Source organism: Caretta caretta, chromosome 6, assembly GCF_965140235.1.
Source record: "Caretta caretta isolate rCarCar2 chromosome 6, rCarCar1.hap1, whole genome shotgun sequence".
Lineage (NCBI taxonomy): Eukaryota > Metazoa > Chordata > Testudines > Cheloniidae > Caretta > Caretta caretta.
The window spans coordinates 116,707,302-117,151,936 of NC_134211.1; the positions used below are offsets into that span (position 1 = coordinate 116,707,302).

Genomic DNA, 444,635 nt, shown 5'->3' on the forward strand with positions numbered 1-444,635 from the left:
ACAGCAGCCGTGAGCTAAGCTGCAAGAGTGACATCCTCATGTTCCATCTAAATTGCATCAAAACAATGTAATATCGGGCTGTTAAGAAGGCACTCCTGTCCTAATAGTACCCACCATCATCAGATAAAGAAACAGATCTTAAGATATTTAAAGAAAAACAGATCTTAAGATGTTTGATAACACTTTGTCTGGCAAGGAGCCACTTAACAGTTGTGATGGTGAAATCTATACTTCTCTCTTGTTTGGCCTTTATGGTCCTTACTTCTCTATTTTTATCCATATAGTCTCTGGCTGATTCTTTAATTGTTTCTGTCTGTTGCATAACTAATTTCACAAAATGTAAATCAACTAAAGTGGTGGGGTATGATTGGTTAAAGAATTGTTTCATAATCATCTAGTATTGGTGAAAAATACTGTTTTGTAATATTTTAGTTCAAAATGATTGGTTAAGGTTGTAGCTGAGAAGAACCCAAGTTTTAACTATATAAACTGGGGTCCAAAAGGAAGTTCTTTGGAACTTAATTCCAGGACAGTGTTACACTCTTGACTCATATTTAGCTTTTGATCCACTATGGCCCCCAAATCTCTTTTCCCCAGTACTCCTTCATAGGCAGTCATTTCCCATTTTGTATGTGTGCAACTGATTTTTCCTTTCTAAATGGAGTACTTTGCATTTGTCCTTATTGAATTTCATCCTATTTACTTCAGACCATTTCTCCAGTTTGTCCAGATCATTTTGAATTTTAATCCTATCCTCTAAAGCACTTGCAACCCCTCTCAGCTTGGTATTGTCTGCAAACATTATAATGGTACTCTCAATGCCATTATCTAAATCATTGATGAAGATATTGAACAGAACCAGACCCAGACCTGATTCCTGCAGGACCCCACTCCATATGCCCTTCCAGCTTCACTGTGAATCACTGATAACTACTCTGTGGGAATGGTCTTCCAACCAGTTATACACCCACCCTATAGTAGATCCATATAGGTTGTATTTCCCAAGTTTGTTAATGAGAAGGTCATGCGAGACAGTATGAAAGGCCTTGCTAAAGTCAAGCTATACCGTATCCATTACTTCCCCCCATCCACAAAGCTTGTTATCCTGTCAAAGAAAGTCATTAGGTTGGTTTGACATGATTTTTTCGTGACAAATCCATGCTGACTGTTAATTATCACCTTATTATCTTTTAGGGGTTTCCAAATTGATTGCTTAATTATTTACTCCATTATCTTTTCGGGTACTGAAGTTAAGTGGACTAGTTTGTAATTCCATGGGTTGTCCTTATTTTCCCTTTTATAAATTGGCACTATATTTCTGTCCTTGGACACAATGGATAAAAAGCAGCTTGGGAGCTTGTGTCTGAAATATGGTTTACTGCACAAGGGGAAATCAGCACAGGATCTGAAAACCTCACTCATTAAGTATTTTGAGCAAGAAGGAGATTGAGGAAGGAGATGACGCAGGGTTGGGAAACCAGCCAGGCATTACTTCCCCGCAAGATATGGCTGCTTAGGTAGAGCTGACCAAACTACAGATCGGCAAAGACAAGGAGGCATACAAGCACTCGCTGCAGATGGCTGAGCTCAGAATGTAAAAGGAAGCCACCAAAGAAGCAGGACCACCAGAGATGAATGGAGGTGGTCCAGACAGCCCATGCTAATGAGGAGGCAGAGGAATGGGCCCACCAGCGATGACTGAAGGTGATCAAAGCAGAGAAGAGAACATATACGTGTCAGATGGAGGCACAAGAAATAGAGCTCATAGATCTGGAGTAGCAGAAAGGTATTCCCCAGCCTGTGGGCAATCCCCCCACCCGCTATTCACCCAGCTGGGACAGACTGTGTCCACCTTTTCAAGACTGAGAACACATAGAAGAATACTTAATTGCTTTTAAAAGAATATGCCAGGCCAATGGCATCCCTAAGGAAAAATGAATGTCTGTACTGATCACTGAAACTTAGGGAAAAGCTTTCTAGTATGTTTCTGGCCTGGACCAGGAAAAAGCAATAAACTATGATAAATATACAGAAGCTGTATTGCTAAGCTTTCAAATTATGATAGAATCATATTGAGTAAAGTTTACAAATCTAAAGAAGCATGACAATATCAGTCATGAACAATTTATGCATAAAATGTGTGATTATAGGAAAAATGGGTAAAAAGTAAAGGGGCAGAAGGGCATTATCAGAAATTGTTTGATTTATTCATCCAAGAACATTTCTTTAATGCTTGCTCAGATGAAATCAGAGCTACCATATAAGAAGAGAATCCTGACACAGTGCAGGTAGCGGCTCAGGCTGCTGATTTGCACATGCAGGCCAGAATGGGTATTGAAAAAAAGCCCCAAAGGGAAGTACACATTGTAAAAGGGGGTCCCAGATCTGTTCACAGGAGGAAGGATGCAAGGCCAAATATACCTCAAACAGGTACCCTCTAAATAACCCTACTTACAAACATCCAGCCCAGGATGCAGGCCCAAGAAAATGCTTTGAGTGTGGCTCTTCTGACACACATTAAATGGATGAAAAGCTGGCTAACCAAGAGGTCTAAAAATGTAATTGAAAATGGGGAATCGTCATCAAGCGGATTTGTTTCCAGTGGGGTCCCACAGGAATCGGTTCTTGGCGATACACTATTTAACATATTTATCCATGACCTGAATAAAACATAAAATCATCACTGATAAAATTTGCAGATGACACAAAACTTGGGGGAGTGGTAAATAATGAAGAGGATAGTTCACTAATTCAGAGTGATCTGGATCACTTGGTTAACCGAGTGCAAGCAAACAATGTGTTTTAATACAGTTAAATGCAGATGTATAATTCTAGGTACAAAGAATATAGGCCCAATTTACAGGATGGGGGTCTTGATCCTGGGAAGCAGTGAGTCTGAAAAAGATTTGGGGCTTGTGGTGGATAATCAGCTGAACATGAGCTCCCAGTGTGATGCTGTGGCCAAAACAGCAAATGCAATCTTGGGATATATAAACAAGGGAATCTTGAGGAGTAGAGAGGTTATTTTACCTCTGTATTTGGCACTGGTGTGACTCCTGCTGGAATACTTTGTCCAGTTCAGGTGTTCACAATTCAAGAAAGGTGTTGATAAACTGGAGAGGGTTCAGAGAAGAGCCAGGAGGATGATTAAAGGATTAGAAAACATGCCTTGTAGTGATAGACTCAAAGAGTTCAATCTACTTATGTTAACAAAGAGAAGGTTAAGGGGTGACTTGATTACAGTCTATAGATATCTACATTGGGAGCAAATATTTATGTCCCTTCAATCTAGCAGAAAAAGGTATAACACAATCCAGTGGCTGGAAGTTAAAGCTAGACAAATTCAGACTGGAAATAAGGTACATTTTTGACAGAGAGAATAATTAACCATTGGAACAATTTTCTAAAGGTTTTGGTGGATGCTCTGTCACTGACAATTTTAAAATCAAGATTGGATAGTTATCTAAAAGATCTGTTCTATGATCTATTTTAGAGAAATTCTCTGGCCTGTATTGGTCAGATTAGATGATCATACTGGTCCTGTCTGGCCTTGGAATCAATGTACCTATTAATCTTTCCCTAATGCCACATGTTGGAGGTATTGGGGGGGTGGTGGAGGTGGGAGTGACACTACATGGGCCGCCCACAGTGGAAGGATCTCCACTGCACAGTTCTGGGTCTGGAGATTAATGGTGGGCAGCATGTAATGTCCTTCAACCAGGGGCATGAGTTCAGATTTCAACTGGGGGTGGGGGCAACTTTCAGCGGGGGCTCTGAGGCCACTTTGGCCCCTGGAAGCTCTTAGATCTTTTCTGGCCCTCCCCATGTGTTCAATGCAGCTTTTCCACCCAAGAATCTTGCTCCTTTCTTGCAGGGCTCCTTTCCCTCCCTCCCATAATCTTAGTTGATTTGGGAGATAAGGGCACTGGGGGTTCTAGGTAATTTTGTAGCATGGTTAAATGAGAGTCCTTCCAACTGAAGACTCAGACGTATAGACTTTAGGTTCAGTTAGTTTTGTGCTTTATACACTTGCTTCAACCTGCACAGCCTATGCCAAACAATGGGATGTGAACACATCTTTGGCTTTAGGGGCAGGGGATGAGAAAAAAATTCTAGTAAAATTATGTAAATACAGTCTAATCCCTGTGTTGTGATCCAGAACAGCATTTTGGTTTTTTAAAATGTGTTCTGATGTTAAGATATTCGTTTAGGTTCATTTTCTGACGCAAAGATATGTGAAGTTATTCAGATATCTGTTCTGCTGTAAGGACATACCAATATCTTTTGATTTGATTTTGATGCATAACTTTATCCTTTGTTATAACAGAATAATTAAAATCCAACGTTATACTCAGCGTTGCTAAATTAGACACTTTCCCTGCAAAAGTCTATCTGAGGACAAACACTAACTGATGCATTTCATTAATACCCTTGATATATTGATTTTTAATATCTGTATTAAAGATGGTGTAAAATTGAACTAATGTGACTTGCATAGTATTTTCTAACACAACTCCTACTTAATTGATATGTTTTTTATCCTGGAACATCAGTTGGAGATAGGCCAGGAAGAGAAAAATTCTCCATAGAAGGAAGTAAAGGCTGTATTTGGGTTACAGCGAACAGCAGAGAGGCTAACAGAGGGAGTTTGTCTGGGATCTGTCTGAGACGAGGTATGCTAAGGGCTGCATTGGGGAGGCTGTGTTGGTGAGTATCTGAGTGTCTGTTGTGGGGACAGTTTGACCGTGTGCTTGATTGGTTCTTTGAAAAGCGTGAATTGGGAGTGCTTTGTTCCAGGTGAGCCTTGAGTGGGCCTGACTGTTATAAAAAGCCAGTCAGCTGCGAACCAGCTGGGCGGCCAATAGCAGAGAGGCTAACAGAGGGAGTTTGCCTGGGAGTTCGCCTGGGGAGAGCCCACTGAGGCTTACATCTTGCTGGCTTCTTTGAGTACTTACTACAACTCCTGAGGAAGCTCGTAGAAGGAAGGTAATATGGATGGGGAGTGTTCAGCTGTTGTGACCTGCGCTGGTTGTGCCATGTTTGTCCCCCTTCCACCGGACAGAAGCGACTTTGTACAAAGTGCAAGCTGGTCTCCATATTGGAAGAGAAGGTTCAAGGTCTGGAGAAACAAGTATCGACCCTGCGTTGCATAAGAGAAACTGAAGATTTCCTGGACAGACATCAAGATATGCTTCTACGGACACAATGTTCTGAAGATTCAGAGCAGGTCGCGCAGCGGGGACAGGAGGACGGTGAAGAAATTTGGCAGCATGTGACCTCCAGAAGAAGAAAGGGGAGCGTCCATGTACCAGCAACACAGATACAGGTAAGCAACCGTTTTCATGTTCTCTCCACAGGTACTAATGCGGAGAGTGGACTAGATGATACATCTGAGGGAAGGGAACAGAAGGAGACTCTGCCAATTGGAAGGCATGAGATGCACTGTCCTAGGGATGGGGGTTCCATGACCACCGCTCCCAAGAGAAGGAGGTGGGTCGTGGTGGTCGGGGACTCTTTCCTCAGGGGGACTGAGTCATCTATCTGCCCCCCCGACGGGGAAAACCGAGAAGTCTGCTGCTTGCCAAGAGCTAGGATTCACGATGTGATGGAGAGACTGTCGAGACTCATCAAGCCCGTGGATCGCTACCCCTTCCTGCTTCTCCACGTGGGCACCAATGATACAGCTAAGAATGACCTTCAGCAGATCACTGCAGACTACGTGGCTCTGGGAAGAAGAATAAAGGAATTTGAGGCGCAAGTGGTGTTCTCGTCCCCATGGAAAAGGCCTGGGTAGAGACCGTCGAATCGTGGAAGTCAACAAATGGCTACGCAGGTGGTGTCGGAGAGAAGGCTTTGGATTCTTTGACCATGGGATGGTGTTCCAAAAAGGAGGAGTGCTAGGCAGAGATGGGCTCCACCTAACGAAGAGAGGGAAAAGCATCTTCGGAAGCAGGCTGGCTAACCTAGTGAGGAGGGCTTTAAACCAAAGCTGTCAGGTAAGTGAGGATGTGGGATATTGGGAGGAAGTGCGAGCGGGAAAGGGCAAGAGGGGAGGGCTCCTGCCTCATACTAAGAAAGCAGGACAAACAGCAAGTTATCTCAAGTGCCTATACACAAATGCAAGAAGCCTGGGAAACAAGCAGGGAGAACTGGAAGTCCTGGCACAGTCAAGGAATTATGATGTGATTGGAATAACAGAGACTTGGTGGGATAACTCACATGACTGGAGTACTGTCATGGATGGATATAAACTGTTCAGGAAGGACAGGCAGGGCAGAAAAGGTGGTGGAGTTGCACTGTATGTAATAGATAAAGCCAGAAGAGTTCCCAGAAGTTACCTACTACAGGACAGGCCTAACAAAGAAAATAACAGAACACCACTAGCCGTCACCTTCAGCCCCCAACTAAAACCCCTCCAACGCATTATTAAGGATCTACAACCTATCCTAAAGGATGACCCAACACTCTCACAAATCTTGGGAGACAGGCCAGTCCTTGCCTACAGACAGCCCCGCAACCTGAAGCAAATACTCACCAACAACCACATACCACACAACAGAACCACTAACCCAGGAACTTATCCTTGCAACAAAGCCCGTTGCCAATTGTGCCCACATATCTATTCAGGGGACACCATCACAGGGCCTAATAACATCAGCCACACTATCAGAGGCTCGTATACCTGCACATCCACCAATGTGATATATGCCATCATGTGCCAGCAATGCCCCTCTGCCATGTACATTGGTCAAACTGGACAGTCTCTACGTAAAAGAATAAATGGACACAAATCAGATGTCAAGAATTATAACATTCATAAACCAGTCGGAGAACACTTCAATCTCTCTGGTCACGCAATCACAGACATGAAGGTCGCTATCTTAAAACAAAAAAACTTCAAATCCAGACTCCAGCGAGAAACTGCTGAATTGGAATTCATTTGCAAATTGGATACTATTAATTTAGGCTTAAATAGAGACTGGGAGTGGCTAAGTCATTATGCAAGGTAGCCTATTTCCTCTTGTTTTTTCCTCCCCCCCCCCCAGATATTCTGGTTTAACTTGGATTTAAACTTGGAGAGTGGTCAGTTTGGATGAGCTATTACCAGCAGGAGAGTGAGTTTGTGTGTGTATGGGGGTGGGGGGGATGTGAGAGAACCTGGATTTGTGCAGGAAATGGCCCAACTTTATTATCATGCACATTGTGTAAAGAGCTGTCACTTTGGATGGGCTATCACCAGCAGGAGAGTGAATTTGTGTGGGGGGGTGGAGGGTGAGAAAACCTGGATTTGTGCTGGAAATGGCCCACCTGATGATCACTTTAGATAAGCTATTACCAGCAGGACAGTGGGGTGGGAGGAGGTATTTTTTCATATTCTCTGTGTATAAATAAAGTCTGCTGCAGTTTCCACGGCATGCATCCGATGAAGTGAGCTGTAGCTCACGAAAGCTCATGCTCAAATAAATTGGTTAGTCTCTAAGGTGCCACAAGTACTCCTTTTCTTTTTGCGAATACAGACTAACACGGCTGTTACTCTGAAAACTGTATGTAAGGGAGCAGTATGACTGCTCAGAGCTCCGGTATGAAACTGCAGAAAAACCTGAGAGTTTCTGGAGTAAGTTTAGAAGTGTGAGCAACAAGGGTGATGTCATGGAGGGAGTCTGCTATAGACCACCGGGCCAGGGGGATGAGGTGGACGAGGCTTTCTGCCAGCAATTAACAGAAGTTACGAGATCGCATGCCCTGTTTCTCATGGGAGACTTCAATCACCCTGATATCTGCTGGGAGAGCAATACAGTGGTGCACAGACAATCCAGGAAGTTTTTGGAAAGCGTAGGGGACAATTTCCTGGTTCAAGTGCTGGAGGAACCAACTAGGGGCAGAGCTCTTCTTGACCTGCTACTCACAAACCAGGAAGAATTAGTAGGGGAAGCTAAAGTGGATGGGAACCTAGGAGGCAGTGACCATGAGATGGTCGAGTTCAGGATCCTGACACAAGGAAGAAAGGAGAGCAGCAGAATACGGACCCTGGACTTCAGAAAAGCAGACTTTGACAACTTCAGGGAACTGATGGGCAGGATCCCCTGGGAGAATAACATGAGGGGGAAAGGAGTCCAGGAGAGCTGGCGTATTTTAAAGAATCCTTATTGAGATTACAGGGACAAACCATCCCGATGTATAGAAAGAACAGTAAATATGGCAGGCGACCAGCTTGGCTTAACAGTGAAATCCTTGCTGATCTTAAACACAAAAAAGAAGCTTACAAGAAGTGGAAGATTGGACAAATGAATCATAGAATCATAGAATATCAGGGTTGGAAGGGACCTCAGGAAGTCATCTAGTCCAACCCCCTGCTCAAAGCAGGACCAATCCCCAATTAAATCATCCCAGCCAGGGCTTTGTCAAGCCTGACCTTAAAAACTTCTAAGGAAGGAGATTCCACCACCTCCCTAGGTAACGCATTCCAGTGTTTCACCACCCTCCTAGTGAAAAAGTTTTTCCTAATATCCAACCTAAACCTCCCCCACTGCAACTTGAGACCATTACTCCTTGTCCTGTCCTGTCCTACCACTGAGAATAGTCTAGAACCATCCTCTCTGGAACCACCTCTCAGGTAGTTGAAAGCAGCTATCAAATCCCCCCTCATTCTTCTCTTCTGCAGACTAAACAATCCCAGTTCCCTCAGCCTCTCCTCATAAGTCATGTGTTCCAGACCCCTAATCATTTTTGTTGCCCTCCTCTGGATGTTTTCCATTTTTTCCATATCCTTCTTTTAGTGTGGGGCCCAAAACTGGACACAGTACTCCAGATGAGGCCTCACCAATGTCGAATAGAGGGGGACGATCACGTCCCTCGATCTGCTTGCTATGCCCCTACTTATACATCCCAAAATGCCATTGGCCTTCTTGGCAACAAGGGCACACATATCCAGCTTCTCGTCCACTGTAACCCCTAGGTCCTTTTCCACAGAACTGCTGCCTAGTCATTCGGTCCCTAATCTGTAGCTGTGCATTGGGTTTTTCCGTCCTAAGTGCAGGACCCTGCACTTATCCTTATTGAACCTCATCAGATTTCTTTTGGCCCAATCCTCCAATTTGTCTAGGTCCCTCTGTATCCTATCCCTGCCCTCCAGCGTATCAACCACTCCTCCCAGTTTAGTATCATCCGCAATGACCAGGGAAGAGTATAAATATATTGCTCGATCATGCAGGAGTGAAATCAGGAAGGCCAAATCGCACCTGGAGTTGCAGCTAGCAAGAGATGTTCAGAGTAACAAGTAGGGTTTCTTCAGGTATGTTAGCAACAAAGTCAAGGAAAGCGTGGGCCCCTTACTGAATGAGGGAGGCAATCTAGTGACAGAGGATGTGGAAAAAGCTAATATACTCAATGCTTTTTTTGCCTCTGTCTTCACGAACAAGGTCAGCTCCCAAACTGCTGCACTGGGCAGCACAGCATGGGGAGGAGGTGACCAGCCCTCTGTGGAGAAAGAAGTGGTTCAGGACTATTTAGAAAAGCTGGACAAGCACAAGTCCATGGGGCCGGACGAGTTGCATCCGAGAGTGCTAAAGGAATTGGCAGATGTGATTGCAGAGCCACTGTCCATTATCTTTGAAAACTCATGGTGATCCAGGGAGGTCCCAGACGACTGGAAAAAGGCTAATGTAGTGCACATCTTTAAAAAAGGGAAAAAGGAGGCTCCTGGGAATTACAGGCTAGTCAGCCTCACCTTAGTCCCTGGAAAAATTATGGAGCAGTCCTCAAGGAATCAATTCTGAAGCACTTAGAGGAGAGGAAAGTGATCAGGAACAGTCAGCATAGATTCACCAAGGGCAAGTCATGCCTGACTAATCTAATTGCCTTCTATGAAGAGATAACTGGCTCTGTGGATGAGGGAAAAGCAGTGGATGTGTTGTTCCTTGACTTTAGCAAAGCTTTTGACACGGTCTCCCACAGTATTCTTGCCAGCAAGTTAAAGAAATATGGGCTGGATGAATGGACTATAAGGTGGATAGAAAGCTGGCTAGATTGTCGGGCTCAACGGGTAGTGATCAATACCTCCATGTCTAGTTGGCAGCCGGTATCAAGTGGAGTGCCCCAAGGGTTGGTCCTCGGGCCGGTTTTGTTCAATATCTTCATTAATGATCTGGAGGATGGTGTGGATTGCACCCTCAGCAAGTTTGCAGATGACACTAAACTGGGAGGAGAGGTAGATATGCTGGAGAGTAGGGATAGGATACAGAGGGACCTAGACAAATTAGAGGATTGGGCCAAAAGAAATCTGATGAGGTTCAACAAGGACAAGTGCAGAGTCCTGCACTTAGGACGGAAGAATCCCATGCACCGCTACAGACTAGGGACCAAATGGCTAGGCAGCAGTTCTGCAGAAAAGGACCTAGGGGTTACAATGGACGAGAAGCTGGATATGAGTCAACAGTGTCCCGTTGTTGCCAAGAAGGCCAATGACATTTTGGGATGTATAAGTAGGGGCATTGCCAGAAGATTGAGGGATGTGATCGTTCCTCTCTATTCGACATTGGTGAGGCCTCATCTGGAGTACTGTGTCCAGTTTTGGGCCCCACACTAAAAGAAGGAAGTGGAAAAAATGGAAAACATCCAGCGGAGGGCAAGAAAAATGATTAGGGGACTGGAACACATGACTTATGAGGAGAGGTTGAGGGAACTGGGATTGTTTAGTCTGTGGAAGAGAAGAATGAGGGGGGATTTGATAGCAGCTTTCAACTACCTGAAAGGGGGTTCCAAAGAGAATGGATCTAGACTGTTCTCAGTGGTAGCAGATGACAGAATGAGGAGTAATGGTCTCAAGTTGCAGTGGAGGAGGTTTAGGTTGGATATTAGGAAAAACTTTTTCACTAGGAGGGTGGTGAAACACTGGAATGCGTTACCTAGGGAGGTGGTGGAATCTCCTTCCTTAGAAGTTTTTAAGGTCAGGCTTGACAAAGCCCTGGCTGGGATGATTTAGTGGGGACTGGTCCTGCTTTGAGCAATGGGTTGGACTTGATGACCTCCTGAGGTCCCTTCCAACCCTGATATTCTATGATTCTACAGCCAGGGAGATAAAACACCCATCCACCCACACTTCAGGTTACGATATTTCAGGTTCCCAAAAAGAGGACACTGCTGGGGGTGGGGAGGGTGAAGGGGAGAGGGCTGCAGTTTCTACTGTATAGTTTCTTTCTACTTTGAATATCTAACATTTAGCAGAATGGCCTCAAAATAAATGTAAATCAAATTTAAATGTAACTTTTGGCATGGAGTCAGACCTTTCCTACTGTGCTTCTTCCTGTTTTGCTCTACAGAGAAATATGCATGGGTACATCTTTCTCAAGAGTGGGTGATTGCTCATCAAATAGCCATGGAAGTGTTTGCAAGATGTGTATCTGAAGTTGTACTGTACAAGCAGGATCCCTTTCAGCAACTCAACAGTCAAGTTGTTCCTTTCCTTTGTCCACTGGCTTTGCCTTAGTGAAAAAAACTCACTCTTCATTTGCATTGTGAAAGGGAACAGCAAAGAACTGTCTTTAACAGTTCTGAGTGACATTCAATGTTTTTGGACTTCTCAAAATATTTGGTCCATCTTTGGTGTGCTACCAAATTATTGAACCCTTCATCCCTATTGCAAGCTTCCATAAATTTCTTGAGATTGCTGAACTGATCAAAGCACTTAGTGTCATCAATTTGCATGCACCCTGTTCTCAGTCAGACACTCAGTCAGTCACACAAAATTCCGTATCATTCCAATTTGGTGTCTCGCTCAGGGCAATCCACATGGAACAAGAGAAGTCTTCCATGGGTGCCTTCCACATCTCCAAATATTCTAAGCATGTGCTGTACAGTCATTCTATTTTAGCACAGGATACGTTATACTCTTCATCAAGTCCCTCCTTGTGCTTTTGTGCCAGTAGTCCCTTAACTTTCAGTGACACAAAGTTCTGGGTTTTGTATTCAAGAAGGACAGTGTGAATTGATTCAAGCTTTTCACCACTTCTACGGCAGTGTTGTTTTCCGTTTCTGTTTCTTGAATGTGTGACTGGAATGCACTCATGGGTGAGTGCATGTGCCAGAGGTAAATCTCACTGAACTCATCTTTGAAAAATTTCTTAATCAGAGTGGGTGGTCTGTCCTGTGACAGGAAGAATGACTTCAAGGCTGGAATTATCTCAAGCACGCTTGTAATACCTAGAAATAAGGACAGCCATTGTGTCTTCTTGTGATAAAGCAGCTTTCTGTATTCAGTGTCAACAAACTCAGAGTATTCCTTCAGAAGTTCAGCTTGGACAGTGTAGATATGAAAATAGTGGTAAAGTTTTAAAATAATGCTTTCAATATCTACATCAAATGTGTCTGCCCCATGATGCACACAATTGTTCAAAATGTGTGCTGGGCAATCCACATCGATTAAAGTCCCCTTCTGCAACAGCTTCTTTAAATTTGTAGACATGTTCTTACCTTCTTCATCACACAACAATCTTCCAAACGTTGTATTGCAGTTGTTACCTGCAAATGCAATACACTTCTCAAACAAACCTTTCTTTCCCAGAGTTTCCTTGATGTATTGTGCAATTATAGTCTCATTAGGTGTGTTCCGAACATCAATTAATTGGGACCCACCGTTTTTCCAGTCAAAATATTGAATTATTATTGGAAATATTTTCATAGCACCATGATTGCTTCCATCTGCAGCAATACCACAGTAAGTAATATCATTGTCCTCAAGTGCTTTCCAAGCAGTGTCAGTAGAATGCGGTGCAAGCACAGAATTAATAATCTCTTCTGTTTTGGTGCGAGCAGTTGAAAATTTTTGGACTATCTCAAAATCAGGGAAGGTCTTTTTCAGTAAGACAGATATGCAATCCATTGAAACTATTATGATGCATGACAGCATGAAACACTAGAATGCCTTCTGCTGCACTAATATCATCCTCTGATTTGCTGCCTAGTTTAACAAAATAATCGGTTAACTTTGCTGATGAGCTCTTTTCTCGAATGAACTTCTTGTGTTTCTCAGAATCTACATGACCTTGTTAATCAAGAGCACCTTTATTTGCAACAGAGATATACATACCAGCTCTGCATATCAAGCTCTCTGCTTCCCATTCTACTTGACCACTACGAAAATATGGAAATTTTGTCTTTAGTTCTTCAGTAAATTTACATTTCCTTTTTGGCATTATGTTCAGTGGTAGGTCACTTCACTTCCAACTCAAAGGTGTTTACAACAAATCAAATTTAACAAAATTAATCAAACTCGAGAGGAATTAGATGTGTAGCACCCCAAGAAATTCCCCATTCCAGGGCTTTAAGCATCATTAAAATACGACATAAAACCAGCCGCTCCCTCCAAACCAAACAGCCAGGCAATGAGTTCCCGCCCCACAGGCCTGGCTGACCACATGGGCTGTGCAGCAGGTCCTGTGAGGCCTCACCCCCATGTGCTCTCGCCTCTATGATGCATGCTTGGGGGAGGACGTGAGTTCTCTCCTCAATGGGGATGGCAGAGGGGTAGGATGAACAGTGCATTCTGAGGACCCATTACAAGGACCCCATGCTGCAGCTGGGCTGCACACTGGGTACTTGCTCCACTCCACATTTCCTGGCTGGCTGACACCAATCAGAGCAGCATAAATTGCCACATGTGCTTTGGAAATGTCTCCCAGTGGCTAGCCAGTTTAGTGAATGGCAAACATTTGCTGGTCCTGCCCCAGACAGCTGCTCACTACCCAGGCACGTTCCCACCCACTGCTGCCAGGTCCCCAGCAACGCCCCTCCCCCCCCGTTGGTTTGAAGGACGTGGGCAGAGAGTGAACCCAAAGCACAGTGGCATCCTTTCTCCCACGGCACAGGGAGAGCAGACTCTCCAGCTGCCCAGCTCTGAAGGCAGCGGAGAAGTAAGGGTGGCAATACCTTACCATGCCACCCTTACTTCTATGCTGCTGCTGGCAGGTGCTGCTTTCAGATCTGGGCTATAGATCAGGGCTATAGCTGTCATCCTCTTCCCTCCCCACCCCCCCGCCCCCAGGCAAGGCAGCTGTGGCTCCAGCTGTCAGCCCACCCATGCAGGGTGGCTGTGGCTCCAGCTGTAAGCCCCCGAGGTGGCCTGGCTGCAACTCCAGCTGTAAGCTCCCAGGATGGCCTAGCTGCAGCTCCAGCTGTAAGCTCCCAGGATGGCCTAGCTGCAGCTCCAGCTGCATGGGGGGGAAGAGGAGGGGAAATCCCGCACATTTGCTGATATTTCAAAAATCCATCCGGATGGAGATTGGCAGACCAAAAAAAGAAATCATGTCCAGCAAAGCCTGGACATATGTTAACCCTACCCATACTCCCTTCTGACAGCATTGTGCTGTGGGTCTGGCTGAGGCCCCCGGGGCATTTTAAATCTGCAGCCACTACCATTTTAAATCTGCAACCAGCCATCCTCACAAGACGAGGAGGCACATATCGTCAATTTCTTAAACTTTGCTGAACCTGGAGTTCTCCCTGGTATTCATGCTGCTCTCAACTCTCCTCCTTCAATTCCCTCACCCTCCATGTTCTTTCCCACTCTCTCTATAAACTTTCCCCTCTCCATCTTATGTCTCTCACCCTCTGGGTAATGTTTCCCTAGCAGCAGCAAAGTGATTAGAATTGGGACCTGTGAAGTAAGCACCTGCCACACAGACAAGAGCCACCAAGCTCAAGATGTCAGTTAGTTTTACTCCATGGCCACCATCACATGACGCAGAGCGGAAGGGCAGGGAAACACAAAGTGGCAGAGATGGAAAGGAGAAGGGGGGAGAGAGGAAGAAAACAGGAGGCCGGAAGCAGTATCTGGCAAAGAGTTTGTGTATGTGGTGGTGCTTGGTTCCTTTGGTGAAGCACCTGACAAAATATTGAGTGCTGCCATTGTTAGCAACTAAAATTAACAGGTAGTATGAAGCACAGGGAGGGGCAATTGCCTCCCCCCAGTCGTGCCCCCTGCCTCCATCCTTAATGCAGCAGTCTTGTTTAAGATCCTTCTGCAGATGGTCCTACTGGCTTGGCTCTGATTTGTGATCATGTTTAAGATGGGTGTTCTGGACAAACTTGCAGGAAAATGCAATTTCATGTGGACAGTGAAGACAGTAAATTAATAAAAGTGCAAGAGTTCTCTTTTGTAACTCAGTTTCTTACCAATTACAGTAGTGAAAGCAGTTGTTTCTCTTTTTAGTCCAACATTTTTAAAAACAGACCACTTAAAGGCCAAGTAGTTCTAAATGTTTGTATTGATCAAAGAACAAAACCCAACCACTTCAATTGTTATAGATACTTTGGAAATAATTCAGCCACTTCAGGCAGCTTTGTAACTCACTTCTCTTTCCTCTTGTTCTCACAATAGCAGCGTTATCTGCATCTTGACCTTTCCATCTCTAGTCTGAATATGATTGAAACATACCTTCTTGCTCAGTGGGGCAGTTTTACTTAAGTACATTAGTTGTATAGTAAAAATAGACCTATTTGTCAACCTTGAATTGAATACAATCATTGACATTTATAGAAATGCTATTGATGAAGACAGAAATTTAATTGGGCACACCCATTCCCACACCAAATTACTTTATCCATTACTAGTGCAAGCAGGCAGTGACTTCATACCTCCACTCTCTGTTCCCTTCCCCGCAAACTCCCTTGTCCAGATACTTATGAAACACATAATGAAAAAGTTAGAACATTTTTGTTGCTCTGTAAAGAATACTTAATAATATAAATTAATAAAACGTGTCTTCCATGGCTCCTACAAAAGAAAATTGTAATGGGTTGGATCACAGAAACCCCCTGGGGGGTGCCAACTGATGTGCCAAGACTACTTCTGCCCCTGCTTTCCTGCCCTGGCCGCTTGGGACTTCAGGGCCGTGTCTGGTTTGAGCCAGACCCACTAGCCTGCTGCAAACCCAGACCCAGGTCTGAACCACGTCCCCTAACAGCTGTAGGCTTAATTGAAAGCAACTTAAGAAGTATTCCTGTCTTTAACACTCAGATGCCCAACTCCCAATGGGGTCCAAACCCCAAATAAATCCTTTTGACCCCCCTATAAAGCTTATACAGGGTAAACTAATGAACTGTTCGCCCTCTATAACACTGAGAGATATGCACAGCTGTTTGCCCACCCCCAGGTATTAATACATACTCTGGGTTTATTAATAAATAAAAAGTGATTTTATTAAATACAGAAAGTAGGATTTAAGTTGTTCCAAGTAGAAAGAGACAGAACAAAGTGAATTACCAAGCAAAATAAAATAAAACACGCAAGTCTATGCCTAATACAGCAAGAAAACTGAATACAGATAAAATCTCACCCTCAGAGGTGTTCCAGTAAGCTTCCTTTTACAGACTAGTCTCCTTCTAGTCTGGGTCCAGCAATGACTCACACCCCCTGTAGTTACTGTCCTCTGTTACAGTTTCTCTCAGGTATCCTGGGGGGTGGATAGGCTATCTCTTGAGCCAGCTGAAGACCAAATGGAGGGATCTCCCATGGGCTTAAATAGACTCTCTCTTGTGGGTGGAGACCCCCTCCTCTCTCCTATGTAAAGTCCAGCTCCAAGATGGAGTTTTGGAGTCACATGGGCAAGTCACATGTCCATGCATGACTCAATTTTTACAGGCAGCAGCCACTGCCCACATGCTATCTTGAATGTCTCCAGGAAGACTTCTTATGTGGATTGGAGCCTTCTAAGATCCACTGTTCGTTAAGTGTTTCTTGATTAGGCACTTAATTTGCACATTCCTTTCTCAAGAAGCTGACCAAATGCTTTACTAAGGCTACTTAAAAATCAAGCAAGTACACAGCCAATATTCATAACTTTGAATACAAAAATGATACATGCATACAAATAGGATGAATAGATTCAGTAGATCATAACCTATACAAAGATATGTTACATGGCATATGTAGCATAAAACATATTCCAGTTATGTCATATATACATTCATAAGCATATTTCCAAGCCTTATGGGTTGCACCGTCACAAAAATATTTAAGGTCTGTCTGAGCAGTGAGCATGGAAGGACATGTTTTGCAACAACCATAAAACTATCTCTATATAGCCCCACTCAATGAGTCACGTGTTCAGACTTGAGGGCCCTACATTTAAAACAGTACTGACCATTGCCAAGCATTTTCAATAGAAGGTCCTGTGCTTTGGTGCCACAATTTTTACTAAATGTTTAGTAGTTGTGGCATCAAGCCCATCTTTGACATCAGGAGTTTCAGGTTTTCCATTTCCTAGATGATTGGCTCTTGGAGGGAAATTCTTACCAAGCAGTTACGCAGGCCTTCTAGGGAAGGTTTTCAAACTGTGGATCGCGACCCAATATGGGGTCACGGAATAGAAGGCACTAGGTTGCGGTGGCTCCAGTCAGCACAGCCAACCGGGCCATTAAAAGTCCTGTCAGCGGTGCTGCCCGGTTAAGGCAGGATACTTCCTACCTGTTCCCTCACCGTGCTGTGCCCCAGAAGAAGCTAGCAGCAAGTCCGGCTCCTAGGCATGAGGGCCAGGGGGCTCTGCACGCTGTTCCCACCCCGAGCACCGGCTCCGCACACCTATTGGCCAGTTCCCGGCCAATGGGAGCTGTGGGGTGGTGCCTGCAGGTGAGAGCCGTGCAGAGCCACTTGTGCACCTCTGCCTAGGAACCGGACCTGCTGCTGGCTGCTTCTTGGGTGCAGCGCAGTCTGTGGTGCCAGGACAGGCAGGAAGCCTGCCTTTGCAACCCGGCTACACCGCTGACTAGGAACCACCAGAGGTAAGCCTATGCCCCAACCCCACATCCCAATTCCCTGCCCCAGTGCTGAGCTCCCCACCTCAAACCCAGAGCCCACTCCTGCACCCCAAACCCTTCATCCCTGGCCCCACCCCAGAACCAGCACCACCAGCCCAGAGCCTTGACCCCCTCCCACACCCCAACCCTCTGCCCCAGCCCAGCACCCCCTCCCACACCCTGAACCCCTAATTCCCGGCCCCACCCCACAGCCCTCACCCCAATCCTCTGCCCCAGCCCTGAGCCCCTCCCATACCCCAAGCCCCTCATCCCCAGCTCCGTTGGGTCATGGGCATCAACAATTTTCTTCAACTGTGTCACCAGGAAAAAAGTTTGAAAACCAATGCTCTAGGGCTCTTGTTATCTCACTGGGGCTCTGGATTGTCGTAGGAAGAGGGCCTGAAACATAAGCCCTTGTATCAGAGGCCTGGTATGAGGCCTGAGGCCTGGGCTAAGTAGTGGTCAAAGCTTTGCTAATATAAAGCAAAGTCAGGCTGTGAACTAGAGGCAGGCCCCGCCCACAGAACCTGGCAAGAACAAGGCTGATATTGCAAAAACACACATTCCTAAATAGTGCTAGGCACAAGAACATACAGGCAAACACATTTCAGAAGGATGGTACCTGAACACCTCAATACCAACACATTTCCCAAAGATAACAGGAAGACGCTGACCAATCTTAAAGATAAGGTCAGTGTTAGGGGGCTTATTCCTTCACCCACTTACTTCCTGGTCCTTCTCACATGAACAGAGAGCAACAATACCCGAAGTCCAAAGGTGCAAACAATTCGATGTTTATTGGGGTGAACTTCCAGCAAGTATGATTCCAGTTTCCTTCCTTAGTGTCCCTCTTCCTAGCTCTGACACCTCAGAGCCTTACACCTGTGTCCCTGCCCTTAGCCAAACATGATTCCAATTTACTTACCCCCATTCCCTGTTCCCATTTCCCCCTTTAGCCAAACATGATTCCAATTTCCCCACCCTCCCCCATTCCCTGTTCCCATTTCCCCTCCCCACACCCACCCACTCACTCACTCAGTCACTTCCTGATTGACTGCAGACTATATAGTAAAACTTGAGTTCTGCTTAGCTATACCTTAACCAATCATTTTCCTGAAATTTAACTAACCAATCCTAACATATTGTAACATGACTATGTAACCAATTATATCCCACCACCTTAATTAGTTTACACCCAGCAAAATTAATTATACAGCAGACAGAAACAATCACAGAACCAGACAGAGATTATACAGACAAACAATAGCAAAGTGGGAACTATAATGACAAAACAATACAGAAGTGAGGATTTCACATCCCAGCTATTGATAAGTGAGTTCTTGCCAGACAGGATGCTATCAAACTCAGTTTCCTTTTACATCTTCTAGGCACTTCCCTTTCTCTGGAGGTGATAGGCATTATCAGGACAGGAGTGTATTCCTAACAGCCCAATAGCACCTTCTTTTAATGTGACTAGTTTGGAATGTGAGGATGTGACCGGTCGCTTCCCAGTTTATGGCTGCCTCTGTTGCTTAGCCAAAGGCCTTAGCCTAAGAACAGGGCCTCAGACTGTCACAGTAAGACAAGGACCTTACGATGGCAGACAGTGATTTTGATTCTTTCTTTTATACCTCTAGAACTAGCCAAGTGATAAGAATACACCTAAATTCTTAGAGTATGGGCCTTTACAGACAGGCCTGAATATCTATATCCTAACAGTCAGGATGACAGTGTGATGGATAGAAATGTTTTGATCAGACCAACATGTACAAGGTAATGGGTGGCACCTAGATACGTCAGAGGGTGGTACCTAGACATGTCAGATGGGGCAACACATGACTTGTTTGTATCAGTGTATAAAGAAGTATCTCAGAGGGAGTGTCTTTGGTTGGCCTAGGGGATAATGAAAAGTCCCGCCATTAACTGAGCTAGTCCATTGCAATGGGCATACATGTTTTAATGTACCTTTAACCATTGAGCCAGGGCATTAGGACTGTGCTTCGTTGACAATAAACCTGACCAAGTGCCTTCCCGATGAACCAAGTCTTTGGTTATTGGGTAGTTCAATCAAAGTCTGCTGTGCCAACTATCTGCGTAGAGCTGGGACAGCACGCAGCCAAACATCTAACAACAAGCATAAATGAAATTATATTTGTTTTCCCACCTAGTCAGGATTTAACTTTTATTGGGACTCCCCTCGATTCCTGGATGGGACTTACCTTTCTACTTCAGCACCATATTTTGGAGTTGCAGAAAATAGTCCATGAAGTAAGGAATCAGCTGTCAGCTCTGGCTCAAGTATACTGTCATAATGTTTTTGCAACTTAGGTATGAGGCCTCTTCAATTTACCTAAATTCTCAGGCCCACCCTGGACTTCACAGCCTCAGTGTGACACTGTATAATCCAGACTCAGTAAAATACTGAATTGGTGGTTCCACCTCCAGTATATTTTCAAGGGATTTTTGGCGCGGGCTGAGGGATGTGCTGGCCGCCGCTTCCCGCAGCTCCCATTGGCCTGGAACGGCGAACTGTGGCCAGTGGGAGCTGCAATCGGCCGAATCTGTGGATGCAGCAGGTAAACAAACTGGCCTGGTCTGCCAGGGTAAGCTCCCTGGCGGGCCGCAGGCCAAAGGTTGCCGATCCCTGGGTTAAGGTATAGCTAAGCAAGACTCAAGTTTCACTATATAAAATGGGGTCCAAAAGGAAGTTATTTGGGAACCAACTCCAGGACACTGCTCCAAGATTAGAGCTGCCAGACCTCAACAACCTGCCAAAGACACCGTGCAGAAGCTGAAGTCCCCCGGTGACCTGATCCTGACTAGCCATCAAGAAAAGTTCATCTGTCTTATTGGGAATGGTGAGCATTCTATGTTTATTGTGTGCATTCTGTTTTGGTGATTGTTAATAGATGGAGATTAAGTAGGATATTAAGGTAGGATACTGAGTAAGGCTCTTTGACTGGTAAAAGACCCCGCAAACCCGCAAAAGATTAAGCCCTGAGTCCACAGGGAATATGCATTTGCACAGAGGAGTAGAGCCCAGAGCCTGGAGGAACAGAGCCCGGTGCCCACAGAGAGAGAAAGTTAGGTGCCTTTTACCTGGAGCCCTAGGAACTGGGAAAGGGTGGGGGTGCCCAAATTAACTGGGTTACACATTGAGCCCTAGGAAGTATGTAGAGGTGGAAGCCTTGAGCCCTAGTAACTAGGTAGAGGTGGGATGTCCTGGAGTGTGCAAATGAGAGAGAAATTTTATAGAATCATAGAATATCAGGTTTGGAAGGGCCCTCAGGAGGTCATCTAGTCCAATCCCCTGGTCAAAGCAGGACCAATCCCCAATTTTTGCCCCAGATCCCTAAATGGCCCCCTCAAGGATTGAACTCACAATCCTGGATTTAGCAGGCCAATGCTCAAACCACTGAGCTATCCCTGTAACAGCCAGTGTAAGACGGTGGAAAAACTTAGCAGGAAAAACAAACATACATGTTCAGCAAGTGGTTTTTCTTAGTGTGGCTCTCAGCTGAAAAGTGACTTTTTAAAAATGGCATTGTGGGGTTGCCTGTTTATTAGCTGACAATTTCCAGGTTAAACATACCCAGTTTAAAGAAAATCTTTTATTTATCCGCCAACCCTGCATCTCTCCTTTGGGTCTCATATTCTTTCCATCTCATGCATGTCACCCTTTGTCTTCAGTTTAAGCCCTCAGTTACATCCATTCACCTATAGTGAAGGACAGAATCTCTGTGTATCCTTCCTAATATATCTGTTTCCTATATTTGTAAAACAACACCGGAATTCAATTAATTATTTTGTGACGCATTATTGTCATCTCCTAGACTTGGTCTTGATATCTATTTTGGAAGAGCAAGGATTCAATATGTTTAAGTGGGACGACTCCCTGCAGTTGTCTACTGATAGGTGATGGCCATAAGTGAAGAAATGCAGAGGCAATTTCATAATGGAGAAAGGAAAAGTACAAAATATATTGCTTCTGTGGATCCACACTGACCCCTTCTTCCTCCCTTCTTTTACTGTAATTGTTTAGAAGAGTTGGTGAGGAACTGAGAAGCATTAGATAGGAGTCCCTTTTTTTAACTGAGGACATAATGTCAGGTCAGTGCATCTGCACCCCAAGCAGTTACACTGTTGTGAATGGTTCTGGGACTTGCTTGCATTGTGGCTTTATTGACATTAATTTATAATATACTCCCCTTCGTGTACTTTGTGCACAAGGGGAACATAGGCTCCTGTGTTACATCTCATCTCAGTTTATTTTCATCTCATTTTCTCAACATTCCTGGAGAGCTGGTAACTGTTGAGTTCAGGAGCTGTAAATGCTGTAGCTCAGATTCTAATTATGCCTTTCCATACATATATAACTTCTATTTTAAATCTTCTTAATAACTACAAGTAAAATATATTCACTTCAAGACATTCTTCTAATTTATATTTTAAAAAATCTTTATAATACAGGCCTGACCTCTGACCTCATGTAATGTTTCTGGTTGCTTACCTGGTGTGCCTTTATTCCAGCCAGTTATCTGGTACACTAAGTCCTTAATGCAAACTGAAGTCATCTGGATTCAAGGTTTTTAGTTATTATCCCCAGAATTATAGGTTTGGCTCCCAGCTGAGATCACAAATGCTGATCTTTTAAAATGCAGTTTAGAGATGCATTTTAATGCGGCTCTTAATAGTTGTTTAGGATTTGTGTTGCCCCCTTAGATTTATATTTTTGTAAAATGACAGGTTTCAGAGGAACAGCCGTGTTAGTCTGTATTCGCAAAAAGAAAAGGAGTACTTGTGGCACCTTAGAGACTAACCAATTTATTTGAGCATGAGCTTTCGTGAGCTACAGCTCACAAAAGCTCATGCTCAAATGAAGTGAGCTGTAGCTCATGAAAGCTCATGCTCAAATAAATTGGTTAGTCTCTAAGGTGCCATAAGTACTCCTTTTATTTTTGTAAAAGGCTCCTACAGAAATGCACACGTTACACCATTTCCTGCCAGGTGCTCATTGTCAAATATGGAGACATGGTTTCATTACAGCATTTTCTTTTGCAGCAATCTATTAGCCGCCCCTCAGGGGCCAGACTCACGCCCGCGGCTAACCCCAGGCTGCCACAGAGAGAGGAAGGCAGCTTCAGGGAGAGCTGGAGGAGGCTCATCACCACACCAGACCTGATCTCAGTCCGTGAGGGGCTGTGTCCGAGCCTAGCAGTGGGCGCAAAGACAACTACGCCTCAGCCATGCTTCCGAGGCTGGCTGCTGCGGAAGGGAAGCGCTGCTGTACCGCCAGGGGGCTCTGGCAGCAGGGTCTGTGCTGCTGGCGGGGTACCCGATGGAGCCTCTGTACAGGGTCCCCCAGTGGCGCAAGGGCTGCTAAGGGCAGGACAAGCGCGGCGAAACCGGCCCTGAGGGGAAAACAGCGCGCCACAACCGCTTCCTAATGGCGCCCGGCGCCCGAGCAAATCAACCTCTTCCTCAAGGGTAGCACTGTGGTACCCATAGCCCCGCCCCTAAATGTGACTCTGTCTCTCATTGGACAATCCGCTTTCTCCTTGCTGCCAATCAGCTTAGAGCACTGCCTCCAACACCTGGGGTTGGGATTTGAATCATCTCGTCATACTGATTAGGGGGCAAGCGACCGAGGGGCCTGCCAGGAGCAAATGAGGCGCGCGCCGTGGGGGAGGGAGGTGGTAGCGGTGGCGGTCATCCTCTCGCTCCCTCTCTCCGCCCCTCTCCGGGGAGCCTGCCAGGAGAAAGGGAAGGTAGCGCTGAGTCGAGCCTCCGCTCCGGGGCGGGAAATTGGGTGGCCCGAGCCCGAGTCTGAGCCGCTCCTCAGACACCGCTGGGGGGCAATAGACGCTCCTTAGCACCAGCAGACTCTGCGCCCGCCCTGGGGAGGGAAGCCAGTGAGGGCCCCCTCCCTTAGCCCCCCAGAAAGCCAGGGGGAAGCCGGTGAGCCCCCCCCCAGAAAGCCTGGGGCTCCCTTAGCCCCTGGGAGAGCCCAGTGGGGGGAAGCCGGTGAGCCCCCCATAGCTCCTCGGAGAGCCGCGGGGGGGGAGTCGATGAGTGCCCCCCCTTCAGACTCTCGGAAAGGCCAGGGCCCCCTCAGTCCCTCGGAAAGCTTGGGGGGGCAGGAAAGCCGGTGAGGGGCCCCCTCAGCCCGTTGGAAAACGGGGTGGGGATTATGTGCCCTCTTCAGAAAGCAGGGAGGGGTCCAGGGCTCAGACCTTATACTGCCTTTTGTGGGGGCTGTGTTTGGAGCTGCACATCAGCCGAGGGTGGTGCGGTGACCCTGGAGGAACAGTATATAAGCAAGCAGGCCACCACAGTGCTGTGAGAGAAATCTCAGTAGCACGAAAAACTGCTCAGAGCAGGGCTAATTGTTTGCCTGGGTTTGGACCTTGTCTGCACTTGCTGTCAAACCGTTTTCAGCACCATTTCAGCTGCATATGTTAACACCTGCTGTCCGCAATGGGGGAACTTCCCTAATTTGGCCCAGAGGCTACAGCACGATTGTGTGGAATGAGGGTAAAGCTGGATCCATGAAATGGGACTGTAAAGTAACAGGATTTGTGAGAACCCAAGTATGAGTCAATATGTCAGTCTCCCCAGCAGGAATGGTCTTAATGCTGAGCTGCCAAGAGTCACATATAAAGATGTGCAACAGAACAGTTGTAAAATAAGACTTACAGTGACAACACTAGACTGTTCTCAATGGTAGCAGATGACAGAACGAGGAGTAATGGTCTCAAGTTGCAGTGGGGGAGGTTTAGATTGGATATTAGGAAAAACTTTTTCACTAAGAGGGTGGTGAAACACTGGAATGCGTTACCTAGGGAGGTGGTAGAATCTCCTTCCTTAGAGGTTTTTAAGGTCAGGCTTGACAAAGCCCTGGCTGGGATGATTTAACTGGGAATTGGTCCTGCTTCGAGCAGGGGGTTGGACTAGATGACCTTCTGGGGTCCCTTCCAACCCTTATATTCTATGATTCTATGAACAGTTTTCTGTGCCATAGTTGGCAGAAGGATTTATAGTCCTACTTAGCCTTCCCAGAAGTATTTTTGTAATTTACAGCAGATGGGAAAAATGGACATTAAGTTTAGAAATGTTTTAGTTCATTATTATACCACTATTCCAAATTCACCTACATTCACCTGAATTTCAGCTAAAAATAATTTGAAGGATCTCTCAGTGGTTAGCACGACTAAAAAACTGACGAGGAAAGACAGGGGATTCAGCACATCAACTAAGTAGCATCTGCTGGCGGGGTTCTTATGAGGCCCCTAAAGACCTCCTCACTGTTTTGTATTGTTCCCTTGTACTCCCCTTTGTGTCTGTCTTAATCTGTTTGCTCTTGTTTTATATTCAAATTGTAAGTTCTGAAGCAGCAATTGTCTTTTTGTTCTGTGTTTGTACAGTGCCTAACAAAATGGGGTCCTGGTCTGTGACTTGGGCTCTGAGGCTCTATTAAAAACAGAAACACGAATGGAAATGCTGCTGTTCCCTGTGTCATTTTGGGTGAATGTAGCCTTTCACTCTTATTCAAAGAATATGTGAGCCAGGAAAGACTTTCCTGTCTGGAATACTTTCCATTTGTGTTAATACTAACAGTATTATTACTGATGTCCTTTGAAAACCAAAGACATGTTGTGAAGAGTGAGGGCCTGATTCTCATTTACAGTAAGGACCTTATTTTCAAAGGTAGGTACACCTAAAGGTGTAGATAGGCACCTAATCAGGTTAGGTGGCAGGCACCTAATCAGGTTAGGTGGCAGGCACCTAATCAGGTTAGGTGGCAGGCACCTAATCAGGTTAGGTGGCAGGCACCTAATCAGGTTAGGTGGCAGGCACCTAATCAGGTTAGGTGGCAGGCACCTAATCAGGTTAGGTGGCAGGCACCTAACCGGTAGAGATGTGTTTGACAATCCCAGTAGGTGCCTATCTGCATCTTTAGGTGCCTGAATACCTCTGAAAATCTGGCCCAAAGGCTGCTTTACATCATTTTACTTGCAGGCCCCTTCATGCTGCCAGAACCGTATAAATATTTTGTACATAGGAATCTGACCCTTGTTTTAATGTTCATAAAGTGCTCTAAAAATGAAAAGTGCTAAATAGTTTCATAATATTAAGAACTCATCTACTATGGGGCTTCTGGCTTAATTTCCATCAGCAAAGTTTGCTGTTTGAAAAGACCTGTAACTGGACTTTGCTAAAATAAGTCCAGGTTCTTTATTTTCCTTTAAAGATTAAAAGCACATACTGCAATATTGTCTAATGAGGTTTGTCAGGTACTGTATATGGATTACCAGAAAGGTGTGAGGTGATTAAAAGAGCAAGTTCAAACTAAAGATTAGTTATGTTGGGCTTGTTTCCATTTTTTTTAAAGCTAATGTTAGCTTTTAAAGTTTAATTTGTACATCAGTGTCAAGATTTATGCTTCTGGATATATTGATAATTCAAATTCCATTGGTATATATGAGAATATTTGGTTTATGCAATCTGGGAGCTCTAATTGCAGTGAACAGCAAGCCTTTGAATTTGTCATGTCAGAAGGGAGGAGGAGGAACTTATTATGAAGCCTTGCCTTCACTGGGAAAGGAAACATTGAGAGTATCTGTGTTATCTTGTACTGATGAGCTGGCATCATATGCTTTGTAAGGATTGGTATTTGAGTCCTCTGCTCTGTGGTCTAAGACAAGTGGTGGTGGGCATTGCTGCTAAAGAGTCTCTTAAATAAGGAAGGAAAACAAATCCAGAAATGCTGTATGAAAACCCTAGTTACATTTAATGCTGTCTGATGCACAACTGGTTTTCTACTCCTTAAAAGTGTATATCAGGTATGTGCTGAATTAGCTCAAATGTGTATTTTTTAAAAAATGTTGTAAAAGCTCTGTGATAAGCACTAGGTCTGTGAACAGTAAAATATCTTGAAATTTTTATTCTGTGATATTTCCTTTTGAGTTTGTTTTAACATGTTTAATTCCATTACAAGATTATGCTCTTAAAAATATGATCAGTTTGTGCAGATAAATGATCCTTTAATGCATTATCTCTTCAGAAATTCTTTGAGGATTTCATGGAACATTTGCAATATTTTGCTATACAGAATACTTACGTTTTTTTTTTTTAAACAAAAGTTTTTTACAATGGCACTACTGCAGTGAAACTAAGGTGAATGTTTTCACACAAATTGTGGGAAAATAGACATTTCTGATTTGAGAAACAAATTTCAATTGGCTTTGGATCAGGCCCTTACTGAATTGTGTGGAATTCAAATTCCAGAAGATGTATTGAATCTTATTTTCAAGCTTTGTTCCTACAAAGCTGTGTTTATATACCTGATTACCTCATACTTTAATATGATTAAGATTTCACCATCAGATATCTAATTTATTTTTGTAATATAAAGAGAGAATTTTGTAGTTTGAAAATATTTCCTAATTAGATGAGGGAAATTTATTTATTAAGGATGCTTTTGAAAATATAAGGTGTTGGAATTGTAATAGGAAATATACTAAAGCTAGGAGAGTATATTATCATAGGGCTATATCAAGCCATCGTTCTTAAATAGGGCCTCATTCAAATCAAATAATGGTTCTGCTTTTAAAAAAGAAAAAAAAAGGCAATGGAATCATCAGGTCTCTCATTCCCAGACACATTTAATAAAATCCCAAGTTTGTGGGAGGCGGATAAAGCAACTTTACAATAATTTAACTTTGGACTTTTAAAAGTCTTGTAGAGACCGTATTGAGGCTTGGGAAAAAAGTTGCATAAATACTAGACAGTAGCCTAAAGAGCAAATAGTTGTTCATGTTATTAAGGAAAGCATTAAGCATGGTTGTGAATACACTTAGAAGTAAGTTGTATTTGAATGTGAAATTATACGGAATCAGATTCGGAATTGTTGAGTAGACTTATCATTCTTCTCCCTCTCCAGATCACTGAGATTGTAACCATATAGTTCCTCAGGAAAAAATGGATAATGTAGAAGTGTGGTATTTTTTACTGGACCAACAAATACATTTCTGAATGTCCGATACACAGATTTAAAACCCACAATATTTAGTCACTGCTTTAGGGGCTTTCACAAAAGTTCTTCTCAACTGCATTTCACCTATATTATTTATATATATTACCTTGGCATGTAATCTCATCTTTTCTATCCCTTTCCCAATTTGAAGAAAAAATTTAATTTATAGTTACTCTGTTTATGCAAGATTACTTTTTCCTTTAATTTTTAAAATATGGCATGAATCAGTTCTTGATGACTGTATTGTCAGCATCATTGAAGCTCTAGTAACACTACATGTACTTGGACACTTAAAAACTTCCTTAGAGATCTTCAAAGGAGAAATAAAAAATTGGTAATCAGTATGGGATTTAAAAATCCCTGACTCTTGTTTACAATTTGTTGTAGAAACAGGGTGGCTTGCCCTGGGCTGGAGAGCCTGGGGGCTAAGCCAGACCTGATTACAAGAGGAGCCTCACCTGATGGGAATCAGGTGATTTAATATAAAAGGCAGCAGGAAGCTGTAGGGGTGTGTTCATTTGAGTAAGGAAGTAGGATGAAAGGGCTGGTGGCTTCAGGTAGAGTTTATTATTGTGGACTTCATGTTTGATTATTTTGTGATTAAGGACTCTGACTGCATTTAGTATTAAACTATCCCCAGAAAGGGGTGCTGTACTCCACAACAAAGACTCTGCAGTGCTTAAGGGGCCCATAAGAGTGGGGAGGCTAGAGGTAGGGCACTGCGAAACCACCCTGGCCAAGAGGAGACATTCAGGTGGCAGCTACTGCTAACAAGCAATCTCTCTTAACCAGTTTGAATTTCAAGATCAATGTTAATGCTTGAAATTCCAAGCAGTTATGGAGAAGATGGATTTAAAATTGCCATGAGTGTCGTAATTCATTTGTTCACCAGTAATTTCATAATTTTGAAGATGAACATTGGTTTTCAGTTTTGCAGAGGGGAAATAACTGAAGTCTTCAGCAGAACAACCCTAAAAATTTTCACTTGTCTGGGTGGCATTATTCCCATCTACAAATGTGAGTTTCTGTATGCACATTTTTAGTGATTAATATTCTTATAATATGTTAATGGTGTGTGAAAATATACATTTAAACTATTGAAAAGCAATTTTACTGTGGATGGTTTAAAAGAAATAATGTTCACCTTTACACCATGTGCATTTAAATTTCAGCTCTGTTTTGTTTTTAATTCTGGCTTTGGAGTACCCTTATTCTCCCTTCCTAAGTATGTACAAGTAAGAGGGGCTTACCACAGAGAGGGATGATGATCCACAAGCATGCAAAGTTTTTACATTACCTCAGTTTCCCAATGTTCCTCTTCCATATTACACATCTGTGTCAGCAGCACGCTTCTGTTATCAGCAGGAAGTGTCCACAGAGAAAAATCTGCTGATCCGTTCCTCCAGAGAGAGCAATCATCAGGCCCAAAAAACAGAAATCCCAAAGTAACTCTTTAGATCATGTTGTGTTAAGACTGAACCGTTGTTCTACTCTGTAGTTTAACTTCTAAGCAAACTGGGCTAATCTATGGGGTGAAATCCCATTGAATCAATGACACAATTCCCACTGACTTCAATCTGGTCAGGATTTTACCCATTATTTTGTTAGATTTGTTTTCCTAGTAGGGTTTGTTAGTGCTGTAGATTTGGTACTGCACATGGCTGTCCAATAACTTTGAAAGTCTGCCAAGTTTTTATTCAATCTGTTAAGTATGGGTAATATTAGACACTATATTCAATTTAAAATTATATATGGTACTATGTATTACATACATATAAAACATAGTTGCTTAGTAATTTCTTATTTGTATAGTCAAACAGAAGCAATACTTGGATTTTCATGTGACTAAATGGTTTGGAAAAAGATGATACAAGGTTTCAAAAGTAAGTATTAACATGGTATTTTTTTTGTCTTGCTTTGAACAGTGATATAGATAAATCAAGGTATTTGCAAAATGGGCATATTTCAAGTTACAAGTCTTTTTTTAGAAAATATCATTACATAGCTTTACTTTAAAAGTAATTTGGGTGAAATTGAAAGAAAATTTTGGCAAAGTTTATTAAGTCTTGAAATTTTTAGTGCTTCAGTTGTATATATTTTGCTATGGAAGTGTTACAGTATTTGCAATAGACTAGTACATTGAAATAAATTACATTACATTTGAAATACGAAATAAAACTACACACACTTTTCCAATTGACATGAAATGTAAATGTTTTATATTTTTATTGCAACACTTAGATATTGTTTGCTTTTTGTCATTAGGGCTAAGGCAACCCTTTGTATTTAAAAGCCCCGTTTTGCGGACATTTTACATAAAAACCTAAAGTGAGTTGTGTGCTTCTAGTATGTAATTTACACACACCGGGTATGCTTCCTTCCAGAAAGACGGTGCACCTTCAGAAGCTTGGCAGTCACATGAAAAGGCATGAGGTTGGTGCACAGCTTCAAAAAGGTGCAGCAGTATTGCAGAAAGATTGGTGGTGATGGAACAGGGCATCTTGCCTTTAATATTTTTGTCTTGCACAGACAGAAGCTTTGAACTATTCTAATATAACAATGTTGAATATCTTTTAAGAGGCCAAGGCTCTAGGCGTTAATTGCTTAATAAAATAAGTACAGTAGTAAAATTAGTAGAAATGTTTTAAGATTATTCACAAGATAATCTGAAATGGTTTGTTGTTTTTATTTGTAGCAGTGAAGACTGAAAATAATACAAACCCTTTTCAAAGTGTCTGGGGGTGGTGTGTGTGTGTGTGTGTGTTTGTTTGTTTTTTTTAAGGAGGAGGGCATTTCCTTGATGGTATGGAGAGCGAAAGAGGTACAGTGCTGTTCTTAATTCACCATCCTGAAACAAGGAAATATAAATCTAGCATAGAAGCCTGTTCATCTGTAACTAGGGAAGGATCATAAGGATCTACTGTAAGATCATAAGGGCATGTTTTAAATTAACTAACTTTTAAAATGCCTCAAGCAGCTACAGTTAATCTGAGTCTGAATGTTGATAGACATCCAAAGATCTCTAAGGTAGTACCTCTGCGGATAGAATCTGAGCATACACACACCATTCCGAACTTAAATTGGAAAAATGTTCGTTTGAAAGGGTAAAGTTTTTTTTCTAAAATTAAAAGAAATTTTTTACTAGGATTCCTGGAGGAGCATGAAACAGAGGTAACGGAAGAATGATTCCTGGGTTTAAGGTCAATATGATCCAAGCCCATGACCAAAAGTTTCTGTATACTCCTGATGTCTGAGTATCCCATGTCTAATTAGCCATGAAGGGGAGCAATTCTGGGCCCATTGAAGTTAATGGCAAAATTCCCATTGACTTAAGTGGGGCCAGAATTTAATCTTAGGACGTTTTGGAGCTATTGGGCCAGATCCTGAGCTGCTATAAATTGGCATATCTTTATTGAAGTTAATAGAATTACACAAATTTATGCTAGCTGAGGATGAGTCCCGTGGTATCTAGCCAGTTAAGTTATTTATAGACTGTCACCAAAGTAGGTAGGCTTTCACCTGTGTTTAGGGCCTGGTTCATTGTCCATTGAAGTCAATGAAGGATCTTTCCACTGGCTTCAATAGGTTTTGAACTAGTTCTTAAACTCTCTACTTACTGATGGCACCTGGTGAGAAGCTGAGGACAGGGGAATATCTCTCCAGTCTTGCCTGGTCGCCCTGGCTCTGGTGGTCTTAAACTTTGAGAGAGAGGACAGCAGGGGCTACAGTGCCACATCTTTTCCCTTCCTGGGACCTTGTTTTTTTTTCATGTGTTGAAATATATTTTTCCTCTACAGCACTTTAATAATGTCTGTCTAGTGTCACTAACAACATTGCTTATGTTGGTTTTATGTGAATACAATTTTGTACACTTGATTTACTAGATAGCTTTGTACATGGGGAATGATTCTCTGTTCCTGATCTGTTTTTCTCATGTTACAAATATTGTATAGCCTACAACTATACTAATACTATACAACTTTATATTTTTATATGGCTAAACAAAGGAAATGATATAATCAACAAAATCCAGCCCCTGTGCCAGTTTGTGGCTACCTACTATCAGTCTTGCTTTAGCTGCTCCCAGCAGGGAGTGAAGTTGGTATTGCTATAACTGTTCATCCACTGGAAGTTAACATACTGTTATCATCTTGTAGGGATCTCCCTGAAGTTGCCAGTGCCCCCTGTAACTCCAAGGCCAGATGTTTTATGTCGAAATACTTTTATTCCCTTATAGCAAATTGCAAACTAGCTTTTCCATTTGGCTAAATATTTTCTTCATTATGGTCCTGACACTTTCAGATATTAGGGTGCTCAGCCTCTTACAGGATTGGATCTGAAGTCTGAAAAGGTTATCTTCATTCTTGCTTTTCACTTTCTGAAAAAATTTTCCTTGAAAATTAGTTTTTTTCATTAGATACCCAAGGAAGTTTAGGTGTAACAAACCTATGCATTTAGGGAGTGCCAGGAGAATGAGGCATGTAATGTTGCTTTCTTAACAAGTTATTTGTGTTATAAAACGACCAGTAAGTAGCGGTCCCATACTATGCATAAAGAGTGACTCTCATAAGAACGTGAGAACTGCCGTACTGTGTCAGATCAATAGAGTGGTGGGGAGTGTACACAGCAAGGCATCCACCCTGTCTTCCCATCCTGGCTTCTGGTAGTCCAAGATTTAGGGTTGCCCTGGCAATGGGGTTGCATCCCTGACCATCTTGACGTGTACCCATTGATGGACCTATCTTCCATGAACTTATCTAGTTCTTTTTTGAGCCCAGGTATACTCTTGGCCTTCACAATATCTCATGCCAATGAATTCCACAAGTTAATTGTGCATTGTGTGAAAAAGTATTTTGTCTTGTTTGTATTAAACCTGTTGCCTATTAATTTCATCAGGTGACCCAGGGTTTTTGTATCGTGGGAAAGGATAATTAACACTCCCCATAAGTCATGATTTTATAGACCTCTATCATATCCCCCATTAATCTTCTCTTTTCTAAGATGTACAGTCCTAATTTTTGTAGTCTCCTTGTATGGAAGCCGTTCCATATCCTTGATCATCTTTGCTGCCCTTCTCTGAACCTTTTCCAGTTCCACTGTATACTTTTTGAGATGGGGAAATCAGAACTGGACACAGTATTCAAGGTGTGGCCGCACCATAGGTTTATATAGGGGGCATTATGATATTTGCTGTTTTATTTTCTATCCCTTTCCTGATAGCCTTTGTGACCACTGCTGCACATTGTGGCTAGTTCTCTGAAAACTTCAGATCAGTGATGCCAAGATCTCTCTCTGGAGTGGCAATAGCTAAATTAGAACCAGTCATTTTATATGTGTAGCTGGGATTATTTTTTCCAACTTGCATTACTTTGTATTTATCAGGGTTGAATTTCATCTACCATTTTGTTGCCCAGTCACCCAGTTTTGTGAGATACCTTTATAACTCTTCTCAGTCAGCTTTGAACGTAATCATCTTGAGCAATTTTGTATCATCTACAAACTTTTGCCACTTCACTGTTCACTCCCTTTTCCAAAACATTAATGAATACGTTGAACAGTACAAGTCCAAGTGCTGATCCTTGGGAGTACCCATCTCCATTGTGGAAACTGAAAATTTATTCCTACCGTGTTCTAGTCTTGACTCTGGTTTCTACCAGTTTGCCCATTACTGGGTTAGGCTCACCAGCCTGTAATTGCCAGGATCACCTCTGGAGTCCTTCTTAAAACATTGGCATTACATTACTACTTTCTAGTCATTTAGTACAGAGGCTTGTTTCAGCAATGGGTTACTTTACCACAGTTGTTAGTTCTGCAATTTCATATTTGAGTTCCTTCAGAACTCTTGGGTGAATTACTATCTGGTTCTGGTGACATACGACTATATAATTATCAATTTGTTCTAAAACCTCTTCTGTTGACATGTCAATGTGGGAGAATACTTTTAGATTTGTTACCCAAAAAGGATAGGTCTGATGTTCCTCTACTGATGATCACCTTTTCGGAGGATTGTTTAGCTTATCATCACTGCATGATACATCACATTTTAATTCAGCAAAATAATACATCTAGGATTTATTGCAAGATAATTTTTTAAAAGTCTTAAACTGTGTGATAGTGGAATGTACATTTACTGGCTCAGCAAGGGAAAAAAGTGACTCTCTTACTATAGGTAGAAGGGAGTTAAATTTGAGGTGGGGGGGGGGGGGAAGGTCATCTTAGTCCTATGTGGCTGACACATTCTTCATTCAAAGTGTCTGACTTGTCAAGAAAATAATGAGCATCTTGTGACTTAACCTTGATGGCTGACATATCAGGATATCTGTCACTCCATTGTTTGGTTACAAAGTTGTTGCATATTCTAGGAAAAGTTGTATAGTCATTGTTTCTGTTTCAGGCTCCAGGTAGTAAAGAAAACATGTATTTTCACTCTAATTCCAAAATTGCAAAAATTGACTGTTTAAATTAGCTGCCTAGTACAAAACATTTTTTAAAAACTCTTGACAGGTAATTTGCAATAAGCAGCAATTTTCAGTTGCATGTAGGTGCATATATTTTAGTTTTTAATTATTTACTTGTGTACATATTTGACCATGACATTTGAATCAATTCTCTGCTTGCTCTGCAGTATATTGAACAGTGAATATCCAAGATACAGATGGTTGAAAATATAGAGCTATTTAAGGACCAGAAACCTATTTTGTTGTGGGGACAACATTAAAAACTTGGACAATATTTCTGCATAGTCTCAGATACCAATGCCATCCTTTGGTTTGGAAGTCAATGGAATTGTGAATTCTGCACTCAGTGTCTTAGATTAATGAATGGTAAGTAATACTCAAGGAATCAGATATTTTTTTGTTTACTTTTCTTAAAAAATGTTTCTTCAGTTGTGTGGTATTTAGCTAAATCAAATTGGCCTCAGTGGATAGAAGCATTCAATCCCAAACCGCAATTTCTGTGTGTCTGGTACAGTCCAGTACTCTGAATTGGGGCTGTCAAGTGATTAAAACAATTTAATTAATTGCATGATTAATCACATTGTTATTAATATAATACCATTTATTTAAATATTTTTTGATGTTTTTCCACATTTTCAAATATATTTCCATTATAATACAGAGTACCAAATGTACAGTGCTCACTTTATATTTTTGATTACAAATATTTGCACTGTAAAAAACAAGATAGTATTTTTCAATTTGCCTTATACAAATACTGTAGTGCAATCTCTATCATGAAAGTTGAACTTACAAATGTAGAATTAGGTACAAAAATAACTGCATTTAAAAATAAAACAATGTAACGCTTTAGAGCCTACAAGTCCTACTTCTTGTTCAATCAATTGCTTAGACAAACAAGTTTGTTTACATTTTCAGGAGATAATGCTGCCTGCTTCTTGTTCACAATGTCATGTGAAAGTGAGAACAGGTGTTCGCATGGCACTATTGTAGCTGGTGTTGCAAGATATGTAGATGCCAGATGCGTTAAAGATTCATATGTCCCTTGATGCTTCAAACACCATTCCAGAGGACGTGTCCATGCTGATGACACGTTCTGCTCGATAACAGTCCAAAGCAGTGCAGACCAATGCATGTTCATTTTTATCATCGGAGTCAAATGCCACCAGCAGAAGGTTGATTTTCTTTTTTGGTGGTTTGGGTTCTGTAGTTTGCGCATCGGAGTGTTGCTCTTTTAAGACTTCTGAAAGTATGCTCCATGCCTCATCCCTCTCAGATTTTGGAAGATACTTCAGATTTTTAAACCTGGGGTCGAGTGCTGTAGCTATCTTTAGAACTCCTACATTGGTACCTTCTTTGCGTTTTGTCAAATCTGCGGTGAAAGTGTTCTCATCTCATGTTGTTCATTTTAAGCTATCATCCAAGACTATTATAACATGACATATATGGTGGAATGCGGGTAAAATAGAGCTGGAGACATACAATTCTCCTTCAAGGAGATCAGTCACAATTTTTTTTTCTTTATCAAGCGTCATCAGCATGGAACCATGTCCTCTGGAATGGTGGCTGAAGCATGAAGGGGCATACAAATGTTTAGCATATCTGGCATGTAGTTACCTTGCAATGCCAGCTACCAAAGTCCCATATGAATGCCTGTTCTCACTTTCTGTTTACATTGTAAATAAGAAGCAGGCAGCAGTATCTCCCATAAATGTAAACAAACTTGTTTGTCTTAGCAATTGGCTGAACAAGAAGTAGGACTGAGTCAACTTGTAGGCTCTAAAGTTTTGCATTGTTTGGTTTTTGAATGCAGTTATGTAACAAAAAAAATCTCCATTTTTAAGTTGCGTGTTCACGTTAAAGAGATTGCACTACAATACTTGTATGTGGTGAATTTGAAAAATACTGTTTCTTTTGTTTATAATTTTTACAATGCAAATATTTATAACAAAAAATAATAAAGTGAGCAGTGTACACTTTGTATTCTGTGTTGTAATAGAAATCAATATATTTGAAAATATAGAAAAACATCCAAAAATATTTAATAAATTCCAATTGTTGTTCTATTGTTTAAGAGTATGATTAAAACTGCGATAACTCACATGATTAACTCAAAAATTAATCGTGATTTTAAAAATTGTGATTAAACTGCGACTAATCAACAGCCCTACTCTGAATTTAAATTGGATTTAAACTATTGACATGCAAGTTGAATATCTCGATTTTTTTTTTTTTGGTACTATTTATTTATTTATTTTTACAATCCGTTTCTCTGGGGAGGAAAAAGGTTGGTCAGGAGTTAAGGAATGTGTCTTATCATGCGTCTTTAATGTGATTAGTACTAATATATAAAAAATAAAGTGAGAAAGACAGTCTCTGAGGAAACTATACCAAGACAGGATCAGTTCGTAGCTGTTTTCATTACAACCTGTGAGTGGACCCAGCCAGTGGGTCCCACGAGCTCCCATGTCCAACTGAGTTTGGATAGAGGATCTCTAGTCATTAGTTTCTAGTTTTGGACCCCTATGGTACACTCAGATCTTTGGCCTGACTGTCTTCTGTGGGATGTGGGGCTTGGCAGTCCAGCTTCCTGAAACCCATTCTTCTGACCTCCCAAGCCCCTTTTCCCCCCAGCTCCTTACACACACTCCCACAGAATTATGCCAAGGCTGTGGGCACTCTGGCTTCCAGTTTAACCCCTTTGGGGAAAACCAGGAACACAGGTTCAGCAATGGAATTTATCAACCACAGTAACATTACTCTTTTAAAAAAAATGAAGGTGTTAGTTCTTTGGAAATAACAAAAGTCCAGAGATGCAACTACACCTGTTTTTGAAGGGGTGGGACAAATGTCTGTTAGTGTTCCAGGCTGGACAGAGTCTCTGTCTCTCTCTCTCTCCTGCAAGTCCTTCTTACATATGGTGATGGTTGACTGCCCTGCACAGAGCAGCATCCCATTCTTAAGTAGAGTCTGTGTCTCCTTGCCATGTACTCCACTGGGATGCTCCAGCCCTACCCTAGTCATGCTTGTGCCTTCCCCCAGTGGTTCTCTGTGTAGAAAATCCTTTATGCCAGGGGATAGGTTAGTAGTTGGGTGGCAGCTACTTGGATGGCAGAGCACATCAAGTGTTATGCTCTAACTGCCCAGTGTGGATGCTGCTGGAATGAAGCAAAAGGTACCTAGCTCATGTGAATGTAGTCCTGTCTGAAGCAGAACTACATTAATGTGAAATACATAGGACAAACTAGGAACAGCTGCGTCTACTTGGGCCATAGAGCGCAACATGTTGATGCACTCTGCAGTTCACCCTCCTATTCCGCACTGCAGTGCAACATAGTCCTTCAATGAGGTTTCATACATTTTTCCTGGGTAGGTCTACAGTACATATGCCGGCCATTGGGCATATCTAGGCTTGTACAGTCACAGAGGTAATTTTCCCACATACAGCAGAACGTAGAGGTCATAATTTGATAGACATATCCCCACTCTCTCACAGTCTGAAAATCAGTATTATTTTAGTTTATGGCATCCCAAATTATTTGAGTTGGTGAGCCCTTTCCAGACTAAGGTGATTTGCAGCCCCATCCCTTAAGAGCTCTAATCCTGGCCATGAGCAGACAAAATTCTGTAACTGTAACCTTATCAGAAATAACTAACTATGAAGTTTCAAATAAATGAAATTTAATTCTAAAAAAAGGACAACTTTTAAAATCCACTTCCCATTCAATGTGATACTCCTCCATCTTGTTGATAAAAGACAAAGGAGGAATTGGTGAAAACATTCTTACTTCATTTTACTTCATTTTTCTTTCCATCACCTGTCACTCAAAAATGACTTATTACACCCATAGATGAGAAATATGCTTTGTAGAGAGAAGGTGAAAATGCGTTTGGAAGTTTCATTGCTTCAGCAACTAAAGCTGGGTACTTTCCTCTTTCAAAGACAGCTAAAATCTGCTAAATTTGTGGACAGGGAAAGTCAAGTGCAGGCTCTTGTAATAGGATATGTCTGTTTCTCTTGCAGTGGCCCAAATCAATACCCTGGGTGATATTGCTGGTGATCCATCTCTTCCCCTTTGTGGATCATCCAAAAAAAAAATAATCCCGCAGCTGAGTCTGAAGTTCCCTGAAATGATAAATTATGAGTCTTTGAAGGTTTCAGCTTGTCTTTCCAGTTTCTTTAATGGAATCTGAAAAAACTGCCCTCTTGCAGGGTCCTAGATCCGGGGCTCTAGCCTGAACCTGTATGTCTGCATTGCAGTTTTAGAACCCTGCAGCTTGAGCCTACGAGCCCAGGTCAGCTGACATGGGCCAGCTGTGGGTGTTTTATTGAAGTATAGACATAAGTTCATTAGGATAATTGCTCAGAGGCAGTAGCAAGGTAGACTGTGCGTGACACTCAGTATGAACTGTTGAAGGGTTTGGCAAAGAAATATTGCTAATCCTTCTAGAAATGTGCACTTCTGCTCTAAATTCAGAGTCAATTTAACACTTGAATCACCTCACTTCAATGTAAAACAAGTTGCTGGTGAAGTTACCATAGTAACTCATTGACGTATCCATGTCATAATAGAGCAATGCAAAAAAATGAGTACGTACAGAACAACCTTTAGGGAAGCTCATTAATAGCTTCGTGATATACGTGGTATAGATTTTCAGATATTTTCTTAGCATGAAGAGCTTGACAGTGCATTAAATAGTGAAATCATAGGTCTTTAGGGGTCGTGTGACAAGGCAGCAGTTCTTACTTGTCTGGCCTTGGTACAATCCATGCACATTGCAATACAATGTTCCTACTGGGTTGCAACTCACAATTTTTGGAAACCCTGATCTAGTGGGTCACAGTTTCAGGATTAACTGCACCTTTGACCACCCTCCCCCCACCTGGCCTTCCTCAAGGGCACCCACTTAAAGGTTTCAGGCTTCTTTGCTGTCACCTCTCTTTGGTGGAGAGTTGTCTCTCCCACTCCAGACCAGGAATTTAGTCTTGCAGTCTCTCTTCACCTCACTGTGATTTCCCCAACAGGTCTGATTTTGAGATCCAGCACCTGTGGTTAATCTTTCTCCCCAGGGGTTACAACACTGTAGACCAGTTACCATCCAGCCTTCACAAAGCAAAATACATTTATGCATTACAGATAAGAATTTCTTTTTAAAGAAAAAAAAGTTTTATGTGCATGCTAAAATTTTACTAGAGTTCCATCATTCTTATGGTCCCCTAGTAAGCCAAATTTTTTCCAACTCTTCTACAAGGCTTGCCTTCTCCCTGACCCTCTTTGAACTCAGGGCTTTTTGTCTTAAACAGCTTTCTTTTACTCCTGGGGGAATTCTGCACTCTTCCCCCCCCCCCCCCAAAAAAAAAATTCTGCACACAATATTTTAAAATTCTGCATATTTTTGTGTGTCAAAATAATGCAATATATTCTAGCTAGTTTCAATTATTTTGGTAATTTATTTAAACTACAGTACAATGGATGGAGAATGGGAGTATTGGAGGAAATCACCACATCCTGTCTGTCTAATAGTAATGTAGTTAGTATTTACCCTTTACTTCTAATTATTAGTCAACAAATATATGCAGCCAAATGCTCAGTGTTTCATCATAAGCAACTGAAGAGCAAGTGAGGGCTGGGGCCTCAAACTCACAATTTATACTGGCTATTGACCGTCTCCAGAAAGGTCAGTCACAAACCGATCATGGAGCACATTTTGATAGGAAATTTTTTTCAGTCCAAAAATTTAGACCAGTTCTAATCACTAAAGCACCATAAGCCTTTATAAGGCCATACTGTCCTTTACAATAAGGCTTCTTTAACCCACACTGGCAATGTAAAGGAGCCTTAACATTTTTACACCTGTTTTATACTCCTGGGGGAATTCACTAAGAACAATGGGAACAATACATTAAGCATGCAGGCTGCTACATTCTCCTCTGCCTGAGGAAACAGAGTCTGCCACACGCCTGCCTCTTCAGAAATACTCCAAAGCCTTGCACCTCCAGGCTGAGTGTTCTGTACTAGGCCACAGGCCTATCAGGAGTGCTCCGAAAGAACGAGGCCTACACGCAGCAAAGCAGTGAGTTATTGGCTTTATTGAAGGTAAGTGACACACCTGCAACGGGGACTCCAAGCGTTGCTGTCACGGAGGCGGAGAACCCAGCGCACCGGAGCGCTGCCTGGGACAGAGTCCAACGAAGGGGTAACCAGTGAGCCATAATAAGCAGTACACAGAAACACCTAATTTATATATTCATGAGCTACTTTCCTAAAGGGGCTTTCTGTTACCTGGCAAAGGGCCATGCAGGGCAGACAAAACCGGCCCACAGCTGGCTATAGCTGGTTTTCCATGTCCTACAGTGACCCATCAGCTCCTAGAAAGCAGCAGTTCCCTAGCTAGGCCGTAACAAAGTCTTCCGCAGTCCCTTACACTGAGCATGCTGCAATAGCGAGTGAGAGGGACAGTCTCTCTCTCACATGCGCACACATACAACTACCAAGCTCACCCATCTCAGGTGGTGATTTACGTATCTACTGGCTGCTCTGGGTGCCCAAACTGACCAGTCTGCACTGTCAGACAGTGGGCAACTGACCACTTTTGCTGCTTCCCTGTCAGAAGTAATTTCTTTGCTTACCCGCAGAAAAATATGCAAGGGCCATGAATTCTGTGCATGTGAAGTGACCTAGTAGAATTCCCCCAGGAGTTTTCTTTGTTGGTTTCTGAAAACCCAGTTTGAAGCAGTATATGCAAGCCTCTCCAGAAGGTGGTATCTCTCTAGAGGTATTTATAGCCTGTGTGATTTGCCTTAATTACTCCTTACTGTCTTTAATACCTGGCAGATCTGTGGTAACCCTTCTCCCATCCCCAGAATTGCATACAATCCCTGGCTTACAATGACAAATAAACTATTAATAAAATTAAAAAATCTGGTCCCCAAAGATACTGCATCCAGTTGCAATATCTGTCACATAACATTTTAATATCTTGGATTGCTAGATATGAGATTTTTGTTAGATATTTAAGACCTTACTTGTATGTAAAAATTGGGATGAAGTTCAGGTCTTGAGGTCATATTTTGCATGCCAATACAAGGTAATTCCTCAGGTCAGGGAAAGATCTTTAGGAGGGCAGTTTAGTTGTTTTTACTGGACTGAATTTTGTCAAATGTGTCTACTGTGGGTAAATAGAGGGTTTCAGTTTCCATTTCTGTTGCCAATCTAGGTCACAGAAAAAAGTGTATTGGGCAAATGGAGGGGAGAAAATTCACAGAACTATAAAAGCTTGCAGACTTATGGGATTTTTTTTTAATTTGGAGCATTTAAATGCTCAAGTAGATTTTCTGAGATCAAAGTTCTGAGTAGCACGCTTCAAAAACTTGTGTTAAGATTTACACACAATTTAGACATATTTTAGAAAGCAAATTTGAAGCTTAAATACAATGTGTGAATTATTTTTCACTGTCATTTTTATTTTTAATTTTGACTGCATCTTTACCACTGTATAAAAAGCCTCAAGATGTGCAGTTTTATTACCTGTATTCTCTTTAGTTTAGAAAATTAAGCAACTTTTAATATTTTAATTTTTCTAGCTTAAATATCTTCGGATGAATATTTGAACAACACATACTCTGCTTCAGTCTTGCTTCAGAATGTCCGTCTGTGCTGCTTCTCACAAGGAGTTTTCTCAGTTACTGCCAATTCAGGATACTGGATGTAGTAAAACAGAAATTAAAATCTCATCTCCTGGCATCAGCTCTCCTGTTTATAGCTGCAGTCAGTCTGCTCTGACAATGGAACAGAGCCCAGTTTATATTCCTTCATCTTATGTGGAAAACAGACATGAATATTCTGCAATGGCATTCTATAGTTCTGCCATGATGAATTACAACATTCCTAGCAATTTCAGTGATTCAGAAAGTGCATCTGTAAGGCAGACATCAAGCCCAAATGTTTTGTGGTCTGCTCCTGGCCATATTTCACCTTTGACATTACATTGCCAGTCATCACTTTTATATGCAGAGCAACCAAAGAGCCCGTGGTGTGACGCAAGACCAGTGGACCATGCACTGCCTATGAACAGGTAAATATTTTATTCTTTCAGCATTTTTTTGCAAGTTATTACTTGACATTTTATTCAATCATTTTAAGGTGGTATTTTTTTTACATATGACTTTTACACACTGGTCCACGAGGAAATGAACTCCATAAGCGATATTGTGTTTTATACAAAAATTTCAGAAGTTTATTACTTTTTAAGATGTCTCTGTCTGGAAATATCTACAGCTGCTGGGGTGGGTTACTCATTACTATATGTTTCATAAAGCCAGCACTGTGTAAAAACTTTGTATCTCAAAGGACTTCAATGCTGTGGCATACTTTAAAAATTCTCTTTGGATTTAACATTGATGTAATAGGTCAAACTGTGTCCAAGAGAACCATATTATTGTATAGCTCGCTAACAGCATTTAGCAGTTGCTATTCATTAACAAGACTGTCTCGCTCTACAAGATCATGTTAAAAAGCTCCTTTGGAGGCTATAGCCAGTAAAAGATCAGTACAGATAGTTGAGATTTGCACAGCAGTGTCTTTGGTCAAAATTTTCAGTCGTGAGCAACTGGGTGTGTCTTTAAAAATACATCCACACTTTTTCTACTCATACTCCGCTTGAATACATAGGTGGGAGTCAACATAAGCATCAATCAGAGGATGCAATTACTCAGTTTGTGCACAAAATCTGTTTACAAATGTGGGTATTGCAAACACAGTTGTTCCTTCAGCAACTAAATATTGAGTCACCAGGTTCTTTACTTATTACAGGCATTACTGCTTGTATTCAGTATCGTGTAAAGAATCCAGATTTGATCTATTAATGTTAAATATCAGAAAAGTTAGCCTGTTTCTTCTATTACCTACATCAGCAGTTCTCAAACTGTTTTAATGGGGTTGAGAGGGCTGGCTTCAGCGTGGGGCAGTATGTTTCAAGTTACAAGCCCCCTGCCTGGGGCTGAAGCCCTGGGGCTTTGGTGGGGGTCGAGGTTTGGCTTTGGCTTTGCCCCCCCAAACCTGGGGCAGCAGGACTCGGGCAGGCTCAGGCTTTGCCACCCCCCCCCAGGGTCGTGTAGTAATTTTTGTTGTCAGAAGGGGGTCACAGTGCAATGAAGTTTGAGAACCCTTGACCTACATCAGGGGTCAGCAACCTATGGCACGCGTGCCAAATACGGCACACGAGCCAATTTTTAATGGCATGCTGCTGTCTGCTGGACCCAGGTAGACAGCAGCGTGCCACTAAAAATCCTGACCGGCCCGCTCTTTTCTGCCCACCGCCCTCTCCTTGCAGGGCAGGCAAGCTTCCCCCTCCCCCGCCTCTTCCCCCAATGTGCTGGGTTACTGCCCCTCCTTCTCTCCCTCCCTGCTGCCGATCAGCTGACAGCCCTTGCTACAGAGGGGGAGAGGGAAAAGCGGAGCCGCAGCGCGCTTGCTGCTCCAGGGACCTTGGGGAAGGGGGTGGAATCAGGGCATATCCCCTCCAGCCCCCTGCTGTGAGCTGCTTCAGGGCAGGGGCCTGGGAGCACCCCCATGACCCCAGCCCTCTGCCCTGACCCCTGCACCTTCCTCACGCACACCCTGACCCCTGCACCCCCCTACACCCCATGCCCTGACTCTTGCACCCCCCACATCTCCACTCCAAGCACCAAACGGGAGCTCCTGCACACCCCCCCCCCATCCCTACCTGCACCCCTCGCACCAAATGGGAGCTGCCCAAGTAAGCGCTCCACACCCAAACCTCCTGCCTCAACCCTGAGCCCCCTCCCTCATTCTAGCTCCTGGCCATACCCTGCACCCCAACCCCCAGCCTGCTCCTTCACCCCCAGCCCTATTCTCAGCACACTCCCACCCTCATCTCAGTGCAGAGAGAGGAAGAGAATGGCTAGAACCAGGGAGAAGGTAGGTACCTACTCTATGTGGACAGGGCCAGGACTCCAGACTGGCAACGGGCTGAGCAGGGCCAGCAGCCGGGACCCTGGCTGGCAGGAGCCGGTGGACGGAACCCCAGATAGACAGCGGGCTGAGCGGCAGTGGGCCACCGGCCCTGCTCAGCCCACTGCCGGTCTGGGGTTCTGGCTGCCTGCCCCTTGCCAGCCAGGGTCCCGACCGCAGGCTCCGCTCAGCCTGCTGCCGGCCTAGGTGAACGGAACCCCAGGCCGGCAGCGTAAGATCAGCATTTTAATTTAATTTTAAGTGAAGCTTCTTAAACTTTTTGAAAACCTTGTTTACATATGACAATAGTTTAGTTATATAATATATAGACTTATAGAGAGAGACCTTCTAAAAAACGTTAAAATGTATTATTGGCACGCGAAACCTTAAATTAAAGTGAATAAATGAAGACTCAGCACACCACTTCTAAAAGGTTGCCAACCCCTGCCCTACATTATTCCCCTGGCCCCCATCTCAGGCCTTGTATTTGTGGAAGTGCCACACAGAGCCTGCAGAGGGCCAAGAGAGAATTCTTCCAGCACAGCCCTGTATTGGGAAGTCATAGCACGGCATGCCAAGAATAGGACTGCAGTGGATGCCACCCACTATGGCCATGCTGGCTTATGCTGCAAGCCAGAGGCAGCCATCTGGAGGCTATTGTAACTTCAGGTATTAAGTTACACACGACACTGGCGTGTTCTCTGGGACAGCCCTGCCTCCTCTGGGCAGTGCCTTCTGCACTGTGCCTCTGGGAGGCACGGCATAGTATCTCAGCCTGTATTTTAGTTCATTTTTGTATGAATGGTGGTATCTTATACTTGTTTGCTAAACATAGCAGTTATAATAGAGTCCATACATACCCAATATTTCTTTTCTAGTAGTTGGCTGATTATTTTTTCATACTTATGTATCATAAGTAGCTGAAATTTGAAGAAGTGGGTAACCATTGTTTTTCATCAGTAGATAGCTGCCATACTGCCTACTAGTGATACAGTTGATATTTTTTGTTTAAATGTTATGCTATAACATATTTTGATCCCATTCACAGGGGGAGCACAGTTCTAAGAATGGGGATTCATTATAACTTTAGACCATAAAGATAAAACAGAAGCAATTTTCCATATTGTAGATATCTAGACTTGAATAAGAGCATTTTTGTGCACAGTCCGGCTTCTCCTTTTTGCTTCATCCTGTGGTGAAGTCTTAATACAGTGTTCATGGTATTAATTTATTGCCATTTATTGATTATGATGCTGAAAACTTATGAATAATAACTGAAATGAAATATCAAAGAGTGGGGAGTATGAACTCTGAGGAACCAGCCCCCTGTTCCATTAAGCATAGGCAGAAGTTCCAAGTAATGTTTAAAACCCATAATGAAGTAAGGTATTTGTTTAAATATGAGATACAAGACTTTCCTTGAGTTGAAAATGCATAAACTCATAGAAATGTAGGGTTGACAGGGACCTTGAGAAGTCATCAAATCCAGCCCTCTGTGTTATGGCACGACTATGTAAACCTAGATCACCCCTGACAGGTGTTTGTCCAACCTGTTTTTAAAAACCTCACATGATGGGGATTCCACAACCTCCTTTGGAAGCCTATTCCATAGCTGAACTACCCTCAGAGTTAGAAAGTTTTTTTTTCTAATATTTAACCTAAATCTCTCTTGCTGCATATTAAGCCCATTACTACTTGTCCTAACTTCATTGGACATGAAGAACAATTGATCACCACCTTCTTTATAATGGCCCTTAACGTATTTGAAGATTATCAGGTTTCTCCCCTCTGCCCCCAGTCTTCTTTTTCCCAAGACTAAACATGCTTACTTTTTTAACCTTTCCTCATAAGACAGGTTTTCTATACCTTTTATCATTTTTGTTGCTCTTCTCTGGATTCTCTCTCCAATTTGCCCACATCTTTCCTAAAGTGTGGCACTAGAATTGGATGCAGTATTCCAGCTTGAGGTTGCACCAGTGCCAAGTATAGAGTGAGAGAATTATCTCCCATGTTTTATGTACGACACTCCTGTTAATGCATCCCAGAATGAACTGTGAACAGAGGAATTATGGCATAAAGTGAGGATATATTACACACGCGCACACATGTGTAAAAGCCTTTTCTGATGAATACTTGCAATCCCTAATAAAATAGGCTATTTTTGCCCCTTCTTCCTTTCTTTAAAACTGGGATAAATCTGTTTTAGTGATAGTCAATGTAGTTTTAACTACATTCAAGCATGTTTCTACCTTTTCAGTGTTCTTATTCATCCTTTCAGAATGCCTGGAGTATATTTTTAAGTGCTTTTCTAAAGTTCCATGTAGAGTCTTTGGTGAATAGGTTTTTCCTGCCCCAGAAATATATGCTAGCTCCCTAAGAACTTAAAACCCTACTGACTACACTGATTGATATAACTGATCTCCTTCTGTCTATGTAGCAAGAGTAGAATCAGCGAGTAACTCTGAAGGCCCTGCTACTTTGCTTATATCTAGGCACATAAATGATTATGTAGCTTCTGGGTTTTTTTTGCATACTATTGTTGCTTTCATGCACACAGAACACTATATTCTCTCCAGTTCTAGCTACAAATTCTATTTGCCAAGGACTTAAGATCTGCTACAGTCATCCAAAAGGCAAGCTGCCGTGTTTTTTCTCAGTTTGCTTACAATACACCTTGTTCTCTGGGTGTACCTTATGAAATAATTCCCTAGTACCACTACCTCTTTCTAAATCCCTCTAATATCTTATTGTTTCCTTATAGCATCTAGTGACACGAAGCAACTTATTCCCTATTCTTATCCCAATTCCCATTTACCTTGCTCCATCCTTCATCAGATAGGTAAGTATTGTGTTTGGAACTGGTTGTTATACCTCAGAAACAAGAAACGTTTTGCTCTTAGTGACCTTGCCCCTCTCTCTTTCCCGTTCCTACTTGTATCCAGGCATCCTTTGGTCCAAGACTCTTGCCAACCTCAGTAAAGGACTTATTGATAAGTCTCACTTTCCCCAATCTACTGAGCTGGCTCTTGAGATTTCAAATTCAGTTCTATCAGTTATTTGAGATTCAGCCAGCTGGAATGAATGAATGAAGCTCCTCATTAGGGAATGAATACATCTGAGGCAAGGTGTGTAGCACAGCCTGCATTCTGTTGTCACTAAGATGATTTATCTGCTTGACTGAAACCACAACCACTTTCTCACCAGCAATTAAAACACTACCCAAACCTTCCCCCCCCCCACACCCTACAAATAACTGTGATTAAAACCTTCTCTTGATATTAGTACTCACAGACAATCCAGAAATGGATTCTTGTGTTGAACCTCAGGACACTCTTATGCTGCTTATGAGACACATTTTTGGAATAATGAAGGAGGGGATGTTTCCCAAACTTAAGATAGACTAAAAATAGAAATTTACCAGGAAATTGCTCTAGTTAGAATTGTCCATTGCCAGTGACTACCAGTATGTAGCAGACTAAAGTCTATTTGCTCTTCTATTTAGTTTTTATACTGCATCAGTCATAGTGGTATCTGAGAGCTCCATTTCCCATGGCAAGTTTCCTAAATACAACATCCAATTATTTGCTGCTCACTTACCATTCACTAATTTCTGTGAGTTTGTATAATTATCACCTCAGCAGTACAATCTATTTGCCCGGGTGCTCCAAATCTTTCCAGACAATCTGTATGAACAACATTAGAGTTACAGTATTTGTTTTAATTACTCTGTGAGACAAACACTTAACACAGAGTGTTTCAGATTGCAACATGCTTGGTAATAATGAGCCTTTAAAAAGGCTAAAGTGAATACAATGAAAAATGAGAATTTGAAATATATCCTAACTTTTTACTCTTTTATAACTGTTTACTTTTCCTTCAGAGAGACATTAAAAAGAAAATCTAATGGCAGTGATTGTACAAGTCCTGGTTCAAAAAGAGATGCACGCTTCTGTGCAGTCTGCAGTGATTATGCTTCAGGATATCACTATGGTGTTTGGTCTTGTGAAGGATGTAAAGCATTCTTTAAAAGAAGTATCCAAGGTAGGAAAAATAGTTTTGGAAGCCTTTGCTTAAAAAAGTGGTGTCTTATATGATCATATACATAAATTGTAATTAGTGTACAGTAGGATAACATGATTTGAATACTCTATCTTATGGTCTTTTGTTTGTCAGCATTGGGAAGGGAATGGACACTTGATCCCTTTAGGGAAGGATACAAAATATGTTGCCATTTAAAACCCTGGAGCAGACATATCAGAGAAATGGTACTGCAGACTCTTACAGATTACTTTGCCTTCAGAAATGCAAAGTTGGTGTAATAATTGTGGCTGATAAAAGGTAGAGAGTTGGGGATAGGGCAGGAGGATAAAAAATAACAAGTTTCACTGATATAAATAAATTTAACTCTGAAGAACCTCACTCATACTAGGTAAAATCCAAAAGTTATTTTCATGAAGTCACACTGCAGCTCTTCTTAACTAGGATCAAGATAAACCTCACCTTCTAATCTTTGAAAGTCTTACTACAAAACAAAGTTTTAGTTCTCAAATACTGGAACTCAGTGCAAACCCACTGATGACTCTAGATACATAATGTAGTCTGTCCTGGCCTACTGTTACAATCTGTGGGGTGAAATAGTGAAATCTGTGGGGTGAAATTGGCCTGCTCCCAGTCTTCTCTGTGCTCTCTTAATTAGATCTAGGCCAGACCCTCACTCTGTAATATCTGAGGTATGAAAAGGCAGGCCCCAATAGTTTCTCTGCTCATACTTCTCTTCCCCTTTTTGCGGTGGTATTTAGTGGTGTGGAAGTACCTGCATGAGCCCTATGTAACAGGGTAAATTTCACCCACTGAGTAGCAATTTGTACAAAAGTGGTTTGCCTTTTCGAGATAGCGCATGTACTGTAACAATGACTGTCAAATCTGCATGCAGTGTGAAATCATTAAAATCAAACCTAAAATAATAAATGAGACTTTCGTGTACATATTCAGTAAATTGGTCGTGGAGGAAAAATGTTAACCTGATATGCTTTGCTCACCTACGCTTTAGCATTGAACGGGATACCTGTTTTAGTCCATTGAACGTTTTAATTCACCTAGGCAGATAACATTTGGTCTTAATCCAGAGGTTCTATAAATACAAGAAATGGCCTTCACTACACAAAACATATTTTACACTCTGCATCCAAGCTAGTTCAGGTTGTTGCTTAACTCCCCCACCCCAAAATAGTAAAGTTTCCTTTAGACTACCGAGCTGACTTTGTGGGAGCCGTATTAAATAAAGTTATCCCTTTGACAATCACCATAATACTTTGCAATAGCCAATGTGAATTAAATTATCTGTAGTTCTTTCTTTTTATTTATTTATTTATGATACTAAACTGGGAGGAGTGGTAGATACGCTGGAGGGGAGGGATAGGATACAGAAGGACCTAGACAAATTGGAGGATTGGGCCAAAAGAAATCTGATGAGGTTCAATAAGGATAAGTGCAGGGTCCTGCACTTAGGATGGAAGAATCCAATGCACCGCTACAGACTAGGGACCGAATGGCTAGGCAGCAGTTCTGCGGGAAAGGACCTAGGGGTGACAGTGGACGAGAAGCTGGATATGAGTCAGCAGTGTGCCCTTGTTGCCAAGAAGGCCAATGGCATTTTGGGATGTATAAGTAGGGGCATAGTGAGCAGATCGAGGGACATGGTCGTCCCCCTCTATTCGACATTGGTGAGGCCTCATCTGGAGTACTGTGTCCAGTTTTGGGCCCCACACTACAAGAAGGATGTGGATAAATTGGAGAGAGTCCAGCGAAGAGCAACAAAAATGATTAGTGGTCTAGAACACATGAGTTATGAGGAGAGGCTGAGGGAGCTGGGATTGTTTAGCCTGCAGAAGAGAAGAATGAGGGGGGATTTGATAGCTGCTTTCAACTACCTGAAAGGGGGTTCCAAAGAGGATGGCTCTAGACTGTTCTCAATGGTAGCAGATGACAGAACGAGGAGTAATGGTCTCAAGTTGCAGTGGGGGAGGTTTAGATTGGATATTAGGAAAAACTTTTTCACTAAGAGGGTGGTGAAACACTGGAATGCGTTACCTAGGGAGGTGGTAGAATCTCCTTCCTTAGAGGTTTTTAAGGTCAGGCTTGACAAAGCCCTGGCTGGGATGATTTAACTGGGATTTGGTCCTGCTTCGAGCAGGGGGTTGGACTAGATGACCTTCAGGGGTCCCTTCCAACCCTGATATTCTATGATTCTGATTCTTTGATTTATTTTTTAGTATTCAAATGCCTGTACCTACTTCATAAAATACTGGTGGGATTACAATTATTTTCTGAAGTACAGTTACCACTGATTTATTGTAACTACATCAAACTTGAAGTAAAAGCACTGTATTCAGAAATTAAAACTGATTTCTTCATGAGAACTGTTATGATTTGAGTAATTGTCAAGTGTTTACAAAGCAAATAGCGAAAACGTAATTTTACTAGACATAGAGAAGGAAGGTTTTGTTACCTACCCGGATCCCAATGCTTACACGAAGAAAAATTCTTGCTGTGTTCAGATTCCATTGACCTCAATAGGTTCCTTACAGTTCATTCAATCTGAGGATGGCTTAACGTGCACTGTAGAACTTCCCCTTTAGGGGATTCTAGGGACATCAGCAGTTGGTAGTCCCAGGCAACATGGATTGATTTGAACTCTGCTGCCAGTAAGCCAGAGATGGCAGGCAGAAGATGCCTGAGCAGGATGGATCCCCCAGTATTTAAAGGCTTTGGGGGCAAAATTTAACTTGTTACCATGGCAGCTGGTACAAAGTATGAACCCCTCTTACCCTGAGTGTGGTGATCAGGGTTTTCCCCATGATTCTTCTCTCGTGTATGTCTAAACTTCGGAGATTGTGTACATAGCTATGCTGGCATCGCCCCCTAGTGTAGACGCAGCCAACACCAACAGGAGTTCCTACCCTGTTGGTGTAGGAACACCATCTCCTCAACAACATTAGCTTTGGGTATGTCTACACTACGAAATTAGGTCAAATTTATAGAAGTCAGTTTTATAGAAAGCGTTTTTATACAGTCAATTATGTGTCCCCCCACACAAATACTCTAAGTGCATTTAGTTGGTGGAGTGTGTCCACAGTACTGAGGCAACCGTCGACTACCAGAGCGTTGCACTGTGGGTAGCTATCCCACAGTCTCTGCCGCCCATTTGAATTCTGGGTAGAAATCCCAATGCCTGATGGGGCAAAAACATTGTCGCGGGTGGTTCTGGGAACATATTGTCAGGCCCCCCCTTCCCTCCCTCCCTCCGTGAAAGCAATGGCAGACAATGGTTTTGCGCCTTCTTTCCCGGTTACCCGTGCAGACGCCATACCACGGCAAGCATGGAGCCTGCTCAGTTCACCGTCACCGTATGTCTCCTAGGTGCTGGCAGGTGTGGTACTGCATTGCTACACAGCAGCAGCTCATTGCCTTTTGGCAGCAGACAGTGCAGTATGACTGGTAGCCATCGTCACCGTGCTCCAGGGTGCTCTTTTGGCCGACCTCAGTGAGGTCGGTCAGGAGCGCCTGGGCAGACATGGGAGTGACTCAGCCAGGTCATTTCCCTTTTAAGTTTCGTCTCATGGCGATTCAGTCCTGCCGGCAGTTGTACTGCACCGTCTTCTGCCAGCCTAAGATGTATAAAGAGAGATGAAGTGGATCAAAAACAAGAAATAGACCAGACTTGTTTTGTATTCATTTTCTCCCCCTCCCTCCCTCCATGAAATCAACGGCCTGCTAAACCCAGGGTTTTGAGCTCTATCCTTGAGGCAGGCATTCTGTTTCTCCTTGATGCAAAGCCACCCCCTTTGTTGATTTTAATTCCCTGCAAGCCATGTTGTCAGTCGCCCCTCCCTCCGTCAGAGCAACGGCAGACAATCGTTTCACGCCTTTTTTCAGTGCAGACGCCATAGCACTGGGAACATGGAGCCTGCTCAGATCACCACAGCAATTATGAGCACTATAAACACCGTGCGCATTATCCAGCAGGATATGCAGAACCATAACCTGCAAGAAAAGTGAAACCAGGTGAGGAGGAGGCGACTACAGCGTGGTGAGAAGAGTGATGAGGACATGGACATAGCCTTCTCACAAAATACGGGCCCCTGCCATGTGCACATCATGGTGTCAGTTTGGCAGGTTCATGGCATGGCGCTCCGATTCTGGGCCTGGGAAACAAGCACAGACTGGTGGGACAGCATAGTGTTGCAGGTCTTGGACGAATCCCAGTGGCTGCAAAACTTTCTCATGCGTAAGGGCACTTTCATGGAACTTGCTTTCCCCTGCCCTGAAGCACAAGAATATCAAGATGAGAGCAGCCCTCACAGTTGAGAAGCGAGTGGCGATAGTCCTGTGGAAGCTTGCAACGTCAGACAGCTACTGGTCAGTCGGAAATCAATTTGGAGTGGGCAAATCTACTGTGGGGGCTGCTGTGATACAAGTAGCCAACACAATCACTGAGCTGCTGATATCAAGGGTAGTGACTCTGGGAAATGTGCAGGTCATAGTGGATGGCTTTGCTGCAATGGGATTCCCTAACTGTGGTGGGGCGATAGATGGAACCCATATCCCTGTCTTGGCACCGGAGCACCAAGGCAGCGAGTACATAAACTGAAAGGGGTACTTTTCAATGGTGCTGCAAGCACTGGTGGATCACAAGGGACATTTCACCAACATCAATGTGGGATGGTTGGGAAAGGTACATGACGCTCGCATCTTCAGGAACTCTGGTCTGTTTCAACAGCTGCAGCAAGGGACTTACTTTCCAGACCAGAAAATAACCGTTGGGGATGTTGAAATGCCTATAGTTATCCTTGGGGACCCAGCCTACCCTTTAATGCCAAGACTCATGAAACCATACACAGGCAGCCTGGACAGTAGTCAGGAGCTGTTCAACTACAGGCTGAGCAAGTGCAGAATGGTGGTAGAATGTGCATTTGGGCGTTTAAAAGCACGCTGGCGCAGTTTACTGAGTTGTTTAGACCTCAGTGAAACCAATATTCCCATTGTTATTACTGCTTGCTGTGCGCTCCACAATATCTGTGAGAGTAAGGGGGAGACATTTACGGTGGGGTGGGAGGTTGAGGCAAATTGCCTGGCCGCTGATTATGTGCCGCCAGACACCAGGGTGGTTAGAAGAGTACAGGAGGGTGTGGTGTGCATCAGAGAAGCTTTGAAAACCAGTTTCAGGACTGGCCAGGCTACGGGGTATGAAAGTTCTGTTTGTTCCTCCTTGATGGAAACCCACCCTGGGGTTCACTCTACTGTCCTGTAAGCTAAGTACCCTCCCTTTCCCCCTTCGATCACCGCTTGCAGAGGCAATAAAGTCATTGTTGCTTCGCATTCATGCATTCTTTATTTATTCATGACACAAATGGGGGGATAACTGCCAAGGTAGCCGTGGAGGGATGATTGAGGAGGGAAGCACGGGGTGGGGTGGTGGAGGAAGGAAGGATAAGGCCACACAGCACTTTAAAACTTATTGAATACCAGCCTTCTGTTGCTTGGGCAATCCTCTGGGGTGGAGTGGCTGGGTGGTCTGAGGGCCCCCCCCCACCGCGTTTTTGGGCATCTTGGGGAGGAGGCTATGGAACTTGGGGAGGAGGGCGGTTGGTTACACAGGGGCTGTAGCGGCGGTGTGTGGTCCTGCTGCTTTCTGCAGCTCAACCGTACATTGGAGCATATGAGTTTGATCCTCCAGCAGCCTGAGCATTGACTCCTACCTTTCTTTCAGCATGCTGATGCCACCTCCCATCTTCAGCCCGCCACCTCTCCTCGCTGTCATATTGTGTTTTCCTGCACTCTGAGATTGTCTGCCTCCACATATTTTTCTGTGCTCTGTCAGTGTGGGAGGACAGCATGAGGTCAGAAAACATTTCATCGCAAATGCTTTTTTTTTTTTTTTTGCCTTCTAATCTTCGCTAGCCTCTGGGAAGGAGAAACACATGCAGCTGGTGGAGGGGAAAAAAAGGACCCATTTTATAGAACAATGGGTACACTCTTCCATGGTAAACCTTGCTGTTAACATTATATAGCATATGTACTTTCATTATAAGGTCACATTTTGCCTCTTATTGAGGGTATGCTGGTTTGGTGTGAGAGATCACTCACGCAGGGCCGGGCAACAGAATTCGGCTTGCAGGCAGCCATGGTAAGCCACAGTCTTTTGGCTTCTTTAACCTTCATAACATGTGGGAATGATTTCAAACAGCAGTGCCCTCATTTCCCATACAAAGTAGCTGTTGGGTTGGCCATTTAAAAGGAGGGGCTGCAGTTTCCGGGTTCACTTGCAGCAGAAACCCAACTAACCCCCCCCCCCCCCACCACCGCATACCCAATTCTCTGAGATGATGGCTTCACCCCTCTCCCCACTGCGTAGCTAACAGTGGGGAAGATTTCTATACAGCCACAGGCAAACAGCCCAGCAGGAATGGGCACCTCTGAATATCCGCTTACTAAAACCACCCTATTTCAACCAGGTGACCATGGATGATATCACTCTCCTGAGGGTAACACAGAGCGATAAAGAACGGATGTTGTTTGAATGCCAGCAAACACCGGGACCATACGCTACAATGATTCCCGACTACGTGCTACTGGCCTGGCATGGTAAAGTGTCTTACCATGGAGGATGGAATAAGGCTGCCCTCCCCAGAAACCTTTTGCAAAGGCTTTGGGAGTACATCCAGGAGAGCTTTATGGAGATGTCCCTGGAGGTTTTCCGCTCCATCCCAAGACATGTTAACAGACTTTTCCAGTAGCTATACTGGCCGCGAATGCCAGGGCAAATTAATCATTAAACACGCTTGCTTTTAAACCATGTATAATATTTACAAAGGTGCACTCACAAGAGCTCCTTTCTCCGCCTTCACGGTCTGGGAGCCCGCCTTGGGTGGGTTTGGGCGGTACTGGGTCCACGTCCATGGTAATAAACAGATCCTAGCTGTTGGGGAAACCGGTTTTTCTGCTTCCTTGCTGTGAGATGTCAACACCCATCTCATCTTCCTCAGCCCAAAACCCGCTTCTGTGTTGCCTCGCACTCCTTGGATGGAGTCAAAGCACAGGGTTGGGGTAGTGGTGGCTGCACCCCTAGAATGGCATGCAGCTCATCATAGAAGAGACACGTCTGGGGCTCTGAATTGGACCGGCCATTTGCCTCTCTGGTTTTTTGGTAGGCTTGCCTGAATTCCTTACTTTTTGCGTGGCACTGCTGTGGGTCCCTGTTGTAGCCTCTGGCCTTCATGCCATTGGAGATTTTTTCCAAATATTTTGGCATTTTGTCGTTTCGAACGGAGTTCTGCCAGCACGGATTCATCTCCCCATTCAGCGATCAGATCCCGTACCTCCAGTTAGGTCCATGCTGGAGCTCTTTGGCCATTCTGGGACTGCATGGTCTCCTGTGCTGATGGGCTGTGTATGGTGACCTGTGCAGGTGAGTTCGCCACGCAGGCCAAACAGGAAATGAGATTCAAAAGTTCATGGGCCTTTTCCTGTCTACCTGGCCAGTGCATCTGAGTTGAGAGCGCTGTCCAGAGCGGTCACAACTGAGCACTCTGGGATAGCTCCCGGAGACCAATACTGTTGAATTGCGTCCACACTACCCCAAATCCAACCCGGCAAGGCCGATTTCAGCGCTAATCCCCTCGTCGGGGGGTGGAGTAAAGAAATCGATTTTAAGAGCCCTTTAAGTCAAAGAAAATGGCTTCGTCGTGTGGACAGGTGCAGGGTTAAATCGAGGTAACGCTGCTAAATTTGACCTAAACCCATAGTGTAGACCAGGCCTTTGCCAACAGAAGTACTCTTCCATCAACATAGCTGCATCTACACTGGGGTTTTTGTAGGCATAACTATGACAGTCGGGGATGTGGTTTCTTAACACCCCAATTGATGCATATATGCTGATATAACTGTTCAGTGTAGACCAAGCCTGAGTTTTCTTCCCTCGGATCAGTGGAGGCTGATTTGGCCCTAAGCAATTTGAGAAATCTTTTATCTCTTTTTTTGTTATCATGTTGCACAGAGAGAAATTAGTATCTTTTGCTTTGAGCAACGTTAATTTGCTTGCTATCAGATATTTTGTAGTAACTTATGGTCCAGTTCTAATTCCACTGAAGTCGGTGGGAGTTTTGCCACTCAATTTTATTTTTCTTTGGGAGCATATTTTAGTATTGTGGCTTTGGCTTGAGGCCTTTCACTTTTCTTCATAACATACCTTCTGTTCTGGTGTTTACAGATCTTTGTAATGTTAGTTGGCACAGCAGCACACCAGATAGGAGAGTTATGTTCTTTATGGGCAAGTAAACAAAAAACAAAACACATGGTACTTCCCTGTTGAACTCTGTCTATACAGAGTTTACCGTTGTAATAGATATGGGGTGGATCCAACAAAAGGCAAATCCTTTTAAGGTTTTAGCTTGCACAGAAAATGTGGAGGAAGTTTTTTAAAGGTAAATTTAAACATTATTTGGCATCTATGACCCTTAATTAGAAAATTGGTGTTCAGGAATATCTATAGTTCAGCTAAATATCTCTTTAGCTGACCAGTATTAGGGCTAAATTCTGTCTGCATAGGAGTCAATGGCAGTTATGTATGCATGCAACTGAGGGTAGAAGTTGTTCCATTAACGAATATGGGGCCTAAGTTCTCCTTCCTTATACAATACAACAGGGAGAAAAGCAGTAGGAATTAAAGCAAAAAATGCCCTAAATCTGCAGAACGGATGGAGTGAGTTTATCACAGTGTCAGTAGACTTGCCCCCCGACTCCCAAGCCTGCAGATAGTCCTCCCTACCTATTCAGTGTGTGAATGATTCCTTAAAGATTTTTTTTTTCCAGTGGAGCAGTGATAGACGAATGGTTAAAACTACGAACTAGTCACGCTTTGTGGCATGCTTTCTCCATCCGTTTGCAAATTTCTAAGCAGAAATCAGAGTGGTGAAATAATGTTACTAAAAGAAGCCATAACCCCCCCGAGTCCTCTGTGATTCCTAACACACACCTGCTGTGTGAGCCTCCAATGGCAGCATGACTCCTGAAGTGGGGGGGGGAGGTTTTTTCCCCCCTCTCTAATTTCAGATTGTTTGTTTATTTTGCATTTGAAAGGACTTGGTATGCAATCAATTTCAGTGTTTCTTCTGTATAGTCAGATTCATATAAATGACAGGGGAAGCTGTCTGTCACACCTTAACAGGAAAGAGAAAAGAATTTTAAAACAGAAAACGTGATTTGTAGAACCACAAAAATTGAACAGTATTGAAACTACTTTAAAATAATGTTTAAACAGTCAATATTTCAGGTTGACTTAATCTCTTGAAATACTATTGGTGAGGTTTTTGCCTCTGCTTCAAGCCCTTTGTGCCAGGTAAAGTGGTTCTAGAGCTCTGATTCTGACCAGGAGAGAATTGTTCTAGTATGGGCACTGCAGAAGACTGCCATATGCTGTCCACATACCCCTTTTTCAAGACATTTAGCAAAGCCGGTATGAATAGCATGTTGGGGTAGAGCCAGGGTGGAAGAGAAAAGTTAGGAGCTGAAATTGCAGCATGTAGTGCAGAGGAGACTGAGCAGCACAATTTCGCAGAGGCAGGCAGGTACAGACTGTTGTAACTTAGACTGTCTCTCAGGATTGTCTAAATTCCAGGAGTTGCTCTGGACCTGTGTTCCCTCTAAGCTGCATGGTTGGGCAGCTGCCAAAGAGTGATTCAAGTGCTGCACGCTTGATTAGCAGAGCCGTTTACATCTGGCAGTGTGTGTGTTCAGGTGCTTCCCTCCCCCACACTTTGCACCCACATTTCTCCTGAGATACTCCTGCTGGCTGTGCAGAATGGGGATGGGGGTGGGAAGAAGGGAGATGCTTATGTCAGGGTGTCCCCCCTTCCCCTGCCCCTGTACCACATAGCCACAGAGCAGGGGAGAGGGGAAAGCCTGGCCCAGGACTCCGAGCAGAAGAGAGCTGCCTTCCAGGTGAATGAGTGAGTGCCTTAAAGAGACAGTGCACAGTCTGAGACCTCCCCAGCAGCCAGCTCTCTCTCCTCTCCCCTCCCCCTGCCCATGTACCCCATTTCTGCAGGGAGGGTGGGGAGACAGGACTCAGGAGAGCTTTCAGAGAGTGCCTTAAAGAGACAGTGCATGACATCTCTCAGAAACTTTCCCAGCAGTCAGCACACCTACTATTTCTGTGTCTCACATATACATGCTCTCTTGCTCACTCACTTTCACGCTCACCTCTCAACACACACAAGTATTTTTGTTACTTCTTGGTATTTCCTACTGCAATGCACACATATTCTCTGTAATTTTATTCTTTCAAAGTGCTGTTTTAGTTTTTTGACTGGTCTATGCATTTCATAATTTTTATTTCTCTCGTACACTTAAATTTAATTCTTTGAGTAGTGAGTTCTAAAATGCCTAACCTGTCCTGGCTGGAGTAATTATCCCTATGGTAACTTTTAAAAAATATATACTATATCTAGGTTTTTTGTTTCTACTGGTGGTGCATAAAACAAAATTTATTCCACCTACCTTAATGGAAAAAATTAGAGGGAACATTGCTCTGGACCCTGGTGCAACCTAAAATTAGGAGGCAATGAAGGTGGCTTAAAGCCACCCTTACACCCTTTTTGCCCAAGTTGAACTGCTTTTTTGTCAGTCATATCTGCCAGTAAGACATTAAACAAACTGTAATCTGATGTGTTTTTTTTAAGCACTGTAGTTGAAAAATTCAAGGTTGGAAAATATTTTAATTTTACAAGGAAATGTTCACAGTAGCTCAGTTAAAATAGTTACCCTTGGGAAAAGAACTCCTGAACTGCTTGTTCATGAACCAAGAACATAAAACCTTCTGTTGTTTTTTTGATCTATTAATTTTACAGCAATTAAAAATATAATCTGCCCGCCCCCCCCCCCCCCCCAAAAGAGGGAAGACTAATAAAAAACTGTAACTGATAGAGAATATTTTGCATCCATGGCCAATTTCTGTAAGGGAAATGTACAGTGTTTTACAGGAAGTGACTTGGTTGTATTTAATTAATAAAATAATAGTCTACTCCGATACACTAGTGAAACCCCGTAGGCAAAATTATCTGCTGCTGAAACTCCACTGAAACAAGTGGCATTGTGCCAGCAAAACATGCACTAACAATGAAAATCTGCTTTATAGAATACCTAGAATCAGAATGTTTGAGGTTTCATACAGCATGAAAATTAGGCACTTTGGGTAAAATTTCCAAAAGCACTTACGTCCAATTTTCAAAAGTGACTTAGACACTTAGGAGCCTATGTCCCATTGACTTTTCTAAGACTTAAGAGCTGAAGTGATTTAGGCACTTTTGAAAAAAATTACTCTTTTGGTCCTGATTCAAGTAAATACTTAATATGTTAAGTAGAAACACATGCTTAATTTTCATTGATGTAAAAGCTTAAGTGCTTTCCACAATCAGTGGTTATATTTATTGCATTCTGTAACGATGTTGAATACCTTTTGCTTTGTATATCTTTTGCTCTAACGATAGTATTCAGCATTATATCAGCTACAAAACGTTTTTCAAGTTACCTAACAGAAGAAATTTAACATTGCTTGAGATTTAAAATTTTTTTTCTTTATATCCTGTTACAGGACACAATGATTACATATGTCCAGCTACCAATCAATGCACAATAGATAAAAATAGGCGTAAAAGCTGTCAGGCATGTAGACTACGGAAATGCTGTGAAGTAGGAATGATGAAATGTGGTGAGTTGTGGGTTTGTTTTTTTTTTTAAATCCCCTTTTGTCTTTTCTATACAACTTCTAAGTTATGCTTAAGTCTAAAAAAAGGCATGGCAGGTAACTAAAGTAAGACTTACATTTACATGTAGGAAGGAAATCACTGATTTTCATGAGAAAGAGTCACTCCAGTTAGTATTCATTTTGGGAAGAAAAATAGTAGGAAGCATTAAGGCTCCAGTCCTGCAACATGTAGCATGCAGGAAGACTGCTTTACTTTCCAGGCGCAACCTGAAGGCAGTTCACCTGGATGTTACACCTTGCAGGATGAGGTCCTAAGGCAATGTCTACACTTAAAAACTTACAGAGACACAGCTGTGGTGATGGAACTGTGCCACTGTAAGAGTGCTCATGTAGCCGTTTTTTGCCAATGGGAGAGAGCTCTCTCATCGACATAATAAAACCAGCTCAATGAGCGATAGTTTCTATGTTGGCAGGAGAGCGTCTCCCTCTGACATAGCGCTGTGTACACAAGCCGTTATGTCAGCAAAATTGGAAAAAATAATCTGAACTGTACATACAAAATAATGGGATCTAAATTAGTTGTTACTAGTTAAGAAAGATATTGGATTCATTTTGGATAGTTCTCTGAAAACATCTGCTCAGTGTGCAGCGACAGTAAAAAAAAAAAAAACCTAACAATATTAGGAACCATTAGGAAAAGAGAGTAACCAAGTACTCCTTTTCTTTTTGCAAAGACAGACTAACACGGCTATTACTCTGAAACCTAGGAAAAGAGAGGTAATAAAACAGGTTCAGAGAAGGGCAACAAAAATGAGTAGGGGGTATGGAACCACACGAGGAGAGATTAAAAGACACACTGTTCATCTTTGAAAAGAGATGACCAAAGGGGTATGATAGAGATCTATAAAATCATGAATGGTGTGGAGAAAGTGAATAGTGAAGTGTTGCTGCCTATGTGAAAAGGTAAATAAGTTTAAAACAAACATAAGGAAGTACTTCTTTGCACAGCACACAATCAACCTGTGGAACTCATTGCCCAGAGGATGTTGCAAAGTCCAAAAGTATAACTGGTCTCAAAAAAGAATTTAAGTAAGTTCATGTAGGATATGTTCATCAGTGGCTGTTAGCCAAGATGATGCCCCATGCTCCAGATGTCCCTAACCCTCCAACTGCCAGAAGCAGGGATTGGATGACGGGAGATGGATCACTCAAAATTACCCTGTTCTGTTCATTTCCTCTGAATTCCCTCTGAAGCATCTGGCAATGGCCACTGTCAGACAGGATACTGGCCTAGATCAGTGGTTCCCAAACTGGGGTTCGCGAAATGTTACAGGGGGTTCTCGGGGGGGATTCCCTAATGGCAGACAGAGCTGTCCCTAGGGACCCTGGGTAGCACGGGGTGAGCAGCCCGGAGCCCCTGGACTTCCAAGAGGTAAGCCGATCAAAGCAAGCATATCTATCACACTGAGGAGATTTAAACTTCAAGACTCCTTATAAGAACTGGAAAGGGAGGTGGATATTTTTTGCTGTTTTTTAAAATTAAATAGGCAGCTAGTATTGTTTTTAAAATTATTACGAAGAACAAGTTTAAGCGTTGTTGTAATGTGTATTGTTTGCCTGGATTGCTCAAGACCTGAATTGTTGTTGTGTTGGAACTCTTTGAGTTGGCTTCTTAAATACCTTCATGCTGTTTCACCTCTGATACTCCTTGATGAAACATAGGAGCCTTGTCTTATAACAGGCTTATTCAAAGTGCTACAAGCTACGAAAGTGAGATCTTGGAAGAGTGTTGCCGTTTTCGTAATGTAATAAAAATACTGTAACAATAAAGAATTAATAATAGTGTGTAATAAGCATGTCATAAAAACATTTTATATTTCCAAGATCACTACTTTTATAATTTATACTCAGGTAAAGGAGAAAATCCCTGGAAATATTCATTTTTAGGAGGGGGTTCGCAAGCCTTGACATTTTAGTGAAGGGTGTTCACAGGTTGTTAAAGTTTGGGAACCACTGGCCTAGATCAACTATTGGTCTGGCCAAGTATAGCTGCTCTTACGTTCTTATGTTTTTGTTGTCAAAAAGATAGTATTTAAAGGGTCACTGTTAGGCAAAAAATCAAACTGAGAGAATTGTAAATATCTAACTTACTTTTCTGTTGAATTGGGATAATGATACTGACCTTTGTAAAATGATTGAGCTCTACTGATAAGTGCTATATAAGAGCTACGTATATTTTATTACTATTTATTATTTATTATTTTCATAGTTAATGCTGCTTGTCTAAGCTGAGGGAAATGTAAAAAGTGAATGATAATAGGGTAGTTGCTTTAATCTGGTTCTCCTGAAGTAAGCTTCCAATCCTGCAAATGTGTGCGCATCTTAACTTTATGTGCTGGGTAACATTTTCAGAAGCGTCTGTCCTATTTTCAGAATTGATTTAGTTGCTTAGGGTGGGGTCACAAAGGGGATTTAGGTGTCCAGTTGCCACTTTAGGCATCAAAAGGCAATATTTAGGTGCCACTGACATTCACAAACCCCTGCTCAGTTGCTGCCTAACTCTGTAAGGCACATAAAATCCCTAGGCACCTAAGTTTCCACTATTAAAGTCCCCAGACACCTAAATTTCATCAGCTAGGCATGTGCATAGCCGCCAAAATCCTGTCACTGCCCAGTGCTTGGCACCCATGGGTAGGTCTGCACTTTGAACTAGGAGTGTGATTCCCAACTCGAGGAGGCACATGAGCAGTGCAAGTGGCGGGAGGGGCTAACTGCCTCAAGTGTAAGCCCATCAAAGTCGCTAAGTACATACTTGGGGCAGCTAGGCCCTCCCGCCGCTCATACTGCTGGGCTGCAATCTCCTTTGAGAGTGCTAGCTCGATGACTGCTAGCATTAGTGTGGCTCTTCGAGCTGGCAATCAAACCCCCAGCTAGAAGTGTAGACATACCCTAATTTAAACCTAAGCCCCACTGGGATTCATAAACTAGGTCTTCCCCTGCCTATCTTGCCCTTGCGGGAGGAGGATGAGCAGTTTTCCTTTTTATGATCTTTTGCCCAATGGATAGAGTACTCACTCAGGATATGGGAGACTTGGATTCAGTTCCCACCTTAATGAGGGGCTAGAACCATTGGATATAGTCACTCACTTGTGGAACCAGTGAATATTTAATTATTTATACAGTAGAAGAACTCCAACAGTCGAGATGGAGAGAGACCTGACCCACAATACCCCGTAGACAGGACACGCTCTTGGGAGGTGGGAGTTCAAATCCTTGCACCACATCTGGTAGAGGGGGGAATTGAAAATCCTTGCCTCCCACATCCTGGCTAAGTACTTTAACCAGTAGGCTAAAGGTTCACAAAGGTGTTTCATCTTTCAGAGGGTTAACCATGTTCAATTTAATCAAGGTGGAAGTGGCCTATTCCCAACAGTTGACAAGAAGGTGTGAGTATCTATCAACAGAGGGAAAATTTACTTTTTGTAGTGACCCAGTCTTTATTCAGGCCTAATTTGATGGTGTCGAGTTTGCAAATCAATTCCAGTTCTGCGGTTTCTCGTTGAAGTCTGGTTTTGAAGTTTTTTTGTTGAAGAATGGCCGACTTAAAAGTAATTTTTCCTCTGTTGATACTCTCACCTTCTTGTCCACTGTTGGAAATGGGTGGCATCCACCTTGATTGAATTGGCCTTGCTAGCACTGACCCCCCCAACTTGGTAAGGCAACTCCCATCTTTTCATGTGCTGTAATATATAAACTGCCTACTGTATTTTTCACTCCATGTATCTGATGAAGTGGGTTTTAGCCCACAAAAGCTTATGCCCAAATAAATTTGTTAGCCTCTAAGGTGCCACAAACTCTCCCATGAATCTCATCCTTAGGTCCAGATCGTTAGGTGACTTAAATAACTTAAAAATTCTGGTCTTTAGGAGCCTAACTTCCATTGACTTTAACTGAGCCTTAGGTGCCTAAATGCCGTTATTTCATTTTGAAAATGCAATTTCGGGTCTTAAGTCACTTCTGCAGATTTTACTCACTGCGTAGTCAGTGACTTTGATGGGCTATTCACAATCCATAAAGTTAAGCAAGCGTAAATCTTTGCAGGAATGGGACCTAAATGAGCAGCAGTATCTGAATTTCAAAAATTGCAGGAGAACGGTTTTTAAAAGTGATGAAAAATTGTTCTAATTGTGCTGAAAAAAATCTCTAAAACACTTCTTTAAGTTCTCTGGGACAGAGACTGTCTATTTTGTTGTGTGTTTGTACAGTTCCTAGCACAATGGGGTGCAGGTACATGACTAAGGCTCCTGGGCATGATAGTAATACTACTAATCTAAATCTTGGATTGACACTGTCCATTTATCTTTCTAAATTTATAGAACTGGAATTTTTACTATTTTCTCCCAAATATACTCATGTTCTAATAACATTCAATGTACACTAAAATGCTTAAATGTGAGAATTTTAAAGACAAATAAATAACATCAGTGTTTTTTAAAATAGTTGCATTGAAATCCGATAAGTTTCCTCAAATAAAATTTATGAGAACTCTGTCTATTTCAGTTTTTTGGAAGAATGAAAACAGAAATTACATATCTTGCAATCAAAACTAAATTGTCTCAAAGCATCTCATCAGGTCACTTACAAGACATCTGTGAGAAAAGGTGATGTCTATCAAATTTAGATTTTGGGTTGACGTGAGCAACAGAAGCCTACTTTAGTAATATAGATTAGACTCAATCCCACAGTTCATTAGGTAAAGATCTCATTGACTTCCATATGCCCATGCATTTAAAACAAACTGCCATAATTAAAGATGTATTTTTTCAAAGAAAATAAAATACCATTTTCCATGGAGCAAAATGATACATTTTCCACTATTTTTTTTTCTCGTTAGAGATTTGCTTTAATAGGACTGTTTACTCTAGGGACTAGGAAGGTGCGTTCCATTTTCTCCTAAATTGTGGTTTCTTCCCCCTCTTCTGAATGATTTGGTTTGGTCCACTTTTGGTGCTGAAACACAGGATGGGATGGGATACTTGGGAAAGTGGACTTTTGGCAAGCCGGGGCTGGTATGGAACTGTGCTTCCCAGCAGAGGGACAACATAGTCCATTAAGCACCAGCCACCACAGCATGGAAAGCTTCCATAAAGTAAAACCCAAACTGAGTTTGCAAAATCTGGCATGAATATAATTTCAGATTTTAAAGCCAACAAATCTTCATTGGGGATTTCATCGACACAAATTTTCAATAATTTAAAAATATGATTGGTTTGTACATAAACACTTTGAAACAGTGGAAGACATTAGGAAAACATTGCTGTGCAGTCTCCTGCTCTGATTTTTCTTCTCATCATTTAAGAAGGCAGTGATGTCCAAGAAGTCCAAGCAGCAGACCACAAGTGGTGAAGGTTATTTTTTAGAACTTGTATCAAGGTGATACTGGAGGTTAATGTGGGAAATACCACCACTGCCAATAGAAAAATGAGAACCTCAGATACTGCATCTGCAAGTTTCTCCTTAGGAATCCTTGTGGCTCACTCTTCAGATTAAGAAGGCTAGTATACTGGTAAATTTCACATCGGAGAAAACACATCACCACATCAACAGCATCAGAAAAAATGCCAAAATGACCAGCTGTGGAAAAGTAACTGTTTACTCACCTCACCAGGCACAAGGGGAAAACAGAATTCATGCAAAATAAATAAATAAATAAAAAATAAGCCCAGTCCAGCAGGCTCAGGCAAAGTATATCAGAAAAGTTGGATAATTTGTGGGTAATGTGGGTGCATCACCATGCTAATTACCCTTTCTACCTGAACCTGTCCTTCCAAGTACAGGTGTCTTTGCCCTCAACTTGTCTTACTTTTTCAGTGTGGACTGGGAGCTCCTTTTGCAGCGTTGGAGGAGCTGAGACGATTTGTAGTTCCACTGCCTCAGCTGAATATCTTTTGGAGCTTTCGGTCCTTGGCCTTGGTGAGCCTGACCTGGATTGAGCCATTTATCCAGGGCAATCAAGAAGAGGGGAGGTACTCATCTTTTTGCTATCCTATCCACCTTGGAGTGGGTAGGTTGGTATTTTTTATTTGTTTTTGTTGCTTACTGGGACTGGAGTAGACCTCTTCCTTAATGACTCTTCAGGTTTCCTATTGACTGGGTTTATTTTTTCTTTCACTGTTTCTTTTTTTGCATGAATTTTGTGTTTCTCCATGTACTGCCAATGAATGGTATTAAAGGAGTTCAGAAAATACAGAGCCTGATTTTTCAAATGTGTGGGTCATTAATGGAATGTCCAAATCTTGTCTTTCAGTACTTTCATCAGTCAATAGGCTTGTCAGGCGTTTTACAAGTTCATGTGCCAGTTTGAGTTGCCAAGTGCAGGATTTACATGTCCTTTTCCCCATGTTAGAAAATTGAACTCACTCTTTTAGATGGAATTTTCAAATATTCCAAATTTACTTACGTTGTTAGAAATGAAAGAAAATGACTTTCCCAGCACTGTGTGGATTTCAAATTCAGTAACTGCACTGGCTTTCGTTGTAGCTATTGTAGAAATTATAGTAATTTAATCCATTGCTCTGCAGTGTCTGGCAGACAGCAACTCCTTTGTGATCAGTATAGCTGAATGAATCTGTTATTCAAAAATACATATAAAATTAAGCACAAATATCAAACAAAAGTGAATTTTGAATTGTATATTCATTTGTAAAAAACACAGTTCATGCTGATTTTGTTAGTTACATAAGTCATTGTTTTGGGAGCAAAAGCAATGCTCCTGCCTTATGTAACTATTCAACACAGCAGAAATTGGTAATATTTGCAACATACAAATAAAAAGCAAACAATCTGAAAGCAAAAACCATTTCTTGAAGGAATTTTTCATTTTAAATAATAAAATATTAGAAAATTTTGTAATTTGTTCATAGTCAATTAGTGAACAAAAAAAAGAATAATTTAAATACGTTATTTAATATGATGCATCTGTTCTGCTCTGGTGACTAGTTTTTATGCCATCCCAGCCAATTGTGAAAATAATGCTCTTATTGTGGAGTGCCATATAAACTACAGGGTACCGTTATTAATTACAGCTTTGTTCTGCAAAATGAAAGTATCTGGTAAAATGACTGACTTCTGCATTCTTTACCAAAACACCTTCTCTGGTATTACCTGCATTTTTCTAGATTATATAAATGAGGAATGGCATTAAAGTGACTTGACAAAGGTTACATAGGAAGTTTGTGGCAGGGAGAGGAACAAACCCTGATCTCTGTGTGTCAACGTGTTATTTGCTAGACTGCAAGCTTTTCATACAGATTGCTTAAAATTGCTGTACTTAGGCCAAATGTAATGTTGGGCTAATATGTCTGCACATTTTTTGTCAAGTAGAGCTATACATGAAAAGATAGGATAAAATATTGAGTGCACTACGTTTCAAAAGAAATCATGGAAGCTTTATTAATTTAAAACAGCATTTGATCAACTTAAAAGGTGTTGTATCATGATTTGTTAATTAAGTTAGCAGATCTAAATGTTGAATTATAGCAAAACATGACTAATATTTTTTTTCTAATCCCAAGAAAATAAATTTTAATACTGAATTAAACTGCATTCTGTTAATTACTGAAGAATTGCATTCCAGATGTGCTGATATAATAGACAAAGGATGATTCACATGACAATTTCAGATAATTAAACCAAATACAAATTATAATTCAGTATCCTGTTTCTTTTTTTTATTTTTGTTTTGTTATCACAAAGTATATCTGTAGAGCAAAAGAGGTCTTTTAAGGAACAACGTCATAACTTTTCTATTGTATTTTGATATTGTGCACTGGACACAGATTAGTTTTCATTGAAATTTAAATATAAGTTTTACATAAGAACAGCCCTACTGGGTCAGATCAAAGGTCCATCTAGCCTAATAACCTGTCTTCTGACAGTTGCCAGTGCCAGGTGTCCCAAAGCGAATTAATAGAACAGGTGATCCTCAAGTGATCCATCCCCTGTCACTCATTCCCAGCTTCTGGCAAACAGAGGCTAGGGACACCATTCCTGCCCATCCTGGCTGATAGCCATTGATGGACCAAGTTTTGCTGTTATGTTTGAAATAGAGCACAAATGAGATGAAATTTGAATTAGTTGAATATTTCATTCTAAAGTAATTTAAAAGATCTTGTCGCTTTGTAGGAAAAACTAACAATTGTATACTCTTAATACAGTCTGTGAATATCAATATTGGTGTGACAGTAAAGGGGTAAGGTGTAGAATATATATACTATGATGAAAACATACCAAATAGCAACTAACTGAAAAGGAATATCAGGCTTAACCCAAAACTACACTGTCACATACTTTACGTGGAATAAAGAATTTAGTAGCGTACCTGGATGAAAGTTCAGTGGTGGATTCTCTGTGGTGATTAATTGTAGAACAGACATAGCAGAGCCACTCAAATAGTACTTAGAATCATAGAATATCAGGGTTGGAAGGGACCTCAAGAGGTCATCTAGTCCAACCCCCTGCTCAAAGAAGGACTAATCCCCAACTAAATCATCCCAGCCAGGGCTTTGTCAAGCCTGACCTTAAAAACTTCCTAAGGAAGGAGATTCCACCACCTCCCTAGGTAATGCATTCCAGTGTTTCACCACCCTCCTAGTGAAAAAGTTTTTCCTAATATCCAACCTAAACCTTCTCCACTGCAACTTGAGACCATTACTCCTTGTTCTGTCATCTGCTACCACTGAGAACAGTCTAGATCCTTCCTCTTTGGAACCCCTTTTCAGGTAGTTGAAAGCTGCTATCAAATCCCCCCTCATTCTTCTCTTCTGCAGACTAAACAATCCCAGTTCCCTCACTCTCTTCTCATAACTCATGTGTTCCAGTCCCCTAATCATTTTTGTTGCCCTCTGCTGGATGTTTTCCATTTTTTCCACATCCTTCTTTTATTGTGGGCCCAAAACTGGACACAGTACTCCAGATGAGGCCTCACCAATGTTGAATAGAGGGGAACGATCACGTCCCTCGATCTACTGGCAATGCCCCTACATATACATCCCAAAATGCCATTGGCCTTCTTGGCAACAAGGGCACACTGTTGACTCATATCCAGCTTCTCGTCCACTGTAACCCCTGGGTCCTTTTCTGCAGAACTGCGGCCGAGCCATTTGGTCCCTAGTCTGTAGCGGTGCATGGGATTCTTCCATCCTAAGTGCAGGACTCTGCACTTGTCCTTGTTGAACCTCATCAGATTTATTTTGGCCCAATCCTCTAATTTGTCTAGGTCCCTCTGTATCTTATTCCTACCCTCCAGCATATCTACCTCTCCTCCCAGTTTAGTGTCATCTGCAAACTTCCTGAGGGTGCAATCCACACCATCCTCTAGATCATTTATGAAGATATTGAACAAAACCGGCCCAAGGACTGACCTTTGGGGCGCTCCACTTGATACTGGCTGCCAAGTAGACATGGAGCCATTGATCACTACCCGTTGAGCCTGACAATCTAGCCAGCTTTCTATCCACCTTATAGTGCATCCATCCAGCCCATACTTCTTTAAGTTGCTGGCAAGAATACTGTGGGAGACCGTGTCAAAAGCTTTCCTAAAGTCAAGGAACAATACATCCACCGCTTTCCCCTCATCCACAGAGCCAGTTATCTCGTCATAGAAGGCAATTAGATTAGTCAGGCATGACTTGCCCTTGGTGAATCCATGCTGACTGTTCCTGATCACTTTTCTCTCCTCTAAGTGCTTCAGAATTGATTCCTTGAGGACCTGTTCCATGATTTTTCCAGGGACTGAGGTGAGGCTGACAGGCCTGTAGTTCCCAGGATCCTCCTCCTTCCCTTTTTTAAAGATGGGCACTACATTAGCCTTTTTCCAGTCGTTCGGGACTTCCCCCCGCTCGCCATGAGTTTTCAAAGATAATGGCCAATGGCTCTGCAATCACATCCACCAACTCCTTTAGCACTCTCGGATGCAGCGCATCCGGCCCCATGGACTTGTGCTCGTCCAGTTTTTCTAAATAGTCCCGAACCACTTCTTTCTCCACAGAGGGCTGGTCACCTCCTCCCCATGCTGTGCTGCCCAGTGCAGTAGTCTGGGAGCTGACCTTGTTCCTGAAATCACAGAGGCAAAAAAAGCATTGAGTACATTAGCTTTTTCCACATCCTCTGTCACTAGGTTGCCGTCTCCATTCAGTAAGGGGCCCACACTTTCCTTGACTTTCTTCTTGTTGCTAACATACCTGAAGAAACCCTTCTTGTTACTCTTAACATCTCTTGCTAGCTTCAACTCCAAGTGTGATTTGGCCTTCCTGATTTCACTCCTGCATCCCCGAGCAATATTTTTATACTCTTCCCTGGTCATTTGTCCCATCTTCCACTTCTTGTGAGCTTCTTTTTTGTGTTTAAGATCAACAAGGATTTCACCGTTAAGCCAAGCTGGTTGCCTGCCATATTTACTATTCTTTCTACACATCGGGATGGCTTGTCCCTGTAACCTCAATAAAGATTCTTTAAAATACAGCCAGCTCTCCTGGACTCCTTTCCCCCTCATGTTATTCTCCCAGGGGATCCTGCCCGTCAGTTCCCTGAGGGAGTCAAAGTCTGCCTTTCTGAAGTCCAGGGTCTGTATTCTGCTGCTCTCCTTTCTTCCCTGTGTCAGGATCCTGAACTCAACCATCTCATGGTCACTGCCTCCCAGGTTCCCATCCACTTTAGCTTCCCCTACTAATTCTTCCTGGTTTGTGAGCAGCAGGTCAAGAAGAGCTCTGCCCCTAGTTGGTTCCTCCAGCACTTGCACCAGGAAATTGCCCCCTACCCTTTCCAAAAACTTCTTGGATTGTCTGTGCACCGCTGTATTGCTCTCCCAGCAGATATCAGGGTGATTGAAGTCTCCCATGAGAACCAGGGCCTGCAATCTAGTAACTTCCGTGGGTTGCCGGAAGAAAGCCTCGTCCACCTCATCCCCCTGGCCCGGTGGTCTATAGCAGACTCCCACCACGACATCACCCTTGTTGCTCACACTTCTAAACTTAATCCAGAGACACTCAGGTTTTTCTGCAGTTTCATACTTGAGCTCTGAACAGTCATACTGCTCTCTAACATACAGTGCAACTCCCCCACCTTTTCTGCCCTGCCTGTCCTTCCTGAACAGTTTATATCCATCCATGTCAGTACTCCAGTCATGTGAGTTATCCCACCAAGTCTCTGTTACTTAGTAAAACGGCAATTTGGAAGCCTATCTCAACTTTAAATTCAGGAGGCCAAATTGTGTTCTCACCCAGTGTAACTACATTGAGTCAAAGTTAACCTAATTTTTTTAAAACAACATGAACATGTTTTAATATAGGTTATACAATTTATATAGAGAGTAGGAGGCTTTAGGAGATTAGATTCATCAGTGTGTTGTGCCCCGGAAATAAAGGGTCTACAAAATCACTATAATATCCTGACAAATGGGGAGATGCTATTGGGTGCATAACTGACCTTACGCCACTCCACAGGAACTTTGGCACGGGAGATCTAGTTGGGGTGGTGTTACATACAACTATTCCTGGCTGGTGTAAATGCCCACAGGAAGTATTGCAGCTGGGGAACAAATTACGGCAATCCCTCAGTCTGCTCTAATTTGTGTTGGGGACCTGACTGGCCAACAGAAGGCCCAGCATATGCAAGGTGTGTAACTTTAAGTGCGTGAGTAGTCCTTCTGCACATGGTTAAGTGTTTAACTTGATCAGAATTTTAACTCATGGGAATACGGAGCTATATATTTAGTTGTTTCTCATTGTTCTAACTCTTCAATAAATACTAGGCTTTCCAAGACTTGCAGGTCACACCAGAGTAGTTAATCTTTTCCTTTTGCATTTATACTTAAATGGTGGCCTAGAACTCAAGGATTATATAGTTATTAAAGCCTGTTGCCAACTCTTTTGACAGTGCTAAAGGTTAACTATTAAAGAAATCAACAACCCACAACTGCACCCTTCCCCCTTTAAGGTGCAATGCTAAAAATTATCCTTATAAACCCAAGGTTAGATGAAGAATGGAAAGTTGCACTGGGTTCTGCAATAACCTCTTAGAATATAAAAGGAACTGAGAAAAATGTCACAGAAACAGCTATAATATTGTCCCGCAGTTTTAAATGAATGTATATAGCAGATCTATTTTATTTATTCATATTTGTCCAGTGACAGCTCAACTATATTTGTACTGATTCTATGGTGAAGCAATATTTGTACTGTGATTATGTTTCCAGTACTTCGGGAGACTTATTTATTTGACCCTTTTATGCTTAATGTTATATGTATTTGAAGTGAAGGTCAAGTCAAGGTCCCTGGCTTTCTCTAAATTAAACAATGACCTATTGATAAAGTTAGTTTGCGTTTAAATGTCCTGTTGAAAGAGGGATCACTATTAGCTATTGGTGGAGAGAGTGAAGTGGTGCAAGTGCTTTCTGTTCCAACTCATAATTTAAAGGAATAGCATTGCTCCCTGACCAGGAGAAAAGAGTGGAACACGTTAGTATAAAATATAACTGGTAGTGATTAAAGAGGGTCCTGCAGATTTTGATAGAGGGTATTTGAAGAAAATTCTGCTAGAAAAAACAAAGCTAATGACTGCTGCCATGTGTTGTGATCTTGGTAAAGTGTATTGCAGAGTTAGTTGACCATTAATGGCCCAAAAGGCATCTGATACTAGCACTGGCTTATTCTTACATATCAGTAGTTTGACAGATACTCAGACTGAGAAAACATTTTGATGTCTCTAAAACAAAAATTTGACTTCTAAACAATTTAGTCTTTTTAATTTTACTTCAGACATACTTATTTTAGGAAAATAAGCGTTATGGTACCAAAGAATTTCAGTTTAAGAACATCTTCTGCTAAATTATTTAAATATGCCTCTGATTTTTAAATAGCAAAATCCTAGATTTTACAAATAACCATTTAACAGTAACTAGAGTGACAACAATAACAAAAGCTTTTTGTTATATAATGTATTCAGCAACAAAGTGGGATGAAAGTTAGTCCAAGGTGAATGCTTTCAAAAATCCCATAGCTAAATTTTGGGAGAAGTGAAAGTATCCTGTTTTAAACAAGACTTTTTCTCCACATTTTTCAAAGTACAATTAATGTTCTCAAGTATAGTAGTATTCACAGCCAGAGCAAATCAGCTTGCTCTGTGACATAGTGAACAATAAACAAACAACTTCTGGCCTTTAATAAGGCCCAGCTTGTATTTCCATGTGAGGTGTTTATTTTGGATCAGTTGACATGCTTTCAGAACTCATTCTATTTATTTTGTTGTATATGTATTTATCCACTTTGTTTGCAAACAAAGACCTGATCTGTTTGTCGCTAAAGTCAATGGGAGCTATTCCGCTGAGGTTTTTGATTTTAAAACAGATTTTAGACCTGATTTCAGCTCACTTTAAGTTATATTCTTTTGGATTAAGAGTGCTTCCGTTGACCTTAATGGAGGCTGAGTTAAACCAACGCTGAGTGCCTTGAAAATCCTAACTTCAGTGTGGAATGTACTTTTTGTTGTCTTTCTCCTTCTTTGGATTCATGTAAAACTGTGGTAGAAAAAAATTGTAATTATGTAACTTTCTTTGTCTCAGGTTCAAGAAGAGAACGTTGTGGGTATCGTATCATACGCCGGCATCGTAATTCAGAAGATCAAGTGCATTGCACTGGCAAAGCTAAAAAGAATAGTGAAAATACAATCCGAGTGAAAGAAATCCTCCTTAATGCACTCAGTCCTGAGCAGTTCATTTTAACGTTACTTGAAGCCGAACCGCCTAATGTGTTGCTGGTGAGTCGCCCCAACAAGCCATTTACAGAAGTCTCCATGATGATGTCATTGACAAAACTTGCAGACAAAGAATTGGTTCACATGATTGGTTGGGCCAAGAAAATTCCTGGTAAGAATTTCAAAAACTTTTTTTTTTCCATAGAAATTTTGTACTAGGTGCAAATACCTCTACTATAAATATTAATCCATTGTTTAGGTTCTGAAGTAGAAGTAGTGTGGTAATAAATGTGTAGGTTCAAGGCCTTAAGATTTTACTTTTAAAATGGCAGTGGAAAACTTACAAATTCTGCAACAAAAAAATTCTAAATTCTTTGTACAATATTTTAAAATACTGCAGAATTCTGCATATTTTATTTGTCAAAATCACACAATATAATCACACCAGTTTCAATTATTTTTGGTCATTTATTTCAAAGTACCTATCAGCAAGTATGTCTGTAATAATACAGACAACAAAAAAGATTCAGGAAATGTTTTTTGACAAATAGATTCCATACTAGGCGTATTAATATAGAACTCTGAGGAAAAATTCATTTAAACTACAGTACAGAACCGTAGTTCTCACACTCTTCAGAAGCAGTCAAAGGCTTGGGGGAGTCAGGGGTAATGGAGGAGCTGAGGGAGAGGGAAGTAATTGCTGGGAAGGAGTCTGGGTGTGATCTTGGAGGGTTGCTGGGTATGTGTGGGAAAAGTATGGAACAAGTTTTTTGCGGGGCAGGGAGCGATTGTTAGGGAGCTTCCCTCATGCAGACCCTAGCTGACCCCAGCCTCTCCCATTCTGTCAGGCACATCTGCCCCTGTCCCCATGTATCCTTGCATCTCCTGTCCACGTGTTCGCTCCACCCCCACTCAACCACCCCCCCCATCCCTATGTTGCCCCACATACCCTCTCCTGTCCCCATGTGGCCCTGCATCTCCCATCCCCGTGTGTCCCTGCACCTCCATTCCAATTCAGCCCCTGCCCCAGCCTGTCCTAGCCGACTAGCCCTTATTACCCCCTGTCTTGACTCCCCAGCAGCCCCATGATGTCTGTCTCCCCATAGCCCCTGTCTCCTGACCTGGCCAAACAGGTGCTGTGAAGAAGGTAGGCTCTTTCTCTTCCCTAGCTGGCTAGGAGCTGCTGCTCTGTTCTATCACCATAGTGCCCTCTGGTGGGCAAAGGTGGAACTGCAGCAACTTTCCAGCAGAAGCTTTTTCTGTGCAAAAAATTAAAATATGTGCTGCTCATTAATTATGCATGTGCGCAGTGGCACAGCTTTCGCTCAGGAGTAAAAACTCTTTACTTCCATAATTCGCCAAAAATGTTTTGATTTAGAGAACAACCGTATCATATATGATGTATCTGGCATTTTAAAATTAGTGAACACTTGTTTATTAGACAAGATCAGCAATCACATGTAATGTTAACTAAGTCCTTTTTAGCAAGTGGACTAAAGAGCAGTTTTGTTAGGAACCATAAATTAGCGTTTTAATACGTCAACAGTGATGAATAGACTGACTATCTTTCTCCACTTAACTATTAAATTAAATTTAAAATGTCTACATAATTTAAAAACCGTTAAGGCCAAATTCATCCCTGGAATTCTGATGAACAGCTCCCATTACAGTAATTGAAAACAACATGCATGTATCCAGGCACAGAGTTTGTCCCATGGTTTAACAGTTTACTTTGTTGTTGCTATACAAGAGCATCAGCTTGCTAAGTAGTATGTAATACTGTGCTCAGATTTATCACACATTCTGTTTAGAGAACTCACGGCAAAGTATTAAAGCATAACCTTATTTGTTCTGGCCTAGAAAATCTACAGTTTTATGCCAACCCTGTAGTTATGACCTACTGCTTTTCTCTTTTTTTCCTTCTTACAAAATCAGAATGTAACTGATCACAAATCTCTGTTCAAGAATGGACTAGGAGAAAAATAGGAACACTTTTCCAGTAAGTTGGAAATTGGAATTGTTTAGTCTGCAGAAGAGAAGAATGAGGGGGGATTTGATAGCTGCTTTCAACTACCTGAAAGGGAGTTCCAAAGAGGATGGATCTAGACTGTTCTCAGTGGTACCAGATGACAGAACGAGGAGTAATGGTCTCAAGTTGCAGTGGGGGAGATTTAGGTTGGATATTAGGAAAAACTTTTTCACTAGGAGTGTGGTGAAGCTCTGGAATGCGTTACCTAGGGAGGTGGTGGAATCTCCTTCCTTAGAGGTTTTTAAGGTCAGGCTTGACAAAGCCCTGGCTGGGATGATTTAGTTGGGAATTGGTCTAGCTTTGAGCAGGGGGTTGGACTAGATGACCTCCTGAGGTACCTTCCAACCCTGATATTCTATGAAAGTTGTGAAACAACAGATTTTTTCAGTTCACTGGTATTTCTGAAAAATTGAAGAAAAAATTTATTTTCAAGTTGAACTGAAAACAAAATATTTCAGAGCTTCTAGCAAATTGAAAAGTCAAAAAATTAATTTCAGATTGAATGTTTTTTTTTTGACACAATCAAAACATCCTGTTTTCGTGTTACTATTTATAAATGTTTTTGAATTTTTAAAAAAATATTTTACATTCATTTTGAACTAAAAAATGTGAAATCTTTTGTTTAGAAAATGTTGAAACAGAATTTTTCAATTTTTTTGGAATATATTTTAGGGTTTTTTTAACCAAAACAGTTAAGTAGAACTGACACAAATTCATGAAACATTTCACTGTTAAAAAAATATACAATTTTGGTTGAAAAATAATTTTGACTGAAAAATTTCACCCAGATTGACTCATCAATTTAAGTGGCAGATCATTGACAAAGTTGTATGAAGACGCTTGCCTTCTCTTTGGCCACACTGTTTAGCATATACTAAGCCAATGACTAATCCCTCAGTTTCCCGAGAACTAAATTCACCAACAGAATAGTAGCTAAATAAAAGAAACATTTAAACAATAAAGGAAAACCGAGATACAGCATCATAGGGCTCAACCAGGCAAACACTTATCTTCAAGCATAGTGCTTACCACTAAGAGTAGTCCCAGTAAGACTACCGTAGTACTACTAATGGTAGCAAATATTACATCTGGTGGTCAGTGTTTGCAGGATTGAGTTCATGATTGAGAGATGAACTAGATGGTGAGAACTCACGGCAAGTTGAAGAAAGAAGATTAGATTGAGAACTGAGGCTTGTATGTTCTGAAGTTGAATGTCTAAATCATTCATCCTTATTCCTACTAGTATAAAATGTGTGTAAATTCAAGGAAGAGAATGCTAAACAGTGATTCCTATTGTGCATCAGTATGTTTTGTTACTGTTTGGGTTAATTCAGCAGAACTGTACTCCATTGGAATATGTGGTTCTGTTGAAATTAAAGCATTTTACAAAATTAGATTAATTTTGTTTTGAGGACAAGTTCCAGCGTGTTCAGAAATAAACTTATGTTTTGGGGTTTTTTTGTGCATTTTCTTTGTAACTTTTGTATTTAAAGCATTTAAAATAATCTGAAACAAAAAATCAATTTTTTCAGGGAATTATAAAATTTTCAGTTTTCAATCCAGTTTGAACAGAGCCAGATTTTGAAATTTCAAGTCCATCATGAAGCAGAACTTTCATTGCAACTCTGATTACTATATTTTGTTGCAGAGTTTTTGTTTGGTTTGGTTTTTGAATGCTTGTAGTGTCTTTATTTTCAGAGTATTGCAAATCAAATCCCTTTCTTGGTAATATTCCAACTACATGAAAAAACAGTTCTTAAGGCAATTAGAAATCATCATATAGATCCTAGAAGCATTCTTAGAGTATTGTGTATATTGTTTTTACTAATTAGCTTGTATTTTATAGAATAAAAATAGACTGTTAGTTTTAGAACAATGTAGAAAATAGAAGTGACTTAAATTGAATGCATTCCCAATTCTGAGTGCCAAACACTACCTCTTGTGATAGTTAACACAACTTTTACTTGTTTACTGTAATATTGATTTAAAAATAATTATTATAGCTAAGCTTCAGAATGTAGGAGTAGGCCAACTTTTCAAAATTGGGTGCCTAAAGTTAGGTGCCTAAATCCATATTTAGGCTTTAAAGAAGCAGTCTGACTTTCAAAGCTCTGAGCACCCAACAGTTCCCGAGTTGCAGGTCGAGGACCCTAGTCCTCTTCTTAGTCAACCATTCTGGCTTATCCAAATTTTTGAATGTTTTTTATGCTAACTACAAAAATGATGCATAATGGGAAAGATGAAAACAGTCTCTGAGATGAGAAACTAGAAAAATTTATTTTTTTTCTTTGTTATAATTTACTGGTATGTTTCTTACAGGTACATATATTTCTGTAAGAAAAGTCTTAAATTATATTTAAATTACAGAGGTCTTGAACTGTGGCCCAATGAGCAGTAATTGTACTTTCAGTGACTTTTTGAAAATGGTAAATCCTTGCTCCCATGCAGTTGGATAAGGAACCCATTTTCAGTTTCAAGTTATTTTATCACTCAAAACAGAAGTGAAAGTAATTGGTAGGGGCATTATATTTGTTACTTTCCTAGATGGCAAGCAATAGCTGCTTTTCATAAGTATTTTTTTCTTTAATTTGAATGTGTTTTTCAGGGTATTTTTTTGGTCATATTGTTCTACTGTGACTGCAATTTGCCACATTGTTTTTTCTCTATTGCCGAATATACTTTTGGTGTTAGTGGGTGTGATAAGGCTGAAATATTTGTTTAGAGGCATAGAAATCTTCATAATGACTTTTGCTTTTAAAGTTTTTAAATTCTTTTTAGGTTAACTAGTTTAACGGATTAGAGATCAGGAACTGCACTGTCTACTTCTGCTGTATTCTTTTTCATATAGATTCAAAGGTCAAAAGGGACCATTGGCACACCCACGTCTTGAATGCTGCATGCAGATGTGGTCACCCCATCTCAAAAAAGATATATTGGACTTGGAAAAGGTTCAGAAAAGGGCAACAAAAATGATTAGGGTTATGGAATGGCTGCCGTATGAGGAGAGATTAATAAGACTGGGACTTGTCAGCTTGGAAAAGAGACGACTAAGGGGGGATATGATAGAGGTCTATAAAATCATGACTGGTGTGGAGAAAGAAGGGTTATTTACTCCTTCTTAGAACACAAGAACTAGGGGCCACCAAATTCAGGTAATAGGCAGCAGGTTTAAAACAAAAGGAAATATTTTTTGCCAGAAGATGTTGTGAAGGCCAAGACTATAACAGTGTTTAAAAGAGAACTAGATAATTTCATGGAGGATAGGTCCATTAATGGCTCTTAGCCACAATGGGCAGGGATGGTGTCCCTAGCCTCTGTTTGCCAGAAGCTGGGAATGGGCGACGGGATAGATCACTTAATGATTACCTGTTCTGTTCATTCCCTCTGTGGCACCTGGCATTGGCTACTGTCGGATGACAGGATACTGGGCTAGATGGACCTTTGGACTGACCCAGTATGGCCGTTCTTATTGTGATCATCTAATCTGTCCTCCTGTATTACACCGACCATAGAAATACTGTGACTAGAACTCATTCCCACTATATACCATTGAGTGCCATAGCTTAGTAGGATTTTTGAAATAGAGTGACCAGAACCAAACACAATATTCCAGGTGAGAGCGTACCATTTGATTTATATAGTGGCATTAGAACATTTTTATTTTAGGAATGAAATTGTAACATTTAAAATCTCATTTATTATACTGCCAATTTTGTTTTTGTGTATTGGCGGGGGTTTTTTGGTATGCTTTTTTGGCTGTCACTGTACATTGATCAAAAGTTTTCCTTGCACTGTCTGAAGTGACAGGTCCTATTCCTGCATGGTTACAGTTAATTTACATCTCAGCAAAGTGATGCACATTTGCTTAATTTTTATATGGGTCCCAATGATTTTTCTTAGTCTTCTCTGGCTTCAACTGACCTAAATCTTCATTTTGAGAAGACACCTACAAAGAGGTACATAATAGAGGTATACAAAATAGATAAGACTATGTGCGACAATTGGATCTGGATTCTGTGACACTGGCAGTAATGCTATACTGGCTGCAAATTAAAAACTGATGTTTTTATTAAATTAAATATGAAAAAATTATATAATCCATACAGTAGCCAGTGTTGTTTATTTTAATATTATTTGATTTGTTGTTGCCACAACATAAGTTTTCATTATTTAAAATGTATATTTCTAGACCTTATGACATAATTTTGTCTTCCTGTGTCTACAGGCTGCCTAAAACAATAGCTCTGAAAAGCATGAGCTGCCCCATTTATCACAATGGAATGTTAACACTGAAGTCTACAGACAACAATGTAAATGCTAGCACTGTTAACTATTTCACTGCAGATCACTTTAACAAGAACAGACAGCTACTGTGCTTTATGCACAATCCCATACTGCCTCCCATGCCAGAACAGATTCCAAAAGCCCCAACTGCCCATCCCATAGCAACCAAAACCTCCAGCTTCACCCTGACAACTTCTACAAAGCAGGCATTTTCAATTCAAAAATATATCTCACTTATTGAAAACAAATGCTCTAGAGCACAACCTGCAGCAAGCAGTGAATTTCACAGCAAATTCCATGGCAGAAGAATCATAGAGAACAGGGGACCCTGGGTCTAGAGAAGGTAAATTGGAAACTCCTATTTTTCCTTTCCCTTTCTATAAGAAGGGGCTATTGAATGGCAATACATTTAAAACGTACGCAGAAGGAATACTTTTTACAAAATGTATAGGAACCTGTGGAACTCATTACCACTATACATCAGGTCCAATAGTTGAATAGATTAAAAAAGGATTTGGGCATTTTTATGAATAATGAGAACATCCACAGATATATTAGGCAGGATAACAAGAACCTGAGTGGCTATAAAATCTCAGGATATAAAAATCTAATCTGATTGAAAGGGGTTAGGAACAAACTGCATCTATGGTCAGGTTACTTCATGATTTTCCACTATGGGGTTTTAGAGGAATTATGGGTGTTTGGAATTCAGGCACCTTGTTTAGTTGTCTAACTACAGATACCCAGGTTTGACAAGGCTTAAGCTGGGTTGTGAACACGGGTGCACTGAGATTGGACCACTGGTCTGGTCCCTTGTTCTGTTTGTACCTCCTTGATTTTTGAGCCTCATTACATTTTACCCTTTTTTTCTTCCATTTTTAATTTTCTTTGTGTATGTTCTCACCCGTTTATCTCTGTTGTTGTTGTTTCTCTTAATCATCCTCTGTTCCCCAGCAGCATCCTACTAGGAGCCGTAGCGGAGGATCAGTTCCCCAGTAGGAGCAGTAGAATGGAATTTAATGAGTTACACTCTGCTACTGCTTCTTCTGTTCCTTTGTTGCTGCTAATAGAAATTTACCTTGCACAGAGAGGTGTGTAGACCTAGAGCTGGCTGTGCATACAGAGGAATTTCATCCTATATGTAAAAGCAGTAGCACAGGTATGATTCTTCATGATTTTAAAACTGCTTTGTGGTAAGTTTTCTCCACAACATATAACTTGTGACTATTTTCTTCTAGTGTTTGAGATATTTTCTGTGCTCTCTTTTTAACCTTTTCTTTTTTACAAATTAATGAAACAAATAGGTGGACATGTCTGACGTTACTATTTCATTGTTCTAGGCTTCATAGAGCTCAGTCTGTATGACCAAGTGAGGCTCTTGGAGTGTTGTTGGATGGAAGTTTTAATGGTGGGTCTGATGTGGAGGTCGATTGATTATCCTGGCAAACTAATTTTTGCACCGGATCTTGTATTAGAGAGGTGAGGAAAAATATAAATTAGTCTCTTTTGATGTATGTTTAATTTCAGCATATGGTAAAAGGGAGCATATAGCCATTAGGGGGATACTATTAACATTTCACATTTGAAAGTACAAGTAAATGATACTGTAAAAAATAATGTCGTGAGGTTCCTAATCTCTCCTGTAGATCAAGAACTCTAGACAAAAATAATAATGTCAGGTGGATCAAACTTGTGAGTTCCTTAATAATTTCTGTCATAAATGATTATGTTCAACATACCAGTATTTGCTGATTTCTGTAGTGTCTGTCCAGAGCTCTAGACACTTACCAAATTTTTAAAAAACACAATTTAAAATTTTAGTTTTTATAGCTACTAGATTTCCCCAAGAAAGACTAGACATGTTACCAAAACATATCTGATCCCCACCTAAATATACTTCTATAACATCTTTTCCATTTGCAGTATCATTACAGTACACTAATTTTTCTAAATATGGAAAAAATATCATCAGGCTTTGCAATGTTAGTGAAGTAAGGAATAGCTGTATGTCTGTGTGTTATGTAAATAAAATAAAATTGAAAACTTTTCTTCAGTTGAGTTAATTCGATATGTTACAAGTGACCATATTGCCATTTTCAGGCATCTGCATAGCAGTGTGTGCCAGTTGGATGGGATGTACTATGAACAATTCTCTGCAAGACCTAATCAGAAATTGGGCGCTAGGGTCCCAAAGGTGAAGAGTCAATGAAGTAATCTACTCTCCTACCTGGCCCTAAAATATTGTTTCTTAAGCACTTTGCACCTCTGGGGGGAAAAAAGCAAAAATTCAGATCTGTAACTGTAATGTGCCTGAGTGAGATACAAGGCCTCATTTTATAGGCTGCAGATAGTTAAAAGGCAATACTGGTTCTGTAGCAAAGGAAACAAATTCTGTTACCAAATGACATGGCATAAATGTTGATTTACTTACATAAAAATCATTTCAAGGATATGCTTTGTTCAAGACAATGCTAAAGAAATTACTAAGAAAAATGTGTTATGCATTGGATTTTTATAGAAGCAGGTATGTTCTGAATATGGATTGCCTGTTGTATACATTCCCTCCTCTCTGCAAGGTAGGGCAGAGCCTGGGTCAGCAGACATTAAGGGTATTCTGTAAATTAAAAAAAGAAAAGGAGTACTTGTGGCACCTTAGAGACTAACCAATTTATTTGAGCATAAGCTTTCGTGAGCTACAGCTCACTTCATCGGATGCATACTGTGGAAAGTGTAGAAGATCTTTTTATACACATAAAGCATGAAAAAATACCTCATGCTTTGTGTGTAAAAAGATCTTCTACACTTTCCACAGTATGCATCCGATGAAGTGAGCTGTAGCTCACGAAAGCTTATGCTCAAATAAATTGGTTAGTCTCTAAGGTGCCACAAATACTCCTTTTCTTTTTGCGAATACAGACTAACACGGCTGTTACTCTGAAACCTGTAAATTAAAAAAAATTTTCAAGAAGTTATATGTGGTCTGTGATCCGATTTTTATAGAGATCTTCAGCTACTGTAGGGAATGTACCTTCTCAAACAAAGTTATTTGTAAAGTTCACTTTTCTCCTTTAAATCAATGATAGCTTGTCCTTCTTCAAATCCCTCCTTAAAATTTTCCTTTGCTGTGATGCCTACAAAAAAACTTGACCACAGGCAGCTAGTGAGCTGAGATCGCTGTCGATCATGCTGACCAATATTGTGTAATTGTTTCATAGATTCATAGATGCTAAGGTCAGAAGGGACCATTATGATCATCTAGTCTGACCTCCTGCACAACTCAGGCCACAGAATCTCACCCACCCACTCCTGCGAAAAATCTCTCACCTATGTCTGAGCTACTGAAGTCCTCAAATCATGGTTTAAAGACTTCAAGGAGCAGAGAATCCTCCAGCAAGTGACCCGTGCCCCATGCTACAGAGGAAGGCAAAAAAACTCCAGGGCCTCTTCCAATCTGCCCTGGAGGAAAATTCCTTCCCGACCCCAAATATGGCTATAAGCTAAACCCTGAGCATATGGGCAAGATTCACCAGCCAGATACCCGGTAAATAGCAGTGTCCCCGAGCGATCTGTACTTGGCCTTGTACTCCCCTGTCTCTATCTGTTGTCTCTTTTCTTATACTTAAATTGTAAGCTCTTTTGGGCAGGGGGACCATCTCTTTGTTCTATGTTGATATAGGGATGAGGGGAAATGTGTAGAAGGAATTCTGGAAATCTTTGACATGCTCCTGGCCACAACATCAAGATTTCGAGAGCTGAAATTACAGCACAAGGAGTATCTGTGTGTCAAGGCTATGATTCTTCTCAATTCCAGTGAGTACATATTTGCCCTTGAGGTATGTCAAGTTGTGCTGACTATTTAGGGGAAAAAATCTGTGTCTAAAATTGGCAAAAATATCAAAGGACACGTGAACCATTGAAAAAGAATGAAAGAAAAAATAAAGTGCTTTTGTTACTAAAATTTTAATGGCTTTTTGTTTGGTATATTCAGTCAAGTCCTAAGTTTTATTATTATTATTAGACAGATATTTTTGGGTGGCATTCCAGGGTAAAACCTGGTAACAGGAACTCAAAAGTCTGTAAGTTCTCATCAGGGAGTGGAGTTTATGGCCCACAGAAAGGTCAGAGGCTTGTCCTTTTAAAATTGCTGGAGCCTCCTGATCAGTGGGAAATTCTGCTCCTATCCTTCTGAATCAGGGGCATTTGTAATGTGGGTAAATCCCTCTGGGCTGCAGTCTGTGTCCCCTTTGCTCCCTTGATACCCGCAGTTATCTCAGATACTGCCAAAGCAACTTAATTGAAATAAACTGTGTGGTGTTTGATTTTATTTTCATTATAATTCATCAGCAGAAATAATTTAAAGCTTTCAGATGATCCGCAAAATGTTTTTGAGAACTACATCCCTGGTTTACATTCTCTTACATAACATGAACCACCGGTGTATTGGCCTTGTTCTTGGCAGACTTTGCTGTAATCATTTCATCCCAGAGTCCATCGTGTAGTGATGTGACCCAAAACAACATCTGTATAAATAAAATATGATATTGTTTATATCTACTATTTTCGGTATGCAGCCTCAGCATAATTCTGAAGGGGAATCCGAGATACTTATGTACAGCTGTTGTCGATCCATAAATAAGTAAAATACCAGTATTTTAACAGAAAACAGAATTTTATCCTTTTATTTATTTACTTTTGTCAACACATTTTTTTAAAAGTTTTGCTCATCTAATCTAAATATGTGATCAAATCCTAATGCTCAGGGAGGACCATATGATAGATTTCAAGCTTGCAAAACAAGCACAGATACTGAGTTACAAAAGCATCTACTTTTACAAGAGCATCTACACTCTTTGGACCTTATTTGAGGGTCTGGCCCTTTGTCTGTGTCTCTGTCTCATTTGCTGAAGAGTCTTTGCTTTTGAATGAGCAGTGTGATAACAGTAAAAGAGAATTTCACATTATTCTAATTTCCAGTACATGGGATAATCTAATAATAATAATTTGTTGTCCAGATTTTCATGTCAAGTCACCTCTCTGCTCTCTGAAGTACTGCAGACAAAAGCTAAAAGGGTGCTTAGACTTAGGCTTATACAAGGATCTGATATATTTTCTTATTGCAATTTGCAGGTATCTAAAACACCATAAGCTTTCAAACAACTACTAAATTGTTTTACTTTTTACTATGGTGCCTTTAATATAGTTCTGTAATCCCTGTTCTTTTATTCCTTTCTGTGGGTAAGAATGGGATCTTTTTGTTAGTGTTCTATCTATTGATATAGAATTTATCTATTGACTTTCCAGTGTGAACTGTAGTTTACAGAAAGCTCTCTTCTAAATCTTCTCCAGTTGCTGACAAAGGCAAAATTATCTGCAGCTGTAGTATAATCTGCAGCAGACCTATGATCGGACATTTACTTACCGGTCTTCTTTCCAAAACCGCATAAATCGGAGGAGGAGTGTAGGCTACATGCCTTGGATGTCCGGAGGGCTCTTGCCTTCTACATTGACAGAACCAAGGCCATTCCATAAGTTGACGCAATTATTCATCACCGTGGCCAACAGGATGAAAGGTTGCCCTGTATCCACTCAAACAATTTCTTCTTGGATCACGGCCTGCATTCTGCTATGACCAAGTAAAGGTGCTGCCGCCTTCGGTGATTGTCACTGCCCACTCTACCAAAGCGCAGGCCTCCTCAGCAGCCTTTCTGGCCCAAGTGCCTATTCAGAACATCTGCAGAGCAGCCACCTGGTCATCTGTCCATACCTTTACGTCCCACTATGTGCTGACCCAGTAGGCCCAGGACAATGCTGCCTTTGGTAGGGCAATGCTGCAAGCTGCTATGCGGTGAACTCCAAGCCCACCTCCATGGATACTACTTGTGAATCACCTAGAATGGAAGCTACATGAGCAAGCACTCAAAGAAGAAAAAACTGTTACCTACCTTTTGTAACTGTGCTCTTCGAGATGTGTTGCTCATGTCCATTCTACTCCTCTGTCGGAGTTGCTGGCAGGAAGGAACTGAGAGGGTGCAGGGCTGGCGGCGCCTGATATACCGTGGTATGGGAGCGCCACTCCAGGGGGTGCCATAGCCAGCCCTATGGATACCGCTAGGGCAGAAATCTCCGACAACTGTGCACGTGGGCGCACGCACACCTAAAATGGAAAGGACGTGAGCAGTGCATCTCAAAGAACAACAGTTACGAAAGGTAGGTAACTGTTTCTTCCGCCCCAGGATGAAGAAGGAGCGGGACTTCCGACTCTAACAGCTCCTAATGGAGGTGGCCCTTCATCCACAACCAGCCTCGGGCTGGCAGGATCTGGCACTGAGCTCCTCCATGCGGAGTGACCCAGCCTCCGTGCGTGAGATGGTGCCAAGGAAGGACTCTGCCTATACTCTTGGCACTGGTGCTCCCCAGCACCGAAACCAGTGGAGGAGGCACAGCACAGATCCCACTCTCCAGTGCCATAGAAGTGGCCCTGAAAATCGGACAGGGAGCGCTCGCCCACACCGAGAGCTGCTGCCTCGGACAGTGCTGCCAGAGTGCATCCTGTGGAAGAGCACCTGGAGCCAATGGCACATGAGTCGGCACCGTTGACTTTGGCCCAGCAAGGAGGGCTGTCAAGTCTGGTGCCGGTGGACTTTCCTGATCAGGAGTGTCAGGTGGAGGACATAGAGTTGCCATCCACGGTAGATACCTTTGAGGCTGTGCGGGACTTAATAGCGACGACAGCTCCCCCGTCCCCAGCCATTCGGGATAAGCCTCTGGTAGTTTAGCCTGGGGCACCGTCTATAGGCAAGCTGGTGATGTTGATGAGAAGATCACTATGATGGTCCCCGACTCCACCTTTGACGCGGCACCAGTCCCCGGCACCGCTCCTGGTCACGGCACCGCTCAGCAGCGTCGTACTCATGACACCGATCCCTGGCACCACTCCACTCGGCAAAGCCGTGACCTTCGCATTCCTGGTCCATGTCATCGGACTTGGAGGTGGAGTCTCATTATTCTTAGCACAACTGGAGCAGGTTGGACCACCGCAGACAGGATGTGCGTGTGATGCCATAGCAGGTGCAGTGGCAGGTGCCTACCCAGTGGCCCTTCTGGATGCTGTAGGCCTATCGCCAAACCCAGGGCACTCATTCTAGGGGCTCCCACTCTGTGGTGTCAGAGCCGTGAGTGTCTCCGGCAGCGGCGAGTCATCCCACCCCTCAAGGCTCCGAGATGACACCGGTGCGGGGTGCAAAGCTGCCTCCAGCTCCTATTCTCACCTCTGGCACTGAACCCGCGGTAGTTGCCTAGGAGCGTGGAGCGGAGTAGGACATCCCGGAGGGCCAGGAGGACCCTGTACCTCTGCTGGATGAGGTGGTAGTGGGGACTTCCTCCTCTGGGCCGCACCTGACTGACAGCCAGGCACACCGGGACCAGCTATACAGGGTGGCATTGCTGGCCTTTTCCATTGAATGCACAAAGCCGTACTGGTAAGTTGAACCAGCTGTTCATGGCAGACCAGATTAAAGGACTCTCGGTCTCGTTGCAGAGGATCTCATCGAGGATCACATCCTGTGTCCGGGCATGCTATGAGTTAGCCAAAGTCCCAGCCCCTGCACTAACGGCACATTCCACAAGAGTGCAGGCCGCCTCAGTGGCATTCCTGCCTCAGGTCCTGATACAGGAGATCTGCAGGATGGCAACATGGTCCTCGGTTCATACTTTCACCTCACATTACGCAATTACCCAGCATGCCAGAGACGATTCAGCATTCGGCAGAGTGGTGCTCCAGTCAGCGATTCCATAACTCCGACCCCACCTCCTGGGTAGGGCTTGGGAGTCACCTAATTGGAATCAAAATGAGCAAGTACTTGAAGAAGAAAACAGTGACTCACCTTCTCGTAACTGTTGTTCTTCAAGATGTGTTGCTCATATCCATTCCAAACCCACCCTTCCCTTCTGTTGGAGTAGCTGACAAGAAGGAACTGAGAAGGCACTGGGTCAGCAGGGTCCTATATTCACTGCCATGGAGGTGCCACTCCAGGGGGCTCCACAGCTGACTGAATGTGTGCTGCTAGGGGAAAAACTTTCCAATGACTGTGCACATGGCACACACACACCTAATTGGAATGGATATGAGCAATACATCTCCAAGAACAACATTTACGAGAAGGTGAGTAACCATTTTTTCTTTTTCTCCAGTCATGTAACCATACAACAGCGTAGTTGTATATTCTTTAGCCAGTTTGCTGCCCTTGGTTTGTGGCTTCAACAAGTGAATTTCTTGATTGCTTCACTTTGTGATAATGGCCTTCTAATAGGAACGTTCTTCACATTTGCAAATTTAAACTATTCTTATGGAGCTTCATTGAGATAATTATTGAATTTTTAAAAAAGCAACATACACCATCAAGGTTTGCCTTTTGCTTACAGCAAACTGCAGCTGTTTAAAAAAAAATAATAATCCACGTGACCAAATCTAATCTTCAACCCCTTCCATTCTCATGCCCCACACATCCAGGCTGTCTTCAAACTTGCTGCTACTATCTCTGTAATATTTTTAAAAGCTAATGTTTTCTTTCTCATCCATGCAGCTAACTCTCTTCCAAGCCCTCTTCATTTCTCATCCTGATTACTGCAGCCTCCTCTCGGGCCTTCTTAAAATCCACATTGGCCCTCTCCAATCCATGCAAAATGCATCTGTTAAGACAATCTTCCTTTGCAGCCTCTGTGACCCCCATCATCTCCCTTTGGGAATCCCTCCATTGCTGTTCCACCATATTAAATTCAAGATTCATGTCATAACCTTCAAGGCCCTTTACAACTCTGCCCTTCCCTAATTATCCAGCTCTGTTTTGTCACATTGGTCTCCTCTGCTCCATCAATAATGCTGGTTTCAACTACTTGCTTGCCTGCTCCTCCCACAGTCTTCCCTGACTAATTTCTTTTGTTTCTGTCCTTAATGCATCTTTTAACATTTCACAGTTTATGCTAGTATTATGACAAATTTCTGACTTGTAAGGAAGTTAGAGCACGTAGAGCCAAGGAGTTGGCTGTACATCATGCACAGTGCCTTCCTCACTCACTTGATAAGCATTAAAGCCCTGATCCAGCAAATTGTTTAAGCCACTTATGTACCATTTTGCTCCTGGCCCCATCCCTATGTAGGAGCTGTTTCAGAGAGGGGAGGGAGCTGTTAGAGCAGCCATGAAAGTGCTTTTACTTAAACAAAGGGTCGGAGTAACCCCTGGGGACATCCAAAATTGGAAAATGCAAAGATAAGTGAAGCTCAGCCAGACCCAAGTATCTGGCCCTGTATCTTTAGAAGATATTAAAAGCCAGTTGTTGTTAATGTAGTTGTAAGATTGCATACTTAAGTATGCAAATGGCATGACAGAATTGATGAGTAAAAAATTTTCTAACATGAAGCATCATAGCATACAATTTTAATAGGACTTGGAATTTATTTTATTTGTTTCTATTGAAAAATAGCATCCAAAGGCAATCCATGCTCATGTTTTTTCTGGTGAGTTGTAATGCTTTTCTGTCTTTTTGTTTAGGTATGTTTCCATTATCAGCTGCTGCAGAAGAACCTGAAAGCAACAGGAAGCTACATCACTTGCTTAATGCAGTAACTGATGCTTTGGTGTGGGTTATTGCAAAGAGTGGAATCCCATCTCAGCAACAGACAACTCGTTTGGCTAACTTGTTGATGTTACTTTCTCATGTCAGGCATGCAAGGTATATTTAACAGAATGATGTGTCTTTTTCAGGTTTTAATATTTGTTGTTAAAGCAAACAAAGCTCGACCAAGCTCTTGAAATCCCTGTGGAAAAATCCTGATATCATCCTTTTAGGGCATTCATTGTAAGATTATTCTAAATTGACAAGATTAACTAAATAATGTACTCAAATCATTTTGACATGCAGCACATTGCATCCACCTTAAAGTGCATATCTTATGTAACACTTCTGCCACATGGAGCCAGCAGCAACCAGGGCTGGGTTCAATATGTCGGGGTTCCTTTCCATTGATACAACACAGAACTGGCTTGAGCCCCCACCCAGTAACCTGGGAAATTTACACACCACCTCTGGGTGCCTCTGAGAGGCAATGCTTCCCCACTCACAGGCACAGAGTCTGAGTGTAGAAAAGAAACTTTTAATAAAAGGAGGAAAGTACTTCGGCATTAATTTAGGAAAACACCACAAACATGGTTCATAAACATAAACCATGAGTAAAAGACCCACCCCCAAGTAGGCTGGGCAGTGTCCTTTCCCCCTCAGGTTCTTAAGTCCATCAACCCAAAAATCCCTTTCCTGTGCCCAACCCTTCTCTGTACCCCACTCACAGTTGCTGTCCTTGGTCAATGCAGACCCAGAGTTCAGAGGTGCATCTGCATAGTTCACCTCCACCCCCGGGTGGGGTAAAGAAGTACCTTACTTACTCCACTGCTTGGGCACTCGCTCGCCACCCCTCTCTGCGAGCCACCTTCCTGGCCACTCACCGACCGCTCCTGCCAGCCGCCTGCTCACTGGTCTTGCTGCACTTCTCCACCTGCTGGTTGCTTGTGTTGTGCCTCTCCACCGCCACCCTGCTGGCTGCCTGCTCACTGCTCTTGCTGCGCCTCTCCGCCAAACCAGCTACTCTTTCACCAGATGTCAGTTGCCGTCTGCTGCCACCTGCCTCTCTGGTGTAACCTCTGCACATCAGTTTCTTAGTAATTTTCAGCTCTTTGCAGGCTGGGCAGAAACACTGCCCCAGCTCAGTGATTTCATCTTTGTGATTTTTAACTCTTAGCAGGCAGGGCAGAAACACAGTCCTACCACAATTGATTTCAGCTCTGATTGGGCATTTAACATAACAAACAAGCTCCTATGAAGCCTGTTTAGCACTATTCTTTGAACAGTGGGAAGGAACAGGTTAAACCAGTCTAGGGAGGACCCTTGATGAGGGTGTGCAGCCTCCTTGGTGGGATACCTGTCCCTACCTCTCTTACTTTCCTAGGGCTCTGACATTCGAGCCCCTGGTTTAATGAGGTTCTTTCAACTGAGGGTGGCCCCCTCATTTGAGACAGGCTAAGCACAGTCCTGCTTTCCTGTATTCCTACAATAATTACAACATTGGTAACCATATTTCACTACCCCTGCATTTAGTACTAAGGTGATTTGTACCCAACACCAGCCGAAGTTGATCACTTTGACATCACTGTGTCTGTTGAATATGTAAGCAGAGCAAACTGTATTTACATAAACACACCCAAAGTCTCTCACCCTCCCAGTTAGCTGTCAGGGAAGCATTCGTTCAGACCCTGCTTATATCTATAATTCATTATTTTAAATAAATCCTCTACATTTATCCTCCAAATAGTACATCCTTTTCATTTCTTTTTAGCACTTCACTTTTAATTTTTTCCCCTTCTGGCTAAAAGAGCAGTAATGTGTCTCCTTCAAAATCATTCTGAAATTTCCAATGCTGTTTTGTGGATCACCAGGTCAAGTGTGCTTTGGCATTCATGTCAGTCCCTGGCCTAAAGTCTGATTTCTTCTTCTAGTTCTTTTTTCAAAATCGAATATTCTTTTGCTGAGTGGTTTAGAAAGTGTGGGCATGTGTACGTGCTTCCTGTAAGACAACAGATGTCCATCCCATGGGACACTACTATAACTCCCTGAACAGCTCAGCCTTCAGTCAGGACTTTGTGTGGAATACAAAATTCTTCTTTGAGTGCTTTCCTATATGTATGCCACTTCTGATACACATGTGCTCTCTGTATTCAAGATCAGAATCTTTTGACCAGCAGCATCCATTGGGTCACGCCTACGCATCACATGCCCAAGGGCATTAAGGGAAACCAGCTGACTGTCCGTTCTTTTTAGTGATTGTGGCTGCAAGATGGGACTGAAAGAACAGTGTCCCTGGCTCTTGCACTTCTCCACTAGTATTTGTATGTAGTTCTCTTACCATAGTTTAGGGTTAGCTAGGTAGTGTAAGTTAGGTGAATTCTTTTATGTTTTTCTTCAGCTTCATGGTTGATCAGTAATATCCTGGTTTTAAGTATTGTTCATCATGTGAGGCAGCTGTTCCCGTTAATAACTGGTGCATCACCGAGAAATGTGCTTTGTCATTAGTTTTTTAAATGAACAATGAAAGTGAGAGATGCTCAAGTAAAAGCTCTTCCTACTATGTAAGATACTTCCTCTGTCTTCTGTGAGGGCTGTCTTAGACCAGGAAGGCAGGATCCTTTGGGCTCCGAGCAGTCCTCCTTAAAAAGTGCCCCGGCAGCTATTTTCTCTGCCTTAACTTCTAGAGCTCCTGCTTCTTCATCAAAGCATTCTTCTGCTAATGCTGGTATAATTCCCTCCTCCCACCATGAAAGAAGGAGGTCTCAGCACTCTTTCTCCAAAAAGCATAGAAGCAGGTTTCCGTCTGAGGCTATGTCTACACTTTGAGCTAGGCATATGATTCCCTTGCTTATGTACACGTATTCAGGCTAGTTCTCGTCGAGCTAGCGTGAGTATAAATAGTATAGCCACGGTAGCACAGCTAGCAGCTGCGGTGGCATGGCTGAGCTGTGCTGAGTACATGCCCACTGGTTTCAGGTGGATTTGTACTCTGCATGGCTCCGCTGTGCCTTCACTGCCACTCCCCATGCAAGTGAGACTGCTTGGCTGTTGCGCTAGCATGAGTATGTGTACACGAGCAGGGGAATCACACCCGAGCTCATCGTGTAGACGTAGCCTAAATTGCTTGAGAAACGGAAGAAAGACAAGTTTCCTCTTTCTGCTTTAAAAAAGGCAGGTTGCGGTCTGACGAAGGTCCCTTTGGCACCTGTAAGACCCTGGATCTAGATCTTTGTTACCAGCTGAAAACAATTCGCTCTCTGACATAAGTATGGACTCTACGGTACCACCAGAAGTCGTGCTGTACTAGTAAGGGGGCTATCAGCCCTAAAACTGATGCTTCTGGTACCAATTACATTGGTATTGCCACCCCAGTGACAATTATATTTAGTTTTCTCTTGGTACAAATGTGGTTGGCGTTGAGATTTATGATCCCAGGGAATTTTTCAGCCCTGCTTGCATCATCCCTTTTTGCTTTCTTCCTCAGTGAAGACCATTGAGCTGGCACTACAGCTGTGGAAGAAGGATATTCTGGGCACCGGTTAGGAATGTCCTCCCACTCCAACCCTCAGGTTCCTGCAAGGTCTACTTCTCCTCCTGTAAGAAGAGTATTCCTACTCTTCTTCTGCCTCTGATATTCATGGGTGTAGCTCACCTTCCTATTCTCCTAGACTGCGACTCTATGATCTTTACTATTCTGATACTGTGATAGAAATTTCAGGGCTGGAAGTCATAGCAGGCATAGGGAATATAGGGGACCCTCTAGGGAATACCTGGTACGCATCCCTTGTCCATTTACATATTACTCGTATGGTCCTGCTCCTTGGTCTTACTGGGTACCTTGGAGCATTCGTTAAGCAAGGAGACCTAGCTCCTCTGTCACATAAAGAACCAGGTCTCCCTTGTCTCAGAAGTTGGTAAGGGCACAATAAAAACAGCCCTCTCAACTTAACTTCCAAAAGAGGCACAATCTTAGCAGAAGTCCTCTGATGCAATTCCAACTCATATATCATCTTCATTGCCAGAAGAAGCTGTTGTGCCATCTATTTCTCTCCACCTAATGACTGTAGGGTGTTTCAAGGCCTTCTTTGCAGGATGACAAAAGTGCTGGAGATTCCTGTAGACAGTCCAGGAAAAGGCTCATGAATTATTGGCTATTTTGTCTTTGCATGAAAGACTCAATGCCTATTAGTGAAGGCCTTTTAGAACCTCCCCAGCTACTCTGCCAAAAGCTAGCATCCATACCTATGACTTCAAAAAAGGAAGACAGAAGATACCAAGACCCCTCTGTGGGATTTGAGTGCATGTATTCACATCCTTCACCAGGTTCTCCCAGAGTCACAGCAGCTCAGGAGAGAAGAAGAGGCTTCCAAATCCATCCCTAAAGAAAAGAAGCCAAAGTGGCTAGACCTTTTTGGAAGGAAGAGCTAGTCTGCAACTCAAAATAACTAATTCTTCTTTGAGTCCTTGCTCATGTCGATTCCATTCTAGGTGTGTGCGCACCCATGTGCATGGCTGTTGGACACTTTTGCTTTAGTGGTACCTGTAGGGCTGGCTGTGGCACCCTCTGGAGTGCAGCGCTCATGCTTCGGTATAGCAGGCACCACCTGCCCTACACCCTGTCAATTCCTTTTTACCACCTGTGGTGGTCAGTCGGAGTGCCTTTCTTACTTAGCAAGAGCTAGTGGTTTCTCCCCCTTGAACTTCGCGCCTGAGGGCCTTTGTACATAGTTTGCATAGAGTAGTGTTAAATAGTTTTTTAGTGTTACTTAGGGTCCCAGTGGGGACTTTGCCCCAGGTGGGGCATGCCCCAGTCTCCTAGGTTTAAGCCCCGCTCAGACTGCAACAGGCCTATGCATGTAAGTGACCCACATAGCAGCTGCCTTAAGTGCTTGGCGGAGTCACACGTTAAGGATCTGTGCCAGATCTGTAAACTTTTGGCCTCGCACCCAAAAGAAGCAGGATATCTGCCTCCGGGCTCTTCTGATGGAGTCCGCCCTCAGCCTGGCTTCTGAGCTGACCAGACAGGTCGCACTGAGCGCCTCGGCCTCCATGCACAGCACACCGCTGGCACCTGGCTCCTCCGGCCCCATTCGCCAGAGCCAAAGAAAAAGGCCAAGAAGCGCTCCTCAGCACCGAGCAAAAGGCCCAAGGGTCATCTACCAAGGAACCTGGGCCTGGTTGCCAGACTATTTTGGCACCATGTGATCGTCCCTCCCTGGTTGGGGCTCTCAGCCCCCTTAAAGGTCTGCCACCGACTTCCAGGAGCGGTATGGGACTGACACACCTGCCTGCACGATTGTCATCCCAGGCTCCCCAGGCGCAGAGAGAGCACAGGTCTCCACCTGCTCCAGTGATGGCCTCAGTGTCGCAGGACCTGACTAAGGCTCCCCAAGAGGGCAAGCCTGTCAAGACCCCTCAGGAGACAGGGGGACACGGCTGGTTGCCAGACAGAAGATGACTATCTTCTCCACTGTGTCAAGGATCCCCGTGCAGGTCCAAGATGCATCAGGCTGTTGCCCAGATCCCCTTGGTGCTACTCACTATCATGGGGTTGACAGTCTCCCCTACTATTCCCGGCGCCACTCATCCTCTCGCTGGTCGTCCTCCAGGCGTTGGTCCTGAGTGCCAGCACAGTGGGAATGTTCCCTGTCTCGGTACCAGTCTCCCCAGCACCAGTACCACTCTCCCCAGTACCGTCACCAGTCTGTTACACCTGGCCAAATGGACACCAGTAGCCACGACCCGTAAGCAAACGCGGGCGTCAACGGCTCCTCCCTCGTTGCCGGAAGGTGGCTCCTCAGATATGGAGGGCTAGTTCAGCCCATCACCCAGGTCCCATCGGCAAGATTGTCACAGCATCGGTCAGTGGCACCGCCAGCACTGGGCCCAGCACTGGATGCCAGTTCTGAGCTGGGATGGAGGAACCTGTGCCCACCCCTAAGCCTCCTTCTCTGATGGTGGTCGAGAGCCCGGCACCTCCCCCAGCAGTCCAGTCTTCCTCCTCTTCCCCGGACAAGGCAGTTGCGGGACCTTTCAGAGCTAGCCTGCTGGATGACTTCAGAAAGCATCAAACCCTTCTCTGGCACGTGGCCAAGAGCTCGAGGTGCAGGAGATGGCAGAGCAGGCGGACACCCTCTTTAATGTCCTCTCAGCCTCTACACCCACCCTGCCTGTGCATGACGGGATTCTCAGGATAGCCAAGGCCCCGTGGCAGACCCCTTCCTCCATCCCTACCACTTCGAAATGGGCCAAGAAAAAGTATTTTATTCTGGCCAAAGGTTTTGAATACCTTTTATGCCCACCCAACCCCAGGCTTGCTGGTTGTATCTGCGGCCAAGAAGGACAAGCAAGTTCACTCCTCAACTCCCAAAAACAGAGAGGCCAAGAAACTCTATTTATTTGGGAGGAAAATTTATTCAACTGCCAGCCTGCAATTCCGTGGGGCAAACAATCAGGCCTTGTTGGGCCAGTACAATTTCAATCTCTGGGACGGTCTCAGAAAGTCCCAGGAATCACTTTCTGAGGGTCTGGCACAAATGTTTGGCAGCCTGGTAGAGGAGGGTACTGTGGTGGCCAGATGCTCCCTGTAGATGGCATGGGACGTGGTGGACTTGGCAGCAGGGTGGTCACATCGGCGGTGGTCATGCAATGCAGCTCCTGGCTCCAAACAGCGGGCCTCTTCTAGGAAATGCAGACCACGATTCAGAACCTCCCCTTTGAGAGAGTTGGTCTCTTCTCCGAGCAAACGGACGCCAGGCTGCATGGGTTGAAGGACACTAGAATTACCCTTCGCTTGTTGGGCATGCACACGCCACAGTCAGCCAGAAAGCCCTTCCGACTGCCACCACCGCCAAGACGCTGGCAACCCTTTCAGGGCTCTACTAGGAGACGGGATGCTAGCTTTAGTCGCCGATGCCCTTCTTCATCCCACTCACCCGCGCAGCCTGGGCCTGCTAAACACCGAGGGGGCCAGAAGCGATCACTTTGTGGGTGTGCCCGAGAGTGACGCCCCAGTCTGCCAACCAGATCCGACCCACATTTTCCTCAACTGCCTCTCTCCCTACCGCTTGGCCTGGTTGCAGATTACATCAGACTGCTGGGTCCTGGACGTAGTAGCTTGGGGCTATACTCTGCGATTCTTGTCCGCCCACACACACACTTTCCCATCCCTCTTCAGGAGAAGCTCCTGGGCTTGGGGGCTGTGGAGGAGGTTCCTCGGGACATGGAAGGAAGAGAATTCTATTCCTGAATCCTTCCTAAACCCAAAGGCCAAAGGGGGCCTTAGGCCCATCCTGGACCTGCCTGGTCTTAACAAGTCTCTCAAGAAGTTGAAGTTCCACATGGTCTCCCTGGCCTGCATTATCCCTTCCCTGGATCCAGGGAACTGGTACGCCACTCTCGACTTAAAGGACACTTAATTTCATGTCTCCATATTCCCAGGACACAGGCGATTCCTGCGTTTCATAGTGTCTGGGTTCCACTCCCAGTTCACAGAGCTACCCTTTGGCCTGTTCTCAGTCCCCAGGGTGTTCACAAAATGCATGGCACTGGTAGTGGCTTACCTGAGACATTAGGGGTCCAGATCGTCCCGTATCTTGATGACTGGCTCATCAAGGGCAGGTCTCTGGAGCAGGTGTAGAGAAGCCTCAATCTGGTGCAGTCCACCTGGAGTGACCTGGACCTGTTAATAAACACAGAAAAGTCCACGTTAACGCCAGTCCAATGTATAGAGTTTATTGGAGCTGTTCTTGACTCCATGCAGCCCAAGACCTTCCTTCCGGAAGTGCATTTCCAGGACATGTTGGACCTGATCTCCCACATAAAGAGCCATCCAAGACTATGCTTGCGACTGATGGGGCTACATGGCCACGTGCACGTACGTAGTCAGCCATGCCCGACTTTATCTGCAGTCTCTGCCGGTGTGGCTGGCCTCAGTTTATGTCCCCAGCAGACATGACCTGGACTGAGTGGTCATGGTGCCGAGCCACATCCTCTCGTACCTGGACTGGTGGCTGGTCAGTGCTGCAAGGAGTTCCCTTTGCGATCCTGTCTTGGACGTGTCAGATCTGGGCTGGGGAGCCCACCTGGGAGGGCTCAACACCCAGGGCCTTTGGCTACAAAATGATCTAGCACTGCATATCAATTTCAGGGAGCTCAGAGTGGTTCGCCTGGCCTACCAGGTGTTCTTGCCCCACCTGAAAGGCAAGGTTGTGCACTTCCTGATGGACAATACAGTTGCGATGTATTACATCAATAGGCAGGGCAGCACCAGGTCTTGGACCCTTTGTCAGGCACTCAGCCTCTGGGACTTTTGTGTGCGGCATGCCATTCATCTGGTAGCCACTCATCTACCTGGAACCAAGAACATCCTTGCAGATTGCCTCAGCATGACCTTCTCATCTTGCCACAAATGGTCACTTCATCCGGAGGTGCTCAGCCTAATCTTCCGCAGGTGGGGGACTCCCCAGGTGGACCTGTTTGCGTCCAGACAGAACACAAAGTGCCACGTGTTCTGTCTCTGCAGGGCAGTGACAGGGGCTCCGTGTCGGATGCCTTTCTGCTTCCGTGGTCAGGAATGCTGATGTACACCTTCCCGCCAGTGCTATTGGTCCACAGGGTCCTGCTAAAGGTGAAACAGGACAAAGCTTCCATTATCCTCATAGCCCCAACGTGGCCTCGTCAACACCAGTTTGGCATGCTGCTGAGTTTTTCGACAGCCACCCCTCTGCAGCTACCTCTTTGCCCTGGTTCTGGGACAGGAGATCCGGCCAATCTGCTGCATCCGAACCTGGCGACGCTGCACTTGACAGTTTGGCTGCTGCATGGCTAAGTGTGGACGAATGGATGTGCTCTGCTGGTGTCCAACAGGTCCTGCTGGACAGCAGGAAACCCTCCACCAGGGCTACTTGCGTAGTGAAGTGGAAGAGGTTCATGTGTTGATCCGAGGCCCAACACATTCGTGCGGAAGAGGCACTGCTGCAGAACATCCTGGACTATTTTGCTGCACCTTAAACTCCAGGTCCTGTCACTACCTTTTGGTCAAGATACACCTGGCGGCCATTTTGGCGTTCCACCCTCCATCTCAAGGCAGGTTGGTCTTTGCCCATCCCATGATGGCATGGTTTCTGAAAGGTCTGGAGTGCCTTTACCCGCATGTCCGGGACCCAGTCCCCTGCTTGGGACCTGGATTTTGTGCTGGCAAGGCTCATGGGTCCCCCCTTCGAACCCTTGGCTTCGTGCTCCTTCCTGGTCACTATAACCCCAGCTCATAGGGTGTGCGAGATCAGGACACTCACATTGGAGCTGCCTTATAGGGTCTTCTATAAGGACAAGGTCCAGCTGCATCTGCACCTGGCTTTTCTGCCCAAGGTCGTCTCCCAGTTTCATATTGGTCAAGACATATACTTATCAGTCCTTTGTCCAAAGCCTCATGCAACGAATGAGGAATGCAGGGTGCATACCCTGGACATCAGATGGGTGCTGGCTTTCAATAGGTAGAACAAAGCCATTCCGTAAGTCAACGCAGTTGTTTGTTGCAGTTGCAGACAGGATGAAGGGTTGTCTAGTGTCTGCCCAGAGAATCTCGTCTTGGATCACAGCCTGCATCTGCTACTGTTATGAGCTGGCAAAGGTACCTCTGCCAGCGATCGTGACAGCTCATTCAATTAGGGCACAGGCATCTTTGGCAGCCTTCCTGGCGCAGGTGCCGATCCAAGAAATCTGTTGGGCTGCCACCTGGTCATCCACCCACATATTCGCATCGCACTACACGCTGACCCAGCAAGCTCGAGACGACGCTGGCTTTGGCAGAGCAGTGCTGCAAGCTGCAGGACTGTGAACGTCTAGCCCACCTCCGTGGATGCTGCTTGTGAGTCGCCTAGAGTAGAATCGACATGAGCAAGCACTCAATAAGAAATGGTTACCTACCTTTCGTAACTGTTGTTCGTAGAGATGTTGCTCATGTCCATTCCAATACCTGTCCCCCTGCCCCTCTGTCAGAGTTGTTGGCAAGATGGAACTGAGAGGGCGTAGAGCTGGCGGCGCCTGATATACTGTGGCATGAGCGTGGCACTCCAGCATGCACCACAGCCGACCCTATGGCTACTGCTAAGGCAAAAATCTCTTGACGATTGCACACGTGGGCACATGCACGCCTAGAATGGAATGTACATGAGCAACACATCTTGAACTACAATTACGAAAGATAAGTAGCCGTTTTTATCAAGTTCTCCTTTCAGAATATGATTATATTAACTGGCAAATGGTGTCATTTACTGGATAGTTCCAGTAGAATCAAAAGAGGCAGTGAGATCTTTGATCACAGGTCAGCTTGCCACATAGACCTCTCTGCATACTACTATTGATGCATCTATTCACATCCTTCACCAGGTTCTCCCAGTCACAGCAGCTCAGGAGAGAACAAGAGGCTTATCAGATACTGTGGACTAGATTGATGGCAACAGCAGTTACCATGCATCTTGTATCCTAGCTGCAATCATCTGGAATTCTCAGAGAAGTCCAGAATATAGTCGAGGAACTCCCCTTTGAAGGGAGTGAACTTTGTAGTGCTAAACTGATTATACACTACATTCTTTAAAAGATTCTCGAGTTACATTGAGGTATTTGGGAATTGAACGCTCCTTAGCTTAGAAGAAAACAACCTGTAGACATCAAATGTATTCCAGATAACCTTCTGTGTTTTCATACCACCAGCCTTATCAAAGGCCAGCTGAACCACCCAGAAAGAGGTAGTAAGAGACCTTCTTCCACTATGACTGCAAGCACTATAAGGCTGTTTGTCTTCCAAACAGTTTGACAGTCACTTTGAGAGCTGTCAGAAACCACTCAGAGTAGATATACCTGTTCCCTACCCCATTTGGGAATTGAAAATAAAACAAATTACCACAAACCAATGGATCCCATAGATGATATAAAAAGGTTACTTCATGCAGTTCCAGGATCTTCCTACCCCACCATCACCTTCCCTGTTCCTTTTCAGAGACTCCTCCCAAGAGAGACTATTACATGAAGAGGTGCAATTCCTTTTATCTCCTCTATTTCTCTGAAACGTTCCTCTTCAATTCATGGGAGAAGTTTTTGTTCCTGTTGCTGTCTAATTCTCAAGATTGACATCTCATTCTGGACTTGAGAGATCTGAACACCTTTGTTTGCCAGTTCACACTGAGAGTGGTGACCCTGGCTTCAATAATTCCTAAATTGGATACTCTAGACTGGTGTGCCATTCTGTATCTGGAAGATGCATATTTCCATCCATCCAGCGCACAGGTTCATAGGTGGGAAGACGGACATACTGCCAGTACATATGGTTGCCGTTCAGCTTGTCAACAGCCCCAAGAATATTTATAAAATGCCTGGCTGCAGTAGCAGCACACCTAAGGAGGCAGGGGATTTTAGAATACATATACCTGGGCAACTGGCTGATTCAGGGAAGTTTTCCTCAGCAAATCACAAACAGCATACATCGCATTCTACAGCAGTTCTCTATTTTGGGGCTCAATGTCAACAAAGACAAATCCTCTTTAAATTCCATTTTTTGAGTCAGTTATAGACTCCAGCACAATGAAGGCATATCTGCCATGAAGCAGATTTGACAATATATTTCTCCTCATAAATCAACTACAGACAAGCCCTTGGACACCAGTAAAAAAGTGTACAATTGCTAGGTCATATGGCTTTGTACACATTTGTGACTCAATTTGCTGGAATTTGCTTTTGTTGTTTGTTAGGATGGTTCTTACCACACAATAAACATCATCTAGACATAGTGGTTCAGATTCCCCCAAACAGCCTGTTTTCCTTAAATGGTAGAAGAACACATATCAAATCTGCAAGAGTGTTCCTTTTTCTTCACTGCTCCATACCAAGGTTCTAGTGATGGATGCTTCCATTTTGGGATGGAAAGAATCATCTGGACACACGTGGAGCTTGGGGCATGTAGTCGCAAGAAGAGTCTCACTTATACATCAACATATTGGAGCTCAGAGTGATCCAAATAGCTTGTGCTACATTTGTTCCTTACATCCAGGCAAAGAGCATCTGATTAATGACTTAACAATTCCACAGCTATGTTATAAAAAGGGAGGAGCCAGATCTACTCCTCTGTGCCAGGAAGATATCATCCTGTGGACCTGGTGCATAAGCAATCAGGTAACGTTTTCAGCCTTTCATCTGCCATGGTGTGACACTATGGGGTTCACCCAGGCCAGGAAGGGGTTCAGTCAACAATTGCCTTGCAACTATGGGCATTTCAAATGCTATGCTGCTGTGGCTCACAGCCCTGGCGTCAACAGCCAGCAGAAGAGCATGAGGATCTCATCTTGGCTTCCACCACTGAGTTACTCTTTGCAGGGGGACCTCAACAACCCTTCCAGCCCAGAGTTCTCCACAAAAGCGTTTCTCTGCCATGCTCAGCCACTCTCACTGTAACCCTCACAAAACCTTTATTTGGGTGCTCCTTTAAAGAGACAGTACACAGCAGCCTGTTAACTGGGGTTAATATAATCTTGCTGTTATGTTAAGAGATTGTGAGCATGAAGATGGTTAAGCCCTTCGCAATTTTGAAACTATGAATAAAAAAGAGGGGTGGTGTTGACTTCTGAACTTGTCATTACCTCCCAGCCCTAAAACCCCACTCAGATTAAATGTATTTAAACCACTTCAGTGTGTTGACTTGTTGTTTTTATTCACAGTAACAAAGGTATGGAGCACCTTCTGAGCATGAAGTGTAAAAATGTGGTCCCAGTCTATGACTTGTTGCTGGAAATGTTGAATGCACACGCGCTTCGAGGCCAAAGAAAGTCTGCAGTCACAGATTCTGAATTTGGCCCATCAGAACAAACTGATACTAGAGATGATGCGTGGAATATGGCAGCACAGTAACTTTATAATTACCTGGAAGATCAGGTTTGTAGGAAACTGTGAAGCAAAACAACATTATTTAGAGCTGTCGAAAACTTGATATGTCTCATGAATCTTAGACAACCTTTTTGGGGCCCTATTCTAATCTTTGCATGTTTATCTCGGATAAGGCTGTATATCGCCTCCTGTATTGTGTGAAGCACATCTTGTCCATGTTTCTGACATAATACTTAGCACTTACACTAATGCTTTCTGTCTGAGACTTATGAACACAATACCCTGTGAGATTGGAAATTATTATTACCCCTTTTTAAAAAATGGGTAAACTGAGGCAGAGAGAAGCTAGGTGACTAGCTTAAGAACCCACAGTGGAGAGCTGGGAATAGTGTCCTGACTCCCAGTTCTTGCTTTAACCACTGGACTATGTTTTCTTTCAATATATCAACATATGAAATGGACAGCTGTTACATCACGTGGGAGGGATTTGATTATGTGTATATGATGACGATCACTGGGGAAATGCCTACATTTCAGTTAACGTGGTTAAAGTGCCAAGACACATGTAAAATTTAAATGAGTTTATTCCTCATATGATTATGCAATGGATGCAGATGGAACACAGAAACACTTCCTCGGCCTTCATTTGAGCCACTCAGAATTGGTTCTGGGACCACTTTAAAGACAAGCTCCATAAACATAAAAACAGGTTTCTTTGTTTTGTGAGCCTACTCTTAGTGTTTGAACTGTTTCTTTGTGCATGGTACTCATCTGCTTAAAGGTTGGCTGCTTAGTCATTTTCACTTAATACTAAATTTTAAAATTTATTGTCACTGAGATTAATGTGCTGTTGTTTTGTATATTTATAATGACTTAATGTGTAGGTATGAAGGATCAAGAAATTAATTTTTATTATGTGCATTAGTAAAAATAATGTGATACAGTCCACTGAACTATTTTTTTAAATGGTTTCCTAGGCAATTTCACAATCTTCCCGTCACTTCCATCTTGAGCACAGAAGTGTCTAGCTGTATTGTCAGGTTTATGGGGTTCTGGAAATGCAGTGTACATAACTGTAGGGAGTGGTAGCATAAGTAGAGATGAGGATCAGCTGGGATCTGCTTTTACTTACATGACTCAGTTTTGCTCTCTTATTCTCAAGAGGAAGTTACATGTAACTTGCTTTGCTAGGGAAGCTCTACCCTAAGTTATGCTTTTTCAGCCCTCCTAAAAGAACCCTAAATGAGAGAGGGAAACATGCCTCTGGGCTAAATTCATGGAGGATAGGTCCATCAGTGGCTGTTAGCCAGGATGGGCAGGGACGGTGTCCCTAGCCTCTGTTTGCCAGAAGCTGGGAATGGGTGACGGGACGGATCACTTATGAAGTGCCCTGCTTCATTGTGTGGCAATTCATTATTGGCATGTCACTAAATATATAGTCACATAAAATGTCTGTCTTGTTGATTTCTGCAGCTGTCTAAGGTGCATTGAGTCTGAAAGGACATATAATATGGCCCATAGCCTCATTTGGAAAATAAGAAAATATTTTTTCTGTCATTTGCTTATGTAATATTCTGTTTCATGCTGGAATTAAATTCATTAGCCTTTGATAATAACACTGGAGATTAATGGACTTGACTAGATACTAGAGTGTTTAGTTGTATGTTATTGTCATATTAGGTATGTGACAAAACTAAATTAGAGATTAATTTGATGCCCAGCTAAGTCAGCGGGGAGGCTTTCTGATGATTTCTATGGGATTTGGATCAGGCCCTTATGGCAGATCCGCCATACACCATATTTTTTAAGCACAAAGTCCCCCTATGCTTACTCCCCAGAATTCTGCAGAAGTTGCACTCATCTTTCCACTTCAATGAGCCTATCCATCTCCCTACCTTTTTCCATAACCACATGTAAATTCCTTTGTATCTATGATGCACACTTTAGACATGCGCAGAGCTTTGTCCTTCTACTTGGACAGGACTAAAACCTTTAGGCGTTCTGACAAGCTATTCGTCCCCATTGCAGAATGCTCTAAGGGCTCATCTGACTCTAACCACAGATTTTCCAACTGGATCTCGAGTTGCATTTGTCTCTGTTATCGATAACAGAATGTGACTCCCCTGACTTTTATCAGGACTCACTCCACCAGATCCATGGCAGCCTCAGTGGCCTTTCTACGTAATGTCCCCCTTAAGGACATTTCCAGAGCTGCCATTTGGGCTTCTGAAAATACGTTTGCAAAACATTATGCCCTTACACAGGGACCTATCACTGATATATGTGGGCAGAGCTGTTCTATCTACTGCATTCCTTCCAGATCCGAAGTCCCTACCTCCTTGAGAGATACTGCTTTTCAGTCACCTACAGTGGAGCACCCACAGGGACACCTCTTGAAGAAAAAGAAGAAGAAGAAGAGGTGGTTACTCACCTGTGCAGTAACTGACGTTCTTCGAGATGAGTGTCTCTGTGGGTGCTCCACTTCCCACCTTCCTCCCCTCTACTTTGGAGCTGGGGCGGCCTCACATGCGCATAGAGAAAGAGCTGAGGAGTTCAGCCACACATGCGCACTATTAAGACAAGACTGGTATGTGAGGCAGGCTCCGCACATGCGCGGCTGATACGGGTACTGCTGTAAAAATCTCCGAACAACGGCGCAGGGGTACACTGACACCTACAGTACACCCACAGGGACACTCATCTCGAAGAACGTCAGTTACGGCACAGGTGGGTAACCTCCTCAAGACCACAATTAATCTGAGATAACTGATAATAAATTATAGCGTTGTTGTATATTAAAAATGAGTTACCATTATGTTTTAGATAATTTTAATGTATGTATATTTGAGTAACACAAAATAGCTATTAGAAACTTATCTTTAATGCTTAGATATACTGACAAATCTAAAAAAAAAATGAAATGACAAAATATTTTTACTCATTTAACATTTTTAGCCATGTAAATAAAGGTGAATTTGTGGGCAATGTAAAAAACGCATTCCTTTTTATCAAGTTTTGCTAATAATAAATTGTAGTGATTCAGAAAGGATGCTGTAGTTCATCTCTATGCCTTTACTTCTATCTACGCACCTTAAAATTTTTTTTGCAATCTCTGTTACCAAGAATTACCTAAATTCCTAGTATGCTGTGGTCACCATCAGTTCTTGTTTTCTCAAGGCTTTTAGACTGACACATTAGCAAGATACTAATTTTTTGTGGTACTGGCTAAATAATGGATTGATTTTCATATTTTTTTGTGGTTTGCTTTCATGAAAAGCAGTTATCTCCATGAATTGTTAACACTCTACAGTTATTGTGAATTTGTACTGTTCCCTTAGTTTTGTATTCTAAATTCTGTTTCACATGTGTACCTTCACTGAAAAAGTTTAAAACTCAAATGTTTTTAGAATTTGATGTCTTTTCAAATATTTTGTGAATGCCAAATCAAGTGGAAAAAATTACCTTATCTCAGCTGCTTTTTACTTCTGTAGACTTATGGTATTTTTCCAGTAATGTGTATTTCTTTGGATTGTAGGTTTTTGTGGTGAAATAAACAAGTATCATACAATGTGTAATGTATTTTTTTTTTTTGGTAGTAGTAGCTGTATAGCTGGAGGTGACTATCATTTTAAATCACAAACTTGATTTTTCCCTTATTGTTTGTTTGTCTTGACATGCCATGTCATGGATCAAATTCTCTTTAAATATTGTTTTTGACGGCAAGGATGAAGGGTGACTCTTTGGGTTAAACTGATCTTGATACAGCCTACCTCCCAGCAGCTAAAAACTCTCTCCTATCACTATTAAAAGTAGGCCCAGTAAAGTACAGAAAATTATTAGAAATAAACCATTGGTAACGTGTGATCCACATGAGAAATAGCTGATTTCCTAAGGAGTAAAATAGTTATTCCTGAAGTTGTTAGACTCTCATTTGCTTTGCTTTTCCTCATGTATCGCATCTATTTGCAAAACTTATAATTCTTTATCTTAAAAAATTCTTCTTTCTACAGCCCAGCCCAGCCCTAGGAAGTAACCCTGCAGTGAAAAAGCAGAGGCCAGACTTCACTGTCAAACCATGAAAGGGTTTTTGTAATGAACTGTGAGTAAAAATAATTTTGAAAAAGTCTGAAAGATAGCTTGGTAAGGTTCTTTTCCAACTTACTTTTTTGGGACATTTTGAGATATGGTAAAAGCTCCTTGTATATTCTATATCACATCACCTTGGCAATGTGATAGAATTATACGTAATGAAGGTAAATTGTAGGCTATGAAATTTTCCTTAGACCTTTCATTTTCTTCAAATTTTCTCTGACAAAAGTTGCTTAACAGCATCCGTACTGAATATTGTAGTCAGCAATTTAAAATCCGTAATTAGCAGAAAGCTTTAGATGGGCATTTATGACAAAGAATGCCTGGATTTGATAAAGGTGTAAAGAACTAAAAATACAGACGCTCTAGACAAGATAAAAGTAATGTTTCAAAATGAAATAAGTATAGTATAATGTGGGGAAGAGAGGGATGGGGAAAGAGGTGATAAAATCACTCTTCCTTTCTTTCTTACCCACTGATGCAGTATTGCTGTAAAATTGGTTTGAATCATGTGGACTACTCTCAAGCCTGGATCAGCAAAAACATTAAACGTAAAGAAATACAAAAATGCAAGATATATGCAAAAGTCAGAAAAGCCAATTGATTATTCTCAGAAAGACACTAATGCTTAGGGCACTGCTTACTGCACTAATATGCCTCATCTTGGGGACTAAGGGTATGTCTACAGTATGTAATTAGGTCAAATTTATAGAAGTCGGTTTTGTAGAAAGCGTTTTTATACAGTCAGAGCATTTGTGTAGGGACACACACAATTAAGTGCATTTAGTTGGCGGAGTGCGTCCACAATACCGCGGCAACCATCGACTACCAGAGTGTTGCACTGGTAGCTATCCCACAGTTCCTGCACTCTCTGCTGCCCATTTGAATTCTGGGTAGAAATCCCAATGCCTGATGGGGCAAAAACATTGTCGTGGGTGGTTCTGGGTACATATTGTCAGACAATGGTTTTGCTCCTTCTTTCCTGGTTATCCGTGCAGACGCCATACCACAGCAAGCATGGAGCCTGTTCAGTTCACCGTCACCGTATGTCTTCTGGGTGCTGGCAGATGTGGTGCTGTATTGCTACACAGCAGCAGCTCATTGCCTTTTGGCAGCAGACAGTGCAGTATGATTGGTAGCCATCATCACCGTATTCCAGCGTGCTCTTTTAGCTGACCTCAGTGAGGTTGTCAGGAGTGCCTGGGCAGACATGGGAGTGACTCAGCCAGGTCATTTCCCTTTTAAGTTTCGTCTCATGGCGATTCAGTCCTGCCGGCAGTTGTACTGCACCGTCTTCTGCCGAGCACCCAGGAGATGATGATGGCGAGCAGTCGTACTGCACCATCTGCTGACTCTGGGAAATGTGCAGGTCATGGTGGATGGCTTTGCTGCAATGGGATTCCCTAACTGTGGTGGGGCGATAGATGGAACCCATATCCCTATCTTGGCACCGGAGCACCAAGGCAGCGAGTACATAAACCGAAAGGGGTACTTTTCAATGGTGCTATAAGCACTGGTGGATCACAAGGGACATTTCACCAGCGTCAACGTGGGATGGTTGGGAAAGGTACATGACGCTCGCATCTTCAGGAACTCTGGTCTGTTTCAACAGCTGCAGTAAGGGACTTACTTTCCAGACCAGAAAATAACTGTTGAGGATGTTGAAATTCTTGGGGACACAGCCTACCCCTTAATGCCATAGCTCATGAAGCCATACACAGGCAGCCTGGACAGTAGTCAGGAGCTGTTCAACTACAGGCTGAGCAAGTGCAGAATGGTGGTAGAATGTGCATTTGGATGTTTAAAAGCACGCTGGCGCAGTTTACTGACTCGGTTAGACCTCAGCAAAACCAATATTCCCATTGTTATTACTGCTTGCTGTGCGCGCCATGATATCTATGAGAGTAAGGGGGAGATGTTTATGGCGGGGTGGGAGGTTGAGGCAAATCGTCTGGCTGCTGATTACGCGCAGCCAGACACCAGGGTGGTTAGAAGAGTACAGGAGGGCGTGGTGTGCATCAGAGAAGCTTTGAAAACCAGTTTCAGGACTGGCCAGGCTACGGGGTGTGAAAGTTTTTTGTTTCTCCTTGCTGGAAACCCGCCCCAGGGTTCGCTCTACTTTCCTGTAAGCTAAGCACCCTCCCCTTCCCCCTTCGATCACCACTTGTAGAGGCAATAAAGTCATTGTTGCTACACATTCATGCATTCTTTATTCATCACACAAATAGGGGGGTAACTGCCAAGGTAGCCCTGGAGGGGTGGTGGAGGAGGGAAGCATGGAGTGGGGTAGTGGAGGAGGGAAGGATAAGGCCACACAGCACTTTAAAACTTATTGAATGTCAGCCTTCTGTTGCTTGGGCAATCCTCTGGGGTGGAGTGGCTGGGTGGCCGGAGGCCCCCACAACCACATTCTTGGGCATCTGGGTGAGGAGGCTATGGAACTTGGGGAGGAGGGTGGTTGGTTACACAGGGGCTGTAGCGGCGGTCTGTGGGCCTGCTGCCTTTCCTGCAGCTCAACCATATGCTGGAGCATATGAGTTTGATCCTCCAGCAGCCTGAGTATTGACTCCTGCCTTCTTTCAGCAAGCTGATGCTACCTCCCATCTTCGGCCTGCCACCTCTGCTCATGCTCATATTGTGTTTTCCTGCACTCTGAGATTGTCTGCCTCCACATATTTTGCTGTGCTCTGTCAGCCTCAGGTCAAAGAACATTTCATCCCGAATGCATTTTCGCCTTTTAATCTTCACTAGCCTCTGGGAAGGAGAAACATATTCAGCTGGTGGAGGAAAAAACAGGGAGTGTGGTAGTTAAAAAGACATTTTATAGAACAACGTGGGTACACTCTTCCATGGTAAACCTTGCTGTTAATGTTACATAGCACATGTGCTTTCATTACAAGGTTGCATTTTGCCTCTTTTATTGAGAGTATGCTGGTTTGGTATGAGAGATCACTCCCACAGGGCCGGGCAGCAGAATTCAGCTTGCAGGCAGCCATGGTAAGCCACAGTCTTTTGGCTTCTTTAACCTTCATAACATGTGGGAATGGTTTTAAACAGCAGCGCCCTCATTTCCTATACAAAGTAGCCGTTGGGTTGGCCATTTAAAATGGGTTGGCAGTTTTAAAAGGAGGAGCTAAGGTTTCTGGGTTCACTTGCAGCAGAAACCAATTAACCTTCCCCCCCACCATGCCCAATTTTTTGGGATGATGGCTTCACCCCTCCCCCCACCCCGCTAACAGCAGGGAAGATTTCTGTTCAGCGACAGGCAAACAGCCCAGCAGGAATGGGCACCTCTGAATATCCGCTTACTAAAACCACCCTATTTCAACCAGGTGACCATGAATGATATCACTCTCCTGAGGGTAACACAGAGCGATAAAGAACGGATGTTGTTTGAATGCCAGCAAACACCGGGACCATACGTTACAATGATTCCTGACTACGTGCTCCTGGCCTGGCGTGGTAAAGTGTCCTACCATGGAGAACGAATAAGGCTGCCCTCCCCATTTGCAAAGGCTTTGGGAGTACATCCAGGAGAGCTTTATGGAGACGTCCCTGGAGGTTTTCCGCTCCATCCCCAGACACGTTAACAGACTTTTCCAGTAGCTGTGCTGGCCGCGAATGCCAGGGCAAATTAATCATTAAACATGCTTGCTTTTAAACCATGTATAATAACTACAAAGGTGCACTCACCAGAGGTCCCTTCTCCGCCTTCAGGGTCTGGGAGCCCGCCTTGAGTGGGTTTGGGGGGATACTGGGGCCACCTCCATGGTGATAAACAGATCCTGATTGTTGGGAAAACCGGTTTCTCCGCTTCCTTGCTGTGAGCTGCCTACAACCTCCTCCTCCTCATCTTCCTTGCCCCCAAAACCTGCTTCTGTGTTGCCTCGCACTCCTTGGATGGAGTCAAAGCAGAGGGTTGGGGTAGTGGTGGCTGCACCCCTAGAATGGCATGCAGCTCATCATAGAAGTGGCATGTCTGGGGCTCTGAACAGGAGCAGCTGTTTGCCTCTCTGGTTTTTTGGTAGGCTTGCCTGAGCTTAATTTTCACGCGGCACTGCTGCGGATCCCTGTTGTAGCCTCTGTCCTTCATGCCATTGGAGATTTTTTCCAAATATTTTGGCATTTCATCTTTTCGAACAGAGTGCTGCCAGCACGGATTCGTCTCCCCATATAGTGATCAGATCCCATACCTCCCGTTAGGTCCATGCTGGAGCTCTTCGGCGATTCTGGGACTGCATGGTCTCCTGTGCTGATGGGCTCTGCATGGTGACCTGTGCAGGTGATTTTGCCACGCTGGACAAACAGGAAATGAGATTCAAAAGTTTGTGGGCCTTTTCCTGTCTACCTGGCCAGTGCATCTGAGTTGAGAGCGCTGTCCAGAGCGGTCACAACTGAGCACTCTGGGATAGCTCCTGGAGGCCAATACCGTTGAATTGCGTCTCCAGTACCCCAAATCCGACCCGGCAACGCCCATTTCAGCACTAATCCCCTCGTCGGGGGTGGAGTAAAGAAATCGATTTAAAGAGCCCTTTAAGTTGGAAAAAAAGGGCTTCGTCGTGTGGATGGGTGCAGGGTTAAATCGAGAGAACGCTGCTAAATTCGACCTAAAGAATTTGGCGTGGCTAGTAGGAGACCTCTGTGACAAGGAAGGGAGGACTTCTGGTTGGCGAGAAGCAGGTCAGTTTGGACTCTGCTTCTTTACACTTGGAATCTCTCCTCCTCATTCTGTGCTTTCACTATGCTGGTGCCACTCCCTGCTAGTAGTTCCTGGGAACAAGCTAGAGCGGGGGCTCTAGTTCACATTTGCTGTACCGGCCTGGGCCATAATCTATTTACATTCACTGCAGGGAGACTTTAAAGGACTCTCTCTCTTTCCAAAGGTGCAAACATAAAACAAATTGTTTTCACAAACCTGTGTGAAGGGGGATGGGGAGTGTAGCTGTGGATATCATGAGCAGCAGGAGAGTTACAAGTATGCCAAAGCAGGCAAATGTGGGTGTGGATAGGAAAGATACAAAGTTTGGTATTTTGTGCATTTCTGTAAAACTGCTTTTAAAATATTTTTTTCCTCCCCGCCTCAAAAAGGTACTGGTGTTAGACCCCCCAGGTTGGTTGTTTGTTCGTTCATGTGTCCCATAGCGCAGCCAAGAATGCAGATTATTAGCACTGCAGCAAGGGCTTTTTGCCATCTGGATGGAGTCCCCTTGCTGTAGACTTCCCTTCCTTAAGAGTGAGCTATAATGGGGAAGGTCATAGAAATTGCTTTGTGGTTGTGAAGGTATTTCAAGACAATGGTCTCAAGGAGGGAGGGCATTAAATTGTTGAATTTACTCTTCTTGTAGGGGTGAGTGGGGGTTGGGGGAAGATGGTTGGGGAAAGAAAATGAGCTATGGCAAATAACCTATTTCTGATTTTTCTTGTAAGGAAAAAAGTGGACCAGTTATGGAGTGGACTAGTTACCTTCTTTGCAAATTGCTGCACCACATTTAGTTTCTAAAGCATTTTGGATTGACTCAGCTGTATTCAATCTATGAAGCATTTTGCTTTACATGTTCATTTACAAGCATCAAGTCCAGTAGATAAAGGATTCAGTCATTGCAACTATCAGCAGAATTTTAATGAGAAAAATGTTTGAACTGTACCTCCACCAAACATCGTTATTCTAATAAAACTTTTTCTCATATCATCACCTGAAGTTTTAGCTTCACTTTAAATGTGAAAAGTCTTAAAGTTAACTTATAAAAATCTCTTTTGGCATACTGTACATTATTCAGAAGATTATTAAACCAAAAATCTTTGATTAAAAAGTCAGCTTACATATGTATACATATAGTGTATAATCTACATCATAATTATTTTCATTTAGAAAATATGCACAATATAAAACCACTTCCATGCAATATCAATTCTTATTTAAAACATAGTATAAAAAACGACACATCCAACTACAACACAGCAGTCCTAAGCACTGAACACTTTGCACATAAAATATGTATAATTTTCACTGAAAGTGTTGTATGAAAAGTACAATATAACAAAAATATTAGATTTAAATCTGTTTCAGTTTACTACAGTACCCAAAGATGCAAACTGTTGCCAATGATATGTGCATGCACTTAAGATTGCTATTGTCATATTAAACCATGACAGAGACCATTAGTGTTTAATATTACATTACCATAGTGTCTGTAACTAATGTCCCATTATTCGTCTGTCAACCTGTTCTGTGGACCTTCCAAGTTATGAGGACTGTATTTATAAAATGCTTGTATCTAGTGCATCAAAGTATGTTGCTTAGAGTTTAAAAAATGTATAGAAAATTCATTTTCTGTACGAACAATGCTGTGTTACTCACTGAAATTCTGAAAAGATCTTGTGAGGTTTAATATGTTCCCTTCCCTGCTATGCATTGGAAGGAGGCCATTTAAATAATGCCTCACTTATATTTCAGTGGTAGTACTGTGTGCATTTCTTGCTGTGGGACCCAGGAAACAGGTGCATTAGTGGCTAGTGTCAGGAAAGCATAGCAGAGAGGGTCAAAATGTGAAACACTATGGAACTTTCTATATTTAAGTACATGAATGCACTGTTTGATAGAAGCAGCATGAAAATAAGCACCCATGAGAAAACGTGTTTTGGTATATTGTAGAGTCATGGGACGCTTTCTAGGTTGGTGGAGGTCCATTGGTATATCTCAGCATGGGATAGAAAGAGCGGGCAAAGTTGTTCACTTGTGTGCAGCTGTAGTCTTCCTCTGAGGATGGGATCATGCAGGCCAGAAGCAAAAGCAAAAGGAGGAGGAACTGCAGAGGTAAAGCGGCTCTTAATACACGATAAAAGAAGGATTGGGGGCTGGAAGTTGCTTGAGTGGTTTCAGGCTGGTCTCCCATTCTGTAAAGAAAGGATATCGGATATTTTGATAGGGGGAAATGTTAAAAACAAGGTAATTAGCATGTTGCGCACACATTGTCACGCATGCCCTCTACCTTAACCCTCTCCTCCCCCATTTTAAGGAGGCAACCTTCACTTATTGGAACAGAGACTGCTTTAGATATGAAACACACTTAAATCTAGTTTAAAAAAAGTGGGAAGAACATCTACTACGTATTACCACTAATAACAAAGTCTAATACATAAGGAAAATCCCCCAAAAGAGTTTAATGTAATTTATTTAGCCTTTAGGAGAGGGGCGGGCAAAATACGGCCTGTGGACCACATCTGGCCCACCAACCCATTTAATCCGGCCCTCAAGCGCCTGCTTGGGAGCAGGGTCGGGGGCTGCTCTATGCACGCGTGCCACAACTCCCGGAAGCAGTAAGATGTCCCCCCTCCGGCTCCTACATTTAGAGTCATCCAGGGTGGCTCCCGGTGGTGGGGATCTGTGGCCTATTGGAGCTGCGGGGGCCTGGGAGGGGACATGCTGCTGCTTCTGGAGCTGCGTGAGGTAAGCGCTGCCCAGAGCCTGCACCCCCTCCCGCCCTCCAAACCCCTCGAGCCCAGCTCAGAGCACCCTCCTGTACCTCAAACCCTCATCCCCAGCTGGAGCCCAGAGCCCCCTCCCGAACCCCTAAACTCTTCAGTTCTGGTCCCAGTCCAGAGCCTGCACCCCAACCCTAATTTCATGAGCATTCATGGCTCGCCATACAATTTCTATATCCAGATGTGGCCCTCAGGCTAAAAAGTTTGCCCACCCCTGCTTTAGGAATAAGCACTATGTGTTAATAGGTTTGGGTAACAGGCTGCATTTTGCATAGGGTTATTGGAGGCAGTTTTTAAACAGTATCTTAATTTTCAAGAGCCTAATGTATCTGCATGGGCTCTCTCCCTGATAGAAGGCTAGGCCTCACATTGTGAAATTTTCTGACCCTATACCACAGGATGTATCTTTAACCCATTTACCCGTAACCCGTCACCCACACTTGGCTGCAGTGGTGTCTGATTTGTCCAGCCCTGCAAAAGCTGTACTCCCTGCAGGTGCATGGGGTGTGAGAATATGCCATTGCTTCAGGAATCAGAAAAGAAAAATTAACACTGCAGCTCTTTGCCTCTGCCAATTGTAAAGGGGCCAACCTCCAAAAGGGCACACTGGAGAAAAGTTCCCATAAAAGTGCAACACTACAGTAAAACACAGGGTTTGTAGGGGCTAAGCAGGGGGTTCTCAAACTGGGGGTCAGGACTCCTCAGGAGGTCACGAGGTTATTACATGGGGGGGTTGCGAGCTGTCAAATTCCACCCCAAGCCCTGCTTTGCCTCCAGCATTTATAATGGTGTTAAATATATTAAAAAAGTGTTTTTAATTTATAAGGAGGGTTGCACTCAGAGACTTGCTATGTGAAAGGGGTCACCAGTAAAAAAAAGTTTGAGAGCCACTGGGCTAAGCAGACACAAAGGAAGGTGCTACTGCTATGTACCACCACTGTATCCTCATGTTGGTATCTGGGGGAAACAGTGAAGTCAGCCATGAATCCAGATACATTGCCTCCATAATGTGTACAGACCCATTAGGAGCAGGGTCTCCCCACATTTGTTTGCCATTTGGCGTACAACACACTGGCACCAAGCCATCAGGCTTGCCTACTCTCTTTATTTTAAAACGTACTCTACATTTCTACCAAAAATCACATGCTACCTGACACTGCTGCTCTTGCCTTCCGAAGTTCTCCTTACACCACCAACCTGTTAAGATAAACATTTATTATTACCCACCTCTAGGACATTAAAATGTAAACTTTTTCATAACTAAAATGAGCCAGTTTCAAAACGTTTGAGGCTAAAGTACAGATTCAATTCAAGGGAAGGTGGGATGAAAAGACAGCAAAAATCTTAGAAAAACAGGCATTTAATTTAAAAAGTTCTTGCCATTTCATGTGGGCTGGATTTCGCTACTAGTGGATGATAACTTCCAGAATCCAAGTCATCTGCTGCTGGCAGAAATGCACTGATGTCCTAAAAAAACAAACCACACACCCCTAAAATGTGTATACATAAAAACTGTAAAATGCTGTATATGTCTATCTTTAAAAAATTATCCACGTGTATATATGGATGGCAGCCAGCTTGTGAAGAACAAACAGTTCCACCGCTAAGCACCCATGGATTAGGATTCTTGTTTTATCCTGTGCAGTTTTGAGAAACAGCTTTGGAAGGAACAGAAAGCATGAGCGGCAGATATGTGCTGATATATTAGCTTGAAAACAGTAAGCCAAACTGGTCTAATTCAAGCTCCCACTGAGGCATAAGGCAGGGTATATCTAATATTGATTGATGGACATACAACATGTAGGGGTTATGTACACACACATGTCATATTTCTTGTCCCAATAATTGCTCATATTTGATAAGGCAATAAGGAGCTCTAAATACATACAAGTTTTAAACCAGCCTGATTTTCTTTTAGAGTTTCTACTCTTGATTTTTTTACATTTTGGGCTGGTTTTGCAGCACTGGTTCTTGTATCCTTTATTATCATAGCACTTGTTAATAACCAAGTTTAAAAATCATACCCCTGACTCACCATGTTTCCTTGTGAAGTTTTTAAGTCATGTGAAACCTGTTCAAGAAGCCTTTTCAGTTTCTTTCCAATTACGTGTATTTTCTCATCAGCTTCAATATAATCTTCTGCATCTGATTTAACTAGAAGGTAGGTGGAGATTTCCTGTAGAGCATTTACTTGTAGCTGTTCTTCCAGCAGCTCTTTCTCCAGTTGCTTAAAAAGGAAATGGTTTGAAATATAACAGTCAGTGTAACTAATCGCTCTAAACTTGTGGGAGGGTTATAATTTCATAACAAGATGAACTACTTTTATTTCTACAACAGTGCCAGTGAATAATGCAGCATGACTGATGATCCAAAAGGAACAATTCACAGAGGGTGTTGCAGACTAGGATTTAGGTATAATTGCAGGGTTTTGTGGGAAAGATTATTCATAACCTGGTCATACTTCAGCACAAACTGGTGCACTTAATCCGGATCTTCGTGAGTACTTAATCTGTTCACAAACAGTACCTCTATCATATTTAGCTTCAGCTAGATTTATTAGTCAACCAATTCCTAAAGCCACAAATCTATTCATGTATAAATGAAGTATCCCCAAACTGTACCTGTTTCCTTTCAAACAACCATTTTTTAGAAATAACTACATTACTTTTTATTTTTGTGGAAATAACTTGCATGTTAGTCTCGTACCTTGATTCAATAACCAACCCATAACATACCATTAATTCTTTTTGGCACTCCAGTATTGTATGGGGGTCAGCATTTGGATCAGTGAATTGTGCATTATGTCTTAGACTTTCAGCACTTGCTAGTCCCAAGAGTAGTTTCTGACTCAGTTCATGGAAATCCTGAAGAAACAAGTAAAGGTTTACAAGAATGTGTGCCTGGAGTATTGTAATAAAATCAGCCAAACACTCTTGCTCTGTTGTTATGCAATGAAACAGTTGATCAAGTATTTTTACTTAGGTTTGTTGAGGGTTACTCAAAAAGATGACTGGTCTTCCTGTGCTAAAACTACATGTAACAGCTCAGACTAGTGGTCCCAACTCTATCAGCTCCTTCTGTGGCTTTAAGCAAGTGATTTAACATCTCTTCTTCAATTGCGCCATGTCATCTATAAAACATGGGAAATAAGGTAGAGCTACTTCTCAGGCATGTTGTGTGGATTGCTTGCAAATTGTTTTAAACATGATAAGCCTTCAAATATGATAAGGGCTGTTATAGAGAGGGTGGTGATCAATTGTTCTCCACTGAAGGTAGGATAAGTAACCTGATTAATCTGCTGCAAGGGAGAACTAGGTTAAACATTAGAAAAAAACTGTCTAACTATAAGAACAGTTCAGTTCAGGGACAGGCTTCCAAAGGAGGTTGTGGAATCCCTCTCATTGACTAAGACTCTAGGTTTACTTGGTTCTGCCTCACCGTGCTGGGGGAGATCAGATGACCTCTCAAGTCCCTTCCAGCCATACATTTCTAAGATTCTATGAAAAACAGTGTAAGTGCTATTTACCACTAGTGTGGCTATCCTGTGCATAAAAAAGGGCATACATTCAAAGAAATCTATAATCTGAGTAAAAATTCCAAGGAACTGCTGATATTCCTGCAACTGCCATACTGTGTCCTCTAATCTACTTAATCAGCTCATTACAAATAAACTCTCATTCAAAGTGTGACAAGACAAATGTTTGCTTTATTTACCTGGCACTGCATTAGGGTTTGTTGTAAACCCCTTCTCCAGTTGTCCATTGAATGACATACTTTCTCCCAGCGCAAATTCACTTGTCGAAGTCTGTTTTGAAGCTCTTTTGATTCAGTGCTATCCGTTTGCTGGAAGTCTTTGCTGCTCTGATTAACGGAGAACACTAAAGCCTTGTAGTTATCAAAGGCTTTAAGCATGTCCTGAAGAAAGAAGCAGATTAGAACCCTCAGTGAATTATCAATACCTTTTATAACAATCCTCCACAAACTAAGAAATCACAAATATTTCAGGGAGTTACTAGATCTGAAAAAGCATTTTCCAGATATTTCTAGGGAAGACTTTAAGGCAGAATGTCTCAGTTTCTTGAAGTTGAATACCCACTGGCAATTGCAGGAGCAATAATGTAATTACATAAGGTAGAATTTTGCAATGACCTGGATGTTAAAAATTCTACATTCTGTTAGAAGCTCGATAGTATTTACAAGTTTTCAGGACCTTGATTTTACAGTTATTAAATGACTCTGTTCACTGCCTGGACAGAACAAAGGTGATGGCAATGGCTCCTGTCCCAAGAAGTTTATAGTCTAAATCAGGGGTCAGCAACCTTTCAGAAGTGGTGGGCCGAGTCTTCATTTATTCACTCTAATTGAAGGTTTCACGTGCCAGTAAAACATTTTAATGTTTTTAGAAGGTCTCTTTCTATAAGTCTATAATATATAACTAAACTATTGTTGTATGTAAAGTAAATAAGGTTTTTAAAATGTTTAAGAAGCTTCATTTAAAATTAAATTAAAATGCAGAGCCCCCCAGACCGGTGGCCAGGACCCGGGCAGTGAGAATGCCACTGAAAATCAGCTCGCATGCCACCTTTGGCACACATGCGATAGGTTGCCCACCCCGGTCGAAATTATATCTCATCCAAAAAAAAAAAAAAAGAACACCTCCAGCAACATAGTACCCCTTAACATCAGGTTGAAGTCAAGGGTCCACTGCCTTACAGGGAGGAGTGGCAGCTAGAAATTGGAAGAATCTAGCAATGTCTTGCATATCACCCATCCAAGTACAGACCCGGCTCAGCCCAGCTTAACTTTTAAGATTTAAGAGTATCATCACAAATAGTGTAGCAACCTGCACTTCATGTTCTGGTGAATGCCAATTTTTTACTGTGTCTCAAATTAAATATTGTTCTCTTTCCTAACCTAATATTAACTGAGATAATGAATTTATTCTGCATATTTGATTAATAAATCTTGTTGTTCACTTCAACAGAAGTCAGTATCTGATAACTGAGGTGTGATTCCACCTTTTGAAATAATCCATTAGAAGACCTACACAAAGTGTCTAGTTTCTGGGTCTAGTTGCTCTCCCCAGTTTGCTGGGAGATGCATAATAACCTGTGCAATTATCAGGCATTGTGCATACAAATCTGCACACATTAGGATAGAAATCTCACATACAGTTGGATGGTAACAGCCTAAAAAACTTTGTTAATATAGTATTCACAAATTATAGGAAAAGACTATTTGATCAGAGAAACAAGTATTTTAAATAGTAATGACATTCTTAAAACCTCACTTCTCAGTATGTGACAACTTACTTTCAGTTTCTTTACTCTTTGTTCCATTGTATGCATATTGGTTGCAGGCTTTGCTTTCTGTAATTCTTCCAGCTCTTCTTCAGTTTTATCCAGCCAAGCAGTAATATCACTGAGGTCAGAGTTCAGTTGTTGCCACTGCTGCAAATTCTGTTTCATTCTAAGTTTATTTCTTAGGTCCTGAGCTTGAATGAGCTCCCATCTCTCAATAACAGCTACAGTGATATACCAAGAAATGCTTTAACACACCAATGATGTGAATATTATTTAAAACAGAACAGAATATTATTTACAAACTATCAAGTTTAGTGTTTCTAAAGAACCCATTCTACAATCAGGTTCTGACCAGAGAGTCTCTTTCCTTGCGTGATGGGGTATATCAGTCCTGCTCTGGGCCAGAGGAGGTTAATCCCATGCTATGGTCTGAGGAAGCCATGCCCCCTCACCCATGCTGAGCATGCTCTAATTGGAAGCACAGTATAAGAGGAAGCAGCTCAGCTCAGTCTAGGCTGACCATCGTTAATTGTACTGCAGGCTCCTGCTGGGAGAGTGCTGGAGTCACCAGATGCCAATGCCAGCCAGGTTGGTGCCTCTACCAAAGCCCAGCTGACTGCCAAGGCAGTATTGCCGAGGGATCCCCTGCATTGGAAGAAGGGTAGGAAACAATTCCCCAGTGAAGGAATGGTAGTGATGGGTGACTGAGAAGCGAGGTATCAGTTCCCTCGGGTCCTGGATCGGGACTTGGCAGAGAAGGGTAGGCCCGGGCCCCCTACCCCATCTGACCTACCGTGGACACCACCGACATGCAGGAAGGTGAACTGGGCCATACAGCCTTGGGAATAAAGGCGGCTACCTAGACTTTGGCAACTAGGCCCTATGTCCTGAACCCCAGGACAGCTTTACTGACTTAGGCCATTGGGCCATACTGCCCTGGGAAGGAAGGCGGCTACTTAGACTTCAGCTACTAGGCCTTACTGTCCTGAACCCCAGGCCTCCCTTAGTGACTCGGGCTGAGGGGCTATACTGCCCCAAGGGGCCGACAGGTATATCTGCCCTGCGACACCTTGTATAAAAATACCATAATAATAAAATTATTATAATGTACTACTTGTATCCTAAAAGGTCAGCTTTACAACCAGATATACAACCTATACAGGTTACCTGACACTACACAGGAATTTTTTCCACGGTAATTGAGGAATACATTATCAAGACAGAAATACAGAAGAAATATAGAGAGGTAGAATGTAATTATCCAGACTGAATTTGGCAAAAACAACAGGATTAACAACCATGGGATGAAAGTAAATACAAGTGACCAAGTTTTATGTATCATCTGAAAGAGGCATTTCCAGCAGCATAGTGCTACATAAAATCATGTTGGGGTATTGCTTCTGTGCTGACTGAAAAGAGTGTCAACCACTCAATCACCAACATCACTTCTCAGCACATAGGCCTGCCTTGGAGATCTCCCATCCACAGAGTGACCTGGCTTGATGCTGGTCAAAGTGTGCTGATGCAGTCACAGCATAAAATGGTTGGTATAGCTTCAATTTATCACTCTCACTCTACTGGAGGTTTATAATTATGGTACAGGGTATTGTAAGCTTAAGGGAGCCTGCTCAACTGTCTCTGTTCTTAGTATGGATCTGCTCTAACTTGAAAAATGTAGCAAAGATTACCAAGCCTTGGTTAATCAAGAGCTTATGTAAATGGGAGCTGTAATATACCATTTTTTCCTTGTGATTGGAGTATAAGTTACTGAGAAAACAAGTTAAACCAATCTTGATTTAGTCAAAGTAACATACTTCTTGGTTTCAGTAAAGAATTTTCACAGTCTGATTAAAAATCCCTTGAAGTGGCTAGAACCTCACTGAAATGAATGGGAACAATTTCACTTTTATCAGTAAGGAGACAAAAGTCAAGTATATGATGAGTCTGAAACTCTTGAGTCTAGTCGTTAAAATATAAGGGCTGAGAATTCAGCAATAAACACAGGTCAAACAATGTCAAGTGAGAAGAAGGCTTAGCAAAATCTATCCTTTTGGAGAACAGTGGTACATCTTTTCTCAATGTAAGTGTACTGTCATGTTGTCTTTGCTTTGTTTACTTGTGAGTCACATAATAAACCATTTCATAATAGTCATTATTCATTTTTTTTACACTGTTTATCTTTACCTGTACCTGACTGCTTCTCTGCAGCTGCAATGCTCACAAGCCCCTGTTCATTTTGGGGCTCTTCATCATTCAATATAGCAGATACTTCTTTCACACAGTCCGTGCTCCCACTGCTTGCAGACACTAGCTGTTTAACCTAGAATTATTTCATAGGTTTATTAAACTCACATGCTGTAAATGCCCATGAACCTTCAAGTTGCATGCACATTGGTATAAAAGGTAGCAGAGTGTAGGTTTTGAGAGTTACACTTAATAAAGGTGCAGCAGGCCAACACCATCTCTGTGCAACAACATTTTATGTATACCAGGTAAATATGCAAACAGTTACTAGTAGAAATACAGTAATGACCCAATCTGGTGAGAGGTTCAACTCCTCAAAGGTGTTTAGTCTCTTAACTTCTGTGATTTCAATGGAAGTTTAGGAACCTATATACCAACGAAGATCTGGGCCCTAGTGATTTATTGATAGAAATGAGTTGATTCTGAACCACTGTATAAAATCTAGTATCAGTGGCATTTCCATTCATTCCATCAGGTACTGAGACTTGGCAAGAGCTACTATAAGAAAAAATATGGCGATGGACTAATAACAAGCAACTCTAACAATAACCATTAATAGCCCAGCCCCAGTGCTATCTCATTCGCATGAGAACTAGAGTATTGATGGCTATGGCCTAATCCCCCTGAAACAGTGAGCTGGCAGAGCAGGGACAATAAGTAATCCAGAAGGAGATGAAGGTAGAGCTGCGGCCAGTTTCACTATTGCTGGAAACCAACCACTAAAAGAATAAGCTCTCTTCTGGCTTCCCTACTGCCTTAGGCATAGTCACTCTGGCAATTCCCTCTTTGCCATCAGGGCAGCTTTTTGAATGACCAGAAATGGGAGGAGTAGCAGGCTGTGTCTAGGCAGACCCCCTTCCCCTCTTCCAGCCTGCATGCTGAGAAAGGATACTTTGAACCTAGAGTTTCTAGGGATTGTCCTGGAGTCTGCAGGAATTAAAGATTAATCTTTAATTGCTTAGAATTAATGTCCACAGATCTGGAACTCACATAGCCTGGCTTATATGGGGTACTTGTCTCTGGGCTGCCAGATTGCACATTTCTCACCATCTCTGCCTGGTGGTACTGATGTTTTCTGTAGGCTGGGCTCTCCGGGGAATGCCATGTAAGAGCTTCTGAAATGGATTTTCCTGCCACATAAAAAAATAAATAAATAAAAAAATAAAAAACCCTGAATCTGAGCCCCCGAACTCTGTAGTGAAGCATTTACTTTTTAAATAAATTAAGAAGTGTTCTGAAGAATATGGCACCAAGTGATGGCATCAAAATGACAGTTCTGCAGCTTTCCTTGCAAAGCATGCACATTTGCAAAATGTCAGCAGTAATCCAGGAGGTAATGAAATGACAGCCATGCAGTTATGGGACATTTTATTTTCTTCTGAAAATGTTTGGCTGCAGTATGATTTAAAACAAGAAAAGAAAAGTTTGCACCATAGTTTTGGGAAGTTCCTATTCCCATGATATGATCATTTTGCTGCAATGCATGACAAGTGAGTCAAGAATAGACCTGTCCTGACTGGAAGAGAACAGTGAATGCTCATTTGGGATTTAACTGATGGCATGCCCAAGGCTCTGTCACACACAATGTAAAATTATAAGAGATAGTTAAAGTGCTGCTTTTACTTGCAAAACTAAACTACTGTCTCAGTAAATAGGTGATTACAATCAACAAGGAAAAAAATAATACCCAGACCAAACCACCATGAAAGAGCTGAAAGATTTTGGATGAATATAATGAAATGCACATTAACCATCTCTGCATTTGACAGGAAAATTCTAAACGGCATGTCCTTGACTGCTTTGTAATGTACATGTGTTTCTACTGCAGCGTAAAAACACCATGACACAATGGCACATGGTGTCCACACAAGGCAGGAAATCAGACGTTATGTATGAAACAGGTTTAGGAGTATAACGTGCACCACAGGGAGATTGCCATGTTCAGACACATGCATTAGCAGGTGCCTACCAGAAGATGCTTTCAAAGTTTTTGTGGTCATTTTAAGATATGCCTCAGGATTTTCAGTGATTTCTACATCTGAAAGAGAATAACGTCATTTTCCTCACTGGACAAATATTTGATATTTACTGAATATTAAACAGAAACATCTGAAATATTGACTGAAAGGAAAAACTTCATTACTATTTTCATCAGACATTTTTAGAAAACAAGGAATTTGGGGGAGTCATTCAAAACTTTAAGTTTGGTTTCGACAAAACTATCCTTTTTGTCTAGACAATATCATGAAGAGTTAAATAACACTCACTTTTTTCTACCATTACAAATTAACCCCCCCCAAACAAACAAACAAACAAACAGGTGCCACTTCAGGGATCCTGGAGGTGGCTCTAGTGAAACAAAAATGTTTGGGATTATTGGCTCTTACCTGAGAGAGCACTGTAGTATGTTCCTTCTTCTTCGTCCTCATGAGAGGAAGAGCCCCCTACATCACCTGTGTGATCCCATTCAAGTGGGATGGAGTCAACACTGACAGGGGTCTCACAGCCTGACCTTTCATGAGCTGGTGCAGGGGACACAAGATGGCAAAGGGACTGCTGGGAAGAAGGCACCTCATTTGTTGCCTTCTTATGCCAGGGAGCATTTTGCATTTCTCTTGAGTCTTCTGCATCTGTCTCATTTTCAGATGTATCTTTATCATCTTCTGTCCCCTAAAAATAATTGTTTTATGTTGTGATAAATGAACATAGATCTAGGTCACTTAATGAGTGATCCCCGAAGCAGCAGCACGTCCCCCCTCCGGCTCCTACACGGAGGCGCAGCCAAGCGGTTCTGCACACTGCCACACTGTCTGCAGGCGCCACCTCTGCAGCTCCCATTGGCTGTTGTTCCTGGCAAATGGGAGCTGCGGGGGCGGCACTTGGGGCGGGGGCAGCATGCGGAACCCCCTGGCTGCCCCTATGTGGGAAGGGGGACATGCTATGCTTTTGGGAGCCATGCGGAGAAAGGCAAGCCCCCGACCCCGCTCCCTGGCTGGAGCGGGGCAAGCCCCGGAACCCGCTCCCCAGCAGGAGCTCAAGGGCCAGATTAAAACATCTGGAGGGCCAGATGCAGCCCCCAAACCATAGTTTGCCCACCCCTGCATTAAAACCATGCTGCTACTCAGCTACTGCTATGCAATGAGTATTTCGTTTTCATACCAACACCCTGCCAAAGCACCAAGACCATACTTATCCCTTACAGGATGCCTGGAAGTCAATCTTTGGTGGAACCGAGAGACTCGTCCAAACACTTCCTGACAGTATCTATGCAGTTCCTCCAACTCATCTTCAATCAGGATAGCATCCAAAGGCTCACTCTTCTGAATCAGCTGCTCTCCAAAAACTATGAGCTGATCGATCTTATTGGTGTTTAGGGTTATTTCCTGTTGGAAACCCTATATTGAGCATACATAAGAAATGGTTACATAAGCAGTGTTTCTTTCTTGCTTGTGCTTGAGGCTGTCCTTCTGCTCTAGCACTGTAAAGGGAAAGGAATCTGAACACTGGTATAGCCATCTATCTTCTTTTGGCAGATAGCTTCCTAGCCACCATCTGTAAAGGTTTGGTTTTTGTTTTGCTGGTAAAAGTTGTATGGGTGAATTTAATGTGTGAATTTAGGTGCTGACTGAAATTTAGGTGCTGACTGAAAGTGAAGTGCTCCATCCATGCAACAAGATCAGCACAGGCAACAGTGATGCAAACTTGCCCACACTATCCGGTGGATGTACCACAATCCTGATCTGGATGGACCACCTCAAGCGTGTGAAAGAGTAGGCTATTCTTCATGCCTATGCAAAGTCTTCCAGCGAGTACCCCAGTACCAATGATGGTATTTGTGATGTAGGGATCTAGCCACTAAAACCTGAATGCATTCTATCTTTGCTATTGAAATAGATGGCAAAAACTTCTGGTCACCATTAGCTTGAACAAGTGACCTATAGGTAACTTGAACCATCAAGTCCCCCTTGCCACTAAGTCACCTTTTGAACTTTGCACAGAATAAAACCGAATACATGCTGTGGAATAAGAAGAATGTGTTACGGGGGAAAGGACAAGAGTACTGCTAAAAGGAATATCAACTTAATTATTCATGTAGCAAAGAATTAATACCTTCCTGAAGGAATGTCACAAAAGCTAGTACACATGTACGTGATTGAAATTTTCAAAGAATATACCTCCCAAATATGCTACATTATACAAATATCATTATACAAATATGCTTACATTATATTAAAAATCCTAATTGGAGATAATAATAATATTACAGAACTGGACCTGTCTTCAAGTTGGCTAACACCTTCTAAACTTTGATTTTAGGTCTATAGCTGTTTAGTGATTGCTGTTTACATTTACCCAGATTTAAGCTATCCTTCAAGTTTAATATAACTGTCATTGACACTAAGTTGTAAGGGGGGATGGAAAAATAGAATTGAAGACTCTGAATACTGAACTTACATTTTACAGAAAGTATTTTTTATGTTGAATTGTACAATTATTTTTTTAAAGTTTACTGATCCTATAACAAATATGATCTGATGGACATAATGTATGCTGTCATGAAACGAGCCCATAGATAACTGGCAGGCATTGTCAAGAGACTACAGACTGACATCATCTTTGTTCTGTAAAACAGCTATTTTGAATGATACATACGTTTAATTGCCGCATTTTGTCATCAAAGTTACTCTCTGAGAAGTGTTCCACATTTGTCAGCTGAAGGTCCATTTCTGTGAGCCACACAAGAATGCTTTCCCTTGTTCCCTCAAACTCATCTCTCTGGTTGGTGAAGTACTGAATAAGAAAAGGGCAGCTGTACATTATTAGTTTAGTTACTGAATAAAGATTGTCATAGGAGCATTTTAAAACCTGCATTTTCTTTCAGAATTGCTGTTCATTTTAAATAGACGTGTGTGTAAGGCCTTGTCTACACACCAGAATTAGTCTAAGTTGGGTATACTTAAAGCAGTACAACCCCCGCTAGCACGGACACTGTTATACTGATATAAAGGTGTTTATGCCACATAGGAAGGGGAATGAGGTATATGAGTATAAAGCACCTTTATACCAGTATAACTACACCCACACTATGGGGGAAGTGGGGGTGTCCTGGTATAACTATACTTGTGAAAAAAAAAATCCACACCCCTAATCCACATAGTTCTACCAGTACAAAAACCGTATTTAGACCAGGCCTTAGCTGTTTTTGCTGCTCTAACTTTAGCAGCTAGTTTAGATAAAGGAAAAAAGTCCCATCTCTAATTAAAATTAGATCATCAAAATTAGCAAAATGATTGATTAGCTGGAATGTGGAAATACACTCAAGTGTAATTATCATGCCATTTGGTGTTAAAGCCATTTGTATAAATTTGTTCTACTTCCTGCTGTCTCCCACCCAGGTGGAGATCAGAAGAGGAGCTTTCTCCATCACAGACTGCTAAGCAGTTCCCAAACAATAAATATACTGAAAAGAGATTAGGTAAAAGAGTGAAAATGACACCTTCTAACTGCAGGTTTGCTCCCTTTGCGTGGTTACAGTCAGATCTGCTGATTTTGGGGAATTTATTTTTCTTCCTGCCACTTCCTGGGAACTTGCTATATCATAAATTGGGCTGTGACTAGCTTTTCCAGGCCACAGCACAGGTACTTGAGCCCTGAAGTCAATTTAACCAGCTCAGAGAGGATCACCTAAGTATTAGAACGAGCCTCTTCTTCGTGTCCCAATACTCTTTTGCCACTCCCCTCTACTGTGGCTCACGTTGCAGGAGAAGGAGGTCTGGCTGAAGAAAGTGGTGTGGCCAGTATGCCCCTTTACCATACCTTGTACATTTTCAACCCTTTGGGCCTGTCACAAACGAGCATAAATTACAGCGGCCTTGTACAACACTACACCAGGATCTAGGGAGAGAACTTCTTTTTTGCACCCCAGCCCCAAGTTGCCCTCTGTGCAATTCAGCTGACCTCAGGACCTTGCCCTCTAAATTCAGAAAGGCACAAAGAGTTTTAATCAGTATTGGAACAGACAGGTGCAATTCCAATTAAGTCAGTAGAGATGCACCTACTTACTCCAGTGCTGAAATTACCCCAATAGTAGGTGTGACAGAGTTCAAAGCAAAAAGGGATGTGGTTAAGATAGGGAGGTGTATTCTGTGTAAAATGGGCTTATGCTTTAGCCCATAAAAAGCCCTATTTATGAAACAGCAGGCCCCCAGCAAGCCTATATTTTGTGCAGCAGCCCCTGGAGCCTTGTTTAGTATCAGGATTGCCACGCAGCATAAGTCACCTGAGGACTGGTTCAGAAGGCAAAGGAAGAAGTCAAAGTAAAGTGTCTCAAACTCTGGCAGACATTAAGCGGAGTGCATCATGTACCATGAACACAGCCACAGAATGGTGCTGGGTCAGAGGAGAGGCAGAACAGGAGCAGCATTACCTGGGGGAGGGGTGAAAGACATGCTCTCCAAAACTTTGCCTATTATTCACCTACTCTTCACCTTCCAGCAGCACTGGTTAATGTCAATCTATTTGTTAAGGACAAATGCCACCAAATGGCCTCCCTATGAGGTGCCCTCACACACTGATTGGTAACTTACACACCTTGCTGCATTAACCTCTGGTTACACTTTACTGAAACATACAAAAGGAAGTATTTCTTCACACAATGCACAGTCAACCTGTGGCACTCTTTGCCAGAGGATGTTGTGAAGGCCAAGAGTAGGGTTAAAAAAAGAACTATCTAAATTCATGGGGGATAGGTCCATCAATGGCTATTAGCCAAGATGGGCAGGGATGGTGTCCCTAGCCTCTGTTTGCCACAAGCTGGAATGGGCGACGGGATGGATCACTGGATGATGACCTGTTCTGTTCATTCCCTCTGGGGCATCTGGCACTGGCTATTGTCGGCAGACAGGACACTGGGCTGGATGGACCTTTGGTCTGACTCAGTCTGGCCGTTCTTATGTTCTGTTCTTATGACTGCAGAATCCCAGTATGGATTGACAGATTTTCTTGGGATAACTTTATCCACGTCTCCATAGTTAGTTCTAGTTAAGAACAAAGGCCAGTTTCTTGTACCTGACTCCTGTGCCAAGCCCTCTCCTCCCAGCCCTGGTTGCAGGAGTGTCAGAGGTGGGGTAGATTGTGCCAGGAGCACAGCTGTCCCTAGGGAACCACTGCCACCATGGGTAGATTAGAACAGCCCCCAGGCTGCCCTAACCCTGTGCTGGAGCAAGAACACATTCACCCTGAAAATCAGGGAGCTATAACAGGCTGCCTGATGGCATCCCTTATCTTCTGTTGCACTAAGTGGAAACCTGGCGCAGGAGAGAACTTGGGGCAAATGTTTAACCTCACCTTGAGCTGTCTTTGATTTTGCTGGTTTGTGTTCCAGCCTGATTGTTCCTTATGTAAACTTTGGGGTTTGCGTTTATAAATGAAAAATCTAACTGTGCAGATGATGAGCATTCTCATAACAACTTTGCACTTATGTAGTGTTATTTCTACATGGGCCTCACAGGGCTTTACACTAACCCTCACAACACCCTGCAATTACCTTCAGTCTTCTTAGAATGGCAGCAACCCGTTTCTGGAGATTGTCCCAGCGCTGGTTGCCTTCATGTACCATCTGTTTCAGCTTGCTGGCTGAATCTGTACGATTCTCGCGGGCAAGCCGCCTATATTGTTTATTGATTAGCTCCAGCTGAGTGAGTCGCTCATGAATTTGTCTTTGAAATGCCTGTAATGCAAATTTAGTAATCTTATTCCTTTGCACTTCAGAGAAAAGATCGACAAAATACTGCAATCATGGAACAGAAAAATTGGATCCTCACGATCAATCAAAACCCTGATTATGTTTTATCACCACAACCTGCCCTCAGATGTGTGTTCATAGCTCCCACTGAAGTCACAGGATGTGAGAGCACATATGCAATTTGTCCTACTTACAGAATTTAGTCTATTACAGTTTCTTGTCCAATTGGAAATAAATGATCACATCTAAAATACATTTAGTATATAATAGCTTGCAATCTCTTAGATTTTTATAAGCAAAACAAACAGCTGAGTTACATGAGCAAATAAAATGTAGCTTTTAATAATCTACTATTAAGGACTGTTTCAAGGATTATCAACTTCTTGGAGAAAATGTGTCTAAAAGCAGTTCAACCACTCGCCCCAGGAACTAATACCAGGGTACAGTCTATTTGTTAGAGCCAGAGAAGACTAAGCAATTGCTTAGAGCCCCAAGCTGCTCAATTAATTATTAGCATGTGTTGGGGGCCCCAAAATATTCCTGCTTAGGCCCCCCAGTGGGCGAGTACCACCTCTGGTTAGAGCAAATAAGTATCAGGAATGTTGGGTTCTGTTCCCAGCTCTGTCACTGACTTGCTGCCTAATGCTGGGGAAGTTATTTAACCTCTCTGTCCCTCTGTTTGCCTATCTGAAAGATGGGTATAATTGTATTCCCGTATCTCGGAGAGGAGCTGTGAAGTCTGCAAAGAGCTTTGAGAAGCTCAGATGAAAGGTTCTTTATATGTGCAAGAATTAGTATTCTTGATAAGCACACATGATGTCTGTGAAACATCAATAGCTGAAATAAAAAGCGTTCACCTCAAACTTCTTCAGCTCCTCTTTGGCATTTGTGTATAAAACTTCGGAAGAGTTGGGATAAGCTGCTGTCCTTTCGGCCGATTTCAACCAGTCTTCAAAGCGAGAATAATCATCCAAAAACTTCTGCCACAGGCGCCAGGTTTCCTCAATTCTGAGGTGGAGGGTGAGATGGAAGAAAGGCTCTGGTTTATCACAAACTTGCCAATCATGTCTCTACAATTTTTGCTTTTCTCTTCAAAATTTGGTTCATGTAGAATGTAAAAAATTCCCTGAAATATTGCACAGTTACATACACGTCCTAGAAGTGTCAGAAAAGGACTCACTTCATTCGCCTCTCCATAGACATGGAACAAATGTTTCTCCACCGTCTGTCCAGACTCCTGGTAGTCTGCTGGATGGAGTCACATTCTGTCTCATTAGCACATGCATCTGAATCGCTCAGCAACTTGTCACAGATATTAAACACAGATTCTACCCCTTCACTGTGCTGCTCAATGTCTCGTTGCAGATCCTGTGATTAGGAAATAAAGAGTTCAATTAACAAGCAATTAAACATATACATTCCCTTGTAATAGGTTGTAATGGACAGAGAAGAGTGATCGCCAGCTCAGTAAATGCAATTTTAGTTTTAATGAAGGGACTTATAGAATGTGTTGAACAAATGATAAACAAAGAAGAGATCAGAGAGCTGTCATGAGAAAGTGCATTCTTCCCCACTTAATTTCTCAGTGAAAGTCCAATATCTGCATTAATAATTTGACAAGTATAATACACATTCAAAATCCAAACCACACATTCTACGTTGTAAAAATGTGAAGACAAATGTATTTGTTTTTACAATATCAGACAGCATCTTCTTCTTGGTTTATTCCACTATAAACTCTAGCGGTGAATAAACAGGATAATTCATAACCTCAGTGAATGCAAGAGCATAATTCACGTCACTCTGGTAATATCACAAACTGCAGAAGAGTGGTAAACACCAAAGAGTCACATCTGCAATTTTTCAGTTCCTCCCTCTGGGATCATCTGCTCCATGGTATCATTTAAAAATGAAAAGCAAAGTTCTCTTGTCCAATCTGCACTATGTATTTCTTCTCCAGAGTCTGTACTTCCATTGTATATGTGGCACTTATCTCCTATTGAGACCAATGCAATAAATGCAGAATGTGCAATAGAGCTCCAAAGTGCTGTGTCAGAGAAGTAAACATCATCTGAAATGCTATTAAAAAGCCACCCCATGCAACCCTAGGGACTTGGGAAATACCATTTAATATTAACCACATTTACATTTTTATGACCTGTTCCTTGCTTCACTACTGAGGATGCAATAACTCAGCAGGAACTTTATTGCAACACAAGCAAACAATGTCAGTGGGAAATCCCATTAAACGGTAATGCCAATTCCACCAGCACTCCTGAACAAGAAATCCACGGCTGATTTTGTTCTTGATTTTACAGCCCAGGGAGAACCCACAGGAATAGAGAAGAACACAAGGACTTAAAAGAAGATGCTCTCAGGAATTAATAGAAGATGAACAGTATAACTTCAGAATGTTAGCACAAAAGGAGCAAAACCTCACTGGCTGATCTAAGTGAGAGTAGCATATGTACTTGAAAGCAGAACTAAGCCATAAATGACTAAAGTTAAAGTATATACAGTATTTTACATAAAAAGAAATATCCTTGGAGTTAATGAAAAGCTGCTGCTATTGATAATGATTTATGACATCATCTGTATCACTCACAGAGGTTTCTTTCTGAGGATGTTAGAATACCAACTAATGCCAGAGTTTTGTATGTATCTTGCTAAAATTCAAATCTGTCTAATTTGTTATGTAACCACATAGAGAAGAATGTCAAATGTGACTTGAACCTCTTGGGCCAGATTCTGGTGCCCTTAATCACACTGCCTGTGAGTTACTCCTTGAGAAGAACCATTGATTTCAATGGGACTATTCACAGAGGGCTAGACTATGACTTTAGGCAAGGGGGGTGATACACAAGCTGGGCTATCCCAGTAGTAGCATTGTGCTGAGTTACCACTTTGAGTAACAATTTTACCCTGATTCCTCCTTGCCACTGCGGGTGTAGTAATCTGTGGTTGGCCTATACCAGCGGTTTATTACTCTCCTCTCACTCCCCCAGTGGCTCAGCTTCTGTGAGTGGAAGGTGGGGAAGTGGAGGCAAGGCTCTGTCCTGTCCCTAATCTCCCACTCCATAGAGGGAGTAAGCAGACAATTAGCCTTACTTATTCCTATCCACCTGGACCAAGAGCAAGGTAGAGGTGTAAGGAGTGGTGGTGGGGTCTTACTCCTCTGCAGCGTGAATCACCATCTAGCCCAGAGTAACAGACTGCTCAGTGCCACAAGTATTCCTCGTTCTTAAAATCTAACCCATGTTTTTCTGACTGACTGCAATGTGTATTGTTACAGTCTTCCTGTTCGCGGATAGCTCAGCTGTTCTTTGGTTCTCTGTTACTTTTGCCTGGTGCTTCTGGAAAGTAAGAGCAGTAATCCTTATACAGATGCTAAAAGCAGATCCAGCACAGGATTTAAATAGGTTACTATGGATTCTAGGCTGTTCTCTCTATGCAAGAAGAGGCCTTGTCTTTTGAATCTGTGGCCTGTACATAGGAACAGATTCCACTCTCTGTTACGCTGCTGTAAATCTGCAACTGACTTCAGTGATGTTACTCTGGACTTACTTACATTGGTGTAACCGTGATCAGAATCTTACCCACAGAGTACAAAAACTATTCTATTAATGCAAAAGTGGCTTGCTGATACTACCAAAGTATTGTTATTATCCGTTATGTTTGGGTTCATATAATAACTTCAGTCAGAATCCTTGTTGATATCACAACTGCTTAATTAAAATGATGTTAACTCTCATTAGAGTGGCAAGACAAACAAACTAAAATATACTAAGTGAGGCAGAAAACATGCATACAGAACAAAAACTCCTCACTTCATTGCTCAAAGTTTATTACACTTAATTATTTAACTGGCCCTACAATGCTGGACTACTCCTTCAATACTGAGACATCTTTAATTTGTATTTTAAATCTTAAACAGAATGCCTTATGTTGCAATCTTCAACCTGTAGATGAATGAAACGTTATAAAAGCATCTCCACCTGCAAACAATTACCCAAAGTTTTAGAATTAACAGTTATTCAAGACAGCATACATAACACCTTTGTGATCATGGATGTCAAACATAAAACAATCTAGTAAGACATATTCCTCACCATTAGGCTGTATCCATCAAAATATTTTTTGAAATAAAACCAAGGAAGATCTTTTCAAACCCCTATGTGAATGCAACAAGTAAAGCTTAGTGAAAGGCTTTCTGCTTTGAAGTCTTTAGAGTGAGCACTACCTTGCCATATCCAGTTTGTTTAAAGGTTACAGCAGGAGGAGGTTAGGGGTGTCCCAGACTTCTTTGTTTAAAATGAAATCCAAGCAACCAAATAGTAGTTTATTCTATAGGACTCTGAAGAGTAAATAATGTATCTTTGCCGCTGAAGTCGGAATGGCCATAGTAAAAATAAATTAGTTTGGACACAATTCTTTTGTGTCCCAAGTCTTCGTTTTCTGCTCCCAGGAGGAGTTATCTTGGGTGTCAGCCGGGCATAATTTATCACAGCCTATGGAAGCTAAGAGGTTTTAATGAGGGGAAAATAATTACTTGTTATTTACAGAACCCTTACCATTGCAGATTAAACTATTAAACACTGGGAGCCAAAGGCCACCCTTGCTCCTGTCTGCATGCACAGCTCCTCCTACTGAAGTCAATGGGAGCCATGCCCACTACCCCTGCAAAGGGTGAGTCTGACCCTGACTGTAACGCCTCCTGAAGTGCTGTGTTGAGCTCTGTGGAAAGGAAGCTCAAATAATTCCACAGGGAACGGAGCTCTTATATCTGGATTAGTCAAGGTAGTTTCTCTCAGACAAAGGGACAGCCAGTGGGGTGGGGAGGAAGCGCTTAAGCAGCCATGCATGTTGTTTGCAGGCAGACCTATAAGCCTCCACTTTTGGAAAGTTTAGCCCTAAAAGTTTTAGGATAAACTATAAATGCCCCTATTATGGCGATGGTCAGAGTTAAGTCGTAGGACCTGTTGTCCCACAGCGGCAGGTATTTTTAATCTGTTTGTGCAGACACTTCAGCCTAGATTGTGCCTTTACGCACAGCCCCAACCAAGGGGTGATGATGCATAAATTGCACTGCTCCTCAGAGACACTCCTCTGAGCCACAGTTCCCTCCCTGCTTCTCCCATGCATGAGTGGGTGAGTGAAATAATGCCACCCCTGCCCTGCCTCCCAAAATCAGCTCAGCTGAACTAGCTGCTTTGTTAAGGCCCTGCCAATTCCCGTGAGGAATTCCTGCCTATCTGCCCTGGGAGAAGCAAGCAGGTATGGGTCAAGGACCTCAGTGCAGAGAGGTTCACTCTATCCCTCGCTCCTGTGCATGGGCACAGACTGAGGGCTCGTCTACACTGGATATGGTAAGCGTGCCGTGGCAGCACTTGATCATGGCTTTGTGGTCACGGCAGAGCGGTGGGAGAGAGCTCTCCCAGTGCTCTAAAAAACCCCACCTCCACCAGGGGCGTAGCTCCCAGCGCTGGGGCATTGTCTACACTGGCGCTTTACAGCGCCGAAACTTGCTGCGCTCAGGGGGATGTTGTTTTCACACGCCTGAGCGAGAAAGTTGCAGTGCTGTACATTGCCAGTGTAGACAAGCCCAACATCACTGTCTAGCCCTGAAGCATCTGCTGTCTTGAACCGAGCAAAGCCTTATCCAAAGGGGAAGAAGATAAGAGAACAAACAACACGACAGAGGTGTAGTCACATTGCTTAATGCACTACTGGAAGGTGGGAAAGGATTTTATGAATGTCTTTGTTTCTACAATATTTAAATTTCAAAAACATTCTCTAAGTGTTAAATCCCTATAAAGTGTCTCACAAACACTTTGTTAAGTGCAGTGTATAGTAGCCAGGTCGGTCTCAGGATATTAGAGAGACAAGGTGGGTAAGGTAATATCTTTACCGGAACAACATCTGCTGATAAGCGAGACAAGCTTTTGAGCCACAAAGGGCTCTTCTTCAGGTCTGAGAAAGGTACTCGCAGTGTCACAGCAAAATGCAAAGTGGAACAGATTGTTTAGCATAAATAACACATCCTGTAAGAGACCAGTCAAGGTAGAGTGACCCATTAATACCACTCCAGTCATAGGACAAAAAGAGGGCGTTAGTGGGTTACAGCTTGTTGTAATAAGCCATACCTCCAGTGTCTCTGTTCAAGCCATGATTTTTAGTGTCAATGAATTTACGCTCCCAGGCTCATCTTTTGAAGTGCAGGTTTCCTTTGAGGATGAGGACTGAGAGGTCAGGTATAGAGTGATCGCTTTGTGAAAAGTGCTCACCCACAGGTGATAGGGTGTTTTTGATGTTTTTTCACCCAGAAAAACGATAAAAGACAAAAAAATAACTCACCCGCGCAACCATTTCAAAAGATTAGCCTAGGAGCTTAAATTCATTACTTTGCTAGACACTAAAAACCATGGACTGAACGGACACTGTTCAGACAAGAGATACCTTGAGTGGTCCCTTACAATGTGTGCTATTCATGCTAAACAATCTGTTCCACCTTGCATTTTGCTGTAACACTGGGAGTACCATTCCCAGAACTGAAGAAGAGCTTTGTGGCTTGAAAGCTTTTCTCTCTCTCACCAATAGAAGCTGGTCTAATAAAAGATATTACCTCACCTACCTTGTCTCACTTTGGGAGAAAACACAATGGCTCAAAACGTGAACAACAGAAAAGTCTGTCAAGGAAAGGAAATGAGTGATTTTAAACACAGGACTGATCATAATCAGCATCACTTTAAGCCCATTTATTTCAGATGCTATGATTTTCCCACCTGCTGCTCAGCAAGTCTTTTCTGGATCTCTTGATCATCACAGATGTCATACACAACAGGCTTGGAAAGCTCAGCCTCAATGCGAGCCAACCAGGTGCGAAGGGTACTCATATTTTTGTCTAATGTCTGTATGACAGCAAAGGTCCCTTCCAGTTTCTTCAGCCTAGGGATATTGGAAAGAAAACAGGTTGTTATAAAGACATTTAACAATGGAAGCAGTATTAGCAGAGGCTCTGGAAATGAAGAAAGTATGATTTATACATTATTCTTATCTCCAAACTGACCTGCCTTCTGCAGATTAGAGACACATTTTAATTATAACCTACCCAAATTGGCATAGCAGATGCCTCCACAGCTGCAGAAGGTCCTAAGTGAGTCATTTTAGGAGATGCTGTGAACAGGGAGTGGCCGTCCTAGCCTCTTTCAAGTGCTAGTGGGTTCCTTAGTCATTTCCCTAAGGATTTGTATACAGAAAACTTGCCCCAGTGTACATTTTTTGTATTTGAGACAATCTAGTCACCCCCATCTTCCCGGGGTGCAGTGTGACTCCACGTTGCCCCAAAATGCTGGGCTGTGCATACCAGGTAGGAACTGCTCCTTCGTCTTTGAGCTGCATGCTCCACTGCTTGCACAAGTGAAGCCATTTACACCCATGCAAAATGGGTCTAAACACTACTGGGTCAATTCGGATCTCTCCTCTCATTTACACTGGTAGTGTTTTACAACTACTTGGTACAAGTATACGTGAGGCCAGGCAGTGGAAAAATGATTATTTTCCCTAGTTTTCTTGGTTGGGCTCTTTCTCAAGCTACTCTCACATGTGAATTACAGTTCAACCTTGGAGGACAGGCACCCTGCCAGCAGATTTTGATCCTTCTAGGAAAATATTAAGTGGGTTGTGCTGCCCCACTGAGGGAGATGGTTCGCTACACCAGCTCTATACCTGAGGGGTGGGAGTTGTTTTCTAGAGAGAGAGATGGAAGAAGTAGCTCATGGGTTGAGCAGTTTGAAGAGAGGAATCTCAGAACAGCCATGCCTAGGGAAAAGGTTTGAACTGAATATATGTGTTGTTTTAGTGTTAATTTCTGTGTTAATAAAGCCAAACCCCAGGAAAAGGGGTGAGTTTGGACATTGCACTGTGTGTGGACTATGCCTCTGCTCTTCTATTTTCAGCAGATCTGAGGGTTAGGGAACACATCTCTATGGCTTCCCTAAACAGGCCATCTATACTTTTGTCGCCATAGAAATGGGATATTTTGGCCACATGGACTTTGCTGGTTTATGCAGAAGGGTGCAACAGAATCCTCTAACATACATGAAACAGAGGTGAAGCTAGCATAATAAATCTAAATTGAGAAACTTAAATAAGTTACTATGAAGAGAGAGAGAGAGACTGACCACAAAAGAGACAAGTCTGAGGAAAAGGTCCAGCTCTGATTTGCAAGGACAGCAGAGACTGTGGGCCAGATCCATCCCTGGTATACTCCCTCTGTAGTCAATGAAGTTACATCAGGAAGGAATCTGGCTCTGGCTCTCTCTTGCCCAGATGCGTTAACTTTATTTCTACCCACTCCCACTTTAGCATCTAAAATAGGCCAAAGTCACAGGTAGTATATCCATTTGTCTGTTCCAGGATGGTGACTCCTGTGTACCTGTTTTGTATGGGTAAATTTACAATTCCTGATTGATGATTTCCATGGGAAAGACAGGACTGCTACTCTGCAGTGGCAGCTATTGCCCTGCTTCAACAATGTTTTGGAAATGCTTTTTCAGATACGACAAGGGAGCTTGATATTATATTGCAGCAAATGGCTCTAGTCCAACTGGATATAAGAATGGCCATACTGAGTCATCTAGCCCAGTATCCTGTCTTCTGACAGTGGCCAATGCCAGGTGCTTCAGAGGAAATGAACAGAACAGGTAATCATCAAGTGATCCATCCCGTGTCATCCACTCCCAGGTTCTGGCAAAAAGAGGCTAGGAACACTGAGAACATGGTGTTGCATCCCTGCTCCTGCTGGCTAATAGCCACAGATGGACCTGTCCTCCAGGAACTTATCTAGTTCTTTTTTGAACCCTGTAATAGTTTTGGCCTTCACAACATCCTCTGGCAAAGAATTCCACAGGTTGATTGTGTGTTGTGTGAAGATGTGCTTCCTTTTGTTTGTTTTAAACCTGCTGCCTATTACTTTCATTGGGTGACCCATAGTTCTTGTGTTACGTGAAGGAGTGAATAATATTTCCTTATTCACTTTCTCCACACCAGACAAGATTTTATAAACCTTTATCATATCCACCCTTTGTCATCTCTTTTCCAAGTTGAAAAGTCCCAGTCTTTTTAATCTCTCCTCATACAGAAGCTGTTCCATACCTCTAATAATTTGTATTGCCCTTTCTGAACCTTTTCCAATTCCAATATATCTTTTTTGAGATGGGGTGACCAGAACTGCACTCAGTATTCAAGGTATTGGGGTACCATGGATTTATATAGAGGCAATATGATATTTTCTGTCTTATTATCAATCCCTTTCCTAATCGTTCCTAACATTCTGTTAGCTTTTTTGACGGCCACTGCACATTGAGTGGGATATAAGTGATCCATCCCCTGTCATCCGCTACCTGTCGGCTATGATTTCAGGCAACTACCCACAAAGAACCCAAGACCTCTTTCTTAAGTGGTAACAGATAATATAGATCCCATCGTTTTATACGTATAGTTGGGATTATGTTTTCCAATGTGCATTACTTTGCATTTATCACCATTGAGTTTCATCTGCCATTTCGTTGCCTAGTCACCCAGTTTTGGGAAATCCTTTTGTAATTCTTTGCAGTCTGCTTTGGACTTAACTATCTTGAGTAATCTTGTATCGTCTGCAAATTTTGCCACCTCAAAGTTTACCCCTTTTTCCAGCTGATGCATGAATATGTTGAACAGCACTGGTCCGAGTACAGACCCCTGGCGGACACCACAATTTTCCACTCTTCGCTTTTCAAATCACCTTGCGTATCTACAAAATCACTGTGTACTGTACAAACAGAATACCATAAAGTGCTCAGAGCTTTGCATTCGGACAACACGTGAGGGCTGGTTGATGGGATCCAGGCCTCAGACTGGCACCGTTCATTCACACCACATTCATGCTAAAGGTGCAATTCTGCAAACACTCTCCGGGTTAGCGCTCGCTACCATGACGTCAGTGGACGTCAATATTAGTAGTACACCTAGTATTATTATTACTATTTGTATTCCTTTAGCACCAAGGGGCTCCCATCATGGACCTCAGCCCCCTGGTGCTAGATGCTGTGTAAACAGAACAAAAATATTCAGTCCCTGCCCCAAAGAGCTCACAATCTAAGTATAACATCAGAGACAACAGGGGAATGCAGAGACACAGATGGGGGAGCACAAGTAATAATGAAAGCTGCAAGTCTGTCATGGAGGTCACGGATTCTGTGACTTTCCGGGACACTCCATGACTTCCGCAGCTGCTGGTGCGCCTGACCCCAGGGCTGCCCGAGCAGCTGGCCTGGGGTAAGCAGCAGGGGCCGCCCCTGAGGCCAGCTGCTTGGGCAGTTGCTGGGACGGACCCCGGGACCAGCCACTCGGGGAGCTGCTCGGGTTGTCCCAGGGCCAGCCACATTGGCCACTGCAGGAGCAGCCCCAGCAGCTGGCCCTGGAGTCGCTGGAGCTGCAGCGGTCCCGGAGCAGCAGCGGTCCCAGGGGCCACCCTGGAGGCCATCAGAGCAGCGGTCCCCAGGGCCTCAGAGCAGCTGAGGGAAGTCAGCCCCCACCACCAGTGCAGGGGCTAGCTGTCAGTGCCAGGGGCATCCCAGAGCAGCGGTGCCTCAGAGCCACCCGGAGCACCCTAGAGTCTCAGGAGCTGCTAAGTTTTAGTCAGGGGTATTTATAGTAAAAGACATGGACAGGTCACAGGCCATGAATTTTTGTTTATTGCCCATGACCTGTCCATGACTTTTACTAAAAATTGTAAATTTGTTTATTGCCCTGACTAAAACTTGGCCCTAGTAATAAGTAAGTGTTTGCATGGCTGCAACTTTGACAAATAAACAAAGATAAGGAAAAACAGGAAGGAAGTAATTTTACAATGAAGTGATTTTTAAAAGGAAAAGATTTTACAATGAGGAAAGCAAATACAGCTGTTTGTCTTAGAAACGTCCCCAATTCAGGATATAAATATTGCTCTCAATATGTTTCTTGTAGTAGAAAATGTTTGTTAGGATTGCCAGCAACTATAGCACAATAGAAACAACCATTGTGGCACTATTAGTATGTGTTTACTTTGTAACACAATTATCATCAGAGAGACCTGCCAATCTAATTAACTAATCTGTTACATATGCCAGCTAGAATATGTCTTTCATCCCAGCCTTAATGCTCTGGGTCATTAATCTCAATCTTGAGAACTAAAACCTAAGATAAATGGACAGGTGATAATAATAAATGCCTTTCAGAAATCAGTGCTGGTACAATATCACAATATGGGAACAAACTACTGTCTTGAATAAACACACAGACGGGTAAATTCTTAGTGAAGTCAACCAGCACTGGGCATGTGGCTCAAGGTTAGTATATTCTAATTCTGTTCTATATAGGTTTGTATTCCGTGCGCGACACTGCAGTATGTGAGTGCCTTCCAGTAGCGCATTAGGTGACTAACATCTGTCACGTGTTGTTTGTTCTCTCATCGTCTCCCTAGAGGAAGAAGCATGCACAGTGGAGAGTTTTGTTTTGGAAGGGAGGGATTTTTTTGGGAGGGGTGGAGGAGGGGAGTTAATATAAATGTTGTTATGTATTTGTTAGAGCAGGGAGATCAAAGAAACACGCTTTGCACTTGGAGGAGATGGTGGTGAGGTTTGTGATGGTCCTTAGTTCCTGGGGGAGTTCAGTCCACAGTCTCAGAACTAGCCCCTGAAAAAGTTCTGTCTCCCGCACAGACAAGCTTTAACCTGGTTGTAGAGAGTTTCATTGTGACAGAGGAACGAAGTTGCCAGGTAGCCATAAAAAAATCCTGAAAGGTGCTGAAAGCCTCCTGAGAAATGCTGGGTGCCCTCAACTCCCACTGATTTCAAAGAGAAGTGGAAGCATTCCCTCAGGAATCGACCCAGGGGAATATTGGAACAAAGAATCCAAGACCCTTTGACTGAATAAAAACCACACATTTGTGTCACTGCTACCATAGGCTTTGTGACGGGGCAAGGCCAGATGTCTATAGAAAAGTAGTGGGAGATAAATATATTAGCTCCAGGCTAAACAAATCCCTGGTACCAGGATAAGTGAAATGGCAGCTGCTCCAGGTCAATTAAGACACCTGGGGCCAATTAAGAACTTTCCAGAAGGCAGGGAGAATGCTAGGTTGATTGGGACACCTGAAGCCAATCAGGGGCTGGCTGAAACTAGCTAAAAGCCTCCCAGTCAGTCAGGAGCTGTCAGGACTGTGCATGTCAGGAGCTGTGGGAGGAAGTTGTGCTGTTGGAGAGACTGAGCAGTACACACCACATCAGACACAAGGAAGGAGGCCCTGAGGTAAGGGTGAAGTGGAGCTTGAGGAAGTGAGGGCTGCTGTGGGGGAAGTAGCCCAGGGAATTGTACATGTCATGTTTCTAAAAGGTCAGCTACCATAGCTGATACTATTAGGGTCCCTGGGCTGGAGCCTGGAGGAGAGGGTGGGCCCGGGCTCCCTCCCCCCCCCACTTTGTCCCCTGATTAATCACTGAGACTGGGAGATAAGAGACTGTGCAAGGAAGGATAACTTCTCCTCACCTCCCTCGCTGGCTTATGATGAAAATGGCTCAGTAGACTGTGACCCTTGTCTCTAGAGAGAGAAGGGTTATGTGGAGTGAACCCCTGAGGCTAGCGAAATCTGCCAGGAAACGTGGGACCCACGGAGGCAAGGACAGAGCTTTGTCACACCTTGTATTTGCTTTCTGCAAGTGTTTGTGTGAATTAACTTTTGTTTGCAGAAAATGTCATGAATGCGCCTCAAATCTGAACCATAGGAGTATGAGTGTTCGTATCATATGGTGGTCTTGAAAGCTCTTTATGGGTATGAGAGTCACTTAATCAGGGAGCAGAAGCTGTACCATGTGAGCGAGGTGACCAATCACACAGCATGAATAGTGAGTTAAGACAAGCAAATGATCAAAGTAATAGATGTGGTGAACAATTCATGATCATCCATAGGCCCACATAAACCACTGGTCAAATAACTTTGAATAACGAACACATTTGTAACAATCAAAGTGTGTGGATAGCTCACTAATTTATTAGATAACGGACTCAGCTGCAACCAATTTGCTCAGATCCACTCAAGAGACTATTGGTTCCCAGCAGCACTGGGTCATAACATTCTCCAGCTGCAGCTTGCTTCTCTGGGGCTATGAAAAGGAAAAGGCTGAAAAGTCTCCTGTACTTTGCAATGAACATGACTTAAATATGGCCCTCATTCATTCAATACATGCTTAAGTACATGCTTGGAAGACAATTACTAAATGTTTTCATCTTAAAGCCTAAATTCAAGTAGAGGCAAAGGACTGTGTAGTGCCAGTGGGTTATAACTAAGGACCCGATCCTGAGACACTGAAGTGAATTTAAAGACTCCCATTGATATGAATGGGTTTTGGATCAGGTCCTAACATTCCACCACTGGAGCCTGAATTGAAATGCTTCAGATGGCCTAAAACAAATCCCTTCTAGATGTTGGTATCATAAGCCCACATGAAAGGATGGCATGTTTGGCAGTCCTTGCTCAGGAGGTGTCCAGGGATAGAAGGGTTCTTTTGTTGCAGGCCAGGACTAAAGTGTGTCGGCAGGAACATGATGTGATAAAGAATTGCATCGTGCCAGCCTGCACTATGCTGGTTTCTAACCAGTGCTGACAGAAAATGTAGGAGAAAGAACAAGCTATAAATAAAACTCATTTCTTTGTTTAATGGGATGAAGAGATTCAGATGTATATTTTTAAATCTCGTTCATCAGTGTAAATATCATTGTCGTCAGGGAGCAGAGATACTATTCATATTTGTTAAAAAAAAATATGGTGAAATTAAATTGCACTGTCAATTGACATTACTGCCTGATAACAGGAAATCTTTTTTTGGTAGATTTTAGTGCAAACGGACATATAAAGCACACAAGCTTAAGAAATGACTACTTCATTTGGGCCCAACCTTTAAATGTGTGCACATTCATTTCTCTGTGCAGCTTCTGGCTCTTGAAAATAACACAGAAACCTTTCCTTTGGTTGATTGTATTATTTCAATTACAAGAATTAATATCACATAATCACTGAACAAGAAGGGGCAAGCTACATTTCATATTAAACCTTCCATTTATCCATAATATTGTAGTCCCAAATCTCCACTGACATTGGTACAATGAGATACCAAAGAGACCAGTACACATTTTAACTTAGAAGGCCCCTCAATGCTATTTATCCAGTCTAATGAACTGCATCTCCCACACAGCATAATCCATTTTCTCATCCACTTGTCACAGGCAAATTGCACACACACACACACACACACACACGCACATGCTGACATAGCAATGCCCATCCCCCAAGTCTGCTGAACCACCCAGATAGATACTACTGAATTAGTGATTTCTATTCTTACACGCACTATAACCAAATGCAGAGCTGATTATTGAAACAGCACTTACCGTTTATAGGGGAAAATCATTCCTTAGCTTGTAAATTCCAAGCTGCAAGGATTCTGTCTGTTTAACCACAGCACTCATGGAAGAGGAAACCCCTCCTCTATGGATGCCCTATTTATTCATTGCTTTAGCATCTCCCCTGGGGGGGGGGGGGAAGCCTTTTTCCATCCTCCTCCTCCTCTGCAAAGCCCCTAGCTGTGGAGTCTCAGCACGCTTGCGCGCACACACACACACTGAACAACACTGGTTTCCTTCTGTTAATCTGCATTTTTACCTGTCAAATTGCTGAGAACCCAACCACAAACACAAAATAGCTTTACTCTGACACAACAGAATCAGCTCATGAAGAAAAATACCTTGAGTGATTGCTTGGGGGTGGTAATGAAAAGGTGATGCTCCAGAGGCTTCAAAACCAAAAGGTAAAGTCTACTGAGTACAGTCAGATACCTTCAGCCTCAGACTCTGATGATTTATAGAGGGATTTTCCTGTTGAAGCAATCCCCAAAATTAAAACACACACAAACGTGCGCACACACACACACACAAAATGCTTACTTGGATTATGCTCTCTGTTGCCTTGTTTGCTATCATATCACAGCGTTTTATGTACAAATTGAAGCTCACTCCTATTCAATCTACCCTGTCCTGTGCTCAGCCCTCCAGTGAAGGAGTAGGACCAATGAAGTGCAAGAAGTTACACTGGCAATCAAACTGCCCCCTAATCTTTACTTATGACATCATTCATTTGTCAAAAAATCAATCATCACAAATTCCGTGTTCTGACATCACTGCCAGAGAAGGGTGAGAAGGGCTGGGAGGAAAGAAAGAAACTTGGTTTAAACACAGATGTATCTGCAAATCAGCAACATGGCACAAAAACTTTGAAAAATCACTCCAAAAATCCAAGAAATTATTTGGAAGTCTAATGCATTTGACCATTTTCTCTGGCATTATGGGAAATCTGTGCCCACCCGATTTCTGCCAGGGTTTATATTTTTATTTCTTTTTTTGTGTGCAGGGAGTGAGTTCAAAATACATGAGTGCACAGTAGATTATTCAAAACAGAGACACCAGCAACAGCAAGCTGCCTCCCTTTGCAGGCGGTGCTGACCCACAACGACCCTCCAACCAGGCCAATGGGGCCCACCTCCAGGAGGCAAATTCTGCGCCTGGCCCAGTGTTAGTTTGGGTCTCACACAGGGACCTGGGGGGATTTAACCAGGGCCATGGGGTGGCTAATACGCAGGTGCCCCTAGTTAGGAGGCCTTGAAAGCCACAGCTGGAAACCACCCAGCCTCTGCGGGCTCTGGGTGGGGCTGCCCCACTCCCATGCGCGGGTTTTCCTGTTGACTCAGACCCGGCCCCACTTAGTCACGTGGTGCTGCCAGGCCCCATCCCTGTGTGGTAGCTGGCGGAGGCGAGCCAGTCAAGTGACCTCAAAGGCTGGCTGAGCTGTGAGCTGCACCCCGAAGGGTGACGCAGGCGCAACAGCTAGGTGCTGCAGGGAGGGGCTGCTGCTTTCCGGGTGGGGAGGCTTGCCTGGGGGAGGTGCTGTGACTCAAGCTGTTCAGGGGGTGACCGAACTTTTAAATTGCACCCCCCTCCTGCCCCCACTATCATACAGCAGGCAGATAGAGCCATTGGGATATTTGTCTCACTGAGATCCACTCTTGTGAGTAAACAAAGGCACACTCAACTGTCATTCTGCACCCGCTGAGGAGGCAGCTGAATCTTTCCTTGCCGCTGTCGAGGTGGCTGGCGTATGGCTTCAAGAGCCAGGGAAGCAAAGGGTCGTGTCCCCCAGGAATACTATTGCCGATGGTAATCTGCCAGTCCAGGGAAAAAAGTCCTTGTTTGTAGCTTTCTGAAAAATCCTGTGTTGTTAAAGATGTGAGCATCATGCATCTTCCCCGACCAGCCCACACTGGCGTTGGTGAAGTGTCTGTGGTGAGCCACCAATGCTTTCATAACCAGAGAAAAATAGCCCTTTCTGTTGATGTACTCTGTGGCAAAGTGGTCTGGTGCCAAAATAGGGATATGTATTCCATCTATTGCTGCATCGCAGTTCGGGAACCACAGTGCTGCAAATCCACCCACTACCTCACAGCCCTGTGTAGCAGGAGGCAATAAATGGCCCCTGCAGTGGATTTTGCAACTCCTAACTGATTTTCCACTGACCAGTAGCAATCTGGCTTTGCAAGTTTCCACAGTGTGATCATCATTCTCTTCTCCACAGTCAGTGCAGCTCTCAATTTTGGTGTCCCTGAGCTGGAGGACTGGGGCGAGCTCGGCGCACGGATCCAGAAATGCAGCCTCACACATCGAAGGCTCTGCAGCCACTGCTTATCATCCCAAGCCTGCATGACAATGCAATCCCACCAGTCAGTGCTCGTTTCTTGGGCCCAGAAGTCATGCCCCACCATCTGCAGCGGCTCTGTGAATACCAACTGCAACCTTGAATTGGTTCTCACTATGTCCCACAGCAATCTGTGCTCCAAAAGAATCATCAGCGGATTCTTGCAGCTGCAAATACTGGGAGGATCGTGAATCCTGTGCTTGCCGCACTTATGACCGAAGTGCAGAGCTGTGCACGCTCCCTGTTTCAGTCAGAGATGGTGGACAGTCAGGAGTGCTGCGCGGGTTCATGAGATTTTGAAAAAAGGTGCAAAAATTATGTGCTAGAGATGACATTACGGGATGGAGACAGTTGCATGTTGGGAAGTTGACCCCTTGCTCTCACCTCTGTCCAACTCGTTTTGGCCCCACCATGCACTGCCAAAACTTCCCAAAAGATGGTACGCTGGATGGGTGGAGGGTTGCACACTGGAATATCTACCTATGGTGCACTGCAAACACTCTTGGTGAGCACGTGCAGTGCTGACAGAAGGAGACAAGTATGTGCACGCACATGCGATACACTAAGTGTGGCAGCTGAAGGATGATGTAACTTGTTTCAGAGGGGTAGCTGTGTTAGTCTGTATCAGCAAAAAGAATGAGGAGTCCTTGTGGCACCTTAGAGACTAACAAATTTATTGGGGCATAAGCTTTCGTGGGCTAACTTGTAACTTGTATTGACCAAAGTTTGTAGTGTAGATACGGCCAGAGCCTAAAGGCTTGTCTGTATGGCTAGTTAGTGTGGCGTAAGCCAGAGTGTGAATCTACAGCATACAAGCTTTCCGCAAGGTAGCTCGCCATGTGGATACTGCTACCACACATAATGGAACTTTTTCTGCACTGTAGATTCCCACACTGGCTTTCTGTGCACCAACCTGCCATGTAGACAAGCCCGGAGCATTCCCTGTAATGCCACAGATTGACCTACTGTATGTAGACTACCTGTTGCAGACTGCAAGGTGTTATGCAGATGATTTATTTTGCTTTAATCTGATGTCCTGAATATTCTTATGAAATCCTGTTTTACTATGACCCTTGTAGTTTTAAATTGCTGTTTAAGAATTTCACCCAGACTGTCCAGGGGAGGGGAAAAATCTTAATCTCTAAGAGGTGGAAGGAAGGGTCTCTAAAGCCTACCCTGTTTAGAATTATCCATCAAAAGGGTTTGCTGTGGTCAGGGCTATGAGCCTCCAGATGCATACGATTTGCCGAATGACCATGGATGAGACCCGTCTTAGAATCATAGAATATCAGGGTTGGAAGGTGAACGACACCACCATGTTGGGAGGTGTAAGGTGAACGACACCACCATGTTGGGAGCCTTAACGTTAACTTGCCTTGGCAATGTCCCCATATTTCAGTGCTTATATTAGGGGTTGTAGCCATGTATTTATTCCAACCAATCCCTACTATAATTTGTGAGCTGCCCTGCAGACAAAGAGTCACACAAATTCTCTCATCACAGCATACACCTGGTTCATGCTTTTCTCAGTACGGCAAAGAAAGTGAATCTACGCAACCAACACAGGAGCACAAGGCATTACCAATAAGCCACGACAGACTGAGTTGTTTGGAAATGGTGCTAATTCTCTGCAATCTTATAAAGAAATTAGATTGAAAAGCTGCTTGCAATATACAGTACGTTTATGGGATACAAACATACATGCTGAAAGTGCATTTATTACTGTAGACTAATCGGTTTGGTTACGGCCCCTGGAGGGACCCACCACCGAGATGCCATGCTTTAATGCAGGTTCATGTGTTTTCTGCGCAGTTTAAACATCCATTTATAAATAAGTACATTGTTAAACCCTGGCATTGTGAAGATATCCTCTGAGCATGAACCACCGCTGTGGTGGCTTCCTGAGTCTGCAGACAGTCATAATGAAACAATAGCTTCAAGAGCAAATACTTCCTCACTGTGCTTGCCCACAAAACACTACACACAGTAGAATCTTGGTGGAAAGCAGGCCACAGAGAGAGGCCACAGGACTGCATTGCCCTATATGATGTACTGTCCCTGAAAACTCTCTCAATCCTTGCAGGCAATCGGCGCAGAGTACTGCTCCACTGCATACAGGATGTGAATTCTTAGTGTATGTGTTCTTGGTAACCTGCCCCCCCCCACCCCCTGCAGCCTACACACGCCATTTCCTCTACCTTTTGGGCCTTGCACACTTGTGTGTGTACATATGTGTAGCATTTCATTTTAAGGGTACTGCTGCTAACTGATAAGTGGAGATAAGAAAAGATTGCGGATGATGTTCTGGAATCTAAGATACATGTTTCCACAATTAGTGGAATTGCAGAACACTCAGAAAGTGGCCAAAATCTCAAATTAGACTTTAAACTTTTGTTTGTCTAGTACCCTGCTTTTTTCCTTTCCTGCCAGCCAACAAAGGAAAGCACAGAAGAGAATGGCTAGCTAATAGTCTCTCCAAAGCTGTACAGAAATTAATTTACATAACTTAAAAAAAGGAACAGATGTCTGAATGTTATTTTTTCCATGGGAATTATGTTTTCAGATGCTTCCTAGTTTACATCAAACCATGCTTCAGCTGTGACACACATGACAATGCCTTTGTGAACTACACAAGCCAAGCAGATACATACAATAAAAGTGCTAAGTCCATTCTGTGTAGCTGCTGCCATATGGCAAATCTGGGCTTGTCACCATGATCTAAGAGAATCACTCCAAATCCTAAACTGAGAAGTCACCTAATTTGCCCATCTGTCTCAGGTTGTTTATTGGTTTAAGGTGAAGTAAGTTGTTTATTGGAATTGTTCTGTATTGATAAGACTGGCTGTCATTTCAATATTGTATAGACATATATATATATATATATATATATATATATAATATTATGTGCAAAACACTATGTTAAAAACATTAAGATTGCCAAGTCACACACTCAAAAGTTAGGAAATGACAGAAATAAGGGTCCCTGTGCAATCTTAATGTAACCTTTTTGTGCATGTAGTTCATGATACAGTCTTTAATTATATGATCACATACTATTTTTTCCACAGGACCTGTGTCTCATTCAGGGCACAGGATGGATCTTTTAACGAAGTTTTGTGTGGGTAATTTCCTAAATTAAAAAAAAAAAATGAAAAAACAGAAATTCCACCATTTGACATCATCAGGGTTAGAACCCTTAGATCACTGCACAGACCTCTGCCACTTGAGGTAACTGAGATATTTGGTGACAGCAGAGGAATGATGAGACTCTCCGGCTCTGGAGGGGAGTGTATTCTAGGGGGCATTCCGCAGAAGGGTGACCCATTCTGTCCCCTACAAACTGTCCCTGTCCTGTCTCTTCCCCACCCAGCTCTTTGTCCCAGTCCCATTCTCTTCACTTAGCCAGGCCCAGTACTCAATCTTCTCATCCCAGTCCCTTTGCCCAATAAATCCGAGTATCACAGTCCAGACTCCCCGACTTGCATTCCTCCCCCAGCTCCTTGTACTCAGTCTCCCTCCCAGCTCCATATCTGATCTGCCTCCTCGCTCACTCTAATCTCCAGTTGCCCCTCCCACATATTTCCGATTTCCACTGGCTCCCAATCCCAATCTATCTCCCTGATCTCCTCATCAAATTTCACTTCCACCCTCTGGCTCCTTGTCCCAGTCTCTGCCCAGTCAGTCCCAGTTCTCCCCCAAAAGTCCAACAGCTTGTCATGTGTCTTTCCTACCCCCTCACCTCCTTCCACAGCCATTCTTAGTCTCCCCTATCCCCAGCTCCCAGTCCCTCTCCTACCCCAATTCCCAGTTTCCCTGCCTTCAGTCCCAGTCTCCCCCATCCAGGCTCCTATTTTCAATCTACTCTACCTGTAGGTCTGGCTCTTGTCCCCACTGTATTTGAACCAGGCAGCTTTCCTCCATGCTGGCTGGTCCCAGCAGTGGGGTCTTTGAGAGAAAAGGAGAGACAATCTTCCCGGCTCTCAGTTCAGGTACATGGTCCTGCCCTGGCCCAGAGCTGCATTTGCAGGGAAAGTCCTGCTTAGACCAGGTTGGAGCATGCCCAGTGTGTCCAGAATTTTTTGGGAATTTAGCTGCTAAAATCTAAGGTCTCTACTGGGCCTCTGTAAGATGTATAACTCGACCAAACTTGGACAGATTTTCACTGGAATTGTAAAAGGCGCTTCCCTGACACAAAGACCACCCTCTGGCCAAATTTCAAATCCTTACTCAAAGCATGGGAAGACTACGGCTTTTCAAATAAAATGTAGCAAGACCTTTTTAACATGGGTAAAAACTTATTTTCCCTAGCTTTGGTCTTGGAAACAGATGACCTGTTTTGACTGAACTTAAAAAAAAAAAAATCAACCTGAGGCACACATCTAATCGGGAAAATTTCAGTCAAAATGTTTAAAGTTTTGCAGTTATAAGGTTTTATAATGCGAAATGTCAGGCAACCTTAATTATATGCGGTGCTACTAAGCCCCACCTATGAAAAACACATGCAAACACACACATATATTTCCATACAGACATATACAGATATTATATAACCCAGAACTTCTGTAGGTGAAAATCTGTTGGTTCCACTGAAATTAAGGGACCTATGCCAATTCGCACCAGCAAAAGACCTAGCTCCATACAGCTGCTATGTATGATTGTTATAAGATACATATGTGGCTTATAATTTTCATTTTTAACTCATAAAACTTATACATATCTCCCCTTAAGACATTTCTCATGGTTTTTTTTAAGTAATCACTCAATTTAAATTTTTGTTTTTCCTCTCTGTTGTTGGATTCTGCCTCTGAATTTGTCTCTGAGAAGTTAATTCACCTGGGTGGCAGCAGTTGCTTACCATAGTTTGACAGTGTATAATTTTTCCTATGTTAATTCATAGATTGTTAAGGCTAAAAGGATCCATTATGATTATCTAGTCTGACTTCCTGCATAATACAACCCACAGAATTCCACCCAATGGTCAAGCTAGAGCCGATCTTTCAGAAAGACATCCAATCTCCCTCAATTGAAAATTATAGCTGGGAGGAAAAATTTGTACTGCAGTGTCAAAGCATGTTTGGGAATAAATGTAAAAGCTTTGCTTTCTCTAATTAAAATTGAAAAATACAGCGTGAATATGGGTTATAATTTCACAAAAGAAGTGCTAAATTTCAGAAAAAGTACACACTAATCCCATATCTTGTTTCTACTCCAGCCTCTGTGTGTCACTGGATTCTAGCTATAAGTGGCCAGCAGAGAATTCCCCTGGCATAGGATAACTCTCCACGGGCATAAAGCTGGCCCCTGCATCAGCCATTCCTCTCATCCCCATGTACAGGGTGTGTTAGGTGAGGGAGGGGGCATGCAGAGCTCTGTGCCAATCCTGCACTAGCATAAAGTCCCACAGGACTGCATAGTTTGTAGGCTGCTCCATCTTACATCACAGCTCAGACAGGCTCTCAAGCAACCCCAGGATACAGGGAGCTCAAGCCATTTTTGCTGACCCCTCTGCCCTGTTCCTGTACTCAATGTAAGGGTTGCGGAACACAGAACTTAGAATACTAACAATGATCCTCCAGAGCACACTTATGATGGGAACACAGGAATTATCACACAGGATCAAACCAGTGGTCTATCTGGTTCAACATCCATTCCCCAACACAGTGGCCATTGTCCTAATGCTTCAGAGGTAGTGCAAAAAACCCTGCCACAATGGACAGTTATGCAATAATATGTCCAAAGGGGAAGTTATTCCTAGCCACAGCCAGGCAGAGGTTGGTTTATGGCAAAGATTACTTGAGTACGTTGTGGGGTACAGTTGTTGTGAAAAAAATAACCTTTCCTTTGCTTTTAATTTATAGTACTTTCTCAAATATTATCAGTGAAACACACAGTGTGCAATTCAGTTTTTAAACTAAAAAATATTTATGAAGTGGCACCAAGCTGCTTGCAAAGATCAGAGATTTTTTTTAAAATATGGTAGCTTGCATTTTAAAACATTATTTCACAACAGTTAACATTCAAAACTGAAAGCCAGTGTGCAGCATACAACAACACTGAGTGGTCTCAGAAGTTAAAAATCCAGCACCTTACGACAAACCTATAACAGGCAGAGAAAAAGTGAAGTTATAACACTTCAGTACCATAAATACAATGGAGATCCATCAACAGAAGTGAACTGCAAGTAGGAAACCTCTTGCATGAAGAACTGGAATGCCTTCCTCTTGTATAGCACTTTTCATCAGCAGATCTCAAAGTGCTTTACAGGGGAGGTCAGTATCTATCCCCATTTGACAGATGGGGAAACCGACACACAGACTTGCTCAAGATCACCCTGAAGGCCAGTGGCGGAGCCAGGAATAGAACCCATGTCTATGGAGTCCCAATCCAGTGCCTTATCCATTAAAAGCAGAACTGAGTGGCAGACTCTAAAGAAGGGCTCTTCTGTTGAGTCACCTTAGGCTCAAGTGCTAAAATCCTTCATTACGATTCAGGGTAATTACAGCTTAGTCATGGTGATGGTTGGGCCCACTTAGCTCCAACCAGAACATTAAGGGGGTGGGAGTCTTCTTTAAGGCCCACAGAAAACAAGGACAGCGAGAAACTCTAGAAAGAGTTTACCTCTGGCATCAACCCAAGATTTCTGCCTATGTTATATTCATTTTATTGTTTCTGAGTTACCAATAAACCCAAATCCCAGGAAGGGGGTGAATCTGGACACCACCTTGGGGTCGGTGTACTGTGCTGGGGGTGGGATAAAGACTCAATCTGTTCACAGATTATAATGAAATTGGATTATCTCAATCAGAGGGCAGGGTCACAGTTTTCTTAGTTCTTTCAGTAAAATAAAACATTTAATCCAATCAGAAGCTATCATAGATGGGGCTATCCAGTTTTTGTTATTTTGCCATGGCAAAGCTTTTCCTAATTTATCAGTCTGTGGTGTATGCTACATTTTAAAAATAATGTGCAGGTTTTACAGATGTGGTCACGTAAGAGCAGCCTACAATATTGGGATTAAATTCCTATTTGTTAGGCATTCCAAAAAATTTAAGAGCAGACTGGACCATTTTGATCATCTAGTCTGACCACCTGCATAACACAAGCCATAGGATTTGACCCAGTGATGCCCACATATTCCAATAACTTGTACATGGACTAGACCTATCTTTTAGAAAGGCATACAGTCTTAATTTAAAGATTCCCAAGTGATGGAGAATCTACCACATTGCTGCACAGCCAATATGGTATTTTTAAAATGAAGTTCAGTACAATAGCAAAGTAAAATCACTTTGATTCTACCTTAAACCCTCAGATTTAGAAAGAACTCCCCCAGTGCTGTGTACATGGAGCAGTGTGGTTTCAAAATAGACCAGAAAACCCTAACAATCAAACTGAATAAGAAAATATAGATTTAATCTTATTTTTAAGACAATTTTGAAATCCCAATTAATATACTTTAAAATCAGGTCAGTATGTTTCTGAGTTTAGTTGGGAACTAAATGTAGACATTACACAAATTGTCAAAATAAGCATTTTATTTGAAAGTTCCAGGCCACTTCCTAGTTTCAATCACTTTCCATCAAATGCAAGTATTGAAATTTAAGTTCTTACCGTCCTCCAAAGACATCAAAGAGATGCTGCCACCGATTGTTAATTTTATTGAGTTTGTCATCTATTTCTGTGACTCTGCTCTTGTTGCTAGTCTTGATCAGCTGATCACCCATTTGCTTCAAATGAAGTTTATTTTCACCAAACAGGTTTATTTCTTCCATACAGTCCTGAAAAAACGCATCCAAAAATTACTCACAGCAAATAATGAAAATCAATTTCTTGTTGAAATAATGTTTCTGGGTTTCTTTGTTGTGTCGGTGGGAATGAGCTTGAAGTGGGATGACCAAGAGTGCTACAGAAACACAGGGGAGTAGATCTTCAGCTTGTGTAAATTGGCAGAGCTCCGCTGCGGAAAATGGAACTACATCAGTTTACACTAGCCCAGGATCCAACCTATTATCTTTTTATCATACAACCAGAAAATAAATGAAATAGAGAAGGGTAGGGAAAACAAGCCACAAAGGACTACATTAGATCTGGTGTTTTAATACATTAAAGTACTACATTGAAAACTTATTCTTAATGGAATAAAGTACCCGTAATTAAGACACTATAAAAAATAAGTGGCTTAAAGACCTGAAAGCTTTCAGGTACATAACCCTAAGAATAGCAATTTAAATTTCTAATATTTTCTTGTTTTTTTCTCTCTTTTAACTTAAATTTTTAACAAGTTACCTTGAAAAAACCTGAATTCAAGTTCAAGGGCTCTTTCTTTGCTGGTATTCTTATACTTGGGAGATCTGGGATTAGATACTGAGCCCCTTAAGCCATTAGGAAAGGATACCGGCAGCGGACTACTGTCCTGTGTCTATAAGATAGTGCTTTTTATATATTATTACTTAATCAAGTCCAGTACCACAGAAGGAAACCAGATGTGTTTCCCGACTTGATCTGTGGGTTTTGAGGCATTGTTTGGTTGTGGTGACCTCCTATGTACTTAGTACCAAAACTATTGCACACCTCCGTATTCTGGGATCATCTCTCATTTACCTTCCAACTGCCCCTTTCACAACAGCTGGCACTGGTGAGAAGTGGGGGAGCAATGAAGCACTACCAGGGCACCATAGATCACCTACAAAGGATACTCTAAGAGAGGAGTCTCTAGCTTCACACCCTAAAAATATCAAGCACAGGACCGGTATGTTGCGTCCTCCCGCAGTGTAAGAAGCAGGAGTTCCAAGTGCAAATGCAGTATGCTGCTGCAGCGCGATCAGGGGGATGTTCTGTTTTGGTTTTGACTTGGAGATTGATCAGCAGTAGGGATCAAGACAAAGGACTTGGTATCAATGGAAGTTAGGCACTAAACACCTTTGTCAATTGGGGCCTAAATGTTTAAACTTCTTGGCTTTAGCCTGTAAATGCTGTTCGACATTCCTATTTTAGTGCAGGTTTGTCTACAACTAATTCTTAGAGTGCATAAAAAGCTGCTTTCCTGTTTACCTTTTGTAATTTGTCTATCACATCTTCAATGCTAACATCTGCAGTCTGTAACACTTTGCTTTCCATCTCTACCAGCCATGTACATAGCTCCTTATTCTTTTCATCGAACACAGTCCACGCATTGAGTCTGTCCTCTATCTCCTGCTTACGCAGAGACACCTATGGATAAGAATACACGACAGCTGTCAACATCTCCCTCAGCAGGAAGCCAACAATTACAAATATAATCAAAAGCATGCATGACTAAGATATATATTCATGTTTCTTTTTAACAATAGATTATTGCAGCAGACTTCATTATAAATGCAAAATTCTAAATTAATTAGCTGCTCCAATTTACAGGAGCATTTATTAGAATTCTCCAGTTTTCCTTTTAAAGATGGTAACCAGAATGTTATAACATGAAGTTGGAACACCAGGAGTAAACATTGTCTAGCAAACACCAGTTTCTCTCCATTAGAAAAGCTACTAAACTAGATGATGGCTTTATAAATGATGACATTTGTAACAATTCATAAGCCATACAGTGGAAATCTGGCAATGCCAAACAAACAAGGAAAACAAAATATTCATTTCTACATACAAACATATATAAAATAGCTATATCTCACAGACCCACATGTACATATACAAAACACGTGTTCCGATACATCTCTGTAATAAGTTCCCGTATTTCTGCAATTACGATAAATTATGCAAATACAGATCCCATTTATTGTCCACCTTTGATCATCTCATTGGCATTCTTCTAGGGTGACCAGATAGCAAGTGTGAAAAATCGGGATGGGGGTGGGGGATAATAGGAGCCCATATAAAAAAAAGCCCCAAATATCGGGACTGTCCCTATAAAATCGGGACATCTGGTCACCCTACATTCTTCCCATTTACCTCTTCTATTACTAGTGCCTGGATTCTACGCCCGATATAACTTTATACACTGGTTGAAATTTCAGAGTAGCAATGAGGGAAAAGAAACATAAAAAGATCGTTCATATCACATGTGATACATTAGATAACCTCACACTATTCTGCTTTTGCCTTTTCAGTTCTGAGAACTTTGATTCCATATGTTCCTCATGCACAACAAATTACAGGGTAGGGAAATGTATTCCTAAATCTGCACTGCCTCTTCATTCACATTACATGGACTACACAGAAAGGGGGGGCTAGAAGTGTTATGGAAGGGACATAGGGGAATGGCCTCCAAAATGCATAAGAACATAAGAATGACCCTACTGGGTCAGACCAAAGGTCCATCTAGCCCAGTATCCTGTCTTCCGACAGTGGCCAGTGCCAGGTGCCCCAGACGGAATGAACAGAACAGGTAATCATCAAGTGATCCCTCCCCTGTCGCTCATTCCCAGCTTCAGGCAAATAGAGGCTAGGGACACCATTCCTGCCTATCCTGGCTAATAGACACTGATGGACCTATCCTCCATGAATTTATCTAGTTCTTTTTTGAACCCGATTATGGTCTTGGCCTTCACAACAACTCCTTCCTCTGGCAAGGAGTTCCACAGTTTGACTGTGCGTTTTGTGAAGAAATACGTCCTTTTATCTGTTTTAAACCTGCTGCCTATTAATTTCATTTGGTGACCCCTAGTTCTTGTGTTATTAGAAGTAGTAAACAACATTTCCTTGTCTACTTTCTCTATACCAGTCATGATTTTATAGACCTCAATCATATCTCCATTAGCTGTCTCTTTTCCAAGCTAAAAAGTCCCAGTCTTATTAATCTCTCCTCATAGGGAAGCCGTTCCATACCCCTAATAATTTTTGTTGCCCTTTTCTGAACCTTTTCCAATTCCAATATATCTTTTTTGAGATGGGAGGACCACATCTACACACAGTATTCAAGATGTGGGTGTACCATGGATTTATATAGAGGCAACATGATATTTTCTGTCCTATTACCTATCCCTTTCTTAATTATTCCCAGCATTCTGTTTGCTTTTTTGACTGCCACTGCACATTGAGTGGATGTTTTCAGAGAACTATCCACAATGACTCCAAGATCTCTTTCTTGAGCAGTAACAGCTAATTTAGACTCACATTAACTCACATTAACAGTATGCCAACATTTTTATGGCTGACTTAGAACAACACTTCCTCAGCTCTCATCCCCTAACGCCCCTACTCTACTTGTGCTACATTGATGACATCTTCATCATCTGGATCCATGGAAAAGAAGCCCTTGAGGAATTCCACCATGATTTCAACAATTTCCATCCCACCATCAACCTCATACTGGACCAGTCCACACAAGAGATCCACTTCCTGGACACTACAGTGCTAATAAGCAATGGTCACATAAACACCACCATATACTGGAAACCTACTGACCGCTATACTTACCTACATGCCTCCAGCTTTCATCCAGACCACACCACGCGATCCATTGTCTACAACCAAGCTCTACAATACAACCACATTTGCTCCAACCCCTCAGACAAAGACAAACACCTACAAGATCTTTATCAAGAGTTCTTACAACGACAACACCCACCTGCTGAAGTGAAGAAACAGATTGACAGAGCCAGAAGAGTACCCAGAAGTCACCTACTACAGGACAGGCCCAACAAAGAAAATAACAGAATGCCACTAGCTGTCACATTCAGCCCCCAACTAAAACCTCTCCAATGCATCACCAAGGATCTACAACCTATCCTGAAGGACGACCCATCACTCTCACAGATTTTGGGAGACAGGCCAGTCCTTGCTTACAGACAGTCCCCCAACCTGAAGCAAATACTCACCAGCAACCACAAACCACACAACAAAAACACTAACCCAGGAACCTATCCTTGCAACAATGCCCATTGCCAACTCTGTCCACATATCTATTCAGGGGATACCTCAGAGGACCTAATCACAACAGCCACGCTATCAGAGGCTCGTTCACCTGCACATCTACCAATGTGATATATGCCATCATGTGCCAGCAATGTCCCTCTGCCATGTACACTGGCCAAACCAGACAGTCTCTATGTAAAAGAATAAATGGACACAAATCAGACGTCAAGAATTATAACATTCAAAAACCAGTCGGAGAACACTTCAATCTCTCTGGTCACTCGACTACAGACCTAAAAGTTGCAATATTACAACAAAAAAAACTTCAAAAACAGACGCCAACGAGAGACTGCTGAATTGGAATTAATTTGCAAACTGGAAACCATTAAATTAGGCTTGAATAAAGACTGGGAATGGATGGGTCATTACACAAAGTAAAACTATTTCCCCTGCTTATTTCTGCCCCCCCTAACTGTTACTCTCACCTTCTGGTCAACTGTTGGAAATGGGTCATCCTGATTATCACTGCAAAAGATTTTTTTCTCCTGCTGATAATAGCTCACCTTAATTGATCACTCTCATGATAGTGGGTATGGCAACACCCATTTTTTCATGTTCTCTCTGTGTGTGTATATATATATATATCTTCCTATTGTATTTTCCACTGCATGCATCCGATGAAGTGGGTTTTAGCCCACAAAAGCTTATGCTCAAATATATTTGTTAGTCTCTAAGGTGCCACAAGTACTCCTGTTCTTTTCACATTAAGAAGAAATCTACCAAAGAATCCAGAGACCCTGAGGATTTCTGCCACAATCTGAGAGCTCTTCTGTGTCCATGATATGCCTGCTCACACTTCATCAACAACACCAGCAGAATAGGGATCATATGATGGCACCAGCTAGCTCTGCCACCTGCACTGTCTCCCCTCTGATGAGGTAAGATAACTCAATCCATGGGGGCAAGGAGGGGACAGCAATGCTGACTCAAGCAGCATTAACTCCTGTAAGTGTTTCTGATTTCAATTCTGCTTGTTTAAAAGGGGCACATTTTGCATAGAATGGCTGTTCCCTGTTCTAGCCCCCCATCAATCACAGAGCTCTTCCCACTAGAACTTCAGGCAGGATCTCTCCTGTGGAGTTTGCAGTGAAGGGGGGCCATTATGAACTAAAAAGAAAAGGAGTACTTGTGGCACCTTAGAGACTAACCAATTTATTTGAGCATGAGCTTTTTTCCACTGCATGCATCCGATGAAGTGGGTTTTAGCCCACAAAAGCTCATGCTCAAATAAATTGGTTAGTCTCTAAGGTGCCACAAGTACTCCTTTTCTTTTTGCGAATACAGACTAACACGGCTGTTCCTCTGAAACCTGTCATTATGAACTAGCCGCCTTTCCCTTCAGTGCTTCCATTCTTTTCCCTTTCTGTGGTTTTACCCTCATCTTTGCTCTGAGGTGGAACATGCACTATAGATCTAGGTATCATACGTGTGTGTTGTAATAGACCAGGATCCTTACTGAATGAATTGATAAATCCTTGACCTACATATACCTTGCAATGGCTGCGATGCAAACACTAATCCCCTTCCATGCATCTGCTCATTAACTGTTTGTTTATTTACTTCCCTACCCTTTCCAGCATGAGCATCTGCCTGCCTCACTCTGCAATGTTCATGACAGCTGCAGGGTTTGACTTTTAAAGTCTTTCAGACCTCTCCATTTAAATTTCAATTGTTTTCAAACAATACATATCTTTCACTCTCCTGCTTCGACTCATCTCTCAAAACACATACAAAATGGAGTATCCTATTAGTATGTTTGAAATTGAATTACAATGGCCAGAAGTTTACAGTTTGGATTAATCTGTAGCTAGGCACATTGGCTTGATTTTCATTTTCAGAGCCACTGGGCACTCACTATCTGAGCTAATGGTGCTCAGCATTAGTGCATAATCATGATTCTTATTTAGGTGTCTAAATATGAATATACAGAAGGTGCCCAATTCAGGCATCCAACTTCGAAAATATTGTGCCTACATGTTTTCAAGTCTGGCATACTCAGTGTCCAGAATCTGCAGTAGTAAGTAAAATAATGAACATATATCACTGGATTAGCCATCCAGGCCTTGTCTACACTACATTATTAATTTGACCTATGTCACAGCAATGTACAGCCACCACAGTAATTACTGTGGTTTTTCATGTCCACACTACCTTCCTTCTGCCGTTGGTGTGTGTCCTTACCAGAAGTGCTTGCACAAATTTAGGGCATGGCTACACTTGCAGTTGTAGAGCGCTGGGAGTTAAACCAGCCTTCGGAGACTGCAGCAGGGAAAACGCTGCCGAGTGTTTACACTCTCAGCTGGAAGTGCACTGGCATGGCCACATTAGCAGCTCTTGCAACGCCAAAAAGAGCAGTGCATTGTGATAGCTATCTCAGCATGCAAGTGGCTGCAACGTGCTTTTCAAATGCAGGGGGTGAGGTGGAGTGTGACAGGGAGTGTGTTGTGTGTATGTGGAGGGAGAGAGAGAATGGGCTTTTGGGGGGCTAACAGCATGTCAGCATGCTGTCTTGTAAGTTCAGACAGCAGCAAACCTCCCTCTGCCTCCCCCGCCCCGCCGCCTCTCTCTCACTCACTCAAAGCAAGCAAGCATTCCTCAGTAATGGTTCCTTTGTCCCAGAGCAGATAAGCAGCCAGCTGTCAGAACCGGAGCTTTGAAAGGGCATATCCAAGTTCAAAACAATGACAAGAGTGGCCACTTGACTTAAGGGGATTATAGGACGTTGCCGGAGGTCAATCAGAGCGCAGTAATGCAACACCTCGTTCACACTGATGCTGCGGCACTCCAGCGGGGGCGCAGCAAACATTATTCCACTCACCGAGGTGGAGTACCAGCAGCACTGTAGCTGCAGAGTCAGAGTGCTCTACGTGCCTTGCCAGTGTGGACGGGTAGTGAGCTAGTGCACCCGGAGCTCCTTTATTGTGCTGTAACTCACAAGTGTAGCCAAGCCCTTAAGTGAGGCAGTGTGGGGCGCTGATTGCCCGGGCTGTTGGCTCTGCATAGCACCTCACAGGTGTGAGCTCCATGCAGAGCTGACAGGCGATGTAAGTAAAGCAGTGTCTACAGAGACACTGTGGCGCCCTAACTACATCGACCTAAACACTACACCTCTTGTGGAGGTGGAGTTATTAAGCTCGGTATACTGGAGGACTTACACTGGTAGGAACAATGCTGTAGTGTAGACACTTACAGAATTAGGTCGACAATGTCTCAAAACACATATAAAATGGAGTATTCTATGTACGATGTCAACCTAACTCTGTAGTGTAGACCTGGCTTCAGTTTCAGGCAAAATATTTCTAACTAACTAACAAAAGTCTCTAAGGTGCCACAAGTACTCCTTTTCTTTTTGTGGATACAGACTAACACAACTGCTACTCTGATCCCCACATCCAAGTTATTATGAAGGGCCTGACCGTGCAATCCTTATTCCACCCAAACTCCCATTGCACTCAAACTCCCTTTGCCTGGGTAAGGTTTGGGCCCTATATACTAAGAGAACTTTGTTTCTACAGTTTTTTTTGTAATCTACAAAAAAATAGCCATGTAATTTTATGACTATAAAGGGTTCCATTTGTTGCTAGCTTAGAACTATCTGCTAAGCTATCTTCTTAAATCAAGAATCTTAAAATCTAGCATTTTGTTTCTTTATCCATTGTGTAAAATATATACATAAAATACCCAGCAATATATACCAATCTATAAATTCAGTGAGCCAAATTCATCCCTGGTGTAACTCCACTGATTTCTGTGAATGAATTTGGTCCAGTAAATTTAAATGCAGTGCTAACTAAATGTAATACAACAGTAGGCCACAAAAGATGGTAAATGTTGAACAGTAAACTGTTCAAAGTTTTGGAAATATATTATATTAAAGAAATGGCAAGTCCGTTTTTAATATGTTTCGGTCCTTTTTACTAAACATACCTAAAAGCTAATTTATTTCTCAATTTCATTTATTAGCTTTTTTGGAGATGTATTTTACATCAGCCTATGCAACATGCCATCACTTGTGAATTCAAAAGATAAAGTAGGTAGCAGGAACAGCATAACAATTCCCCCCACTTTTTCCCTCCTTCACCTCAGGCGATTCCTCTGTTTAGCCTTAGCACGCTTAGTTTGTGAGTTAGAACAAAGCCATCCATTTCACCCAACAGTTGCATTTTTTTCACACACTCAATTGCTAAGAGTTTGCAAAACTGGAGCACTGTGTGTTATGGAAACAAAGAGAGCAGAGCCCAGACTAACTTTATTCCACTATTGTTCAGCCATGCCTGCAAAGAATGCCCCAAAAGAGACTCTACAACTAAAGTTACCCTGCACGTTAACGAAAGCATGTTTCTTTCTGCTGTTTATGCCCGGCAAGACATTTCACCCTAAACGCATCAACAAAGAACAAGGACACGAACAGTATATTCAACAGCTAAGTGACTTACTCGTAAGCAGAGTTCTTCCCATTGTCTGTGCAAATGCTCTACTTGCTCCTTCAGCAGCATCACATCTTCTGCAAGGATATAATGAGCCAAGTCTGCCTTCATATTATCAAGTTCTTTCACGTTTTGATTCCAGTCTGCAAGTGACTTCTCCAGTTCCTGCATTTAAACACAAGGAAAACAATCCTTTAGACTAAGCTCCTGTGTTTTTTTCAAAACCTGTTGGTTAATCCTCTGATTGGCCTGTGGGGGAGGGGAAAACAGAAAAAAGAGGAGGGGAAATTTACACACAGGCAGCCAAAAGGGTAACACGGTGAAGCCTTTGCTAGGATGCTTTTAGGTCAGCCTCTCTTTCCTTTTTCTTCTGTCTCTGCATCCTGTTTGGGGGAGGGTGGGAAGAGAAATGGTTAGTTGAAAAGATTAATTTCTCTTTAGCTTTATTAGAGGGTTCCCTCCAGTGTTAGTTATTCTGAGCCTGATCCAAAGCCCATTAAAGTCAATGGCATAGCTCTTGTTGCAGAAATAAGCCTCCTGGTTACTCTATAAAATACTAAAATATTCTCTAATAGATATCCAACACCCAACATCTTCTGATACACTGCTGCAGTGTTTGGTAGAGTTGCCAACTTTCTAATCGCACAAACCCAAACACCCTCGCTCACTTTCACTGGGCTGAGGCAGGGGCTTGGGTGCAAGAGCAGGTGAGGGCTCTGGCTCTGGGGTTGGGTGCTGGAGGAGATGTGGGCTCGGGGTGGGGCCGGCAATGAGGGATTTGGGGTGCAGGAGGGGGATCAGGACTGGGAGTTGGGGTCCGGGAGGGGGTTTTGGGTGTGGGCTCTGGCTGGGTGGCGCTGTCCTCAGGTGGCTCCTGGTCAGTGGCACAGTGGGGCTAAGGCAGGGTCTCTGCCTGCCCTGGCTCTGCGCGGATCCCAGAAGTGGCGGCATGTCTGGCTCCTAGGCGCAGGGGGTTCTGTGTGCTGCCCACAGGTGCCGCCTCCGTAGCTCCCACTGGCGGTTCCCGGCCAATGGGAGCTGTGGAGCCGGCGCCCAGGGCAAGGCCAGTGCGCTGAGCCTCCCTGGCAAGCTGCCCCTGTGCCTAGGAGCTGGACATGCTGGCCGCTTCTGGGAGCCATGCAGAGCCAGGGCAGGCAGGGAGCCTGCCTTAGCTTCGCTGTGCTGCCGACCGGACTTTTAAAAAAATATTAAAATAAAAAAAACAACCAAACAAACCAACAACCACCCCCAGACCCATTTCTTTAGTTACAAGGAGATAGTCTTCCTGATGGCTTTAAAAAAGTGTTTTGTGTTAACATTGTCACTGAAGGAGAGGAGTAATTGCACAACAAACTGCAGTAGGGAAATATCTGTGTTCTACACATGAAGGAAAGTTCACATTTTACAATAAAGAAAACTTGTCAAAAAACCTTCCTGGTTCTGCTAACAAAGAAAAATGCTCTGCCTTGAGGAGACCGTAAACTGGACCAAAAAAAAAAAATGCACAAGGGGAGCAGACAGCTTCTCCTTCCTTCATAGTGCCTCTGCATGGGCTAGGGGAGGCTGTCTCTCCCCGAACAGCCCAGCATGGCCCTGCCCACGCTCCACCCCTAAACCCCTTCCTGCAGTTCCTTCCCAGGTCCCTCTCTTCTGTAGCCCAGGCTAGCTAGGGCTGTGGCAGGTAGGTGCCGCAATGACTTGGGGTGCTGGGACCGCTCTGCCCAGCGCTGGGGTTAATGCTCTGGTGCTCTGCGGCCGGGCTGCCTGTGTCTCCGTGGCTGGGGGCGCTGCAGCTGGGCTGCCCGGAGCTGGGGTTGGGAGCTTGCCCGGAGCTCCGAGGTTGGGGGGTGCTTGGGTGGCCCGGTGCTGGGAATCCTCAAGGTGGTGAGGGGTTGCGCTGGGCTCCTGCGGGGGAGGGGCAGCAGAAGGGGAGGGGAGAGAGAAGGGTGGGCCTCAGGCAGAAGAGGAGGGCCTGGGGGCTAGCCTCCCCCAGCGCCGGTTCACTGGCCGCCCATGTTCTTCTGATCCATCTGTATATATGCACATTCAGATTTTGAAAGGAGACTGACTCACCATTCAGTTTGCAAAGGAAACACTGAAAAAAATTCTATTAAAATGAAAAGAGTTGATAGTTTAACTGAAAATAATTCTCCCAGTTCACAATAAATTCTCCCTTGAAAATATAAGGGTGTGCATTTATGCAGCTCAATATACATTAACATGGGATCTGAGTCAAAGCCCAGTGAAGTCAATGGGAGAATTCCAATGGATTTTATTGGGCTTTAGATCAGGCCCCAGGCATAGGAAGAGCACTGTTCCATAGAATACCACCTCCTAGCTCTTATAAAGAGCTTTTCATCTTTAGATCTCAAAGTGCTTTACTATGGAGGTCATTATCCCCATTTTTTTTTACAAGTGGGGAAACTGAGGCATAGGGAAGGAAATGATTTGCCCAAGATCACCCAGCAAGCCAGTGGCAGACCGAGGAATAGAACCCAGGTCTCCTGTGTGAGTCCCAGTCCAGTGCTCTATGCATGAAAAGGTCCTTACTTGGTCCTTCTATTTGGTCCTTGTACCTAAGGGCTGCTTCTATACTGACACAATTTGACACTTGTTCTCCATTGCCAAAGCTCCACTGTTGGTATTATCAATGGTGATAGCTGTACACAGTCAGGGTGCAGGCATTTTTAATGAACACTGTGTCAACACAAGTGTTCAAAAGCAGACTGTTCCTGCATATGAAAGGAAGCCAGCTATCACAAAGAACATCTCAGGGAGCTGATAGCGATCCAAAGATGTCTGACATCTGTAAACTTACTTGTTTCCACAAAGGCCGAGCAATTCAGTTCATAAACATGGTGATAAAGCGCAATGCCATGAAGCCAAATGCAAAATTGCCAAAATGAGTCATGCACTGGAAATACTTTCCATGACATTTAACTTTCATGGCAGGACGTTGGCAGCAAAGGCTTTCATTGCTGACAGCTAAACTGCTGCTGCTCCACTCTGGCTCTCCTTTCCTTTTCTCTATTATTTTTAGCATGCCACAGGTGAACAAGGTGCTTTGTAGATATATAAGATAATAAGGTCCCTGCCTGGAGAATTTTACAGTCTATAATAGACTGATAACACAATAAATAAAGACATCCAACCACGTAGAGGGGAGTGAGGTGGAGTGGGGATGGAGAGAAGGGAATTTTAGCTTCTTATTTTAATGGGTTTGAATTTTTATTTATTTATTTATTTGGCGAGGCAGGGGAAGTGATAAACCTCTGTGTCCCATCGAGGGCATAACAGTAAATATCCTGCCAAATTTCAAAAATTCCAGCACTTGCAGAGATTAGGATGTTACCTCAGACATGGGGGAAGGGGCAGAGGCAATTTACCAGTAGCACAGAAGAACTCAGTTTCACAGAGGAGCAAGCAAGATAGAAATCCAGTCTCCCAGAGGCTCAAGTAGTGTACAAGGAATATTTTTTTACAAAATGTGCTTTCAATACCTTAACATGTTCCTTGGTTTTGTAGAGCTCTTCATGATCCTCTGGAAGTGGATCTTTTACTTTTGCCTTAAGCTCTCGCAGCCTGCTTTCCATTTCTTTGATTAGCTTTTTGCAGCTGTCCCACGTCTGTTTTTTACAGAAACAAGGAAATTATGAATGGTAAATACTTCACAATATGAACATATTGTACTGTATGGATGAATGAAAGAACAACAATTTCTAAATTAATTAGTTTTAAAGGACTGATCATCAGGATCTTCTCCCAGTGCGTGCACACTGTCCCTAATAAGAATTTCATTTATGGATTAATGGGAGAATTGAGCCCTCTTGTATTCAATGTTTGCCTTGAAGTTCATTTTAGCTCAAGTGGTTCACATCTCCTTTTATACAAACTAAGATTCTTTGGAGCATAGTTTTAAATTATGCTGGAGATCAATTAAAGTGATATAATTAAATATGAAGTTTTTATGCTTTGAAACACAAATTTACTACAGAGAGGAAACGTTCATGGATCTCTCTCTTACATTCAGAGGGGGTATATATGGAGAGGTGCATATGGCCTCTGGCATAGTCTGCACCTATAATGGCTCTAAAAGAGAGTAAAGAGGTGTGACTAATGTCACTGGCCCAAATTCTCACCCAGGTGCTTCATGGCTGAAAAGTGTGGGCAGAGTTCCACAGCCCAGCCGGGCTCCATGCCCACAGACGATGACTGCAGTCCAAAGAGGGGAAGCCCGTTACAGCAGTATCCACCCAGCTACCCAGCTCCTCTCCACAGAGGTATAATCCACGACTTTGGCCTTCCCACAGCCCCCAGATAGAGAGCGATGGAGCTGGTGGGGAGTGATCTCAAAGGGAGTCAGTCACAGGGCCTCCTCAGAGTCTAGAGTAGGGGAACTCACACTTGATGCTTTACTGGCAAGGAACTCTGCTGGGGAGGCAAGGGCCATGGGAGCCTTTTGACAACTTCAAAATGGAGCTGTTACTTGAGATTAGAGGCCCCTGACTGGGACACACCCCTGCAAGGGCAAGTGGGAGACAACAGAGCCACCATGATACCCCACACCCCCAATCAAAGGCACTGGTTTCAGGGGCTCTGTCCTTGAATGCCACTGTTTCCCCAACCTGTAAGCTTATTTGTGGGGGTTACTGCAGCCCAGTCACGTTGTACTCTTTGCAGGGCCTGCATACAGGACAAAGATAGATTAGGATCCACTGAAGGGCAAACAAAGAGCTGGGAAGCTGATATTCTTTCTGGGGCTCCTTGGGCACTTGCTGCAGAGAGCCTCTCCATCCCACTAGCCTGCTAGGACTGGTCAAGCTTCCACAAAACTGCCCCATGTCGGAACAGGAGTGTGCAGGCATATCAAGGTGTGCTCCTCCCCAGAGAACACCTGTCGAGTACCTGCACAGTGCTGAGGAGCTGTTTCATGATCTTCTCCACTTGAAGCTGGGCATCATTCCAATTCTCCTGTAACTGGCTGAGTTCCCCTTGTATTACAGCATTGGTCTCCGGGTCTGAGTCTTTACATAACTTCTCCCCAATATCGACAGCGAGGGAATATGTAGTTTGCCATCTCTGAAGAAGTATGTCCTTGTTCTAAAAAACCAACCACAACATTCTAAATCTCAGCCCTGCGATTAGAGAGCTTTACAAACCTGCTTGGAATTTCACTTTTTAAAAGATGACCTACAAAGGGGAAAAAATGGGCTTGTTCTTTGTTTTTATATAATTTTTTCTTATGTGTTAAAAAAACCCAAACCCTCAACTCTGCATTTTTTCCTGCTTCTTTTGAGCATAAGATGCTATGCTGACTTTATAATGAGTTAAATGATTACAGCAAGAGAGTGAAAGTGGTGCAACTGAGAGGAGATTTTTGGTCATACAGTTAAAAAGTCAAGTGTTTAATAAAACGTTGTGTTTGTTAACAACTCTTTAACTTCAATGACTAAGCAACATATTGGAGAAAGAATGTCCTCCATGAACCCTAACAAGATCTTCACCAAAAATAGGGAAGATGAAAGTTAACATTCCTGTTATATCCAAGCAGAAAAGCATCCATAAAAGCCAGACTTTCTGGCCTTAATTATACATCATAAAGAAGCAAAAACAGGCACTAGTATAATTTTTAAAGTCCCCTAAAGGTCACCTTTAACAACAGGAGAAAATAAACATGAAACAAATGAGGCTAGCAACAAAGGAATGGGGCACTGAAAGTCTTAACATTTATAGTAGTCCTAGGTCCTAATGTTAATGGATTGTGTCTGTGCAGAAAGAGTAGTCTAATAATGAATCAAAACCAAATTTTCTGATTGCCTTATACATAGGCCAGTTAGGTGCTTCTGTTCACCTTCTTATAATACAATGGAATATTCAATTCAACTGAAAGGCAACACATTTAAAACTAATAAAAGGAAATTATTTTTTACACATTTCATAATCAATCTGTGGAACTCATTGACTCAAAGTATCACTGAGGCCAAAAGTTTAGTGCCACTCAGGAAACCTTTAGACATTTATATTGATAATAAGAAGATCTACAGTTACACTACATGAAATATATTTTTAGTAAGGAATATAAGCTTTCATACTTCAAGTCATAAACCGGACACTAAATGACAAAAGTTAGGAAGAAACTTCCCCTATCTGATAGTTATTCCATCACTAACTATTGTGGCCTTGTCTACACTGAAGTTTTCTTACCTCTTATTTTTAAAAAGGATAAGTGTAAACCACAATTCTGTGCACTAAAGTGAACAATGCCAGGTCTACACTAGCAGGCGCCCCTACTATTATGGGGTCTTCTCCCATCGTAAGGTACTACTGTACTGGACATGAGGAAGGTTGGCAGAATCAGGTTCTAATGAATTCAAAATAGTTCAGCTAATCTAATAAGACATATCATTGTTTGAAATATTCTCTGTCATGGAATATTTCTCTCCAAAGCAAAAAATTATTCAGTACTCTACCAAATATAAAGCTGGCTTCTAATCAGACAGTATGCAACTTTAAACTCAGATTCCAATTACACTTTAAACTATTAACTTTAAGAGCTTCTCTATCCAGAAATCCGGGACAGTGTTGCACTATTAACCAAGCAAGAGATTCTGGTTTTGGTTCATAATTAAACCTAAAGTTACTTTTTGCCTGAATAGGGTCACATTTAAATTAAAAATCAAACAGCTCCTGTAACTTAAGTTGTTAATGTTCAGTTCAACATTCCCATTAACATAAAACCTCCCAATTACAGTAAATACGAACTATTGGGAATTTTGAAAATTTACTCACAGAGGTCACTCAAACGAAGACAAGCAAAAGGAAATAGGGCTGACTTTCTGCAATATTATAGGCAGGCATAGTCTATGTGCTTTAGCGAGAACCTGTTGAGGTTCTTTGAATCTTTTCATCAGGACACGTTCACTAAAAACTGCATCTGGCTCCCATATCATAATTTATTTAGGAGTTTATTGTGGGTTTCCACAATGCATAAATCAAGACAAATTTTAATGAAACTTTTTTCAGAGGAACAGCCGTGTTAGTCTGTATTCGCAAAAAGAAAAGGAGTACTTGTGGCACCTTAGAGACTAACCAATTTATTTGAGCATGAGCTTTCGTGAGCTACAACTCACTTCATCAGATGTCTGATCACTACATCACTACATCTGATGAAGTGAGCTGTAGCTCACGAAAGCTCATGCTCAAATAAATTGGTTAGTCTCTAAGGTGCCACAAGTACTCCTTTTCTTTTAATGAAACTGTCCCTTTAAAAAAAGAAATCAGCAATTTGTTTTGTGCAAAAAGCAAATGCTTTTAACGTCCTTTCATTTTTCTGGATACATGTCATTGCAATCTGAAAAATCACTGATCATCTATCTGTTTATAAGAAATAAAAATATGACCTTGAAATCGTGAATTAGATTCCTAAGATGGTAGAGGCTGTAGCTGTCCTGGCTCTTCACAGCCGCTATGAAGTTATTTGTGCAAGTAAGAAAATTTGTGAGATTCTGTTGAGAAACCCTGAAGTGTTGCCACTGCTTCACAAGTCCATCAATATCTTTCCTCCTCTGCTGAACCATCCGAACAACACTCTGCCACTGCTCCTTCAGCAATGTGAGTTTGGAAATAAACTCCGTTCTGAAGAGGACAGAGATTGGTGTGTTAATACAGAATGTCATCTTCACCTTGAAAGCATAAAATGGAGCACCATAAGCACCAGCCTTCTCTGTGCATCAAAACTTCTGTGTGACAGAAAACTATAAAATGATACAAGAACAAACACGAGAGTTTCTCCTGCTGTGGTGCAGCAGCATATGGTACAGCTAGACCCAGGAGCAAGTTGTTCCAAATTCTTGAAGTGGATGGAAGTCAATACTGGCAGGAACTGCACTGCAAAACAGAGCTGTACTTGGGCAACGCTAGAACAGCCTCCTGTCACCATTGTACTCTAGTGCAGGTGGAGCCTTAGAGCCCATCTGCATCACAAAAAAACCCTGTGTGGGGCTGAACCCCTTCAAATCAGTTTTTGGTTTCTACCATGAGATATAATATGACTTTTGCCTGCTCCACATTAACAAGTTGAAGTGTTTTCAGCCCATGCTAGTAAAAATGGGTTCAGCTAACATACTTTTTGAATAGTTCAGATGACGCCTGAGAGAAAAAAAGGGAAGGGGAAAGGTAAATCCCTTGCAACGTTCCTGCTACCTATGGAGGGTGGGGTTCACATAAAACAGACTCGTAGAGATGTTCCGTGAGTTCGTACTCTGGCCAACAAACAACTCATCTCTCCGTTACCCAAACTGGGATCATGTTGGGTTTACAAAAATTAGCCAGAAGACCATGTCCTCTTGTGAGCATGAAGAATCACCATGCTCCGCTGCTAGGTGCCTTTCTTAAGTGCTCTCTCACTTGCGGCATGAGTACTCAAGGAGGAAAAGAGGATCGAGTCCTTTACATATGGCAATCGTTTTACCTACCACCAGAGTATAGCCACCTCAGCTGTAAACACAGCAACTCTTTAACAGTGCACAGCAATTAGGGCAGGAAGTGAAGGATATTTTATCCCAGGAGAAACTACAAGGGGCTATTTGTTTTTTAGGTAGGCAGAATGTAGTTATTACCCAAAGGGGAACTTGGCCAGGACACCGGTGGTCACACCCCTACTTTTGCAAGATGTACCAGAGGCTCTAATGAACACACGTAGTTTTGACTTGGGTTTAAAAAGTCTCTTTTAAGGGACAGCTGAGGGTGGTTCGCTACTGACTCAGAGGGAAGCATGTAACACATTAAACCATATCAACACATTCACATACATCATAGGTAAGGCTACGTTTTAGTCACAGGTATTTTTAGTAAAAGTCATGGACAGGTCACGGGCAGTAAACAAAAATTCATGGCCTGTGAACTGTCCATGACTTTTACTATATTCCCCGAACTAAAACTTGGGCGGAAGGCCCTGGGTGCTCTGGGGGGGCGGTCCACGGGCAGTGGTGACCCCCGCTGGTGCTGGGAGGGGGGGCCAGGTGGCGGTGCATGGCCCAGGACTCCCACTAGTACTGAGGAAAGGGTTGGCGGGGCTGGCAGGCTCCCTACCCGGCTCCACGTGTCCCTGCAGCTCCTAGGGGGAAGGATGGCCAGGGGAGCTCTGCACGCTGCTCCCGCCACAAGCGCTGGCTCCACAGCTCTCATTGGCCAGAAACTGCAGCCAATGGGAGCTGTGGGGGCAGCACCTGCGAGCGCAGGCAGAGCCCCCTGGCCCCTCCGCCTAGAAGCGGGAGGTACATGCCAGTGGGACCTGGGGACCTGAGCTAAGCGCCTCCCCGCACCCCAACCCCGAGTCCTGTCCCACACACCCAAATTGCTGTTGTTGGCCCAGGGGCTGCCCGGCTTGGCCAGCCCGAGCCAGCACCGGACACTGCAGAAGTCAGAGAGCTCACGGAATCCATGACAGACACACAGCCTTAATAATAGGCATAGAAATAAACGGCCATACGCTCATCATTTCAATGAAAATCTATGTGCCGGGGAGCCATCTGAATAAATGTATCCACAAGTACTTGGCTGCGGCTGGGTCACAGAGCTCCTTCAGCCCCGGGGCTGCAGCGGGGCTAGAGGAGTTCTGTGCCCCAGCCAACTATTGGGGGTTGGGGATGCCCCTGCTTGTCCCCCCTTTGTGCATGCCCCTGGTAAGAACTAAGGAGAAAAATCTGTTTTTTTTTTTACCTTTTTTCTGCTTCTCCTGTTTCCAGCGAAAGTAATGCTTTTGATATGATAGAATTAAAAATCTGCTGATTTACAGAAATCTCCGCTTGCAGCATCTGCAAACATTGCAAAAATAAGAACAATATTAGTTCAGTAACTGACGGGCATTTAAAAACAAACTTTACAATGGGCTTGACTACACACAGAATTATTCTGGTATAGCTATTCTTGAACAGCTCCATATTTAGTGAATAAGGAGCAGAATCTGGCCCACATGCCCTAAGGAGTACAAGTTTTACATAAAGTAGTAAATGTTTAGTATAATATTTGTGGAATTAGATGCACAACTACTAATTATAAAAAAGTCTGGGTGACATCCTGTCTCTGTGTCTCTAACTTGCACTGCATGTCATTTAGTATTTGCAGACACAATTTTTGTGATTTATTTCAGCTGGGACAAGAAGCATCCACTCAGCCTTGCCCCAATTTAATGTTCCCAAGGTGTAATGTATTATTGACACTTCGAGTGGATTCCATTTATATATTGCACAGAATGCTGTTGTTCTATAATACCACCCACAGTATCTCTTTGCAAAGATATGGTTTTCAAGATTTTTTTTTAAAACCCAGTTTAAATCTTCAGCATTATTACCTCATATATTCTCTGTTGTTCCTGAAGCTTTTCAAATCTGCCAGCAATATTCACTTTTAAAGCCTCTTTCATCTTTTCTAGAAATTGTACCCAGTTTTCACATTTCTGAAGAAACTTCTTTTCATCCGATGGAATTCCCTCAAATTCACTGTTTAAAGAAATAATACAGGAACTAGTCTATTGCTGTATATTTTCCAGTTATGATTGTTTATGCTCTAACGGACTGGTAGCACCACGGGCCCTAATCAAGATAAGGTCCCATTTTGCTAGTCTCTGCACAAAACACATGCTAACATATGTCCCTTTGTGCTCCAAATAATTTAAAATATTTAAAAAACCAACAATCTGATGGAATATTTTTAAGTTAGTTTAAAAGGGAGGAATTATTGTTGACAAGCCTCTTGGAAATCTGGGGACCAGCTTTTGGAAAATATTTTAATCTGCTTTTAATTTTCCTCATGCATACTGAAACAGTTGGGGGAATTTTTTGACCTGCAATGCTCCAGGGCTGTTGCTGTCTTCTGAGCCCACTGTCGATTCATGCTCTGTAGTTTCTTCACAGTGAAATCACTGAGTGGTAGCCTAAAGCTCACTTCATTCAGATTCTCAATGTCAGGGGACACTGCAGTGAGCTCCAACATGTGGCTCTGCAAATAATGGAACAAAATAACTGACAGAAACATCACCTCTTTCCCATGTCTAGAAAATATAAGTCTTTTTTGTGATGTTTGACAACACAATGTAAACAATGCCTTTTGTTCAGGTTAAAAGGGTCATGGATGAAAAAGATGAATTTCAAGAAGCATAGTTAGTTAATATTGGGCTATATCATCCCTTCATGTACTATTCCACTAGAGAGGACTGAAAACAAGAGTTTTCGCTTTCAGTTTCCTTTGCACAATTATTGGGGGAAAAGTCAGACACACCCTCCGAATCCTCATTCATGGAAGTAGTAAAGGGTTACGCACAGCGTATTTTGTAGTATCTATAAATAGCAGGGCTTAAATTTCATAGAGAAGTTTGAGGAGAACGAATTGTGCCAACCCCAGATCCAGCAGGTTTCTCTCTTCTCTTTTACAATTCTGCCTGAAATCCATGTTCTGATTCCTTTTTAAAAATAACTCATTATGTTTTATGTTGCTCTGGCGATTCAATTATTCTGATGCAAGGCTCTTCAGGTAAAGTATTCCATTGCATTTCTGATTTCCTTAGAAATTTTTTAATGACAAAGAACCATCTTCTGCTAGCAATTAAAATGACCAAAGCTGCTGCTATGCTTGTGAAGAAAGAAAGCTGGCCTTTTCCATCATGACATTGGACATACATCATTTGCTAAGATGAAGTTTAAAACATTTTACGTAATACAAAACTTCAGGTTTATAGATAATTTATTTGGAATAGTTTTATGTATATTTGTCAAGATTTTTTTTTGAAATTACATATTCATTGTCAATAGTGGCATAATCATCACAATGAAGTCACTAAAATTTAAATACCTGGCGTCTCAGTACATATTAAATTAGTTTAATGGCCAGTTCAGTTCTCTAAGGGCCCAATCCAAAGCTCACTAATTGTCCATTTAGTCAGACTTCATGGAAGAGTCAAGAACTTGGCCTCATTATAGGCAGGGATATTAGCACTGCATATTACTAGAATTACCAGATGCTTTCCATCATAAGACCCTGTATTCAGTTGCTTACAACTTTCCCAGACTTTAAACCTTTTGGCTGGAATTCTCCATATAGGTTGTCCGGCTGACGCTGATTTTTTTCTGAGAAACTTTCAGCCACAACGGTCCAGCCATTTCCGAGAACGAGGCTAGAGAAATATATATTTTGCCCATGTTAAGAATTCGGTGACCTTTTCTTCGAACAGTTCTAGTAACTCTATGCCTTGGAGAAAGGATTAGAAATTTTGCAAGGAGATGGCCTCTGTGCCAGGGATGTGCCTTTTGCCATCCCCATGAAAATCTAGCCAAATAATATGCTATTGCAAAATCAGTGCATGTACTCATAGACTTCTTCAATGGTAGCAGTTAAAATCTCTGAAGAGACTGTCTTCAGTGAGCATGCTCAAGCCTCTCACAGCTCCTAGTGCTCATACCATCCCCACAGGGCAACAGAGCACACTCCCTCCCCTCAGAGCTCCTCCATGTGACCAGACTGAGCATGTGCCATCCCTACAGAACAACTGAACATGCTCCAGCAACAAAGCCAGACTTTCCCTGTAATGCCTGCTTTTAGCTGCTCTGGGACAGGTTGAGGCCAGGCACCAGAACTGATGGCAGGGAGCCCATCTCTTCTGTGCTCTCAGTGACATCCCCCCCCGTGCTCCTCTGGAAGCCATCTGATTCAGATGCAGGGGTGACAAAACTTGGAGTGGGGGAAAGGAAGGAAGTAGACTGGGAAAGTGTCTGATGAGAGTGGGACTGGAGGGAGTGGGATGCAAAGTTAGGACAGGGAGCCAGAGGGAAAACTGGGACTGGAAGTTGGAAGGGGGCTGGGGAAGAAAAGAAACAAACCAGATGAGGAGCAGGAGAAGGGAACTGGGACTGGCTGAGCAGGACGACTTGGAGGATTTGAGGAGTGGGAGAGATGGGGAGATTGGGACTTGGACAGCAAGGCCAGACAGAGAGACTAGGACTGGGTAGGCCCGGAGAATGGGACTGGGACAAAGGGGTCAGGGGTGGGGAAGAGACAGAACATGACTGGGTTGGAGATGGTGGGGAAGAAGAAGTCAGACTCGGAAGGAAGGAGAAGAAAATTCTATGCCCAGTAGAGCATACTTCCCTCCAGAGCCTGGAATAGAACCCAGGATTCCTGAATGCCACCATTTCTCTGCTGTCAGTGAACCCCCCTAGTCAAGTGTCCTATCCCTCTCTAGCGCTGGCCCACGTGGAGGATGAAAACTTAGTGCAGCTATCAATTACTCAGCTCAAGTGGCAGAGGTTTTTGCAGTGGATCTAAAGGTTCCAGTCCTGCTGATGACCTCATGTTGGTGTCACTATGATGGAATTTCTGGTTTTTCAGTTTGCTTTTTAAAAAAACCTCAGAAATTACACACCAACATGTTATGTTAACATTATTAAAGTGGCAAAGTCAAGCACTCAAAAGTTAGGAAATCACAGAATTGAGGTTGCCTGTGCCACCTTAATTTGGGCCCTTGTGCATATGCACTGTGATACAGTCTTAAATTACTATTTTTTTCAAGACGACCCCTACCTCATTCCCTGCACAGGATGGACCTGCTCTGAATATTATCCATCAGGCTAATTTAGTAAAGGAAATTGTTGTCTGTAGGACCCCTGCTTTTTTGTTGCAGAAGTTGGAGGTGTGTAGTGAATGAGGCAGGGGACTCCAGGAAGAGAAAAGAGGGTCTCATTGTTAAGGCAGTTGAATGGACAACTGGATTCCACCCCTGCTTCTGCCACAGAGTTCTGCACTAAATGGGCCAGGGACCTTGTGGGGAAACAATAGTATGTGATCAGGAAATCCAAGACTGTATCATAATGGATATGCATGTAGGGGCCAAATTAAAGTTGCACAGGCAACCTCAATCCTGGCATTTCCTAACTTCTGAGCGCTTGATTTTGCCACCTTAATAATGTTCTCTTAACACATTTTTTGTGTATGTAACATTTATGATAATTAAGCTACAGGAAGTACCTATAATGCTACATGAATAAGTATCCTACAGACTCTCTTACATATGCATAATTTATATCCTTATAGTCATAAGAGCTGGATGTACCATGAGCAATTCTGAGTCTTCTTCTTTTCCCTGGAGATACAGCTTATCCAAAACTTCTATAGGTGTCTTAATTCGAGCTTCCACTGTGCCCAGACAATTATTGAAATCCTCCAGTTGTAAAAGGTTGAACTAGGATGAGAGAATATTTTTGTTATAGTCAGCTTTAATACATATATTCAATATGGACAAAAGAGTAATAAACAGCATCCTTATGAAAACAAACAGCTGCTAGATTAGAGTAACTGGTGTATTTGTAGTTAATATTTATGTCTATATTTAAACCATGCTTATTTATATTCTTTTTCTAGATTTTATCTTTGGAATATGTCCTTGCATTTTTAGAGTAAATTTTTAGACTTGATTTCTTGTTATTGGCTTCACAGTTCTAGAAATTAATGGCTGTTTTTCCACAGCGCAATGAGTTTCTTTCATTGTGAAAGAACAAGGAAAGTGAAATGGAAATGAAGAAAACACTTCATTACATCTAAGGGCACCACTGTCCCCTGTCAGGGTGAGAACTAACTCACTGGGGAGGAGAGATGGTCTTATGGTTAAAGCACTGTAGTGGAACTTGGGAAGCCTGGGCTTATCAGCTCTGCTTAAGACTTATAGAAGGTGGTAAACTCTGCAAGTTTTGACTTACGGCATTTCTTCCCAATTTTTCCACTGAGGAGAAGTAGGATTTAACCCAACATACACACATGTGGCAAGGAGCTGAGCCTCCAAATCCTGTGAATTGTGGGAGATCCACATGGATCTAGGAGAAACAGGGCAACAATGCTGTGCAGAGACCTGCTACCAGGGACTTCATGATTTAGGGTGAAATTATGGAGCCACAGCACAGCTACTCAGATGGCAGGAAGTCTATGAAAATGGTTCTGCTCCCTTATCAGCCACATAGAGAGTTTGGTCCCATTTGCTCCTATAGATAAGGCTGTGAGTGTTACTTGGGCTCTAGTAGCTCCCAACTGGCTCCATCTGAGGGGAAGAAACACAGGACTGGGTCTGGGATCCCACAGTTTTTTTGAGGGAGGAGGTTAGGGTGACTGGGGGACTCTTCACTTCCCTCCCCATTTCCAGGGTTGAGGGAACTGTGCCAGGAAGGGGTCTGGTGTCACCCTCTCTGCCTGAGAGCTCTCAAATTACAGATGTGTAAAGAATGAATGACAAGAACGACAAAGGAAATCACTTGTGGTAAGACCACAAAATTACACAAGGGAAAACGACTACACAACTAGAAGTGAAATAAAACTATATTACACTATAGGTAAAGCTTACACATGATATCAAGAATCAGAGACATCATCCCCAGGAAACAACCTGAGTTTCCAAGCATTGGACTGGGATGATGGATGGAGACATTAAGATCCATCCATATTACAAATTAACAGGCCTGCTTACAAGTGTGTGACAGAGCAGGGTGTGTGTGGAAGGGGAAAACAATTGAAACTGAGTGAATGCAGCATAGCAAGCACACGATGAACCCACCTGTTTCCCCAAGACTTTATTTCTCTTTCGTAACTCAGCTGATGCTATCATTTCACTGAGTTCTAATTCGAATTGAACGTCAGTCCAGGAACGACATGATTTTGTTGAAGAATAAAACTGTATTGAGAGCAAATTTACTATATAAAGAAGTACCTCAAATTCATCTGATTTCATCTGCAACATCTTTTCCAAATAAGCTATCCTTTGGAGAGGATGCACCTTCTCTGCGAGAACTGCATGTGTGGCTGCATTAACCTGTTGTGCTATCTGGTCTGTCAACTCAGAAACCTGGAGAAAGCTTCCCTTTACGGTTTGAAGGCCTTGTTGCAGTATCTAAAATGAAAGATCAAAAAAATAAATCAGATCTGCGTTCCTGTGTCTCTTTTATTGCTATAACTAAACTCCTTTGGTTGATCTGCATTGGAAGCCAAATTCAGCCATAGACTAAGAGAGTGGCTTTCATTGACTTTAATGGGAGTGGCAAGCACTTACTCCGGGGCTGAATCTGATAAGTCTATTAACAATGTTGGGTGGGACGAAACCATAGATGTTACTGAAGGTCGGCCTTCCAGTTACCCAGAGATTTAGGCTGATTTTTTTAAAGGTGCTGAAGAGAATTAGGCATCCAACTCCCAAAGAGCTCTCTTTAGCTCCTTTAAAAATTCCCAGACTTAGTATCTGGATTCAAAGTTCAGTGGGATAACATTGCCCAGTAAAAACAGCGAGGAGTCCTTGTGGTGCCTTAGAGACTAACAAATTTATTTGGGCATAAGCTTTCGTGGGCTAGAACCCACTTCATCAGATGCATGGAGTGGAAAATACAGTAGCAGGTATATATATACACACACACGGTACATGAAAAGATTTCAGGCACTGGGTTACTAATGTTATGAGGGAGATTAGCGAGAGAAATTGGAAAGAATAACCATCCTCTCTAGAATGGCTTTATACAGTGATGATAATATCCTGCTAACAACTATGCTGAACACCTTTGCCAGCACTTTGGAACTATTTTGATTGACTGAGAGCTTTTTTCCCCCTCCAGCAACAATACTATAAATTTCAGTTCTAAATGTTATGAACAGCTGTGGGAGTAGCTGGCACTTCTACAACCAGTATACTGCTTGTAGTTCCTTTTATCTGGAGAGGGATTTACAGAATATCAGCCTGGAATGTGTAATTCTCTGCCACGTTCACTTGATACTAAACATGAAAATCCCCGAGTTTTTTTTCCACACGTTTCAGTGGGCAATGAGTAAAGAAATGTTTCTTCTGATTAACTGTAAAAGTAAGGACAGACTTCCCTGAAAGGTCAAATGTGCTTCTGGCTTATTGACCCTGTCTTTGGCATGGATCAGACTGTAAGCACTTCAGTTATTTATAAAGTTCAAAATACATAATAAAAGTCAGTCATTTTCGGTTCAGTGATTGCTACAAAATAGCCAGATGCTCAGGTTCCCTATGTTACCTTCATAGAATATGGCCACTGCGAGGGGATGGAAATCTGGCAAAAACTGCCAGTCAGGGATTCCTCTTACATTTGGGAATGACTGGAGGGGATTAAGCAAGAGTAGCTGGCTCTATGCCAGTTGCTCCTGGCACCCCACCTCTGGCACAGGGAGACATGTCCAGAGCAAACTGCACCCTGGCGGTGCTCCCTAGGGGACCACTGCAGACAATATAGTTTAGAGAAGCCTTGTTGCTGCTCTAACTAAACTGGTCACGGGCTGCCCACAGAAACTGGAGCGTGCAAGAGACGAGGTCAGGTCACCATCCCCTTCCCTTCTTTGCATGCTGTGCTTGGCCTGACCTGAGGACCTGGCCCAATGTAGTTAAAGAAAATAAAAAAGGATGGATTACCAAAGAGAAGTCAGGCCCTGGTTCCCATTGTCAGGATTTTTAAATAAGTCCGGCCTTGCATAAGGCAGTGAGAGCACTTTTAGGTACCTTCACATCCTGTATCTTCTGCTTCAGGACTTCCTCCATGTTGTCTTCAGGTAAGTGAGCTCCCAAGAGCTGATGACACTGCTCTTCATGTTGTTCTAACCTCAATGCTGCCTCAGTGTATAACCCATCATACGACTCCCAAAGCAATAACAAAGCTTGTGCTGTCTGTAGCTCATCAGTGACTTCTTCATTTGCCAGAGTCCATCTGCAATATACAAGAACATAACACAGGTTATTGATTTATGTTTTGCCCTTAAACTTGAGGACGTGCACAGACCAGACTCTGATCTCTTTTGAAGATTCTCAGTAGAATTTCTCTGGATTTACACCAGGGCATCTGAGATCAGAGTCTTGCCATCAGTAATGTCCATACTGTATTGCATGTTTACTGTGTTGCTGCTTTTTCTGTTTGTTTTTTGGTCTATCACCAGACCCACAATAAAACAATATGTTAAAGTCGACTGGCCCTAGTTCACCAAGATATTTAAGCACATGCCTAACTTTAAACATGTGAGTATTCACAATGAAATCAATTAAAACATTCACATGCCTAAAGTTACGCACATGCTCAGTACCTTGCAGAAGCAGGGGGCTTTATTACCAACATCTATTTTGTGGTTTTTCTTAGGTGTACCTTGCATGTGCCTCCTTGCATTTATGTTCAATAATCTCTGCAAATGAGGAACAACAATATTTCTTGAGGTTAGCAGCAGAAGCCTGGAGCTTGGCCCAGCTTTCTTCACTCTTCTCTGCTTTGTCTTGAAGAGACTGTGAAAAATGAGTCACAACAATTAGATGTGGAGACGAATGAGCCACAGTTCATTGAGCTAAAATGTAGTTTTCTTTAGAGACTAGGAGATGTATAGTAGTGATACTGTAACAACATTTATGGCAAAGACAAGTTTTGTGAAAGAAAGAAATAATAATGTAACAATAATATACTTGCTGCTACAAATTAAAGAATTGAAGAATAAATTGTGGCCCAATCCAGTAATACATCATTTCAGAAGCATCTCTTCAGACAGGTATTGGTCCAGTGGGACTCCCCGTGTGAATAAGTGCTACTCAAAGCAAGAAAGTGTTGAAGAATTAGGCCTTTGACTGGCAAATATGGAAAAATAACTGGTTTGAAATTCTGTATTAAATATCAATAGAAAAATATCAATTGACTTTTTAAAGAAGTTTCACTTATTTAGTTCAAACTATTCATTCTAAATTGGAATTCGTTTTTCCTTTGGTGTTACTTGTTCTTAGTCCAACCAAAGAGCAGACGTACTTTGAAATTCTTATTTTAGATCGGAAATAATAAAGAAAGGTTAAATATCAATAACTAGAGTCCTCTGAATACATGAGGCTTGATTCCCTGTTGCCCTGCACCTTGTTTGTTCATTGTAAAGAGAGCACAGAGCAAGCACAAAACAGTACCATTCTGATTTGTTCATACTTTGCACCTGGTCTGCACTAGTGTGAACGACTACATGAGGTATAGGGCAATGAAGAATTAGGCCTTGTCTACACACAATCTTGCATTTGTTTAATTAATCTGGTGGATACCTGAAAGTGGTTTATTTCAATTTAGTTTACACTAGTTCCTAACTTAAGATAAATCCAAAAAAGCCTGATTTAAACTGAAATAAGAGCATCTACACAGCTTTTGGCACTGGTTTAACTAAACTGGTTTACGTTCAGACCTTTAGTTAAACTGGTGCAACTCCGCTACTAGAACAGCCCCTGGGCCCATTGTCTCTGCAGACAGAAAGAATGCCACTGACTCCCATGGGCTTTGGGTTAGGTCCATAGTGAAGCTCTAAAGAATCAGTTTCCTGAGGGGAAACTTTCTGGTTTTTTAATTAATCTTCGCCCACATTTGCACTAATACATCTACATTGTCTTTGGTAGATTTACCTGCAGAGTCTTCACCTGGCCTTTCAAAGCTTCCAGCGATATTACAGAAGGTTTGCATTGTTCTAGGCAGTACAAAGAGCTTATTATCATCAGGTTAACTTCTTCATAGGCTTCGTCATAAATTATCCATTGCTGTAATATTGACTGCATTGAGGTTTTTAACTGTGCTACCTGTAAACAAACAATCACTGCTGAGAAAAAGGATTGCTCCTGCTTAACATTTACTTACAAAATGTGTTAATGAAGCTATTTCTTGGGTAATTTTGAAATAAAAATGGACTTCAGTACTTCAGCTCAACGCATGCTGGATGACAATCCACAAAAATTTCACAAATGAAGTAACGGGTTAAGGTTGAAATACAAATTTAACTGGATACCAAAGCAATGCTGGTTTGGCAGCCACCACTCCAGAACCCCAGGCTAGGTGAAAATGTGCAGAAACAACGCACAGCTGTTATTCTTTGCTGCCAATATCAGGATGCCCGCTATCAGATAAAGTACTGTGGCTCCTGAAGGCCTTAATCTCCTTAGGAAATAGACAATTTGAGATGGAAATTTAGTTCCAGTTTAGTCAAAATGGAACAGAAATTGTTTGGGGTAATTCAAGCTTCTAATAAAATACCATAGTGTTCTAGAGAGCGACATTCTCTTGTATGCCATTGTGCTATAACAATGCAGATGAAACAGAACCACAGCCTTGTATTCCCATTCAACAACTGCTGGAGGAACTTCAGGACTCACTAGATACAAGAGCCGTGCAATGAATGAGGTGACAAACTTTCCTCTTTTCCCCTACCCCTTTTCATTATTACAATTACTTTTATCATAGTAGGACTGAAAAGGTTTTCCTTTGTCACAGTCTTTGTGACGTTGCCACAAGAATGACATCATAGACCTATTCCAGTTGTTACAGGTTGTTCTTATTTTTCTATAGCACCCACCCCCTCATGGGCAGGTTCTCACCTTGCAAAACGTAGGGCTAGATTCTGACTCTGACTACACACCTATACAAGAAAATATGGAGGAGACAGAACTCCCCACCCTTTTGCCCACTATATCGGCTACCTGTATCTTAGGTCCAGGTGTGCAGGAGTAAGCACAGCCACTTATTCCTTATCTGGACCAAGTGGGCAGGATAGGTCCAGGTTGCGAATAGGTGGACTTTTGGCTCAATCCCATTACTCGTTGGCTAGTGTACCTGAGGCAGTGTGCAGAGGTAGGAATAATTTACTGTTGGTACCAGTGAGCAGCAAATTATTGGCACCAGAGAGCAAAGGGGACGCAGGGAGGAATTGTGCCTCTGAGCAGGGTTGGAGTCACAGTCCTACCTGAGACTGTCCCAGCAGTGGTGCAATTAGTGCACCACCCCTTGCTGAGGACCGTGAAGTCGCAATCTAGCCCCTAATTAGGCCAGCCTGCTAGAAGGGAAGAAGCAGTACCTAAATAGAACCTCAGGGTTACGAACACCAGAGCTACAAACTGACCAGTCAACCACGCACCTCATTGGGTATGGGAAGTATGCAATCAAGCAGCAGCAGAGACCAAAAAAAAACCCCAATAAAAAAAGCAAATACTGTCGAGCACTGTGTTAAATGATGTAAACTACTAAAAAAATAAAGGAAAAGCAGCATTTTTCTTCTGCATAGTAAGGTTTCAAAGCTGGATTAAGTCTATGTTCAGTTGTAAACTTTTGAAAGAACCACCCTAACCCTTGGTTCAGTTATGAACATGTCAGAGTTATAAACAACCTTCATTTCTGAAGTGTTCACAACTCTGAGGTTCTACTGTATGTTACATACAGAAAAACCTGACATTTAAAGAACATTAGGGTTGCAAAGTTAAGCAATTAAACGTTAGGAAATGTCAAAATTAAGGTTGCTTATGGCAGCTGGGAGTAGCAATTGCACAGAAAGCCTTGCTCAGCCCCTGTAGCTCTTGGCAGGAGTATGTTCAGTACAGATGGAAGTGTCAGAGAATTTCACTGCTAAACTCTAATAAGTCTCTACTGAGCACATTTGAATGGAGATTTTTCAAATTCTTCTAACTGGGTCAAATTAGAGCTTTCATTGGTCCAGCAAAGGAAAAAAAAAAAAGGGGGCCTTTCTCTGGCACCATGGTGACTTCCCATTGCTGAATTTCAAATCCCTGTTCCAAAACATTGGTGTACCAGAGCTTCTCAACAGAACAGTTGGAAGAATGTTTTTAACATGAACAAAACAATGTATTTTCTCTAATTTCATTCTGAGAAACAGCTGAACCATTTCTGCTGAAGCTTAAAAAATATTTTAAAAAATCAGCCTGAAGCAGACACCTGATGTGGAAAATTTCAGTCAAAATGGTTAAAATTTGGCTAAGTTACCTACTGGAAAGCATTGAGCAACCTTAACTTTATCTGCATTACTTATAGTATTATATATTATATGATGAATTGTAAACATAAAGCTGTATTTATCATACTCATATGACATTGCTGGGGTTAATTGGCCTAAGAATAAGTTATGGAGAGCCATTGAGGAGGGAAAGGGAATCCACAGGAACGTGAGTGGAGCAACTGGGAACTATAAGGGATCTGCTTAGAATTAAAAAAAGCAGTGGGAGTGGAGGAGGGAGAACCCAGTGCTGTGAAGATGGAAAAGGATTTGCTGGGAACAGAGAGTCTCCATCAGGACTCTAGCAGAGAGCAGGAACACATAGGAATAGTAAGGGACCAAGTGGATCCAGTTAGGAAGTTTGAAGTTTTCAACCAAAGCCTTTAAGCTACCAGAAAAATGTAGATACTTTTTTAAAAAATTGGTAAAAGGGGGTAATTTTTTTCTTATTTGACTCCAAAGCAGGTTGATCTTTTTTCTTTTTTCCAAACTTGGCATACAGGTTCTCCTTTGGCATGAGAATAAGCATGATAGTTTTTTGGCCAAAAGGAGAGTTCTTGCCAAAGCTATATGGAGCAAAAAGAAGTAGAAAAAACAGTTACCTACCTTTGTAACTGTTGTTCTTCGAGATGTGTTGCTCATGTCCATTCCATTCTAGGTGCGCGTGTGCCCACATGCACAGTCGTCTGAGATTTTTGCCTTAGCGGTACCTGTAGGCTGCCCGTTTGGGAGGGACCCGCCACTGCTTCGTCCGGAGATGACGATCACGAGTGCACCGACGGGGCCTTCTCCAGGGATGGCTCGTTAGGTCCTGGAGTCCGATGCGCTGCTCCCCACATCAGATTTGATACTGTTTTCAGACTCCGGTGCTGGCGGTGCCGGGGGCGGTTTGTCCGAGGCAGCCCAGGAGGACTGGTGGGAATACAGGCTTGGCATTATGGGCATGCCCCACGGGTTCCAGTACGGCCACTGAGCAGGCCACTGTCCCTGCTGCTATGCCATCGCTGCAGGCGCTGTGCCACCTTCGTGGGTCAGCGGCGAATCACCCCTCCTTGGCGAGGGGCTGAACTCCCAGTCCGAATCTGACCATTGTTCTTCCAGCAATCAGGACAGAGTCATCGAGGCCTCAGTCTGCCGACTGACCTTAGTCGGCGACTGGTGAGATGAGGGCAAGGAGCGCTGTCTGCTTGATGAGCGGAACTGGGGGGGATGGAGACCGGTGCCGCGACCGGGATCAATCCCGGCCTGGTGGGGACTGACGTCTGGGAGACCCTCTTGGTAACTGTGACTTGTGCCATGGCAATCTTTGACAGGAAACTGGCCGGTACTGGTGGTACGGGGACTGGTGTCTTGACTCTGGTGTCCCATGTCTTGTAGGGGGAAAGCGCGGTGTCAGGAACCTGGGCCTTCTGACTGGAGACGGGGAATGGGGTGCCAGGACCCTAGGCTGTGGAGATGGGCATCTACGCCTGCAGTCCAGGGACAGAGGGTGCTCCACTGCCCTGTGGGGCACTCCCATGACCGGCTTGCCTTTAGGTGTTGGGGCCTTAGCCAAGGCCGGTGCCTGGTGCAGCATCTGTGGTGCTGGTCAACTGGCTTGTTCTTTAGCCACCTGGGCTGCTCCAGGCAATGAGGGCCTGAGAAGCCAGGGTCCCCTGCTGCTCCTGGGAGTTGGAGGTGTATCCCTGGCCGGGCTGAGGGGTCTGACCTCAGCGGTATCCCCGTGAAGCCCCGGGGCGGGCACATGGCCTGCCACTGTTCCTTTGCCTGAGGCTCCTTTCCATTCTGGTGCCAGGGGCTCCTCTTCTTTTGTCGCTTCTTTGGCACTGGTGAGGGGGAGCAGTGCAGGCGGCACCTGGTGCCAGCAGTGTGCGCCACACCGATGTCGAGGTGCTGGGCGTGGGATCGAGTGGGAGGGCTCTGACACAGGACGAAGTGCAGCCTCCAGGAGGAGAGTCTTCAAGCAGATATCTCGCTCCTTCTGGGTTCTAGGGCGAAAGTTCTTACAGATTCTGGACTCGTCCTTCAGACAACTGTCGTGGGGGTCACTAATAAGCTTCGGCCTGTTGCATGACGAGCATGGTTTGAAGCCAGGAGAGTGGGGTATGCCATGCTCCCGGGCGAAGTCCCAGCCGGGACTCTAACTACCAAATAATCCAACACTTAATTTAAAGGCTAACTAAGTACCTAAACTATATACAATGAAGACAGACAATGGACAGTTGAAGAACCGCTAATGATCTTGCGATTGCAAGACAAGGCGCTCTGACCAACCGTCACAAGCGGTGAGAAGGAACGCAGAGGGCATAAGGTCAGTGGCGCCTATATACCAGTACATGGGCGCGGCACTCAAGGGAGTGCCGCAGCTGACCCTACGGATACCGCTAAGGCGAAAATCTCTGACGACTGTGCACACCTAGAATGGAATTGACATGAGCAAGCACTCTAAGAAGAACGGGACATCTACTGCAGCCTTAACTACGGATTGGTCATTGAACAGCTCAGTAATACTGGAAATTCCCAAAGAGGGTTTGGAACAGTTGCTAAGATTAAATCCTGGGGAGAAGTGTAAATGCAAAGTTCTCTACCTGACTGACAACACTGTTCCTCATTTCATGTAGCTTATCCATTCTGACAGCCATATCTTCTGAGGTTTGTTTTGCACCATCTTCCAAAGCCATATAATTCTGTTTTAGCTGATCCAGAGCTTTGGACTTAATTGCAAGATGATTTTCTAGCTCCTAAAGGGAAAGAAAGATAAAAATCTTTATCTGTGTGACAATACAAAAGTAAAGACAAATGATTCTTCTTTAAAATCAATCCCATGTCGTTTTTCTAACCATGAGAAACTTACAGCAATTGAGTTCTGGCAGAAATGAGTTTGCCTCAGGAAACTGGAACAATTGTAAATGACTGTGAATTAGCAGTCTCTTACATGCAGAACACAAGAAACTGCATTTTGCCTTGACATGGAATGCACATGCTGATTTGGAACTGAGAGCCAGATCCTCCGCCAGCACTTGGGCTCCCTTGTACCACTCCAGGCAAAGGGGCTAGAAAGCTTTTCAAGCAGGGCAGCAGAAGATTCCCTGTGTCAGATTCCAGCCCTCCTACCCACTCCAGCATATGAATGCGAGGTAGGAGCATCTTGCACAATGGGGATCTCTGGCTTCATAACAGTTACTAGGAAGTCATTTTCAGCTGACATGGGTTAGAGCAGTCCTGAGGCTCCTTTAACTTACACTGAGCCTGACATGAGCCCTGGCTGACCCTAGCATTGGGGAATGCATAGGTAGCTTTAAGCCACCTTTCCCTTCACCTTTCAGATCCTGCCTCCAGCATAGAGGAGTGACGTTTTGGAATAGCCTTCCAAGGGAAGCAGTGTGGGCAAAAGACCTATCTGGTTTTAAGATTAAACTCGATAAGTTTATGGAGGAGATGGTATGATGGGATAACATGATTTTGGTAATTAACTGAACTTTAAATATTCATGGTAAATAGGCCCAATGGCCTGTGATGGGATGTTAGATGGGGTGGGATCTGAGTTACTATGGAAAATTCTTTCTTGGGTATCTGGCTGGTGAATCTTGCCCATATGCTCAGAGTTTAGCTGATCGCCATATTTGGGGTCGGGAAGGAATTTTCCTCCAGGGCAGATTGGAAGAGGCCCTGGAGGTTTTTCACCTTCCTCTGTAGCATGAGGCACATGTCACTTGCTGGAGGATTCTCTGCTCCTTGAAGTCTTTACACCACGATTTGAGGACTTCAATAGCTCAGACATAGGTGAGAGGTTTTTCACAGGAGTGGGTGGGTGAGATTCTGTAGCCTGCATTGTGCAGGAAGTCGGACTAGACGATCATAATGGTCCCTTCTGACCTTAGGATCTATGAACCTGGCCTGGAGTTTGGAAGCAGTCTCACTGAAGTCAGTGGGACTACTTGTGAGAAGAACTGCTCCCCAACGCGATTAAGGTGATCACTACCCCGCAGCAGTACATGTGAATGTTTCACACATCCAAATGGGCCAATTCCTTTAACTAAAATGTTGCCCTTTAAGTCAGCACATGTTTTCTGTTAATGATTCACTGTCCAATAGCTTTTTGAATTTATTTAAAATCATTTAATTTTTAATGAAGTAAATGAATTTTAATTAAGTGTTTTACCCACCCGAAGCGTAGAATCTTGCTATGATCAGATATGGTACTTTAGAGATACCAAAAGTATCTTATTAACTAGCTGGCAGAGTCTCACCCCAATACACTTCAGAGAAAATGCAGATAGATGAGTAACTCTGCATTAATACAGCACTGCAGGGAATAATAGCAGCATAATATGAGAGAGATACAAGTAACCATGGCAATAAAATAACAAACATTTCATGGGAGGAAATAGAGGGGTAATATTGAACTGAATGAATGCTGAATATTTCAAGAGTAATTGGGGACCAGCTGGCAGATGACTGCCACCTGTCCTGATTTTGATGGAGCTATCCCACTGAAAAATCCCTAAAATATCCTTAGGGCTGGAGTAGCATGACTGCGTTTGTGCCAGGACATGATGTGGTGAGGCTAGTCTCACAGCATCAATAATAGAATGAGGTCTTCATGTATCAACAGGTCAAAGATGGCAAACAGGACTAAGTGGGAAAGATAAAATGGACCATTTGAGAAACAGAGAAGAAATATTATGCTAATGCAGAATTATACCAAGTTACCACAGAGTTACTATTCTTCCTAACCAAAGTATCACCAAAGAACGTTTCACACTAATCAATCTTTCCATCAATGTGCTGAACTGAACTGAATGAAAATGAAATATTTTCCATTAGAAGAAATCCAAAATAAGGTAGTGAAAACATTAAGAATTGTTGTAATGTTGCAGGAAATTCCAAGGATAAAAGAGTCCAAAAAACAACTGTGGAATTTCACATCTGTGTTGTGCCAGAGCTTCAGGCACTGTAATTCGGTGCATGTTAATTTACAACAGCTGAGGATCTGGCCCCTGATCTCCCTATCAAACTTTGCATTTCATATTTTCATTAAAGTGATACTCTGTGCTATGCTTTTAGGAATATGGTAGGTTCCTCCAATTTAAAATAAAAATTATGTGACTTTTGTAGCATAGACCCAGCAAAGTCTTAAGAGTAATGTTTGCAACATAAAGAACACTTTTTACCTTACAGTCTTCCAAAGTGTTCTGTACTGAGATTAGACTCGCTGGCTTTTCCAAAGATTTCAGCCTCTCGCCTTGTGCTTCCAGCCAGCTGCTCAGAGTTTGTGCTTTGTTTTCATTTTCAGTGACGATTTCCAAAATATGTTCCAATTCTTGTATCTGAAAATTACAGGATTAAAATATTTCATTTTAATTAAATTATATCAGATTGAAAATGTTTCGCCAATTTAAATTCTCTGTTTTGGTTGGAGTCCTTTGTAGGACTCAGGCAAGACAGGAATGTGTCCAACTGCCTATTCACAGTAAATAGCTCTTTCCCTATTTGGTTCTATATCTTACATCATAATTTCTCCATATTTGGGTATGCCAAAGTATTCCCTAACAGTCTAACAGAACACTATCATCTAGCTCTTCTGTAGAGTTTTTCATCAGTAGATCTAAAAGTGCTGTACAAAGGAGGTCAGTACCATTATCCCCATTTTACTGAGGGGGAAACTGAGTCACAGAGAGGGGAAGTGATGTGCTCAAGGTCACCCAGAAGGTCTGGTGGTAGAGCTGGGAACACAACCCAGGTCCAGTGTTCTATTTGCTAGGCCACACAGCCTCGCAACGCTGAGCCTGTTCCACAGATTATTTCTAGTTTCACCAGGGTGAAATAACTCTGATGCATTTATTTATATGTATTTTCTATAACATATAGTAAATACATAATAAAATAAAGAATAGTGATATGCACCCTGAGAGTGGTTTTCATCCATTGATCTTACAGTGCTTCTATAAGGAGAGCATATTCCATCATTCTCATTTTCCAGAGGGGGCAGAGAAGTTAAGTGACCTGCTCCCGATCACACAGCTGGGAACAGAACCCAGGGCTCCTGATTCCCAGGCCTGGGCCTCATCCACTAGACCACAGTTCTTCATAATAAATGAGTGTGGCTGGTGATATGCCAATCGGCCGGTTTAGCGATCCCAACATCATATGTTAAATGGAAATAGGCAGGGCAGGGGGAGGATATTTTAGCATCCTCCCTGTTTTCAATCATGTTCCATAATGTGGAGGAGGACTGGCCTCTTTTTAAACAGTATCATTGTCCCTGTGGCTTCTGAGTGGGTCTTGGCCATCTACCTGCCAGCGCAGGACTGTTTCTTACCATATACTGCCTACTATTTTCAATCTTAAATGTCTCAAGCCATGGGGTCCATATGGCTTTCCTTCAGCTCAACAGATCACCATTATGATGCCCCTGCCCCAATATTCATCTAAATTCTCCCGTTCTGAATTTCTTAATTATACCTCTTCTTACAGAGGTGTGATAACACTCACCTACTGTACCTTCCAGGAGTGTTATGTAACTGAGCACATGTGAAAGTACTTTGAGATCCCTGGGGGAAAGGTAGCATAGAAGCACAAAGGATTATAATACATGTAATCAACATTGGAAGGAAAAAAAAAAGATATAAAACCACAAAATAGGAGCAAACCTTTCTGTTCAGAGACCCTTGCAGCTTGTGCCACTGCAGGTTCATCTCACCAAGATGCTCTGCAAATTCTGTCCTTTCATAGCGCTTGCTTTCTACATCGCAAGTGCTGATCTGCAACAGCGACTGGTTAACAAAATCAACCATCCACTGTTTAAAGTTCATCTCCATCATGTATTCCTGAAAAACAGTTACGATGGCAATATTAATTTCATAAACTCCATTAACTGCTGATTTATAATGTAATTCTGTGGCATTCAGAGAAAACTTATTATTCTGATCCATAGTACAGTGCATTTCCTGAGAGATACATTCTCCATTGTCTAAATCAAAGGTGGCCTTAGTTCGCTGCTAACAGACGCACAGCATGGGCTAAGATAGGTCCCTGCTTTGTCTTTACTCACACAGATGGGTCTTTTCAGAGAAGACGATTCTGCCCAATAGTAAATACTAACTACAGCTTGGAAATGCCATTTATTTTCTTTGAAAGCAGGAAGATTTGGGCAAAAGAAAGCAGATTCTCTCTCTCTTAAATTGTAGTTGTTTATAATGAAGACACAGTCCTTTCACCAAACAGTACCATCCTGACTGGGGCCACTGGATGATATGGTAATACAGATACTAATATTTTGGAGCCTATGAGACGCATGTCTCCCTCAGGAAGAAAGCTAGAAATATCCTTAAGTTTATCTGGTTGGAAAATTCTGAAGAGCTATCTACAAGACAAGGCAGTGGTCAATTCTGTCGCACAGGGGTCCTAGGATATGAATGCTAGGAACATACTTTTAATTGTTAACCAGAACCAAGAAGCTGACCACAAAAATGCAAAGTGCTAAGAAGCACAGGATTAATCTTCAACAGTACACTAATGTTCCAAGCTGAGCTACTAAGTACTTAGCCCCCCTAAGGAACCTAGAAATAAATGGATATTCTATTCAATTCTATTCTGGCTCTTGTACTGCATCCATTACTGTGATACCTGAGCACCCTGTAAATGACTCGTTCTTCTGCTCGCATATTTACCTTATATTTCTGAAGAAGGTTTTTGACTTGGGATGCGTTACTTTGCAAATTTACAGTAGCCTCATCATCTTCTCTTTGTTGTTCCACATGGGTCAGCCATGTCATTATTTCTGTGATGGCCTCACGAGATGGAAGCTTTTCCATCTGAAGCTGGAAATCAAATATATAATGATTCTTCTGTACATAACTGGCTAGCAGTATTAAATCAGACCATCAAGGAGGAGAACATCTTTATCCCCAAAAGGCCTCACATAATGTAATTATCTAAGTATGAACTTGCAAGTAAACCCTGATACTCAAATTTAGGATATGATTCAAACTTAAAATAAGAAATTTGGACATCTCAGAAGTCTGGGATAAGATTATTATTGCCTCTTGAAACTAAGCTTTATATAAAATATGACATTGATGGGGACAGGCAAAGTTAGGTAGAAATACAGTAATAATTAAGCCTCAATACAACACTGAGGATGTTCCAAAAGTGAGTCAGATGGGCAATTGAGCCCTAAAGAAAAAAGTGCTTCCCCTGCCTTATGTAGTGCTTGACTGAATTCCATCAGTAACATTTTAAAATAATTCTGCACATAGCTTGGCTCAAACAAAGAAATGACAAGAGATTCCTTCCTTACCTGGTGAAGTTTTTCTTGGATGGTTGGGAACTGAGTGATCAGTTCTGCCCATTTTTGTTCAAACTGTGCCAAGGATGATCTAAGCACTGCAGCATCCATTTGTTTCACATGAAGAAGCTGGTTGCCAGTGCTTATGACAGATGACTTCAAGGATGATTTTTCATCTACTTCCTTAGAAAATGCCTGAAGTATACAGAGATTTAAAAATATAGATATATTTTTTAAACACGCAGACAGGGTCTCAATCACAGGAGGGACTGACTGGACGGGTTGCAATTCTGGTTGAACTGAAACCTGGTAAAACTCATCTCATTTGATGGAAACTTGAAACCTGCTGGGGCTCAGTAAACCCCAGAGGAACGTTGAGCCACGCAGACGTCAGCCAAGACCTTTCTTCTCTATCTTTCTGCAGGATCCTTTATCCCCAGTATGCTGCCACCTACAACCCCTTTCACTGAACAGGACCCCTATATTTGGTGCTTTATTCTCAGGTTGGATCTCCAGTGTCTTGAAAGACCTGCTCCTTCCTTTCCTGACCATTATTTGGAGGGGTTGGGGGGGAGAATAATCTGCTGGTCCCCTCTCACCTATCAGGATCTTCAGATCTTTGTCCCCTGTATTTGAGGTGCTGGTTGGTTCATATCCACCCATCCACAGAAATATCTTCAGCAGAGCTAAAACCCCCCAGTCTCTCTCACCCCCATTTAACAGCAGCAGCAGGACTGTGACATGCTGCCTCCCAGAGGAACCCCGGAGGCAGTGCAGTGCTATCCCACTTCATACTCAGGGCTATGCCCTGCTGGCAGATTCTGGCCACATTGCAATGTCATTGGGGGTGGGGAATTATTATCTAGCATCTAAACGCTGCAGAATTTTTTGACTTACAAACAAGCTGTCTATATTGTTTCTGACAGTATGTAGGTCTTGTGACACATTGAGAGACTGCTCCTTCCAAAAATTCATTCTCTTCTGAGCAGACTGCAACCATTCAATTAACGTGTCTGAGTCTCTGTTGTAGCTATAGAAACAAAACAAAGCAGGTTAGCGGACTAGAAATGACTCAATCCCTTAGTAGAGTCTATAACACATTTCTTTTCTCCTCTCAGAATTGTCCTTCCATCCACCTAAAGATGTATGCTGCTAGCACTTTATACAGGTTTATACAGGCCAGGATTCCCGCCCTCCACCTCAGACAGAATCACTGCAGTAGCACAGAACTGATATATGACAACTCTGTTCTGCTGAAAGCATACACATGTTGATTGGAGAAATAATCAACATATTTATAGCCTGTGAAACAGCCTCAGAGCTTCTGAGTCTCAAAAGGCTCTCTTCCTGTATTGACCGCACAACTCATATGGATCTCATATGGAGGCCTGGATCATCTGTGAAGAGGCAATGTCTTCACACTGGCCCAGACACCAGCCCCTGGTCTTTGACAGCACAACTCCAGTGGGTACCCTCCATGTGCAGATCAGGGGAGTGCAATCTGCACTTTAATTAACAATTTTGATATGCAAGTCAGAATAGAATCCAGCTCACTCTCCTCTAGAGATGTCGGCCTTGCAGTGCCAATAGGAATAAAGACGTTTTTATCATAAAGTAAGTAGATATGACTGACTACACACAGGGAACAGATCTATTCAGTAAGAAGATGACACTTTTTTAAATAGTCACTTTTTTGACCATAATCGGACTTTTGTTTTCCACAAACAGATGCACAAACTCTGTAGTTTAATTACATTGAGCTCATGATTCAGGAAATATGGGTATCGACGAATATGTGAGAAACCCCAAATAGCAGTGGCTAACCCTAATTCCCCCTTGACTAAAAACTTACCTGACCAAGAGTTTGAGTAATGTTTGAAGTCTGTGCAGCTCATGGCCAACTTTTTTGGTTAAGGACAACCACAGTTCTTCTAGTTTCCCAATTTGGTTTACTAATTCAGGACAGCTCACAACAGTCATCAATTTCTTCCCTTCCTTCACCATCTGGCAAAGTCTGGCATGTTTTTCATCAATGTTTCTTTTGGTTTGCTAGCAAAGTATAAGTATTTTGCACAACAACAACATATTTTAAAAGAGAAATATGGCTATTAAAACATGCATTTTATTCCCCCAACTGGCATTTATTTTATTTTCCGTTATGAAGAGCGGTAAGAATAATGGAGACACAAGTTATTTTTCATATTACCTTGTGATGTATCTTGACATGTCATGAAATAGCATGTCATGGCTCCACCACATGAAACATAATTATTGTGGCCCATTTGAGGCATCTCATAATACAAATTCAAATGATAATCTATGCCACCTGTGTTCATCATAGTTAGTTCATGATTTTGATGAAGTCATTCCTTCTCAGTGCCGAATAATCTCATATCCATTTGTTTACTTTGGATTATGGACTTCTATAAAGGCATTACACAAATATGCAGTCCGAAAACACTCCTTTTTACACAAAAAATACTCTTGGGTTGGTAAAAGGATTTATTTGCAATTAAATAGCCATGCACAAAATCAAGCAGTAGTGAAAAAAAAAAAACAAACAGAATGCAGGCAAACAGGGTCGAAGTTTATAAACTTGACTCACTATGGACACAAGCGTATGGGAGATCGAATACCGCTAATACAACATGCTCCCTGAAGAGTGCAAAAGCCAAGTGCTGGCACAAAAAACAATTAACTTCCACCACTGTTTTAGGTGGTATAATATGCAAATCTGGAACTATTCTGTTTTTAGTACATGCTGTGTTCAACCTAAAATCATTCCTTCTCCTGACAGAAATGAGTCCAAGAAACAAACAAGCCTCTTCAGTAAAGGTAGGTTAGTCTTCCACACTTTCAGCCTTAGCCCTCAGAAGACAACGGAAAGACTCCCCAGGAATGGGGATCAGCCCTAAGCATGTACCACTCAGTCTAAAGAGCACCAGCAGACAAACATATTAACGGATACATCATGTGTTTTAAACTCATTTATATTAACTGAAGAACTGTATCGTCCTAAGCACTTCTCTGATATTTGGAACAAATTATTAAATGTCTATCTGCCTTTCTCCAGAAAACTAACTTTATTTTCCTTGGAAAAGAAGAGAATTCAAGGTGATTTAACTGTACTTCCCAGAATTTTGGAAGAGATTGATAGAATTGATAGACTTTTCACTACAAAGAGCAGCTCAAATATTTGGAAACACTGGTCTGATTCTCACCTCACAAGGGTGAGAATTGAATGAGGCTCATAATCATTGTGTATCACTGGAGTATGTATTTGAATGCCAGCTTTTAGAGCAGCTGTAGGGACTCTCTTCGTAAATGAACTAATTGAAACTACCTCTTTCCCCGATACTTTTAAAAGGTATAAAAAGTTTTATTTTCATATGGAAATTTAAGTTTGGGCACAGACTACAGTTGCTACCTTGGCTAAAAGGGAGAAGGACCCTGTTTGGACGACATTAAGCATGTGCTAAGCAGATATTTCTAAAACAGTATTTTTGCCATATACAGTGTACCTTGATCCTACCAAAAAAAAGTGATTAAACAGAAATAAATAAAAATACCTGGAGAAGTGTAATCCTCTCCATTAATCTTTCTTCTGTCTCGTCTACCAAATTCACAGAAGGCACTGCAGAAGCAAGCGCCTCTAATTCTTTGTTGAAAAGTACATAGTCCTCATCAAATTCTGACCATTCCTAAAACACAAGGCATATGTTAATGTAGTGTACCTCTTGTTCTATGCTTGTGCTAAACATTGAAAATACTGATGCTTTAACACTTACATATTATTCTTAGTTCAACCAACAAAACAGAACGTCAAAACAAGAATATAGAGAGAACATATATTAAAGAGTAGCTTCTATGTGATCTGAAAACTGAGAATTTCAGTTAACACACAGGTGATTTCTCACTCAAAAACTATTTATGATTTTTTTAAAAAGAAACTTAGGTTTTTAAAACTTTTTTTCATTTTAATGTACTACCAGTATTTCTGTGCCACACAGGTCTTTATTCTCAGTCTGGGTGTTCAGAAAGTACCACAGGCATGTTATAGGAATTCACATTCATGCTGGAGAGAGGGACGGTGTTTAAATTCCAAATTTGAGGGGAAAGAGATGAATTGCTAAAACTGAATGTGAACAGTCAGTCACTGCCCTCAAACAGACATGGGTAGTAGGCAGCTGCTGGGCAGAGTATCTCTAGCATAGAAAGGGTTCCATTTTCCATACCAGGTTAATTCTAATCCATTACCTTTAATAAACTCTCCAAGTGTATGCCATATTGGGAAGCCTTTTGTTCCAGCGACCTGACGTCTTCCACCAGCTCAGTCCAGAATTTCTCTTTTTTTTGTAATGTAGCAGGAGCCACCTTCTTGGAATACGATTGCACAACAAGCATATGAGCAATGAGCTTGTGAAAAAAGCCCTGAAAAAACAACACTGTTACATGTTTCAAGCCTATTTTTCTGTTTTATAGCAAGTGCTCCATCAGATTCTTTGTATTACGTGAGGACATCTGTTGTGATTTTAATCATAAATAATAATGACACTTTGCATTCATTATATACTGTTTCATCCAAGGACTTCAAACACACCGGTGAACCAGGTAAATAATATTCACTATGCTACAGTGATGTTAACTGAAGTAAGGAGTGGTTAAGGGATGGATTGGGGCAGGACCTTTTATGGAATTGCAGGGCTGGGGAGCTCAACTAGTTTGTCACAAGTGCAGTCCCTGCACCCAATGAAACAGCAAATGTTCCTTCTCCATGATCCCAGGAGCTCAGCACTCAAATTGGACAGGGAGGCGCATAGAGGAAGAGGACAAAGCAGATCCAGAGCGTGCTGGTCACATTGACACACTGGGCTGCTCATAGGGAAAGCTCCATACCATCACCTGCTCATCCCAGTGGCTAAAAGCTATGGTCTAGCCCAGAGAGATTTGCCCAAAGTCACACAGAAAGTTGATAATTAGTATCAGAACGCAGGAGCCCCTATGTCCATATCCCTGCTCACTCCACTAGACTACACACTGTTCCTTAATTAACTTTACCACAGATTTAAAAAATAGTGGCTATAAAATAAAACATCTTCCGGACACTTTGATACATTCTGAGGTAGCTCGAACCAGGGATAAATGGATCAGCAAACCCAGACCCCTGTTCCAAAGAAGTCCCCAAAATTGTGAGATTCCATCCAGGAGCAACCATACTTGTTTTGCCAACTGGGGCAGAAAATGTTTTCAGTGCCGTCCCCTCCCCACTCACGTCCCAGTCCCCTGAGGTGACCAAACAACAACAACAACAAAACCCTTGGCAACAAACCAATCAGCAGAGTAGAAAAAAAAAAAAGCCCAGCAGCATGAAAATGGCCTCTTTATTTATTGTTTTTGAAACCATCCTATCTATCTCAGAATATTTACTGCATTGACTTCAAGTACCTCAGACTCTCTCTTATGCTAGGAGAAGTAGCAATAACTACTCAGCAACGATATTTGAGAAAAGTCAGTCACAGAACGTCATACTCTGCAACGATTTGAGCCGTGCTGCATTGCATGTGCTGTACCTTGTGATTTTCCAGGTGAGACTGTAAAGTAGCTCTACTTTTGGCTAGCTGCTTTGAGTCCTGAGCAAGCTTCTCTCGTCCAATGTCTACCAATTCTGCCAACCCACGAATCAAGCCTTCGTATTGGCTCTCGCTGATGAAAGGAGAGTTTAGTTCCATATACTTGGCTCTCAGAACCCCCCAGGTGTCATTCAGAACATCCTAGGAATTAAACAAAATTCAATGAGCTTATTTCTTGCAAGGTATAAACCAACATAGAGACCTGCGCGCACCATTTCTAGAGTATCATATCGTGCCAGATGGCCCTACACCTTTCACTGCTAAAGTGTCTTGTTTTGAAGAGTCAAATCTTGCAGGATAGAATGTTGATTGCTCTGTATTCTTACCTCTAATTTATACACTTCATGGATCAGAGCAACAGGTAATTGAAATCTCTCCCCATGATCTCTCAGTTTTGCTATTTGGGTCTCAAAGTTGTGTAGCTCCAACGTATATGAATCAGTTTTCTGAATAGAAGATATAATAAGGAATTAAGTGTAGTTTTGCTCCTTTAGGTTTTACACTATTATTATTAGTATTATGATAGCAGTTAAAGATCGGGACTTAATTGTGCTAGGCACTGTACAAACACACAGTGAAAGAGTCCCTACCCCAAAAGCTTACAATCTAAATAGACAAGACTGACAGGGGAAACAGAAGGAAAGTGACTTGCCCCAGGTCATACAGTCAGCCAGTAGCAGAGCAAGTAAAATAATCCAGATCTCCCAGTTCAGTATCCTCTGTACTGGGCCACGCAGTTATTTTTACTAAATCAGTAGTAGTCAAAATAAAAACACATCATCACCCTCTGAGGGTGCAGAATTTTGTTTTCCAGTGAACACAAGAGACCTAGTGTAGGGAGTTCTCTGAAATAAGGGAAGTTTTAGATTCGTATGATTTTCAGATTTAGCTGGATAGGTGACAGAACAACTCTGAGGGGTAGGCGGCTGTTGTATGTTCTGGAAAGGGCATGCAATCTGCCCTCAGTTTAACTATCTTGTCATCTTGTCTGTCCTTCCTTAGGGTCTTTTAAGCCCTTAACTAGGAGAAGGTAGGTTAATTGATTCATGTACCATACTACGAATGCTATGGCAATTGTTGCATTTGTTAACATCTGTTTATTAGGTATTCCTTATGTGAATACTTATATTGCTGGGGAGGTTTGAAATAAATATTAGTGTCCCCTCTCCCATAAGGGGAAGCTCAAGGGACATTCTAATTAAGGCTGTTACATATAAAGAGCTGTATTTTGTGCTTTTGTGTATCTTGTCTTGCTTCCTCTCTGCCCTAAATTGCCTGGTTGGGGTGACTTGCACCCCAAGGGAGTCAAAGAGTGAGTGAGCCCTGTGTTTCAACTAGTGCCAGGACTGCAATCAAGCCCTACTGTTGTATGGGGGTACAGTGTATATGTGCGTATGGGGTGTGGTCATTCGGCCTTCTCCCCCACATTTGCAGACCTGACAGCATGAGCCAGCCCTTAGAAAATATGAAATTGTTTCTCACATTTTAAAAACAAAACCACAGACACAAACCAGGCAATATTGTCCACTGCTAGATAATTTTGCCTTAACTTAGTATTTTGAGTTAATTACCTGAAGCTGTTCAGCAACATTATGCCCACGTATTGCATTCAAGGTTTGTTGCAGAGTAGATTTTTTCTCAATTAACTGATCATACAACATCCTGACTTCATTCTGTGAACAGATAATAACAGGAGCTAACTCAGAAGTGTACTCAATAACAAATGGCAGTGATAAATCTCATACAGTGAAAAGACACTTGAATGGTGATTCATCATGGCACTTTGATCACTCTGTTTTTTACATGCTCTGGGCTCGATGCAGGAATCACTGGGTGAAATTCTACAGTCTGTATTAATCATAGAAACATAGGGCTGCAAAGGACATTGAGATGTCATCTAGTCCAGCCCCTTGTGCTGAGACAGGATCAAGTAAACCTAGACCATCCCTGACAGGTGTTTGTCTAACCTGTTCTTAAAAACCTCCAAAGTATTCCAGTACTTATCTATCCTTATAGCTACTTTTTTTTTCTAATATCTAACCTAAATCTCCCTTGTTGCAGATTAACCCTGTTACTTCTTGTCCTACCTTTAGTGGACATGGAGAACAGTTGTTCACTATCCTCTTTATAACAGCCGTTAACATATTTGAACACTTATCAGGTCTCTCCTGTCTTCTTTTCTCAAGACTAAACATGCCCAATTATTTTTAACCTTTCCTCATAGGCCAGATTTTCTAAACATTTTATCATTTGTGTTGCTCTGGACTCTCTCCAGGTTGTTCACATCTTTCTTGAAATGTGGTACCCAGAACTGGACACAGTACTCCAGCTGAGGCCTCACCACTGCTAAGTAAAACAAGACAATTACCTCTCATATTTTACATACGACACTCCTGTTAATACACCCCAGAATGATTTTTGCCTTTTTTACAACTGCACCACATTGTTGACGCATATTCAATTTGTGATCCACTATAACCCTCAGATCCTTTTCTGCAGTACTACTGCTTGACCAGCTATTCCCCATTTTATATTCAAGTTTTAGATTTTTCCTCTCTCAGTGAAGTACTTTGCACTTGTCTTTATTCAATTTATCTTGTTGATTTCAGACTAAATTCTCCAATTTTCTAAGGTCCTTTTGAATTCTAACCCTGCTTTTCAAAGTGCTTGCAACGCTTCCCAGTTTGGTGTCATCTGCACATTATATAAACATGCGCTCCACTCCATTATCCACGTCATTAATGAAAATATTGAATTGTACCAGACCCAAGGCAGACCTTCTGCAGAAAAGGACCTAGGGGTTACAGTGGATGAGAAGCTGGATATGAGTCAACAGTGTGCCCTTGTTGCCAAGAAGGCCAATGGTATTTTGGGATGTATATGTAGGGGCATTGCCAGTAGATCGAGGGACGTGATCATTCCCCTCTATTCAACATTGGTGAGGCCTCATCTGGAGTACTGTGTCCAGTTTTGGGCCCCACACTACAAGAAGGATGTCGAAAAATTGGAAAACGTCCAGCAGAGGGCAACAAAAATGATTAGGGGACTGGAACACATGACTTATGAGGAGAGGCTGAGGGAACTGGGATTGTTTAGTCTGCGGAAGAGAAGAATGAGGGGGGGATCTGATAGCTGCTTTCAACTACCTGAAAGGAGGTTCCAAAGAGGTTTCAGAGTAACAGCCGTGTTAGTCTGTATTCGCAAAAAGAAAAGGAGTACTTGTGGCACCTTAGAGACTAACCAATTTATTTGAGCATGAGCTTTCGTGAGCTACAGCTCACTTCATCGGATGCATACTGTGGAAACTGCAGAAGACATTATATACACAGAGACCATGAAACAATACCTCCTCCCACCCCACTCTCCTGCTGGTAATAGCTTATCTAAAGTGATAATCAAGTTGGGCCATTTCCAGCACAAATCCAGGTTTTCTCACCCTCCGCCCCCCCACCCCTCCCCACACACAAACTCACTCTCCTGCTGGTAATAGCCCATCCAAAGTGACCACTCTCTTTAAAAGAGATTTTAAAGAGATTTCAAAGAGAGTGGTCACTTTGGATGGGCTATTACCAGCAGGAGAGTGAGTTTGTGTGTGGGGGGGGGTGGGGGGGCGGAGGGTGAGAAAACCTGGATTTGTGCTGGAAATGGCCCAACTTGATTATCACTTTAGATAAGCTATTACCAGCAGGAGAGTGGGGTGGGAGGAGGTATTGTTTCATGGTCTCTGTGTATATAATGTCTTCTACAGTTTCCACAGTATGCATCCAATGAAGTGAGCTGTAGCTCACGAAAGCTCATGCTCAAATAAATTGGTTAGTCTCTAAGGTGCCACAAGTACTCCTTTTCTTGTTCCAAAGAGGATGGATCTAGACTGTTCTCAGTGGTAGCAGATGACAGAACAAGGAGTAATGGTCTCAAGTTACAGTGGGGGAGGTTTAGGTTGGATATCAGGAAAACCTTTTTCACTAGGAGGGTGGTGAAAGACTGGAATGTGTTACCTAGGGAGGTGGTGGAATCTCCTTCCTTAGATATTCTTAAGGTCAGGCTTGACAAAGCCCTGGCTAGGATGATTTTGTTGGGGATTGGTCCTGCTTTGAGCAGGGGGTTGGACTAGATGACCTCCTGAGTTCCCTTCCAACCCTGATATTCTATAATTCTATTATTCATGGGACCCCACTAGACATAGCCTGCCAGTTAGACAGAGAATAATTGATAACTACTCTTTGAGTATAGTCTTGCAACCAGTTTTGTTCCCATCTTATAGTAATTTCATTTAGACCACAATTCCCTAGTTTGCTTATGAGAATATCCTTTGGGGCTGTGTCAAAAGCCTTACTAAAATCAAGATATATCATGTCTACTGCTTCCCCCAATCCACAGCCCTGTCAGAGGAGGGAATCAGGTTGGTTTGGCATGATTTGTTCTTCACAAATCCATGGTGGGTATCACTTATGACCCTATTATCATCTAGATCCTTACAAATTGATTGTTTAATAATTTGTTCCAGTATCTTTCCAGGTATCAAAGTTAGGCTGTTTGGTCTTTAATTCCCCAAGTCTTCTTAGTTCCCCTTTTTTAAAGATAGGTAGTGTTTGCCCTTCTCCAGTCCTCTGGGACCTCACCCATCCTCCATGAGTATGCCCCAAAGGCCCTCTGTATGCCAACTGGCAAAGGGCACACCCAATACACTGTTGTCAGAATATATAGCCAAGCAGTGTCCTGTAAGATATCATATAAAAACAGGTGACTTGCTGGTCATTAATATTATTGCATGATTTATGTCCACTTAGTGTGTAAAGAATTATGTACGTGTGCTGGAAATATGTTACTAAACTATGTTCGGACCACACAATTTGAGTAGAGAGGATAAACAAGCTTGTCATTGACAAAGGAATGTTTTTTCACCTGTTTGCCTGTATCTCCAATGTAAATTGAGCTAAACTGAGCAAAATTTAGCAAAGTGAGGCCAGATACAATGGAAGTACATTTACATCTAAGGTAAACAAAGCGATTAAGCCAATCAAAAAAGCAAATTGACCAGAGGATGAGGAAGACAGTATAGCTTCTACACCCTAACAGGGTCTGGGTTTACTTTGCAAAAATACATTTCAGAGGTTTACTGGATTATATGAAGAGGAGAACAAAGGGAACAGCACCCTCTGACTATGGAGATTGGATCCTCTGGCCTGGAGTGCTGGAAATGCTGATAACCTGATGTAAGTGAAAAAACTGACTAGGCAAAGACTGCAACTTCCTAAAATTAAGTTTTAGTCACTAGAAAGCATGTTTTGCTTTGTTTGTAACCTTATCTGTCTGTTTTTCTCTTTTTTGTTCTTTATTAATAAATTTCTTTTTAGTTTTACTATAAACCATCTCAGTGTCGTTATATTGAAGTATAGAGTGAGTGCTCAGATAACCTAACAGGCTGGTGCGTACACTGTCTCTTTGCAGGCAGAGAACTTAATAATTTCTGTGAGTGTCCAGTGAGAGGGACTGGACACTACAGAGAACTACTTGGGAACTGGGGTTCACTGATCATTACCTGCAAGGCAAAATTACGACTGGCAGTATTGAGGAGTTTGCTGGTGAATTGGACAAACTAGCGTGGTAGGGAGCTGACACATAGTCTAATCTCCAGCAAAGCTCACTCTTGCTTAGGTAGAGGGGTAACACAGTGGCTTTCGGTTCTGAGCTGCCCTAAGGAGAGAGTCATATTGAGTTCTTGAAGATAATAGCTAACAGTTCCGAGATTGCTTCAGCTAGTTTCTTAAGTAATCCTGGGTGAATTTTGTCAGGACCTGCCAACTTGAATACATCTAACTAATCTAAATATTCTTTAACCTGTTCTTTCCCTATCCAGATTGTGTTCCTTCCCCCTTTGTTGTTAATATTAACTGTGTGAAGCACCTGTTCACAATTAATCTTTTTAATGAAGACTGAAGCAAAATAGACATTAAACACCACATCTTTGTTGGTGTTATCCCCATTATAAGCTCTCCTTCCCCACTAAGTATCACAACTACACTTTCTTTTATCTTTCTCTTGCTCCTAATGTACTTATAGAACCTCTTCTTATTGCCTTTTATGTCCCTTGGTATGTGTAACTCATTTTGTGCCTCAGTCTCTCTCATTGCATTCCCACATGCTTGCACTCTTCTTTTCTACTCCTCCTTAGCAATTTGTCCATGTTTCCACTTGTTGTAGGATTCCTTTTTGATTTTCACGTCATTAAAGAGCTCCTGATGAAGCCATATTGGCCTCATGCACCTGATGAAGTGAGCTGTAGCTCACGAAAGCTTATGCTCAAATAAATTGGTTAGTCTCTAAGGTGCCACAAGTACTCCTTTTCTTTTGGCCTCTTACTGTTCTTCTTATGCAGGAGGTCAGATCAGAGGATCCTAATGGTTCCTCTTGGTCTTAAAAATCTATGAAATATAAAAGGAGGTATAAAATCACCTGCTCTGAAGAAAATGAGCCCTGTACAGCAGCCCTGTTGAGATCAATGATAGGCTTGCCTGAGCATGGACTGCAGGATTGGTTCCCCTTGTATTTTGATAGAAGATCAAATATTCCCCGTAGCAAGGGAAATTTAGCACTGAAGTATCTACATTTATACTCAAACAGTGGGGGCTCAGGAGCTTTGTTTGAACATAGTAAGCCAAATCCTGAGGCCTCTCCTTTGCTTTTGCTCACTTCAGTAGGAGTCTGCCTGAGTAAGGACAGATGAGGGCCATATATTTCATAACAAAAATCACAATACTGTTCCTAAGGAAACACAGCCTGTTGGGGTTAACATTCTATAGGATCTTGGATATTACCCAGAATAATTGCTTTTGTCTACTTGTCTTGGGTACTTTCAGAACATTTCACATCACTCTTTCTCCTCTTTCACAGAAGAATAAAGACTGTAATATTATGACACCCAGTACTGTGGCACATGTCAAGTATAGCAAGAAAAACACCAACAAAATACAGTGAGCATTACGAGCTAAATCTGTCTCCAGTGCATAGCCCATAGTGCCCTGGTGCCAGTGTAGACTGATCTGTGGAGAGCCGGGGAGAAGGAATCCTCCCCATAAGACAGTCCGCAGTGGCTAATGCTGCCTTCAGAACTGCAATAACTCCCACTGCTCCTGCACCCTCAGCTGACAGAAGCAAGCCTCCAGTCCCCTCCTATATGCATAGCCTACTGCATGTTAGTGTGCAACAAGTGTCTCTGCAGAGGAGTGACAACCCCCTGCATGAGGTCCCAGGTTGCTTCCCTCCTCGTTCTGCGTACACATGTCTACTGTGATCAGAGCCCAATGCAACTATCACTGTGGGGAGTAGGGACATGACAGGATTTACTCCTAGATGTATCTGAAATCAGCAATAAGCTAGAAAAAGCTTTTTCTGGTGTTTTTTTTTTTTAATGTCCATTGTATACTGCTCGTTTATAATCCAAAATGCATTAACACTAACACGTCTAATAGATACTGTGAAACAAGACATGCATTCAGCAGTACAGTACCTGATAATTACTACTGTGATCCAGCCCAGCTTTCATTGATTTGCTTCTAGAAGCAGCAGCAGTTTGAGTTAGTTCCAGCCGGGCTTGCAAGTTGTTAAAGCACTCGAAGAATACATCAGTACTTCCATCGGCACAAGTAATAGACTTTAAAAGATCATCCTTTTTATCTCTGATATCTGTGTGAAGTTTTTGCAGCTCTAGAGAGAGAGTCTAAAGGATTGAAAAAAAGAGAAGGCTAGTGAAAATGGTCCTTGTTAGAGGAAGATTCAACTTTTAAAAACACCAGCAGGACTCAGGTCGCTACTTTTACTCAAATATAATGGGCCTGATTCGCCTTCTCCGTGTAAATCCACTGACTTTGTGGAGTTACTCCTGATTTACACCAGTGTAAGTGAGAGAGGAGACCTACCTATTTCACTGTAACAGGAACCCATTGACGCCCATCCATCTATGCTTTGGTGCGCTTACCTCACACAGTCCCTGCTGCACAGCAGCCTCTTCACTGGAGAGCACGCAGGTGTTTAACATCTCTTCCATGTTGTTCAAACACTGACTGATCGCCAAAAGCAGCTCAAAGAGCTTTCTGTCCAAATTTAAGGACGCTTCCCCGGCCCCATTTTCCTGGATGAAGACAAGTTATAGCATTTTTCAGAGCTTCCAACCAAGTCAGAGATGATACTGAGCAAGAACACTGACTAAAGAAATGTGTGTAAAACAGTGAAATATTATCCAACTCATGCTATTAGTAATAAACAGAGGTAGTAAAATACTGAATGGCTAATTTGGAAACAGTCCTCACCCTAACCTTCTATTTTGTACCCATGCAATATTGCAGACTCAACCGAAGTCAGTAACATGACCCGTTATCTACTGTTGCAATTTTGATGTGCAAATTACATCACTTGTGCCAGCAAATGTTTGCATCAGGGCAATAGCTAATGTTGGGGTTGAAAAATGAGAAGCTGCTTCTCAAAATCCAGACCTGATTCCGCAGTGCATTAAGAACCTGACCAAAGCCCGCCTCTATAATACACTCAGTTTTGGGGAACATGGTTACTGACTAGCTGTGCTTCATTGTGCTAAAGCTATGTCTAGCTTTCTAGAAGTCCTTGTTGTTAGGATATAGATATTCAGGCCTGTCTGTAAAGGCCTATACTCTAAGAATTTAGGTGTATTCTTATCACTTGGCTAGTTATAGAGGTACAAAAGAAAGAATCAAAATCACTGTCTGCCGGTGTAAGGGCCTTCTCTTACTGTGACAGTTTGTGGCCCTGTGCTTAGGCTAAGGCCTTTGGCTAAGCAGCAGAGGCAGACATAAGCTGGGAAGCGAACGGTCACATCCTCACATTCCAAACTAGTCACATTGAAATAAGGTGCTATTCGGCTGTTAGGAATACAATCCTGTCCTGATAGTGCCTATCACCTCCAGAGAAAGGGAAGTGCCTAGAAAATGTAAAAGGAAACTTAGTTTGATAGCATCCCATCTGGCAAGAACTCACTTATCAATAGCTGGGATGTGGAATCCTCACTTCTGTATTGTTTTGTCATTATAGTTCTCACTTTGCTGTTGTTTGTCTCTATAATCTCTGTCTGGTTCTGTGATTGTTTCTGTCTGCTGTATAATTAATTTTGCTGGGTGTAAACTAATTAAGATGGTGGGATATAATTGGGTACATAATCATGTTACAATACATTAGGATTGGTTAGTTAAATTTCAGGAAAATGATTGGTTAAGGTATAGCAAAGCAGAACTCAAGTTTTACTATATAGTCTGCAGTCAATCAGGAAGTAGGTGGGTGAGGGTGGGCATGCGGGTGAGGGAAATGGGAACAGGGAATGGGGGTAAGAAAATTGGAATCATGTTTTGCTAAAGGGGGAAATGGGAACAGGGAATGGGAGTAAGGAAGTTGGAATCATGTTTGGCTAAGGGCAGGAATGGGAACAGGGACACAGGTGTAAGGCTCTGTGGTGTCAGAGCTGGGAAGGAGGACACTAAGGAAGGAAACTGGAATCATGCTTGCTGGAAGTTCACCCCAATAAACATCGAATTGTTTGCACCTTTGGACTTTGGGTATTGTTGCTCTCTGTTCATGCGAGAAGGACCAGGGAAGTAAGTGGGTGAAGAGATAAGCCCCCTAACACTTGTCATTTTTGGAATAACAGAGCACGTGATTTGTACCTGTGTCTGCACAACATTTGCTTCTTGGCTTAGATCTCCAAGCAGCATGGTGTAGGTTTTCAGTTCCTCAACAGTTGGGGTTCTAATGCTACATACAGCACCTCTCGGCAGAATATTCAGTTTTGTTGTAATCTAACGTTTGGAAAAGCAAATTACAGTTAGATTAATGATTCAGATTAAAAATGGAACCATACTGCTACATAATATTCTTTTTAAAACAAAAAATTAAAATAACACCATCTGGATCCTATGGGTCACATTTTCACTAACAGGAAGGAAGCTCACCTGCAAAAAGGTTTTCATACCTGTTGCATCCACAAAAACCTATTTATATGCACGCAAAGGTGCCACTTCGGCCTCTGGCTGAAAACATAGCCCTGTGAGTTTCAGTCTTTCAAAACTACAGGCTGCAGTCCTCAGTAAGGTAACCCCCCTGTTTACTTCTGTTTGAGTTCTCCCTGAGTGAGGACTGCATGTCCCAGTCCTTCACCACTCATGACCCTCCTTGAGTAACTGATATTGTCCCATGTAATGGAATCATTTCTGAGAACACAAAATATCAGCCTGTTTGTAGTTACTAATTTTTTTTTAATATCAACGAACAAAACTAACAAAAGTACAAGTTATTCATGTTCTCACACAGTAAAAACCTGCAAAGTCATACTAATAATCTTCAGTCCCTACAGCCCAAACTTTGGCTTTGACATACACCATGTACGTCCTCATAGAGGACAATCGAGTCCCGCAATGGTGAATGTCAGGACAGAATTTGTCCCTGAGATCAATGTTTGCATCTGCAAGAACTGGGCTTTAATCTCTATCTAGGCTAGGAGTTGGGCACCTAACTCCCCTAGGCTTCTTTAAAAATCCCAGCTGAAATAAAAAAAGACAGCATCAGGCCTAACCATGTAATACAAAAATTCATCTAGATGGCCTCTATGCTACTTATTACACTCACCACTGCAGTGACACCATCTAACAAAAATTTAAAGGAAAGCACTAATGACTACTCATAATGGCTTTCAAGGATGAGCGAGAGAAACAGTAATACTAAAAATGCCTGGTAACGATACCCCTGACTACTATAAATCACGATTTCAATTGGACAGCTATGACACTGTTTTCAATTATTTAATGATGTTAAGAGAGACAATATGACGATACAGAAAGCGAAATGTATTCATTTATGCCTTTGCCGTATCTGAGTAAGGAGCACATATTAGAGGTAATAATTATTTTGTCTTGGAAGGAACATAAACGAACCTGAGGGTCAGCAAGCTGACACAGAGGAGACTTCATCGTAGAAAACAGCTCTTGTTGTAAATATTGCCACTTATCACCAGTCTGGTCCTTTAAAAATGGACCAGCAAAGTCACTCCTTGGAATAGGTACGTTACTGCTGTGTTCGGGGAACATGATCATAAGAACAAGGAAAGATTAGCATATCAATAGACTGTTACAACTGTGTGTATAGAATTATCTCCCTTAACCTACCCTCCTTCCCCACATATACCCACAGTAAAACCAACAGAATGTGTGAATTTAGCCTCACCCTTAATCACATTTTTTTTTTGCCACTCCCTTTCCTCCCACTTTTGTTTTGCTTGTTATCCACTTAGGCTATAATCCTGTGAAGATTTACATACATGCTTAACTTTATGCATTGTGAACACTCCCACTGCCTTCAATGATTTCTTGAATTCAGTGAGATGACTCCAGCATGTAAATTTAAGCTTCTACTCATATCCTTGCAGGACAGGGGCCTTAAACTGTCAGCTCGTTGGGGGTAGGGTCCGTACCTCCACATGCCTGTATAGTACTTAGCATACAGTTGGCACAACAGAAATAATAACTAATAAGAATAATCTTCCTTCAAGCTTTCCCTTTCATTCAGTACTAGCTTATCACCAAATGTTGTGTTAAAGAGGTGAAATAAAAGATAGTGGGTTTTTAAACAATACTATTATGATAGAGAAAAGCCTTCAGTGCATATTTATACTCAGTGGCTGTCAGGCGATGTATTATTTGTAATTACCATCAGCATAATCTTCTAAGCAGCACCACAGACATTTAAAAGCATGGGAATGATGTAGCATACAGTGTTGGGGCAGAATGAAATGCAGCACAGCAGAAGGCTGAAGCTGTGTCTGCACTTACAGTGGCAGGTACAGGACAGGCACGACATGTGTAGCTACATGCTGCAGTGAAAGGCTCCGGCAGTGGGGAGGGCTCTGACATGAGTCTTTCCCCTCTGCCTGAGCTTTTGCCTGCTGCCAGAGACTTTCACTGCAGCAGGGAAAGGCCCCGGCAGGGGAGGCAGCAGGACACTACCCTGCTAAAAATAACAGGGTAGACAAGGAAGGCACTGTTTGGGTGGGTAGAGAGCTGTGTAGGGTAGATACCTAGGGGGTCAGGCGTGCCTCACTCTCTGTGCTTCTATTTATACCCATGCTAGCGGGGTGTGCAGTGTCTGTACTCTACACACTGCCTAAAAGTAGATGTATCTTAAGGCAACAGGATACATAACTATAGTTGATAAGTGCATACATTGTAAAACTTTGACACACATTTGGAATTAATTAATTGTAAAGCATCAATAACATGCCTGTAGGGCAAGTTTCTTCCAACTCAACTCAGTTAGAAGTTGGCTTATACCCTGACGTACGAGGGATTATATCACTTCCCAAACTCCCTTTTTTAAAATCCTTACTATTCTAACTCTGGATGTTCTCATTATCCATATAAATGTCCAGTCCTTTTTTGAATATTTTGAATACTCTTGGCCTCGGTGATAACCACAGGCTAATTGTACACTATGTGTGAAAACTTCTTACCTTCTACTAGTTTTAAATTTGCTGCTTTTTACTGTCACTGAATGTCCCCTTGTTTTTGTATTGTGAAATAAGGAGAATAGAGGTGCCTGATCTACCTCTGTATATAAGTTTTGTTGTCATGCCTACCATAGCTTATGACACACAATAATAATAATTATTAATTATATTACCATAGCATATAGGAGGCCTAGTCATGGACCCGGATCCTATCTTGGTAGGTACTGTACAAACACACTTGAGTTATGTAGCAATTTCAGGGGATACTACAGTGTGAATTGGATCTCCACTAAACTGCACAGCTTTTGACAGATTTTTTCCTTCTGTAATTTTTTGTTTTTTTTTGGCAACACACCCCTGTGTGAGAACCTCCTGTGCCTCAGCAATCCTGCAGACCATATGGTGTTTGGAAGACATGCTCAGTGACTAATTTTTCTATTTTGTACCTTGAATCTAACTTCTGAGTAGTGCTGTCATCAAAGTGTGGCTGCATTTTTTCTACATAAAATTTGATGAAGTCGACAAGATTATTTTGCTCAGTCAGTTTTAACGGCAGATTCTGGAAATAAGGAATAACATGAATGATAAAGTAAAGTGTGTAAACCATGTTCTTCTCAAAGGATGGTCTTGGTTGCTCATTTAACAAAAATAAATAAAAATAATTACAGCTACCAAAACAAAAAGCAACTGATTATATACATGTGAACTACACATAACTTTATCAAATACATAACTTTTCTTAGATGATATAACATTATGGAATTGTTTTTAACCTATGTTGAGATCTAAAAGCTAATAATAAAACCACAGAAATGTAGGGCTGGAAGACATTTCAAAAGGTCTTCTAGTTCAGCCCCCCCATGCTAAAGTGGGATTAAGTATATGTAGGCCATCCCTCACAGGTGTTTGTCGAACCCTGTTCTTAAAAACCTTCAATAATGGGATTCCACAACCTCTCTAGTTGCCTTCACTGATGGCTATCACATCACGGCAGGAGAACAGAGCATACTGTGAAATAATGGACCATATCTTTCCATTCTTATTCTGGCAAAACTCCCATTGAATTCAATGAGACTTTTGCTTGAGTATGAACCACTAGATTTAACCGTGTGTCTTTTAATTAGAAGAGGGAGTTGAATTAGAAATTCAGCAACTCCAGTCTCCAGTCTGGATTGTTTACTTGAGTAATCTTCAAAGAGAGAAGGCACAAAAAGGAAAAAGCTGATTTTCAAACAGCAGAATCTACAGTGTTACTTACAGAACCGAGAACTTGAGCTCATATTTTTAATCTGCTAACAGTAACCTTAAAAGCCACTATAGGCTAGATTGTGGGTAAAATTTTCAAAAGCACCTCAATTACACTGGAGCCTCAAGTCCCATTTTCAAAAGTGACTTAGGTATTTATTGCCAGATTTTCAAAGATATTTAAGTGTTTAAGGTGCAGAAAGGTGCCTAGTGGTATTTTCAGAAGTTCCTGAACAGGTTCATCACGTGTTTAGGTGCTTTAGAAAATCCCACTACATGCCTATATGCATCTTTAGACACCTAAATAATTTTGAAAATACGGCCCTTAGAAACCGAAGTCCCACTCACTTTCGATTAGAGTTAGGCTCCTAAGTGCCCAAGACACTTTTGACAAGTTTTTCCCATGCCTCTAGGCACAGCCATGATCAAGGTGTGCAGCGTAAGCTGCCCCGCTCCAGGAGTGCCCTTCGGAGGTATGCACCTCAGACACACCCCTCAAGGCTTTGTCCACACACAAAAGCTGCATTGGTTTAGTTAAATCAGTGCTGCTTTGTGTGATGACTCTTTTACATCAGTTTAGGCCTGTTAAGTAACACTCACTGTTCCCGCCCCCCAGCTCCAGGGGGGTAGTAGTTTGCTGCTAGCATTTACCAGGAGCAAACTACATCACCTCCCTCTCACAAGCTCAGCTGCACTGGTCAGGGTGTTGGGGGTGGAGCCAAGGCTCTGCCCATTCCCTGCCCCCACTCCCCTACTCCTGGCAGTGCCTGCTTACTCCCATGTGCCCAGACCCAAGGCAGGGTAACCCCCACAGAAATGCAGGGAGAGCTCTCCCTCCCTGTGGAGGTGTATAATCCAAGTCACGGTCTAGCCCTCGGAGTCAAGCATATCTGAACAAAGCAGATAATAGACAACTGCTCTTTGTATTTATGGGATGAGCAGCAGGATTACCTGATGCTGCTGCAAACCATTATGGCTGCTGAAAGGTGGCACATCAGTGGTAACAAGGTTGGATACTTTGGAGCTGCCAGGCTGAAGAAGTTCTGAAGGGATCCTTTCACTGTTGTTGAGCTATAAAGTGAGACAGTGTTTTGTGAAAGCTCTCAGAAGTCAAAAAGTGGCAAAACATATGTGTGTAATTTAGGGAAGAGATGTTATCATGACAGGCTCTGAAAAATACACTGGGGATGAACCAGGAATGATCTCTCAGAAGGATGGGACAAGGCTATTAGTTTAGCCTTGCTGCAAAGATATTTGTGCTGTTTCACCTGGGGAGAGCTTGAATTTATTCTCATCTTCCAGTAAAGTCCTTTCTTTCATTAGTTCACCTCCCCATACTGTTGGTAGCAGAATTATAGGAAAGTACGGTTTTGGAAGTTTCATTGACACCAACTCTTAACACTTTTGCCTGAATGAACTATGGTGAGGTGCAATTTATGCATGTAAAACTAGCTTCCAATTTCCACATGGTTCATATGGTCTGGAAGTTGTGTAGATTTTCTGCCTGGTGATACTTGTAGAGGAATGTTGGTATTCAACAGGAGAGTTTAGCACCACCAGTCCCTTCCCTGGCTACCACTACTCACCTTTCAGACAGCTCTGTTCCAGGGTAGGTGAGCCTGCAGCTGTCTTTGCCAATGCACCCACCCCTAGCAGACTTTCTTGAAGCCACCATAAAAAGATGGGGTGGGGAACTAGCCCCACAGCTGTAACTGACTGCCAATAAATGAGTCAATCTAAGCAGAGATATTCAGAGAGATACTCAGATGAGTACTGAATAGGCACAGAGAACAACCTATTCCTTCATCGATGTTGGAGATCCTCTAGTGGAAGACACAGGTGGGGCAGTGTGGGAAAGCTTGCATTGTCACTGCCCTTGCTATTCCTGTTCTCTGAAGAGAGGGCTACAGTCTTGGAATTGTCCTCTTGGAACCTTTCACCACCAGGATCTCTATTATACATAACATTTTTTTAAAAATCTTAAAATATTTTTTTCATTCTCTCTCATTTTGGCTCATAAAACCTTGACCTCAGACACTGTGCTCTTTAAGCAAAACGAAATCATTCAGAGAACCACTAAAACCATTACAAGCAGCAAGCTGCGCATAATTATACAGCACTGTGAACTAAAATGACAGTGACAGACATGCACATTCATTTGCATCCATCCCTTAATTTCACAATGTCTCTTATAACTAGTCCTCTGAAGCCCTCACCTATTACAGCACAATGTCTCACTCACAGGACTTCGACTAGTATTCAGGCTTTTTACCTGTTCTTCACTGTATTTGTCCTGAAGCATCACCTGGACTTTTTCCAAATTGCACTTCACATCCTTGAGCTTCAAGGAAAGGGCCTCTGCTTCTTTCTGAGGGCCTGCACTATCTCCTTGCTGCCTATCTCTGCAATCTTCCAATAAAGAAGCAACCTTTTGTTCAATCTCTGATAACATAACCTAGGAAATAGAGCAGTTAATTATTCATCTTTACCAGCACAACTGCCTAATACTCTAGTCACTGTTCACACTTCAGCTGTTTGCTTCCGGGAGCTGCTTGAGGTAAATGCTGCACCCCTGACCCCCTCCCACGCCTCAACCCCCTGCTCCAGCCCTGCTCCTGCTCTCTGAACCCCTCGGTCCCAGCCCGAAGCACCCTCCTGCACTCCAAACCCCTCATCCCCAGCCCCACACCAGAGCCCGCCCTCCCAGCCAGAGACCTCACCCCCCACCCCCACGCCCCAATCCCCTACCCCAGCCCTTATCCCCTCCCACCCTCTGAACCCTTCGGTCCCAGCCCATCATGAAATATTTGTTCGCCACAAAGGTACTGACAGACTGTAATCAGGTCACCCCTTAACAGTCTCTTTGGCAAACTAAATAGATTGAGCTCCTTGAGTCCTTCTCTATCAGGCATGTTTTTTAATCCTTTAATCATTTTGTGGCTCTTCCCTAAACCTTCTCTAATTTTTCCATCCTCCTTTTTTAATTGTAGACATCAGAACTGGACACAGTATTCCAGTAGCAGCCATACCAGTGTAAAAATAGAGGTAATATAACCTCCCTATTCCTATGCGAGATTCCCATTTATGCATCCAAGGACTGCCACTAGCCTTTCTGGCCACAGCATCTCAGTGGAAGTTCGTGTTCAGCTGATTATCCACCATGATCCATAAGTCTTGTAAGTGACTTGGCAGTCAGTGAGTGAGGAAAGGAAAATGCTCTGGCTATATTAATACAGTACAGCATTTTTTACTTTTCTTTTTTAAACTTTTAATTATATCCATTTGCAAAGCCAGAGATATTCCAGGAGTTCAATTCATGTTATGAGACTAATACTTAGAAAAATACAAAATCTGTTTATTAACTAATATATAAAGAGGCATGTTTTAAAAAGGAAGCCATTTCAAAATGTAGTTTTTAACCATCTACAGAAGCAGAACAGGATACCGTTAGGGCCAAATTTTGACTTCAGGGTTTATATGGAAGAAGTCCAAAATGTCACGGCTAGGTAAAGAACCATACTTGTGGAGATCATGGTCCACAAATCCTCTTACCCTTTGACCTATAGGTGCAGGCTCTCCATTCCAACAGTGATAGTAAGAGCATAGTTACAATGACACAGTCATCAAGATTGATTTGCTTTGACTGCATATCTGAGCTTGCAGCTGCTATGTGCTACTCCCCCTTGTGCTACGAGGCCTTGCTGAGACCAGGAAAAATGTTGCTTTTTGAGTTCCAACTGTCAAATTTGAGCTAAATATTAAACTCTGACTATATTGGTATTAAATAGGGTTTATAGTGGAGTCAAACTAGTTTTCCTAGTTTATATAAGGCCCTGGTATGAACCCTGAGTGAATAGGCCTGTAGTCATTTGTAGTAGTGGAATCAGGCCCAGTACATAAATTAGCTGAGAACATTCTCATTGATTTAAAATGGGCATCTTTGTATTAGGCCATTGTGTTCCCCAAAGCTTGTCATTGCTGCAGATAGTGACAGAGTGAAAAGATCCACACTATCTCTGTGAAAAGGAATGAGCTGTAGCTACAGTAGCATGCACAAATATAAACCTGTCCAGTTGCAGTGTTGAACATCTAGGTTCCATCTAGGAAGACCAGATAGCAATCGTGAAAAAACGGGACAGGAGGCAGGGGGTAATAGGCACCTATATAACACAAAGCCCCAAATACCGGGACTGATCTTATAAATCGGAACATCTGGTCACTCTAGCTCCATCTAATCCTGCAAAGACTTATGCAAGGGAATAATTTTATGTACACTGTCTTCACATTGACTTCAATTGGACTATTCTTACTGCAAGAGTAAATCTCACCCTTAAGTCTGCAGGATTGGGCCCCAGAGTGCAAAACAAAAATTTACATTTTAGGAAGAAATTTTAGAGCACTTTTACCTGAAAAGCCTACACTAGAATAAAATGGAAATGTCAAATGGTTAGCAAATTCCCTATTCAGTAAACAAGCTTTTATCGTGACTGAGGTCACTGTCTCATTAAAAAAAAAAAAACAACCTGCCTTTTTTTAGTGAATTTAAACCGGTGAACTTTTTATACACATTATACACATTGGGGTGGAGATAGCTCAGTGGTTTGAACATTGGCCTCCTAAACCCAGGGTTGTGAGCTCAATCCTTGAGGGGATCATTTAGGGATCTGGGGCAAAAATAAGGGACGGTACTTGGTCCTGCTGTGAAGTCAGGGGACTGGACTCGATGACCTTTCAAGGTCCCTTCCAGCTCTATGAGATAGGTATATCTCCATATTAATTAATAAAACTATGCAAACCAAAATGATCTGTGTAAATTACAGTAAATCTTTCTTTACAAAACACAAATTTGTTATGCTGTAAATCCTATCTAAGATCTCAGATACTAAAATATACAGACAAGGAAACTGAATGTGTACAATATGGTTTAAAAAAAGGTAATTGGAAAAAAGCAGCTAAAATCAAAACCAAGTGGTTCCTCTTCACTACAGTGTACGGCAGAGTACGCAGGAACAGGAGCTGAAGCAGTAATTGTAGCTTTTATGCAAACACACCTATTGGGGGAAGGGTGATTGGTTTAGCTGGCAGCAGTGAACTTTGACCACTTAATCTTACCTGGCAATCAGCAAGCTGCTGTTCCACCATCTGCTGCATTTCAGGGCTCTGAGTTTCTGACTCCAGGGACACTTTAGTTTTGTCTAGCCACAGCTCCAGCTCAGCAACCTGTATCTGGCAGACATGGAGGATCTTTTCAGGCTCAGGCCTATTGCTATCCACTGTTTCCTTTGATTCTCCTGGTTTGTTCTGAAAGCACTGGCAAGTGTTTGTGTCAGAAGAAGGCGTGTCACCCTGAAGCAAAGGACATTCAAACACAGAAAATCTATCAGCGGAAAATGTTTAACTTTGGTATACCAAGAGCTATGAACCTGCACTGGCAGTCACCTTATTCCCAGGTTAAAACAGAAAGAAAAACCCCAACAACTACGCTGAATGATCATATGATCTGGTGCAAAAGGTTTCCAAGCAGCCAATTTGCATTTACACAGGTATATCTGAGCACACAGGAAGAACAATGACTCATGGTTCATTAACTAGCTATCCCAGAGGATAGGTATTTTTCTGTGAGTTCAATGCAAAGTGTTGTATTCTAAGGCACACAGAGCATGCAGCTGGGAAATACTTATGTGCTACTTTCAGGAGTTCAGTTCCAAATAAACTTTAAAAGCATTCTTTATTTAGGATGTAGGCTATACAGAAAACATTGTAGAGTCTTAACTCAAACCCACCCTTGAATAACATTTCTCTTTTATTTATCTTCACCCTAGGAGCAGCCTTTAACATTCCGTGATAAACACAATTTTCTTAAGTTTTGGACAAGCAGGCAAATTTTCAAAAATGCATATGCAGGTCGGGGTTGTGCACACACAGGCATAGACATGCATGTGCAAATCTCTAATTTTCATTTGCGAATCGAGTGCGTAAGGCAAGTGTGTGCAAAAATACATACATACATCTGACAATTAGGTCCCTAATATGGTAGTGCAGGGGTCGGCAACCTATGGCACGTGTGCCAAAGACAAGCACGCAAGCCGATTTTTAATGGCACGCTGCTGCCTGCCAGGTCCCAGCCGCCGGCCCCGCTCAGCCCGCTGCTGAACCCAGGCTGGCAGCGGGCTGAGCTGGACTGGGACCCTGGCGGGCAGCAGCGTACCATTAAAAATCCTACCCGCCCCGGCCCGCTCTTCTCCGCACCCCCTGCGGTGGCAGGGTGAAGAAGCTTGGTCCTGTCGGCTGCTGCTGCAGGGCAGGCAAGTTCCCCCTCCCCCGCCTCTTCTCCCAGCCCTGGGTTCCTGCCCCTCCTCGTCTCCCTCCCTGCCACCGATCAGCTGATGGCCCTTGACAGGGAGGGGGAGAAGCGGAGCTGCTCCCTGCTCGGGGAGGAGGCGGAGACAAGGTGGGGACACGGCGTTGGGGAAGGGAGTTGGAATCAGGGCTTATCTCCTCCAGCCCTCTGCCGTGAGCTGCTCTAGGCAGGTGGCTGGGAGCACCCCCATGAGCCTAGCCCACATCCCCAGCCCCCTGCCCCCCCCACACTCCCAGCCCTCTGCCCTGACCCCTGCACCCCCCCGCCTTCTGTCCTGACTCCAGCACCCCCCTCACACCCAGCCCCCCCACAACCCCAGCCCTGACTCCAGCACCCCCCCACATACCCAGCCCCCTACACCCCATGCCCTGAGTCCTGCACCCTCCTCACATATTCCCAGCCCCCTGCCCTGACTTCTGCACCCCCCGCACATACCCAGCCTCTGCCCTGACCCCTGCACCCCCACACACACCCAGCCCTCTGCCCTGACCCGTACACCCCGCCACACACCCCAGCCCTCTGCCCTGACCCCTGCACCCCCCACACATACCCAGACACCCCCACACCCCATTCCCTGACTCTTGCACCCCCCACATTCCCACCCTCACCCCTCGCACCAAACGGGAGCTGCCCATGTAAGCACTCCACACCCAAACCTCCTGCCCCAACCCTGAGTCCCCTCCCTCATTCTAGCTCCTGGCCAGACCCTGCACCCCAACCCCCAGCCTGCTCCTTCACCCCCAGACCTGTGCTCAGTGCACCCCTACCCTCAGCTCAGTGCAGAGAAAGAAGAAGAGAATCGGCTAGAACCAGGGAGAAGGTAGGTACCCACTCTATGTGGACAGGGCCGGGACTCCAAACCGGCAGCGGGCTGAGCGGGGCCGGCAGCCGGGACCCTGGCTGGCAGGAGCCAGCAGATGGAACCCCAGACCGGCAGCGGGCTGAGCCGCTCAGTCCACTGCCAGTTTGGGGTCCCGGCCACTGACCCCAGTCAGCCCACTGCCGGTCTGGGGTTCTGGCTGCAGGCCCCTTGCCAGCCGGGGTCCTGGCCGCAGGCCCCGCTCAGCCTGCTGCTGGCCTAGGTGAATGGAACCCCAGGCTGGCAGCGGGCTGGCGGTGTAAGATCAGCATTTTAATTTAATTTTAAATGAAGCTTCTTAAACATTTTGAAAACGTTGTTTACTTTGCCTACGACAATAGTTTAGTTATATAATATATAGACTTATAGAGAGAGACCTTCTAAAAAACGTTAAAATGTATTACTGGCACACAAAACCTTAAATTAAAGTGAATAAATGAAGACTCGGCACACCCCTTCTGAAAGGTTGCCAACCCCTGTGGTAGTGGAACGATAACTGTTTGGTCAGACACACCAACAGCAATAGTATGGTATTCACTGGCTTTTGAGATGTGAGTTGGTGGATGACAAGACAGGAAAAGTACATTGTTTTAAATATTACACTGTGTTACTTCATTAAATAAGTAAACATCACTTTTGTTGCTTGTCTCTTAAGTGGTCTGGAACATGGCCATTATGAATTAAACACATAAAAGCAAAGAAATCCTAATTTAACACTACACATCCAGGAACTGATTAAATATATACGTGTGCAAGTGTGCTTGCGTGTGTGCGCGTGCCTACACACGTGTGGGAGTGGTATTAGGAAGTGTCAGCTGGGATTTTCAGCTTTCGGTCTAGATATATTTGTTGTTATGAGTTCACTCACTCAAATACACATGGAGGGGTGAAAGAAGATTCATAGAATCATAGAATAGATTCATTTCTTTTTGGTTTTTAGACTAGGATTTTTTTTAATGTATCTTTTAATACAGGTCTTAAAACTGTACTTGTTGGAAAATGGGATTTCTATCCAGTGGGAAACATTGACATTTTCAAATTTGTTTACACTCTGAATCAGAACAAAATTTAAAAATTTACCATGGAATAGAAATTCCAAAAACATTTCAATTCAGACAGTGAAATGTTTCATTTTGATAGTGTCAAAACAATAATGTTAAATATATAAAGTAATACATAAATATCATAGTAAAATTAAATATAAAAGTCAAAACAAAATTGAAACAATAAATTCTAAACAAAATGAGAATGTCAAAATTAGTTGCACTGATTTTCTCCTATCAAAATGGTGTTGAAATCAACACATTCCCACAAACCTTTCAATTTAGCTGAAACTTTCCAGCTAAAAGGTGGAGTGGTGGTGGTGATATAACACTTGAATTATACCAGTATAGCTAAAGTGGCTTAATTGTTGTGTATAGACAATCCCTAAGTACAGAACACAAATAAACCCACTTCCTAAATCTCTATATACATGTTAAGCTCTGCTGTCAATCATTATGCTCTACTGGTCTTCCTTAAAAGCAAATATATTGTTCGAGATGGGTTAAGCAGTAGTGTATTTGTATGTTACCAAGAGACCCAGCCAGCAGCATGCATTAGAACAGCTTCACTTCCTTTAACTTAGACTGAATTCCAAGGTATTTAATATTTTTCTACAGTAGCTCCAAATGTCTTCCCTGGTGGGCTTGTCGCAGCACCAAAATAAATGCACATTGGTCAACTGCACACTGAACTCAATTAGCCACCTGTCAGAACACATACAGTATTTCAATTATCAAAATCCTGGTCTATCTGACTAAAAGTATTCCTCAAGAGAAAGCAAACTGATTTAGTGTTTACAGAAATACATTTCCTTCTGTCTCCATCCAGTAAATTTATGATCTTAGAAAGAAATTAGTTTAAATCACTATGTATAACATAATATGTGGGGGGGGGGGGAACTGGGATCGAATCACAATAACTATTCAGTACAATTCAAGTAAGGAAGACCTCTCCAATGGAAAATTTACAGGAGCAGTAAGGGACTTTGGCAGCAGTGGTGGCTCTAGATCCCATAGTGCTTCCTCTACTGATAGCTAGAGGGGAAGCAACTGCCTGGCTGTCACAGGCAACAGTTCTTCTGAGTTTTTGTTCCACTGGCTTTGATATGGAGAAGAAAGGGGCAGGGGAAAATGGTGAAAGCTCATAGAGATGCCAGTACAACATATGGGCACATAAGATCTCAATAATCATCCTGGAAATATTATGTATGGTTTCCTTTCTAGGACTGACCTTACACTAAATCTGAGGCTGCATCTCTCTTCCTACAATACTTGGGTGTTTCCTATACAAAAAGGAACTCTTTTTATGTTCAAAGTATTTATGGTGCATCAGAAATAGAAAATTCTTCCAGATAATAAGAAAACAGAGAAAATGGACACCTAGGTCGTGTCACATGGAATGGTCATAAATATATCACCATCGAATCCCATTTCCCATAGTATCAATAAAAAACCAGTCATGAAAAGTATTGTGCAATTGGTTTTTCATTTTTAACATTGTAAATGTTCATTAGCTGATGCTTTCTAGCCAGTACAGAACAAGTGGTGACATGCGGGAAACTCAATCTAATCCATCTCCCCTTCAACCTACAGTGACTCAGGCTCCTGGATTACTAATCTTTTCTCCAGACCTACTACTTCTGGGAGAATACTGCACACCTACAGAATTCACGTCCCCTGCAAAAATTTTTTTTCCTCCACAGAAAATACATTCTGCCGGAGAGGTGCTGCAATTACACCTTCACTCACTAGGGGCTGCTGTGGTGCCCGAACAGAGGGCAGCCAGCCAGCCCGGAGAAGGATGGGGAGAGGCTGCGTTCCTAACAGTGCCCTGCCCAAGGGGCCAGGAAAGGAGGCACGGGAAAGGAGGTGGGGGGAGACAAACAGAGTGCGGCACACAGGGTTGCTGGGGGGGGGTCACAGACTGGGATTCAGAAGGGCCAGTGAGTGGACAGACTGGAGTGGGGGTTGAATGGGAGTGTGGGTGCAAGGCCACATGGGGATGGAGAGTGGGGGTGGCCGAGGGTTCAGGGACACATGGGATTGGGGGAATGGCTGAGTGGGGCTGCAGGTACACATGGGGAGAGCGGTAAATGTGCCTGACTGAATGGGAGAGCCAGGGTCTGCATGGGGGAGGCTCCCCAACTCTCTAACAATCTCTTCCCCCCCTCCCCCCCAAAAAAACGGTTCCATATTTCCCACACCCAACAATCTTCCAGGTTCACGCCCAGGCTCCTGCTCAGCAGTTACTTCCCTCTCCCTCAGCTCCTCCATTACCCTGATTCCCCCAATCCTTTGCACTGCTTCTGAGGGGTGCAGGAAATACATTTATGTATTTTAGTTTAAATGAATTATTACTCAAAGTTCTCTATTAATATACTTAGAAAGGAATCTATTTGTCAAAAAACATTTCCTGAATCTTTTTTGTTGTCTATATTATTACAGACATACTTGCTGCCTGGTATTTTGAAATAAATTACCAAAATAATTGAAACTGGCATAATTATATTGTGTTATTTTGACAAATAAAATATGTACAATTTTGCAGAATTTTAAAATATTGTGTGCAGAATTTTTAATTTTTGGTGCAAAATTCCCCTAGGAGAAACATACATATTTGACAGCACATTGGCTTCCTGAAACTACGCACTTTGGCTTCCTGGTAAATTGTATTTTCTAGGAGTAAATATATGTATTTGCTCTGATTTAAATAATAAATAACAATAACAATCATTAATGATCATATGAAAGATGCCTATGCAAGGATCTAGATGCCCTCACACAGAACCAGTACTACAACAAAACACCAACAGAATTAAAATAATCATTAAAACAGGAACTCAGCAAACCAAACACTCCCCAAAGAGCTCCTTTTTATCGTTTCATGGTTGGGGGAAGAACACCCTCAGCCTGCTCCAAAACCCCATCAAACAGATGTCTTTTGCAGCATGCCCAAAGGTCACCAAATTCAGACCAACATACTTACCACTGCCCAATTACTAAGGCCTGTAGCAGAGTCTTCATCGCTTCCAGCTTTCTGTGGAACTTGAAAAGATGTTTCCTTGCCATGTTTATCACATGATTCTATTAACACATCAGCATCCTGTAAAAAGAAAGGCAGCTGTGGAAATATTTCTATTGTCATTGCCTTGTTGTGCTTTAGAAGCCTCAAAAGGCAGTTGTCACTCAACCCATACATCATTCTGGGCCAATAACCAATGCAGGAAAGTTCCCTCACATCTGACATAAAGATACAGAAAGACAAATAGCTACAGCTCTCATAACAGATGCTAGTTGATCAGATTGCTTAGGTGCTGCCCACTTTTCCATCAGAAACTGCACATCCTCCACAAGTTACTCCACACAGAGGGTAGAGGAAACACCCATTAAAAGTCTCATTTTATCTCTTACCAAGGGAGTGGGGGGAGAGGCGTGAACTCTCTGTTAACCTGAGTTTGCATTTACATTCTTGTGTTTTCGGCAGATAGCATCACCTACAAAAACTGTTTTCCTGCTGAGCGGGCAACTGTTAAAGGATGCTCACAGACGATGAAATTCAACCCTGTGGGAGGAGCCATGCAAGACCTATGCACCCTTAAATCCCACTCAAGTGCTGATTTGAGGACTAAAGCAATGCATAGGCCTTGTACAGGCTCTCTACACAGGGAAGAATTCCCCCATGCAGAGATAAACATGAAGAATGTTACCAGGGCAATGCCACCTGATAGGGTGCCTGAGGACCAGGAAGCTCTGCTCTCTTCTTTGTCTCTCTCATTTCCCTTCCCTGGACGTGAAAAACTTTCAGCTGTCGGTGCTATTGCATTTTCCTTTGAAAACAGCAACAGCCCACCATTAGCTTGAGGACATGCAGTTCAAAGGCTTCTTCAGAAAATGTTATTCACTAAAACCATTAGCCACCCTATGGTACATTTCTGCCATGCACGTTCTCTTTCTTTACTCAGTAATCCTAACTCAACAGCCGCCCTTCTATACCACTTCCACTCCCCTGTCTCCCGGTGATAGATGCCAACAGCCCTTTCTACCGATCTCAAACATTCTAAATTGCTCGTGTTGTTTAAATACTTTTTCTATCTCAATGAAGTAGTATTTCTTTGTCTTTTTTACTTTGATACGAATGAAACTGATCAGCAAAGGCGCTCGATCGGCAGTCCTGGAAACAGAAATTCTCTGCCCACACCAACGTGCACGGCATAGGCAGTAGCAGTTCACATTTCCCCCACTCTGCCATGCCAACGTGCCTTAGTGTTGACCTGAAAGGAACTCCTCCAGATGTGAAAGGCTACCGGAGCTTATGTCCTTCCAATTCTTGGTCTCTCTGCTGTGACAGCCAACAAAGATGCCACTTTGTACAAACTGGTATGATTTTTGAGATGCTGATACACCTAAAAAATGACTGAGATCACAGTTCATTTACCATTAGCTACTGAAGACCATCAGATGGTGGTAACCCTTGACACTGCTAAGAGCTGGGCAGGATATGAACTGTTGTCCTAGAGGGTATTTAGGCACTAATCCCACAAGCACTTCTGCATGTGTTTTACCTATATATAAATAGCAGAGTTGGTTGGGAATCTTCCACTGAAATTATTTTCTGATGCAAAATTCACTTTCCACAAAATCCAAGTTTTCTGCGGGAAAATTTCAATTTTACATGGAAATTTTTTCCCAGCTCCATGGCTCCCCTGCTCCTCAGCAGCCCAGCAAAGAAACCGACCTGGAGCTAGAGCTCCCAACTCGTTGGCAGACCAGAAATCCTGGGAAAGTTAGCTCCCAAGCTCTCCCAGCTGCTTGGCTCCCAAGCTCCCCACCTGGCATGCTACCACAGCCCTGGGCATCTGGGGGAGTCTTTCAAAGGGCAATTTTGGAATTGCCATTCTCTGGTAGATTTTGGTTGTTTTTGTTCCATTTCAGAATTAATTTTTTTTTTTAATTATGGCATTTCCCACGGAACAGGATTTCCAATCTCCAGCCAGCTCCAATGAATAGTCCCATTGACTTCATAGAGACTACCCACATGATTAGAGTCAATGGGAATATTCATGTGCTCAAAGTTGAGCGTGTGCATAAGTGTTTGCAGGAGCGAGGCCTTACGCTTTAAGATCTTCCAACAGGGGCCATGTTTCCTTGTTTGTCTGAAGTGTCACATATGTCTATGATGCCAATAAAAAATAAAAAACAACGACGGGGTAAGAGGCTGTATTTAGCTTATTGCAAATCCCTGGAGTTTATTTTCTTGCATTGAATGCATAATAATAATACGGCAATGAACTCTTTCTTGCCTCTTCCCAGAGCATTCTATCCAAGGGAAGCATAGGGGCATCATAGTGTCTCTAGGAAAGGGCCCATTGTACCCTATGATTGTCAAAAGGTAACCGATAGTGCTGTTCATACATTTAAACAGGGTTTATTGCTTGACTACTTATGATGGCCTTTGAGCAAGGACACTTAGAGTAACTAGTCTATCCACATGTGATTGCTGAAGTCATTATCTTTCTCTCAGGCCACGCCAATTATTTCTGTCCCATGTATCCCACTGCCTGAATCACTTCACTGGTATCCTGTACATTACAACATCAAACCCAGGCTCTTTGTCCCCACTTTCAAGGCCCGACATTAGTGATACTCAGACTGAGACTTGCGAATGGATCTTTGATGCATCTCCTGCAGCTTTTTGCAGCCCATGATATTAAAACATGGTCTGATTTAATTATTAATCAATCTAAGACATTGACCAATCAGAATGCTTTTACGATGTTATTAACCAATTGTAGTTGATAAAATAATAATACTTGGTCAGTCATTTTTCTGTGAGAATTATATTTTATATTTTTATAAATATTTCTTGTCATACTGTTTGACAGAGTCCTTAGCACTACAGTAAATGAAACAATGAATTCACATACTACCAGGGCTCTTTTGGGTAATGTTGATCGCTAATTTGGCTCCTAAACCACTGAGGTATGAGTATCATTGCCCTACCTAACCCAATCCCTATCTGCAACTCTGCTCTCATTTCCTCCTACTCACCCTCTCATTCCATACACAGCTTTAAACCTCTCTTTACTGCCTTCTCCTCCACACCTACTTTTGTGTTGCCCTCTATGTTTGAAAGAGAGTTTCCCAGTTCATGCCCATTAAGTGCCCCCTCTCTCCTAAAAATCCCCCCTCACTGCCCATTTCTCCCAGGAAGCCTTTCCACTTTATTTTCACCACCAATAATCTTGCCACACCCTTCTTTATTTAATCCCATGCCTTGTATCTTGTCTATGTTTATTTTATTTCTCTTAGATTCTAAGCTCCTTAGGGAAGGGGATGCCCTACGCTGTGTTTTGTAAAAGGCCACAGGCACTGATGCTGCTACTTTAGGACCACCCGCACTCCCACTGAGTAGCCTTATTCTGTAAGCGGTCCAATCAATGTCATATTCACAGAATGAAGTACCACACAAAGTAAGGATGATAGGATCTGACTCTAATATATGTACTAATATTTTATTTCTGTCTCTCAGATTTTAAATTAATTTTAAAATATCCCCTACTAGGGATGCTGCAATTTATTCTACAAATGTTTACATTTACACATACATTTTTCATGATTTATTCTATAATAAATCTTATTTCCACCAAAGTCTCCATTATACTTACTTCACTGTGGAATGAACTGTCTTCTGTTTCTTCAACTAAAGATGGCAGGAGAGACATTGATCCTTTCTTTTTCAGCTACAATGTACATACAGAGATAGAGTCCAGTTACTCTTAGCTCCAAAAATTGCCTCTTTTTTCTGCCCTTTTGCTAAACATAGTTATCATTTTGCACCTAATTTTGAGAAATGCTGAGCACCTGCATCTCCATTTAAAGTAATCAAAAGCTGCAGGTTCTAAGCAACCTCAAAAATCAGATCCTTTAACTTATTTTTCAGCTTTGAAAGTCATGTCTAAAATTGAGGTAGCTATCATTCTGTTCCATTCAAACAATTTACTGAAAATCTTTAAACAATTCCTTACAGTGTAAATTACAGATCCAGCATTGGCGTGGATTGCACCCTCAGCAAGTTTGCAGATGACACTCAACTGGGAGGAGAGGTAGATACGCTGGAGGGTAGGGATAGGATACAGAGGGACCTAGACAAATTAGAGGATTGGGCCAAAAGAATCTGATGAGGTTCAACTAGGACAAGTGCAGAGTCCTGCACTTAGGACAGAAGAATCCCATGCACCACTACAGACTAGGGACCAAATGGCTCGGCAGCAGTTCTGCAGAAAAGGACCTCGGGGTTACAGTGGACGAGAAGCTGGATATGAGTCAACAGTGTGCCCTTGTTGCCAAGAAGGCCAATGGCATTTTGGGCTGTATAAGTAGGGGCATTGTCAGCAGATCGAGGGACATGATTGTTTCCCTATATTCGACATTGGTGAGGCCTCATCTGGAGTACTGTGTCCAGTTTTGGGCCCCACACTACAAGAACGATGTGGAAAAATTGGAAAGCGTCCAGCAGAGGGCAACAAAAATGATTAGGGGACTGGAACACATGACTTATAAGGAGAGGCTTAGGGAACTGGGATTGTTTAGTCTGCAGAAGAGAAGAATGAGGGGGGATTTGATAGCTGCTTTCAACTACCTGAAAGGGGGTTCCAAAGAGGATGGATCTAGACTGTTCTCAGTGGTAGCAGATGACAGAACAAGGAGTAATGGTCTCAAGTTGCAGTGGGGGAGGTTTAGGTTGGATATTAGGAAAAACTTTTTCACTAGTTGGGTGGTAAAGCACTGGAATGCGTTACCTAGAGAGGTGGTGGAATCTCCTTCCTTTGAGGTTTTTACGGTCAGGCTTTGAGCAGGGGGTTGGACAAGATGACATCCTGAGGTCCCTTCGAACCCTGATATTCTATGATTCTATGATTTTGCATTTTTTAATTTCAAGCAATCTCACACTGGTTTTCCACATGTTGAAAAATAACCCAAAAGGGCCCCCATATTGTGCATCTAACCATTTTTTGTTAGGGCCATTTAAAGGGATAGCATGGTGTTCTACCTACCTGCCGTTCAGAGGCATCTTTTCCAACCAAGCCAGTTTCCTCGGGTGACAGAGGCACAGAAAGTTCATCCTCTGATTCAGATTGTTCTTGCTGTAAGTGCTGGTGAAGTTCCAGCATTGAACTCTTCATACCCCTAAGGATGTCTTCTTTTTTCTGGCACAGTTTTATGATCTGTTCTTTTATGTCTTCCATTTCCCCCTGAGGAGCAACAAGGCTTGTAACTTACACTTTCGTTGTTAAAAAAGTGATGATATAATAAATAATAACGGCATCTTACTGTGAGAGGGGATCCCAGCTCTTTGGCCTTCTTTTTTGCACTGGGGCAATTGCCCCATTGTCACAGCAGGAGTTGTTTAGGTAAGCACTAACTCAGAGGCAGCAGGCTCAGAACAAAGCACATAGCCTACCAGCTGCATACAGAGCCAGCTGTGGCCTTACAGGGAATGTGAAGGCTTGGTAATTAACACTGATCTGGATTCTCACTAGTGGGGCCATGGGAGTGGAAGTCCTGGAGATACTCCTCCCCAGGACAGAGGGAATGAAACTGGGTTGCATTACTCAGCTAGTCAGGTCAGTTGATGGTGCTTCCCACAAACTTCTCTGCAAAATAACTATAAAAGAGGCTTTTCTATCAGAAATGAGAGGAAAGGGAGACAGAAGAATTTATGAGGGAGAAATCAACTAGTGGGTAGCTCAGGGCTGCATCATCTTTATTAAAGACACCGAAAAACAAGGAAAAACAGACCCTAGTGTGACGCTGGCAGACTAGGTGCCAGCTCTTGCCACGTCTGTAAGCATCAGCTGAGCACCAACAAACTCACAGCTGGAAACCAAACCAGCTCATCTGTATGTTAGTTTTGTTCAAAATAGGTATTAGTCTTATAAGAATGTATTAATGTTTAGACTCTATGAAGTGCTTGTAAATTGCTGCACTCATTAATCTCACTTGTAATGTCTGTAGTCCATGTTATAAGGAAATATGTACGTTTTGCTTTATAACTTTGAAAATGTTTTCTCTGTACTTGTGAACCCACACATGGGAATTGTCCCCTGTGCCCATTCAGGAGGCCTATCAAGATTCAACAAGCCATTAAGGAGCATCACAACACAAAAGGATTAGTGAATGGCCCTATCAGACTTAGAAATGCTACGTGCAAGGGAGCTTGTCTCACGGACTGGAAGGCTAAATGTAAAAGATAAAACAGATTCACGAGAAAATTGTTCATCTCTTTGTTGTCTGAACTCTCACGGGGCCAGGCATACTAAACTAAGGCAGAGATCCCCAGGGGTTAACCCTGGGTCCACCCTGAAAGACATTTTGAAGTGACAGATTATTACATCTCTGTCATATTTAGGAACTTCAGATGGTACCTCATTTGTGTGTGTATGTTTGTTTGCTTTAACCTGTAAATAACTCTCTCTTGTTTGTTTTTCCTAGTTAATAAACCTTTAGTTAATTACAGGACTGGCTACAAGCATAGTATTTGGTATGAGATCTGAGATACAAATTGAGCTGAGGTATTTGACTGGTCCCTTGGGACTAGAAGTAACCTGAATATTTTTTTATCTTTGGTATAGGTGACCAATTATCACTAAGTCCAGCTTGCCTGGGTGGCAAGATAGACTGGAGAGCCCAGGAGGACTGTCTGTGACTCCATGGTAAGACGACTACAGTGCTCTAGGAGCTCACATTTGTTACTGGGTTGGTAAAATCTAACTGTAAAATGTACCACTAGTTTGGGGTGTCCATCCTGCTTTTGACAGCCTGAGTTGAGGTTGGCACTCTTGGTCATGAGTCACTACAGACAGCGTGACACCTAGGAAGAGATTTTTATCTTCCATGTCATCAACTGTCTGTTTAGTAGAGCTGCCCTGTGTCTCCCACATGTGGTGTTAACAGTGGGACTGAGTGTCCCACTGACTCTTGCTTCACACTGGACATTCCCATAATTCTCCAGTTTCCACTCAATACTCTCTCTATCTGCTGCCCCATCCCTATCCCTAGGGTCTCTAAGCCAGCCAACGAAGGGCAAGAGACAGGAGCAGGGATGTCCTTGGTGCTCTCTCCTCTTCACTGTTGACGATGTGTGCGGCAGCACTGCATGCTACAAGGCGCTCGTGTTCGCAGAGCTCAGCAGGGGAAAAGCGGCTGCACACCCAGATCAATGCCTGTAGATAGTAGTGCAACCATGACAGCTGGCCTTGATGTGATGGCCTGAAATAACAGCATCAGCCTCATTTCCAGAGGCTGCTCACCCAGAGCATCAATAAAGCAAAGCAAATAACTAACCCAGGTTAGATGACACATGTAAAACTACATAGGCCCTGTCTCCACTACAGCTTCTGCTGTTCAAAGCACCAGCGGAACTGTATTGATGCTGAACGACATTGACAGATTTTCTGAACATAGGCAAGGCCTTTGCATAGAAGGCCTCAGTAGGCATCTGATATGATTTCAGCCCACCCTCACGTAGGGGACATTAATGAGGGGCGGGAAGAATTTTCTTTGGCTCTGTCTGAGAGGGATAGAGTGCTGCTGAGATAAATACACCTTTCCTGACACATTGAAACACATGCAGCAAACCCCTCCAGTAACTGCCTCCCTATCAGGGACAGGAGAAAGTCATCAGCATGAAATACTGCCTGTATTTGGCAATGTGCTGCACTAAGTTGTAGTTAAAAAGAAAGACTTTGCTATCTTTTTCCATTGCGAAGGTGGACTTTGCAGCGTAAGCCCGCATGCAACTGCTCTGCTAATATATATAGCCGGGAAACTGTCTTGAGACAAGCAAGAGTAACATCAAAGTGGTGTGCTCACTCCTCCTCCAATCACTCTAGTGAGATGTAAACTCACCACTTCCCCACTCCAAAGCCTTCAGTGAGGTGTGAAAGTCAAAGGCTACTTCACTCAGTGAAATACTAACATCACTAAGCAGGTGATTTTTTTCTTTTAAAAAAGGACAAGAAAATTAAATGCAAATATCTATATTAAGAGGCAACATTTAGGTTCCTAATTTAACCCACACAAGAGTCAGGAAATGATTCACAATCAGGATTAACATTGAACGTATGGTGAATTAATCTATTGAACAAAACTCTAGCTATACATTTAAAAGTTTAACTAGCAATCGTATGTATTATACATGTATAGGGCCCTACCAAATTCACAGCCATGAAATCTGTTCTCCCACCGATTTCACAGGGGAGACCAGCGTTTCTCAAATTGGAGGGCCTGACCCAAAAGGAAGTTGCAGGGGGGTCGCAAGGTTATTTTAGGGGGGTCATGGAATTGCCACCCTTATTTCTGTGATGACTTCAGAGCTGGGCAGCCGGAGAGTAGTAGCTGTTGGTTGGGCGCCCAGCTCTGAAGGCAGCACCCTGCCAGCAGCAGCGCAGAAGTAAGTATGGCAAGGTATGGTATTGCCACCCTGACTTTTGTGCTGCTCCCTTCAGAGGTGGGCTTCCAGCCAGCAACCACCGCTCTCCAGCTGCTCAGCTCTGAAGGCAGAAGTAAGGGTAGCAGTACCACAAGCCCCTACAATAACCTTGCAACCCCCCCACAACTCCTTTTTGGGTCAGGATCCCTACAATTACAACACTGTGAAATTTCAGATTTAAATAGCTGAAATCATGAAATTTATGATTTTTAAAATCCTATGACAGTGAAATTGACCAAAATGGACCGTGAATTTGGTAGGGCCCTATACATGTACAATGTAGGCGTCTTAATGTTATCATGACTATATGCAGCAGGCCAAACACTTCAGAGGCACTTTATAAATAATTATTATACTTGTATGACTTGGCCATTTCCTGACTTTTGCAGGTTTGTATTTGACACCTTAATGTTGCCTTTATGCCTTTTTTTAAAAAAAATGTTTGCCCACTATATAATCACTTGATCCATTACAAAAAGCCACCACCTCTGGGGTGTTTAACAGCTAATGAAGCCACAGAACAACAGTTTAGGATAGGAAGGGGAAACTAGAAACTAACTGCATGAGCAGGGAGAATTTACTTAAATAAAATATTATTAACCAAGATGGCATACAGCCATGTGTGATGGGGTGTACAAACCCCACGCAGGCCAGGTATTGGTTACTGAACTGCTTTGCACCCAATCAGGCCTGTCCTGCCACAATTGCAAGGAGATTCAGGCTTGAAGGAGAGGAAGAAGCCCGGCTCAGCTGGTGGAAGACCTGGAAGGAACAGATTTTCGGTCCTCAGCTCCTGAAGAAAGCTCTGCTGAGAGCAGGTACTGCTTGAATCACTGCTACCTATTGGAGCCCCCTCAGGGGAAAGTGGGCCTGATGCAGAACAGTTACTTTGGGACTTTTACCAGTGACTTGCCTGTCAGTGCTGAACAGGACTACAGCCTCCCAGAGGGTTCCAGAAGGAAAGGAGGCCAGTTCAGGGCTTGTGTTAGTTAATTTGTGCTTCTTTTCCCTTTGGACCTTTGACAGCCCAGGAAGAAGTAGACTCCCGCAGGACTGAGTTAGAGGGCTGAGTCTCCCACAGCTGGTGCCATGCTAACGCTGGACCACAGGTTAGGTGAGTTCAGGGCTGTCATAAATATAAAGGGAAGGGTAAAACCCTTTGAAATCCCTCCTGGCCAGGGGAAAGCTCCTCTCACCTGTAAAGGGTTAAGAAGCTAAAGGTAACCTCGCTGGCACCTGACCAAAATGACCAATGAGGAGACAAGATACTTTCAAAAGCTGGGAGGAGGGAGAGGAAAAGGGTCTGTCTCTCTCTGTGTGCTGCTCTTGCCAGAGACAGAACAGGAATGGAGTCTTAGAACTTTTAGTAAGTAATCTAGCTAGGTATGTGTTAGATTATGATTTCTTTAAATGGCTGAGAAAAGAATTGTGCTGAATAGAATAACTATTTCTGTCTGTGTATCTTTTTTGTAACTTAAGGTTTTGCCTAGAGGGGTTCTCTATGTTTTTGAATCTAATTACCCTGTAAGATATCTACCATCCTGATTTTACAGGGGGGATTTCTTTATTTCTATTTACTGCTATTTTTATTAAAAGTCTTCTTGTAAAAAACTGAATGCTTTTTCATTGTTCTCAGATCCAAGGGTTTGGGTCTGTGGTCACCTATGCAAATTGGTGAGGCTTTTTATCCAACATTTCCCAGGAAAGGGGGGGTGCAAGTGTTGGGAGGATTGTTCATTGTTCTTAAGATCCAAGGGTCTGGGTCTGTAGTCACCTAGGCAAATTGGTGAGGCTTTTTACCAAACCTTGTCCAGGAAGTGGGGTGCAAGGGTTTGGGAAGTATTTTGGGGGGACAGACGCGTCCAAACAGCTCTTCCCCAGTAACCAGTAATTGTCTGGTGGTGGTAGCGGCCATTCCAAGGATAACGGGTGTAATATTTTGTACCTTGGGGAAGTTTTGACCTAAGCTGGTAAAGATAAGCTTAGGAGGTTTTTCATGCAGGTCCCCACATCTGTACCCTAGAGTTCAGAGTGGGGGAGGAACCTTGACATGGTGGCACAGTGGTGGGATTAACCTGAAATCATTTGAGATCCAGTTGAGATTTTTTGAACTAGAAATACAGATTTTAAAAAGGAAATTTTTTTTTCTTTCGAAAGAAAGTCCAGAAAGCAGCTTTGAAACTGAAAGCAGCTTGGTTTCTCTCTGCTTTGTGGCCAAGCAGAGACAAAAGGGGATTATTTTGTGAATTGCAGGTTTTCTTTGCCTGGAGGCAGGGTACTTAACTCCTGCAGGGAAATTCACAGTCTTCCATCCCAGAGGTTTTTTTTTTCTTTTCTTCCTAAAAGTAAATAGGGGGTGTGTGTTCTACCCATTTGCTTTTTCTTTGGGCTGGGTAAGCAGGTTTCCAAGCAGTTGGAGGTTTTTTGCTTTAATTTGGGCCCAGAGCAGAGACAAGGGAATTGTCTTTTTCTGTAGGCTGACAATCACTATCAGAGAATAGGTATTCTATTGCAGCACAGCAAAATTTTACAGCCAAGTTTTGTTTGTTTATTTCTAAACCTCAGGTGTAAAGTTAGTTAAAAACAGAGAGGTTAGAATGACCAAATCCTCAGCTCAACTACAGCTGGAATTAGCCAAATTTCAGGCTGAGGAAAGACAAAGGGAACATGAAAGACAGATAGAACTCATGCGGCTGGAGAAGGAGGTACAGGAGGCTGCCCACAAGAGGGAAATGGAGGCAAGGAAGCATGTGGAGGAGGAGAAGGAAAAAGAGAGGAAGCATGTGGAGGAGGAGAAGGAAAAAGAGAGGAAGCATGTGGAGGTGGTGGAGAGGATAAAGGCCCAGCAGAATATACCAACAAACCCTAGCAATCCTTCTCCAGGTACCACTTCCCATCCCAGAAAGTTCCCCACCTACAAGGCAGGTGATGATACTGAGGCCTTCTTAGAAAACTTTGAAAGGGCCTGCCTTGGGTACAACATCTCTACTGACCAATACATGGCAGAGCTGAGGCCACAGCTCAGTGGACCCTTAGCTGAGGTGGCAGCTGAAATGCCTAAAGAACACATGAACAAGTATGAACTGTTTAAATCCAAGGCGAGAGTCAGAATGGGGATAACACCCGAGCAGTCTCGTCGGAGGTTCAGAGCCCTAAGGTGGAAACCAGACATGTCATTTACCCGACATGCCTACCACATTGTGAAACATTGGGATGCCTGGATATCAGGAGCAAGTGTTGAATCTCCAGTAAATTTGCCCTTCCTAATGCAAATGGAACAATTCTTAGAGGGTGTTCCTGAGGAAATAGAAAGATACATCCTAGATGGGAAACCCAAAACTGTAATTGAGGCAGGAGAGATTGGAGCCAGATGGGTGGAGGTGGCAGAGAAGAAGAAAACTGGTCGCAGTTGGAGCGGAGACCAGAAGGGACCACCCCAGACCACACCCTATTACCGGGGGCCGCCCAAAGCCCCACCTACCTCCCAAAGAACCCTCCAGACCCCTTATCGTCCCACCACCCCGTTCTCCAGCAACCCTCCTCGCCCCAGTGACCCGTCAGCTGGACGATGTTTTAAGTGTAACGAGCTGGGGCATGTAAAGGCCAACTGCCCCAAGAACCCCAACAGATTACAGTTCATTGCACCGGAATCACACCAGAGGTCCACAGGCCCAGATACCTCCCAGATACCCTTGGAGCGGAGGGAAACTGTGAGTGTGGGCGGGAAGAAGGTCACCGCGTGGAGGGACACCGGAGCACAAGTGTCAGCTATCCATGCTTCCTTAGTGGACCCCAATTTAATCAACCCAGAGATCCAAGTGACGATTCAACCCTTCAAGTCCAACTCTTTCAATTTGCCTACAGCCAAGTTGCCTGTCCAGTACAAGGGCTGGTCAGGAATGTGGACTTTTGCAGTCTATGATGATTATCCCATCCCCATGCTGTTGGGGGAAGACTTGGCCAATCATGTGAAACAGGCCAAGAGGGTGGGAACGGTCACCCGCAGCCAGGCTAAACAAGCCGTGAGGCCTAGCTCTGTTCCGGAAACTTCTATCAGGACCCGGTCAGAGGTGATGGACCTGGACCCCAGGCCAATGTCTGCAACAGCAGTAGTGGATCCAGTCCCAGAGACCCAGACGGAACCAGTCCTAGAACCGGAACCAGCCGAACAACCAACACCAGACCCCGTGTCAGCACTGAATCCAGTACTTGCAACCTCAACACCAGAGGGCCCCACCGAACCTGAACTGGCAGCAGCCGATAACCCGACCCAAGAGGCTCAGCCGGAGCCTGAATCCCAACATAGTGCACCAGCGGAGAGCGGTTCACAGTCAACAGAAACAGCTCCATCCCCTATATCACTTCCAGAGGGACCAAGCCTAGGTCCACAATCCCATGAGGAACTGATGTCTCCAGCATCAAGGGAACAGTTCCAGACCGAACAGGAAGCAGATGAAAGCCTCCAGAGAGCTTGGACGGCGGCACGGAGCAACCCACCGCCTCTCAGCTCTTCTAATCGATCCAGGTTTGTTATAGAAAGAGGACTTTTATACAAGGAAACTCTTTCTGGTGGACACCAGGAAGACTGGCATCCTCAGAGACAGTTGGTAGTTCCAACTAAATACCGGGCCAAGCTCTTGAGCTTAGCCCATGATCACCCTAGTGGCCATGCTGGGGTGAACAGGACCAAAGACCGTTTGGGGGGGTCATTCCACTGGGAGGGAATGGGCAAGGATGTTTCTACCTATGTCCAGTCTTGTGAGGTGTGCCAAAGAGTGGGAAAACCCCAAGACCAGGTCAAAGCCCCTCTACAACCCCTCCCCATCATTGAAGTTCCATTTCAGCGAGTAGCTGTGGATATTCTGGGTCCTTTTCCGAAAAAGACACCCAGAGGAAAGCAGTACATACTGACTTTCATGGATTTTGCCACCCGATGGCCAGAAGCAGTAGCTCTAAGCAACACCAGGGCTAAAGGTGTGTGCCAGGCACTAGCAGACATTTTTGCCAGGGTAGGTTGGCCCTCCGACATCCTCACAGATGCAGGGACTAATTTCCTGGCAGGAACTATGAAAAACCTTTGGGAAGCTCATGGGGTAAATCACTTGGTTGCCACTCCTTACCACCATCAAACAAATGGCATGGTGGAGAAGTTTAATGGAACTTTGGGGGCCATGATACGTAAATTTGTAAATGAGCACTCCAATGATTGGGACCTAGTGTTGCAGCAGTTGCTCTTTGCCTACAGAGCTGTACCACATCCCAGTTTAGGGTTTTCCCCATTTGAACTTGTATATGGCCGTGAGGTTAAGGGGCCATTGCAGTTGGTGAAGCAGCAATGGGAGGGATTTACACCTTCTCCAGGAACTAACATTCTGGACTTTGTAACCAACCTACAAAACACCCTCCGAACCTCTTTAGCCCTTGCTAGAGAAAACTTACAGGATGCTCAAAAAGAGCAAAAAGCCTGGTATGATAAACATGCCAGAGAGCGTTCCTTCAAAGTAGGAGACCAGGTCATGGTCTTAAAGGCGCTCCAGGCCCATAAAATGGAAGCATCGTGGGAAGGGCCATTCACGGTCCAGGAGCGCCTGGGAGCTGTTAATTATCTCATAGCATTCCCCACCTCCAACCGGAAGCCTAAGGTGTACCATATTAATTCTCTAAAGCCCTTTTATTCCAGAGAATTAAAGGTTTGTCAGTTTACAGCCCAGGGAGGAGACGACGCTGAGTGGCCTGAAGGTGTCTACTACGAAGGGAAATGTGGTGGTGGTGTGGAAGAGGTGAACCTCTCCATGACCCTTGGGCGTATGCAGCGACAGCAGATCCAGGAGCTGTGCACTAGCTACGCGCCAACGTTCTCAGCCACCCCAGGACTGACTGAACGGGCATACCACTCCATTGACACAGGTAATGCTCACCCAATTAGGGTCCAACCTTACCGGGTGTCTCCTCAAGCTAAAACTGCTATAGAACGGGAGATCCAGGATATGTTACAGATGGGGGTAATCCGCCCCTCTGAAAGTGCATGGGCATCTCCAGTGGTTCTAGTTCCCAAACCAGATGGGGAAATACGTTTTTGCGTGGACTACCGTAAGCTAAATGCTGTAACTCGCCCAGACAACTATCCAATGCCACGCACAGATGAACTATTAGAGAAACTGGGACGGGCCCAGTTCATCTCTACCTTGGACTTAACCAAGGGGTACTGGCAGGTACCGCTAGATGAATCTGCCAAGGAAAGGTCAGCCTTCATCACACATCTCGGGCTGTATGAATTTAATGTACTCCCTTTCGGGCTGCGAAATGCACCCGCCACTTTCCAAAGACTTGTAGATGGTCTCCTAGCGGGATTAGGAGAATATGCAGTCGCCTACCTTGACGACGTGGCCATATTTTCGGATTCCTGGGCAGACCACCTGGAACATCTACAAAAAGTCCTTGAGCGCATAAGGGAGGCAGGACTAACTGTTAAGGCTAAGAAGTGTCAAATAGGCCTAAACAGAGTGACTTACCTTGGACACCAGGTGGGTCAAGGAACTATCAGCCCCCTACAGGCCAAAGTGGATGCTATCCAAAAGTGGCCTGTCCCAAAGTCAAAGAAACAGGTTCAATCCTTCTTAGGCTTGGCCGGTTATTACAGACGATTTGTACCGCACTACAGCCAAATCGCTGCCCCACTGACAGACCTAACCAAAAAGAAACAGCCAAATGCTGTTCAGTGGACCGGAAAGTGTCAGAAGGCCTTTAACAAGCTTAAAGCGACACTCATGTCTGACCCTGTACTAAGGGCCCCAGACTTTGACAAACCGTTCCTTGTAACCACAGATGCGTCCGAGCGTGGTGTGGGAGCAGTTTTAATGCAGAAAGGACCTGATCAAGAATTCCACCCTGTAGTGTTTCTCAGCAAAAAACTGTCTGAGAGGGAAAGCAACTGGTCAGTCACTGAAAAAGAATGTTACGCCATTGTCTACGCTCTGGAAAAGCTACGCCCATATGTTTGGGGACGGCGTTTCCACCTGCAAACCGACCATGCTGCACTGAAGTGGCTTCACACCGTCAAGGAAACTAACAAAAAACTTCTTCGGTGGAGTTTAGCTCTCCAAGATTTTGATTTCGACGTCCAACACATCTCAGGAGCTTCTAACAAAGTGGCTGATGCACTCTCCCGTGAAAGTTTCCCAGAATCAACTGGTTAAAATCGTCCTTGAGATGTGGAAAATATTGTTAGTCTTTATGTACTTGGTAGTATGTTTAGAGATGCATGTGTCTTATTAACTCTGTTTTTCCTAGAGCTCCAGGAAGAAATCCCAGCCAGTGTTTCACCCTAGCTGAGATTTGGGGGGCGTGTCATAAATATAAAGGGAAGGGTAAAACCCTTTGAAATCCCTCCTGGCCAGGGGAAAGCTCCTCTCACCTGTAAAGGGTTAAGAAGCTAAAGGTAACCTCGCTGGCACCTGACCAAAATGACCAATGAGGAGACAAGATACTTTCAAAAGCTGGGAGGAGGGAGAGGAAAAGGGTCTGTCTCTCTCTGTGTGCTGCTCTTGCCAGAGACAGAACAGGAATGGAGTCTTAGAACTTTTAGTAAGTAATCTAGCTAGGTATGTGTTAGATTATGATTTCTTTAAATGGCTGAGAAAAGAATTGTGCTGAATAGAATAACTATTTCTGTCTGTGTATCTTTTTTGTAACTTAAGGTTTTGCCTAGAGGGGTTCTCTATGTTTTTGAATCTAATTACCCTGTAAGATATCTACCATCCTGATTTTACAGGGGGTATTTCTTTATTTCTATTTACTGCTATTTTTATTAAAAGTCTTCTTGTAAAAAACTGAATGCTTTTTCATTGTTCTCAGATCCAAGGGTTTGGGTCTGTGGTCACCTATGCAAATTGGTGAGGCTTTTTATCCAACATTTCCCAGGAAAGGGGGGGTGCAAGTGTTGGGAGGATTGTTCATTGTTCTTAAGATCCAAGGGTCTGGGTCTGTAGTCACCTAGGCAAATTGGTGAGGCTTTTTACCAAACCTTGTCCAGGAAGTGGGGTGCAAGGGTTTGGGAAGTATTTTGGGGGGACAGACGCGTCCAAACAGCTCTTCCCCAGTAACCAGTAATTGTTTGGTGGTGGTAGCGGCCATTCCAAGGATAACGGGTGTAATATTTTGTACCTTGGGGAAGTTTTGACCTAAGCTGGTAAAGATAAGCTTAGGAGGTTTTTCATGCAGGTCCCCACATCTGTCCCCTAGAGTTCAGAGTGGGGGAGGAACCTTGACAAGGGCCCAGTCATATCCCAAAGGGGCACTGTGGGAGACCAATCCTGTGATATCATGACACTGGGGCTAATACCCCAATTCTTGCAGAAAGTGCCACTGCATCATCAATACGCACAAGTGATCTGGACTTTGCTTATATGTCTCATCTTAAAAACTGCCTACAGCAGCACACGCTGCTTCCTAATACCATGGCGGGGTATTGGAGCACCATGGACTCAAGACAAGTGCTGCCTACCGACTCACCAACGCCACTTCCTCCATCCCTCGGCATGTCCTTCGGCGGTCTGACATCCACATACTGGCTGTGTTTGATAATGCCTAGCTCATGAGATCTGATAAATATATCTTAAAATACATACCTAACTGACAAACTAAAGGTACAACAGTGTAATGCTAGTTGGTACATGTCATCTTATGCATGAACAGTCATGTATACTGCGTTGAAATCTATCTGCCTACTTATTTTAGCCTTCACACATCGGGAAATGATTGGGAGGAAAAGAAATAAGTGTTGCTGTTTACCCCCACATTAGCATACAGTAGCAGAACTAGACGCGAGTCCAGGTCACAGAGGAATACACTACAGGTCAGAGAAAAAATGAAAACAATGAAACTCACCTCTGGACAGGAAGCAGTCTGAGGAAACGAAGGTTTTTCATATGACAGTTCACCCAGCTGGTTCTTTAAGAACTGCTTCAACTTTTCAATTTCTTGTTCACATTCATCGGTCTCTTTTACGATTGACTGTAAAAGGATAATTTTCATTAGCCATTTTCAATTGATTAGCAGAATACAGAAACAAACTAGTCAGTATTGCAATGAATTCAAACCACTGGAAAGTCAAATAACCTTGTTCCTGTATCTGTATATCTAGTGGGTTTAAACTAAGAATTTGTGAGCTGATTTTATTCAGTGTTCCCGAATTCTGTTGTATTCAAGTTCTTTATTAATTTGCTCATACACAAAAATAAAATAAAATAAAAATACTGCATCATAGCTGTGACTGGGAGCAGAGTAAGTAGCTTTGGCTATAACTATTTATTACAAAATAAATGTATGCATTTAGCTCCCTTTGGCTGTAAAACGTGAAGACAGACATATTTAATCATATTCACCAGTAGAGTTGTTTAAAAAGAAGAATCTGAAGAGAAACTGGATGATTTTGCCTTTTTGTTGGTTTCATGATACCTTATGAGAAAACCTTCCTACTTTTTATTGGCACAGTTTAGTTCATTGTTGCAGGGTAGGCCTGCAACTAGCAAAAATAAATCATGCTGTGCAACAAAGGTCAGAGGTGAAGGTCAAAGGGTAAATTCTATCTACAATATGTGAGAACCAAGGTGGGTGAGTGCTACGTAAGTTTGAAAGCTTGTCTCTCTCACCAACAAAAGTTGTTCCAATAAAAGATATTAACTCACCCACCTGTCTCTCTGATATCTTGGGATCAACTTAGCAACAACAACAACACTATCTGCAATATTTGACAGTTTGAATATTACTGATGTAATCAGCAATATTATGAGTCATGTTGGGAGAAGGAGCTTGCATGGACTTGTAGGAAAACCTGCAGCACAGCAGAAATACGCGGCAAAATGCAGCATTTTTTCTGGTTGATAATGACAGCAGAATCTCATTAACCTACACAGTTCATTTTTTACACACAAACGGCAGTCTCACCTCAGTACTTAGCAAAGATTTGACAACAAAGAGCTGTAGTGATTTCTCATACAGTATTACTAACAGAACATTACTCTTACTAAATATACTATTTTGCTAGTGTAGAAACCACAAACAATATTTGCTATTGCACAGACCACAACTGTCAGAACAGAGTATACATTCTGCAATATACATTTATTTATTTATATCTATGAATTTGTTTTAATTCATTTTTTGTGTTTTCTCTTCGTTCATTCATTTGTTCGTCTGCAAAGTTCACCCACTTCTTACTGCAAATTAGTTTGGTTCTATTCTATTTCTCTCTCTTATGTATGGACTTTAAAGGAAAGGGGTAAATAATTTTGGCTTTTGGGGGTGGGAGGCAAGGGTTGTTTTTAAATTAGAATAGAAGACGGGAGGGTGTGGCTTTGATGACTAAGTCTGACACAACAAGAAAATGAAAAGAGAAAGGTATAGGAAAAAATGAATGAAAATAATAGTTCTACCAAAATGCTCATTTTCACTGGGAAACCTAGAATATGCTTTAAAGCTGAGGCGCTAGAAGACTTAGGGCTTGTCTACACAACATGTTATGTTGGTATAATTTATGCTGCTCAGGGGTGTGAATAAGTCAACCCCCTGAGCAACGTACATTACGCTGACCTAAGTGCCGGTGTGGACAGCGCTATGTCAGTGGGAGAGCTTCTCCCGCCCACATAGCTACCGCCTCCCACGGAGGTGGTTTTATTATGCTGACAGGACAGCTCTCCCCCATAGGCATAGAGCATCTTCAGCAGATGTGCTTCTGCGACACAGCTGCATCTGTGCAACTGCGCCGCTGTAGTGCTTCTAGTGTAGACTAGCCCTTATTTACTGGCTGTTAGCACGTCAGTTTAAAAACAATAAGGTGCACCTTAACATGGCTGCTGGGGAAGCATCTTTTCAGATTTCTTAGACCAAAATTTGAATATGAATGCTCTGGATACTGAGTCCAGCCTCTCTCTGCCACACTTGCCCAAACACTATGCAAGTCCCAAGCTTGGCAGGCCTATGTATTTCTCAGAGAATAGTGTTGACTCCCCCAACAGTTTTGTGGAGGCCTTGTGCCATTCTTAATCTTCTAACCGATGTCCAAAACTCTCTCTTTCCCTGACCTTCCACTCTTCGCTAACAGGTTGGGCCTACTTTAAAAGAGCTGGCTGAGGAGCTCGCTGGACAGTTATTGCTTTTCAGGAAGTCTTGGAACACTGGAGAAGCTCTGGAAGACTCAAAGAAAGCTGCTGTTGCGGCAATATTTTAAAAGGACAAGTGGGTGACCTGGGTAATTTTACGCCTGTCAGTATAACATCAATCTCAGGCAAGATAATGGAGTGGCTGACATGGGACTCAATTAATGAAGAATTAAAGGAAGATAATATAATTAGTATCAATCAACATGAGTTTATGGAAAATAGATCCTGTCAAACTAACTTGATATCCATTTTTGATGAGATTACAAGTTTGGTTGATAAACCACTTCTGTAAAGTGTTTGACCTGGTATCACATGACATTTTGACAAAAATACTAGAATCATATAAAATGAACACAGCATGGATTAAATGGAGTAAAAGTTGGCTAACTGATAGGTCTCAAATTGTAACTGTAAACAGGGAACCATCATCAAACTGGTGGGTTTCTAGTGGGGTCCTTCAGGGACTTGTTCTTGGCCCTGCACTATTTAATGTTTTTAATCGCCTCAAAGAAAACATAAAATCATCACTGATAAAGTTTGCAGATGACACAAAAATTGGAGGAATGGTAAATAACAAAGAGGACAGGTCACTGATACAGAGCGATCGGGACTGCTTGGTAAGCTGGGCACAGGCAAACTATATGCATTTTAATATGGCTAAATGTAAATGCATATAGCTAGGAACCAAAAATGTAGGCCATACTTACAGGATGGGGGAGTGACTCTGAACAAGATTTGGGGGTGGTAGTGGATAATCAGTTTAACATGAGATTTCAGAGCAACGCTGTGGCCAAAAGAGCTAATGCAATCCTGGGATGCATAAAAACAAGAGAATCTCAAATGGGAGTAGAGAGGTTATTTTACCTCTGTACTTGGCACTGGTGTGACCACGGCTGGAATATCGTGTCTCGTTCTGGTGCCCACAATTCAAGAAGGATGTTAAAAAATTGGAGAGAGTTCAGAGAAGAGCCATGAGAATGATTAAAGGATTAGAAAACATGTCAAGGAGCTCAATCTATTTAGCTTAACAAAGAGAGGGCTACCAGGTGAGTTGATTACAGCCTATAAGTACTTAGTTGGGGAACAAATATTTAATAAGTGACTCTTCAGTCTAGCAGACAAAGTTATAATATGATCTAATGACTGGAAGTTGAAGCTAGACAAATTCAGACTAGAAATAAGGCATACATTTTTAATAGTGAACGTAATTGGCCATAGGAACAACTTACCAAGGGTCGTGGCAGATTCTCCATCACTGACAATTTTGAAAGCAAGACTGGATGTTGTCAAGGTTCCTTCCCCACTCTGAACTCTAGGGTACAGATGTGGGGACCTGCATGAAAAACCCCCTAAGCTTATTTTTACCAGCTTAGGTTAAAACTTCCCTAAGGTACAAACTATTTTACCTTTTGTCCCTGGACTTTATTGCTGCCACCACCAAGCGTCTAACAAATATAACCAGGAAAGAGCCCACTTGGAAATGTTTTTCCCCCCCAAAATCCCCCCAAGCCCTACATCCCCTTTTCTGGGGAAGGCTTGATAAAAATCCTCACCAATTTGCATAGGTGAACACAGACCCGAGCCCTTGGATCTTAAGAACAATGAAAAAGCAATCAGGTTCTTAAAAGACAAATTTTAATTGAAGAAAAAGTAAAAGAATCACCTCTGTAAAATCAGGATGGTAAATACCTTAGAGGGTAATCAGATTCAAAACATAGAGAATCCCTCTAGGCAAAACCTTAAGTTACAAAAAGACACAAAAACAGGAATATACATTCCATGCAGCACAACTTATTTTATCAGCCATTTAAACAAAACAGAATCTAATGCATATCTAACTAGATTGCCTATTAACCCTTTACAGTAGTTCTGACCTGCATTCCTGCTCTGGTCCCAGCAAAAACAACACACACACAGAGAGAAAGAACCCTTTGTCCCCGCCCCCCCAGCTTTGAAAGTATCTTGTCTCCTCATTGATCATTTTGATCAAATGCCAGCGAGGTTATCTTTAGTTTCTTAACCCTTTACAGGTGAAAGGGGTTTTCCTCTGGCCAGGAGGGATTTAAAGGTGGTTAGCCTTCCCTTTATATTTATGACAGATGTTTTTCTAAAAGATGTGCTGTAGGAATTATTTTGGGGAACTTCTATGGCCTATACAGGAGGTCAGACTAGATGATGATAAAGGTCCGTTCTGGCCTTGAAATCTATGAAACTACTTTATATCTCATCAATTCTTGTCCCATCCAGTATGTATTAGCCCCGGTGGCTACTCAGAATAGATTTTATTTTAAGAGCAAAGTAACTTGCAAAGCAATTGAAAATGACTCTGGTAAATACAAATTAAGACTTGCTTGTGACTAGACAGTTCTAAAGAATGCAAGACCCACACTGAAAATTTTTAAAAAAAATTATTTTGGGCCTAGTCTTGCAAATCCCCAGTCACAAAAATCTTCTGGAAGTCCAGTACAATGCAGACATCATTAAGTGGACATATCTCCTACTAAAAAGCAGAGGTTTTCACTGAGTTGTTATTTTATGTTTTATTTATTATTATTATCCTCACTATTTATCTATTAACATAGTGCCTAGGAGCCCCAATCATGGACCAGGAACCCACTGTGCTAGGCGTTACACAAAAACAGAACAAAAAGATGGTCCCTGCCCTGCAGAGCTTACAAAAGAAGATTTTTGCTTTGTGTCTTATTCTGTTACCCTTACACAAGTTCCAGGCCTTGCGTAGGTTTTTTGACTATGTCAACGAACAGTTTTTATGGACAGGAAAGTGGGTGGGGGAAGGCTGGCAGGAAAACATATTGGGAAGTATTTGGATCCAAACATGATGCACTAACAATGAGAGCCAAGTCCTCAGCTGGTGTAAACTGGCATAGCTTCATTGACTGCCCCAATTTACATCAGCAATACAGACTTTGGCTAAACTAAACTAGTATAAGAAAATCTAATTTTAAGAGATATTACTTTTTGTAGATAAGTCTGAAAAAGATAACACAGGTTGATAAATTAGCACAATACATCTTAAATAGGGCTGTCGATTAATCGCAGTTAACTCACGATTAACACACAAAAAGTAACTGCAATTAAAAAAATTAATTGTAATTAATCGTACTGTTAAACAATAGAATACCAATTGAAATGTATTAAATATTTTTGGATGTTTTTCTACAGTTTCAAATATATTGATTTCTATTACAACACAGAATACAAAGTGTACAGTGCTCACTTTATATTATTATTTTTATTACAAATATTTGCACTGTAAAAATGATAAACAAAAGAAATAGCATTTTTCAGTTCACCTCATAAAAGTACTGTAGTGCAATCTCTTTATCGTGAAAGTGTATCTTACAAATGTAGATTTTTTTTTGTTACATAACTGCACTAAAAAAGCAAACAATGCAAAACTTTAGAGCCTACAAGTCCACTCAGTCCTACTTCTTGTTCAGCCAATTGCTAAGACAAACAAGTTTGTCTACATTTATGGGAGATATTGTTGACTGCTTCTTATTTACAATGTCACCTGAAAGTGAGAACAGGCATTCACATGGCACTTCTGTAGCCGGTGTAGCAAAATATTTACGTGCCAGATATGCTAAACATTCATATGCTCCTTCATGGTTAGGCCCCATTCCAGAGGACATGCTTCCATGCTGATGATGCTCATTAAAAAAATAATGTGTTAATTAAATTTGTGACTGAACTCTTTGGGGGAGAATTGTATGTCTTCTGTTCTGTTTTACCCACATTCTGCATATATTTCATGTTATACCAGTCTCGGATGATGACCCAGCACATGTTCGTTTGAAGAACACTTGCACAGCAGATTTGACAAAATGCAAAGAAGATACCAATGTGAAATTTCTAAGGATAGATACAGCACTCGACCCAAGGTTTAAGAATCTGAAGTGCCATCCAAAATCTGAGAAGGATGAGGTGTGGAGCATGCTTTCAGATGTCTTAAAAGAGCAACACTCTGGTGTGGAAACTACAGAACCCGAACCACCAAAGAAGAAAATCAACCTTCTGCTGGTGGCATCTGACTCAGATGATGAAAATGAACATGCATTGGTCCGCTCTGCTTTGGATTAGTATCGAGCAGAACCCATCATCAGAATGGACACTGAAGCATGAATGGACATATGAATCTTTAGTGCATCTGGCACGTAAATATCTTGCAATGCCGGCTACAACAGTGCCATGCGAATGCCTGTTCTCACTTTCAGGTGACATTGTAAACAAGATGTGGGCAGCATTATCTCCTGCAAATTGTAACTAACCTTGTTTGTCTGAGCGATTGGCTGAAGTAGGACTGAGTGGACTTGTAGGTTTTAAAGTTTTACACTGTTTTATTTTTGAATGCAGTTATTTTTTGTACATAATTCTATGTTTGTAAGTTCAACTTTCATTGAAAGGGACTGCATGACAGTATTTGTATTAGGTGAATTGAAATATACTTTTTTTGTTTTTTAAACAAAAACAGTGCAAATATTTGTAATAAAAAATAAATATAAACTGAGCACTGCACACTTTGTATTCTGTGTTATAATTGAAATCAATATATTTGAAAATGTAGAAAACATCCACAAATATTTAAATAAATGATATTCTATTATTGTTTAACAATGCAATTAATCGTGATTAATTTTTTTAATTGGGCAATTAATCGCGATTAATTTTTTTAATTGCTTGACAGTCCTAATCTTAAAATATGAGAACAGTGTCCCTCTTATATAGGAAGTCAGGAAACCCAGCTGTACTCTTTATACCCTCTAACCTGAGTGTTATTTATAGAGTGCTGTTGGTATGCATGGCACTCCACAGGCCAAAATACAAACAAAAATGGTTAAATTAATCCTTGGTGAAAGCTGATTGAAGACCTACCCCCAAGGAATATACAAACCAACATCACCTAATTCTTTTTTGTTTCTGTGATATATCACTATGCTTTGTTATGCTGGAATTTAATCATAATAAAATTATTAGGATTGTTCTATTACAATATCACTTGATAAATGTAAACCGAGAGTAATATATACATAAACACATACACACTTAAGAATTCAAAATAAATATCCAAGGATTTTTTTTAAAAATAAGAGCACATTATTTCCATTCTGGTTGCCTTTACAACAAAGCACTTACATTTCTGATGCACAGTTAATAATAAAATGTCCACGCTTTAGTACACTTCTTCCCATGTAATAAATTAGTCAGACAATAGACTTGTATTGGACTACACTTGCTTTCAACCTACACAACAGGACTGGAGAGTCTTTGCTGCAAGGTATGACACCCAAGTTGCCAAGAAATGCAATTTTTCCCATCTGTTTTCTAATGAAGAAATCTCATTTAAAAATTGAGTTGGATTTGTAGGAGATAAAGGCAAAGAGGCTGGATATGAGTCAATAGTGTGCCCTTTATTGGGCTGCATTAGTAGGAGCATTGCCAGCAGATCGAGGGAAATGATTATTCCCCTCTATTTGGCACGGGTGAGGCCACATCTGGAGTACTGCGTCCAGTTCCCCCCCCCCCCCCCCCGCACACAAAAAAAGGATGTGGACAAATTGGAGAGAGCCCAGCAGAGGGCAACGAAAATGATTAGGAGGCTGGGGCACATGACTTATGAGGAGAGGCTGAGGGAACTGGGCTTATTTAGTCTTCAGAAGAGAAGACTGAGGGGGGATTTGATAGCAGCCTTCAACTACCTGAAGGGGGGTTCCAAAGAGGACAGAGCTAGGCTGTTCTCAGTGGTGGCAGATGACAGAACATGGAGCAATAGTCTCAAGTTGCAGTGGGGGAGGTCTAGGTTGGATATTAGGAAAAACTATTTCACTAGAAGGGTGGTGAAGCAGTGGAATGGATTACCTAGGGAGGTGGTGGAATCTCCATCCTTAGAGGTTTTTAAGGCCCGCCTTGACAAAGCCTTGGCTGGGATAATTTAGTTGGGATTGGTCCTGCTTTGAGCAGGGGGTTGGACTAGATGATCTTCTGAGGTCTCTTCTAACCCTAATTTTCTATGATTCTATGAAAATGCCGAGCATAAACATTATATGGCTTCCAACAAGTACAATATATTTCAAAGCAGGAAAACTTATACCCAAGGGCCCATCTGAACCAATGGGAACCATATAATAATAATAATACTTTACACTTGTATAGCATCTCGTATCTGAGGATCTCAATGTGCTTTGCAAACTTAGCTTCACAATATACATCTACTTCACAGGCACGTTATCACCTCCATTTTACAAATGTAGAACATCAGAGGCTCACACAGGAAATCTGGGGTAAAAAATGAACAGAACCCCAAATTCATGACACCTAGGTAAGTCTTCACCACAAGATGCTGCTTCAGCATTGAACACTGAAGTACATTGTTACAGCCCCTAGAGCCCCGGCCTTCCTCAAACTATAAGAATGTGCATACCTTTTGGCATATTCCATACCAGCTCCTCTAAAGCTTGGGCAAATAAGCACACATCTAGGATCAATGATGGCTACCTTCATATGAACACCAAATGGCCGAGCAGTGGAAACAATAGCCCTTGAAGTGCTAAAGCACTCTCTTTACTAGAGAACAGTTAAAAGGTGTGTTTAAGAAGAAAAAAAACTTTTGTTTGATGACATCATGCTGAGAAATGCAGAGACCCATCTTAGATTGTTTAGTCCTGAGCCTCCACTCTCCTGCTCACCCAGAAATATTAATAGATTCCAAGGCCAGAAGGGACCATTGTGATCATCTAGTCCGGTGGTTCTCAAGCTGGGGTATGCGTATCCGTGGAGGAACGCAGAGATCGTCCGGGGGTACATCAACTCATCTAGATATTTGCCTAGTTTTACAACAGACTACATAAAAAGCACTAGCAAAGTCAAGAGAAACTAAAATTGCATATGGACAATGACTTGTTTATACTGCTCTATTTACTATACACTGACATGTAAGTACAATATTTATATTCCAATTATTTATTTTATAATTGTATAGTAAAAATGAGAAAGTGAGCAATTTTTCAGTAATAGTGTGCTGTGACACTTTTCTATTTTTATGTCTGATTTTGTAAGCAAGTAGTTTTTATCTGAGGTGTAACTTGGGGTATGCAAGAGAAATCAGACTCTGGAAAAATATACAGTAGTCAGGAAAGGTTGAACGCCACTGATCTCATCTGACATCCTATAACACAAGTCACAAAACTTCCCCAAAAATAATTCCTAGAGCACAGCGTTTAGAAAAACATCCAATTTTGATTTGAAAATTGTCAGTGATGGATAATCTACCACAATCCTTGGTAAATTGTTCCAATGGTTAATTTATCTGTTAAAAAGTTACACCTTATTTCCAGTCTGAATTTTTCTAACTTCAACTTCCAGCCATTAGATCATATTATATTTTTGTCTACTAGACTGAAGAGCCCATTATAAAATATTTGTTCCCCCAGTAGGTGCTTATAGACTGTAATCAAGTACCTGGTAACCTTCTCTTTGTTAAACTAAATAGATTGAGCTCCTTGACATATTGTCTAATCCTTTAATCATTCTAATGGCTCTTCTCTGAACTCGCTCCAATTTTTCAACATCCTTCTTAAATTGTGGGCCCCCGAACTAGACAGACTATTCCAGCAGTGATCACACCAGTGCCAAATACAGAGGTAAAATAACCTCTCTACTCCTACTCAAGATTCCCATTTATGCATCCAAGGACTGCATTAGCCCTTTTGGCCACAGCATCAATCGCACTGGGAGCTCACATTCAACTGATTATCCACCAGTAGCCCCAAATCTTTTTTAGAGTCACTGCTTCCCAGGATAGCAAGTACAGTTGCAGTACCTAATCTGAGGTCAGGTCAGGAGATGTTCAGCTTCAGAATGATAAGCAGTACAATTTACAATGGAGGAAATTGGCCCATTGTGCTTTACTGATAAGAAAAGATTACATCCTTGAGAAATAACTCCTTCAGCAACAGACTTTGCACTATTCACATTTTAATAATTAACGTGAATGTAATTAAATTACTATTAAATGGTAGGTATATATAACAAAAATATTTGTATGTTCTGTATAAAGATGTAGGATCTGAATTTCAGAGGTGCTGAGCACCTACAGCTTGCATTGACTTGGGTTGTGGGGGCACAGGTATTTAAGTAATATGACAATTAAGTCACTGCTATTGTGTAATACCCAAAACTACCACAAGGTGCCATAAGGCATTAGCTATCTGGGAAAAGAAACTGGCATCTATCTCTCTTTTAGCTGAATTCCAAATTTAAAATAAACATCGAAACAGTTATAGCATGCTTTGTCCTTGTATTAAATTACCCAGCAAAAACGGAGACCTGGTAGGTGTATGATGGTCCTGCCTTAACAATCATGTCTCATCACCAAAAAAATTACCACCAATTTAAGAAGTTTTGTATGAAATTTCAGAACAAATGAATCTGATGTAAATGCAAATACTTTACCTCCAGTAGCTCATTTTGTTCCTTGGTCATTTTTTCTAACATTTTCAGTTCTTTCACAAGTTGAGCTGTTCTTCTGAAGACTGAGAGAGGTTGCATTCTCATTCCTGGTAACCTAAGACCTTCTTTGTAGCCCTGTATCTCAGCAAGGGTCTTCTGCAAGGGACTGATGTGGCCAAGTATAACCTAAAAATGTAAATATAACCAGAATACACTATGAAGAAGAAACAATGATCAATTTTGTCACGCAGTTAAAAGGTCTCTTATGTAAATTCTGCAGGACTGATTTTAGACCTTCTCTCAGTTTACCTTCTGAGAACTTTTACCTCAGAATGTTTTCAAAAAATATATGATGAGACTGTACAAACAAGAGGAGTGTGTCATGACACGTGCAGGACAGGGGCCATTAGGACTATTTCTGTCCATCTTGTGGATCTGAGGCATATGGTGGAAATACTGCACATTACTGAAAACACATATGCAATTAGCACAGAACATTCTACCTGATAAATAAATGCCGACAGAAAGTCATGTCTAATGTACTATAGTTTTACTGAGTGGTTGGGTAATTTTAACATTTCAATGAACTCCATCAATTTCTGATGAAATCTGCATGACTCTGTGTAAAGGTTGCTGGACCTGTTTGTTACCTTATCTCAGTCACACTGATTTCATCAGAGATTGATGGAGCTCATTGAAACATTAAAATTACCCAAGCACTAGACTTGCTTTCAGCAGGTTTCACTAAAATGGTTGTGAAAATGGGTCTAACTAGCAAGACCCTATCTACATTATGGTTCGCAAGTGTTCAGATCAGTGGGAACTTTTTGTATATTTCTCTAATATGGACAAAGGCTACAATTCGGAAAGGAAGAATACTGTTTTCAAGGTGAAATATTTCTTCACAATATTACTCACTTCTCCATATACTGTAACAGCTACAACAAGTGCCCTTTGGGTAACAGAACACCAAACATGACCAAACTTTCAGCTTTCCTCTTAAACTAAATCCACAAATTTTGCATGTAGGTGAACTGAAAATGTGGCTTGTAGACACAGGGAAAAAATAAATAGAAAATGTCTTTAATACTTTGATTTATTGTACCCAGGGATGGAAGGCAGAACATCCTGGCCAAAATATCCTTGCAATGAAGTCTTGAATTGATAAATAATCATGAAATTATAGAAATGTAAGACTGGAAGGGACTTGGATAATAAGACTTTGCACATATATACATGTTTCCATCCAACTATCTTCAAGTGTTTTGTAAAAAACAAATGAATTTGCCCTTTTGAGGTAATATAATCACCTTCATTTCACAAAATGAGGACAATAAGGTACAGAGAAATTAATATCAACTTTTGCCTCAACTTTGAGTGTCCAACCTGAAACCTAGGACCTGATTTTTCAAAGTGCCAGTTGCCTGCAGTTTATGTTGATATTATCTAGCGTTTGGGTCATCATGACCTCTGAAAATTGGGCCATAAAGTTTCCAGAAATAGAGACATCAAAAATTAATGTGCACTTCTGAAAATTTAAGCATAAACAACTTGCCCAAGGTCACATAGGAAATCTGCTGCAGAGAGAAACAGAACACAGATGTTCCAACCCGTAGTCTCACGCATTAACCACAAGGCCACTTAATACAATTGTGAAAAAGTTCCTTCAGCCTTTGGATTATGAGAATTACAGCCACAATTCCCATAGTATACCTACTCCTGGACAATATTTTACAGTTATTGCTCTCAAAAGCAAATCATGCATCATAATAATTTGTTTTCATTAATCAACCATCTTCATATCTGTGAAATGTGTTGATTTATTTATTTAATGTAAGAAAAAATGGTTTAATAAGATACATACACACCTGTCCATGTCTAAGATGCTCCTTAGGAGAAAAATCTAATATATCTTCTGTTGACAAGATCGTCTTAATTTTGGCAACATCCTTCCCTATCACTTTCACTTCAGATTCAATGGCATCCACCTCCTAGATGTTTTGAAATATCCAAAATATTTGGGGCTATGAAATTTCATTTTACAGCCACTTGAATTGTTATTGTGCCTATTATTGTTGTTATCTTAATAAATACCAAATAAATTAATGAATTACCAGGTCTAAATTTTATCTAAATTCTAAATACATTGTACTCCAATAATTTAATAGGAAGTACATTTTCTTCTAATGCAAATTAGAACTACAAAATGTATGGCTTTCATTTAAATGTTTCATATTAATAACAAATATTTTCAGGCTGCCCTTCAAACATAAATAAATAAATAAAACAATCTGTATTATACAATATTTTTTGACCGGAAACATATCAGAAAGAGGTATTAAACTGAACCTTAGTAAAAAAGTAATAATAATGTACAATATCAGAGATTGAATGCTGCTGCATTTACAATACATTCAATTACAATTTACAATACAATTCAACTGGTATTGCTGATCCAGAAGCTAGTTGCTATCAATCGCACTGTCTTTCACAGGCTCCTTGTCATAACTCACATAGGGAATTAGGTATTAGTGGTCAGCTGGAAAGGATATAGCTTTAATCCCTGAGTAGGGAATCAAAATAACGTTGAAGTCACACATGAACTACTCTTGGGCTTGTATACATGGGGAAGTTTACTGGCTGAACTATTCTGATATAATTATACCAGTACAGCACCCTGTGTGGACACTGATATTCTAGTATAAGATTGACTTTTTTCCAAATTTAGCTTATGTTGCTTTGAAACTGGATGAGCTAAACCAGAAAAAGGCACTCTTATATTGGTATAACTCCCCACGTAATTATATACCAGTATAGTTCTGCAGTCAAATTTCTCTGTGGAGACAAGCCCTTTGAATAAGCTAGTAATAAGCATTGTATTTCTCCTCCTCAAAGACAGAAGGCACACCCCCAAATTATTTTGCCATTTCTCTTGAATTTTACAGCTTAATTAACACATTGGGATTTTTTTTAAATGATGCATTTACCTATATGTTATTCCTATTATTAAAACAAGAATGCTTGCATTCTATTGGCAAATAATGTATACGATCTAATGAAACACCAATAAAAAGCTATTTTTTCAGACTACCCAGACTTACATCAGCCATGTGCTGGATCTGTGGAAGAATTTCCACTATCTTTTGCTGTAAAGATGTTACTTGACCATTTACTTCATTAATCTGTTGCACTATATTTTCTGTTTCAAAGATTATTGATAACTCATCCAGTTGTGAATAGATGTTATGTAGAAGATTCTGCTTTTGTTCCGAATCTTCCAGTGCCATCTGGAAAAAAACACCACATCAGCATGTTCAAGGCACTTAGATTGCCTGATTCACTGATGCACCTCGGCTCAGATACAAACCTCTGTTGCATTCTCAAATACTTCGGCCTTCCAGCCCAAAACACACTAATGTTCCAAACTGTAAAGACTTTGTTTAAATACAATAATCTAATCCTTGGATTAACAGGAGTTAGTGAAACTTTCACACAATTTTGCATTCATATTCCCCCCCGTGGCAGATTATAATATATAACAACCTACCACGAAAGGCTACAATACCACTAGTAAAATCCTAGGAACAGCAATGACATTCGTGATTACTTTTTATATAAAAGTCATGTCCTGAGCGCAAACGATTCTTCTGGGCTAAATTCATGCCTTCTCTTGCCAAAACTCAGATTTCACATACAGAAAGCAGTCTTTGCACCACTCTTCCCATGGCATCAAATTCCCTCTGATAATGTTACAAAAACCTGACACTTGAAATAACTTACCACAATCCACTTTAAAGTGCATAAGGAAACTGATTTATGAATTACAATTCATCTCAAAATGCTTTAACAAATGCACAAGAACCAAAAAACGGATCTACTAATTCTACATCAATACACTGTTTACTAAAAACAGCAGCATGACCTGTAAAATCTGTTCAACTGTAAAGCAGTTCAACAAGTAGACAAAGGCCAGGACACAAAGTTTACCGTTTTCTGAGAAAGATCTATCCCCTATTAAAACGTACCTGTCATATTGTTATATGGCTGCTGACATTTTTTATCACTATGGTCATTTTTCACTGAAGTTCAGATTTTCAGTGGACTTCCTTATTTGTGCCTAAAAAATCTGTTTGTGCAAAATCCATACCTGCATGAGCTGGAGGTACTTAGAATAGGCTACACAGTTTTTGTAATTTGGGCTCCCGGTACAGAAATTTTGTATATACACTTACTTGAAGGGCATTGGCATGTTTACTCAGGGCTTTTGCAGAGTCATTTTCAGCCTCCATGGTTAACAAACGATTGGTGGTTTCTATCCATAACTGCATGCTCTTCAAGAGTTCCTCATATTCCTCCATCTTATTAGTGGCCTATAAAAAAATACTCAAATATATGTTCTGTAACACCCTAAGTTAACATCCCTTATAAATGAAAGACTAGCTGTATTTATTCCTAAATTCTGAATTATGAAGTATTATTCTGCTCAAATCAGGGTTAACATATTTGACTGAGAAACAGAAAATCTGAATTTAATCCCCAGCTCTGCCACACTTTGTGTGTGTCCTTGGGCAAGTCACTTAATTTACCACAGGTCTATCTTTAAAATGAGACTGGTACTCTCCCACTTCTTAAGAGTGTCGTGAGAATAAACCCATTAAGGAGTGTGAGGATCATATGGGTACTTAGATAGAGAGAAATCCCTAACTGTGAGAGATGGAAGGCTTAATTCTCCACTGGCATCCACTGAACTCATAAGGACTTACATCAACAGAGTTTGGCCCTATTAGCTGAATGACTTTTTAGCTATATTTTGAACAGAAACAGTTAAGGGGGAAAATTAAAGAACACTCTATATATTTTTGTGGAGTTTGGTGACATTAACCTTGCTATGAAATAAAGAAGCAGGATAAAATGATCAAAAACACTTGATTTAGGAGCTTAATTCCCATTTTCTTAAGTGTTTTAGGCACTTAGGCCAAGATCTTCAAAAATATTTAGGCATTTAACTCACATTGACAGCAGTGGGAGTTAGGCACTTAAATACCTTTGAGGATCTGGGCTTAGGAAGCCTAAATCCCACTGAGACCTCAATGACACTTAGGCTCCTATGCCACGTAGGCACTATTGACATTTTAACCATAGTCTCTTTTTTAATGTCTGATCCTTTATTAAGCCAAGACACTTGTAGCTTTGCTTTTACCTTGTTTAAGAGTGTGGTTCTGCGCTCAGCGTGTTGTGCGACCTGCTGGTACTGCTGCAAAGGAATCATTAAAGTGTCCATCCATTCCTGTGCGTGACATGGATCCTGTTCTGCTATATCCTGCACTTCTGAGTCCAGTTCATTCAGTTTGTAATGCCAAAGGTCTAGCACATCCCAGATTGTCTACATGTGGGAATATGGTAAAAACAAAAAACATTACGGTCAAACCTTATTCTGACAGGATACATATCTAATTTATGTTTCCTGTATGGGGCATGTGAGTTTTGAATTTGCAAAGGTTCATGAACTGATATGACTAGTACAGAATTTTCTGTATCTACCCTGGGTCACTCATGCCCAAGGCAAATGAGAAAAAAAATCTTTTGCTGTGAGCAGAAAGGTTTTGAAAGTAGTAATCAAGTAGATGCTTCTGCGTATGCAGGCAAACACAACGGAAGATCCCTTGACAGTCTTCTAAATCAGATTCAGTAACTGGACCCATGGTCTTCAGACTCAGAAAATGGAATTTTGAGACATTACCTTTTGAATTTCCTTGGCTTTTGCAATGTTTTCACTCTTGTGTTGTAACATCTTTTCAACAGCTTGCAGGCCATTGTTAATATTCTCTACTTTTTTATTCATCACATAATGAGGAGAGCTCTGCAAGATTTTGGTGCTAACCTGTCATAGTAAAGGGAAAAGTTATGCAGGTAACAAAAATCTGTTTGTTTATTCATAATGTCTCACAAAAAGTTTCAGAATTCTTTGTATTACTTCCTTGACAAGTCACATAAGACTATAAGCCAGAATTAGATTTTCTGTGAGAAGCAACAGTAATATGGTGTTGAGTTCATGGGTCATTCAATAGTTTCATCCCACTAAAATGACAGGTGGAACACTGCATTAAATACAAATCAATGTAATATACTACAATATTGGGTCACTTCTGCTGGTTTCTGTTCTGGCCAGTATGTAAGAGATACAACCTGTACTAGGGAAAAGACACACTCCAGCTCCTCACTCTGAAAAATCAAAACTGAAATATAATCTGCCAGCTGATAGCACTGTTTTGCCTGAGAAATAAAAATCAAGGTTTTACACGTTTCCACTATATTAATGCTCAGACTGACTACAAAAATAAATTACTTTAAAGCCCCAAAACAATCAAGTGCAGAATCTCTCTCAGCAGAACTCCACAAGAACAAGAAATAGGGATACTGAGTACCATGATTTTGGTGTAAGTTGTGGCAAAATTTTCAAAATTGCCTAACTGATTTAGGAACCTAAGCCCAATTTTTTAAAGGGACTTCGGCATTTAGGACTAGTCTGCACACAAAAATTGTACTACATTAATTATACCGCTGTAGTTAAAGCAGTACACCGCCCTTAATGTGGATGCAGGTATACTGGTATAAAGATGCTTACACTAACCAGCACAACCTACAGGAGTATAACTTACACCAGTATAACAGCATCCTCACTAGAGGGATGTATTGGTATAGCTATTACAGTAAAAAAACATGCTCCTATTCCAAAATACCTATACTGATACGTATCAGACCTTGGGTTTCCAAATGCCTTAGTCACTTCTGAAAATAGGACTGAGATGCCTTAATCACTGGGGAGCATGAAAGCACTGTGCACCAGAGAGGATACATTTTGTTCTTTTTCACCCCTTTTATTAGAATCAGTAAAAATGAATAAACAACAATAATTCTATGCTTCCAAGTTAGAATTTTATCTCAAACTTAATGGACCAGTCTGATTCTCTTTTTCTTCTTGTTTCACACCCTGCAGTCCCTCTTAAAACTTTGACAGCTTTGCTCTAGATAAATAGATATTTCATTTATTCTGTATGTATTATACTTAGGGAATACTGAAAATACTGAGACAGTGTTAGTTACCTAAATTAGACAATGTTAGTTATCTAAATTAACTGGCAAGTTTTTTAGGGCACCACTGTGCACCAGGGGTTGCTATAAAGAATTATGTCACTAATAATACCCTGCCATGTGTGCAGCTCTGTTTATAAAAGTATTTGTTGAACTTCTTGATGGCTTTGAAATGCCCACAAAACAAAGAAATACGTTTTGAACATATCATCCATCTGTGTATGATACCATGATGAGGTTTCACACTTATTGGGAAACAGAGGATAAAAAACACTATTGGTCAAGTTTAAGAATAAGATTGAAGGGAAAGAGAACAGTGGTGTTCTGAAAGGTATAAAAGAATGTATATACATCTTAGCCTTACTGAATCTGCCATTTCTTCTTGTAGCTTAATTAAAATAAATTTTATGCCCTAATTTCTTGATTGCTATAATATTTTAAAAGGATACAGAGGTAACACATGCAATTTATCTGTAGTTTATACATTTTTACTAAGTGTGGAATGCAATAAAATTAGCATTTATACCAACTAACATTTTCAGTTGACACTTGTACTTATAGCAATAATATAGTGTGAAAACATTCCAAATAAATAAAAATGTGAATTTCACACATTATTACCTTCTCTTCTAGGTCTTGTAATGTTTTCTTGCAGTCTTCCAACTGTGTTTCAATATCTGCAGGAACTATTGTATACATTTCTGAATACTTGATTCGTAGTTTCTCCATAATATCCGTAATTGTTTGATTCTCTCTGTTAATTATACTCCGAATCTCCTAAAAAACATTTCAGAGGTTTCAGTACTTATAAAACACTAAAAACTTAGACTCAGTAGGAACTAAGTGAGTCTTCTACTATGATGATGATTTAAATAAGTTGTTTTCACATTACAAAACCTCACTTGACAACCTATGCAAGCAGATTAAACCTGAGATATATTCACTGGTTTAGACAAATGATGCTTTTCAATCTGTAAGAATTAATTAAACTTGATACCACCCAATGTCAAACTATTGTTCCAGTAATACTTATTGACAGAAATAATTTATGGTTAAAATGTTAAAGTGCTTCTGTGATTTAATGTTCAGCTTTGTGACATTCCTATTATAAATACTAGATTTTTACTTTCAAAGAAGTTTTACATTATTTTAACAGCTACATTATTATAACAACACAAAGACCGCTAAAAGCAACAGCCTCGAAGCTGAAGTGTCTGCTTTCATGTAATTATGTAGAATTGCAGAGCACAGCTCCTTTCAAAACAGTAGGTTCCAGTCCTGTGTAAGGAATGTAGGTTTTGTGAGACAAAAGAAACCTGAACAACTGTCTACAGCCTGTGGCCTAGAAACAAAACCTGAACTAAGTCCTCTCACAGAAAGAAACTTGTTTGTTAGGCTTTCTAAAATTTCAAGTTGCAAAATTTCTTGTTTTTACAGTTACTTTCCCCTACTCTCCGCCATTTTTGTGTGGTGTCAAATTTTAAATAAGTTATTGGGCAAAGTGATAAATTCCTATTATGCAGTGAGAACTTTTTATTTTACTGTTAGACTATGGGGTGATGATTTTTATAAAGTTTAACCATTCCCCTTTAAATCCTAACCTCCATTTGGGAATCCTGTCCCACACCTAAGTACAATGCAGAGAAAGACTGTATCAATGGATGAAATAAAGTTTTCTTTCCCATTTTGCTATGACAACTGGGTCCAACTGTAAAGAACATAAAACATCTGTACACCTAATACACCACAAAGAAGCTTACTGTAACAGTGCCACAATTAAGGCTGTGCCAGTAGTGATGGGCTCCCAAATGACCTGTATTTGAAAGAAAACAACTCTCTGACCTGCAGTAAGCAGAAAATATCACTTTGTAAAATGGACTTCCATATCAGTATATAAATATGAACATGCAGTTAATACTTTTAGCCCTGGTCTACACTAGGACTTTAGATCGAATTTAGCAGCGTTAAATCGATTTAAACCTGCACCCGTCCACACAATGAAGCCCTTTATTTCGACTTAAAGGGCTCTTAAAATCGATTTCCTTACTCCACCCCTGACAAGTGGATTAGCGCTTAAATCGACGTTGCCGGCTCGAATTTGGGGTACTGTGGACACAATTCGATGGTATTGGCCTCCGGGAGCTATCCCAGAGTGCTCCATTCTGACCGCTCTGGACAGCGCTCTCAACTCAGATGCACTGGCCAGGTAGACAGGAAAAGAACCGCGAACTTTTGAATCTCATTTCCTGTTTGGCCAGCGTGGCAAGCTGCAGGTGACCATGCAGAGCTCATCAGCAGAGGTGACCATGATGGAGTCCCAGAATCGCAAAAGAGCTCCAGCATGGACTGAACGGGAGGTACGGGATCTGATCGCTGTTTGGGGAGAGGAATCCGTGCTATCAGAACTCCGTTCCAGTTTTCGAAATGCCAAAACCTTTCTGAAAATCTCCCAGGGCATGAAGGACAGAGGCCATAACAGGGACCCGAAGCAGTGCCGCGTGAAACTGAAGGAGCTGAGGCAAGCCTACCAGAAAACCAGAGAGGCGAACGGCCGCTCTGGGTCAGAGCCCCAAACATGCCGCTTCTATGATGAGCTGCATGCCATTTTAGGGGGTTCAGCCACCACTACCCCAGCCGTGTTGTTTGACTCCTTCAATGGAGATGGAGGCAATACAGAAGTAGGTTTTGGGGACGAAGAAGATGATGAGGAGGAGGTTGTAGATAGCTCACAGCAAGCAAGCGGAGAAACCGGTTTTCCCGACAGCCAGGAACTGTTTCTCACCCTAGACCTGGAGCCAGTACCCCCCGAACCCACCCAAGGCTGCCTCCTGGACTCAGCAGGCGGAGAAGGGACCTCTGGTGAGTGTACCTTTTAAAATGCTATACATGGTTTAAAAGCAAGCATGTGAAAGGATTACTTTGCCCTGGCATTTGCGGTTCTGCCTTTGCAAAAGGTTTCTGGGGAGGGCAGCCTTATTTCGTCCTTCATGGTAGGACACTTTACCACTCCAGGCCAGCAACACGTACTGGGGAATCACTGTAGAACAAAGCATTGCAGTGTATGTTTGCTGGCATTCAACCAAAATCCGTTCACGCGGTGGGAGGAGGCAAAATGCGACCTTGTAACGAAAGCACATGTGCTATGTATGTAATGTTAACTTTCAAGGTTTACCCTGAAAGAGTGTAGCCACTGTTTTATAAAATGTGTCTTTTTAAATACCGCTGTCCCTTTTTTTTTCTCCACCAGCTGCATGTGTTTCAATGATCACAGGATCTTCTCCTTCCCAGAGGCTAGTGAAGCTTAGAAAGAAAAAAAAACGCACTCGCGATGAAATGTTCTCCGAGCTCATGCTGTCCTCCCACACTGACAGAGCACAGACGAATGCGTGGAGGCAAATAATGTCAGAGTGCAGGAAAGCACAAAATGACCGGGAGGAGAGGTGGCGGGCTGAAGAGAGTAAGTGGCGGGCTGAAGAGAGTAAGTGGCGGGCTGAAGACAGGGCTGAAGCTCAAAGGTGGCGGCAGCGTGATGAGAGGAGGCAGGATTCAATGCTGAGGCTGCTGCAGGACCAAACCAGTATGCTCCAGTGTATGGTTGAGCTGCAGCAAAGGCAGCTGGAGCACAGACTGCCACTGCAGCCCCTCTGTAACCAACCGCCCTCCTCCCCAAGTTCCATAGCCTCCACACCCAGACGCCCAAGAACACGGTGGGGAGGCCTCCGGCCAACCAGCCACTCCCCCACAGAGGATTGCCCAAAAAAAAGAAGGCTGTCATTCAATAAATTTTAAAGTTGTAAACTTTTAAAGTGCTGTGCTTAAAGTGCTGTGTGGCATTTTCCTTCCCTCCTCCACCACCCCTCCTGGGATACCTTGGTAGTCATCCCCCTATTTGTGTGATGAATGAATAACGAATGCATGACTGTGAAGCAGCAATGACTTTATTGGCTCTGCAAGCAATGATTAAAGGGAGGAGGGGAGGGTGGTTAGCTTACAGGGAAGTAGAGTGAACCAAGGGGCGGGGGGGTTCATCAAGGAGAAACAAACAGAACTTTTACACCGTAGCCTGGCCAGTCATGAAACTGTTTTTCAAAGCTTCTCTGATGCGTACCGCGCCCTCCTGTGCTCTTCTAACCGCCCTGGTGTCTGGCTGCGCGTAACCAGCAGCCAGGCAATTTGCCTCAACCTCCCACCCCGCCATAAACGTCTCCCCCTTACTCTCACAGATATTGTGGAGCACACAGCAAGCAGTAATAACAGTAGGAATATTGGTTTCGCTGAGGTCTAAGCGAGTCAATAAACTGCGCCAGCGCGCCTTTAAACGTCCAAATGCACATTCTACCACCATTCTGCACTTGCTCAGCCTGTAGTTGAACAGCTCCTGACTACTGTCCAGGCTGCCTGTGTACGGCTTCATGAGCCATGGCATTAAGGGGTAGGCTGGGTCCCCAAGGATAACTATAGGCATTTCAACATCCCCAACAGTTATTTTCTGGTCTGGGAATAAAGTCCCTTCCTGCAGCTTTTGAAACAGACCAGAGTTCCTGAAGATGCGAGCATCATGCACCTTTCCCGGCCATCCCACGTTGATGTTGGTGAAACGTCCCTTGTGATCCACCAGAGCTTGCAGCACTATTGAAAAGTACCCCTTGCGGTTTATGTACTCGGCGGCTTGGTGCTCCGGTGCCAAGATAGGGATATGGGTTCCATCTATGGCCCCACCACAGTTAGGGAATCCCATTGCAGCAAAGCCATCCACTATGACCTGCACATTTCCCAGGGTCACTACCCTTGATATCAGCAGATCTTTGATTGCGTGGGCTACTTGCATCACAGCAGCCCCCACAGTAGATTTGCCCACTCCAAATTGATTCCCAACTGACCGGTAGCTGTCTGGCGTTGCAAGCTTCCACAGGGCTATCGCCACTCGCTTCTCAACTGTGAGGGCTGCTCTCATCTTGGTATTCATGCGCTTCAGGACAGGGGAAAGCAAGTCACAAAGTTCCATGAAAGTGCCCTTACGCATGCGAAAGTTTCGTAGCCACTGGGAATCGTCCCAGACCTGCAACACTATGCGGTCCCACCAGTCTGTGCTTGTTTCCCGAGCCCAGAATCGGCGTTCCACAGCATGAACCTGCCCCATTAGCACCATGATGCATGCATTGGCAGGGCCCATGCTTTCAGAGAAATCTGTGTCCATGTCCTGATCACTCACGGGACCGCGCTGACGTCGCCTCCTCGCCCGGTATCGCGTTGCCATGTTCTGGTGCTGCATATACTGCTGAATAATGCGTGTGGTGGTTAATGTGCTCCTAATTGCCAAAGTGAGCTGAGCGGGCTCCATGCTTGCCGTGGTATGGCGTCCGCACAGAAAAAAGGCGCGGAACGATTGTCTGCCGTTGCTCTGACGGAGGGAGGGGCGACTGACGACACGGCTTACAGGGTTGGCTTCAGGGAGCTAAAATCAACAAAGGGGGTGCCTGTACATCAAGGAGTATTTCAGGCAGGACTGCACGGAGGGTTCCAATAAGAAATGGTGCACCTAAGTTATCGTTGTTATTGGAACAAGGAGGTTAGCCTGGCCTCTGATTGATACATGGCTAGATTTACCTCGCTGCACCTTCTCTGTGAGTGACTGCAGTGTGACCTAGAGGAATGAGTCCCCTAGACAGGGGAGGAGGCAAATGAGTACAAAACAAATCTGGTCTATTTCTTGTTTTGACCCACTCCATCTATCTTTTACATCTTTGGCTGGCAGCAGACGGTGCAGAAGGACTGCATGCCATCCACATCTCATGGCTGCTTGGCAGAAGATGGTACAGTACGCCTGCTAGCCATCCCCATCTCTTGCCTGCCTGGCAGAAGATGGTGCAATACGACTGCTAGCAATCCTCATCTCTTGCCTGCCTGGCAGAAGATGGTACAGTACGACTGCTAGCAGTCCGTATCGCCTGCCTGCTCACCATAAGACGGTTCAATAGGACTGACTGCAGGACTAAAGAGAATGACCTGGTCAAGTCACTCCAAATTTAGTCCCTGCGCCCATGTCTGCCCAGGCGCTCCCAGCCGACGCGGCCAGGAGCACCTCGGACACGATGAGGACGACTACCAGTCGTATTGCACCGTCTGCTGCCAGAAGGCAAGGGGTTGCTGCTACTGTGCAGCAAAGCCGTACCGCGTCTGCCAGCACCCAGGAGACATAGGGTGACGGTTACCTGAGCGGGCTCCATGCTTGCTGTGGTATGGCGTCTGCACAGGTAACTCAGGAAAAAAGGCGCGAAATGATTGTCTGCCCTTGCTTTCACGGAGGGAGGGAGGGAACGGGGGCCTGACGACACGTACCCAGAACCACCCGCGACAATGTTTTAGCCCCATCAGAGCGCTCCATTGTGACTGCTCTGGACAGCACTCTCAGATGCCCGATTGTTTGCCATTGCTCTGACGCTGGGAGGGGCGCTTACAGGGTTGGCTTCAGGGAGCTAAAATCAACAAAGGGGGTGGCTTTACATCAAGGAGTATTTCAGGCAGGACTTCACAGAGGGTTCCAATAAGAAATGGTGCACCTAAGTTATTGTCCTTATTGGAGCAAGAAGGTTAGCCTGGCCTCTGATTGATACATGGCTAGATTTACCTCGCTGCACCTTGACTGCAGTGTGATCTAGAAGAATGAGTCCCCTAGACAGGGGAGGGGGGGGAAGCAAATGAGTACAAAACAAATCTGGTCTATTTCTTGTTTTGACCCACTCCATCTATCTTTTACATCTTTGGCTGGCAGCAGACGGACTGCATGCCATCCACATCTCATGACTGCTCGGCAGAAGATGGTACAGCACGACTGCTAGCAGTCCGTATCGCCTGCCCGCTCACCATAAGACGGTTCAATAGGACTGACTGCAGGACTAAAGAGAATGACCTGGTCAAGTCACTCCAAATTTAGTCCCTGTGCCCATGTCTGCCCAGGCGCTCCTGATCGACCTCACAGAGGCGACCAGGAGCACCTCAGACATGACGATGACGGCTACCAGTCGTACTGTACCGTCTGCTGCCACAAGGCAAGGGGTTGCTGCTACTGTGTAGCAATGCCGTACCGCGTCTGCCAGCACCCAGGAGACATAGGGTGACGGTTACCTGAGCGGGCTCCATGCTTGCCATGGTATGGCGTCTGCACAGGTAACTCAGGAAAAAAGGCGCGAAATGATTGTCTGCCCTTGCTTTCACGGGGGGAGGGAGGGAACGGGAGGCTGACGATATGTACCCAGAACCACCCGCGACAATGTTTTAGCCCCATCAGGCATTGGGATCTCAACCCAGAATTCCAATGGGCAGCGGAGACTGCGGGAACTGTGGGATAGCTACCCACAGTGCAACGCTCCGGAAGTCGACGCTTGCCTCGGTACTGTGGAAGCGCTCCGCCGAGTTAATGCACTTAATGCACTTAGAGCATTTACTGTGGGGACACACACACTCGAATTTATAAAACCGATTTCTAAAAAACCGACTTCTATAAATTCGACCTTATTCCGTAGTGTAGACATACCCTTAAGCTGTAAAACTGTGATATTTGAAAGCTTCCCAATTTTGTCCGAAACTAAATAAAAACATGATGATTATTATTGTTTGTATTACTCTAGCACCTAAGAGCACTAGTCATGGACCAGATCTCCACAGGGTTAGGTGCTGTATAAACAATACAAAAAGATGGTCCCTATCCCAAGGGGCAACATAACATTACCTCACTATCTGCAGCTTTATCCTACATGGGTGCTACTTTAAAACTTGCCAACTGCCTTAGATAGATAAATAAGTACTGCAGTTCATTTTTGTCAGTATTTCATAGAACAGAATCATAGAAATGTAGATCTTGAAGTCTCTCCCCCTGCACTGAAGCAGGATTAAGAAACCTAATTGCAGCAGCCAAGGTGTTTCTCCTATTAAACATAGGAAAGAGAGTATTGCACATATTATTCTTATATATATTTATTTTAAGTGAAATTGGAAGATTGTTCAGTACTCTCAGTAGAAGGAACACTGCAAATACTGAGGTTATGTTATTTAGTCATCTACGGGAACTGACTTTTTTTTTTTTTTTTTTAAAGGGCTATTGATGATTCTTGTGCCCTCCAATTCCTGGCAGTGGTATTGGGAGCACTGTCTACACTGCTTCATTTTGCTAGGGGCACTCCTCCCAGTCAGTTTTCCACCTCTCATTCAGCTACAGCAAGCACAATGTAAGGAGTACAGCATGAATTTAGAGGCTGAAATGGTAGCCGTTTGCTCTTGGATACTATAAAAACCTCACTGACATAACAACATTAACCTGCAAGTACTTATAGAGTGAAAAACAATTCTTACAGACAAGTTGGAAAGGTTTCATCACAGTAATGCTAGCTCATGAACTCCCTAGATATGTATTTGCATATTCAACATTGTGTTAACTCCCAAAGAAATCCCCAAGCACATTATCACCATTCTCATATGTTCATATATTATTCCCTGTCCTCAACCCTTTGTCATCTTGTCTCTTCCAGACTGTAAGTTCTATGGAGCAGGGATTGTCACTCTCTGTTTGTACAGCACCCAGCACAACTGAGCCCCAGTCTTCACTGGGGCCTTCAGGGGCTACTGTAAATAAACGTATATTATAATATTAATCATCAACAACAATAATTAATCCACATAAGGGAGTTGGTTAAAGAAAACTACAGTTTAAATAAGCCACTCACGCAAGGTTAACAACAAATACATTTAAATGATATAAAGGTTTCAGAAAATGTGTTAAAACCCAGGTGTAAATCTCAGGGCTTGTCATGCATTAACGCTGTATAGACAAGCTGGGATGTAAATCTACAGCGCAATAGCTTGCCGCACACACAGTCGCCAAGTGGACCCTGCCGCTGTGCACTAAAAGCTTTGCCACGCATTTTGATCTACTGATGTTTGAAGTGGATTACGTTTGAAACAACAGTTGGTCAAAATGCACTGCAGAACTTTTAGTGCACAACAGCAAGGTCCATATGCCCAGGTAATGCGTGGCACGCTACAGCACTGTAGATTTGCACCCCAGCTTGCCATGCACAATCTCCCTCTGTATAGACATGCCCTAAAACTGATGGAGGTTGTGGTCCTGATAATGATCTAATTTACAAACATTTTACACCAGTGTAATCCATTGACTTCAGTGGAGCTACTGCCAATATACACTGCAACAGATAAGGATCAGCCCCTTTGAAGATATCCTGGGGCAGAATGGGAGGAATGAGAAGATGCATATAAGCTGAGCAGCCATTTCTAAGTGAGACAGGATTGGCTGAGCCCCTCCTTAGGATCAGAACAGGCCTCTGTAGCTGTGGCGCATGATCAAGTCGCGTAACGCTATCTGGCTCCAAGCCACATACATTATAGAGCCAAGAATTTGGTCTGCATCCCACTGTGCTTATATTTTTTGACACTGATTTGAATGGGAGCAGGCTCAAGCCCCCTGTGTCAAATTTATTATCTAGAAGCCGAGACCCATGCAATGTGACAGTCTTCTACACACCTCCAACCGTGTTGCCTTTTCAGTAGACTCTTGTGACTCTTCATCACACAACAAAAATGAGACCTTTTGTAATGAACTCCTCACAGCCTTTATTTCTTCATTAATCTTGTCTCTCTCGTGAATCTCAGACTGCACGGATTTTTTGTGTTTTTGAGCCTTTTGAGATAGCCTTAAAAAAAAAAAAAGATTTGCATTGGGAAAAAATTATTTGTCTCAATATTAATTAGAAAGTGAAACATTCCAAAAAGTATTCTGCAAAACTAAATGCTGATATTTAAAAATATACATTTAGAACCAAATCTGTGCCTTTAAATGCATGTCAGTATCTTGCCATGCTTACTTTTTGGTACTTAAGTCACTTTTGACTTCACGCTCTAAGTTTCTTTAGACATGTATCTTCAGATAAAAGTAAATACAGTATGTTTAGTCAAGCAAATTGGGTAGTCAGCCATCTAATTGTCCAATTTAGGCTTGACATAGAGCTTTCACAATTACCGTTGAGGTGTAGAGACATAGGCCTTGAAAAGTAGGTGCACAAAGATTTAGACATCAGAGAGCAAGTGTGAAGAAACACAAAAGTGTACAATTTTGCTCATAAATTTGGTAACTGGGTTGAGACCCCTTTGAAAACCTGGTACATGAGGCAGTAACGATGATAAAGATAAAAATGTGTACACAAATACATAGACGGAGGCTGATTTTCACAGATGCTGAACACCTGCAACATCCCTTCCAGTCAGTGGGAGCTGCAGGTCCTCAATACCACTAAAATTCAAGATTTTACATCCTTCACATAATTTTAGCCCATATTTGAAGTCCATTAAACTTTTTGAAACATTCTCTTAGTACGAAAAAAGAAAAGGAGTACTTGTGGCACCTTAGAGACTAACCAATTTATTTGAGCATAAGCTTTCGTGAGCTACAGCTCACTTCATCAGATGCATACTGTGAGCTGTAGCTCACGAAAGCTTATGCTCAAATAAATTGGTTAGCCTCTAAGGTGCCACAAGTCCTCCTTTTCTTTTTGCGAATACAGACTAACATGGCTGCTACTCTGAAACCTGTCTTAGTACGAAGAAAATGCAAGTGAGCCGAGTAAAACATTCTGCTATTACGTAGTTCTGTGTAAGATGTTTTTGCAGGGTAGTGTCTTGCACATACTTTTTACATCGATCTTGCATTACATGTATCTCGTATCGAATGGGAACGGCTGCTTTTCTCTCCGTGCTTTCAGGCACATTCAGGATGCTTCTTATACGATGAAGTAGTAAAAGCAATAACAGTTGCTCTCTGTCCATGTTTTCCTCGTAACAGTCCACATATTCTAGCAATTCTAAAAGTGCATCCGTGGAGGCCTTCTCTTTCTCTTTAGGACTTTCCGGTAGTTCTTCCTGAAGATTATCTAGAATTATTGCTTGCCGTTCCACCTAAATAAATAATACAAGTATGAGATAAAGTGTACTTTCTTCAGCATTTCACATTACACTATGTCCTTGTCATGCATATCAAACTCGCACTAACAGCAATGGGAGCTCAGTGTGCGGACTGAGAGCTCAGGGCTTGATCCTGCAGGGTACTGAGCACTTTAGTTCTGATCCAACAAAGCACATAAGCACATGCATAGTTCAAACCCAATGAGTAGCGCAACTTAATTCAGCAGTTCAGTCTATAAATATCGCCCGTGTTTACATTAAGAAAAGGTGATAGATAATGGGACAATCAGCTGGTGTAAACTGACATATCTCCACTGACTTCAGGGGAGCTATACTGATTTTCACCAGCCAAAGATTTGGCCCCGTAATCTTCTTTAAGCGTCCTGTTTTGTTATGTTTGTTCCCAAAATATTCTACAACCTGTTAAGCCACTCACTTCTTCGTTGACAAATTTCCATCCCTGTTTTAGCTCCTCACAATTAATCTCCCATTCTTTTGCAGCCTCGAGCAAACCAAGCCACTTTCCCCACAGTGCTGACACAATCCTGACAAGCGTGCAGTCACTTCCTTTGCACATCATGCTCAGGTCTCTTGAGTCCCGTCTCAACGTCATTAGATCCTCTTCAGCCGAAAGAAGGTTAGAGACCAAAACCTTGAAACAAATAATAAGCAGAACAATATTGCATATCAGGATATCTAACAAAACAATTCCTTATATGATTAGTCTTCTAGATTAAATAACAGATACTTTGTTGTCGGATGCCTAGATACTATATAATGAGCCAATTTTATATCAGATAACATAAGACAGACTGGGGTAAACCAGACAGAGAGAATCTTGCCAAGAGTTTGGAATATATACCAATGGAAATAGTATTTGCTTATACAATATCTACAATAGAGCACCAGTCTAACCACCTTTTACTTTATCCTCATAATGACATGGTGATAGCCATCTAGCTAAGGTTGACCTTTATAAACCTGATTTTCAACCTAACTTCCCCAAAAAGAAATCAATCCACCTGAGATTTCATATGCCACATCTCATTTTGAGTAAAGTTTTTCTGGAAGTTTTAGAAAAGCTCAAAAAGAGAACGTTTACATTATTGGGTGAAATCTTGGCTCCATCTAAGACAATGGCAAAACTTCCACTGATCTTCATGGGGCTAGGATTTCACCCCCAGCATTTAAGAAATTTTCTTATATTTGACTTTTTGAACATTCTCTCTTTTTTTTTTGGATCTTTGTTTTGTTGGTCATGCAGAGAAATGCCTTTTACCAGGGATGAAGGGTGGGGGGTTGTTTTTGTTTTCCAGGGGATTTTTGGACAGGAGGAGTAATTATTGGGGAATTACAGATATAAAATATAAAAAGCCTGTGATAGGGTGTACAATACAACAGTAGGACGGAAAAGGATTAAACTAGGGGTTCTTTAACACAGGGATGCGGACAGGAGGCAGGGGAAGGGCCTTAGGGAGGTAGGAGGGAAGAAACAGCGATCCCTTTCCCTCTCCTTCCATTCCAAGGAGAAAACAAGGTCAAGAATCTTCTGGGACTAGGCCCCAACCAAGAAGCATGGAGGAACTTGTGCTAAAAATAATACATTTGCGTGGATACAAAAATATCTGAAACACAGATAAAGTTTATTTGATAAACACTATGATATATACATCATATACGGCCTGTTTAAACCTAACCACAGGAAAACATAGGCCTACCAACTCCACTTCTACTCTTTGTGTTTCAAGACCTAATGAGTCTGTTTGGATCATTGTTTTGTACAGGGTTTTGTAGCTACTTCAGAGTCACGCTTACCTTGCTTTGTTCCAAGTACTCCAGAGCTTCCTTATAAGACGTTGGAATTTGGGACAAAGATTGTCCAAGCATCTTTTCTAGATCATTAATATTAGCATATACCTTCTCTTTGATTTTTGTGTAGCTTCTGTATTTTTCAAAGCACCTATGAAACACAATTAGCAAACTACTCAAACTTTACCATAGCTCCTCCTTGCCTCAGTTTTAATGCACGGTGTAATCATAAATGTAACAAACAAACAAATATATCTTTTAAAGCACTACTTGCCAAATATTTTAGGTTTGATATCAGAGATACCTCAATTTTTGAGGTGTACAAAGGCCTCCAGATACCAACTGTTTTTTTTTCTTTTACCCACTACTCTGTTGCAAAGAAATAATTTATATGAACATATACACACACCAATTGTGTATGTAGGACCTGAAGACTTTCATGTTCTCCTGTCGCTCAGCCAGGAAACAGCCCAGAAGAACAAGTCCTGTTCCCAGAGTAGCTTTTCACATTATTATTGACATAATCAAAGACATTAGATCACACGCAAAGAATTAAACAAACAAAAAAAGCAAAAAGATAAAATGAGCTTTCGGAACACGTCTCTGAGGGCCAGGAGCAGAAGACACTGTGGTCTGGGTGTTGATTTTGCCTTGACTATCTCCAGTTACTAAAATGGCCTCTGAAAGGGGCACATTAGGCTAACTGCTGTACCAGAGGCGAAGCCTGGGATTATGGAGGTGCTCTGTCTCTCTGTTTGATCCCTGCACCAGACTCGGTGCTGGAATCATCATAGAATCATAGAATATCAGGGTTGGAAGGGACCCCAGAAGGTCATCCAGTCCAACCCCCTGCTCAAAGCAGGACCAATTCCCAGTGGATGATACACTTATTTGAATACATTCAAAAAGAATGCTTTATACATGAATTTAAATATACCTAGTCTAGAGTAATTTTCACACATTAGAATAGCATCTGGGAACAGTGTGTATTTGCATAGAGCCCTTTTTATTAAGGATCCATCACAGGAGAAACAAGATTCCACATTTACTGTCATAGATTCATAGATATTAAGGTCAGAAGGGACCATTATGATCATCTAGTCTGACCTCCTGCACAACGCAGGCCACAGAATCAATCGTCTTCCTTGTATCATTGCCTACATAGATCACTTAAACCTACCTCTGCATATCAGTTCTCTTCCTTTGCGCCTTCTCCCTTAGTATTGAATTCTTAGTGACTAGTTCACTTAAAGTATTTTTCAGTTGTGGTTTGGCTCTTGGTTTAATTATGTTTTCCAGTTTGGAGGTCAGATCCTCTATGTCTGCCTTTGCAGACTCAAATTCTTCTGGTTTCCAATGTAGAATTTGGCAGGACTCTTCTAGACTACCAAGGTCAACTTTTGCTGAGAGAATTCTGATTTCATATTCAGTGAGGAGATCCACAGCCCTTTGGACAGCTTTGGTATAAAGCTTAACATTCTCATGAGCTTCGTCTATGGCATTCTGAAAGCATTTAAGAGACAAAAAGATCAATCAAGAAAAACTGCAGGACACAATGGATAGCAAAACAGCCATTTCAGAGAAATGACATGAGTCGACCTGGCAGGTGATGCTGTCAGAGGCCACTGAGGGTATGTCTATGTGGGGATAAAAACTCACAGCTGACCCAGGCCAACTGACTTGGAGTCACAGGGCTCAGGCGCCAGGGCTGAAAAATTTTTGCTCCCTGCGTGCCTCTGGAATGGCGCAAAAGAAGTGCAGCAGGCCAGAGAATCTGGCACGGTTTGATTATAATAAGTTTAACACAAATAATTTCTTTGTTCATTGGCATCATAATCTGAAAAGTAACCAATAATCCAACCACTCCTGAAACAGCTATGAAAGCTTCAATCTAATTCAGTTACTTGACTTAATAGAGTATCTACAAGCCATGAAAATATTAACACTGGAGAAAACTAGAGGATACTCCTGGACAGCTAATCAAGACTTACAAAAGGATGTACAATCTTATTTATTCTTATTAAAGATACTTACTACACGGGAAGCAATATCTGTCTTCAGCTGTATTTCAAGATCTTCCAGTTCATCTAATTTTGCTTCTACACCATCAATAAAATAAGATTTTTCTTCTTGCTTTTCTTTCTCTTTACCCATTAGATCTTTCAGGGCACAAAATTCTGCTTGCACCCTGTCTTGCATTGCTTCACAATGCATCTTTTCATACTGAATTTTTTTCATTTCCAAGTCTACCAGAAGTGGCTGCTGAAACTCAGATTTAATCTGCTTTATGGTATGTAATGTGTGTTCCAATTTGCTCTGGAAATCTTGTTTATTTATATACTCTGCCTGAAGATCCACTATCATGTTTTGGAAAAATTGATGCAACCCATCAATATCTTCCTCCAGGCTCTTTATTTGCTGCGTCTTAGCCTCTTTGAGTGATCCATCAAAGACTTCATTTATATTTAATTGATTTACTGCCTCCTGGATTAAGTACCTGATTTGTTGAACTCTCTGGCATAAAATCTGTGCTGATATAAAATTGGTTTCTGTGGAAGAGCCAGGGTTATTTGTTAGTATTTCAGCTTCATTCTTTATACTGGATGTCATGGCCTGGATTTCATTTAGCAATGCTTGATGCCTGTCATATTTTATAACAAAGTTGTCAAAGCATTTAATCTTCTCTTCAAGTTTATTTTTAATTTCAAGAAATTGAGTTTGCAATTCATCATGGTGTGAAGTGTCCCAATTTAGGTTTATACAGTCAAATATTTCCTTGTACTTCGCTATTTGTAACAAACTAGATTGAATAGCTAAGGTTCTCTCTTTAAGCACATTGAGTTTATCCTTACCTTCCTCTTTTACACTTAATATTTCCTCTCTCTCCAGTTTCAATACATCACACCATAGATCACTAAGCTCCTGATGCAATAAAGTTATTCTTTCAGAGAGATCTGTGTAGATAGCTATCTTTTTTTCCACTGCATGGCATTTATTCTGGATTAACCTCTGTATCTTCCTAGCTCTATTCTTAAGGCATCTTAACTGGTCAGTTAAAAATAATTGTTCAAATATGTTTAGTTCCCCACGTGAGTGCTGACTCTCTTGGAGATGTGATGAGATGAGACCTTCCATCTCCTGTATTTCCTCTAAAAGCTCCTTTAAAATGACATGTAGATTGCCTAGCTCAGAGCACTTGATTGTTTGATTTATGTCGGGAATGGTCAGCGTCTCAGCACGGTGAAGCTGGCTGTGAACTCTTTCTATGTCTGCAATAAGCCTCTGCCTTTTTTCCAGTTGGAATTCTAGCTGTTGTAATCTTTGAGCTGATTTTAAAACAAGCGCCTGGTATGAATTCTGTAATTCTTGTAAAAGGGCGCTCAGATCAGTAACTTCCTCTGGATTCAAATCAGGAATGATACACTGGGTCTCATCAGCCAGTGACACAATAGCAGACTCTTTGTCTACAGCTACACTGTTCACAGCCTTGCAATTTCTGATCTGTATTTTAATATCATCTGGGGAAAGTGCTGCCTTCTGATCAAGAGAAAACAATGAACCTTTGACCCATGATATATTCTCTTTCATCCTTCTCATGATTTCATACTTCTTGGGATCAGAGCTAAGGATCTGTACATCCTCCTGAGGAGTTTGGTGCTCCAATACTTCCAACTGATTCTGCAAATCATTTATTGAATTTTCCAAAGTTTTCTTTTCTTCCTCACTCCAAATCCTTTTCATCTGCAGCTCAGTGCTTCTTTTTAACAAAGAAACACTGTGTTTAATGGCTTGTAGCTCTGAGGTCCAAAGTACTGGATATTTGTTTTTTTGTCCATCTGGGGAACTCAACCCAGCTTGTAAATGCTGCTGGTGCTCTATCAACTTTTGAATGTCCTGTGCTTTGTTCATGAGAAGGTTAAATTCATCAATTTCTGAGACAACTTGATAATGTTTCTTTTGCACTGATTGCTCTATGTGTTCCCACCATCGCTCAAGTTGTTTCACTTGACTTTCTGTTAATTCCTTATCTATGCATGTCAGATACCTAGATAAATTATCTCGTTCAGTTTTCAGCTTGTTTAAAATGTCTCTCTCCTTCTGTACTGAATCCATACATTTTTTTATTTTTTCCAGAACAGTGTTGCTCATAGGGCCCCTGTCAATAAAATTATCAAGATTTAAAACAATCTTCCAGAATTAGAATTAGAAGCATTAGACACGTTTTTAAATGATAATTTTGTTGTATACCCACCAACCAGAAAATTGTTCACTCACAAAAGTAATCAATATACATTTTCATTATTTAAAATGTTCTTACCCTGGTCATTTTATACTTTTTACAGTATACAGTTATTTCCTACATAATCCCAGGAAGAGTTGACTATCCTTTCAAATTACTGCAATAACAATAACTTCCAGTGTATGAACCGCATAGGAATAATATTCACTAACGTAATGTGTGCAGTTCTTTAGAAGAGTTATCTTGTAGCCCACTTTTAAAGCTAAACAAAAAGTAAACTTCAATAACAATTTTAAATCACTTGTGGGTAAATTAAGACTGTTGTATAGTAACCTCCAATGTAAAAATTAATGTAAAAGTTTGGAATCAATTATAAGATTCCCATTTATTGAGGTTGAATCAATCCATTTGATTCAGTCAATAAGACTTTTGCTCCTAAGACTGCTTTTGAAAATCCCACCTTAAATCCATTTAATAGCTTACATTTTAATTCAATTCTGTGCAACCACTTAAAGATAAACAAATAATTCCATAAGTAATTTCTAAAGTGTTTTCAAATAAACCGGCTCATTATTATGATTTATAGGTTAGTTCCATACCTTGAAAGCTAACTTGAAAAACATACTAAATATTGAAGTGTACTGGTTATCTTTGGCTTAGTACTGGCAGATTTCATTCTGACTACAGAAAATAACACTTTCCCTATCAGTTAAAGTTCATTTGCAGAATATGAAAATATTTCAGTAAACAGCAAATAGGTACCTGATCTCTTAATGGGTCAGATTTTTTAAAATAATACCATTTAGGAGGTTCTGGGACAAAATTGGGGATCGGTCCTGCTTTGAGCAGGGGGTTGGACTAGATGACCTTCTGAGGTCCCTTCCAACTCTAATATTCTATGAATCTATGAATCTTTTGCCTCCTATTTCTGTCATTTGTTAACAAAGAAAGATGGCAATCTGTTTTGTATCTGCCATGCCTTTGGAAAAAATATTTTAATAATACAGCACTTAGACTGTAAGTTTTTCAGGGTAGGGACCATCTGTTTGTTATGTGTCTGTAAAGCATGTAACTCAATGAAGCCGAGATCTCTAGATGCTAGCATAGCAAAAAGTAATAAATAATAATAATAGTTTTCATAGCCATTGCTACTGAAGTGCCCTAGATGCAATGTAATGTTATTACCAATATACTAATGTACTGGTTTGGACTAAACCAATTTTTGCTCCTTATATAACTTCAGTTAAATCGATACAGTGCCATATTCAGATTTTCGTTATACCAGAACACAACTGTAGTAACTTCATGTAGGTTGATTTACATCAGTTACACTGATGTAACAGAGATTGGAGTCTGGCCCCCAGAGAGTAAACTGAAAAAGTTCCTTGTACTTACGTTTTTATGTTTTCTTTTTCTGTTGATAAACTCTTCATTGAAGACTGAACAGCAGACAGATTTTCCTGATAATCGTTAACTAGATGATAATGGTGTTGCTTAACCTTCTTAATGGCTTCCAATTCTTGAAGCAATCTGTCCCAGCAAGAAACCATATATTCTGTGGTGTGCAGGTTTGATGTACTCATTTCTGTTGCATTGGGGGACACTTCTTGCCTCAGAGACAAAGCTGTGGCTCTCTGTTTTTCCAGTTCAGCGTATAAATTCTACAATCACATCCACACACAGTGAAAAAAGAAAGATAATTAAATAGAATTTTCACCATTTTTACTTCCTACTGTCTTTACAAAATATGGTTAAAATTTTCACATTTGTGTACACATGAACACATGCATGCTCAGTTACATCTGAGCATACACACAGATGCACATGCATGTACAAACACATATAATCACACATATATGTACAATTGCACATCAGCAGGCACGTATAAAGTCGGTATATTTGCATGCAAAGACAAACATTTACAGACATGTAGTTTATGCAGATGGATTTACAAAGACTATGTTTTCACACAATTGATCATAGAATCATAGAAATGTAGGGCTTAAAAGGGACCTTGAGAAGTCATCATATCCAGCCCATTGCACTGAGGCAGGACCAAGTAATCCTAGACCATCCCTGACAGATGTTTGTCCAATGGTTTATTAAAAACCTCCAATGAAGATTCCATAACTTCCATTGGAAGCCTATTCCAGAACTTAACTACCCTTACAGTTAGAAATTTTTTCCTAATATCTAGTTTAAATTGCCCTCGCTGCACATTAAGCCCATTGTTTTTGTGGGTATGGAGAACAATTAATCACTATACTCTATAAAACAGCTCTTAATATATTTGAAGATTTTTATCAGGGCTTTTCTCAAGACTAAATGTGCCCAGTTTTTTTCAACCTTTCCTCTTAGGTCAGGTTTTCTACACCTTTCATCATTTTTCTTGCTCTCCACTGGACTCTCTCCAATTTGTCCACATCCTGCCTAAACTGTGGCACCCAGAATTGGACACAGCACTGCAGGCAAGTGCCGAGTAGAGCCGGATATCCACCAATGTGATATATGCCATCATGTGCCAGCAATCATATATGTGATATATGCCATCATGTGCCAGCAATCATATATCATATATGCCATCATGTGCCAGAAATGCCCCTCTGCCATTTACATTGGTCAAACTGGACAGTCTCCACGTAAAAGAATAAATGGACACAAATCAGATGTCAAGAATTATAACATTCATAAACCAGTCGGAGAACACTTCAATCTCTCTGGTCACGCAATCACAGACATGAAGGTCGCTATCTTAAAACAAAAAAACTTCAAATCCAGACTCCAGCGAGAAATTGCTGAATTGGAATTCATTTGCAAATTGGATACTATTAATTTAGGCTTAAATAGAGACTGGGAGTGGCTAAGTCATTATGCAAGGTAGCCTATTTCCCCTTGTTTTTTCCTACCCCCCCCCGCCCCAGATGTTCTGGTTTAACTTGGATTTAAACTTTGAGAGTGGTCAGTTTGGATGAGCTATTACCAGCAGGAGAGTGAGTTTGTGTGTGTATGGGGGTGGGGGGGTGAGAAAACCTGGATTTGTGCTGGAAATGGCCCACCTTGATTATCATGCACATTGTAGGGAGAGTGGTCACTTTGGATGAGCTATTACCAGCAGGATAGTGAGTTTGTGTGTGGGGTTTTTGGGAGGGGGGTGAGAGAACCTGGATTTGTGCAGGAAATGGCCCAACTTGATTATCATGCACATTGTGTAGAGAGTTGTCACTTTGGATGGGCTGTCACCAGCAGGAGAGTGAATTTGTGTGGGGGGGTGGAGGGTGAGAAAACCTGGATTTGTGCTGGAAATGGCCCAACTTGATGATCACTTTAGATAAGCTATTACCAGCAGGACAGTGGGGTGGGAGGAGGTATTGTTTCATATTCTCTGTGTGTATATAAAGTCTGCTGCAGTTTCCACGGTATGCATCCGATGAAGTGAGCTGTAGCTCACGAAAGCTCATGCTCAAATAAATTGGTTAGTCTCTAAGGTGCCACAAGTACTCCTTTTCTTTTTGCGAATACAGACTAACACGGCTGTTACTCTGAAACCTGTCAAAAAGAAAAGGAGTACTTGTGGCACCTTAGAGACTATTAGTCTCTAAGGTGCCACAAGTACTCCTTTTCTCTTTGAGTATAGTCTTTCATCCAGTTGTGCACCCACTTCATAGTAATTTCATCTAGATCACATTTCCCTAGTTTGCTTACAAGGATGTCATGCGGAACTGTGTCATCAGTCCAATGTAGAATGGGACTACATGCAACAGTTTAATAGTTTTGTGATTATATTATACCACATTGAATAAACTCAGCTATGTAATTAGTGAGGGAATGAGTTTGCTGGCTCCATACCTCTATCTCTTTTAGTTGCTCATTTACTAACACAACATCCAATTCTGCAGTTTGATTTTTCAGCTCAGAGACCTTTTGTTCCTCCTCAATATATTCAGCATTTGCTTGGGCTTCAGGAAGAAGCTGTTTCTGGAAAACCATTTCCACATTTGAACCCTGGAATGTAAAACGGGATTTTTCATTCTGCAATATACATAACAATGTAGCATCTCTACGTTTATTCTTACTACTTAGCCCCATGTGTTCCGGCTATGCCCAAATCCTGCCACTCTTTCCTCCACAGCATCTCTATAACTCATTCCTTTATTTCTGTCCCTCCAGCTAAAATTCTCATACAGACCCTTGTCCTCTCCTGCCTGGATTAGCTCAGCCTGCTCTTCTATGGTCTCCCAGGTCATTCACTAATACAGTTCATACAAGTGCTAAGATGTTGCCCATCAGTCTGATCAAGTCATCACCACCCCCAGCTTACCCTCCTCCACTGCATCTTCTTCAGGCTATTTATCACTGTCTTCAAAGTCCTGCTTAACTCTCTCCCACCCTACTCATCTTCTCGTTTCACTTTGCTCCCAAGCCCCCTTTGTTTAGCAGTGATGCCAGCCTCAGCACATCATTGGTTTCCTTCATCATAACCATCTCCATGCTCCCCATACATGGAATGCCCTTTCTTGACCATTTGCAAGGACACTATCTTCTCCATGAGCTGAAAGATAATGGCAAGTTTGAGGAGTATTTGCGAATAGTCTATATATTGAGGTTGATAGGGAGGATGGCCTTGTGATTAGGGCACTGGACAGGGAAAGGGGTTCAATTCATGGTACTGCCACCAACTCCTTGTATGACCTTGGGCAAATCTCCTAAATCTCTCTGTGCCTCAATTCCCCATCTGTAAAATGGAGATAATACTACTTCCCTTCCCCAACTCTTTATTTAGATTGTAAGCTCTTCAGGGCAGGGACTATCTCTGACTATGAGTATGTACAGAACCTAGCACAATGAGGCCCTGGTATCACCAGGTGGCACCATAATATAAATAATAATACAAATATCTTGTGTCAGCACAACACTGTATTACTAAGAGGTGTCCAAGTATCACCTTGGCCACCTGGTTTATCTGTTGTACTACCACCCACAACCTTCTGTCTGTCTCTGTTTATACCGTGAGCTCCTCAAGGCAGGGTCCGTGCCATCTGTTCAGTCTGGAAAGTGCCTTGCACATAAGTTACTATCAGAAATAAATAAGATAATAACAACAATAATTAACACTCTTCTTGTTACCTTTTCACTGTGAACCAAATATATCCAGTCAGAAAAATCAAATAACCAGGGAACTTTTCCATTTACCCTAACTACACAGCTACAGCAATTGTATCTACTGAGACAGAAACACCAGGTTTCATTTTAAGAGGCCCTGAAGGGCCATGAAATTGAAGGAAATGAAAAAAGTCAGCTAGCTGTCAGAGAGTCAATGGGAAGACAGCATCATCAGATGGAACAGAAGTCACAAACATGAAGAAACAAGTGAAATGAAAGTAGGAAAAATGCAGGATGGTGTTATATGGTGTACATTTCCCTTCATATGTATGTGGAGTTTCAGCTACACATGCTGAGGCCCAGCCTAACACAGCCAGACAAGGGAGTAATTCCTCTCCCCCAAATCTCCCCTGCACAGCAGAGTTACTGCTCCCAACATTGCAGCTTGAGCACAGCGGGGGCTGGAGCTGCAAATGCAGTACTTCCTTCACCCCCAAGAAGTTGCAGGGAAGAGGCAGAGGAGAATAGGTCGCGGGCAGTCTTGGCTCCATTGCCAAACATACCAGCCAGCAGAGCCAAACCAGCATAAGGGTGGAAATATCCTGCGCTTATCATATAGCCCTTTTTCCTGTATGATAAGTTACTTCTCTGCAGGAGCAAGGAAGAAATGCTACCTCTCTGACTCACAATTCCTTCCCAGGACACCTCCTAAGGCCATAGAGCTACATGCCACCTCTCATACAGGGTAACGAACAAAGGCTAACTCCTGCCCTAAGGTACTTACCATATATCATGGACCATCAGTCCAACCCACTGTTTATAAAGAAAGCTCCACTCACTGCACTCAAGAAACTGTTCCAAAAGTTTACATAACAAGCAACCTTCAGGGGCTCCATCACAGTCAGTGGTAAAAAAATGGAATTGGGGGTTTGAAATGATCAGGGGGATCATTGCAGTGCCACAGCAGAGACAGTGCAAGAAACCAGTGACTTTAGAACTTTGCTTTACGGTTGTTTCCTGCCAGTTCCATATTAGGAATGTGGATGCATGATTAGTGAGCTTTTAGCACTGGTACCTTTCTAGAACTGTGTGTTTTCCAAGTCATGATTTTATTTACAGGGCATCAGTATAATGTAACTACTTAAGAAAAACTACCTGGTACCTAGGATGGCTTAACTGGTAAATACAATGCAAAGGTTCTGGGGGATTATCATGCAGTCAGACTTATTAATGACCCAATTCTGCAACTGATATACCCTAAAATTACATTTTCTTCAGTCCTACACATGGAATGAATACAGGACTGGCCCACAGTAGAAACAGAATTACAATGTATCCTACAATGCAATATTATACATAGTAATTGTGGTACTATGTAACAAAATATTCATTATTATATTATTAAAAAGTAGCTACATGATATAGTATCTGTGTCTTGTAATAAGTACTGGCTATAACCCCATTAATTTTTCATTCATTAAAAGCAAAGAGGTTTGGGGCGCTTCCAACTTCCCACTTGGTTTCTCCAACTTTGTTTGATAGCAAACCCATCGCTGCTGAAGCTTCTCCAGAAATTATCCCCAGTCAGCAATTATCCTGATTTCAGCACCAACTCTCTATCTTGGCTCATCGAGCACAAGAAACTGTGGCCTTCGTTCAAGCTACCTTTTAGTAACTAACAAATAAAAAAGGGTATTAATGATAACCTTCTAGTGACAGAAGTCCCAAAAATGTCAATTGCTTTGCAGAAAGGACTTTCTATAGTACAGATATAGAGCCAAAAAGAAGCAAAAACTTACATGGCATTTAAAAAAAATTAACTCATTCATGACACTAAATTCTTTGAAAAAGGTTGTATACACTTATTTTTGGGCCATACTGAACCCTTATGCAGTACTTATGCATAAAGAAACACAGAAGGGTATGGTATAAGAAGAAGGATAAAGTATGTACCACGTGTACTAGGCAAGAGATGTTTCCTTCTGACATCTGTGTACCCTGAAATTTCAAGAAGAAGCAGCAGTGTGACTTTAAAATCTCACTGGGAACAGGACTGATGTATGAAATGCTGACAGGGAACTTGCCAAAATCTGCATTAAGTGACTGCTACTGAAAGAGAAGTAAATAGAGAGCAGATCCTGGAATTAGAGAACCAGGGAGACCTGGAAAGTTTGGCTCAAGACTCTCTTCAGGTGTGGCTACTCTTTGGGTTCTTAACTCAGGTGTGCTCAGCCCACAGATCCTCTCTCCCTACACAGCCATGTCCATCTCTCTCAGTCAAACAGCAGAACTCATTTACCCCTTTCCTAACAAGGAACAGGGAGGATGTTTCAGGCAAACATTGTTACAAAGCATATTTACAAGTATTCCCAAAAGGAAACCTAAAATCCACCAGTCAATTTGGGCAGATCTACTCAGAATGAGTACCTGGCTAAAGATTTACCTCTTAGGGAGCAAGTATCAAAACTGGCTGTCGGTTGTAACTATGCTGGGTTAGTATCTATTATTCTCAAGGCAGAAATCTGGAGTAAGAGAACCCTAATTTAGGATTTTAAATAGAACCAGGTATAATTGAACATATATTTTCTTTAGCAACCTTGTCTATAATGAAGAGTAGGTTCTTTTAGTATTTTATCTTGTTATTCTTTCAATCCTTATTCAATTTTTCTTCCCCTCTACTTTTTTTTTAATAGAGCATTGTATTAGTGTTGGACTATAAACAAATTTCATCTTTTAATCTGCTTTCTCTTACCTGGTGGAGACTGCTTTATCTAAACTAACCATAATAATATACAAGAGAGAAGTGGGGAACGGAATCTAAAATAACACCCTCCAGCCTAGCAAATCTAAACACTACAAAATAAGGGTTAATTTGGTGGCACTGTGAACTGAATATGACTCACCCTTTATTAAAAAGATCCCCTAATGTACATTGTGTGGGGATAGCGATCACAAAATAGTTCCATATAAAATTAATTGACTGTAACATGAGAACTGCTGTCTCTTCTTTTATAATGGGTCTTCAAGCAGACTATGTAACTGAAATGTTAAAATTCAAAGATGTTTAAGAATGGAACTTGAATTAGTTGATCTTGGATTACCTCAGGATTGGAAACTGTTTCTTTGGACGATAGTCTCTCTTTTTCAGCTGCAAAGGAATTCAGCATTCGCTCCTCACTGCACAGCCATTGTTGGAACTGCTGTACATTTTCTCTGTATGCTTGATTCTTTACATCACTAGATTTCTTCTTGCGGTGTTAGGAAAAAGAAAGAAACAAATAACCCAAAGTCTTAATCAGACATGCTGACTAATAATTACAGTATTTCAAATGACAAGGTGGTGAACCTTACAATTACAAATAAATGAGGCAAACGCAACTACGACACGTAAAAGATTACACCAGGCAAGGTTATGGTAAGGAAGATGATTTACATGAAGAAGCAGAACTGTAATTTTGTCATAACAAATGTTTTGAAAAATTGCGGTTAGTGATGGATTAGCTCTCTTCTTCTGATTTACACTTTTTACAGTGCTTTACTTGTGGGATGCACTAGCTTCCTGTCAAAGCGTTGGCTTTGATCTATAAAGCCCTACCTGGTCTGGTTCTTGGATACATATGGTAAAAGACTACACTTCTCTTCCTATGTACCAATCTAATGCTTGAGATTGACTGATGCCCTTCTGTACCCTCACTGGAGTAGAATCCTGTGGAACACAAGGTATTCTCAGAGAATGGTCCCCAGCCCTGGAATTTGCCTTGTTTTGGTCCAACCAGCCTCTGTATAGTGAGGCATTTTCGGGAAGTGGATTCAACAGGGAGCTCTGCTCAGTTTTATTTATGTTTGAATGAAATTTGGACTAGATAGTGAGATTATGACCCGTAGTAAGGAGCAGCGCATTTTTGCACTGTCCCAGGAGCAGCCCAAGAGGGAAAGTCACAATCTCCCTCCCAGCTACCCAGCTGCTCCAAGGAAGGAACAAAACTCCACTGGTCTATACATCTGCCAACACATCTGTTGCAGCAAATACATTGTCCCAAGGGCAGTGGGGGGTGGGGACAGAACCAAGATTCCACACAATCCTGCACGGAGGGAGAATACGTAGGCTCCACTTCCACTCCCATGCTGCTACCCAGGGTACAGATAGCCAGAACAAGGGAGTTCAGGGCGACTTACACACCCTTATTCTTTTGCTCCAACACAAAGCACAAGCCACACTCTGGCCCTTGGTCATTACAGGTTTTTGTAACCAATCTCTGGTTACTGTACAGGTACAGTAGTAGATACTAATTACATCTGGTCAGACATTATACAGAGAGCACATGTTTTTATAAACTGAAACACAGATATACATATAAACGGGGTAAAATGCTAAAAGAACATCACAGGTGTAGATTTTATTTCCAGTGTCAAGTGGCTTGCAACACAGCGTTGTCAGCAAATCACTTCAAGGCCACACACATGGATGAAATAAATCAATTCACACATATTTCAAGTGTATCGGATAAATTCTCATTTTCATTATCATGGAGTTAGAGACATAAATCCCCGCACTCTGAGGCAAGAATACATCAGTATAACTGAATGGGATGTTTATTGCTATCATTTCCTCTGTAATTAAACTTTAAACATGTATTTTTTAGGATTCAGCTGACCCTTACCACCTTGAGTACAATTACCTCCTCTTTTTGATTAATTGCTTTTGTCATCTTGTTGTCATCATCACACAGAGTAGTCGGAAACATTTTCAGCTGTGCTCCGCTTCCCTGCATGCTACCCTGTTCAGTCACCACCTGCATCTCTATATTGTGCTTCTCCTGGCTTTTTTTTTGTTTTTTTTTTTTAAAGTTTACTATTAGTAAAGAGCTACATGCTGACACCAATACTCACACAGAGTAGTGTCCTACTTCACTCTGGTCCCACTAAAGTCAGTGGAACTGCTCGTGGAGGAAGGTCCTCACTCTTAACCCACAGCCAAAGCATCAAAATCTGCTCTTAAATGATTATTTAGAGTCAAGATGTATGATATTTATTAAACTGAGCTTTAGCCTATGAAGACATGCAGGAGAGCCACCCAAAGGGAAAGGGAACTAGCGGGCTAGCAGGACACCCGGACGATGTGAAGTCAGTGTCAGGAATGAGGGTCTGCAGCAGCACCTGCCAGTCGCCAGGCAGCAAATGAGCACACCTGGGCCATAGCAAAGACACCGGATTGGCTAAGGCAGTTGGGTGGCATGCGCTTAAATCCAACAGCTGCAGAGGATCAGCAGCTGTTCAGTGCACATGCCTCTGGTTTTCTACCTCTGTGTACTTGCCTCACTGCAAGCCCTGCTCCTGCCTTGCTGTAGCCTAGACCCTGCCCTGAACCCAGTCCTCTCCCAGCCCTGCTCCTACCCTCCTTGACTCCAGTTAATCCGGTTCTGACCTTCAGCTCTGCTTCCTGGCTCTGACTCTGTCCCGACCCTTGACTTTGGCATTCAGACTCTGACTAGAGTTCTGACCTTGGGCGCTGGCTCCTGAGCCTAACTCCTGCTTTGACCACTGGGACTGTCAGCCAGCGTTTGTGGAAAATCAACGAAAAAGGCCTAAATCTATATGTAGGACGATGTAATAATGAAAGAGGCACTAGCTACCAATTCAGTACATCAAGTTGTGCCCTGAAAGCATTTTAAACAATCTAGAAGCCTGGTTCTAGAAAAGTAACTCAGACCTTGATTCTGCAAGCAGATCCCATAGAAGCTCAGCACAGGCATGAGTGTCCACCTGTGCAGATCTGCTTGTCGGATCAGGACCTTAATTTCTAACAAAGAAGTTGATGCCATTATTCCAGCAACTTCTAGTATCTGTACCATAACTTTTCCTTAAAGGTACCTGACAATCCTACAGCCCTGGTCATGTCCCTTCTTCCTTCTCCTACAGGCATCTGTATTTCTGGTTTCCACAACATTTTGGTGGTCTTTTTTCTGCCTCAGTTTTACCCATGGGCTGGGAGACAGGTTTAACGGTGGTTCTTTGAATGGTCTCTTCACATTCCACCTGTAGTATCAAGGCACCTGTGCCTTGAGCCAACCTGCACCACTGCCACATTGCATGAGGGTGAACAAGCAGAAGTCACATCAAAGAACTCTGGCCACGGACAGGTAACCTTTATTTACCCAAACAATAGTGCATGTCCCACTGTGAGCCACAAACATTACCGTTTCTTTCTTTATTCTTGACATCATGACATGTAAAGCTATGCACACACACTTTACCTTTAATTAGAACTTATTTCTCTGTTACCTGAGCTGTTTGCTCTTGCGTGTTCTTGCTTTGATGTGAATCTTTTAGAGGACTGTCTGCCAATAATCTGCTTTCTTCAGAATACAGATTATTTTGTTGCTCTTTCTCTGCTACATTTCCATTTAAACCTTGACCCTAAGAGAACCAGTAAAAAAACAACATTTAAAATGAAAAATATTAAACTGTGAAACATAATTATAATCTACAGAAAGAGGTAAAAAAAAATCCTTGTACTGTGAGGTTGGCAAAAACGAAGTAGACACCTGTTGGCTTTAAAAGCCATCTCTAATTTTGTTATAAAACTACTACAAAAGAAGCTGTTTAGGATTTACTGTCAGAGAATGGTTTCAGAGTAGCAGCCGTGTTAATCTGTATTCGCAAAAAGAAAAGGAGTACTTGTGGCACCTTAGAGACTAACAAATTTATTAGAGCATAAGCTTTCGTGAGCATCCGATGAAGTGAGCTGTAGCTCACGAAAGCTTATGCTCTAATAAATTTGTTAGTCTCTAAGGTTCCACAAGTACTCCTTTTCTTTCTTTCAGAGAATGGTCACAGCATGTTTTCTCTTTTACAACCTCCTCTTCTCACTCTCCTTGAAACTCCTGACCCATAATATTCAATCTGATTATATAAAAGACAGAAACTGAAGCATGAATTGACGATTGATGTTTTAAACAGAGTGAGTATCACACTATTGTAATGTGCTGAACAGGTTTGGAGAATTCTTTTACATTCTTTAGTTTATAATTGTGCAATTTATGGAAAGTTTTATTAGGAAACTGAAAAGGTGCAATTAATTATATGCTTTTGAGAGACTGATGCCTTTTCGCCCAAAATTTCTCATTCTGGTTGTCATAAACACACATACTTACATTATTTAGTTTCCAGCATTCTTCCAGCTCTTCTGTTCTGCTGTTCTCTTCAACAGCAGTGGGAATATCAGAAAAGACCTGCTTCTCTCTCTTTATCATTGTATCTGCCTTATTCTGCGTCTTTATATCCTCAGCAAATGCATGTTTTGACTCAAGGGCGTCACTGAGAATATTCTCACCCTCTTGCTTGACATTTTTAAGTTTGTCCTTCAAATTCCTGTGTTTACACTGAAGTGTTTCCATTTCATCCCTAGTAATCTTCTGTCCCGGTGAAGAGGTGTTTTGTTCAACAGATTCTGCTAAAGCCAAAATCTTCTTTAATGTGTCTTCACATTGACTAAGAGGTGCTTGTTCCTGTAAATGAGAGGAAAACATTTTTATTGAAAAGTGTCTTGATTCAATTTACACAATGTTAAGATGACATTTGTAATAATAATTATTAATAATAATAATAATAGCAGTATACAGTGAATTACTAAAATCATTAACTTTTGTCATGAAGGGCAACGTAAGCTGCAAGATTCATGAAATATTCATGTAAGCCTGCCTACTTGACGGCTGCAGAATGTCAAATACTTCAACTGTATTTTTAAAGGCAGCTGGATGCTTTTGTGATCAGGAACAACACTTACAACAATATAAATTAATGGAACAATCACATTTTATGCCTCAGGGCATATGCTGAACTTGGCAAGGGTTTAAGAAGGAAGTCTCCTTCCTCCCCACACCTCTATTATGTACTGCATTTCATAACCTGTTGGAGGGACAATGAGGGAGTTAACTTTCTTCTGAAGCAACAGGAATTCCCCAGTATTGGAGTCAGGGTGCCTGACTTGACAAACCAATGGTCTGAGCTGGTATGTCATCCTTCAATATCTTTCTACACTCAGTGACAACAAAGATATTCCTTTGAAGAGTATTTTCACAGAATCAAAAATACCAGGTTTTTAATAAAGATTTAATACTCAAACTGGCTCGTGCAATTGTCTGGTCTGTCTCAACCTGTGCTACTCTATCCAGACAGGTTTCAGAGTACAACCGTGTTAGTCTGTATTCACAAAAAGAAAAGGAGTACTTGTGGCACCTTAGAGACTAACAAATTATTCTATCCAGACAGTCTGCATTCAGAACATTGGCTAATTTAGACACAAAAGCCATATGTTTGAGAATCACTCTCTTCCTTGTGCCCCACTGACCAGAAGTTGAGTTTAAATGATCTAAGGCCCGAGTCTGCTTCCAGTGAAGCCAACAGCAAAAGTCCCTTGACTCCACTGGGAGCAGGGTCAGGAATGCAGTTACTTCAGAAAAGGTACATCACACACACTTTACATTTTGGAGGGGGCGGTGTGGTTTAGTCAACTGGATTAATATAATTAACTCTCCCCCTTTATAAACGCAGTACTGTCTTGAAGCTCTATGATCCTGTGGCAGGGATCCATTAACAATAGTATCTAAAAACTGCATCATACCTGCAATTTCAACTGGTGTTTCTCAGCTGCTGGCTTTTCCACTGAAGTATCAGTACAATGACAAAGCTTCACAGATAGTCTCTTCAGCATGCTATTCAAGGCTACCAATGTATCCTGGAACACTTGGTGTTCTTGACCATGACCTTCCAGTGCCTGTGCAGAGCTCTAGAAGCCAATCAGTTTCTACTTTTAGTGCAGTGTTACCTCATACAAAATACAGCACATATGGATGGATGCTTACAGAAGGGTTTAAATAGCTCTGCTAGGGAATTAAAGTGTTTAGAAACTAAAAAGGTTGCCAGTTATTTGCATCTAAAACTAATGGCAACTGTACTTCACCATGATCAAACAAACAGGCAGATCCATCGCTTGGACAGTTGTATCCCTCCCATCACTGCGCTGTAAAAAACCACAGTCTTAAACGTAGTTGTACAAAAATCCCTATTTGTTATTCTCCTTCCCATAATCACTTGTCTATCTTTGTAAGCTCCTCTTACAAATGTAAGCTCCTCTGGTCAGGGGTTGTTCCTTCCTGAATGTCTGGAAAGTATCTAGCCCATTGTGGGCAACACCATAAAAAAACAATAAACAGGATGTCGGCAACATGGCCAGGGAGACCAAATTGCACAGCTGTGCTCCTCAGAGGATCCACCTTCTGTCCAAACATGAAGGATGTTTGGAGGGAGAACACCAGGGTAGGTGCAGGGGCAAAGCCAGCAGATCAACACCTACGTGGAACCAACAGTTAACCCTCATCCTCCTGCCTGAGGGAAGAGGACACAACAGTCGTGAAGGCTACAGTAGCTCTGTAGGAACAGATTAGTAAAAAGCCTCTTTCTCCTCTTCTTTGCACTTTGTAACCATATGTTCTGATTTGTTGTTTGTCATTATTTTACACTCACCTGCCCCCACTTTGTATAATCGTTTACTCCTGGGCAAAGCGCAAGGCAGTAGAGGATCAAAACCTTAAGTGACTCCCACTTCCACTCTGTGGCCTGGGGAAGGATTCTGTACCTACCAATTTGCAGAGGAACTCACCACTAACAACTATTTCGGTTTTTCCCAGTGGAGAAGATTTGGCTTTAATTATTTAACTACCAGAAACTAGTAAAGACGTTCACTTCAGTGTGTCCTCACCTTTTACCATAACATTCTGATCTGATAGCTTAATGAGATAACAAGCAAATAATGAGAACTATAAATAATTAGGTATACTAGAACTAATAATATGATAAGGAAATATGGCATGATTCCAACCTGCAACTGGCTGAGCAGACTTTCATGCAGATATTTTAGTTCTATCCGTGATTCTTCCATGAAGCAGGAATCCTCAATGCAATCCTGTAGGTAATCTCCTTGGCTTTTTAATTCATTCAATAGGAACATTAAACCTTCTGCTTTCTGCAGGAGTTTTATATAATTTGTTAACTGAGTTTGTTTCTCCTGCAAACCAGCCTGAACATCAAAATCTAATTCCTGCTGCTGCTTCTTCAGTTCAGTTAGCACTAATCTCAAATCTTCTTTCCTCTGCATGTATCGTTTGTTTTGAAGCTGAATCTGTTCTTGGTGACTTGAAGAAGGGGAAAAAATATATTAATAGAATTCAAGAATTTTGTATTATTTGTTTAGAAATATTAAACTGCAGTCATTAAATCATTAGATCCAATTATAATCATGGGTTTATTCTTTGAGTTGTAAATTACCCATAAGTAGTAAGGCAGGAATTTTCAAAGGGGCAGAAGGGAGTATAGCATCCAAATTTCATTGCATTTCAATGGTGCTTGAGTGCCTAAATCCCTTAGGCTCCTTTTAAATCTCAGTCTATGAAAACATAGTTGTTAGAATCTGAGACCTGCAGATCACGCTGTATATTTTTGCTTCTCGTTCCAATACAAGTGTTATTTTTAACTAAGTTAAACCTACTGTCTTTATGAACCTTTTGTTGGAGGGTTCTTGAAAAATGTAATATTCTGTAGAAAACACACACATTACGTTTTCATGATCATGAAAATGATTTAAATACAGTACTGTGAAAAACAGGCAACTGTAATTACTCATACGAAAGACCAGCAGCACACTCAAATTTTCTCATACGTTCATACAGTCAGTGGATAAGTAAATACATTTTGGAGAAGGAACTTATGTGCCAATAATTGAAAATATGACCTATTATGAACAGATCAAAATAAACAGATGTAGTTAAATCCAGAGTAACAGTATTAATTTAATGTAAAACAGTGGCTAGAACCCAGAAAAGAATTGTTCTTGAAATGTGCCCACTGCAACCTTTAAGTGAGTGGGTCTGTGTCCGGCTAGGTGGAAGGGCATTGCCCCTTTAAGGACCCTTTGCAACAGGGGGGAGAGAAAGAGGAAAGCTTACAGGGAAGGGCACAATGCACTTGGGGTGAGGTCAAGACCACTGCATTGCCCTTCCTGCTCACTGGAAGAGTGGAAGGGGTATTTACACCCCATAGAGCCACGGAGATGCCTCTACCAGGATTGGGCTGGAAGCGTCCCTTATAGGAGTTGAGTAAGGAGGGGTTGGGGGCTCCTCCATCTCATCGGGGGGAGGTAACACCCCTTCCTTTTCCTGACCTCCTTTAAGGGAGGTGGGTGGGAGGGTTGGGGCTCCTACGTCTGAATCAGCAGGGACATGCACTCTACAACTTGTTGCCTGGTACTCCAGATATTATAAGTGAATAAGGATGCAGCCTAATTAAACCACATCCATGGCCTTCTGTCTTCCAGCATGGACAAATACTGCACGTTTCAACTCATTTAATATGAACAAGAAGAATCTCTCGCAGAGTTAGAACAAACTGGTTTCTAACAGGGTGACTTGCCCCATGGGCCAAAGAGCCTGGGACTAAGCCAATTCTGATTCCAGGATGAGCCCCACCTTAGTGGAATCAGGTAATTCCCTATAAAGGGCAGCAGGTGGCTGTAGTGAAGGGGAGCTGCTCAGAGAGTACAGCGGCTGCTAGGGGTTCGCTGGCTTGAGCAAGGCCTGGGATTTGAGACTAAGGGTATGTCTACACTACCCACTGGATCGGCGGGCAGCGATCGATCCAGCGGGGGTCGATTTATTGTCTACACACAATAAATCAACCCCCAAGCGTTCTCCCGTTGACTCCTGTACTCCACCGCCGCGAGAGGTGCAGGCAGAGTCGACAGGGGAGCGGCACCAGTCGACTCACCGCAGTGAAGACACCATGGTAAGTAGGCGTAAGTACGTCAACTTCAGCTCCGTTATTCATGGAGCTGAAGCTGCGTAACTTAGATCCCCCCACCCACCATGTAGACCAGGCCAAAGATGTCAGGCAGAAAGGACTGCGAGTAGCCTGCTAAGGCAGGAGACCCTGGGCAAGCAAGGAAAGAGTGCAAAAGCTCTCCAGGCAAGGAAGCCTGGGAGTAGGAAGAGAAATGATTGGTTGGGGGATATTAATTATAACTAATTGAGTTATTTTCTGTGAATAAACCCAGTCTCCAAGCTGAGGTATTTCTGACCTCAGAAAAACGTGTGGAGTCTGTCTAAGGAGCTATTTGAGGGAGAAATTATTAGCCTTGCACTGCAGAGGCACTCATGGCCATGAAGAGGCCCTCACTAAGCAGTCACATCGCTACATGGTCTTTTAAAAACTCTGTGCTGTTAGTGACATACAGGTTTCTTTAAATCTTAAGATTGATTCTGACACAGTGTAAATGTGTGTAAGGCCAGATCATGACTGGCCCTGGATGGGTTGCAAAGGGTACATGGACGAGCTACCATCTCAGTGGGAACAAAGAAGGCACTAGGCTAGTGCTGCCAATAGCTATTCCAAAGCTGGGGTTGGATGAACTACTCCTCTCTGCATTGCCAACTCCATCCTGGGCTCCCAGAGGAATTCTGGCTGAGCTGGCCAAAACCTTTCTACTAGGGGTTTCTGCTCTTCCTCCTCATAGCCCATACTCATGGCCAGTAGCTTAAAGCCACTATATGTCCTATCATGAATACTGCAGAAATTCAAATATTTTTCTACTTGTCATTTTCTTGTCCTGCCAAAACAAAAAGCATAGAAGCTATATACTATACTATATACAAAGCAGGAAGAGGAATTGATAGCCATAGTATGTAAAGCTACAGTGCCGGTCTCTTTGTAAGCTCCATGGTACCTTAGATATTCGGTGACTAAATGAATAGTGCACTCCCATTGATTCTGGAGATCAGAAATGGTCTGCTGAACGGCAGGATCCTTCACTCCTTCTGTACTTGTTAAGGTTTCGCCCAGAGCTATGATGTTTTGCATTTTAACATCTCCCTTATCTTTGAGAAAAACTATTTCCTGCATAAAACAAAAGAGCAGAAGCAGAACATGTAACATACTTTATTCATTTACTTGTAATTATTCTAACAAAGGGTATCACCTACAAAATGTTTTATTCTTTGTCTACTGCTGTTGAACAAAAACAATTATCACTTCTATGTCCTTCATAATTGATATTAATAATTGGATGGATAATCCAGTTTAAATGTTAGCATTCCAAAATGTACCTAAGATTTTTTAACACACACATTCCCTCATACTTCTATAGACCAGTGTTTTTTAACCAGGGGTACGCATATCCCTTGGGGTACACAGAAGTCATCCAGGGGGTACATCAACTCAGCTAGATATTCGTGTAGTCTTTCAACACGCTACATAAAAAGCATAAGTGACGTCAGTACAGATTAAAATTTCATACTTCAATGACTTGTTGATGCTGTTCTATATACTGTACACTGAAATGTAAGCATGATATTTACATTCCAATTGATTTATTTTATAATTGTATGGTAAAAATGAGAACGTAAGCAATTTTTCAGTAATAGTGTGTCATGACACTTTTGTATTTTTATGTCTGATTTTGTAAGCAAGTAGTTTTTAAGTGAGGTGTATCTTGGGAGTCCACAGGACAAATCATACTCCTGAAAGGGGTACAGTAGTCTGGAAAGATTGAGAACCACTGCTATAGGAGAACAAAACACCAATATCATTCTGATAAAATAAAGCAAAAATTTGCTTCAAATACGATGAGTCAGAGCCCAACACCCATTGCAGCCCCTTCAAGTTGCAGTGGGGGAGGTTTAGATTGGATATTAGGAAAAACTTTTTCACTAAGAGGGTGGTGAAACACTGGAATGCGTTACCTAGGGAGGTGGTAGAATCTCCTTCCTTAGAGGTTTTTAAGGTCAGGCTTGACAAAGCCCTGGCTGGGATGATTTAACTGGGATTTGGTCCTGCTTCGAGCAGGGGGTTGGACTAGATGACCTTCTGGGGTCCCTTCCAACCCTTATATTCTATGATTCTATGATTAAGCTGTGTATAAAGGCCAAAGCACCATAAAGACCCATTTCTAGCTGGGGGAGGAGTCTCCCACCCTGGGCACTGCAGAAGACAAGGGTAAGGCTTACCCTGTGAGGCCCCTCTCACAAACCTCAGCATGGGGGTAGGGGTTGGATAGGTGGGGTGTGTCAGAGGTGAGCCAACAGAACACAGCACTGCCAGTATTCCAGGCAGCACTGCAGCCTACAAGGGAGGCTATACTTTACACAGGCCCTCTGGACTGTCTAATTTATGCTGGGGATCTTTCCAGCTTCTGGAACAGTCAGGATTGGGAGAAACAAAGCCACTGTATCCCTCCCTTCCCCCTAGGCTGAGAGTTCTGTGCTGCCCAACTGCGTTTAATTAACCACACAACAACATGCTTATTTGTACACTGTAATCATCAATGACATATGGTGGGTCTAATGAGATTATTACACACCATACATTTCCCGTATATTACCCTCAGCTGGCAAAATCAGTAGTAAATGTGCTGCAGTACCTTTATTTGATGTATCCTTTCTTCCAGTGGCAACTTGCCTTCCCGTGAACTCAAGCCAATAACTGATTCTTTAAGTCTTTTTATCCAAGAAGACATGTTCTGTACAAGCGCTTCAAAATTCTGCCCTTCCATGGACTGTGTCTGAGTAATTCCTAGCGCTTCACTTACGTGTGTCTGTAGTTCCTGATACCGACTAATGAGATGACTGAATTTGGACACTGTTTCATCTCTTGTAAACCCAGACTCCCTCAAAGAATTTGCCAGCTGAGACAGGGAGTGAAATGATTCTCTAAAAAATACAACAAATGAATCACAGTGTATTTGCTACAACAAAGAGGAGTCAAGAAAGATACAAACTATCCCCACTCCCCAAGACAAGGCTACCTTTGCTTTATTAGCATTTGGTAAAAGTTTTCTAATTTTATCTTCTCATTTTTGGTCTCTGGCAATTTTTCTTCCTGAATGGTGAGCCATTCCTTCAAGCCACTGCTGTCTTCTTGAAGTCTAAAGAAAAACATAGACAAAAATGTATACCTTGGTAAGTAAGAAGTATTATATCTGTAATTACTAAAAAATATTGACAGTAACATTTCACTGTAACAGATATGAAATTATCTTGGCCGTGATTCAGCACATAACTAAGCATGTGAGTAGTCCCACTGATTACATCTGAACCACTGACAAGTTTTAAGCACATGCTCAAATACATTGCTGAATCGGGGTCCTCATAATCTCTTTATTGTTAAGAAAACTGAAGGAGAAGTGAAACAAAACAGAAGAAAACATCAGCAGATTCCTCAGTAACACACAATTTATAATGAAAATCAGAGTTATTTATTCTTCATTATGGTTATTTAAGAATGATATCACTTTATATCATCTCTAAGTAAGCAGCTGGGAATTAATTTTAGCTCCTTACCTAATGAGTTGCTGCAGAGAAGCACGAAGTTTCTTTTCTTGTTTTTGACATTTGGAGGTTACGCTTTGTAATTCTGCTTCTTGATCTCTCACCCAGCTACTAAGCTGGTTAACACTTACTTCAGGCAAATAAGTCTTCACCTTACTCAAGAGAGATTTTACCTCTTGGATGTCACTCTCTTTGCCTTCAAAAGTTAGGAAATTCTTAATAAAAGCACAAACATGACAAATTAGAGATGCATTTAGCAAGTTTGCTGCTATATAACACATATTTATATTCTATATAAACTTCTGTTTGTGTTATCACCATAGGCTTTTTTTAAAAAATCATTAGTATCTTTTGCAAGGTATATTTACAGTGTGCTATTCATTTAAAACCCACCTCACCTAAGTGCAAAACTAAAAACTCCCTTGAAATATAAGGGGAAAGTGAAGAAGAAGAAGAGAGGACAAAGATTTTCTTCTGTGATAAAGTACACAAAGCAGAAGCATGAACCAAGCATTCACAACTTTCATATTCAAATCTCTCATTAAGACTCACTTCTTCTATCAAGCCTTCAACTGTTGATAAACTATGACTGTCTGCTCTAGCCTGCAATTTCCATTATATCAGTCAGACAGAAGAAAGGGAAGAGAAGGCAGGAATGAAAAGGTTGAGGACAAATAAGAATATTAACACTGATGGACTGGAAATCATGGAGAGGCTAAGTAACAAAGAATAAGTGTGTGATGGGCAATGCTTAAGGAGACCAGGTGATGGTCAGAGAGCGGGAACGCAGCAACAGAGAGATCAGAGAGAGACCAGTGTGTGGTGAAGATCTAGTCAAGTGAACAGCCCTTTTGGTGGGAGGGAGAGTTGAACCAAGGCTGCAGGTTGAAGGAAGACATGAAGGTAAGGAAACATGTGGCTAAGGAGTCAGATCGGTCATCAATGTGGAAGATGACATTATCGAGGATGTGTGTGGCTGATTCTGAGGAGAGGAAGAGAGGGAGCCAGGAATAAATCAGAGAGGAAAGGCTGATGGGAATGTGTATGCCTAGGGCTCCTAGGTGACTATAGAAATATAGAAATTAATAATAATAAGGGTGACATACTGGCTCCACTGAAGTCCATGTAGTTAGTACCTTCTAGCATCTGAACTTTCCTAACTATAGGTTAGAACTTTATCTCAATGTACACTTCTTAACACAATTTTATTACCCCTTCCACTAACTGCCACACTGCTTTGTGTTTTTTAAAACAAACATTCTTCACACTCAAGAAAGCCTAAATTTACAAACTACAGTAGGTGAATCTACTCCAAAGTACAGAGTCCCTTGCTAACTTGGGAGGGTGCACCCTCCTTCCAAAGCCTTACATTTTAAAATATTCTAATATCTTACCATGAGCTTCTGCAATTTTTCTTCCAATGTCTGTTTTGTTTCTGATGGGTCAAAACAATCCTTTAAAGATAGCTGAGCGCTGCCGAACCAATCATTAAAATCCTTACACTGATCTGTGGAAAGATAGAGTCTGACTTCTTTTTTTCTTATCCAGTAACAGAAAATCTCTACTCAACATGAAGATTCCAGTTAATCTCCTAATTAATAATTATATTTATCAGTGCTGTCCCTAGATGCTGCCTCTCACTATGTGCAACATGACAGAAAATGCTGAAGTCCTTACTTCTTTCTTTTGGAACACAACCTTGTATGGACAGTGAACATGACATGCTGGAGGGCCCAGCTCAGAGGCCTGTTTGTGGCATTTTCTGAAAACGTTGCCTGGGATAATCTATCAACAAACATTCTGATTTACTATTACTACACTGGCTTCTATCACAAATAAATTCTACTCAGCAATTACTATTCCCAGTGACTGCAAGCTGATATTCTCTTTGGGTGAAATTCTCTGCGGGCGTAACTCCAGTAGGATTACACCAGTAGACTAAAGATACCCATCGTCCTGTGTTTGGCAACTAGAATATGTCACCTAGAACTGAAAATACACATTTATGAATAGGCCACATCAAGAAGCTAAGCACTGTTCACACATGCATTGCAGCAGCAAAGTTCTGCTAACCTTTCCTATTGCCAGATCTCAAACGCTGATCTGAAAGGATAGAATCTTGAAGGAGTTCCTCAGACACTAAGGAACACAAAGATCTGCCATGACTCACCACACAGGGCCCAATCTACAGCCTTTATTCTAACAGAACTTCCATTTAATCCAATAGGAATTTTGTGCAAGTAAAGGTTTCAGAGTAGCAGCTGTGTTAGTCCGTATTCGCAAAAAGAAAAGGAGGACTTGTGACACCTTAGAGACTAACCAATTTATCTGAGCATAAGCTTTCGTGAGCTACAGCTCACTTCATCGGATGCATTCAGTGGAAAATACTGAATGCATCCGATGAAGTGAGCTGTAGCTCACGAAAGCTTATGCTCAAATAAATTGGTTAGTCTCTAAGGTGCCACAAGTCCTCCTTTTCTTTGTGCAAGTAAAGACTATGGGACAGAACCCAGAGCTCAGAAACAATATGGAGACTGAGGGTCAGATCCTGAGCTGGTGTAAGGAGACATGGTTACACTGCAACAAATGGAACTATTCCATCTTATGCCAGTTGAGGATCTAGCCCTCAGTTTTTACTTGCAAGTTACAACATTCAAGCACGTGCTCAACACAGATATGTATGTCAGTCTTGAAAAGTGAAACCCATTTTTGCTTACAGTTCAAAAGACTGATAAAATGATCCTGGAAAATGTGTTTCTTTGTATTAAATAAATCAGTGATACACTGAAGCTGCTTCTTTAATTCAGCCACTTCTGGAGTCAGACAACCTGTCTTTTTTTGCAGTAATTTCACATGGTGTTTTTGTTGGAGAATTTTCTGATGTAGCTCCTAAATTAAAAAAACAAACAAATTAAAAAGAAAGAGACGTATTGATATATTAAAAGGCATCTAAGGTTAAGGAGAAGGTTTCAGCATACACTGTACAAAGCTGTTTTGCGACAAATTAAATTGTTTTAAGAAGGGGTCATTTCAAAATATGTCAAAATATATTAACATTATTTATGCAACAAGTGAACCGGGATAAATACTAAGCGATGAGCAGGTGTTATTAAACACACACAGACACACTTCTGCATCACACACAACAGATAGGTGGAGGTTAAAACAATGTAACAAACTGCAGGGCCATAAATAAATAGCATTTATCATGCACCTTTGTATCACCTGCATTATGCACACTAATCCATCTCACAGGGACTTAATCCAACATTTGAAACCTCTGAGTAGTCACAAGGTTGTTGGTTTTTTAAATAAATGTTCTTCTGACAAATACATTTTTACTTCTCTCCAAAACATGGAATTTGGTATCTCTAGACCCTGCAAGGCTAGATGCAGGAGGTCAGATCCTTAGCCCTGCTCTATCCCTTCTAGTGGTGCAAATGGGGTAGAAAGATGGCTTAAATAGCCAAGTGGGGATTCCCATGCATAGAGGAATGCCCCCGTGGCACAAAGTCAGCATAGTTGGCTCTGTATCACCAGCTCCTGGCAAACAATATAGTTCTACAATATAGCTCAACATTCTGATGTGACCCAGCCCAAAATATGCACTGGGAATTTAATACCTTTTGGGGTGGTGTATGGTTACCAAGCCCAACACAAACTACTATTTCAGGTAGCTAAAAGGACTGATTAGCTAGCTATAGTAATGTTCAGAGAAAGTATTGTTTGTGGGTAACTTTGGGAAACATTGAGAGTCAAGCTAAAATCTTTACTTCATTGTTCCACCAGCTTCAGCCCTTTTAAAATACATGGCAGAAACACATATGAAAAGCTGCCCGTGAAATAAAAGGTTATCAAAATTACAGGAGATGCATAATTTGATATACAGTACCTCTAATTTCGTAAAGATCTCTAAAGTGTCAGAGGGAAATAAAGCTTTTAAAAGTGATTCTGTCATCCCAATCTGCGTCTTGGCTAGGTCAAGGTCCCCTTTTAGCTCTGCTGAATTGCCATTGAGTTCACTGGGTCTCATCTTATTCGGTAAGTGCTTTCGTATTAGCTCCATTTTGTTCTCAACAGATGACTTGATGACCTTAAAATTGGAAATGCACAAGCAGCATAAGAAGTTTTACTGGACTAGTTTCCTACAAAATGAGGCTCAAGAGAGTTTCTTCCTTTTTATACCTAACCTTTCTACATTAATTGCATTTTCCTCCATTCTAAACTACTGTATTTTCCTTTTTTAAATCTGATATTTAAAAAAAAAAAATCTAATCCTACACTGAGAGTGTTGCTGCTGTTTTAAATGAGTAAAGTTTATCCTTCTGACTACATTAATACTCTCAGCTGAACATGGACACTAGTCTCCGCTCCACTTCTGGGAACAACAAGGAGCCAGACCTCTCTGATCCATTCACCGACATTCTGCCCTGTCTCAGGCACCCTGTAGAACAGAGGCAGGCAAACTTTTTGGCCTGAGGGCCACATCCGGTTTCGAAATTGTATGGAGGGCCGGTTAGTGGAGGCTCTGCCAGGCTGTGCCCCCGCCCCCAATCTACCCCCCCCTGCTTCTCACTCCCTGACACCCCCCTCCCCCCCTCGGGACTCCTGCCCCATCCAACCCCACCTGTTACCTGATGGCCCCCGCAGGACCCCTGCCCCATCCACCCCCACCCCCTGCTCCCTGTCTGCCCCCGGAACTCCTGCCCCTGACTGCCCCCCACTGCCCCATCCAACCCCACCTCCTTCCTGACTGCCTCCACAGGACCCCTGCCCCCATTCAACCCCTCCCCGTTCCCCACCCTCTGACCGCTCCGACCCCATCCACACCCCCGCCTCCGGACCACCACCCCAAACTTCCCTGCCCTCTCTCCAACTCCCCCGGCCCCCTGCCCCCTTGCCATGCAGCACAGAGCACTGGTGGCTGGCGGTAGCGTAGTAAATTGCTCCCCACAGCTGCTACCAGTAGCACATTCCTACGCGGAGCAGTTTAATACACTACACCAGCAGCATGGCGAGCTGAGGCTGCGGGGGAGAGGGAATAGCGGGGGAGGGGCTGGGGGCCAGGAGCTCAGGGGCTGGGCAGGAGGGTTCCGTGGGCCGGATGTGGCCCACGGGCCGTAGTTTGCCCACCTCTGCTATAGAAGCATTGCCACCAGAGCGCCACATGGCTCCGCTCCAGGCTTTCAAAGACGCAGCAAGGAGGGGACGGAGACAGAAGGGAGCAGAACGAGTCCCCACCAGCTCACAAGGCAACAGGATCACTCCATGGCCTTCATAGCTGCTCTAGGCCCGCAGAAATAGCCCCACAGGGTTGCTTACAATGGTCATGTCCTCACCCCAAAACACCATCCTTGAGTGCTAAGGCACACAAGAAGCTCAGTCTGAATTGCACAGGGGTTGTAAACCCCCTACATAAACTCGCCACACTGATTCTGCTCTTTTTTGGAAATATGTGCCCATATGGGGGAGAAGGCTTTGTCCTTAACCTAGGGAATTAATGCACCAATGCAAAAACATTTATATTCACTTACTACAGAACCTACAAGAAAAAGAAAACAGTGAATACCATAGACATGTTAAAAGTACATTGTAAAGTATCTTGTTGCCTGTCTGGAGTTCCCCTTGGTGCAAAGTGGCGCTGCAATGCCCTCTACTTGGAGCAGTGGCTGAGGGCCTAGGTCCTACCCCCCTGGAAATCAATGGGCATCCATCCATTAGCTATAAAGGAAGTTGGATCAGACCCTAAATCAGGGGTAGGAAAACATTTTGGCCAAAGAGCCACATCTGGGTGGGGAAATTGTATGCAGGGCCATGAATGTAGGGCTGGGGCAGGGGGTTGGGGTGCGGGAGGGAGTGTGGGTGTGGGAGGGGTGCGGTGTGCAGGAAGGGGCTCAGGGCAAGGGGTTGGGGTGCAGGAGAGGCGCAGGGTGCAGGAGGGGGCTCAGGGCAGCAGGCTGGGATGCAGGAGGGGTGTGGCAGGGGGCTCAGGGAAGGAGGTTGGGGTCCAAGAGGGGTGTGGCAGGGAGCTCAAGGAAGGAGGTTGGGGTGCAAGGGGGTGTGGCAGGGGGCTCGGGGGCTCAGGGCAGGGGTGCAGGAGGGGTGCTGGGTGCAGGAGGGGGCTCAGAGCAGGGGGTTGGGGTGCAGAAAGGGGTGTGGAGTGTGGGAGGCAGCTCAGGGCAGGGAGTTGGGGCGCAGCAGGGGACTGAAGACAAGGGATCAGGGCGCTCAGGGAAGGGGATTGGAGTGCAGGGTGCAGGAGGGGTTTGGGGTGCGGGCTCTGGCCCGGCGCCGCTTACCTCGAGCGGCTCCAGGATGGCAGCGGCGCGCAGTGGAGCTAAGGCAGGCTCCCTGCCTGCCCTGGCCCCGCACCACTCCCAGAAGTTGCCAGCGTGTCCGGCGGTGGCTCCTGGGGGTGGAGTGGTGCAGTGGCTCCGCCACGCGCTGCCCTTGCCTGTGGGTAACACCCCCAAAGCTCCCATTGGCCGCAGTTCCCCATTCCCAGCCAATGGGAGCTGCAGTGGGCGGTGCCTGCAAGCAAGGGCAGTGCACAGTGCCCTCTGTCCCCGCCCCCCTCCCTCGGGGCTGCAGGGACATGATGCTGGATGCTTCCAGGAGTGGTGCGGGGCCAGGACAGGCAGGGAGCCTGCCTTAGCTCCACTGCACCATGGGGCTGGCAATCCCGCGGGCTGGACTGAAAGCCCTGATGGGCCGGATCTGGCCCACGAGCTGTAGTTTGCCCTCCCCTGCCCTAAATGCCACAGTTTGATCCCAGAACAGCAGAGGACAGACTGAGCCGTTAATATTTAAAAATACTGGTTTGGTTCAGACTATTTATTTGAAAAAAGGGGCAAATTAAATGTTGATCCTAATACGCAACAGAAATATCTCCCTTGCCCATGGTCTAGGCAAACCAAAAGTAATGATTGTGATGAACAGGGCACTAGCGGCTAGATTACAATTATCAATGCTATCATGTTATCCATATAAGTCACCCCTTACCTGGAACTCCAATGGAGGCTCACTGTTATGAAGAAGATGTTCTATCTCAGCCACTTTTCGGTCAAATTCCTCTAAGTTTTGCTCTTGAACCTGTAAAGAAGTCTAAAGGGTGGGGCGGGACACCAATATATCTGTAACTACATCATTTTCTGTCAAATTTAATTTCCATTTTCCTGCTAGAGTACAATGATGATGTTACTAATTTATTGAGCCTGTGTGCTCAATTCCCTTTCAGATTTCCATGGGAGTTGTATGTGAAATGATTTCAGGACCAGTCCTATTTATGAGAAATACAATGTAGCAACTTAGAATTTTTTGTACCAGCAATAAGAAAATCTAGCCTTGGAGTTAAAAATAACAATCTAGTGCAAATGAAAAACCTAAATTATTATTTTATTTTTTCCATAGCACAGTCTTAATTTTGTACTTAATTCTTGATTGTCAAGTCAAAACATACTCTAAAATACTCTCTGAAGACACAGACTAAATCAAGAATTATTACAATCCTGATTATATTTTAAGGATAATACTTTAGGTTGATTTGTTGATATTTCATAATGCTATCTGCATCTATGTAGATTTCCAGATATATAATGGCCCAATCCAACACCTACTGAAGTCTTGGGCATTAGATTAGACTATCAAAATGTGATTGTCCAAATTAAAATACCCTGCGTGAGCTTAAACTTGTGAAACAGGTGCGATCAGAAACATTCTACATGTCACATTCATGAATCCATGTGCCTCGTTCACTCAGGGCAAAATATTTCTTTCTATTCTCCTTCTCTACCTACTTAGCAAGTGACTCATTTCCATCCACGCACTCACTTCAGTTCGCACAAAGAGGAGTTTCCAGTTCCATGCCAACAACATAAAGAAAGTTGTGCAACTTCTTTCACATAATTTATATGGAAACCATCTTTTACATGGGCTGTAAAATATTTAATAATCTAGCTCCTGTCATGTTAAACTTTTTGGAAACATATACACTTAAAATGAGCTGTACTTAACTGCATTGCTACAATGGAGCAGCGATTAAAGATGATGGTTAATATTACATACTAAATATGTGGCAACAATTTTATTGCACAAACATTCACATAGAGATATTTCATGGCAAAGGAAAAAATGCATAAATGGCCGAGATTTCCTGGGAACTTACAGAAATCTTACACTTAATGTAACTATGCTGGATCAGTTTTCCTTCCTTGCCTGATCTCTTTTGCACTGCTGAAGCGATGCATGGGTGATGGAATCTGATTTTATTTCCCCTGCTGAAGGTTTTTCCTCACATAAGGGAATCCACATCTGGTGTGAACGCCACATAGTTCCTACACCAACCACCCCCAACCCTAGTAAAGGAGGCATGCCAGGGGTGTGGCCATGGTATACTGTGCTTCAACAATTTCTGTGTGACAAAATGGCTCTTAGGGGACAGATACCAGCTGGTGTACTTTAGAGCAGCTCTGAGGTATTCCAAACTATTCCAAGATAAACAATAAAAATATGAAAATAGCAGTATATAGTGTGACGTTTCACTCCATATTCTTTATGAAAATATGCTTATGATATGAATATAATGGATATATACTTTATGCAAAATCAACAAGGAATGTGGTGGCACCTTAAAGACAAACAGATTTATTTGGGCATAAGCTTTTGTGGGTAAAAAACCCACTTGCATCTGAAAAATGCAATGCCTACATTTCAAAGAGGACTAAATCAAAGTGCATTAACGAACCATTCAGTTTCCAGGATCTATATCCTAGTGAGGTACACAATTAATTCAGTGAAATTGCTCCAAAATTGCAAAGAAAATTACAAATTTCAAGATTTTCTGTGCATCACTGATATTTATAACCAATATATACCTTTATATCCTACAAATCCTTAACATGTTGGAATGAGTTTGTTGTATTTAATTGACTAATATTATCTCAGTCAGTTTACCTTCAATTGTGTCACCTCCTCTTCAGTCAGCTGATGTTCTTCTATACTCCTAAGTTGTGTATTTGCCCATGTGTCAGTCTTGCTGAATAAATTAAGAAGTTTGTCCCACAAAGCCAGAGCTCTTCCCAAATTATCACAATAGTTTTCAGTTTTTTCATTGATCTACCACAAGATTTATAATAAAAAACAAATTTTAGAAAACAAAGTAACATTCTTAGCAGAAAGGCAATATGATAAAGACTAGATGAGATGGAACCACACAAACAAGGGCAGTAGGTGAAAAAAAATCTCATGTGTCTTCACTGTGCACTGGTCACAGAGAAGATATTTCAATCTCTTACTAAATATGGCTTTCAGCAATACCATATCAAACACAATGGCTTGTCTCCAGTTTAAAAACAGGTTGAGCAGCATGACTTGCTAATCACATTTTATCTACTCTCAATAAATACCATTTTATCTCAGCATCAATGCACTACTTAAACTGACACTTTTGAACACTTCAATTTCTTACCAATTGCACAGGCACCGTCATTTTCCATACTGTTTCCAAAGTCTAAACCACCATAAGTTGCCATAAAAGTTTAAAAATCCAACCAGTGAAAGCAAATATTGCCTTTTTGTATGCCCCAGAATTGCCCATTGTTGGAGTGTGCCCATGACATATATAGGCTTATATATCACAAACACTGAGGTTGAAGACATAGTCTAAGCTTTGCTTTGATAAACACTCGACTTTATCTCTTAAGAGTCTTTGACATTCTACATTTAATTTAGTCTATATATTATGCAGAAGTCAGAATCAATTAATATAATGCTTATCAGATAAGACCACTCTGATAATTTACTTTTTACATACATCCAGCCATCTGTCCACAATAATGTCAGCCTCATTCTGAAAGGGGGGCTCCTCGAAGCTTCTCATTTTATTGAGCTGGAAGTGGAGGTTTTTGCAGATCTGATTTATTTTGTCTACATCTTCAGAGCGATTGTCAAATTCTTCTTTAACCGCTTCAATCTGTGAAAAAGATAGAATGTATATTTGAAAGCATGAGCCCTGCATTTGGTCAATACCCTTGTTTATCCATCAAATCATTTTTTTGTTGTTGTCATGCTGTTCTTTTCAATTTAGAAACACAGCAGCACGACCCAAATAATCCATTTTATATAATACAGTGAGAATAAGAATCCATCCTTTGTCATTATATCCTAGTATCTGTACTACGGATCTGAACATTCCACCTGTCACTCTAACTACATCATGATACAGACTGTACATTGCTAAATGAGGAATATGAATACTGGTTTACAAATAAGTTTCTGGCTTATGAGACCCAAACAAACAAATTAATATCCACAGATATCAAAGCTGAATTACATCCATATACTGTTTCTGATGCAGAATGAAACAATAGATGTGTAACAATAATCTGATTCACACCAAGCTCTGAGAGAGATTATTTGTGATTCTGATTCTTAATTTTATCACTGCTTGTTCCTAAAAATAGAAATTGCCATTGGTTTAAACAGCATACTGCCATTCATTTAACTTTTTATTTAATCCTAAAACAGTTTCTTGGTGTTCGAATATAATATCAATGCATATTTATAAACAATATTTAAAAATGAAGGAAATGAAATACTGACCTCTAGCGTTTGGCAATTTGACATTAATGGATCTATCTTTTCTCCAGACATTGTTCTCTTGGGGTATGTCTACACTGCAATGTAAGCCCATGGTTTGAACTCAAGCTCAAACCTAACCCCCCTTCCATTTACACACAAATTGCACTAACCCAAGGCTTGGACCCAGGACCCCATGGGTTGGAGGTTCCAAGCCTGAGTCAAGCTAGGTCCCAGAGTTCAAGCCCTGTTGCTCTGCTGTGTAGGTGCAGCCCCACTGGACTCGTGCTCCGGGAGTCTGCCAAAAGAATCCCATAGGCTAATTTTCTTTGTCCTCTGGACAGTCTAATCTGGGGTACATTCCAGTTTTTCCACACTGCACCACAAACAAAGAGCTAGAGTGGCCAAATCTGGGCGGGTGCTAGGAAGTCTGCAATATGGGTGTTTGGACTCGAGCCCACATAATGCTGTATACAAATGAGAGCCTCAGGGTTCAACAATTCCTAACCTGAGGTTACAGTGAGTATAGACACTCAAGCCCTAGGTTAACAAACTCAAGGTCCAATAACTCGAGTTCTACTAACCCTGGGTTTACATTGCAGTGTAGACATATTATAGACGCAGCCAGCCACTGAGAAAGAGGTTGGGGGGGAAGGTCTTGCAGTCCAGAATGAGAACAGACCTTCTGTCCTACTATTTGATGGGAAAGTAACTGTAGCAGCGCACTGGACTTGAGTGCATACCCATGTCCTGGTGCCCCTGTTACAGGCTTGGGCCCTTTAAAGCTGGAAGTTGTAGTCACAAGGCACATGATTATGAACAAGCATGTGACCTACAGAAAACTAGACAGAAGGCTTGCCACCTAGGCCTGGTGGATGGTCTGGTAGAGACTGGGCACCAGGCAAATCCCAGTGTGGGGCTGCTATGCAGTAGCAAGCCAGAGGGCTGAAAGATTACAGACCTCAGAGAGGGCTGTAAAAGCTTGCTTTGAGAGGAGAGAAAGGACTAATCCCGAAGGGGTATAGAGGATGGAGTGCCTGAACCCCTGCTGCCCTTAGAATCCTTAGAGCAGTGTTTCCCAAACTTGGGACACCGCTTGTTCAGGGAACAATGGAGGCTGCGGGAAGCGGTGGCCGGTATGTCCCTCGGCCCACTCCACTTCCCGCAGCCCTCACTGGCCTGCAGCAGCGAACCGCAGCCAGTGGGAGCCGCGATCGGCCAAACCTGCGGATGCGGCAGGTAAACAAACCGGCCTGGCCAGCCAGGGTCTTTCCCTGGACAAGCAGCGTCCCACGTTTAGGAAATACTGCCTTAGAGGGACAGCCCAAAATCTCAACCAAGGTGTTCCAGGTATTCCTCTGAGCAAGGAAGGAAAGTGATTAGCTGAGTGATACGGAAGGACTATAATTTTGATCCTTCTGTTAGAGTACAGAGTCACAACACAAGTCTCTCTGAAGCAAGAAGCCCAAAATTATCACATTTAATATTATGTTCATTGTAGGTTGTCTACTGTGCTAAAAAGGTTGTGTCTTTACATATCTCAGCTATTTAAAATGTCCTCTTAGTAAATAACTAAACTTGCGTTACTTGTGTATTTAGAAAATGTGCAATAAAAGTCTTTAATACATAAAAATGGTGGGAAGTAGGGAGGATATTTTAAAACACCATGGCTGAAATACCGTTGACGTCACTGGGAGTTTTGTTATTGTCTTCAATATGGTCAGTATTTCACCCTCTCTCTTTATTACATATTTTTATTTTTAAAAAAGCCTCACACTTTTAAAGTGAGTTTAGTTTACTGTATAACATTAGAGATGGGCCTAACGCAAAAACCTGGTTCTGAACACCCATATACTCTGTAATAGCTTGGAGCTGAAACCAGAGCCAAGTCTCAACTTTGCAGCTCGAGCCTACATCTATAATGGGATGAACAGCCGCCCAGATCTGAACTCCCTCAAATTTTGGGAGGATCGGGTATGGATTTAACTTTCCAGCTACGGTCTCTACAGAACTCACCTTTGCTATCATCCTCTGCAGATTGTCTTTCCCCATGTAAGAAGTCTGCTGTGAGAGGACACTCTCTTGTTTCTGGATCATGCTTGTCAGACTATTTTTGCAGCTTTGATACTGCTTCAGGAGCTCCAACACCCTCACACACTGCTCCTGGCTATTAAAAAGCAGAATTATTTACTATACATGTATAAAGGAACAGCTTCAACCTCTCCTCTCTTCCACAGGTAAAAGTGACATAATATTTATAACTTACATTTATATTGCACCTTTCACTCTGAAGATCATTTCACCCACCAGTGGGATGAAACCCAACAGCTATTCAACCGCACACAGCAAAATTTCACCACAGTTTAGGGCAAGAAATTAAAAATATCACCTCCAACTGAAATTGCAGGAGGAACTCAGTACACAAAATGTATTTACGCAAACTGAAATTTGAGCAGGTCATTGGAATTAATTTACAGTAATGGACACGGGACCTTTAGGGTGGTATTTTCAAAGCTGCCTACGTGATTCGGATGTGGCATCTAAATCCTGTAGGCAGCTTTGAAAATACCATCCTTACTGTTTAGGATCTCAGTCTGGTATCTCATCTAAATGTTCAGACCTTCTGTGGCACAATGCCCCTTTCCTCATACTGGAGCATTAGTTCAGTATAGACTTAGAGGGAAGTGTCATCTCTTGACTCACCATCACTTCCATCAGGAGCTAGGTGTTTCTTAAGAGTTCCCTCATCCAAGTACTCACCATGTTCCACACTTAGCTTGATATACGATAGGGTTACAGGATTGCAATAATATCATGTTTTTTAAATGTGATTATTTGCCTAGTTCTAGTCCTATGACAGCAATGTTTTCTTTTTTTTCTAAGTATATTATTTACTTTCAAGTACCTCTGTTTAAGGCCTTTTTCCATTTGATTTTGAGAGATGTTACTACTCATATGACCTGCTTAAAATTTTCATTCTTTCCCCTTACCATTCAGCAAGTGACAGTTTTGTATCCTCCCACAACCTTTCTGTAACTGTGCACTGTTCATCTGCTTCTTCTCCTTTTGTCTCTTCAGTCTGTAGAAACTTGTTAGCAATTTCTCGTATGGATTTCATTTCAATAGCATAGCAACCCAATTCCTGTTCCAATTCAGTTAATGATTTTATCCTTTATTAGAAAAGAAATAAAATACAGCCCTATATTAAAACAGATCATAGATGTTTTTTTCCAAAACGTAAGTGTGAGGTTTCTTTGAAAGTTTATTATGAACAGCATACATTGACTAACCTAACATTAAATGGGAAAGAACCTTATTAATGCAGAGTTAAGGTTGCCCAGTGATAGCTCCTGCCCTTTCAGAATGTCAAGTTCTGCATTAACTCAAACTTCTGAAAAGGAGGAAATACAGAGTTAAGATAAATGCCTATGCAACCTTAACTCTGCCCCACTGGAGCTGGCAATAGCCACTGGGAATTATCTGCATGCACTCCAGCTGCATTCCCTGTGTTAGCTGTAGCTGTATTGGAGGGTGGAAGAATAAGTTGAAGTATGTTGGAGAAGCTGTGATTTGATATGAGAACTGAGTCTGAGTCCCCCCATATTTGTTATCAAAGGAAAAAGGTGCATGTGTACCTTGATGTGCCAGTCTACATCATTTCAATACAGAATCATGTAGGTTGTCTCAGTAGCAAGGCACTGGGGCTTCTTGCTGTGGGTAATGTCAGTAGTGAGGTGGAATATCAAAGCAGCCTGTGGATTTAACCATGCATAAGGAAAAGTATAGGTTTAGGTATATTCTGTGTGCAAGTGTGGAGGGTTTGCAAAAGGGTATGAAGTGATTGTTAAAGTTTGCAAGTCTGTTGAGGGTGAGTGTAGGCTCAGTGTTTGAACCTAGGGCAAGTACAAGTACTCTCTGTCCATTACAGTGAAAAGGCAGAATGTGAGTGTGGTGTGTTGTGGGGCATGGCTCAGAGAGGGTAGAGTTAAGGTTGTGTGGTTGTTTACCTTAACTCTGCAGTTTCTGGTTTTCAGACGTTTGAGTTATGCTGAACTCCACGTTCTGAAGGGCATGAGCTATCACCAGGCAACCGTAACTCTGCATTAAAACAGTTTTTTGCCATTTAATTTCCTACTTTTTTAAAGAGAAAGATAAATGTTTGTTGGTAGGAGCTAGTGATCATTTAGATAGTTGTAAGTCTCACCTACGTGTCCAATTGATGTTTGCTACTGTGGGTAGGAAATAACCAAAAGACCTAGCTTTTATATAGTGCTTTCCCTCAGGAGATCTCAACAAACTTTTCATCATTACCCTCATTTTACAGACAGGAAACCAAGACACAGAGAGTGAAGTGACCTACCCAAGTCACTCAACGGGCCAGTGGCAAAGCTAGGAATAGTCCTGTCTCTCCATGAGGACACACAATTGATATGTGATTCTTCAGTGCTCCTCCCACTCCTGTACATTTTGTTATCGTGGAATGGAGATAATGGTCATGCTTTGAGATGTTAGCCATATGTAGTTACTAACAGGGCTGGTGAGAGAAATCTCACCCATGGGCTATGTCCCAAAACTTGAACAGTTTTATTACATGGTTGTTACAGTAACTTTAAGCATGTGAGAGAAGACTGGTGTGTCTCTCTCCTTCTCCACACCCCCAGAATACATGAAGGGGTTAGGGAGTGGAGCTCACCCCCACCCCAGAAAGGCAAGACCCCTCCAGAACCTGGCTCACATGAGGGGAGGCAAAGAAGGGGACGTCAGACTCCAATAAATGGGCAGGAGCCCCCAGATCCTGGCACACACATGGGGGGCATGAAGTGGGGTTCAGACACCACCAGTGAGGGCCGAGACTCACAGATCACATAGAATGGGTAGGGAGAGGGGCTCAGAACCCCCAGAAAAGCAAATCCCCATCCCAGCACCTGGATCACATGGGTGGAGTGAGGGGGTGAGGGTCAGACCTCCATAGATGGGCAGGGGGCCTCAGATTCTAGCACACACATGGGGGAAGAGAGTGGGGCTCAGACATCACTGGAGGGCAGAGAATCCCAGACCCCAGCTCACATGTGGGGAGCAGGGAGAGGGGCTTAGATCCCCCCGAGGGCCACTGGGCCCCCAGATCCTGGCACTCACATGGGGGGAGAGGGTTCAGACATCCCTGGGGGCAGGAAACCCCAGCTCCCACAGGTGGGGCAGGAGAGGAGCTCAGACACCCCTGGAAAAGCAAGCTTTAATATGAGGAAAGCAGGGATGGTGGCCAGAGCATCACAGATAGGCAGGGGTCCCAGATACTGGCCCACTCACAGGGGGACAGAGAGTGGGGCTCAGACAGGGACCCCCAGATTCCAGCTCACCTGGGGGAGTAAGGAGAGGGGCTCAGACTCCACACACACACACACACACACAGATTCTGATGTACACACAGCAGGGGAGAATCTCGGGCTGACCGGCATGCCTGCACTGTTGTCCCCCAGGTCCTCTGCCACTCAACCCATGTCCTCTTCCCAGTATTGCTCCCCTTCCCTTCACCTGAGCCCCACAATCCCTCTCACCTTCCATACCACCCATCCTCATTTATCCCTATCCACTTGATGCAGCTCCAACCCGCTATTGCCCCTATTTTCCCCACTCTTCTACCCCTAAAATGCCCCTCTCCGTCAGCAATCATTTGCATATCTAAATTTTAAAAAAAAAAGTTACTTTGATTACATTCCCCCATCCTCCAGCAGTGACAGATTTCAGCAATAGCCTTCCAACCAAGGTGGGACTCCAACTGATGCTAGCTAGGTGAGTCAGGACTACTGCTCATGCCCTTGAGGTCTGCAGCTAGTGTGAAACTTTGCAGGCTAACAATCCTGGTAATTCCTCTGTCCCCGCATGCTCAATATCATCAATTTGACATAAAAATTGATGCAGGATGCTTATGACAAGCCAAACTGGAGAAGCAAAATCTTTTTTGAAATAACCTTTTAATTTGATTTCCCACAAAAGGCGGGTGGGTGGCATGCCCTCTGTTGGGGTGACCCTTGAGCACTGGAAATCCTTGAGCAATGATCAGAGCCCTTGTTTGATCTCTATCTGTGACCCAAAATAGCTTTGCAAGAACCTCTCAACTTTAAAAAAAGATGTTTTTTCTGGGAGCTGTATCTCAGGACCCCCTTGGTGAAATGGCCCCAAATTTGGGTCACTAGCAGTACCCCGTGAAGTACTGGTGCTAATCCAATGGAGACCCTAAGCAGGAATATTTTGCCCTCCCCCCAACACATACTAATAATTAATAGGGGGGCCCTTTGACCCATTCGGGGTCCTAAGCAATTGCTTAGGTCTACATGTTCAGAGCTGCAGTGGCACAGTTGTACTGATACAACTGCACCACTGCAGCACGTCTGGTGAAGACACTCTATGCCGATGGAAGAGAGCCCTCCCAACGGCATAAAAAAACCCACCTCTGCAAGTGGCATAACTTATGTCGGTGTAACATATGTCACTCAGTGCGGTGGAATATTCACACCCCTGAGAGACTTAAGTTTTCCCAACATAGGCTGTAGTGTAGACATAGACCCAGTCTGCTTATGCGTAGCACCGGTGACCCCTGAGGCACTCCAAATTTCAAGGCAATCCAAGTTAGCCTGTAGATTTCAGAACACTTAGAAAAGTCAAGCTTTAAACAGAAAAAAGAAAAGGAGTACTTGTGGCACCTTAGCGACTAACCAATTTATTTGAGCATAAGCTTTCGTGAGCTACAGCTCACTGTGAGCTGTAGCTCATGAAAGCTTATGCTCAAATAAATTGGTTAGTCGCTAAGGTGCCACAAGTACTCCTTTTCTTTTTGCGAATACAGACTAACACGGCTGTTACATTTAAACAGAAAGCTGGTCTTAACTTTAATTGTAGAAAGGCCAGATCCCTAGCTGGTGTAATCTGGCACAGTTCTTCAGTGGAGCTGTAACAACTTACACCATCTGAGGATCTAATCCAAAATTTCACAGGCCAATAGGTTCTATATTAATGTAGCTAATTACAGTGCCTTCAACTACTAAGTGTCACTCTGGCCAATTTAAAATCTCAGTTCATGTGCTCTATTCAATGAAAAGTGTGACAATGTATGGATTTCATGAATAAAGCAATGGATATAAATTAGTATTGATCAAAATGTATCAAATCCCTGTCTGATAAATGGTAAATGAATTTTCCTGAAGGGGAGCAGAGACCCACCTCAAATATATAAATGCCGTAAATTAACAGGAGGATATGCAGATCATTTTAGAAAAAATTCTCAGTTTGCCGTGTGTGATATGCACTGACTTTTGACACACAAAGTTTCTACAATGTATGTATCACCATTGAGCAATATTTTGTATAACGCTACTTGGCAGCATTTGTAAATGGCAACCTCACTGCCACCACAGGTGGTCACTGTAACTAATGACTCAACCCTCCCAACTCCCTCAAGCATACAAAGGGTAGTAGCATGGGGTTAAAGAAACAATATCACGGAGAAGGCTTTTCAAACAATGCAGTCTCTGATCCAACATGACAATCAGTTGACTTCAATGGGACTATGCTGATGCTTAAAGTTACACACGTTTATGTGCTTTGCTGGATTGGAGACAGAGACGAGACCAACAGAACTTACTGAAATTATTAAGTGAGGATCTAAAAAAGCTATAATAAACACACTCACCTTTGTTGAACAGCAGGAATTGTTGGGTCCTTCAAGCCTATTTTATTAATCTTATCATGTAGATCTTGAATATTTTTTAAGAGTTCATTATTTCTTGTGGAAAAAATCTCCTGTAACTCATTTTCTTGGATGAGCTCCTGCTTACTTAGATGGACAAAAGCCTTGTTTGCCTTTTCAGATAAAGCCGCAATTAGTTTTTCACAGCAAGTCTTTCCCCCACATTCAGCATCTTCCAAGTAGATATCAACCATCTGCAAGTGCTCATCCAAACATTTAGCCTTTTCTTTCATGAGAGAAACTTCTTCCTGCACAGCTTCTTTTGATGTGTTTCCTTGCACCTCAGGTTTGTCAGAAACTGAAGAGTCTGTTGCATGCTCAATAGAAAGCTTAACTCTTCTCAATGAGGCCAAAAAAGCTTCCAGTTCCTTGAGGACCGTTTCGCTGACCTGCATTTTATGATTCATTTCTTCAAACTGCCTTTTATATTTAAGCATAATCTCGCATGCTGCTTGCAAATCTATTAGGTTAAATTCATCTCCTGTTGAGCAGTCTAGGTTTTCCAGTTGTCTGCATAATTCAATCTGATTTACTATACAGCTCTGGACCTTCTGAAATTGAGAGAACCACAGCAGGGTTAGCAAAGTGAAAGAGAAATTGTATCTCATATTCTAAGCAAAACATATGGCTGTAAAAAAATGAGACTGACCCAAAATAAATCTGACAACATTAACAGCATGAAGAAGAATTTCTTTAGGGTTTTGCTGTTTGGTCTTTTCATTAAATATACCCTAAATCTTAACAGAGAACAAACATATACATAAGACCTCTTGCTTCTTCAGAAATAACACTGTGACCCAAGGATCTCTTGATGCCAACTGGCAGATGGCACAGGGTTACAGGAATCCCCTGGGTCTGATATCTACATACTTCTCCACCATAGAATGTCATGTAAGGTGTCTAATGAAAGCCTGTATCCACAGTATGCATCCGATGAAGTGAGCTGTAGCTCACGAAAGCTCATGCTCAAATAAATTGGTTAGTATCTAAGGTGCCACATGTACTCCTTTTCTTTTTACACTGGTCATCATAATCATTCCAAGGTGTTTGTATGGAAAATATGTGAGCAGTTGTGCACATATACTAAAAATTATGTTCTCTAGGTCTGTGAATTAAGCCAGGTCACCAACCGGTAATCTACATACTCCTGGAAGGTGGGGGGAAGAGATGCTTATCTCGCGCTCACTGGTCATGTGCAAATTAAGTATTGTATGGTTTCCAATGAATGCCCATTCACAGTCTGAGCAAAATACTAATCAATAGGCAGCAGAGGTTGCAGCAAAAAACAAAAGCAGCAGGGATAATCCTGTTTAGGAGTAAGATTATGAACATTTGAAACTATATCCGGGGTGCAGATGAACTCCCCCTTGGTTCCCTCAGTTGGTTCCCCTTGGAACCGTCAGTTTGTAAGGACAAGCCACCAGTGGGCTTGATCTTACAAGAAGGGATTTCAGTCAACCTAGTGTAAAACGCTGGGAAGAGGACTTGGGGAAGCTATCTTGCAGGAGATTGGGGAATGCCTTGTTAGTAAAGTGTAGGCTCTAGAACAGAGGTTCTCAAACTGTGGCCTATGGACCACCAGTGGTCCGTGAGCTCCATTCAGGTGGTCCACAGATAATTTCCTTTAAGGTGCACGCCTGGGCGGCGGCACACAAGAGAATAAAGGGCCACCCACCTAATTAGTGGAGCCGTGCAGGTGTGGCTCCACTAATTAGGTGCCTGGACCCTGGAGAAGATGCACACGTAAGGTGAGGTGGTGGCCTTGGGGGGATTAGAGGGGGGGATGGGAGGGGAGAGTGGGGTGAGAAGAGGGGATGGGGGGAATTGGGGATGTCCAGGGCTGCGGCAGCCAGAGAAAGAGGTCACTTTCCCCAACTCCAGGGCTGCGGCTGCCGGGGAGAGACGGCCCTCCTTTCCAGCCTCAGCTCTGTGGTGGGGGAGAGACCCCCCACTTCTTCCCAGCCCCAGATGGGGGCTGCCATGGTGGGGAAGAGAGGGAGAGACCCCCCTCCTTCCCAGCCCCAGCTCGGGGGCTGCCCAGCGGGGGAGAGAGGGAGAGAACCTGCTCCTTCCCAGCCCCAGCTCGGGGGCTGCCATGGCAGGGGAGAGAGGGCACACCCATCGCATTAGAAAGGTAAGACTACTGATATTAAAATATGAGTTGCGTGCTTTTATTTGCAGACCAAAACAATCATTGTTATTAAGTTTTTTTTATATAGCGCTTTTATCCAAAACGCTTTACAATAGTTAGCTAACGGTGCAAACAATATTTGGAAAGATCATTAAGTGGTCCTCCGAGACCCTCAGCAATTTTCAACTGGTCTGCGAAAAAAAAAGTTTGAGAACCACTGCTCTAGAAAGCATGTTATGATTTTGCTTCTCATGCATCCAGTTCCAATATTCTCATTCTCTATCATTTGAATCTTTGTTCTTTGGTAATAAACTTATCCTCGTTTTTTTCTCTCCCTAATACATATGTGTGTGTGTGCCGTGTGTTAAGAGGAGTGGTGATCCTGAGTTGAATTGTGCAAGCTGGTGTGTACTGTTTCTTTGGGAGTAGCGAATCTCTGTGTTTGGAAGAGGGGTTGGGCATTCCACGGGGACGCTGGGAGGACTCAGTGGATGGTGTGTGCCTATTGCTAACCTGGAGAGAGAGAGTATGGCCAGCAGATGCCTGGCAGGCACTGCTTGTGTTGCCAGAGGCTGGTAGTTTCAAGAAGCTGATCCACAGCAGGCATAGACAAGAGTTCCTCACACTCATGGTGGATGGTGATGAGGTGCCTCACAACCCAGTACTCCTGAGAAGTGTCACAAACACTCTATATTTGTGACAGTTCGGGAAAATCTGTCTGTGTAAAACCCATGACTTCTAATTGATTTATAAACTCACTATGCCTCAGTGTGTATTGAATCAGCCATTTGCTGACAGAGACCCCATTATGTATCACATATCCTGTCCGGAAGCTGCTACAGGACAATCAAAAAAGTCATTAACACTGAATGACTTTGCCCTGGTAATGCAACAGGTATGTTAAATAGGGTGGCCAAGCTGCACATAACCAGTTTTTCCAGTTTGGACTTCAGGTGGGCAATAAATCAAGCAACTGATCACCTGATACGGGACTTCAGAGGGGGGCTTTGAGGATGATCAGGGTCACATGATAGAGGGGACTGGAAAGATATAACAGGACAAATGTTTTCTCTTGGTAGCTTTCTCTCATGGACCAGAACAAGAAGGCAAACTGGTCAGGAGGAGGAGAACAGGAGGATCTTGGGATCCTGACAGGACTGATCAAAACCCTGTGTCCCAGTCCGCTTAAAACAAGACAATTTCAGCTTGTTTTAAGCAGAGTTGGCTTATGATTTCTTCAAGTCACTTGCTGCTTGGTTTTGCGTTTTTCTGGGTCTTTTAAGTAGCTTGTTGTTTGGTTTTGGGCTTCTCCGGGAGGGGCTGCTGCTTTTTTTTTTTTAATTTCCAGTCGGACAGTGTGGCCAGGCCCCGGGCCCAGCCAATCAGCTCAAAAAAAAAAAAGCTTTACTTGTGATTGGCTCCCAGTTGCACTGCAAGCTCTGCGGGTGAGTCCCTCCCAACCCACACAGGGAGAGGGGGGAGAGGGAAAGAGCAGCGATCGACAGGGGGAAGGGGAAAGAGGAGTGAACGGGGATGGGACCTCAGGGGAAGAGGCAGGGCAGGGGTGGGGTCTGGGGAGACAAGGCAGGGCAGGAGCAGGTCTTCAGAGGAAAGGGGCGAGGCAGGGACAGTTCTGTCACTCCTGCTGGAGTGTCCAGTTTTTATACATTACGAAGTTGGCAACCCTATACGGGGAGTCTTATAGTTTCTCTAAAAGTAAAATGTGGGTGTGCTGAGAAATCCCACTGCAGAGTCTGTTACTTGGTTACAGTATCATGCACTTCCTCAAGAATAAAACAGTAAAACAGAGGGTCCACAGCTTTGGTAGACCTCTGGGGGCATGCAGCAGCTACCGCGAGAGCTTGAGACAACTGGAGTAATTGACCCTAGGCAATTGGACTGTATGGTCTCCACTGCCAAGAAGGGGGTCAGACATAGGGTCTGCACCCAGAGTGTGTGCCCAGAAGTCCAGTGCCAGAGAGACAGTATCTAAACTCTGCTTAGCCTTAGGAAGCAGAGACCATGTGGGAACCATGATCATAGAATCATAGAATATCAGGATTGGAAGGGACCTCAGGAGGTCATCTAGTCCAACCCCCTGCTCAAAGCAGGACCAATCCCCAATTTATGCCACAAATCCCTAAATGGCCCTCTCAAGGATTGAACTCACAACCCTGGGTTTAGCAGGCCAATGCTCAAACCACTGAGCTATCCCTCCCCCATGATACTGCAGCCTGGTGCGTGTTCAGCAGGGGGAAGTTCTCAGGGTTGTAATAATAGTCTACTGAAATATTCTGCAATCTGAATTACACCACCTAGTAGTTGACTCTAAGAATCTTTGGGGAGCTGGTTTCAGATGGTAAGACCCACAGAAAAGGCTACTGATCATGCTTGCAGCAGCAGGCGCTTCCTCAACTCAGAAAACCTGACACTAAACAGCTAGATTGGGACCAATGCCATTTTGGAGGAGAAAAAGAGAGTTATGAGCAAGGACTATTTGTGACTCCATTTTGTATGGGTACCATTGGTGTACACTTGGGTACGACTGGTGTATTGTAATGTTATTAAGAGAGAAGAGGGCAGCATGCTGTTAAAGGTCAGAAGGGTCAAAAAACACTCAGACTACTGGAAGCGATTCCCAAATCCCTGAGTGAGAAGTCCCATGCAGTTATCCAGCTCTTGCATGTACAAATGCATATTTTTTGCGAAGTTTCACCTAGTACTCACATTTGAAAACTGAGATGTGGGCTCTGTGTTTTTCCTTACCTTCAGTTCTCCATAAATGAGATCAATATTTGTCAGAGTAAATTGCTGAATGTCCTTTTTGTGGCATTGCTTGTCTGAGTCACATAGAAGAATGAATTCATTTTCTATCGGTGAAACAACTTCCAAAGCAATCTTTAAAGGCTTCATTCTAAAAGAAAGGTAAATAAACATGAACAGGAGAAGCTGGCAAGAAAAGATCCTGCACATATTTCAGGGCAAAAGCACAATTTTACTGTAAACCAAAAATTAGCTAATAGACTTTGGGAGCAATTCACTCATGTCAACAGAAGTTTTACCATAGATTTAAATAGGAACAGCCCCAATTCCAAAGATTTTAATTCAAAGGTTGAAAAAAAACGTACTAGAAAACTTGGGGATACTATAAAGTGATCTTATAAAGTAGAAGTATTTTTTCACACAACACATAGTCAACCTGTGGAACTCCTTGCCAGAGGATGTAGTGAAGGTCAAATCTATAACAGGGTTCAAAACACAACTAGGTAAGTTCATGGAGGATATGTCCATCAATGGCTATTAGCCAGGATGGACAGCCTCTGTTTGCCAAAACCTGGGAATGGGTGATGGGATGGATCACTTGGTGATTACCTGCTCTGTTCATTCCCTCTGGGGCACCTGGCATTGGCCACTGTCGAAAGAGAGGATACTGGGCTAGATGGAGCTTTGGTCTGACAAGTATGTCAGTTCTTATGTTCTTATAAGACAGAGATTTGTTTATTATGGTTCTTAGTGTAAGTATCTCTAATTGTCTATGGTATATTATATGTAGCATATATAGCAGGGTTTCTCAAACTTCATTGCACCACGACCCCGCTTCTGACAATAAAGTTACTACATGACCCCTGGGAGGGGAGGTCAGAGCCCAAGGCCTCCTGCCCTGGGTGAGGGGAAAGGGGGCCACAGATCAAGCCCTGTCACTCCAGGTGGAGGGAGAGGGGGCTGCAGTCCAAGCCCCATTGCCCAAGGTGGAGGTGGAGCTCAGGCTTCAGCTTCAGCCCTGGGTCCCAGCAAGTCTAATGCTGGCCCTAGCGACCCCATTAAAATGAGGCTGTGACCCTCTTTGGGGTCCCGACCAACAGTTTGAGAACCGCTAATATATAGCATATAATACTCCATAACAATATATTAAGATCATGTTAAGTTTGTACGTTTAAATTGGAAAATGCCAGGGTTTGAACATATAATCCTAACTATGCCTTACAATGCAAAATATATACTATACAATACATTCTTTAATTGTATGATGATATACTATTTCTCAAGTAACACAAAGTACAATGATATTTTATACCTGGCATTTAGAATAATCTGAAGTTCACTCCACTCTCTGTTAAGTCTGTTTTGTGTTTCAGAGATAACAGGCTTCTCTGTGTCATCCATAAGATTTTCTAACTTAGACGCAATAATTTCAAACTGTGTCCAACAAGAATTAGCTTCACTCTCTATGACCTAAAAGAAGATACATACATTTAATTCATTCAAAGGCATCGTATTGTGGAAAAAAACTGGTCAATTTTGAAAATTACCTTTAGATGCATTATTATAGACAGAGCTGGAAGCACCACATATCGTGAATTTTCCATGTCAGGTGCCTCAGGCTTTTTTGTTGTTTGTTTTTTTTTTTTTTTAAGTTTCAGCCATTTTTCAGAACAAGATTAGAGAAAAAATTACATAGTTTTACCCATGTTTACAAAAATTCTTCCCCCCTTTTCACTCAGAAGCTCCAGTGCCTCCATGCTTTGTAACGAGGATTTGAAATTTTACAGGAGGGTCAGATGTGCCTTTTACCTTCCCTTTGAAAATTCACCCAAATTTGGCCAATTTATAATCCTTTGAACTAGCTTGGTTTGCACATACTCAGTAGAAACTTGTTAGAGTTCAGCACCTAAATTCTCTGAAGATTGTGTCTGCAGTGAGTATGCTTCACACCTCACAGCTCCTACATGTGACTGGACTGTGCATGTGCCATGCTCAGAGAGTGACTGAAAATGCTCCAGCCCAGGGTGCAGGGGCTGAACAGGATTTTTCCTGCAATTGTTCCTCCTGGTTGCCAGGGGCAAGTGTGGCGCCAAGTGGAACTGAGAGCAAGGAAACTCTCCTGTGCTCTTAGTGGCCCGATTTTAGGGCCCAGGCATCACAGAGGAAGAGTAATATTACTTCTGGAGGAATTCTGCGCTACTGCGCGCGCACATAATTAATGAGCCACGCATACTTTTAATTTTTTGCGCAGAAAAAAGCTTCTGTTCAAATGCTGCTGCAGTTCTGCCTTTTGCCCACCAGAGGGCGATGTGGTGCTAGCACAGAGCAACAGCTCCCAGCCAGCCAGGGAAAAGAAAGAACCTGCCTTCTTTGCAGCGCCTGTCAGGCCAGGTCAGGAGACAGGGCCTATGGGGAGACAGGCTATGGGGTGTTGTGGGGGGGTCAGACAGGGGCTCATAAGAACTAGTAGATGAGAACAGACTGGGGCAGGGGCTGAATGGGAGTGGAGGCACAGGGCCAAAGGAGGGAGGGAGGTGCAAGGCCACATGGTGATGCGGGAGGGAGAGCAGAGCTACATAGGGACAGGGGGTGGCTGAGTGAGAGCACAGATATACATGGGGAAAGGGGGCAGGGGTACAGGGACACATAGGGAGAGGAGCTGGCTGAGTGGGGGCACAGAGACACATGGGGACTGGGGGACGGGGTACAGGACCACATGATGGAGGGGAGTGGATGTCTGAGTGGGGGTGGAGGGACACATGTGGACAGGGGGGGTGCAGGACACATGGGGACAGGGACAGATGTGCCTGACTGAATGGGAGAGGCTAGGGGTCAGCCAGGGTCTGCATGGGGGAAGCTCCCTAACAATCCCTCCCTGCCCCCCGCAAAAACCTGTTCCATACTTTTCCCACCCATACCCAACAACCCTCCAAGTTCACAACCAGGCTCCTTCCCAGAAATTTACTTCCCTCTCCCTCAGCTCCTCCATTACCCCTGACTCCCCCAAGTCAGGGAAATACGGTTCTGTATTGTAGTTTAAACAAATTATTACTCAGAATTCTGTATTAATATGCCTAGTAAGGAATCTATTTGTCAAAAAACTTTTCCTGAATCTTTTTTGTTGTCTGTATTGTTACAGACATACTTGCTGACAGGTATTTTGAAATAAATGACCAAAAATAACTGAAGCTGGTGTGATTATATTACGTTATTTTGAAAAATAAAATATGCAGAATTTTGCAGAATTTTAAAATATTGTGCACAGAATTTTTAATGTTTTGGCGCAGAATTCCCCCAGGAGTATAATATGGAGGAGCAGTTGACTTTGCAACTTCACTGTTCTTTTAACATAGTTTTTTGTGTGTAGTAAATATAGAGCATAACAAAATAATAATTGTTTACAAACATTTCAGATCCTCTCAAACTACAATAGTGCTGGAGTAATTTTGCACACAATGGTCCAAACTCTCCTCTCAGCTACACCGGCACAACTCCACTGCCATGTAAGGCCTCAATCTCGCAAAGAGCTGAGCCTTCCTATGACTGCTGAATGTCCTCAACTCTCACTGAAGCCAATGGCAGTTGGGACGGGTATTACCCCTCAACAGTATGCTCAGTACTTGAAAGAAAGGGCCTCAAAAGAGAGTAATTTAACCCCTCTTGCTAACATATCATACAAATTGTAGACAAGCAACATATTCTTCAAAATGATCGATATTTACCTGTAGATCTAGCAGCTTATTTTGAAGGCATAAGGTGTCTTTTATTTCATCAGTAAAAGGAGACTCTACTTCATCTCTGATTCTTTGTAAATGAAGTTCGACATTACTCCTCTGTGTATCAAAGCTAGGAAAAGATGCAATAGTTCTTAGACAGTATCAACTTTACTTTAACGGAAGACAGGAAAGGAAAAATAATTGGGGTTGTGACTTGCTGAATAATTACTTTAATTGCCATTGAAGTAATGGCAATTAAAGTAAGTTCAGCAATTTGCTCATGTAATTGGTTTTTTTACCTAAATTCCAAATTTTACATGAATAAGCATTTGTGTTTAAAATGGAGTAATTGCTCACTTAGGTACCTTATTTGTGTGTGCAAATGTCTAATTTCAGGCTCAAATATGGGTTTTTTTGTGTAAAAAATAACAAATTTCTGAAAATTTGGCCCAGAATGTTTGGCTTCATCATATTCAGGCACATACACACACCCAAAAGCAAAGCTTCCTCTAACCAAGGAAGACAGAAAAGCAGAAAAATCACTAAATCCACTAGTTTCCTTGTTACAGAGATCTAATTTACATTTAGATACTACTGTGAGTGACTGTTTAGTAAGATAAATAGATAAAACAAAATTTAGAAGAATAAGTAGAGAACAGAATTCAGAATAGCAAAAATAGTCCAGATATATGAAATTTCCAATTTACTTGTAACTTTTTAGTCTAGTATTATCTCTAAATGTGCATATTTTGCCATTTAAAAATTACCTCTCTAATAAAGCCTCTAAGGGCAAATCAGTGTCTTTCTCAAACTTCTTTGTACAGCTTTCACCGTTCTGTTGTTTCATGTCTGATTCCAAAATTACATCTGAAACTGGTCCTGATGCCTAATCAAATGTAAAAATCAATTACGTTGATAACTACATTACCTTATATTTATGCATTCTACAAAGATCAGAAGACATACATACACTGCAAAAAGAAACAATCACTTCTTCATGCGAAACACACCCAGTTTCTGAGAGAAGAAACTCAATTTATGAACATAATAATCTATTTTAAGTGAATCTTAAGTAAAATTATAAAATACACCTCTTTCCATGGACTATGCACATGACATTTGAGCCATCACCAAAGCAGCAGATTCCATCACTATACAATGGACAGTATTTGCAGCACAGCGTGAGAGAGCTTCCTCATCACAGTGGTGCATACAGCAACCTCAGCTACCTTAACAGATGTTTCCTCTATATCCTCAGCCATTGGTGCTAACACAATGGAGACTCAAGCTGAACTCTTTGTGCAGGTCACCAGCATGTTTCTGGATGTCTTGCTGATGAATACTGTGCCGCCTATGTACATCTTGGGTCACATGAATTATCATCCTCTTGGACCACACTCTAAACAAGACCTCTTCCTCTACGGCATTCCACTACCAGTAAATAGTTGTAACCCTCTACCTTAGCAATTATTTAATAAAGCTATACATATTCTTTTATTTTAATATTTCCTTAGAAGTGAACCCCTCCAGCATTTTCCATCTCTATATCCCCTCCTACTTGTTCACATCTTTTGGCTACTGACTGTAATATTCTAGGTGTGTTTCCTCCAGTGCTAGAGGCTGAAATTCAGCCCTATCAAGAAGGGCAATACAAGGACTTGAGTCCTATTTTGAGGACTTAAGTGGCCCTTGAGCTTGCCCTTTGCACTCAGAGAGAGGAAACAGACTGTAAGTTCTCTGGGGCACAGACTGTCTTTTCAATAAGAATTCGTACATTGTGAGCAAAATGGGGTCTGAGCTTTGACTGGAGTGCTTGAGTTCCACTGTGATATAGACAGACATAATAACTGCTCTCCATTTGCCCATGATCCACTCTAGATAAACCAGTGTTTGATAATGGCATGTCTTTAGCCATCTGTCTTGGGTGGGTTAAACACAACAAATCCTGTGTCTTGGCAGGGGGGAAGACCAGATGACCCTTGCAGTCCCTTCTAACCCGATGAGTCTATGATCTGAATTCCATACCTCCTGAGTTGAAAGTATATCAACTGATTGGGAAGATGCTTCCTTTTCTCCATTCTCAGGAGCAAGTATAGAGCCCCTAAGATTTAAAAGAAATTTCAGCTTAACAACAACAGCAACAACTAGTGAATACAAAGAAAAAACATTGCAATCATAAAGTATATATCACAAGACAAAAAAAAAAACACTGCAACTCCTCCAAAGATTAATCTAACAGGACATAGACTAGTTCATTAAAATATTTTAAAAGAACAATTACACGAGAAAATATACTCCTGGTTACAATTCTCCAACAGCAGGAGGATGATCTAGATGTCTTAGTTTTATGAAGCTATGATACATTGTGCCACAAAATACTCACCCTTGTTTAGATGCCTGACCACTTCCAACATGGGACAGCAGAGTTACATAAGCATCTGCTGCACATTTTTGAAGTTCTTCTTGCTTTTGTTCACACTCTGCAATTAGTGTCTTTGTTTCCAGGTGAGTTTCTTCTGCAGCCAGTCTTTCACACATTGCTTTAAGAACTTGTAGGCAGTTGTTTAGTTCCCCGAGGTTGCCTTCAGGAGAAAAAAAAGCCTAAATGAAGAAACAAACACATGATAAATTATAACAATGTGGTTATTTTCATACATTGTTATATTTAGCGTTCTTTTGTCACGTAAATGCACTTTCAACTGAGGCTCTCAAACCACTTTGAAAACAAAGGTGAAAAGAAAATTAAAGAAGAGATGACTGAGAAAGACATGAGTAAAAATGTAAAATGTAAACCAAAGTTTCTTACACAATGTGTGAAATTTACCCCTGGGCGGAGGACTAGCACAGGCCTATCAACTAATAAAACACCACTTAAAGTCATGAGACTAGGTTGTGTGAAACACAAACAAGGAGTTAAACTGGGGCTTCCGTACAACCATTGTGGGCAGAGTCAGCTCTATGCATAGGACCTTAGCCATGCAACTACTACATTGAATGGGAGCTACAGTGCACGTCAAGTTTGGTTTTTTTAATTATTACATTTTGAGTAATTAAGGATTAAAAATAAAACCGCCTGTCATAAATATAAAGGGAAGGGTAACAACCTTTATGTATGCAGTAATATAAAATCCCTCTTGGCAAGAGGTACAGAATCCTTTTACCTGTAAGGGGTTAATAGATTCACTTAACCTACTTGGCACCTGACCAGAAGGACCAATGGGGAAAGAAGTGGTGGGGGGATATTTTAGGGAAACAGGAACTCGAAGTGGTCCTTTTCCTGAATCTTTGTCTAATTCACTTGGTGGTGGCAGTAGTACCCATCCAAGGACAAGGAAAGATTTGTGCCTTGGGGAAGTTTTTAACCTAAGCTGGTAGAAATAAGCTTAGAGAGTCTTTCATGCAGGTCCCCACATCTGTACCCCAGAGTTCAGATTGGGGAGGGAACCCTGATACCACCTGTAGGAGATGATTATAAAGTAAGGTATAAACTGAAAAAATTTAGCACCCTACTGGCAAGGAGGTGACTCTTTGAAAGCCTGCTTCCTGCAATAGTGGAACAGTCTGAAGTTAGAAAGAAAATTAAATGATAAAATGCAGAAGGATATACAATACAGTCACCAAGCAGAGAAGTTGAGGACAGCATTTTTATACAGTACCTCGTGTTCTTTTATAAGTCCCTTGGTTTTACCGACGCTAAGGAGTTTCTTCTCTTTATTTATTTGCTTACTGAGTTTTGAAAAAGTTGCATTAAATTTCCCTATTTCAATTTCCATTATGAACTGAATACATGATATGATTTCACGATGAACTACCTGCAACGTACAGAAAGCACTCTCAGTGTGATGGTCATGGGGTGACAACGGGCTACAAAGCAAATAAAAACCTCTATTCTGTAACAAAAATTTGTTTTTCAAGAGACCAGGTCTGATAAGAGAATGAGTTGCTTTTTCTTATGTATATTTTCTCACCTCCCATCTTTCACGAACATCTTTGCATCTTTCCTCCACTGCCAACTTTTCATGAGCTGGTGAAATATTTTTCAATTGTTCAGCTGTTTTCAAAAACTTTTCAAGAATTCCTGTGTCCAAAATGCTAAAAGCTTCCTGCAAAAAAGCAAAACAAAACCAGAACTGATCTTCACTTATGTATATCATAAAACAGTATCATTATCATATCAAAACTATACAATAATGAATGACAAGGTACTTCTTACTGGGCTGCAATGGCAAAAGGCCAGACTGTCCCAGGCCCTTGCGGTGGATGCACAGGCAGGCCAGAGCACAATTGCACTCCTGCACTTTCTGTGCCTGAAAAAGGGCCAAGGACAACTGCAGCCCCTACGCTTGGGAAACTGCAGGTACAGCTCCCACAACACCTATCGCGGGAACATTTTGTACCAACGGGGAGCGGACAAAGTAGATCAGCGGCTATCCTCCCTCCCTATGCCCAGACAATGGGGCACACCTCCTATATATGACAGGAAGCATGGAAGGGGACTGTGTCTCTGTGATGGGGCGCCTGGCCCGCCCTGGCTAAAACCATCCTAGGGAGGGGCTGCAGGGGAAACAGTCAATTAGGGTGGGGGCTGCAGGCAATTAGGGCGGGGGCTGGACTAGCCAATCGGGGCCCAGTCGGCCCATATAAAAGGAAGCTGCAAAACAGAGAGAGTTATTTTGCTGCAGGGAGCCCTAGAGAGAAGACTGGCTTCCTAGAGGCCTACAGAGGGACCAGCACCTGGGGAAAGGCAGGTGCTAGCAGGGACTGCGGGAGCTTGGGAGAGCTCCTGATGGGCTGCCAGGACTTGCAGGCTTGAGGCCCTGGGAAGAGAGCAAAGGAGCTGGAGCCAGAGGCAGGAGCAGAAGGAACTAAGGCTGCATGGAAGTGGCCCAGGGAATAGAGACAGTGAGCTGGAAAGAAGAGGCAGCAGGAAGCTGCTGTTTACAGGAGCCCTGAGCAGGGGCCCAGAGTAGTGGGTGGGCTTGGGTGGCCCCACCCCCCACTAGCCGCTGAAGGAGCGGCCTGGCTGTGGACTGCCAAGCCGATGCAAGGAGTGGCTGGACTCTTGGTGGAGGAGTCCCCTGGAAGGGGGGGAACCGGATGGTGACACAGCTGGAGGGCTGTGCCACGAAGCAGACACCGAGAGAAAGGTGCTGTAATGGGTCTGCAGGCAGAGGTGAGGATGGGAGAGCCACCACCACCCAAGGGCATACCCACTGGGACTGAACTAATTCCCAAAATGCCCAGCAGGAGGCACAGGGTGGTGAGTGACCCCGTGACAGTCTCCTTGAGGTAGAATCCCTATGAGTATTCCCAGTGCTGGTTCTGCACTGCTTTCCAGCCCAAGGCCCTCCTAAATGGTGCAATTTAGTCCAAGGCCAAGATTTTCAAAAGTGACTAATGCTTTTGGGTGCCCAACTTAAGACACTTTAAAGGGGTCTGGATTTTCCAAGGGTGGTTTCTCAGCACTTCCTGAGAATCAGGTGCCTTTAAGGAGTCTCAAGTTAGGCCCCCAAAAAACTGAGGCACTCAGCATCTATATCCACGTTTGAAAAGTTTGTCCCAGAGCTGGGGCACATGATACAGGATGAGACCAAAGACTTTTAACTGGCCAAGAAACACAACTGCGGTTCACAGCTGTACATTCTTGAGTGCCTTATAGTTGCCTGGGTATGGGAGTGATGGAGCCATATAAGAAGACAGATTGTATACAGAATAACTTATATAAACAAGGAGGTTGAATTACAGTAGCTTTGAGAACTTTCAATTTCTTTTTATATAACTCTCCATCATAACACCCCCATATTACTGTCATGATTATAAACAACATAATCTAAACTAGGTTTTACTTCCCTTCAAATCATGTCAAAGCTAGGTGCAAAAAGTTACTTGTGTGTCTGATGGCCACTTAGTCAGTCAGCTTTCAAAGTTTTGATAAGGCACTTACAACTAATAGCCAGATGTTTAATAAGGCATTGTTGGAAATGGAGAGACCTCCTAGCACTAGTGACATGGAGAAACAAAGTTCAGGATATCCTTTCAATAGAAAAAATGACAGATAGCCTTATTTTAGGATCAAGATTTTATAATGTGTGGTTACCATTTTGGGGATTTAAACAAAATACACACAGATAACGATAATATAAAAATCCAGGTTAGGAGTAAGATTTCTTAATATTTCTACAGAAAGTTTAAGTATGTTAATAATGATAAAATAAAAAGTTTTAAACAAAAGTTGTAAGAACTGCCAAGAAACATGTGCTCTTTTCCACAACAGTGTAAAACAGAAGTCTCCAAACTGTGGGGTGCGCCCACCTATTGGGGCATGGAGGAGTGTTTGGGGGGGGGGGGCGTGATGGGGCCCAGGCCAGGCCCCATGGGGGGCGGGAAGGGAGTGCCACCCAGCCCCGCTCCGCTCCCAGCTCTGCTCCGGCCCCACTTCCAGACCTGACCCCAGCTCCTGGTCCCATGCCCAGCCCCACCTCCAACCATGGCACCACACCTGGTTGCAGCTCTATTCCCAGACCCAGACCTGCCCCCAGCTGTGGCCCCAGCCTCAGCCCCCTTACCCATTTCTGCGTTTCCCCATCCCAGGAACCGCAGCCACACTCCCAGCCCCAGCTCGGAGCCGGGGGGGGGGGGGATGAACAGGGGTAAGGGGGGGATGACCCTTAAAAATTTGGGGACCACTTGTGTAAGATTTTTTTAGTCACAAAATCTCACTATGAAATAATGTGCTCTGATAGTCAAAATCTTCATATGACACAGGTAGGAAGTAAATATTTGAACCCACCTCATTTTTTGAAATGTGCGCATCTGGGCTCACTTTTCGGCCAATGAGTTGCATAGCTTTTAAAATAGATGTTTCAAGCTCCTTCTGGGATTTTTCAAAATTGATCATGACCTCCTTTTTTGACAGAGTCTCTTCAGATTTGGGTGAGACAAGGTCTAGGTTATTCATGGTAGCCTAGGAAGAAAGCGACAATTTTTAGGGTGTGCATGAGTATTGTTAAAACAACTAAAATATTCCTTTATAACATGACTCAAGTTTCTCAGCTTTGGATATTAATTTTGAAATCTCTTCTCCTTCTGCGCCTGACAAGAGAAGAGTTGCTCAAATATTTTTAAAATATTTATATTTTACATGGACCCTAAAAGACGCTTTTCTAACCATTAAATACTACAGATAAGGATATCTGTGTACTGAATATGATAGTGATAGGGAACAAAGACCTGGAGTCTCTCTCTGACTTCTTTAATTCGTGTCTGTAGCCCAGCTGTCTCAAAATCCGGGAGGGACACCTGGCTTGAAATATTACGTGTCAAAACTTGCAAGATTTCTTCTGCTGCAGCAACTTGTTCTTGGCACAAGGTTCTTCTGGCAATTAGGATCTGTTTAGATGAAACACAACAGAAGTCTTCAATATTAAATATTATGTATATCCTTTAGCTTTCGGAACTGAATTGAAAGGCAAGGATTGACTGAAAAGTAGGCAATATTTGGTTACATATGGACCACGCTTTGCAATTACAGGTCATTATCTTGCATTATCAACGTCTGGGGAGGGGGGAAGAGAAGAGTCTGGCGCCAACCAAAAAAAGAAGCAGAGAAAACAAGTTGTCAAGCCATCTAATTAATTCCATTGTGATGGGGTGTCCACTTCACACAAAACCTGAAGGGGTTAAGGTGGCTAGGTAGGCCAATTAACTGTCCACGCTGCACCTGAAGGAAGAGCCAGGGAGCAGGGATTAATTAAAGGAGGCTCAGCTGGATGGGAACAGGAGGTGACTGTATGAAGCCCAGGAGCTGAGAGCAGCTGGAGGTTCAGGGAATTAGTCTGCAATCATTCCCTGGGAGAAGGGAGCTGTGCAGCTGGCAACCCCAGAGTGTGGGGCGAGCCAGAAAGACAGTAAAGGCTCAGGGGTAAAGCAGCAAGGCAGACCTTGGTTGCTGAAGAGAGGGTCCCTGAGCTGGAACCTGGGGTAGAGGGCAGGCCTGGGTTCCCCTACCAGCCACTGGGGAAGTGGAGATTGGACTACTTGGGATAGTTCATGCTGAAAGACTTTGATACCCCAGAAGGTGAGGACTACAGTGACCTGCCTGGAGGGCCAAGTCATGAAGAGGAAGCTGCAGCTCCTGGAGTGAGAGGGTCCACAGAGTGGAGAGAGCGCCAGAGGAGGGCACAGCATCTGGAAGGAGCTAATCCCTAAAGTGGCCCGGAGGAGATGCCCCTAGCAGTGAGTGGACCCTGTGACATCCATACGCATATTTGACTTGTACTTAACTTTTGTGATTGTACTTCTATCACTACTTTATATGTTACATTTCTTTGCCTAACCTTCTATTTTAAAGTATTTTTTAAAATAAGCTTGTATACATACAGCCTAGTAACTGAACATACAAAGCGCACATCTGCATGTGCATTGTCTGATCATGAAAATGTGTACACACAGCAGTAACTGTTTCATGTGAGTAGTCCCATTAAAATAAACAGGAAGTCTCATATAAGCAAAGTTACTCACGTGTATATTTGCTTGCAGAATAGAGCCCCAAATGTGCACTCAGCTGTTCAGAAAACATGCTTGGATATTTTGAAAGCACAGCTTACACCGCTGGGTTTTGATATTTATCACTGTGTGTCTTTACGAGAGCTGTTCTGATCTATGAATATTCACCTCATTTTCAAACTATCCGTTACCATTCCTCTGATGATGATCTATGCTTTATTAAAAATTTCTCTAAGTGAAACAAAAACTTGATCTTGTATAATCATGGGGGACATTGTTACAATCTTATTGAAACACAACTCATAGAAATTTAAGAGCATTTTTGTCACCTTCACATTTTTAACAAGCAAATGTCACACTGAGAATGGGATTTAGTTTATATACATGCACACAATTCTGAAAATTCGTGTACACTCTTTTAACATGCCCATACCTCCTAATACTGTAGACTTTACCCAAAGCAGGAGTGCATAATCTCTAAGTAAAATAACCCTGGGACTAAAAACAAAGATCTTTGCAACTACACTGAGGACTCTTTCCCTCTTTACAGAGTGGATGTTTGAATCAATTTCCCACAGGGTCAGATACATAAAGTACAGAGCAGGCAGCTGATTCACACCCCTGCCAGAGCTCTACAGGTCCCCTTTCCAGCCAAGCAGGACTGATGGGATAAAGTGCTTCCTCCCCAGGGGATAAATGCATTGCCTTTGCAGTAAATATTATCACCAGCATTCATCACACTCTCACTTCATTCATTTGCAGGGTATTAGTCAGCAGGGAGTACTGGACAGGGAGTGTGCTGGATTACTGAGGGGGCCGGAGGATCTTTATCACACAACTGTAACCCGTTGAAGAATGGGACTGAGATCCTTCTTTAAATTGTGATTGTAATCTGGGAGTGACGATGTTTGAGGGGAAAAGCAGTTACCATGATGGGATATTCAGGACTCTGACAGGAGCCATTCTGAAAAATAATGTTAGACAACTAACCTAGTCCTAGCAACATTACAGCACCTTCTTCCCTTACTTAGCCATTTATTAATACAAAATACATCCTTATTCCTGCTTCATTTAACACAAGCCATTGAATTCATAACTCAGGTCTGAGAATCTGATGACTGGATAGATATTTTAAACTTTATATTTACATTTCTACCTGTAAAGATTGTTCCGTTGAGCTTCCCACGCATCCTTCACGTTTGATGGTCTCAAGAAGGCATTCTGTTCCCGTGGCCCAGTTTTCTACTCCTTTGAGCAGCTCTTCAATTTTCTCCACTCTGGGCAGAAGCTCAGTGGCCTGTTCAGTTACACCTGCATTCTTTTCTCTAAGCTGAGAACATGGAATATTTAGAATCTTAGCAAAGTCAGTATTTGTAAAATGCTCAGAATTTCCTTCTCCCCCCACCCTACATTGCAAGCATTTAATCAGCCTATGGGCTACTTTCTGGCTTTCACTCTGTGACCCAAGATCTTCTTAATGCCAACTGACAAGGGGGCGTAATGGGGTTACAGGAATCTCCTGATTCTGGTATGCACATTCTGGTTCACCAAAGAATGGCATGTGAGGTCTCAAATGAAAGGTGGCGTCACTCTCGTCATCAATATCATTGTGCAATGTATGTACAGGTGCTGTGTATAAACTGAAAATATGTTCTTAAAGTCTGTATCAAGGTACTAGTCACCAGAAAAGGTGAAAAACAGCCTATCTGTTCACATGTAACTTGAGTATTTTCTTGTTCACAGTGGATCCCCTCACCAGTCTTAACTGAATGCGAATGAAGGATTGGAAGAAAGAACTTCAGAAAGAATCTAACAGGAAAAGAAAGGCAGCAGGAGAAGAGAATCTTATCTTGAGTGTAGGACAGCACATTTTCTTCATGAAAGAGAAGTCTCAACCAGCCTTGGTTGAGAATTCTGGAGAGAAGTTTGGTTCAGATACTCTTTTTTTAGATAAGAGAGTAATTTGTCAGTTAAGTATAGGCTCTAGAAAGCATGTTATGATTTTGTTTAATATGTACCCATTTCTTTCCAATATTCTTACTCACTATTACTTGAATTTCTATTCTGTGATAAACTATTCTTGTTTTTACTATAATTATATCTAAGTGCTATGGTGATAAGCAAAGTGCTGGTCCTCAGTTGACTCTTACAGGCCGGTGAGTTCTGTCCCTGTGGGAATAGCAGGCCTGTAATTCTGTAAGTGTTCTGGGGAACAGGAGCTGAACACTGGCGAGAACTCTGAGTACTCAGGGGTTACTGTGTGCCGATCGCTACCTGTACAGAGAGAGCGAGACCTGTGAACACCTGGGAGGCCGTGCTTGTGCTGTCACATACGGTTTCAGGGAGCTGATCTACAGCAGGCAGAGACAAGACTACTTCACGCTAAGAGCAGGTAGTGATGAGGTGCCTCACAGCCGTGGGTACCCCTGGGGACCATCACATACACCCCGAGGAGCACAGGGTGGAAGCTGGGAATGAAGTGGAGATGTAGTGCCCAAAAAAGTGGGGCTGTATATTCAATAGATAAAACTACCCAAATTTAAGTGCTGATATACTGATTAGAATATAGGAGAACTCTTTACCTTTGCATTCTGAATATGTTTCTTGCTAGCCTCTGTTGATATATCTGCTGTAGCACTGCATGCAGTTGGCACTGCCTCTGCAGGAGGCTGCGAATTTCCATTACTGTCAACAACTGACTTCTTTTGCTCTTCTTGCATTCTCAGTAATCTCATCTCCTGTGAAAAGGTTGTATAGCATTTGATACTATCATTTATTTTTGATCATTTATTGGCACAACAGTATCATTAATAAATGCACTTTTTAAGGGCTCATCTAGAAAACTGAAACAAGGAGCTCTAGTATATTCTCAGCCATATACACCATTGCATTCAATGCTAATAGAGTTCTAAAGGACTTTTACAACTGGGAACCTGTATGTATTGCTTGCTTCACCCGCTCCAAAATGGATAACACTGAATTGTATGAAAGATTATTGATCTGTAAATAACAACCGATAATTATACTGTTAAAAATACAGCTGTGCTTTTGAAATCGACATAACAAAATGATCCCATGAAAGTAAACAGAGCTGCGGTTACTTACAAACTGTGTTCTCTTTATAAATTTAGCCCATCTTGTGTTCAGTTTTTTCAGTTCTTTAGAAATATCTGATCCCACTTGCTCATTGCTGACTTCAATTAAGAAGTTTCCAGCTTCATTTAATGTACCATGCACCGAGTTCCAGTCTGCCAGAATCTCAGTGGGGACCTATAGAGATGCATTGAAAGGATTAAAGACCCACCATGCAGTTCTTTAATATATTTCCCAAAATAATAATAATAATTTGCACTTATAAGACTTCAAAGTGCTTTAAAAAGGTGAACAAGTATCTTTATGCTTAATCACAAGGAGACATTCAATCAAATACCTTTTTAGGATGTCCTTTTCGTGTTTCGTCCAACCATGTCTTCAGTAAATGAATGTTCTCCATATAAGTAGCCCAAGAACACAGAACTTTTTGTAGGATAGTGTTTACATTGTAAATATATTCTCTGCATGTAGAAATCTTAGAGTCTACCATCTTAAATAGTTTACCAGTGTCTGAAGGATCACCAGCTAGAATATTAAATACATGATAAAACAGATGTTAGAAATGGACATTAATTCATATTAATAATTTCAAAATAATATTAAGCATATTTCTCAATTCCTTGGAAACTGCCACAATAGAGAAGTGAATCCTTCCTCCTCTGGGTGCTGAAGGGGATTATTATTAACTGTTTGGAAAAACATAAACCAACTAAACAAAACCAACGTTCTGCAGAAAATAAAAGAGGGGTAGCTATGTTAGTCTGTATCCCACAAAAACAACGAGGAGTCCAGTGGCACCTTAAAGACTAACAGATTTATTTGGGCATAAGCATTCGTGGGTAAAAAACCCACTTCTTCAGATGCATGGAGAATTCTTCCATGCATCTGAAGAAGTGGGTTTTTTACCCATGAAAGCTTAGGTCTAAATAAATCTGCTAGTCTTTAAGGTGCCAATGGACTCCTCATTCTTTTATTTTTTAAAAAAAACAATCAGGCATTTAACACATTAATAATGATCTGTTTAAAGCACAACTCTTATTAAAGTACTATATTATTTGCATTCACTTACCTAAGACATTCGTGCTTATGTTTTTGTTTTTCATGTCTTCACATATTTGAAAAGCAGTTTCTAGTTGAGCTATGACTCCTCTTTCTTCAATAAAATCCTGCCCAAAGTTAAAGGGAATTGAGATAGGTAATACTGACTGACATAAAAATATGTAGAAAATTCAGTTTGTGATCAATTAATTTTTAGAACATGAACCCAGAAGATACAGGCCAAACATAAACAAAGCAAAATCAAGTTACTTTCACTGCATCCCATCCCCCACCCTTTGTATGAATTATGCCTATTACAGGGCCTGATCTTGCAAATGGTTACTTCTGTAAGTAATCCTAACTCATGCATTGAGAGTTTGTCTACACAAACACTTAGGGTATGTCGACACTAGAAGCACTGTTTTAGTGTAGACAATTACTACATTGACCTGGCACTGTCTACTCTGGCACTTAGGTCGGCTTAACCAAAAATATCGCAAAGTGTGAATTTTTCACACCCCTGAGTGATATAGCTAGCGTGACCTAAAAGCTGTCTACTTTAGGCATAGACCAGCCCTCAGTTTGCAGCAAGCTGGGGTATGACTCTACCCCACACCAACCTGCCATGGAATAACTGTCTGTGTAGACCCTGCTGAAGCACAGTAATAGTTCACTGATAAGCGTTGATCGAGTCCCATTTCAAAGAGGATTAGATCAAAGGGCATTAATAAACAGTTAATGCATGTCACCAGAGTCTATACAGTTCGTCCCCAGCAGGCTAGTGTGGGGTAGGTTCACACCCCAGTTTACTGTGAACAAATTGTTCATGTAGACAAACCCTCAGGCCATTGACTCAAAGAGGCCACAGTACTTGCCTGAGTCAGGATAAGTCATTTCAGAATTAAGTTCTCAGATCATAAACTCCTTGGGGAAGGTGTTTGTTTCCAATAAGCCTGGAAAGTGCCATGAGCACCTATGGCACTACAGAATTAATACACAGGACTTCTGGTTTGGGGGGTTTATTAAGTTCATTTTTTAGGATTTACTTTTTGCAATTTTTGAATTGTATGTAGATGTCCAAAAATCAAGGGGTTTCATGACTTTGTTACTATATACTATATGTTTCCTAGTGCACTTTAACACAGTACTGTTTCAAACAGCACTACATCTATGCACACTAGGGAACCTTTGGTGTGCACCAGCAGGATCAACATGGTCCAATTAATGAGCAACCCTTAGTGTACTTTAGAAATCACACCCCCACAGTCTGCATTACTGCTCTGTATAGACAATCTCTTAAATACAAGTAACAATTTTTGGTGTTTTTCTGATGTTTATTGAATAAACATGGATTTTTTTTAATATCAGGTATGTTTTACTGCTGCTTATCAGTTAAAACCAAAAATCAAAAGCCCAATAATATATTATAATAATAAATCTGTGTTAACAATATACCAGATGAATCATAGAATATCAGGGTTGGAAGGGACCTCAGAAGGTCATCTAGTCCAACCCCCTGCTCAAAGCAGGACCAATCCCCAATTTTTGCCCCAAATCCCTAAATGGCCCCCTCAAGGATTGAACTCACAACCCTGGGTTTAGCAGGCCAATGCTCAAACCACTGAGCTATCCCTCCCCCCAAAAACTGGAGCCAGATGAAACTGACAAAATCCAAGAAATTCAGAGTAAAGGCTACATTTCAATTTTCAACCCACCATGTTATGGGTTATTATTGCTGATGTCTTCAAGAATAGTGTGATTTTACCCAACATGTTGCCCCATCCTGCACTTCTAATGCAGGTAAAATTCTCCCTGTTTGTAATTGGAGCATTGCCTGTCTAAGGACTGTAACGTTGAGCCTCATATGTGCTGTAATAACCAGCCACAAAATGGGAGGTAAGCACAAAATGCAATCAGAGTCAACTCATCCACAACGAGGACCATAAGGATATGTGCATATTGGGAAGGAAGAGCTGCTGAGTATCACTCTCTGGGAGTAGCAGGTGGTGGCAGACGGCTTCTACATTTGGAGTCCTGCTGCTGCAGAATTGTGACCACCTGCTGTCCTGCGCAAGAGGGTTGTGAATTTGAGGCAGGGAGTGGGCTGATATTGCTGACCCTCGCATACTACAGGAGGAAAGGAGGCTAGTCAACCGCCCCCAAAGACAATGACAGAAGAGAGGTGGCCACAGATAATCACATCATCAGAAGAGAGAGCTAGATGGGGGAGAAGGGGGAGTATTCAGGGCCTGTCATGGAGAAGGTATCTTGGCTCATGGCTTTTGCTCAAAATCCTGCGAAAACTCATCATTTGCATAGGATTTGGACTCACAATCAGATGAAACTCGGTGGTTTGGACTGAGTTTTGCTTTGAAGTTCTTGGTTTCAAATGAAATTGAAGCTTAAGAGTGAAATCACTCTCAGTGGATCCAACAAAAAAAAGCATCACTGAATCCAGGCCTGAGCCAAACCAGAGTGTTTTATGAAACTCTGGGAAACTGTAACTGGAAAAGAGAGACTGAAAAAGAGATGGAGGGAGGAAAGAAATGCAGCATAAGGTGTATTATTGTAAACACTATCCACACTGGCAGGGTCCATTCTAGTGTAAGATGATGGTCATAATCACATGGTCACATTTAGCACAGTGTGCATGGCATGAGTACAACAGCCTTTGATAATTTATTTTAATGAGCAAAATTAACTAGCTTCAGAAAGGGGGTTAGTCCTTCATCACTCTGTGTGCTTCTCCTTGCTGCACAGTGACAAACTGCTGGACACTGTTATCCCAAGTGCTTATATACGAATGCACAAAGCCTTGGAAACAAGCAGGGAGAACTGGAGGTCCTGGTGATGTCAAGGAATTATGACATGATTGGAATAACAGAGGCTTGGTGGGATAGCTCACATGACTGGAGTACTGTCATGGATGGTTATAAACTGTTCCGGAAGGACAGGCAGGGCAGAAAAGGTGGGGGAGTAGCACTGTATGTAAGGGAGCAGTAGGACTGCTCAGAGCTCCGGTACGAAACTGCAGAAAAACCTGAGTGTCTCTGGATTAAGTTTAGAAGTGTGAGCAACAAGAGTGATGTAGTGGTGGGAGTCTGCTATAGACCACCAGACCAGGGGGATGAGGTGGATGAGGCTTTCTTCCGGCAGCTCGCAGAAGCTACTAGATCGCACGCCCTCGTTCTCAGGGGGGACTTTAATTTTCCTGATATCTGCTGGGAGAGCAATACAGCGGTGCATAGACAATCCAGGAAGTTTTTGGAAAGCGTAGGGGACAATTTCCTGGTGCAAGTGCTAGAGGAGCCAACTAGGGGGGGCGCTTTTCTTGACCTGCTGCTCACAAACAGGGAAGAATTAGTAGGGGAAGCAAAAGTGGATGGGAATCTGGGAGGCAGTGACCATGAGTTGGTTGAGTTCAGGATCCTGACACAGGGAAGAAAGGTAAGCAGCAGGATACGGACCCTGGTCTTCAGGAAAGCAGACTTCGACTCCCTCAGGGAACGGATGGGTAGGATCCCCTGGGGGTCTAACATGAAGGGGAAAGGAGTCCAGGAGAGCTGGCTGTATTTCAAGGAATCCCTGTTGAGGTTACAGGGACAAACCATCCCAATGTGTAGAAAGAATAGTAAATATGGCAGGCCACCAGCTTGGCTTAATGGTGAAATCCTAGCGGATCTTAAACATAAAAAAGAAGCTTACAAGAAGTGGAAGGTTGGACATATGACCAGGGAAGAGTATAAAAATATTGCTCGGGCATGTAGGAATGAAATCAGGAGGGCCAAATTGCACCTGGAGCTGCAGCTAGCGAGAAATGTCAAGAGTAACAAGAAGGGTTTCTTCAGGTATGTTGGCAACAAGAAGAAAGTCAAGGAAAGTGTGGGCCCCTTGATGAATGAGGGAGGCAACCTAGTGACAGAGGATGTGGAAAAAGCTAATGTACTCAATGCTTTTTTTGCCTCTGTCTTCACAAACAAGGTCAGCTCCCAGACTGCTGCGCTGGGCATCACAACATGGGGAATAGATGGCCAGCCCTCTGTGGAGAAAGAGGTGGTTAGGGACTATTTAGAAAAGCTGGACGTGCACAAGTCCATGGGGCCGGACGAGTTGCATCCGAGAGTGCTAAAGGAATTGGCGGCTGTGATTGCAGAGCCATTGGCCATTATCTTTGAAAACTCGTGGCGAACGGGGGAAGTCCCAGATGACTGGGAAAAGGCTAATGTAGTGCCAATCTTTAAAAAAGGGAAGAAGGAGGATCCTGGGAACTACAGGCCAGTCAGGTCACCTCAGTCCCCGGAAAAATCATGGAGCAGGTCCTCAAAGAATCAATCCTGAAGCACTTACATGAGAGGAAAGTGATCAGGAACAGTCAGCATGGATTCACCAAGGGAAGGTCATGCCTCACTAATCTAATCGCCTTCTATGATGAGATTACTGGTTCTGTGGATGAAGGGAACGCAGTGGATGTATTGTTTCTTGACTTTAGCAAAGCTTTTGACACGGTCTCCCACAGTATTCTTGTCAGCAAGTTAAAGAAGTACGGGCTGGATGAATGCACTATAAGGTGGGTAGAAAGTTGGCTAGATTGTCGGGCTCAACGGGTAGTGATCAATGGCTCCATGCCTAGTTGGCAGCCGGTGTCAAGTGGAGTGCCCCAGGGGTCGGTCCTGGGGCCGGTTTTGTTCAATATCTTCATAAATGATCTGGAGGATGGTGTGGATTGCACTCTCAGCAAATTTGCGGATGATACTAAACTGGGAGGAGTGGTAGATATGCTGGAGGGCAGGGATAGGATACAGAGGGACCTAGACAAATTGGAGGATTGGGCCAAAAGAAATCTGATGAGGTTCAATAAGGATAAGTGCAGGGTCCTGCACTTAGGACGGAAGAACCCAATGCACAGCTACAGACTAGGGACCGAATGGCTAGGCAGCAGTTCTGCGGAAAAGGACCTAGGGGTGACAGTGGACAAGAAGCTGGATATGAGTCAGCAGTGTGCCCCTGTTGCCAAGAAGGCCAATGGCATTTTGGGATGTATAAGTAGGGGCATAGCGAGCAGATCGAGGGACGTGATCCTCCCCCTCTATTCGACATTGGTGAGGACTCATCTGGAGTACTGTGTCCAGTTTTGGGCCCCACACTACAAGAAGGATGTGGATAAATTGGAGAGAGTCCAGCGAAGGGCAACAAAAATGATTAGGGGTCTGGAACACATGACTTATGAGGAGAGGCTGAGGGAATTGGGATTGTTTAGCCTGCAGAAGAGAAGAATGAGGGGGGATTTGATAGCTGCTTTCAACTACCTGAAAGGTGGTTCCAGAGAGGATGGTTCTAGACTATTCTCAGTGGTAGAAGAGGACAGGACAAGGAGTAATGGTCTCAAGTTGCAGTGGGGGAGGTTTAGGTTGGATATTAGGAAAAACTTTTTCACTAGGAGGGTGGTGAAACACTGGAATGCGTTACCTAGGGAGGTGGTAGAATCTCCTTCCTTAGAAGTTTTTAAGGTCAGGCTTGACAAAGCCCTGGCTGGGATGATTTAATTGGGGACTGGTCCTGCTTTGAGCAGGGGGTTGGACTAGATGACCTCCTGAGGTCCCTTCCAACCCTGATATTCTATGATTCTATGATGATCATAAATAAAATTTTCATTCCATAGTTGTTTGCAGTGTTGTTATAGCATGTTGGTTCCAGACATGAGAGAGACAAAGTAGGCAAGGTGATGTCTTTTATTGGACCAACTTCAATTGGTGGAAGAAGGTACAAGCTTTAGAGCTACACAGAGCTCTGTACCTTTCCACCAGTAGAGGTTGGTCCAACAAAATATATTACGTCACCTACCTTGTCTCACCTTTATTGCAGTCTGAAGTGTATTTTAGTTATATGAGGCATACACATATCTACAGCAAAATGGGAAGATGAACATGGTGATAGCAAGGCCTTTTATAAAGATACAGGTTCAACCTGAAACCCACCCTCCTTTGCATAAATCTCAAATTGCCTCCAGCTACGAGAGTCCATGCTGGATGGAATTAGATCTAAGGCTGTATCCAAGAGGGCAACTACCGCTGGTTTAAATTGGAGAACAGTTGCCAAAAATATTAACTATTTTTAAGCTTACATGCCAATCTCTCAGCAATAACTCCACAGATTCCTTAGTCCCATATTTGATATCCCTGATATTTAACTTTAATGTCACTTCATCCGAGATAGCGGAGCACAGGCAGAAGTGGTATTCTAGAAGTATGCTGAAGTTTGTAGACTGGATATTGCTAAATCTGGAAAACAGTAAGAGTTTTGGAATTAAACTGGACATAATGAGGCATTCATTTACAGAGACCGACCTCTAACCTAAAAATTACCCGAATTCCAGATATCATATGTAAACACAGTCCCTACTGTTGAAGAGGAAAAAAATTTCTAAAATATGTAGGGTTAATTATTTAAATGAGTAATGATTTGGGCACCTTAATTTTTGGATGTCCAATTTAAGAAACCTTAAAAGGGGCTGATTTTCAGAAAGTTCAGAGCATTCACTGTCTGAAAATCAGGCCCTTGAAAGATGTCTCTAGTTCAGCACACAAAATCACTGGTCACTTTCGAAAATGTAGGCTTTAAACTGCATGATGATACCCTGATCAGCATAACTGAGATGGAACAAAAGAAATTTGAAGTGTTTCAGAATTTACGCAAGCTCAATATAACGGTTAATTTTTAATGAGAAGATTAAAACTAATATTCCCCTACTAACTCATCTTCTGTTTTACTTGAAACAGTCTCACAATCCTCATACACCAAACCACCTCTTCCTTCCTCCAAAACCTACATCAAAACACAATTTTTTCACAAAGGTTTTCAAAATTGATCTCTGCAAAATCCTTACTCCAGTTTAAAGTCATAACAATGCCCATCTTACTACTAGCATGTGGCTGACGTGCTTTGCCTGTGTTTGTACTACACAGTAATAAACTCCTTGAGGTAGGACCATGTTTTTGTATACGTTTGTAGAACACAGAGCACACTGACAGTGCTCAATAAATAATAAACTCAGAAATGGCAGAATGATGCAGTCCAGTTTTGAGCTAAGAGCAGACTTTGTCAGATGCAAGTTTTTAATTATTTAATAATACTTTGTACTTATAGTGCTTTCATCTGTAGATCTGCACATGATTTTAAAAGATGGGTAAGTATCATTATCCTTATTTCACAGATGGGGAAACAAGCACAGAGAAGTGATATGACAAGATCCTGCAGCAAGTCAGTAGCAGAGTTGGGAACAGACCATTTATGCTTGTGCCATCTAAGTGCACAACAACTGAACACAGAAAACAAGTAATTGGAGTCTTTTTCCATAATGGTGCAAAACTTCCTAAAAATAATAATTTAACTTAATATGAATGTAGTCAACTCAAGTGCCCAACAGGGTAAATCTGAGAATTGCAACCTTCTTTTCATGTCATCTAGCTTGTCAGTTGGAACCAGTGGCATATTCTTCTCATCTTTATTCTCAAAGGATTGAAGGGTGACCAAGTGACAGTCAAAATAATCCATCAAGCCCTGGAAAAAAATATTATAATTAATATATTTCACTGCTAAGTAGTGTACTTGGGAATATACAGTCCACTCCCATATTACAGTGTGTGGTGCTTGGGGTGGGGGCAGCATGTGGAGTGGAGCCCCCGGCTGCCCCTACACATAGGAGCCGGAGAGGGGCCATGCCACTGCTTCCGGGAGCCACATGGAGCGGCCCCTGACCCTGCTCCCGGCTGGAGCACCAAAGTGGGGCAAGCCCCAGACCCCGCTCCCTAGCGGGAGCTCAAGAGCTGAATTAAAACGGCTGGTGGGACAGATGTGGCCCGCAGGCAGTAGTTTGCCCACCCCTGTGCTAATATGATGAAAACACATTAATTTACTCACTCCATCAAGGCTTTCTCTTACATCTCACCCCCATAAAGTCAAAAAATTTTCCTACAAAACTCTTTATTTATCTGGTTACCCTGCCATTGTTCAAAATCAACAGCTGCTACCAAAGGCATCTTTAGAAGTACATATATTCTCCAAAAGAAATCAATCCAGTGACCACATTCCCTCCCAAAAACTAACATCACTTCCATAGTAGGTGCTTTAGTGGGTCAGATTTAACAGTCTTTTTCTGTTTAACAAACCTTAAATAATATAATTTTTCCTTTGAAGAGGGCCATTGCTTTACAGTGGTCCTGCGAATCAGGTAAACCATCTGCCAGCAGATGTTCTACCTCTTGGAGCCAGACCTCGATGCTGTCTAGAGGTGGGGGTAGTGCACGGTCCAGGTTTGTTTTCCATTCATTAATCTAAAAGGCAAATACAAGTCAATGGTAAAATCTCTCTGTTTATTTCTTACCCTATTCTCAGGGGATGAGTAAGATTATTATATTTAATACTTGTTAATCTAACATTCTAACTACCTCACAGACAAATTTTGCGATCAGTAGCAAGCAGGTAGTTCCCACAGCAGTCAAATGGGAGTAATTTGGGTGCATTCAAGATCAGAATTTTCTCCCCCGCTTGCAATCTTCTTGGTGCTACAGGGAATTGAGCAGTTTTTGTCAACATACGATGACTAACAAAGTTTTGTCACAGGGAAATTTACCCAAAGTTAGTGGCACCTTGACAAAAGACTTCTATCATGAATAATGTGCTCTGACTGTCTTTCCACCACTGCGGACCAAAAGTATCTGATCCACAGTAGCCACTGATCAAGCAGGGAGATACTTGGCATAGAATCATAGAATATCAGGGTTGGAAAGGACCTCACGAGGTCATCTAGTCCAACCCCCTACTCAAAGCAGGACCGATCCCCAACTAAATCATCCCAGCCAGGGCTTAGTCAAGCCTGACCTTAAAAACCTCAAAGGAAGGAGATTCCACCACCTCCCTAGGTAATGCATTCCAGTGCTTCACCACCCTCCTAGTGAAAAAGTTTTTCCTAATATCCAACCTAAACCGCCCCCACAGCAACTTGAGACCATTACTCCTTGTTCTGTCATCTGCTACCACTGAGAACAGTCTAGATCCATCCTCTTTGGAACCCCCTTTCAGGTAGTTGAAAGCAGCTATCAAATCCTCTATAAGAATCCTCATTCTTCTCTTCCGCACACTAAACAATCCCAGTTCCCTAGCCATTCCAATCCTTAGTTCAGGGACAGTTGACATGAGCAAGCTCATTACCGAGTACTATCCAATTAACAGTCCTGCTATGGCAGAGTTGGATAATGGAGGAAGGCCACCCATGCCATGGAAAAAAAATATCTCATCAGCTACAGACTCTATTGCTCGCTCTTTTCTCTGCTGCTTCATTATTTTAACCCTAATGATGTCAAACCGAACATTTTAAGCAGAGATCAGCCCAAAACTCTGCATCTGAATGCTGCTAAGCTCAGAGGAGAATCAGATCAAGATCATGCTTTGCATGCCGCTGGCAGCCCTAGGATCAGATAGGGATAAAGAGAGCCACATTTGTCATCACCCTCCTCTAGCCACAAACCCCCAACTCCACCCCCACACCTTTGCAGCCCTGCACACCAGGCCCAGCTCAACTGGACCTCAGGATCATGGCCAATACCTCAGTATAGTGATTCCTCCCCCTCCCCAAAAAAGGAGAAAGATAATTATACTACAGTATAAATTTCTGGGGTGAGCTTTATCGTCTTCATAGAATGTGTTCACATTAATAACATAAACAGCAGCTAGAAATACTTCTGTAACCTGGGAGGTTAGGTTATCCCATGTTGCTCTCATCCGTTTCTGATCTTCATTTAGCTCAGGCACACTTCTTTTTGAAGACAACACTGGCAGAAAGGGTCTTTTCTCTTCATTAAACAATTCCATAAATGACAGCATTTCCTAGGGTTAAAATGGGAAGGCAATCTATAGTGGAAAACTACCACATATAATAATTCCTAGAACCAGATATTACTGTTGGAGGTGAATTTCTGACTCCCATTTACTTCAGTGGGTGGTCCAGATAAGGAATGATGGAATGATAAAACCACTGAGGTCAATGGGAATCAGGCACCATCATCTAAGGGCAGTATCTGGGCCTTACAGTATAACACTGTAGCTGAATTTTTATTTAATATCATGTTAATACATTATTCCCAAGCAAATGCACAGTAATATCTCTAACTTTTTCTACTGCTATAACTATTCAACTGTACTGAGAAAAATATCTTGTCTGAGACTAGGCATAGTCAACATGGGGAACTGTGAAGGATAGGAGGATATTACATGTTAGATACAAGGCCAAAGTGTGCCACATAGATGTTGCCCAACTGGGGTGGAAACATTTTAAAATCTGTTACTTTTGCATTTTGACTGTCAATGCATAGACTGTCAAGAGGGAAGTCAGACCAGCTGCAGAACATAGAGTAAATCTAGCCTGGCTGACTCTGCATGGAACTTAAATAAGAGGAAGAGAAGAAAACACTCCTCCCTGCCTATTATAATATTCAATCACTTGTTTTCAGTCAGACTTTGTATGGGTTCATGTTCTCTCAGGGGCAAATTGTGACTATCACCCCACTATTAGTGTAGAGGGCCCTGGATTCAGCAAAACCACCAGCAAGGGAAACCACTGCACAGGGACTGCAAGTCCCATACTCTTCCAGAAGTACAGCTCCATGGGGTCTCCCTGATGGATGACGGGTTTGGGGGCAGGCTACGGCAAGTGCGGTATGTGGATCCACTGGCCATTCTTCCCCTGCTCCTAAAGAGGGCAGAGAGCAACACCCATTAGGGGTTGCTGCAGCTTGAAGCTGCAATAGCACTCACTGTGTGGAGAAGGGGATAATTACCTCTCTAATGGCCCCATAAATCTCCCTTCTACATACTCGGTTATCTGGGCTGTACAAATGGAGGAAGCCATTCCCCTAAGGCATGAGTAGCAGCCAACACTTCCAGTACCCCTTCAGTGACAACAAACTGACGCAAGACCTACAGTATTATCACCACAGTAACTGACAAGCATATATCTACATTCCTCCTGGAGAGGGAATTTTATCTTAACGCTTCCTCCATTACTTTGGTTTATTTACCAAATCCAGTGACAGATTTGGGGGGAGGGGACGGTGTTAAATTTAAATCTTCAGATTGGACAATAACTTGAAAAGCTACTTTTGGGGGCTTATTTTAATATTTCTCTTTGCAAATACTATCATATTCAAAAATGTCATTTAATGCTACTTACTTGAAATTTTCTATAGCAAGTTTCACTTTCTGTATCAACCAACAACTTTGTTAACTTCTTCTCTTGTGCAGTCAGCCAGCTCAAGGCCTCTTTTACTTTCCCCTGGTAATTGGAGCAGAAAATTCCATTTTTGCATTCTGCAAGTCTTATTTTTAGTTTGCATTGTGTCATAAAACAACACACTAGTGAAGCCTTCCCACTCACTAAAGGTCTGTTCCAAAGCCCATTGAAATCAGTGAAAAGACTCCCACTGATTTAATGAGCTTTGGATCAGGCTGTACAAATAGATGAAAGCTAAAATCTTCAAACCTGGTGCCAGAAGTTAGTTTCCTGAATACAGTAAGGCAGCTTGAAACAAGTAGCCAGACTTCAGGGTGTTACAGGAACGTTCTATCATATGTAAATTGTTGGTTAATAGATAAAGGTGCCAGTAGATGGCATTCAAGAATATACAGCATACATCCTGGGTTTTGTAGACCCAATAGAATTCTTGCTGTGCCCTTCAAATGGCTTTCTCTGGATGCTCTTTATATCAGCTTCCAACAAGAAGGATCTGGGTTGCTCAGCACTTTTGAAAATCAGTCTACTTCTATCTAGGTACCTAGGTATAATTTTGGGAGCTTGCATTTAGGCAACCAGGTCAGAAAATGTTGGCTGGAATATTTATGGACATCTTAACTAACAAAAAAGTGAACTTTGCAACAAAGTTTCTGTCTACACTATTAAAAAAAATCTATCCTGTTGGGGATTTTGGTTACAATAAAATAGGGACACACAAGGTTAGAATAAGCTCAGTTGTGTCACTGTAGACAAGATCACACCATGTTTTATAACTATGTTACTGAATCATGCTACAGTAGGAGTGGGCAAACTTTTTGGGCCGAGGGACACATCTGGGTGGGGAAATTGTATGCACGGCCAGGGCAGGGGGTTGGGGTGCGGGAGGGAGAGTGGGGTGTGGGAAGGGGTGCGGTGTGCAGGAACGGGCTCAGGGCAAGGGATTGGGGCAGAGGAGGGGTGCGGACTATGGGAGGGAGCTCAGGGCAGCAGGTGCGGGGTGCGACAGGGGGCTCAGGGCAGGGACTTGGGGTGCACGGGGGTGCAGGGTGCAGCAGGGGCTCAGGGCAGGGACTTGGGGGGCAGGGTGCAGGCGGGGTTCGGGCTCCGGCCCGACGCCACTTACCTAAAGCAGCTCTGGGGTGGCAGCAGCGCGCACTGGGTCCAGGGCAGGCTGCCTGCATGCCTCCCCTGGTCCCGCACCGCTCCGGGAAGCGGCCAGCACCACGTCCCTGCGCGGCCCCGGGAGTGGGGGGGCCCACACAGGGCTCTGGGGGCTGCCCCTGCCACTCCTCCAGGTACCTCCCCCAAAGCTCCCATTGGCCGCAGTTCCCTGTTCCAATGGGAGCTGCGGGGGGCGGTGCCTGGAGGCAAGGGCAATGCACAGAGCCCTCTGCCCCCCCCAGGTGCCTCAGGGAAATGGTGCCGGCCGATTCTGAGAGCAGCGCAGGGCCTGTGGCACCAGGGGGGGCAATCCCACGGGCCAGATCCAAAGCCCTGAGGGGCTACAGGCTTTGCAAAGGAGGTGTTGAAATTCTCAGTCAGAGTTATGAAAAGCAAAAAAGTACACGCATTTGGCTTGGTTCAATGATAAAAGAAATGACATACCTGCATGTCTTCTTCAGCTACAGGTAAACTTCTGGAATATTGCAGAAACTGAGCTACATAAGTCATGATAGATTTTTCATCTGGACTGATAACATCGACATCTGTGAGAGGTAGCACACTATTAGATCATTCCTGCATATTTCTCAGTTTGATTGTACAATTATATTCTACAGAGCAATCATGAAAATTTAGCAAATACAAATGAATTTATTTTCAGCTTTTCAGTTAAAATTTCACTGACAAAAAACAGTATTAAATGGATTTTTTTCCTCAGGAATACTGTAATACAAAACAGCAAATTAGAAAAGAAGCGGGCAATTGTTAATATTGTCATCATGCAGCTTTATATTTTTTCTTCTAAAGGATGTTCCTGTAATTGTTGCCAAGTCAAAACTCCTATTAATTCAGGTTTCCTATGAACTATTCAGCAAAGAACCTCAGGTTAGAACATTCTTACTTTTATCATAAAGATCAGTATGTCATTTTACCCCCCAGTCATCACAGTGATTAAACATTAAAAATTCTATTTAGGTACATGTACATTGCAAACGAAACCCCCAACAGCAAGTCTCAGACTCCAGCTCAACTGACTTGGGCTCATGCTACAGGGCTAAAAATAGCAGCCCAATTAGGCTGGAGCCCAAGATCTGAGACCCACTCCCCTCACAGGGCTTTAGCCTGAGTGGGAATGTCTATACTGGTAATTTTAGCCCATAGCATGAGCCCTGAGCCTAAGTCCGTAGACCCAGGCTTTAGAACTCGCTGCCATAGATTTTTTTTGCGGTGTAGACGTATCCTTTGTTATGAACAGACACTGGTTTGACAGTATCAGCATCAGACCTTATACCAAGCGTATGCAAAACAGATCATTTACCTTCAGGTTCAAGAAGTCTTGGAATATTTAATTCATGTTCTGCAATTTTAAAAGCCTCCTTCAGATTTTCTTTGTTGGTTCTACCCTTTGCTCTGTCCATGTCAACTAAATCTGGTCTTAAAGCATGGATGATAGCTAAAAAAGCCAGTCCATTCCTCCAGCTTGATTGGAAATCTGCCACTTTGATAGATCCATGCCTGCCCCAAAATCATAAAGAATAAAATGTCATGTTCTGTTTTCTCAAAATATTTAATATTCAGTTATCAGTACAATGTAAACCGTGTCAGACTGGGCCTAATCCAAATCCCACTCGAGTTACTGGGAATCTTTCCAATTCTGTGGAAGCTGAGTCAGCCCCATTATGCACGGTCAATATAATCAGTCCAACAAACTTAAAAACTGAAGTATTTTTCATTGCTTAGTATCATGCTGCTTTTACTTCTTGCTATGTGCTGCAATGGCACTTGGATGACCAAATTTTCTTTTTTTTATTTATTACATTTAAGGCATCTATCAATGCCTTTTACAGCACAAAAAACAACAAGCCAATAGGAGTCAGGCATCTTACTACCTGAGGCCTTTTTGAAAATCCCAGCCTTAAATTTATTACATTACTTTTGGAAAGTTGTTTTTCCAAAATGTTCAACTGAATTAGGACTAGAGAAATGAAAAAAATATTTAGAGAGGGATCCCACAATTTCTACAGTGCATCTGGTGTCTAGATGATACATTGATGTACATAGAAGATTCATCAGTTACAATGAGTCCTGAGAAAACAACTCCTCAAAAAACAGTTTGTGTATAGTGGATATGATGGTATGTGAACAGGGGTTAATGCAGGGTGTCATTGATCTTTCATGATTAAAACATGAGGGTCCATTGATTTAAAAACCAATGTTGGTCTTACATATATGTTATAGCAGTAACTGATATGTTAAACCCACTCTAATCGCAATCAAATAGATTATACCTTTTCTGAATAAAGACAGGCAAAAGAAAGATGATTAGGAAAAAGAGAGCTTTCATTTACATGCAAACCCCATACCCTTAATAAAACAAATGAAAAATATAGAAAATGTAAGATTCAACTCCTGACAAGTCCCGTATATACATCCAGCAGAAAGCACCTGCTTTGCAGACGAACACTCTAACCTCCCACTAACATGAATGGAAGATTAGTGGGGTGACACCAGAAAAGGTAACCTGGAGAGCTAGAAAGAAAGGGCTGAGGTTTCGGTAATATTTTTTAAAATGTATTTGTGCGAGGCAGTGGCTTTTCAAGGAAATTCAAATGTAAAGCCCTGATCTTGCAAAATCATATGCACATGATTAGCACTCTCATTTAAGTCAATGGAATGACCTGCCGTGTGTCAAGTGAAGCAGGTGTATAAATCTCTGTTGGAGCAGAGCCTGAGCCTTCTTAACTCTATAAAAAGTCCTTAGCTCATGAAACTCTCTCTTTTGGCTTGTGCAATGCTCTGGAGGGAAAATGCATGAACTGGGATGCTGATTCTTTTCTAGGCATTCTGCTTTTTTTTTTGTTCAACAAATTCTTGGACGATTAGTGTAACTTTGTTACTAAGAGAACCAGTAAATGCTAATCCAACAGGATTAAAACTGGCAAAGCATGCAAGAATTGCAGTAGGCACATTACACAAAGAATGGAGACAGCTGATAAAAAAGAAAGCCAAACAAGTCAATTTATTTATCAGTGTTTTCTTTGTAACGTTAGCTCCAACTTCTTATATTTAAAGGACGCACGTCAACATATTTACGCCCCAAATTTGAAATCAAAGCTTTGTTAGAATTGATGTGAAATGTCAACCAGATTCTAATGTGCTACTTCTTTGTTATACCTAGTAATCAATCACTAAGAAATTAAACAGACAAAATATAGCACCTTTATAGGGTGACAGTAAAAATAAACATGAGATACAGTTTATACGCTTTCATGGTACTTACATTGAACATTGCTCCTTCACCCACAACAGGAGGGCCTTTTTAGCAGATATCTTCCACCGTTTCTTAACTTTACCTCTTTTTCTTGCCTGTGGGCTTGCAGCTGAAGATGAGTCGACAACGCTCGAACAATCAAGAGATGGCTGATTATAACTACTACCAAGGGTCCATGCAAGTTCTTCAATCTACCAGAAACAGGGGGAGAGTTTAACAATGTAAAAATCACTGTTCACACTTGCTCAGAAGAGGCTTGTCAGAGTGGCCCAGTTTAATTCCCCAAAGATTCTGTCTGCACTGAGCATGCTCCAGTCCAGGGTTGAGAAGAACCTTCCCTGTTGCAGCTCTGGGCTGCTACAGACTGGGCCAGGCCCAGGCACCAGACCAGAGAACAGATAGCTGTCTCTCCTGTGCACATACCTTCAGGCAGAATCTGGCCCATGATTTTAAACCAGTTATAAAAAAATATTGACATGCACATCACACTGTTGTCAATCATATCCTGCTCAGCTAACAGGGACCCTAGTACCCATTTCAGAGAAGCAGCTACAATGTACAATTAGAACATATTAGATGTTTCTTCTCTGAGCCAACACTTCAGACATACATTGTGCTTATACATAATTCATCTCATTTTGTGACCATTTTATTCCACAATTTTTTGTATGTTTTTCTCTATTAAAAATACTTTCTCACATCACTGCAATACTTACATGAAAATGTAATATAATTGTCCAAATTAGGCCAAGCACAATGGAAGGTTTTCCTTCAATAATGTCAGCAACATGAATATTTATGACCTTGATCTGGAAAAAGAGGATCACTGTTAAAGAAGGAACATGTTCAACAAACTAAACTGGTGTGAAGAGTGAATTTTAAAGTTAACTTTAATACTCACTGATTTGTTCTTTAAAAATTTCAAGGCATTTTCTATATTGCTTCTGCACTGGAACATGTTACATCCTTTCTCCCGTGGCTACAAAGTAAAGCAAAAATATTGCTCTATCAGCTGTGACAATGTTTTATTTTAGATTGTTCACCAATAAAGGTCCAAATCCTGCAAAGACTGATGTCTGATTTTGCATCCATTGACACCAATGGCATTCCATTGACTTAAATGTTGCCGCGTCAAGACCCTTGTGAGCAGTCAGCTCAAGCACAGTGCCAGTAAGTTCTTGTTGCTTTAGCCCTTGCAACAAGGACAGCTGATTCTGAATGACAGAGCCTGCAAGCCATGAGACAGTTGTTCCTGGCAGTGGAAGGTGTGACAGGATACTCACCCCCTGACTCCAGTGGGACTGCTCACATGCTTACAGTTAAGCACATCCATAAATCTTTACAGGATTTAGGCCAAAGCCAGGATTTCATTCCTTTATTTTATCTTACCAGTTGTTGACCTGAAAGTACTTCCAGCAGGTCCAAGAGCACACGACCTTCTTTGACATCTGTATATAGATCTGAGATAACGGAAGGAGGAGTATGCTGCAAAAGTAATACATTTAGATGCAAGTTATATACTGAATTCTGAAATCATCGTTGAGCAAAATACCACTGAATGCTTTGCTTCTTTTTTTAAAAAAAGTTTTATTTTTTTGCCCTCTTTTTTGTTCCACTTACCATTTTTCTGCTTATTTCAACAGAATGATATAGAAAATAGTTTTCTTTTAAAACTGAGGGCCCCAGTTCAAGAAAGCATCCTTGTTCAGGGAAGCACTTAAGTATATGCTTAACTTAAAGTAATTAAAGCCAATTAACTTTAAGCACATGCTTAAATGCTTTCTCGAATAAGGGTGGAATGAAGCACCCACTAAAGCACTTTCCTGTACTGGGGCCAAAATTATCATGTTTCTAGCTATGCCTTTAGGGAGGCTAAGAAGAGGAGGCTAACTCAGTTTTGATGCAAAATTTCCAGTAACTAATTTTGAAAAATATGAAGGTCAGAAAAAGCAGCCGATTAATGTTCTTGCTTTTCACCAATGAAGCCTAAGGTTTGAATATTGACTCTGGAGATAAATGAAAATGACCTAAATGTTGCTTGCTATTTGCAGACTTCATAAAACCACACTGTGCTCAAGAAGGGACCAGCACTGAAACAGTTCATTCGCCACAGGTCAGGACCAAAATGCATTGACAGAGCAGATTCGTGAAAGCTTACAAGTACCTGCCTCCTCTGCAGCCATTTCTGTTAATCCTTGACTTTCACTGAATTAAAACAATGTTTTAAAAGCATTCCAGTGTAGCACAAATATACAACAATAAAACAGCCTATGATAATGCCTATATAACACCACCAAAAAAACCCCCAACCAAACAAACAAAAACACCACACAAATATATAACCACACACACCCGTCTCTGCCATGTGCATGTTATTAAACATACCTTTCCAGGCTAATTTTCCCTGTTGAACCATGAATATTTAAATTTGTTTGGTTTATTCATTCTTTTACATTTTGCTCTCCAAAGTACAGTTCTAAATTTATTCACAAACAGCAGCAACATCAAAAAAACAACAACTTTGTTTAACATCAGTTAAGGTTGCTCTCCTCCGTAAACAAATCATAAAAAATTAGGAAATGCAAAGTAAAGGATAAAAAGTTTGTGAAGTGAAGCATTCTTGAGTTAGGAAATGCCAGAACGAACATTGATCATGCAATCTTAATTCAGCCCACTTGTGCATATGCATTACGATACAGTCATTAATTACATGATCCCATATTATTATTATTATTTTACACAGAACCCTGGTTTGTTCAGGGCGTAGGATGGATCTGCTCTGGGGATGAATTAGGATTGTGTAGTGAAGGAGCCTGTTGTCTGTAGGACCCCTGCCTCATTTGCTGCAGAAGTTGGTAGGTGTGTAGTGAATGAGCCAGAGGCCGGAGGAAAACAAAGGAAGGTCTTATGGTCAGGACAATTCAATGCCACCCTGAAGGCTTGGATTCTATCCCTGCCTCTGCAACAGAGTTCCTATGTGATGCTTGGCAAGTCAATTACACCAAACCGTTCACAAAGTCACTTCTGCATGTAATTAAAGACTATATAACAATCATACCACAGGGGCACTGAATTAAGGTTCCTTGGGCGACCTTCATTCTGGCATTTCCTAATTTGATAATGCTTGACTTTGCAATTTTTTAATCCTTTTATATCCTTAACTTTGTACTTCTTATTTTGTATGGTTTGTTTACTGAGGAAGGCAATCTTAAAGAATGTTAAATAAAAACTTTTTTGTTATTGAATTTCCTGATTGCCCCGGGCAGGAGGCGGGGAGAGCAGGGGGAAGGCGCTGATCTGTGGGGTCTGCCAGTGGGCGGGAGGTGCTGGAGGGAGCGGGGGGGGACGGTGTAGGGGAGCTGATGGGGGGCTGCCAGACTGTTTAATACCTGTATTAAATTGCTTATTTAAAATTGTTTAAAATGTATATAATGCCTTTTGTCTGGCAAAAAAAAAAAAAAAGTTTCCCTGGAACCTAACCCCCCTATTTACATTAATTCTTATGGGGAAATTGGATTCGCTTAACATCATTTCACTTGAAGTCACATTTTTCAGGAACATAACTACAACGTTAAGTAGGGAGTTACTGTAATAGAGCACTTCCACCTTTGTTGTTTTCAATGTACATTTTATTGCCATTGTTATCTTTGTGAAGTGCCACATTTCACCACACAGTGTCATGTCGACAAATATATTCAAAGTAATTAAATTAATTTGTAGTCATATAAAACCCTTGGAAAACCAGAAGAAGCACAGAAAAGGGGCTGTCATTTTGTAGCTTTGTATTCATGTAACCTTTTTTGAGGAAAGTAACAAACAATTAACCTTGAAATGAAACAGTACAAACCCAAACAGCACAACAGGAACTTATCCAAACACAGTATGCTTCCATTACAATTACTCCTGTGACCTACCATAGTCTGAGGTAAATCAGTTATCAAAGGCAGCTATTGCCATGACGATAGGATGCAGTGTTGTTGTAGTCGTGTTGGTCCCAAGATATTAGAGAGACAAGGTGGGTGAGGTAACAGCTTTTATTGGGCCAACTTTGGTGAGGGACTCTTTCATCAACAGAAGCTGGTCCAATAAAAGCTATTATCTCACCCACCTTGTCTCTCTAACAAGGGAAACAGTAACTTTCCCCAAGTGTGCAAATGAACTGGGGGAGGGTGAGTGATGAGTGGTTACCTCCAATGTCACAATGTTACAGCTCACATGACAGTAGAGGGCATCAAATGTAAGGGGGGAAGCGGGGGAATCAGGCTTTTTCACTGATCCTGTTTTCCCAAATTTCCTAAATAAACAACAATAAATCAATAAAAAATACACATTGGAGATCATTCCTCACACATATTAATTAGTGAGTGAAATTTGCTTCAAATTTCCCATGGCATGTTTACAGAAAAAAGGGTTTTGAGATACAGAACCTGAAAAGCATTTCTGATGCAACCTTAACTACGGTCTCATTATTGCAAGACAATAAGACAAAACTATGTTCCACAGACCATTTTCCTACCTTTGCCAACTGTGAATTTATCCAACTAGTGAAGGTTTTCTTCTGAATACATTCCTGCTCCACTGTGAAAAAAGAAAAATCACTTAATAAAACAATTTAATTATTTTTATTTCACTTTTTCAAAGAGAAACATGGACTCCAACTCAAATCTAAGTTCTGTCTTCAGTTATCTCAGTGGGTTTTTATACGGATTTTAATATTATTTTCTGGAATCTAACTGGTATTTTCCTCCACTCAGAAATGAAAGCATCTCCAAAAGCTCCACAACCAGAAAACACACTCTTTTTATTGTGTGTCTCAACTTATTTTTATTGTGGGCCTCAACTTATTTCTAAATGTGCCTCAAATGCCTTAGGCCTTTTGTCAGCATAAATCTACTGTTGCAATTCTAAAAGTTCAGATCTAGGGTAAAATTGTCAAAAGTGTCAAAAATCACTAAGGGTTTGTCTACACAGGTATAAAAAACCAGAAGCAGGTCCTGGTCAGCTGACTTGGGCTCACAGGTCTCAGGCTCCCAAGCTGAAAAATCATTATGCAGACATTTGGGCTCAGGCCTGAGTCCCAGCTCTGAGATCCTGTGAGGGAGGAGGGAACTCACACTCCAGCCCAAGCCCAAATGTCTACACAGCGATTTTTTAGCACCACAGCCTGAGCCCTGCAAGTCAAGGCCGTGCTACCGGGCTTTTGTCCCCGTATATACATACCCCTAGGTGTCTAAGTCCCATTGACTCTGCAAGAAAACCATGAAAGCTCATGCTCAAATAAATTGGTTAGTCTCTAAGGTGCCACAAGTACTCCTTTTCTTTTTGCGAATACAGACTAACACGGCTGTTACTCTGAAACAAGAAAACCAAAAAACTCTCTTTTTTTCCCTCCCCTCCCTTTTATTTAAGAACCCCCCAAAGATCTAATTGTATTTAATTCTTCATTTTTACACAGTATAGCTAATAGGAATAGTATGTTAATTGGCATACAACTACAATTATTATCAAATGCTCTCACATGACTCACATTAAAGGTAGTGGGAGCTGCATGAACAAATCTAAAGGCATAATCTATTTTGATTTTTCTGGAGTCCCTCCCAGGCTTTAGGCATATATTTCATTCAACTTAGGTTGCTACCAACCTTCCTCTCCCCTGACAGCTTTCCCACTACCTGCAACCCATCTGATTAAAGCCATGAAATCTGAGATGCACGGTAACAGACCTATGGTAATCCAACTAGAAAGATGATTAAACCAGGCCAATTAACTTGGCCACTTAATTAGGACAAATGCTGACATGTGTATGGCACTTATCCCTCTCTCTTGGTTCCAACTTGTATGCACACTCGTGGGACATTTTGAAACTAGTAAAAAGAAAAGGAGTACTTGTGGCACCTTAGAGACTAACCAATTTATTTGAGCATGAGCTTTCGTGAGCTACAGCTCACTTCATCAGATGTTTACCGTGGAAACTGCAGCAGACTTTATATACACACAGAGAATATGAAACAATACCTCCTCCCACCCCACTGTCCTGCTGGTAATAGCTTATCTAAAGTGATCAACAGGTGGGCCATTTCCAGCACAAATCCAGGTTTTCTCACCCTCCACCCCCCACACAAATTCACTCTCCTGCTGGTGCTAGCCCATCCAAAGTGACAACTCTTTACATAATCAAGTAGGGCTATTGTTAGCTAAACTAGTGCTCTTGTTAGCTAAGCCCTGGTCTACACTAGGACTTTAGATCGAATTTAGCAGCGTTAAATCGATTTAAACCTGCACCCGTCCACACAATGAAGCCCTTTATTTCGACTTAAAGGGCTCTTAAAATCGATTTCCTTACTCCACCCCTGACAAGTGGATTAGCGCTTAAATCGACGTTGCCGGCTCGAATTTGGGGTACTGTGGACACAATTCGATGGTATTGGCCTCCGGGAGCTATCCCAGAGTGCTCCATTCTGACCGCTCTGGACAGCGCTCTCAACTCAGATGCACTGGCCAGGTAGACAGGAAAAGAACCGCGAACTTTTGAATCTCATTTCCTGTTTGGCCAGCGTGGCAAGCTGCAGGTGACCATGCAGAGCTCATCAGCAGAGGTGACCATGATGGAGTCCCAGAATCGCAAAAGAGCTCCAGCATGGACTGAACGGGAGGTACGGGATCTGATCGCTGTTTGGGGAGAGGAATCCGTGCTATCAGAACTCCGTTCCAGTTTTCGAAATGCCAAAACCTTTCTGAAAATCTCCCAGGGCATGAAGGACAGAGGCCATAACAGGGACCCGAAGCAGTGCCGCGTGAAACTGAAGGAGCTGAGGCAAGCCTACCAGAAAACCAGAGAGGCGAACGGCCGCTCTGGGTCAGAGCCCCAAACATGCCGCTTCTATGATGAGCTGCATGCCATTTTAGGGGGTTCAGCCACCACTACCCCAGCCGTGTTGTTTGACTCCTTCAATGGAGATGGAGGCAATACAGAAGTAGGTTTTGGGGACGAAGAAGATGATGAGGAGGAGGTTGTAGATAGCTCACAGCAAGCAAGCGGAGAAACCGGTTTTCCCGACAGCCAGGAACTGTTTCTCACCCTAGACCTGGAGCCAGTACCCCCCGAACCCACCCAAGGCTGCCTCCTGGACTCAGCAGGCGGAGAAGGGACCTCTGGTGAGTGTACCTTTTAAAATGCTATACATGGTTTAAAAGCAAGCATGTGAAAGGATTACTTTGCCCTGGCATTTGCGGTTCTGCCTTTGCAAAAGGTTTCTGGGGAGGGCAGCCTTATTTCGTCCTTCATGGTAGGACACTTTACCACTCCAGGCCAGCAACACGTACTGGGGAATCACTGTAGAACAAAGCATTGCAGTGTATGTTTGCTGGCATTCAACCAAAATCCGTTCACGCGGTGGGAGGAGGCAAAATGCGACCTTGTAACGAAAGCACATGTGCTATGTATGTAATGTTAACTTTCAAGGTTTACCCTGAAAGAGTGTAGCCACTGTTTTATAAAATGTGTCTTTTTAAATACCGCTGTCCCTTTTTTTTTCTCCACCAGCTGCATGTGTTTCAATGATCACAGGATCTTCTCCTTCCCAGAGGCTAGTGAAGCTTAGAAAGAAAAAAAAACGCACTCGCGATGAAATGTTCTCCGAGCTCATGCTGTCCTCCCACACTGACAGAGCACAGACGAATGCGTGGAGGCAAATAATGTCAGAGTGCAGGAAAGCACAAAATGACCGGGAGGAGAGGTGGAGGGCTGAAGAGAGTAAGTGGCGGGCTGAAGAGAGTAAGTGGCGGGCTGAAGACAGGGCTGAAGCTCAAAGGTGGCGGCAGCGTGATGAGAGGAGGCAGGATTCAATGCTGAGGCTGCTGCAGGACCAAACCAGTATGCTCCAGTGTATGGTTGAGCTGCAGCAAAGGCAGCTGGAGCACAGACTGCCACTGCAGCCCCTCTGTAACCAACCGCCCGCCTCCCCAAGTTCCATAGCCTCCACACCCAGACGCCCAAGAACACGGTGGGGAGGCCTCCGGCCAACCAGCCACTCCCCCACAGAGGATTGCCCAAAAAAAAGAAGGCTGTCATTCAATAAATTTTAAAGTTGTAAACTTTTAAAGTGCTGTGCTTAAAGTGCTGTGTGGCATTTTCCTTCCCTCCTCCACCACCCCTCCTGGGATACCTTGGTAGTCATCCCCCTATTTGTGTGATGAATGAATAACGAATGCATGACTGTGAAGCAGCAATGACTTTATTGGCTCTGCAAGCAATGATTAAAGGGAGGAGGGGAGGGTGGTTAGCTTACAGGGAAGTAGAGTGAACCAAGGGGCGGGGGGGTTCATCAAGGAGAAACAAACAGAACTTTTACACCGTAGCCTGGCCAGTCATGAAACTGTTTTTCAAAGCTTCTCTGATGCATACCGCGCCCTCCTGTGCTCTTCTAACCGCCCTGGTGTCTGGCTGCGCGTAACCAGCAGCCAGGCGATTTGCCTCAACCTCCCACCCCGCCATAAACGTCTCCCCCTTACTCTCACAGATATTGTGGAGCACACAGCAAGCAGTAATAACAGTGGGAATATTGGTTTCGCTGAGGTCTAAGCGAGTCAATAAACTGCGCCAGCGCGCCTTTAAACGTCCAAATGCACATTCTACCACCATTCTGCACTTGCTCAGCCTGTAGTTGAACAGCTCCTGACTACTGTCCAGGCTGCCTGTGTACGGCTTCATGAGCCATGGCATTAAGGGGTAGGCTGGGTCCCCAAGGATAACTATAGGCATTTCAACATCCCCAACAGTTATTTTCTGGTCTGGGAATAAAGTCCCTTCCTGCAGCTTTTGAAACAGACCAGAGTTCCTGAAGATGCGAGCATCATGCACCTTTCCCGGCCATCCCACGTTGATGTTGGTGAAACGTCCCTTGTGATCCACCAGAGCTTGCAGCACTATTGAAAAGTACCCCTTGCGGTTTATGTACTCGGCGGCTTGGTGCTCCGGTGCCAAGATAGGGATATGGGTTCCATCTATAGCCCCACCACAGTTAGGGAATCCCATTGCAGCAAAGCCATCCACTATGACCTGCACATTTCCCAGGGTCACTACCCTTGATATCAGCAGATCTTTGATTGCGTGGGCTACTTGCATCACAGCAGCCCCCACAGTAGATTTGCCCACTCCAAATTGATTCCCAACTGACCGGTAGCTGTCTGGCGTTGCAAGCTTCCACAGGGCTATCGCCACTCGCTTCTCAACTGTGAGGGCTGCTCTCATCTTGGTATTCATGCGCTTCAGGACAGGGGAAAGCAAGTCACAAAGTTCCATGAAAGTGCCCTTACGCATGCGAAAGTTTCGTAGCCACTGGGAATCGTCCCAGACCTGCAACACTATGCGGTCCCACCAGTCTGTGCTTGTTTCCCGAGCCCAGAATCGGCGTTCCACAGCATGAACCTGCCCCATTAGCACCATGATGCATGCATTGGCAGGGCCCATGCTTTCAGAGAAATCTGTGTCCATGTCCTGATCACTCACGGGACCGCGCTGACGTCGCCTCCTCGCCCGGTATCGCGTTGCCATGTTCTGGTGCTGCATATACTGCTGAATAATGCGTGTGGTGGTTAATGTGCTCCTAATTGCCAAAGTGAGCTGAGCGGGCTCCATGCTTGCCGTGGTATGGCGTCCGCACAGAAAAAAGGCGCGGAACGATTGTCTGCCGTTGCTCTGACGGAGGGAGGGGCGACTGACGACACGGCTTACAGGGTTGGCTTCAGGGAGCTAAAATCAACAAAGGGGGTGCCTGTACATCAAGGAGTATTTCAGGCAGGACTGCACGGAGGGTTCCAATAAGAAATGGTGCACCTAAGTTATCGTTGTTATTGGAACAAGGAGGTTAGCCTGGCCTCTGATTGATACATGGCTAGATTTACCTCGCTGCACCTTCTCTGTGAGTGACTGCAGTGTGACCTAGAGGAATGAGTCCCCTAGACAGGGGAGGAGGCAAATGAGTACAAAACAAATCTGGTCTATTTCTTGTTTTGACCCACTCCATCTATCTTTTACATCTTTGGCTGGCAGCAGACGGTGCAGAAGGACTGCATGCCATCCACATCTCATGGCTGCTTGGCAGAAGATGGTACAGTACGCCTGCTAGCCATCCCCATCTCTTGCCTGCCTGGCAGAAGATGGTGCAATACGACTGCTAGCAATCCTCATCTCTTGCCTGCCTGGCAGAAGATGGTACAGTACGACTGCTAGCAGTCCGTATCGCCTGCCTGCTCACCATAAGACGGTTCAATAGGACTGACTGCAGGACTAAAGAGAATGACCTGGTCAAGTCACTCCAAATTTAGTCCCTGCGCCCATGTCTGCCCAGGCGCTCCCAGCCGACGCGGCCAGGAGCACCTCGGACACGATGAGGACGACTACCAATCGTATTGCACCGTCTGCTGCCAGAAGGCAAGGGGTTGCTGCTACTGTGCAGCAAAGCCGTACCGCGTCTGCCAGCACCCAGGAGACATAGGGTGACGGTTACCTGAGCGGGCTCCATGCTTGCTGTGGTATGGCGTCTGCACAGGTAACTCAGGAAAAAAGGCGCGAAATGATTGTCTGCCCTTGCTTTCACGGAGGGAGGGAGGGAACGGGGGCCTGACGACACGTACCCAGAACCACCCGCGACAATGTTTTAGCCCCATCAGAGCGCTCCATTGTGACTGCTCTGGACAGCACTCTCAGGGTATGTCTACACTACGGAATAAGGTCGAATTTATAGAAGTCGGTTTTTTAGAAATCGGTTTTATAAATTCGAGTGTGTGTGTCCCCACAGTAAATGCTCTAAGTGCATTAAGTGCATTAACTCGGCGGAGCGCTTCCACAGTACCGAGGCAAGCGTCGACTTCCGGAGCGTTGCACTGTGGGTAGCTATCCCACAGTTCCCGCAGTCTCCGCTGCCCATTGGAATTCTGGGTTGAGATCCCAATGCCTGATGGGGCTAAAACATTGTCGCGGGTGGTTCTGGGTACATATCGTCAGCCTCCCGTTCCCTCCCTCCCCCCGTGAAAGCAAGGGCAGACAATCATTTCGCGCCTTTTTTCCTGAGTTACCTGTGCAGACGCCATACCATGGCAAGCATGGAGCCCGCTCAGGTAACCGTCACCCTATGTCTCCTGGGTGCTGGCAGACGCGGTACGGCATTGCTACACAGTAGCAGCAACCCCTTGCCTTGTGGCAGCAGACGGTACAGTACGACTGGTAGCCGTCATCGTCATGTCTGAGGTGCTCCTGGTCGCCTCTGTGAGGTCGATCAGGAGCGCCTGGGCAGACATGGGCACAGGGACTAAATTTGGAGTGACTTGACCAGGTCATTCTCTTTAGTCCTGCAGTCAGTCCTATTGAACCGTCTTATGGTGAGCGGGCAGGCGATACGGACTGCTAGCAGTCGTGCTGTACCATCTTCTGCCGAGCAGTCATGAGATGTGGATGGCATGCAGTCCGTCTGCTGCCAGCCAAAGATGTAAAAGATAGATGGAGTGGGTCAAAACAAGAAATAGACCAGATTTGTTTTGTACTCATTTGCTTCCCCCCCCTCCCCTGTCTAGGGGACTCATTCTTCTAGATCACACTGCAGTCAAGGTGCAGCGAGGTAAATCTAGCCATGTATCAATCAGAGGCCAGGCTAACCTTCTTGCTCCAATAAGGACAATAACTTAGGTGCACCATTTCTTATTGGAACCCTCTGTGAAGTCCTGCCTGAAATACTCCTTGATGTAAAGCCACCCCCTTTGTTGATTTTAGCTCCCTGAAGCCAACCCTGTAAGCGCCCCTCCCAGCGTCAGAGCAATGGCAAACAATCGGGCACGATGTGTAATGTTGTATCTAGAACATTAGTTAAAACAGACTGAAAAGGGTAGGGGAGATCACACTGTACCAGCCCAGCAGAGGGAACAAACTCTATCCGCAAAGTATGATTTTCATCCAGATCGGGAGGGCCAGTAGTACGATCTCCACATCACTGACACAATGCAGGACGCTAGGAGAGGGTGCAGGCAGAGTGACCATGCAAGGGGCCCTCTGCAGCCCCAGTGCACCAGAAAGGGAGTGTCTGCTTGAGGAGTGAGCAGAGGAGGGGTTTAGGGATCTGCACTTACATAGATCCCGAGGCCCAGAACTCCTACATATAGGGGGCAGAGGAGTAATGGATATACCACCCATAGGCTGTCTGTGACCTACCCATCAGGTTGGGAATTGGTGAATTCCAAAGCCCCCCACCTCACAATTCCCAACACCATTCCCCAAACAGCCAAGCTTTGTGAGGGGACGGATGCCAGCCCAATACCTGCCTGGGAAGGGACAGGGAGAGCTGTGTCTTGAGGGCCCTCCCCTCCCTCATGTGTGAGGGGAAAGTAGAGCAAAGATGGCCTGACAGAATTGTCCAAGACCATTCTGCAGTCACTGCAGTGCCCTGTGCACAGCTCCCAACTTGTGCCTGCCCCTACACAGACTTCAACAAGAACTCCCACTATAAAGTAGAAGGTGACTGGACCTGAGAGCAATGGGCTGCTGGTAGGAGGGGCTCTGTGGGCACTGAAAACCTAGCAACCATCTTGGGGATGGAGTTATCTCCAACCATGCAATGAGTCCAGATTCTAAACCAGTAGGCAACTGGTAGAAACAAAAATGTTCGCAGAGGGGATCATGTGAAACTGAACAGCCCTTGTGCCCCAAAGCCTTCCTGCTATATGACTGCACAAATAATCCAAAAGATAAATATGAGAGAAGGTTTGTTCACTTGGCAGTGCAGGCCAAATGCAGAATTACTCTACAATGAAAATCCAGCCATTCCCCTGCAGAAAGATCCCAGAACATATGCCCACAAAAAAAGCTTTACTGCTCTGCTTGAGAAAATGAAACCCATTTCACACAAGTGTAGCAAGTGCTTTTATTATGCTCATGGAATACAGCTAACACAAATTCCCATGCCAAAGCCCCAGTCGTGCATCAGGCTTTACTAGCATCTAACTCTGCACCCATACAGAGCTCCATTAAGTGAGACTCTGTACGGACAAAGGGGCAGAGCTCAGTGCAGGATCTACACCTAAAGAAGTAGATAGTGAATTCTGGTTCATATTTCTAGATCATCTACCAAAGCCTTAATACTAAATCTGCCCAGAATTAAATATTCATATTCTGCACATCAATAATACTTTGCATGATACATCTAAACAATCTTTCTATGGTTCTCCATAACCCATCATGCTTTGTATTTAGTATTTGTAATAGTACTACCTTGACTCCACCACAGCCAAGTATGTAGCACTCTATTTTCTCTCGTGATTATATTATTGTTCACTTTTTTAAAAATGAACATTAAAACTAAATTAAAAAGGAGAGGAGACTGTGTGCATGCAGAAATAGAATATCAAAATAATTTTTATTTTGAAAAAGGGATAACATTAAAAACATAAAACACAGAAATACAGCATTTGAGGCAAATCATAATCACTACTGCTCTAGGAATTAGGTAAACAACACCAAGATATCGGATTCAAGTTAGCACATAAGCAAGCCACACCCCCTTGCTATATTTCAAGCTGCAAAAATATCATGGAGCCTTTGCCAATTATTTAACTGAAATTTGAGTGGGTGGTGGCTACTGACTGTAGCAAGCAAGCACGGCTGGTATTTCTACCATTTGAAAAGGAATGTATACCCAAGACTCAATATTTCACTGAAGCCAGTGGTTCCATCTCCCTTCTTGCCCCACCCCTAGCTCACACACACTGTGCTGTTGCTGAGCCAGAGAAGTAGCTTTTGGGCCTGATTCTGAGAGACAGTGAGGCACATTAAGCCCTTTGCACTTGTCTTTTGCCTCTATCAGGCCAGTGGCTTCTGATGTTCATGTCCAAAAGTGTTACACAATATGGGCCTGATCCTGCAAATATTTTCTCATGGGAATAGTCCTTACTTAGGCAACTAGTCTCACATGTTGAACTGGGGACAGGTAATTTAATAATCCATTTAATGGTGTCAGATATTCTCCCCCCTATGCAGGGTACATTGGCTCCCTCTACTCCCCATCCCTCCTGCTCACTCTCCTGCCAGTTGTTCCCAAGGGAAAAACCTATGGTGCAAACCCTGCAGCCTACAGCTGCCACTGTGCCCAGACATCATGAAAGCAATGCAAAGATGGGGTTAAGGAGTTCTTTCTCCTTTCTACACCCTGTGGGGCTGCGTAAGGATTGAGCACATATCTAGCCTACAGCTTGGTTTACTTTCCTGACACACAAAAAGAACGGTCATGAATCAACAACAAGCTCTATTACAAGAATAGCCAACAGCTCACAGAGCTCTTTGGATAGTAGCCAGGTGTAGTACAACATTCAGATCAGTATACACACATCTGCCCATGCACCCCACACATTCTACTCTAGACATGTTCCTAGCAGAGTGGCAGATGATTATTTCTTCATTTTTACGGTGAATGTGTATTTCCGCTAGTCTAAGACTCCAAGGCTTTAATGATTTATGAAAGCTCAAATTCTTGTATCTATCATGAGGTTCATTAAAAAGGATTTTTATTTCTAGGAGTATGAATGAGTTCTTTGTTGGCCATTTTAATAGGACTCTAAACGGCCTTGGATTTATCTTGCCCTAGTTTTCAAAAGGTAACTGATCCAGAATAAATAAAGCTATCCAAAAACTAATACAGCACTTCCTTCACCCCTGGCAAAATCAGTGCCCAAACTTACCATGCCAGAAAATGGAGCTGATGAGACATACATGCATCTGACAATATGAGAACACCTGAAAAATCTCAGATTTATTTTCTCTTGCTTTTTAAAGTCAGTCTTTAAAGAATAACTTTTGGGGGGGAACAATAATAATTAATCTGTTACATACAGCAATTGATGCTAAAGAGTAACTGTTGGACACTTACTAGTATGTCCTTACATGGACAATCACAGCCACTACTTAACAGGCTGATCAGTAAAGTCTAGGTCATCGGCATGCGATCTAGTACATAGTATAGGGCAGTGCATTGGTGAACTGTTTCAAGAGCATCCCAAAGGAAAAAGTGAGAGTCAAGGAGTTGCAATCTCCCAGCTGGTCTCCCCGCTGCTCCAGGAAAGGAATACTCTGTGATAGGTATAGATCTGTCACAGCACACACACTCAGGTATGTCTACACTGCATTGTAAGCCCAGGGTTTGAGTTCAGGCTCAAATCTAACCCCCCTTCCATCAACATACAGATTGCACTCACCCTGGGCTCAGACCCAGAATACCAGGACCCCACGGGGGTGGAAGTTCCAAGCCTGAGTCAAGCCGGGACCCAGGATTCAAGCCCTATTGCTTTGCTGTGCAGACACAGCCCCATTGGGTTCACACTCTAAGAGTCCACCAAAGCTATCCCACAATCCTAAGGACTGCCTTTCTTTGTCCTCCGGACAGTCTAGTTTAGTGGACAGTCAGGTTTTATCATGCTGCACCATGAACAAAGGGATGGAATGGTTACATTTTGGGAGGGTGCTAGGAAGTCTGGGATATGGGTGGTTGGACTCAGGCATACATAATGCAGAGTAGACTCTGGAGCCCCAGATTGTGACCCACGGTTCAACAATTCCTAATCTGGGGTTTCAATGAGTGTAGACACTCAAGCCCTAGGTTAACAAACCCAGGGTCTGCTAACTTGATTCTACTAACCCTGGATTTACATTGCAGTGTAGACATACCCTCAAATGCTGGTGTAATTACACCACCAGGCATGTGGAAGGGGAGAAATCTAAGTTATGCCCTCTTCCCACCTTCTCCCAGCCTTTCCTGCACAGCTGCATAAAGGTGGGACGTAGCAGCACTGAAGAGCCTGCTTCTCCCTGCACGCAGGAAGTGGTGGTACAGTGCACCAGCACAAGATGGCCACAATTTGGCCCTGAGTGCTTGTCAAAACATTCTGATACAGTGAACATACTGAACAGGTTATTCATTAGCAGGATCTCTGGGATATCACAGCCAATGAAGTATTTGATACTGCATGATTTTTTAGAGATATGGATTTTAAACAGTTAAATTACATTATTTTAAAATAACTGAACCAATCCTGCAACTTAATTTATTTCTATCTTATTACCATTTTCATTTGAACAGGAAGAATTACCTCTAGCATAGCCTCGCCCATTCCCCTCCTTTTCACAGTTCCAGTTAGCTGGAAGTGCTGGGTAAGTTCCTGCACTTTTAGAAAAATAATTACACATTTGCCATATGGGTGGAAATTCAAAACAGTGATTTCTATTTATTCCATTCCCCTCCACCAATCAATGCAGTTTCATTCACTCCTAATAGGAAGGCAGAAAAAGAAGTCTCCAGAGCTGATGCTAATGTCCCCCCGTACAGTGTTATGTTATCAGTCAGTAATAAAGATACTTTCATCAAGTTTTATGAGCCTGTCCAAAGCCAAATGAAGTCAACAAGAGTCTTTCCATTGACTTCAGTGGGCTTTGGATCAGGCCCTATGTGTTCAAAGTGCTGCACAGATATTAATCATCACATCACCCCTCTGTGCAGCAGGTAAATGTGAGCCCCTGACCCCAAACCACCTACTTATGACCTCCCATTCCCAGAAATTGAAAGCAAATTCTCCAGTCCACAGACACCTTCACCAACTCAGGAAGACTCATTATACTGAGCTTTGTGATCATTAGGTTTCTATCTATCTAGATATCTAAGGTACTTCTATGTGCCCCATTATCATTGTACAGTATCTGAACCCCTCTGTCTTTATGTATCCTCACAGCATCCCTATGAGGTAGGCCAGTGCTATTATTGCCACTGAACTAAGGCACAGAGAGACTAAGTAACTTGCCCACGGTCACACAGGACATCTCTTCTGGAGCAGGAAACCTCCTACATTCCAGATTAGCACCCTAACCACTGGACCATCCTTCCTCTTTACTGGGGGTAGGAGAGTTTATTTTACTCATTTTCAGTGTTGAGTTTTGGCTCTTATAATACCAAGTAACTTCTTAGACCAATTGTTTTTATAGGTTTACTTGAAAAGTGAAAGAAAAATACTCATACAAACTTTTTTAGCACATCTCATTTACTGTTTGCATCCTAAGCCCACATACCAAAAGGCCGCATGCCATGCAGTTGCTATGTGCAATCAAGAAGTGAACTGCAGACAGGATACTGGGATTTACAGCAGATACCATAAACAGGATGTAAATTTCACTGTAAGTCCCCTGATAGGAACTTTTCCATTTTTAAAAGTGACTCGTGCAAAACAGAGCCAGTGTTGTTTAATGGACTCTTTCCTATTCTAGTTAAAATCCAGAATCCCTAGTTGTAATAAAACAGCAATCTGGATAGACCAGGGATTAGGTTAGACCCCAGAGGATTACCATCTAGGAATTCCCAGTTTGAGCAATCTCTGGAATACCAAGTCCACCTGACAGGTACATACTCATGCAAGTAAAATAAAGGAGATACAGATAAGCAGAAGGCAATTTTGGAAAGACGCATGTACTCTAATATAAAATGCAGAAAAAATTATCCACTTATCACTATTTGTGAGGTTTCAAGTAAATAGAAAACACACTGTTATTCTTTCTTCCTAATCATTCAGGGACTATTCAACACATTTGAATTAAATTAAATCATTGCAATATGTTAAATTATTAAACACACCTAAAATAGTTTCTGCTCTCATCCTCTTATATCATCATCCTTTTGGGTACCATCAAATATTAATATATACATGTCAATAAATAAAGAAAACAACTGAGCACCTACTCTGCTAATGAACTGTTGAAAGGCTACATCTATGCATTTGGTATTTAGCTCCAAAATGTAACAGGCTGAAAACCTGCTTTTTTTTTTTTCCAACCCTCTCATCCTCCCTAAACTATTTGTGTAGTGGAATTTTGGGGTCACACTGATGCTATGACACCCAACATGATGCAACCTACTAAAAAGAACACATTACTCCCGTTTATGCAAATTTGCCACCACCAATCAACTCTACAAATAAAAAAAAAAATTGTAACTTGTACACTCCACTGGCCATACACCATCATTTTAATCCTTTTCTATATTCCATGAAAAGGATAGAGCAGCGTATAATTGGAAAACTCAACAGCATATTTCATATTCAGAGATATCCTGTCTTTATTTCTATTATCAACACAGAATCACAGGGTTAAGTGGCCCTCAAATGCGTTAAGAAGGGGAATTACGCTCCAGTGCTGGTGTTCAAATTGGCTCAGCAAGCACAGAAAGTAAATTTTGTATCCTGCCTAGGCTTGTTCAGCAGGGAGCTCACACCTACCACCCCTGTGCATTCAGGCTTTCCTGACAGGAATTAGTATTGGAAAAGGTGAGCTGGGGAAAGGACCAGGTGTGTCCTTTGGGACACTTACCAACCCATCCTAACCTGCATCAAAGAAATTAATAAAATGTCCTGCTGCAAATAGAGAAAAGCTTCTAATCAGCTCCAGATACTAGCCCAGCTGCCATATCTTACTGCTCACCTCCACCACACATACACCCCTGCCCTCACACCCTCTCCTCATTTCAAGGTAACTTCTGGATTACATGAGAGCTGCTTCGCCCAGTAGCTCCCAAACCTTTTACCATCGGGCCCTGCTTGTATCAAAGGAAATGAGCCCAGGCCGCCCCCCCCATGTACTAGAGACATTTGCATATAATCGTATATCGGCCTTTTGTGGCATACCTGGGTACTAAAGGGCATTGAGCAACTAAAGGCCGCAGCACAGCTCAGCAAGAGAGAGGAACTGGTTTCTATGCCCACAGCTTGTCTAGAGAGGACAAAAGTGACCCAAACTGAAACCTGAGAGCAGCCTGTAAGTTCCTCCATGGGACCAGGCCTCCAGCAGAACATCTACTGGGAGGGGGCTAGGCAGCAGACTGCCCCTTGCACCACCCTGCCAACAAAGCACGGGGGCAACTGGCTGCTGCCTCCTCCCTCACTGGTATCACACTGGTTGGGCATCTGCAAGGAGGATGCGAGGAGAGCAGAGGAAAGACAGCCCCTGCTGTCAGTGGAATGGCACCTGGCAGCCAGGAGCAGTCACTGCAGAGGAACATCTGCTCAGCCCTTGCAGCTGTGCTGAGTGCATGGGAGAACCCTTAGCTGAAGCTGGAAGAAGGAAACACAGAAATCTAACACAAAATCCCAGGCAGCCATCTTTTAGTTATAAGAGTGTAAATAAACAAGTGAAGCAAAAGTTTTAGGTCCCACTGAAACACTGCACAGGAGGCCAGGCCCCACAGTTTGTGACTGTCTGATTTAGGCACCGTGTATAAATACAATAGAGGCAATATCCTTTTAACTAATGCATCATGTATTGGGCATGATCTCCAATACACTCTGCCCAGGCAGGAACAGCCCCTCATTTATTAAACACTTCCTACATGAATGATAAATATTGTAAACATATACCCAGTCAGTACAATGGGTCCAGTTCCAGACTTGGCTGCATCCCCTTTAAGTGGCTATGCAGAGCCACCACACATTAGAGCAGTCTCGGAGGCTGCTCTAAGGTATGCTGCATGCCACATCGGACCCTGCAGCAGTAGAGCATATTGGAGGTGTACAGCATTGACAAATCTTGTGATTTTACTAAGAGTCTCTCAAGAGTTGGTGTCTTAAAACCCCAGCTGCTGGAGTCTTGTGATTACATACAAATCTCAGCTTTCATTTAAAAAATAAATAAATAAGTAAAACTTTTTAGCCCTCCCATGGTTGTGGAGTAAAGCTTGAAAACATGACACTCTAAAGACTCAAAAAACAGAGAGCAAAAATATGATTTATGAGATTTTTAAAATCTCATGATTTTGGAGCAGGATTTGTGAATGCTTGGGACTGGCAATACTGGGTGTAAGGTCACCTTTGCACCATCCTTCCCACTCTCCTCACCTCCTGTGTTGTACCTAGAATCTGATCCAACATTTTCAAGCTTTATTAAACTTAATTTATATCTTCTTAAACTATCTAACTACAAAGACTGACTCACTATGAACCAAGTTACCTTTCTTCCTTTTACATATAGTTTTCTTTTACCATGTCTTTTCTTCTGTGGTCAAGTATGACAATTTTAGGGGAAGTTGCCACACCTTGAACAGTTTTCCTTTCTAAAAGTTCAGTAGCTAATGCAGTGAATGCAGAATGCTGATATTAATTTAACAAATTAATATTAACATTAATTTAAACAAAAGTTCGTATTATAATCTTGATGGCCATGGGGTGTGACAACCTGTAATTTTAATATTTCAAAATCTTTTTGTAGCTCTGCATGTTGTATATCACAGAGTTCTCATAAAACACATAAAAACCATCACTCAGTGGAGCTACACTGATTTTATACCAGCTGATTATTATGTATTTGTATTGTGGTAATACCTAGAAGTCCAGGTCGTAGACCAGAACCCTATTACACGAAGCACTGTAAAAACACAGAACAAAAAGATGGTCACTGCCCCATTAAGTTTACAATCTAAAATGAACTGCTCATCTAATCTAAACTGAGAATTTGGTCCTTACATATATTAGTAGAATGGTTAAATATTCCTTTGACACTATTAGAACTATTGCTTGGCTGTGACCAAGACTGACTGGAAAAATTATTGACTTTGTCCCTATAGCAACCAGATTAGATCAATGTTTTGATGTCCTTGGATGCCTTCCAGGTAAAGTAATGTACTGACTTCTGAATGTATTATCAAGGCTAGTCACCCAGACTACATGCCTGCTCAGTTTTTTTCTTTTTCCAAAACTAAAAGATACACACTAGTTTCTTTTAACCTGTGCATTATACAAAAGTGAACATAAATCACGCAATTAAGAATTAAGATTTTCAAAAACAACATCCTAATGACAGACTTCTAAGTCCATATTTAAGCACCTAAATAAGTGATCTGATTTTCAGACAGTACTGAGCCCTCACGCTCTGAAAATGAGCCCTCTCTAAGGTGTCTCAAGCTGAGTACCCAAAAACTGACAAACACAAAATCTCCAGACACTTTGAAAATCTTACTTCTAGAAGCTTAACTTTAGGCTTCTATTTCTGAAAAACTCTTAGCTTTAGTGTTTGCTCTTGAATTTCCCTGTTATTCCCACTTGCCATCTGTTACTGAGGATCTACTGATTTCAAGGCTAGTGGTTTCTGTCTACTATCTTAAGAAATATGTCTTTAGTGCTTCTAAGCATATATTTCCAGTTCTGTAATTCTGCCCCAAAGGTTCTACCAGGGTCTCACTTCTTAGTCCGTTGATGTATTCTGACTGTAATGAAGTCAAGTGCAAAAGGAAAAGATATCAGTTAGAAAGAAGTTTAGCTTTAGATCATTGTAAATAGTAATTAATTACAATTCATAGCTCAAGAAACATTTGTGCAGATCAGGATGACAGAAGACACTTTGCAGATTCGTTTTTTGCACCAGGTTCATCTGTCTTCAATGTTTTCCCTCAAATAAATCAAAGAGTAACTTCACCACAACTGAGCCATTGTGAAATCCTTTTACAGGCAGTGATGCAGCCCTTTTCCCCCTACAGCAGACAAAAAACTGAAAAATCAGCTTTGTAATGGACTTGATCCTGAAATCAAGATCAGTTTTTGCATGCAGAAAGACTGTAGGATTGGCTATCAAAGAAACCAAGCAAGGAAACATAGCATACCATAAACATTTAAACAAAACTCCCTATTAATGTGCAAGACAAGTACTGCTATTTCAAAAACACATTCCAAAATTTATCCAGGGAGACAAGTTTCGGGGGAAAGAAATTCTTCTCAGTCCTGCTCACTCCAACAAATGGTTAAGGAACCTTTAGCTTTATCATTTTTAGAGCCCAATTCTGCCTCCCTTACTCAGATTGACCAGCACCTTATGACTCAAGTAGTCCCAATGAAATAAAGGGGACTGCTTGCTTTGTAGTGTGTGACTCAGTGTGAGTGAGGGGGGCAGAATCTGGTCTTTAATGAGTTTGTGGGGAAGCCAGAGAGATTTTATGCTCATTGAGGCCCTGAAATATATATCCACAGGGGACGGAGACAAGAAATAAGAAGAAAATGCAGCAAGACTAAAGTATTATCTAAAGCAAAGACTCTTTAGTGCTTTCCACTAATAGCACATAAAAATTAGGCAAGCAAAGGTATTTTTTAATTTGCAGAGATACATAATAAATTATAGGAATTGTGTAACCCTTTAATATTTTCCTTGACAATTGTTTACAGTAACATGTGTTCAGCTACAGAAAACATAAGAAACTGTGAGAAAATCTGTTCCAAAAAAGGCAATGACTCTGTAAATACCATGAAGAAAAGCTCAGTACTGTGTTTCACTTTCCATTTGAAAAGCCTCTGGCAAGATATTTACAGAAGTCTGTGTACAGTACAGAAATAAATTAACTATATCTGATACTATTTTTATGTTTCATTGGATTTCAGATTTTCACTCAACTTACTCACAGCCACAGACATTTGTCAAAAACTGTCATGAAAAGTTACATGAAACTTGCGTAACTTACCGTGCAGTGAAATCTGAAGATCATCTATTTCCGTGGAAGATTGCTCCTCAGCTGATGGAGATGATTTCTTGCATGCCATATTAAACTCCTTGAAGATTGTATCATTCCCACATTATTTCATCTGACAAACTGAAATGAGAAAGAAAAAGAAAAGTTAGGAGATCAGCACCTCTGTGTTTTCATTAAGAACTGGTGCTCTTAAATGCTATAGTCTGATAGGAGACATGCTTTATTCTTTTTCCTGCTAAGGTGTTTCCTTAGCTTATGTAGAACAAAGTGACTACGCCTACTTTTTGAATCATAAAGTTATTGTCCCTTGGCTTTATTCAGGTTATTTCCAATGGCTGGCTGAATTCCAGAATTCAAATCATGGATTCAAATGTGTCTTGTCATAAAAAGGAAAGCACTGCAATTAGAAAGATTCAAAACACTGTAGGCTTTTTGTAGGAAATCAGGTTGACAAAGGCTCATGTACATTTGTTACAGACTAACCCAAAAGGTTTTCTTTAAATCTTTATATTTTACAGACTTCTTTTCCTGCTTGGTAATTGTTAGAACACACTGAAAACAATAGCAGCTGAGCTTGCAAAGATTACACAATTAAAGTGTAACAAAAAAGGTGATGGTTGACATAACAGAACAATCATTCTTGCTGTTCCTATCTGTATCTTAGCTACCCCCTTCTCCCACAAAGTCTATTTCTCACAAAGGAGTTTTATTTTCTAGCGCTCGTTTTTTCCCTTCTGTGGATGCCTCCCCCATCTCTAATGCCATCTTAGAGAACAATATACAGTATCCTTTTTAAAAAACATAGTGTTATGTATGTGACTCTAGTAACTACATTGTTTAACCTGACAGTGGGAGAAAAACTGGCCTCTCAAATACAGACTGATATTTTTATCAAAAAGTTAAAAAATTAAATAAAGTCAAACAGGTCTGTTCTTAAACTCTGTTCACAAACAACAGTACATTTTCAGCACCAAGTATAACGAGTGGCATTCCCAATTCTTATTATTTATTAATATTTAGTTTTGTGTATCTAAACTCCTAATCACTATGCTGAAAATTAACCTCTCCTTTCTGTGTTTATTTGGTTCGAACAAAAGGCTAACATTTAAGACTGCGAAACACTGAAAAAACATTCTGCCTTTCTTTCCTACATACATAGGTGCTGGAACTATGGGTGCAGGGGGTGCTGCAGCACCTCCTGGCTTGAAGTGGTTTCCGTTATATACAGGGTTTACAGTTTGGTTCAGTGGCTCTCAGCACCCCCACTACACAAATTGTTTCAGCACCCCAGCCTACAGAATCTTAAAAGAATGTTCAATCAAGAAGAAAGCTTGCTCCCAGTTTTCAGTGTTCCTTTAAGAGTGAACGCCAAACTTCTAAAAACGAAACAGTTGAAATCCCCAAACAATGAGAGGATACGTATATACTGAATACCAATGTTTCCTGTCTTCCATGGGCCTATTTCATGAGGTGACACTACACTAAAAGCCAAAACCTGTTCATCTGACTCATATGACATTGAAGTCAATGTGCTTGAGAACATGCGGAGTAGGATTTGGCCCTAAAGTTCTACGGTGATTATTTTTCCAATGTATTTAAAAGACAAAAGGTGTTTATGGAAGTCTCAATAAAAATCAAGACATTTTAAATGTTAAAGAGAAAGTGTAATGCAGCGGACAGTGCCCTAGACTGGGAGCAAGTAGACCTGGGTTCTATTCCCAGCTGTGCCACTAACCTGCTGTGACATACATCATGTCACACTCTGTGCCTCAGTTTCCCCTCCCACCCTTTATCTCTCTTGTCTATTTAGACTGTAAACTCTTGAGGGCAAAAAACTCTCTTACTATGTGCTCTCTAATCTCAGGTGGTGTCTCTAGGTATTACTATAGTACACATAAATTAATCATAATAATTTTAACCAACCTATACTGTACTTGGATTTATTACATATCCAAAATGAAAACCCAGTGCAATATCTGCCTCATAAATTTAGGGCTAGATTGCAACCTTCTTACTCACATGGAGTAGCATCTGACACCAAAAATAGTACCTTTGACTTCAGTGGGACTTCACTCAAAGTAAGATACTATTCAGTGTGAGTAACTGTATTATATCTAGCCTTAATAAATCTACTGCACACACTAGGTTAATAAGATTGATTGCTATTGCTTTCCTGTTCCTATTAAATATTTCCTTTTTTATTCTACATTTACACTGATCCTTTTATTGGATAACTATCTGACACAATTATGTGTAGCAGTTCCTTATAACAGAATGTATTAAAGGGTAATTATGTAAAAACTATGTTTTAAAAATATTAAAAGCTTTTGAATGGCAGTGTGCCATTTCAGTATGGATAGAAACCTCAGTTGAAGAAATTACCTTTGCCTTTCCATCTCGCTTGAAAGTTCAGGAAAGCATTTAAGCTTCTGTAAGTATTGCCAATCCCATGAGCTCAAAAAATCGTGAGTCAAACTCAGAAAAATCATGGGACTATCTTCAAAATCATGAGAGATAGCAACACTGTTTTAACTCCCATGTCCCCAGTGAGACTTACGTACATGCTTAACTTCAAGAGAGATGACCAGATAACGGTGCTTTCTTAAATAGCCTTTATGACTACATTCTAGACTCTGAAGAATGGAGAGTCTGAGATAGATTTAGAGGCTTCACCAGTGGAGATTTCAGAGCTTTAAGTGTATAATTTGTATCACTGCATTTTGTGAGTATATTTTTATTTACTCCAGAGACAGTCATGATATTTAATTTTATGAAAAAAAAAGAAGTTACCAAATGTAGAATCCATATTATTTATAGTGGAGATGATGCTATTCTCAGCAAAATCTGTGTAATTATGCATTATAATTACAAATTAATTTATCAGTTTAATAATGTGTGTTTGCAGTAATTACACAGGTTACCTGTGTAACATTGTGCACTTCGACTGAGTCTTCCTATGGGACCCAATCCTAAAAATCCTGAGCTCACACAGTAGAGCTCAGAGATGGCCAAAAGTGAAATAAGGGCCACAAACCCATGCAGCCAAGCTACAACCTGCTGGGTATGGGTGTAGAGTGGATGACAAAGCCCTCTGAGCCACAGCTGTATTGGTTCTCTCCTTTGTGGATCCATGCCCCCAACATGCCCCTTTCCCCGCACCTTGCAGGGTCAAGATCCACAGCAGAGTTCTTCCCATGTGGAAGTGACCATGGTACCATCCAGCACACAGGGTTTCTACTGCGTTTGGTCCAAATGTGCACGTTTGTGATCTCAGGATTAGCACTATGGTTATTAAATAACTGGAAAACAATCCTGCCTCAAGTGAGCCTGAGAACGTTCTGTTGTTGCTGTTATAATTTGGATGCATTGTTTGAGCCTGATATTTCCATACCCAGTAGGTATGTTTCACTTGTCATATGCTACATGCAGATTTCCAAATCTGGGACTGATGTGGATTTAAAATCATTGGGATAATGGAAGTAAATGACCCAGCTCCTAAAAACTTAGGTCTTATCTACACAGGGAAATTTACTAGCATAACTATACCAGTATAATTACGTTGCCAGTAAATTTCCCCATCTAGACAAGTTCTAATTAGATTAGAACTCATACACAGACGATTATATTGCAAAGTTGTGGGTAATATTCTTACTCTCTGCTTGTTTATTTATAAGCAACTATTTCTAGGGTGCTCATTGCTATACAACTAATACGTGGCAGCTGATAAACTAGTTTGGCTGCACACATTATGTTGATGTTGCAATGGGAATTACAATTACTCCTTTTCTTTTTACTCATTCCTACTGTGGATCCTCAGATTGCTTGTTCTTTTTTTCCTCTTCTCTTCAGTGCCACTGATTATTTATGACACACCCAGGAATTCTGAAAGTATTTCCCTCTGCAGAGGCCTCTACATATAAACTCAAGCCTGATCCTAGCAACAGATTATTATTAAACATGAGTCCAGTTGGAGCAGATGTCATGGATAGAAACAGCTGATTTTTGTCTTTAGTGTTTTTTTTCATTGTAGAGTTCTATTTGCTGCCTAATAATTAACAGAGATTTTTTATATTTTTTTTGGAATACATTAGAATAGAATCAGTAGTATCTATACCTATAATGAGTTTTGAGCTCATTTCTCAATGGGAAATTTTCAAGACCATGTCATTATATATGACTGAGAGAATTCCCACAGACATCACAACAATTAAGGTTCTATAGGTATTCACATTTTCATCCAAGTTCTGATGGGTTGATACATCTTTTGTTTTAAAGTAATTTATAGCATGCTGAGATGTGACCTACAGGTTTCTGCCTCAACATTATATTTACCATTTTTCAATAGGTTTACTTACATGAAAAATCATCAGGGGGTTAGGTATTTTTACATGCACTTCTCTGAGACCCTTGCAACAAAACACCCTCAGCAGGGTGGACTCCTGCTCTAGACTGAATGTAAAAGTAGTTCATTTCCAGAGAAAAATGCTTGGAATGTACCCAGGGGCTTCTGAGGAGATATTGTCTTGACAACCTTTCCAGTTCTACAGCACCCAGCTGGAACACTTCTTCATCGTAAATACACAACTCCCTTTCCCCAAATGATATTGAGCCAGTTCCTCAGCTGGTACAAATCAGCTAGTTCCACTGAGGTCAACAGAGCTACGCTGATTTACTCCAGCTGATGCTCTGACCCATTATCTCCTTGACTGGCTTCATTTTCCATGAAAAATAAAACATGTCACATACTTTCATCATTCAATAAGCAAGAATTCAACTTCTTCCAGGAAAGTTAAAGGTAAGATTTAAATCCATTAAAAGCACGTTAGTTCTGAGTAGCACAGTCCCCATGTTTTCCCAAGAGAAGTAACTGCTTCCCATCAGGACTCTAGCCACCCTGAAATTGGTAGTGAGGATGGTCATGACCGTGTCCCTACTCCACACAAGTCCCTGCTGCAGAGGACAGTGTATCAAGCTCTCCATTAAACTGTGCTCCACATGTGAGTTGGGAAGCTCTGAACCATCGGAGACAACTTTGCCTCTTCCCTCAGAGAAGTGAGCATGGAAAAGTTCAGCCATCCTAACTAGTTCTGCTCAGGCACAGTGGAGAATCAGTTGGGCTCTAACTCTAGATCTAATCCTGTATCCCATACTCACATGAGTAATTATTTATGAGAACAGTCCCATTGAAGGTGAGCTGCATGGGTAAGATTACTAACAGGAGTATGAGTTATAAGACTGTCCCTTCTATGATTACTTTATTTACGAGAACCAGCGATGGTACGTTTTTTCTTTCCCAGAGGTTCCCACCAATCCGTTTATAATCCTGGCAAGAGTCCAAGCAAAACATAGGGCTATACAAAGGCTATGTTTTTAAGGCCAACAAATGTTACTTCTTTGTTTTGGTTTATATACAAATAGTGCTTCCTGTTAAAAAAGTACAACTGATCTTCTCATTAAATTTATCAGACAACAATGTGTACTTTTAAAAAAAAAAAAGTATCTTTCCTGATAGTCCTTTTTGTTAAACATATTATCACCAATTTCAGCAGGAGAATTACATACTTTAAATTGCACTAATGCTGCATTTTTAAAGCATGTTGCCGTTTTCATTAAAAATGCTGAACTTTCACATAATATAGGTCCATTTTCTTTAAGACTGCACATAGTGTCTCTTGTTTAAATGACTGTAATCGTTCAGGTTATCACTAGCTGTTGAGACTTTCAGTCATGATTTTTTAGAGAGACTGTGAAATTTAATTATTTGAGGTCAATACACTAGACCAAATTTTGCCCTAAAAATGCATGAACACAGCTCCTAAATACATCAGTCTGAATGCATCCAAGGCCAGAATTTGGCCCCCAGAGAAATGTGTGTTCTATTTGGCTGTGTTCTATTTTTAGAGCTAGAGTTTACCTCAGATGTATTTCCTCATAACTAGAAATCCAGAAATGGAGCCTATATAGTAGTCTGATAAACCTGAATTTTCAATTAACCTGCAGTTATCCTCATTCAGTTATCTCTTCTTATTAGTAAAGAACACAAAATGGTCAGAGTGACTGTAACGGTCTATGCAGTAACTCAAAAAAGAGACTGATGCCGAGAGGTGGCTCAGTGGGTTAAGGGCCCTCTCCTTGAGGGAGCAGTAGAGTGCAGGAAGTCTAGGGAACTGAAGCAAAATCCTGGGCCCACTGAAGTCAGTTGGAGTTTTGGCTGGGATTTCACCTCTGGAAACTACCATTCACAGCTACAGGGCCTACACTGCACTTATGCATTGTGCTGACGCCTCTGGATACATGAAAAATGTCCTTGCCTGACCCACTGCTGCCCTCCAGAGCAGCACATTCAAGGCCAAAATGGAGATACTTTCTCCAGTGCACAGCAAGTCCAAAGGCTCCCTTGTATAGCTGCTCTGCCTGTGACGCCTTCCCACTGCATGGCATAATGCAGCCACAATGCAGGCCATCCCATTAAATAAAACATTCGTAAAGGGCTGAGGGGAATCGTTACATCATTAAAAAAAAGTAAAAAACATGGATGGACATAAAATCAGTATTGGTCAGCTGAGAAAAGTGGGACGCTCCAGGAAATCTGATTTCAGCTGACTCTTTATATCATGTTCCCACCAAAACAACAGAAGTGTCCTTGATGTACAGCCACATGAGCAACTCTTTATACCCTTCTCCGCAATGTCGAAAACCTGCCTCATTTGTCAACATTCAGAAGGGAAGAGGGAGGAGGATTCTAGGACCGTTATGGTGACATTAACTCTCACTTGGCAGCTTGACAAACCAAGATAAACAGGAAAATGTAGCCTATTTTGATCGAGCTTATTTCAATAAATTGCTCTTTTATTTAGAAACATTTCTATTCTGCCTTTGGGATTACCATTCAAATTGCTTGTTTATTGTCTTAACAGAGACCCAGGGCCTGAGTCTCATTTACACAAGGCCATTTGATACCACTGATGGTGTAAAGGGCATTTAAAGTGGAAGAAAATGATAATTACTTCCACTGTACATTGTCAGAGTGCTGTAAAAGGGCATAAATGTCAATGAGAATCAGGCACACAATCAAGGTTGCCTTGAAAATGGTACAGATTTTTCCTTCCTGTTTTTTTTACGATAAAGGAAGCAGTCTAATGGTTAAAATGCAGATTATTCTCCTGGTGTCAACCAATACTAACCAGGGCAGTGGGTTTCTCTGAGATCACAGATCTGTTTTTGGAAAGAAAGATCTTTCTGAATGTCAGTAACCTGTTAGCAAAATCAAAAGAAACAAGCAGTGTGAGGTGATGCTGGAGAGACTGGTGTGGATTCGCAAAAAGAAAAGGAGTACTTGTGGCACCTTAGAGACTAACCAATTTATTTGAGCATGAGCTTTCGTGAGCTACAGCTCACTTCATCGGATGCATACCGTGGAAACTGCAGCAGACTTTATATATACACAGAGAATATGAAACAATACCTCCTCCCACCCCACTGTCCTGCTGGTAATAGCTTATCTAAAGTGATCATCAGGTGGGCCATTTCCAGCACAAATCCAGGTTCTCTCACCCTCCACCCCCCCACACAAATTCACTCTCCTGCTGGTGCTAGCCCATCCAAAGTGACAACTCTTTACATAATCAAGTCGGGCTATTTCCTGCACAAATCCAGGTTTTCTCACATCCCCCCCATCCCCATACACACACAAACTCACTCTCCTGCTGGTAATAGCTCCCCCCACACAAATTCACTCTCCTGCTGGTGCTAGCCCATCCAAAGTGACAACTCTTTACATAATCAAGTCGGGCTATTTCCTGCACAAATCCAGGTTTTCCCACATCCCCCCCACCCCCATACACACACAAACTCACTCTCCTGCTGGTAATAGCTCATCCAAACTGAGCTATTACCAGCAGGAGAGTGAGTTTGTGTGTGTATGGGGGTGGGGGGGATGTGAGAAAACCTGGATTTGTGCAGGAAATAGCCCGACTTGATTATGTAAAGAGTTGTCACTTTGGATGGGCTAGCACCAGCAGGAGAGTGAATTTGTGTGGGGGGGTGGAGGGTGAGAAAACCTGGATTTGTGCTGGAAATGGCCCACCTGATGATCACTTTAGATAAGCTATTACCAGCAGGACAGTGGGGTGGGAGGAGGTATTGTTTCATATTCTCTGTGTATATATAAAGTCTGCTGCAGTTTCCACGGTATGCATCCGATGAAGTGAGCTGTAGCTCACGAAAGCTCATGCTCAAATAAATTGGTTAGTCTCTAAGGTGCCACAAGTACTCCTTTTCTTTTTGTGAATACAGACTAACACGGCTGTTACTCTGAAATCTGGTGTGGATTCATAACCCAGATCCTGGGATTGTCTCTGGGACTCTGGGTCTGTTCTTGTAGAGAGCAAGATTCCTGTAAATTGCAGCACACTGTTGTCTCCTAAGAACAGAGCAGACAAAGCAATCAAGGGTGACAGGGAAGGAAAGGGATGCACAATGTCATGCTCACTCACAGCCCAAAACAGAGCTGAGAGGGCTCATGTTAGGCCTATCTGCCTTGACAGAGATCAAGGATTGTTTAGATTGCTATTTAGAACAGAAAAGAGGCATCACACTGCAAGCAGTTCTTAGGAAAAAACTCTCTTTGGTAATATTTGCTGTTCAGTATTAGCCAGAGAGCAGGAGATCAATCACAGGAGAGAGAGATTGGGAAAGTAAAACTCAAACCAAACTTCCTGAAACTTGATGGGAAAATTAAACTTTAACTGTAGTAACAGGTGCGAAATTGACAGCCCTGGATTCATCCCTTATGGACAGTGTCCAGTTCAGGCTACAGCAGTGTAAACTTCCACCCACCATCCCACCAACATATATGAACTCCGATCTGGAAGGATTACCCCGTAGGAGTAAGAAATCACTTAGTCTTCACTAGAATACAATTCTTTCTGGTGAGAATTACACCAAGAGTGAAAGTTAGGGCCTTATTTTCAAAAGGCTTCTGTTCTGTGGGCATACTGTTTGCCAACAGACCATCGCTTTCAGGCATATAATCTGCATGACCAAACATCTGCATGCAAAATGAGAGTCCATTTGACAAGGATGACCTTAGTGCTTATGATGTGAGAAAAATCTGTGTTTCTACAACTTATCTAGGTAGATTTTCTCCACCAAGTCCTTCAGCACTGTGAAACAAAGCACTTTTGTTTAGATAACTGATTAAGACAAAGTAAAACAATGTCTCCGTCTCTGCTTTCAAGGAATTTGTTGCTTTTTAATTTTTTAAAACTTTAATTCACAGAATGGTTTCAAGCCAACACAATAACTTTTTTGGTACAACAAAAGCCAAGCCAGCCACTTTTGGTAACAATATTAAGATGACTAAGAGATGACTAGTCAGCCCAACTGCCTACAGAAAAGGAACTTTATACTGTACTAGAACTGTTATGATAAGTTATTATAATACACAAAACACTATCTTAAAAGAACAATAAGGTTACAAAGACAAGCACTCGAAAGATAGGAAATGCCATATTTAAGGTTGCCTCTGCAATCTTAATTTTCCCCCCTTCTGCATATGTATTCTGATACAGTCTTTAATTACATAACCACATGCTATCAGCCTTAACTCTGATATTTCCTAACTTTTGAGCGTTTGACTTTGTAACCTTAATGTTCTTTTAATGTAGGTGTTTGCACATCATTTCCTAGGTTTTTAAAAAAGCAAACTGAAAAAAACCAAAATTCTACCACGTGCAACCATACTGACCATCACACTGGTCTTCAGAAAGTTTGGAACCTTTAGATCCACAACACAGATCTCTGCCACTTGAGCTAATGGAGTAACTGATAGCAGTATTAGATTGTCATCCTCTATACAGATCAGCTATTAGAGAGGAATGAGACACATTGATTGACAGTGGGTTTCATACGTATTTGCAACCAGCAGAGAACTGCCGAGACTCAGGAATTCTGGATTCACTTCCAGGTTCTGGAGGGGAGTGTTCTTTTGTGGGCACAGACCCCGTCTGCTCCTGTTCCCAGTCTTTACTTATCTCAGTCTCTTTGCTTAGGCAGTCCCAGCCTCAACCCCCTGGGGCTCCTCATTCTATTTTCAGTCTCTTTGCCCAGCCCGTACCAGGCTACTCATCCTAGTCCCAGTCTCCCTCCCCTAGGCTCCACATCCCAGTCTCCCCCTAGGCTTCTTGCCTATCCAGTCCTTGTCTCCCCCATCCCCAGCTCCCAATCTTCCCTCCTTGCTCCTTATCCCAATCTACTCCCTCTTCCTCTGCTCTCCCCTGTCCAACTCTTGTCCCCACTTTTCACCAGCAGGGGTTGCATTGAGAGTACAGGAGAAACTCCCTCCTCCCATTTTCTGTACCTGTTCCTGCTGCCGCTGGGAGCAGCAATAGCAGGGAAAATATCCTGCTCAGCCCATTGCAGCCTTGGGCTCAAGCATGCCCAGTGCCGACAGATTTCTTGGAAAATTTAGCTGTCAAACTCTCAAAAGTCTCTATGGAACAAGTGCGAATGGAGATTTTTCAAAGGCTGATAACTTGGCCAAATTTGGACTTTTCATGGAAAAGGCATGTGGCTGACACCAGCTAAATTTCAAATCCCTTCTCCAAAGCACAGAGGTGCAAGAACTTCTCAATGAAATAGTTACCAGAACTTTTTTAACATGGGCAAAACAAGATATTCTCTCCTCCTCTTCCCCCCCCCCATCTCATTCTGCAAGATCTCTGAACCATTCTTGCTGAAATGTTCCAGGAAAAAAAAAATCAACTTGAGACAGTCACCTGGTATGGAAAATTTCTGTCCAACAATTTCAATTAGGCAAAGTTGTAAGCAATTGAAAACAGGACAATCGTAAGTACAGGTAATGCTACTAGCCCTACCTACAATTAGTATTACAGCAAGGCCTGGACACCCTAATGGGATCAGAGCCCCACTGAACTAAGCAACATACACACAAAGACTTAGGGGCAGTCTTATCCTGAAGGGAGTAAAATCTATATCAACAAGACAATTATTGTTCCCGTTTTGCAGATGGAACACTGAAGCATGGAGTGATTAAATGACTTGCTCAAGATCATACACAGGAAGTCTGCAGCTGAGCCTGAAACTGAATCCACATCTTCTAAGTCTCAGGTCAGTGCCTTAATCACAAGACCATCCTTTCTCTCTGCAAGTTGCTTTATTCTTAGAGCCAGGTCGGATTTCTTCTGATGTTGCCAAAACAGGACAAATGTCTACAGATCTTGTGCGTCTCCCTCACCAAAGCAGACTTTCAAGTGCCAATGTTATAAAGCATGAAGTTATTTGTCAACAAGCTCAGTCAAGCAGTACAAAAAGCGTGTTGTAGAAACGGAGCTACTGTTCCATTCTTCACTGATATTGTTTGAATGAATGATTCTAAGTCTCAGAAGGCCATGACTGACAGTGGTACCGTAGACAGACTCCAGTGTGGGAATTTTCAAAATGATAATGTACATTTCTGCATGTTTTCCAATTCATTCGTTTTGGGAAAGCTGGGCAGAACAAAGCTCTGGCAGCAATTTATCATGACAGTGCAGTAATCTGGCATGTGAACACTGTCTCACAAATCCTTACTAATAGGATATGCCTCCAAACTTCTTCGAAATCATGCATTGCTTTCCCACTGAATATACATGCAGACTAGCTTTACTGAGAAATATCTGAAAGGAGGAACATAGTGACGAGAGTTGGGGAATTGGGAGTCAGCTAATCCCATATATTTGGGATATGAATTTTGACAACTATATGAAATGGTAGCATCAGACCACAGGTGAGTTCTGTGAAGACATTCAAAGTCAACACAGACCACTGAAAAGAGATGTAATTGTTCCTTGTGATGTGGCAGAGTGGCCCCACACTGGTATCGCAGGGGTTAACCCTTCCTTCCTAGCGGAGGAAGCCCCACCCCGGAAGCCCTGCTGGGCATGCTCCAACTGGAGAATAGTTATAAAAGCCTGCAAAGGTGCTCAGTCTGGGTTGGCCATCAGAGGAGAAGGAGGCACACCGCCAGCTCCTGAGGAGGGACAGCCAAAGCTCCCGGATCCAGGGGCCAACCAAGCCGGGAAGCACCCGACTTCCCAGCCGGAGGTCCCGGCAGGAGGGGACAGACCGGAGGACAGCCCCCGCCCGGATGGAGAAGACGACACTGAGGGTAGGAAGTGACCCAGGGGCATTTTAGAGACGGGCAGCACTACAGCTGCACTGATGCTCGGTGTGTTGCGGGCTGATCCCCGCCAAGCTAAGCACAAGGAGAAACCCCGCCACTAGGACAGCCCTGGGTTGGGACCCGGTGGAGAGGCCGGTCCCGGGTCCCCCTGCCCACCCACCCCCGCCATTGGGATACACTTCCCCGCCTGAGAGGGAGTTATATGGACTCTGGCTGTTGGGCCACACTGCCCCGATGTGCGGGGCAAGTTATCTAGACTCCAGCCGCTAGGCCGCACCGTCCCGCTTGCGAGGGGGATTGTGTAGACTCTGGCCGCTAGGTTATTAGTTTTCATTGTCTTTTCCTACAGGAAACAGAATTTCCCCTGTGACTGGTGTATTTCACCACTAACACCCCCACTCGAATTTGTGTAACAAATGGTACAAGTGACCTAGCACACATTTTTTTAAAAAAATAAAAAACAGCCACCCCAAAACCTACCAGTCTGCTGACTTCTTTGGCACTGTGAGTTCTGTCTCAAGGGGTTGATTAAAGTGAAAAACAATGTCTGGAAATAACTAGGATTGATCCTTTCTAGTTTTTGTGCTTAGCTTTGTAGAGTGGCTTTCTTCCAGTTCTTTCTTTAATAGTTCGTTCATTTTTATTTAATCCATTCATTTAAGGACTTAACTTCAACTCATCATTCATTTTGCCTCTTGGTGAATAAGCACAGAACCCTCGGGCACAAATAAACTTTAGAATCAAATCTTGACTCAGACAGCATTTTCCTTCTCCTTTTTACTTTCTATTTACTTCTGTTAAGTTCTCTCTTTCCCCAGAATGAGGTGGGAGAATGCACTTGTATTTGTCTGGAATTAGAACTGAACAGGATCTATGTAATGCGCAGTCTTATCTCAATAATACATCCTGAGGTATTAGCAATGTGTTCTGTGCTAGAGGAGAGTGAAGGGGAAAACACAATGAATCACTGGTGTAGATAATTTAAAAGCAGAGGTTTTTCTGAAGTGGAAACAAGCTCGGACATTAGGGTTGTCCTCCAGCAAGCATTACTTTGATAGACATCGCCTGATTCACGAGGGCAATAGTAGATAGCAGTGTTGTCTAGTGCTGGAGGCACCGGCCTGGGAGTCGGGAGACGTGAGTGCTATTTCTGGCGCTACCACTAATCTGCTGCGTGACCTTGAAAAAGTCACTTTGCCTTTGTTTACCTTCCCTATCCTTTGCCTCTGTCATTTAGAATGTCAGATCTTCAGGACAGGGATTGTCTCACACTAGGATCTCATCCAAAGCCTGTTAAAGTCAGTGGAAAGATTCACAATGAATTCAATGGGATTTGAATCAGGCACTACGTGTTTGCACAGTGCCTAGCACAGTGGGGCCCTGTTCTCAGTTTGCACCTTTTAGGCACTACCATACAACTTATAATAAACAATATATGATTAGGGAGATGGTCATAGCTTGATTGTGTTACACCGGTTGGATTGCTGACCTATAGCAGAAACAGTAATGTGTATGTGAGGACCCCAGAACAGATCATTTTAGAAATTGGTTCAGATTGTTTATACCTAGTACTAATGTTGTTTGAATATTTTATTGTTGTATTTGAATGGTTTGTATTTGTTGTTTTTGTTAATAGCTATATAAATTATGTAATGAGAAACATGGGAGCTGCCCCTCTAGAAACCAGATGGGGACACTTGGAGTGGGCCCTTGAAGGGGCCATGAGCAGTGCATGCTGCTGTGGTGGGAAGTTATAATGACAATAATACCTAGCTCTGAGCTCGCGCTTTTCTGGACTTAGCCTCGAGGCAGTTCTGAAGGCAGGTCAGAATTCAAAGAATAAATAAAGTTCTTAAAAAACTGAGTCTTGTCATTTAAGGTGTACCATATACGCTAGCTGCTCTGTGCCCTGGGTGAGTGGAAGTAATTTCTTCTCAGACCTCCATCATGCTCTTGTGAGTCACGAAGTTGGGAGGTGCACAGTGTCCTTTCTCACAAAGCATACTTCATAGTCAGCTCCGTGCTCGGCTGTCTGCTGTAACGTTACGCTCAGGCCAACAAGATTAGACACATCTGAAAGTACATTACTCTTTTTTGTCTTTCCACTTTGTTATTGGTCACCCTCCTGTCCCTGTTCTGACAGCCAGTGTGCTTTAGGAAAAAGGCCTTTTCTCACATAAAGCTTCTTTTATCTGTCCCTCCCACACTTCCATAACAATAATTGCAAAGGCCCCCCCGCCTTAAATAGTCTTTGCTTAAATAGACTTTTCAGCATGGTTTTAGAACTTGAGAGCTGATTTTGCTCTTACCCTACCCCACTCCACAAATCAGATGAAACTGCCCCAAACCACTACAGCTAGACTGTGGAGGTACTGCAACCTCCATGTCAGGGGCAGTGTGTATTATGCTGCCCCAGAGCAGACCAGGGACCAAAGTGTGACACAGAGATTCAAAACTCTGTCCTTGGTTCCCTTTTGCTGTAAGGGTGAGATGTGATCTATACGTGCCTTTTTTTCATCACAGCTTACTTGCCCCTCCATACATACTCAGCTGAGTTTGTCTACACCCTGTGGGGAGAAGGGAAGACAAAGCTTCACCCACAGAGGCTGCTCTCCCTTCATGCTGTGAGATCCACAGTACAGATGATCCACACAGAGGATTTAGAGGTTGTCCTCCTTACACGCCACCACGGATGCATATCCAGGGTCACAGTTTAGCCCATAACATAGTAATAATCACACCATTTTCCAGGACAACATCAACAATCACAGTTTGTACTAATGGGTCTTCACATGGCTCCACAGACCCATTCAGGAAGAACAACATTTACCACACTGACCACAGAGCCATTTGCCTGATTGTGTTGATTGTTTCCATACCTGGCACTGTGCTTCCAGCAGCACAACACCTTTCTTCTCAGAGTCCTGGCCACCCATGCTTTTGGTGTGGTGCCACGCAATGTGGTCAGTTGCCAGTTGTCAAAGATCGAGTCACAGATATTTGTCTTGTGCAGATGTTGTTTCAGAGTATCTTTGAAACGTTTCCTCTGCCCTCCACCCTTATGGTTACCAGAGCTCAATTTGGAACATAGAATTTGTTCTGATAGACAGGTCGGAGGCATACGAATTACATGACCAATCCATCTCACTGGGTGCAAATCAAACCAGCCTCAATACCAGCTGAACCAGCCTTTGCCGAGGCTTCCATTTTGGACACCCAGTCTTGCCATTTTATGCCCGGCAGTCACTGTAGGTGTTGCAAATGGAAACTGTCAAGCTTTTTAATGTGCTGTTGATAACAGGTCCATGTTTGACATCTGTAGAGCAATGTCGTGAGGACAATAGAGTTGTACACTTTGATTTTTGTCCACGGACAGAGTCCATCCACACTGCTTCCAGATTCAGTGAAACAGATTACCATACGTGGTGCTGGCTTTCTTAATTCACTCATTCACTTCATGATCCTTATCACTTCATTACTTGATGAAGAATCTGACTGCTTGGAATGTGGTACCTTCCAAGGTTACTGATGAATCTTGGTAAAGCTGTTAAGGAGCTGGCTGGTATACAACCTGTTTTCATTTGACTTAAGGTAAGGCCCAAGTTTCGAACTGCCACAGCAAAGTGGTTTGTAAGATCTTATAGTGCTGCTTCAGGAGTGTACCACCAAAGCACAGTCATTGGCGTAAAGTAGTTCCTTGATCAACACTTCAATCACCTTGGTATTTACACATAGACAAGAGAGATTAAAAAGCTTGCCAGTGCAAAAGTGTATAAAGATGCCACAGAAGAGCCACGGAAGGCTTCCTCTACCATCACAGCAAAGAACAGATCGAAAAAGCTCGGAGTAAACACATCCTTGCTTCACCACATTCATGATTGGAAACGGTTCTGTAAGATCACCATCAAGACATTAACTCTTCCAGCCATGCCTCCACAGACTAGCCGTATGATGTTGATAAATTTTTCTGGACATCCAATTTAGTGAGCAATTTCCAGAGGGCAGGGCAGTTGACCATAGTAAAAGTATACAGTCAGATCGAGAAACATGAGGTACAAAGTTTGATGCTGTTCGTGACATTTTTCCTGTAAAATCATGTCAACATTGCTCCACTGAGCACAAAACCTGCACTGTGACTCAGATAGAACTTTGTCAATAACTTGGGCCAGAAGCCAGCTCAAGTGGATCTTACTGGCCCCTAGTGATTATGTGACACAGGCAGTGGCTTCTGAATCAGTGGACAATCTTCAGAGGCATCTTTTCACCTTACAAGTTCAATCCCACAATCTATCCTCAGACAAAACTCCCAAGACACTGAGAATCCTCCACCCCCTTACGCTCTGGCTGGCCACAACTGAGGTCCTTATGTTCTTCTGAGCAGAGGGACTACTCCTTGCTAGCACTCCCTGGGGCACAAAAGGGGAGAGGAGAAGATTCATAGAAGGCAGAGCTGTGGCCCGATAACCCATCAACTATGGCCAACAGAAGTGGCACACCATTAGGGGAGCACATGCTGTAACTTAGTAACAGCAGCTGTGCTTCTCCTGCATGCCAGATATTGTGCTTCCCTCACAAACAGTTCCCTGGTGCTCCTACTAGAACAGCGTGGCTCTACAGTAACTCCAGTGCAGGATGGAATTTTAACTGCCATAGTTTGGTCCTTAACGTATACAAGTCTTCAGTTCCTTTGCCCAAGGCCCATACATCAAGACTGAAATACAGCCAAGGGAACATTAAATAAGAGATGTACGAAACTTCAGTTTCATTTGCATAACATTTTACATTCAGATAACTTTAGCAGCTATTAGCACAGTAGCAATCTCATAAGTAATCCCACTGAGTAATGGGACTGATTATCTGAGCAAGCAAGTTTGCAGGACTGGGCCCTATAATTACCACCTAAATTTCTAATGTTTCTAAAATTCATAGTTAAAGATGACACTTTCTCCCCACATCAAAAAGCCCCATAAGTAGGGGCAGCATCATTTGCTATGGGGCAAGTTGGGAAGTCACCTCCCACCCCCAGACCTTGGTTTATCCCCTTCATCCAATTTTTTCATAGGTCTGTATGCTCCATTATGTCTTCCACTCTCCAGTCCTGCCCCCCAACTTTGCAGGATAGAATTGCTTATAATGTTCATATGCTGAAACAACTTTGCTCCACCTAGAATTTTTGTGAAATGACACCCCTGCCCTTAAGAGAGCCTGTAAAGAAGGCAAGCAAGGAAAGCATATTGGCAACACTCACTTTCACACATTCTTTAAACAAAAAATTTACACACGCAGTTTGATACATGTTATCCAAAATTATTGGGAATGTGTTCAGTTATTGTAATCAATACACAGACAGGCACTCCACATGCCCAAGCAGGCACTTCTGCATCTATACTTTTTAAAAACAATACCAGTTGTACTTCAGAGAGGAAAAAAAATTGATTTAGCCTGCTTACAAGGCACACTCGCTATCTTCAGCAGTAGGAAGAGCTGTTATATCTTTGTTTTTGTTTAGAAAGATATAATCATTGAGAATTCAGATCTACAACAGAGCGACAGTTGCTAAAAAAACACCATCAGAAACCGATGCAATAAGACGACTCATGGAGTACAGCCATATCTCCCCACTTTAGGAATAAATCATGAGAAAATGACGACTATTCGGTATGCCTGATCTTTCAAACCATGTTTCTTGACTGTTTCTTTATTTACATTGGGGGCTAGGTTGGAAACAGTACTTAGAACTTGTCTATACATGGAGTTATTCAGGAACAGTTTTTCCAGAAAAAGAAACTTTTTCTGGAATAAAGGTCTCTTGTTCCTGTTTAGCTTCATATACTTTGAAAATGAGCTAACTGCTGAGCTAAACTCTATTTATGGAATTCATTATCAGTAAAGAGGTTTTATCATTCTTACAGTGAACTCAATGCAAAGACTAAACAAGGGCCCATTTTTCTTTGAAACAAGGGCTTCTCAACACAAGAGAGAACTTGACCAAGAAATCATATAAAGTCTGTAAAGTTAAAAACTGTAGCGTGTAAAATATTAGTATTTTTCTTTTGTTACTATGATTTGAAACACAAAACTGAAACCAACTGTCAGGGAGAGAAAGCATTTTAATCCCATTAGATCATTATCCAGCAAAGCTTGCTGCTTCTTGAATTGGTTCATTGTGTCTACGCTTAAAAACTCCGCTTCACAAATAAAAAAATATCTAACTCCCTATGGCCCTGATCTAGTTCCCACCAAAGCCAACTGAAAGACTCCTATTAACTTCAGTGGACTTTGGATCATATGGGGGGGAGAATCCTTCTTTTTTTTGTTTTTTCCATGTTCAGTTCTTAACCAGGTATGAAGGACATAGCACTTTTAACAACTTGTTCCTCAAGGTGATTTATAAATGCTTATATATATAGATATATCCAGGATTTAAGTAAGATGTTCTGAGTGCCCTAAATCAGTAGCTCTCAACCTTTCCAGACTACTGTACCCCTTTCAGGAGTCTGATTTGTCTTGCACACTCCCAAGTTTCACCTCACTTAAAAACTACTCATTTACAAAATCAGACATAAAAATACAACAGTGTCACAGCACACTATTACTGAAAAATTGCTTACTTTCTCATTTTTATCATATAATATAAAATAAATCAACAGAATATAGAGACTGTACTTACATTTCAGTGTATAGGATATACAGCAGTGTAAACAAGTCACTGTCTGTATGAAATTTTAGTTTGTACTGACTTCGCTAGTGCTTTTTATGTAGCCTGTTGTAAAACTAGGCAACTATCTAGATGAGTTGATGTATCCCCTGGAAGACCTCTGCGTACTCCCAGGGGTATGTGTACCTTGGGTTGAGAACCACTTCCCCAAATAACTATGGTAAGAGGGTCATCCACAACTCTGCTAATGCAGAGACTGATGCTGCAAATTGTTCCAAACAGGCAAACCTCTGCACCCATGCAGAGCCCCAGTGAAGGTCACAGGGCCTAACCTTACAAGGTCATCAGCATCTCTGCCAGTGTGTTATGCAATCTCAACTCCTGTTGATTTCAGTGGAAAATGAGGTCACTCAGCACCCAGCAGGAGGTGCTCAGCATCTTGAAGGATTGAGCCCTTACTATTTAGCAAAGTATTTATTACCATGAAAAGCTCTATTCAGTGGGACTACTCATAGTAGTAAGCACTATGCTGGGTAGTAACTGTTTGCAGGATTGAGTCTTTATAAATTATCTTTTCTCACAGCTAATTAGATCTTGATATCATATCTCACTAGCTTCCACTCCATATGACTGAAACCCCAGCATGCATTTATCAGATGTTGTCAGACTGCTACAGGTAGAGCCAACCTAGAGGGTTTGGGTAAATGATCTTATTTTAACATAATGCACTGTTTTTCCTAGGGCTTTAAAAATCTAATTTTATCACCTATATGTTAGTTTAAAAAAACAGAGCTCATGTACAAATAACAAAAACAGATGTCCCTGTTCCCCAGAGGCCAGCTCCAGTTCTTTGCAAGGTTCACTACTAGGCCTTACTCCAGCATGCGCTGTGCTGGCGATATATCACACATATAGCAAGAACCAGCGACATTAGGGATGTGGAACATTTCGCACTGAAATCCACAGTAAGTCTAATCTCCTCCAATATCAAGTGTCAGTGCAAACCAGACCTCTCACATGTCCTCCTTTCAAGGGATGTCACTCATGTTAGTCTCAAAGTTATTCCCGTTCCACACATATTTGGTCTCCCCTCAATTTTATTGTTAAACTATTTACATCAGAAATAAAGACGCATGAAGCTGAAGTTATGGAAAGTCATTTATGCTAAATGAATTACTTCCACAGCATTTTAAGGTTCCTGCACAGACAACATCTGTATGCCCACGACCACAATCTTGTCACACCCTGTGTCACAGTCTGACAGTAAGGCATTGGCACATTGAGATGTCTGGAAAGACTGGGCTCAACTTGGAGCCATCCTTGCTCAATGTCACAGGCTAGCTGCTGGCCCTTTAAGGCAGCCAGGCTCAGCCTTGCCTGAGGTCTACCAGCTAGCCCCCAGTTAATGGTTAGTGACCCCCAGCTGCAAGGAATCAGAAAGGACTACTGAAACTGAGCAGGGAAGTCAGTGTAGGGAGAGAGACGCAGAGGAGGTGGGACTTACCTGTAGGGGGAAGCCTAGCAGTCTGGGTCTGGCTGTGACTAAAGAGCTGAGCCACAAGAGTAGAGCTAACTCTTGTGATAAACCCCTGGAGCAAGGGGCCAGCTGTCCCTGGAGACAGTCCTGGGGCTGGTGGTCTGGAATGGGAACTGGGAATAGAAGAGTCCCACAGAGAGCAGTACGCTCCTGTGGGAGAGCTCTTATGTAGGGCCTACCTGGAGCAGGGAGACCCGTAAATGGAGCTGCCAGTGTCCCCAGAGAGAGGTGGCAGTGGGGGAATCCTGTCAGACAAACCAGAGAAGCTCTGCAGGGGCCAGGAGAAGGGACCAAGAAGCAGAGGTCTTCAGAGGAGCCCCAGAAGAACAGTAAGCTTGGGAATTTGTTTTGGACTTTTTGTTACCCCAGAAGGGGAGTGAACTTTTATGTGACTTGGCCAGAGGGCCATGATGCTGAAGACCCGGGGGAAGGGGGGAGCTGTTGCAGGGCTGAGGAAGTGACCATCGGGAGTGCCAGAGATCAGGTCCCTTGCCAACACTGCACCTTGATACAAAGGGGCACTACTTGAAGGGAGGATGTGTCATTACACCTAGACATAGACCCCTTCTCCAACAAACTTAGCTTTGACTTCTGTTCTTTTATTCTCTTGCATTCTCTTTTATAGGTAACTAAATATCTATATTCCACGGATGAACTTACTTACAATGGACAAACTGTACTGTCTTTGCCTCTAGTTTTACTACACTATACAAAATTAAATCATCACTAAGTCTTGCCGCATAATCATAATCATTATGGCAACTTGGCTTCTCTATGCTTCCAGCAGAATAGGGTGAATGTTTAATGTAACATGCTCAAAAAACCTCAACCTCTAAAATGCCCTTCAAAATGCTCACGAATACTATAATCTATTTGTTTCAAAAAAACAAGCCAGGACTCTCAAATAATTACTACATTTCAATTAGGAAGACTTCATAAAAGGACTTTAAAACCCACAAGAGCCAGTTGTGCTGTATTTTAATGTAGTCCATTTTTTAAAGTATTTAGGCTCCAAAGAGTGAGATCCATAAAGGGACTTAGGTGTTACAATGCCGAGCATCATAGTATCTAACTTTTAGGCACCTAGAAAATCACAGGAATGACACACCAATCCACAAAGCCTGAGTTAGGTGCCTCAGCTGCTCTACGATGAGGAGAGATAGGCACCTACGGCTGCAATCCACAAAAGCCAGCATGCTAGGTGGCTCCCGGCCTAAGCAAGCCAATGGGAGATGCTGACAACAGGGATGTGTGCTAAGCTCTGCCTCTCACTGGGGTAGGGACCCAAGTCTTGTTCAAGGAATGAGTTAGGTGCCTGCTTTGCTCCACACAAAACAGGGGTGGAGGTGATGCCCACCTTAAACTTTTCAGTCCAGTGGTTAGAGAACTCAGCTAGGATGTGTGAGACTCAAGTTCAATTCCTTCTTCTCTGCCAAAGGGGGAAGACAGGATTTGAACAGCACTTTCCCACCTTTCAGGAGTGCTCTAAAGACTGGGCTATACTGATGTGAGGAACCCTCACTCTCTCTCCTGTTGAAGCTAATCCACTGTGAATAAACAATGAAAGAGTTATGTGAAAGAGGGGGACTGGACCCAGGGTCTTCCACCTACTAGGCAGGTGTCCTAACCACTGGACTGAATCACTCTGTCACCTGCTTCCCCTGCCCTGAGGCTGTATTGCAGGGTCGGGTCGGGTCAGGTCAGGAGTGGGCTCTGTCCAGCAGGGGGCTAGTACTCACAGGGTACACCCTTCTACTTCCTGAGAGCCTGTTGCTCCAGCGGTTGGGTGGTCTTGGCTGCCAGGACTCAGCTCCCTGCCCATCTTGCTCTGCCACTGCACAGAGGAAGTGGACAGGGCTGCGCTGAATTCTGGCTCGAACTGTGCAAAGGGGGAGCAAAGTCCAGGAAAAGCCAAAAACTGGGTGAAAATCAGTAAAACCCAATATTGGCTTTTTCAAAACCTGGCCATTTTTTTTTAGAGACAACAGATAAACACCAAAAAAGGTCTTATCTAGAGACGATTATGGAAGTGGTTGAAACTGATAAGTTTGCTAACCAGATGCAAGGAGCTCTGTGCATCCCCCATTCCTGTTCCTGGTTCTCTAATTTTAACCAAAATCAGTAGGATTTTGCTCATGGATGTCTAGAACATTCCCTGAATTTTTACAATTGATCAGCTGGGGCCTTTCAAAAGTTTTCACATTACAGACAGAGAAATGCCACTGAGTTGAGTGTAAGGCCTCACAAGTTTAACCAATAATCATAATACCTAAGTGAGCGAAGCAAGGTCTTACTCTCAACTCAGTGGCAGTCTGTTTGGCTTATAAGGAGCCCTAGTGTTGGAGGAAAGGGAGGGGGCACAGAGAACCCCTGGCATGGGGGTGGGAGGAGAATGAGGGCATTGGAATGGGGGAGGACATGGGGGGCATACGGAGCCTCTGCCATATGGGCAGAGGGAGGAAGGGGGAGCACACAGAACCCCTGCTGTGGTGGGAAATGGGGAGTACACAAAGCCCCTGCCATGAGGGTGGGGAGAATGGAGGAAAATTATATGGGGGAAGGAAGAGACACAGAGCCCCTGGCATAGGGGGAAAGGGTATCTGAAGGGGCACACAGAGCCCCTAGCATGTAGTGGAGGGAGAATGGGGGACAGAGTCATTGGCATGGGGGGGAAGAGGGGAATGCAGGGTACATAAAGCCTTGGCATGTGGGGAGGAATAGAGGACCCTAGTATTCTGGTGGGAGGAATAGGGGGGGCACAGAGCCCTGGCACAAGTAGAGGTTGGGGGAGTCACAGGGAGCCCCTGAAATAGAGGGGGACGGGAGAGTGGCCCACTGGGAGCTTGTGAGGTGGAATGGAGGGATGCAAGGAGCCCCTGATGGGTGCAATGAGCTCAGCCTACAGAAGCTACAGAGTGTGCAACCCTCTGCTATGTAGCTTTTTGTCCACCGCAACAGGACTGTATGAGCACACAGCTGGTAATAAAGGTAACAATAGGACTAACTCCTGTCGTCCTTACTCAGCCAAGACTCCCAGGTGGTCCAGTGGAATTTTGCCTGAATAAGGATTCAGGCTCAGAATCCAAGTACAGAACCAACTATGTAACAATAATCTTAAAAGACACCACGTTACATAAGCATCGGTTTGTGGACTCTCTCTTCTACCTATAAGTTTACATGTCCCCCAAAATCATGGTGTCTCTAAAAACACATCACTCAGGCTAATACTCAAGAAACTAATATTTCAAAGCTGAAAAACAGGGATTTCAAAAGGGTGTTAGTTTGGCTCAATGACAGAAGGCGATTTCACACACACACACACACACCCCCACACACAAAAAAAGTGGTCCATGCTTCTTGAACTATCTTAGTAGAGGGTTTGTGCCTTAAGTCTCACTAGTTTTTTTTTCCCGACTTCTCCCAGTTCCTGCAATTTGATTTATCTTGCAAAGATTGTGTAAATGGTTATGCCTGTGCACACCTGGTAGTTTTTTTTCTGTCAGGAAAATGAAATAAAGGATAAATTGAAGCCATTTGAAATACGTTAAAAATACCAACACCTGTGTGGAACTGCACGGCTTGATTAAATAAGGCGCCGGATTTTTCCTCAAAAGCGTTTGGTTACAAGTCAGAGAGGGCCAGGGAAGGTAAAGCGGGTACCTAAGGAACAAAGGCGGCTTCAGCTAACAAAGGCGGCCAGGTACGGCAACCAAAGCCTAGACAATGAACGCGGAGGGGGGCTGAGCAGGAACGGTTCTGCTCTCCAGCGTCCCACCCAGCCAGGGGCGCAGGGTCAGGGGCTGGCAAGCGGCCCCTGGGGCTAGGGGGTCGGTGCGCTGCAGTCGGCAGGGGCAGGCGCCGGGTACTTTCCAGGCGTCTTGTCACCCACACAAAGGGCTTCTCTCGGCAGCGCTCGGCTCCCTTCCCGCCCGGGCGTGCGGCTCGCTCGCTCGCTGACCTCCGCGCCAGCGCGGAGCCTACCTCCCCCAGCCGGTGGGTGCCCCCGGGCGGCGGCAGCCCTTGCCCCGCTTGGCTGTGGGGGCTACACGCCGGCCGGCCGTGCGGCCAACGCCCCAGGGCCGCCAACTTTCCTGCGCGCTCCCCCAGCAGACGCTCCGCGGGCGGCGCGCTGAGCCCCCAGCACCGCCCCGCCGCGCTGCCCCCGCTGCCCGGCCGGACGCGGACACCCGCGGCTCCAGGGGGCGGGCGCTGGGCGATACTCACTGTCCGGGGGCTGCAGGGGGCACCCGCCGCCTGCGCTGGGGGAGCGGGGTCCCTGGCGTTGCCTCTGGAGCGGACTGGGCGCGGTGGCGCGGCCCCTTGCTCCGCTCCTCGGCTGCAAACCACGCCCCGAGCCGGTGCAAGCCCGCACCCTCCCGCCGCCTCCAAGTGCAGGAAGGCGGAGCGCCCTGGGCCCGCACGCCCCCGAGCGAGGAGCCCAGCGCGCCTGGCGCCCGCCTTCCAAACAAACAGCACGTGGCTGGGCTGGGCCCGGAGTCCGGCTCCAGCCTGCCCCCGCCCGGCACCTGCCTGACGGCCACAAGCCGGCCCAGGCCAGGCGGCTCCTAGCCACGGGAGGAGGAAAAGAGGGGCCCTGGGGAAACGCGGGCCCTGCGACACCTGGGTCTGTCCTGGGTAGCTGGAGCAGGCAATGGTAGCCCGGACTCCTGGGTCCTATTAGCACCCTGCTACTGACAAGCTCTGTGACCTTGGCCAAATCGCTCTCACTGGTTGCAGGAGTTTTCTCACTTACAACCTATTCAGCCTGCTACATCACTTCACTGCCCTGGTGCCTATGGAGTAGTGAGAGCAGGGAGCTGGGGGCCAGGAAATAGGAGTTCTCCTCCCCTCTGCCATTCCCTGGCTATGTGAGGGTGGGGAAGGGACAACCTTTGCAATTCACTTTACCCATCCTTAAAAATGAGTAGTGCCTACCTACAGGAGTCCTGTAACACTGAATTAAACTGAGTTAAACTTCTCATTCTTAAGTGAACCGAGCTATGGAAGTACTAAATATTTTTAAACATCACAGTATCTGTTCAAAATGTACCAATTTCCCACTCTAGCCCTGTGAAAAACTCTTCTAATTCAGCTGGGTTGCAGTCACCAGCATTATGACCATCAAGTTACTCAATATAGCATATACCAAACTGAAGAGTAGTTGTTAATTCAGTTTAATTTCTTTTGGGCAGAGCATAGCATGAACAACAAATAATGTATCTAAACAATAGTTTTAGATATACATATTACAAAGCAGTGCAGTGAAAGAATATCATCAGAATGGGATTTGGTTTTAAAGTCAGTACTGGTAGTGATCACTTGGCTTTTGGAAATTTTTTTAAATCCATATAGCCAGTTCCTATCCATACTGATACAGTAGGTTTCTCCTTCACTTATTCTGCTAGGTTGGTATTTGGTGTTAAGGATCAAAGGCTCAATCCTGGTTCCTTTAGAGTAACTGGTAAAACAAAACAATTCTTGATTGATTTAAATAAATGGAAGTAGGATAAGGCCCCATATTTGAAGCCATTTCTCAAGGCCAAATCTAGCAGCTTTTACTTCTTACTCAGGGTAACCCTCATGGGTTTCAATAGCTTTTGTCCAAATCAGTGCTGCTAAACTTGGCCTCTTGATTTTTTTTTCCTTGTATTTTTAAGACCGAAGTGAATTCCACACCTTTGAGTGCCACTTTAGCTAAAGAATGTTACCGCTTGTGGGAGTGCCACGTACAGCCAGTTGTGACTTGGCAGCCCTGCCTTGGTAAACACCTAATATAATTCACTCTGCTCCTGTAACATTAGCTCTATCTATGGATTATTTCTTTATTATTTGTATAGCAGCACTGCTGTGCCTGACATCTTACAGACCGGGATGAAGACCAGGTCCCTGCCCCAAAGAGCTTTCAGTCTAAAGTGATCACTCACTACATCCAGATCTTTTGAATAGAAAGATTAATATAGTGTTTGCCAAACCAATCCTTTGTTTAAAAGCTGGGTGAAATCTTGTTATGGGTTGAATTAAAACCCTTTTGAGATTGATAGGTATGAACTCACCCTTCAGTCATCATAACTGTAAGCCTAAACCCCCACCTAAGACAAAAAGTGTGCATGCATCTGCCCAGGAGATTTTGGCTGAGTGGTGTGTGTGTGTGTGTGTAAAGAAATCCCACAGAAACTGAGAAGGGAGAGGCAAGAAAGCCAAGCAGGAGCCTGCATACAATGGAAATTAGAAGCCAATACCTTTGGGGATCTGGGCCGGTACAACCCTGGAAAAAGCCAGAGAGAGCTCTTGGGTCTGGTATTGGCTAAAGGGCCTTGGGGCTGTCAGTTAAGAAACTGCAACGCCTTATGTTCTTGGCTCCTTCTGCATGCAAAGAGATACAGGACTGTACACGTTCCTTGCAAATACACAAGATTGCATCAAAGAGAACGTCATTTCAACTTCAAACTGGAACATCTATAGGCCTGGATTTTGACTACTCACTTGAGTTGGAAAGGGGCAACACCTTAGTCAATAGGTGGACCATGGCCCAAATCCAGGCCACCAGATGCTTTAGAATGGACCCTGAAATCTTTTTTTTTTACTTTAATTATTTTCTCTGGAGTCTGGACCTTGACAAAAAATAATTGATTTACCCCTGCTGTAGACCAATCTTGGGGTGGTAGAGTGTGTGTGTCTCTCTCTCTCTCTCTCACACACACACACACGTATGAATTCTTCAACTAGCTGCTTTAATCATATATTCTAGAAATCAAAATGACATCCCCAAATATATCAAAATGATTTAGCTGATTAGTAGCTTTTTTCTTAAAGTATTTAGGTCATTGTCTTGCAATAAACACAGTACTATCCCAAACATCTTATACCAAGCTTGATTCTTCTTGGGTGGAGAGTACCAAACTGCATTATAGCCACGCTAAGGAACATCATCTAAACCTTAAATTGGCTATAACATGATTTGGACTGCTCTAAACCAGCAGTACCAAAACATGTTTTATGGCCTTGTCTATACTTGTAAATATTCTATCCATAACTCATCAGTGTAGCTTCACCCTTGGTAGCAGTAGTGGGAACTGTAGTGTACACTGAGCTCAAGCATTTCTACCATTTTGTTGTCCAGCCCTTAGAGCCACCAGTTCCTTGTCTACACTAAACTTTTCCCATTAACTTCTATGGGAGGAGGATCAGGTCCTGTAATTATTATAAATTATACAGTGCCATAAGTATACATGGCACTTTATAAAGCACAAAGACAAGTCTCTGGCCAGGATGTTTACAATCTAAATTAGTTAATGCACCTAATTAGTTTGTACTGTACTTTGAAGATACAAAGTGCTATAAATGCTAAGTATTATTAAACAGACACAATGCAAACAATTAAAGACGAGACATGATGGTGATACAGATAACCATAGATAAGCTGCTTTGCATCCACAGCTGTGGCCACCAGCTGAATTCTAGGTATTTAATATGTCATGGGCCTTCTCTTAATAAGCAGGTATCTTTCTTTCCTTATGCAGCCCTTGAGCTATGAGTACTATACTATACTAGCTAGGAGTATTTAAGATCCCTGTAGTCATGGGAAGTGCCACTTTGACAGCTGCATAGCTACTGCCAAATAGGCAAACAACAAGCCATTCTCATAGGCAATCTCCTGCAGCCTACCAAAAGGCAAACTATAGCTGTAAGTAGCAAATTCTACTCAGTACACAGCCCAAGCGTGTCCAAGAAGTGTGCGGGGGGAGGGGGGTCAAAAAGGGTGGGCTTTTCCAACCAGCTATGCCCTCCTCTGAAATGCTGTCTTCTGGCCTTTTGAATGAGCAGCAACTGATCCACATGACATCCTCACCCCTTTCACTACCTCCCAACTCAGCACAGAGCCAAAGAGGTGCAAGGGAGAGGCAAAAATAGATATGCACACTGAGATCCCTGAGTCTAGACTATGCTCTGGGCACTGAGGTAAGGGTGGGAACTTGGGAAAGTGTTTGGGAAAGAAACCAAGAGGGCAGAAAATCAGGAAGTGTTGGGAAGGGAAGAAGATAGCTCTGCCCCTGAATTCTTCTCTTCCTCTTGTGTTTAAACAGTAGTTGGCTCCTGGAGTTAACCAAACCTTGAATAATGGAGGCATTGATGGTTCACCTTTCCCCTATACCTCCTGTAGTCCAGCTGTGACACCCTGGACAATCTTCTTCTCCACTCAGCAAGTCACCTCCAATCATTTAGACTCAATGAATATTGGTTTTAAACAAACAAACAAAGAGGGGTCAGATATTGTACAAAAGTGCTGTTGCCCCCTTCTTCTCAAAGAAAGGCTGTGTTAAAACAGCAGACTACGTGGTAGCTTCTTAAATTTTGGGAGCCTCAACTGGAAAGGAAACTGCAACATTCATTAATGTGTGATGAAAGGATTTTTTTAATTCCTCTGCAGATAACAGCTCCTTTCAAAATGATTTGCAATTAGTTGTGAAATAGAATCCTATAAAACAGGTCTTTGCATCAAAAGCCAATGCACATGTCCATTCCCCACTGACTTCAGTATACGGGAGAGTATAAATGTCTGTGTGGATCAGTTTGCAGGATTGGGACCTAAATCACTACAACAGTCAATGGCTCTCCATATATCCAGAGGTACCCGTTCTTCTTGTTCTCAGCTCTGGAGGCAGGGGAAAGCATGGTTCTGAAATTCTGGAATGCTATAACCTTAAAGGAAAATGGAAATGTTCTGACATCTAACTCTCCTGAGTCATACATGACAAATTGCTGTTGTTAGGAGATGTTTATTAAAAGAACATTAGATCAATGTAAATAAAGTCCATTCCCCTTTTTATCATTTCTGAGGCCAGTCCCCAACTTAGTGCAATCTCCCTTAGCCAGAAGATTTTTCTGGCTATACATCTTGCCACAACAGCCCACAATATTACAGGCTAAAACAGCAGGTTTGGGGATTTATGCCAAAACACTCTTTTTTTAGGTCTCAATCCAATGCTCACTGAGGTCAGTGGGAGTCTTTGCACTGACTTTAGTGGGCTTTGCCATAGGCCTTTATGCAGCAATAATGGACAGATTGTTTACCAAAGTTAGAGAGCCCAAATGAAGAGGAAAGAGAATTTTAATCCATACAGGTGTGTACATAATCTGCAGATTCTTCTCTCATGCATATGAGAGAGCTTGAAGGTAATCATCTTAACAACAATCCCTTGTCCCACCACATTTAGTCAAAGCATTTGTATGATTTTTAACAGGGTCTTCAGAATTGATCCAGCAAAACATATAGTGCATGTGTACCTTTAAACACCCGAGTAGTCCCACTGAAGTCAATGGAACTACTCACATGCTTACACACATGCTGTGCTTTGCTGTATCAGGGTGAAACTGCAGAATTCTCATGTACTGCTCCAGAGGCAAAATAAGTCAATGCCTTCATCTCTGACAGATATTCCAAAGCTCCAATTGAACAGGTTCATAAATAGTAGCTCCAAACTCCCTAAAGCTTTTACCTTTATCTTCAATTCCCCCTCTCCCCGCCAAATTGAAGTCTATTGTATTCTGCAGGGTCTGATTTGTGGTTAATCTCCTTAATGCTAACATATTATAGTTCAAGGCTAGGGAAAAAGACCTAGATCCACAAAGGTATTTAGCTCCTAACTTCCCGCTGACGTTACGCTGTCTACATAGGGAGTTAGGTCAGTATAACTACATCGCTCAGAAGTGTGGCTTACCACACGTCTGAGCAACATAATTATACCAATATAGGTCTGTAGAGTAGACCAGACCTAAGTCACCATTGAAAATGGGACTTAGCCATCTTAGGGCAGGTCTACATTTCAGAATGACTTAAGCATAACTTTGTCTCGGGGGTGTGGATTTTTCACACCTCTGAGCAATGGGTATACTGACCTAAGTGCTGGTGTAAACAGCACTATGTCGGTGGGAGAGCTACTCCCACTGACCTAGCTACAGCCTCTCTTGGAGGTGGATTAACTACACTGAGAGGAGAGCTCTCTCTCATTGGCATAGAGCGTCTTCATCAAAACACTACAGCGGCACAGTTGCATTGGTGAAGCTGTGCCAATGAAGCATTTTAAGTGTAAACCTGCCCTGAGTCACTTAGGCCTGGCAATGCTGAGCAGAACACACCTAAATACCTCTAAAAATATGGGTCCTTGTGCCTGACTCTACCCTCATTTACATCATCTCCATTAAAATTAATGGAGTCACACAAATGTAAATCTGGTGTGAGAACAGAATCAGGCCCCTTATCTTTATGTTGTCTGTAAAGTGCCTAGCACAATGTTGGTTCTATACAACGGTAAATAGCAGAGACAAAGAAATCAAGCTGATATTGCCTCCACTTCCTCAACTTTCTGGGTTTGTCATTTGTACAGCTTTAAAAACTTTACCAGAAAGTACTAAGATATATGCATACAATGCATATATACTATTCATTTTTTAATTGAGACTCAAGTCGTCCGCTTTGTTAGATGTGAGTTGAAGTATATTCATTTTCTTCTGCAAAGTAAGATGAGTACCAGCAACTTGTCATAGCTTCAGTTTTGGAACTTTATCCACAAAGGGATTCAAACTTATGCAAAAGGGATATACATAGTAGTACAGAATCTGGGCATGTTGCTCCTTATGTACAAAGAAAAGTTTGGCATCAGTGAACTGTAAACTGAGATGTAAGTTGACCTAGGTGTGACATTGCACTCCATATGCTTTATGAAAATATGCTTATAAATGTAAATATGATGTAACTGGAACATGCTTTATGCAAAAGGTCTCTTGTAAGGTATCATTACAAAGTTTATAATCTACTGAGTATGTTCATCCTATTTGTTTGCATGTATTTATATGTCTGGAGTTAGGAGAATAAGATATAAACTTTTATTACTTATAAAAAGAAAAGGAGTACTTGTGGCACCTTAGAGACTAACCAATTTATTTGAGCATGAGCTTTCGTGAGCTACAGCTCACTTCATCGGATGCAGTGAGCTGTAGCTCACGAAAGCTCATGCTCAAATAAATTGGTTAGTCTCTAAGGTGCCACAAGTACTCCTTTTCTTTTTGCGAATACAGACTAACACGGCTGTTACTCTGAAACTTGTATTACTTATGTAAACATATTAAGTGGAAGCCATTAAGGGTGCTTCAGAATCAATGAACTGTAAATGGCTCTGTTTACTTGCAAACATTCCCGTGTATGTGTGGGCCAGCCCAGGAAAAATAGAGGCTGGGGTCTCACAGGACATGTGACGATGTCACCTGATAATGAAGTCTACCTTAAATCTGGTACTTTTCCATTTAGAAGGAAGGGTGGGGACCCAGAGAGACAAAAGATTTCCATTTTGTGCCAAAGCTATAAAAGGAGGTGGAGCAGGACAAAGAGAGGCTAGTCATGAGAAAACCACAGAAATGGCTGCTGGAACTAACAAGGACTGTACCGGGGAAAGGATTGGGCCCAGACTAGGAAGGAGTCTAGTCTGTGAAAGAAGCTTATTGGAACATCTCTGAGGGTGAGATATTACCTGTAATCAGTTTCTTAATGTATTAGGCTTAGACTTGCATGTTTTTGCTTTATTTTGCTTGGTGACTTACTTTGTTCTGTTTGTTATTACTTGAAACCACCTAAATCCTACTTAAAATCACTTCTGTTTATTAATAAACCCAGAGTAAGTGATTAATACCTGGGGGAACAAACAGATGTGCATATCTCTCTATCAGTGTTATAGAGGGTGGGCAATTTATGAGTTTACCCTGTATAAGCTTTGTACAGAGTATAAAGGATTTATTTGGGGTTTGGATCCCACTGGGAACTGGGTGTCTGGGTGCTGGAGTCAAGTAACCTGCAGAGTTGTATTCACTTAAAGCCTGCAGCTTTGGGGGCATGGCCCAGACCCTGGGTCTGTGTTGCAGCAGGCAAGCATGTTTGGCTCAACAAGGCAGGGTTCTGGAGTCCCAAGCTGGCAGGGAAAATGTGCTCCGAGGTAATCTCACATTAGGTGACAGTTCCATAGGGTCTCTGTGACCAAACCCGTCACACTAGGAATAAAAATTTGCATGAATAAACATTCAATGTTTACAGTACAGTAATTATTTTCCTGCTGTTTATTTTGTTTTTGGGGGTTTTTTTTGGCATTTTCAAAGCTGACTAAGGAAATTATGTACCCAAGTTCTATGAAATTTCAGTGGGATTTGGACAACTGACTTCTTTAGGCTTCTTTGAAAAACTCACCCCAAAGCTCCATATTACACACACACAGCACTTCTTATACTTGGATTGTAATCTTTTTGGGGCAGGGACTGTCTTTTTATTCTGTGTTTGTAGAGTTCCTAGTACAATGGGTTCCTGGTATATGATTGGAGTCCCTAAGTGCTAGCACAATATAAATAAATATTGCTGCTACTACTTTATTATAATTATTAATAATAATAATATAATAATTAATAATATTATTAACACAGCCACAGAAAAGAATCAGTGGGAAAATAGCCGAACTAAGCATATGTTTCAAATAGAAATGTAGGATTATGAGGACTTACATAAAAATTTGAAAAGATTTAAAATGTGCTTCTGGGCAGTCTGGTATAATGAACATTTTCTAGAATTACAATTTTCCAATTAATCATACTGGGGGCCCCCTCCCTGAATTTTCATTCAGTCCTTGCTTATGCAAAATTGCTGCTGACTTTAATGTAACAATTTTTCAGGATTAGTCTGTCCTCCTATATAGTAATCACAATAATTTTCATAAATGAAGTGAAGTCGGGAATGTGATGTGATTTTTGTTTGGGAAAATGATGTGATATCTTATTTTCAAACTGAGATGTATTAATTTATAGAATATCAGTAATATGAAAAGGCATGAGTATGGTGGACATTCAAACATGCTCTACTACTTTGCTTCATTCTTCAGGCCTTTACATTCAAAATTTCTTGTAGGCAAGAAAAGTAAGATTGGCACTCAGAAGACAGCCTGCTGGGACCTCCTGTTCTGGTATTTATCCATGATGCCAATACAAACAGTCTATATTTAGAAAACAGTCATCTGTTATATTTTGCATAGGAACAGCTCTGATATTTTAAGAAACATCTGATGTTCGGCATCATATGGCCTCATATTTACTCATTCAAATTCTCATCATATTACAGGGCATCTTATTTTAACAGCTATTTAGAGCCCGATTCTGCCACCCATAGTCATGTTGGGGCAGATTCTCTGCTGGTGTTAATTTCAATGGTATATGGTAATTTATACCAGCTGAGGATCTGCCTCATGGAGTAGTATCTCACTCTGAACGACTCAGTTAATTTCAGTGGAACTGTCTGCAGAGTAAAGTACTATTAAAAATGAGTGAGGCTAACAGAATCTGGCCCCTAAGACTATAGTGCTGTACTTCAGGGAATATTCTACTCTATATAGATTCTTATATGGCACTTATTATATTTGCATCTTCTACTAGTTCATTAAGTGATGTGACTAATGTGTCACATGTTTGTTTTCTCATCCTCTCCTCAGCAGGAGAAGCGTGTGCAATGGAGTGTTTTTGGTTTGGATTTTTTTTTAACTAGTATTATATACATGCACACACAGATTGCTATGCTTATATTAGAGAAGGCAAGGTCATAGGAATGCAGCTTGCACTTACAACACAAGGTGGTGAAGTTTGTGATGGTCCTTAGTTCCTGGGGGAGTTCATGCCACAGTCTTGGGGACTGGGCCCCAAGAAAACTTTGTCCTGCACAGCTGAGCTTTATCTGTAGAAAGTTTCATTACTGGCATGGACTGAAATAAAATGCAAATATATCAAAGTCACAGTATTACCACATACTAGTTCACTACAAATAAAGTTCACCACATAATTTGGCACTGTGCTTCCATATTTACTCAAGTGCAGTCCAGAAATGAAATCGGAATGGTGTAGAAGGTCAGAGTTAAGATGTGTAAGAAAGCTGCGGGAAGCCTATACATATTACATCTAGCTTCTACCAGTGCTATTAGTTCTTCATTTTCATGAGAATTAAGAAGATCACTTACAGCTGTGACTTAAGCAAACACTGAACCCAGATCTACAGAAGCACACTGTACTTTGCCATTGACTGAGAATGGGTATTTTGTTTATTCCTCCCCCCTATGTAGACAGAAAAGGAATTTTTATTTAGCTTAGACTGTTTATTTGGCTTTAGACAGACTTTTTTTGGTTCTTTTAGGCTCCCTAAAGGATGATGCAGTATTTGGATATCATAGGGAATGTTAGGGGCTGGGCAGATGCACAAAAGCATTACAAATCCTTGTGAAGTTGAGGATTGAAAGTGGGAAAACATTTGGAACAAATGTAATGTTAAAAGTATTTTCCAGAGGGTACTGGTGGGAGGAGGTTCTCACACTCTTACTACTTCAAGGTCTATCTAATAATTGGATTGTAGCTTCATTTTTCTCAAGCTCTGCAAATGCTGTAAGCAATATTGACATCTAGTGGGAAAATGTACTATTCAAGCTCTCCAGGGCATTTATAAAACTTACAAGTTTCCTACATCACCTCAGGGCATTTCCTGGCAATTAAGGAGCTCCTGGGAGGAGTTATGCTTAGTAGGAAATGCCACGTGACAACATTATAACTGGTATTGTAAAGGGAACATAGTAAAGAACGCTCTGAAAACATTTTGTCTGTTTGTGAATTTGTGTGCAACACAGATTAGCATGAATTTCTTTGCATAATAAGCCAGGCACTTCTAAAGTATTTATATCTGGTATATTGACCAGTCAGATTACTGGAATAGTTCCATTGGTGGTGGTTGTATTTTTAGACACAGGAGTCCAACTTCAGGGATGTAATATTCAAATTGAAATGCTAAACCTACAAAAGATTGTCATTTGGCTTCACTCTGTGCGTTGATAGCTATGTACTATGATGGTTCTTTTATTGCATGTTCTAGTATATCACATTTCCTAATGTGACCTACTATATGAAACACATCCTCAGTAATTGTATCTGAAAAAGCTGTATTTTTTTAGTCTTGAAATTTAATAGTTTTGCAATAATTTGTTTAAAATGGAAACATTTACCTAGGAGTAACTAGCATCAGATGATTTAATTTGCTTAATTTCTATTCTGCCTAATCAAAAACTCCTTTTAAAAGGAATTGACTCTGATATATTTTAGAAGAGTTTACAAAACCTAACCTACTGGAATCCGTTCAGCTTTTAACAAAGCAATAATTTACCCCCATTTGTCACTTTTCTTTTTACAGAGATGAAGACAGATTGTTGTATTATATTGATTGTTTGGATAACAGAATCTGTTACATTCATAAGCTTGGACTTGAAAGTATCTGTTTGGATTTACTGACTAATTCCTGATACTAATTCAATACCAAGTGATTGTTCAGGACTAACAACTATGCAAGATATAATTTTGATGAAGCAAAAGTATGGACTCTGAATAGTTTCCTAGCCAACACTCAGTTGAAAAGGTAGGGACTGTATTGCTGGGAATGAATGTGATCAACATATAGAAGGAAAGGGGAGAAGTGAAGAGGATCACAGAAATGCATAGAGCAACACAGCGAGTGGGTAGTTCTCAAAGATTTCTACCAGGATGTCTTCTTTCAGGAGCAAATTATTTGATTACATTCATCAGCAGTTCCCCAACTGTCACAGGTTCTTGCACAGGGTACAGGAGTGACATAGTGATTTTTGCTAATTATATTTTTCTTATTTTCAGCTTCCCATTTAGACTGATGTAGTTATATCTAGACAAATAACTTGAAACACACTGCAGAAAAGCAAGAGTCGGGTGGTAGAAAAGGGCAAGGAAAGACATTTCTCAGGAACTAGTGCTATTTCCTTGTTGTGCAGTACAGAGGCAGAGCTAATAACGGGGAAAACCTGAATGGTGCTACAAGTAATGCATACCACTCAGGTGGGGTGTGCCTGAAGGGTGGCATTTTCATGCTTTGTTATGTTCTCCTTTAGCTCCTACATATCAGATTGCCATGGATCCTCAGGATTGGTGCTATGGCCCCAGCTTTGGAATGGTCTTTAGGAGGAACGCTTACAGTGTGCCAGACCCCAAGGGGTCTTGCTCTTCCTCCAGGGTAAGCCATGTGGACCTCTGGGCTTGCAGCCATCCTGCTAACAATGCAGCATATTGGGGAAACTGAGGCACACATCAGACTCGTAAAACAAAAAATTCCCACTTTTTAACACAGCTGTATCTCACTGAAATGACATTCACCGAACTGCCTCCCTTAGGAAGGGATGCTTTGAATTACAAATCAGCTAGTGAAATGAATAATGGGAACTCCGAAGAGTTTGCCAACTGGATATAGGCACTGAAGGTGATCCCAGCTGTGACACAGAACACTAGAAGATCTCTGACATTCCAGACACACTATGTCTGCTCATCCATTCATTCCCTGTTTTCAAATAAGCGTCAATAGGCATGCTGGGACTTGTGTGTTAACAGTAAGACAGCAACAAATCTATTTATAATGCTATTGTACTCTTCTTTATGTGAACAAGAAGCTGTAAGCTGCTGCCTCATCATTTTTGTGGGTGCAGACCATATCTTCATGCTCAGGGCAGCCCACAGGCAGACAACCCAGAGAAATACTGAGTTAAAACGTCTTTCTCTAATCTAATCTCTCTCTCCTTTTCCATTAATGGCATGGCTCAATTGACAAACTCAGGCACTACCCTTGCTTCCCACATACTTTGACCTGCATACACAGATAACAGAATGCATTACTGAGATTAAAAAAAAAAATCTCCCATTCCCTATTCTGGGGTCATATTACAGTTACTTACCAACACTATATTATCCATGCCTGCTGAGTATGGCTTTCAAGCACAGATCACAATGAATTAGATATCATATCCAGCAAAATCTAAACTGCTAATTTGAGTGCCAGTAGTGTGCTCGCTGCTATACAGAACAGCACTGTACAGAACTGGGAGGGAGACCTGGTGCTTGCCTGGAGGAGCTTCCAACACATAGGCCAGATTATGCATGTCACTTTTACTCATGGCTTGTACTAATTTACTATGAGTCAGACTCTAATACCCTTATGTTGGCTGAGTAGCATGTTACTCCATAAGTAGACACATTGATTTTAGACAACTTGCTTTTGACTTCTTAAAAACATATACTGTAGCCCAACCAGAAATTATGGGCCTCGTGCAGCAAATACTGGGTGAAATTATATGGCCTGTGTTTAGAGTTGCCAATTTTGGTTGGACATATTCCTGGAGGTTTCATCATGTGACATAATCCTTAATTAAAAAGTTTAATCTTTAATTCCTGGAGACTCCAGGACAATCCTGGAGGCTTGGCAACCCTACACAGGAAATCAACTTAGATTACCATAATGGTCCCATGTGGCCTTAACATCTAGTAATCTATTACTTCAATATGAGTATTTGTGGAACAAGGTACTACTCAGCATGAGTAAGTATATCCGAATCTTGCCCAGTATAAACAATGAAAAGCAGCCCAAATGAATGGGGTGACCAAAGGATGGATTTAACAGATTAGCGTAGGGTTTTCTGCCTTAAATAAATAGGAGTATGGCAACTCTTAGCTAGGTGAATTATAGGGAATATTTGTGGAGAAAGTGTGTTATAAGGAGGGATCTGAAAGAGGAGGATGCTTAATGCACCATGGGAGAGGGAAAGGCATAGAGGGCTTCCTTAGACTTGTGCTGACCAAGGTTGGACATTTGATAAGAATACATTTTTTGTGAGATTTCCAGCATGTCTGTTTCTAGTCACAGGGGAAAAGAAGGAATGCAAAGCAATGTAAAGTCATCTGAGCATTGCAAAGATTTTGTATTCACATCTGGAAATGGCTGAAGGGTCAGGGACTGTTATTTTCTAAACTGTTTTACCCATTCCTTCTGTACAGCAAAGAGCTTTGACAGATGTAAACAGGGCTAGATATTGAACCCGGCCCTAGTTGCTGCTGGCTTCACCTGGCAGAAGGGTTACACATACACCCTCACAAATGTGCCTCTCAAAAGCTCTGATAAACATGGAGTGCCAAATAATGCCTGCTACATGTGGGTGCACTAGGGGACGCCTGTGAATGCCTCTTCCCACCCAGAGAGTGGGGAGAGGTGTATAATCTGCATTCAACAGTGGGTTCCACAGGGGAAGAAGGAACGCTAAAGCTGTTGCTGACAGCATTAGAGGGCCATGGCCATGCTTATATATTGTTATATGATGGTCCCTACCACCTACAGTGATGTAGTACAAGGTTCTCACCCTTTTTCTTTCTGAAGCCCCACAAACATGCTATAAAAACTGCATGGCCCACCTGTACCATAATAACTGGATTTCTGCATATAAAAGCCAGGGCCAGCATTAAGGGGTAGCAACCAGAGCAATTGCTGGTTGCCCCAGGCCACAGGGGGCACCGTGAAACTAAGTTGTTCAGTCTTCTGCTTCAGCCCCAGATGGTGGGGCTCAGGGCCCCAGGCTTCAACCCTGTGCAGTGGGACTTCAGCTTTCTGCCCTGGGCCCCAGCAAGTCTAACACTGGTCCTGCTTAGTGGACCCCCTGAAACCTGCTCATTGCCCTCCAGGGGGCCCCGGACCCCTGGTTGAGAACCACTGATGTAGTACACCTCCTCCTCCCCCTAGCATGCCTCAGCTTCCCAAGAGGCATAATTAAGCCCTAAGGCTCAGGATAAAATGTTCAAAAGCACATAACTGACTTAAAAAGAAAAGGAGTACTTGTGGCACCTTAGAGACTAACCAATTTATTGTAACGGCTGTTACTCTGATAACTGACTTAGGAGCCTAAATCCTATTTTTAAAAGCGATATAAGCAGTGTTGTAGCTGGGTGGGTCCCAGGATATAGCACAGACTAAGTGGCCGAGATAATATCTTTTATTGGACCGACTTCAGTTGGTGAAAGATACATGCTTTCGAGCTTCACAGAGCTCTCCTTCAGGTGCATCAGGTAAAAGGCAGATCACTCATCTGCAGGGGCCTATGCAAGATAGCACTCAGTCTGTGCCCAACAGGAGGATGCAAAGAAAGCGGCGGGTCCCTTGTTCCCCCTCTATGGCACATTGAGGCCAGCACATAAATGGGGTAATAGCAAGAGAGAGTCATGGCGATTGGGTGGGGGTGGGCATTGCTGGAGTTATAAAGGTGCTTACAGCCCTGTTTATGGATCAGAGCAGAAGAGGTGCCAGTCCAAGCTGACTGGCTTGCCCAGTGCCTCCGGGATCCCAGGACACTGGGAAGGGGAGCAGTAAACTCAGCTGGGAGAAGCAGAACACTTAGGATGCAACTCAGCATGGAGCAGGCTCCAGTTCCTAGCTGCCCAAAGGAGAAACTGGGCCACAGTGACCTGCCTCCCCAGCCCCACCCAATGACTGTGACTCTCTCCCCAGGCATCACCCCTTTTATGTGCTGCTCTGCTGCAGCATTTTAAGTGCAAACAAACCCTTAGGCTCTTAAGTCTCTTAAGCACTTCTGAAACTGTCACTCCTACATGCTACAACTCTATCACTGTACCATTCCTCCACGAACCTCATAACCTACAATTCTGAAATGCCCATTCTAACAAAACATCTAAATATCCTGGCGCATCCCTGTCATGACTTACACACAGGGATGGAGTAAGCTGCAGGGTGTGATGAACTGTTACCATTTATAAACTGCACAGTCACCATTCGGAACATTAGCTTAAGAGGAACCAAACTAACAGACCAGTGGTTTACAACTTATTTTCATTTTCAGGCCCCTAAAATATTTCGAATGGAGGTGCCTTTGCTGTACCTTTGGAAATTCAGCCTGTGGTCCGTGGACACCCTACCATAGAAGTCTTAGACTGAAGATTGTCTGAACTGAACTCAACGATAAATGTTGCACGTGCTCGGCATGGTGTTTCATGCATTGTGAGAAATGGTGCTAACCTGTGGGCTTCTATGGTAATGACAACACTTCCAGGTTTTGACCACTAGGTGGGGGTATTCACATACTTTTGATTGATCAGAGAAATGGAATGCCTTTTCTGGGATCTGAAACTATTTTCATAATCACCTTTTGCAGACCCCTTAAACATAGTCTGCAGACCCTCAGGGGTCTGCGGAGCACAGGTTGAAAACCACTGTAATAGACAATCGAAGAAATTCAGGAACTCACTGTTTCCAATAAAGATTGGCCTCTCTTTTTCACTCCTTTTCTGTAGGCATTTTCATTAAGACTAAAAATGGTTAAACAAAGAAATGTCTTGCCTCAGAGCACATAGACTGGGGAAAGAGCTCCGCACAACCTTCAATTGCTGCACAGTTCTGGAATCTTCTTCCCAAGTCCCTATGACATCGCTGCCTGACTTCTCCCAGCACATTCTGAGTTTCTCCCAGTAGGCAGTGGTCATTGTGTATCTGTCCTCTTAGGTGTTTGTAAAGCACCTATTACCATGGTAGCTAAGTGCTGCATAATAATGAAAGATAGCAATAAGCCCAAAAGGCAACAGTCTCACAGCTTCCCTTTCGTCACAGTTTGTGTGTGCAGGGTGGTTTTTTGGGGTTTGTGGGGTTGGGGGGGGAGGTTATTTGTCTGTTTGTTCTTTTCTTCTTGCTTTCTATTCCCTCACCCTGACCCCCCAAACTCCCCACTTCTGTATTGGCCCTGGGGTGATGCCACTACTTCTCAAAGAAGTGGATCTTGTATTCAAATCTGAATAGGGCAGGTTTACTTTTATCTTCTCTGGCAAAGTTCTATAGTGGAGTAGTTACATGGGTGTAAATGAAGGCAGAAATCTGGCCCAAGGTTCCCATAACTTGATTTATGTTGCAATTTAGCTCTGCCTTAGATTCATAAGATTGTCGTAAAGATTTACCAGCTCAGGCATAAAGTGTGCTCACCAGCTGTGTAACGTGATAAATGATGATGATGCAGAAACAAATATTTTACTCTCCAGTCAAAAAAATTACTCACCTTAAGCACATAGAATTTTGAAAGCCTTTTGATACCTTTTGGTATACGTGCATTGTCACATCCTGGTCCAGACCCATTCTCACAATGGACCCCAATCTGTTGTGACTGGATCCAAGCACTGAATCCAACTTCCTGCCAAGCTCTTGGGTCTGGGTAGTGGCTGATAGTTGTACCTAGTTTTGGGTTTCTCTGGTGCAGTCCCCATTTCTGCACTCTTCTTGAGGACTAGGACCCGGCAGTCTGGATGCCTTCATCTTCCAGAGCCCCCCAGGTTCTTAGACACATTCTCCCCAAAGACCACCCTGCTATGGGAGCTCTGGTTTCTATTTAACCCCTTCAGGGACAATGTGGTGGTAAAGCAAAGAAACACAGGCTTAGCAAAGGGATTTCTCTCTCTCTCTCTCTGACAGGTTTCAGAGTAACAGCCGTGTTAGTCTGTATTCGCAAAAAGAAAAGGAGTACTTGTGGCACCTTAGAGACTAACCAATTTATTTGAGCATAAGCTTTCGTGAGCTACAGCTCACTTCATCGGATGCATACTGTGGAAAGTGTAGAAGATCTTTTTATATACACACAAAGCATGAAAAAATACCTCCTCCCATCCCACTCTCCTGCTGGTAATAGCTTATCTAAAGTGATCACTCTCCTTACAATGTGTATGATAATCAAGTTGGGCCATTTCCAGCATAAATCCAGGCTTTAACAAGAATGTCTGAGGGGGGTGGGGGGTAGGAAAAAACAAGGGGAAATAGTACTCCTTTTCTCTCTCTCTCTGTCACTCACTCTCTCTCTCTCTTCCCCACCCCCCTTAAAAAGCACAAGGGAATTACAGATCTAGGGAAAATAACCAACTCCTGGACAAATCCCCCGCACTCTGATCTCACTCTCTGATGTGAGTCTTGGGGTTGGTCTGTGTCTTTAGATAAGGCAAAGTCCCTCCTGCCTCCACTACTCCTGGGTCCTGTGCCAGTGATGGAATGGTCTCCATTCAGGGGTTAGCAAGCACTACCTTTTAAAAAGAAAAGGAGTGTTTGTGGCACCTTAGAGACTAACAAATTTATTTGAGCATAAGCTTTCATGAGCTACAGCTCACTTCGTCGGATGCATTTCAGTTTTTTCCACTGAATGCATCTGATGCAGTGAGCTGTAGCTCACAAAAGCTTATGCTCAAATAAATTTGTTAGTCTCTAAGGTGCCACAAACACTCCTTTTCTTTTTGTGAATACAGAGTAACATGGCTGCTACTCTGAAAACTACCTTTTAAAATAGACTCTGTCCCTCTTTGGCTAGGGGAGAAACTGCAGCTGGCCCAGACATGTGCTTAGCCTGGGGAAGGTGGGGAATTCCAGCCACCTCCCTTCTCCCCAGACAGGTTTCTGAGTACAGAATCTATTTCAAAGTCAATGGTCCTGCTGGTGGTAACCCCATTGTTTCACCAAGTGCAAGCTATTCAGTGCTGATAGCCTTTGGTGGCTGTGTCATAGCTCTCCAGACCCAGCTTCCTGTGTCTGTTTCCTGCTACAAAACAGATGACTGAATCCACAGTGATGGTTACAATTACAAACAGTGTACACAAACCCAAATGGAATTTGTACCTGACACAGATATAACCCCAAACTGTCACATGTCTCCCCCTTCGAAAATGAACTGATCCACTCCCCCCACATACCAGGGCCCCCCAATCTCCTACCCACTGTGGGTTTTGTATGCCCCCCATTACCCTCTTGCCATTCTTTTCCCCAAGACAGGGGTTCTGTGTGCAGCCCCTTCCCTTCATGCCATGGTCTCTGTCTGCCCCTCTTCTCCCCATTTTCACCCTCACCCCTATGCTAGGGGCTCTGTGTAAACGCTTTCCCCATTCCAGGATATCCCATTTCCCCCCTCCATGCCAGGAGCTATGTTGGGGATCGGTCCTGCTTTGAGCAGGGGGTTGGACTAGATGACCTCCTGAGGTCCCTTCCAACCCTGATATTCTATGATTTACCTCTATTTCCTCCTTTCCCCCCATTTCCCATTCTTCCGCAACCACTATATTTTGTCTAGGAGATAAGGCATTCAGACTGCCAATATTATACCTGATCATCGTCCTGATAGAGTGTATTGTCATGCTGCAAGATGTTAACCAGTGTCATCAACCAGTAATTTGATCTATAGGCAATTGCAGAGATACGTGAAGCTGTGACTGTGCTAAACAGATGCAAGGGGCTCTCTCTCCCTCATTTTCCCTCTTTTGGGTTTTCAATTTTCCCTCAATCAATAGGATTCTGGCCACTGTTACCTAGAACATTCCCTGAAATTTTGGAATTAATCAGATGCAACATTCAAAAATTATGATGTTATATACAAACTGAGAGAGAAATACCATTTTTGTAAAAAAAACCACTCAGTACAAGAAAAATACACCTACTTTACAGAACTACAGACTGGGAAGTTGCTGCTTTATTTAACTACATCACAACAGAGTAGGGTGGAAACTCCTTTAACTAAAACAGAAAACAAGAGAGAGGTGGAGCATACTCTGAATAACCCTATCATGACCACTTTACTATAGACATCAAATGAGTGGATGACTTTGCAAAGGGCCAGTAAATAGACAAGAAAAGCATACCCCAGATGCTCTTCAAGCGTGGCACGTGTCAGGTACCATGTTTCTAATAGGTATCACAACAGAGATGAGTCTTCAGGAGAGACCTGAAAGGGAAGAGGGAAGATCAGGGATTTCCACTGATTTTCTGAATTCCATCTCTCACTTTCTTGATTTAATTTTTAACCACTTTACCCCTTCTTTTGTTTTCTGTTATAAAGGCAGCACATTTTCACTAGATTGAACAAATAAAGTGCTCTCCTTTCATGCACATTTAGGGGAGCAGAGAAATTACAAATTCAATTCTTGCTCCTGCAAAACAGAATGCAGTGATATGTAGGATTTTAATTTAGGCCCCGATTGTGCAAACACTTATCATGCATCTAACTTCATGCACTTTAGGCAAGGTTTCAGATGAAAGGGAAAGTCAGTCAGTTGTGAGAAGACTGGAAGATTCCAACCCTGGCAAATAGTGAAGAGAATGTTGGCTGGTCTTGATCAGCTATTTAATGGCTATGTGTTTAAAGAGTGTACTCTCGGAGCCAGAGCCTCAGCTGGTATAAATTAGCATAGTTCCATTGGACCCCAATGGACCCATGCAGATTTACACCAACTTAGGACCTGAACCTGAGTCTCTACCCTTAAGAATGTCAACCAGCTTTTCTCGCTGGCTTGTTTTAAATGGGCCACTCTCCCAGAGTTCCTGAGATATCAGATGAATCCAGTGTTTGTGTGTATGTATAGTAAAATTGTGCTGTACTATAATACAATATATATCAAAGCAATCAGTAATGGTTAAGTCATCTTAAAACCAGAGCAGCTTTCTTTTACTTAAACAAGTATCCTTCAGTTTACACACCCCAGAAAAGCTGTTCCTGCTGTTATCATTTTAGCCAAGAAGTTTATCAACTTTTATTTTATTTATTATTTTTGATTCATTTTCCAAGAGTTTAAGCCTAAACTTCCACTAACATGCTCCTGACATAGTTATTTACATCTGCCAAACAAGTGTTAACATGCTACCTCTCCATGCTGGTGGTGTTTGACACCCACTTTGCATTTCAATAGGTGACTGCACAACGTTCAAGGCAATGGACAATCAAGACAGTCCAGAGCAATCTCTGTCACTCAAACTACACTATCTTCACAAACATGCACTTCCCTTAATCTCTGCATAATCCTTACCTCAGAGTAATTAAAAACTTGCTTCATGCCATTTCATTGGTATCTTTTAGCTAAACATTTTCTAATCTGCCTTCTCATTCCACTCTCAGGGTCTGTAAATCTTTTGCATATTGATTTCTTTTTAAAACAACCTTTGTACTTTTCTTTTGACTCTGCATGTTATGTGGAACATTTTCTTTTTCAGAGAGAATACTTCCTTTCTCTCCCTCTCCGTCACCCTCAGCTGTCCCAGTGCAGCTGTGCCACTGTAAGATCACTCCTGTAGCTGTTCTATGCCGACGGAAGAGAGTTCTCCCATTGATATAATAAAACAACCTAAATACCAGTAAAACTTATGTCTGTCAAGGGGGTGTTTTTTCACACCCCTGAGCGACACAAGCTTTGGTGACATAAGTGGTAGTGTAGAAATGGCCTTACTCACCTGCCCACAATGCCCTACTGAAAGCAACTCTGCCCATGTCTACACTACAGACCTATATAGGTATAACTACGTCACTCAAGGATGTGAAAAATCCACACCCCCAAGTGATGTAATTATGCTGACTTAACCCCCCATGCAGACAGTGCTACGTCAATGGGAGGGCTTCTCCCTTGGACATAGTTCCTGTCTCTTGGGGAGGTGGATTCACTACACTGATGGGAGAAGCTCTCCCACCAGCGTAGGTGCTTCTGCACTAAAGGACTCTACCGGTGCAGGCTGATGCAGCATTTTAAGTGTAGACCTGCCCTCTGCTAGGAGTTTTAACATCACAGTAATTTTCAGTAATTTTCTTTAGTGAGACGATAGTCATCTCCCTCCCCTCCTTATTATACCCTACAGCAGTGGTGCACAAACTGTGGGGTGCACCCTCTCAGAGGAATGTTCAGGGGGGCGAGTGGCGACACCAAGCGGCTTGTGCCAGTCCCCCACGGCGGGGTCCGGGCCAGTCCCCTAGAGGGCGGGGAGGGAGAGCCATCTCCACTCCCTGACTTACCTCAGCCACGCCAATTTCTGCTCCTGGCAGCCTCTGCACCCAGTGCTGGCTTCGCCCCCAGAGACCATTGCTCGCGCCTTCCCCCACCCTGAGATCCTGAGGGTGGAGGGGCAGAGGGGCAGCTATGGGCCCTGTCCTACCAGTGCAGCCTGACTGACAGGTAGAAGCAGCCCACTGCTGAGGAAGCGTTGGCTGTGCAGTAATGTAGGGAGACGCAGGCAGATTCCCTTAATGGTACAGGGGGAGGGGGCATGACTGGTAAACTTTGTGCACCACTGTCCTACAGTGTTTCTGTTTTAACACTTTTTTTTGGTCGGAACACAGTCTTACATGACAGGTTTCAGAGTAACAGCCGTGTCAGTCTGTATTCGCAAAAAGAAAAGGAGTACTTGTGGCACCTTAGAGACTAACCAATTTATTTGAGCATAAGCTTTCGTGAGCTACAGCTCACTTCATCGGATGCATACTGTGGAAAGTGTAGAAGATCTTTTTATATACACACAAAGCATGAAAAAATACCTCCTCCAACCCCACTCTCCTGCTGGTAATGGCTTATCTAAAGTGATCATTCTCCTTACAATGTGTATGATAATCAAGGTGGGCCATTTCCAGCACAAATCCAGGTTTTCTCACCCCCAGCCCCGCCCCACACACAAACCCACTCTCCTGTTGGTAATAGCTTATCTAAAGTGACCACTCTCCTTACAATGTGTATGATAATCAAGGTGGGCCATTTCCAGCACAAATCCAGGGTTTAACAAGAACGTCTGGGGGGGGGGGGGTAGGAAAAAACAAGGGGAAATAGGTTACCTTGCATAATGACTAAGCCACTCCCAGTCTCTATTCAAGCCTAAGTTAATTGTATCCAATTTGCAAATGAATTCCAATTCAACAGTTGCTCGCTGGAGTCTGGATTTGAAGTTTTTTTGTTGTAATATAGCAACTTTCATGTCTGTTGCTATATTACAACAAAAAAACTTCAAATCCACAGACGTTCTTGTTAAACCCTGGATTTCTGCTGGAAATGGCCCACCTTGGTTATCATACACACTGTAAGGAGAGTGATCACTTTAGATAAGCTATCACCAGCAGGAGAGTGGGGTGGGAGGAGGTATTTTTTCATGCTTTGTGTGTATATAAAAAGATCTTCTACACTTTCCATAGTATGCATCTGATGAAGTGAGCTGTAGCTCATGAAAGCTTATGCTCAAATAAATTGGTTAGTCTCTAAGGTGCCACAAGTATTACATGAATCTCCTGTGATGATCCTCTGCTTTGTTTTTATGCCTTTGTGAAATAATCACACGATAAACACAGAATATATAAATACTCTGGTATTCATTATTTTTATTGTACTAACATGGCTAACGAGGCAAGCATGTGAGTTTGATGTAGAATTTCTCAGCACAGACAGCAAATGTTACCATAGTCATGTTGTTCACCGAGCATTTCTTTTGAACTTTATTAGTTTTTGGCAGTGGAGGAGATTCAAAGCTGCTGTTACTAAATTTGAACAATTAGACATGAAGAGACCTGCAACAGGTAAGTTTCAACATCTCAGCAATTTAAATGTAATATTGTTTTTGCAGTGAGCAAAGGTTTTCATGCTTGAACTACTACATAATAATTATTCAGATGGGGAGTTTATTAGGATTTACCCCTGCTAGTACTAAAACACAATGGGTTTCAGAAATGCTGAATGATCACAGCTCCTGTTGGCTTCATTTGGAGCTGTGGGTGTGTGATAGATGTGGAAACTTGGAAGCCTGGAAACTTCAAAAAGACTATTATATTAAAATGTACCAAATGATGACAGCATGAGGATTAGTCATAAGCTTTTGTATTTAAAAGTGTCATATATATTTTCTGAACTAGAAATTGCATGTTAGCTCCACGGGGGAGTTACTGGGTGGGGAGGGACAAATACTGCAGATCTCGGGACAGGTAAAGATCTCCAGAGAAGTACCAGAACTGTGACAGGGTGCTAAGCACCTCTCAAAATCAAGCCCAACTCATTTCTTTATATCTCAGCATAATTTTATATTGTCTTTGTGTCTTATTCAGTAGGCTATGAGGAGAAGTTAAAAATCCAGAAAGAATGGGTATGCCTTAACTCTACCACCAGACTCTCCTTAGTCTCCCAACAACACAATACAAACATATTATGCCCCGATCCTGCAAAGATTTATGCACATGCTTAACTTTACACTCTGTGCATAGTCCCATTGACTTCAGGTGGACTATGCAAAATACATGAAGTTGAGCATATAAATCTTTACAGGATCAGAGCCTTAGTATTTTTCTAGAAACCAAGTGCTGTGTGTTATGCTGAGGTAGGCATTGCAAACAGAGAATTCTTTAAACGTTATAGGTTTTGCTGAATGTGGGGGTACTGTGCAGCTGCTTTAAAACATGGGATTGTTTTATACTGAAAACGTCTATAAACTGGCAGCGTAGCCTGTACTTTCAAAAATATCAGTTACATATTTTGGGCCATATTTTCAAAGATTGTTTAAAAATGTGTTCACACCTATGTGTGCATATTAAAAGTTCATTTATCTTTATCTCTGTAATGTGCAGTTGAAACCATCGTTAAACCTGCTTTGAAGTCAAAACTTTGTGAAATCTCACATTTTACAAGTTTTAATCCAAGATTTATAAATAAGGCCAGATTCACTCAAAACAGAAACCTGCTTTGCTCAAAACTGCGCCCATGTTCACTGGACTAGTTCATTAAATGTAACCAATCTTTCACAGAACCTGATCTTGAGTTTTGATGTTTGTTAATCTCATCTGGTTTCAGGGTTTTGGGTTTTTTTTAATGAAACATTTTGCACTGCTCTGAAAGACAGTGAAAACATTGTTCTGATCTGTAGTAGAATGAAGTCATATTTAATGAGAACTCATTTCAGAAATCAAACTAGTTTTGTTCAGGTACAAACCAGTATCCACCAAACCACCAAAAATATTTTTCACTACTCTGCCATTCAAACTGGCATAATCAGTTTTAATTGTTTATCATAAAAAACCCAAACTCCAGAAGCAAGAACTTAAGCTTGTGTGCCAGGAATCTAGTGAATGTGCTTTTTAGTAGCTAAATTTGGAATGATGAAAAATCTCTTACATAGGCTTCAAGTTCATGGTCTCAATCCTTATCTTCAAATATATCTATGGCCTGAGCCAACGATATCTAAAACTCCAGGACACAAAAGGTGATTGACAGCTCTGCTCCTTTGGCACAATGCGACTCTCAACAATAAAAGTAAAGCTCATCTGTGTGAGAGACAGACTGGTGGTCTGAGACTCTGGAATGAACTTCTTCAGGAACTGAAGACCATTAAAAACTGCACCGCTCTCTGTTGCATTCCTTTGACCTTGTCCGCTCTAATATAAACACCTAACAAAACAACCTACCTCATCGCATGTCCTTCTCCATCTGGGGACAGGATGAGAGAACAAACACATGACAGAGGTGTAGTGAAGTTGCTTAATATACTGCTGGAAAGCATTCAGATACTATGGTGATGTGCATGGTATAAAAACCTACATAGAATAGAAAAGAAGACTAAAATGCCCTGGATGTCAGGGAGTAGGAGTTAAATCCTAGCCCCACTGAAGTTAATAAAAAGAAAAGGAGTACTTATGGCACCTTAGAGACTAACCAATTTATTTGAGCATAAGCTTTCATGAGCTACAGCTCACTTCATTGGATGCATACTGTGGAAAATACAGAAGATGTTTTTATACACACAAACCATGAAATCCGATGAAGTGAGCTGTAGCTTACGAAAGCTTATGCTCAGATAAATTGGTTAGTCTCTAAGGTGCCACAAGTACTCCTTTTCTTTTTGCGAATACAGACTAACACGGCTGTTACTCTGAAACACTGAAGTTAATGAAATTTTTGCCATTGACTTCAATGAGGTCAGGATTTCTCCCAAGTGTTCTTGTTAAAATCCATCTCTGAAGCAACACTGTTAGCTACAGCTACAATGTTTGCCCTGCTCCCTCTGCCATTTTGTTTGACTTGATATAGATATATCAGAAGGTATTGCAAACCCTAATGCCTACTGGCCGAGGACTCCCCGTTTAGGGGAGAAGGTGAAAAGCTAGAGCTGGCTAGCTTCATTTACGTAACATTATAATAGTGCTTACCCATAGTTCCATCTATGGAGTTTTGTTGCTTAAGTTGGAATTTGTTGAGTTATTTTGATTGCACAAATTTAAAATATGTTACTATACTCATGAAAGGGCAAAAGAATTGTGAAGAGCATGCCCTAAAGCAATTGGGTCATCCTGATTTTGGGGTAGTAGACTTGGATTTGGTAAAAAATCCAAGCTCAGTACAGAAAAGGGAAAAATAGCTCTATTCTAAAGAGCAAGGAGTATATTAAAGGGCAGCGTTTTGGATTTCTCACCTGGAAATTCTATGCATGAGGAATGAATTTGTGGGACCAGGATCTGAGTGGAACAGCAGTAGTGCAGAACTGCCTTTACAGCACTGTTACTAGGCAGAGTGGCACAAAGTTGACTCTGTAGCAACCCAACAGATGGTGACAGCACTGCATTGACTTCAGAATGCCCTACTAGGCAGGATATTGCAGAACTGACTTTGCATCTCTGGCCACCAGAAGCAGAGCTGATATTGCAAAACTGGACCAAGTAGCAGCATGCAGAGTGGGACCTGGTGGGACAGTTCTCTCTGGACTAGAGCAGAATGGCAGAGGAGTGACACCACATGAATACTACTGAATCTAAGGCCATGTCTACACTACAACATTATGTCAACCTAACTTATGTTGGCATACATCCACCACAGTTATTAAATCACTTGTGTGGGTGCACATTTGGCTCCTTGTGTTGGCAGTGTGTGTCCTCACCAGGATCACCTGTATCAATTGTATTGTCAGTGTGGGGCATTGTGGAACAGCTCCTGAAAGCCGGTAACAGTCAATGCAAGCAACGCAGCGTCTACTTTGAAGCTGCATCGACCTAATCAGATTACCCAAGACTCTACGCCGCTTGGGGAGGTGATGCTACTAAATGGGTGTAGAGAGGCCCTTACATCAGTAGGAGCCACATTTAAGTGAAGACACTTCCACAGCTGGGTTGACACAAGACAGTTTACATCAACCTACCTGTGTAGTGTGGACCAGGCCTAAGTGGATCTGCAAGAGAGTTTTTGAGTGGATGGAAGTTGTAGTGTGACTATGAATTCTGGATCTCAACAAACCAGAAGATTATTATTGGGCATTGGGGGTGAGGGGAAACTCATTTTCTTGTTTGTCAATTACATATACTGGTTTTCATGTTTCTTTAACTGTTTCCCTTTTCCCAAGTAAAAAGATACTTGTGGATCCACGTTCTCACAGGACTGCTGACTGCTGGCATGCAGGGAAGAACCACCTACAAAAGTGATGAGTGAAGTTATATTTTAATACCCCAGGGACAGAAATAGGAGTACCACTCTGGGTGGGGGCTCCAGCCTCAATTTATTTAGGTTAGAGCAGGGACCACTAGATAGACTGAACTCAGTCTTGTTGTTGCCATTGGCATCTGGCAGAAGGGTTCCACTCGTACTTTTTATAAGCTAGTATTTAAATATTGAGAAAAATACAGTGAAATATAATGCTATGTCCCTTCGTATGACCATATGGCTGCAACCTTTAAGAAACCTATCATTGCTGGTAGGATTAAGCAGTAGCACATAAGCAGAGCATGTGGCAGGTTGTTGAAGCTCTGCCCTTGAGGCCATCCACCCTGACAGCAGAAATGTGCTAGCTACAAAGTCTAAAAGAGTATTAGATTGTTTCTTCATATCTGTGTGCTTGGCTTCATTTTCCATAGACCAGGGGGAGAGGAGACAAAGCGAACAAAATAAATAGAAAGAAGAAATATATTACAAAGAGTTACAACAGGTCAGCAAAAAGAAAAGGAGTACTTGTGGCACCTTAGAGACTAACCAATTTATTTGAGCCAATTTATTTCATGAGCTACAGCTCACTTCATATAGTCTCTAAGGTGCCACAAGTACTCCTTTTCTTTTTGCGAATACAGACTAACATAGCTGCTACTCTGAAACAGGTCAGCAGTTAGACAAAACTACATTAAACAGAACAAGCTCCTTCAGCCTACATGGAAACAAGTGTAAAAAGAATGAAGGTAGCCAGGAAAATGTAACTTAATATGGATTTCTTCCCACAGCTCCAACCCTCTATAAGATGGGTATTGTCTTTTTTTGTTGTGAGAATTAGTTGGTTTAAAAAGTCCCTTCAACTGTGGTAGTTAACTGCTAAAATGAAATCAAGTACTAACCGGTTGAACTCTTTAATACCCATAGGTTCTTATGTATATTGGGGCTCAAATCTACCCTAAGATATGAATGGGCCTCACATGAAAATTCCAATGCTAGTTTATGCAAGCATGTAGAATAATAAGACAATCAAGATTTTGGTAATGCATTTGTGTACTAAGGAGCACAATCAGGACATTACCTTATAACCAACTTTCTCTAGAACATGACAATTCTTGCTATACACCTAATAGACTTGCAAAAAATTAACATAACTGTTCCTTCAATAGACACTTTTTAAACAAGGTCCTCTAATATATCTTAATAATCATTTACCATTTGTATGTATCATTTACAGTGGTGCTTTCAGGCTTACTTCATGTTTGTAAAGAGATTAAGATTTGAATTTTATCAAATTGAAAGTAGCGTTTTTAATGGAGAATGTCATGTTCTGGTTACACTTTTGCAATAAGTTTTATCATTGTAACACTGAAATCATACATTTTGTTGGCACATTTTCTGCCCACAGTCTTAAAATGTTAACACAAGCTTTAGAGAAGTGTTTCTCAAACATGTCTCAATATGGAATGTATTTTTAACTGAAGACTCCCCATAAGTCTCCCATTCTCAATTAAGAATGCGTATTTTGAAGAAGTTGTACATATATTTTCTTCCTTCTTGTATCTTTTCCTAGATCTTGCTTTTTGTTTTTCTGAGTACCTCATATGCTAAAACAAAGATATCCAGCATGCTGAACAGAAACGTCAATTGTGACTGTGCACAAATCATTAAAACTCACTCTACTTTTGTGCAGCGCTGCAATAATAGAATAATAAAACTATCAGCAGAGGAATAGGATGCAAAATAATCTTACACAAGGTACTTATTATTCTGGGAGCTGGGAATCACATCCCTAGCTTCAAGTGTAGGCATCATAGTAGACATAACCTTAGGCCTTGTCTGCATTAAAAAGTTAAATCAGTCCAGATACTTTGCTCAGGAGTGTGAAAAATCCATCCCCTGAGCAACATAGTTAAGCTGCCATAAACCCCGATGTAGACAGCGCTAGGTCAACAGGAGACTTCTTCCCTCGACCTAGCTACCGCCTCTTGGGGAGGTGGATTACCTACGCCGGTGGGAGAAACCCTCCTATCACTGTAGGTAGTGTCTATACTTGAAACGCTGCAGCTGTGTACTGTAGAGTTTCAAGTGTAGAGACGCCTTTCAAGGATCAAGGTTAAGGATATCTGAAGACCCATCAGCAATAGCCTGACTAGCACCCTGAACAAAGAAGAGCAGGGCAACTCCAGAAGACTCAAGGGAGAAGGCCACCAGCTATTTAAAAACATTTTTATAAAATTCCCAAATTTAGTTGATTCTTTCCCCCTCTCTCCAAAGCTTGGAGCCATTGAACAAAAATAGCTTAGGTTTACAGGAGGAGGGATTAACCCCCCCCCACACACACACACACACGTGTTCAACTATCTAAAACACTAGAGAACTGGGGGGGGGGAAGAATGTATGTGGGGTACAATCAAGGTTTTATCAGAATGTGAGCAGGTCACTACCCCCTCATGGAGAGAAACAGAGCTGCAGGTACTCTGCCTCAGTTTCCCCAATCATATTTCTAACCTTTTCAGGGGCTACATGGCTCAACCCTCCAGCCAGATCACTATACAAGTTAAATCCCCTTCCAGGGTAACAGAGACCAAAGTCACAGTCTATAACAAACACCAGATAAAGGAGTCTTTGCCCCAGCTAGACTTAATTTACAACCTCTGTGGGACTATTCATCCATCTTCCTTCTGGGTTTAGTGCTTAGTGCTTCTGTCTCTTCAAGTAGGATACCTTCTCCTATGGCTTGGTTTAAGCCAATCAGCGGGTCCCAGTCAGTGGTGAGCTGGAGTCGGTTTGCGCGAACTGGTTGTTAAATTTTGAAGCAGTTTTAGAACCGGTTGTTAAACATTGTTACAGCTCCCTGAGCTCCTGGCCGGTGAGGCTCCCCCAGCCCCTTCCCAGCCTTCCCTCGTCTCGCAGAGCCTGAGCATGCCGAGCCACCGGTGTCAGAGCCGCTCTGGACCGCTCCTGAGCGGCTCTGCAGCGCCTGCTGCTTTGAGTGGCATGGTAAGGGGGCTGGGCTTTTGAATTACATAGAGCTCTGTGGAAAGAAATCAGAAACAGGAAAAAACACCAACACTCCAATAAACTCATATCACTCTCTTAACCCTTTCCAGGTCAGTCTGGGTTTTGCAAACCCCATCACACAGGACCTGTTTGGGCAGAGCTGCAGAACATACTTGTGACTTTGCTGCTTGTAAGTTAAACTCCTGTCAATAATACCTTTCTACTCTAGCATGAGTGTATATTAAACGAATGCATACACCCAAAATAATTAACTCAGAATGTCCCAGTTTTAATTGAGATTGGCATGGTGTCCACACCTTTTGATAAAAAGCACCAGAGTTCCCATGTAGCAGTTAGGCAAACAGTATTTATGAATGAATATGCCCCTGAAGGTATTGTGAGAGAGGCTGATCCAGAACACATTGCAGTCAATGGAAGGACTCCCTTTGTCTTCAGTGGGTGCTGGAGCAGGCCTTCAGGCACAGTTCTTTCCCTGTCCCTCCCCCCATTCTCAGACGGGAATAATTTGCTATAGCTCTTTGCCAGGTACAGGTTATTTCCCTTTTCACTGGCTCAGCTCTGTTTGCTGACCCACTGCAGAGTAGGAGTGAAGGCTTTCCCCATTCCCCCTCCCCACTCTCTACCCCATCTCTGCCAACTTACTCGTGGCTGTGGGTAGCAGCAGTTTTATGGAGCTCCCTTTTCACAACATACCTAGAGCAGAGATCCTGGGTGTGGATCTTAATCCCTTGCCTGGCTGTGCAAGGTGTCACAACCTGGTCCAGTCCAGCTCTCTGTCAGTGGACACCAGTCTGTTGTGACAGGATCCGACCACTGAATCCCATGTGCTGCAAAGAAGCTCCCTGGGTCTAGGTAGTAACTAATCACAGTTCCTAGGTCTGGGTCTTCCCAGCACACTCCCCAGGTTCAGGCCTCACGTCCATATCCTTCTTGAGCACTGGGAACCCATAGTCTAGCCATCTCGACCTTGAAACCAGTGACTCAGACTTAGAGCCCCCAGTTGGTAAGACACATTTCCACCCCCTGCCCCCAGATTCCACCTGACTGTGTTTGCTCTGGATTTTAGTTAACCCCCTCAGGGATAACATGGCAATATGGCAAAGAAACACAGGCTTAGCAAAGGAATTTCTTAAACACACACTTTGCTCTTAAAAAGCACAAGGGAATGACAGACATAGGGAAAACAACAAATTCCTGAAGGCGTCCCCCTCACTCTGATCTCACTCCCTTTTATGAGCCCTGGGGTTGGTCTGTGTCTTCAGAGGAGGCAAAGTCCCTCCTGCCTCCATTACTCTTCCTGGGTCCTCTGCTGGTGATGGAATGACCTCTGTCTATGGCTAAGGCCATGTCTACACTACAAAGTCAAGTCAACTTGAGTTATGTCGACGATCATCCACCTCTGTAATTAAACTGTTTTTGCACATCCACACAATGATCCTTGTGAGCGCGGTGTGCATCCACAGTTGGTGCTCTTGCATTGACAGAGAGAGTGCACTGTGGATAGCTATCCCACTGTGCAACTCGCAACTATCTGCCACTGGGTGTTCTGGGAATGGATTGCAGGGCCTCATGGGGGTGGGGTCAGTGTCCCATGATGCAGTTTTCTTCATCCCATCGTTCCAGGGGCTTCCATCTATGTTTCAGGCTGCTTTTCAACAGCCCCAGTAAACTGGGCACCCGCCATCTTGGTCTGAAAGCATGGATCCTGCAGTGCTCTCCAGTCTTGTGATGACTGTTATGAACACAAGACAACTGATCCTGCAGTATTTCATGAGCTACAAATCTGAAAATGAATCTATAGTGGCTGCTTTGCTGTGTGCCATGGTACGAAACAATTCAGGATTGTTGTTGGCATTCACAGAGCAGTTGCACATAGTGGGCCGTTGGTACTGGGCTCAGGAAACAAGCACTGAGTGGTGGAATTACATCGTGATGCAAGTATGGGATGATGAGCATCGGCTGCAGAACTTTTGGATGTGCAAAGCCAACTTCCTGGAACTGTGTGCAGAGCTGGCCCCTGCCCTGCAGTGCAAATACACCAAAATGAGAGCTGCCCTCATGGTGGCGAAGCAAGTGGTGACCACCGTGTGGAAGCTGGCAGCTCCAGACTGCTACTTATCTGTTGTGAATCTGTTTGGAGTTGGGAAGTCCACCATGGAGATTGCAGTGATGCAAGTATGCAGGGGCATTAATCATGTCCTGCTATGAAGGACTGTGAGTCTGGGCAATGTAAGGGGAAATGGTGGATGGCTTTGTGACAATGAGATTCCCAAACTGTGGCAGAACAATAGATGGCATAATATCCCCATTTTGGCCCCAGACCATCTTGCGATGGAGTACATCAACAGAAAGGGCTCCTTCTCTATGGTATTGCACGTGCTGCTGGATCACGGGGGTCGTTTCACTGACATTAATGTGGGGTAGTCAGGGAAGATGCATGAATGTGCAGGAAAACTGGCTTGTATAGAAAGTTGCAAGCTAGAACTTTCTTTCCAGACCAGAAGATTCCAACTGGGGATGTGGAAATGCCAGCTGTGATCCTGGGAGACCCAGCCTACCCCTTGATCCCATGGCTCACAAAGTCTTACACTGGAAACCTTGACTGCAGCAAGGAGTGCTTCAACAATGGGCTCAGCAGGTGCAGAACAACCACTGAATGTCCCTTTGGCAGATTAAAGGGTCACTGGCACTGGCTTTTTGGCAGGTTAGATCTCAGTGAGGAAAATATTCCCATGGCCATAGCAGCCTGCTGTGCTCTGCATAATATTTGTGAAGCTAAGGGGGAAAAGTTTCTGCAAGAGTGGAGCATTGAGGTGGATCAACTGGCGGCTGCTTTTGAGCAGCCAGATACCAGGTCTGTTAGAGAGGCTCAGCATGCACTCTCAAGGAACCTGTGGCAGAGGATTGCAGAATACCTTCAGGAAAATTCCTAGAGATCCCTATGGAGGATTCCCAGGACATCCTGAGGTCCCTTCCAACCCTGATATCCCATGATTCTATGATCTCAGTGTGCATTAACAAACTTTTACGCTGGGTCCCCTCTGCCTAGCTGCGCAGGGGAATGAGAAGCAGATGCAAACAGTGCTAGTGTTGGTTATTTTGATCCCTCTTCTACCCTGAGTTTTTTGTGTTTTTTTTTGTTAAAGAAAAAGCAAAGTATTGTGTCCTCCTGCAATATCAAAGCACAAGGAGTACTCTCCCTCTCCTGCATTAGGAGCATCGGAGCTGGAGTGCTTGGACTGTTTAGTCCCTTCTGGAGTTGAAAAGAGGTCCTGGCTCGCCACACCACCGGATGACCCTCTCGCCTGTCCCTCATCCTCCTCCAACTCCATTTCCTTGTCCACCACTTTCTCCTCGGCGTTCATTCTGCTGACGTACCCATGGGGCTCTTGGCAGTGGAGGTGGGGTCACCGCCGAAGATGGCATGCGGTTCCTTGTAGGAGTGGCATGTCTTCGGTGTCGCACCAGGGCGACAGTTGGCCTCCCTTGCCGTCTGGTGTGCCTGCCTCAGCTCCCTGCTCTTAGCTCGGCCCCGCTGCATGTCCCTTTCGTGCCCCTTCTCCTCCATGCCACGAGCAATCTGCCCTTGGGTATTAAAGTTCCTGTGGCTAGAGCAGAGCTGTGCCTGCACAGCCTGCTCTCCCCACAGACCCGGCAGATCCAACGACTCTGGTGCACTCCAGGTGGGAATGCGTTTGCTGCAGGAAGCTGGCATGGTCAGCTGGGAAGACGCAATGTGAGATGTCCAGGCTGAGCAAACAGGAAGAGGAATTTCAAAAATTCCTGGGGCTTTGAAGAGGGAGGGGCGCATGCCTGTGTACTTGGCTGCAGAGCAAATGAGTTCAAACCAGTGACCAGAGTGGTTATGATGGGTATTGTGGGACATCTCCTGGAGGCCACTTAGTGGACCATAAGTAATGCTGTGTCTACACTAACAGTGCATCGCTCTAACTTTGTCCCCAAAAGCTCTATGCCTCTGGTCAAGGCGTTTTTATTATGTCAGCATAGCAGAAGGGTTAAATCAGCTGGAGGAACATGGCAGTGTGTTGTACACCTCCTCTGTTTCTATTTTGTCAACAAAAGATGCCTTTTGTTGATAAAACTGTGTAGTGTAAACATGGCCTTAGAAAGCACTACCTTTTAAAACAGACTCTGTCCCTCTTTGGGCTGGGGAGAAACTGCAGCTTGCTCAGCCATGTGCTTAGCCTGGGGATGGAAGGGAATTCCCGCCACCTCTCTTCTCCCCAGACAGGTTTCCGAGTACAGAGTCCATTCAAAGTCAATGGCCCTGCTGGTGGTAACCCCGCTGTTTCACCAGGGGAAAGCTATTCAGTGCAGGTAGCCCTTGGTGGCTGCGTCACAGCTCTCCAGACCCAGCTTCTTCGCTACGGGTCAGGTTCCTGCCACAGAACAGATGAATTAATCCACAGTGATGGTTACAATCCTAAGTCGTGTTCATAAACCCAAATGGAATTCGTACCTGCACGCAGACATAAACCCGAACTGTCACATCTCTCCCCCGTTGAAGATGAGCTGAGCCAGGGTGGGCAACAAGCAGCCCAGGGAAGTTCTCACATCTTATGAGAGAACACCAGCTACCACACTGACACTCCCTTTTACATGAGTCACCTCCCTGTCATAATCTCGGCATGCCAGACTCCATTTTAGCAGTTTGACATTAGACTCTTTCCACCCGAGGAACATGCTTTTCCCGGTCTGATTAAATATTCATCTATTACATCCATACACGTCAAGGCAAATTCCCCCATCCCAGATAATCATACAGTTAAATTTCCTGTGGTGTTGGGTAGTGTATCTATAAGTTGTTTAGCTTGTCAGACAGAAAGCCTGGGGGAGGGGTACTGCATCACTGCACTACATGGTACCAGGAGTAAATAAAAGTTAAAGAAAATAATCTGAGTGGAAGAATGGAGAAGTGAAAAGCTCCACCAGAGCTGAAACTCTCTGGAAAGATATTTAAACTGCACTTTACTTTCTATCTGCAAACACTGGATGCCATAGAAAAGAAGGACAATCAGGAAGTAGCCTTACTTTTGACAACAGCAGGTTCTGATGCACTTGATGCATTTAACAGCTTTCAGTTAACTCAGGAAGAGGAGGCTACCTATGAAACTGTACTGGAGAAATTTGAGGAGTACTGCACTGTACATAAAAATATGAGAGATGTTTTTAACTTTAGGGTTGTGATGATTTGGGGGTTCTTTCTCTGCCACTTCTGAATTGTGGATTATTTAATGAAATTATATCATGAAATTATTATGTTATGAAGAGTCTGTATGTATGTGGATCACACCATGAGTTAGTAGGATGGTCTCATGTTGCTGCCAGGCCAGAGACAATGGTGAGTGAGCAGCTCTCAATGAAGATCTAGTCAAAGTAAAACACCTTGGGACAACAGGTTTGCTCTAGGTGAGAGAAAATGCTTCCTCCGCTTGTCTGAAGGGAGTGGAGAGTTGGGAGTAATGGAAAGTTACCAGGAGGAGAACAAAAGAGACCAGGTGACCAGGAAGTGTTTAGAATAAAGGAACACACAGGAACAGGGAGTCAGAAAGAAGAAGCATGGGGCAGGAGGAAGCAAGGTCACAGAAACAGGGAAGAGGCTTCATGTCGGAGCGAGCCCAACTAGCATGCAAGAAACAGCCTGCCTGAGGAGAGAACAGTTTGCTTGCCTGCCTTCCTGGACCCAAATGGTTCCCCAAGGACTCACAAGGGAAGGGGAAGACAGAAAGTGGGGGATAATGCAATTTCAGATGTTTATTGTTTTGTATGATCACTACTCTCCTGTGCTTTAAATGATTAAGGATAAAAGAGCATAAAGTGTGTGTGTGTGTATGTTGTCTGCTTTACAACTACTGTGTGTCCCTGAAGGAGTTAAACTGTAAACCAGAAACTTCACACCTTTGGAGTGGAGTTCTGGGGGATGGGTGTGTTTTAGGCTCGTGACAGGTCCCCGCTGTGCCCAGAGGTGCTAGGCAGCTGGACAGCGGGTTCCAACACTCACAGGGTGACGTCAGATAGGTCTGCGCCCTGAAAGTATGCTAGGAACCCTGAGACTGGAACAGTGGCTGGACTTTGTTCAGGCTCCAGGAGCTTGAAACACCCTGCGGAGCCAGAGCACAGAGGCTTGTATTCCCCTAACAGCAGTTCTAGCGGAAGGCCAGGAGGGGTGCTCATAGGGTCTCTGACAGGAGTACAAAAGGAAAGTAAAACAATAAAAGAATTTGTGACTGATTTAATATTGAAGAGCCAATCTTACCACTTTGGGAGAACTAACTGAGCCCCTGTGTGCTGGAATGTAGAACAAAAAAACTCAGCCAGAGACTACAGAGGACCCAGAATTAACCCTTGACAAAGCAATTAGAATTTGCTAAAAAAGAGAACTCACCCAGTCCAGAATGAAGCTCATGGAGGGTGTACAGTGCTCTGGTGCTGTAAACATGATAGAGAATCCAAAATACAACAAGAAAAAAGACCTGAAGCAGAAAGGAACAGGGAGCTGAAAGCCAGATTTAATCAAGGAGCTAAAAACCATATTTAATTAAGAACAGCTCATGGAGCTGCATATGCTGTGACAATCAGCACAAATCAGGATAGTGCCTGGCTTATGGGAAGAAATGTAATGGATTACCTGACTTTACAAGAGATTGCAAGCACCAGCAGAATATGCACAGTGTGGACAAAAAGTAGGACAGCACCACTAGCTCATATGAATTTTTCATAGGAGCAATGGATGCTGTTAGAAGCAGAAGATGAATGGACTGTCAACCCGAAAACAAACGGGACATTTATTAATTTTAATTTGGACTCTAGTGCAAAAGACAATGTGTTGTCAGAAACTAAAAGAAAAGCCACCAGGTAGTGAATGGTAAACAGGTAAAACCCAGGGCTGCCAGTGGCGAGCTTATCCCACTGAAAGAATAGAGATGAAAGAGGCCAATCATCACATAATTCATGCCTCTATGAAAGTTCTGCTTGCCCAAGGGAAGAGACTAAAAGTGGAGCTGGAAGGCTTGTTGCTCTGTGAACCATAGGGAGAGCAGAAGAACCTATAGAGTCGGGACACTCGGTCGTTATAGAAAGAAAAAAAATCGAACCCTTCACTTGCATATAGAGTCAAAATAATTAAATAAATATGTAAAAAAGGGAACATTTTCCACTACCTACAAGGGGGGAAATTTGGGGGGATATGGCTGATGCCAAAAAAATTTCTACACTAAGGCCTTGTTTACACTAAACAGTTTGTCAACAAAAGTCCGCTTTAGTTGACAAAACAGTGGAGATGTACACACTGCAGTGCTCCTCCCGCCGATGTAACTACCCTGCTATGCCGACATAATAAAACCACCTCGATGGGTGCCATAGAGCTTTTAGTGACGCAGTTAGAGCAACGTAGAGTCAGTGTAGACAACTCACTTGGTTATGTCCAGGAGGTGTCCCACAATGCCCACCATGACCGTTCTAGTCAGCAGTTTGAACTCTGCAGCCCTGGAGGCACACAGGTATGCACCCCTGTGCATAAGCGCTGACTCCGTGGCTGCTCCAGGGCTAAAGCACTCAGGGAAAATAATTAGTGGGTGCTTAGCACCCCACGGCAATACTCTTGTGATGTCATTTCACAAGTTCTCCTGTTATCATAGGCTTTGTCTGGACTAGCATTTGTCCTCTTGTTGTAATTGCTTGCTGATTGCTTGTTAAGTGGCTGTAAATGCTAATCTAGATGCAAACATTTGAAAAGTATCAGGACATGGTAGCTCAGCATCAGGCACAACAGAATAGGTTAGGGTAAGAGGAAAGCTGATAGAGAAAAGAGGCCATCAAAAAAATCTTGTCTTGAAAACAGCCACAGGGCTGGTTTAGTAGTCAAGATTTTTGAGGTCGTTTTAGTGAAATACAGTCCCACTAAAATAATCATGTAACATCCAAATTTTACACTTTTTATAACTTTTTTTTTACATATACTTGGGGCTCAAACTATGGCTCTGATCCTAATATTGCTCTCTCGGGATCAATCATTGATAATTTCCACCACCCACTTCCCTTTTGAGGAAGAAATAATAAAAAAGCTATTCAGGGATGGGTAGAATTTATGGTGCAAATTTAGGTCATTTGATCAAGAGGTTCCCAATATATGTCCTCCCCCTGCATTATGAGCTTCTTTTAATTTTCAAGTTTCAGAGTAACAGCCGTGTTAGTCTGTATTCACAAAAAGAAAAGGAGTACTTGTGGCACCTTAGAGACTAACCAATTTATTTGAGCATGAGCTTTCGTGAGCTACAGCTCACTTCATCGGATGCATACTGTGGAAACTGCAGAAGACATTATATAGTGGGGTGGAAGGAGGTATTGTTTCATGGTCTCTGTGTATATATAATGTCTTCTGCAGTTTCCACAGTATGCATCCGATGAAGTGAGCTGTAGCTCACGAAAGCTCATGCTCAAATAAATTGGTTAGTCTCTAAGGTGCCACAAGTACTCCTTTTTTTTTTAATTTTCAAAGTACTCTAAAATGCACATGCATAATGTGATTGTCTAGGAGATTGGTATCCCTGAAGTAGAAACAAAGTCTGGGACTTCCTGCTATTCCTCTTGCTACTTCCAGCTGGTCAACGTGCTCCTCACAGCCCATCAGTTTCCATCCTGCGTTCTTCCCATGGCCCTTCAAGCCCTACCGGGGGCATGGTGGGGCCAGGTGAAGGACAGAGCTAGTAGCTAAAGTGGCAGATCATTTCCCTCCCACAGGGATCATTTCCCTCCAATCATGCCCCCTCACTAACACCTCTTCCTCAAGAAACAAGGGAAATTCACTGCCCCAAAACATGGTTAATGCAGGTCTTGTTTACGCTACAGCACGCTTGCCAACACAGCTATGCCAGCTAGACTCACCCCTTCTTAGTACCCTCTTCAATTCAAGAAGTGTGCTTCTGATTCCTGCTGACACTGCCAGTATGAAGTGCCTTCTCGGCTTGTCAGATTGGGTTTATATCTGCTGGTGAACCACAGAGCCACTCATTAGACTGCTTTCCAGGCTGGTGAACCACCCATGATTCATTAATTTTATACCAGTGTAACTCCACTGATTTCATTGGGTTTGCTCCTGATTTATACTGTTACAAGTGAGGAGAAAATCAAGCATAAGCACCAGCTCTGTGAGTGCTCCAGGGCTCAAACACCCATAGAAAAAATAGTGGGGGTGGTCAACAAGTCACAAGCCACAGCTGTTCAGCTAGGACGCCATTCAGCTGTTCGGCAGCTGGCACGGGGCCTCGAGGAAGGGGGCGAAGCAGGGACAGGAAGAGGCGGAGTGAGGGTGGGGCCTCAAGGGCAGGGGTGGAGTGGGAGTGGAGCACCCACTGGGAAAAATAAAAGTCAGCACCTATGCCCCTGTGGCACTCTGTACCTCAAAGCAGCACCCTGGAATCCCCATATTCACCACTGTCATATAATTATGATATGTTTTGTACAAAGTATGCCTTGTGAGGTATCACTTTGAAAGTCTTGGTCTGTTGAACATTAATATCCTGTTGGATTGTATGTGCTATCATTGTATGTGAAGTTATAAAGTTTTGCTATGTGTGTGTTACTGAAATATGTTGTGAGGTTGGGAGCTCTCACAACCAGCCTTTCAGGTACAACAATGGAGGAGCTAGATGTGCTGACGGCCCATTAAAGAGAATCCACTATCCCAGGAACTGTATACAATGGAGACTTCTCAGGGAGAGCATGTATACATGGAGGCTGCTTGACCAATAGGGGTAGACCCCATGTCACTAGCAAAGAGCTTTCCAGCAAGCTGGAAGAAACTATAAAAGAGGGGAAGTGACACCATCACTTGGCCTCACTCCCCCCCCACAACCCAACACCTGGAAGCACATCTAGAGGACAAAGACTTTGAACTGAGGAGGGTGGCCCTGGGCTGGAGAAGAGTTCCAGCCTGTGTACTGAAGATCTGTGAGCTGTTTGTACCATCTATCTGGGTGAGACACTGCTTCATTCAAATCCTGTTTAATTTATAGAACTCAGGCTGCGAATTTACATTTATTTCTTAGGTAACTAACTTTGATCTCTACACTCACTACTTATAATCACTTAAAATCTATCATTCTGTAGTTAATAAATCTGTTTTATATTTTACCTAAAACAGTGTGTTTTGGTTGAAGTGCTTGGGAAATCTCAGTTCAGGTTACAAAGGCTAGTGTGTGTCCTTTCCACATTGAGGGAGAGACGGACTGGATCAGGCTTACGCTGGTCAGGCTTCTGACCAGGGCAAGATGGTATAATTCCAGGGGTGCAAGGCTCGGGAGCTGGAGGGAATTGGCTGGAGCCTCTCTATTGTTGGTTCATGAGTGGCTGGCAACCCTTGCTCAAAATTACAGAGATTAGTTTTTTAGTAATTAACATATGATTCGCAAATCAAATACAACCTGGGTGAGATTTGGTGGTTGCAAACTGTCATGCATCCACAGAGTGTGCTATGCCCCTGACCATTATGCAGTCCCTCTGAGAGCAATACCCCTTTAGAGACAGGCCCTATGCAATGTTCCCTCTAATTTTTTCCACCCATGTGTGGAATAAATTTTGTTATGTGCACCAAGGTATGTGCGGATGTGCGCCACCGGTAGAAACAAAAACCTTAGATATAATATTTTTTTTTTTAAAAAGTTACCAGTAGGGATAATTACTCCAGCCAGGACAGGTTAGGCATTTTAGAACTCACTACTCAAAGAATTAAATGTAAGTGTAAGAGAGAAATAAAAATTATGAAATACATAGACCAGTCAAAAAACTAAAATAACACACTTTGAAAGAATAAAATTACAGAGAATATATGTGCATTGCAGGAAGCACCAAGAAGTAACAACAACAGTGTTGGGAGGTATGTGACACAAACACTGTGTGTGTGTGTGACACAGAGACTGTAGTGTGTGTGACACAGTGTGTGTGTGTGTGTGTGTGTGTGACATAGAGACTGTGTGTGCGCTGGCTCTCTGGGGAAGTTTCTGAGAGACGCCCATCCACTGTCTCTTTAAGGCACTCACTGTAAGCTCTCCTCCATGTTCCCCCTCCCCTGCTCTGCGGAGATGGGGTACATGGGCAAAGGGGAGGGGGAGAGACAGAGTGTGTGTGTGTGTGTGAGAGAGAGAGAGAGAGAGACAGACAGACAGACAGACAGAGACAGAGATTGTGCGTGCTAACTGCTGGGGAAGTCTCTGAGAGACCATGTGCGGTCTCTTTAAGGCATTCACTTACCTGAAGGCTTGTTCAGACCTCAGCACTGCTGCGAGTCCTGAGCCCTGTCCCCTTTACCCTGCTCTGTGGAGATGGGGTACAGAAGCTGGGATGGGGGACAGGGAGGGGGACACCACGACATCAGCACCCTCCTTCCCCCCACCCCCTGCTCTGCTCAGCCAGCAGGAGGGTCCTGGGAGCAGCTACAGAAGCAATGTGGCTGCAAAGCAGTGGGGTTGGGGAGGGGCACCTGAACACAGGCTGCTGGCTGGATGTGTGTGGCTCTGCTAATCAACTGTGTGGCACTTGAATCTCTCCTGGGCAGCCACCCAAGCGCGCAGCTTACAGGGAACACAGGCCCTATGCCTCTACTTTTTGCCAGGGAGAATCCCACAGCTTCATAACTCTGAGACTGGGTCTTTGGCTTCAGCATCTCTGTTCTCACAGTGGTGCCTCCAGTGGTCCAAATGAGTTCAGACCTGTGTCGGAGACTTACCTTCTTGGGAGCCACATGACCAGCAGATGTTTGCAGTGACCCAGGACAGCCTTTTCAAAACAACCCAGCATTTATTAGTCAACTGGAATACAGTACATAAGGATCCCTAGGTTAGAATGGAAAAGCAAAGTTTATATACAGGTCCATGCTGGCAGCATTATCTGTCTCTGTCATCCTAAGAGTCCAGGCTTCCATCTATCCCTGCACTGGGCCGCAGCCCACTGAGCCCCAGCTGCTCTTTGTTTCACGTTGCCATTTTCACATATTTTATCTCCCTTCGCTGGCAGTCTTTAAAGTTAATGAGACAAGGTGGGTGAGGTATTATCTTTTATTGGACCAACTTCTGTTGATGAGACAGACAAGCTTTCGAGCTTACATTGACCTCTTCTTCAGGTCTGGGAAACTTACTCAGAGTATCACAGCTAAATGCAAGATGGAACAGCATTTCTCAAATGCGGCAACTGGGGGCTTTTCTTGTGGCCACAGCCTCCTGGGCAGTGATGGGGGGGGCAGGGCAAAGGAGCAGCCCCTCCCCTGGGGCCACCAGCAGGGGCTGGCCATGTCCCCTTCAGGAGCCACAAACACTGTAGGAGCCGGTGGCCAGCATGAGTTCCCCACCTTCCTGGGGGTGACGGGGCTGGGGCTTCAGGCTTCACCTCCGGGGTGGTGAGTGGCAGGCTCTGGCCACTTGGTGGCAGGCCCCATCCCCCAGCTGCAGGGCTTCAGGTCCAGCTCTGGGCTCACCCCTCCCCCCCGCCCCCCCGCATGTCACCCCTGACCCCCGCTGCCTCTTCCAGTCCCCAGCCATGCAGCAGGACTCCAGGCTCCTGCCCTGGGCTCATCCCCTCATCATCTCTGACCCCGCTGCCTCCCATCTCCCCGGGCCCCCATCCACTTGCCAGGGCTGAGTAAGTCTGCTGTGAAAAGTGATATTGTTAATATAATTCACAGCCTCCCAGCTAGCTAGCAAGTCTCCTGTGAAAAATGATATGAACAAATATACAAATGTCACTTTTCACAGTAGCAGATTTACTAGCTAAGCAATCAAAAAAGCAAAATATGTAAAGCACCTTATTGGTGTTTCTATTCTGTTCAGGACCAGTAAAGAATAGAGACAACTGTACATTATTTTTAATTATTGAGTCTGCAAAAAAAAGCAACCTACATAAATAGATTACAATGATTTGGACATGTATATGTGCATATTTTTTCCCTTAAAGTTAAATAAGTATTTTAGGGAGAATTGTCAGAGTGGCCACCAGCAAGAGTTGGTGGCCTCACTCTGAGGCCACCCAAAAATTTGTTGTGAGAACCCCTAGCATAAGTAACACATATAGTTAACACATATATATATATAATATGTTAAACACATATAATAGTTAACACATATTTCAAGGGACCATTAGCTGTGACACTCTGAGTAAGTTTCCCAGACCTGAAGAACAGGTCAGTATAAGCTCGAAAACTTGTCTCTCTCATCAACAGAACTTGGTCCAAGATATTACCTCACCTATTTTGTCTCTCTAATATCCTTGGACCCACATGACTACAACAACATTGCATACATCTTTAAAACTTAATATCCAGTCATTTATCTTCCATTGTATCTCCAAGTATCTACACACATATGTTGACAGTTCTTGATGGTCTATTCATGCCAAGTGATATGCTTGCTGCCTATATGACTCCTACCCAGTCCTCTCTCTCAGGAAATAAATTAACCTCTTCAATCCCAGCAGGTAACAATACCAAAGTGAGTGGGGAAACTGAGTTATGTATATTTTTTATACAAATAATAAAGAAATTTCTCACATCATCCACACAGACACACTTTCTAGAGCATTTGACAAATATGAAGTGGAGCAAAATCCAGAGCTATACATTGCACATGCCAATTTGATCTAAAAAATCCTGTGCAGTCTCAGACAAAATGTAAGCTGTGATTGCCAGAGCAACACCTCAGGATGAGAACTTGCAGTAAGTGATTAAGGCTATTAGCACAAGGAGGCCAGGACAGCATGTTCCCAGACCCTAATACAAATTTAGAGTGGAGCTCTGAGTCCTAGATAGGGTTTTGTTTAAAGATACCTAAGTTGTTAACAGAAAAATATATTTAAAAGGATACATGAAGGTTATTTAGGGACTGAAAAATCTAAGAGATGGGCAAGACACTGTTAATTTGAAGACAAAAGTGTCACATTGAAGAAGCTGTCATTGCTTGCTGCATAGGCCAAAAATACAAGCCAAGTCAAGCAAAAGAGCCCATGTTGGTGGCACACAAAAAATTGGCTTCCCGGAGCAAAGTAGGCATAGATTGTTTGCACTGACTGGAAAAAACTATGTACTTGTCCTAGGCTACTATTCTCACTTCCCTGAGATAGCTTTATTAGATAGCTTTATGTCAAATCTAGTTTTGCTAGACATGGTATACCTGACAGAGTAATGTCTGTCAATGTGCCACAGTGTAGTAGGCATGAGTTTAAGCAATTCACAGTAAAGGTAGGGTTTAGAGATTTAATTGCTCGTCCCCACTATCCCAATCCAATGGGTTGAGTGAATGCTCTAACCACTGGGCTGTAGGATACATGGGGACAACCCCGCCCTATCTATCTTATCTGTGGGGCCTAATCCAGTAAGCATGCTCAGAGCACACCTACCTGATCAGGCCCTGCAGACAAGATAGGTCGGGGAATATCTAGTTTGAGAAGCTCACTAAGCGTTAGGTGTGAGCTAGAGGTCAAGTAGCTCCTTGGCATCAGGATTTAAGTCATTTAATGCATGCCCTATGGAGGAAATATAGTCACCTGGACGGGGATGAGGAAGCAAGATTACTGTAGTGATTTGACAGAGAGGACTCCTCCAATATAGGCCCATTCATTATTTGTCTTCATTTCTTTTTCTTTTTGTGTTTGTTACACTGAAAATAATAATTTGTGCCTCACATCTGTGTATAACGGGCTGGTCATTAAAGTTCTTTACATTCCCAAGACCAGGTGCAAGTGAAAACTTCTGAAAAATAAGAAGAGGCCTTGACAATGATCTTCCGATTCTGAAGTAAAGTATTCACTGTTTTAACAAGTTTTGTGCTTTTGGTTTTGCTGCTTCTTGGAGCTCATCAAATTCATGTTATTTGGAACATCAGTTTTTGGCCTATCTGGTTTAGCCAGCAAAGTCAGATTTTTGACATAGCCAGTGAACTTTCCTGATCATACTTATCATACTACAGCATTTTAATAGTGTGCAACCAGTGATGCCCTGACTGAAAAGTTTCACAATTCTATAGCAAACCAGTCATTTAGGAAAAATTTAATAAAAGCAAACAATGTACGCAAGAAAAATGTGAAACTGTAAATAGAGTTGTGCAAATAACTGATTTTTTGGTTTGTTGGCAGCAGTAAAAAATTGAAAAAAATTGTTTCAGGTCGACCTGAAATGAAAATTTTTTTGGTGAACTGAAAAGTAGAAGAAAAATTTGTTTGGGGCTGAAATAAATGTTTCATTTGACCCAAAATAAAACATTTTGTTTCTACTTTGAACTTTAAATTTTTTTTACAAATAAAATGGAAGGAAATTTTGAAATAAAAAGTCATTTTGAAAATGTCAAAACAAAACATTTCTATTTTGTCAGAATTTCCTTTTTGTTTTGCTTTTTTTTTTTCCATCTGAAACAATTTGGCAAGTTCAGCACAAATTAACAAGATATTAATCTGCATTTTTCACAAAAAAAGTTTCCATAGAAACTTGTTTCAAGAATAATTGCATTATTCAGACCATATTAAGTATCTGGGGATTGTAGCAGTTAGCGTCATCCCTCTTTATTGCAGTGTGTAAAGTTCACAGCATAGTGATCAGGAGACAAATGGACAAAATGGTGAAGCACTAGAATGGGTTACCTGGGGAGGTGGTGGAATCTCCTTCCTTTGAGGTTTTTAAGGTCAGGCTTGACAAAGCCCTGGCTGGGATGATTTAGTTGGGGATTGGTCCTGCTTTGAGCAGGGGGTTGGACTAGATGACCTCCTGAGGTCCCTTCCAACCCTGATATTCTATTATTCTAAAACAGCCTATTCTTTTTTCTCATTCGCATTCTCTTCTCATTCTTTCAAAACTGCCTATTCTCTTTGCTTCCTGTAGAGTAAAATAATCGTTGGACCTTATCTAAATAAAGTGCTACATTGGTTCATTATGTATTTTGCTGAAGACAGCTGGATTCCTGTAAGTTCCTATTGCAGAAGTAATCACTGGAATTCATGAGTGATGACTTTCTTGTAGAGAGATATTGTTAATTTTAATACTTCAGATTGCTTACTAAGAAAGTGATGTACAAGGTTCAGTACTGGAGAGCAATGTACAGACAGGGCAGATCCCAGAGCACCTGGAGTTATATGGTCCTTGCAAGATACCCTGCGAAATAAATCAGATGCTGTATTCTGCACAAGCTTCAGTCTCCAAATGGTTTTAGGCATAGACCCATGTAGAGCACGTTGCAATAGTCTAATCTTAACACTACAAAAGATGAACAACAGTGGCAAGATCTACTT

The 444,635-nt window shown here is 42.6% G+C and overlaps 2 protein-coding genes across 16 annotated transcripts; one reads left to right on the forward strand and one right to left on the reverse strand.

Annotated features, from left to right (window-relative positions):
* Positions 1–23,401: 23,401 nt before the first annotated feature.
* On the forward strand, positions 23,402–106,141 carry ESR2 (estrogen receptor 2). Of its 6 annotated transcripts, none has more exons than XM_075129938.1 (13): positions 23,402–23,558; positions 28,756–28,843; positions 29,639–29,709; positions 30,211–30,259; positions 34,452–34,650; positions 41,870–42,360; positions 48,139–48,299; positions 59,908–60,024; positions 73,640–73,942; positions 81,424–81,562; positions 83,760–83,893; positions 89,632–89,812; positions 102,406–106,141. In XM_075129938.1, the coding sequence occupies exons 6-13, from the start codon at positions 41,930–41,932 to the stop codon at positions 102,593–102,595; spliced, it is 1,656 nt and encodes a 551-aa protein (XP_074986039.1). In that variant the 5' UTR covers positions 23,402–23,558; positions 28,756–28,843; positions 29,639–29,709; positions 30,211–30,259; positions 34,452–34,650; positions 41,870–41,929; the 3' UTR covers positions 102,596–106,141. The 6 variants fall into 6 exon arrangements, with proteins under 6 accessions (XP_074986039.1, XP_048709568.2, XP_048709569.2 ...); XM_048853608.2 differs by lacking the exon at positions 23,402–23,558 and adding an exon at positions 25,677–26,633; XM_048853612.2 differs by lacking the exons at positions 23,402–23,558; positions 59,908–60,024 and adding an exon at positions 25,676–26,633.
* Positions 106,142–112,258: 6,117 nt separating this feature from the next.
* On the reverse strand, positions 112,259–373,961 carry SYNE2 (spectrin repeat containing nuclear envelope protein 2). Of its 10 annotated transcripts, XM_075129948.1 has the most exons (117): positions 373,833–373,961; positions 355,838–355,899; positions 352,711–352,806; positions 352,223–352,300; positions 352,038–352,130; positions 351,331–351,512; positions 349,369–349,565; positions 348,495–348,595; positions 346,830–346,931; positions 345,350–345,487; positions 343,771–343,935; positions 343,050–343,162; positions 341,727–341,883; positions 335,637–335,733; positions 334,905–335,092; positions 334,580–334,744; positions 334,057–334,212; positions 332,631–332,804; positions 330,200–330,358; positions 329,760–329,933; positions 326,938–327,072; positions 326,626–326,781; positions 325,353–325,570; positions 324,995–325,070; positions 323,737–323,855; positions 322,976–323,099; positions 320,566–320,723; positions 319,257–319,404; positions 314,303–314,910; positions 309,606–309,785; positions 308,632–308,782; positions 305,852–306,010; positions 304,993–305,154; positions 303,043–303,144; positions 299,933–300,133; positions 298,758–298,929; positions 297,435–297,547; positions 296,053–296,255; positions 295,518–295,637; positions 295,134–295,422; positions 293,442–293,611; positions 290,547–290,859; positions 289,290–289,454; positions 287,821–288,174; positions 286,949–287,083; positions 283,768–283,914; positions 279,413–279,568; positions 276,962–277,227; positions 273,361–275,482; positions 272,507–272,829; positions 271,333–271,477; positions 269,954–270,169; positions 269,246–269,511; positions 268,085–268,253; positions 259,171–259,326; positions 257,198–257,338; positions 256,658–256,840; positions 255,690–255,827; positions 254,559–254,744; positions 253,326–253,448; positions 251,461–251,643; positions 240,716–240,841; positions 228,393–228,590; positions 227,004–227,078; positions 224,046–224,165; positions 223,325–223,441; positions 217,188–217,421; positions 214,348–214,530; positions 213,027–213,146; positions 211,277–211,389; positions 209,263–209,398; positions 208,000–208,131; positions 206,289–206,441; positions 205,821–206,030; positions 199,882–199,983; positions 198,637–198,756; positions 198,251–198,451; positions 196,938–197,111; positions 196,250–196,381; positions 194,533–194,729; positions 193,578–193,710; positions 192,693–192,875; positions 192,064–192,213; positions 191,044–191,220; positions 189,565–189,720; positions 186,979–187,131; positions 182,022–182,192; positions 180,751–180,884; positions 180,117–180,321; positions 178,323–178,502; positions 176,682–176,810; positions 173,424–173,578; positions 172,932–173,079; positions 172,301–172,395; positions 169,981–170,215; positions 167,486–167,680; positions 166,081–166,206; positions 162,590–162,745; positions 155,301–155,459; positions 153,861–154,027; positions 136,216–136,378; positions 130,614–130,801; positions 130,291–130,441; positions 129,236–129,418; positions 126,343–126,480; positions 124,890–125,084; positions 124,077–124,359; positions 123,659–123,727; positions 122,680–122,819; positions 121,630–121,765; positions 119,455–119,666; positions 117,857–118,057; positions 116,878–117,006; positions 116,178–116,369; positions 115,523–115,609; positions 115,293–115,339; positions 112,259–113,554 (listed from the first exon to the last, which is right to left on the reverse strand). In XM_075129948.1, exons 1-117 carry the CDS (start codon positions 373,909–373,911, stop codon positions 113,329–113,331), a joined length of 21,117 nt encoding a protein of 7,038 aa, XP_074986049.1. In that variant the 5' UTR covers positions 373,912–373,961; the 3' UTR covers positions 112,259–113,328. The 10 variants fall into 10 exon arrangements, with proteins under 10 accessions (XP_074986049.1, XP_074986041.1, XP_074986042.1 ...); XM_075129940.1 differs by lacking the exon at positions 224,046–224,165 and having other exon boundaries at positions 283,768–283,911; XM_075129941.1 differs by lacking the exon at positions 224,046–224,165 and having other exon boundaries at positions 209,263–209,395.
* Positions 373,962–444,635: the final 70,674 nt, after the last annotated feature.

Excerpts from the sequence above, each read along its gene's own strand:
- SYNE2 (XM_075129948.1), bottom strand. The coding sequence starts at position 373,911 with ATGGCATGCAAGAAATCATCTCCATCAGCTGAGGAGCAATCTTCCACG. Across the intron at positions 198,452-198,636 it reads ATGAAGTGTATAAATTAGAG|GATGTTCTGAATGACACCTG; the intron begins GTAAGAATACAG and ends TTTAATTCCTAG. Across the intron at positions 194,730-196,249 it reads AGAGGATTACACTTCTCCAG|CAAACCAAAAGAAACATTGA; the intron begins GTATTTTTATTT and ends ATACTTTGCTAG.
- ESR2 (XM_075129938.1), top strand. The coding sequence starts at position 41,930 with ATGTCCGTCTGTGCTGCTTCTCACAAGGAGTTTTCTCAGTTACTGCCA. Across the intron at positions 48,300-59,907 it reads CTTTAAAAGAAGTATCCAAG|GACACAATGATTACATATGT; the intron begins GTAGGAAAAATA and ends ATCCTGTTACAG. Across the intron at positions 81,563-83,759 it reads CCGGATCTTGTATTAGAGAG|GGATGAGGGGAAATGTGTAG; the intron begins GTGAGGAAAAAT and ends ATGTTGATATAG.